Consider the following 507,295-nt stretch of genomic DNA (forward strand, 5'->3'; position numbering starts at 1 on the left):
CTTAATCAAGCAGTCATTAAATAAATCTGCTATTTCCAATAAAATATTAAAATATCAGGTCCATATTTTACCAGTTCAATGGAAACAAAGATGAGATAACTAGGTTAAAGTAATAAACGAATTGATAATCACTCATTACGAACAATTGCTGACTATTAGTTCTCTGGGAGGAGTAGACAAGGAAAACCAAAGAAAACCTGATGAAAAACAGTTAAACAAGAAAAATATCTGCAACGGAAATTAATAATAATACGATCCAAGATAGAAAATTATGTAGGACTTATGGTAATTAAAGTAGCCAATCCCACATAGGAGTGAAGGCAAGGAGAACAATGATGTTACATATTTGGGCAATATATTAATCTAATGTTTCATTTTCTTCTAATGGCATAGTAAAAACGCTAATATTGGATATTTTTATTGATATATTTCGTATCTTGGTACTCTTAATTTGTTTAGGGCTCAGAACAAGTGTAGTTCGGGCTAGTTAGGGCTATTGCATCATATATTTTTTCATAGATGATTGTGATTATTGTTTTTAAAATAATATATGAGACTAATATAAAACATTTTTATTGATTTTTATTAAGTATTAATACCACCAAACCTTTATCATATAAGATATTTGAAAAATGGTATATTATGTATTATACAATTGAAATTAAGTAAGATCATTTCCTTAAAATCGAAAATTAACAATATTTTTTAATAAACAAAATTGTAGTTTTAATAGCTTTATTTTATTGATATCTGGAGACTGTATCTGTTATTTAACAAACGAAAAATACTTACAAATCTCATAGGATGATAGATATAGATACATGTAGCGCGCAAATATAAAACTGTTGAACATAAGATAATTCATCCTTTGTTAAAACATACAGCTTTAAAAGCGAACTTTTCCACACTCTAACAACTCCTATCTGTAGAAGCTTTCAGCATATATGTATTATAATAGAATTAACGTCTTTCCTCATTATTAAAATTACCTAAAATATAAGTTACAACATTTGCCTCTTACTTTACAACAAACTTAATCAGTCAATACTCTTAAAAATGAGCAACACTTTTCCTAAGCGAAATTTGGCAACTATCCAAGAACTTTTTAAATTATCATATTATTTATATTTACTAAGAGTTTTCTTGTTGTATTTGGTCAAATGGCAAATTGAGAGGATTCATAAAAAATATATTTTTAAAATTAAATTATGTAAAAGTTTAGAAGTCCAAGATATGAAGATTCAACAAATAAATACTTTTGCAACGCTGCAAATATTCTGTTTATAGACCGAGAGCTGGTAGACATTTTTTTAGAAAATTTGTTTTAATTTCGAAAATACATAATTTGAGACAAACTGAGATTTGAATAGATCAATGTTTAATTTGTAAACATTAAAAATTTACCACAAATTTAAAATTTTTGGTAGACTGAGATTAAAGCCTATCCCCAATTGGCTGAGTTGAAGCGGATTGTGGTACGATTGTTTTCGTAAGACAACGCAACTTAAAATTAGTTGACTGTGAGACACATGCCAAGTATTATCAATTTAATTCTATTCAAAAATCAGCTTGTCCCTAATACATTTTTTTTTCGAAACCGTCTGGCCAAGGTTTAGGGTCGGTAAAATTATTAGTTTTTTTCATTTTAGTTAAAAATTAGGGTAAGCATTTCAAGTTTGCTGGAACATAATGATAGTTTTAATGCAAAAAAAGTATTAGAAGATACTTAATGAGATAATTCTGCCAAAATTATAAAAGGGAAATTCTTTATTTACAGTTTGATCAACGCACATGCTCCGACTAATGACAAACCATATGACATAAAAGAATAGTTCTTCGAAGACCTAGAACAAGCCTACAGAAGATATCCCAGCAATGACACTAAGATAGTGCTAGGTGTCATGAATGCAAAAATAGGACAAGGGAGAGTTTTCAATCTCACTATAGGAAGGCGTAGCCTACACAACATCAGTAACGATAATGGTTTACGACTGATAAACTTAGCAGCAGAACCAACCATGATAGTTGCTAGCTAACTATTTTGAACACTAGAATATACAAAAGGTAACCTGAACCTCCACTGGTAGAAGAACATTAAGTCAGATTTATCACATCTTAGTAGATTTAAAACACGAAATATACGTAATAAACTGCAGAAGTTATAGAGGCGCAAACCTAAACTCAGATTATTGCTTAGTGATCTCAACATTCGGGACTAGAATTTCAAATGCCATTAAAGAAAATAAAATGGCTGGAAAGAAATGAAATGTGCAAAAGCTGATAGATGCAACAGTTGCAGAATGGTGCTCGAAAAACATCACCAACACACTAAGGAATCAAAAACTGAGAGATGCAACAGTTGCAGAAGGTACTCGGAAAACATCCCCATCAGGATAAAGAATAAAAATGTAAACTAAGAAGGCCAAAAAGATGTAGACCAGAATAGAAGACTCCTGGACCAGAATAAAGGAAGATATTGAAGCAGCTTCAAAAGATAAAATCGAAACAGAAACTTGTGCACCTAAAAATCATTGATTTGACGATGAACGAAAAAATGTAACAAGAGAATAAAAATGAAGCCTAAAGAAAAATGCTTATCCGGCGAACTAGATATGCGACAAAGAGAAGAGAAAAAGAGGATAAACAAAAGGGAGAAATAAAACCATCTAAATCAGATAATTAAATATATAGAAAACCTTAAAAGAGAGAAAGAATTCAGAACATTCTATTAAAAAGTTAACATAAACAGACAAGATTTCAAGGCAACTACAAACCAATGCAGAAGTCATAATGGCGGACTATTAACAACAAGAAAAGATGCATTGAATCGATGTGTGGAACATTTTAATCGGCTTCTTAATATAGAGGAAGAAGAAAAAATGCATTGAATCAATGGGTGGAATATTTTAACTGGCTACTTAATATACAGGAAGAAGAAAACCTGGAAGGTGGCCACTAAGCCATAATGGCACTATGGTAGCTCATAAAAGAAATATGAATACAGAAATCCCTCCCTAGTAATTGGAATATTGAAATACTTTGCACCATATACAAAAAGGAGATATCTATGATTGCTTTAACCACAGAGGAATTACATAAAATATTCTTCCCTACCCACTGTATGGCACCATATGTAGAACTAATAACAATAAAATACCAGGCTGGCTTTGGAGGTGGTAAATCTAAAATTAATCAGATTGCAACCTTTCAACAAATTAAAAAAAACACTGGAATACGACAGAAATTATCACCACGTATCTATAGACCACAACGACCTACAGACTACAGACCTACAACTCTGTTAATTGAAGAGAAATGTTCAGAGCAATGAAAGCCCTAGGAGTACCAAATTAGTTGGTAAGTTCAACAAAACTAACGCTTAAAAAAGTTGAATATAGAGTACGAATCCATGGGCAACTGTCTGAACATTTTAAAACAAATTACGGGCTGTGCCAAGGCACTCTCTCTCCTATATACTGTTTAGTCTGACTCTAGAAAAAGTAGTACGTATGTCAGAAATCACAATCACTGATTTAATATATAACAAATCGGTGCAAATCCTTACACTTGCTGATGCATTAATATTGTTGGGAAAATGGAAAACGCTGTACAAGAGTCGTATGTAGAACTAAAGGAAGCAGTTATAAAAATGGGCTGAGTAATATACACTAACAAAACGAAATACATGTAAATAAGCATACAACCAAAAATCGTACGGCCACTTGAACCTTGGCCAACTATGAATTTGTACACCTGAGAGCGCTAAAAATATCACTATCGTAGAGATAAACCGAAGAATATGCACGGTCAACAGTTGCTATTTTGGGCTCAATCTCCTTTTTAAATCCTCAATTATACCGATAAATACAAAGGTAAAACTCTTCTTCTTCTTCTTCTTCTTCTTCTTCTTCTTCTTTTTCTTCTTCTTAGTCGTTAACCTGATGCAGGTATCGTGATATCATGAAGCTATTAGCTAAATTTCCCAATGTTCCTCCACGTTTTTCTATCTTCTGCCATTCTAGCACATTCTGACAATGGAGCGCCAATGGTAGCAACAATATGGTCCGTGTATCGTGTGGGAGATCTACCTCTATTTCTTTTGCCTTCTACTTTTCCCTGGATGGTAAGTTTTTCAAGACCATTTCTTCGAAGCACATGTCCAAAATAGCTTATTATTTGTTCTGATATTTGTGTTCTTAGTCTTTTCTTTACTTTTCTTTACTCTACAAAAACTCTACAAAACAATAATACGCCCAGTCCTAACATATGGTTTAGAGACCTGGACTATAACAAAGAGTAATGAAAACATACTAAGGATGTTTCGAAAAAAAAAAAAAATACTAAAGTGAATCTATGGAGCGATAAATGACAATGGAGTGTGGAGAAGTCGATACATCTTCGAACTTTATAGAATATACCAGGAACCAATTATTGTAAAATACATTAAGATAGGACGGCTAAGGTGGGTAGTGCTGCACACATCATTGCAAAACCAGAATAATGATAATGATGTAGATTAGCATGCCCGTTGTCCTGTTGATACAGCATTGCTTCAGAATTATAACATTGAAAGATTGTTGTGAAATGTAGGGAGTCCAGATACTAAGAAATAAATTTTAATCTTGTAAATGCAAACAATTTGTCGACCCTATAGACAATATATGAGAAGACAGACGTATACAAAGATGAAAATTATAAAAAATACATTAATTTTCACGTCAACTGATTAAAATGGTAATATGACTAATAGTCTAGTAGTGATAACTTTTTTGTATTGTTTCTATAATATATTCTCTTTCCTTTAAATTACCATTTGTAACTAAAATCAAATAAATTTCAACACAGGCTAACATTATAAACATAATTGTTTCAAATTCCGTTCCAAATAGTAAATAAAAAACCAGAATGATTTCTTAAAAACGGAGCTTTCTAACTCACCACTTAAAAAACATTAAAGTCAGCACCAAAATGCAATTTATATAAAAGCTAGTATATTCTTTAGAAAATTAAAGTTGGTATTAAGTTAGATGTAATATATTTATGTATACTACTTTGTTTCGTCAATGACGACGTGGAAAAGATTTTTTAGTTCGCGCTAACTAATGTTTTGTCTCACAAATCTTTTACACATAACTATTTTACTAACATATTTAACAATTTATAATTCTTTATACATATTTAGACTATTATACGATTTTAGATCTACTACGTAAACAGTACCTAGAGTTGTAGATGTTGCCAAATTTTGCCCGAATATATACCAATATACAGTAAAAATGTAGACTTTAAAAGCAACAATAGAAAAAGATAACATTCACAATAATAATAATCGATCTATGTTTAAAATTTACAAGAGTAACAAGCTAGAATCACAGGAAAAGGGTATCAACAGTAGATTTAAATATACAATAAGGTGACCTGAAAAAAATTCACATTTAAAAATTCTAAACAAAAAAGGTAAACATTAAAAGTAAGGAGTTATTGGGTAAATACATTAAATATAAGAAATTGTGGTAGATTTTTACAAATACATAGTTATCTTATATTTCGGAAAATTTTCGAATTTATAAACTTTGATTAAATGTTTGTTGAGTTATTTTATTGTAAATAAAATGAGAATGTAATAATAATTAGCTATACGGATGATAACATAGAATCGCCTTGCGATCTTGAGACCGCCTTGAAGATACTTGCAAAATTTATCGAGCAAGTAATGGTGTCTCTAAAAAACTTCTTCGACTAAATACGTCAACCACCAACACAACGAAGCAGGGATTAAAATAAAAGCAATAATTAACTTTGTTGTGCATATTGTTGAAACGTTCGAACTCTATTGTTACTGGCAATCAAAAATAGCTTGGACAGTGATTTAGTTTTTTTAAGTGACTGCGTAAACTAAATTGGGATGTACATTGATAGGTTTTCCTAAACTTTGACATGATTTAAAATCATTTAACAGTCCGAAACAGTAACAAATATGTCATAATTAGCAGACATGGATTGACATATTCGAAATGTCTCCGAAACTCCTACAGACAAATGATAAGACTAACGTAGAACTTATTAGAATAATGGGGAAAATAAAACCTTAGTTGCAAAATGGACCTTGTGATACCTCATCTTATAAAGTGGCAAAATATATAGTACCTACGCTTCTTGGCAACACGGTTTCAGCTCCTCTATAAAATTCCTGTTTTATATAGTCTGTGATGTCTGTACTCAGAAGTAAGGAATTTGTATAGCTAATATCTGAAAGGCTGTTTGAGAAGCCAAACTTCTTAGATTCGACTCCACATATTATAATTTTCCAATTTTTGAGTCTTCAACAAATTTTATCATATTATCATTTAATCATATTATTTTTCGAAAATTCTCCTAAAATTTCAGATTCACAGTAACATCGACAAATCTGGAAAAATTAAATAAAAAATATATACAATAATCGGTCACATAAATACTTTTTATAATATGTATTGTATAATATGTACTGTATAAAAACAGGCCCCGAAATTCAGTCAATTTCAAGAAACAGGGGCGAAATAAATTGTGATATTAGCTATCTGTACATATTAAGTTGGACAGATCTAGAAAAAGAATAACATTTTAGATCATGAAAATAAAAAATAAATTCATTGTGTATGTTGTTAAAAAATTGTATTAAATGTACGTATATATATATATATATATATATATATATATATATATATATATATATATATATATATATATACAGGTATGGAAATAATTTTTCGGAACAGACGAATATCAATACAATAAGTAGATTTCTTGATTTGCAATTAACCAGTGTAAATTTCAAGATAACGTCGGGATGTGCCGTGTCTAATTCAATTGTTCGACTGGATATGCTGTACCCACTGAGTTCTCTGATTTGTAATTAACCAGTGTAAATTAAAATATAACGTCGCGATGTTTTAAAATTAATTCATTTGTTCCATTGTAATCCTTATTACAAGTCGATTATAGTCGAACAAATAAATTCATTTTAAAACATCCCGACTTGATATTTGAAATTTACACTGGTTAATTGCAAATCAGAGAACTCAGTGGGTACAGCATATCCAGTCGAACAATTGAATTAGACACGGCACATCGCGACGTTATCTTGAAATTTACACTGGTTAATTGCAAATCAAGAAATCTACTTATTGCATTGCTATTTCTATGTTCCGAAAAATTATTTCCATACCTGTATATATATATATATATATATATATATATATATATATATATATATATATATACCTGTATATGTATATATATATATAGGGTAAAAGCACCAGTTATTGGCCTCTTAAGGAGAGCACGCCGATATAACTATTTCACACCATGGGCGGCTATTATGACTATTTTTGACATCATGGAATTTTATTATTATTTTCTGCATGTTGCACAATTTTATTATGTTAATCTTTCACGTGTAAAAATATTTTACATAGGTATTCTTTTGTGAAGGTGCAAATAAAACGGCTATTGGCCACACTGTTCCAGTTATTGACACGATATCTATTAGTGATTGGCTATCATTTTTTTACTAATGATTTATTATTTAACTCGTAAGGTAGGTAGGTAGGTACCTATTTGGGTAAGCAAGGATTTTGTAATGAGTGTGGACACGAAAAAAAGAGCATGTCAAAGCAAACATATGTTTGATATGTGTCCCCATAGAATCAAATTTCTGTATGTTGCACAATTTTATTATGTTAATCTTTCACGTGTAAAAATATTTTACATAGGTGTTCTTTTGTGAAGGTGCAAATAAAACGGCTATTGGCCACACTGTTCCAGTTATTGACACGATATCTATTAGTGATTGGCTATCATTTTTTTACTAATGTTTTACCATTTAACTCGTAAGGTAGGTAGGTAGGTACCTATTTGGGTAAGCAAGGATTTTGTAGTGAGTATGGACACGAAAAAAAGAGCATGTCAAAGTAAACATATGCTTGATATGTGTCCCCATAGAATCTTGTTATGCAAGTCACGTCATAAGTTCTAAGACACATTTGGCATTTAATGCCTTCCTTATACTCTGTGATATTTAGTACACTTAGATAACACACACCTTTAGAAACTTTTTGATTTTCAAAATGTGATGGAATATTTGGTACCAAGTTTGTATTTTTAAAGCGCGAAAGAATGTTTGATACCGAGTTTCCATTTTCGAAGTCTGAAGAAATATTTGATAATAAATTATCAGACAGACTTTTTTTTATTATCATTAAATAATTTTCGCTTGGGTACAATTTTTTTTCTTAGGGCTTTTAGATTTAGTGTGGGTGAGGAATATTTTTGGAGATAATCTAAAAATCGCTTCAGGTGTAGGTGAATGCTTGAAAATGTGAATATTATTTTGGTTATTTACAGGGCTTGTTGATTCTGTGTGAGAATGAAATTCTGGTATAGGAACTTTGATAAATTCAGGTATTGGAGACCCAAAACTTCAGTATTAGAGAGTTATTGAAACCATAAGATGACAGCGTCCTTTATTACAGGATCCTATAATAAAGTACAAAATACTTCATGTCTAAAAGAGAGTTATTGCTAACATTTACAGAAATCTTTAATTTTGACAAATGACATTAAATATTTTTGTTTAATATAAATAACCCATGATACTATAAAATAAATGAATGTTAGTCATAGCACAGAATAAGTAACAATCATAATGCCCACTCTCAGATGCCGCCTTTAAAGTGTTTCAGCATGCGATAGTCATATTTTAAACGGAAACATAGACTTGAATTGAGAAATTTGTGACAAGCTACGACAGAACTGTAATTTAAATTTTTAGAGATGATTAATAATTTAATAAATTTAAAATAATTTAATCTATTCTTCAACCAAAAGTACGAACAAAATACTGCATATTATGTCTATGGTTCCCATAAATAAATTAAACCGGGTTAATTTTTCTATACACAACAGTTAAAATTTCACTGAACAGCACTGGGTCCGTTTAAAACATGGCTGATTCCGTCTGTGTGAACGAGGTGCGCGTACTTATCTTGAAAAGCAGAGTGGGCATTCTGATTGGTTATAACCATAGACCATAGACATAATATGCACTATTTTATTCGTAATTTTAGTTGCAGAGTAGATTAAATTATTTCTAATGTACTAAATTATTAATTTCTAAAAATTTAAATAATAGTTCTGTCGTAGCTTGTTACACATACAAGCTACAACATACATGATACACTTCAAAGGCGGCATCTGAGAGTGGGAATTCTGATAGTTATTTATACTGTGGTTATATACTGGTTATATATATATATATATATATGGTTATATACTGGTTATATACTGTGGTTATATAAATTGGGAAACGAAGGGACTATCGATAAACGGAAAGTATTTAAACCATCTAAGATATGGAGATGACGTAGTACTAATAGCCGACAGCTGGAAAGAACTGAAGACGATGATCGATGAGCTTCATACGGAATCCATAAAAAAAGGACTGAAAATAAATCTGAGTAAAACTAAGCTAATGTCGAATAAAGATGATCAACCGACGATAACCATTCAAGCAACAAAAGTGGAACATGTAGAAGAATACATATATCTGGGTCAGAATATCAAGGTAAACAAAGAAAACCAAACTACCGAAATAAGCAGACGAGTAAGAATGGGATGGGCCACATTTGGAAAACTCTCATACATACTGAAAGACAAAAAGATACCCCAAAACCTTCGAACCAAAGTGTTCGATTCTTGTATCCTTCCCGTTCTCACTTACGGAGCTCAAACCTGGACATTCACAAAAAAGAACATGGACAAGATTCGAAAAACTCAGCGAGCCATGGAACGACAGATGCTTGGTATCTCACTAATAGATCGTAAGAAGTCGGAAACTGGCGACCGTACGATGCGAAGAGACCAAGAGGAAGACCTCAAATGCGCTGGAGCGACGACATCAAAAGAGTCGCAGGACCAAAGTGGAAACACCTAGCACACAACAGGGATGAATGGCGAGAAATGGGAGAGGCCTTTATTCAACAATTCGGATAGAAAAAGGGCTATAAAAAAAAGGGATGTAAAAAAATATATATTCTGGTATATATTACACCTAGAGCTGTCCAACTCTAAAAAATGTAATTAAACAAATAATACTAAACAGTTGCCACAGTTCATAATTTCAAGACATTTTTCACACATATTACATAAAAATTTAATAAACATAACATATAACATTAACCTTAGATACATCATAGTGTTTTGGTGTTACATATTATTGTATCAGCTGTTAATCATACAAAGGACAATTAATATCTCCCTGTTATTCACGAAATTTTAGTACATTTGAAATGGTAGGTACATTCATAGTTTGTATTTACAGTTCGGAGATTTCTGATATAAAGTTACGTGATTTTTTTAGTATTTGATTCGTTATTTAACCATTTAAACTCACGAAATATATTCTTGTATTTCATTTTAAAATAAGTCTATTTGACCCACGATGTCATACTGTGTTAATATATTTAATATAACCAAATTGCGAAAAAAGTACCTTCCTTCTTTTTCTTTTCTTCCTTCACTCTAGTATTAAGTGTCATACATTTTTTATTTTGTCTTTTGTAAGTCTTTTGTCAGTGTATTTTTATTTGATCCCTTCTATTTTTTATATCTTTAATAAGTTTGAGAATAAAAAAACCTGGGGTGGTTAACCGAAGTTCAAGAAAAAATAAATTAAAACTATAATGGTTTTTACAGAAGTAGAACTGTAGTGTTCTGGAATCACAACAGACGTGAATTCCAAAACAAGCATATTACTGCAGAAAGCGATTCCACCAGTGACTCCTCCAGCAGCAAAAATAATAAAGGTAAGAATCATGCGTTTTTTTAACTAAAGCAAAATCGGTTTATCCGTTTAGGAGCTACGATAACACAGACAGATACACACTACATACTTACACACAAGAAAATAAATTATAACCCCGTTCCGTTTTACATCGGGGGTTAACAAAAAACAAAAACAGAAAAAAACGTTTTTGTTCCCTGTCTGTTTAACCGTTTTAGTTAATAATAAACGATTTTTAAAAAGAGTACATCATTTTCGAGAGTCAGGTCATAGCTTTCTACCATGTAATCGTGACTTTGGTACTATAGAACAAAAAAGCGCAAAAAAGAAATGTTATATTTGCCTGAAGAGTGGTACTCTATGGTAGAAAGCTGCGGTAAAAAGTTTGTTGTTGAGCGTGTTGCACAAGAAATGATTTTTGATGTTAACTCATTTTTGGAGGCACATTTGCATCTTTCCTCACCTTCGCTAAAAATCTTATTTGGAGCTGACCTTCATTTATTTTCAACTCTATTTTTATTTCGGTAACGTTTAATAATGTGCTGAACTGTTGATAAACATTTATTTACCATTTTTGATATGTCTCTTTGGCTATATCCATTTCTATGGTGAGTAATTATTAAATTTCTTTCACTAATCGTAGTTCGGCGACACATTCTCAAATAATTTTGTTATTTGTCGATTAAATACTTTGAAATATCAAATTAAACATAAAAATAATTGCAATATGAATTTAATGCAACGCCTACTTTACAAGTTTCAGATTGACAAGTTGTGTAATGTTTCATCTTATCTGCATCATTTTAGCTGTGACGTCAAAATCATACATACAAGAACTAAATATTTATTTATTTAAGTATGGTATATTTGAAACCCAAAAAATAGCAATTGCAAAAAATATATCATTGGTAACAACAATGTATGAAAGTATTAGATGGCTCACACAAAATAATAATAAAAATAAATTCGATAAAGTACTTCAAGAATGTGAACTAGAAATGGTTTGGTCGTAAATAGAAAATATAATAAAATATTTATTTTTTGTCAGAAGCCGTTAAAGTGTCAGTTGAACAAGAATTTGCCAAAGTAACTAAAAGAAAATGTTTAACATTTTGTCAGGATAGAAGAAAAGTACTTGGAAAATGAACGTCATGTAGATGTAGGTAAATATTGAAGAGATATCAGTTTAATGATTTTTTAATAAAAAAAAGAAAGAAAAAGAAGAAAATGTGATGTAGGTAACAGTTAAATATATATGCAAGTATTCAGTAGGTACTAAAGACTAATCATGGGCCAAGTTATCAAATGATGTAATGTGAATTTTAACATGTCTTTAAAATAATATTCAACATTTTATATTTCTTTATTTTAATAATTATTATAACCTATAAATTTCCGTTCTATACCCATCATTTAATGTTTTATAGGTACCTATTGATAATTTAACCAGCAAAGAGTTACGATATTCACATACCAGAGTGTTACCCTTGAACGATAAAACAATTTGATAAAATATGAAAGACTTAAATCGGTTTACCGTTGTATTTGTTGTACCGAATTTGTACAAAAATGTATATACAGTATATTTTAATTACGGTTATTTCTCAAATCTGTCTAGTAAACAAGTTTTAGCAACTTTTATTTTTTATAATAAACATCTATTTTTTTAGTCTTGTTTCTTGTGTCTAACTCTAAAATATGTGCCATGAAATTGGATAACGCCATACCTGTATGGATTATTCGAGTATCAATTGCAGTGAGCACGAATTTAATAGTTACAGCCAGCTCCAGCTCTTACCAGCCACAGGAATGGATGAGTCCAAGATTGAGAAGTTAATAAAAAATAATCATTTTACTGTATTCTATAATAACTTACACAATCATAACAAATAGGTATTTTTACCTACTGCCATCGTATGACAAGTATAAAATTAACTTGTTTCAAAAATTTACAATTAAATACAATCATAAAAACAAACAAAATATACAAAACTTAATCTCATGATTTTCATTATCTTGATTACATTACATATTCACCACCAGTAAACCTATATATAGAAACGTCATCCCATGTAACCATCAGGATTCGATTATCTCAGAAAACAATTTCAAAATATATTTATTTAAAAATATACCATACTTCAGATTATTTGTAAATTCGTTCCTATTAATTATGCAACCGATAATACGCTGAAACCACCTCTCACCTCGTCATTCATAATCATTTCAAGTTTTATAAGATAAGATATTTATGATTCCATATTTTTTCAAACGTACTAGTAACGTCCTCAACGTATCTACAATATAATGGTAACAAATAACAGCAACAGACAACAGATAGAAATATTATGAATATTAAGTTCCATTTCCAACTTAACAATGACAGAAAATAAAGAATTCTTATAAAACTAAGATAAAAGTACAATTTAGAACCAAAAATGTCTAAAATTTTAGGGTAAATAACAAATACTGTAATATACAGTACAAACAAAAGCCAGACGTTAAAAGAATTATGTGAAATGGAAAATATTGTTCAATAGATTAATAATAGAAAATAAAATGAATTTTGCGCTGAATTTCAAGTTTTAATTAGAAAAGGGATAGAAAAAGGAAAGCAACAACTACAGCGCCAACAGTAGGCAAAACAAAGCTATCTATAAGGGTCTTTAGGTATAATGAAAAATCACAGAAATTGACCTACACGAAGAAATAAGTAGCATCATAATTTATTTTTTACATTAAATATAATTTATTATTATGTTTAATATTTCTTTCTTTTTGCTATATTTCATATTTGTCATAAATATTTACTAGCCAGATTAATCATTTTACTATAATTTTTACCAGGGTAAAAATAATTTTTGGAACAAATAAAAATTTCAATTATATGTTTTGTGTTCAAAATTGAAGTTTTTATAAGAAGATTTAAAAAGCTTCAATTGCTTTTTCTTTTACACTGTATAAACAATTTTGTTTTGTTTTCCATACGGAAAACTGGACATATGAGCAAAATTTTGAACATTGAATATTAATGGAAGAGTCATCCACATAATTTTAAAATATTTTCAGCTAATTTCCTGTTAAAGCAGACACTATAATAATTTCATCAAAAACCATTAAGCATTTAAAGAGTCTAACGACTGTTTTGTTTTATCACAGTAGTCCTAAAATTAGTATGGAGACTCCAAGAAAGAATATATTATGTTAATATGTCTTGCTACGCCTTCAACAAACAAATAGTTTTTATTGATGGCGTTGACATCAGCGTTGATGTTAATGACAAAAGTGAAAAAAAAAATGTAGCTAATACATAACCTCAGAATATTGCTACTAGGCCTATTTTATTTTAATATAAGATTTTATACAGAATATCTAAAAAACGAAGAGCGATGAGTTCAATTATGTTAATTTAAGTAGTAAAAAATAACCAGTTGATCAAAATCAATTGTAGTCTATTCTGGATATTCTGGCGCTCTGTAGGTATATATAAACCTTCGCTGGTAGATAAAGAGACAGTTAGAATGTTAAATAGTAAATATAAGTAAGAAAAATAAACTCTGACATTAAACCAATAATCTAGAACAATGACTGAAGCTGAGAAGTTGAATAAAACGACAGCCAAGATTTTTGAATAATGCTTTAGAGAAAAAATACCTATCAGATAAATGAAAAATAGAATTTTTTTTGGTGATCGGTCAATATGCCATATGTCATATTGATAACACCAATGTTCATTATATTATACCCAAAAGATATAAAAGAAATAACTGAAGACGAACACAAAAAATACGAATAACAAGAACAATGTGGATTCTGAGGAAGATAATCAGATTATTTACTTTAAAATTAATAATAAGCGACTACTAACAGCAACCAAGAATTGGAATTCTTCAGAGAAAACAGAGGAAGTAAGATCGAAAATAGCCAACTAACATCAGAGTCGGACATCGGGTACATACTCATTTGCGATCCTGGTAGTGGACAGACATACTTTGAGAATAGCACCCTAAGGGGAACTATGTCACGATCTATAACATTCCCATCTACACCTTTTTTCCCACCACATCCTACATCCCAGAAGATGAAAAATTTCTTGGTTTTCCTAGTTGGAGATTGACGCAATGGACCTGCACTCCATCCCTCGGAAAAAAACTAATGCTCGCAAAATTTCTCAAAAAACATGCCTCAGATATGAGCGGATGTAGTAGACGATGACAGGCAAAGAAAAGGATAATGAAAATCGGAACGTGGAACATACAAGGGTTAGCAACAAAAACTGGAGAAGTATTTAGAGAAATTGCAAGATCAGCTATGAACATAGTAGCTTTAACAGAAACAAAAAAGAAAGAGAAAGACACAGAGAAAAAATATCAGTACATTTAAATTAAAAGAGGAACGTGGGGCAAGTGCCGTAAGTTTGACTATCAAAATGAAATATACAAATCAAATTTCGGGAACAAATTAATAGCTAGATAATTAGGTTAAAATAGATATAAAATGACATATATTTAGTCGAAGTAATACCAAGATCATGGATGAAGTCAACGTTTATTGCTCTACCATAGAAAACAAAATCCGTATCCTGCAATGATTTCCGGACAATCAGCTTAATGAGTCACATTTTAAAGTTATTTCTAAAAATCATCCATCAAAGGATGGATGGAACGCAGTGGGTACGAGAGATGCTCTATTTAGCATGTAATTTTAGCTATTTCAACGATGTAGAGATGTGAATTAATTAATTAATTAATAACATCAGATACGCGGATGACTCGGTGGTATTTGCTGACAGTTATGAAGCCCTCCAGGAGTTAATAAATAGAATCACAGAAGTGAGTCAGAGATACGGACTTTCACTGAACATTAAGAAAACAAAATGTATTATAATCTCTAAGAAGGAATAGCAAATTAGAATCAGTGTAAATGGTCAACCAATAGAAAAAGTGAAAACATACACCTACCTTGGTACGGACGTCAATGAAAATTGGGACCATTCTCTAGAAATCTAGGATAGGGAAAGCAAGATCTACATTTCAGAAAATGGCTAAGCTATTCAATTGCCTCGGTTTATCAGTACCGATAAAAATCAGGTTACTACGATGTTATATCTTTCCTATACTGTTGTACGGAGTTGAGTCATGGACTCTCACAGACGCTACCAGTAAGAAAATTGAGGCTTTCGAAATGTGGCTTTATCGTCGAATCCTGAAGATATCAAATACCGACCACGTTACTAACCAGGACGTTTTTTTAAGAATGCAAAAAGGAAAAGAGTTGTTAGACACAATAAAAACAGCCAAAATTGAATAACTCGGTCAGATCATGAGGAACAGCAAAATATATGGGTTGCTGCAATTAATTCTTCAAGGAAAAGTAGAAGGACAACGAGGACCAGGAAGACGAAGAATTTCCTGGTTGAAAAATCTACATAAGTGGTTCAACACAGCAAACACAACTCTTTTCAGAGCTGCAGTTTGCAAAATACAGATTGCCATGATGGTCGCCAACATCCGAAACGAAGAGGCACTACAAGAAAAAGAAGATATAAAAGGTCACAACTTAGTGATAATAGTAGTAAATCCTCCTAATGACAAGACTTAGGATGAAAAGGAGCAACAGTTAAAGATGAGCCAATAGTAAGACAGTATGGTGAACTTGCTGTCAATAATAATGGTGAACGTCTCATCGATTTCTGCCATGAGAACTCGTTGAGGATGGCCAATGGATGGTTTTAACATAAGAATACCCATCATTATACATGGGTCCAACCTACACGTAGATTGAAGTCGATTACGTAATAGCTATACAAAATACGAGACTTAAGATTATGGATGTGATGATCAAGAGAGATCTTATGTGTGGTTCAGATCACTATCTTCTTATGGCAAGAATATATTTCCCCTATTTAATAAACACCGAAAGGACAAAAACCGAAGAAACTCAAGACAATCAGGTAATCCAGTCTAATTTAGATAGTTTACAGGATACTTAAAATTATACGTTAAATTCCTATGTCAACTACGACTAACAACCAAAGTTAGCAGAAAAAAGGTGAGTCAGCAGAGAACATATACATCACCATGAATGCTCCTGGGGAAAAGACTATAATAACTACAAAAAAGGAATGCCCTTCGTGAAATTATAAACTAGAAACTCTGGTGAAAAAAAAAGAAGAAAGCTTATGGATAGCTACTAGAACTCATGACGATAGAAAAATGTATAAAGAGCAAAGAAGATTAGTGACAAATGAAGTAAAGACTGCTAAAAACCATTGCTGGGAAATAACATAGTATATAGCCTGGAAAGTTATTAGCGGACTACAGAATAAAGACGCTGCAGGACTACACCTTATTAGAAATCAAGAGTGGAAAGTATATTATCATAAACTCATAACGGAAGATCAAATCGAATTTCAATTTCAGAAAGACACTTCAGAAGAAATCTACGAAGATAATTTTCAACAAGAAGCAAAAATAACTGCAGCAGAAGTACGAAAAAGTGCCATGCAGCTAAAGAATAGGAAAGCCAGAAAAGTCTAGGAAATATAAGTAACCAATTACTCAAAGCAGCCCTGGATAAATTATTGGAAATCCTGACAGTTGCACCCAAAGAATAGAATAAAGTCATCATATCTTCCATAAGACAAGGTCTGAAGATTTTTTGATTAGTAAAGACTTGACAGGGAAGTTCCTATTGTTTAAAAAATATCTGGAAGAAGCACTCAAACTATGGTGACGGAAATGTGGCCAAATGGACATAACGGTGGTAAATGACACAATATACTCTCTTCTTTTTGCGGACACTCAAGCTGATAGCTGCTGATACTGACAACTCAAGCTGTATGTTAAGGATGAATATGAGAAATGGGGATTAAAAATAAATATACATAAGACTAAATATATGGTCATTGGCGATGAAAACAAGGAAGATCTCTTTACAGAAAAATTTAATATTAAGCATTGCTTCTCCTTGAAATTCTTGGGTATAATATAAATCAGAAATCGAATTCAGGATTCAGCCTAAATCTGTGTTTTCTAAACATTGCAAAACAAGCAAACGACGAATGCATTGGAATGAGGATTTATGATTGTATCCACGTCATGCCAATTCATCTAGACAGAAATGCCTTCGTGAGAACAATTTTCCAATACTCCATACTAGAGTAAGGTAATAAAAATAAAAAACAGCGTACCACCATTCGCTAATATGCATATTTCTGCCTCTTGGCTTCAACAGAGTGAACTCATGGTAAGCTCTTGATGAAGTCAATAGGCAGAAATATGCATATCAGCGAATGGTGGTACCATGAGTTCGCTCTGATAAAGCCAATGGGCAGAAATATGCATATGAGCGAATGGTGGCACGCTGTAGCGAAATCAAACTTAAATCGTCCCTTTTATTTTTACTTTTGTATAACATTAAAATCTGGCGAAAAGAGCCAGCAATACATTATAAAAGCAAAATTGAACAATGAAGACGTGCTATTCGCGAATTAAAGTCAATCCTCTTGACCATTAAGTCTATTTAAAAAAACATTGTTGAAAGCATAATGTACATATGGGTTAGAAACATGGCACGTTCAAAAGAAAGATGCAGACAGACTGCTATCTTAGTAGATAGAAATGGAGTACAAGAGACGAAGCGCCAAGATTGCAAGGTCATGCCAGAAAGGATGAAATTAGAAGAATTATGAATGTAGATGGTAATATCTTCTTCTTTATGAGCCGTCTTCTACCGAAGGTTGGCGACCATCAAACGATAGGTTTCTCTGTTTTGTGCCGCATGTATTATGTTCGCAGCTTCTGGTATTTGAAACCATTCTCTCAAGTTTCTCAGAGAGGTTTCTTCTTTCTGCCCAAACCTCTTCTACCTTCAATCTTGCCTTCCACGATAAGCTGTAGCAGACTGTACTTATCATTACGGAACACATGGCCCAGGTATGACGCTTTCCTCCTTTTCACAGTTGTTAACAATTCCACCTCTTTACCCATTCGTCTTAATACCTATGTGTTGGTCACTCTGTCTGTCCAAGTTATTCTCAGTATGCGTCGATACAGCCACATTTCTAGAGCCGCTAACTTCTTTATAGTTGCTGCTGTTAACGTCCACCCTTCAACTCCGTAAAGTAGCGTAGAGAGTACGTAGCATTTCGTGGCGCGCCATCGGAGGTTAACGCTTAGGTGGCGGTTGTTTAAGAGCTTTCTCATTTTGATGAATTTGGATCTTGCTATTTCAATTCGGATCTTAATCTCTACGTCTGGGTCCCACTTATCATTTACTGTATATCCCAGATATTTAAATCGGTGTACTCTTTCAATACGTTCGGCTTCAATATTCAGGTCGATATGTTGAATGTTCTTTTCACTGATCACCATAAATTTAGCTTTCTTTCTATTGATCTTCAGTCCAAATTGGTTGCCAGTTGTATTTACTCTTCGATGTTATCGGCCAGTATAACAGTATTATCTGCATATCGAAAATTACTTATTGGTACGCCACTAATCTTGATGCCCTCGTTGTACTCTTCCAGTGCCTCTAGAAATATTGGTTCTGTGTACAGGTTGAAAAGCAGTGGCGAAAGAATACAGCCCTGTCTAACCCCTCTCGAAATGGTTACGTTTTCACTCACCATATGTCCATTCTTCAGGTGGGCTGTTTGATTCCAATATAGATTTTTTATAATCTGGATGTCCTTAGTGTCAAGTCCTGTAAGATGTAATAGTTCTATGAGTTTGTCATGTTTGATAGTATCGAATGCTTTCTCATAGTCGATAAAATAGGCGTAAAAATCTTTCTGTTAATCCAGACATTTTTGAATCAAGACTTGTATTGCAAAGAGCGGCTCTCGAGTTCCAAAACCGCATCTAAAACCGAACTGTGTTTTACTTATGCTGTGTTCTAATTTTGCTCGTATTCTGGAATGGATAATCGCAAGAATTCTTAAAGGGCGTGACTCATTAAACATATAAGGCGATATTCACTACACGTTTTAGAATTCGATTTCTTGGTAATATAATATAAAATATAATAGAAGATGGTACTATAATAGAAACAATAGAACATACTGAGGTGGTATGTCTATTTAGAACGAACGAATGGCACTAGATGGCCAAAAAAAAATTAGAAATCTCTTGTTTTATTAGAAATGGAGTGTCCATATTATTAAGACTGGATATCTTGTTACTTTTAAAACTTTTTAATAATTTTTAATAATTTTTCCGTACATATCGTTGTTAACGTTGTTTATAAATGAAATAATACAAGAAGAATCATATATTATTCTTTTGACTAAGATTGTCCTGCCTTTACCCTTTTTACTAATTTATCTTTATAACAATAAAACATTTGAAAACACACTGTTACACACATACAAAAACTGACAGTTTTGATTTTATTTCAGGACTACCCTTCAGAGAAATACTTCTTCATTTAGAGTGAGTATGAAATAAAAATCAAAACACGTTTTATATCACTATCAAATGCATTTGTCAGTTTACACAAATAACAATAGATTTTATTTATCGTGTATGCTCTTCCATTAATTTTGTTATTAACAATAAAAATTGTTCGAGAATTAATCAGTCGTTACAACTATCGTCTAACAAATTAACAGTCCTAACTTTAACTCCTGCGTTTTCCACTTCTTTGACACTTTCTTCGTTGGCATCTAACATAAGGATACACATTAAATTTTTTCCAGATATGTTATCCTTAGGATACATCGTAACTGGAGTAAACTTTGTACTAACATTAGAACAATAATCTAACAACTGCTTATGGATTTCAGGTTGGTGCCTTTTTAAAGACACGCCTCTGGATTTAAGATGATTTTTTAGGTTATCTACAGCTTTTTCGCGTATCTCCTTAACTGTTATTGGATCAGCTTCGATAGGAGCCGAAGTGAGAATTAAAGTTTCGGTACTTTCTGTGGGTTCTCTTTCTGGTATTTGAACATCTTTGCTGAGTCTCATTTTTCCGCATCTCGATACAAGCTGTCGTTCCCATTTTACAGAACCTGTCGCCGGTGATTCAGAAATCACACAGATTGAAACATAAAGCACAAGTTTACTATCGGGATTGTAGTTCTTACACATTTTCACTAATTCGGCATATAACTGGGGTCCCATTTCCGAGGGAAGTAAGTCCTGCCAACGGACGTACGTTAACTCGCCTAGATTGGGTAAGCCTTTAGATAGGAATTGTTCCGCTGATTCCGGATTGGGGAAGAAACACTTAACAGCACCTATACCATGTGACAAGTAACCTCTTCTAGCCATTTGAGAAAGGTGACATAGAGTATCTTTCTTTTCTTTGCACGCCGCTATGACTTGTCGGCAGAGACTGCCGATTCGCGAGAAGAGACACGTCTTTCTATGCTTTTCCCAATGAGCTCGTCTGCAAGCCCTAGAGCAGTAGGTGTATGAGCAATTATGACAATTCTTAAAACCATTAGCTTCAGCCGACGATATTATCACCGTTTTTCCACATCTGGCATAGCGACAACGTAGTACCGGAGAGGAGTTGAAAGATGTCCGTCGAGAATTGGAATCCGAAGCTGGTTCTGAGCCCTCTGATCTTCTTCTATACTGCTCTGAAGAATTTTCTTCATGGGGCTTATGGCACGGACTAGTATTAGCTGACACCGTCTCTGAAAGTGTTAAAAATTGTAATTAATATTCATTTTGAGCGAGAATGTTAACATGTAGAAAATAAAAAGAATATACGTTGGTAATGCAGAAAGTCGCAATTTTGTGCACATCAGTTACCTTTGTCTGTCACATCGGTGTGAGTCAAGTCTCGTTACTGTGTGGTCACGCGTCTTTGTTCTATAACATTTTGAAATGGCGGCACCCATTGAAAATCCCGTCAAATGTGAAATACGCAATGCAATTCGGTTTTTTAAATGTCCGGGTTTAATTCACGCAGAGTTTATGCCTAGGGGTGAAACAATAAATTCAAAAGCCTATTGCGAAACCCTTCAAAGAGTAAAACATAGCAAAGCAATACAGAATAGACGGCGTGGTATTTTGTCGACGAAGGTGTTTCTGATTCACGACAATTCTCGGCCTCATGTATCGGCAAGAACTCAGCAAGAAATTCAACGTCTACAATGGGAAATTTTCGAGCACTCTTCCTTCAGCCCAGACCTCACTCCTTTCAATCATCATCTGTTCTCGATTCTAAAGGAGTTCTTTGGTGGAATGGAGTTCAAAAATGACAAAGAGGTCAAAGCTAAGGTGATATACTGGCTCAGGCGTTTAGCGGTAGATGACTAAAATACCGTCAACGAAAAACTGATTCCACGATACATTCACTGTCTTAACAACCGAGGCAACTATATTGAAAAATAGCCTAAGGTACTAGGACTTTTTAAATTAAATTTTGTGTATATTTGTATGTGTGTCCGTGTGGATGTTGTCTGTCGCCCATCGGACGCGTCCCCAGGTGGTGGATAGGGGAACGCCCTAACCAGTCCTAGGACTGGCGGGTAGGTGGGAAATAAAATACCACCCGTGAACCAAAACAGACTGGCATGGCAACCCAACAGAGTCCCTGGCCCTCCAGGTTGGGGGTTAGGCTAGAGGCTAACAACCTCTTCCTGTAAAAATCATATGTTACGGAACCTCAAGGACTATTAGCCGGACGGAACTTACGACGACACTGCAAACGAAAAATGGAATTAAGATTAGGAACATGGAACACCCGAACCCTGTACCGAGCTGGAGCACTCGCATCTCTACTAGACATAGTGAACATGTACAGAGTAGATGTTTTGGCACTGCAGGAAATGCGATGGACGGGAACAGGCATTCTTGATAAGAGAACCCACTCCATATATTACAGCTGCAATGAAAACCAACACATAGATGGAGTGGGATTTATAGTAAGCCAAAGAACAAAAGGCCTAGTTATTGATTTTAAAGCCTACAGTCAAAGAATGTGCTATTTACGCTTAAAAGGTAAATTCTTTAATTACAGTTTAATTAATGCACATGCCCCGACCGACGACAAACTAGAAGACATTAAAAAACAGTTTTTCGAAGACCTAGAACAAGCCTACAGAAGATGCCCCAAAAATGACATTAAAATAGTCCTAGGTGACATGAATGCAAGAATAGGACGAGAGCATGTTTTTATGCCGACTATAGGAAGGCATAGCCTACACAACATCAGTAGCGATAATGGATTACGACTGATAAACTTAGCAGCAGCACTGAACATGACCGTCGCTAGCACCTATTTTGAACACAAGAATATACACAAGGTAACCTGGACCTCCCCTGATTTAAGAACAACTAGTCAGATTGATCACATCTTAATAGATTCAAGACACGGAACGGACATAATAAACTGCAGAAGTTATAGAGGCGCAAACATAGACTCAGACCATTGTTTAGTGATCTCAACACTAAGGGCTAGAATTTCAAACTCCAACAAAGAAAAAGAAATAAATAGAAAGAAATGAAATGTACAGAAGCTGAGAGATGAAACTGTTGCAAAACAGTACTGGGAAAATGTTACCAATAGGTTAAGGAATCAAAGGCTAGGCGAAGAAGACCAGAGAGATATAGACTCATTCTGGAACAGGATAAGGGAAGATATTGAGTCAGCAGCACAAGATGAAATAGGAACAGAAACTTGTACCCGAAAAAATCACTGGTTTGACGATGAATGCAAAGACGCAACACAGAAAAAAAATGAAGCCTATGCAAAAATGCTTACCCGCCGATCTAGAACAAGTATAGAGAATTACCAGACAAAGAGAAGAGAAGAAAAGAAAATACACAGAATGAAGAAACGAAACCACTTAAAAAAGGAACTTCAATATATAGAAAACCTCAACAGAGAGAAAGAATTCAGAACATTCTATAAGAAAGTTAACATCAACAGAAAAGAATTTAAGGCAAACACAAATCAATGTAGAAGTTTAAATGGCGATCTCTTAACAACAAGAACAGACGTACTAAACCGATGGACGGAATATTTTAACCAGATACTTAATATAGAGGAAGAAGAAAACCCGGAAGACGAAAGCTGCGAGGTAAGCGGAGCAGACGAGAGGGAGGAGGATCCACCAACGATCCTGGAAGTTAAAGACGCTGTAAACAAACTAGCCAGAAACAAATCACCCGGAATAGATAATCTCCCAGCGGAATTATATAAAGAAGGTGGCCACGATATCATAATAGCCCTACAGCAGCTTATAAAAGAAATATGGATACAGAAGTCCCTTCCCAATGATTGGAATATTGGAATACTTTGCACCATACACAAAAAGGGTGATATCTTTGAATGCTCTAACTATCGAGGAATTACGCTCCTAAATGCAGCGTATAAAATATTCTCCAATATACTATGCCATCGTATGGCACCATATGCAGAGCGAATAATAGGACAATACCAGGCTGGTTTCAGAGGTGGTAAATCAACAATTCATCAGATTTCAACCCTAAGACAAATTTTAGAGAAAACACTGGAATACGGTGTAGACACGCACCACATATTTATAGATTACAAGGCAGCCTACGACTCTGTAAATAGAAGAGAATTGTTTAGAGCAATGATAGACCTAGGAGTACCAAATCAGTTGGTAAGTTTAACCAAACTAACCCTTGAAAACGTTGAATGCAAAGTACGAATCCAGGGGGAACTCTCTGAACCTTTTAAAACAAATAACGGGCTACGTCAGGGAGACCCACTCTCCTGTATACTATTCAATCTAGCTCTGGAAAAAGTAATACGTACGTCACAAATCACAACTACCGGTTCAATATATAACAAATCTGTGCAAATCTTAGCATATGCTGATGATATCAATATTGTTGGGAGAACGGAAAACGCAGCACGAGAGGCGTACGTAGCATTAAAGGAAGCGGCTACAAAAATGGGTTTAATAATAAACACCAACAAAACAAAATACATGAAAATAGGTACGCAACCACAAACACTACGGCCACTTGTTATAGAAAATGACGTCATCGAAGCAGTTAACGAATTTGTATACCTGGGAACGCTCGTCAATACTGAAAATGACACTACCGCAGAGATAAACCGCAGAATTTGCACGGCTAATAGATGCTATTTTGGGCTTAATCTCCTTTTTAAATCTACAGTTATATCAAAAAATACAAAAGTAAAACTCTACAAAACAATAATACGCCCAGTCCTAACATATGGTTCAGAAACCTGGACTTTAACAAAAAGCAATGAAAACATGTTAGGATGTTTCGAAAGAAAAATACTAAGGCGCATCTATGGAGCGGTAAATGAAAATGGTGTCTGGAGAAGACGATACAACTTCGAACTCTATAGGATATACCAGGAACCAGATATCGTAAAACACATAAAGATAGGACGTCTGAGGTGGTTAGGCCATGTTATGCGGATGGAGCAAACCCACCCAGCTAGAAAAACGCTCCTTGATAGACCTATTGGTCAAAGAAGAAGAGGAAGACCCAGAACAAGATTCCTAGATAACATCGATGAAGACATGAGAAATATGGAAATACGTGCTTGGCGGAGGAAGGCGATGGATAGGGACGACTGGAGAAAAATTCTTGGGGAGGCTATGACCCACACAGGGTTGTAAAGCCAAAATGATGATGATGTATATTTGTATTGTTTTTAATTTTTTATGCCAAAACATTCTTTACTTTCTGGACGCCGTAGGTATATGTACGTTTTTAACATGGTACTCAAAATAATAACAAAAATGAGTTGCAACACATCGTTGGATAAATATATAGGTACCACCATTTCGGATGGACCTAATTTGCATATTATTTCACCACCGCAGAAAACGAAATTTGATTACTTCTTTTTTAACCTTCCCACACGCTGCTCTTCTACCTCCTTTTTTTGTCTACTTTTGCTTTTCTTTTGTATCGGCTTTCTCGGGAGTACCATGTTCGACACACTTGTTTTCCCATTCTTTCGGTGTGTCCTAAATATCGTATTCTCTGCCCTTTCATTGCAGTCCTTTTTTTGGACTGTTATTTTGTTTACTTCGTTATTTCGTTTACTATTTCTCACTCTGTAGATATTTCTATTACTATGTGATCATCTACAATTTCATGGTTTCTTTCCATTACTACTTCGTTTTGATTTACCAGTTTTGTACCATTTTTCATACATGGAGTAAGCTCCTATTTCTCGCAGAAAGCTCTTATATGTTTTGAAAATTTTCTTCTAACGCTTTGAGTTGATACTAAATGTATTTTCTTTTTTTTTTCTTTTTGAACAATTATTTCTGCAACATGTCAATAATTTTTAATTATTATTGACGTTGTTGCAGGCATTTCCGTTCGGACAGTATCTAGAATAGTACAAGCGAGCAAACGATCTCTTAATACTAAAAACAAAGTAGATTGTTCTCCAAACCTATAATAATACGAACTTTGCAGAGCTTGTCCAATATTTAGAGCTACGAACTGTTGGTTTGTATAATTTTTTCTCTCTGGGGTTTTTGTTTTTTCTATGGTGATTTGACCAATCACCTGCTTTAAAGGCGGTTCTTATACAATTACTAGATCCGCCAGAATATGCAAATTATGCCCATCCGAAACCGCGGTACCTACATCATGTTTAATTTCAAATTTGTGGTGGTTAAAGCTGGTAACGGACTTCGATCGCAGTATAGATTATTGATGCTCGTACTATAACAAAATCTTGAATAATTCTACTGTCATGACTTCGAAGTCATAAATATGCGGCATAATCGCTGGATACCTGACGTACTGTGAGTTTGTGTGTATTATGTAAAAAGCTAGAGAGGAAGCTAGGAGCCCTGCTTTCGGAAAAGGTATTAATAAATATCTAGTCTAGTAAAATACCTAGTAAAGAGAGATATAGAGAGAGGGGGAGAGTTGGGCCTATGTAATAAATAAAAATAGATTGTAGATGAAAGGAAAGCAATGCAGCTCGTTCCAGGATCATAGGAGTACTGCGTCTGCGGTATCTATCAATTTCATAATGTAGCATTTTCAAATCGACATAAAATTTCTTACTGAAACAGAAAAGATTGGTAAGGGAAGCGAACAGATAGATAAATACAATTTGTATAGAAGAGTAAATAAAAACAGCAGAGAGCAAAAGCGAGTCTTTCTTAACCCATAAAGAAAAAATTTTTTAAAAATATCAAAAAATTGGATTGAAAATACTATGTTGTATATTAGCATCCTCATCCATCGTCAACTTACAATATTATATAAAGTTTGCTATACAGTTTACACGACTTTCATACTCCAGAACAGTTTCAAAAACGCGTATAATTTAAAATTAACCCAACTTTAAGCTAACTCTTTCTTAATTTTTATTGCTTAAAAAATAATAAATATATTTTTTAACATACCGTGTTTCATAAAATAATATATTCACAAAATCAATATAGAAGAAGATAAAATTTACGGATATAAGCTGTTAGAGCAAAATCATTCTGCATAAAAAAGAACTTTAAGTGATTCATAAAAGCAAGTCATATTTTTATACAATAACGTACATGCCTTTAAGAAAGACATGCACTGAAATGAATATAGAAGGCTAATTCCATGCGATACACATACACACACTAATGTACGATTAACTAACTAGAATAATATAGATGCAACTATAAAGCTAAGTTAACCTAACCTTTCTTATGACAGAGAGTGTAAGGAGTAGTGTAGTGGTAAGATTTTCTATGTTGAAAATTATTTACGTCAACTTTTTTATTCTTTGTAAAAAAATCAATGCGATGGGTGTAACGATATACAGAGAAGCCGAATGTGCATCGGATCATTATCTAGTCAAAGCCAAATTATATTTTTATCACTTTAAGAATCGAGAAAAAGAGCAAGAGGAAGATGTAGAAATGGAGGTTATTAAAAAGGTTAATTTTAACATATATAGCCTTAATGAAGAGAGCTTAAGAAGATTATATTAGGAATGACTAGATGAACGAAGACATAGAAGAAACACGTAAACATTAAGCACGCAATCCACTCGGCTACCGCCGAGACCCTAGGAACAACAGGTAGAGGAAAGATATATGGGAAAAATATATGGTGGATGGAGAAAACAGAAGAACTTAAAGGAAAAAAAGGGTCCTACCTAAAACGGATATGTATGAAGACAGACGAAGATAGATAAGATTAGATAAGGAAACGAAACTCGGTAAACAAAATAATATTACGTACAAAAAGAGAAACATTCGACAAAAAGTGTAGTAAAATCGAAACATATTAACGGGGATTGGGAGCACAGAAGCCTGGAAATTGATAAACATCATTAGAAGGAACAACCAAACACCTGGACTAATAATAAAATGAGAAAAATGTGAAGCACACCATAAAGAGCTTCTGCAAGAGAATTAAAATAAATATCACGGCTATATAAAATATTTATATAGCTGTATTATGCTTTATATTTATATAGCTTTTATATAAGATCACAGCTATATAATATATAAAATATTATAATATAGGAAAACCCCATAGATTATACCATAGAAAAACAACAACAAATATAATAAAAGAGGCAATTAGCGAATTGAAAAATAGAAGAGCCAGTGGACTAAGAAATATCTTAGCGGAAATGATAAATCTCAGATCTGAAAAGTTGACAAGAATGATAACACACCTGTTTCATAAGTGTATTAACACGCAGAAGATACCAGATGAGTGGAAAATAGGATTTCTAACATCAATTCATCGCAGATAACTACAGTAGTGTACAGTAAGCTCAACGTTCAATAGAGTATACGCAAAAGTTATCAAAGTCTTAATTGAAAATTAATACAAACAACAAGAAGCCAAGGAACAATGTGTATTCCGAACAGGACGTTCGTGTGCAGATCATTTATTTAAATTAAAGCACGTAAAAGATAAAAAGTGAACATATGAAGAAGACTCCATCTAACCTTCATAGATCTAACAAAAGCATATAACAGTATACCAGTAGCAAAACTGTGGAAGCAATGGAAGAACGATTATGAGCATTACCTTAATAAAAGATACCAAGAAAATGTACATAAACACAACAATAAAATGAAAATTGAGAAATCAAGTAACAAACGGATTTTATTGATATAAGGTTGAATGCTCGAATAAATGAACTTTGAAAAATTAAAGGCAAATATAGAGCACAATTTTAATAATCAAATCTTGCCCAAGTACTTTCGCTTTCTACAGCATCATCAGGGGCATCTGAAATAAGCCAAGAAACGTTTTTTTTTTAAATGAAGAAAATTGATTAACTTCGATAAAAAACTCGAAGTTAATGGATGATAAAAGTTTTTTGTGATTAACGTTTTAGACTTACTTCGTCAAATTTGGGCTATCCAGCAAGCGCAGTAATAAACATGAAATTAAACATAAATTGTACATAACACTACACTAAAACAACTTTAAACTGTTTGTCCTTGTTGCTTGGGCTTATCAGAAAAATTAAAAAAGATAGGAAGTAAGTACAAAAACAAAACAACATTTGAAATAACCAATACACTCAGATCTATCCTGTCCAAAACCAATTCTAACAGCACACAAGAGAGATCAAAGAACTGCTTCTATAAAATACCTTGTGAATGCAACAATTTCTTTGTGGGAGAAACCACAAGACTACTAAGGGTCAGAATAAATGAGCATGAACTATACAAAAACAAGGACTTCGACAAATCACAGATATGCAAACATGCCTGGGAGAATTAACACAGAGTACAATGGAAAGATTCATCAATAATCATGAAAGAAAAAGACATAAAAAAGAGAAAAATCAAAGAAGCAGTCTTCATCTTAATGAAGAAAAATGTGTAGCAAATTCATCAGCAGAATGTAGCAGGTTTTGGTTGCCAATACTGAAAGAAGAATCAACAACAAGAATATACGAATAACAGCGGATTAAATAACTCTGAGACACATCGTCTTCAATCACACACAATACATATGCAACATACAACACACATGCACAATAAACGAACACTTTTACACCCACACAAACGATTATAGCACATATTAATAATGCAGAACACTTAGAATAATCAGAATTTGAAGTTCCTCAGTGCAAAAAACCATCCTCATATATTTTCAGCCAAAGCATGGCTGTTGCCTAGAACACCGCTACCAAGTGTGTCAATTTTCAATTTTGTGAAATGACATAACCTCGTCAACAACTTTGGTGGTTACCGTTATACACTCTTTTTAACCAAATTGTTAAATAATCTTTTTTGAGAACGATTTCCGGAGTGGAAATAGAAACGTCAATTTTTTTTGTTCAAAAATGTAATTATCATAACATACATTGTGGCTTAATCCCATATAAACACAATATTTAACTTGCCCTAAGAAAACAGTTTCAGATCCTTATTAACAAAAGACAAACACAAAACAGGAAATTATTTAGGTTCAGACTAGATAAATTAGACCAGGTGGTCAGGTTAGTTCAGAATTATACAAGTAATAATTATTTCTTAGAAACGAGTGTATTAAAATATTCCTGCCACTATCGAAAGTTACAAGTATAGAAAAGTTAAGGATCGTCAAGAATACAATCTGCGAAACCTTTAAGATAAGCAAAAAATATCTAGGATCCATTTCCTAGAATATATTCGAATTCTTTTAATATATTAATACGTATGTTGCAGTTGTGTCTCCATTTTTTCCTTATTTTGGAAAAAATGATAATACTTTATGGGTTTTTCTCCTCCCCTAAAGAGTTTTCCTTCGATCCAAATTCTTTGTGTGGTTATTGGAAGGTGACAATTATTGCCTTATTAGATCGTCTTACTAGCATAGCATTTGCCTTCCTACATTCTCCATGGAATTTTCCTTTTCCAAATTTAAAGTTTCTCAGCTTCTATTTTATTTGAAGACCTTGCCTACCACGCTGAGGAGTGACATGTATACCTACTGTTTTTTTTAATATATATCTTCTTTGTAACTGAGGTTTTTCGATTTTTTAGACATCATTTTTGGTATTAAAACTTTTTTAAAATCATGTCTTTGTCTGTCCATTTGTCGCTGATCCCTTTTAAAGAAAATCTCCTATCCTCTTAAAAACTCATTACGTATACTCTTGCTCTAATAAAGAACATAATTGAATTTTAGTCCATTTCATATGTTTATATATATATATATATATATATATATATATATATATATATATATATATATATATATATTCAGGGATTCTACAGTATTCACTGCCTTCCCTCGCTCAACCGTTTCCATCTCTCTCTGTTGTCCCATTCTCCATCGTTTAGGCCTCTCTTACTCATGGCGTCGTCTACTTCGTTCCTTCAGGATCTTCGGGGTCGTTCTCTTTTCCTGCTTCCTATGGGGCTCCATGCGGTTATTCTCTTTATCCATCTGCTGTCACTAGTTCTTCTTACATGTCCATACCACTTTAGTCTTTTTTGTTTTATATATGTTAGTACCTATGTCTGTTTCTGCTTTAAAGCGGATACTGGAATGGAGACCAAGAGATGATGCCTACCGAAGCAGAGGTCGTCCACCAACACGTTGGACTGACGATCTAAAACGTTGTCATAGGAATTGGATGCAAGAGGCACAAGATCGAAATAGATGGAAAATTATGAGGGAGATCTATGTCCAGCAGTGGATAAGCGAAGATTGAATGATGATGATGATGTCTGTTTCTATTGATGTTCTTTGCTTTATTTTGTCATTACTTCTCCTATCCATTCTTGTTACTTTGCAGCATCTTCGCTGGCATTCTATCTCTGTTGATACTATCTTACTGCTGTTTTTCTTGTTTATAATCCAATTTTTAGCCCCATATGTCATAATACTTCGCACTAATGTTTTATAAATCTGTGTTTTTGTCTTCATATTTTGGTGTCTATCCTACAATACTGAGTTGAGTTTTCGGATTACTGTTCTTGTTTGTTCTAATCTTTGCTTAATTTTGAATTTATCCTTTCCTTTGATTGTTACGTTGTCGTCAATCTATAGATCTTCTATGTCTTCTTCACTTGTAGATAGGTAGTCTGTTTTCGCGAGGTTAATATCTAGGCCAGCCTTGGTATATTCTTCTTGTAGTTTCTTTATCATGTAACTTTTTTCATTTTCCATTTCATATGTCTCCTTCTTATTCTCGCATTCGTATGCATTTTTTCATTTTGAAGAAAGGTAGAGTCTTTAAACTTGGTACATGGATTTCTCTTGGTGTTACATTCAAAAATACCGTTGGGTCTATTAGTACTTTGTGGTATGAGTTTGTCCAGGTAGTAAATCATCGGCATATCATAAACATTAATGCTTTACAAAAAATATATAATGTTCCTTCTCTATAAATGTTACTTTTTCTAGAAAAGTTTTTCAACAAAATTTTAAAAGTGGTAAAACTGCCCAATTTGTTCTGAATTTACACTTTTTCGATTTTTTCCTGTCGCTTAATATAATTATTTAAATATTAAGTTTCAACTCTTAACAGCCCGTTCAAATCGTACCGTCTGATTCGAATTTTGGTTCGAATCGATAAGACACATATTTTTAAATGAGCGTGTTTAGACGATTCGATTGTATTCGAAAATTTAATAACGTCCAAACTCCTGATAATGTCCAAACTTCTACTCCGTATATTAAAGTGCATTCTACCAACTATCTGAACAAATTTTTCTTCATTTGATTTGACAAACTTTTATTCCATATTAGAGAATGTATCTCTATTTTTCTAGCTTTGCCTTTTCCTATTTTGTTTCCATCTTTATTTAACTGAAGTCCTAAGTATCGGCAACGTTTTGTTCTTTGCATCATGTTTTCCTATTGTGAGATACTCAGTTTTCTTAGAATTAATTTTCAGAGCCCATTTTGAGTACGTACTCTTCAAGTAATTTGCTTATCATATGGTTTGCATCGTCCTCATCTTCCTCGACAACCTGGCTGTCCACAAATAAAATTCCCAATTTGATCCCAATCCCATTGGAGTGTAGATCTAAATTCATTGTTTCAGTGCAGAACTGACAGCAATGAATGTTTGACTGCAACATTTATTTGTGTCTCAAAGAAGAAAAATGCGAGACAATGCACCGACCACCGCACCATAAGCCTGATGTATCACACACTTAAAACGTTTTTGAAAATCATCCATAAACGCATTCACCAAATACTTGATATGGATATTGAAGAAACCCAATTTGGATTCCGTAGAGGAGTAGGTACCCATGAAGCTCTCCTTGTATTCAACGTACTAATCCAGAGATGTTTGGATGTGAACCAAGATGTGTACGTTTGTTTCATAGATTATAACAAGGCTTTCGATAAAGTCCGCCACAAAGAGTTAATGGACGTCCTCAAAGCAAAACAATTACAATACAATGACCTTCGAATTATAACAAATCTATATTATAAACAGCAGGCACACATACGCATTAATGAACACACATCAGAAGAATTCGAAATTAAAAGAAGAGTGCCACAGGGGTGTGTATTGTCACCACTACTATTCAATGCATACTCTGAAGAAATGATGAAAAGAGCTCTTGAGGGAGAAACAGCAAGAATAAAGGTCAATCGAACACCCATTAACAACATTAGATATGCGGACGATACTATCATAATAGCAGACAACCTCTAAGACCTCCAATAGCTAATGAACAAGATAGTTGAGTATGTAGAAGAATATGGATCATCAATAAACATCAAGAAAACTTAATTTATGAGGATATCAAAACCCAAAATAATGATGAAAGCCTGACAATTAACGGTAGAACTTTAGAACAATTGAAAACTACAATTATCTTGGCACAATAATTAATCACACAAACGATTACTCCAAAGAAATCAAAGTTCGAATAGAGAAACCACGAACAAACTTCAATAAAATGAGAAAGGTCCTTTGTGCAAGAGAACTTGAAATTAGACTTGAGAGTTAGGCTGGTAAGGTGTTAAAGAAGAATCCTGAAAATATCATGGACCGAGCATGTAACAAACAACGAAATCATGAGAAGAGTCAACAAAAGAATGGAAATATTGGAAACCATCAAGACACGAAAGCTGCAATATCTGGGGCATGTTAACCGTAGTGAACGATACAACATACTTCAGTTAATTATACAACTGAAAATCCAGGGCAAGAGAAGTGTAGGAAGGAGAAGAATCTCATGGTTGCATAACTTGAGGGAATGGTACGGATGCACAGTAATCGAACTATTCAGAGCGGCAGCATCTAAGATCAGAATAGCCATGATAATTGCCAACCTCCGTCACGGAGATGGCACGTAAGAAGCATTGACGTATATTGTGAAGAGTTGGTGACATGCAGCAACTCTGTTTTAGCCCTTTGTTAATTGAAAACATTTATGAGCGGCCGTTCCTTGTTGTTATATAGCTAAAATTGTCTCCACAGAATCACGCCACAACATACTCGGATGTATGCTATCATAAGCTATTTTCGGGTAAATATATAAATTAAGTGTAGTTCATTATCAAATTCTTTAATTTTCTCGATTAACTGTCTTAGAGAAAATAAGTTATTGTTCCGCATGTCGTAACAATTGCAAAATTTAAACACTATGCATAGAATTAGCCTTGTTAAAAGATATCTGACAAACCAGTGATTAGATAAAGAAAACGTTCAACACCTTAATTATTAATAAAATTTCGACTTTTTACAATTATTCAGATCCCAAAATACTAAACAAATCTCGTGCTACTCTGAACTTCACAAGGGCAAAGAAGGAAGTAGAAGAGAGTGCCGAAGTGCCGAAGACGTTAACAAGTGAATCAAAAGTGTAGATACCTGAAAATGAAACTTACACATGTCTCCTACCTTGGAGACTGGGACTTGGCGCTCGACCAGTCGAAGGGAGTCCTAGCAGCGAGTCCAGCACGTCCTCCAACGTCGTCGAACTTGGAGATGGCTTCTGCGTCGTCGTGGATGTCGAGAGGAGTGTGACGTCTAAGGAAATAGATAAACGTTGATGGATTTGCTATTTTCAATATTTTTAATGAAGCAAGAATGTTGCGAATACTACTAATTAGCTTCCAATAAAACATAAGCTAGATTAAGTTAAAATTCATTAATTTTCTAAATTAATTTGTCCAAAAAAAAATGGCCCGAGCTCAACTTCATTGTTTAATGGGCACTACTGTTTATTTACCTTGAACCAATTACAGAACTATTAAATAAAAGTAATATTTTTAAATATTTTATTGTAATGCAATTATTTTATTGTAATATTATTAATTGTATATTTCATGGAAATAAACGTTTATTAACATTATTATTATTATTATTATTAATAACTTTTGCATTTCTGCATTATCAGAGAAGTTCATTTAAGTATCAATGATTTTTTTAAAAGCTTTTGGGAATAAACAACACATTGTCAAATAAGTTCCTTATTATTGACATTTGGAATTCCATGTTTGGAAACTTATTTCAAAATATAAATTTTAAACAAATCTTTAATCATTAAACGGATTAAAGATGGAAATCGCCAGGATCTGCTGATGATCTCAAAAAATTTTGAAGCTAGAGGAGGACCAAATCACAGTTCTTACCAAACGATTTAAGAACATGTATGAAACTCGACATTAACTATTTTTCATACAAGTATTGATACAAAGAGCTCGAGACGTAAATTGCGAAGTCTACGCATGCTTTATAGACTTTGAAAAAGCATTTGACAAGGTGCAACATCAAAAATTATTTCAGATACTGAAGGAATCTAGTATTGATGACAAAGATTTACGCCTAATTAAAAATTTATACTTACAGCAAAAAGCAACTGTACGAGTAGACAACGAAACCTCACAAGAATTCACGATAAAACGGGGAGTACGTCAGGGCTGCATTTTATCACCGACGTTGTCCAATACTTACTCGGAAATGCTGTTTAGGGAAGCTATTTATGGTTTAAGAGAAGGTATAAAAATCAATGGTAAAATCATAAACAATTTAAGATGTGCGGACGATACCGTTTTGATTGCTAATAATGCGGAGGATCTGCAAACATTAATAGACCGTGTAGTGGAAGCCTGTGACAGATACGGCATGAAATTAAACTCTTAGAAGACCAAAATTCCAAAAGACCAAAAAGTAAAAACGACGTAATACAGCACTAATTCACAGCTAATATTGAACCCTTGAAAATAATCGACAAGATTACATACCTTGGATGCAGCCTAAATAAGGAATGGGACCACTCACAGGAAATAAGATTTCGTATAGAAAAGGCGAGAGCTGTCTTCAATCGCCTCAGAAAGATTTTATGTAATATGCACCTGAACATTGATATAAGACCACGAGTCTTGACATGCTATGTATTTTCTACCCTTTTATATGGTGTCGAAGCCTGGACCTTGACGGAAGCAACATCCAAACGATTAGGACCCTTCGAAATGTGGTGCTACCGCCGCATGCTCAGAATTTCCTATATCCATCATGTTACAAACAACACCGTGATCCAACGTATGAATAAAGATCTGGAAATTATGCGTATCGTGAAAATCAGAAAGATGACATACTTAGGGTATGTAATGCACAATCAAAAGTATCAACTAATTCAACTAATTTTACAAGGCAAGATAGAAGGAAAAATATCTCAAGGGCGCAGAAGGACATCGTGGTTGAAGAACATCAGACAGTGAGCAGGAATGACTACCATACATCTATTTAGAGCAGCTGTCAACAAATTTGTATGGACCAACGTGATTGCCAACATTTATAGAGGATAGGCACCAAAAGAAGAAGATGAAACTCGAAGCTCGAACTATGGATTTTTTCAACACAGAGACCTACACAAATACACATGGACACAAAATACGAGAGGGTTAAAATCAATCATAGACTACACAATCATACGACAAAAGACAAATATGATTGTACAAGATGTAAGAGTATTGAGAGGAGCTACCTGTGGAAGCGATCATCACTTATTAAAAGCTAAGATCACATTTGGAGTAAATAAACCTAAAGAAGAAAAAGAAGGAAATGAAAGGGAGAAAGAAATACAGAAGAGGTATAACCTAATCAGCTTAGAACAAGGAAGCGTGAGAGAATTACACAGAAATAGATTAAATCAAAAAATGGAAAATAAACAATTTAATAATAATGAAGAACATTACAATCACATAAAAAGGTGTCTCCAGGAGGCAGCAACAGAAGCCATTGGATACCAAATCCAGAATCAAAGAAAACTTCCATATTGGTTTGACGAAGAAATAGACCAAGAAATAAAGAAGAAAAGAGACCAATATAAAAAATTCCTGAATACAAAGAATATAACGGATAAAATATTCTACAAGGAGTCTCAAGCTAAAGTACAAAAAATGATATGTAGGAAGAAAAATGAAGCATGGCAACAACAGTGTAACATAATAAATTCACATATAGGAGGGCGAAGAAGTACAGAAAGTTGGAGAGTTTTAAAATCTTTACGACAAGATAAGAAGAGAGACATAGTGTCAACAATAAAAATGGATGACTGGGACCAATATTTTGAGAAACTCCTAAGAAAAGATAGACCACAATTTAAAGACAGCAACGAAACACAAAATACAAATATTTTAACCTTGCCTATATAATAACAACGAAAGAAGTGGAAGATGTATGTAGATCTCTAGAAAATAACAAAGCACCGGGTCCAGGTAACATCCCTGCAGAGTTAATTAAACACGGTACAACCAAACTCTATACAAGTTTAGCCAAACTGTTCCAAAACTGCATGAATGACAACCCCAGAGGAGTGGAAAACATCATTTATATCCACTATACACAAAAACAAACAAACAAAAACAGCAGAAGGGATGAATGTTACAATTACAGAGGCATTGCCGCAACAAACTCGATCAGTAGAATATACGGAAATGTAATTAAAAACAGAATAGAAAGCGAATATAAAGACTTAGAGGCTGAGGAACAGGCAGAATTTAGGGCAGGTAGATCTACTGTTGACCATTTGTTTTGCATTACACAGATTATTGAAAAGAAAATAACCGTTAATCAAGAAGTAAATTTATTGTATGTAGACCTACGAAAGGCTTATGATAGCGTACCACATTATAAATTATGGGAAGCGTTAGAGAAAACAAACATAAGCATGAATTTAATAAATGCGATGAAGGAACTGTACGCTAATGCTAACTCAAAGGTAAAGGTTGGAAATAATCTGTCAAGTAGATTCCAAATGAATAAAGGCCTTAAGCAGGGCTGCTGTCTCTCCCCGACATAACTTAAAACTTATCTAGAACAAGCTCTAAAACTGTGGAAGCGCAAATATAGAAATATGGGAATGCCGATTAACAACAATAGCATATACACTTTGTCATTTGCAGATGATCAACTAGTGATAGCACAAGATTATAAAGATATTGAGTATATGACTCGAAGATTAATCGAGTAGTATAAAAAATGGGGTCTTGAAATCAATATCCAAAAAACCGAGTATATGTGTATCGGCGGGAAACAACAGGACCTCATATTGGAAGATGAGAAATTGACATTTAAGGAGAAAAACAACCAAGCAAGAAAAGCAATTTTCCTTCTCCATAGTATCCTTTGGGATCAATCAATCTCTAATAATAACAAGCACAAGATATATAACACAATCATTAAAAGTATAATTACCTACAGTAGTGAAGTATGGCAAATAAAGGACAAGAGAACACTTGAGGCAACGGAAATGGATTTCTGGAGACGTTCAGCTGGAAAATCTAGACTAGAAAGAGTAACGAACAACAGAATAAGAGAAATTATGAAAGTAAAACATACAATAGTAGATGATATTGGTACCCAACAACTCAGATGGTATGGTCAAGTACACAGAATGAAGAACGTTTCCCAAAACAAGTCTTAATGTGAACCCCTCACAGCAGAAAAAAAAAGAGTTGCCCCCCGCCTTAGTTGGAGAGAAGGCATCAATAGAGAAATGAAAGACAGAGACATAGAAGTAGACTTATGGATGAATCGAGAGGAGTGGCAACTGGGTATCGGAAGACGTAGGAGAACGTTTTAAACCGATCTGTATATATGAAACTCGAAGCATACTTGTTTCATAACTAGTTGGAACGGACTGGCTGCTATCAATATTCATCTAAATAAAAAAAAAACACTAGGAAATGCGAGGGCCACCGATTAATTAAGTGAGTCATGCACGTCATTTACTCCTTAAATACCAATCACTCTGTCGAATACACCCAAAAGAAAAGAACGCATAACAAGAACACGTCTTAACAAAAAAATCATGGAAAATCTTTTCTAGCTACTCCATGATAATGTAGGAATGCTTAAGTATATAGTCGTATATTTTAAAATAAAATTTTGATTGCTCCTTAGAATTGCCTGTGTTTTATTGGAATATTTCGTCGACGTTTTTTTTAAAGCTATACTTAATCTACACTGAATGTTATGTTTAATAGACGACTGTAAAATAAATCATTAGTTTTAATGTGCGTACAAACATTAAAAAAGCACTTAGTTTTCATATAACCTCTCATAAAATGCATTTTCAAATACTACATCTGGGGATTAAAATAAAAAAACTTTTTAAAATAAAAGCCCTAAATATCAAAAACCCTTTTTCACAAAATATGTTTGTATACTTTTTACGAAAGTTGCAGGCAATTTAGAGCTCTATATATAAATTATTGTAGTGGAAACCTCCTCTTCTTCAGATCTCTGTCACTTGTAAAACCTTTTTGTATAGCTCAGAGAACAGAAAATGATATTATTAAATCGTTTTCGTTCATGGCCACCAAAGCAGGTGGCACCTCTGTACGCAAACCACTGCAGTGGTCAAGTTTTAGGAGACACTCGTTGGACTTTTTGAGTTTGAATGTGTATCAGCCCGAGTGTCTGATACGGCAGGGATATGTTGAAATGAGTCAAAATAGTCTATTGATATCAATTCGAGCGCAAAATTTTTACTTTTCGACCACTTTTAAAGGGGAGGGGAAGGCGTCCACGGATTTTTACGAAATTTTAGAATATCATTGTACCAAAGTAGCATATAGCTATTTTTAAGCATTGTAGGTGCCCCTGGGCCGGAGATGTACCCCTCGAAATGGTCAAAATAGCCCTTTTTACCCTATATTTGAAGAGCTTTATCTCTATACCCAGTAGACCGATTTTAATTCACAATATCTCATTTTTTTTTGTTATAATTTCAACTTTCTGATAAAATAATTTACAAAAGTTTTATTTTATAGGTCAAAAAGAACGAAAAGAAAACTAATTAATAATTAAATACTGTTTACACAATTAATAATTAGGTAAACAGGTAGATTAAAGAATTTTTAAATACCTTTCAATCCAGCATTGGTAATTTCGTAGATTCGAAGATACAGCTGTTTAAACATAGCTAGTTTTTCGAGAATCGTATTTTTTATCATTTGTAAACTAATATTACTTGCTCCTGATGGACAGTTCGATGTAAATATCACGATCGAATTGTTTTCTAAAGCCCCTTTGTCTGATTCTTCTCGAGCGACGATGGTAAATAAATGGTTAAAGTGTAGAGTAAAAATTCTAGTTTTATAGACAGCTACTGATAATTACACTCTAGTTGTTGGTTAGGTAACTTTCTAGAATAGACTGCCCTCAAATGAGCTCAAATCCCCAATTTATAATTTCACAAATAATGTATTTCTCAGCACAGAGGTTAATGCTTCTATCATACTAACAAACTTTGAACTATGAGCTTACAATACAATTCAATCTAGGCCGTTATTGCAACACTTATGAAGTTCAATTAGAAAATATATTATTTGGCAATTTATTAAGTTTGGAGATTTGCAGGTTGAATGGACTCTAATTATTAAAATATTACTCGATATGTTTCACAATGTTTCAACTATACATGGTGAAACTATAAAAGTTTAAGAAGTTAAAAATAATCTGAGATTACAAATTAAGGGAGTAATTTGTGATTTAACATATTGGCCACTATATAAAAGAAACAGACGACCAATAGAAAATATCTAAACACATATAAAATAATAATAATATAACAAAAATCATAACACTAATTCACTCGGTTTTTGAATTATTATCTCACCCGAGGAACTGTCGCGGTGAATATCTGCCTGCGTTGAGTCTAGACATGCATATTCAGTGCAATTTTAACCGTCAAGCAACGCCTGGGTTCTCAGACCCCACCAGACCAAACAAGAGATATATTTTTTTGTGACTGGTAAGTTTACTTTTTTGGATTTTTGAGTAATTTATTAACTTATTTGGTCCAATATGTATGATTAAATGTGTTAAACTAATGATGCCACAAAATTCATTTGATTTGAACGTACTCAAAAGTTTGGGGAGATTTAGGGCTGCACACCCCCCTTAAAATTTTTCTGTGCGCTTAGATTTTGTTGTTTCTTCTGTCTGAAAAATACTTTCAGAACAAGAAAGTAACGTGTCCATTTTTATTACAAAATGTCAAGTAGTTTAGGAGATAATACAAAAAACAATTTTTATTTTGTAACTTTAAAGGGCTGTAACTTTTTTGTGTACACTTTTGTACTAAGGTAAGTTGGAATCAATCAATTTAGTTTTGTCCCCGGAATGCGTGATTTAATTTATAACATACCTTTTTGAAACACCCTGTATAGATAGTTGATTTATATCTTATTGTGTGGGAATTATCATCTTAAATTTTATTTTCTCGCAGCTAGAAATAGAAGCATCTAGAACAAACGATTTAATTTGGCACGCTCTGTATAATTGTTTATCAATGCCTTGTAATTTCGAAGGGTTTCATTATTTATTCAAAACTAAACAGTATGTACAATGAACAATTGTTTTGTACTCTACTTTTGGACGTTATAATTTTCATTACAAAGGTTAATACGATCAACAGGGTCAATGTTTTTACTCGCCTACGATAAATTTGCAGTTAGCATTTTCTCCGTGTAGCTGTTTGTATTTTATGATTATATCTATGCTGTAAAAGTGTAAAGTATAGTACTTAAAAAACGTAGAACGTTAGTGAAAGATTATAAATTGTTAGTTTTATTAGTTGGTCATGATGAAGTGCAATTAATTTTGTTGTTAGTAAAGTAAGCCGATATTTATGCATTATGTAGAAAGTAATGTCAGTTAAAATTGAAATAATTCGTATTAATTCCACCGTTTTTTTTTTTCAAAATTAACTAAAAGTGTATATGAAATTAATATACTATTAATTAAAAAGATCAAAAATGGATAATAAGGTTCATTTGATATATTAACAAAACACCAACAAAGTAGAATTCGAAGATTTCTTGGTTAACGAAACCAAACTTCAGATTTTTGCTTTAATCTGTGCCTTCTACAAATTGCAAGGTAAAACAGACGATAAAAAAGATATAAATGAAGACAGGGGGAATCTAAAAATTGAATTCCACGACATATCTTCTCATCTAAGCAAAAATCTTTGGTATACTGGTTTCTTGTACTCATAAAGAGTCAACCGAAATAAAAGAAAAGACATTTAAGATTTAATTTCACGTATATTGCCTCTGTATATTCGCTTATATGTATTTCAACCTACCAGGATTGTCACGTTTGCATAATTAAACCAGTCAAAATGGACTTAGGGTTGCACAATTTGCAACAGCAAATAATTTTGTAGTTGTCAGCACTAACTTCCAGAGAAAAGATATCCATAAAGGAACAGGAACCAATGAAGACAATCAAATTGACCACATCCTCACCTCAAAAAGATGGGAAACAACCATAACTAATGTCAGAACGTATCGCGGGGCGAACTCTGACAGATCACTATCTTGTGGGGGCAAGATTGCGGCAGAAAATCGTGACCGTGGCAAAAGGGAAAAATAGCCAAAGTAAAAATTGGAATTTTGAAGGATTCAAAAGTCCAACAAAGACACAAGAATAACAAAATACTCTCCAAATAAAACTCAACGGAATCAGAGAGGAAGATACTGCAGAGGAAGAATGGAGACAATTAAAAACAATACTAACGGAATCTGTAGAGGAAACTGTCGGAAAAGCCAAAAGGCAAAGAAATGCGGAATGGTATGATGATGAATGCAGAACTGCAGTAGCGAAAAACAGGCAAGCTAGGCTTAACCAACTTCAAAAAAACACAAGAAATAGCAGAGAAATTTATAACGAAAAGAGAATACAAATTACTAGAATATGCAGAAGAAAAAAAGAGAGGCTTTGAAAAAGCAAGTACAAGAAATCCTAGAACATAACAACAGACACGAGAGCAGAAAATTCTATAAAAGAATAAAAGAAAGCACATAGTCATTTCGACCAAAATTGACAATATGCAAGTAAGAGGACGGAGAACTACTAACAGAGAAACAAAAAATTATAATGAGATGAAAAGAATACTTTGAGGGAAACCTAAATGCAGACAATGGAAATGATCAAAACGAGACAATATATTTTACGGCGGAGCAGCACATTGAAAATCCGAGTTATGAAGAAGTAGTTTAAATAATAAAAAAACTAAAAAACAGTAAAGCGCCAGGAACGAAAGGAGTTTCGGCAGAATTGTTGAAATATGGAGGATCCGAACTCTGGGGAAGAATTCATTACCTGACAAAGTTGGTATGGATCAAGGAGCAAATGCCGGAGGAATGGGCAGTTGGTCTTATACAGCCAATATATAAAAAATGAGATAATAGGGAATATGAATTACATTGCTAAATGTAATATACAAAATCCTTTCTGACATTATCTACACTATATTGTCATAATACTCCGAAAATATAATTGGTGATTATCAAAATAGATTCAGACCAAATAGAGCCACTACAGACAACATATTCATACTTAGAACAATACAAGAGAAAGCTTATGAATAGGTATAACATAGAACTATATAATATGTATATAGACTTTAAATAAGCTTTTGATAGTGTGAAAAGAGACAAAATGCTGGAAGACCTCCGAAATCTAGGTATACCAAAAAAATATATCAGCCTCATAAAAATAACGTTGCAGGGTTCAAAATTCACAGTTAGAGTAGCTGGAGAAATGTCTCCCTTGTTTGACATCAACATGGAGGTGAGACAGGGAGACGCACTTTCAACCATGCTGTTCAACCTAGTTCTGGAAGCAGTCATCAGAAAAAAACCAATGTAACCGGCCATATAAACACCAAAACAGTACAAATTACTGCATATGCAGACGATGTCGCCATTATTAGTAGAAGCAAGATATGACTAATGGAAACGTTCAAGGAAATTGATCCTGAAGCACAAAAAAGAGGGCTTAAAATAAACGAAACAAAAACTAAGTACATGACCATCAAAACAACAACTGAGAATAAAAATAATATAGCAATAGACAACTATACTATTGATGTAGATGGTAGATGCCTTCACATATCTGGGCATACAAATCGATAAGAAGAATTCCATAAGTAGCGAAATTAATGCACGTATTTCCAGTGAAAATCGTAAATATTATGCTAATAAAAGATTGATGACATCGAAACTATTAGACAAAAGAACCAAAATGACTATCTACAGAACTTTGATTAGAGCCGTAGTAACCTATGGTTGCGAAACCTGGAGGAAGCCCAACTCAGGACATTCGAGAGATAGATACTGAGAAAAGTATATGGGCCGGTGCAAGAGGAAGACGGCACATGGAGAATCAGGAGAAACGACAAGGTTAATAAACTGAATGAAGGGTATGACATTGTAAGATTTGTGAAAAGTCAAAGACTGTTCAGCGACAAGGAGACATGAAAACGACAACGATGTTACAGTTACAGAAGCCGGTAGGAAGGCGGAAAAAGGAAAGCCCAGTCCGAGATTGTTGGATGACGTGGAACACGACCTGAAAACCATGAATAAAAGACAATGGAGGAAAAGGGCCCAAGAGAGATCTGAATGGAAGGACATAGCCAGACAGGCAAAGACCCATCCAGGGTTATGATACCAAAACAAGAAGAAGAAGAAGGATTCATCAGAGCGACTGGTACAGAAGCTCTGATGAATCTTGGTAGGATGAAATACGTAAAACCGAATATCCAGAGGCACTATACGTGAAATGAAATCTTAATTATCTTTTTTCTTTTTTTTTTTTGATATATTAACAATGATAGAAGTTATTCAGAGTGTCTTTTTCTTTTATTGTCCTATCCAAACTACTTTCAGAGTAACCATGAAGGCGCTATTAATGCATTTAACAATCTCTTAAGTAAAAAAATATTACCAAAACAATAAAACATGGATCACACAAGAAGTTAAATCTTCTTCAGATCGTCTACAGGATTTGGATACTTTGTGTAAGGCATACCCTGAGCTAAAAACTCTATATAGACAAAAAAATATCAGCTCAAAGTTCTTGTTGAGACCACAAAAAGTCAGTTTTATTTTAACAAAATCTCTGAATCATCTAACAAAAACAAAACCACATGGGTTGTTATAAATAAACTTAATGGAAAACAAAAAAAAAAACATAAATATCTATCTAAAAATAGGTGATAATAAAATTACAGATTCAGATATAATATCAAACAAATTTAATATTTATTACTTTATAAATGTACAAGAAGATAATTAGTAAAATAATTAAACCGGAATTATTAAATGAAACTTTGAGACTCACAATACAAGGAAGAGGATCTTTTGACCGAAGGCAGAATTCTTAGTTGAACCTCTACGTGATTGGCATCAATGCAGATCGATTGTTATTAGTCATTAGTCATTATTATTGCCAACCTCCGTAGGGAGACGACACTCTAAAAATAGTGGGCAGGGCATCTGGCCGAAGCAAATGAAAGCTACGATGTAAGACGTACTCTATTAGCAAAACTCGAGGCAATTAGACGAAGAGTTAGACCAACATTGAGATGGACGAATGGAGTGGATAGTGTTGTCAGGAAAATCAGTGTGGCAAAATGACACCAAGGTGCAAAGAATAGGACCGAATGGACAAATAAGCTTAGGAAGGTTGATGCTAAACTAGGGTCATAGTACCAATGATAATGATGATCTAGTGTGGCAGAAATGGTACTTTTTGTATATTCTACAAATTGGAAACTGGAACTTATGCATTACCTGTTTTGGGGTGTTTTCATTAAAATTATGTCATTTGGGTTTTTAGTGTCGATCCTATTGTTCGCACTGGTGTATAGTTAAATTAAAAAAGTTTTATTAAAAAAATTGTTATTTTTAAACATCTTGCACAATATTTACTAAAATATTATGTCAAAGCAAGAGAAAACTAAAATAAATTACAAAATCAAACGATTTATTACTCTAAATGTTACTAAGGTCAACAACCAATTAGATGATTAGTTTAAACAACGATATTTTTCAATTAAAACGCAACTAAGTCCTCAATTCACAGCGACAATATTTTATTTATAACGGTAAATTATCGGTTAAGATATTTAGGTATTTTACCATGTAAGTCAAAAATAATTAATCAAAAAAAATTATAGAATGAAATAATAAATTATAATAAACAATCAAGGTACTTATTGGATTGATGCAAAACATGTATTTGTTTTCCCTTTCTCTATGACTTACTCATACAGTATACATACTCAGTATACATGTAATGATCTAATTCTTGGATTACACATAACTTATGTAAATGGAAACGCTGATTTGCTGATATCGATGATCAGTGGCGCACTCAGAGGGGGTTTTGGGGGTTATTCCCCCCCCCCAGGACCCTATTCCGACACTGTTACTCACACATGGCAAATTCTAGGTGAGCTACTGTCGATGATATCAGGGATACGTGTTTTTCAATTTTAGCATCTTGAGTGCTATGCACAAAAAATAAAGTCAATGACAAATAAGAACAAATTCAATAATTCACCGAACAGTATAAAAGATAGAGATATAAATCTTATCTCGGAGCTATCAAGGATCTTAAAAACAGAAATTCTATGTAGAAAAATTATTTGCATCGGACAGGACTATGATCAGCTATAAGGAGAAGGAGAAGCAGGATCTTCTATTCTTAAATCTGAGATAGAAGATGCCATTTCAGCACTAAAAACAATACGACTGTTGGTCTGGACAATATACACTGCAAAATTCTAAAAATCCTATGTATATCAGACAAAGAATTTCTTGATAATCTAGTTGCACTTTTTAACAACATAGTCGGATATAATACTAAAAAAATCCCGGAGGACTGGGTGCAGTCGACATTTATTACAATCACAATGAAACCAAATGGCCAGTTCTGTGATAACTACGGACTTAAACATGAAGAATATAAATATAATATAACTGAATCAAAATATTCATAGATCTCATTTTGGCTTTCGGAAAGCACTTGGAACTAAAGAAGCAGTTTTAGCTTTCCAAGTGGTTATAAAGCGGCGTAGAGACGTTAATAAGGATAAGTATTTGTATTTTGTAGATTTTATAAAAGCATTTGGCAATGTCAATCATAAACAACTAATAGATATTCTACGAAATAAAGGTATTGACGACAAGGAAATTTGGATTATGGCAAACCTATACAGGGGTCAAACAGCAAGAGCAAAAATTTGCAATGCACTTACTGAAAGCGGGAGGAGAATTTTCGAGAGGGTGTTGTATCTTATTTATACACCTCTTCAATATTTACCCTAAGAAATTATTTAAAAAGTGTATGAAAAATTCAACAGAGGGTGAAAAATTTAACGGTGAGAACGAACAACATAAGGCATGCCGATACCACGGTGATAATTTCCAGTAGCATAGATGAATTACAACAGGCAATAGAAAGGGTTAATTTTAAGAAGGCAAAATGGATGTCTTCCACCATCTCACCCAAGTTATTTACTTTGGCATTAGAAAATGTCTTCAAAAAACTAAATTGGGCCGAAAAGGGATTAAAAATAGATGAAGTATATCTTAACCATTTGCGTTTCGCAGACGACATAGTACTAATAAGCTCAGATATCCATGAACGAAAATCAATGCTACAAGATTTAAATCACAAATAGAATCAAATATGATTAAAAATGAATCTCGACAAAACAAAGATATTAAGCAACAGCCTAGAAAACATCACGATAGATAACATCAATATAGAAAAGGTAGAACAATATATATATATATATATATATATATATATATATATATATATATATATATATATATATATATATACTTAGGACATGCAATTAAAAACGAAAAGGAAAATCAAACCCTAGAAATTAAAAGAAGGACACAATTGTCAGGGGCTGCTTTTGGTAAGTTGAGCTTCATTTTAAAAGACAGAAAAATCCCAATACACTTAAAACGAAAAACCTATGACACTTGTATACTACCAGTTGCAACTTATGGGTTGGAAACTATGGCAATAACAAGAAAAATGGCAGAACAATTAAGAGTAACTCAACGGGCCATGGAGAGGGCCATGTTAAATATAAGCCTCAGAGACAAAATTCCTAACACCGAAATACGTCAAAGAAGTAAAGTAACCGACATCATGGAAAAATAGCGACATTGAGATGGCAATGAGTAGCAGATGTAGCAAGACAAGACACCAACAGATGGTCTCATAAAGTGACATTCTGGAGACCTCGAGAAACAAAATAAAGCATGGGAAGACCCAAAAAGAGATGGATAGACGATATAACAGCTGTAGCTGCAAAGCATTGGATGAGAATTGCAAAAGATAAGAATGCGTGGAAGCAATTGGAGGAGGCCTATGTCCAACAATGGATAAATGAAGGCTGAAGAAGAAAATGGATGGTGATAAGCAGAAACATACGAATTGACCGTGTAGAATCTTAGATTATACACGGTACAAGAATAGTACAAGATCCCACTGCAGCATCACTACGTTCATAACGTAGTTCACCAAACTCACATTTTTATATACATTCAAAATTCAAAATTCAAAATTCAGAATACAATATATTGAGACTACAGAATACATACAAATAATATGTTTTTTATATCAAACTAAAGTTTTTTTTTTTAATATAATGATATAAAGTTGCCTTATAAAAAATGGTCGAAAATTATGGTTGCCAGCTGTTAAAAACGAGTGGTATCAAAGATAAAGTAAACGTCAGCTAGCTCGCGACGCTACTGGTTTGAAGTGTGGCCGTACCGACGCGTTTTTCGTATATCCTTGATCAAACATGTCACCAACATGGAGGTAATCCACAGAATTGAAAAAGAAATCGTGAACAAAATTAAGCAAAGAAAACTTGAATATCTAGGCCATATATTAAAACACGATAAGTAACGTCTACTTTAATTTATTATCCAGGGAAAAATAGACAGCAGGCGAGGGTCAGGTAGGGGAAGATATGTACTGCATATTTTTCAGAAAATGTTACAAATCAGATAGTTTTCTTTCAAGTAGTCCTAATACTATTCTGCTCATGCCTACCAGCATAACAAAACGAATAATTTTCTCATTACCCCACTCGGCATCTCTTATCCAAGGTATGAGTGAGAAATGTTTCGGGGATCTGCATTTTAATCAGTAATAATCTAATAGAGAAAGTTGGGACATTGTGTTAAGTGGCTAGCCTAGACTAGGGTTTTTTCAACGTTAAAGAATTTTCAAAATTTTTGGAGAGTATAACGGATGAATCCATTCAAGTTTTGTACAAATTCAGATTGGCTACGAAACTACAAAATATTAGAAAAGAAAACAAGACAAGGAAGAACTATACTGTAAAATAAAAGACTGTATACATAATGCAGCATAAGAGGCTATAGGGTATAAAGAAAATGTGCGAAACCAAGATCCAGAGTGGTGGTCAGAATGTCGCCCAGCTTGCTGAATTGTGATTGGTCAAATGGCAACAGTAATTGCAGCCAATCATAATTCAGAAGTCTGTTGCTCATTTTCTGAATTATCGTTGGTCGAAATGCATCCGAGCTGCAGCCAATGATAATTCTGAAAATTGGGCATTGGTCGCCGTGCCTGGTCAATCGTAAAAAGGTCCAAAACGACCGTTACGATTGACCTACTTTTTTATGCATAAAAGAAGTGCACGACGGCCAGGAAATCAGACCGGGTCAGGATATGTCCGCTGGTCCAGCCTTCTAGGCAAGTAAGATCCTCTGGTTGATTCAGTTCCTAGAGAGTTCTTGTTTTTTTTCTTTCAGCTCACCTCTAAAACCCGGAACCTAACGTTCCACATCTTTAACTACGGTTTGTCTACAAACCACGGCGGCCATTTTTGAAGGATTTATCTATGCTTTTTGACTTAGTCAAATTTGCTAATAAATTCCTTTAAGAGCGTCGCCATTTTTCGCCGAATTAATCTGTGTTTTTCGACTTAGTCAAAATTCTGATTATTTCGGCATTCTTACAAGTCATGTAAGAAAATATTCTCTTACAGATTTGCTAAGTCCCTACTTAACGGGACTTAGTCACCGAACGTGCATATATCCTTTTACAAAGTTTTTTGAGATTAAATAAAGACTACCTTTTGTGTTTTATTTTTCTCTTTCAGGGATATATATACTGCTATATATTTACTTGTGAAAATAGACGATTTAAACTGTGTTTTATTTCCCCTTTATTTTCAGGTACACTGCAAACGTAAGTACTTGTACTTTGACTCTGATATATATATGTATTTTGCTACTTGTATATTTAAACTCTAAATATAACTTTGATATATATCTGTATATATAAACTTGTATGCTATTTCTTTTATTTGTTTCTTTCCCCAGGTACACTATTAAAATTACTTGTATTTCTTTGACTTTGATATATGTAATTGCTACTTATATATTTGAATATAACTCCTTGATATATATAACTTGTATACCATTTCTTTTATTTGTTTCTCTTTCCAGATACACTATTAAAAAATACTTATACTTTTTCCTATCTTTGAATTTATATTTTATTTTACACTGTTAAAAATTTCAATTTTTATTTTATTATTTTATGACCATAATATTTGTCGTTTATTTCATTTTTGAATTGATATATATTATTTATATTATTTATGCCTATTTGCCACTATTTGTCTATTTCCTACAGGTCCGATTGACTTATAAAATTCTGTTGAAAAATAATTTGAATTTTTGCCTGTAGTTATTTTTACAGTGTACTTCTTCCCCTTTTTATTGCTGATTATTCCGATTGGCATAACGACCGACATCCCAGTCCTTATCCCAAGTCCCTAGCTCAACTCCTTCCCACTCTAAATATTTTGACAGGTGACATTCTCCCTAGTTATTAATTTCAAATTTGTTTATATTTGATTTATTATTGATAAATAACGTTCATTACTTTTCAGATTCTTAGTTTAGAACTAATTGGTATAATTATTCTCCCGATTTCCGGATCTGGAGATAATTATACGTCTCTTTCAGGTTCTTAATATAAGTTATATATTATATCAATTTCTTCTTGTTATATATATACTGTGTACTTGTTTAATAAACTTTATTATTACTGTTTTATTCTTTTAAAAAGGCATTAATCCCTAGCTAGGTCACAATGGCCTCCGACAGAGAGCCTTACTCTCTGAGGTCACTCCACCAAGCGACGGATAGAGCGGATAACTTGCCTTCTCCCTCTCTAGAAAGAGATGGGAGTTACTCTAGTTACCGACATGGCGCCCAACTCTACGATAGAACATCACCACACCCTGAGACAACGGAGTGCTCACCACCGCCTGCGACGTCAGGCCTTCCTTCCACAACGGAGACGACAGCCCCAAGTCCACCACAGCCTGCGACGTCAGGCAATGCAGATCTAACACAGATGCTAGCAGCCCTAACACAAGCAGTAACGGCCCTAACCCTGATGCAAGGACAGACGGTTAAGATTGAGTATCCACCAGCACCACCAGCACCAGCACCTACACCACGATGGAGACCAGCATTAAAGAAGTTCAGCGGAGCCGAACATGAGAGCCCGGAGGAATTCGCCGCAGCAGCCACGGACCACCTCCTGGAGATGGCGATCGAGAAGAGGCACTGGACGGCATATCTTCTAGAGCATGGCCTCGAAGGGGAGGCGGCTGCGTGGGCAAAAACACACACAGACACCAGGATGGACTACACTTCCTTCTTCAAAAGACTAATGGACCATTTCAGCCATTCGTCCAAATTCACCAAGTTGCTGGCCAAACTATACGGTCACAAACAAAGACAAGAAACAGCGGCAGAATTCATAAATCAGAAGATGGCCCTGTTCAACCGAGTTGCACCAGATACCCCAGACGAGGAGCGCTGCGAGATCATCCTCGACCAGTTGCGCCCTAAAATAAGGAAATACCTACGAGGCAATCCACCACGTACCGAGGAAGACCTACGGCGGACAGTGGACGAACTAGAAAGGGACATACGAGTCTCTACTCCCTCAGCATCAAACCAAAAACAAGAGAGACCGACTCCCAAGCCGGACCGTCCTCCACAGCCACAGCAGGACCGTCCACAGTATCCACCACGTCACGACCGCCCCAGACAATCCGAAACCCTTAATGAATGGCGCAACAGGGGTAATAACCGCAACCAAGGCGGTAATAGCAGCCACTACAACAATAACAATAACAACTCCAACCGTAATAACAACAATGGCCGCAACCAACCCAACCAACAACAAGGAGGTCGTCCTACACCTCCACCAAGAAGTAATCCACCACGTCCAGACCAGGGAAACTCCGACGGGGGCACCGTCGAACACTAAGTCCCAAGACCAAGGTGCCCCAGCTGAACATCCTCCAGGTAGCCGCTGCTTCCTCACCACCACCCGAGATTTCCGTTGAAATCGACTCAGTCAGGATGATGGCCCTGATAGACTCCGGTGCAAGTCATAACTTCATCCGAGCGGGCCTTATCGAGACGGCAATGGTGCAGAACACTACTACCAGAGTCCAGCTGCCCAAAAGAAGCCAGTCACTCCACACTCTAGGCTTCGTAGAAGTGGACGTTCGCTTCTCCGACGAATTCACAAGCAGAATCCAATGCCAACTTGTAGATGATCTCCACCATGACCTGATTCTTGGCATGTCATGGCTGACGTCGAGGGTGCCCTGATAGACCCTCAACCGGAGGTGCATCCACGTAGGGACCGACAGCCGCCACATCTTGTTCTGGGAGTCGTCTACAAAACTAACATCTAGCAACAACGTCCACCTCCTACGAGACGACCAGGCCCCAAGTTTCGCAGTGACTGAAATCCACAGCTTCTGAAAACGTACCAAGACGTTTTCGACGACAGAGTCCGTCAACCTACCACCAAGGCCACGCAGATGGCCATCAAACTGACTGACTCTACTCCCATCAACACCAGGCCGTATAAGTACTCCACGGCCAAAAAGAAAATAATGTACTCAGAGGTCCAGGACATGCTCTCGGCGGGCGTGATACGTCCAAGCAGAAGTCCGTACAACAGCCCAGTTGTAATCGTCACCAAGAAGGATGGAACTCCTCGATTTTGTGTCGATTACCGCAAAATCAATGCAATCACCGTGGACGAGGTTTCAAACTTACCACCCATTCACGACAGCATAAAGGAACTAGGCTCAGCAAACATCTTTACCACCCTCGACCTGAAGAGCGGATTCTGGCAAATTCCGCTGGCCGAGGACAGCAAACAGATCACAGCTTTCAGCCTTCCTGATGGGTCCCAGTTTGAATTCACGGTGATGCCATTTGGGTTGAAGAACGGACCTGCAGCTTTCAGAAGCTGGTGACCACCGTCTTCGCCGGCTTCGTGGACGAATTTGTAAAGGTATACATGGACGACATCATCGTCTACTCGTCCACCTGGGAGGAGCACCAAAAGCACCTCCACCTGGTCCTGGAACGTCTACGCACTCACGGCCTGTGGGTGTCCTTAAAGAAATGCCAGTTCGCCGCCAAAGAACTGGACTACTTGGGCCATACCATCACTTCACAAATACACAACCAATGGAAAGACATCGAGACAAGATCCAAGGGTTCACGACTCCAAAGACTCTCCGCCAACTGAGGTCTTTTATTGCACTGCCAGCTGGCTACGAGACTTCGTACCAAACTTTGCGGAGATGGTGACCCCGCTGACTGATCTAACAGCGGAAAACACCGTTTCCAATGGAACGAAGTAGCTGACAGGGCATTCAATAACATCAAGAATGCCATTGCCAATAAGTTGGAATTACAACGGCCAGATGCTAGCCTGCCCTTCAGCCTTCAGACGGACGCGTCTGAGATAGGTATGGGCGCCGTATTATTCCAAGGCGAACCTGACAACAGACGGATCATAGCATATGGTTCCACTAAGCTCAAACCAGCTGAGAAGAGGTACCATATTAATGAAAAAGAATGTCTCGCCGTCATATGGGCCCTAAAACGATTCAAGCATTTCCTGCAGGACCAGGCCTTTACACTATACACAGACAGCAGAGCTCTACTGTGGCTGGACCGCTACAAAACAGACAAAGCCAAGTTATCACGATGGGCTCTGCTGCTTCAAGAATTTAACTTCAAGGTGATCCACGTCGCCGGTAGAGACAACCAGCTGCCAGATCACTTATCACGCCATCCGACCACCGAGGAGGAGACGATCCACGACCCTGACGCCTGAAGTCGACCGCCTAGCCTGGCCACAGCAACCAATGATGGAAGACAAACACCTTCCCGTTGCTGTGCCTCCTAGAAGCCCAGGATGATGGTGCCAACCACCCAATCCTGGACGATCTCAATGATATGCCGCTGCAAGCACGCATCCAGAGGGCTCATCAAACCCACCATGGAGTGCAGCGATTCATTGCCCGTTGCGTCGCATTCAGACCAGAGGACCTCGTGACGACGTCGAGTCAGGCCTCCTCGATGACTTCCTGTAGAAAACGACACGGCATACTACCTCCAGGATGGCGAAAAACGACTCCTTGTCCCTGGTTGCTTCCGAACTGAGGTCTGCAAGTTTACCACGACAGTGAGGAAGCCAACCATCCAGGACAAGAAGAGACGTGCAGAGCCATCCGAGAACTTTACTTCTGGCCCGGCATGTCCAAAGATATAGTAAATCACATCCGATCTTGCTTGAAGTGTGCCACTACAAAAGCATCCAAACGTCAACCTAGAGCTCCGATAGTTCCGAGGGCCCCCGTCATCCATGGGAGAGGATCTCCTTCGATGTGCTAGGTCCCTATCCTCCTGCTCGAGGAACAAGGAACCGTTTCATCCTCCTGGCCACGGACTGCCTTAGCAACTGGGTTGAATACCGATGCACCACGTCAGCAAAATCCAAAGACATCACGTCCTTCCTTCAGGACGAGATCTGCAACCGATGGGGACGACCAAACACGATCATCACGGATAATGGCTCCCAGTTTCGAACACCAACCTGGGAGAGATTCCTGCGTCGTCATAATATCGAACACGAAAAGGCACCCATATACCACCAGAGGGCCAATCCCGTCGAACGCAGAGTACAAGAACTAAAGAAAGGACTACGGGCAAGAGTGTCATCGCCTGAAGACCCCCGATGGGACTCCTACGTCGGAGACGTCGTATTTACTCTTCGAACCAGAGCCAACGACGCCACCGGACAGACTCCAGCAGAGCTCCTACTCGGGTACAGGCCAAGACGAGCCCAGGAAACGAACTTTCAAATCAATCAGAGGGAGAATAGGGAACAGCGAGTCCAGCGAGCTGTCCAAAAAGCCACTATCTATGCCAGGAACCTGTTCCCGGATAATCCTGACGCTCGTCCTCCACCTCAGTACATTCCTGGACAACAGTGTTGGTGAGGAACCACCAGAGAGGGAACTTTGGAGAGACCTGGACAGGACCCCATTCTATCATCAGGGCAGCCGGCAATCACACCTACGAAGTTCATCGAGACAACGACGTAGACCGGCTGATCCATGTTGACGACATCCGTCCCGCACCGCCTCCACGTGTCGACGCCATCGCCGCAGAAGACGCCGAGTGAAGAGTGCAAAAGACATTATTTTTGTTTTTCTCTTTCAGAGTCATTTTATTTTTTTTGCAATTAACTTAAACAATTGTTTGCTTTAAATTTAGATTTTTTGATACTTATTGTAAATATTGTTTTTCAATAAAGTAAAATCACCAGAAGGATCTTCGAAGCGGGGGGGATGTCGCCCAGCTTGCTGAATTGTGATTGGTCAAATGGCAACAGTAATTGCAGCCAATCATAATTCAGAAGTCTGTTGCTCATTTTCTGAATTATCGTTGGTCGAAATGCATCCGAGCTGCAGCCAATGATAATTCTGAAAATTGGGCATTGGTCGCCGTGCCTGGTCAATCGTAAAAAGGTCCAAAACGACCGTTACGATTGACCTACTTTTTTATGCATAAAAGAAGTGCACGACGGCCAGGAAATCAGACCGGGTCAGGATATGTCCGCTGGTCCAGCCTTCTAGGCAAGTAAGATCCTCTGGTTGATTCAGTTCCTAGAGAGTTCTTGTTTTTTTCTTTCAGCTCACCTCTAAAACCCGGAACCTAACGTTCCACATCTTTAACTACGGTTTGTCTACAAACCACGGCGGCCATTTTTGAAGGATTTATCTATGCTTTTTGACTTAGTCAAATTTGCTAATAAATTCCTTTAAGAGCGTCGCCATTTTTCGCCGAATTAATCTGTGTTTTTCGACTTAGTCAAAATTCTGATTATTTCGGCATTCTTACAAGTCATGTAAGAAAATATTCTCTTACAGATTTGCTAAGTCCCTACTTAACGGGACTTAGTCACCGAACGTGCATATATCCTTTTACAAAGTTTTTTGAGATTAAATAAAGACTACCTTTTGTGTTTTATTTTTCTCTTTCAGGGATATATATACTGCTATATATTTACTTGTGAAAATAGACGATTTAAACTGTGTTTTATTTCCCCTTTATTTTCAGGTACACTGCAAACGTAAGTACTTGTACTTTGACTCTGATATATATATATGTATTTTGCTACTTGTATATTTAAACTCTAAATATAACTTTGATATATATCTGTATATATAAACTTGTATGCTATTTCTTTTATTTGTTTCTTTCCCCAGGTACACTATTAAAATTACTTGTATTTCTTTGACTTTGATATATGTAATTGCTACTTATATATTTGAATATAACTCCTTGATATATATAACTTGTATACCATTTCTTTTATTTGTTTCTCTTTCCAGGTACACTATTAAAAAATACTTATACTTTTTCCTATCTTTGAATTTATATTTTATTTTACACTGTTAAAAATTTCAATTTTTATTTTATTATTTTATGACCATAATATTTGTCGTTTATTTCATTTTTGAATTGATATATATTATTTATATTATTTATGCCTATTTGCCACTATTTGTCTATTTCCTACAGGTCCGATTGACTTATAAAATTCTGTTGAAAAATAATTTGAATTTTTGCCTGTAGTTATTTTTACAGTGTACTTCTTCCCCTTTTTATTGCTGATTATTCCGATTGGCATAACGACCGACATCCCAGTCCTTATCCCAAGTCCCTAGCTCAACTCCTTCCCACTCTAAATATTTTGACAGGTGACATTCTCCCTAGTTATTAATTTCAAATTTGTTTATATTTGATTTATTATTGATAAATAACGTTCATTACTTTTCAGATTCTTAGTTTAGAACTAATTGGTATAATTATTCTCCCGATTTCCGGATCTGGAGATAATTATACGTCTCTTTCAGGTTCTTAATATAAGTTATATATTATATCAATTTCTTCTTGTTATATATATACTGTGTACTTGTTTAATAAACTTTATTATTACTGTTTTATTCTTTTAAAAAGGCATTAATCCCTAGCTAGGTCACAATGGCCTCCGACAGAGAGCCTTACTCTCTGAGGTCACTCCACCAAGCGACGGATAGAGCGGATAACTTGCCTTCTCCCTCTCTAGAAAGAGATGGGAGTTACTCTAGTTACCGACAAGAAGAAAAAAGAGAGACCAACAAGAAAACCTATCCAATTTGGCTGCAAATACAAAATCCAGAAGACCGGAGACATACACTTACTGGAATAAGGAAGTTAATAAAAACTCTGATCAAACGACAAAATATTTAAAGAAATAAACAGATGGAGTATATGAAGCATGGAAGTTTATAGGAAACCTCCAGAAATATTACCAATGAACAGGGAGATTAAACCCCATATTATGTTAGAATGAGAAGAATATTACAAATTCCTATTGACGGAAGCAAGACCACATTGCAAAATAAATTACAGAGACTTCAGAACATATTGAATAAACGAAGATGAAGTATAACCAATCAGCGTGGACGAAATAAGACGAACCTTAAAGGAAATGAAAAATGAGAAAGCCACAGGACCTGGAAACATCCTCATTGAATTAATAAAACTCGGGCCATCACTAATGGACAACGAATCAATAGAAATAATCGCAAAGATATTCAACAACATATACAACTCTGGAGAAATACCAACAGAATGGCTAAAATCTGATTGAGTCATCTCCTAAAGTTGTTCCTAAAATTCCTATTAATTCATAAGAGAATCTACAAGCTGTGTGAAAGTCAAATTTCCCCCAACCAGTTCGGGTTCACAAATGCTGTTGCTACTAGAGAGGCTTTGTTCTCAGTACAAGTTTTATTCCAGAGATGCAGAGACGTCAACTGCGACGTATACGCATGTCTGGTTAATTACGAGAAAGCGTTTGATCGAGTACAGCACGCCAAGATGATGTAAATACTAAAAGAAACAGGAATTAACAACCAAGATCTGAAAATAAGTCTGTACTGAAATCAGACAGCAAATCTTAGAGTTGAAGGTGAACACATTGACTATGTGAAAATCGTGCGTGGAGTGAGGCAAGGCTGTATTTTGTTTTTCTAATCTTCAATCTGTACTCTGAAAGAATATTTGTCGAAGCTTTGCACGAAACTGAAAAAAGGTATACTACTAAATGGTTACCGGCTAAACAACATCAGATATGCAGATGACACCATAGTATTTGCGGACAACTTAGAAGACCTATAAGTTTTTATGAACAAAATCACGTATTACAGTCAACAATATGGACTCAATATAAAGGTTAAGAAGACAAAGCTTATGATAATTAGCAAGAAAAAAATAACAGAAGATCAACTCTACGTTAACCAATTCCCTGTAGAAAGAGTAACGCACTACAACTACCTCGGCACCATAATAAATGAAGAATAGACCAACAACCAGGAGATTAGAGCACGCATCGGAAAAGCTAGATCCACCTTCAATCGGATGGGGGCCTTCTTCAAGAGTCACAACCTCTCTCTTGATACAAAAGTAAGAATGCTGCGATGCTACGTCTTCTCTGTCCTTTTTTATGGTTTTGAATCGTGGACCTTGAATGAAGATATGTGCAGAAAACTGGAAGCATTTAAGATGTGGCTATATCAAAGAATGCTTAAGATCCCGTGGACTGACCGAGTCACAAATGAGGAGGTCCTCAGAAGAATGAATAAGAACCGAGAGGTACTGACCCCCATCAAATCTCGAAAATTACAGTTCTTCGGACATATTATGCGAAATGAATCCAGATATGCTCTCCTTAAAGCCATCCTGCAAGGAAAAATATTTGGAAAACGAGGTCCAGGAAGAAGAAGAACATCTTGGTTAAAGTACCTTAGAATCTGGTTCAATACAACATCTGTGCAGCTTTCCCGCGCTGCTGCAGATAAGATAAAGATTGCCATGATGATCGCCAACATTCGTAACGGATAGGCACATCAAGAAGAAGAAGGGCCATCAATACTAATAGAATTGTTTACTGCGCTGATTTTTAATAAATGTACAATCAAACAAAAAAATATTCCAAAAGAATCAAACTATATTTTATTAACTCACATTTTTACATACATTAAAAATTAGGAAATATATTAATAATAGGTTGCCAGTAAAAAAGTGGCCACAAATATTTTTAATTCAATTAAAACGAGTAGTAATTAATTTTTGGAAAAAAAATTTCCGTTCATTTATTTTTTAAATAAAATACGCTGCTCATGACAAATATGCATGTGTTTTATATCAAATTAAATCTAATTTTTTTCTAAATATGATGATATAAGGTTGTCTGAGAAAAAATGGTCGCAAATTAGTATTGCCAGCTGTTAAAAACGCGAGTATTCAAAGATAAAGTAAAATAGAGTTTGCGCGCTACGACATTTACTATTATCGACGCATGTTTCAAAAACTACACAACTGACACTTCAAACCAGTAGCGTTGTGCGCTAGCTATCTTTTACTTTATCTTTGATACCTCGCGTTTTTAACAGCTTGCAGCTCTAATTTGCGACTATTTTTTCTCAAACAACCTTATATCATCATATTAAGAAAAAAATTAGATTTGATTTGATATAAAAAAACATGCATGTACGTCATGAGTAGCGTATTTTATTTAAAAAATAAATGAACAAAATTAAATTTTTGTCAAAAAATTAATTTATATAAAAATATTTGCGGCCACTTTTTGACTGGCAACCTATTATCAATGTATTCTTCTAATTTAAAACGTATGTAAAAATGTGAGTTTGATTAACTACTTTATGAACGTAGTGATAATGCAGTGGGATCTTATATTACTATAAATATACATAATTATATACAGTACATAAACTTTCCTATTAAGTCCTGTCATTTTGCATTAGGCCGAATCAGAAAAACGTAACTTTTTTCAAAACCGTGCAACTATGGAAATGGCAACACCGTGAGTCCACTAGAACAATAATGCACATAAGATTAATATCGAAACTATAAGTGGCTTATCTATTATTTGTTATGTCATGTTGTCTATTATTTGAAGCAATAAACAATATGAGCAGCTCAAAATGTTGTAAACGTCTTGCATGGTCGATAGTTGGCGCTGTTTGTACTATCTGCAGACAAAATTACGTCACGGTGTTGCTGTGCATTATTTTGCATAAATTTTCGCTAAATTCATACAATTTGACTAACGAATATGGACATGCATATAAGAAGTGAAATCGGAAAATTTAAGTACTGCACAATTTCTTTATATATGGTTAATTTTAATTTATTGTTAAGTCAAAATAGTGAGTAGTGTTAGAAGTTAAATAATTTAGTATATACATTGTTAGCTACGTTAAGACAGGTTAGGTAAAACAAGCAAAGCAGCAAACCAAAAAATAAAAAAATATATTTACCTCTAATATTTTAATCCACAGCTCTCAAAACAAAACTAATAAAGGAACAGAAACATCAATTTGGTTTGTAGATAGTATCAGATTATATTATAATAATGTTATTTCGGATACATTCTGAGGTCCTGGACATTTATTTCTATTGTTTATATTTTTATTATTCAATGACATCGATAGATGTACTGCTACCAATAAGAGACCAGTTAAAAAGTATTTCATACAAGAAAGTACTCCTTTCAAGTCATTCCTAAAACGTGAAATGTATCTTTGGGCCTATTTGAAAACCAACGATATTCCAAAGGACAATAACATCCAAATATATTTCGTTCGTTATCTAAAGATGAGCATACTGCTCGAACAAACACCGACACATCTTCGTTGTGGTTATTACCACATTAAAGTTATAAAGTCCCGAGAATCAAGAATAATGTTTAGTCAGAAATTCTTTTAATGGTATTCATATCAATATTTCTTTAATTAAAGTGCATTACTAAATAAAATATTAATATCTTGAATATATTATTCAATAGGTGAGCTATAATAATGCTGATTAAAAAAAATTAAAATTAAAAATAAAACACTTCACATTTGTATTTAGGTATAAAACATATAATTAAAACTTTTTATATTTTTATTATACTGGGATTTTCCCATTAATTTTTATTATTATTTTTAATTATTATTTGTATTTTATTATTAATTTAATACCTTGACTTAATTTGACAGGTTTTTCATAAGTAAACAACGTATGCTTTGTTAATAGGTTAACAGGTGGCGTTAGGAGCAAACATAATAATTTATTGAATTTATTTAAAATATAAAAAATAAATAACTAATACTTTATTTAAATTTAAATATATTATTTAATTTTTAAAAATACATAAAACATAGTATGAAGCTCCCCTCCAGCCTACTGTTCTAGTTTTTTGATTTTAATTACTATTTATAAATTATTGCTTGTAAAAAATAATTTTCGTTTTCTCAATTGGTTCTATGCGATCCCGCCTACAATTGTGCTGAAATCCAGTGAAGTCGCCTCCCAATTTAAATCCTAAAGTCGTATATCCACGAGTTTTTATCTAGAAAACGCGAAAAACTTGAACTATACCAAAAGAGTTTTGTAAAGTTCGGCGGCCGCAGTGCAGTGTTAATTAAAATTGGCTCTCGAATTTTCTCTGCACGTCTGCTCTTGTGATTATGGTTTCATCATGTTTGGATGAAAATGGAAAGGATTATAACCAACGAAGACGTGAAAGGAGTTCTCTCTTAAAGAACATTCTACTCAGAGAAGATCTTTCGAAAAATCTAGAACCTTCTTTTCGACAAAATCTCCTGTTAATATTAAGGAATTAACAATTTGTTATAATCAATTGCCTTCAATTTAGAATTTTTATTGATAACTTTAGATAAATTTTTGAAGCGAAGCTTTTATACTGGCGTTGTATTACTTTTTTTGTAGTATTACGTTGTAATAACATATTTTTCATAATAACAATATAAACTAAATAAGTTTTTATAATTTTATAATTCTCCTTTTAAAATAATTTCATATAAATATAATTATTATTTTTAAACATAAAGGGTGTTTTTTTTATAGGTATAGAACTTTGAAATGGAATAAAACAAAGATGATTTTTGCAAATTGACATGAAATTGACTTTATTCGAAAGATAATCTTTTGGCATATGACCATGTCTCTGACTCTGACGCAGTCTAATCTAGAGGTCCAATTTTCGATCACTTTTTCCAATATTTGTCACCGTATATCGGCAATAACGCGGCGAATGTTGTTTTACAAGTGGTCAATCGTTTCATGCTTATCGGCGTAGACTAGCACCTTCACATATCTCCACAAAAAATAGTCTAGCAGTGTTAAATCGTGCGATCTTGGAGGCCAAGTCACGGTACGAAACGTGAAACTATGCGGTTACCAAACCTTTCCTTCAATAAATCAATTGTGGTACATGTGTGACATGTTCTGCCGTCTTATTGAAACGACAGCTCCTGCACATCATAGTTGTTCAATTGGGGAATGAAAAAGGCAGTAATCATGGCTCTATAGCGGTCACCATTTACTGTAACGTTCCGGCCAGCATTTTTTTTTGGCCAGACAAATTTTCATATAAAACCTTAAATGAAATGTCTTTAGTCCAATCGCCAGAGATTTTACCCCTAAACCCTAAACATCATAACAACAAGCTGAATTTTGATGAGAATATCAATTTTGGGACTGCAAAAAAGTTGCAGGGGCTTCTCCCTAAAACTCCCCCGTAGAGGGGTAAAAACTCAAAAAAATTGATTTACGAAGAACCTGTACGCCGTGGAAAAAAATGTTTCAAATAATAAATGTAGCTTAGATGATTTTGAACACAAATGTTAATTAGCACATTTTCTGTAGAATGAACCGTTCTCTCAGAAATAAGGCTTAAAGCAACCGGCGGTTTTGAATGTCAGTTGCGTGCGCGAAATCAATGTTAAATAAAGTGTGTATCAAGTCCACGGTAAAATTCGATATCTTTTGATCAGAGTGTCCAATGGACAAAAATCAAAATGCGTTTTAAAGGTGAAGAGTGCATCTTTCTTGTGCAATTTTTGTTATATTGCCGCAAATGAAGTCAGTTTCTATAAATCTAGTGAATAAATAAACTTTTTTCCCTTTGTTTACAATTCTCGTGAGATCAATAAAATTTATCACTTTAATTGACCAGTCATTGTGAAATTTCAATCTTTATAGAACAGTCTTCAAAACCTATAACATGTAATTTTAATTTTGAGATGTGGCAACAAATATGAGGCATTTGAAATATGACTAAAAAACGTAGAATTTAAACATTTTCATTCCAAACAATCGCAGGTCACGGGAAATACATCCAAGAAGATATTTTTGAGTGTAATTTGTAGCAAAAGATGGGTAGTTTTAAAAAACGTTCTAACGTAATTGAAAAAGAGCAGTTTTAAATGTTTTAGATCGTTTGTAATATGAAAGTTTAAATTCAGCGTTCTTATGCATATTACAAATGCCTCACATTGGTTGCCAAAACTCAAAACTAAAATTTCAAGTTTTAAGTTGTAAAGATTAGGCTCTGGTTATCGAAACTCAACAGTGGCCGGTTAATAAAAGGAATAAATTGTATTGATCTCGTAAGAATCATAAAAATTGGCAAAAATCGCGGCACATATATTTATTTAATGCCTTTATAATAATTCAGTTTGTTTGCGGCAAAATACAAAAATTGCGTACAAAAGCTGCACTCTTTACCTTTAAAACGCATCCTGATTTTTAACAATAGGTCACTTAAATCAAAAGATATCGAATTTTTACCGTCAAGCTGATACAAATTTTATGGAACATTAATTTCGCACGCATAACTTACATTAAAATTGCCGATCGCTTCAATCGTTGTTTCTAAGAGAACGGTTCATTCTACACAAAAAATGCCAATGAACATTATTGTGTTCAAAATTATCTTAGCTACATTTTTTAATTGAAATATTTTTTTCTGTGGCGAACAGATTCTTGGTAAATCGATTTTTTTCCATTTTCTCCTCTCGTAGAGGGGGATTTTAGGAAAAAACCAGAGGGTAAAAGTGGTAAAATTTTTTTGCATCTTTTTTGGCGTCCTAAAATTGACATTCTCGGCAAAATTCAGCTTGTTCGTATGATTTTTAGAGGTTCAGTGGCATTTTTGTCTATAAGTAGACATTATTGTCTACTAGAGTAGACATTAGTACTATTGAGTGAGGTAAGTAGATTTTTTTATTGCTCTATACATTGTTTTAGAAGATGATGCTACGAAAACCTCATGTTGTGTTATTTATTCTGTTTCTACAATTTCTTTGATCCTCATGGATTTTGTGAAGTTTTACTGGGATAGTAACCAAACATTGCGTCATTTAAAATATAAATTTCGATAAGGAATACAATCAACACTGGTAAACATTGATTTGTAGTATAATAAATTCAATATAATAATCAATATTGCCAGAAAGCAATTAATTTACTAAACATAAATAATTCGGTTAAAATGTTTAAGCATACACAAAAAATGTCCAAATTGATGTTTCAAATAAAAGGAAACGTACCAGAACCGACAAAAACAAAAAATAACAACAAAAAATTGAGAAAATAAAACAATTTATTGATGAATTCTATGTGTTTATACAGACATGCATAAAATAAATGATACGAAACACATAATAAACAAAAATAATAAAATAATATTATAAACACTGGAAAAACAACAGTACAAAAAATTGCACTCAGGTTATACTAATATTGTATACATATATAATAAATTCTTCTTAGATCTAGATGAGTTAAATACTTTAAAAATTAATCTGTACAACGAACTAAACTAAATAAAATAAACTTTATTATTTGTTAATGTCAATTTAGGGAAGTAGCAGCAAAAAAATAAGTTAGAGATAACTTTAAACTGACTTTAGAAACGGCAAAATGCAGATAACTGAAAAACCATATTTTTCGGATACTAATTTTTATTTACTGCTTCACAGCATTTTTTTTGTAGATCAATGAACCTTAGAAGATCATTTTAGCGACGATTAGTTTTGCTTCTGTATGGTTATTCTGTATATAGAAGCTGTGCTTAAAGTTGCAAAATGCGATGTGGTGGAATGGGAATATAAAAAACAACAATAAGATTTTTTCACTCAGTTGTTTACGCGATCAAGTTGTGTTACTCCAGGACTCATATGATTTAAAATTCATATATCATGAATATAAAAAAAGGGATTACAAGTAAATATGAAGAAAACAGTTAACAATATTTTACCTCTCCTCTCAGGTCTCCCAAATGTGTGATAAGACAGATGAATATAGAAAGAGCTAACCTTCTAACAAATAAATCAATACAGATTGCCGCCTATGCCGATGGCATCAGCAAAACACAGAATTCAGCAAAGTGGGAAAATCTTAATTCATTCTGGTGGGATAAAAATATCTAAACGAAAATAAGAAAAGAGTGGGTAGAGCCAGCTTTTTTTCAGCTATGAATCATAAGTGCTAACTCTTAGTGCAGACCTAAATAGAAGAATCTTGACGGTAGAAATGTATTATATAAAAAAAGCGCCACAATATATCAATTATAGAAAGAAGAAAGTAACAACTCGAATTAAAGCAGAAGAAACAGTGGATTAAAAAAACGAGCCTTGAAGTGGTGTGGTTGGATATCTTTAGGGTAATGTGGATCTATTCTTATTTGCTTGTAGTTTTTCATTTATGGGTGTATAAAAGATGGTTAAAAAAGAAGTACTTTATACGATATCTCTATATATTATGGTGTCTACTATGCATGTAATATGATAAACAACCCACTGAACTAGTAAATTTAGAAGGATTCATAAAATTCAAACATTAAACAAAAATTCGGAACTAAAAATTCAGCGTAGGTGTATTGACAATTAGAATTTCTTAGATAACTTACACATAAAGATTGCTACTTATCAGAGAGTGTGAAAAGTTTTACTACATGATCGACAGCAACCTTTTCACAAAGTTGACGTTAGACATGGTTCTATGTAATGGTAACATTATTAAAAAATTTCACAATAAAATACTCAGAAACATTGTTAATGCTCGTTGGTATAGTATAATTGAATGCATCGATAGATAATTCGAAGATTTATACGAAAATATAAAAAATACTCCTTACAGGGTTACCAAGATGACTGGATCAAAATGTCGAAGCTCTTGGAGCTACTTTAGTGCCCATAAAAATGTGAGAGCAAAGTGTATGTTTCATAAGAAATAAGGGAATATTATTGGATTAACCTCAAAATATTATCATTATTTAATCTTAGATCAGAATAAAATTGCTTATTGGTCTAAAAAAAAGCCCAGATTGAATTCAAATTCAACACAAGTATAGCAAAAACACGATTTTCTACTCAATTTATAAATTATTGGAATTAACATCGATCATTCAAGCGGGAATAACGAGTATCCTTTAATAATGGACTTCATTGTTTCTAAAGTAATTTTTTAATGATAACAGGCTACAGTTGAATCGTCCCTTACACTTTTTCTCCAAAGTATTCACTTGATTAAGTGTAATTTATTGTCTTTACATCTTTTCCTTTCACTTGGTAGCCAATTCTTTACCATTTGACCTACCAAGCGACATAAATTACGAAATAAATAGATATGCGAATTAAAATTTTGAAAACAGAAAAGCAAGAAGAACAGGAGTATTGGTCATTAATTAAAAAACTATGAACACGTATTGTGCACAAAGTAATAAATGACAGTATCATGAAAACACAAGTTAAACAATCAATAATAAGAAGTGGATTGAAAAAGAATCCTACAGTAATGTTAAAATTCAACTCAAAAATAGCCAAATAATTGTCGACACTTTCTTGTGAGATTCAGCAAAAAAGAAAAGAAAGAGCACCTAACACTACTTAGAATCAAGAGATCAACAAAATCATGACAAATTTACAGATGATTATTAAAATGGGACTCCGATAACGTCAAATGGTGCTCCAGATATAGGTGATATATCATTACTATAAGTAAATGATTACTATTTTATCAATACTTAAAATTCCAATACCAATTAAGACTAAAAAATATTATTGACGTCAATATGAAAATCAAAATAAGTCGAATGATGTATATCTAGACACAATTATAATACCTGCCTCAACTAAACCAATGTTCTACAAAAAATATACGTTATTTCACAATGAAAACAAATATAAATGTTAACATAATAACCGCTAATCTATTTTTTCTGCTACCACAACCCTAAAAACATAGCAACCTTGCCTAATCAACTAAATAGTGCTTTTACTTGTGCATGTGATATAAAAATCATGTCGATATTTTTTATAATTTGGCCAAAAGTAACAGCTTGGATACAGTGTATAATATTAATTTATTTTTAAAAATGTTTACACTTTATTGTCACAAATAACTAACAATAAGTTATTGGCGTCCACTGCTGAACATAGGCCTACTCTCCTTCTCTCCAACTCTATCTATCATGCGATGCTCTCATCCAGGTTTTATTCATTTTCTTCAAATAGATCATATTGGTGATCATCCGACGCTACGTTTGTCCTCACGTAGTCTCCATTCCAATAGACTCTTTATACGTTGACCATCTGCCATTGGACCTGCACGTTAATATTGGATATGGGTACGTCGTTTTTAAATATATCTCTTAGATTAAATATGCTGCCCATCTAAGACATAATCGTCTTTTGAATGTATCTCTGCAAATCCTAATTTTATGTCCCAGAAACGTTTACATGTATCCACCAGTTCTACTTGTTTTCCTTTGATGATACTGTTTGGTTGGGTACTAAATGTGCCATCTTTTAGTCTTAGAAATGTTTACATTTAAACCAACTTTTTCAGTTCTCTCAATGTGTTCATGTTGCATCTCTATTGAACAATATTTTATCAATTGATCATACTTGTGATCTTTCACTTACTGCTTTTGACCTTCAGATTCGTGGTTTGCTTAGATTTTTTCGAGTATAAATATATTAATTTGTCTTAATTTAGTAAATATTTGATTATTTTTTGACTTCTAAGTCGGAAAATGTTTTCAAAATACAAATTTCAGATACAAATAAAGTACCACAGGAAAGTACTTTAAAAACCATATAGATTATTCTTTTTATTTTCCTATCATAAGTGATAGTGGGTCTAATTAATAACTCTCATTTTAAGATCATATGCATGGAATAGAAATTTTTGATTCCAAATTCTTGCTGATCATAATAAAGGAACGGCGTAAATGAAATATATTCAGAAAAAACCGCATAATATAAAAAAATTGATTAGCCACCAGCAATACAACATATTCAAGAATAATATACATCGGATTTCCTCTGAAAGTCATGCTCAGTGAAGTTCAGATAGCTTAACACACTAAAGTCTTCATGACGTATGAAAAAGTAGCTTTGTAGAACATAAAGGAATTGCTGAATATAAGCTTGCTGATAGTTTTTCTACAGGTGCTAATACTGTTTCAGTGGATACTATCCACTCAGAGATCATCTCTGTAAAATGAGCAGTGGACAAACCAATTTGCATCTTCTACGAAAAGACAGGTTTATTTAGTATTCGTCTCAGTACCTTTCTTTTAAAAAAATGTCACATCCATAGATCACTGTCGGTGCGATTATGGCCTTGTAGATTCCTATCTTAGTCCTTTATCTGGTTCATCACACAGTATGCTGTATTGGTTAGGATGATTCTTCTTTTAAGATCTGCATCTTTAATGTTGTCCTTTGTGAAGTTGACTTCTAAATAGATAAAGCTATCTACTTTTTCTAAGTTGTCAATTGTCAGATACTGTCGTGTTGCTCTCTCCGATCGCTTTGTACTATAATTTTAGTTTTTTATGTTTATTGATAGACCTATTTGTTTAGCATTTAAGTTCCGTATTCTCATCTGTTGTTTTGGTTCTGCTCATGATATTTGTGTAATCTGCATATGCTACCAGTTGGACTGATTTATTGATAAAAGTGTTATTTCTACCTTCTCATGTTTTTCTAACTACGCATTTCAGTTCTAAATTGACACAGTGTCTAACAGTGTTGGTGCCAGCTCATCAGCCTGTTTTAATCCTTATATTATTTGAAATGGATCTGTCATGTCACGTTGTATCTGTACCTGGGCTACTGTGTCCGTCATCGTCATTCGTATGAGCCTGACTAACGCGAAAATGTTCCAGGCCAAAGCCAGTCAAATCGGAAGAGCTTCAGAAAAGTCAACCCAAGTGTTCTCAGTGAATTCTATCCAGTAAGATATAATCTCAGGATAGCAACACCATAAACACTTGAAAGAGGTCTTTTTAGAACATAAACAGATCTTTTAGATTGATCATAGGTGATGAATATAAACAAAAGATCTTTAATGTCCCAGTGTACAAACCCATAAATGAAATGAATAATAGGCAAGAAAGTAAATACCCTTAGTAATTTCAAATAGTGATCAGATAATTGTTGAGATATTCTTTTAATAATTATTAAATTTATGTTATTGTGACATTTATTTTTTAATTTTAATTGATTTTATTAATTAAAACATGTCATGTACACATCATTTTAGATCGACATTTTAGATTTTTTAAATATTAATTTTTTTGTCCAATTAAGAGTTAGTAATTATTGTTTACTAATTAAAGCATAATTGGAAACATTTCAGCATGCATCAAGACGTTTTAAACCCTAAAAAAGATACCTATTGTTATTCGCAAGAACACATTTTAGTCGATTAGGCCCAACTGGTTCACCCTGTATATAATGAATTTATTAGTACAGGACAAATGTTATACAAAAAATATATATTTTTTCGTAAATCGCATGAGCAGTTTCGTTAAAGTTAAGTATTTTGAATAGAACCATAAGTTCGCGTTATTTTTTCACCCTACAAAAAGAAAAATACTCGTCAACAGGCATTATCAAAACCGTCACAATTTACCAAACTCCGTAAACCGTGAGGTGACAAGAAGCGTTTTCATTGAGACATTTCATTTAATTTTAAAAGTTTCAGCAATTTTTTTAAAACCGACATCATAAATAAATTTAAGAAAGTTTACTTAAGATTGTTATTTTTGACAAAATATATCAGTAAATCACAAATGACCTCGTAAAATACATATCCGTTTTGCTATAAATACAAAGCTGATACCTTTTGGCGTCATTAATCGAGCCGGATCTAAACCAGCGACCTATGAGTTCAATTCGGCTCGAAGGACCAATGTATAAATCCAATTCCCTATTCGGATTTCTCCGGATATAGGGTATATACGGCATATAGGTAAAATTACGAAGTTAAGCTTAATGTGAGATTGCTAATTAAGGGGTTTAATTTTTGATTGATCAATCACTGCATGAAAAAATGTTTTTGCGCAATATTTTAGGAGATTGCAACCTAACGGCTTGACTTCAGATAAAACGTGTAGCTTTACAGAGACCAAACTTAAGTTGCTGGAAAGTGAAAGATCACTCTGTGATATTGAGAATGACTGCTAGACTAATCAAACTCAGTCTATCACTGTTATATCTTCGACAACTCCATACTCTGATTTGTGAATAAAGATACTTAATAACACAACACTATCAATGCATTATATTGTAGCGCAAACAAAAATCGACTACGTTCTAAAAAACAACCAACAAAAACCACAGGAATTGTTCACGAAACCCAAAAAATATACCCTTCTTAACTAAGTAGTCTTCTAGCTTCAATGTATTTATGCGATTGCAGTTATTACACAAATTATACATTTATGCGATTGCAGCGAGGTCCAAACCGTTAAATACATAATATGAGAATGTTATTTTACATCTTTTATTGTTCCCAAATAATATCATCATCACCCAGCCCTGATTTGTACATTGTTGAACATAGGCCTCCTACATTTTGTATACTTTTTTAATAATCTTTTTAGATATAATCATTATTCTACCCTCTGCATATTTTCCGTAGTCATATTTTCAACCACAAACACATATACTCTCTCCATAACCTCACATTATGACCATACATGAAGTTCATATTAGACTTAAAAACGGAATACTTCTCATCGTACAAATATTCTCCAAATATTATCATCATATTTCCATAATCACGTCTCCTAAGAACTCTGAAACTTGGTTAACAGAAAGAGTTTGACGTCCCATGTCGACCAAAAAGACTAGGTGGTTACATGAACGAGATTCTACCTTGTGATGCGATGAGATTCAAATTCAAATCACAATGAAATTAAAATTTTAAAATTTAACTTAGTAGTAAGATGGCGAATAGTATATACTTAGGTTAATTAAAATTGGTAACGATTGTAATTATGTTATTCAATTGTATTTTTATTCACATATTTCCAAATTTTTTGAAATTAAAAATGTTAAAAGGGTTACATAGACTCGAGAAAATTAAATGAAATGTCACAGAACAAACACAACCGCCCGCTAAGCTTTTGAAACAAAAAATAATAAAAATAATACATACAACACAAAATACAATGTAGCACCATAAATAAAAATGATAGAACATTCATAACGATTCAAAATACCTAGACACAGAAAACTAAAAATATAAATTAAAAGTGCAGATCTAACTAAACTTTTGCATTTAATGGCCGACGAAAAGGTATTAAAATAAATTTATAAAAAACCAAACTAAAGATTTTAAAAATTGTTCTTTCCATCACTATAGACAAATGAAATACCTGTTTACTTAAATTTCTGTGGTGATTTAATGTGGTAATGCCAAATCACGTATAGATGTAAGAAACGGCAACACTGCATAACTATTTGCTGTAACGATGTAGAGCGCGTATACGATACGTAATAGCTTAGGAATTATTCCATTTTCTTTATATATTCCATAATTTACAGTAGCTTTTTAAATTAATATAATATTTTAAATTCCTAATAGTTTTTAATACCTTTTCGTCAAGAAGAAGGCGTGAAACTGTAAGGCAGGGATGTGAACAAAAAACATAAAGTAGCACGAAGCAATGGTCAATTTTATATCCGGTATATAAACAAACTAATCGCTATACCAGATAATTCACCAAAAAAGAGGAGCTACAAGTTTCATTCTTTCAATATATATTAATTCGATATGACAGAAGTAAATAAATGTGTGGTAGGATTGTACAAATTGTTATTAAATAACTTATTGTCTTAATGTGAACGTTGGCTGTTCGTAAATAGTTACTCTACTCGTTACTTTTAAGAGCGTAGGCGCAAAATTTCGGGCCAATGCTTTTTAAATGCATTCATTTTTTTCGAATCCTGACAAAACGAATAAGTATTTTTGAAAAATTTAAACGCAGAATGGAAGATTACATTATTATCGAGGGTCAAAAGTCCCTTAGAACTTCTATAATGTTTATTTTAGTAAGTTACAGGGGTGAAAGAGAAGAAAAAGTTAACTGTGATCTTTAATTTCAAATATCTAATTCAAAAGAAACTTTTTATTTATTTTAAGGGACTTTCGGCCCTCGCTAATAATGTAATCCTTCATCCTACGCTCTTAAGAACTATTCAATTATTGATTAGATGTACTCACATTAGTGCTGTGTATTGTCTATGTAAGTAATTATCATTATATGACCGTATTAATTAAGTAACTGTACTGTAGCATCCCCGCTTCCCCCTGCGTACTTGTCCAAAGAACTGAGAAAACAAGAACAGAGCTAACTATCTCTAGATTAACAAATTTCTGCAAAGAACTCGCGACTGTACATACAAAAGCTGTATTTGATTTGATTTCCTTGTTATTTATATATTTTTTTATTACTATATTACTAATTAACTACCACCGATCTCGAAGTGATTAAGCAATTCTTGGAATTTATTTAACATAGATATTCAACTATTTAGTTTTCGTTTTGTACTGTATATTGGTGTGAAGTTCGGATTTCCCTCTTAAGAATCAACGGAACTTTAATTAAGTTATATATTGGCGCCCAACGTGGGGCTTGATAACTGCAAGACCCTGTAGATGATATATCTGTCACAAAAAATGACACTTATTTATACATACCGAAGATAAAATAAACAATACACAACCTTTATGTAACTAGAGGTAACCGAGAATATAAAAGTTGTAAAAATAAAAAATTTGAGTAACGTCAAATATTTACGAAAATTAACATTACATTTTTTTAAGATCAATAGATACTGGTTTTATTTTATATACTATATAGTATATAGGAACAAACTTTGGTTTTCATATGGTTTTTATTATTAAATACATATAATATAAAACTGACCACTGCTTATGAGATAAGAAAAACTTTTGCATCGCTAACACTCTGTAGATTATTGCCATCAATAAAATATCACGACTCCATAGATTCGTTTTTTATAATAAAAAGATTCGTAGTAAAATATAACATTTTCAAAATACAGACAAATATTAAACTCGAAAAATGTAAACTCATTGCCAAAGTAAATCAAATTAACAATAAAATTATTTAATTCAAAGGATAACAGACTTAGGCGATATTTATTTATTAGCAAACTGTAATTTAATGGTACATTTGTGTTTTGTACTATTGGATCTGTGACTAGCAACAAATTTTAGTGTAAAACAACGTAACAAAAAGGTAGGAAGGTAGATGTCATTAAAAAAACACAATTAATTTCCAGATTCAAGATTTTCAGTAATTCTAGTCGAGGGACTCATTAAATTGATTAGGAGATTTTTTGCTTGAATGCGACACAAATTTACTAATAAAAACCGTGTTAACTCGAGTAATCATAGGTTAAAATTAATAACTTCAACTGGGATCTAACGAGTTTGACACAGTGCTAATGATTTTGAGTTACTTATTATTTCCTAGACTTTCAACTACCAAACGTCATTAAATGTCTTTTGTATATTATTAATCCTTCGATGTAAGGTTACTACCTTTAATTTTATGCAAAATTCAACATTATAGTATTCTTGAAGCATCTGTGTTAATTTAAATAAATATTGATCTTCAAATTACACACTTTGTGTCCACAAATAGGTACTAAGTACCACTTATACGAATATTGATCAAATTTGTCAAGAATTTGTTAAATAAAAAAAATAATCTAACCATATTTGCAAAAATACTGATAGTCTAAAAGTATTTAACTTTGTGTACAATTGTTTACATGCCACTTATTTAGTTTTGACAGCTGTCAATTTTATGTCAAAATTAAACAATTATGCAATTGTCAATTTAGTTAATGAATTGTTAATTGTTTTTAGTATATTAAACTTAAATGATCGTTGTTTTTGTTGCAAAATATATTTCAAAAGATTTGTATTTAATATTGACCGACTGGAAATAATACTGAGAGTAAAAGTAATAGCAATAAACCGCAATTTTTATAATAGTACTACATTCATAAATAAATTAATGAATAATAACACAGCAATGAACTAAAAATATCCAATTTTGTTAAAAATAAACATCGATACTGTCTGATTCTATTCCGATTTAAATAATAGTTGTTATTATAATTTACATATTATTTAGAACACACACGAAATAAATAATGTTTGTTTACTGTTTGACAAGAATTTACATTTTAAAAATATCCAGTCAGCTAATAAAATCTCCGTTTTTACCTTACTGTAAAATTCACTAAATGGATTACAAAAATAAAAAGTTGTTTTGTTAATAAATAAATATTTAATGTAATAACATTTCTTGCTACTCTTTAAAGAATCTAAGACTTACAGTTTTTAATATTAATAGAAAGCTAAAAACGAGGATTTTTGTAGCAAAGCTTACTGAAACTCTATAGCACTCCTTAAGCCCTACTTACGAAGAAGCTGTAACCGACTTACCATTATGCGTTTGTAAATCTAGCCTAAGTTTCGTACTTGAAATCGGTGTATGACTTTGGCTTTCGGATAAAGTCACAGGCGTCTGTGGTGAATCCAACGGTCTTGTTCCTACAAAACTACTCTCCAACCAACAGAGCTTCTGACTACCCCTAGGGCTCACCGAACTAGATCTTTGACTAGCAGTTTCTTGGCTATCGTAACTTCTATCTCTAGCATCTTCTGGCCTCAGTCCGCTGACGTAGTGCACGATAGCCGACGTCACTTCCTTGATGGAAGTCTGTATCTCCGGGCTCTCTTGTGGTTGTGGAGGGGGGGTGCCCTGGGCAGACAACAGCGAGCTGGCAAGTCGTTCTGCAGGCGTTCTAGGTCTGCTGAGACGCTCTTGTGACCTCCAGCCCAAGTACGGTTGTCTGTAACTAAAGCTGGATCTTACTGAAGAGGGGGAGATGCTTCCGTTCGGTTGCCTCGTGTTAAAACTAGATCTCGTAGATGCGCAAGGTGACGATGCTGTTGAATTTAGCTTTGACGTTGACCACCGTACAAAAGGCTGACTTAGCGGAGTCGGGGAAAGAACAGGTGAAAATGTATTTGATCCTAGACTGCTTAAAGATGTCGTTTTGCTTCCTGTACCGTTCCATCGTGTTTCGCGTGGGGATTGTTTTTTAAGTAAGAAACCTTCGCGGGGTACCGGTGATTGCTTATACCAGTCGGGAATTGTTAGTTTTTGTAGGGAACGCTGGACCCGAAGTTGGTGTTCAGACATTACTCTCTCCCCTTTTTGGAGTTCATTTTCAGGCGGCTAAAACAAAAGAAAAAACTTATTAGAGTGATACTATATTTCATCACTACAAATTTTATTTCACTCCATAATTTTTTAATAAACTTTTTCTAAAATTTTAATATTAAATAAGGTTATATTAGTGCTATTTTTAGTCACATCTAGTTTCAATCTTTTTATATATTGCTTGGTAATACATTTAAATTCACACAACAATCCCAAAAATTCTTAAGGAAATTTTGAATTGCAAATTTTAAATAAATATATGAGTCATAAAAGAAAAAGCCAATTATTGTACAAATTTGTTGTTTTCTAGACTTATTATAATTCGTGGTTTAAAAAGATCCTCTTACTTAGCATCTGAGCTGAAACTACTTAAGAAAAACAGGTGACCGGTTTCCAGTACTTCTATCTAGCCTTCTTCTCTTTTACTTTTGTCACAGACATCATCATCATCAGTGGCATTACAGCTCGTTATGAGCCAAAGCCTTCTTCAGAACAATCTTCCATTCGCCCCTGTCTCTGGCAACTCTTCTCCATGCTTTTACTCCGATGTATTTTAGATCATCCTCTATGTTATCTTGATACCTAAGTTTTGGTCTTCCTCTGGCTCGTCTTCCCACTGGTCCTCTTCGATCGAAAATTTTTCTGATCGTTGGGGCGTGCAAGGCGTGCTAATTTAATATATTTTACAACGTCAGGTTCCCCAAAACTTCTATATAACTCAAAGTTGTAGCGCCTACGCCACAAACCCTGTTCTTGGATTCCTCTATATATTTTTCTTAGAATTTTTCTCTCGAAACGTTTAAGCAATTCTTGGTCGTTCTGTGTAAGTGACCACGTTTCAGACCCGTATGTTAACACTGGCCTCATTAGTGTTTTATATATGGTAACTTTAATTTTTCTGGGTAGTTTTGGGGCCATATGCTTCCTCAAGCCATAATAGCACCTATTGGCAAGCACTATTCTTCTTTTAATTTCTTCGCTGACATTGTTGTCTTTGGTCAGCAGCGAGCCCAGGTAGACGAAGGTGTCCACAAGTTCCAGTTCCAGATCATCAATTAATAGTCTAGGTATCTGGTTGCCTGATCTAGTACAATACATATATTTGGTTTTCTGTGCGTTTATTTTTAATCCCATTCTAAGTGCAGATGCCCTTAGTGATCGAAATGCTTCGATCAGAGATTCTGTGGACCTAGCAATAATGTCTATGCCATCTGCATATCCGACCACTTGTACAGATTTATTAAAGATGGTGCCATTCGTATTAATATGGCACTCTCGAATTACTTTTTCTAGTGCAAGGTTAAATAAGAGACACGACAGTCCATCTCCCTGTCTCAGTCCATTTTTACAATGGAAGGGTCTGGAAAAGTCGTTTTGGATTCTGACTACACTCTCTACGCCTGTGAGTGTAAGTTCCGTTAGTTGAACAAGATGAAGCGGCATTTGAAATTCCACCATAGCCTGTAGAAGTTTTTGTCTGTTGACTGAGTCGTATGCGGCTTTGAAATCCACGAATATGTGGTGGGTGTCGACTCCGAACTCAAGCGTTTTCTCAAGAATCTGCCTGACTGTGAAGATTTTGTCACAGACATGCTCAATGAAATTTAATTCGGTACTGTACGTTGGCCAATCTGGCCATGGCATTTGAGAAAATAACAATTTCATTTAAATATTCACTGATAATGCGAGTAGTATGAAACTGGCATGTGTAAAAATCAACCATGCTTTTTCGCCTTGCCAGTATAGGCAAGCGAGCTACTGGCATGCCAATTACTAGCAAATGTGTTTTGTGCTTGCCAGTTACTGGCCTTTGCCAGCAACTGGCATGCCAGCTACTTTCCCAATTTACTGGCATGTGTGTATCCGGCTTTATTTTTAATTATTTTGAAAGTTGGTTGATCCTACAATTTTGGCTACGAGTATGGTGAGAACTAAAAAATATAATACCCATGAAGCGGCGACGTCTCGAAGAAGAGAGTTCTGAAGCTAGATTAAGTAGGCAGCAGCGAGAATCCGCGTCACAGAGGACACGAAGATCATTGGAAGATGGCGTTGAAAGGCAAGGTCAACTATACCGAGATTCAGTACTTCGTCAGGCACGCCAATATCAGGAAACTCAAGAGGAAGCCGCAAGTGAAATAGAGGGTGACTTAGTGCGGCCTCGTCGACATAGAGATCTGGAGACTGAGGAAGAACGACACGCAAGGTTGGCACAAGAAGCCGTACCTCGCCAAGCTCGCCAAAGTTTGCAAACTCTCGAGGAAGCCGCGAGTAGAAGGGAAGGTGACACTGACTGGCAACGTCTCGATCAAGCTCAGGATATCGTCAAGCTAGATTGACCTGAGGGACACAAATGCGTGAAGAGGGATCGCCACCGAGAGACACCTAAACAGCGACTAGAACAACAACAACAACTTGTTTTCCAAAAAAAATATACGAAACCAAAGGATGCGTGTTGCACAAAATCACTTGCAGGAAGACGCTGGAGCAATGATAGATGATGAAGACGCAGTCACTGAGCATTTGTATGGAGCAATGGACGTGAAATATCCATTGCTCTAAAGTCAGAAAAAATTGGAGGGAGGTACGATAAAATATGAGGAAGTCAGAAAAAATTGGGTGGAGTGACTGTAGATGGCAATTGATTGGATCCCCCGTCGCATGGCTACGGGCAAAATCACTAGTTGACCATATAAGCCGGTTTTTATTATGATGAATGATGATTTTTATTCTGATTTGAAGATAGAATTGTACAAATAAATAAAATTTGTAAATAGTTTATATAAAATGGACCGTGCTTTTTAATATAATTTTATAGTATTTAACTCTTGTTCTAAATTGGAAAATGCCGAAGAAGATTATAAATTTGTCTAGCTAATATTTGAAACTTTATTAAAATCCCATATTTTATGTATTGTATTTGTTTTCGAGAAATCTTTAAGTTATTTATTATGTTAGTTCTTAGTGATACGACCGGGTAAATAGTTATCTACTTAAATATAACACAAAGCATATTAATTTTAAAGATTGTAGAAAATTAGTGTTTGCATACATTTTAAATACGTAATACCTATTTTGTTATCTACTGCTTTAAGTGATTTTTTATATACGGGAAAGTGATTTACACAATGACTGCAGTGAGAAAGATAGAGGCTTTCCGTGTTTGTGTCAGCGAAAAATAAATAAATTGATTTATTATTTGCCAGTAAATTAACAATCATATATTTAATTGCAGGTTAAAAACGTGTTAAAACCAAATAAGCGGTCTCATATTCAGTTTTACAAAACTCTCTGTTTACAAAAACTTGTAAATATTGAAATAAAATGGTTTATAAGCATATGACGAAGTCAGTAGCTTTCAGTAGAGTATACACATTTTATAGTATACACATTAGATATTTCGCCCGTCAAAATTCTATCTCTTGCAAAAGTAAGCGCATTGAATTTGCAATTATTTTTCGTCACTTAACCGGAATATGTCGGATGTCGATCGTCGGCGGTTAATATAACTTTAAAATCCGTTTAGAATCAAATATGTATAATTTAAATATATTGTCGGGAACGGAGTATTTTGACCATAAGCAAACTGTTGATACCTTTGTATATTCAGATTACAATTATTTTAGAGCACAGATATAAACGCCAAATTGGATTAGCACTAGCTGGCATTATACGAGTGGAGTGGTCATAAATTAACTGAAATTAAATCGCTTTTGTTTGGATTTACAAAGATTTGAACCACAAACCTCGCAATCTACACATATCGAAGTGTTTCAGACAGCCAACCGAGTCATCAACGCGAACACCTTACTTTTGCTAATATTTTTTGTGAATACTGGATCTTATACGAGATTTATTTTAAGCAATTAATTAACATAAACTCCAAAACTAAAAAAAAATCACATGTTGTTTACGAGATACTATGTATTAACTGTGAAGGTGTCTACATTGGGCAAACCAGTCAACTGCTTCAATCCAGAATTCATTCTCACAAATATGGCAAAAACAACATCACTATTATATATTCTTCTTCTTCTTTACGCGACGGCGATTGGCAATCATCATGGCTATTCTAATCTTAGATAATTATATAATAATGACAGTAAACCATGAGATCTTCTTCTTAAAGTGCCTATCCGTTCCGGATGTTGGCGATCATGACGGCTACCTTTACTTTGTTTATTGCAGCGCGGAACAGTTCAGTGGTAGTCGTGTTATACCACTTTCGTAAATTTTGAAGCCAGGAAATGCGTCTTCTTCCCGGTCCTCTCTTACCATTTACCTTCCCTTGGAGAATCAGCTGGAGAAGGCCGTAACGTTCTTGATTTCTCATTACATGTCCTAGATATTCCAACTTTTTAGTTTTGATTGTCATGAGAATTTCACATTCTTTCCCCATTCTACGCAGGACCTCCACATTAGTAACTCTGTCAACCCAGGATATACGTAAGATTCGCCTATAACACCACATTTCGAAAGCTTCGAGCCGATTCATAGATGCAACAGTCAGTGTCCACGCTTCCATTCCGTAGAGCAGAACTGTGAATATGTAGCAGTTCAATAGACGGCATTTTGTTTTTAATGATATGTCCCGACTGTTGAAAATCGTTCTCATTCTAACGAATGCTGCTTTTGCTTTTATTATTTGCTGTTTAATTTCTGTTGAGTGGTCCCATTGGCTATTTTAAACCATGAGATATCAGATATCAATTTTCACTTCTGTCAATTCATTAATGTCACTGTCCCATTTTACGTTTTGGTAAGTTTTTTTATATATTTTACAATAACTTTTTGTTCCTAATCTTCTAAATTTTAGAATCTTGACAAAGGCACGGGTTACCTGCCTAAACGTTGATTTCAATGGCACAACAAAATCTAGTTCCAAATTGAATATCAGTTATTGAACCTAAACCAAAGGTTAGAAATCCATTAAACCAAACCATTAAATATAGTATGGTTCAAGAAACTCCATAAAGCTATATATATATTATTGTGATATTTAAAGTCTTGGTGCGCCAAGCAATAATTAGCTAATTAATTTTTTTGATTAATTAAAATTATTTAAATGATATGATTATTACTCTATCACAATTTTAATTCTTTTATCTCAGGGTTAAATTCGTGCTTCAATATCTATGCTATTACATGTGAAAGGTAAGGTCCAGAGAATACCGGAATAATAAAAAACACATATGATCTAACACTATATATTGAAATAAAAATAATGAAATAATTCACACTCAAAAGTTTTCAATAAACAAATCTCATATAATGATTCTCAAAAATTTTGTTCTACATACGAGAATAATCAAATTAAATGGTACAAACAATATTAATTGAAATCTCAAAATTCCGAACTATTCTAACTCTCCTAATCAAAATATTTATATCCTTTCTAAATTAAGTGTAAAAATTGTGTTATCAATAAAAGAAAAAACTGCAGAAAACAAAATATCTCTCTCTGATGATGAGTGGTCCAAATCCTTGTTCCTTATAGACTGTGTTATCTCCTCTCAACCGCTCCCTATGTAATCAGCAATCTTACACCGATTGTTGCAAGTATATCGTCCTTAATGATCTCCTTCAAAAGCACAAATCATTCAAATTATAATAGCCTTTTCTCCTCTCGATAAACTGAATCTCTCGTTGGCCCGAGTGAAAAATGACTCTTGGAATATCTTCTCTTTACGATAAACTGAATCTCTCGTTGGCCTGAACAGTGACTCTTGGAATATAAGTAGAGAAATATGACTTACAATATTTTGCTGCTTCAGCTCCTGTCAGATACACTAACTCCACAAAAACTCACCAACATTCAACACTACTGCTTGCTACATTTCAGGAACCGCCAGAGAACAATCCCTGTTCCTCCTACAAACTTCGAAAACCAACTCCCTCTATCTTTTCTCTCTCCTCAATCTCGCTAAACTTTCTCCCACACACTTATCCCACCTTTTTCAATCTCCGCCAATCACAACTCGTCACAATTCCCCCATTTCTTCATTTCGATAACAAACAAATTTTTACCTATAATTATAAATTTCCTAAAACTTATTTACAAATAATATTTTTCTATAAATCTTAAAACTAACAAAAACCTCTTTCTAAAATATCTTCTATTGTCTTTAATTACTGCACTAATGTATTTGTAAAAACCCGTTTCAATTTGTCTTTCACTTAAACTTATGCGGGTCACTTAAGTATAACAAAGAAATGATTGATGTAAAGCTTACATTTTGTTTGGTACAGGTAATTCAAGGATTTAATAACTTTCCTTCTCCGAAATGTTTGTTGGATATTATCCTAAATTATTTTAATTTTTTGTTGAACTTTGAAATATTTTAAACAAACCAATATTTTCTTGATTTTACATATCATAACAATATATATATATATATATATATATATATATATATATATATATATATATATATATATATATATATATCGAGAAAAGGAGTACGACCGTCAATCCAATATAAACTAAGGAACACTCGAAGAGTGGTGGGTTTTTCGGTCAAAGTGGAGAAATAAAAGACAAAGAAGGTGGCTACTTCATCTATTTATTGAAGACGTTTCGCTTTCTACTCAGAAAGCATTATCAGTTCATCTAAAAAGGACAATATGAAAAACCAAACATCCATAGAAAAGTTATAACATGTGTGTTACCTTAAAAAGACATGTAGCAGTCAATGATATTAAATATGTGAAAAAGCTTACGACAACGGACATTTAGAGATCAAGTTGTATAAACAATTAACTGAAACTAGGTACAGTTTACAAATTAACAAACTTAGCACAGCAAAAGAACATGTGATAATCATACATGTATATAAAAAATTATTGTAAAAAACTTAATGAAAAAAGATTAAAATTGATATGTAGAGAACTGGAAAGATCATAAGATGCACTTCTAACAATGTATTATCAGTTAAATTTAATCTTGACTTTAGGTAACATTATTGAATAGGTTAAGATTAAAATATAATATTTAAAAGTAAAATGAAGTTACCAGTCTTTACCTTACTTACGGACTGAAACTTGCGACAGAGAAAACCGAAGCCATCATTCTGAAGGGGACAAGGAACAGGCAAAATATTCAATTAAAATGTGCGGGAGCATGTCTAACACCCAAGAAACAAGTAAAGTATCTAGGAGTGACATTGCACCAGAATGGAAAATGGGGGAGCACGTGCGGTAGGTGGTCCGGAAGGCTGCGAATAGTACGGCTGCGTTGGGGAGGGTGATGCCGAAATCGTCCTCTACGCGGCACCAGTCTGGAGCGAGACGGTAGAGATAACTGCCTATAGGATTCTCATGACACGAGTAGACAGAACAAGTCTGTTGCGAGTGGCATGCGCCTACAGGACTGTGTCTGCGGCAGCCTTACGGACCATCACTGGATGTGTTCCGTTGCATGTTTTGGCGGTGGAAAGAAAAGAGCTTTATGAGAGAAGAGGTCCAAACGTTACTGTGGCCGAGAAAAGACAGGAAAGGGAAAGGTCAGTTGAAAGATGGCAAGAAGAATGGAACAACACGGAAGATGTGGCACAGTGGACGAAAATGCTGATCCCGAACATAAGAGATTGGGTGGACTGTGGCCACAGGCGACTGGATTATTTCCTGACGCAGGTGCTCACAGGACACGGGTGTTTTAGGGCCTACCTCTATAGGATCGGAAAGACTGATACAGATGAATGCCTATACTGTGGATACTCGGACACTGTGACACATACGATGTTAGATTGTAGCAGATGGATAGTGGAAAGGAACAGAATGGAGAGAGAGACAGGTGTGAATTTTGTTACAGTGAGAGAAATGATTGAAAGAATGATTGAAAATAAATTAGTTTGGACTAACATACACAGCTATATCCTTGCAGTGATCAAGAAAAAGGAAGAGGAAGAAAGACTGCTAAACCAACGCTAAAGGTAAGAGTGAATGATGCTGAAAGGTGAAGCTAGAAAAGTGGGTCACACTGTATGAGTTGGAATGCGTGAGTCAGACTGTGGGGAAGGAGGAAATAATGCCGAACTAGGAGCGATGAGTGTCTTCCACGCGCTACCTGGAACGAGACAGGGAACCTCCTTGCTGATGAATAGAGTGTGGATGTGTATGAATGAAAAATGAATGAATAAAGGTAGTGATTCGGAAGTGATGCCGGCATTACAGCAGCCATTCCGCTTCCGGATCGCTGGATGACAGAGGAGGGTCTGGTTTAGCAGGTAGGCGTTCGGCGTAGACTCGGCGACGAGAGGGCATTTTAAAGTACCTCGGGAACTATCTCCGGGAGTACGAAGAACGAATCCTGCACTAAAGTTAGTCAGGCGGCGTCCTGGACTGAGATGTCTTTTGAAGATTCCTGACCAACCCTCTATAAAGACGAAAAAAAAAGCTTACTAGGTGCCGCAGGTAAATGAATCTAACATGTGTAACACCCACGCCAACAACGTGAAAAGACAGTGGCCTTGATGTCAAAATATGACAGAACAGCAAGGCGAAATACCAACCTCTAGTGCAATAGAGCGGTACATTTAAAAAATATGATAAATTTTTGTGACAACTTGTCATAAAAGCCAAACAATGAAAGGAAAAGGTGGTTAAAATCACCATTTCCCCCCAGTGATTGTTTTAGAAAACCAATGAACAAAGCAAGCGAGGTCAATCCAAAATATCATATATTATAATATCTACGTTGTGACTGGTTCACCAACAGGTGAAGATTTAACCTTGGACTGTGGAAGTTAATAACAATATTAATATAAGTTTATTGAGCTTGATTAAGACAGCTTACCAACTTCAAGTTTTTGACCAAATGGTTAGAAATTGGTAAGTGAAGCTAACTTGAAACACAGATGACCCACGCAAAAATAAATTTTGACAAGGTATCCGAAAATATGCCGTTTAAATTTTGTTCGCATTAATAGACTGCATCCTTTAATAGTAATTTATCTAACAAGTTTCGAAAGTGATATTTAAAATACAATTACTTTTGGATCGAGTTACGTACAGTGTTTTTCTTGCAGGTGTTTATTATGTTAAAAGGAATCTGAATAGATACATTACTTATGAACTGTTTATTATAAATTACATATAACATAACAATTGCTCTCATGAATACATTATTTATGAATATTAATTAAACAATTATAACAATTACTTATATTAACATTCTTGGGGATATTACTTATGCAAGAATGACTTCCCCATTTATTATATGCACTTTTTTAGCATTGCTTTGTTTTTGAAATAAATTGTAGACCAACTCATACCTCTCTCTTGACTTTAGCGGTAATAATTCATAAGTATCTGTTTTAAAACTATCTGTATCTGTTTTAGCAGCTTCACTAATCTTATGTGCAATCATTTCGGCGTCACTGTCACCACTGATTTCAATTTTTTGAAATGGAAAAGCCTTTCGAATACACTTGTATATGAACAGCGTTACCATAATAAAAATACAAGTTGATATAATTGTTAAGGCCGCCTACGTAGATACTCAAAATCGTTTCTAAAGTAAAAAAATCCTTCCAAAGTGAAAAAAATCTTCCCGAAGATAGTGGAACTTTCGATTTTATAAATCGTACCGAGCGCATTGCTTATCCCACAAACTTATCCTATCAAAAACCTATTCCAGCTCCCTGCTTGATTCGCCTCTGGATAATGTATCAGTTTTATTAAATAAACAAAATATTATTTTAGATGTTCTTTTTTTATAATAGGCACAATTCGTATCAAATATTTCAGATATTTGAAAATAATGGATTAGGATATGTATCTATTGATATATTATCTCTCTATGATATCATCATAACAGGTATTTTATTACCAGCCAGTATCAATAGTCTGTTTATTTCATTTTGTTGACATTGTTACAAGGCAAAAGAAATTATGTATGAAACATATTTAATAAATAAACATAAACAATTATTTAATAAATCATTTAAGGTATACACAAAAACGCAAAGACTATTTAATCAGAAAAAAACAAAACAATTCGTAGTGGAGAAGAATTGAAGAGAAAGAAGTTGATTATTTCTCTTTAGTGTTGAGGAAATAACTCATAACCTATTACATATAATTCATAACATATTTACCACACTGAAAATGCCAAAAATAGAAAGTTCACAAGAGGCATTTGACAATTAACATTTAATAAAATGCAATACTATCATAATCAACAATAAATAATTAAAAAAAAACAAATGGAGCAAGAAATTTCATACACCAATATAAAAGACGATCAAGTAAGAAAAGAAACCATTTAACAGCAAAAATTTTATATTGCTAGTATTATTAGATATACCTACAAATAGGAATAATCTTATATACATCAATACCTTTAAAAAGAGAAAGAATAGTGGAAAAAATACTGTTAAATAATCACAAAACCATTAATTGCAATTAAATCCTTCTTTATCCGTTCCTCATCCATGTGAATAGAAACTCCCACGAAATACCACGAAGTTTTACTTTCCAAAACTTTCCTATACAAGCCCTTTGTTTAAAGACTAATCAGGAGATTTTCATAGGGGCTAATCCCCCACATAAAGAAGGATTTAAGTGGATAATCGTAAGGGATTGTAGATTTTCAGTACATGTAGCGAAATTTGAAAACCATGAAAATTCATATTTTACTTGCGCCGTGATATACGTATAATGATAACGGTATAAATGAATAGACAAAGCATAATATAAAATTGTGGAAGGCAACCTTTCTGACTACATATACGACTATTTCTGATACGTTCAAATTCAGGGTATTATAACATTACTTCCACGGAATGGTTACGTTGCTCCTAAATTGATCCTTTTCCAAGTTAATGTTATATTTTCTAATTTGGCTACACTGTATTGATTTTTGAAATAAATGATTTCGTCACTGGCTTTAATTTAGGTTATTTCTTTATCTTTATTGGGCCAAAGAGCATAGAAACATTCTCTATGAGGCGAGTTCGGTACGGATTTCTCAGAACCAGATTCTGGAATTTAATATTAGGGCTGTAAATATTGCTTTTTATTTTCAGTGTTGGACTTTCTGACTAGTGACTTTCACGATGTAACCTACGGTCGTCATCTCTATTGTTGCGGTTTCCTTGCACTTATATTTCTTTAGATTTTCTTTTTGTTCTTATCTTGTAATGTGAAATAGCTTGGATCTGTTTTCAACATCTAATGTTTATTGTGTGTCCCGTGATATGTTCGTGAGTAAGTCTGACGAAATTTGCTTATTTCTTAAACTCAGTTTGTGTTCATTTAGTCTGGAGGATATTCGTCAGTTGGCTTGTCCTACATATTTTTGGTTATAAGTTCCGCAGGACATATACTTGGCGTGCTTGATTCTCTAATGGAAAGGTGTCCTTGGCATGTTTTAGTATAGATTATAATGTTTTTAGTAGCGTATATGCGGTTATGTTGTATTTGCCTAAGACCCGTCCAATTGCATATTTGCAATATGCATTCTTTATGTATAAAGCTTTTGATTTGATTTATGTAGGTTCTTTTTATTGTTTGCTTGTTATTGTGCTTTTTGTATGGTGTTGCTTGTAGTAATTTTACCTGAGGGTGTGCTTTACTTTCGCCAATTTGCGTTTGCTTATTATTTGTTAGAATCATCATTTAGTCGTAAGAATCTTATAATAAGAGTGTTGGAAATAACTTTTATTTGTACTGTGTGATGATGTGAAAAAAAATTCAGATACCTGTCTGTGTAGATTTATTTATGATAAACAGTCTCATAGAAAGAGGTCCCTGCGTTTTGTGATAATGGAATCAAGAAAGGGAAGTCCGCTGGTCGACTCTAGCTTCAGTGTGAATTGTATTCTCTTGTGTATTGAATTGAGGTATTGGAAAATTGTGATATTCGAATTTTTCATTTGGTGAGACAGTTGGTCTATTAGTATGCTGTCCACGTATCAGATCCATCTTTTAGGCTGTATCTTTAACTTTTCGAGAGATTCCTTCTCCAAATAGGTCACGTAGAGATTTCTCACAGAAGAAGATGGTACATAGTTGCACCCTCTTTTTTTGTAATCTCTGGTTGTAAACAAAATAGCGTTTTGTTTGGACCAAGTATGAGAATGGTAAAAATGTTTTGGACCGTCATAAAAATGAATCAGTATGTATTAATACAAATGAATAGACATATTAATACTATCAATAAGAAAAAATTTTCTCAAAAAAATTATAATCCTCATTTTCGGCCATGTTATGAGGATTAAAAACTATGAAATATTGAAAATAATAATCAAAGCTAAAATTAAAGACAAATGCAGTAGAGGTAGAAGAAAAATAGCATTACTAAAGAATTGATGTCAACAATAAGTAGTGAGCACCATATGCAATTAGTTATCGTCGTTCTAGGAGGACATACCTTTTGAACGGAACAAAATTATTTTACAAATTATTTCTTTAATCGATTGTTATTTCAAATTTAAAATTAACGTTATTAAAATTAATGTTTATTAAGATTACATCTGGTAACAAGATAAGATAACAGTGATTGATAAAACTACAGATATTCGTCATAAGGTGTGCTTTGTTAGTATAAGTCACACAATTTAAAAAAAATTATATTACATTCAAGGATTTTTTTAATTTCAAAGGGTACGAGTAATGTTGCAGCATACATTCCTATATCATTTTAGTTGCACTTTCATACGTAGGTTACAAGTTTTTTGTGTTAATTTTCCAATCATAACTACTATCTTTTTTTGTGAATATCTCAATGCAGGGATTCTTTTCTTGATTATAAACTTGACTCAAAAAGTTTATTATTACTTCTTTTACTATGAAATATTTTTTACATTACGAATATATTACTACAATTCCTAAAATCTATCGAAAATTTTCTTGTTTCATTAAAGTTTTTTTCACATTTTGAGTGCAATAAATGCAACAGTAAGAATTGACTACAAAATCCAGACGTAGTGACCTTGAATTTTTTTCTGTTTAAACAAGAGTATCAGGGCCCCCACTGTTTAAACGGTGACAGTCTGACAGACGTCCGCTATTGACACCTAGAAAATCCTAGCAAACAAATGCTATTTTGGACTGAGTAGACATATGAGAAGCAGAAACTTAAGCCAAAAAACAAAAATAACCATATACAAAACCCTTATACAATCAGTGTTGACATATGGGTCGGAGACATGGAGCATTTCCAAGGCAGATGAAAAGCTCCTGCTTATATTTGCACGAAGGATCCTGAGAAGAATATTCGGTGGCATCTGTGAAAATGGTGTTTGGAGAAGGAGGTACAACTACGAGATATATCACAGATATAAACATATATTTGGTGGTAAAGACGTAGTATCTCTTATAAAAATAGGAAGACTAAGATGGGCAGGACATCTCGCAAGATCAGAGCAGAACAACCCTCCTAGAAGAATCCTTATGTCGCAACCTGTGGGAAGTAGAAGTAGGGGTAGGCCAAAACTCAGATGGAGGGATGGTGTAGATGAGGATGGTAGACAAATAGGCGCAGCAAACTGGCAAACAGTTGGCAATGGATAGAACTGACTGGCGTAATAGACTTGGGAAGATCGAGGCTCTTTTATAGGGCTGTAGCACCCATGATGATGATGATCGTCATATCTAGGGAAGACATAATGTATATTTATGCTCTCTGCAACACAGTGCATTGATTGAATAAATAAATACGATATAACTCATTGAAATCCCAAAATAACTACCGATTGAGGTAGGTTAGCATTCTTTGAATCTGCCTCCTCACAACATTTATAATTTGGTATTATTGTTGCGCTCCATAGTTTATTAATTTCCGCTAAATCTAAATGAACATTATATAAAGAAAATTTTAAGATCTTGATATTGCAGATTTTATGTAGACTACATACACGGTACACGCAAATTGTTTACTTTTATACGGTGGGTGGTAAATATCGTAATTTAAGCATATAAACAACGATAGAAGTGGAATGTCTCAATTACATTTGTATGAAAACGTTTATCGATACAAATAAATCTATGGAATGATCATAAAAATTATTTAAAACAAACACCAAGAAGGCGTATTACTCGGTATTGTATGTCACATGAGTAAACCAACAGAACTTTTTATGTTGGTTGAATATATAAATAAAATGAGTAAAATAGTATTTATTTTATATTATTAAAAAATACTAATCGCTGATAACCTTATGAGTATTGATTTGTCATATAAATTGCTAAAGACTACGGTTTTTAAAATTTTAAAAAACAAAATTTTACCAATTTTTAATGTTTTGGATCCAATATAAACCAGAACCACTATATATGCATAAGATATATCTATTGGCGACAAACACTATATGATATATCTAGGGGAGGGGGAGAAAGAATTTCTCTTCAGACGGTGAATGTTTTGTAATGCATCGATTGCATACGACTTTAAATGAGTCTCTCTGTTTGTCCAATGTAAGCTTTTGAATATTCTTTGTGGACTAAAGCCGGGCTTGTCTACTTAGTTTTTGCTACTATAAGTAAATGTTTTGTTTCTATTAATTAATTATCTCGTATTATAACATTTTGAGATTTATATTACCTATCCTATACAGTATATCAAATATTTTGCTTAAAGATTTAGTTATTTTGTTCCGTTTATGTAATATAACATTTTGCCAATTATATTTATATGCTCTTTATCCATTATTTACTAACACTGATATTCAATTATTTTCTGTAATTAGGTATCTGTTGACAATGAGATTTCTTTTAACTTTCTTGTTTGTTAAGAAAATTGTTTTGTTACTGGTGAATCAAGAAGGTTTATTAAATTTTAAAGCTTTTTTTCTGCTAGGGTTATAGAAAATAGTAAAATAGAAAAAATTATTTTTTAAATATTTCAATTCCAGTCATAATACGTTAATTTTGAATCTCACACACGTCAAATATACAACGAATAGAATACCTAGAGTGTAGTAATAGAATTTATTGGTAAATATATTATGTTTCAAAAAACAAACAACTTTGCTCTTATTTGAAATGCTTTGTTTACTGTTTGAAATGTTTTCTTCACATTTCAGTGAAATTGATTAAAGGTTTTGTGACAGTAGTTAGGAGCGTAAATGAATGATTTGTAGTAAAATAAACATTTTGCATAAAATTTAGTTTATCAGGAGTTTTGTCAATTTAGTAATAAAATCCACAAGGAAAATCAATTCCTGCAGCTGGCTGTATACCATGTATCACAAAAAAGAGGTTTAATTCTTTGTAAGTAGGTATATTTAAAAAACCCTTAGAAGGGCTACATTAAAATAACAAACGTTTTCGAAATAATAATTCCATCATTAGGCTTTTAACCTGATGATGGAATTATTATTCCGAAAACGTTTGTTATTTTAATGTAGCCCTTATAAGGGTTTTTTAAATATACCTACTTACAAAAAATTTAGTAATAGTGTGGTCAGTAATACAGAATAGTTTGTCAGCTTACTGTGCAGTTAAAAGAACATTATCTAGTTCTAGTGTTGCATTCAATTAACATAAAATTATATTTGGTAAGCATAACAGAAGAGAGAGAAGAGGAACCACCAACGATTCTTTAAGTTAAAGATGCAGTTAAAAAACTAGCCAGAAACAAATCATCCGGAATAGATAATCTCCCAACTGAACTATATAAAGCAGTTGGCCATGATACCTTAATAGTATTATAGCAGCTTATAAAAGAAATATGGACACGGAAATCCCTCCCCAATGATTGGAATATCGGAATACTTTGCACCATACACAAAAAAGGAGATATCTTTGAATGCTTTAACCACACAGGAATTACGCTTCTAAATGCAGCGTATAAAATATTTTCCACAGTACTATGTCACCGTACGACACCATATGCAGAACGGATAGTAAGAATATACCAGGCTGATTTCAGAGGTGGTAAATCGACAATATGGCAATAATACTCATCACATATTTATAGACTAAAAAGCAACCTATGACTCTGTGAATAGAAGAGAAATGTTCAAAGCAATGAAAGAGCTAGGAATACCAAATCAGTTGGTATTCCTAGCTCTCAATCAATACATATGTCACAAATCACCACCACTGGTTGAATATATATTAAGTGCAAATCCCCCCCTATGCTGATGATATCAATATTGTTGGGAGAACGGAAAAAGCTGTAACAGAGGCGTATGTAGCATTAAAAGAATCAGCCACAAAAATGGGTTTAATAATAAACACCAACAAAATGAAGTATATGAAAATAAGCATGCAACCACAAATCCTACGACCACTTGTTATAAAAAATGACGTCACTGAAGCAGTGAACGAATTTGTTTACCTGGGAGCGCTCCTTAACACTAAAAATAATACTACCAGAGATAAACCGCAGAATTTGCACGGCCAACAGATGCTATTTTGGGCTCAATCTCCTCCTTAAATCCACAATTATATCAAGAAATACAAAAATAAAACTCTACAAAGCAATAATACGCCCGGTTCTAAAATACGGTTCAGAGACCTGGACTCTAACAAAAAATAAAGAAAACTTGTTAGGACGTTTCGAAAGAAAAGTACTAAGGCTAATCTATGGAGCAGTGAATGATAATGGAGTGTGGAGAAGACGATATAATTTCTAACTTTATAGAATATATCAGGAACCTGATATCGTAAAACATATTAAGATAGGACGTCTGAGGTGGATAGGGCATGTAATGCGGATGGAACAAAATGACCCAGCTAGAAAAACACTCCTTGATAATCCCATTGGTCAGGGAAGAAGAGGAAGACCCAGAACAAGTTCCTTGATAACAGGCTAGGACCCAGGCAGGGTTATAAAGCCAGAATGATGATGATAATACGCTAATCTGTATTATTTTTAAATAGAAATAGAATAGAAGAAATTTTCAAGCTATAGATCTAAAAGGCTTGCGTCAGATTTATGTTTCTTATTTGTATAAATATTTTGAAAAAATTAGTAAAGAAATTATTTTAATATTTGATGTATACCCAAAACAATATTTCGAAAAATGACGACCAAAGAAACATCTTGAGAATAATATTGTATGTGAATAATTTGCAAAACATTTAGTTTTTATTATTTTATTCATTTTGTAAAAAAAATTATTAAGTTAATATAAATATAAACATAAAAAATGACAAATATTTCTGAAAATAGGAATACACTGATTGAAATAATGAAAACTATGAATTTGACTAAAAAATAACAAAATAAATCATTAGGGTCTAATATTAATAAATAACCATACATAAATTTCATCCTGCGTCATTTTCCGCTCAATTCCAAAAGGCTCAAACCAGACGAAGCCCTAGTTAACGTAATTTAAGCGGATCACCCGGTAAATCGCGCACAATGCCCGCTTTGCCACATTTACCTACGAAATTAGAACTACCACTTGATAAATGTTTGACACAAGACACTGATCCGGAAAGTCTATATGATTTGACGTTAATCGAGTAAATCCACACTTTCGGCTAGCGCAAATTTTGTGATAACACTGACTGCTATCGTAAATTACTACAGTACAGATTGACCTTCGCCGGTATTATCACTCATAGACGTATCACGGGGAGAATAATTGAATAATGGATCGTGGAAATATCGTCATAGAATGACTTGTAAATGGCATACGATGTGATGGTACTACAATTTATCAAATGCGTCTATAATTGTCAAAAAACGTATAAAACTGATTCGACTGCTATTGTATATTCGGTAAAAAATAGCGTTCCCGCCACTACAACCATAAAGGATAATATATGGTGAGACTCTTTTATTGTATATGGATGTAATATTTTTATATCTTTACTTTTTTGTGTTATATGAATCAAACCGCTCTAAGCTGGTTGGTCTGTTCAACTACTTGATAATGATTTTTTTCTGATGTGCTGAAATCCATTTTACCATATTCTTCTTCTTTCTTGGCTCTACAACTCTAAGTGAGTCTTGGCAGCGTCTACTATTTTTCTCCACTCTTGCCTGTCTTGTGTAGCAATTTACCATTATTACACGCCCATCTTACGTAGATCACTCGTTACTGAATCCTTCCATCTTTTTCTTGGGTGACAAACTGACCTTCTGCCATCTGGCTTTTCCCAGAAGGTTATATTTAGTAGTCTCTTAGAGGATATTTCCAATCCAGTGGTGAGCACTTCCGCGAAATAGTTTATCGCGCAGACAATAGAATGGCGTTGCAATATTAAACAATTTGAGAAGATTGTTTTATATTTGAAATCGCACTAATTACAAAATTATTACTCACTTAAATAATAAATGGAGTTTTCAAATGTTCAGTACTGACAGTGTTAATATAAAAATATTTTTGATCGTTTTTTTCAAAATTTTCTACGGCACGTGCGCTTAAAATTTTTACAAAAGGTTATAATATCATCTTTAATTGATATCTATGACGTTTGGTAAAAGTTGCCAAATTTTTAATTTAGTATCGGTTACCTTAAAACCGAAATTATAAAGTCATTATTAATGATCACTTAACGACTCATTAAGGACATACAAAGAACTGATAAGAATTACTGGATTTAAAGCGAGTTTGTAATTTAATCTCATTATGTTGTCGAGTCTCAAAAAGAAAGGTGCTAACACGAGTATTTGAACTATTTTTTAAAAGGGGGATTAATTGTAGTACGAGTAAACATCAGATTGTCATCAGAATCCAAAGGAATAGTTTACAATGTATTTAAATATATACAAATACTATTTACTAAAGATAATCGAACAATTATTGAACAACTGTGAGCGAAGCCCTGTGAATGGTCTCAGGACGTGATATGCCCTTACATAAACAAAGGCGATCAGCTCCAGTGTGACAACTACAGAAGTATAACCCAATTAACAACTGATTACAATATATGTATATATATATATATATATATATATATATATATATATATATATATTGTTATGATGTGTTGTTTGTTTGAATGATGAGCAATGAGTATTTTTAATAATATAATATATAGGGTTTTTATCGCGGTTCTCAAAGAATTAGTTTGTAAGTACTTTTTTAAATTATCTTTATTATAACTACTATGAAACACACATATATATCTAACCTAGCCAATGTAAATTTAAAATAAACTATCTTTAAATTGAAATTCTTATGAAACTAATTAAATTCTATAGACAATGTAAAATTTATACAAACTACCACTTTAACCTTAACTTTAACAAATCCCACTTTATATTCCCAATTATTTCCTAAAATGTCACTTGGAGAGTATGTATAGTTGGTTGCCTAGTCACATGGCTCACTTAAATATATCTACCACATTATAATTACTAAAATACAACTTTTTACAATTATTATATGCTAATTTCTTAAAAATGCCCTCACATAAATATATTTTTATAAAATTTTCTAGTATATAACTTATTAAAATAACCAACTACTTTTAATATCTAATATATAACTTGTAAATTATTTTTAATCACTATTTTTCTTTCTCCTATATCATATCAATATATATATATATATATATATATATATATATATATATATATATATATATATATATATATATATATATATATATATATATATATATAGATCTTGGAGAGGATTATTTTGAGCTTTATTCGTATGGCAAATGGAAATATCACACGATAATCTATATACGTTTTGAAGCAGAAACAATGAGGCATTGTGTTAGCAAGTATGCAGTTGCATACTTGTGCAAGTTGTTGTACTTTTATGACCAGTTTCTGGTTAGAAGATGTGATCAACATGTAAAAATCAATTTTTAAACAAAAAATTTTCCCTTCCCATAATAAGACATGTCATATCTACGTATTTCAACTTGCGAAACTACGACTTTGTTAATTTAAACTTCCAACATGGTTGGTTTACTGGTATGTCTATGGGCGATATCATTTGTTAATTAAATCCTAATTAGATTTTCAAATTCCCGATTGTCATATCAGAGTTATTTTTGTGTTGTTTAATTAGGTGTACATGATAACGAAACCAGATAATTTCCTCTTTCCGATGATTGCAACTTTTCAGACGCGTCGAAATAACTTCATATTTTATTGAGCGAAAACTCCATTGTTTGGTAAAAGTTTGAAGAACCATTTGTTATACAAAATGATTTGAATGATTTATAAGTTTTTCAAATCTGTTTTCTCAATATGGTTAAAAGAATAATTATTTATTCCAGGAAACTTATTGTTCAATACAGTCACAGATCACACAAAAAAGAATATATGGAGTAAACCATATTTTTAAATGATATTACAATAACTAATCTAGATAATTAAGAGTAATATGATTAACAGCTTTTAATTCTTATGAATTTGTTGAATATAAGTTTATTAGTATGTTTGTAGATCATAAGAGAGGAAATCGAACAAGCAATACGAAACGCAAAAAACGGAGGTCCAGACGAAATACCTGCGGAACTACTGAAATCTCTAGACGATGAAACTCTACCTGTACTTCTGGACCTATTTAATGAAGTATATAAAACTGGAAAAATCCCACAGGAATGGTTGGTGTCCACCTTTGTAGCAATACCAAAAACAGTATATGCCAAAGATTGTTCAGACTATAGGACAATATCACTAATAAGCCATACCCTCAAAATATTTCTAAAGGTGATTCATGGAAGATTATATAGAAAACTAGAAGATGATATGGATGATACTCAGTTTGGGTTCCGCAAGGGACTGGGAACGAGAGAGGCATTGTTTGCTTTAAATGTCCTCTCTCAAAGATGCTTAGATATGAACCTAGATATTTATTCCTGTTTCATCGACTTCGAGAAGGCATTCGACAGGGTCCGACATGAAAAACTAATAGAAGTACTGAGAAACAAAGATATAGACAGACGAGACTTACGAATCATTATCAATCTGTATTGGAATCAAAAGGCCAATATAAAGATAGAAGAACAAAAGTCCGAAAATATAGATATAAAGAGAGGAGTAAGACAGGGCTGTGTTCTGTCACCATTAATGTTTAACGTGTACAGTGAAGCCATATTCCAGGAAGCGATAGCGGATCTGGGTGATGGAATCTCTGTAAACGGAAGAATAGTAAATAACATAAGATTCGCTGATGACACCGTTATAATGGCAGACACCCTGGAATCGCTACAAAAGTTGGTAAATAGAATTAACGATTATTGCATTAGATACGGACTAAAAATAAATAAGAGAAAAACTAAATTTATGATGTCTCAAAAACGCAACATGGAAATGAAAGATTAATGATAGAGCAAACCCAAATAGAAAAAGTAGAGACATATAAATATCTGGGAACCTGGGTTCATGACAAAAATGACCAAAGCAGAGAAATCAAAGTCCGAATTGAAACTGCAAGGCAAGCATTTGTGAAAATGAAGACAATGCTTACCAACAGAGACCTTCAGTTGCATCTTAGATTGAGGGCTCTAAGATATTACATATTTTCTATCTTACTATACGGAATGGAAGCTTGGACATTGAAGAAACAACACATAAGAAAAATAGAAGCGTTCGAAATGTGGTGTTACAGAAGAATATTAAAAATCCAGTGGGTTCAAAGGATTACCAATGCTGAGGTACTACGACGTCTAAATAAGGAGTTAGAAATTCTGAACAGCACAAAAAGAAGAAAACTAGAATATTTGGGTCACATAACCAGAGGAGAAAAATATGAGCTGCTGAGAATTATTATGCAAGGAAGGATCCAAGGAAGAAGAAGCATAGGAAGAAGACGCATCTCCTGGCTGAAAAACCTTAGAGAATGGTTTAACCGTAGTTCACTACAACTTTTCAGAGCAGCAGCCAACAAAGTGACCATAGCCGTTATGATATCCAACCTCCGATAGGAGATGGAACTTTAAGAAGAAGAAGTATGTTTGTAGACCCCATATATACAGTCCAACAATTAATTGAAAAAAAAAATGGCAAAAAATAGACCAGTACACATGGCATTCATAGATTTAAAAAAGGCATATGACACGGTCCCCAGAAAATAACTATGGAACACGATGAAGGAAATCGGAATAACTCAGAGGTTAATAGAAGCCGTAAAAACCTTTACAACAACAACAAGGTAAGAGTTAAAACCGGCAATTAATACTCCAACGAATTTAAGACCACAAAAGGCTTATTGCAGGGATGCTCTACATCTCCGACACTGTTCAAGATATTCCTCGAACAAATATTAAAACTATGGAAAAGGAAATGTGAAGGGATGAGAATACCAATCCGGGACAACTTCTTGTACACATTAAGCTTTGCAGATGATCAAGTGGTAACGGCTCAAGATGAAGAAGATCTGTGCTATATGCTCCGAAAATTAGAAAAGGAATACACAAAAAATGGACTGGAAATAAATCTAGAAAAGACCGAATATTTAACAACAGAGCAAGAACCAGTGAGAAATTTGGAAATGGACGATAATAGGGAAATTAACGGCACTGACAAATTCCAACTGAATTGCACTGAACCACCGAGCAAGAGATAACCAGCAGATTAGCACAGACAAGAACATGTATTAAACAAATGAACGGGGTACTATGGGATAGACAGATTACCAGAAATACAAAGAAGAGAATTTATAACACCTTGGTACGCAGTATAATGACCTATGGAGTAGACAATTGGGTAATAAATAAACGAAACAGGTCCAAAATCACAGCAACTGAAATGGAGTTCATGAGAAGAAGCTGCAGAGTGACAAAAATGGATCGCATCAGAAATGAGGAGATAAAACGAAGAATGGCAGTAAAACAAGACATACTCAGCTACATCGAAGAAAAACGTTTAATTTGGTATGGACATGTGAGAAGAACAGATCATACAAGGTGGATAGCAAAGATTTCGGATTGGAGCCCAATAGGAAGGAGGAAAAGAGGTAGACCCCGAAGATCATGGAGGTATGAAGTGGACGAGTCCATGGAAAGACGAGACCTTAGAGATGGAGAATGGCAGAACAGAAAGGACTGGAGACGTTGGCTGAAAGAAGGAAGGCGGCGAAAGCTGTAAAAATCCTTATATAGATAGATAGTATGTTTGTAGACGTAGACATAATATTGTATAAATGTACACAATAAGTTGATTATCAAATTTGTAGATTTTAGTTTGATTTATTCTTAACATTTTTTTTCTTTGACTAGAATTTTCATTTTATTCCACGTTTTACTATTTCTGCAATTTATACAACACAATAAGATCTTACGCTTACTCTAGCTACCTTCCTATGTAATTCATTTCTGTCGTCATTGAAAATTCTACACTTCGAATCCTCCCCCCTTCGATTGGAGTCTTAAAATTGACATTCTCAGCAAAATTCAGCTTGTTCGTATGATTTTTAGAGGATCAGTGGCATTTTCGTGTCTGACGACTGCGACTGGAGTATTTTTTCCTTGTAGATTTAGGTATATACAAATCGTTGCAAGTGTCACAATTTGACGAACCATATCTTGGTTATCGTTAGTTGTAGAATACTTTACAATAGACTATTTATTTAAAGTACAAAAAATAAGCTTTCTTTTTTATTTGGTAACGCATACACAGGGTTAACAATGAACGTCAAGAAGACGAAATTCATGATTATTTCAAAAAAACAAAGATTGAATGCAAACCTGTACATTCACAATAACGAAATCGAACGGGTGCACAAATATAAATATTCGGGAACAAGCGTTAATAACAACAATGTCATCACAGAAGAAATAAAAACTAGAATTGGAAAGGCTCGAGCTGCTTTTGTTAATATGAAGGACATTCTGGGAAGTCATGACATTAACTACCTGAAAATGAGATTGGTTAGATGCTACATCTTCTCGATACTGCTGTACGGAGTAGAGACTTTAAACAAGAGCAATACCGATAAACTAGAGGCCTTCGAAATGTGGATATACAGAAGAATTTTGAAAATACCTTGGACAGACAAAATAACAAATAGTGTAGTTCTTCGAAGAATGAACAAAGAACGGGAGCTGTTGATCACCATCAAGAAAAGAAGGTTGGAATATCTTGGTCATGTGATGAGAGGGAAAAAAGTACCGATTGCTCCAGTTAATTATCCAAGGGAAGATTCAGGACAAACGAAGCGTGGGGAGACGACGTATATCTTGGCTGCGCAATTTAAGAGACTGGTTCCAGTGCACATCTAACCAATTAGCAATTATTTAAAGCAACATCTTCAAAGATACGAATAGCAATGATGATTGCCAAACTCCGCAGCGGAGAGGGCACTTGAAGAAGAAGATGCATATACCTCAATGTACAAGAAAAAAAGTTATAATGAAAATTTAAAAAAATAGCCGTAAAGCTTCGTTAAAAATAGAAAAATTTGAAGAAACGTATCTTGCTAAAAATTATTTAGAAGAGTCTTCTGCAGTAGACTATTTTAAAGGTAATTATTTTTTATTTCTATTTAATGTAGGTACCATTGCATATACATACCTAAAACTATGTAGAAAATAGTTATAGAACAATTGTTGCGGAAAAATAGAATCAATGGCTTAAAAATGGTGTGGCGAACTTTAAAAAATCTCGGATACTATAAATCCGAAAGACTTCTACTAAATGTTATATTGAAGAGAAAGGACAAAAGTTTTTTTTTCTGTAAAGCAATTTTGAACTCCTCCGTGGAAAAAAGTTATGCGGCAAAAACGAAAAATTGCGTGTGCTACTGTTTTTTGCCTCTTGTTTGAACATATTTTTGTAAAAAAAAATATTTTTAACCTTAAAAGTGACATTTCCATAGGAAATTTAATTTTGAACAACTTTTCTGTATATTTATATGCACTGAAACTACATGGAATTTACCCAAATGCACCCTAGAGGGACAAATTCAGCCCTTTCTAAAAAACGCACCTCTTTAAATGGTAGCACTCCGCAGTTTTTATTTGGGGGTATATATGAAACAATAAACCTCCTTTAACGTTGTAGTTCCTTTGAACTGGACTAGTCCCTGTTGTCAGACCGCTCCCCTAGAAAAATTGTTTCTGATTCGGTTCCTTTACGGATTCTTGTTAAAAAATGTCCCCTTTAAACAAGTCGGAATTGTGCCGTGCGAAATTTTTGGAAAGAAATTTTTTAAATAATTTTTTTAAACAAATTCCAAAAATCGCCTTTATTTGCTACGAAAAACATTTTTCAAGTTTTTTGTGTCATTTTAAACATAAAATGTCTCTGTCATTTTTCCCTAAGTTGACAGTTTTCTACTAAGCGATTTAAAATAATGCAGAGTCTGAGCGAAGGTTCGTTTTCGTAAGGTTTTGAAAAAACCGGCAAATTTTCCCTTAATTCCATGAGAGTTGGTGAGAAAAAGGTGATTTAAGCTCAAAAAGTCATGCAACAATCTCTGTAATGTGAGTTAATAACCGTGTTGTTGTAACCTGTATCCTTTGACAATGGACAAGGGATTTGATAACAGCGTCCTGAAGACTAACGGCCGGTTTCCGAAACGTAATTCAAATCTCCAATCATGTAATCAAGTATCAAATTTGATCAATTGTTAACAAGCGACAGGTTTCCGAAACGAAAATTATGGTAAAATTACGTGATCACCGATTATAGATTATTTGACATACGATTTTACATGGAAACAGTAGAATCGATTGTAATCGTTTATTATTTCTGTACGAATTGTTCTTTATCTTGCTCTAAATTAAGAAAGTAATGTTGCTGTTTCACTTTACCATCATTCCTGTTTATGTGTAATCTGCATTCTGAAAATCAACAAACATAACCTAACTAACTAATAATTTTGTGGCGTTCGTTAATGTTTACCAATTTGTCATTTATCATCTTTAATTCTTAAACTGAACCTTTGTAACAATATTTTTGGGTTCTTTCTAAACAACAGCTTTTTATAAAACACCTTAGGTTTATGTATCTTACAACGTAACAAAAGATTTTATTTTATTTACTTACAACCATTGGTACATAACCAAAGATTATAAGATTAATCATCCAAAAATCTCAGATTACCTGACAAGCTAGTATGACAGAAGTTTGACATAGATAAAACGATAATTAGCGTTTCTGAAACCCAAAATACTTCTGACAGGCTGTTAATAATCGATTATTTGCTTGTTAGATTAGTTAATGTGTGTTATGTGATTGAAGTTTGATCGATGTTTCTGCAACTCAAAATGCATTTAATCGACTGTTAACAGTAGATTACCTAACTTTGATAATGATCAGCCTTCCGGAAACCGGCTGTTAGTAAGGCTAAATAAGGCTAAGTGGCCATAGGTGCTGGTCTTTTGGTAGATGAGTTGTCTCAGATTTAGTTCTTTGACAATTTTACCAGGCCTAAAATCGAAATTCTTGTTTACAATGTCCAACAATTCCTTCTGAGTGAGTTTCGAAGTTCCATAATCAAATATTGTAATTGAAAGGGGTTCGGCTAAGCCAATAGCGTATGATACTTGCACTAATCATCTACGGCAAAGTCCTGCTTTCACCAATGATTTAGCTACCCATCTAGCTGCATATGCGGACCTGTCAACTTTTGTAAAATCTTTTCCAGAGAAAGCGCCACCTCCATGTGCTCACCAACCTCCGTAAGTGTCTACGATGATTTTTCTACCAGTTAGGCCTGCGTCACTCTGAGGTCCTCCGATAATGAAGATACCGCATGGACTGATATGAATGACTGTTTGGTCATCAAGATACTTGACTGGAATAACTTCTTTAATAACTTTTTCCTTAATTTCGGTTCTCAATTCTTCCAAGCTGATTTTGTCGCTGTGTTCGAGTGAAACGACTGTGTGAACTCTTTGTGGAATGCAAGCACCACGTTGGACAATGTATTCTGCGGTAACCTGTGTTTTTGAGTCTAGTCTGGCCCACCAGAATTTTCCAGATCGTCTCAAATCAGCAATTCTGTGATTCAATATGTGTGCTAATACTACTGTAAGTGGCATAACTGAACATAAGACCCTTTTGAAGAGTCGTCATATCCTATGTGTTTTACAGTTTCTCTGACAACTTTTTGATAGTCGACGACAGCTTTTGATGTAATTTCACCGCAGAGAAAAATCATTCCAGTTTTTGCAACGATTTCACAGGTAACTTTTGCATTTGGATCTTGTTCAAGATGTACGTCTACTAATTTGATTTTGACACATTTTATTTAGATGTCCCTCGCCGACGGATTCGGATGTGAAGAGGAATTCAGCCCCATCAGCCATTTCGTAAACCGAATGACCGTTTGAATATCCATTTGTCGAAGATGTTTCTGGCATTCTGAACCTCGGATGTTTCGCAGACCACTAATCGCTGTACTTGTACTTCTTACTTTAGTTACTTTGGAAAAGAGGTATTTTGTTACAATTTTAATGTTAAAAAAGATTGATTATACAGCCTTTATTTATTACTTTTTCACCTCATAAATATGCATTGCTTAACAAGTGATAAACATACATACATAACTTTAAAATATATGTTGGAATGCGTTAACTGTTCTAAATTTATTTGCACATTCCTCAAAGGCGCTACCAGATCTGTTGATTCTTTGTTATAAATAGCCTTTCTGTTTATGGCGTGCTTTAAATCTAAAACGACTCATATCTAAGAGGCTATTTAGTATTTCAGAAGTCGTAGTTTATCATTATAAGTGCATTCGTCAGTGGCATATGAATTTCGAAGAGTCCAACATGCGCGGCTAATAATAAAGAGGAAGTGGCTGTTTAAATAATAGGGGAGAACACGAACCGTATGTCTGCCCATCTCGCCGTGTTTAACTCCTCCATATGTTTCCCTTTTATCGCTTTGAACGAGCGTGACAATTGTAGACTTTGTTTTGTCTCACGCATTTGTTTAAGACTTAAGAAGTAGGATGATATCGACATTTTTTACGGCTTTCACTACTATTTCTGTTTTATTTTAGTGCCTAACGGATGTCACCAAATTTAGCCTTTTATTAAATACTGTTTTATAAATAATCTTCATCTTATACCTAATTACATTTAAGATAGTAAGTTTTATAATGTTCATAAATGGAAGAATTAGAAAAGAATCATGACATGTTTAATATACACAAGAAAGTTCGTGAAGTGACTGGCTTGTGTAATAAGAAAACCTTAGTATATAATACAGGAAAAGTTTTTATTGATAAAAGAGAAATTCTTGAAACATGGATAACTGATTTGTTCAAAATGAAAAGCCAAACATGTAATGTACATAAATCAAGAAAAAGTATCTGAAATTTTAAAATCTAAAGCTCTTACTGAACTGCCATAAATCCCGACTAAACTCTTAATAAGTATAAATGAATACCACATCAGTGCTATAATTAAGCTTTTTAACGATATGTATACTACTACAAGCCCCTTCCCATATCAGTTGGCCCACCTATGGAATTTACAGTTTAAGTCGATTACCATAAACAAATTATACTCTGCATGTTTTTATAAGTTACCATATTACATACCATATTACCATATAACATTACCCTTATGTTTTTTTATTTATTTTCAACAATAAAAAAAAATTCACTAAACCCTGGCACTATGCATTCACTTATGTCAACATACGTTGATTTTTTCATAATTACGTTAAATCCAGAGGGATCTATGGAAAAATGACATCAACACAATAATATTGTCAGTTAATGTCAAATGTATTTTGTAGTATTGTGAAGCTTTTTGTTGTTTGTGGATTGTACAATGGGTCGAGGTAAAGTTATGATGAGAAAATTTGTTCAATCATTATTAGATTTTTTAATTCTCGAAAATCCAATTCGGAAATCGCGAATATGTTACAATTGTCACACTATAGTGTAAGAAATATAGTCAGAAGATACAAAACTACAGGTTCGGTCGTCACAAAACCTAGAAATGTACGAAAAAGTAAAATAACCGAAGGAGATCGAAGGGCATACGAGCACGTTTTTAGATCAAGATGTCACTGAGAGGCCCACAAGTTAGGATTTGATACTTACAAATTAAGTTTTATAGTTGAAAAAATTAGCACGAATTGTTTTTAATAAATTTCATTTTATTTTAGGCTAAGGAAAAGCCACTTTTAACATTACAACATAAGAAAAATAGACTAAGATGGTCAAAAGAGCTAAAGATTGGACTTCAATACAACGGAGTGATCAGTCCAGATTTGAAGTGTGTGTTGGAGACAGTAGGAGTTATAGACTAGGTGGGATCTGTAGAAATTCAGACCATAATGGACATTTTCCATAGGAAGCTATTTTTTTGCTGGAATCCCTTCAGGATGTGCCCAATATCGATAATCACGATATGCGCCAGTCGCAAACCCTGTGCTAAATTTTTTATTTAACAAAATCTGAAAAAAATTGAAAATTTCTCATTTTTTTGCTCCTATTTTCGTTTATAATTATAATTAAATATTGATCCTAGAGAAAAAATTATTGGAAGTTAAAAGTTTCGGTATTCAATTTTACACAATATTTCGTTAGCTAGAAATTGAAAATTTAATGTTTATTGTTGAAAAAATAGCAATAATTTGAAAAAAAGTCCAAAAAATGAAGTTAATCCTTCAAATGTTTTCGACTTTCTAAACTTGACTTACAAGCTCCATATTTCACCTAGAAAAACCTTTTAATATGTTTAAAACGTGTGCTAAATTTTGTTAAGATAGGATAGGATAGGTTTTGCATAATAATTTTGCAATCCAGCCTGCTGGAAAAAAATCGCTAATTTTCAAATTTATAGTAGGCCCTAAATAAAGCCCTCAGATAGTTGCAAATTTTTGTACACTTAAAGGACGGCTCAAACTTTCAAACACTTTTTGTAAAATTCAAATCGGTTCACTAGGAGAGCCTAGAAAATTTTTTAAAGTTTTAAACATTTTTTAGGCTTATAAATAAATTGAATAACTTTACGAGCTTTAAACATATCCTTCCAAAAAAGAAAAAGACTAAAAAAAATTATTGAAGATTGAGTCAAAATAAAGTTTATTTATGAAAAAAATTTTTTTTTCGTTCGCCTATGTTTTAACAATGTAAATTATTTATTAACAATTTATAAATACATATTTGTTTACTAAAAGTACCAATTTACTTCAATGTATAAATTCCAAGCTCAAAAAAATGCATAAAGAAAAAATGCAATTACTTGTTTAACATACAATTGTTTATTGCAAATTTATTGAAGTTTATTGAAAATACGAGATAATGCAATTTTTAGCGCGCGCTATGATTTTGAACTCGCCGATTCACATTTCGAGTGAATGTCCCCCACCACCACCTCTCATGCATTCCGAGCGACATTTTACGCGAAAACGATTTTTTATTTGTCTTTTTTATGGATGTTGCCATGAAGCGCATTACGTAAAACTTTTGATATAAAAAGTACTTGACAAGACGAGGGTATTTGTTTAAAAACGAGTCCTCTATCACTTATGGTTACACGGCAAATGTATGCCAACTTTGACCTTCAATATCTCGGCAACCAGTAAGCCGAATGTATCTTTTTTTTTTAAAGAAGCGTCTCCTAATGTTCTTTAAGTGTATAAATTTTGAAATTGAAATGTTTAAAGCTCGTAAAGTTATTCAATTTGTTTATAAGCCTAATATATATAAAAAATGTTTAAAACTTTAGAAAAATTTCTAGGCTCTCCTAGTGAACCGATTTGAATTTTACAAAAAGCGTTTGAAAGTGTGAGCCTTCCTTTAAGTGTAGAAAAATTTGCAACTCTCTGAGGGCTTTATTTAGGGCCTACTATAAATTTGAAAATTTGCGATTTTTTTCCAGTAGGCTGGATTGCAAAATTATTATGCAAAACTTATCCGACCGATCTTAACAAAATTTAGCATACATTTTAAACATAGTAAAAGGTTTTTCTAGGCGAAATATGGAGCTTGTAAGTCAAGTTTAGAAAGTCGAAAACATTTGAAGGATTAACTTCATTTTTTTGTACTTTTTTTCAAATTATTGCTATTTTTTCAACAATAAACATTAAATTTTCAATTTCTAGCTAACGAAATATTGTGTAAAATTGAATAACGAAACTTTTAACTTGTTATAATTTTTTTCTAGGATCAATATTTTCCGAATTATAAACGAAAATAGGAGCAAAAAAATGAGAAATTTTCAATTGTTTTCAGATTTTGTTAAATAAAAAATTTAGCACAGTGTTTGCGACTGGCGCATATCGTGATTATCGATATTGGGCACATCCTGAAGGGATTCCAGCAAAAAAATGGCTTCCTATGGAAAATGTCCAATCCAAAACCGATCCCACCTAGACTATTATGTATATTCGTTTGTCCACATACGCACAACCGTCATTGCCGTACAATTAACACGAAAGCCAATTTCGCGATAATACAAACCTATAACTCTATAGGCAACACCCATAGAGTTTACTGCCTCTTCTACCCCTGTCAAAATCGCTAACATGGTGGTAATTTTGGTGCCTTCGAACTCGAGGCATTTTCTTACACTGATTACAACTAGACTGAGAAATAATAACTAAAAGTTTCTGTACCATTAAGTCTTCAAAAATCGGTCTCTTCAAAAAAAAATTTAAAGATAGGACTTTATTTTTACAAAATGTATAAAAGATAAAACATTGATATTGTTATCATAGCATGCTTTAAATATAGCCATTGTGTTGTCAAAAAATAAGTTCCTCAAATTATTCCTTCTGAGTAACACTTCTAATGTTACCGACCATATTTTGTTCAGTATAATAAAGTCACCTGGGTGAAATAAAGTTACTCCGTTTTATGGAAGATTAAATTTATGTTTGAATGCACTCTATTTTACAAAATGTAATTCTAAGACAATAAAGTTCAAACATCTATACCAACGAATGTCAGGAAACATCATGAACCCATATGGTTCTTGTATACGTCTTTTTAAGTACCAACTCGATCCACTTGGCTAACTCGAGCAAAAATTACTGGCCGTTAATTGTCCGTACCAGATGGAACAAGAGTTAACAACTTGTTTAATCAATTCCAACTCATAAATGAATATTTCGTTTTAGTATCGATAACTGTTTTTCTGTTCTATTTTAATGACCAATAACATTTTACGGTTAAGTGCATTTCAACACCCAGTATCTCTTGCATGCACTAATTAAAAATCTTCACGATAACCATCCCGTGAAAAGAACCTTATGATCTCAATGGGTGTGTAGGTTAACCTTCACTTAGGTAAAGGAATGGAATAATTGCACCCACACACAAAAAGATAATATTGTTATCTGTTAATATTACTTCAAATAATTAAAAATATTAAGAGAGTAGTAAGGGCGTGGCACTTACCGCTTCTCTATATTAATCAATTTAACTATAAAAAAGGAAATTACGTAGATATAGGTATATCAAAAAGGAAAAATCTGGTACATCATAAAAAACGTAACTGCAAAGAGTAACAAAATGTTAAAAAAGCTACAGATAGCAAAATAAATAAAACTGTTTAATAAAATAACAAAACAATAACGGTTTAACAAAAATATTATTAACTAAAAACAAGATCTATGTTTAGAAAAAGAGTGGCATACAGCGCAACAGAGTATTAGTTTATTATAATAAATTATATTAGCTAAAAATGTTAGTAAGGGACCTAAGTATGCTAAGTACTCCCTACAATACGATCGATCACAAACAGAAAAAATAAACCAGGCACTAAAAGAGCAATATTAGCTTGACATGCTGGAAAAAGTTAAAAAAAAAACAAGAAATAAAAAATATAATCCGATCAACCGCAAGAAAACTCCAAGCTGCGACCTCATTGGTCAGCTCAGGAAGGTGTACTGGGATATGTTCTTAATTAAATATTGTTTTGATTTCTTCTTCTTCTTGTAGTGCCTATTCGTTTTGGATGTTGGCGACTATCATTGCAATCTGTATTTTGCAAACTGCTGCTCTGACAAGACTTGTGGTTGTTGTGTTGAACCGCATACGAACATTTTTCAGCCAGGAAATGCTTTGTCTTCCTGGTCCCCGTTATCTTTCTACTTTTCTTTGTAGAATTTATCACAGCAACCCATATCTTTCGCTGTTCCTCATGTTTTGATTTAATCAAGTTTAAAACAAGTATGCCACTAATTCGATACTGCGATGAAGCCCAAGTAGCACAGATTGTAATTTTGTACGAGAAAGAATATACACAAAAAGATATCGCACAACGTTCCAGAAGAAGTCAATCTAGAGTTTCGAATACTTTAAAAAGGTATCACGAGACAGGAAATTATGTACGAAGGCCAGGTCAAAAACGCCCAAGGTGCACAACCACAATTGATGATCGTTTTTTGGTTCTTAATTCTACACGAAATCGCTCAATGACATCGATGCTCCTCAGAAATGAGCTAAATGTTAGACAAGTTAATGTGAGTTCAAAAACAGTTAGACGAAAATTAAAAGAAGCAGACTTAAAGTCCAGACGCTCTGCCAAAGTTCCACGTCTAATTCCCCAAGGATACGTCCAAAATTTACTTGCAAGATTGCCGAGAAGGATACAAGAAGTAATAAGACCTAGAGGGAAAAATCCTCGTTAGTGTTTATGTAAAAAACTTAAAATTCTCCATTAAACATTGTTAAAATAAACTGTTCTTTACAATAAACCACCTGATTGACCAGAATTTAAAAAAAAAATAGAAAATTCCAAAATATTCGATATTTTTGTCCATGAGTGTATTTTACAAACCGTAGATCTAGTTCCCATTTTTGCGGATCCATAAGCGGTTTGAGGTAAACCTTAAATCATTCCCTTTTTGTTAGCTCTCAAGAAACATTTGTTCTTAGACCTGAATCTAAATTATAAAGCGCATTAACTTTTACAACTTCCAATCCTACGCGTTTAAATTATTCCACAAGTGCAGTTTTCCTACACAGCCAATAGATTATATATTCAATTTTTTATTCGCTTGCCTGCCCACATGTTTCCGCTCCTATCTCGCGAACTAAGGAGGTAAAGAAACTTCGAAGGAGTGAAAAGTGAAAGCTCTTTATTATTGTTAATACGGCGACTATTAATAAGATTCGTAGTATGGAGATTGGCCAGATAGACGATAATACAAAGAGTCATTATGTGCTCTTAGAATGAAAGTTCTTAACACCTCGCTGTAAAATCAGATTAAGGATGACTACATATATTTGAGTTGATCGATGACTTAGTTACATAAAGATGACAAACAATTGAGAAACTGAAAGAAAATATGTGTTTATGATGTAATATCGCCAATAAACCAATTTACGTTTAAAATAACATCAAACCGTTATTTCAAATACAAATATTAGGGGATATAATTATATCAAAATTAGTAAATAATATTCAAATTATAACAAAAATATCGTGGTCGTCACGAAAAAAAAAAAGTGGCCGGAGGACATGAAACTTCGACGGAAGGTTCTTTCAAAAACAAAAATATTAGAAAGAAAGTTACTAACTAATTAAGCGATGAAAGTGTCAAGTATTCTGTAAAAGTATAGTACAGCATAACGTTTTTAGAGCGATTGATTTTGCGATGTTTAGGTGGAAACACTACTTATTATTAGTTGTGAAAATGGATAGGGAAGACGAAATTTTTAGCTCTTAGTGTCTTACGCTTCTTCTTAGTGTCTTAATTCGAAATTTAATTCTTTTACCAAAGAAAAATGCTGTACAGCCAATTGATAAAAGAAGGATAAAAATGCCTATTACACGCCGTTCAAGAAGTATCAAGCTAAGTTTTTTAACACGTTGGCTGCCACAAGGATCACCGGCGATCCTAACTATTAGGATCACCGGTGTTACTTGTGCGTATTTAACTTTCAGAATTATAACGGTCGGCACTGTAAGGACGCTCAAATAGTTTTACTGTGGCACACTAGGAACCCATAGCTTGCTTATGTTCTTTTATTAGGTGCGATAATGTCGTAAATAGCTTGTAACGACAGTTGAGAATAAGGCGTTGTAGAAACGATTAGTGGCATTCATTATCAAGTTTTTCTACGAAATTGCCAGTTTGTTTGGTGAATTTGAAATTATATGAAGTAAGTGTATGTAGTTTATTCGTTTTAAAATCTTGTTGCTGAATTATTTGTAAGGATAAACAAAATATTACAGTATTTATTTTACATAACCTCAAATGTTTTTGCTTACATTTAATTAATTAAAAATGGTGCTAGTAAGGTTACTAGCACCATAAAGTTACTACTATTGGTATTCAAAAATACTATGAGTTGATTTCGTAATGTTTTCTAATAAGTAAATCCAAAATAAAGTAATAAAATTAAGGAAAATGAACAAGTTTAACATGCTTTTTTAAAGAAATCTGCTATTTTTTTTGCGTTTTCGTTTGACAACGATGTTTCTCTCTCCCTCCATCGTTAATTTGCAGAACGTCATGAGTTTGCCTCATTAGATTGTTCGACGAAACGTAAAGCAATCTGAAAAGGTCAAAACTTTATGTAATGACAACAAAAATTAAGAATCTAGTCGTGTCCCTAACTAATTAGGCCTACTGTATAAAATTCTTTCCTCTAAAGCATTGAAAATCTCGTCGACGGTCATGTGCTGCCTGTTGCCTCTTGGGTCGTCATCTTCGTCATCTGATATGCTCAGGTTGTCTTGATAAAGAACCATATCAATGATGTCCTGCTCGATGAATTCACGTTCTGAGTCATCAGCTGCTAACCAGTCACGTATCTCTTCTTAGTTAATTTCGTGATGTCCAGGCAAATTTTTAATGAAAGGTTTAATTTCTTCTGTCGTTTTCTTACCATTTTCTTCTTCAGGATCGTCAATCAAAATCTTATCAAAAAGTTTGGTCCAGCATTTTTCCAAAGTTGAAGATTTGATCTTGGCCCACGACTCAGCTCACCAATAAAGATGTTTTATTGTTAAATATTTGAGAATTTCGGGAACACTTTTGGATTAATTCGTCTCCTGTAATAACAGATGTCTTAAGAATGCTTCTCTATAATGTCTCTTGAATGTCTCTATGACTCCCTGGTCTAACGGCTGTATTAAGCTTGTGACATTCGGTGGCAAAAATCTGACAATTGTCACCATTTTGTAGATTTTGAGGATGAGGGCGCATTGTCAACAAGCAACAATGCTTTGATGAGAAGGTTTTTTGATTTTAAAAAGGATTTTACACTTGAGACGAATTCATTTTCAAACCATTCTAAAAATAAAGTGGTGGACATCCATGGACTTTTTTGGCTTCTATACCTTAAAATGCCTTTTCGGAAATATCTTTTAGAGCTCTTGGTTTTTGTGATTTCCCAACACACATAGACATCAATTGGTGAGTGAAATTAACGGAATTGTTTACGTTTTGCGACAAACATTTACTTTTTATTCACGAAATTATTGAAACTGTCAGCCGTTTCGGTTAAACGATGTTTCGGTTAAGGGAGGTTTTACTGTACTTTTAAATTCAATATAAAAATATTGTGTATCGCCCTTAAAGTCAATATAAATATAAACTAACCTTAAAGTCAATATAAATTTGAACATCAGATCAATGACAATCACATGAAATGGATAGCGTAGAAAAAATATTCCTACAATATGAATTGGAAGAAACAAGTAATTGTTAAAGTCAAATTTACCGTTCTGTATTATCATATTTATATGTGTTGACGTTCAATTAATTTTTGCAATTGTAATTGTACTATTAAGCTGGTAATTGTAAAAGCAAAATCTAGTTTTAGTTAATGGATATAATTTTAATTATATTCACCGAGTCATACACGTTTTACAGTAAAATATGATCTTGAAATTGTTTGGAACTTATTTGTTTGTTAGCTTCTCAATGCTTTTTGATAATGGCTTTCTGGTTGCAATTCAGACTGATTATATTTTATCCAAATTCAATTATGCAGTATATTAATTAAATACATATTACATAAATATTATATTATTGATTAGTTTGTATATATTATGTATTCAAAATATCCTACAGAACAATATACCAGGTGGGAACGTTTTGAACCTTTGGCGAGGTTGGACGTATTTAATTACCAGTCTAATCGCACCTAGTTTTTGTGCTTTTATTTATATCCACTTAATAATTAAAGTGTTGTGTTATTATAAATAAAAATTAGTGAACTTATTGGAGAAAATCTGTAAGTAATTTTAATCTAATTAGATACTTACTTCACAACAAGTTCATATTGTTTATATTACCTGATGTTATTAACAAACGAAAATGGATGATGCTAATAGTCCAGGGCCGTCGAGGCCCCAAATGTTATTGACATCACATAAAACTTCTTCATATTCTGCAGCGTTAATTAATTCAACTCCAAAATTCCCATCCAAGAAACAAGCTATTTTATATAATGCTCTGGAAAATGCCAAACTTGAGGAATATCTACTTGCACTGGGAAAAATTATAGAACCAAGATATATTATTTTTTCATCACGAATTTCAAATCACCGTATTTGTATTTACCTAGCTAGTGAAGAATTAGTAGAAACTGTCATGAATGCTGACAACGGAAGAATAACCATCAATCAACAAATAATTTATGCTCGACGCTTAATTACACCAAATGAAAGATTACTAATCTCTAATGTTTGCCCTAGTATTCCTCACACTTTCATAGAATCTGAACTTAAAAAGTTAGGCCTCAATTTATTAACTCCAATTAATTTTTTACGAATAGGTACAACAAACCCAGAATATAGACATATACTGAGCTTTCGAAGACATACATTTATCTCTCCTTTAGAAGGTACATTAATTCCTCCCTCAATTGTCATAAACCACGAACAAACATCTTATCGTATTTTCTTATCTTTAGAAAAACAGATGTGTTACTATTGTAAACAATCTGACCATTTTGTAGCAAATTGTCCATCCTGTACAAATCCAAATCAAAACTTAACAACAACAGTGCCAACTACTACTATAAATACAGTAGTTAATACTCTTCCACATGACGTCCCGACCACATCAGCCTCTTCAGCGAATACCTTATCCTTACAATCCTCGACTATACCTTCTTCATTAACTACACCAATATTAACTGCATCCCAAATATCACCCTCAACATCACTCCCAAGTTCTCAAACTACATGCACAGATACAAATATAACAACTACCCAATTATCAACAACACCTAATGTTTCACAACCTCATACATCAATCCCAAACTCTTCTTCAACACTAGCATGCCCTATCAATAGCATATCAATAGATACAACTGATACACTTGAAATAACTAATACACCTATTAAAGAAGTAAACACAGCTAAGCGCAGCCTTGATGAAATTTTATCCCCACCTTTACAAGAACCTAAAGAAAATTTCACAAAACCAATACAAAAACTTAAAAAATCCAAAACTATTGATAATTCTGAGACTATTGCTAACAGTATGGAACCCGTAAAAGATTTTATTACTAATAAACTTATAACACCGATATTAAATTTTGAACAACTAACTGATTTTTTTGAAAATGCTTTAGGATCTCCAGATAAATTGAGTCTATCTAAAACTTATACAGAAGACACGTTAGGCTTACTTAATCTGTTAAAAGAGATCTATCCTCACATTATATCAAAAAAAAATGAAATCGCGATGTACTAAAATAATTAATTCAATTACTCGACAACTAAAACCTCAGCTTGATAGCGACTCCTCCATAGAACCTTCTACATAAGCTCACGTTCAAGTCTATTTTACAGTGGAATTTGAACGGTTATTATACCCGTTTAGAAATGTTACAATTAATAATTGCTCAAAATTCACCTTCGATAATTTGTCTACAAGAAACTCATTTTAAAAATATCAAAATTCATAATTTGAGAAATTATACAAACGTATCTAAAATTAGGCAAAATCAAGAACATGCCAGTGGTGGAGTTTCAATTTTTATCGAGATTTCCTATGAATATTGCAGTATTCCTCTAATAACAAATCTAGAGGCTGTAGCGGTGTGCTTAGTAGGTCCACTAAAAGTTAACATCTGCAGTCTTTACATCGCACCTAATTCTGATCCAAGTATAGCAGATATTTCTAATCTTTTATGTCAGATTCCTACACCTCGAATTATACTGGGAGATTTTAATGCACATAATTCATTATGGGGCTCAAAAAAATTGACAAAAATGAGAAGAAAAATAGAAAATATCCTAAATAATCTTAATTTAAATCTACTTAATGACGGCAGGAATACTCGATATAATACTGCAACAGGAGAGTTTTCAGCAATTGATTTGTCAATTTGTGAACCAAACTTGCAACCTAGTTTATCGTGGGACACTTTACCTGATCTATATGGAAGTGATCACTTTCCCATCTTAGTTAACAATCTGTTGTACCATAAGCACAATACACACATCACCAAATGGTCCTTAAATAAAGCCAACTGGACACTGTTCTCAACATTGATCTCTTCATCAGCTATGAATCTTAGAAAAATGTTAGACTCAGAACAAGATATTGACGAGAAAACATTATTTTTCAATAAAGTCATCATTGATGCAGCGAATAAATCCATTGGAAAAACAGCTTTTCATCCAAAACATTCACCTGTACCGTGGTGGAACGATGCGTGCAAACAGGCAATAAGGGAATCTAAATCGGCTTTTAATAGATATAAACGATATAAAACTACTGAAAATCATTTAGAATTTAAAAGAATAAGAGCTAAATGTAGATTTATTATTAAAAAAAGCAAGCAGGAGTCATGGCAAAAGTTTGTTTCAGAAATCAATAGATCTACTCCAATTGGTCAAATCTGGAACATGATTAGAAGTATATCTGGAAAAAATTCACAACACTCTATAAAGTACTTAATAAAAGACAATCAGACATTTACGTCCGAATGCAATATATCTGAAATAATGGCAAATCAATATTGTACCGCTTCTAGTGATGAAAACTATTCAGCAGAATTCTTAAATAAAAAACGATTTGAAGAAAAGAAAGGAATACCAATAATCAATGACACTTCACCAATAAACAATCCTATAAGCTTGACTGAACTTATTGAAACTCTTAACTCCGTTAGAAATACTAGTCCAGGACCAGATAATATACCTGTGCTTTTTCTACAGAACCTACCACTAGTAGGCCAAGAACTATTATTGCAACTATTCAATTTTATATGGATCAATAAGGTATTCCCACACATATGGCACTCATCAATCATAGTTCCAATACACAAACCAGGTAAACCTAAATTTGAAGCAGAATCCTATAGACCAATCTCTCTCACGAATGCAATGTGTAAGTGGCTAGAAAAGATCATTGCTAATCGACTCATGTGGTATATTGAACATAAACATCTTATTATACCCGAACAAAGTGGATTTAGGAAAAATAGATCAACATTAGATAACTTAATATCATTGGAATCAGAAATTCATGAAGCATTTATATGTAATCAAGAATGTTTAGCCATATTCTTTGATGTAAAAAAGGCTTTTGATACAGTATGGCGCTACGATATTTTAACCACACTCCACAATTGGAAGATTCACGGTAACATGTTTGCTTTTATTTCAAACTTTCTACGGGAACGATATTTCCAAGTTCGAATCAATAACCATTTGTCTGAATCTAAATTACAGAAAAATGGAATTCCACAGGGCTCGAATCTAAGCGTAGCACTATTTTTAATTGCTATTAACAATGTTGTGTCGGACTGCAATCGCACAATTAAAACTTTTTTGTATGCTGATGATCTGGTAATTCTAGCAAGAAATAAAAACATATTATCGGCTCATAATCGTATTTCTGCAGCTCTTAAGTCGATAGAATCGTGGTCTAACAATATTGGGCTCCAGTTTTCCAACACAAACAAAAAAAAGCTATAAATTTTTCACGAAAATCAAATCCACAAAAGCTCCAAATCTATTTTTAAACAATTCTCCTATAGAATATACAAAAGAAATAAAATTCCTAGGGATGCAACTGGACTCAAAATTAAGTTGGACAAGTCATATACACTCGCTAAGAGTATCGTGCCAAGTTGGACTAAACATTATGAAATCTGTGTCACATAAAAATTGGGGAGCAGATTTTCCAACTCTAATAAATTTATATAGAGCTTTAATTAGATCAAAACTGGACTACGGATGTGTTGTGTATAACACCGCAAACCAAGCATTGCTTAAAACTTTGGATACTCTTCAGAGTTCAGCCGTTAGACTTGCTCTAGGAGCATATTGCACCAGTCCTGTGGACAGTCTACTCTGTGAAGCTGGAGAGCCACCCTTAAACCTAAGAAGAAAATACTTAACTCTATCGTATGTCTCGAGTATAAAATCTAACCCAAAAAATCCAGCTCTTCATCATGCTGTTGCTAACAGGTTCCAGGAGGTCTATCGAAAAAGAAATAGGGGTCCTGTACCTTTCTATGAACGAGCTAATAGATACTTATTGATTTTAATATTGAACTACCTCCCATTTATCCTATCTGTGAAATAAATTTATGTTTTCCTTGGGTTGTTCCCTCTCCGCTTTGTAACCTTAAACTTACAGCATATAACAAAAATAACGTGATACCAAATTTTTTTAAAACTCACTTTCTCCATGTTCTCACACAGTACAAAAATTACCATTTTATATACACAGACGCATCTAAGACCATAAATGGAGTAGGAGCATGCTTTGTGACATCCCATGAACATTCCATCTATAAATTGTCTCCTAAGACAAGTATTTTTACAGCAGAACTATTTGCCATCAATAAGGCCCTAACCTATATTCTAGAAAAAAAACTTCCCAAATCTCTTATAATATCTGATTCACTTAGTTGTCTGACATCAATTTCTCAGATTTATCCCTCTCATCCAACATTGCAGCAGATTAAGTTAATTTTATACCGTATATACCAAAACAATTTGACAGTAGAGTTCCTCTGGGTACCGTCACACGTTGGAATAGATGGTAACGAAAAGGCAGATAGTCTAGCTAGGTCCGCAGTAACCAATACAACCGCATCAGTGGAAAATCTAACGGTGCATTTGGATTTAAAACCTTACTTAAAATCAAAATTGTACGATGTTTGGCAAAACCAATGGAATAGAAGCACCACTAAATTGATAGAAATAAAATCTTCCGTCCTTCCATGGAACTCCTGGCCTTCAAAGCGACAACATCAAGTCCTATTAACACGTCTCAGATTAGGACACACTTCTACTACACATGAATACTTGTTGAAGAAAGAAGAGGAACCAGTGTGTTTTGTTTGTGAATGTAAAGTGACAGTGAAGCACATTTTGATTGAGTGTCCAATATACTCAGTGGAAAGACTATATCATCATTTTCCAAAAACATTAAAAGAACTTTTAGGAGAATCTAAATACGTAGCTGACTTGATAGAATTCTTGAAAACTATAAACCTTTTCAATAAAATTTAATACAATACATTAATAATTAAAATATATATTGTATACATTATTATGTAATTGATATTTTGTATATGCCTATGTATGTCTTTATCACTTTTGTATTTTTCTTATGCTAATAACCCTAAGTGGTTGAAGCAAAATAAATAAAAAAAATATATACCAGGTGCAAATAAACGTACATAATATAAATAAACAAATTTTTACTATAAATTGGATCCGTGGCTGACCCGGGTTAGGGAAAATCCGAGTTAATAGTCACGGAGACTAAGGTAAAAATTAAAGAATAATATGGAAAACCAGTGCTGGAAGCCTGAACTACAATTTGAAAATCTTATGCTTTTAAATAAGATAGGAGCGTTTAACATCCGCAACCGCGTCGAGATTCGTCATTTAGGGTCATTTATGAAAGCAACAGGTTTTTGTCGTTCTTTGATAGGCGGAGAGCTGGTAGGAAAACGTTTTAATAGTATGTATTTGACATTTTAATATTTTTAATTTAGTCAATAAAATATAAAATAAATAAGATATAATTTTATAGAGCCTGGAATTTGGTTAGACTGTTTCAAAATTGTCTTTTATTCATTTAAAAAAATATATTTTGTTCTGAAACTTTCCTTGTGGCATGTTATCTACTTTTTATGATGGTATTAAACCACAATTAATTGTAACGAAAATTACATTTTTTATGAACGATTTCCAATCCAGGAATTGTTTTAAAATTTATATATTTGGTGAAGAACTTTATTCTAAATGTGAAATTTTCGGTGATAGGCTGTCACCTTCATCAGCACCTAAATGGAAAATTTAATTAGTTCAAGTGGTGGAAGTTAGCATCTAAAACTTACATTGAAAATGTTCAGTTAGTCCTTGTAGTGAACATTGTCATAAAATATGTTAAAAAATCATTAAAATTTTTAAATAAAAACATTGCCAACATAAAAGGGTATTTTTACAAATACAACACAAAAACATCTAAAAAACAACAAAAACTACAACTTCTTCTCTTTTGTTGAAAATCTTGCTATCTTCTGTCAATATCTCGGTGTCATATGTAACAAAGTTACATTTATATTTACACCTCACGCAATAACATGGAACCACCAGTTGGAACAAAACTTTAAAAAAATATCAGCTGGGAAATGAAATATGTTTTCAAGTGCAGGTGGGTCATCTGTGTATGTTATGATAAGTTGCGTCCATATTCCAGTCTGTTACGTCTTGTCAAGTCTTGTTGAAGCAAAAATGAGTAAATACAACTTTTTCACATCTTTTTTACAGTTCATAGAAAAGCTACAGTTATGGATGTAGCACATTTCTATAAAATTTCTCTGAATTGGTTGTCAACCTTTTTTAGTACTTCCACATTGTCATAGTTGGCAATGTGTCCGGATTTTTTAATATGTTGGCTAAAAGCTGTAATTGTAGGCTTCCCCACAACAACACTCTTGTGCAAAGCTATTCTTTTTGATAGTTTCTTACTGGTTTGACCGACATACACTTCCGAACAGAAACCACATGGAATAGAATACACTACATTGAAGTTATCCAGCTTTTTAACTCTTTGAATAATTTCACACTGAATTTGCTATCACTATGTTAAACTGTCTGAAAAGTATTGTGATCTGTGGTGATAAACCCCCGATGTAGATAGATAGATAGATAGATGGTTTATTGGTAATAATCAATACAAAAGTATTTTTTACAAGTCAAAGATAAAATATGTCAATATAGTTAATAAACACATAAATATAAACACAAAACATAAATACAGTGTTTTAAAATATACTTACAACAATTACAACAAATTAAAATTGGAGGTAAAATACTCCTCATACGTAAAAAAGGCATTCACTATAAGGTAACTCTTAATTTTCGCCTTAAACTGATGAAAATTAAGAGCTTTTATTCTAGCTGGCACAAAGTTATAGAATTTTATGGCTAAATACCTTGAACCATTTCTGGATCTCTCAAGACGGCTAAATTCTGGTATAAGATTATTATTAAATCTGGTGTGATACTTGTGAAAATCGACATGCGCATTGTATTGAATAAGATTTTGTTTAATGTGCAACAGACACTGCATAATATATACACAAGGTAAAGTCAAAATTTGTAAAGCTCTAAAGGAGTTTCTACAATCTGCTCTATAACAGAGCCCAGAGATAATACGAACACACTTTCTTTGTTGTGCAAACACTTTATCAATATGACAAGAGTGACCCCAGGAGAGAATAGCATATGTCAGATGAGAATGAAAATTACTATGATAGGCTGTTAAAATAGTTTCCCTGGAAGTCACCTGTACAAGGTTCCTAAAGAGGAAAAGTTGTCGGGAAAGCTTTTTCGATAGATTAAATATATGTTGTTCCCAGGTTAATCCTGCATCCAAATATATCCCCAGAAACTTCGCTCCGGTTACACATTGTGGTAGAGCAGCGTTTTCAACACAAGTGTTATTTCTTAGAGTAAAATTAACACTTTGTGATTTAGAGTTGTTCAAAGAAAGACGGTTAGTTAAAAACCAATTGAATAAGTTTTTTTCAGATGTTTGGTAATCAAGGATGTCGAATTCAGAAGGGTGATAGCTTGTATAGAAAGTAGTGTCATCAGCAAATAAAACAGTGTAAACTGTTTCATTTTGAGAGTACACTAGATCATTAATATAGATAAGAAATAATACTGGACCCAAAACCGAGCCTTGAGGGACACCAAACAACAGAGATTGTTTTTGAGAATCACACTGGTTGAAGTGAACATATTGATCACGATTTGATAGATATGAATCAATTAGTTGAATAGCATCACTATGAAAATTATAATAAGGAAGTTTTCTAAGCAGAATACTATGTGTGACACAATCGAAAGCCTTAGTAAGATCTAAAAACGATGCAAGAGTATCAAGATATTTTTCAAACCCCTCCAAAACATTACTAGTGAAATGATCAATAGCTAAAGTTGTTGTTTTATTTTTTCGGAATCCGTACTGGTTTATGGCAAACAGTTTATTAGATTCAAAATGTAGAATAATTTGATTTTTTAAAATTCGTTCATAAACTTTTGATAAAATGGGCAACAAAGAAATGGGTCGATAGTTGTTATAATCATCAATAGAGCCTTTATTCTTAAACAGAGGTACTACCTTTGCAGTTTTGAAAACTTGAGGATAAGTATTACAAGATATTGATTGATTTATTAAAGTTGTTAGAGGTTGAACAATTATATCTTTTATTGTTTTAATAATTTTTGTGTTAAACCCATCAGGATCTTTGCTGTTACTATTTTTTATTTCTGTAATAGCTAAGTCAACTTCACTAAAGTTTACTGGCTGAAAGCTAAAACACGGGATATTTTTCTGTGGTATACACTTTAAATAGTCATCAAGAGTTAGCTGAGGAACCTCAAGTTCATTTATTACTCTCTCAGCAGTTGAGCAGAAGTGGCTATTAAAACTATCTGCATTGAGTTTAGAATTATCAGTGAAGAAAACATTTTTATGTTTGTTACCATAAATTAGTTTCCACATAGCTTGTTGAGAGTTGCCAGAATTTTTTATAAACCTATCATTTGCATTAATTTTTGCAAGTTTGATGGCTTCCCTGTACTCTTTTCTAAGTTTGATAATGGTACTTCTAGGTGCAGCAATGGGATCGTTTCTATTTATTGCTATAATAAATTGAAGTCTCTCACGCATTTTTCTCAAAGTATCATTGAACCAGTTTACTTTTTTACCTGGATTGTTTTTATTCAGCAATTTCGATTTTTCTGGAAAAGAGATATTTATGGAATTTAATAACACATCAATTAGCATTTTAAATTTTAAATTAATATCCAAATTATCATTGTATACAAAATTAAAGTTGCAATTTAGCAGAATCTGGTTCAGATTGAAGAGTCCTTCATCTGTGATAGGTCTATAACAAACTCTGGTTGCACAATTTGTGGATGAGTAAGCTATCTGAAAGGAAATACCTCTGTGGTCAGATGTGTGAGTGAGATCCACAGGTTTTGTGGTACCATCAATATTTGTGAAAACATTATCAAGACATCTATTACCTCGAGTATTAAATTTAACTTTTTTTGTAATATTGTAAGATCTAAAAAAATTACAGAGTTTTAAAGCTCTGATATCTGTTTCATTAAAATGGACATTAAAGTCACCCGTAATTATAACAGGTTTATGGACATTAATTTTTTTAAGAGCTTTAGCCATAATGGTAAAGAATTTATCTAAATCACCATCTGGAGTACGATAGACAGTGATAAGCTGCACATTAGATTTATTCAATAAAATACCTGTAATCTCACAATGCTGTTCAGAAGAGAGATTTTCAAGATTCAAATGATTAAAACTTACGTTATTCCTAGTATATATACCTACACCTCCATGAGACTTGACCGTCCTGCAAAATCCAGAAACCATACGATAGCCTTTAATATTGACAGTATGTAGCTCATCAGGTAAAAGCCAGTGCTCATTAAGACACAAACAATCAGCTGAAATATCATTAAGCAGAACTTCAAAATCTAGAAAAGAGTTACGTAACGATTGAGCATTATAGTGAATGACATTTAAACAATTTTTAAATTTAATAATACTTTTTGAAGAGGATCCAGTTACATTGGCATCCTCCTCTTCACAAAAAACTTAGATACCACTGCACCCTTTGGCCAAACATCTTTGTTCCAAGCTCTCTTTAGGTTTTCTTGATTAATGGTGACCTTCATGGAACTATATGCTTCAGGCATTTTTGATTTGTGTACCATACATTGGACTTCAGGAAATGATTCAGCTAACATTTTATGTAAATCTTCAGGGGTTGTTTGCGGTTTAAGACGTGTGACATGCAGAGACACAAATTTTGGAACGGACTCCACCGACTTTTCCATCTCATTTCCACCAATTAAATATTGACGTCTACGTTTACGACGATTCTGAGTCAACCACTCATCTCTCTTAATTTCACCATCAGTTTCTTTTAAATTTTGTATATCTAAATTTATTTGTTGATTAACGGCATCGTGAATAGCGCGGCTAACATCTTTCTTGTTAAATATATGATTTTTATTATTGTTTACAATTTGGTTGTTATCAGCTGTTTTAAATTGACTTTTAACCTCACCAGTATTATCATTAATGACAGTCAGGCCAGGTGAAGGGGACTTCGAATGACTGGGTTTTACATCCACCTCTGACACATTCGTATTATTTTCAGCTACTTTAACATTCATTGACCTTAAGCTTAAGCTTGGTTCGAGGTCGCTTAAATTACCATCAGAGGTTTCGCTCGGCAAATGGTATAGAGGAAACTGGTTGTTTACGTTTTTTACTCCATTATTTGTGATTAATTTAATTTTTCTTGGAGTTCGCGAATTATAAAATTTTTGTGATTAAGTATAATTTTTAGATATTGTACTTCCCTTTTTAAGACATCTTCTTCAATAATATTCACATCTTCAGTAATTACGAGTTCAGCACTAGTCTCACTGACAACCTTTAAATTTGAATCACAACAGATCATGCCTTGATCGACAATTTTTACATTTTTCATTCTTTTAGCACAGCTGGGGTGAGCTAATAAGGAGCAATTTACACATTTTAGCCCATTACTCACTTTTTTAACACAGTGAATACACAAACAACTTAACACGTCCTTCTCAGTCGACGCCATCTTGAATTGTAAGGCAATCTCCCATAGAAAAGTTCTATTGATTCTCCTTCTAATGCTTGTCTTTGGTGTATTCTTAGAGCAATTTGTTTAGCAGCATCCTGGGATAGTGATTTTTTCTAAAAATCTAAAGTAACTTGATGTTCTTATTGTAGTTAGAAGGGTGACAAACTCTTTTTATTCTGTTTTTCAGACCTTTGATGATGTTAATCTTCTGTTCATCCGGATGATAAGAGTGAAAAGGCACATATCTACCTGAGAATGTTTTCTTTCTGTACCAGTCCAACCTTATTGTATTATCCTCATGTCTGGTTACATTAGTGTCAAGGATTGGCACCATATTATTTTCCTTTGTTTCGACAGTAAATTGTAGGTGAGTGTTATAGGAGTTAAATATGTTAAGTGATGTTGATTTTGTCAGCTGGGACTGCACATATGAGGTCGTATACATATTGGTGGATGAAGGGGAACTGGAAATCAACTTCTCGAGTACAGTAGTGAAGTAGGGAGTTCATTACAATTTCTGCCAAAGATGGGGATAAGGCTCCACCTCCATGGCTCCATGGGTACTTCTTTAATTTGGACGTAGAATTCATTTTGGAAAGTGAAATATGTATTGTTGTATAAAAATATAATCAGTTTCAGGAACAGTACTCTGGAAATTGTACAGTTCTGTTCAATCAGATGGTAATTAGTTGTCAGAATAGAAACTACAAATTCGAGAGGGATGTTGGTAAACAAGGAAGTAACATCAAAATTCGCCAAGACATATCCTGAAGGTAATAAAAACCCATTGATCTTATTTGCAAATTCAAAAGAATCTTTAATTTTGTAGGTATTGTACGAAGAAATAGAAGTGTCAATAATACCTGCTAGATACTTAGCCAAGGATTGAGTGGGGGCATTCTTACATGCAATTATAGGACGTAGTGGGCATTCTTCTTTGTGAATTTTTGGAAGTACATAGTGTGTTGGGGTGGTACCAGTATAGTTAGTTAATTCCTTTTTTGTTTTGGTGGTGATATGGTGAACTATGCTGTGCGCGCTTTTAGATCGTACCGTGAACTGAACGGCATTGGTTGAGCTGTTCCCGCAACACTAGGGAGCGCTCATGTGATCCCTTTTACCACCGCACCGTCCAGGTCCACACACTACTACTACTACTAATGCTTCTGAATTATGAAAGAGTGGAGCTGGGTATGCTTAACCTTAAATTTTTGCATTTTATAGAATTAGAGATCAAATCCTACTCATGCCCCATATTTTTTTTCATATTTTTTTCGTAGAAAATAAAATATTTTAACAAGGAAAAGACAGTTAAGATTTTATTTCACGTATAGGGAGCTTGCGCATCCGTTTATACGTATTTCAGCCCAATAGGCATCATCAGAACGGCTTTCGCAAGCGCTCTGAAAATATTTTAACTTTAAATACTTTTTAATAACTTTTTAGAACTATAAATAATATTGGGATTCAAATTTTTAATTTAAATGTGTAGAAATCTACAAATAAGATCTATCAAATAATATTTGTAGATTTCTACACATTTGTATAATATGTTTATTCAGTCGCCATCTACAGGAGCAAGTAGACTAACCATGACCATTTCTCTCATTTAAAATGTGTTTCTGTATGCGTCTATATTCGTTGACTTCAGTGTTTCTCTTGCGTGGGATTTTGGTATGTTTAAAGACTTCACTTTTTATCAGAGATTTCCACGTTGGATGTAAATTTAGAGCGTAGTGCCTTCAGTTCATACCGCCTCTTGGTCTTCGATTTCTGCGATGTTTTTTATATAATAATTAGATGCTGCAGAAATCAAAGACCAAGGCGGTATGAACAAAAGGGATGACATTCTAAATTTACATCCGACGTGAAAATTTCTGATAAAAAGTAAATATATATATATATATATATATATATATATATATATATATATATATATATATATATATATATATATATATATATTTATATATAATCCTTTCCCAACTTAACATGCTCTTTTTCTAACTTGGCTGCACCGTACTGAAGACAACCAATAGTCAGAAATACATATTTATGGTTGCCTTACATCGATATATTTTATGATTACTCCTTCCAGTAAAATCGTTAAGTCTGCTGCAAAATAATCAAACAATTCCATACTCTTTCCGTTGAAGCTTATATGAGAAATTATTAGTAATATCAGTCTCATACTTTGACGGATATACCATTAACACTCTAATAATATTTGAAACTTCCTGCTAATACGCGATAAAACCTAATATTTTATTCAAAATTTTTCACTTATCGGTTTTAAATTCATTTTAGAGCATGTATACATTTTTGTTACATTGTTTATTTTAAATAAATTATACAAGAATATATGATTATAATTAACATTTATATTACTAATATAATATAAATTTTGTATTCACATCAATATTTAAACTTGTTTTTTTCATCGGAGGGGATTTAAGGGCCATGAAATTGTTGTATCAAGAGACTTCGGACTTGCTTGAAGTTTTCCATCCTTCAACATTGGTAACTGTTACAAAGATTGCAGTTATGTATTTTTAAACAAGATATTAGCACATTTGTTGTAATTATTCCTTGTAATTTTAGATTCTTGTGAAGATGTTCGGATTGAATCAAACTCCGTCAGTGAAACTGAAAAAGAGTTCTACTAATTTATAATCGGTAGCAAAACAACATTTATCAACACAAACAGGCAATACTAGGACGGAGACATCTCACTGCGGAAAACAAAACTATTAAACATACAATTTTACTACTCTGCCTGATAACTAAAATTAAGGATTAGAAGATATCATTGCCCATTAAATAGAATTGTATAATACGGAATGTCCTTCCGAAGGTCATATTCAGAAAAGCCTTATGGGAAAGAAAAGAGGGAATAAGAATTGGTGGAGAAATCATAAACACCATGAGATTTGCAGATGACACGGTAATTATGGCTGAGAGTATAGAAGAACTACAAACTTTACTAGATGCAATAAATAGTGAATGCATTAAAATGGGACCAGACATCAACACAGATAAGACCAAATTTATGATAGTATCAAGGAGTCCAATAAATAATGAACAACTAACTCTTGGTGGACAGCAAATAGAGAGAGTGACAAAATATAAATATCTGGGAGCTTACATCAACACAGAATTAGATCCAGAGCAAGAGATCCGAGTACGAATAGAAATGGCAAGGGTAGCGTTCTTAAAATTCAAGCAATTGTTCTGTGACAAAAATCTGAATACTGCGCTGAGACTGAGGTTTGTTGAATGTTACGTCTGGTCGCAACTATTGTACGGGGTAGAAACATGGACACTAAAACCGCAAATAGTTAAGAAGATTGAAGCCTTTGAACTTTGGATATACCGGAGAATGTTGAGAATTCCATGGACTGCCAGGGTCACCAATGAGGAAGTGCTGAGAAGGATGGGTCGAGACAAAAAATTGTTGAGAACGATAAAAGTACGCAAGACTGCATACCTTGGACACATACTGAGAAATAATAAATATAGTCTTCTGCAGGTCATCATGCAGGGTAGAGTCGATGGCAAAAAGGGAATAGGTAGAACGAGGAAGTCATGGCTGCGAAATATTCTAGACTGGACAAATATGACTGTAGACGAATTATTCCACGTTGCAAAAGACAGAGAAGCTTTTAAAAATGTGGTCGCCAACCTCCGTTAATGGGGACGGCATAGGAAGAAGAAGAAGGAGAATGTCATTCGAACATGTCATTAGCAATGATTCTAATAGTTCAATAGTTCTAATAACATGAACAAAAAATGGGCTGCTGGAAGTATTTAAATTAAATTTATTCTAAAAGAAAGCTATCTCAAGCTCAAGTACCCGATCAGGGAGATAAAATCTCCAAAATAAAGAAAACAATTACAAACAGAAGGAAAACGGTTAGCGCTATCTAGTGAACTTCAATAATATCAAAGGTAGCAAATTTAAGATTATACCGAACTGTGAAAAATGCAACCAACAGTGCAGAGAAAATGAATGGAGATAAAAAAACGAGCGCTGAAGGTAAAAAGATTGTGTGGGAAGCCACAAATAAGCTAGATCGTCCTAACATTAAGACTTCACTGGTTGGGGGACGTAGCAAAATGATAAATGGAAGATGATTAAAAAAACGTTGCTGAGAGGTGTAGAAGAGGGAGATCATGAAAAAATAGTTAAGGCATGTAAAAATGATTTACAAAGAGCAGGTGTTGCAAATTGAAAAATGATAGGAAATACCAAGCTATGGCCTTCTAAGGTCTGCAGTGCCGTTTTAGGAGTACCTATACTAAAAACAAAATAATGTTGAATCTTTAAAGAAGGATCACATAATCAGACATTAGAACAGAAGGTGTAATAATTGGTAAGTACAAAAGCCAGGCAAAAAAACAAATAATTACTTATAATTCATTGTTTATAAAATTAAAAATGTCAAACTTCTCAGCCACAGAAATATTAAAATAATAAATTATAAAGAAAATTAAAAATAAAACCAACTGGAAGCTAAAAAAGCTGATTAATCATGCAACAGTCTTTAGTAAAATCATAAAAGTTAAAAAATCACATCGTTGATAAAACAAACAGAAATAGAGTTAGGAAATATAAATAAATATGAAACCCCTTATGTCTTAGTAGGAGAGAAAGAGAACATAAGGAGGATTTATGCAAACAAAGACAAAGAAAGTTATACAATTATAACCACCCATTGGATAACAAGCTAGAACCAACTATGGTCTCTTCATAAAGGTAGAGATATATTTCCATTCATTCAGTTATTCATTCCGCTCCGTAAGTCAACACAGTGAGATAAATAAAAGAACAATACTGAAGAAAGATACACAGTAACGGATATCATGGATTACCGATGAAATACTTGAACTTATGGATCAGAGAAAAAAACAAAGGAAATCTCCAAGAATATAAGAGAATACATAACATCGTCAGAAGAAAGAGAAGAGAAGCCAAAGAGATAACTTCAATGCCCATCGAAAGGTTAAGGAAATAGCTGGAAAGTTCCGAAAACGCAACAGAGGAAAAATAAGAGATGATGAAGGTAATCTTGCCATAACCAAAGTAGATAAAAAGAAAGACAAAGTCACCAATGAAAAAGTACTACGGAGGATGAACAAAACTGCGGATTTGGTCAACATTGTGAAGGGCCCTAAGCTGAAGTATTTGGGACATATAATGAAAAATCAAGGCAGATATGAGCTACTCCAATGCATTTTGCAAGGTAAAATTAAAGGTAAAAGAGCCCCAGGACGAAGAAGAATATCCTGACTTGCTAACCTGAGAGTATGGTATAGAAGGACCTCAACACAGCTATTTTATATAGCAACCAACAAAGCCATCATAGCCAGAATGATCGCCAACGTTCGGAACGGACACGCACCCTAAGAAGAAGTCACTGCTGACAAAACATACTGATTAAAGCTTTTCTTTTAAGATATATTGGTATGTTGGACGATATGAAAATGTAGTTCAAGTTGCCGAATGCTGCCCAAGTCAGTCTTATACGATGGAGAAGCTCAACTGTTTGGTTATCTTTTCCTATGCGAATCTCGTGACCTAGGTATTTACAGGCCATTACCTGGTCTATGGATCTTGTTCCTACGCATATAAATATCTTGACTGTTACAAGATTTGTCAGCATCTGCATTTTAGATATATTTATTTTCAATCTCCTTTCTATCGAGGAAATGTAGAGCTGATTTAAAAGCCTCATCTATCTATCAGCTATTAGCACAATATCATCTGCAAACCTCAGGTGGCTAGGTTCTTTACGCTTAACTTCAAAGTTGACACTGTTCTGTAGGGTGCTGGAGAAGGGGGGGAATGCCACAACTTCTCGGGGGTTGAAAAAAAAAACACTTAAAACGGTTTTCTGCGCATTACTCAAAAAATATGAATTTTTTCAAAAAATTGTTCTAGATTATTGATTGGTTCTTTTTCGTCAAATGCCAAACTTGAAAGTTTCAACGGGAAATATCAAGCATTGTCGACAACACATAGAATCTTTTTTACAGTGCTTAAAAAAATCTTAATTTTATTTTTTACAAAAATCTCTAACACCAATCCTAAGCGACAAAAATAAGGTTGGCACCTATCATTTTCAGCGACAAAAAACGTAAAAATTCACCCCCTAATTACCACTGGACAAATTCGAATGTAATTATAATTTCAAATTGTTTCTAATTCCCTGTGTCCGATTCTACTCTATCGACGATGATAAAATAAAATGTTGCAAGTCGTGGAGTAAAATAGTTTTGTTGACAGCTGCTAAATTATTACATTATAGTTGTTGTTGAGGTAAAAATTTATAACAGACTGCGTCCCAAACTACTCCCGAAACTATATTTATAATCTCACTAAAATGCTACGATTCATCAAATATGTGTATTGCCTGCCCCCTGCATAGAATAAAAAACTTTGACTTTTGAAAGCTGGCAAATATAATTTGAACCGAGGAAATGATTCCAGGCATTTCCTCAATACATATTAGGCAATTTATAGTTTGCAGAAAGTTGAACAAACTGTAATTAAGCTACCAATCGATATGTTTCACAATTATACTCGGTGAAACACACGGTGAAAGGATTTTTTTTATATTTACAAAAAATTCTGTTTTTTTTTTCAAATAAATCGAAAGCTATTAGATATGTACTTTCTCGATTTATTTGAAAAAAAGGGAATTTTTTGTAGATATACAAAAATCCTCTGCTCACTTTAAACTCTTTTTTTTTCAAAACTGAGCATTTTAAACCTGTCAAACTTCTAGTGCAACTATAAGTACATTAATAAAGTGAATTGTAAATGAATAACGATTATTCTTAATTAGAGTGATAATTAGAGCGTGATTTCACGTTTTTTGTGGCTAAAAAAAAATAAAGACCAATTATTTTTGCCATGATTTCCTTAGTTTAGCCCTCCACTTGCGTGGATTTGTAGTCGCGCGATTGTTTAGACGCAAAGATTGAACACATTCAAATACAAGTCAATCCATTTGTGACTAAATAATCGCAGCGATAAAGAAAGCGCAACCTTTCTTATTTTTACCGCGACGCGATAGTAGCCTACTACAATGAGTCATACGGACAAGCATAGATATGCATCCACTTACAATTGTTTTGTAGCGATTCTGAAGCCAGCTAAGCCTGGTGTGTCTTCAAAAATATTTAATTTTAAATTTTTTTAAATGACAGACAACGAGGAATATGCTGGAAATGTTAAGGGCATTTTGAGTATTATTGATTCTAATTTTAAGTACTATTATTGATTTTGAGTACCGTTGTTCAAATATCATGTAAAACTGTCCTGTTAAAAAATCTTTAATTTTTTAACGGATGAATCCAATAACGATGCTTTCGTCGTTTAGTTTTCGCCCGAAGCAAAAGAGCGATCCCACAAGTAGTTTCGATGTCATCCCTTGGAAAACTGATGTAATTCTGCGATTTATAAATGGCAGTGGAGGCACCCTCTAGATTTTCTACAAATTTTCTTCTATTTTTTTGTCGCCGTGACTAAAAATCGCAAGTGGCTAGCCTTAGGATTGGCGCTAGGCATTTTTATAAAAAAATAAAAATAAAGATTTTCAAGCACTACAAAAAAGTTATGAGTTTTCCAAAAAAGCATTGATTTCTTTATATTTCACGTTGAAATGTTTAGTTTTGGTGTTTGACGAAGAAGAACCAACTTTCAATACTTCTCCGCTTGTATTGAGACTACAGACATTATAAAGCCACCATTATTTTTTACAGAAATAACTTTTTTTTAAATACATACTTTTTAAGTAATAAAATCGTTTAAAAAAGTGTTTTTCTTTTGTTAAAAAATTGATATTTTCACTTGCTAATAAGTCGAAAAGTTCAGAAAAAAATGCACACGACAAAAGTAGCTCAGAATTGGTCAATATATTCATTCTCGGTGTTATTTTTAATACGAAAAATTTACCTCTGAGAAGGGATGGAACCTACGGCCTCCTTCCCAGGGTAAAAGCACAAAACGGCACAGGATCAACTTTGATGTAAAGAGTAAGTAGAACCTAGAGCCAAATTTTGGGGTAATTCAGTGCACTCAGAAAATTATACAGTTACATCTATCTATATTTTACCTACATTGACTGGAGTTTAAATGCTGTTCAAAAGGTTACAGGGACATTAAAGTCATTTAGAAAAAAAAATAAGGAGAATAAAACTACCCATCGAACAGAAAACAAACTTTTGACGACAGAAATGTACTTTCTTAGAAGATCTAGACGTTAATAATTAAACCTAGAAATAGTTAGAAATTAAGACATCAGAAGAACGGGAAGGAAAATGTTAAACAGAAAATTTGAAAAATTTAAAAAGGGATGTATGGGTTAGAGAAGTAACCGAATTGTTAGAGACAAATGGTAAACCCTAATGAAAAGATGCAGATCATACCATTGGACAAAATGATGAAAAATGGACTAAGTAGATAACATTTTGCCTTTATGGAAATACAAGGGAGGAAGATAAGATGCAGCAAGCATCTAAAGCAATGTGCTGGATTAAGAACACAGACATATACAAAAAGGTCAACCGAAAGAGAGCAAGGTGGAAGCTAACAGTTATAACAAAATAATAGTGTATCATTTCCACTGTTTATTTTTAGAACCGCAAAAAAAAACAAGAATAAAGGAAACTACAATAATACATTTTTAATAAAATTTTCTCCAATAAAATCAGAAAGAGGAGAAAGATCGTCAAGCGCTTTTTAAATTCAGAAATATTTATCAGATTTGAAAGAAACGCTTGCGCTATAAACGTTCCTAATGAAAATAGTGGCTGTATTATAAGTGGGTTCAAAACAACTAGATCAAATATATAACAGAGCAGCTCAAAATGAGAATTTACGCTTTGATCAATATTTGTTATCACAAAGTGGCTGTTATTAGATTCCTAATTATCGATTAGGCTGTAATTCGAAATAATCGACACCGACAACAAAGAAAGCACTTAAACTATGTACATTTACTTACTTAGGTCTCCTATAACACACATTTTTAGGTAGGGCACTAGACATTATCCAAACCAACTAAAATACATCAAGTAATATCTTAAGAAAACCAGTAATTGAAAAAGGTAAACAACGACGTGAATATTACTGCGAACAGTGCCGGCAGAATGGTCAACAACGTAAAGAGCAGACCCAGCATCATAACGAGTAATATAACCCCATACAACATAGAATTTACGCTGACCGCCAGGATTGCAATTTTCACAGAAAACTCAGTAGACGGGAGTAGCTGCACCAGTTGCTATAGGAGACTAACGGCTTCCGAAGAATGGTGGGTAGAAGTGCATCGGGCGCATGGCAGTTGCACCTCGAATTCTCCGGTTCTCCATCATGCGTCATATCAATCAACAGGGGGATGTTTGGAACTACTAGGTCTTTGCTATGTAAACACAGCAGCTAACAAACAGCGTGTTCTCTTCACCTGATTTCTCTATTATTACTGCTCTATCCGTGAACTTTCAATTATTATATCTTCTGGAAATTCACCACAAATATTCGAGGCGAGATCTCTTTGGAGTTTTTGTAGAAATGTGACCGGAAACTTGTTTATACCTAGAATTTTAATATTCATCTGTTTTTAATCTTTGATATATAATATTTAAACGGAAAAATCGATAAAAATAATATTATTCGCAAATAACTTTTCTATCGAAAGCTGCATGTTGAATTAGTAAAAAAGTATCTCCAGTAATCAGAGATGAATATTCGCGAAAAAATATTACAAAAATATCGATTTAGAAAGTTGTCTATGGGTAATTGGAAAGCTTTCAAAGTTTCTGAATATTTCGTATGAAATATTCTCAAAAATTATCTCAAAAATAATAATGTAAAAACCGCGATACTTTTTTCTCATTTTGATTAATCATTTTTGTAATCCGGTTCTAGCTAGAAAATGTTTTCAAAGCTTTGCTTTCTGGAATATTCTTTTTATATAATCGACATTTTGTAAAAATTATATGGGTTAATCAGGCAAAGGGGAAGTATGTTATAAGATGCTATAAAGATCATATTTTTCTGTTTATGATAAAAATACTTTAAAAATAAGTTAATGTAATGATTCTGTATAAGCATTTCTGAACATGAATATGTATAAGCATTGATGAACACGATCATAAACAAAGATTTTTTATATTGTTAATGTTTAGAGAACTTTGGTCTAAAAAAACTGCAATAATTTGACTGAGTTTTATTTTAAAATGGAACACTTGTCGTAGATATGATACATACCGATATATTCGGGATACAATATTGAAAAATTCGGGATGACAGGGATTTCTCGTTCTCGAATTTTTTCTCAATTTTTCCCCATAGTCCAGTCGTCAGGGACGAAAACGCTACTGAACCTTTAAAAATTATACGAACAAGCTGAATTTTGCTCAGAATGTCAATTTTAGGACGCCTAAAAAGATGCAAAATAGTTTACTACTTTTACCCCCGGGCTTTTCCCCAAAAGCCTCCTCGTAGAGGAAGAAAACGGAAAAAAATCGATTTACCAAGAATCTGTACGCCATATTTTAAATGAAAAATGTAGCTATGATGTTTTGAACAAAAATATTTATTAGCATTTTTTATGTAGAATGAACCACTATCTCAGAAAGAACGCTTGAAGCGATTGGCGATTTTGAATGTCATTTACGTCCGCGAAATCAATATTCTCAATAAAATTTGTATCAGCTCGACAGTAAAAATTCAATATCTTTTGATCCGAGTGTCCTATCGACAAAAGTCAAGATGCGTTTTAAAGGCGAAGAGCGCAGCTTTTGTATGCAATTTTTGTATTTTGCCGCAAAGAAACTCAGTTTTTATAAAGGTGTTAAATAAATAAAAGTGGCGCGATTTTTGGCATTTTTGATGATTCTCGTAAGATCAATACAATGTATCTCTTTGATTGACCGGCCACTATACAGTTTCGATTACTGGAGCCTAATCTTCAAGACCTATAGCATAAAATTTTAGTTTTGAGTTTTGGCAACAAATGTGAGGCATTTGAAATATGCTTAAAAAACGTTGAATTCAAACTTTTCCATCGATTTAAACCATCTAAAACATTTAAAACTGCTCTTTTTTAATTACACTAGTGCGTTGTTCAAAAGTACCCAACTTCTGCTACAAATTACACCAAAAACCGTCTTCTTGGAGTACTAAAAACCATGAATACGAGAGTTAAAACTTATAACAACTTATAATAACGACTACTGACTTTGCCCGTCGCATGCGACGGGGGATCCAATCAATTGACATCTACAGTCAGTCATTAAATTTTTAACATAATAAACTTTTTGCACAAATCGAATAGAAATGAGTCAAATCGAATAGAGGTCAGCAAGTCGGATCGGAATTGTAGGAATCGGTATTCTGTAACTCATCTCGACCTCTACTATCGGAATGTTGTGTAGAAATTGATTTCGACTAGACAAGCTCTGCTGAGATCAAGTTTCGACATCGAAATTGGTCTTGGCGCTTGCCCATTGGTATCATTACTGTTTTGACATATATTTGTTGACTTGTTGATATAAATTAGCGGTTGATTCATTTTTGTAGCTACTTCATTTTTTCGTCTGTGGTGTTATTTATGTAGATTTATTTAGATAAAGGTTACTAGTAGTAGTAGTAGATGTTGCGGCACTTGGCGCTGGGAAAATTTTACCGACCGTGGGAAAAAGCGGCATCCTTTGATGTTTGCACCTGCTCAGGTGTTCGGGTGACATCACGCTTACTGACAAGTCGAATCATTTTTTTCTTTTCCTTTCTTTCGTCTTCTTCTTTTTCTTTCGCTAATCTGTTTTTCATCTCATGTTACCTTCTTCTATTCACTAATTGAACGTCCACTGCTTGACAGGGGAACCCAATATTTTATACACTGTTACATATAAGCTTTCGTTCTTTCGTCTAGTGCTCGACACAGATTTTTTCGCCCAGCACTCTACATAGGTCTACGATTCTTTCCTCCAGTGCTATACATAGGTCTACGATTGTTTCCTCCAATGCTTTATATAGGTCTTCTTTTTTTTGTCCACGGCTAGACACAGATCTTGTCGCAAGTCATCAAACTGTCCCACTGCCCAAATTAGATAACCAATATTTTCTTCTTTTCGTCCGTTGTCTACTTTTTATATTTAGATGCTGATATATACAAGGTAAGGTGAGAAAACACAATTCATGTTACAGTGATAGTGGGGGTATAAATAATTTAACTGCTCAGCAGATGTCTTTTTCTTTGGTGTTCCGCTTGCCATGTTGTATTCTTGTAACAAACTTACTTTTTTAACTTGACCAAAACAAATCAAAACTACTTGACGACAAGCTTGAAATAAAATCTTCTTTTTTGATGAATTTTTCGCGCGCAAACCTTTCCAGTAACATACCGTCACAGAAGACTTATTTCTCTTTTTAGTGCGGGGTTGTCACCAACTTCTGAGCGGGTCAAGTAGAAGTTGGCGTTTTCGATTTACACCGATTACGATGTGAGTTACATAATGCCAATGCAAACACAAAAACGACGCGATAGATATCCAACATTCCGATTTCGGGTAATTACGATTCGACTTGGTCATTTCTATTCGATTTGTTAAAAGTTACAGAATATATCTGATTATATGTACTATGTACTATACGTCTCACGTCGTTTGATTTGATGTGTCATATGCTAGTATTAGGCCAGTTGTTTATTTTGTATTAAGAGGCCTTCTCCAGGCCAATAAAGCAAATTTACCTTATATTTACCTTATGCTTTATATATAAAGCAAATATGTCTATTATCATCCATAGTGTCATGTGATATGTCGTATGTCGCTATACCCTCATTAATAACGAAGATTATGTGTATTACCCTTTTGGTAGTCTGTTTGTTTGTTTTTTCTTATCTGAATATATTCGTTATATCCTCCCCTTTCATTTGCTATGTGGGATGTTAGGATTCGATCAGTTGTTTATTTTGTACTCAGCCTGAGGCCTTCTTCAAGTCAATAAACCAAAATTTGTCTTAAGGAAAATCTATTTTTATCCATAGTGCCCTATAATATCTCGTATGACGCTACAAATTCATTAATAATGAAGATACTGTGTAGTGCCCTTTTCGTAGTCGCCTTGTTCGTTTTTTCTATCTTAATAGATTCTTTATATTGTTTTCTTTCATTTGCTATGTCGCATGTTAATATTTGATCACTTGTTTATATTGTCCTGTCAGATGTCTTCTTTAAGTCAATAAATCAAGATTTGTCTTATAGTAAATCTATTTGTATTCATAGTGACCTATGATATCTCGTATGTCGCTATACGTTCATTTATAATGAAGATACTGTGCAGTGCCCGTTTTGTAGTCACCTTGTTTGTTTTTTCTATCTTAATAGATTCTTTATATCCTTTCCTTTCATTTGCTATGTCGCATGTTAAGATTTGATCACTTGTTTATATTGTGCTGTCAGAGCACAATATTCGTTATTTCCTCCCCTTTTATTTGCCATGTCGCATGTTAGGATTCGTTCAGTTGTTTATTTTGTAATTAGCCAGAGGAATTCTTTAAGTCAATAAATCAAAATTTATCTTTCAGATAAACTATTTTTATCCATAGTGCCTCATGACATCTCGTATGTAACTATACGTTTATTAATAATGAAGACACTTTTGGTAATCGCCTTGTTTGTTTTTTCTATCTTAATATATTAGTTATATCGTTCCCTTTCATTTAACGAATGACCTCCAATCGGACCAATAACAACGGAGATATGATGTAATGCCCTTTAAAACATGCCGCAATTTTTGTTTTTTCTGTTTCATCATATTCGCTACCCCTCTCCTTTACAATGATGTATCACACGTCAGGATCAGACGAAATAATCTACCCCCACCACAAAACGCTCAAAAAATGAGCAGAATGAACCTTAGTATTTTCTTATGTGATTTTACATGGGAAATGAAGCAGAAACAGTATAGCAGCCTGTTTACAGGTATAGCTTTTACTTAATTTTATTTAATTGTACGTAAAACTGTTTAACTTGATTTAATTTTGTTTAATTATATTTACCTTTATTTAAGTTTATTTAATTTTATTTCATTTTATTTAGTTTTAATTTTATTTTATTTTATTTTAGTAAAACGTTGACGTTTGTTTAACGTCATTTTATTTTTATAGTAAGTGTATCTATGTTTATCTTACCGTCCACTCACCGTATTAAATCAACCGTATCGTTTCAAAAACAAAATATGATTGAAATGTCAAGTGTTGGTAATTCAGATTTCTTTTCTAGGTGGCGTCGTTACCTTACTGGACAAACAGTGTGACTTGTCATCCTAACTTTTTATATAGAGAGATAAGAAAAAAGATCTCGTACCTAGGCCACATAATGAGAAATGACAAATATAACTTACTACGATTAATAATTGAAGGGAAGATAGATGGCCGAAGTGGAGTAGGTAGAAGAGCCAAGTCATGGCTTCGCAATATCAGAACTTGGACGGGCATGAACGTTCAATAATAATTACTAAGAGTGGCACAGAATAGAGAAAATTTTGATGTAGGGATCGCAAACCTTCAGTAATGGTATACCCCAGAATAAGATGAGAAAAATATTAAGATGGTATTTTATCCAGTTGACATTTTAGATAGTTTCTCATAAGTCTGTTTTGGTTTTGTATTTGGAGAACAATTTCCGAAGTGAAAATCGAAACTTCAAAATAAACCTATTTTAAAATCAAATTGTAGCTTATTTAGATTCAGAACAATGTTTTCATAAAGGTTTCTAGTAAGAAGAAAAATTAGATGTGTTTGAACTACAATATTTTCTAAAACCAACCAGTTCACTCAACTTTACGCAATCAAACGCTCTACTGTAATCGACGAAGCATACTTAGATTTTAAAATTAAATTGAATCCTTTTTCTCTTATTTGTCGCACATTAAAATTTGTCCTCTCGTTCTTTTCCAGGCATGAACCCTGTTAGTTCATCAGGTATCTGTGGGAGCAAGAAAGGTTTAAAGCGGTCGCAAATAATTTGTGGTAAAATCTTACATGCATGCAACATAAGAGCTATTGTTCTGTAGATCCTGCAGTCTGTAAGTGGGCCCTTTTTATGCAACATTATGTAAATTAACTCACACCATTCCTTTGGTAACTCGTCATGTTGCCAAATCATCTCACATAGCGTATGGATTGTTTCGATATTAACAGGTTGATAAAACAGCAAAACAGAATGAAAATATATCAGAAAGCTAGAATAGAGAAACTCAGAAACAGATTGTTCAAATCATATGAACTTCCACTGAAGATTTTATATTCCAAAACTGTACGAATAAGGAAATAAAATTTGTTTTCAAATGTCATACATACTCATACTATTCAACATACTGAAAATATTATCTTAATATAGGTTTAGCTTGTATATAATACCAGTGTATTTATAAACGTTGTTTTGAGATCAATAAAAATCAAGGTAGACTTAAATATACTAATGGACTAGAAAAATTCCAGCCCCATAATACTATCGTTTATCCAAGTTGGAGTGAATCAAAATTTCATACGATTGAATGCACAACTTACAAAAATTTGTGTTATAAACATTATCACGTAGCACAATGAAAACAACAGTCAGAAATACTGTAAAAACAATCAAACAAGAAACAGTTTGCAAAACAACTCTGAGAACGCAGTTAGCAAAATTGAGAACACACCGTTCTTACCTATGGAAAGTTCTTAAGTGCTGCCTATGCCTCTTGTCCTCAACTTTACACGTAATACTACAAAAATGAAACATAATTAATGACGATATGGACTTAATTCGTGTATTTTCTAATTAGGAATATAAAGCGTTTGGCATTAAGTGGTGATAATTGATGAGATGATTATTATAAATGATACGAGAGAATAAATTTAACTTAATTAGTGGAAACTATTGAGTGTAATTATAAATGATAAGAGATTAATATATGTAATTGATCGATGTATCGATGACATCATAGGCAAAATTATAGATCATGATTCTGCATAATGGTAGAGATATATTTTAGATGTGATTATTGTTTTGTATTACAGTTATTGCAAAACGTCTTTTATGTAATAAAATAACCTGGTTTAAACGTTAAATATTTTTTATATGCGATTAAACCCCAATTTGATTGTAATCAAAAATACATTTTAAGTAGGTTTTCAAAATCGTTTTTACGCCAACTTGTTGGCGTTTTTTAATTGGTACGTTGCTATACCAATTTGACAAGTATCTTACTTGGCCTCGAACTTATAGACAAATAGCGATTTGAGTTTAAAATTTTGAGGGTGATAATTTGAGTTGATATCAAATTCTGAGTTTTGGTGTTTGCGTATTATGCATGATGTTATAAATATTTCAGTGTCTGCTCAATTTATTAGACTCACTATAAAAATTTAGTTGTTTTGATTTGAATCGCACTGAAAGTATTGTTACGATAAATATACTGGCCTAACTTTTATGACTAATTATTCTGTTTTATTGTAGAAATTTCGGTGGAAGTCTAGATTCAAATTATGGTGAATTCTCCAACTTGATGTTCTCGACTATTCCAGTATATCAGGATTTCGTATATAAATACAACATTTTTATATGGAGAGTTAGTTAATTCTGAACCCGCGCTCGCGAATTTGTTACGTACGGATATAATAAATTATTGTAAGATAAGTTAATATAAATAAAGAAATAAATTAAATCCGTAAGTGTTATAAATATTGAACCTTTTAATAAATTCACAACAAATGGTGTCAGAGTGAGATCGAACATAAATTAGACTTATAATAATAATACAAGTGAATATAAAATAAATTGTGAAAATGACGACGATTTATGAGCTGACAGTGACTACTTTAAGAAGACATCTAGAAGACAGAGAATTAGCTTCTACCGGAAAAAAGGCTGAGTTAGTCCAACGACTAAAGAACGCTTTGCTAGAAGAAGGACTAGATCCAGAGACTTATATATTTGAAGACAAACATGATGCTGTCATCTCGTCGATTTCGAAATTAGAGAACAAAGTTTCTGGCGATATTTCGAAAGTTTCCGGCGACATCGCTTCTTTAGAAAGCAAAGTCACTTCTGAGATGTCTGCCCTGGACGATAGAATATCTTCGTTAAAAAACCAAGTTGCTGCCGATATGTTAGCCTTCGAAGAAAAGTTAGGACTGTAAAAGAGGAAGAAGATGAAGATAAACTTGACCAGCTCGTTAATATGATGAAAAGCATGACATACAAGAAAACGAAGACCATCAGATGCTGGAATTGTGGCGAAATAGGACACGTACGAAGCTCCTGTAAGCACCCTAGGTACGACGCAAATCAAGAAACTCACCATCAGGAAAACTAGAACGGGTCAGCCTTAGGGGGGCAGCTTCGACCCAGAACTTTTCCAAAGACCCTCTCATACTAATAGCTTCTTTGAAATGTCGTGAAGATAGTGTATATGTAGATGGAGACATAAATGGTAAAAAGCATACGTTGTTGGTGGATACCGGAGCGACCAGAACCATTATACGCCCGACAGTTATAAACAGCCGAAAGAAACTGTTACCAACGAGGTTACGACTTCGGACCGCTACAGGTGAAAATGCCAACATTCATGGAGAAATCCAGGTACAATTGGGAATTGGGGCAGAAAAGTTTGTCCATACTGTTATAGTTGCTGACATCGAAGAGGATGTTATATTAGGAATGGACGTAATGAATATGCATGGATTCCAATTGGATTTTAAGAATAAGGTAATCAAAGTTGGCAACGAGGAGGTATTTCTCCATCCACATAATGACAACACTGTGCAAGCAGCCATTACAGAAGATACAGTCGTGCCTGCGAGAAGCGAAACGATCATAGTAGCGCGACTACAGGGAATTGTAGACGAAGGGAGACCTGTTATGATGGAGCCTTGGAACCACGACGATGAGGTTGGCCGTGGAATCATAATTGGAAAGGAATTGGTGACTTCGGCTAAAGAAATTCCTGTGAGACTTATCAATGTCAACGACTACCCAGTGACCATAAAGAAAGAGACAAAAGTAGGAACTTGTGTACCTGTGACATCCATAATCCGTCAGGCGACAACATCTGATAATTCCAACGACAAATTCGACCAAATGGTTGCAGTTGCAGGACAGTCTCTAAATCAGATGGAGAAAAGGAAATTAAGGGAATTTCTGCGGCAGTATCGTGATATTTTCGTACCGAAAGGAGGAAAGACGGGAAGAACTACCGTTGTTAAGCATAAAATTGATACTGGTAATGCTAAGCCAATTCGTCAAACAGCTCGACGATTACCACAGGCGAAGAGAGAGGAAGCTGAAACGATTGTTCAGGAAATGAAGAAAGACGGGGTGATAGAACCTTCTACGAGTCCATGGGTCTCTCCGGTGGTCCTGGTTAAGAAGAAAGACGGAACGACGAGGTTCTGTGTGGATTACCGTTTGCTGAACAACGTTACCAAGAAAGATAGTTATCCTCTGCCTCGGATCGATGACACATTGGACACATTGGCTGGAAGTAAATTGTTTTCTACTTTAGATTTGAAGTCTGGATACTGGCAGGTAGAAATGGACCCAGTCGATAAAGAAAAGACAGCCTTCACCACAGGATCTGGATTGTGGCAATTCAACGTTATGCCATTTGGACTTTGTAATGCTCCTGCGACATTTGAGAGGCTTATGGAAAATGTGTTGAGAGGGTTATCTTGGAAAACATGCCTGGTTTATTTAGATGACATAATCGTCTTGGGGGAGACATTCGAAGATCATTTGAGGAATTTGGAAAACGTTTTTAATCGACTTAAAGCTGCCCAATTGATGCTAAACCCCAAGAAGTGCCAGCTATTTCAAGGTAAAGTCAATTATCTGGGTCATATAGTCAGTAAAGAAGGAGTGGCCGTGGATAAAGGAAAAATCGATTCCATTAAGGAATGGCCAAAACCAACTGACAAACATCAAGTGAGAAGTTTTCTTGGACTATGTACTTACTACCGGAGGTTTATTAAGAAGTTTGCAGATATCGCTAAGCCATTAACGCGACTTACGGAGGAAGCAAGAGATTACCGCTGGGATACAGACTGCCAAAATGCCTTTGAGACCTTGAAAAAGCATTTAATAACAGCACCAATTTTAGGGTATCCACTGCCAGAAGGAGAGTTCATCTTAGATACAGATGCAAGTAATGTGGGAATTGGAGGAGTGCTGTCTCAGATTCAAGGAGGACAGGAACGAGTCCTCGGATATTTTAGTAAAGTTCTTTCAAAACCTGAGCGGAATTATTGCGTCACGAGAAGAGAACTTCTAGCAGTAGTTAAATCAGTAGAGCACTTCTATCAATACCTCTATGGAAGGAAGTTTTTAATCCGAACCGACCATGCCGCCCTTAAGTGGTTGATGCAGTTTAAGAATCCAGAGGGTCAGATAGCCAGGTGGATTGAACGACTCCAAGAATACGATTTTAAGATTGAGCACCGAGCCGGAGTTAGCCACAGAAATGCTGATTCTCTTTCCAGAAGGCCATGCCCCGCAGAGTGTTCCCACTGCAACAAAACGGAATCCAAGGAAGCAGCAGTGCTAAGAACGACGATTGTCAACGACGACTGGACGCCTACTAAGCTAAGGGAAGAACAAGAGAGAGATCCAGTTATACAGAAAATCCGAAAATGGAAAGAGGAAAACCGTCGACCACCTTGGCAGGAAATATCAAACCTATGCTCAGTAGTTAAGACGTATTGGGCCCAGTGGGACTCATTTATCATCGAAGATGGCTTGCTCAAACGAGTCCTGGAAAATGATGACGGTGCAGAGAAAAGAAGACAGTTGGTGATCCCAAAGAGCAGAATAGCCGAAGTACTTCGTCAGTTACACGACAGTCCATCGGGAGGGCATTTTGGTGTAAGGAAAACCCTTCAGCGAATTCGGGAACGGTTTTATTGGATGAACAGTTCCGACGACGTAAAAGACTGGTGTAAGAAATGTACTATTTGTGCTACGAGTAACGGGCCTCACCGGAAAAGGAGAGCTCCTATGAGACAATATAATGTTGGAAGCCCGTTTGAAAGAATAGCTTTGGACATTGCAGGGCCATTTCCAGAAAGTGAAAATGGGGGCAAGTACATGTTGGTAGTAATGGATTACTTCACTAAGTGGGTCGAGATTTATGCACTTCCAGACCAGAAGGCCGCCACCGTTGCAGATAAGTTGATCCAAGAATATATCAGCCGATTTGGAGTGCCTTTGGAGATCCATAGTGACCAAGGCAGGAACTTTGAAAGTGATCTATTCCAAGGAATATGTGATAGACTAGGCATGAAGAAAACAAGAACTACCGCGTATCATCCGCAATCGGATGGTATGGTAGAACGAATGAATAGGACAGTTGGCAAGTATTTGACAAAGATGGTGTCCGATCATCAGCGAGACTGGGACCAATACCTCCCGTTCTTTACAATGGCCTACAGATCTGCTGTTAACGAATCAACGGGCCAGACACCAGCCAGAGTCCTATTCGGACGCGAAATGCGACTACCTTGTGATCTAGAATTTGGGTGTCGACCTGGAGAAGATGTAGCAGGTGAAGATTATGTGATCGAATTACGAAGAAGAATGGACGATGTACATGAGTTGGTCCGTTCCCACCTTCAGATCGCTAGCGACCGAATGAAGAAACGGTACGATACACAAGCCGAAAAGGGTTGCTTTAAGAAGAACGACAAAGTATGGCTGTATAATCCCAAGAAGCGAAAAGGTTGTTCTCCCAAATTGCAGCAGTTTTGGGAAGGTCCATACCTCATCATGGAGAAGATCAACGATGTCATCTACCGAATAAGCAAGATTCCGAGGGGAAAGCCGATGATAGTACACCATAACCGGTTGGCATCTTTCGAAGGTGACCACGACGTAGATGAAGAAGTGGAAGTAAACCAAGTCCAAGATGTGTCTGACCTCACGTTTGAGGAATTCATGGGCGCCTATGGAGGTACCGGTAAAGCGAGACATGGTGTTACCACTGAAGAAAAGCAAGATCTACTCGCGCTCCCCGATGACTACTCGCTGGCCCTTACCATCCCGGCCAGTATCAAAGACGCACCAGGGTTGGCATCCGTCTTTCGAAGGAAGTTTGGTCGAGTTGCAGAACTTCAATGCCAAGTGCCAGCTCCCGGTAAAACCTTGAAACTCCAAGATGCATCACGTTACCTTTTCTACCTGGTAACAAAAGACACTGCCCGTGACCAACCTACCTACCGAGATGTATGGGAAGCCTTACTTCAATTGAGAGGGCACGTACTAGAGTCCGACGTGCAAAAGTTAGCCATGCCAAAGTTGGAGTGCCGCCAATTAGATTGGAGGGTTATCCGAAATATGGTGGAGGAGATCTTTAAAGACACCGAAGTCCAGGTGTTAGTCTGTTGCAATCCGCATAGTTACTGGTGCGGAGAGAAAACCGTCCCTTGTCATTTTTATACAACTGGAAGTTGTAAAAGAGGGTCCAGTTGCCGATACCAGCATACAGTTCCGGTTCCAGTCCCGACAAGGTTCCAGGAGGAACCATCTTTTAAGAGGGGGGCAATGTTACGATAAATATACTGGCCTAACTTTTATGACTAATTATTCTGTTTTATTGTAGAAATTTCGGTGGAAGTCTAGATTCAAATTATGGTGAATTCTCCAACTTGATGTTCTCGACTATTCCAGTATATCAGGATTTCGTATATAAATACAACATTTTTATATGGAGAGTTAGTTAATTCTGAACCCGCGCTCGCGAATTTGTTACGTACGGATATAATAAATTATTGTAAGATAAGTTAATATAAATAAAGAAATAAATTAAATCCGTAAGTGTTATAAATATTGAACCTTTTAATAAATTCACAACAGTATGTTCACTTGAATACTAAGGCGTTGAATGGGTTGCATAGCTATTGGGTACATAGTTACGTAGAAAATGGTATACATTTTTCTTAGAATTGTCAAAAATTTACAAATGACAGTAGAATGTGCTCGAAGTGTGGAGTAACTAATTGTTTTATATTTTGAGTTTTTTTACTTAAAACATAGATTTATGGTCAGTTTATTTAAAATTTGCACTAGTAAGTATTGGCATTATTATATAATAGTGTTACTTTTAATTTTGTATAATTATTAATCATAATACAAGACGATTAATCTTGTATTGAAATTTTTAGATGGGTAAATCTAAAGATCTTTGTACTGAGAAAATTTCGTCCATAACTGCTCTATTAGAGAATTCAGCAGTTAGTCAGAGAGAGATAGCATGAAAATGTGGTGTATCCCAGTCGTCAAAGAGGAGATTGAGTCAAAAATTCAAAGAGAAGGGACCTGTGAGGTCAGTTCGAAAGGGCCGGTGTGGCAAAAAACCTTCAGTCACCCCCAGGGTGCAAAAAATTTAAAAAAAAATTAGCTGTAACATACAGAAGGGCCCCCATAGAGATTTAAGAAATAAGTTGGAAGAAGCAGGATGCTCAGTATCGGTGTCACTGTACGCCGTAATTTGTATGGCATGGGCTTCAAATGTCGCAGGCCTGTTAAGAAGCCAAAACTAACACCACAAATGCTCAAAAAACGCTTAGCTTGTGCCAATATTTAGTTTCTGAACAGCTGTGTTTTTACGCTACTTCATTCCCCTTTTAGCATTTATCACGTGTATTTTAATTGGTATATAAAGTATAATCTTCTGTATGTCTTATTTGTTTATTCTGTTTACTTACTTTAAATATAGTTTATTTATAGTCCCCTTACATTTATTTGTTTATGGTAATATACATATTACATATCCAAAAAGAGAAACACCGGCGAGTTCTAGATTGAATGTAGACAATCTTCTCCCTTTCTGATGGCATCAATTGTTATTTAGAGGTCATCGTATGTGCAGTATAAGTTTTTTCTCTTTTTGATTGCTTCTTTCATGAATATTGATACATATTTCCATTGTACTCTGAGCTCATTGTTCCAGGCGTTTTTGCATATTTGGGATCTGTCGAAGTCTCTGTTCTTGACGTATGTTTCATACTCATTTATCCTGACACTCAGTAGTCTGGTGGTTTTTTTGACATAAAAATTGTTGCATTCACAAGGTAACTTATAGATGCATTTCTATGATCTCTCTGTGTTTTGTGTGTTGCTTGGTTTGGTTTTTGACAGAACATATCTCAGTGTATTGGATATTTCGAATATTATTGTGATACATTTATTTTCTATCCTTTAAAATTTTTCTGATAAGCCCTTTAAGTTAAGTTAAAACCCCTTCTTCTGAGCGTTTCTGGATCAATTGTGGTGTTTTGCTGTCTTCATCCAATCTTTGTTGGCAAGTTTTTTTTTCTTGAAATGCATTTTTCAAAAACACAACCACAAATGGTAGTGAGTTGTTGTGTTCCTTTTTTATGGTGAATTTGACTGATTCTTCTTTACAATTACTTTTTTCAGTTCTTCTGTTTTATTCTTTAAATCGAAAACACATATTTATGTTTCCATCATACTATCACAATATTTTTCTTAAATTCGTGAATAAATATATCTGCTAATAATAGAGATAGTGAAGAACCCATGGCAAATACAAAGATTGGTTACAAAAATTGTTGCCTAATTGAAAGTTGTCAGTGCATAATGTTAATAGTTTATTAGCTGATATATTCAGTTTTGTTTTAGTTGTCAATTTAGTTTGGTTCTTAAAAGTTTGAAGTTTTTTCCAGAAGCACATCAGTGAATAATCAGCGGGTGATTTTAAAACTAACTACATAGCATGTTGTTGTGGTTGTAATATATTTCTGCTAAAAATGTTATGAATTCTTTATAAAAGAGTTCGTATTGGGTGTCAATGGTTGAAGGATGAATTATAATATATCTAGAAGGAACTAATGACAGTTTGCTGTAAGGATCAATCCATTAATGCAGCTGCAAATCTGCTGCTGTCTGGGAGTACGTTGGTTTTATGTATTTTGGGACTCTGTATAGGTGTGGTGACACCATAACTTTTTTCCACGGGTTCAGAAAATAAGCTTTCTTTTTATTTTGTAATTCATATACCTAAATGTACAAGAAAAGTTATGAGAAATTTAAAAAATAAGCGTAAAAGCAAAAATCGTTCAAAGCAGAAAATTTTAACGAACCGTATCTTAAAATTAGTACAAGAACCTTCTACAATAGACCATTTTAAGGGTATTTGATTTTTCTTTCTATTAAATGTACCATTACATATACCTAAAGCTGCGTAGAAAAAAGTTATAAAACAATGTTTGCGAAAAAAATAAGAAAAATGACCCAAAAATAGTGTGAGTAGCGAACTTTGAAAAATCGTATCTTGGATACTCTGAAGAATCCTAAAGACTTCTATCAAACGATAGCAATGCCTGTACCTATACACCCGTGGAAAAATGTTATAGAACAAAAAAGAAAAACCGCGCGTTTTGGTGTTTTTTTGCTTCGTTTTTTAAATACCTATATTTTTGTCAAAAAAAGTTATTTTTGACTTTCAAAGGTGACATTTCGATGGGAAATTTAATTTTAAACAACGTTTCTGTAGGGGTATGTGTACGAAAAGTGCATAGTGCAAATGGGACTAATTCACTCCTTTCTCAAAAACCTACCCCTTTAAATGGTAGCACTCCGCGGTTTTTTCATATGTATGGATCCATTGACCACATGAAACAATAAAACTCCTTTAACGTTGTAGTTCCTTTTAGCCTTTTTTTTTGGAAATCAATAGCCTATTCGGTTTTTACAAGGAAACATAACCAGAACGAAAATTCCTACACTAAACGAGAAGACATAAACATGAGGAAAGTCAGTGATTACTACAGACCATAATCTTAATTTAATTTATAATATTTTATATGTAGTTGCCTTTTTTAATTCAATAGTTATCTACTACACAAAAAGTTTAATTTTTAGTTTTTTATACAATTTTTGACAATCTTTTAAAATGTTTCTTCTGTTGATCCAGTACAGTTACTTGTAATTTACTGTGTTTTGTTTTTTGATAAATTAAAGATGTTTTAACAATGAGTATATTATTTACCACATTTAGAAAGTTGAATAGGGTTATTTTTTGTTAAATATTAATATCTTACATTAAAATAACAAAAAAATATAGGGATTATATTTATACAATCATCTTAGAAACCAGACCTTTCCATTTATTTTCAAAAATGTATTACTTCTCTACGCAAAAATGCAAAAAAATGCATAGATATATAATACAATATAGACTAATCGTTGCAATACCAGCCCATTCCCCCAGTGCGACAGCGAAAACTGGTGCAAAGCAGTCCCTGCATCTCTTTCTAATTTGCCAGGTTTATCGACCACGTGACCTAAATGACCAATGGGAAGGTCACGTGGTCGATAAACCTGGCCATTAGACAAGGATGCAGGGACTGCTTTACGTCAGTTTTCTCTGTCGCAATGAGGGAACGCGACTTTAATTACTGCAGCCAGTTCATCTTGTATTACTTATATGTCTATGTAAAAATGTGACCTGTCCGGTTAAGGGTTAAGATTAGAAACTTTGGTCTCTTTTGAGGTTAGAAACAATAAGAAATGTCCGAAAATCGTTAGCGGAGAGTTTAAAGTTGGAAACTAAAAACTAACCGCGCCAGTGCACATTATTAATCCCTAGCTGGTCTGAAACTTGTCGAAAACTAGTCAGGGACTCTCTCCGCGAACAAAGCTAGTGTAAAATTTTAATGCACCAATTCGTATTTTTTATATTTTGTGGTTGCTATTGGCAACACACAATTTCCAGACTTTATGGTACAAGATCTGCTATAAATGTCATTTTTTATTTGCCAATGGAAATCAAAGAAGTCTTTATTATGAAGAAATTTTGGAAAAAATATTGGTCGCTTAAGATAAGAGACACATTGTTCGAAACGAAGAATATTTATACAAATATTTTATGCATTAAGCAAAGTTTTTGTTAGTTTTAAAAAGGGAACTATCACGAATGAATATAAAATACGCGCTAAATTCACAAGCATTGAGTAATTATTATTATTAAAAATATACTAATTATTGTCTGCATATAATGATGTGACTTTAGTAAATAGCTTATTTATCTTCAACTATATAATCTAAGAGTAATTCGGCCAAGGCAAAGCGAAGCGAATTTTATTTTATTGACCTTTTAACCAACGAACGCCACCTTGTAAATAAAAGTCTTATTATTTCGTGAGAGACTGCTGACTCCGGATGTTTATAAAATCTATTGTATCCAACTGAGTGAAGGAGACTTCATTATAATGAAGTGACCGGATCGAGACGTACGGAAGGACTGATATAATAATCATTGTTAAATGATGTGCAGAATAAACTGCAAATATAGGGATTAAAATATACACTCCGCGTCATAGAAAACGGGCCACCCCAAATATTTAAAATATTTTCGAAATTATTATTTATTGCTACAAAATTAAGCATTTATTTTTTTGTATCTTGAATCAATAACTCGTTTAATATAAAATTTCATCATTATCGTAAAACATCAATCCAAATTAAAAATTAAAAAAATAGGAAATTTATTAAAAATATCAACTTACAGTTTTTAAAACAACAATGAACTGTATATTTAAAAAAAAGCTGGTATCCATTTTCAGTAATGGGTATTGCCACCTCGATTCTGGATGACACTCCTCATTCGATTTGGCATGGAATTTATAACGTTTTGGACATCTCTTTGGGGAATAGTGGCCCATTCATCAATGAGTGCCATCTGAAGCTTTACAGGTGTCGTTGGAGCAGGTATGCGACGCCTAACGCGACTTTTTAGCAGGCTCCATATATACTCAATAGGATTGAAATCGGGGCTTTGAGCAGGCCTGCATTAGCAAGAATTCGTTGCCAATAAATCCAGCATAGGGTATCACGTGATGTTGTAAGATTTCCGTTATGTACCTTACTTCTGTTAACGCACCTCTATCGATCACGACGAGATCCGTATGCGCATCAAAAGAAATCCCTGCCCAAAACATTACTGACCTACCACCAAAAGCAACCCGTGGTGCCAAGTGCAACCAGCGAACCGTTCTCCAGCCCGTCTGTACACCTTACTGCGTCCATCTTTACCATAAATAGCCATTCTACACTCATCCGTAAACAATACTTTTTTCCAATCGTCTGCTGTCCAATTGATGTGCTCACAGGCAAAATCGAGTCTTCGTCTTTTGTGAGCTGGGGAAAGTAAGGGCCCTGTTGCTGGACTGCAAGCTGTCAAACCTTGCTCCCTTATCTTTGCCGAATAGTAAAAAGGCTGATTGCTGGTCCTTGAGCTTGCTGTAAATGGCCTTGAAGTAGTCTAGCGGTTTGGGTCTGATTCCGTAATGCAGCAAGAATGACGACGCGATCTTCCCTAGCGGTTGTTTTCCTTTTTGCACCGGTACCAGGTCGTCGTTGGTGAGATCCTGTCACAATAAATCGTTGCTGGGTCCTTTGTGCAGTCGAACGACTAACATTCAATTATCTTGCAACTTGTCTTTGACTTAATCCACTTCCCAGTAACGTTACAATTTCAACCGATTTTTGAAAATTGTCCATCGTTATTAACTCAAGACTACTTCACACTAAGTCTACTGTAATACTGAGATGAGTTTAAAACTCATTAGAACTCTTTACAATATCATACATTTCTCAAAACAATCGCTTCCTCGAAAATTGATCAAGTTGTAAACAATTTTTTTTCAAAATTGTTTTGATTTATAGGTTCTACGAATATTCTCAATCCAGTTACATGGTCGGTTTGCTTTCGCAACAACCCATTTAACTTAAATAACCCAAGACACATTAAAAATAAAATAATATTAATTCAATATACAAAAAATAAATGCTTAATTTTGTAGCAATAAATAATAATTTCGAAAATATTTTAAATACTTGGGGTGGCCCGTTTTCTATGACGCGGAGTGTATTTTTTTCTAACCTAGACAAAATTCAGTCATCAGCTACAGCTACATCGCCACAAATACAGGTCTCTACAGGACCTACACCCACCATCGCTTATTTCAGAAGCAAGTTCCCTTTACACTCGGCAAAAATATTCATTATTGACATCCATTGACACTAGTAGCATAAGAGAAATTATTTAAGAGATTCTCAAGTTTGTTCACTTCAATACCGTCGTAATTGGTTTTCCATAAACGGGCAATACTTGCATTAAACTCTGTATTCAGTCGTGGGAAGTTGCTTCTAAGAATTTTTCACCCGTGATTTTTGTGACCTTAACTAAATATTTATGCTGGCGAATGTCATGGGAATGTGTGCGTTTATTTATTGTTTTTGTTATAAGAATCAAATGAACTTATTGAAGACTAATTGAAGTGAAAGAGAAATGTTTCCATATGTGGATTTAGTGTAGGAATAAATTACAGTAAGGTATTAAAGAAAATATTATGGGTGTGGAAGTTATGCGGCAATATTTTAAATATTGGTTATTGGATACTATTTTTCAAATCGTAGGTTCCGGTTACAAAATGACTTCGATAGATGATGATACTTTCTTTGTCTAGCTTATATCATTTAAAGCATTAGCGGTGACTAAAATAGCGGTACTACATAGATGGAAATCCGTGTTCAATAATGTAAAGTAAAACGTAAAACACATTTAATTTTAAACTAAACTTTATTTGAAGAGTACTACAGATCAATAAAGAGCTAATTCACCAAATGTTTGTTTCGTACAAAACGAAGTTTATATTTTAAAACCAGTTATTGATAAATTATTAATGGTTATCATGAACCCTGTTGATTAGATCAGTTACTTGGGTAATTAATAAGACACAGACAAGAAATATAACTTATATTGATATTATGCAAAATAGAACATAAGCTTTAATTGGTCAAACCTCCAAACATTATTGGCCTAAAGGGACTAAGTCCAAAAAAAAAACAAGTTAAAATGATTAGTAGACAAAAGTTATTAATATGAAATAATTTTAATTCTTGGGCAGGTTATCAAAAAATTGTTTTGCTTAGTCACCACAGAATCGTTTCAAATCTTGTAGGCATTTAAATTTTTTAGCCGAGATTGGTATCAAACCTAAAAATAATGTTGTTTAATAGTATTCCAAGATATTAATATTTTTTTATACCTGAATAAGAATACGGAGGCAGTTCAAATTCATTTTGTAGTAACACAGGTACCTTTCGCTTACTTTCTTTTTCCTTCACTATTGCTGACTCGCATGATCCATTATAGGACTCCCGGTGATATATTAGTCTACAATGTTCTTGATGTATTTCTAATTCTCAAATTGGACGGGAACTGAAAGGACATTTCTTCAAGTAATCTGTTTTAAGATTAAAAAAATTCGTCCATGCTCGAAAGTACGAATGATGGCGATGGTTTTACACGAGCACTTCTAAAAATTTCAACCCAATCTAAAGGAATCTCAGCTCGTTGTTTGGAGTTTATTAAGCCCACATTTTTGTCCGGTTCCATGTAGGAATGCCCACGAATATGGTAAGTAACTATAACATCATCAAGTTTACGTGTATTGTAGACAATATAATGCAAAAAACGAAACATGGTAAAATTTTTATTTTGCCCCCCACACGAGTCGCATAATATTTCAAGTGATCTTATTTGTATATCGAGAAAATTCCATAGAAAGTCATGCGCATTCGACCACAACACAATTCGTCCTTATTATTTCTTGGCCCTTCGAAGTGCAAGGTACTTGTATAGTCTGCGACAAAGTTTTTTTTTATTTTACTTATGTTTAAAGTTACTGTGTGTTGAAGAAATATCGTATTACAATAGATTTGACTTTTTAAATAATTATTGTTAAGTATTTTAAATTATAAACATGGATTTTCATTCAAAATTAGAAGGCAAAGTCTTGTCTGGGCAAACGAGGGAGGTGATAGCAAATGTAATTATCTTTATGCAGAGAGAAGCGATGCAAAATCCGCATGTTAAAGATTTTAAAAAAGTTTAAGAGCGTGCTTCCTTAGCAACGGGAGTAAGTATAGCCACTATAAAACGGATCTCCCGTGAAATGAAAAATATAGAAGAATGTGTTTCTACATCATTTTCAACGCCTAACAAAAGAATGAGATCTGCCCCAAAATCTAACTTGGTTTTCCAAAATCTAACCGATTTTAACAAAGGTTTACTTCGGCGTATAATAATAAATTATTATGTCACGGAAAAACGAGTTCCTACATTGCGACATATAACAAAAAAATAATGAAGGCAATATTTATACAAGGTCGCATGAAACTTTGAGAAAAGTGATGAGAGATATGGGATTTCGACGGAAGAAAGCGAAGAATAACAGGAAACTCCTAATGTAAAAACCCGATATACAAGTGCTCCGGAGGAAGTTTCTCAGAAATATTAAACAAGATAGGGAAGAAAATCGGCCATAATTTACATGGATGAGACTTATATTCATTCCTCTCGTACCCATGACAGATACTGGGGAGACAACACCACCAAAGGTTTGCACAAGCCAGTGTCCAAAGGGCAAATAAATGTTTCGTCGGTATGTTCCAGGTATAAGATTAACTACTGTTCTTTTATTCTTATACAGTTTACTGTAACGCAAATGTAAAGCTTTTATCTCTGCCAATATTCTTCTTATAAAATTACAGAACGAGACATTTATAGAAGTGTTCGAAAAAACTGCCGCTTTTACATGACTGAATGGTCAATATTAATGAGTCAAATAAAATATAATTATTAGAAAAATTTTTTTACCAAGTAACAAAAACAAAATATTTTGTATTTTGAGAAAAATTTCCGAAGGAAAAATTGAAACGTCAAAATAACATACAATATAGACATATCATAGAAGTTCCATTAATAAATAAGGTCACTCTCTGTAAACTTGTAGTATGAAGTGTACCAACGAGGCGAAGAGACCGAGCGCATTATGTATCTCTTTTCCTCCGAATGCGTTCTCACTTAAATTTTCTACACAAGTGGACAAATTTGTCAAGTATCACCTTAAATTTGACAAGCTGTAAATGTAAAACACACTTTTTGCTGTAGATATAATGTGGACATTAAAGGCATAGAAGTTCAGCTGGCTCTTATAGTAAACATCGCTTGTTGTTATGTTTGGGACACTGAGATGTTTTCCAAAATCTAGACAAATAGCTTCGTAAGTCACAGAGGTTTGACTTTTTTTCTTCGCAGCCCTTTTTCTACTGTAAAATACCTCAGCCTTTCTTTTGTGTACATCATTTTGTATCCTAAGCTAACGTATTTCCTTTTGTAAGCGTTCATTTTGAGCAAGATCGAACTTGTTTAAAACAGACTGAAGAGATTTTATTTTTATAAGAAACTCATCACAGGAACTACATGTATCAGTTCTGGGATATCCAAAGGCTATGTTAAATTTTGTATTAAAACTAAAATCAGGCGAATTAGGCGCTTTTAGGACGTGTAACAAGCCGCTGACCACTTCTATGTTAAAATTGCTACAAGATGACACCACTAGATCTATTTATGAAAAATTGCGACTTGCCCCCTTTTGGACCTTTACCCTTAATTTGGTATTGAGAGAGAGAGAGAGAGAGAGAAATAGAGAGAGATAGGTAGAGAAAAGAAAGATAGAGAGACAGAAAAAGAGTGAGAATGAACAACTATCACCATTTCTTCTTGTCATATACAATGTATTGCAATACAATGTGTTGTATTTTTAATATATTATTCAACACATGTAAAGTCATTATAATTTAAAATATCATTGTATAATACACTAAGTTTAAAGTATTAGATATATCCCAATAAAAGTACAGTTTAATATTTTTCGACTATTTTTCTTCAGAGCCTAATTAGTCAAAACTAAAGTGATATATTTGAAGAAAAAATTGTTCTGTCTAGAATCCATCAAGTATAATAATGATCTAACAACACCATATCTTAAGTACACAGAAAGCGTAATCCTATTAACTAATACGTTTCTTAGCTAGTCTTAAGTAGCCCTCATATACAACGGATGATTGTAAACAAACATCTCAAATTATATAAGAAAATAACCTTATTATATCTTGCGGGTATTGACCTCATTGGTCACGATGCATTCATAACCAGTCATTTTCTTTTTCTGGCGTTGGTGTGGAGATACGCCTCACAGAGTAGACAATATAAACTATCGAAAATTTTATGGTGGATAGCGATTACTGTTCGCAATAATGAAGCCGAAGAGGAAATAGATTTTCTCGACAACACTATTGTGAATAATTGCAAACATTTATATGACTTGAGTTGATTTCCTTTCAAACGTAACAAACAAAGTTAGATTATTTGACCCATTAATTGAAAACATCGTTAGATATAAAATATTTAATAAAAAAAATAGTTCACCACTTTATCGTCAGTTAAGCGTATTATCATCCTATATAAAAGTTGAAATGATAAATCATGCGGTGAGTTGTGATTGCAGTGTATTATTGGTTGCATAATTAATATAAACAAATTAATAAAATAATCTGAGGAATTATTGTATTTTTTTATTCTGAAATTGTATATAACAACTCATACAATATTAAAAACCTAACGTATAAAGATAAACAGTTTATAAGGAACTTTGCTAAATATCTCTAATATGCCGTATGCTATGATATAGCTGTAATTATGGGATTCTATACAGTTTGTTGTAAAATATATTATACTGATTTGAAGTTACATCGATGAAAAAAAAAAATGAAAATTAATGATATACGATAAAAATATAACGTGCTAAATAAAATAAAAAGTTTAAACAGGTGTCAGCAATTAGAGAATTTCATATTAGTTCAAGATTTAAGTTTTTAAGCATAATATATTCAATTTATGACAAGAGGGTATGACGATTGAAGGAATTTCTATTGGCAGAATCATCCTTGCGTTCTAAGATCTTACGGATTTTAGAGGACAGCAAAGCCGAACGACTTAATTTTTTCCCTCCTAAGGTAGTACAAAGTCACAAAAAGTTAGTCATTATACACTTAAAAAAATAACAGTAGGCGGAGCTTCAGGCTATGTTTTCCGTATTATTAAAATTTAAATATTATATAAATAAAGTAATTTTATTATTTATTTTTTATATTTTAAACAAATTCAATAAAATATTAGATTTGCTCCTAACGCCACCTGTTAACGTATCAACAAAGCATAAATTGTTTACTTATGACAAACCTGTCAAATTCAGACCAAGTATTAATTATAAAATATAAATATCATTTGATAGTAAATTTAAATTTGGAAGACAAGGCTTTATAAAATGCTACTGTTTGACTAACAGTAGCATTAACTAACATTAACTAACATCAGTGGCGCACCCAGGGGGGTTTTGGGGGTTAACCCCCCCCCCCCCGACTCTATTCCGACACTGTTACTCACACATTTTAAGGACTCAAAATGGAGGTAACATCATAAAAAAATTCGGTGACCAACCAAACCCCCCCCCCCCCAGAGGCAAATTCTAGGTGCGCTACTGTATAACATATATACAATATTTTGTTTGAATGTTTTATTATTGTGTAGAATATGCTATATGATTAGGTTCGTAATAGGTCGGTTTCTGCAGTAGTTGTAAACAGTTTTACAACGCACGAGTTTGCGTATTAAATAATTGTGTTCGTGCACATTTAATTTCAAACTCCAACTGTTTGTTTAGATGTTCTTGCAGATTTGTCGACCGTTTTCAAACAGTCATTCTGGTTTGAAGATTGTTGCGACGCAGCCGTACTAAATATAAAAAAAGGTTTTTTATTCTTAACCTATATATATATATATATATATATATATATATATATATATATATATATATATATATATATATATATATATATATATATATTGTAAATATTTTTCACAAAGTTATATTGAACTGATGATTATTTATTGGTTATTTTTCAATTCCAACGTTTGGTGTATTTACATTGATTATTCTTTATTGAATAAATGTTTGGACTAAAAATCCAAAATGGTAATTATACGTGATATAACTATGATGAAATAATTACCTTATGAAGTGAAAAAATAAAAATCTTCTGAAAGTTCTTTCTCTGATAAAGAGGTGTTTGACATTGAAGTATTGCCGTCGGATGAAGATTTGTTACAAATTCTAGATAAACGTATATGGCTTCAAAATAAGAATTATCTTCAAGAAACGGTATCTACAACGATTGTGAATTTATTGAACAATTTCTTGTTAGTCGTGCTGTTGCTGAAGATATTGCGAACCACTTCAGATATTCACAATATTTCCATTACCAAGTGGGAGGCAATGGAAAGCTTGGAGAATATGAACAAACATTAATATATTTATGGTTTGTTAGTCACCAGACATAGTCGAAAAACATCTCAACTAACGGCACGCAAATTGAACAGGTGTATAGCTATCTGGGCCACGAGATTAAATTAGGAAGAGATAATCAAATAACGGAGCTAAACAGGAGAATAGGACTAGCATGGGCGGCTTACGGAAAACTGAGAGAAGTCTTTAGATCAGATATTCCCATGTGCTTGAAAAGGAAGGTCATTGATCAATATGTACACCCAGTTCTAACGTATGGAGCAGAAACATTCACCCTTACCAGAAAAGTAATCAATAAAATACATGTGACACAGAGAGCGATGGAGAAGTCAATGCTGAATATATCCCTCAGAGACAGAGTATCAAATACAATAATTAGGAGAAAAACTGGTGTTACTGACGCAGTTCAAAGGATTACAACATTGAAATGGAACTGGGCGGGGCAGCCAGATTAAAAGATGGAAGGTGGACGAAGAAAATTCTGCAATGGAGACCTAGACACGATGCTTATTGTAATCGAGGACGTCCTCCAACAAGGTGGTCAGATGACATCAAGCGCATTCAGCACAACTAGATTCAGGGTGCTCAAGATAGAATGCATTGGAATTATTTACGGGAGGCCTATGTCCAGCAGTGGACTCAAAACGGCTGATGATGATGAGTCACCAGACTGCATCTTTCAGAGATGTAACTGATAGATTCGATATTGCTATCAGCACTCATCAGGTTAAGAGAAAATAGAAATTGAGAGAAACTTTAGGCAAAACAATTTTCCAGGTGTTATTGGAGTAATTGATGGGAGCTACATTAAAATACACAAAGCAACAAATGATTCAGACTCATAGTTCAACAGAAAAAAGTATTATTCTATTCAGGTAATCGCATACTAATACATATCTTATAACCTTAAAAACTGACCAGAATGTTTATATATATATATATATATATATATATATATATATATATATATATATATATATATATATATATATATTAGTTGCAAGTAGTTTGTGACCACCAAAGAAGAATAAATGATCTATTTGGCGGTTATCCAGGATCACTACATGATAGCAGAGTTTTCAGAACTTCACCTTTAGCTGAGACTATAGTTGTAAAGAGCGCAGATTATTTCATTTTAGGGGATAGTGCTTATCCATATTTGCCCAATCTCTTAACTCCTTTTAAAGATAGAGGTAATTTGACAACATAGATCAAGATATGAGAAATATGGAAATACGTGCTTGGCGGAGGAAGGCGATGGATAGGGACGACTGGAAAAAAATTCTTGGGGAGGCTAGGACCCACACAGGGTTGTAAAGCCAAAATAATGATGATGGTAATTTAACAAGAAGACAGCTACATTACAATATGAAACTAAGCAAAAATAGATATGTAGTTGAACACTGTTTTGGTCTACTTAAGCAGAAATTCCGGCAGTTGTACCATGCAATATTAAGAGCTGTATCAGATATAATACATTTTATAAGAGCATGTTGTGTTCTTCATAATATGAAAATCGAAGACCAATTTGATTATGGTTCAGAGAATATCTATGAAAATATTTTACCATTTAATTTGGACATCGACGAGAATCATGCGCACAGAAATGGAATGGAAAGAATAAATGAAGTCACATTTGTTACATATGAATGATGTTTATTAGTACAATTTTTTTTTTAATTTTTTTATATTTTCTGAAGACATCTTTGAATCTCTTGGCTATAGACTGTAAAACATGTATTACATAAACGTGTTTATTTGAAACATATTTTTAAGTATTAGAGTTAATATATGCATATTCATTTTATTTGTTACACATTCAATTTGTATTGTAGGAAATAAAAATATAACTATAAAGGTAAAGATTCTTTTGATACTAAATATTTGCTAAGTATTTCGGTCGTCTCCTCTCCCAGTTTATTTTGTTTTCTTATTTCCGAAAGTCTTTCTGCTTCTTTGTTTTTTCTTTCATCACTTCTAATTCTTCTTTGCGAATTTTTAGTATTTCTTTAAATTCCTTTTTGTCTTCACACATTTTTTGGTGAATCTTGTTTTTGCTAAGATTCACCAAAATTGTGAATGGTTTGTTTCTCTCTTTCTTTTAAGTGATTCTGGTGAAGAACTAAGAACATTGGCTTTAACTGTTGCTACATCTGCAGGTTTTTCATCTATGTGATGTGCAACTGTCTCAGATAACAGCAATTTAGGATTGACATTTCTTTTTTGCCCAAATATGTCATCCAGTTCATTACTATATTCAAATGTTTTGTCTTTCAATTACTCACCATCTATTTTCGCAGTGACATACACTCAAATTAACATTATGTAAGTCATTAAGTTGTTCTGTTACCTTTGCCCACATCATTTTCATTGATTTCATTTGGAAACTCCCTACCCTATGTTCCCTGTATTTTTTATAAAAATCCATCAATGACAGTGTCTGGTTGTGGGTCCAAGATATACTGACTGAAACACTTTTCGATGGGCTTTGGTTTACTAATGCGGTTTAGAAAAATGTATTTCACTATTACTTTGTTAAACTTTCACTTTGGACGAAGGTATTGTTTAGAAAAAAAGTAAGTAGTGCTTACCTTATATATTATAAATACATTTTCTTTGATTAAAAAATTCCCGATCTCGATATTAACCAAAAATGTAAGGTTAGGTTAGATTAATTTAATTTCGACAATCAGCAAATAGTTCGTGAAGCATAAATTTTGACATCGGTCAGGAAAGAGTTTAATTTCACGTCTGCGCAGAGTGCATAATTTACAAACGGTAAACAAACCACTGCAGAAAGACATAGTTGAGTGTATCCTGGCAGAAAGAAACCTAATATGTAACTTGTATAGACATGGCGATGAGCTAATATAAACATTTAAAAAAATATATCTAATCTGTGTTCATTCTAATATTCTACTGCAAAACATGCATTTGCATAACTTTTATGGTCTTATTTTTTAAGCATATGATTACTTGATATGGCATTCTCTAGCCGTAAGGTTTAATATTTAATCAATTTATTTATAGATATTACACATCTATTGGTATGTCGTATAAAACACATCCTTATAATGCAAATCGTCTTGATCTTTCAGTGCGAAAAGATACAAAGGAATTACTATTATGTATTTATTGGTATACTGCTGACACAATACATATTTTTCTTTCACTGCAGTTAATTTCAAGCAAACACAACGATCTTGAGTAGACTTATAAATAAAAGAAGACGGTCAGTTGCTGGAGACCAGCACAGAGGTCAACGATGATAATGAGTTGTGTAATTAATACAATGTAAATTGTGCAATATTTTGATGATTGTAGTTTAAAATTAAAAATATAAACGTAGAAAATATTGGTTGTACAGATGTAAATAACCGGTATGTTATTAGATGGAATTTGATGCGATTGGTGCTTGAATTAAGTAAGATATTTAGATATCGCACAATAATAATATTAGGTGAAATAATCTTGAAATAAAAGTGGATAAGGTTAAAAAAATTACCAGAAGATAACCTGGATAAGTATGGCTAATCTGTTCACATTTGAGCAACATTGACTTTGACATTAAAATTTAACTTCGGAAACATGAAAAGTAGTATGATTTATTAGACGGTGAAAATCATATTCGTGGTCATAAATTTTATTATTAAAAAGAAAAAAAAATTAACGAAAACCAGACAATATTTTCTCTAAAATCGGCTATTCTCCATATGAAATAGTCTTCTACTCGATATTATAGATGCTTCGCCTGTCAACGTCTTTAAGAACAGGCTGGATGACCGCTTAAATTGAAAGAACCAGAAATGCCATAAATCACCAATGAAGTCAGCCAAGACTATGTCGAAAACAAAGCGTCGAACTATTGGTTGAGATCAAGAATGATGTTTCCTGCTCGCCATTTCGGATAAGGATATTTCAACCAAAAATTGTGGGTGTATTTTATTTGTGCTAGAATTGAGCCCTGGGGGACTCCAGCTTGTGTAGTGAATGGTGAGGATAGCTTGTCAGCGATCTTGACACGGGTTGTCCGATTTCAGAGATAGGAATGCATTATTTTTGCGAAGGGTGTAGGCAGTCCAGCAAGGTGGAGCTTTTCAATCAGGTCTGTGTGCCAAACCTGATCAAAGGCCTTCTGGACATCAAGGAAGATGCCTATGGCGTACCTATTAGTTTGGTTTAAGAATTGTGATATGAATTGCTGCTTCAATCAATGCATTTTGTGAGGAGTGTTCAGCTTTAAATCCAAATTGGAAGTTTGGGATGATGAAGTGTGCGTCTAGTAATTCTACAAGTCTTAATAATCCTCTCGTAGACTTTACCTAAGGTGCTAAGTAGAGAGATTGGTCTATAATATGATTCAGTGCTGGTTAGGGGTTTCCCTGGTTTGGAAATCATGACTGTGTTGGCTACATTCCAAGGGGTAGAAAAGTAGTTCAACGGAGACAAGCATTGATTATGTTGGTAAGCAGCGGAATAATATGCAGCTGGAATGGAAGACAAAGAGATGATCGCCAAGTAGGGAGATCTTCAGATACAAATAAGGAGAAAATGAATAATGGAAAGTATACAGTATAGAGAACATAAACGGGTTGTAATGAATATATCTCTAAGAACATGCAGAAAGCGATACTGTTATAAACATCAAGAAGGATAAAAAAATGTTGTGAGATACTAGAGGTTATCTAGAGCTGGATAACCATCAGACCTTTTGAAACCGTAGGCATCTGGGGCGATTGAATTTTCCCCTTAGAGTGAGTGACAGCTTAAATTTAAATAATAATTATAATTTCGTTGCATGTTATCTATTAGCTGTTCAATTTGATATAATTTTCGCACACCGTTATCGTATAAAGTAGTGTTATTATTATCTATTTATTTATTTCAGAGATACTTGATAAGAAATTGTAAGGTTAAAAATAATGAGTCATAATGAAGAATTTGTCTTATCACATAAATACAAAACAAACTGCTACTTGACAAAATATTCAAAATGATTAAATTGCATGTCATTTATAAATTAATGCGTTTAAAAAAAAATAAAAAATAAAAGAAAAAAAAACAATATTAAAAAACAATTTAAAACAACACACAAAGAAGGCTTAAACCTCCGAGGTGTTGAATCGGGTTTATACCTTAATTTATGTCTTACTAGCATTTAGTATTATTTGTTTATTCCTTACTTGTAAATTAATTTAAGTTGGTTAGTGCCCTAGGTGAAGAGTATACATACAGGCCAATTTAACATTTTCACTACCTTTTTGTATTTTTTTGTGTTTTATTTATTAATACGTATGCATATTATAGAGCGGTTTACCCCTCAAAAGACGCTTAGAAACAGAATATACCGACTAAAATTCTTTTTGCATTTCTAATGCACCAAACCTTTTTTATTCGATTCTATATATTTTTCCAAGATGAAATGTATTTTTTTTTTAATTTTTACAAGTGGGCCGGCAATTGTTATTAACAAATAACTTATACAAAAAAGCAATTTCACCGAATTGCTTCGGAATCAATTTTTTTAGGTGTATCTCATCAAAATAAACACTTTTTTTCCTGATATTTTTTCGAAAAATGCTTCCTTTTAGAGTTATTTGCATTTTTTTGTTGAAAAAATACCTTAATTAGTGATTTTTGGGATTTTTTTTCTAAAAAACTACTAAAAAATGAATTGCAATTCTACACATAGCTTTATAATCTTTAAACCGTCGAGTACAAGTTAGAATATTTTGACAGGGATAATTTTTTTCTATCTTGCTAAAAACGTGGACCCAAATGGAGCAGTCTACCGCTAAGTGTGTACAGCGGTTGCGGCGATACAGGCGTGCGGCGCGTAGAAATATTTGTTTAAATTTAAAAAATTAATTCAATACAAATATTACGTACAATTTATTAAAAAAAAAGATATTTCTAATATCTTAATAATAATTATAGGAAATACAATTACAATTTTTCGTAGAACATTTTCCGGTACATGAGCAGAAATACTTTTGTAACATATCTAAACTATGTAGTTTCGCCTTTAAAATAATTAAAATCGAAACAATTATTTTCCATTGTCCAACCATGGGTTAATGGATCAAGAGATGAAATAATATTGTTTTTTGCTTAAATCCATTTATTTATTTGCTACAGCACCTCAACCGCTGTACACGCTTAGCGGGATACTCTCGAAAGGCATATTCGAAATATTTGGGTCCACGTTTTTAGCGAGATAGAAACCATTTATCCTTGTCAAAATATTCTAACTTGTACTCGACGGTCTAAAGATTATAAAGGTATTTGTAAAATTGCAATTCATTTAGTAGTTTTTTAGAAAAAAAATCCCAAATATCACTAATTAAGGCATTTTTTCAACAAAAAATGCAAATAACTCGAAAAGGAAGCATTTTTCGAAAAATTATCAAGAGAGAAAAAGTGTTTATTTTGATACGATACATCTAAAAAAATTGATTCCGAAACAATTCGGTAAAATTGCTTTTTTGTATAAGTTATTTGTTAATAACAATTGCCGGACCACTTGTAAAAATTAAAAAAAAATACATTTCATCTTGGAAAAATATATAGAATCGAATAAAAAAGGTTTGGTGCATTAGAAATGCAAAAAGAATTTTAGTCGGTTGATGCTCTGCTTATAGGGGTAAACCGCTCGCCTATTATATGTGCGTACATAAGTGTGTACAATTGCGCATATGTATATAATATCCTTATATTTAATATTGTAGCAAAAATCTATCATGACTGAATGGATCAAGCAATCCAAAACCAATAAAAAATAAAAAAACTAATATAATTGGTCTATATATTGTATTTGATTAAACAAATGAAATTTGAAATATATAAGTAAAAATAATGACAATCCTTCCATAATTATATCAAACTGTCTGTGTATTGTATAGAGCTCTGTAATGTTTCGAAACCTGTGTAAGCTGTGTATGCCTGTTGTGTAGCCAGTGTAGTTTAAGCTGCTTCTAAATGAGCAATATTTTTACCGCAATATGAGGCTCCAATAAGGAACAGCGAAAGATATGGATTGAAGCAACAGACAATTAGTTCTACAGGGAAAATTAGAAGAAAAACGAGGACCAGGAACTCGAAGGATTTCCTAGCTGAAAAATCTACGTAAGTGGTTCAACACAACAACCACAAATCTTTTCAGCGCAGCAGCAGTTTGCAATGATGGTCGCCAACATCCCACATGGATATGTCATCATCATCATCATCCAGCCTCAAGAGTCCACTGCTGAACATAGGCCTCTTCCTCATGTTTCCAACCCCGTCTATCTTGCGCCGCTCTTATCCAGTTTTTATTGAGTCTTCTTAAATCGTCCTAACATGGACCTAACATGGACCGCTCCATTCTTCTCTGCGTGACTCTCAGTTTGGTAGCTGCTGCTTTTGTTAAGTTAAGTGTTTCTGCTCCGTACGTCAAGACTGGGAGGACGCACTGATCAAATACCTTTCTCTTTAGGCATGTGGGCAGCTCACTTTTAAAAGTTTCTCTCAGTTTTCCAAATGCTGCCCACCCAAGGCCGATTCTTCTCTTCAGTTCATGAGTCTGGTTATCCCTGCCAATCATAATTTCATGTCCCAGGTATTTATATCTATCTACGAGTTCTATTTCTTTCCCACCAATACTGATGTTCTGGTTGGGTACCAAATTGGTCATGATTTTTGTTTTCGAGATATTTATATTTAAACCTACATTTTCTGTAGCCACAACGAGTTCCTGTACCATCTCTCTTGCCATACCATGGATAATATGTACTACACAAGTACTACTACAAGTGGAAGACAAGGCTCCAATACTAACAACAATGGCCCAGCCACTTATGACAACATTAATTGAACTAGATGGTGGAGCAATATATATATAATATATATATATATATATATATATATATATATATATATATATATATATATATATATATATCTCAGCAACATTGTTAGTAACAGTATGGCCCGTAAACCAGCAATAGAACCATTATTTGACATCAGCGGTGTGAGTTTTTCTGACTTTGTTCAAGTGGATGAAGACGTTGCTGTCTCAGGTTCACTAACCGATGGCGAAATTTTATCTGTGACAGTACGAATGAAAAAAGTAACGATGAAGATGAGTACGATTCATCAGAATCTTTGGCAGAGGTGTCAGTTAAGGAAGCAAGATCCTCATTTGATACCTTACAAATCTTCTGTCTACAAAACGAAAGTAATGAAAAAGCATTTCAGGCACTTTTTCTCTTAAAAAAATTATTGAGCAGTCTGAGCAGCACCAATGTGCTTTGAAGCAAACCGGTATAATACAGTTCTTTAGAAAGATTGATTCATTCACATTATGAATACATACATGTATGTACACGAATGTACCTCTAAACTTTTGTCATCGTGTCATCGTTATAGAATAGCAGTTAATAAATAATAATTGATCAACACTTAATAATTCGATGTTTTATTTATTTTCTCTCACAAATTTCGAACCATTTGATACTTCAAACACTCAATAATTCGTAATATTTTAAGAATTCCTCGGGTTTCGAATTAACGAGAGTCGACTGTATTAAGAAAAAAGCAATCAGTTTTGAGTTTCAATCAATTTCACTTCCTAATCCAGCACTCAGTTGGCTGGTATCTTCTTCACGACGCTGATGTAGTCCTTGTTTCGAGGAGGGGTCAGTATGTTCCCTCAAAGTGAAATATTGTAACATCGACCTCGTGTCGCATTAATTTAGATATTAAATATGTAATTCAAAGGTCATTACGCCTTAGTAAGCGGCTGGTTTTGATTGCTAACGATATGTATAATGATGATGGTCTGATAAGACTGAAATGGTTTTGAAATTTTAATCCATTTGTACAATTTCAATTTTTATAAAAAAGTTTTATATGTATACCATCTTACACCAGAAGGTTTTAAATTCACTGTACTTTGTATATAACTATGTTATTATGTTTCTTTCTATCAAGATATAAAATTTCTGATTTCTGTGCAATAATTGTGACAAATGTATAACAAGATATATTGAATCTACCGACATCCCTACTACGGGATTTTATTTTTAGCAATTTAGAATATCGGGAACAAGGTTGAATTATTTCCGAACCTTTTGAAATATAAAAAGGTTTGGACGCTATTGCAGATATTTTCCGATTCATTCATCCATTCATCTAATCATTTATTAATAGACCGTAAAAAGACGCAACTCTAGGCCCTCTGGCTTTTCAAGTTTATATTAAATTTGGATAGACCCATGGCTATTTCTAAACTTGTATATTTATATTAACGATATTGGAAGAAATTGATCTCATCATATGGTAAAAATAAAATAACGTTAGCCTACGCAAAAAGTGGTCAGAATTTGTTTAAATATGTTTTAAAACAAATTGCAAAAATCAGTTTTTCGAAGCGGACAAATTTTTTTAGGCCTTTTTACTCATTTTGAACAAAAAGGTCCTAAGTAACTTTAATAGCAACCTAAAAATAATAATTTTTACCTTTTTTGTCCACACATATGATTGAAAAATGATTTATGTTATCTAAAAACTGTTATCAACAAGAGCGTGTTATCATCGAATTCATACTTGTCATCATATTAAGTACATTTTGGTTGATGGTTAAAAATTTAATGGGCTGGTATTATTTAAAAGCTTACTGGGAACTACATAGCAGATAAATGGTTAATCGGGAAAAATGCTCTTTAAAGCAAGTAAATGGTTTTTAAAAATGTTCGTTTTGAGTTGTTCTATAACTTCCATTAGCCAGATTTTCAAAGTTTATAGCTTAATTTTGTTTAAATTTCTTATAAACAAATTAATTCGCAACTTTTTTGTAAGTTAATCGTTAGATATAACTTTTTTATCAATGAAGATAAAGTAATTTTACAAAGTTTTTTTAAAGCTGATAAAATTACCTTTCAAATGAGGGGGTTTGGAAAGTCAATCGCAAGTATGAAAGATGATTTATACTTGGAAAAGCCCCATCGAATGGCTACTTTGCAATTGTTTTTTCCGAAATGTGTTAAAACTCCGGTTCTAACAAGGGGATCAAAGTTTACCAAAAGGCATTTTGTTAATTTTTTCAAAGGGAATAATTTTCATTTTTTTTTAATTAATTATGTCTAATAGTTTGGACGAAAAATCGAATCTACGCACCAAAAAACATAAAAAAACGTCTAGGTACCAAGCGGACATAAAAGTGCATACTCAATCCTCCCTAGCTCTTAGACTATTGACTGCAAACTGGAAAGCATTTTAAAAACATATTAGAAAAGAGCATTTCACATTCTTGAAGACAACTATTCATATTTAATGATAATTTTATTTCTTTTGACCAACAGACACAATTACCATTTCTTGAGACAAATAATGCTCCTTTCATCATAAGTCCGTAAACAATACTTCTCTTAAAAAACTTTTATCGTGAGTTTGTTAACCAATTCTGTGAGTTATAAGAGTAATTTTCATCATTTAATTAAAAATAATAACTTTTTTACAAATAATGCCGAACTGTGTCATCATAAGAATAAAAACAACAAAAAGTTCTCGTTAAAGTAAATTTTAAAAGTTTGTTTTCTATTTTTTTGTTGAATAGTAGTGATTTTCTCAACTTCGGTTATAATTTATATATTATAATAAAAAACCGATTAACAATCTTGGCATCTCCTATTCCTTATAGATTATAATCTTCCACACAGAATTTTAATCTGAACTGGGAATTATTCTCTTACTTTTTCGCACCACTTCGCATCGAACCGACCTGACCTAGAAACACATGCCTGCTAAAAATGCGGCATTTTCATCTTTGATCATTTATTCCTATTCTAAACCTCTAAAATCTACTCCCTTACGTCATCGTCTTCCTCTTCATCCACGAGGATGCTGTAAAAAAACATCTGTCAACGTCGATACAAAACTGTCGAGAAAAAAGCACTCGAGTAGGTAGTAACACTTGTGGCCACGACACCATTCGACCTTGCACCAAGTTTTGGGGTAAAAACCTCTTTGCACACGTCACGTTAATACACTGAAACACTATGCGCCCTTTTGCCCTACTAAAACTAAGCGCAGCGTTGCCGTATTTCCAACACAGGATTTATCAATGTCTGCAAGCACGCGGTTTAGCAATGACGAAGGCCGATGCCGGCGTGGCTGGTAATTGCAGTTGTTGCATTTTCTAACAAAAAGAAAAGGATCCTTATGCATGAAATTTGCGTAAAGGTAAATATGTAAATCAGCTTGCGTGTATCGAGTTCTACAGTGTGTTTATTGATATCTTTGGCATGTCTACATCTATTTATTAAAAAAATAATAACAAATTCTAAAAAACTAAGTTTGATGATAAAAAGGAAATAACTCAGGGAGAGAATAGTATTCTAATTACACTTTAAAATTTAATGCGAATTAAAGACACATTACTATTAGATATTTAGGTACTGTGTGCTCATTTTTTTTCGGTGTATTGAAATTTGAAATATCAGTGTATATATTATCATTTTGTAATATACCTATTTGTTTTTCTCACTAATGCGCACCAATAGATTATAATTTGAACAGTGAATGTTCAAATTATAATCTCATTCAAACATAATTGTTTTTCCCACATTTTGCTTTGTATCCAAAATAACAAAATTTATCTGTAGCTAATGTTAGATTAACTATTTACTCTAAAATTCTATTGTTCAAAATTATTGACTATTATGTTTTGTCTATGTTTAATTAAGAATGGTATAAAAACTCAAAGCAGAATAGTTTATAAAGTTCACAAAATATTTATTAGATGTTCTTTACTCCCATTACAACCTGTACTCTGTGGTATTTTTTCAATCGTCTGGTTATAAAGACGATATCGGTGCAGGATCTTGATCTTTCTGATTTGAAGTCTTATTCTTAAACTGTTTCAAATTAATTTTATTGGTTGTAGGCTTTGCTGTTCGAGAGGCTTGTGTCGTTTTCATTGCAAAATTATTTATTCTTAATGTTTCCGCGTTTTCTTCGATATGCAATACCTCACAATATTTCGTCTAAATTCGTGGCAACAAAATGACGAACATCACATTCAAACCGAAGCAAGCCTTTCTTAGGCGAGGCAACGAAGCACTAAGACTACCAATTTTCCGCAGCAAGATCGCTGTGCAATTTTTGCATTCGTTTCGGGAAAGTATAACGAAATTACATGAACAAAACTCATGGTGGTAAAATGAAAATTGCATTTTGTGCATCAGGAAAATGTATTTACGAAGTGCATAGAAAAAGAAAAATATGTTGGCAGGAATGAGTTCAATTTTATTACACGGGAGTTTTTGAGGTCGCTGAACACGAATATGATAACGACGATAATCCTCGAGCTACCTGGTACCTCGAGCTCGCTGAACACGAATATGATAACGACGATGGTCCTCGAGGTACCTAGTGCCTACAGTTGACTTCGTCTCCTGAAGTATGTTAATTTCATTCTAAATCTGAATGCGGCTATGATAACGACGATGATTCTCGAGCTACCTGGTACCTCGTCTCTTGGAACTTTATGTATTCATTGGAGTATTGCAGGACCGTATGGGGAATAACAAATGACTATTAAAAAGTGTCTGCTCCCATTGTTTAATAATATACAGGGTTAGTTGTGAATTTTGACTAAAATTTCTATTCGTCATAACTTTTGAACGGAAACTGGAAAAAATCACGTTCGGTTTTAAAAAATTAGTTCGTTTTGTTGCTAGAAAAAATTTTACCCTGTATATGGTTTTTGAAAACTCTTATATGCATTTTATAAATTAGACAAATAGGTAAATACAACGGCATATTTATTTTTTCCCCACACGATTACATAAATTTTAATTAAAAAAATTAAATTTTACAATGAATTAGGTTTGGCAAACTATGTATCTTTGGAAATGCATGTAAATTCAGAGATGCATATTACTTTATAATTATAAATAAAAATGTTATAGCAGTTTATAGTTAAAATTTTCGTTAAAAAGTGCTGAATTAATTTGTTTATAAGTGTTTTAAATAAAATTGAGCAGTAAAAATTGGCAGTTTGGTTAATGTAAGATCAAAACGAATTAGAACAAATAAAAACAAAAATTTTAAGCTTTGGTAAATGTTTCTATGTTAATTTTTTACCAAGATATTGCAAGTTGATTTACAATGGCGGTTTACGCGCGCCCGCATTCACTGCGAGCTGACCGCGCGCCTTAGATCTCGATATTAAAAGTTTCATATCTTTGTCAAAAATGAACATAGAAATATTTACCAAAGCTTCGTTCGTTCGTAAGTTCGTTTTGAGTTGTTCTATAATTTCCATTAGCCAGATTTTCAATGTTTATAGCTTATTTTTGTTTAAATCTCTTATATACAAATTAATTCGCAAGGTACCGAACGGACATAAAAGTGCATACTCAACTCCTCTGGCACGTAGACTACGTAACATATACAGGGTGGTCCTTAAGTAATTGTACAAACGAAAACCGTAAATTCTACACTTTAAAATATTACGATTTAAGTCAAATTGCTTTAATAAAATGTTGATATTAAGAAAGATACAGGGTGTTAAAGTGCAAATTTTCTATAACTTTCAGGTTTGTAAAGATTTATGCATAAAAATTTACAACTGGGTACTTTTGAATATGAGAACTTATAATTTGATGCACACTTTGATGTAGCTGATAGAGGGCGCCACATATGCCACATATGTGGCATAAATTTGCACTTAACTTTTTTGCTGTTTGAGTTACCTGTATTTTTGATAAAAAATATTAAAGATACATTATTTTAACAAAAAAAGGTATACTTTTTAATAACTTCAAAACTTAACAGTTTTCGTGATAATCGCATTTTACAAATCAGCTGCATAATTCTGATTTAAGGCAATTACTCCAAGCAACGAAGGAAAAATAGACAAAAACATTATTAAATCTAAATTTTGGTATAAAATACCTTTAACTAAAGTCAATAGTTAACGAAATATTAACTAAAATAAATATATAAGCAGGATACTTAATAATAGGATTTGACAAAAACAGAATAATAGGGATTTTACATCAAACATTTTACGTTTTATGTTAAATTAAAGTCATAATCAAAACATTTTGTTTACAAACCAAATTAAGAAATAGTTAAACTAAATAACATAACTTTTTGTCAACGTAAATGTTCGATATGTCCATCATTTTCTTTAATACATTTGTCAATATATTACATAAAAGATCGTCTCATGTTAAATAGAATCATTGGTTCTAAAGAAACTGCTGCAGTATTTATTTCTTCCCATAGTTGGTTGCGAATGTTTATGGGATTCTTATAGACACGTTGTTTTAACACGCCCCATACACCAAAATCAAGCGGATTAAATTCTGGGCTACGTGGTGGCTATAATGGATGAATATATTCTTTTGGATACATATCCAAACCTTATGGTATATTGGGGAACTACATTTTATTTCTGGCAGAGGTTAAACTGTGATGTATTTGATTCATTGGTTACTTATATAAACACGGAATAGCCTATAGATGCCATTACTTATTTATATGATTACGTTACAGATTACGAGTAACTATAATTACATCTCGAACAAATGATCTATTATCATTAACTAACTAACTAATATTATGCTAAACTAAATTACCTGTGTGTTTACTATATTTATAACAATATTAGGCCAACGATGACGTTTTTGTAAAAATGCTGAGTCTTTACGGTTAGATTGGTAGCAAAAGTATTATGAAACAAGACACATATGTATTATTCAATATCTGGGCTTTAGTTTCTAATTGTCCTAATAAAAATGGTTAAATAATTTACGTAATGAATGATAAGTATTCTTTTGGGATTTTTTATAAATTAAATAATGATATATTATAATTATAAATAATTGTATCAATATCTCACCACATTGCAAAGAATATGACTACCACGATAAATCCAACGTTCAGAACAGTTATATTTAAGTATGTTCTCACTGCTTTCTCTCTAGAATGTGGTGGTGTACCATCTTACATAAACCACATATTTTGGGTTTTCAGCATTTTACAATAGGGAAAAAGTAATACAACTCCAGTAGGTATAGAAACCTAAGAAGCGATATAAAAGGGAAATTGTAAACATGATGACGGCCAACGTCTGAATACGGACACGGCACCTAAAGAAGAAGATGAAGAATATTTTCATAAGACATTTAGCAGCCATAACAAAAATTTTGTAATGTTACATTATCATCTTTGAGTTGTTGTAATAAGAATAAACTGTGAATTATGCTTATCTACAGGTATTCAGTGCTTCACCGCACAAATATTACAACTAAGAATTATTATGCAGCTGACTTATAAAATGCGAATATCTCGAAAACGGTTAAATTTTGAGGTTATCAACAAGTATACCTTTTCCTTGTAAAAATAATGTATCTTTAATATTTTTTAATACAATTAGAGCTAACTTTAAAAGCAAAAAAGTTAAGCGCAAATTTATGCAACACATGTGGCATATGTGGCGCCCTCTATCAGTTATAGTAAAGTTTGTATAAAATTATAATTTTTCCTGTTTTAAAGCATCCAATTATACATTTTTGTCCAAAAATATTTACAAACGTAAAAGTTATAGCGAAAAATAGAATTTTAAATTTCCGCTTTAACATCCTGTATCTTTCTTAATATCAACATTTTATTAAAGCAAGTTGGCTTAAATCGTAATATTTTAAAGTGTAGAATTTACGGTTTTCGTTTGTACAATTACTTAAGGACCACCCTGTGTAAGTACAAGGAAGATTTTTATTTAAATGAACAATGAACGATTGTAAAACGATATATTATTCTATATTAGGAATATTTTGTAAAGGAATTTTTGGTAGAACTCATCTTCTATATTTTAGTTTTGCTTTTCCAATTCTTATAAGAAAAAGTGCAATCGATTTTATTATAATTTTAAAACCGTTGATTTTTGTGTTTAATTTAGAAAATAAATTTTTAATGAGATTGATTTATCCGACTATAGAATTATACCTTTATAAATAAACAAAATACATGAAAAATAAATATCTATTATTATACTCCAACTGAATCTATGTATTATAAAAGACAGAATGGCTAGAATAACATAAAAGCCGAACGCTGAATACGGTTATTAAGGTAACTGGAACAGGTACTTACCTATTTTTAGACGTGCTTAATTTTTTAATAGGTTTAAGTTCTTTCTTTCTTAAAAAACTAAGTTTATTTCAATTATAACCTCGTCAAAATGAACAAAAGGTTTTTATATAGAATTTAGAAAGGATGTTTTTAATAAGATATGTCAAGCACGTTAAAGTTGTTTATTAAAAGAAAATGTGATAACACAAAACATTGATTGAAAGTCATTTATTTCAGACTTCAACTGTTTTAATAAAAAGAAGATCAATCTCAAATCTTAGATATAATACTGAGCGAACGTGGGAAGTGATTAGAATTTGCTTCTTGGTAAAGTATGAATGAAAATGAAAAACAAAAAAACCAAATAATTTTAACACAGCAAAGAATAAACATTGAAAGTCTGTGTCAACCATCACCTTAACATACCATGCGGACCGTATGTATGGAATAAATTCATTTTTAGCGTTATTATGTAGATATGTGAAAAAAAACTGAAACAGGTCGATTTTTATTCTTAAATTGACAATTTACAGTATGAAAATATTATCCCCCTCCAGCACCCCCTTTGAATTATAAGCACTACCTCGAAAATTTTAAATAACAAAGGGGGTTGTATGATACCTTGTTACAAAGGTATTTTAGTCCTCTGTTCAGCAATATAAAGTTTTTTGATTTTGTACAATCATACCTGAGAAAATTGATTTTTAAAATTAAATTAAATGTTCAACTTGCCCACCTGCCAACCTGACTTTCCAAGAGGGTCGCCGTCCGAATTCGAAGGGATTCTCGATTAACTGTATTTTATATTTAAGGAGGGAATTTTGTTGAAAATTGTTAGTTCTAGTTCTAGTTTTGAATATCGAGTCTGAAGATAATATCGCGTCGAGTATTAAAATGTAACGCGCCTATTGTAATAAATGTAAATAAATTATATAATTATTAGTGTGAAATAAATTATTTGTATTTTTCTTTTAATAACTTCCTCTTTCAATATGGGTAACCAGATCCTACTACATTCTGCCGAGGAATTCGCGACACAATTGGTCTCATTTAGCATAATTAGAGCCGCTTCTTTGATTTTTCTCTTTTCACCATTGTAGTAAATTGAGACTTAAATAAAGTTGCTTATGAGATATTTAAACTTATATAAATTGCTAAATGAGACCAATTGTGTCGCGAATTCCTCGGCAGAATGTAGTAGGATCTGGTTACCCATATTGAAAGAGGAAGTTATTAAAAGAAAAATACCAGTATGAGTAAGTCAGTAACATATAGAGAATACATCATTTATGTTTTTTTAAATAACAAACATATAAAATCGGAATTTGGTGTTTATTGAAGGTAAACTAAATGCACGATCAAATACTTACCATGTCGGGATAGTATTATGAGGTTTTTTTCCTGGTTTTTCCCTCATAATTTACTATGGAATCACTAACAGGAGAATTTTACTGTCATCATGGCATGTATTTGTCTTTTTAAAGACGAATTACATGTTATGATCTTTTCTGACGGATATTCTCAAGTTAAAGTTGATTTCATGTAATCGAATGAACTATCTTATAAGTAAAGTCGTCCCAGGAACGCAACTCAACAATATTGGCAATATCATTTTAAAGTCGTCTACTTTAAAATGTATAAGGTATGTCTGAATTGTCAATATAGATGAGTCAGATAAAATTAAATTATTAGAAGAATTTTTCACTAAGTAACAAAAAACAAAATTTGTTTAATTTACTAATGTTTGTATTTTGAGAACGATTTCCGAAGTGGAAATTGAAACGTCAATAAACGTATTTTAACCTTTAATTGTGGCTTATTCCCATTTAAATATAAATTAATTTAAAATGCCACAAGAAAATAGCTTCAGAACAATAGATAATCGCTTTTTATAAATGGGAATTTTTATAACAAGTGTGACCAAGACTTTGGTTTGATAAAAGAAAAAGAACTAAAAAGGACCTGTATGTGCCTTAACATTGGATCGACCTAGTAACTTCTATACATAGAAAGTTTTTAAGAGTACAGATGGAAAATGACGATATTTTTTAGACTTTCATACACTTGTGCCCTACATTAAGAAGAGCGTAAGTGGAATACAGTGTATGAAATGGTTGAATTTTCAACAGAACAAACCTTTCACCCTGTTTTACAAGAAGACAGCTGGAGATAGCATGGAAAAGTTAAGTGATCGATCTCCTAAGTCCACTCGAGCAGGCAAAATCCCTGCTGCCATCCTTCTAGATCTCTTGCCGGTATCGATTGACAAAAGCCTCATATTAAGCAAGCTAAATATTCAAATCTTCATCAGTTGCTTAACAATGTACCTTCAATTTACCATGGGTTTTTCATAAATCTGTGACATGATGGTTAACAAAATGAAGAACGAGCAAACTTAGCAGGGACTGAACAAAGAAGAGGCCAAATTGACGATTTTAAACACAATTAGGACACTAATATTAATAAATCATAAACCAGCGCAATTAATTATCTATTAGTGTTATCGTGAAGAATGCATTTGTACTTAAGCTTTAAGATCTCTTTACATATTTGCCTTTATGTTGCATTTCTTAGAAGTAAAAGGGTACACGTGTTGCTTATCAACTTAAAAATAAATCCAAAATTAGTAATATCAATAAACTTATGCTTTTTATACCAAATACTATAAATACTGGCTACAGTCACTAAATATGAGAAGAGAAACTGGCGTTAAAAAATCATGACAATTACAGGCTCAACTTTAAACGGAGTTTACTCAAAATTTGCTTTTAACCTTATATCACTTTACTTCTAGAGTCCTAATTTAATATCCATAATAATTATATTTTTAATTAATTACAAAATGTTTCGAAACTTATTGGTATATTTGGTTCTTGCCATACTCAGTACTAGTGTTTAGGAATGCATTTTTCGAACGCAGCGATTTGAAAAAGTTTTCACCAATATACCAAATGTAGTTGGCGGGATATGTTTTCACTTATTATAATAACATGGTGTGATACTGGACAACACAAACACAGTACATTTAAACGAAATATGAAAACATGAAAACGCTTTTACACGATTTGCCAATCAACTGATTAAGTGTACTCGTTGTGAGTACATAGATTTAATAGCTTACATAATACATCAGCTCGATTAATTATGTTTTACAAAGTACATGTAGAGACCTTATTAATTAGAATTGATTGAACACGTTTTTAATTTAACACAACAAAAAACAAATATTTTTTCTAGAGGAAACGTTATATAAATAATTTAAGATAGTGTTACGATAAATATCATGGCCTAAAATAACTGTAAATATATTACGACTAATTTTGTTTTTGTTGTAGAAATTTCGGCGAAGGATCTAGACCCAAATTATGATGAATCATCCGACTCGAGGTTGCCAGGTAGGCCGAATAAGACCGGTCTGAGCTTCTGGTTACTTCGATGGGAGATCGCCGCTGTTCTCGAATAACAGGATTTAATATTTATAGAGGAATTTTGTTATGAAGAGGGTCAGTTAATTTTGAAGAAGATTCGCGGTCGCGATTTTAATTGTTACGTTCGCCTATATAAATTATGTATTATTCGTTAAATGAATTGATATAAATTATCGTGCTTTTTAATGAATTAAAATAGGAACAATATAATAAATTAATAAAGACATTATAAATTAAATAAAGACATAGCAGTTAAATAAATTTCACAACAATAGTTACAAACAGTTTCCAAAAGATCGTCTGTGATTTTTTAAAAATGAGGCACAAACGAATAGTAGGAGCGAGTTGGGAAATAAAAAATTACTATACTTCCCCTATCTCCGGTTCTTGTCGATGGATTTAAAACTTTAAATACTTTTAATTAAAGAATAAGTAGTGGAATTTTGTTTAAGTAATTTTTGAAACAAAAATTCCAAAAAAGCTGACAAAAAATCAACATTTTATACCTACCATATATACCTACTTTAATTATTTAATTATTTATTTGTAAACAATGCAATATCGGATTTTAAGTAAAATAATAATTTTATATGAGGTAAGTAACGCAAAACTCGTGTTAATTTCTGGTTAAGGTCTAATGTGGGACAAGCGAATTGGCGGTGTCGAACTCGTCTCAACTAAGCTATGCATTACTCAAACCGGATAAAACTCAGAGCGTATATTGTACTTAAGAAAGATATTAATCACACCTTACTTTCAGGTTTCTGCAGGCAAGATGTGTGTGATTGCAGCTCAAATCACTATATGAGAGGAAGATGGCAGACGGGAAATAGTCGTATGCTGAGCATACTTCCCAGATATATCCCTCTCCTATGGCGATTCGAAAAGTAATCGAACCCTTTAGAAGGAATGATCTACAAGTCATCATTGGCTGCCATCCAAACTCAAACTACATGATATGGGGAAGTAAAATGACTGATGAAAAAGATGAGTACCTTTTAACTGTATTCTAGGAGAAGGCTTCATATTGACTAATAAAGGTAATGAACCTAGCTTTATTAACAAGAAAAGTCAGGACGTTATAATTAAAGAAACTTCTGAAAATGTTTCCAAAAGATTCGATAAAATGTCTCAAATAAATAAAGAAGTATATAGATAAAACAATAAGAAATTTGAAGTTTCAAGAACATTCAATAAGGAAGAAGAGGAGATCAAAACAGTTAGAGAGCATGATAACCAATACGAAAATGCACCACTTAATGCAGTAGTTTTAGATCCTGAAGTGAAAGAAGAATCACCGAGAGACGAAACGACACATCATATGAGATTCACATTGCAACCATTTGATGGGAAGTCTTCTTGGTCCATATACCTTATGACATTTTGAAGCTATTGCGACAGTCAATCATTGGACAGAACGAGAAACGGCTGTTTCCTTGACTGCTGTTTTACAAGGTGATGCTGCGGATATCCTAAGATCAATTCCTAAGAGTCCAGAAAAATGTTACCAGACATTGTTCACTCGACTAGAACAACGCTATAGAGATGCCCATCTACAACAAGTCTACAAAGTACAAATAAGAAATAAAATTCAACGAGCAAATGAGAATTTGCAAGAATTTGAAGCAGATGTTGCTCGTATAGCGCGGTTGGCTTATCCGGAATCATCAGACAACATATTGGAAGAAATTGCTGTAGATACCTTGATCAATGGGTTGAAAGACGGTGAACTACAGAAAGCTTTACGACAAGCAAGGCGAAGGTTTTAGATGAAGCGCTCGCTATTGTCTCGGAACACGAAGCAGCTAGTCAAGCTTTATGGAGCTAAAGGAGGCGACGAACAAAACGATAAACGTCTGGAGGAAATCATATGGAAAATAGTTCGTAATACGGTGCCGAAGAGATGCGAGCCCAGTTGTTGTAATCGTGGCGACGTAGGTTACATTCACCATAAATTGCAAGAAAATTATACAACAGTCAGACAGCTAGAACCGATCGAACACTGAGCGAGCTGGAATTCATTCAAATGTTAATGTTCTGTCAAGATGGCCACGCAGTTCAAATTGTAATATATATATATATATATATATATATATATATATATATATATATATATATATATATATATATACCCGGTATTTTAGGCGTCACGCCCTTCCGGTAGGGATCTATGGAGGAGTATCACCGAGCCGCAAGCCCTTATCTCTTGCCGTACTGCTCCACCATAGGTCGATCAGACACCAGCATATTCTAGTCTAAGCCGCAGATTCATCTAGAATTTTAAACTGCTGCGTTAGACTTTTTGTTTTTCTGTACACCGAGCTGGGGACCGAACCTACGTCCACTGAACCACTCGCAGTGAAGCGAATGAGAAGCCGGCCGCCCAGCCCGCTTGGCTATCTGACCTCAAATTGTAATCACTGTCGTAAATGAGAGGAACGGCTTTGCCTTGTGACACGAACTACCGTCATTAAGGGTCGAGAAGATGAACCGAACGATGGGTAAACACACGACTAAAGTTGTATCCAAACATCAAAGAGATTGGGAACAGTATATTAGTTTATTCGTAAAGTTCGTTTGCCCTGCGATCTAGAGTTTGGCTATAGACATTCCGAAAAAAATGTTGCAAACGAAGAAAGCTTTGAAGTAGGCGATCTTGTTTGGTTTTATATATATCCTCAGAAGGATGAATCCAGAATATACGATCGATAGGGTTATCAATAGCGCCTGCCTTCGAGAAGCTACCAACGAGGCGAATAGAGATGGACTACTCCAGATAATTCTCGAATAATACTTTTGGTAACATGAGTTTATAATGTGGTCGAATAATACTGTTAAAGAATATCGGATTATAAACTTTAAAATAAATAGTTTATGTAAATTAGAACCGCTCGTTTTATTGTTAAACACGTTATAATAAGACTAATTAATTCTTCTTCAATTAACAGACATTTTAGCAATATGTTTAGACATAAAAATAACTATAAAATAATTTTCATACTATGTATGTCAGTAATATCGAACATATCGCGAATTAGTTAGTAATATTCTGACTTATTTGGTTCCTTGAATTGTACGACGAATTACTTTCAGTAAATTCGCTTAATTTTTAATTATGTCTTATACTTAATCATTATTACGTAGTCATTATTACGTCGAGCAATTTATCGAGTACTAATTATCTTATTAATATTAATGAAATAATTACAGATTCTGGAGGCTTCGCGCACCACGGTTTAATTAAAATCTCAATCAAAGACCCGCTGACTTGAGGAATTCTTAAGTTTAGGGTTCAGACGTCGTCTTCAACAGCTTGTGTAATAATGTATTCAAATGCAAATTTGCTAATCGGATCTGAGACTCATAATGGAGATTTTGAAAGTAACAGGTGGTAGCGATTCAGAAAACTATAAGAACTGAAAAGATAACTAAAAATCATATAAACATACTTTTTTTAGACGTTGAAATACCTCTTCACTTGTTACCCTGTCAAGTGAAAACCTAGTTTATAGGTAGCAGTGTTTGACAATAAGTTTATTAATGTCTGACAAGTCTTATTTTCAGGTTCTTATTAATTATTAATTATGATATTTGTTTGCTGGTGATAGTACAGATTTTGTATAATTTTTAAGCCTTTGTCGTTTACTCCAACTCGTTTAAGAATTTCCATCAATTTTGCATGTCTAATCTTGTCGAATCCTTTTTTAAAGCCTATAAAACAATATGTACATATGATGATTGACATCTCTACACTTCTGAACGAGTACTTGCACGCTGAATAGTACCTCTCTTGTTCAACTTCAAGTTTTTACTTAGAGTAAAGTTACAGCCTTTTTATCTGCGAAGCATGATACCAACGGTAACAGTAGGCACAGAGTGGCAACTTCGCTAGATTAGACGAACAGAGACTAAATCTAAGGAATAAGTATGTCTTATCATTGTATATTAAAAAATGGGAACAATATGAGAAGCAATAGAATTTCACAAGCAAAAAATCACGAAAACCGTAAATCTTTCCTACAAAGAGTAAAAAAATAAGGCTTCAGCTTCGCCGTTTAATACTTTAAACATTTTTCTGTCCAGTACATAATCCTATGTGACCCTGACCTACAGCCGATTCCAGAATCATTCGACATTTATCGAAATTTGGCAACACGGGCCAGATCAATTGGCGGTAATAGGAGATGGCGCTATCTTGACTTCTGCTGCTGTATCAGAAGCGCATTCAACGAGGGAAACGAGATATTTTCCGCCGGTTTATGAGAGAAGTTTTGGAAGGAGCCACAAAAAAATGACAGCGCCTTCCGCATTCGCCTATATTTTATGATGGATGGGTACAGGAACCTGGAAATATTGTTTAAATATTTTACTGAGAATATTTCGCCCAGAGGCGTAGAAAAAATTTATATTGCAGAATTGTGGAATACTGATGAATATTTATGTAATTTTAGATATTTATCATAAACCGATCAAGTATTAACTAGTGGTTTTTTTACTAACTCAGTGGACGGGATCGGTAAATACACATAAAAGGTTTAATTTCTGGTGGAGTAGTCATGATTAGGTCTTGCTGGAAAACATTCAGGTGTTTACGAATTAAGCAAACAGTTTCTAAAATATATTAAGAGAGAAGAGTTAAAATCCCGTGATTTTTTAAGTAGTTTCTGTAATGTGTTATTCTACTGAGGCCAAAGGTACCTTTTGCTCTTTTTTGTAATTTAAAAATAACATCAGATTGGACAGCTGTACTAGACCCCCAAAAAGGAAGACCATATCGAAGATGAGACTCAAACAAAGAAAAATATGTTATTTTGGAAGATGCTAAATCGATTTCCTTCGAAACATATCTTATTGCATAGCAGGTCGAGGCTAGTTTCTTAGTTAACAAATCGATATGAAGGGACCATTTAAGGTTGCTGTCTATAAAATTCCAAGAAATTTTATAGAATAAATGATACTGATCTGGCTGTTATTAAAAAGGAAGAGTTGAAGAACTCCTTTATAGGATAATGCAACGGTCTTATTCACGTTAAAAGAGTTAATTAGAGCCGGACCAGGTTTTTATTTTAAGTAGATCAGAAGTTATAGTTGCATGAAGAGTAGCAATATTAGAGTTCTTCCAGACAATACTGGTATTATCAGCAAAAAGAAAAATTTTTCCATCGATTTTTAAGTTGGATATATAGATGTCATTTATAAAGATAAGGAAAAGTAAAGGACCAAATACTGAACCTTGCGGTACTCCAAATACAATGCAAAAAACGGTGGCAGTGTAAAGATTATTGTTTAGTGTTTAATAGACATGTAGCCATGCTTCGTAAATAATTAAAATAAACCAGGACCTGGATGAATTAATGCAAAGCTGACATTCTTAGATTTATAAAGTCACCAATACTAAACTGGTTTGGTGATTTAGACAAAAAGGCAACAAGATCTAGCGTTAAAACTAATCCAGAAATGAACGCCCCAACGAAATAAAACAAGATTAAGGTCCCATAAAAGATGGATGAACGATGACGAGGAGGGCCTTAAAACCATGAACATCAGGCAGTCGAGACGGAAAGTAACCGACGGAGTAAAATGAAAGAATATTGTTAAGAAGACCAAAACTCACAAAGCATTGTAGCGCCAGGACAAGAGGAAGAAAAGGAAGAAGAGTGAAAAAAAAATAAGAGTGTAATACTCCAGATAAGTCTAAACGCTTAAAGGTATATAGATAATGTGCACTACAACATGTTTTTCTCCTCTATCCGTCATCCTTCGTAGGGATGTGGTGATGTTATGGTATTCGACGTATGGTTGCTATCCATACTTCTCTGTGTGCTGCTCCAGATATAGAGTAACCGGTGGTGCTCTTTATTTGGTGTGACCAACGGAGTGGCGATTTTCCTCGGGTTCTTTTACCATTTACTTTGCCTTTAACCACTATTCTCTATATACTTTTCTTTCTTTTTCTTTCGTTCAACATGTTTTACATGTAGCTTATGATGTGAGTTATAATTTTATAGTGATTCAGGATTATTGAAAAACACACATCAGATTTTCCTGCCATAGAAAAACCATTTATAAGGTATAAAAGCATGCCAAGGAAGTGTGAAAAAAATGTGTCAATAACAGCTAAGTCTACGAGACAGACAGTAATTAGACCCACAGTAATGGACCAGCAGGACGAAAATAAAATAGAGATCAGTGAAATAAAGATGCACAAAACACGAACCTAAAGAGCTAGATGGCTTGGTCACATTATTCGAATGCCAGAGAACCGAAATGTTAAAACAATACAAAAGGAGGGAGAAATGGGGAAAATAAAGAGGACGACCAAAGAAGAAATGTTTGGAAGAGCAGAGTTGTCAGAAATAATCGTGAGAGATTGGAGAGAAAAAGCAGGGGAGCGGAAAAAATGGGGCAAATAACCAGTTTTTGGAAGCCAGGGGTCTAAAAGACCTGTAGCGCTGTTGTACATCTATACACATTAGGGGCGGATATCATCGAAATAGAGGCGAAGAGAAAGATAATCGTTTTCACTCAAAAAATGTAGGTATAAAGAAGCGTTCCCGAAACAATAAAAGAATGGTCATCAATTTTTACCTGACGTTTATGGTTTTAGACTAAAAGAATAGGTGACATACCGTGTTATAAGGATTAATCACATTTAGGTTTAAATATTAACGCCAAAACTACAAAAACCCTGCTGGAGCAAAAACAGTCATAATAAACCATCATAAATACATCCATAAAATCAATTTCGACGTATGTACTCGTATGTTTCCCAGTCGGAGAGGCTTAGTTATAGCTACCTTATTTATAGGCTTGTATACAAACTACATTCATGCACGTTCAGCTCCAATAAAATTGGTATTTTGGGAAGGTCACATTTTGATTATGTTTCTTTTAATTGCATACAGGAAAAAAGTGACCATGAATAGTTAACTAAAATGATGAAAGATGTAATTGCGATTCGTGAGAGGTAAATATACCAAAATTCAAGATGATGTAAACAGTTGGTATTTTTGACATTTAAATATATATGTAATCTCGATTTTTAAATATAATTGTAAGGAAATGGAAGATCCTGCTAACTAATAATGTATTCAGGTAACCTCTCTTACACGTAGACAGTACCTTGGGGAGCAGAGAAAGGTATATGGTAAAATATTTAGAGTGTGTACTAAAAAATTAGTGTGTAATCAATAAACCTAAAACAGACATTGCTAATCAGAAACAATTTATGAATTATAAAAAAGAAAATAATCCGGTCTAAACTAAAGCTATCAATCAATTACAGCTAGTTGACGAGAGTAAAAGGGAAGATACAATCTCTCCTAATTTATGGGTTGGAGGATATGTTCAAGAAAAGAAAAAAAAAGACAACAATGATCCAATTACAGAGTTGCAATTAAGATAACTATGACAATGCAAAGAATAAAAATATTTAGGCAGTATTATCTAAGTTTCATCTAAATATGATATCCGACGTAGAGTTCAACATAAATATAATATGTGTTCTGAATTAAAATGAAAAAGACAGCAAAGATTTGATTTCACGTACAAAGCGTCTATGTATCTGTTGATACGTATTTCGACTTAATAAGTCTCATCAGAACAGTTATTCATAGCTGTTCTCAACGTGAAAAATAATCTTCTCTGTCTTTTAAGAAGCAACAATACAATGGCTTCGTTATGGACGCAATAGCGACATCTGATAGAAAAATCGGTAAGATAGTTTCGAAACAAATTCAGATTTCTGCATTAATCTGAACCTTCTATAAATTCAAGGTATAACAGACGTTGATAAAGATGTTAATAGTCGAAATACGTATCAACAGATACATAGACGCTTTGTACGTGAAATCAAATCTTTGCTGTCTTTTTCATTCTATTCGGATCTACTCTGTATGAGTACAAGAAACAAATTCGTTAAGGATTTCTGCTTAGTTGATAGACATGTCGTGGAATACAAATTTTAGATTCCCCATGTCTCTATTAACATCTTTATCAACGTCTGTTATACCTTGCATTTATAGAAGGTTCAGATTAAAGAAGAAATCTGAATTTGTTTCGAAACTATCTTACAGGGTGTTCTGAATTCTTTACTTTGACCGAATTGAATTTCCATTAATACAAAATTGACAGCCTGTCAATTCAGCTCTACAATTTTAGATCAGACATATGGATCAGAATGCTGGCAGATGACGGAAAAAGCAAAGAAACTAGTAGACGCAGTAGAAATAGATTTTCTCCGAAGAGTGCATAAATAAATTGACATATTGACATATGAGTCATAAATCGAATACACAAGACAACTGAAAGAATATAATATGATATAGTCACATAAGGCACTGGTAGAAGATATATGGCCAAGAAAAGCTTTTAAATACACTCCAGCAAATGGGAGAAAACGGGTATGGCTATAATAATAGGACAGAAGCTGTAGGATCCCCGCCTATATGTATGCATGGATATGTTTAAGAAATGTTCAACGCATTTAGGTTCTATAGATTGTAGCGTATTAAAAATAATCTGGCAATCTTTCCCAGTATATTCATACTTTTTACATTATGTCTAAAAAGGTGTTGTAGATTTGTGCTGTATTTTCTTTCATAGTTTTCGTACGCGCCCTCTGGTAGTGATAAAAATGATCTTTACCAAATTATCGGACCTCATCTTTCATCGTACTATTTACGCATCTATTCCTCGATCTAATTTATTCAATTTAAAGCCGCAAATTCACTTTTGGATTTTATACACTGCGTTTGAAAAATTTGAATGAGTGGCGAGAGGCTTGGACAAGAACCTACTATATTATCAAAGTCGTGAGCCTGCGTGGTCGTGGTTATAAATATACTGCTCCGCGAAATGTATCGCGGACGGGTGTTTCAAAGATTTTTTCCTGTTAGTTTTATTGAATTGCTCTGTATAGTTATTAAATATATTTATCAAAATATAAATTGCCTTTATTCATTCGTTTTTTAAAAGTTTATCATGTTTTTGTGCCTGAAAAGAAAGTTTTTGTTAAGGTACTCCTGATAAATCAAATAATTACTTATTAAATAATGTTTGCTAAATTGATAATAATCGTTTTTGGTATTGGTGTATTGTTAGCTGCTTTTTCAGGAAAGAAAAGTGTTAACAAAGAATAATTTACAATTGGGACAGAAGTAGCGCAAACTGTTGCTCTGTATAATGATAGGCGTTCCGCGAAGTACAATATCTGAAACTTCAAGAAACTGGTTCTTATTCAAGAAGACCTGGACAGGAAAGACCAAGGGCAACAAACGCCGTGGAAGATCGGTTTCTTAGACTCCAAATGCTTCGACAGCGGACAGTTACTGCTAAAACTTTGACTACGGGACAGGCACATGTTCATGGCAACACAGATTCACCTGCTACAGGTCTTTTTAGGAAGCAGTTCATCGAAGACACCGCTTGGAATTATCTCATTCTCATACAGATTGCGACATGGAAGATTGGAGGAACGTTCTGTTTACAGACGAGTCTTGTATTATGAGATATTCACCTGATGGTCTCCAAAGAGTGTGGAGAAGACCTGGAGAACCTTATGCCCAATGTTAGTTCTCTGTTACAGTACAGTTTGGTGGTGGAGGTATAATGGTATGAGGGGCTTTGGAAACACATACAGAACTTGTTATATTAGGTGGAGGTGACATTATTGCTAGTAGGTATATTAAGGAATTTCTGGAAGAACATGTGGTACTTTATATGCATTTTGTAGATGAACATCTTCTTCTAGTGCAGGATCATGCTCGGCCACGCATAGCCACGCTAACAATGTAATACTTTACAGATGTAGGTATTCGGGTACTAGCCTGGTCTCCTAGAAATACAGACCTTAACCTTAACCACATAGAGCATTTGTGGAACAACTAGGGAAGAGAAGTTAGGCAACATTATGACGAGTTTGAAACTGTGGTAGCGTTAGAACAGACGCTAGTAAATAAGTGAGAACAAATACTGCAAAACGAGATTGCTGGTTTGATCCAGTCTATGCCAGAACGGAGGAGAGCTGTTATTAGAGCTCGAGGAGGAAATATTCGATGTCAATAACCAGATTTTAGAATTATTGTATGAATTCGAATTGTATTTTACTCCGGAAAAAAAAGTTTTGAAATTTTTTATAAAATTAATCAATTTTGTTAAATTAATCATATTTTGAAAGTTGTTTTTTTATTTGATGGTTTGTTATTAAACATAAAATATAAAAATATTGGAATTTAATCTTTTCTACTACTTTTTAATTTTATTTAAAATTAACTGAGTGTCCGGTCAATTTTGCGGGGCAGTGTACATAAAAAACTAATCAGTTTATGATAATAATGATAAAATAAAGTATTACAAAACAAAAAAGCACCGGTATTCAAAGAAATAAATTTCCATAATAACTGACCGTAGAGATTGTAACAATAAGCTGAAGTTCAACTCTGCTTTTGGCAATCGAAACTTGGCCAAACTCCAGGGCAAGATAAGCCGAATGTTAAACTGATTAAGTTTATGGATGATAGCAATTTGAATATAATAACAAAACTGATTAGTCTTATTTATGAGGTCGTTGAAATACTATCCTTATTGATCATCCCTGTCTAAAACATGCAATCCATGCTACATTCTCTTTACACAGAACAAAATAAAACCTGTAATTCTTATATCCAAATAACCACTACATAAAAAATGGAAAAGTAAGTTTTTTATTCATAAATAAGATCGGAAGCATTTATCACTGCTCAAAAAACTATTAAAATTGTAAATTAAATTGTGTAAAAATATATCATTGATACATTGTTCGATTCTGTCGGGAGAACAAAAAATTGGAGAAAAATTGAAGAACAAAATGTTCTAAAAAGTTAATCACATATTCCATATTGAAAATAAACTTAACTGCTTCCAATATGGTGATAAATGCTGCACGTTACTATAATAAGAAATTGAGAAAGGTGATGCATAGACGTAAGAGACTACTAATTGTACGAGGTGCACATCAAATACGTCCTTTACGAATAAGAAAATCAAAATAATATGAGTCCGCAAAATTGTAACAAAATCTCGTTGCATTTCAATAAGTAATATGTGGTCCTTTTTAAAAAAAAACTAGAAGATGATGTGGATGATACTCAGTTTGGGTTCCGCAAGGGACTGGGAACAAGAGAGGCATTGTTTGCTTTTAATGTCCTCTCTCAAAGATACTTAGATATGAACCTAGATATTTATTCCTGTTTCATCGACTTCGAGAAGGCATTCGACAGGGTCCGACATGAAAAACTAATAGAAATACTGAGAAACAAAGATATAGACAGACGAGACTTACGAATCATTATCAATCTGTATTGGAATCAAAAGGCCAATATAAAGATAGAATAACAAAAGTCCCAAAATATAGATATAAAGAGAGGAGTAAGACAGGGCTGTGTTCTGTCACCATTACTGTTTAACGTGTATAGTGAAGCCATATTCCAGGAAGCGATAGCGGATCTGGGTGATGGAATCTCTGTAAACGGAAGAATAGTAAATAACATAAGATTCGCTGATGACACAGTTATAATGGCAGACACCCTGGAATCGCTACAAGAATTGGTAAATAGAATTAACGATTATTGCATTAGATACGGACTAAAAATAAATAAGAGAAAAACTAAATTCATGATTGTCTCAAAAACGCAACATGGAAATGAAAGATTAATGATAGAGCAAACCCAAATAGAAAAAGTAGAGACATATAAATATCTGGGAACCTGGGTTGATGACAAAAATGACCAAAGCAGAGAAATCAAAGTCCGAACTGAAACTGCAAGGCAAGCATTTGTGAAAATGAAGACAATGCTTACCAACAGAGACCTTCAGTTGCATCTCAGATTGAGGGCTATAAGATGTTACATATTTTCTATCTTACTATACGGAATGGAAGCTTGGACATTGAAGAAACAACACATAAGGAAAATAGAAGCGTTCGAAATGTGGTGTTACAGAAGAATATTAAAAATTCAGTGGGTTCAAAGGATTACCAATGCTGAGGTACTACGACGTCTAAATAAGGAGTTAGAAATTATAAACAGCATAAAAAGAAGAAAACTAGAATATTTGGGTCACATAACCAGAGGAGAAAAATATGAGCTGCTGAGAATTATTATGCAAGGAAGGATCCAAGGAAGAAGAAGCATAGGAAGAAGACGCATCTCCTGGCTGAAAAACCTTAGAGAATGGTTTAACTGTAGTTCACTACAACTTTTCAGAGCAGCAGCTAACAAAGTGACCATAGCCCTTATGATATCCAACCTCCGATAGGAGATGGAACTTTAAGAAGAAGAAGGTCCTTTACAATAAGCCAGCAATAACACAGACGTATTCACGATGCGTTTTAACAAATTAAAATTTGATCAGCACAAATTATCCCAATGCTTAATTTTTGAACCTCTATCAGTGGCGTTTCATGAAGGAATCTTTAATGTACTGTCTACATCGAAAATTACATTTGTTTGTGAAATTTATTAAAAAAAATTAAATTAGGTAAATAACATCGTTTTTTAAATAATAATTTGTTTATATAATTAATTGCTAAATAACAAATATAGCGATTTTTAGTAAAATCAATTTTATTTTAATCCTATATAGGCATCGGAGAATGCTTAAGATCCCGTGGACTGACTTAGTCACAAATGAGGAGGCCCTCAGAAGAATGAATAAGAACCGAGAGGTACTGACCACCATCAAATCTCGAAAGTTACAGTTCTTCGGACATATTATGCGAAATGAATCCAGATATGCTCTCATTCAAGCTATCCTGCAAGGAAAAATATTTGAAAAACGAGGTCCAAGAAGAAGAAGAACATCTTGGTTAAAGAACCTCAGAATCTGGTTCAATACAACATTTGTGCAGCTTTTCCGCGTTGCTGCAGATAAGATAAAGATTGCCATGATGATCGCCAACATTCGTAATGGATAAGCACATCAAGAAAAAGATATAGGTATCTTATGTACTTTAGAAAGATTAATAACTCGTTTAGTAAATACTGCTACAACGAAAATCACTTTGCATTCTCTAAGTCAAAATTATCTTATCGTACCCTATAAAAAAACGTATCGTACCCTATAAACAAAAGTAGCATACCCTTATAGCCTTTTTAAGACAAATACAGTAAATTCAATATTAGCATTCAATAATTATTGCATTATTGATCTTCCTTGCTATCATCCATTTTTAAAACTTTAGATAAAACCATTGTATTTTAACAAAGGTACACAGAACATCAGCGTAAAGTACTGAATAAAATATATCAAACTCCAGTTAATAAGGGTTGGACAACTTTGTTTTAAAGCTGATCTAAAACGTAAATTTCCAACATTTTCCTCAATCAACAAAACTAATAATGGTAAAGTATAATTTCGGGTAATGTATTAATATTTCACGGCAAGTTTAATAGTTAATAGAATCACGGATTCAGTTTCATTGGGGCATGCTTCCAAAAATAGATATACCATTAATCGAAAAATACTTAAGGTACGGTTGAAGTTGTAGGGTTAAGTGTCGTTAAAAATTTCTTGACATGAACTTGATTGGGAGTATGGTGACGGATATTTTAACGATAATAATTCTTGATGAAATTTATAATGAATTTCTATTTTTATCCAAAGCATTTTAGCTCAATACAAAAAATTGTCGAAGTATTTGTCTTTAAAAAACTCTACACATGGTTTGTATTGTAGTAAAAAGTATTAGTTTTTAAAAAGTGTAAAATTAAAAGTATATGCTAAACACATGTAGAATAAACATGTTCTATAATACTGGGTGTTTCAAAAAGGTATGTCATAAATTAAATCACGCATTCTGGGGACAAAAATAAATTGATTGAATCCAACTTACCTTAGTAAAAAAGTGTAGATAAAAAAAGTTTGCCCTTTGAAGTTACAAAATAAAAATTGTTTTTTTGCATTATCTCCTAAACTGCTTGACATTTTGTAATAAAAATGGACACGTTACTTTCTTGTTCTCAAAGCATTTTTCATAAAAAAGAAACAACAAAATCTAAGTGCACAGAAAAATTTTAAAGAGGGTGTGCAACCCTAAATCCCCCCAAACTTTTGAGTCAGTTCAAATCAAATGAATTTTGTAGCATCATTAGTTTAACACATTATTTTTAGAATTTTTTTGCCTCTTATCACTTTTTTCAAAAAACATTGAGTTACGGCCCTTTTCATTAACCTTTAAAAAATTACGTGCAACTAAATAAATGGCTTAAATGAATTAACAAGTACAAAAAATGTCTATAACCTCTATAATTATGATATTACAATAAATGTTCAAAATGACCCCCATTTTCTTCAATACACGTTCGGTATCGTTTTAATAAGGAAAACCGAATGCGCTGAAAAATCATATTTTTCTGACGAAATTGATTTGCAGCTTCAATTATTCTAACCCTCAATTGTTGTTCGTCCTCTATTGGTACAGAATACATTTTCTCTTTCATAAACCCCAAAAGCAAAAGTCCATGGGGTTAAGAGCTGGACTTCTGGGTGGCCAAGAAACAGGTGCGTCACGATTCTTCCAATCCAACGACTAGGATACTGCCTACAAAGGTATTCCTGGACTTCATAACAGTAATGCGGTGGAGCGCCATCTTGTAGAAACCACATATTTTGCCTTAGTGCAATATTCACTTCTTCCAAATACTCTTGTAAATCGTTTGCCAAGAACTGAAAATAATTATCACCATTTAAATTGTTGGGAAGAAATACTGGGCCTATTAGATTGTTATCCACAATTCCTGCCCAAACATTAATTTTGGAAGTCCTTTGGTGATGAGTCGTTTTTTTGGCGTGAGGATTTTTGTCGGCCCAAATGTGCTCGTTATGATAGTTTGTTATTTCATTTCTACTGAAGGTAGCCTCGTCGGTAAACAAAATATTTATAATAAAATTAACATTTCGAGTGTTTTCCATTAACCACCAATCGCAAAATCCAATTCTTTTAGGATAATCCTCAACCAATAAGTCTTGAACCGTTGTTAAGTGATAGGGTTTAACCAGCTGATCCTTCAAACGCCTCCAAACCCTTACGTGAAGAACATTTAGTTGAGCACTTGTACTTGTTTCCAGTAGCACACCTAGAATTTGCCTCTGGGGGGGGGGGGTTTTGGTTGGTCACCGAAATTTTTTTTATGATGTTACCTCCATTTTGAGTCCTTAAAATGTGTGAGTAACAGTATCGGAATACGGGCCTGGGAACCCTCCCCTGGGTGCGCCACTGCTTGTTCCAGGGACTTCTTCAATGATTTCTAAAATATCTCATCAGTTGCATCCATTATTAGACGACCACTATTGCCAGCAACTTGCGGTTGAAATGTACCCGTTTTCCGTAAACGACGATCAATGGACAGAAATAATCGTCTATCGGGTGTATTTCGATTGGGGTATTTTACTGCATAACGCTTTGCGGCTGCTGCACTATTTCCTTGACATTCACCTACGATATTCCTGATAGTTTATTGAAATCATAATTTAATCTGATCCCACTTACCCAAAGTTAAATGCATATCTGCCATTTCCTGAAATGTGTAGGCCATTGTAATATCAAAATTTTTAATATTAATCTTATTCACACAATAAATGATAGCTTCAAATTATTGACTATTATTGATGCAACTGTTTGTAATTATTGTATCCGTAGAAACTAATTGTAATTTTATGGCCAACTAGGAAAAAACTAGTTTCTCGAAAAAGTGATAAGAGGCAAAAAAGTTTTAAAAATAATGTGTTAAACTAATGATGCCACAAAATTCATTTGATTTGAACGTACTCAAAAGTTTGGGGGGATTTAGGGCTGCACACCCATCTTAAAATTTTTCTGTGCGCTTACATTTTGTTGTTTCTTTTGTATGAAAAATGCTTTCAGAACAAGAAAGTAATGTGTCCATTTTTATTACAAAATGTTAAGTAGTTTAGGAGATCATGCAAAAATTTTTATTTTGTTAACTTCAAAGGGCTGTAACTTTTTTTGTGTACATTTTTGTACTAAGGTAAGTTGGATTCAATCAATTTATTTCTGTCCCCGGAATGCGTGATTTAATTTATGACATACCTTTTTGAAACACCCTGTAAACATTCGTAGACAAGATGATCGAATATTTTGATTTTAACGAAAATTTTTTCTTCCTAAAAATTGATTAAAAATATTGTGTTTATGTAATATAATGTATTAACTTAGATATGCCAGGACATTAAGAAATCCATTTCAGAACCTAAAAAATTATTGTTGCGAGATCGCAAGAATTCCAAGTATGAATGAAGTACAAAATACTTGTAAAATATACACATATCTATAGTTCACAGTTTAAGGCAGGTCTTATTGCTTAAATCTTAAAACTTATCTAAAATTTATTCTGGATGATAGCCTAAAACATTTTGAAAGATCGAATAAATCATCATCATTATTTTTGGTTTATCCAAATGGACTCCATATGTGGAGTCGGTTTTCTTAATTACGGAAAAATTTTCTTAATTATGGAAACTTATGTCTCCATAAGTTTCTTGTCTTCTCATTTCTCTTTCTCAACTTTTTCCCTAATTTTTCCCTTTTTTCACCATACTCCAGTCGTCAGAGACGAAAATGAAACTTAATCTCATACGAATAAGCTGAATTTTGCCGAAAATGTCAACTTTAGGACGATAAAAAAAAATTTACTACTTTTACACTCGGGCTTCCCCCTAAAACTCCCCACGTAGAGAGGGGAAAACGGAAAAAATCGACTGTGTTTACTTCTCTACGAGGGGGTTTTAGGGGGAAGCCAGGGGGTTAAAGTGGTAAACATTTTTGCATCTTTTTGGGATCCCAAAATTGATATTCTCGGCTAAATTCACGACGACTGGACTATCATGGTTCAAAACAATATCAATCCCCTTTACAGATATATGCTACAAGGTCTTTTTGGGTTTTCCTCTCCTCCTTCCAAGAACTTGCAAATCAATAATTCTTTGTAATCAGCAATTCTTCGTATTGGGTGATTAGCGTCTCGATGTTGAACATGCCGAACTATCTTAACCTAGGCTTTCTCAATGTAACGGTAAGCCACTACTTTTAAAACCTTTTTACATAAATTAACTTTTGTTTATCATTCTCTACGGGGTATGCAATTCTCATACACCACCGGACTGTCGATACACTCTCTCAATTTGATTATCTAAGAGCATGTCAGGCTTGTCTCGATGATGCCTCAATGACAACCTAGGCCTGGGAAGGAAGCAGGATGAATAAAAACTGTTGTCCATTCTATGCTCAAGAATCAAACTAATGAGAGGTTAAATACTACTGCGCGGCAAGTAGTGGCGTCCTAGAATGTAATTTGCTTTCTTATTTTATGTGTTTTTTTTATAAGTTATTGCGTTGCAAGTTGTTTTATTTATTTTATTATTGGGAAGAAGTTTTGGTAACAAAAGACGATCATCCACTTAATACGTATTTTTTTATAAATATATCCTCATAGATCAAAAAAATCTTTTTTGACTGTTCCTTAACATATTCACTGTTTATCTCTTAAGTATATCCCCAATTGACCTCATCAATAAAATCTTCATTTTTTTTCCATAGTACATTACATATCAACTGTAGCTTAAATGGCCATAATTTAGTAGTATAAACTCTCATTAAGGTCATGTTACCAATAACTTTTTGTTCACTCTTTTTACGATATAACTAAATTCTTGTAATAGTAATGACCATTTCTTGAGCTTCATAAGTTTCTTTTAAAATTGGAAACAAAAAACCCGTTTTTAACAAATATAAGAATCCACAGTAATAGGAAATTGTTTTTTAGCCACTTGGTTTAAGTTAAGCACCAAGGACCAATTTAGTTGAATTTTTATACATAAGAGAATTTTGTTCATAAGGAGTCAAAGAAGAGGATTTTTTTTAGTTATTGAGGAAGAAAAAGACTTTTATTTACAAGAAGCCTAGTGAACGGCTGGTTGGACTTTAATTTTAAGATTGTTTTATTGGTATAAAACTTTACCGTCTTGGATGCAGATACGCTGACGATGTTGCAAATTCACCCAGGTTGTATTTGGGAGAATGCAAGAAACCCTAAATATAACTAATAACAGGTGTAAACAAGAGAGATTGACAGTCAATGCTCAAAAGCCACAAATCATCAACTTCACAAACAAGACAGCATACAAGGCATAAAACCACCAGTGCTCGATGGAACAGAGAAACCATTTGCCGGAAACAAAGTACCTGGGGGAATATTTTGGTGATGGACATGGAAACTCACATACTGAAAACCACACAGAAAGCTACTATGTCATTGTGCAGATGAAGAAGGATACGTGGTAAGAATTGGAGGCTCAACCCCAAAATGACCCTTTGGGTATACACAAGGTTATTAGACCAATGATAGCCTATGGGTCTGTGACGTGGTGGACAAAGACGCAGCAAGTGGAAGCAATATGGATGATAAGTAATACCTATAGGCTAGCCTGTCTGTGTATTACGGGGTCCATAAAAACAACTCCTACAGCGGCGTTGGATGTCCGGCGGAATCTTCCACCACTTCATATCTTTATACAGGGTAATACCAGATCTATCTTGCACAGATTAATACATAGTCTGCAACACATAAGCCAGGCGCATAGTACTGACAATAAAAAGCTAACCTAGGAACGAAAAGCAGGTATCGTAATGGGACAAACCATCGAAGCAGCAGCTACGAGATATAGCTTTGACAATAAATTCAATGTTACTTTTTGTTTCACACAACACACCACCCGCTAACTCTACTGATTACATCTCGATCTATTTTCTCATTGTTAAAAGTAACAATCACATAAAGTGATAACCTCCAAAATAATATTCTTGAAAACATGAACAATACAATAAAGTATGACTTTTTGGTACTGACACAGATATTCGTAAATAAATATAACAAATTTCGTAAAAATTAAAAAAAGAAAAGAAAAACGGCGATTTAAGGAGAACAATGTTAATAAGTTTTTAACAAAATAATCTTCATAGGAATTTTCCCATTTCAGCTTCAACAGTTTGCGTAAGCTTTTGACTAATATCAAACCAACCTTTAGAAGGTTTGGATTGATTGGGGTAGTGCTATAATCGTGTCGTTTTCGTCGAGTAATTTCACTTGTGTACGAGGTCGATATACCCTTTATAAAGTTAATGGAAACATCCACTTGCTCGATATTTCCTTTTACATAAGAGTGGGTACATTGTATAATGCACCCTTTTAAGATTTCCAATTAAGTCACTAGGTTGAACGTCGAACGTACGATTTGGAGCAATAGAAAATCGATAAGTATAGTCAGGAGGCTGGATATTATTTTAAATGGCGTTCATCCCTGACGCGGTCAGAGATTAAAAATAAACAAAATAATATCTATCTATTATACGAGCTGTATCAACTACATATGTCACAAATTAAAATAAATAACACATTAAGGTGTTTCGACTATTAATTTATTATTTGTTTTAATAATTACGATAATATTTTAAATGCTAAATAATCACAAAATATAATTACTATTTTTTTTATATAACCTATAAAACCTATTAAGTCGCAAGGACCATCAAAATCATAGACATATAATACAAACAGACTGATCGCTGCAACACACTACCTTTCCCCCAGTGGGACAGAGAAAACTGACGTAAACAGTCCCTACAGCTTTCTCTAACGGAACGGGTTTATCGACCACGTGACCTTCCCATTGGTCGTTTAGGTCACGTTGTCAAAGTATCCGGTTTATTAGAAAGAGATGCAGGGACTACTTTGCGTCAGTTTTCTCTGTCACACTGGGGGAAGTCTATTTGTATTATATGTCAATGATCAAAATATCTAAAAATTACTAAGTGACAATTAAATAATGGGACAGTATGAAGTAACTGATAAAAACCACACAAGATAGACAAATGAACTGCGAAAACAATGCATTCAGACACTCCAACAAATGTCAATGTATTCTACAATTAATAATTAATTAAACTAAAAGTTATCACCGTAATAAAACAATACGTGAAGAGGCGGATGAATATTCCTAACACTACAATGTGGAATTTAATTAAGCATTTTGGGGAAACAGGAAGTATCTTTAATAAAAAACGTAAAAGCCCGGATCGTCCAAAACTAGTTTCTGATAGTAATAGGAGACTATTAATAATAATTTGCAAAAAAGGTCGAAGAAATACTCTAAGGCAAGTTACTGTTGAACTGAATCATGAAATTGGATTAACTTTGTCAAGAGAAAGCTGCCACAAGTGGATAAAAAAGTCAAGATTAAAGTTTTATAAGATTGAATTATATTTTGCTTATTTAAAGTACGCTGTAGCGTGTTTAAATTCAACTTTCAAAAACGCGCGTGTTTTAAAGTTACCAGTAACGTCAACTAAATAAAATATTAATAAAATATTACTAACAAATATTTCAAAAGCTTTATTTAAATATTTGGAAATATTAATCTTTTAAATGAATGTGAAAAGTACAGTTGGTATTGTTTGAAATATTTGTACGTTTTTTAAAATAATACTACCGACATTCTCGGAAGCCAATGGGGTTGTACTTCTGTTAATGGCGCTCCTAATAATGTTTGAAACATTCTTCTCATTCTTCTTTTAAGCAATATACAACCAGTAATAACAATTAATCTGATGTGACAGATTGCAAATTAATTTTTGTTTTTCCTATTTCCACAATAACGAAAGGTATACTGATGTACATCACAAATTCAACCATTTTACATTATCAGGTCTTATTTCAATTTTTTGTGGTAATAATACATGATTTCAAAGTGTACCAATAAAAAAATAGCGTAAAGTATTCGTGGATAACTGGTCTTTAAAACACTTGCTCTATTACCAGCACTACGGCTGCGCCGTCGTGCTCGGAAAACGGCGCGTGTTTTAAAAACCTCAGTATCCTCTTAGACATTAATATACTATTCTTTTAGAAAAATGAAAAGTTTCTCTTTTCAGTAAAAATAAAGCAAGGCAGGCTCATGTGGACAAAATCTAAACTGTCTTGGTCGATAGTAGATTGGTCCCGAGTAATTTTTAGTGACGAATCAAAATTCGGCATATGTGTTATTGATTAGAAAAGAAGTTATTCGTAATAAGTAGACTTCGGCAAATATGCAAATAAAAATGTAGAAAATATGCGCATAAATATGCACGTGTTTACCCGAAAATATGCAAATATTTTACAAAATATGCATACAAATAAATAAAAAAATCGTAAAATAGTAACAATTTTATTTAAAAAAAAAGTGTACATAACTAAATATTTCCTACTATTCATTAAGATTTACATTTATTTTAAGTAACTACATCATTTTTAAGTATGAATAAACTTATTTAGAATTATGGTAACAATAAATGACCAAGTGGTGTTCAAAATTTTCTAACAAAAACTTGTGGCTTCTGTCTGAGTACATATATTTATATATGGAAAAACTTCGTTCAACATCAACTGATGTAACGGGAGCATTTTTCAAACTAACCAAAACATTTGGTTCTAAATTAATTGTTTCCGAAATATTTCCAGCTAGAACACTGACTACTTCAGAAAGAATATGGTAACCTTTATTTTTTTCCATAGTAGCTTCAAATTTTTTTAAAATATCTTTTCCAATATTACCTCTAACGTTCCGACAACATGACGCAAATTCTTTTATTAATGCTGTACTTTCGAACAATGACAGTTTTGGTGATTCTAACTGAGTAATTGTTTTTTGAACAAAACTAAAATTTGATTTTATAAATGAAAGTTCTTGTTGAAGCAAGTTACTCTAAAAAGTTTGTTTAGAATCCAAAAGAGATTGGGAACTTTCATGTGTTAACGTATCAATTATGTTCTTTATTTTAACAAAATGATCTGCATAAAAATTAGCTGCTTCTAACCATGTTCCCCATCGCGTTAAAATAGGTTGTGGTGGAAGAGGAATGTTAGGTAGCATTTCTTTATAAAGTTGAATTCTTATAGGAGATTTAAGAAATACTTTTTTGACACTGGATATCATGGTATTTACAACAAGAGGAAACTTTTTTCGTATTTCCTCTGCAACTCTATTTAATCCATGCGCTACACAAGTAACATGTATTAAATCTGGGAAAAATATTTTTAAATTTTGTCCTGCTTTCACCATATAAGGAGCAGCATCCGATAAAATAAGCAGTAATTTATTAGAAGGAATAGTTGTCGGAAGAAAAAAAGTTGCTAATGTTTCTTGTATAAAACGCGAAATTGTTAAAGCATTTGTTTTCTCAAGTTGCTGGCATGAAATAAGATGAGATTTTGGTAAGGTATCTTCTTTAAGAACACCAATCAATAAATGAGCAATATACTTTCCTGAGGAATCAGTGGTTTCGTCTACAGATATGTAAAAATAATTATCTGCAATTTCTTCCTTAATATTAACTAACACCGACGAGTATAGCCCGTTCACATTATTTCTTCTTAGAGACCGATCACTTGGAACATTAAGTTTGCAATATTTTTTTAGAAACGAACTAAAATTTACATTTGCTAATTTTGAAAGCGGTATGTTTACAGACACTAATGCGCGACACAAGTCTTCATTAAAAGTTTCTTGCTCATCTAATTTTTTTGAAGTAGATTGGAAACATTTAGCCATTGAAGTTTGATGTTTTCCTCCTATTTTTCCTTTTTTTGCAATGTGTGAAGCAGTTATCACATGTTGGTCTATCTGAAATTTCTTCTCACATGCTATCTATAAATAAAAATAAAAACCTTTATTTTAACCCAACCTTTAAAATATAAAAATATACAAGGTGTTTTTGGTTAATCAAATAACTGGTTTGAAAAAAAAACACTCGCTAAGTGTTTTAAATGCAGTATTAATCCACAAATTAGTTTTTGTTACTAACCATTAGTACATCATATAACTTATTTTAAAATTCAACAAAAGTTTTTTTTTTGTTAATTCAATTACAATAAAAATAATTGTGTTTTAGAATAGCTGACTTCGTAAAAAAAAGTAAAGGTGAAAAATTTTTCTAAATACACACCATTGTATTGTACCATGGACAATTTTTTCTCACTAAAGGAAGCTATTTTTCATTTAAAAACAACCTACGAGTACTAAATTTCAAGTAAATACGTTTATTGGTTTTAAAGTTATTGTTGTTATTAACTAAAAGAATTTAATTTTTTTTAATTTTAATACCCTGTATCTCGAAAAGTAAATAAGTTTGACCCCTCATTAACTATATTGTTTTGTTCAATTTTTCGAGAAGTATCTACAGTCAAACGTTGTAAGTGTCATTTGGAAACACCCTGTGTGTATGAAATATTAGATATTTAATAGAAAATATTAGATACTTACAATTTTGCCACAGACTGAACAGTAGATTTTTCCCATATCCATAGACAGCTCTTTATAAGGTTTAATCCAAGTTGAAGCACTGGTTGTTTTAGGCATCATAAAATCACAATCTTCCTTTTTGTTACGCACAACGAGTGTTTACGCTTTGAATATCAAAACAAAAATGATTTACAAATCTGAGCATCAAATTAGAAATGTTTAGGTACCTAATTCAATAAACTGGGAGATTTTGGAAAATCCCTAAATTAGGAACAAAACTATTAGCCGTTTACCTGCTGTTAAGATACAATAAATTGTAGATAGATTTGGGGATTAGATCATAAAATGCAAATGAGCGAACCCTTAGCGATTATCCAATAACTGAATGCCTCAGTGACCGAGACTTTCTAAGAATGTTGAGGGCTACTTAAATTGATCTTCTTTGAAATTGTAAATGTTTTGTACCTGTAGAGATTACGTACTTAGATCATTTCTTGATTAAAATGACTACAAAATTTTATACAGGAATTGAAATAAATTGGTATGTTTAAAAATTTTCAAATACAGTATAAAAATCTGAACTTTTATGCACTTTATGCAAACTTTTATACAAATATGCCAAAATATGAAATATTTGCATAAAATATGCACAATATGCAAAATATGCAATATGCAAAATATGAAATATGCATATTTGCCGAAGTCTAGTAATAAGCATGAGGCTTTTCACAAAGACTGAAACGGACCGTAACTTCCTTAAAGAAGTAATGATTTGGGGTTTTATAGCAGTTTCAGGGTTAAGATGTTTTGAATTTCTTGAGGGTACCGTATGATCCAAAATATCGAAAAATTATTTAAAACAGCCTACTACCAAGCATTGTGAAATTATATGTGCCTGCTCTACCGCCAGAACCACAAAAACTGTTTCGAAAATCACAATATAAACATCCTTTTTTGCCTTGTAACAGTCCTGACTTACATATATGTCGTTGAAAAAGTATGGCAATAAGGAACTGAAAAAGACGCTAAAGAACATTCCACAACGGACATTACACAAACTTCCAATAAACCATTGTAGTAGTCGCTTTTACTTGTTTGTCCATGTTTCAAATGGTCAATGAAAATATTTTCTTGCAGGTCCCCCAAAATACCGGTTTATTGCGTTTTTGGTCACTTTGGACAACGGTTTTCTACAGGTGCTGTCCATTCAGGTGACCGTCAATTTAATTTCGAAGTGAAGTAATGGATCCATGTAACGTATCGATGAAAAAACTTTTACTTTTTCCGATTAAACAGGTCTAAACAGTTAATTCTATAAACCAATATTAAGGCAAAAGAGACCCTGGACGCAGCACGTATATCCTGGCTAGCCAATCTTAGGAAATGGACTAGTCTTACGTCCACTGATCTATTTTGAGTTGCTAATAGAATAAGATGGGTCAAGAAGAAGAAATCATTCCAATCAAACCATCAATTCGTTGTTTGTTTTTGGTGTAGTGTGAGAAAATGTGCTACCCCGTTGAAAGGCAACTTTCTTATACCCAAATATTCACGTAGAATAGTAAAAACGCAACTCTTTGATAACTTTAAACTGTCAGTTATCTCTTGCAACTGCACTTTCCAGTTTTTCATAATTTTTAACGTTTTTTCGATGTTTTCATCGAAATGGCTCATTTTAGCCTTCCAGAGCGCTCAGCATCATTGATGTCGGTACGACCGCGATTAAATTTAGCAAACCATCCTTTAAGGGCTGTAAACAATGAAGCAGAGTCCTGGTAACACTTTTTGGGCCAATGCTCAGTTTGGACGGTATTTCTTCCGTATACGGAACGAATACAAAATTGCTCCGAATCCATTGTTTTTAAAAATTACAAAAGTAGCGTCAATTCAAGCTATGTATGCCATCCGAAAGGCATGAATTTTGACAGTATGCTTTTGAAAGTTAGCGCTACCAAAATGTCATGTGGATAATTCATAAAAGTAAAAGTCGTCATCTCATGGCTACGCTCGGGAGTTATTGACCGACGTAATAGAGCTAACTCTATTACGTCGGTCAACTCCTTGCAGTATCGTTAAGCAGATATTCCTGCATTCTCGTAATGAGTTTGCTACGCCTTTTGCTTTATATACTACAACTTGGCAAATTTCATTTTGTCTCTGAGATGCGCAAACAAAAAACGGCGACCATGCTGTTACTGATCAAGGTAGCAGAAATGCATGTATACTTAAAATTTGATTACAGAGTTTGTTTAAAGAATTCTATAATAGAGATTTATTTTAGTTTTGTTCTGGTTGTCAATGTATCGGATTTCCCCAATTTCGTTATTATTAAATTTCTAAGTACAAGAGCTCCCAACTAAAAAGTTGCTCGGTTAGAAATAAACAGGTATTTATGATTTTATATCAATTGGTACAAGGCAATTTTATTTAATCATTACTTTATTTCATTTTCATTAATTTATAATTAGAATACTCATCCAATCGAACGACTTATTTCAATTTATTGATCTTTTCTATTTAATTATAACCGCAGAAAGTATGAACAGTTGATTTAGCTTTCATTTAGAATGATCAACTTAGAAATACAGTCCATGGTTTTAGTTTTTGGTAATTATTACTGACATAAATAGTTAGGTAATTGAGTAGTATGAAAACTTTGGGCAAAATCCATTGGAGAATTATTACATATCAGTTTGTTATCGTTAGTTTCTCATTCGTTACATTTTATATCAGATAAAATTGTTCGTAGAGAAATTGTTCTTATGAGAAATGCATCAGCTATGCAATCATTGTTAACAAGGTATAGGAATCGGATTTCTAACATATCTGTCTATATAAAAGGTTAGGACGATAACTCACACTATTTGTCCGCTAGGATAACTCCTAGTGCCAACTAAGAAAGAAATTTGAACTATCATCTGACATTTCAATTTACTGAGTCAATCATATTTTGTTCTTGAAACCATACGTTTAACTAATAATATTAATTACATATTAATATAATTAATAAAACGATTAATTTTCTCGCAAAGTTGCCAAAAATATTGGTTGCTGTAATTTTAAGATAAGATTTAATAAACAAAAGAATTTAAAGCTTTATGTTAGTTTAGGTTTAAACACCTAGCGCCACCTAGGAAAGAAATCGGAACTACCAACTGACATAAATAAATTTATCTGACAGATAAAATGTAAAATATTTGTTTTCCAAATAAAGTAGCGAATAAAAAGTTATCTGGAAGATAACTTATTATGTTTATTGTACTTTGTTGTTATGTTGTAGGTTATGGCGAAATGAAATATTGTTGTTTATTGTGGGTGAGGGACATGGATCTGGTATTAGAAGATTTAATGAAATCGAAGAGTATGATGTTTAATGTTTATAAACTTAGTGTTAGAATATAATATTTGAGGCAGAATCAACCATTTTAATTTTTGTAGTGACAAAAACTTATATCTAAAAATCTATATTCTGAGAATATATTGTAAATAGTTGTTAATAAAAGATTATAAATGTAGATATTCTATCTCTTTTTCTTCCCTTAGTTTAGGCATTCAATGTTTTCATAACCTTGGTAATAAAAAAATGGATTAATTAACGTTTTCCAAGAGCTGTTGGTGCTATTGATTAAATAATAGCAGAATAGGATTCCAAAATGAAAAATATGCACATAGTACCTAGGTTGTCAAATTCTTTTAATGAGTATAAAATACATTAAATTGTAAAAAATAATCATAGTAAGTATACGAAATATCCAGAGTGTGGCACGAAATTCTCAAAATTTACAATAAATCTTCTGTACAATATATGGAACATTGATTATAAATTCTGACAATGTTTTTGTAGGTACCAACCAGGTAGGTATAAATAATTCTGTATTCTTAATAAGAAGTTTAAATGGAGATAATAGAAATGGGTTGTTACCTGGAGATTTTGATTATAAAGTGAAGCCATTTTTAAAGAGTCCAACAATTGATGAAGACAATTTCTATAATTAATTCCAGATTAAAACCAGATATGCAACTGAACTTTTTATGTAGGGAAGAGAAGGTTTAGGTACAATTTTATTCAATGGAAGCTGTAAAGTTAAAAAGATGCAACCATTCTAATCTATAACAACATATAACTTAGCGAGAGATCAAAATGAAGACAAGTTTGAAGATGAATTGCTAAATGAAGACATTATTGAACTTTATGAAGTTAAAGATGTTTGAGCTAACCTTATATAATATTTTAGTGTTATGGTGAAACCTCAGAAGAAGAATATACATACATGTATTATTTTTTTATTCGTTATTAAAATTTTCTTTACATAATTTAATTTATTCCTACCACTACAAATTATCTTACAGATAAGTAACCGCAATATAATTTGACGTGAAAAGATAGGTACATTTTATTCTATGAATAAAATGAATAAATGTCTATCCTCCAGACCACTATCTGTCAGATAGGGCAATATTTATCTGTAGGTGAAAAGACCGCCCCTTTCATGCAAAAAGTTTATTATTTGAAAAATTGTTGTTGTCCTAGCCTTAAATAGGAGGAAGTCAAAATAAAGTGAGTGGAGTGACTGTATATGGCAATTGATTGGATCCCACGTCGCAGGGTGACGGGCAAAACCCCTAGTACCTATATAAAGCATTGTTACTATGGCGAAGAAAATCCAATGGAACGGGAATTCCAATAGACCACTACACCATATACATTCTAAAGTATGTAGACAATATTTCAACAATATCCAACCCAAAATACATATACATATACAAAATTATAACTGAGTTCAGGCGATAGAGTGTCTGACTATCACGCAGAAGGGGGAATCGATCCTCAGCGCCGGCGAAAACGTTAAGATATTTTAAAAAATAGCTATAGGCTCCAGATCGACTCAGCCTGAATGAAATAAGTACCTTGGGTAAAGCAGTGGTAATAATAGGCGGTTGAAGCATAGCACTGGCCCTGTTATCTTCCTTGTATACCGTAGGTCCAAAAGACAGCAGACTATTCAACTCTTTATGAAATTATTCTTAAAACAATATATTTTAGTTAGTTAACTATAGAGTTAACTATAAATGAACGTTGATCGATCAAGTATTCGTCAATTTTCTATATGTCTGTAGCTACCTAAAAAACAAAGCCTAGATGGAAAATTGCAATATTTAAAATATGGCCATGAAGAAGACTTTTAAGGGTGTCCTAGTCGTAACAACTGGCTATTGGAGCAATTCCAAAACTTCCATATATAATTTATATTATTTTATAAAAGGCCAAAGCCACACATTTAGTACCTTGGTCATGTGACAAGAAGTTCTATAAAGGAAGAGTCAAAAGTCTTCTACACAGGAAGAGTTCTACAAAGGAAGACTAATCACACGATGATCTAACATCGGCGGATTGGCAAGTGGCTATAAAACCTTATCTGCTATACGGTGAAATATAGTGAAAATGTTTAAACTTGGCTACAGTTGTAATTAGATGCTCAAAAAGTCGAAGATATACACAAAATTTAATACATATGAGAAAAATAAATATATTGCATATTAATTAATAAAGAGATATTAAATATTGCAACTATGTAATGTTTAGTAGTGAAATACGTTCGAAATTGACCTAACCTCCAACTACTTCAAACATATGCCGATTTCATATTGCCTCGACAGAGCATTAAGCAACTGCAATATTAAGGAAAATCAGAACTCGCCAAAAATAAATCGACGTTTTATGAGATGCATCTGGTTCAAAAATAGCATATGTTTTCATTGGAAATTAATATATTTTGATACAATGTTTGCCACGGAAACGACATTGAGTTGAACTTTAAAACAATGCATTAGTTACGGTTCTAATTTTAGAATTTATTATCAAATAGGTGTTTATTTTGAAAAATTCGTATCTATTTTGAGATCAGCTGGGAACCGTCCTTGATATTTAGCAAGAACTGATTAAATTTTGACGCATTTGAAAATTTAAAATTCGTAAAATCCCATTATGTTACCGTAACGTCAAGGTACTTGTCTAAGTATCATAAATGCCTAAGTATCTAAAAATTTAATCAGAAACCAACATGGTATTTGTACCTATTTTTACATCGTATTGATAGCTTATAAAGACGCCATCTACACTTCAAGTCAGTATTCACAGAAATAATGACAAGTACAAAGCAAATAGTCCGAACATCCACTGGTGGTAAAGCACCACGTAAATATTTGGCAACCAAAACTGCTAGTAAGAGTGCACCTGCCACTGGAGGAGCTAAAAACCACATCATTACAGGTCAGGTACCGTAGTTCTTCGTCAAATTAGACGTTACCCGAAGAGTATTGAGTTACTTATCAGAAAACTACTCTTAAATTTCCTTAAATAAAAGCAATGTATCAATTATTGTTATCTGTTCTCTCCGCTGGACATAAGTAATCCGCTCCATGTACAAAATCTTGAAGAAAAGTATTCTGTCGCTTAAAATCGCGGAATACTTATCTGTTTATTGAATAGTTAATGCAATAATCTCAACTTTTCTCAGGAATTTAAATATAAAGAAATTCTATAACATCCAAACGTCTAACATTTTCATTCATCTCGGCTCTTTAATAACAAATCTAGGGAGTGCAGTGAAGAAATTAGAAGAAGAACTTCATTGACCAAGCAAGCCACGACAAAAGTCATCGTTTAATGCTTAACACCAAGTACGAATACTTACAAGCCTGGTATTTCCTATTTTCCTATACGTAACTTGAAGTTACTGAATCGTGAGTCTAAGCTGAGAATCTACAAAACAGTAATTAGACCAGTGGTCACATATGGATGTGAAACGTGGACCCTCTCAACCACTGATGAAAATCAACTGAGAATATTTGAGCGCAAAATACTAAGGAAGATATTTGGACCAACCCAATGCAGCGATAGTTCGTGGAGAATTAAAATGAACCACGAGCTGGATGAACTAATGCAGAGCGCAGATATTGTCAGATTTGTAAAGTCACAAAGACTAAACTGTCTTGGTCACCTAGAAAGAATGCCAGATTCTTCTTCAAGTGCCATCTTCGTTCCGAAGGTTGGCGATCATCAGGGCTATACGTATTTTCGAAACTGCTGACCGAAACAATTCGTTGCTGCTACAGCTATACCATTCCCGTAGATTCTTTAGCCAGGAGTTTCGTCTTCTTCCTATGGACCTTTTTCCTGCTATTTTCCCTTGCATAATTATTCGAAGCAGTTCATATCTTTCGCCTCTTGTAATGTGTCCCAAGTATTGCAGTTTTCGTTTTTTGATCGTAAATATGACTTCCTTTTCTTTATTCATTCTTCTCAAGACCTCGACATTTGTGACTCTCTCGGTCCATGATATTCTCAGAATTCTGCGATACATCCACAGTTCAAATGCCTCTAATTTTTTGGTATCAATCTTTTTCAACGTCCATGACTCCATTCCGTAGAACAGCACAGAAAGTACGTAACATCTCATCAGGCGAAGTTTCATTTCAAGGCTCAAATCTCTTCCGCAGAACACTCTCTTCATTTTAGTGAATATGGATCTGGCTTTTTCTATTCTTATTTTGATTTCTGCTGAGCTATCGTTGTCTTCATTTATAAAAGTGCCTAAATATTTGTATTTGCTAACTCGATCGATAATTTCATTGTGTAAATATAAATTTTGGACATTTTGTGTTGATTTCGAAATTACCATAAATTTAGTTTTCCTTATGTTCAAAGATAGTCCATATTCTTCGCTGCAGTCTGCTATCTTATTCACCAATGTCTGTAGCTCTTCAAGTGTTTTTGCGATCAGAACGGTGTCGTCGGCAAATCTCAGATTGTTTAATGCCAGATAATCGAGCTGTAAAAGTAGTCCAGAGATGGAAGCCCCAAGGAAACAGAACAAGAGGAAGGCCCCGTAAAAGATGGATAGACGACGAAGAGAGGGATCTTAAAACCATGAACATCAGGCAGTGGCGAAGGAAAGTATCCGACAGGGCAGAATGGAAGAACATTGTTAAGCAAGCCAAGACTCACAAAGGGTTGTAGCGCCATTAGAAGAAGAAGACTTGAATGTTGGACATTAAAACAAACAGACAAAAAGAAAATAGATGCCTTTGAGGTGTATTGGTCGCGACGAACGCTAAGAGTGTCTTGGATTGAGAAAAGAAGTAATCTATTAATCCTTCGGCAGATCCGAATAAAGAATAGACTACGTACCATAGTAGCTGAAAATATTGCCAAGTTCTTTAGCCAAGTTATTAAAATAAATGATTTACAGTACAGGGCATGGTCCATGGGAAATGGAAAAAAAGTCGAGTAAGATCTCCAACAAAATACAGATCTTATTACGAAACGCACATGCAGGACTCAACCACAGTTAATAAAATAGCGAAAGATTGAGACAAATGGAAACTGACAGTACAAAAGATTTCTCAACATCACGATGCTTAAAAACAGGCTAACGATTCATTTTTAATGTATTTTGACATTTTTGATTCTATTTGATACTAACTATTCTGAAGAAATCGATAATTGCAAGAACGAATAATGATGTAATAATACTCAGAATGTAGGATATTTAAAGTTGTGTTGATCTCTATTTGGGTTTTACTTGTTTTCCTATATTATGAAAATGGAACTTGTAAATATATTCATGGACTATAACATATTTCCGGCTTACTTCAGTTGTTTGTCAGTTTATTTATGAAAACTTTAAAAGTTGTGCCATTTATCACTCTCCTAACTTCAAGGAAGAGTAATTGCTTGTATACATTTTATTTTTAGAGTTTACTTGACATTTAATGTTAATGGTTTGAGGCAAATAAAGAATCAATGGTAAATGAGGAAGTATTTAATTCTGCAATTAAACAAAGTAACATAGACACTTTTTATAAGCCATTTTATAGGTTAGCAAAACTTATCTTGTCGTTTTACTGAGTAAAAAATGAAAGTTAACGTTTTGAAATAATTAAAATAACATTTGAATATGTCATTAGAGGATTCAGGGCTCACACATTTATATTCTAACTACCTTATCCTTAAAGTTTTGAAGTTATTCATTTATTGGTGATAAGTTCAATTTGAGACTTGAGAATACAACTGATTGTAATAAAAATTACATTTTACATTTGTTCATACGAGTCGATCACTAATCTGGAGATCGTTTTCAAAAAAGATTAATATGAGACAAGTAGTTATTTATTAATTGTCGCTTTGTTCCAGCCAATTTGGCAGGTGACTTACTTGACCTAGGTCTTGTATGCAAGTAGCCATATCATAAGTTAAAACTAGCAGAGTATGGGCTACTTGTGCCAGATGGTCAAAGTCCAATTCTGATGTCACTGGCGCCAATGTTGTTAAGCATTGGACCTACATTACCGGCCAACGCGTAACTTAGCACAGCCCAAAACTTTAGTCAAGACCGGAACCTGGCAGCTGACGTATATCAGGTGTGTAGGTGAATGTATTGATATACAGGGTGTAGTCAGAAAATTGTTTTGTGACATTTTTGGTAAAGGTAAAACGGCTAGTCGGATCGTGACGTAAGAGGGCTGGCTGGAAAGGAGAGGAGGTGTTGAATACAAAGACATAGAAAAAATAGACATGACAACATTGTTAAAACATTGAATTAAGTGCTTTTTCCTGATTTTTTTATATTTTACAATGTTAATCAAAATTAATTTATAAACCAATGGTACAAATTCAGATGAAAACAAGACATACGTAATTTTTTGCTTGAATAGCTTTAATGAAAATAATTGTGGATCGTTCGTTATCGTATTATAGTCTTTTGTTTTTCTTTTTTAAATGATTCCTTGACTTTACTCTGTGTAAACTTTTTCTGCAGAACTGTAGCTGTTTTTATCACGGCTATGTATGCACTACGGCACATTCAATTCATCGACGAGACTGCCAAAAACAAAGAGTGATTATCGAATTACTGGAAACGGTAGATGAGAAATGCTTAGAGAGACGAAATGTTAGATAATTAAAGAGATTTTGAAAGAGTTGGATGTATCCATTCGATTCAAGATAATTAATTAAATTAATATTGAACTGTAATTTAGAAACTTTCTCCGGATAAGAAAAATTATAAACAAGAAGAAAGGTCATGATCATTACAGTCAAAATTGGAGAAGTATATACATCAAAACAAAATTGTTTCACCGTTTACTAAAAGTTTTTAATACAAAGGCAGAATTCAATGTTTAATTCTAGTTAATAAATAAAAAGTTTTATTGAGAAACGATTATATTGAATAAAGCATATAACGGATAACATGACCGCTACAATAAAATGGTATATTATTGTATTATAAAACGAGAAGCTAACTTTTAAAAACATATGGAACAATGGTTTAAACTTATTTCTATTACATATTCTCTTTCGATGATTCACGTGTATTAAAGGAACTAATAATCTATAAATAGGAAAGATATCTTTAGTAATTCATTAGTAATATCAATAAATTCGAGCAATATGTCAATGTGTCCAATTTGTCCCGGAAAATGAGACATTTCTCACGCAACTCACGCAGCACGGAAACGTCGTGGAAGCAATACGGCGACAGAAATGTGCTGTGTTTATAAAGACTATAACCCAAATAAGAAAGCATTTATGGATTATTTAATAAATAGCTTTAAACATTACAGAGTAGGGGTATGAAAAAATATTGATTTGTATAATTTTATATATAGTTATAACCAAATGTAATTATATAATATTCAATATGGATATATTAACGTTTATTTAAAACAAATTTCCATTAAAACTTGGTATGATAAGCGAGACATATTTTTCTTTTTGGCTGACCTCCAGATTGCTATTAGTTTTGCCAAATAAGGAACTAGTACTCCTATACTAGTAGTACATGGGAGATGTGATTTTTCCGAAACAGAAGATGAAACTTAGTGTAGCCTACTGGGAAAATATTCCAAACCAAAAAGTTTATTACAACCTTTGTAAAATCGCTTTCGACCTAAAAAGACTATGGGAGCTTGAAAATGAGTTCAAAGTTATCACAGGTTTTTGACTGTATACTAATTACTCATATATCATTTCTGTAGATGGATAAACTGGCCAGAGCAACAATATAAAAATGCAGAGGACACGGATCGTTGCAAACTAGACACAAAAAATCCTTCAGATCAAAGCGTGGAGAAGTGTACGAGTCCAAACGATCCCTTTGAAATCTACATATTATTTCTGTCTAAAAGTTTATGCTCCTGACACACTGTGATATGTTGGACTCTACTTATACATCAGCAGACAGTAGTAGACTGAAGACAAACTGATAAATAGAAAAACAGTCCACCTACCGACGTTTCCTACCATACACTGGACACAAGTGTATAGACACCTTAATACCTGAGATTACTGACTATAGAAATAATTTCTTTATTTTCTTTCAGTCTTTTTTTGCGGTTATCACTAGACATGAGCTCCAGATAAAGACAAGAATTAACAATAAATCAAGAAGAGCATAATGTTAAGACGGTTACAGTGTTTTCATAGCCCAAATTCGATATTTAAGTATTATATATAAATATGTAAATTATGACAATATTATTTGTGCATAGTTTTTAAGGTGCACAATTTTAATTAGATAAATGTAATTTACATTCCTTGTATCGGCATGTAAGTAACATTCATATAATTAAAATTGTGCACATTTAAAACTGTGCAAAAATAATATTGGCATAATTTACATATTTTTTGTACCAGACAGTACCCTAATACTAGCAATTTGTATTTTCAGCTTTTAGTTACCTTACTCGAGACCTGAAGATGCATGGCAAATTGTAGTATATAAAACCGGTCGACAGAGGTAGAATAAATTGATTGTGATTAAGTCTTATATTTATTTCTTTTTAGCTAAATTAAATAAACATACGATTCAACCAGGTTATCCTACTACATTTACAGATGAAGAGGAAAGGACATTTATTTCTTGTAGAATAGAACTTTGTCAAATAACCAGGACACATTTAAATAAGAAAGGTACATTTAACACTATATTTCTCTTCAACAGATAGGAGAGTAACTCGTTTTAAAGTTAATCTTCCTGATAAAGACTGGATTAAAGTTTTTTTTTAAAGCGATATAAGGATCTACAAGTTAGGTTTACAACTAACACTAAGAACAGTAGAGCAGCTCTTAATGGACAACAACTGCAGGTTTATAACAAAAACTTAAAGTAAACCTTTGAACGAATTTCACATATAATATACTACTACAGTAGTAGAAGGTAAGACATTTGAGTGCACTTTGACCTGTGAGCTACGTACTTCAATCTTGAGCTTAAACCGTACCATCACTTCTGATGGTGTTCTGATCATCTCTGATGTTGTTCAGAGCACCTCTGATGGTGTTCTGTTCGTCTCCGATCAGATAGAGATGATCTGAACACCATCAGAGGTGCTCTGATCAACATCAAAGACGATCAGAACACCATCAGAGATGCTCTGAACATCAGGGATGACCTCCACACCTTCAGAGGTGATGGTACGGTTCAAGCTCAAAATTTAAGTACCGAGATCAAAGGTCAAAGTGCGCTTAAGTGTCTTACCTTCTACTTACGGTGAAACCAATTTGTCAGAGCATCCAGGCCAAAATTTTTTTTAACAAAACATGGCATAAAATAGCTATAAGGGATAGTTAATTCATCAAAAACTTGTATTTCTTTGGTAATGACCGGAAATGCGACAGGTGGGCTTCTGTCACAGTATGTCGTTTACAAATCGCAACATTTGTGGGATACGTGGACAGATATTGATCCAGCTGGTACTCACCACGCCATTTCAGGTAAGTATCACTTTGGAAGTATGTCAAGTTTGCTTGCAAAACAACATTTTCCGACACTTTTAAGAGTATTGATGGTGAAAATTTCGATTTCGGTGGTGAAAAGAACCACGATTTCTTAAACTTTACAATAGGGTAGGGTTTCTTTGACCCGGAAGAATTTTATGCGCATTTCTCAGAACATGCCCCAGGAAAAAGACATATGGCTCAGGAACAAGATCCGACACAGCCACAGCACAAAAGCTACTGGAAACGGCAGAGATAAGAGTACTGAAAAGAATTACAGGAAATACGCTGAGAGATCGAAAGAGAAGTGAAGACATTAGGGCAAAAGATAGAGTGATAACCTTCCACAGAGGTATTAATCCTCCAATAAACAAGCAGAATTGCTTATAAAGAAGAAGAAGGTAAAGAAGAAGAAGAGGAATTTTACTATAAATAAACTAGTCTTAAATACACTGACGCAAAGTAAACCCATCATATGGCCCACTTTACACCACATTCCAAATGGACGTATTCTAACCCTCCCCCTCCCCCGGTATAATATTAAAATAGCCATTTTAACACTGGAAGGCAATGATCGAGCTCGGCTCGATGGCCAAGAAATTACCTACCTACCTTGGCCTACCCAAGAAATTAGCTGCGGTAACACAAATTTGTGTAAGTAACTCTTTTGCACAAGTTAGAATAGGGGGAAAAATATCAAATGCTTTCTGCGTAAATTCTGGACTGAGACAGGGAGATCCGTTGTCCCCATTGTTGTTTAACCTGGCCTTAGAATATGTCATGCGAAAAATATATCCAAAAATCAAACCAGACATAACTGCTCGGGGAGCAAAAATCATACTCGCCTTTGCCGATGACGTAGACGCAGTAGCACAATCAACATTAGAAATTAAGGATATTTTCTCGAGCTTTGAAGAAGCTGCATTAAACATCGGTCTAAAAATAAATGAAGACAAAACAAAATATATGGTCGTCTCAAAACAAGAACGACGGCGAATAAGACAAAACATTACTATAAATGATCAAAACTTCGAAGTGGTTAAAGAATTTAAATATCTAGGAACAACAATCACAAATGACAACAAATTAGAGCGAGAAGTTGAAACGAAAATAATGGCAGGAAACAGATCTTTCTTTGCAATGCAACATCTAATGAAGTCAAAACTTCTTTCACGAGACACAAAAATCCGGATATATAAGACCATAATACGACCAGCAGTCGCGTATGGAAGCGAAACATGAACGCTAATAAAAAGAGAAATAAATAAATTGCTGGTGTGGGAACGTAAAATTCTTCGAATGATATGGCCCTTGCAGAGACAGCGTGACAAACGAATGGAGGGGCAGATACAATAACGAGCTAGAGTCTCTATTCGGAAAAGAAAATCTAGTCAGATATATAACGGCCAATAGACTCAGATGGGCAGGGCATGTGATACGCAGTAACGACAATCGCCTTATAAACAATGTATTCTGGGAAAGGCTAGAGGGAAGAAGGTCTGTAGGGCGGCCTAGAAAAAGGTGGAAAGATGCAGTCAAAGAAGATCTAGAGAAAATAGGAGTGCGACAATGGGAATTACTGGCACAGGACCGACAAACATGGAAAGCAATAGTAAACGCGGCAAAGACTCACGAGGAGTTGTAGCGCCATTGATGACGATGATGATTTTAACACTACTATTGATTTAATCAATCGCAAAATCTTTTCGATCATTTAAAAAGTATGTATTAAAAATAATTAAAAATGCGGAGCAAAGTAGTTTTACTGTATATACAAAATAGCTGCTTATATTTCTAAAAAAGATTGATATGTATTATATATTTTACATAACGAACATAACGAACACTATTTCTAGAAAGTTTATTATGTTTGCAAGAAGTTTTGACAGGCTAAATAATGTTAATATACGGTAGAGGATCAGCACAAAATTTAGCATTTCAAGAATTCAAGATGAAATACAGATTATCTAATCAATTTTATTTATTCTACTAGGGGTGTACCCCTTGAAAATATACACACGTATTCTAAGAGTAATAAAGTTATATAAAGACAATATAAAATACAGAAATGTTCCAAATCAAGAAAATTTCTGCCCAAAACATGAACTCCAGTATCAAATATTAATTTCTATAAAAAGCATATACTATCTTTCTGTTCAAAAAAGTTTTTATTACTATGGCGTTTTAAATATTTCAAGAAAAAACAGTTTATATAAAGCTGCAGATGCTTAGAACAGCTGTCATACTTGCTGTCACACACTAGATAAGTTCTTCTACCATTAATAAGGCTAATGTCACTATTTAATGTAATAGGATCATAAATGAATATTTATTACGAAATTTTATACTAAAATAACAAATTATCAAGTTTATATTTAGTAATATTATATTATATTAAATTTATATTATAAATCTTTTAATTTCTGCTTTTAATGGTCCATTAACATTTAATTGGTTTATCATTACATAAAATTATAGTAAAATATCCAAAAATTTTAGTACGAATATATCAATACATATTTATCCAATTTATTTTATTGCGTATAAATATGTTATCCAAAAATATTTTATTTGTAACAAAAAGTTTTAAGGTCAACTAATCCAAAATTATATAATAGCATTTCAAATTACTTGCCTTATTTTTAAAATATACTTAAAACATTGTTAACTTTCAACTTACGTTTGTGCTATTTGAAATCGTAACGTCTTTTTCGAAAGTTTCGAATATTCACTGGAATATTTAAATACATACAAGATAGCGTGGGTGTTCAAACCGCGTGTACTACCCGACGAAACTTACAACTACACAAAAAGGTATCAGCTTACCTCAACGACCTTGAGATTCTGTTTATCCAGAAGAAACTCCATGGACTTGTGCGGTCTGTTTTGGGGATGGTGTTCGGAGGCTTGTTCGCCGTCCCCCCTGGCTAAAGTCAACCGATGGGGTTGAGCCCCCAAATCTAACAAACTTCTTGTTTTCACATTGGCACCACTCGTTATAACGGTTATTTCCGTATCTAAATCAGTTTCAATAAGCCCCATGGGCTCCATTGGCAGTGGGCAACCACCAGACGTGGAATCGATAGTCCGCCTGCGCTGTTGTCGCGTGTCTGGGCGATGTTGCCTGTCCGCGCTGGAGGCGGCAGCCGACGGTTTGACACTTGCGTGGACTACGCGAGGCGGCTGTTTGGGCAGTGGCGGTTTCGAAGTGACAGAGTTGGATTTAGGGGAGGCGTCGTTGTTGTTGAAGGGAGCGCCAGAGAGCGTTTGATTGTTTTGCGACGTGGGACCTTTCAGGGGGATGTAGATGTAATCTGATTTGGTAGCAACGCGTTGCTGGGGAGTCATTATTGTGCCTGAAACAAAAAGCATACATTAGAACTCAAAATATCAAGTTTATATTTAGTTATATTATATTATATTAAATTTTTTTATTTCAAATTCAAATTCAAAAAACGAACATGTAACTTTGTTAAAAATGCATAAGGAACTCCATTTTTTTTTTAGTTTCCGGCATGTCGTTAGTTTTAATATAAATATATATATATATATATATATATATATATATATATATATATATATATATATATATATATATATATATATTATTGTGATATTTAAAGTCTTGGTGCGCCAAGCAATAATTAGCTAATTAATTTTTTGATTAATTAAAATTATTTAAATGATATGATTATGACTCTATCACAATTTTTAATTCTTTTATCTCAGGGTTACATTCGTGCTTCAATATCTATGCTATTACATGTGAAAGGTAAGGTCCAAAGAATACCGGAATAATAAAAAACACATATGATCTAACACTATATATTGAAATAAAAATAATGAAATAATTCACACTCAAAAGTTTTCAATAAACAAATCTCATATAATGATTCTCAAAATTTTGTTCTACGTACGTGAACAATCAAAATTAATGGTACAAACAATATTAATTGAAATCTCAAAATCCCAAACTATTCTAACTCTCCTAATCAAAATATTTATATCCTTTCTAAATTAAGTGTAAAAATTGTGTTATCAATAAAAGAAAAAAAACTGCAGAAAACAAAAATATCTCTCTCTCTGATGAGTGGTCCAAATCCTTGTTCCTTGTAGACTATATTATCTCCTCTCAACCACTCCCTATGTAATCAGCAATCTTACAATAGATTGTTGCAAGTATATCGTCCTTAATGATCTCCTTCAAAAGCACAAATCATTCAAATTATGATAGCCTTTCTCCTCTCGATAAACTGAATCTCTCGTTGGCCCGAGTGAAAAATGACTCTTGGAATATCTTCTCTTTACGATAAACTGAATCTCTCGTTGGCCTGAACAGTGACTCTTGGAATATAAGTAGAAAAATATGACTTACAATATTTTGCTGCTTCAGCTTCTGTCAGATACACTAACTCCACAAAAACTCACTAACATTCAACACTACTGCTTGCTACTTCTCGGGAACCGCCAGAGAACAATCACTGTTCGTCTTACAGACTTGGAAAACCAACTGATTATCTTTTCTCTCTCCCAAATCTAGCTAAACTTTCATTCCTACATACCTATCCCACCTTTTTCAATCTCCGCCAATCAAAACTCGTCACAATTCCCCCATTTTTTCATTTCGATAACAAACAAATTTTTACCTATAATTATAAAATTTCCTAAAACTTATTTACAAATAATATTTTTCTACAATTCTTAAAAACTAACAAAAACCTCTTTCTAAAATCTCTTCTATTGTCTTTAATCACTGCATTAATGTATTTGGAAAACCCGGTTCAATTGTCTTTGGATTTCACTTAAAATTATGCGGGTCACTCAAGTATAACAAAGAAATAATTTATGCATAGCTTACATTTTGTTTAATACAGGTAATCCCAGAATTTAAAAACTTTCCTTCTTCGAAATGTTTGTTGGTTATTATCCTACTTATCTGAATTATTTTAATGTTTTTGAACCTTGAAATATTTTAATCAACCCAATATTTTTCTCGATTTTACATATCATAACAAAATATATATATATATATATATATATATATATATATATATATATATATATATATATATATATATTGGACTGTATTTCGTGCAATAATTGAAAAAATTTTACTAAAAATCCTTTATAAAAGGTATATAAAGGTATATAACAGGAACTTAGATTCCTTGTGGAAATTGAAAAAATAATTATTATAAAACTATTATCGGCATCACTTTACTTTAAAAATTTGTCTTTTTTGAAACCTTTAGTAGTTTTTTAGATATATCCCTTTTTGTAACTGTTTATTTGAATTACATATTGGATTTGCGCGCACATAAAAATAACACATTTTTGAATTAATTAATTTCTTAATCAATAATTTGGAACAATTTCCAAATATAAAGTTTGTTGAAAATAAATAAAAAGCAATGAAAATGTTACGGTAAGTACCTGAAAATGTGCTTTTTCGGTAAACAAGTACCGAGAACTGCACAAAGAAGTATGGTGGACACTAGGATGCTATGCTAACGCTATGCTATGTATTCAGTACTTTGTTTTACGGTGTTGAGGCACGGCCTCTTAATCAGAAGAATGTTAAAAATCTTGAAAGCTTTGAGATGTGGTGCTACCGCCGTATACTAAAAATAAGTTGAGTGGATAAAATTACAAATGAAGAGGTAATACGCAGAATAAATAACGATCCAAAAGTTATACTGAATATAAAAAAGAGAAAACTTCAATACTTTGGCCACCTGATGAGAGGACAAAAGTACACATTTCTACAAAATATAATGCAAGGAAAAATCCAAGGACGCAGAAATCCAGGCCGTGGAGTGATTAGAATCGCCCTAATGATATCCAATCTCCGATAGGAGAGGCAATCAAAGAAGAAGAAGAAGGACACTAGGAACACCTCCAGGTCCAGTTCCCAGGACCGCAAGAAGCCCGACGAGCAAGGTATGGACCAAAAAGCCACAACCGACGCCTCTCGGTAACATGGCGAGCAACAAACGAAAACCGAACCCACGATCCAAACAGGACAGCCATCTACAAGCCAGGACCAACAACAATCAGCTTCAGATGCATGGCTGAGTGCACTCCTGTCAGCCCTGACTGCACTATCCATTTCACGCCCCACAACCGTACCCAGTCAGCCAAGAACTTGGACTTCCAAGCCCCCCAAATTTAAAGGACAGGAAACGGAAATACCGAAACAATTCCTAGCCAAAGCAGAAGACTTTCTCACAAAGTTCGAAGTCGAAGAAGATGACTGGGTGGACTACCTGACGGCCAACTCATTCCAAGGAGAAGCACGGACATGAGCAGACAGTCACAATACAGCCGGGATAGGCTATAAGACATTTAAGACTCGTTTTTTGGAAAAATTCGCATCCTATTCGCCCTGACTGTAAAACTCTATGGCCAAAACAGAAAAACGAACCGGCAGAGGAGTTCGTTACGAGAAAAGTCGCACTGTTCAGACGACTATGAGCATCTCTGAAAAAGTGCAAATTTGCTGCCAACGAGCTGGAATGCCTGGCGCACAAAATCACATCAACAGATACATAACCCTTGGGAGAGCACGTAGAGAAGATCAAAGGATTCAACCTTCCGAAGACGATGAAACAGTTAATGAGTTTCATCGGCACAGCTAACTGGTTAATACATTTCATTCCTCGATTTGCTGAGACACCACTCACCGATCACACCGCAGTCAATAAAAGACGGATGAAATGGATACAAGCAGCCGAAAACTCCTTCAACCAAATTAAGAAGGCCATCGAAGGACAGCTATACTTGCATAGACCAGACGCTTCTAGACCGTTCAGTCTCCAGACAGACGCCTCCCAAATCGGCATGGGAGCAGTGCTTTTCCAAGGGATAGCAGAAAATAAAGAAGTTATCGCTTATACTTCAACTAAATTAAAGCCAGCACAGAAGCGATACCATAAATGAAAAAGAACGTCTTGCACTAGTATGGGACCTCAAAAAGTTCAAGCACTTCCTACAGGATCAACAATTCACCCTCTACACGGACAGCCAAGCCCCCTGAGGCTCGACAGATTCAAAGAGGACAAGGCGAAACTCTCAATATAGGCGTTACTTCTTCATGAGTTCAACTTCACCATACATCACATATCAGGCAAAGAAAACGAACTCCCGGACCACCTATCAAGAAATCCGTCCGACGAGGGGAAAGAAGAGGAAAAAGACGACACAGACGAAGAAGTAAACCGCTTAAGCTGGCCAACCCAAACCACAGATCCTGTCGACAACGATTTCCCACTGCTATGCATGCTAGAAGATGTGGAAGACGGGGAAACCGACCCAACACTTTTTGAAAAATGGAGGATTGTAAACTTTTTTTAATAATAAACACTTTCAACTATCTATTTCCAAATTTTCATCCCTGATTTATGTTTTTTTGGGATTTGGCAAAATGTTGTTTTCATTGACGGGATTCATGTGCAATTATGCGTAAACTATTGAGTCTAGAGGGATTCTCTAGTGACCAAAAAGGTTTATGTTAAAGAATAAAAGTTAAATTAATTTGCTAAAAAATCAATTTCTATAATAAAGTTATCTTCTTCATGTGCCTTGTCCGTTCCGAACGTTGGCAATCAATATGGCTATTCTGACTTTGTTTACGGCAGATCTGAATAGTTCAGCAGATGACAATCCGAACCATTGCCGCAAGTTTTGGAGCCACGAGTGTTTTCTCCTCCCTGGACCCCTTCTGCTGTCTATTTTCCCTTGAACGATCAGTTGTAGTACTCTATATTTATTATGTCTTATAACGTGACCCAAGTATTCCAACTTTCTTTTCTTTATACTTATTCCTACCTCTCTCTCTTTACCTATCCGGCGTAGTACTAAATACTAGTAGTACTAGTAATAAAGTTATAATTAATCTAATTATAATTTATAATTTTTTAGTTTATTTATTATTTCCCAACGTTTTCTAATTATAAGAATAAGAAAAATACAATATTTGACAAAATAAATGTTTATAAGTCAGTGTTTAAACAAATTACTGGTTTAAATAAACAATTTAAGAAATAACTGATTGTATATTTTGTAATCTACGCGAAAAGCTATCACAAATTAAAAAGAAAACATCCATTTTCGTGGACTAGAACCAGAAATAGGACGACTTTGATCAATTTGAAATTAGAAATTGATTTTCTGAAAAAAGCAAAATCAAAAATCAGGCAGCAACCAACGCACCCATAATTTATCTTTGAAGCTTAAGCAAGGGCTCATTTTTAGAGAAATCTTTTTTACGAATTTTTAACATAGTTGGTAATTTAAAAAACGGTTATTTCTATAAGCAACAAATTAACAAAAATTACTCTCAAATTGTAGGCTTTTGCATGCTTTTTTAGTAAAAAAAATCAATAATGAATAAAATTCACAAGCTTTAACCTACAGTGGTAGTGTAATCGAGGTCCAAATTTTGTGCCAATGAAGTCTGCACCATATGGGATAGGTACTTTTTTATTTTTAGTTTTATGAAAAAAAGTTATTCTTTATAAAAAGTTCTGACTGATCTAAAACCTAAAATATAATCGTCAAATATTAAATTTTTTCAGTTATATACGCGATTTGTCAAAAAAGATGAATTGTGGATATTATTAACTCTTACATAAAATTCGTATGGGGCACAGTGGCACACCTAAACCGAAATAGTCCATATAAAACACGAATCATGTTAGAAAACAATAAGCGTTAGCATTTTATTTATAAAAGATGTTAATAGGACAAACCGAAATCCAATCACACGATGTAGGTAATCTATAATAAAAGAAGAGTAAGTACATAGGACAATGTCTACAAGCTTTTTTGGTCTATCTAAAGACTCTGTAGACTAATTACATAAGACTAAGACCCTAGACTTACTCTAATATCAGCTTTTTATAAAATGCACTACACAGATACCAGCAAAAAATTACACGGCACAACTTTTGGCGGAACAAACCCAAGTAAACTAAAAACTAAATTCCAATTGTTTTCCTAGGCTATCTAATTATACTACTTTTATGGGTGACTTATAATTACTGTTTTATTGGGATCGCTTGCAACTGCTCAACTGGAATTTTGTCGCTACGCTCACTAGATATTCATATAAATATTTTTTTTGTTTTTCATATTATATGATTGCGCAATGCTCTTTGTGTCCAGTTTTCTCACGATTAACTGTGTTAATAGCATGATGAACATGAAACTACTACGTATATTTTTCCACATGATACTTAAATTTTGTTAAGAATAGTTATACAATCGGTCTTTATAGGAGGTGATTATATTAAATTTTCTTCTTCTTTTTTCTCAAACTAATATATTTTTAATTTTCCTTTAATCCTAATCCTCGGATATTAGACGCTTTCTTTTTCGATGTGTTTTTTCTTTTTTCCACATTGATAACTGCTTTCTGAAAGTTTTCAGCGAAATGCTTAATCCATTCTCATTATCTTTGTTTTCCTTCCATTCTCTCTGTCCATGTCACCAATATCCGAATATGATTTAATATTGTATGTATTGTAATATTAAGTTGTGGTAATTGTTCGGGAAACTTAACTATTCCGGCAATTTTGTATAATAAGAGAAGTAAACAATATGCGTCTTTTAATTTTTTAATTTTTTTAAAACTTGTGTTGGATCCTTTCTTTCAATACAAAGGAACTCAATTTATTTCAAGTAAGAAATTTTCTTTATTGGAAATATCGATACAGTATAATATATATATATATATATATATATATATATATATATATATATATATATATATATATATATATTTATACATCACTCAGACAATCTAAGTGTATATGATCTAATCTGGCAATTTCAAATTATTTATTTAATTAATATACATTTATGGACAAACAATTATTAAAATACACATATTAGGATGAACACATTATTCAGTTGTCACTATTGAAGCCACATGGTCAATGAATTAAATACCCAATGACTCAAGGTGATGGAAGCCCGTCAGTTATCAGATCCGGAAATTTCTGTCAAAGAACGATGACAGTTTTCGGTTTTAGGAGAAAAGTTATATTTAAAATATGAAATTTATGTTAGGATCAATTTTAGACTAATAATTATTATGTTATTGGTTTTTATATATAGAAAATAAACTATTATTGAATGTTTTTTTATTATTTAGGGCTTAGAAAAATGCAAGACAAGATGGTTTATTCAGGAGAGTCTAATATACTAACTTGATTATTTTTTGTAATAAGCATTAGCAGAAAGGAGTACACTTCAGTTAGATATTGTATGTCTGATTTTGTGTTAATCACATTATCAGTTGTTATAGCTTTCTATATTTCTAAAAAAGTCCTCTATTATAGGATGTTTCTTTTTCAAAGATTTTGACATCTGCAAAATTCATTCTGTGATTCTGGGTGTAAACGTGGTTAGCTAAAGAACACCTATAAAGCCTACAGTCACTTTTATGAGTAGTGATGTGCTCTTTGAAACATCTAGAAGTTTGACCAATATATTTACTGTTACAATCATTACAAGGAATGCTGTAAACTACATCTGATATCTGTTCTTTAGGGGTTCATTAAGTTTGTTTTTCGTCTTCTACTTCGATGGTGAATTGTATGTATGGATCAAAGCTGTTAAATATAAAAAGTAAGTCTTCTAACAGACCATTAGGTATAGCTAAGATCATATCGTCAACATATTTTTTTAAGAAAAAAAGGATGAAAGGCAAAACTGCGATGATAGTGTCTAAAAAGTCATTTATTACATATGCAGCCAGAATGGGGCTGATTTTTGCACCCACTAGTGTTCCAAAATAAAAATTTGGTAAAAAAACGAAAAATAGGTGTTATTGAATAGGAAAGTAATTATTAAGTTTATAAAAGTATCCTTATCTATTGTAGTAAAACCACATTCAAACTAACAAGTACAGAACCTTGAGGTGGTTGCATTCTATTGAAATTATCAATAATATCAAAAGAATCTTTTAAGTATTCATTATCATATGTATAGGAAGAAGTCAAAATTGCTATAACAAAACCAGCAATATTTTCAGTAGGAGATCCTATTGATGATACTATAGGTCTAACAGCTAATGTTGGTTTATGTATTTTTGGTAATGAGTACCTAATACTTTTTTCAAAATAAGTAAATTTTCAAAATCAAAAGAATGGTTATTTTTCAGATAAAAGGCTAAGGCTACTGTATTTAATTTGTTGGTTTGTTAACTATGTTTGTGTGCAACAACCCTTCTATGTAGATATTGGTGTGTTTGCCCAATATATCTTGAATTGCAGTCTTTAAAATTTATTTTATAAATAACATCCGACTGATGATATTAATTAACATTGGGTTTAAATTAAAGAAAGCTCCAATGTTGTGCACTCTCTACCCTGCATTCATTACAACAAAATTTATATTGGAGAAATATCCAGAAACATGTCGGGAAGATTAATATCACACAAGAGTGACATTAATCTGAACAAAGTACAAACTTGCGCATTAAGTGAACATTCAGTCACGATGGGTCACACTCCAAACTATGACCACGTAAAAATATTGGAAAGAGAAAGAAATCACAACAAAAGATTATTTTTAGAAATGTGTCTAATAAAAACCACACAGAACATCTTAAAGAAAAAAGAAGTCATTGAGAATCTAAGTGCTATATATAGTAATCTACTATCAATAAAAGAAACATCACATATATAAAAGCCACATAAAAAGTGCACAAAAGAGGTCCTTAACAAACTCTCAAAATTTCAGTATCGAGGAATGACACAAATACGAAAGCCAAGTTGACACACTCAGTATACCTTTAACAATGCCATAAATAAATATAACTACAAAATGCGATATCCTCTAACACGATCGAACTTTCTTTTCGCGTCTATCATCATTCATTACCGGCTTCGTTAACCAAAAACAAGTTTAATTTATTAAATTATTCATCTAGCATTGCTTTAGAGATAATAAAAACTTTTCAAATATCCTACTCACTTCATAGTTTTAACATAATCGCATATGTATTAGTAACATATAGGGCAAAATTAAAATTAACACTATTTTCTTTATTTAAACGTGATTACTGTTCGTCTATCGTATCGTCAATTTGAAGTTTGTTGGCTGACAGATCAATTAACATTATTGAAATACTTATGCAATAGAACGACTCCTTTAATATAGATTTATAATCGAAGGCTCCAAATATGTTTGGATTACATGCAAGTCGATATTTGTAGCGGAAGTCATATTTCTATATAAAAATTCTTTATTGCCCCACTTTCGAGCAACTACACACAACCAAACTTATATGGAATCACCTGATATTTGTTATTATTTTAATAGAATTAAAAAAAACCTACGATTTCAAAGAATATTTATTTTAAAGCAATTTAATCAAAAATACATAAAAATAAAGAAACCCATAAATTCTTAAATAATAAAATTGAAATTGGGAATTGAAATTGAAGAGGACCAGTGGGAAGACGAGCCAGAGGAAGACCAAAACTTAGAGGTATCAAGATAACATAGAGGATGATCCATTGGAGTTAAAGCATGGAGAAGAGTTGCCAGAGACAGGGGCGAATGGAAGATTGTTCTGAAGAAGGCTTTGGCTCATATCATATGAAAGATACTACATTCCCTTCTAGCAAAAAAGAGAAACAGCGTATAATACCAACAACGGCCATCTAATAGAAGTGAGGCTCCAAGTAAGAAATGAAACGGTTCATTTAGGTCCTATACATATGGCAGAAAAAAGAAAAACGATTATGTATGTATTGATTGTCGTGTGAGGAATGATGAGAATCAGAAGAATTTAGAATACAGAATCTAAAAAAATGTAATTGTATAGCGGACCCAATTACAAATATAATTAAAAAAAAGGAGAAGCCAAAAAGGGCGATACAGGATGAGTGATAAGTACTTATTTCATTTTTCCTCTCTCCATATAAGGTATATACTTACTTCTCTTTTCACAAAAGTAAGTTTGTATTATTTTTTAAGATTCTGCATAATTTTTCGTACACCAACCTTTTTCGTTATATATAACTATCGTAGCTGTCTTGAAACCAGCCACAGTAGAGCGTCCATTATCCGAACTCTCGACAAAACTTTATGTTACAGCTTAAATCTTCTGACTGATCCACAAGTCGTAAAACGATGAAAGTACTTGCCAAAAAAACACGGATTTAGATGATGCTGTATAAAAGTGGTTTACTCAAAAAAGATTCCAGGGAGAACCTATTTTTGATCTGAATTCTGAGTAAAAAAGCAGATGAATTTAACAAAAAAATCGGAGAGCTGTCAAATTTTTAAGCAAGCACAGGCTGTCAAGACACGAGACATGGCATTCATGAGCTTCAAATACAAGGATCAAATATGTGTACTGATTCATCAGCAGTAGACTAATTCTAAATTAAATTAAGGGAGTTACTGAAGGAAGAAAATTACGCCCTGCAAAACGTTTACAATGCAGACAAAATTGGGTTCAATTGGAAAGTTTTACCATGGAAAATTCTTGCCACTTAGCAGCACCTAGACCTACAATAAGTAAGGATCGTATCACTGCCTTAGATTGTGCTAATGCGACTGGCAACCATTGATTGTCACTGATAAAAGGAAGAAACCACGCTGTTTTAAACACATTAATATGTCTGCGATACCTATCTTTTACACTTCGCAAACAAGTGCTTGGATGGATAATACAATTTTCATGGAATAATTTATAGAAACTTTTATATCCTCTGTTTAAATCCATCAATTAAAATGGCAAAAAAGAGAAAACATTATTGCTTCTTGTTTTCCTGTACTCCCCAACTCATTGATGTTAGAATGAAAAATACCTGTCCTTAAAAAACTACGTGACCTAGCTGCTCGAAAACGAGCAAACTTGCTTCAGCAGACAAGAACTGAAGATTTTTTAAGCATTAGTAATTAACGCTTAAAAAATCTTAAATTTTCATTAATATTGTACCTAGAATGTTTGTTGCAAAGACTGTATTTTTTGTTTGTCATTAAATTCATATTATGTAGGTATTTAAAAATGACTTTCATTCACCCGTGGATAAAAAAATTTGTATAGCTATATTAATACAGTTCGATTTTCCGAGAAAACCGATTTTAAGAACACCTATGTCTCCCAATTAGTTCGGATAATCGACGCTCTATGTACTGCTTTGTTTTTAGAAGACCACAGCGATTTCATGTGAGCTTAAGAGGGGGTTTTATTGAGCACGCAGTTAGTTATTTATGCTTGTCCATGACTCCATTTGGCAAAATTGCTTGCGTATGGACTTTCCTCCTCTGGTTCCAACAGTGATTCGGACCTTTTTGAGAAGTCGTTGGTAACATTTCCTCAGAATAAACAAAAAGATATCAAAAAGATAATACGGACTCCAATACACATAAAAATCAAGAGCAAAAGATGTAGGAAAAGAATATCATGGCTGAGTAACTTAAGGCAGTATGGATGAATCTCAAACGATCTCTGCGAAGCAGTAACATCGAACTTGGATGATTTAAGCTCAGCAAAGCATTGATGAAAATAGTGGCTATACGTCGTACTGGTAAAAATATACACTTCTCTTGTAGAATGTTAAAAAGCACTATGTTTTCGAAAGCCTTCTTATATTTGATGAAATAGAACAAATAATCCAAATATTGCTTTCCTAAATCCTTTTCCTCTAGAAACTCAAACTATCCGTCATCTAAGCTTACTAACCTGAAATGTTTGCATTTGTGTGCGTTGTTGTTTTTAGGGATAGGAATATAGTCTGATTTCTTGAAAAATCCTACCGTACTTACAGATTTCAATGAGCAGTCTTGTTAAAATAGCGACGTTTTGTTCGTTCACTAATTTGAATGTCTATGAATGTACTTCATCCCGTCCACTGGCATTCCCCACATGACAATGCACTTGCACTCAATAGACAGAAAATTCTTATACCAAATAAAGTTTGGTGAAATCAGAATGTATTTAAATATAGAGATTTATTCAATCAGAAATCAGAAAAGGGATTTAACAACTATAAACTGATTAATCTTGTAAAATTAAACACAATTCAACACATCATCAATATAATATATTGTGTAACCCGTGGGATTATTCCTATCGAGGTCCCTTGACATTTTAATGGTGACTAACAAAAGAATCATTCTTCTACTTATAATTCTTAACACAATGCTTGGTTTGAAAGATAAATAAATGTATGCTAATTTTAATTTAACGAGAGGTATAAAATATACTACGATAACAGTTGAGTCAACAATAAAAATAATCGGAAGAGGAATTTAATGTGGCTTATACTTTGTGTATCTCGGAAGTGTATTATTCAATTAAGAATTTTTGTTTTAAAAGATAGACATCGTTTAAAAGTATGTTGAATTTTTGTTTCTGCTTATAATCTGCTAGTTTATTCTGCAGTTTTTAAAACTCGGTAATAAATTAGCAATAAGTTATAGTGTTGGTCTGAATTCGGCCTTATAAAATGGATATGCTAACTTTACAGACATGGTCTATCCACATTTTATGGGGCTTTTCCCTTGACTTATTTTCTTGAGGTTTCCATCTCTGGATAACTTTTACGATTATATGGCATTCTTTCGAAGTGGATAAGCCAGTTTAGTCTTTGTAACTTTACAAATCTAACGATATCTGCGCTCTTCATTTATATTAACCCGGCATCCGGTGTGAGAAACCCCAGAGTTCAGAGAGTCTTCGTTTTCTTCTTCTTCTACTTCTTGGAGATCTTTCGATCTGTTTAATTCTAAAGCTGCCTCTGGTTAATTTCCTGGGAGGTAGATTGCCAACTATCCCTCCATCTTTTAGGTGGTCTTCCGGGAGGTCTTGAACCGGGCGGGTGGTTTTCTAGGGCAATTTTTGAGAGTCTATTCTCATTCGTCTTACATGACTGTACCACATCCTTTTACGCTGCCATCTTACAATATCTTGAATTTTGCACTGCTCTCTAACGTTTCTATTTCTCACCCTGTCTCTTCTTGTTTTGCCCACTATTGTTCTTAGGGTTTTCGTCTCGGCAACCCTTAGCATCTGTTTCGATGTTGGTATCTTCGCGCACTTCTATGCCATATGTCAGTTCAGAGAGTAACCGTTATAAGTTCAAATTTCACTCCAAACGCCAAAAGCGCTTCTGTAGCTTTCGAATACATATTATTTGTCTACAATCTAATGGAGTCACCAGTCAGGTCAGTTGTCAACTAGATATACCGTGACCGTGAGTGGTATCGCTTTCAAGTTGTCTGGGGTTTGTCACACTCCACGTGTCGGAACTCGCAAGTTTATTTTTTCCGTTTTTATTTCGTACTTGGATGTAATTTTCAGAGGTAAGCCATCTTACATATATACTATTTATATTGAGTTATTCATAATTTCACTCTCGTAGATTTGGAAATAATGGGCGACTATGGGTGAAAATGAAGACGAATTTATTGATCAAGATGATTCGGAGACAGAAGACAATATTGATAATGTAAGTATCAACAGCGATTATCCCGATATGGAACAAGAACCCAAAGAAGAGAATGGAAATCAGCAAGCTGTTATAGAAAGTATCAGACAAGGTTGTTATTATTCCGGAAAGAATGAAATGAAATGGAGTAAAGAACCCAATGACCGAAATGTTCGAACAAGAGCAGAAAACTTAATTACACATTTATCGGAGTCAAAAATCACGCAAAGCATGCTTTGAAGAAAGACACCAATTGAGCGCTTCTTGCTATTTATTAATGGAGAAATGATTGCTGACTTGGTTAAGCATACTAACCAACAAATTGCAGAAAAATCTGAAAGTTGGAAGAACTCTCCACGTTATGGGAATACATTTGTGATAGAAATCAAGGCTGTGTTGGAACTCCTTTACTTGTTACTTACTTTACTGTGTACTTACTGCATTCAGAAATAACCATCGTCATTTATATGAATTGTGGAACACTGACGAAACAGGAATGGACGTTTTCCATTGCACACTGATCCAACGTCGATTCGAATTTTTAATTTCATATTTAAGATTCAATAACAAACAAATCCGCGAGGAATGAGTCAAGTTAGATAAACTAGCTTATATCAGAGCTTTCTATTACAGGTTTGTGGAAAATTGCAAATCTGCACATTCTCCCTCTGAGACGAGAGCTTGAATGGTTCAGAGGGAGAGAGGGAGGGGTGCTTTCAGCCAATATATGCCAAATAAGTCATCGAAATATGGAATCAAGGTACATGCATTAGTTGACGCACGTACGAACTACCTACTCAATATGGAGGTGTATGTGGGACAACAGCCGGAAGGTCCATTCCGAGTTAGCATTTCCCCGAAAGACATTGTAGAAAGATTGGTTGCTCCCGTGTCTGTATTCCAAAACATCTGTAAATATTATTTCCCCAGTTACGACAGAAATCGACGAAACAAACGAAGTACAAAACAAAAACAACAATTCCTGGTATTCTGTAAATCTTCTTCCTCCAGTTAACCCAGAAGTCGAAGGAACATTTGAAGAATTAAACAAATTTAACGAAACGTTAAATGAGAATCTTATAACAATAACAGCCTAATTTTTTGTGGTGTTTGTGAGTTTGAATGTTCGATCGGTTGCGTATGTATCTCGTGCAATATGTTTGTTCATACATACATAATAAAAATGATTTAAGGTGGCTAATATGTTGCCGAAAGAAATCTAATATCGAAAATAGATTTCAAGCAAAAGATTCAACAAGCCAAAAAAATGAAACTAAATTCCAATAAGTTATTACAGGTTTGAAAAATTGGTGATATTGTTAGATTACCTTTCCCCGATGTTGATAGAGGACGAGCTGATACAAGAAATATATTAGGCGTTGTTATGACAGTTGAAGATAACATGTGTTATAAAATCGGGGCAGAAAAGGGCACACTACCATAAGTTATTTACAAGAAATCAGTACAGTGTTTGTCCGGCTACCTTTATTGCTACCGAAAATGTTTCAATTGGTGGAAAATCTCTTCGTGAGATTGGAGCGACTTCATCTCTATATGGTGGTCAAGGATACAAAAGATGCTCGTGCAAAACCAAATGTGGTTCAAAAAAGTGCTACTGTAAGGTAGCTAATATTTTATGCAACTCTTAGTGTCACGGAAGTTTGTCACGTTTGAATAAATAGTATGTATTTTTTATACAATTGGCAACGTTGTATTATTTTCTAACACATTATTCAACATTAACCAAGGAGAATAGTTACACTCGACATTAACCTGTTTGTACATTAACATTATATTTCGGTTAAAAACAAGACTAACCGGTGTTAATGTCGAGATTTACCATTTTCGAAGTTTAATTGTAACATATACAGGGTGAGTCATGAGGAACTTTACATACTTCTACCATAAGTAGAGTCCCTCAGGGAGCATATCATGTGGCCACTAAAAAATGTCAACTCCTCTTCTTTATTAATTAACAGGGTGATTTGTGTAATTGACCATTTATTTCATTTTACTGTAGTGTTTATACGGCTCATTTGATTTTTTTAATTTTTGCATGATACAGTACACTACTATCAAGCATTCGACTGGTATTAGCTAAACTAAAAAATTCCAGGACTGGCTTGGGAAAAATTAATTTAGGGATTCGTATTAAATATTACACCCTGTATATATTTTTTTTTAAAATGCAATAAGTGATTTTCAAACTACATAAATAGCCAATGAAAACGACATATGCGACAATGTTGTCGCACTTTTATTAAATTTTTAGTGAACGATCAAATCTTACCAAAAATAGAACAACCATAATGAAGTATCAAATTATAAGGTAATTAATTTAAACAAATGTTATAAATTTCAAACATTTTAATTGAAATGATAAACTGAGTCACTGCACAACAAAAAACAGTAACTACTAACAATAACGAAGAACAATTAAAAAAAAAACTAAAAATATGTACATAGTTATGATAAACCCATAAATTAGAACTGGAAAAGATACAATAATGGTAACAAAATAAAAATAATTCAAAATAGATTTTCGAAATGGAACCCTGCAGCCTGTACACATTTTTGTTGCCGAATTGTTAATTGACGTATTGAATTACGGATACTCTGGGGATCGTTTCTAATAGTATTACAACAATGTATAATTCTATCAATTAATTGTTGTCGGTTATTAATATTCACTGCGTAAACTAGTTGCTTCAATCGTCCCCAAATATGGTAATCAACGGGATTGAAATCAGGGGATCTTGAAGGCCACGAAATAGGACCTGCACGTCCTATCCACCTGTTGCCATAAACATTATTGAGATGTTGTCTCACTGCCAGTAAAAAGTGTGGGGGTGCCCCATCATGCTGAAAATACATCCCTCGGATAGCAACGTTCGCGTTGGCAAGCAAATTCGGCAAAATATTTTGTAGAAAGTTCAAACAGACCTGCCCTGTTAAAGGACCATCAAAAAAGTGAGGACCTACTAATTGGTTATTTATGACACCAATCCACACGTTAACCGAAAACCTTAACTGTGAACGACGTTCTCGAATAGCATGGGGATTTTCTTCTGCCCACACATGTGAATTTCGTGAATTATTTATCCCGTCTCTGGTAAATTGGGCTTCATCTGTAAATAGTGTCCTGTATAGCGTTGGTCGATTATTGTTAATCCATCTACAAAATTCCAACCTATCGATCTCATCTCCAGCATGTAGTCGCTGAACCATTTGAATGTGATATGGGTATAGATTATTTTTTTTGTAAGACTCTACTTACTTTTGATTGAGTAACATTGAGTTCTCGACTTACTTGTCTAGTGCTTATTGTAGGGTTCATAGTAACGGCGTCCATAATGTCATCTTCCTGCGCTTCATCTACATGTCGCTCTGTTGTTCCACTAGGAAAAGTGCCATTTTCTCGCAAATAATTAAAAACTGACCCAAATGTTGGATGACTGGGAGTTCGACGATTAGGAAATCTCCTGCGATATTCTCTACTAGCAGCCCTACCATTCCCATTACAGAATCCATAAACAAATATTATGTCTGCATATTCTGTGGTCGAAAACTGATGTGGCATTTTGAACGAAAGTAACAAAAGCTCTACCAAAACTAACACAATGTACTTAACGTAGATATGGCAGAAGAAATATGTATTCTTGTACACATAAATAATAATTGATAATGACAATAATGACAATGGGTATAAAATATCAAGAAACGTCAAACGGTCAACGCCAACCTTCATTTTAAACTTTTTTAGATTTATTTTTATTTAGTACAGTTGATGCAATGTATTATTATTTGACATAAAATTTTAATCATTTACAATTAACAAAAACTAACACATACAAGAGGTTTGACTTTTTAATCAATTTAATTTATTATTTATCGAAAATAATGCCCCAATACGATCTATGAGTAAAAATTTAAAATTGAAAAACAATTGATTCTATCGTAGAGATAATACAAAGTGACAGTAAAGATGTTAATTTTCTACGTATTAGATTATGTTGTAGGAACTCATTTTAATTAAAAAGTTTGGAATTTATAACATTTGTTTAAATTAATACCTTATAATTTGATACTTCATTATGGTTGTTCTATTTTTGGTAAGATTTGATCGTTCACTAAAAATTTAATAAAAGTGCGACAACATTGTCGCATATGTCGTTTTCATTGGCTATTTATGTAGTTTGAAAATCACTTATTGCATTTTTAAAAAAAAATTTATACAGGGTGTAATATTTAATACAAATCCCTAAATTAATTTTTCCAAAGCCAGTCCTGGAATTTTTTAGTTTAGCTAATACCAGTCGAATGCTTGATATAAATGCTCGATATAATGCTTATAGTAGTGTACTGTATCATGCAAAAATTAAAAAAATCAAATGAGCCGTATAAACACTACAGTAAAATGAAATAAATGGTCAATTACACAAATCACCCTGTTAATTAATAAAGAAGAGGAGTTGACATTTTTTAGTGGCCACATGATATGCTCCCTGAGGGAATCTACATATGGTAGAAGTATGTAAAGTTCCTCATGACTCACCCTGTATACTTCTTATTTAATCTAACCTAAGAAAAAATATAATACAAGAATGTTGCAGATATCAACAATAAATAAATACGGTTTTCGTTCATTCGTCATTTCATGTCAATAAATTCGTAATAGGAAAATTAACTTACACATTATATTCTCCATTAATAAATTTGCTTCCAAATTAAATAATAACTCACATTTCACATTAAAACTCACAAATTCGCAACTTTTCGCAACTGCTACTGATAAATCTATTCGCAATAATCTGTTAACGTTACGAACACCACTAACAGAATATACAATGTCTAACTGACCATTCAGAACTCACAAACTGGAACTTCCTCTATATTACAATCGTATCATACTTATAACTGTTCTTGGTACAATAACGTTTTTAAAGGCAACTGCCTGGTCGACATTACACATGCAGTTTGTTTGCACCTTTTAGTTCTACAATAGATGCCATCGTTTTTTTGGGGAGGGAATGAACAATGGGGTCAGGTACATACCATCACAGCTGTATTTTGTGCTCGAGATGTGGAACATGTGTCAAATTATAAACACATTAGGTAGTTTTCAGTTTTATTTTAATAATATAAAATAAAAAGTTCAATTGTCCGTAAAATTTTGTTTCTGGTATACGAGGGTCATAAAAAAGGATAATTAAAATGGTCTAGTTCTGGAAGAAAAATAGGGATCAATTGAATGGTGAAAATCATATTTCTTGCATTTTTACATCCTGAATGGAGGCTCCTTTTATATGCAGTACACAATATAGAATCTTACAAGCTATTCTCATTATATGGCTTAAATCTAAAGTGATTTTCGGCATTTCTGTATCTTGTTCGACGTAGTAATACAAGGTCGAAGATCACGAGGAAAATCTTCAAGATAGATGGAACAAATTACAGAAAAACCAATGCACGAATTAAAAGAAACAACCAGATATAGAGATCTTTGAGATGGACTATACAAGACATCTATCACGACAACCACTACAGTCCCCCGAGGGTTAAGCTTGAAGGAAGAGAGATAAAGAAAGAGACATCTGGTTATCAGTTATTCATCTCTTCTTGTACTGCTGTTAATTGGATCGTGTAGCTAAATAGAACGTCAGCTAAGACTAAGGGAAAGTTCGTTGGTGACGCCAGCAACTTGCCGATAAAAGCTCTGGAATTCTTCCTTGCAAATGTAACTTTATCTAGGATATGAATCGGCGAAATATGTCACTGTTAAAGTCACATCTGGTGTTTCTGATCTTTATCAACTTCTGCTGTCGGGTTTTCTAAGGAATTCGTGGTTTTCTGCCAGTGCGAACAACCTAGTTGAGGTGAAGTAGGTCTATTTTCACGTCGCTCGTTGTTTTTATGTTGTTGATTGGAATCTGATGTTAAAAAGGCATATTCGGGGATAGAATCAGGATTAAACGCAATGACTCCTGTACTTCTGAATCCCGATATTGCGTTGTCTGTCGTAGCTGCGTATACCCATGCCTTTGTAAGCAGTCCTCCAAACACTAGTTTCGAATTTTTTATTTGGAAATTTTAATGTAGGAATTACAAGCATTGTAATAATAGAATTTTAAAGCTTTAAAGCAGTAACTATAAAGAAGAAAGAAGTTAGCTGCTCTAGAAATGTGGCTGTATCGACGCATACTGAGAATACCTTGGACAGACAGAGTGACCAACACAGAGGTATTAAGACGAATGGGTAAAGAGGTGGAATTGTTAACAACTGTTAAAAGGAAGAAAGCGTCATACCTAGGCCATGTGTTCCGTAATGATAAGTACAGTTTGCTACAGCTTATCGTGGAAGGCAAGATTGAAGGTAGAAGAGGTTTGGGCAGAAAGAAGAAATCCTGGCTGAGAAACTTGAGAGAATGGTTTCAAATACCAGAAGCTGCGAACATAATATATGCGGCACAAAACAGAGAAACCTATTGTTTGATGGTCGCCAACCTTCGGTAGAAGACGACACATAAAGAAGAAAGGTTTAAAAATGCTCTGTCTAGTGGCTGCAGATAATAGGTCGTTTGGCTGGGTAAACTATGTTATTTTTTTCAACAAATTTTAATGTATTCTGCTATAATAGGAGCTATGTCCATCCAAAATAAGCACGACTATTCTCTCAGACTTCCTCAGTGCAAAATGGTTCCTTAGCCACAGAAGGAAAATGTCAGTTGTTACGTACGCCGACTTTGATGACTTGAAAATTATGGAACCAAGCGGCATAACGTCCTTATACTCGGCTTTTTCATTTTTTCCTTCATAACACATGCTGGGGGTAAAAACATACCCTCTCCATTATTGCAGCAAGGGATTACAGATATGGTTTCACCCCTTTTACCGGATATTATTGCAGCTACGCTCTTGGATCCCTTTGCTACCAACACATAACCTGGTCTATTATTTAGTTGAAGTCCAGATTCATCTACGTTAAATCGCCCCATTGATCGTGAAACTCCTTCCGATTTGAGGATTGAGAGTTCTTGATTTTGTTTTAATACTAAATGTAGCCAATCCATTCCAACAACTTCCTTTTCACGGTTAAACTTGTGATGGAGATTACATTTCTTGCCAGTTTATGTGCCATGGTAAGTACTTTTGTTCTAGTCGGTGAAAATTTGAATTTTTGTTATCTTATGATGTTTTACTATTATCTTCTCACAATCTTGTGTTAAGACAGGCAGCCAACTTAAAGGCTTTTTTGTAAAGCTATTCTTCTCTTCACCATTAACCATGGAACGCCAAAGTCTTTTAATGCTTCATTCAGGCTCATTCCATTTTACTTATGACGAGAAATATGAGTACAGTTTGTTTTTTTTTAAATCACTGACAAACCACAGCAAATCGGACCAAACCAATAAAAAAAATTGGACTGGGTCGAATTTGAAACAGCGGCGCCAGAAATAGGTATAAGCCTTGGAAAAGGCCTTTGCAAGGGCGTATCGCCCTTGCCCGAGTTCACCATTTTTCTCATTTACTATGGGTGAAATGGTGAAAAGCACAGCAAGAAATTCACAGTGTTAGAGGCAACGATTTCTAGGTTATGTTGTATATAAACAGTCTGAGAAAGCAGCATATATCGAAAAATACCTCGCGGACTAAGCTACCTGATGCAACGTCTACAAATGCATGCATTGTATAAAAATTATTGATCACCGGAAACAGTTTTAATTAAAACAAAACACAAACACAAATTACTTACGGTTTTTAAATCGGGGCTGATTTTCACAACGTACTCGCTGCATAAATGGTAATAAACTGTCGGCATTTAGATTTACAGAGACATCTGTGTACCGGAAAAAGAAATAGACCATTTCACTTTCACCATACCACCCTGAATTACCTTATGTATAAATTCTCTTAATTTGCTTAAATTCATGTATTTTGTTTTCGTTTCATAAATTTTTAGGCCACTATTTTTAATGCCGGATTTTCTATCGCGTTAAATTTTATCAATTTTAGTATCATAACTGTAGAATACATGAGTTTTTTTTATAGAAACAGTTCCGGTACATCTAATTCGTTTGTAGAGCTTTTATATCCATTCTATGCTTATCTAGTTTTTTGACCAAAGTTAGTAAAGCTCCTAGTCTACTCCTTCTTCTTAGTTCAGGCGAGGCTCGGCAATCTCTGGCACGTGGTCGTAAGATCATTGTACTATACCGTGTTTTTTCTATTCAACTCCAACAGTTGAATCCTGTAGCCTCAACAAAGGCCAACAGTGTTCTCAGACCCTTAGCATTGACGTGTTGAAGAAGTCGTTATTCGTGACTCTTGGCAAATTTTTCAATGATCTTAACAGTATCTATTTCTAATTCCCTATGGAGATCACTGTTCCTATAGTACCAAGGAGCGTTGACAATGCTCCTTAGCACTTTGTTTTGGAATCACTAGATGAACAATTAAAGATAAATTAAGAAGATGGAAATAATACATGCAAGAATTATTCTAAGATACAGCAAGAAACAAAGCAAGAACGATGGCCATTAATCACCAGTCCGAAAGATTTTTATCAATATTCAATATTTTCTTAGTCCGAATTTGACCTTGATTGGTTCTCCATTTCTTTTGACGATTTCTTAGTCCGAATTTGACCTTGATAGGTTCTCCATTTCTTTTGACGATTTCTTCTCAGCTGAACCTCGTTTTTTTAGCATCTTTAGTGATATCACAGAATGGTTCTGGGTCTAGAACTGTTTCTCGCGAGACTTGTTTTACCGTGTGCACCCCTTTATGACCGGGCAAACTCCTGATCTATATCATCATCATTATCATCCAGCCTTCATTTATCACGCCCACTGCTTTACATCATCATCATCATCATCAATCAGCCCTGAGTTGTCCATTGTTGAACATAGGCCTCCTCTAGACTTTTCCATCTGCTTCTGTTCTGCGCCTCTGCTATCCAATTGGTCACGATTCTTTTGAGGTCGTCGGTCCATCGCGTTGGGGGTCTTCCTCGGCTTCGCTTGTCAGCTCGTGGTCTCCACTCAAGCAATTTTTTTGTCCAACTGTCGTCTTTCATTCTCGCAACATTTCCTGCCCATCTCCATTTTTGCCTTGTAATAAGTTCGATAATGTCTTCCACTCCGGTTCGTCTACGAACTTCCTCGTTTCTTATTCTTTTGCTTTACATAGGCTTTCCTTAAACTCCTCCATTCTTTGCGATTTTGTACTTTTTGTTGCAAATTTTTGATGATACGCATGATGTCGTCAGCCCAACTTGTAGGTGGTCTTTCTCTACTACGTTTGTCTGCTCTTGGCTTCCAGTTTGTGATTTTACTTGTCCATGGTACATGAGTTATGCATTCTCTCTACATGGCCTAACCAGTTTCTATAAGGATAGTTCCTGATCTATATAGGGATAGAATATTCGTGGTAATATGTAGATCAGGTACCTTTTTCTCGAGTAGTCGTCGTCGTTTGACAATTTCAGGTTCTTCTCGTTAAACTCTTGTAACCGCCGATTTTTTAAGGGTGCGGATATTAAGCCTACGCACAATCTATAACTTGGAGGACCAGGAACACTTCTGTTAGGCTTGACATACTTTAGTCATGTTCGTCCAGATTTAAGTGAGTAGATCTCTAAAAGTACTAGAAACATATGTACTTCAAATTATAAGAACGTCAAACTATTGAACCGGTACAAGAGGTTAGTGTGTGAAAGGCCAGAATGAACATGGCCAATGAAATTATAATTGAAGGTATGCGTGAAACAGTAACCGTACAACGAATAGAGAATGATAATGAAAGCGAAAATAAGTTGAAATAAGGCAAAAAAAGATGGATGGAAGATGTCAAATATGAATTTAAAAAAGTATCAAAAAATATCATCGCCCGAGCACGCTATATGCTAAAAAACTTAGGTAATAGGATAAACATATCAACGAAAACTAAGTAGTGGAAAAAGCAGATAATTGAAACGTAAACGTACGTTTTTATTGGTATTGTATTTCAATACGCAATGTTACGGTTATTTGTTCAAGGCTCTACAGGTATTACAGTAAAAGTAACTGGTCTAGTATGTTAACACCTTATTAACTAATTAATCTTATTTAAAACTAATTAAGCTGTGGCTTTTTATTTTAAAATTTCAATGATTAGTAGTTTTAGTAATTATTGGCAGCGATTCAATATGACACTCTAATATATTACGAAAGCGTTGACTTGTGAAGATGATTTATAATACACAAAATCTCAGTAAAACGTTTGCACCTGATAGCTGCATATTCCGCAAGATCGAATACACATTTTTTCCATAGGTAACTTGCATGTGGTAAAGATTATTAATTATTTTTTTAATAAAAAAAAGTCCGTGTGCCGGAGTTTTGTTACTAATACAATTTTTTATTTTTTAAATCTTATATACTAAAACGCTAAGCCCTTTTCTTGTTCACCACTTTACTCAAAAACCATATTAGATAATTAAAATATTTTTTTGGAATATTATTAGTATTACGTATGAGATTGTCAAGATATACTTTTGGTACAAAAATTCACTTCCCGTTTTGAGATGACCGGAAGTTAAAATTTACTTTAAGTTTTAGACCCCACAATGTATATATGGATCGAAAGGTCTCGTCGAGACGAATCTAAATATGTACTTCCGGTTGCGATCCGACACCGGAAGTGACCCGAAACGCGCATAAAACGTCAAGATAGAGCAAATCTGACACCGGATTCGTGATCAGCATGCAAAATTAACTGCTAAATGATAACATTGTAACAAAAAACATTGTTTTCGACGAAATATTTCGTGATATTTAATACACTTTTTACTTGCAATATTATTGATGAATGTTATGTATATTCTTGCTTATATTGTTTGTATTGATCTCTTAATTTTTCTCGCAAAATAAAAATTTCATTTAAAAAACTCGATGTCGGGTTGGTCCGCTAGTGATAATCTAATACATTGTCAAGCATAACATTTGGGTCACACTATAATTTGAAAATAATTAAATCTTTTTATTTTTTTTTTGTAACAGTCTACTAAATGAATACTTGAAAAAAGTTGTTTCGTTAAGAGTTTGACAACAAAATGCTCCTTCGCCCAAATTTCTAAAAACCATTATCAACATAGTTTTGTTTCTGTTGTTTTTCTGTTATTTTAAATTTGGATTTAAGTTATACTTAGCCTCCACTTCAAAATTGGACTTGTACCGTTTGTAATTCCCTAGTTATTTTTAGTTTGCAAACGCGTTTATACCTGAATATTTAGTTTCTGTTTCTGCTTACTTTAGTCAGTTCAAGTTTAGTCAAGTTGTTTTTAGTTAGTTGTCCTTAGTTAATATTTAGTTTAATTATTATTTAACGAGACATTTAACCCTCCTTCCCACGGGTGGGGTCTATCAGTACAACTAAAAATGAAATTGCTTAATTTTTTTAATTTTTTTTTTGTAATTTTTTCCTAGACTTGGTGTACCTTTTAATAGCACTGAATAGTACATTTTAGCATAATTTGGTGAAATTGTATGAATCCCTTCAATCGCTACCTGCAAAAGTATCCTGACAGACCCCACCAGTGGGTGGGCGTTTCTTGTTTTGTACTATGGCTTGGTTAATATTGCAGCTATAAATGCATTTATTATATACTGAGATCCAATAATACGAATGCAGAATTTAGGTTTTCTCGTCGATTGTTTCTTTAGGAATTGCGTTAGTCCAGAAAAATATGAAAATACGAGCCCTAAATATGCGTATATAGAGAACATCACAATTACTTGCTGCACAATTTTCTGAAATTGAGCAAATGACGAGGGATGACCCAGCCCCACGAAAACAGGGATGTATAAGTATTATATAAAAAGAAAAACTTGGTACATATTTCTGCCAATTGTACAAAAACTGGTTATGTATGGAACATATAAAAGCATTTTGTGCTGATCATGTAGAAAGAAAATTTACATAATTTAACCCCCTCTATTTTCTGTTTCTAATTTTAATTTTGGATGTATCCTTTTTACTTGTATTACTGTAAGTATATAGAATAATAATATTGTCTTCTTTTATATTTTTCTTTTGTATTTTGCCGTTCATGACTTTTTTAATAAACTCTTGTAAAAAAATAATGGTGTTAGTTATTTCGCAGTAAACTATAAAAATATGTATTGATAGACATATTATATGTACATTTAGGTAGCACAACGTTACATCAGTAAGTTTCCTTAAAAATATTGAAAAATTTTTTTTTTTTTAATAAGGAGAATATTGTTTTAAATTTGGTCCTGATACACCCCACCCGTGTACTTGTGTCACAAGAAAGTCACCCGTGGAATGGAGGGTTAAATGTTTACAAAGGCAGATTGGTACGTACTGTAGCCGACAAAGTAGCAGCTGTGTTAATAATTGGTGAATGTGGAAATAATTTCTTTGCAACGGAACGTCTTTTTAATGACAGGTACCCCGATCGCCCTACATCGAGAGCTTATTTGAGGAAGCTTCTTCGGAAGCATAATTTCAGAAATGGTAGGGAACGCTACTTGTTCTACAGCCCAAATTGCATCTATCTATGGAATCGGTCAAAAGACAGTACACCGAGTGTTGGCTGAAATCAAAATGAATTCTGTGAAAATATGTCCAATAAAATTAACCAACAGCCCGATTACATAAAAACAATTTTTTTTAGTGCCGAAAGTACTTTTTCTCTTAATGAAAATGTTAACACACACAATGTGAGGTATTGGAGTGACACAAATCCTCACGTCTTTCGTGAAACACATACTCAATTTCCAAAAAAAAAATAAATGTTTGGGCAGGTATTTTGGGGAACCACATAGTTGGGCCTCTTTATCTCAATACTAACTTAACCGGTGAATTGTATCTGGAGATGTTACAAAATACAATTGAACCGTTAATGCTTGAAATTCTGGAGGATAATCCAGATAAATTCGGCAACTTGGAAATAACGTTTTAACAATATGGTGCTTTAGATACAAGGTAAGACGTTACCTAAATGAGGAATATCGTGATAGATGGATTGGACGACGAGGTATGATAGAGTGTCCAGCTCGGTCAGCGGACACCATTCGATTTTTTTCTGTGGGGATACTTGAAATCTAAAGTTTAAGCTATAGCACCCGACAATATTGACATTTTAAAACAACGGATTGCTGAAGATTATAGGGCAATTTCCCCCGGCACATTTGAACGAGCACGGCAAGAGTTTAGAAATAGGATGCATTATTGTCAGGAAGTAGACGGAGCACATTTTGAACACTTACTATAAGAACTGGTTGTTAAATATTTATTAATTAAATGAGAAGCTACAATTTTAGTATTTATATAATTTATTCATCACAATGAGGTTAAACTGAAAAAAAATTATTATGACTGAATAGGTACTTTTAATACCTTTCAAACAAGGTATCACTTGCCGTAAGATCCCATTTAAAATAATTATCTGTTACAGAGGCGCTGTAACGTTATCTGTCACTATTACGTCACCTGTTATGACTAGTTGAGAAGCCTACGTCTGTTTATTACCTCCCTCCAAATTTCAATATTCCGTTTGTATCTTACAATACTTCAGTATACGCGTTCTGATATCTCCTAAAAAATGTGATTGGTTTTTTACTCATAACTCGGTGTTAGTTTTTAAGCTATGAAGTGCTCCACTTTTAAGCTATAAAAAACCATTTTGTAGTTCTTTTTCAGAACAAATAAAATCATTTAAATCAATTTTTTTAAACACTTATTTTTAAAAGGGTTGCAGAGTTGAAAGGACTTTAACGAGTCACTAATCACGAGTATATGGAAACTTTGAACAGCCATATCTCAACCAATTTTTATTCTACAGAAAAACAAAAAAAAACCAAAATGTTCAGAAAAGCAAAAGTTATATTTTTCTACTCTTCGAGATTTTTCGTATCACTAATATCTTTTAAGTTATTTTATCCAAATTTCAAAAAAATTTTTACTTTAAAATCAAATTTTTTCAAAAATAAGCACTTTAAACAGGTCAAACTTACAAATCATATAAACCATACAGTAAAGTAAAGTAAATTGTAAAACAGTAACGATTAATTTCATTTGGGATGCTAATTAGGGGGTGATTTTCACGATTTTTTTACCAAAAAAGGGACCAAATTTATTTTGAGCGAAATCACTTAATTTTGATGCTAGAAACTTTTTTAAAAAACAAAAATAAGCTTTTTAAAACACTTTAAAACCTTTTTTGATCAGTTTTGAAAAGTGCTTCATTTTTTGGTTATTTCGCATTGAAATATTCGATATGGAATTTAACAGATATGAATCTACTTTTCATAAGCTCTTCTTCTATTTTTTATAAGCTACATTATTATAAGATACATTTTTTGGTATGAATATTTTTTCGATAAAATATTTATTTTATCAGTCATTTGTGAAAAATTGTCTGTTTTTTTTTAAATGAACATTTTCACTCACAAATAACTCAAAAAAGTATTGACTTAGTGGTCAAAGTAAAAAACTCTGTATAAATTAATTAGAGTTAGTCAATTTATCCATTACCGGACTTATTTTGAATATCTGTTTTACCACCCCCCGAGAAGCCAAAGTAAAGGAACCCTGAGCTCAAGTCCAAAAGTGAACTAGAAGGTAAGAGGAACCTAAATCAAAATGTACAAGCATATCCGTCGTGACGAGGAAAATTACACTCCAAAACGGTCATTTACTGGCCTATTTGTAGAGTAGAGTCTTTATTATATTCTACTATCTATCTTTTAAATAAGGACTATGTTTTTAAATAATTTTATGACTAAAAGTTATAGTTGTGAATAGATAGCGACAGTTACCACACAGTTATCGCTTATTTTACTTTTAAAAAGGTTTTTAAATAGGTAGACAGGTAAATGGTATACATTACTTGATAAATAACCTTGTGAGTTTCAGGGCATTTAAGAAATAGAAATAACACATGATTGTCTCGGGAATAATGGAAAAAGTAATTTGTATTGTTATGATTTGCATGTTTTTACGATTTATTAGATCTTATCTCTACTTGAGCTTACATTTACAAAACAAATACATTTTAATACGATATCTCAGGGCTCTTTTACTTACTATTTAACAAAAAAACGTCGCTTTAAAGTATTTTTTATAGTTGCCCTTGAGGAAAGAGTACAATAGGAAAATAAATTAAAAAAAAACTATGAAATTATAAAGCAAGTGTTATATATTTTGTGTTATGTATTATGAATGTAATAAGTTTGGCATTCCAACCATACATTCTGGTTGGGACGCCCCAATCATAATATATTCTGATTGGGGCATCCTAACTTTTTGAAATATAATTTTGGACATTGTGACCAGATCCAAGCTTTTTATGTACGCATCAATCAATAAATTTGGAATTGTGTTAGTAATATTGGAAATAACCAACCGTTACGCTGGAGTAATAGGTGTTCACCTCTGAATGTATTTCATTGATATTGATGAAACAAAAGAAACACATATGTAGATACACATATCTTGAGCACGAAATACAATGGGAGAGAACAACCAAACGCATGAGATACAGCGTGACATAGGTTTAGGTTGAGCTGCTTTTGCAAAAGAACAATGCATGTTACCTGTAATGACATATGGAGCAGAGACATTAACATTAACAAAAAGACAGCCAAAATTTTAAGAGTAGCCTAGAAAGCTATGGAAAATCATTTTGGAATCACTAAAAGAGACAAAATACCCAATAACACTAGCAGACAAAGAACGAAGGCCAAAGACATAGTGAAACATGTAACTACCATGAAACAGAGATGGAAAAGTCTTGTGGTGAAGACATTGAAAGACAGATTAACCAGAAAAATAATAGAATGGAGACCACGAGTACACAAACATAACAGAGGTCGACCACTGACGCGTTGGAGCGACGGCGTAAAAATAATTGCTGGGAACCAAAAGATGACAGCCCAGAATCGAAAGACAGAGGAGCCTAGGGAAGGCCTATATTCGTCACAGGAGACTAACAACTACATGAGGATGATGTTGATGATTTTGTGTGAGCCCAAAAATGTTGTTTACTTGATGCGTAGATGCACACAAGATTATTGGCTACTGTTAATACAGAAAGGACGTTTTGCAGGTGAACAATGAAGCCTAAAGCTACGAAGTAGCCGGAGATTCTAGCATCATTAATTACTGTTGAAAGTACAATAGTTTGTTCTTTAGAAAGGTATTTGTAACTATTCAAAATATCTCGAGTAGATTGTTTGTGATGTGCGTTGTGAAGGTGAGGGTGACATATTCTCATTTAAATTGTGTTTATTAATTTTCTACATTCTTTTTCTAGCGTGATAGGATTTATTTAGAATTTGTTGTTTGATATAAAAATTAACGTATTTACAGAAAATTGTTGAAGTCCTGGTTTATCACTAGTTACTAAGTTTTATCAAGTACACGAAACCGACTCAAATGTGATTTATAAACCAGTGGTCAGAACCTGATCCTTTGATGGAAAGTTTATTTATCACGGTAACTAGATCCTTTGGAAATCATTGCAAATCTTACATGAATACATTTTTCTCATAAATTTTTTGTCAAGAAACAAAATGCTGCTTACAAACTACATATAAGTCACAGTAGGCATTGAAAGTAAATGGGCGCTCACAAAGAGGCGCCGAACCTCGCTCTGATCATAGGATCGTACCTATTATCGATCGATAGGCAAAATAAATGCATTATTTTAAATGCGAGCGTTCACTGTCTGTGCTATGATTTAGGCGAGGATACGATGCGATGGTCTCCGTTATGAACATACCCTAAGAATTTATTTTGGGATTTCGCAATCCTAAGTTTGTATAGATTGTTCAAAAATTCAAATAGGAAAAATAGGAACGTTTAAAACTTGCTGATTTTATATACCAGCACAGTACACCAATCATACAGTAATCATTATTTGTTTTACTCCATCAAAATCAATGTATAAAGATAAGCAAATAATTCTGAATACTGCTACTCACCTATTAAAACGTGTGTGTATATAAACGTTTTGACATATTTTATTTGAAACTTAAGTGTTGACTCGATTAAGTGATGTCGCGACTAAATACTGAATTTTATAAATACATAATTATCCGAGTTATTTACAAAATAAAATTGTATCACTGGAATAAAGTATTCTATACGAAGACGAAAAAATTCAGTGTCTATATTATGCTTGTTCACTGTTTACCAACTTTAAAAATGAAACTAACATAAAAACGACATAACCTTTGGAAATAGCCGATAGATAATATGGTAAATATAACGACTAATTATTATTTTTAAATATACAGGGTATTCAGTTAAGAATGGGACATATTATAAATAGTAATTCAAGATTCTCTGCTTCAAAATAAGACGTTTCAAAAAATATGCTTGGGAAACATGTTGATTGTTTCCGTATTAATACAGAGTGTTAGAAGTTAAAAATTAATAGAATATTCATCATATTTTTGTATACGTAGGTATAATTTTCCTAAATTTGATAAAATTTTTTTGTCTCATAAGATATTCGTAACACAATTCGTTAATTTTACTTTCCCAGTGGAGTAAGCATGGGTAAGCAAAAGCTTTTCTTCTTCTAAAGTTTACGCCACTGACGGCACACTTCGGAATACCTACTGCTATAATTTTTTTCGTGTGTTTTAAGTAAATTGTGTATTCCTAGTAGAAAACCTATTCATCATATTTGTGCATGAAAAAGTGTGCATATTTTTCGTTTCGAACTTTGTGGCTTGTTGAAAATAGTTATTAGGTACAAGACTGATTTATAAAGGTCGGTACACATATACGAGCCATACGGTATGCGAACGCTATATTCGTTAATGTGTATGGCAGAAAAAACCGCTTGCGTACTGTTTCATCGTGACTCGTCGCGAACCAAATTGTTGCGGTTTATTCCACGACTTCAAAAGAAGCTCGTCTTTCAGTTTGGACGGCGCTTATTAGACGCAGCGAACATTTTTATTGTCTCATCGAGAAAACAGTAAACTGATTATTGTACATATTTTTATTTTTGTTAAACAAGCAAAAACAGAAACATAAATCAGTATTATACCCAAATTATAAATAAAATGAATCATTTCGCACATGTGTGTTCGTCGTTGGTTTGTCGCTTTCCATGGATCGAGATAAGTATGCGTATGCGATCAGTACGATGTAGAATATTTTTCAAGGATCTGTACGCGTACTGTACGTATACCGTTTGTACTGTCACTATCATTTTAAAATATTAAAAGTGTCCGTTTGTTATAAATTATTATTATCAGTTACATTAGTACGTTACAACGAATTTTCATACAATAAAACATTTACTACTAACCAATGAACCAGTGAGATTGCAATTTTGAAAACATTTTCTTAGTTTTCAAGATAATTACTACTATTTTTAAATAAAATTTCTTTCAGTCACGGGGCCACGTTCACTTGCTGCGAAGAGTAGAACTGAAGAAGCAATCATTCTTGGGTAATTCAAAATATCCTTTGACAATGTTACAAAGATAATAAAGAAATAAAAGAAAAAATGTTTCTGGATTAGAACTAGCGTAACAATTAGTGCAGGATTAAATAAAAAGGAGGTTGATAAATAAAATACACGTGATCACAGATGACTATTAGAAAGCTGCTTGGCGTACCAGAAGAGGAAGCAGCAAATAAAAAAATTACATTTTTTCTTATTTTTTACAACATAATTTATTTAGATCAGTTACTTTTTTGGTTTACGCTTTTATAAATTGTTTTGTCTAAATCTTATTATAAAAACGTTTATAATAATTATTTCAGTTAAAATATTTTAGTTACTTTACATTTCTTTGTCATTTTCTAGTCTGAAACAAAGGTAGATTGTCAGTCGACGTTGGACCATTTACTTAAAGAATTCGTGGCGCATCAGTTAATGGTTAATGAGATCACATCGGCTGCTCATTTCACCTCCAGGATCCCTTATACCAGTCTTTAACTCACATGAAATTATTTTGATATTATAAGTTTAGAAAGTTATCCTGAAAATACGTACATATTGTTTATACATATTTAGTGTTTTTTATTTCAATATAAATCAATAGATCATACTGTGATTGTGTTTAACATTTAAATTTAATAAGGTATCGGGTGGTATCATACCTATATTATCTATATCATTGTGGTTATAACGGAAATGATGTCATGTCTTGTCTCGCTAGGATAAGAGAACTTTGCAAGGCCAAGTTAATATAATTTAAAACAGAGATAAGTAAATTTATTTATATATTCAGCAAACATGACCATTAACATTTGTAAGAATATAAAAAAAATTTCCTAGTAAAATAAGTAGTATTTGTCATAAATCACGGAATAAATAAGAGATAAAAAGTTAATGAACTTTGATTAAAGCATTTTTTCAGGTTTTTCTTTCTTCGCTCTTGCATTCTTTCTGCTAGGACTTAAACATTTCACGTTTTTTAAATATTTTGTTTTAACCATATCCTATTGTCCTTTCAGATTCATATGGATACCGTAAGTTTCTTGGCTTCTTTTTCCTTAAAACTTAATACCACTAAGATATGTCTTTTTCGTTAATCATTTTCCATTCACTCCTGAATGTAGGTCTCCCCCAATTGCTTCCATCTTTCTCTAACTTGCGTCAATCTAATTCACTGTTTGCCTACCACTGCTCTTAAGATAACACCTGTTATCATCATATCTGGCTATGTGACCGGCCAGCGTCAATATGCCATAGATTTTCCAATAAATCGTTGCAAATTATGTTGCATTTCTCTTTTTTTAATTTGATTTATTGTCTAGGTTACAGAAAGTATATGATTCTTGATTTTAAGGAGCGGATGGGGGCGATGGTTTTTGCTTTTTCGAAATCTATTTTGTGGCCTGTCTCAATATGATGTTTGGCTAGGGCTGAAGTAGTATCGGAATGTTTGACTGATATGTTCGTAAATACGGTTATGGATTCGTCGGTTTGTCTGTCCTATGTATGTACGTGGGCAACTGGAACAAGGTATCTCGTAGACACCATGGTCTTCATTGGGGATTTGGTCTTTTACGGATCTGACGAGATTGGACAACTTGGAGTGAGTAGTGAAGATGGTTTTGATGTTTAGAGGAAGAAGAGTTCTACTGATCTTGTCAGTGACACCTTTAATAAAAGGTAAAAAGATTTTGGGTTGATCCGGCGGCAAGGTTTCTTTTTTTGGATGGAATGGGGTTTAGATGTTTTTGAATGCTCTTATTGATTTGGGTTTTGTGGTAGCCGTTTTGTAAGAGTGTTTGCCTTATTGAATTGATTTCGGATGACTTATGATTGTTGTCGCTAAGTCTTATGGAACGAGAAATGAGAGTGTTGAAAACTGAATTGAGTTGGGCGGGGTGATTTTGGAATGACTTGATGGTCAGGACATGATTTAAGAAAAGCAAGGTCACAGAGAAGACGGTATTTGCGTGTTAGAAGATTAGAAAAAGATTTAGTAAGAATGAAAAATTCCTCCCCGGAGAGGCGAATAAAATGTTCGGATAAATTTCCGCGGTCAGATGAATGAAAATTACTAAGTTCTCGGGAAGAACCGCGTTGAGAATTGAAAACTCGACGTTTAGGCACCTATTTTGGAGCCATTATCAAGACTGATAGAGCCGAGTTTTCAATTCTCAACGCGATTCTTCCCGAGAACTTGGTAATTGTCATATATATATACAGTATACTCCCTCTATAACGAACACGGTTATTACGACGTTTTGCTTATAACGAGGTACATTAGATGTCCCGTGAAATTTCTATTGAACTATAACCCTCTATAGCGAGGCAAATTTGGTTATAACGAGAGAAAATAAGATCGAAAAACGTGTTTTTTTACGTTGCCACGGCCCGGCCGTGGCTATAAATAAATGCCCTTTTTAACTGCCGCCCGCAATAAACTTCTTCTGTTTAATCTATCGACCGATATTGTGTTGTCGGAAATTAACAATTTATAACTCACAAGTGTCAGTGTAGTGGTTTAACCATTCGCACCTAATAATAAGAAGGTCCTAATAGACAAGATGTAGAAAGTGCTTTAAACGTTGTAAGAAACTTTATCCAAAGACAAAACGCAAATGAAGAAACATACAACTGTTTCACGTCTTTAGAAAATGATAGATATAATGATACTGGACAATTTAAAGCAGTCAAAAATGACAGACTTCTTCCAATTGAAGAAGGAATAGTTTATGTTATCCTTGAAAATATGCTTTATACAGATTTACAGAATACAGATATTTGTTTTAACGTGTATCATTGACAATAAAAGTAAACAACTTTCAAAAACGCCATTCAAACAATATTTAGCATCTTATATTGCTCCGAATAGCTTCACTATAGGAAGTTAATGTTTTAAAAAACTACATATTCATATGTATGCACAGTATTATTTTTGTTTGATATAACGAGATCGGCTTATAACGAGGTAATTAGTTTGTCATTTCAGTTCCCGTTATAGAGGGAGTCTACTGTATATATATATATATATATATATATATATATATATATATATATATATTAATCCTAAAACTAAGATTAATACTATTACAAGAGTTAATATTAAACCCAACAGGTTTCCGGTTAAACAGCGCCGAGCTTTCGACATCCTCTCTGATGTCTTCTTCAGGGCTTGCGAGGTCTCAGTCCTCTAGTAACAAAGTTAAACGAATTCCTGTCGATTTTTTCCTAGTTGCAAATTTTTCATTTTCTGTGCACTTTGCAAATGCATTTTTCTTATGCACAAAATGTAATTTTTATTTTACCACCATGAATTTTGTTCACAAACTTTTCTGTCACTTTCCCGAATCGAATGCAAAAGGTTTCACAGCGATTCATCTTGCTGCGGAAAATATGTACGTTCAGTGTAGTACAGAAAAAGTGACAATAAACATTTTTGTTCAAAATGATCTCAGCTACATTTCTTGTTTGAAAAATTTTTCTCTACGATGTACAGAAAAAACTTTTAAAACTTTTATTTCTCTTGAAAATTGTTATGAAACACTAAAACTAATAGTTGCTGAGATATATGAGAAAAAATGAGGAAGAATACTGCATTTTTTGAATTTTTTTAATATAATGTTTAATAAAAAATTAAGACCACTTTTGAAAAATCAGGTGTACTGAAATTATGACTTCTAGTGATACTTGGATGCGATTTATAAAATAAAAAACTACGTGTATACGGGGTGGGCCGGATAAACGGTCAATTAGAAGTATCCCGAGAACTAAAGGTAACTGAATTATAAAAATTGGAATAAAGGGGTTTTGAAGAGTGACCGATTTAATGAAATTTTTTTAATCTATTTGCTACTTCCGGTTATACCGGAAGTTGCTTATAACTTCGTTTTTTTTTAATGGAACACTCTGTATATTTTTTAATTTTAGAAATATTCACGTTATTTTAAACATTTTTTGTAAATACTTTTCTATACCTATTTTGAACCGTTTTTGAGTAATAATGGTAATTTTATATGAAAATTACACTTTTCTACCATGTATATAAAGTTCAATATCCTCTAATGTAATTAGAATAAAAGTTTAAACTCCTTAGGAACTTAACCAGATACATCATTATATTTTATAGTGTAAAGTTGTCTTTTTCATTATAGAGGGTGCTGTCAAAATTGGCATAAAACCGGCATCTTAAATTTTCGCCTAATTCATTTTTTTTTCAAATGGGATACCCTGTATGTGATTCATTATTTTAGAAAAATATGTTTTTCACTATCGATCTGTATAAGTATCCCCTATAGCTATCTCTTGAAGTTTTCAAATAAATTATCTTTATTCATTTTTGTTACAAATCGTTTTCGTAGACTATGTTATGTTAATTTGCAACTTTCATATTGTAAGTTAAACATTAAACAATTAAAAAGATGCTATCAAAGAAAATCGGCAGTAGCTTATTAATGTAATAAATATTTAAAATGTTACCCATCAACATCCAATCATTTATGATTTCGTTCAATTAGATTTTCATTAATTGCTCTTGATATTGATTCTTTATCTATTTCGTTATATAGCATAATATAAACTAAATGTGGCGACTGCCCAAAAACTTACATCGGTCAAACTGGTAGAACTTTTAACAAACGTATAGCAGAACATAAAAGAGCTTTCAATAATAGAAAAACAGATTCTACATACGCACTTCACCTTCTAGATCATAATCATTCTTTTAATGACGAATTTCAAAACACCTTTATTTCAATGTTCATAATTCAGTTATCTTTAGTTCGGGATATTTCTCATTGGCCATTTATCTGCCGCAACCTGTATACTTCCACCCAAATGTAGGCATTTTAAAATACCTACTGGTATATTATTGTTGGGACACCATATTTATCTGTATGTTTCTTTCAATATGTAAATTAATGTGACTTGACAATGATTAAAATTCAAAAATATTCTATTAATTCATTTTATGTTACCATTATGTATACAGCTATCTTCCAAATATATGGTTTTATTGTATGGGAATACGAAACGATTAAAATTAAAACTACCAGACACCAACCACAAAAAAGCGAGTTAGTTTCTCCGATCTTTTTATTAAAAAACCTCTAATTTAAAAATAAACATGTTGAGTCGTCAACAGACACATGGTAAGTAAAAAGAAGATAAAATGTAATCATTTGTATACAAGCACACTGTGATGTCGGGATTTTTAAAATACCAATAAAATAAACATTGAGAGCACATAAATCAAATGTTTTTGTATATATTCTTGACCTACATTTTAAACTTTTCTAGTTATTATTTCACTGACCTATTTAAAATAAATAAAATCAACATCAAAAGTGATTTTGAGGTAAATGTTTTTGGCACTCATTAGTTATTTACCTCTGCTGCGAATGTTCCAGATATAAATATGGGAGGATTATATAAAATTAAATTCACGGACCACGGGTCATATGATATGCACAATAAAGTTCGTAATATCTGATAAGGTGAAAGGTCGAATGTGCTCACTGCACAAAAAGGTAAATTAGATAAGGCGAAAAGCTCGGATTCATTTGAAAAAACATTCTCATGAAATAATATTCGTAATAACAAGGTTCAAGAAATCGCCCATGCAAAAAGTAGTCCCAATTTAATTTACACATTTTTTAATAGATTGTAAAAACTGGGACATTTTTTTTTAATTTTTTTGAAACCTAAAGGTTCTGATCATTTTCGAGTTATAAACAATTTAAAGCAAAATAAAAGCGAAAAATTACGATTTCAAGGCTCAAAACCAAAGTAGTCCAATCGTCAGAGATTTGACCTCTAAAAATCCATACGAACAAGCTGAATTTTGCTGAGAATGTCAATTTTAGAATCTAAAAAAGATGCAAAAAAGTTTGGCCCTCCTACCTAAAACCCCCCTCGTAGTGCTGTCCTCCTAGTGATCCCCTTATAAGAAACAAAGCTGAACAATTTGCTATTGAAATGGGGAAAACAATTATTTTCAGCCTAGACAGCTTCAAACAACTCAACAAAATTTCATTCAGATCTATTTGTGGAAAAGTGGGGCCATATATCAGCAAGCAGCCAACCAATGGAAAAAAAAAATTGGAGTAGATGATTCAGGATATAACTGAAAGAGATAACACTTCTAATTGGTGCAAACATGGACGGATCAGAAAGGCTGCTTCTACTAATGATTGGCAAGTCAGCTAATCCGCGTTGTTTTAAAAGCCTCAAGTCAAAACCAGTGGAATATGTGAATAGCGCAAGAGCTTGGATGACTAGTGATCTTTTCGAGAAATGGCTGATGAAATTAGACAAAAAGTTCTTAAAATATAAGTTATTTTTTTCCCCTCCAACATGACTTCAGTTCTCCAACTATGGGCCAGGGCATCAACAAAAATCTTACAACATTTTAAAATAAAGTTAGACATTCTTCAAGCCTCTTGAATGTGTAAGAAAGCTGGTTTCGTAAAAAAGGAGGAGAATGCAGAAAACGCTAACGACACTAACAGAAGAGCTGCTTTTAGTTGGCGGCTGGGAGAACGTCATTTCTGATCCTGCCACCTCTTATGAAAAGTTTGTCAATGATTGAAAACAAGAAAGTGACGAAGACGACGCGTCATCAAGCTAAACTCTAAAAAATTTCGGATTTCTAAAGTCTGTCTTTTTTTACTAATTGTAACACATGTTCTTATTTTTGAGACAAAATGTTTTATTGTTGTAATGACGCGTTCTCACTGGGCGATTTTTTCGACCAAGATTTGGCCAAAAATACCAATACTACCAAAATACCACACCTGCAAATGATAAAAATCGACAATAATTGACAATTTTTTTATAGCTTGCAAATTTTTTTATTGGTATTCTTCGCCAAATTTTGTTGGCCCATTTTTTTCGTTCGACAAAATTGGGGCAAGAATAGGAATGAAAACATCTGCAAGCGATGGCCAACTATTGTTGATTTTTATCGTTCGTAGATGTTTTTGTAGGAAATTTTGTTTTTTGTTGAAATATTTTTAATTCGAATTCTTGGATAATTCGAATTTTTAACGGTCCCCTGAGATCCGAATTATCCAAGTTTCACTGTATTATAACAATAAAAACCATCGGTATTGCGCCAGAAAATTACCAAAAAATTATATTGAAGGAAATTATATTTCAAAGTTCAAAATCGGTATATGTAAAAAAAATGTATTTTATGGGCTTTCAATGAAGTAATTGTCTTCATATTATTTTAATCCGATGCATCTCGAGACACCTAAAAAAACTTATTATGAAATGTCAAAGCTCCTTTAGTTTTGTTTTCAATAAATTAATTTAATTACACTCTACCAGCGGTTCTCAACCTTTTTTACTCAGCGACGCACTAACGTACTCCTTACAGATTCGCGACACCCTTATATGTACAAATTTTTGCTAGTGGTAGGTAAGTACAGATGAATATATTAAACATATTATTTTTTATTTCGTAAAAACATAACAAGCCAAAAACAAAACAGAAAGAATACATAAAATTAGTGTGAAATTTGACCCCAATGACTTTTGCAAAGTATATCTATCCGAGGACGAATTGTAGACAGACACACTCTCATCTCGCTGTCCACATCAAGTAGTCGAGACCGGTAGCTAGATTTTATATTTTTCATTGCAGAAAATGCAGATTCACATAAGTACGAGGTCGAAAACGGCAGTAAAAGTGATACTGCTTTCTTTGCTAATTCTGGGTATTCATTCTTAACTGAAATCCAAATAACATCCGGAGCTACTTCTCTAAATTTTGATTTTAAAACTGTGCCAGAATACACTTCAATAAGTTGTTCCTTTTCAGAACTGATTAATTCTGCCTTTCTTACGTTGTTCTCGTCAAATGCAATTAACCATTCACAGTTAGCACTCAAGACAGAGGGAAAGTATTTAGTTATCCCTTCTTGCAACTTACATAAGTGCTCTTTCATCCTCTCCTTTAGTAGAGTTTGTTCTTCAGATTTCAAATTAATTAAAGTTATAGAGGTTTCGGGAAAAGCAGTCAAATCGTTTTTTTTTTCTATAACCGAGTTCCAGAATGTAAGTTTCTTGGAGAACGCAATTATTTTATCAGTTGATGATATTATGGTTTCCTTTCGTCCTTGCATAGTTGCATTCAAAGAATTTAGCTTATTAAAAATGTCAGAAAGGTAAGCCAACTTAGCACACCAAAGAAGGTTTTTACAAAAACCACTTTGGTCATCTTCTGTTTTAAAAAATTCGAGTAGTTCGTCTTTTAAGTTCTAAAACTCTGTTTCTCAGTTCTAAAAAAGTTTCTCAAACACCCTTGATTTCACCGGACGAGTTTTGATATAGTTGATCATAGAAACAACAGTATGAATAACTTCACTCTGTTGGCTTCCATCAGTAGTTTTAACTACCAGAGCTTCTCGATGTAAAAAGCAATGAGTAATTATTAGTAACTGGATTTTAACTTAAAAATCCTTTGACTTAAAAATCCTTTATTAACTTAAATTAAATTAATTAACTTAAAAATCCTTTGACAGTTCCCGTCACTGCAGCAGCACCATCTGTACATATCGCAATACAATCCGTCCACTTAAGTCCGTGATCCTAAAAGAAGGTGTCAACAGTAGAAAATATATCAGTTCCAGTGGTTGTTGTTTCCAATTCACGACAGAATAGGAACTGTTTAATAATTTCCGGTCCGTACACAAATCTTACAAAAGATATCAATTGGGCATTTCCCGAAATGTCAGTGCTTTCGTCCAGTTGTAAAGCAAATTGTGTATTTGCCAATACCTCCCTAACATTACTTTGAATATCAATTGACCTATCTAATATACGTCGATGGACTGTGTCATTTGATAAAGCTACCTTTGATATTTGTTCAACAGCTTCCGGGCTTAACATTGTAGCAACTAATTCTTTACATGCCGGTAAAATAAGCTCTTCACCAATAGTATGGGCTTTCTGTTTTTTGGCAATTAATTCAGAAACTATATATGATGCTAAAAGTGCCTTATCTGGGAGTTTTATTCGTTTTTCCATTATAACTGAGGATGATTGAATGGAACAATGTAGACGTTGAAAATAATCGCGCGGTTTTTGGGAAACGCTTTGATGATTTTGTTTCAAATGTCTTTTCATCAAACAATTACGGATTGGCACTTAATTGATTGGTATAACGTGGTATATACCTAATAGTTAAACAAAATGGTTGAATGCATGATTGGTATATTATAACAAGTAAAAAATATAAATAAAAATATCGTATTCGTAAATCTTCCGACACACCAGTGTGTCGCGTGTGTCGGTGGTTGAGAACCGAGACGAAAATGCCACTGAACCTCTAAAAATCATACGAACAAGCTGAGTTTTGCTGAGAATGTTAACTTTGGGAAAATATACAAAACAGTTTACTACTCCTACCTCCCGGCTTTCCTCTAAAACCACTCCCCTCCTAAGAGAGAAAAACGGAAAAAATCTATTTACCAAGTATCTGTACGTCGTAGAAAAAAAACAGTTCAATAAAAAATTTTGCTGAGATAATTTTGAAGAAAAATATTTATTAGCACTTTTTGTGTAAAATGAAGTGTTCTCTCAGAAACAACGCTTGAAGCGACCCGCGATTTTAAATGTCAGCGAAATCAATTTTAAATAAAATTTGTATCAACTCGACGGTAAAAATTCGATATCTTTTGATCAGAGTGTCCTATCGGCAAATGTTAAAAAGCGTTTTTAAGGCGAAGAATGCCGCATTCTTATGCAATTTTCGAATTTAAAAAGGTCGAGGCCCTTGAAGGGCTATAGCATCGTGATGATAATGATGATCATGACTCTAATGGACGGTGATATCAGTGGTTCTCAGAAATGGACCTTCAAAGTATGAACCCAAACCAAAATAAATCATCTTTATCTACTGTATGTATTTTTACAATAACAGCATTTAATTACAAAACATATACAAGCATAAGTTCAGTGGAGAAGTAGGGAAAATATTATTACCACAATCAAATGAGTACGAAAAAACGGAGCAGACAAGCCTCAGGTTAATAGACGAAGTCATTAGAATAGAAAAATGTGGCACATGCAGATTTAGAAGGTCGCGCACCAGAATGATAATGATAATAAAAAATATTTCCACAAAATATATGTTTAGTCATATAATTTTGAACTCAAGACACTGTGTGGCGACAAGGGGCAATATATAAATTAATGCGAATAATCCTATGCAGAAAGACCACTGAGGTTATTAACGCCATGCTATCCAACAGATGTTTTAAAGTTATATTGGGAGACAAGACTAGTAACCAAAGAAAACTGAATAATGGACTTCCACAAGGATCCGTGCTGGCTCCCATACTTTTCAGCCTCTACATAGCAGACATGCCAGAAACCACATCAAAAAAGTTTGGATACGCAGACGACTGGACGCTTGCCGCAAGTCATAAAGAATTCGAGGTCACTGAACGCATTCTAACAAATGATTTAAATGCCCTAGGGAATTATTTCCGCAAATGGAGATTGCAACCCAATCCAACTAAGACAGAAGTGTCCTGCTTCCATTTGACCAACTATCCAGATGGCCAACTATCAACCTCAAATCCATTTTGAGGATAGACTCCTTAACTATAATAAACACCCAAAATACTTAGGTGTTACACTTGACAGAACGCTAAACTTTAAAGAGCATCTTACTAAGACTGCTGCAAAACTCCGAACTCGTAACAACATCCTGCAAAAGCTCTGCGGCACTACATGGGGCTCCTCAGCACCCACACTTAGATCGACAGCATTAGGACTGGTATACCCCGTAGCGGAGTACTGTGCACCAGTATGGATAAACAGTCCACATACTCACCGTGTTGATGTCCAACTCAACCAAGCCATGCGAACTATATCGGGCACAATCAAGGCCACGCCCACTTACTGGTTACCAGCTTTGAGTCATATAGCTCCACCACCCATCCGCCGGGAACATGCCCTTGTCAGAGAATTTACAAAAATCAATACTGATCCTGAGCTCCGCTCCCATGTCGGAACTTCCGCCAGAGACATAAATAGGCTCCGTTCAAGACACCCGCCTCTAAAAACAGCAAAAAGGCTAGTAGATCAAAACTTTAATGTAACTGAACGGTGGAAAGAACAATGGGAGAATAACGCTGCACCAGCTAACTGGAACATGCCATGTATTACAAGCAAACCTGAGGGCTTCAACCAACCGAGACGAATTTGGACCACACTCAATAGAATAAGGACGAACTGTGGCAGATGTTCCGACTCACTTTTTAGATGGGGAAAAATACAATCACCAAATTGCGACTGCGGCGCCGAAAGGCAAACAGTAAAACACATGGTAGAGGAATGCCCGATTAGATCCTATAACGGCAACCCTTCGGATTTCCTGGTTTCCTGGCTGCTACAAAAGAGTCAATCGAATATATTTATAATCTAGATGTTTGTTTGTAGAATAATATTTTTGTATTTACTGTTGTTTGTAATTTATATAATTTATATATATGTATATATATGAACCTGTGATTTAGCCATACGCTAAATAAATAAATAAATTTTGAACTCTACAGACTTTTTGATGAAACATATATCGTGAAAACCATGGACGTATTACGCTTATTTATACGTCCATGGTGAAAACCATCAAAATAAACCGTCTAAGATGGGTGAGCCATGCTAAAATGGCCGGTCGGAAGAAGAAGGGGGCGACCTAAGCTCAGGTGTCTGGACGATGTGTAGGACGATTTAAGAGAAATTGGAGTAAAGGTATGGAGAACACAGACAATCGACAGTAAAGGATGGAAGAATGTTTTGAGGCAGGCCAGGGCTTACGTAGGGCTGTAGCGCTAACTGATGATGATATGTTTAGTCAAGAGATTTTTGGCTGGTAAGAATTAGGTACTGGATATTAGGAATAAAGGTTTAAAACATTTTAAAAAGTTTTTCTATTTCATACTGATACGTAAACTAACAGCGTTGAGCATTAAACGAATAATATTGGTTTTTATACAAACAGTGTAAGAAGGAATATCAAAAGAGATAAAATAAATAATAAATAATGTTAACGCAACGAAGTTAACAAATCAACATAGGACAGACAAAATGGAGATAACCATTAGGTGCAGGAGAATCCTTTAGTAATAGTTTACTAGCTAATTGTAATTTGTGGTATATTCCTAAGAAAATATTTAATCAAAATTTTTCATTTGTGTAACTTCTGGCTCAGCTTTTAGTGTTAACGATGTAACGAAGCACGATGGGGGCTCAGTTAAATTAAAAATTTTCTGGTGTCTGTGCCGGGTTTCGAACCCGGGCCATACATAGTCTTATATTAGCATTTCTAACTCAATTTGGTTTATGGTCTAAAAATGCTATGTGAATTAGGAAGACATTTTTTGCGCTAAATATGTTATTACAAAAATGCCGTGATCAACGAAAAGATGCTTTTGCGTGCTTTGCAGATTTTGAAACGGCTTGAAATGTTTTAAGAATGTTTAAGAATGTTTTAAGAATGTTTTTAACGTACATGACAATTGGATTGAAGTTATAAAAGCCGCCTTATTTCAAGATTATAAGAATGATCAAAGAATACTTTTATTCAACAAAAAATTTAGAAAACAATATTACAAATAGAAAAGTCACTCTTGTACAGTCAAAAGTTAAGTGGTTGACTATTCAATGGCTTTCCTGTGTATCTTGGGCTTTCATTTTGTAAGCTACATCCATTCAGTTTTTGTTTAAATACAGTAATAATATCCATGTCTTGTTTGACAGTGTTAACTTAAAAAAAAGAAATTTTATAGATATACAAACTATCCAGCTCGATCTTTTATATTCCGAGGGAAAACAAATAAATGTTGACAAGAAAAAATATTTGGTAAAGCTTCTTCAATATATTCCTACAAATTATCAAGAATTTTATCAAAATATGAAAGACAGTGCATTTAAGCGGAATGATTTGGATGTAGGCTGTTTGTTTTTTTAAGCTAAAAGTAAACAATCCACCATTTTTAATAATAATGTTAGTTAAGTAATATTAACGACATATGTCGTTAATGATATAATTAGTTAATGTCGATAATATAATTAATGACATATGTGACATATACGTATGCTTTATAGATTATCAGAAGGCATTTGACAGAGTAAAACATGACAAATTAATGACTCTAATGCAAGAAATTGGAATTGACAACAAATATCTTAGAATTATCAGAAACATTTACTACAACCAAACAGCCAAAATCAAAATAGAAAACCAGTTAACTGATAAAATTGCAATAGAACGTGGAGTACGACAGGGCTGTATTTTGTCACCATTGTTCAACATTTATTCTGAATGGGTATTTAAGGAAGCTTTAGACGGTTGTGCGAAAGGAATACTAATAAACGGTGAATGGTTGAATAATATTAGATATGCAGATGACACTATAATTTTTGCCGATAATCTGAATGACTTACAGATATTAACAAATCGCATAACAGAAGTCAGCAACAGATACGGACTAGCTCTTAACATAAAGTAAACCAAATTTATGACAATTAGTAAAAAACCAATACTAAACGCTCATCTTACAATCAACCAACAGAATATCGAAAGAGTCGAGCAATATACATATCTAGGCACCAATTTAAATAGCCAATGGGACCACTCAACAGAAATTAAACAGCGAATAATAAAAGCAAAAGCAGCATTCGTTAGAATGAGAACCATTTTCAACAGTCGAGACATATCATTAAAAACAAAATGCCGTCTATTAAACTGCTACATATTCACAGTTCTGCTCTACGGAATGGAAGCATGGACACTGACTGTTGCATCTATGAATCGGCTCGAAGCTTTCGAAATGTGGTGTTACAGGCACATCTTACGTATATCCTGGGTTGACAGAGTTACTAATGTGGAGGTCCTGCGTAGAATGGGGAAAGAATGTGAAATTCTCATGACCGTCAAAACTAAAAAGTTGGAATATCTAGGACATGTAATGAGAAATCAAGAACGTTACGGCCTTCTCCAGCTGATTCTCCAAGGTAAAGTAAATGGTAAGAGAGGACCGGGAAGAAGACGCATTTCCTGGCTTCAAAATTTACGAAAGTGGTATAACACGACTACCACTGAACTGTTCCGCGCTGCAATAAATAAAGTAAAGATAGCCGTGATGATCGCCAACATCCGGAACGGATAGGCACTTTAAGAAGAAGAAGTAATATTAGTAGTTAACTGATTATTTGTTTGTCTTCACTAAGATATCAAAAACATTTTTTTGTAAGAAATAAATAGTTGGACTAACTGTGTTATTTTAAATGTATTAGCTTATAGGGTACCTAGGTTTAATGTAACCAGTAAAATATTTAGATATCACTTATTTTTAAAGATTTAAAACAAATTTAATCATCTTAGTCAACATACAATTACTAAAACAATTGGACATTGGTAGCCTCTCATCATTTTCCTTGAATAAAGTAATATTCTTATCAGTTAAGCCACTCTGGTTCTCTTGGCCTCAATTAAGATGAAATACCTAGCTTTTCATGGAGATAAAGAAAATAGAAAGAAATATAGAACCAGAAATATCAAACGAAATATTAATAATATTGAATATAATATATGAATTGATGAACATCTGATAATAAAAACCTATAACGTGCAGTAAAGCATAACATTTACAACAACTTAATAAGATCGGTTTTGATATATGGGCTAAAACAAGGACTTTATCCCAAAATGACGAGATACTGCTTGGTATCTTTGAGAAGGAAATAGGTACTTCGAAATATTATGGGATCGTAAATGAAAATGAGCTATGGCGTCGAAGATATAACTTTGGACTATGCCAGCTATATACAGATCCAAATATGAAATTTATTAAGGTACAGAGGCTAACACTGGGCACATTTGCTAGGATCTAGGTTGTCAGTGATAATGAGTACACGAAGAGATTAACATTCTCACACCCAGAGGACAGAAGAAGTAAATGATGTATCCTCGATATGTTATTGAGTTACTAGTAGTGGTATTTTTTTTTATTGATTTCCTCTTTTATTATGGGTAACCACATTATACTGCATTCTGTCGAGGAATTTGCGACACAATTGGTCTCATTTAGCATAATTTAATTAGAGCCGCTTCTTTGATTTTTCTCTTTTTACCATCTGTTTCTTTTAGCACTGTACTTGAATCTTTCCACTGAACGCTACGTTCATTTTCCTACGCGTGTTTACATATTTGAGATCTACCAAATTCTTTATTCTTAATATAAGATTGATCTTCACTTTGTCTAACATGATCTTAATGTTTCACCTAAATAAAAATGATAGCATTTGCAGGATATTTTATAAATATTTCAAAGTGTTTGTTGTTTTAACTGTTTATTGAATTTATTTGCTATCGTTTAAGTTTTTCCGATAATCCTTTTATGTAGTGTATTGTTATTATTCTCGTATTATTCCTTGTGGATGCTGTAGGATTCCGTTCTACGTTCCATTTGGTGGATTCTTGAAAATTCATTATTTATAAACGACAAAGGATACTCATTTTTATTTTAAAGACGAATTACATGCTAGGATTTTTATAATAATATATGCTATGAAAACAATATAAAGTAAAAGAAAATGACTCCAAAAGCACACGAAAATGAAATGAATGGATACAAGAAATATAATATAGGGAAAGAAGTGATTCTGCATACATTGTTTTGAATATGAGACATTACTGAGTATCATCCAGTAAGTATCATCGGAGTTTATAAGGAAACTAAAAGACCAATCCTACGACAAATGTGATGTATTAAAATGCAAGTTTATTCTATTATGTACTAATGTTAGTTTCGATTTTAGTAACAAAAAAATAAGACTTGCAATTAGCTAGTTCTATTACAAAAATAAATGAATTTAAAAATAATCCAAATAAAATTCTTGGTAAATGAATATTATTTTTGTACGTTGTGTCAAAATATCTTAATGGTATTAGTAGTTAAAATGAATTTTATTGCCAATTCTTTTCAATAGAAAAAGTAAACAAAACTAGAAAATGCAATCACCCACAAACCAACCGGCATAGATTACAAATAATTAGCCCACATGATTTGACAGCCGTTTGTTGCCATCAGACCACTCACCTGGCACATTTCCCGCGGCCGGCAAGGCAGCCTCATTTTTCTTCTTCTTCAATTTCGCCTTTTCTTCCGCCCCTTTCCTTAAGCTGAACCGGAAACTCGCCAATCTCGAGAAAAACCCGCCGAGCTTGCCCGATGCTTTCGATTGTTTCGCATCTTTCTGCGCATGAGCTACTTCACGGTGTATATCGCGCGCTTCCATGTTGTTGACTGAAGAAGCCGAGACCGATTTGAAAGCGCTCTTGTGTCCTGCGCCGCTGAAGCTCGTTTCAAATGGTTTTTCGACATAGTGGGGCTGAGCAGCTGTTGCAGTTTGAGTGTTGTGACCAAAGCCCATGCCGATGTCCAAGTGCGTGTGTTTGTATTGAATACCATCGCGGTCTATGTAGGCTTTGACCACCGTGCCGTCCTTGTCCTTCTTTATCAGTTGGCTGCCTGCAAAAAAGAGACAGAATGAAAACAATTGTGCGTTTGTTTACTATTTTGCATTGGAATGCGGGAGGCGTACGTACAGAGTGATTCTGTCGGATATAAAAATATTTATGTTATTGAAATATACATAAAATGTATAATATTCATACTCCCATTTTTTACAAAGATTTTTAGAACAATTTTAAAATTAGGTTTATAGATAGTTACTGCAAAAATTATATTGTTTAATTATTGGTTTATAAATGAGGAAATAGTCTCAGAGATAAGGCACTTTTTAGCCGTAGTAGCTATTGTATTATTAATAAACGTAAGTTTTTTATACATTTATTAACTCTTTTTTAAGACCCATTACTTGATACAACAAATTTCAGCACTCCACAACACCAGTGCCGCTAAGAATATCAGCCACTTGGTGAACAACGAAGATAATTATGGGAAAAATAATGAAACTAATTAGAATTAATTAATTATTATAGCTTTTTGGGAAATTTTAAAAGTAGATACTTGATGAAATAGTTTTTGTTATGTTAAATATATTTACATACAACATATAGAGGAATTATATATACAGAGCGGACCAAAAGTCTGGAAATACCTAATTATCTCTTAAATGGATGATACGAATTGTACAAAAGGTGGGATACACCTATTCTGCAATAATAGTTAAAATTTGATGCTTGTAATGTTGCCAGATTTACCAGAGTTGCCAGATTATTGTTGGAATCCTCTCTTCATTATGAGTTCAACCGTTTGTAACACTTGGTATTTTATCCAGTACGAAGGTTTTAAATAAATAAAGCTTCCCAGTACCAAACAGTTTTAAAGTAATTCAGTAAATGTATTTATAATGCTGTGATATTGATATTAATTCATAAAACTAACAATAGTTTGGTAAAATAAATTGTATTAATAATCAAAGCTGACAGTTGTTTTATGTGTTTTTAAAAGCTCTACAATAGAGATGGTTTTGGGCTTATAAAATAAAGCGCTTTGAGGAATACATCCTCACGCAGAGCTGCACAAATACATGATGTAGGTCATTCTTCACTATTGCGTGTATTACATAACAATTCGGGAGATAAAGGGGCAGAATCCAACTCTCACCTTCACGCTAGTGTCCCTTGTAAATCGAGCAATCCAACTGGAGATCCGGTATCGAACCCGGGTGGAAAGTTAGGTCGGAAACTGACGAGAGCGGGTGAAATTGCCCCTTCGAAAAGCGGGTTTGGCATTGGATTAACTACCCAACCCTGTAAAAAACCTTTTGTTATAAAAGCTACAAAGAAAGAAACCGGAATGTCCAACCTGCAAACGAAATAAGGATAATTATTTAAAAATTTGCACGTGAAACGTAAGGAGCCTTTATCAGCCTGGAGCCACCGCTCTGTTCGTAGAAGAAATGAATAAAGCCAAAGCAGATATCATTGCTTTACAGGAAATGAGGTGGACTACCTCAGGCATCCAACCCGACACGAATTTGGTACCAGATTTCTTGTAAGCAGCAAGTTCAAACATAGTATAATTGATTTCAAAGCTATTGATCGTAGGATATGTCGAATAAGACTTAAAGGGAAGTTCGCTAATATTAGCATTATTGTCATCCATGCTCTAACTGTTGAAAAAGACATGTTCTATGAGGCACTAGACCGAGAGTACGATGAGTGCCCAAAAAATAACATCAAAATAATAGCAGGAGACTTTAATGCCAAAGTCGGAAGCGAGAATTTATTTTCGCTCTCAGAATCGCGGTCTCAGAATCATAAATTTTGCGATATAGAAGAACATGGTAATAGCTAGGACACGATTTCCCCATAAAAATATACATAAGGGAACTTGGAAATCTCCTGATAATAAAACAATTAACCAAATAGATCATATAATCATCGATGCAAGACACTGCTCTAACTTATTAGATTTTAGGTCTTTTAAAGGAATAAACATAGATAGTTATCACTATTTAGTGAGATCACGATTTAAAGAAAGAATATCCAATTTAAAAAAGGAGATGGGGAAAAGGAGAAAAAAAATTGACATTAATAATCTAAAAGATCTCGACATTGCAAATATACAGACAGCAAGTAGAAGATCAAATAAGGACAGAAAACTTAGAAGAAGAAGACAATAACCAACCATGGATAACCAACTGAGATGGATTCTGAAGACCTACAGATTCTATGGGTCAGAAGACGGAGGGAAGGAGGGAAGTTGGCAGGAATCGACAGGAGTGGCGACTTCTTTGTGAGCAGATCAAGATCCACAACGGATTGTCAAGCCATTCGAGCATATCAATACCATTCCCATTCCTCTAGATGAGATCAATCCCCATACATTGGTGCTAAAATGACCCGCTGCTCGATATCTAGCAACATATAAAGGATTAAATATATTATTATCTGATCTATACACCACAATTTTGCCCTGTCCCAAAAATCTTGATTTTGTAGCTGATGGTTTAAAGCAAATATAAGCCTTCATTGCTTCTGTTGTCATGTAAAAGCTTGTTTTTTGCTGCAGTTCGGTATCTAAGATGCAATGCTTTAATTCTGCGCCAAGTTGTGGTCTTTCTTTCAGGAAACTGTGACATAATTCTTGCAGTTTTCGCGTCTTCAAAGGATTCTCTTCTAATCTCTCCAAAAGCGTACGATCTTTATAAGTGGTAGATATTTTTGGTCTTCCAGAACCTTGCTTTCTTTCGAGAGTTTCTTGTTCTCTCCATCTTGTATTAATATTAAAAACTGTTATTTTGCTATTGTTAAAATGGTTCGCTAATTTATCCTTTAAAATAAACTGCTCAATATTCTACAAAATACGCTTCAAGAGTCGTATCAGTTTTTTTAGGAACCAGCTGTACACTTCAAAAATACACTCATTGGCAAAATTAACGTCATGTTAGATGTCTCGAATTTCCTAAACCTGTTGTCTGATTTGAGTGATGTTTTTAGTATGTTATAGTTATATTATTAAAGAATATCGATGTAATAATATTGTTGCTAGACAGGTCAGTGTCATTTTATACCGGGTGTAACAATCATACTGTGTTTTTTCCTTCAAGTTCGGAACACCCTGTGGAATATTCTAGCACATATACAATATTGAAATTAAAACTCAGTTATAGACTCAGGTTTTCTTAACATTTTCTTTTTTGATTCAATTGCTTGTGTTTGATAATAAAAAGTTACGTTCGTTAACAACTACCCATGTTTTTCATCACTAAATCCTCACTTTCTGCTTTTTTTCACCGGCATATTTAAAGTAACAACCATAAAATCTGAGTATTTTCTCTTTAGTCTATATATTGTTAATATTGTTTAGATAATATCATAATACGAATGTTGGTGAAGTATTTTGAATTTATATTACAATGGTAGTACAATATGAAACCTGTTTAAGAAGAAATAAAACACAAAGATGTCAGACTCAAACAAAATACGGATTTTAAACACATTAACTTTATTGTACAGTTTGAACTTAAATTGGTTTTTTAAGTATTTTTTCGGCTTTAATAGCGTGTGTTTCCCCCACGAGCCCTTACAACTGCAGTTATTTGTCTTCTCATACTTCTGATAACGCTATCGATCAGTTGTTGAGGCAGTCTCTCCCATTCCTCAATCAAAGCAATTCTGACTTCCTCTCTATTTTGAATAGCAGGAACCCGTGCCCTAAGTTTTCTGCCTAACATGTCCCACACATGCTCTATCGGGTTCAGGTCTGGGGAACAAGCTGGCCAATTCATCGTTGTTATACCCACTTGTAATAAGAAATCTCTTACATAGCCTTGGAGAATATCTCTGATATACCTATCTGCTGTTAATGCTCTATCATCAATCACCACTAACTCTGTGCTTGCTTCCAAAAATATACCGCCCTACACGATAATTGAACCTCCACCTTCTCCTTGGCGTCGATACAATTTTTCTCTACCGTCGATGTAATTTACACAGAAACGGCTCTCGTCCGTAAAGAGAATTTGACTCCAGTGGTTATCATTCCAATTTTGATGGAAAAATTTCGTGATTCCACGAACATTTTGCAACAGGTTTTTGGTTTGAACTACCGTTTGACGTCTACTACGTAATGTTTGCAACGTTATAAATCGATCATCTACAACCGTGGTTAAACGTTTTCTACCTTGTCTCCTTCTTCTTACATACTCCCCGGTTTGTCTCCAACGACTTACACAACGATGGATGGTTGATGGTGATTTACCAAATATTCCAGCAACTTCCCTGTAAGTTCGACCATTTTCGACCATTGTTACGGCCCTAGCAATATCAGTCGGTATTAAATCACCCATTTTTACTTACTCTTTGCAATAAGAACACCACTGATTAGAACAAATCAAAAGAAAAATCACATCCAACAAACTCAAACAAATTAACTTATCAATTAAATACAAGTTTGTACTTTGGATCAACAGACAGAACGACTGTAAAATGTAAAACACAATACAAATAAACAAATTAATTTGACATTTTTCTTGTGACAAGGAGCATTCAAAGCTATGTAGATAATATAGTCTATAAAATACAAATATAAAGAAATATTGCATTAATAACTTGTTCCTTTAAATTTTCCGGTGTGTGTATTAAATTGTTAACTTCTCATAGCCTACTTTAGGCTTGTTTATTAAACTAGGCAGAAAATGAGGATTTATTGATGAAAAACATGGCTAGTTGTTAACGTACCTAACTTTTTTATTATCAAACACAAGCAAATGAATCAAAAAAGAAAATGTTAAGAAAGCTTGTGGCTATAATTGAGATTTAATTTCAATATTTTATATATGCTAGAATATTCCACAGGATGTTCCGAACTTGAAGGAAAAAACACAGTATGATTGTTACACCCGGTATAAAATGACATTGACCTGTCTAGCAACAATATTATTACATCGATATTCTTAAATATTATAACTGTAACATACTAAAAAAATTACTAAAATAGGACAACAGGTTTAGGAAATTCGAGACATCTAGCATGTCCCATTTTTAAGGTGTTCCGTTAATTTTGCCGGTGTGTGTATGTTAAATATAGTTTAGCCTTTGTGGGACCGCATCCTCCCGGATACCTGATTCTAGATGCTGCTGAACTCCTGAACGTCCATTTCTTGCGAGGATATCTCTCGTCTTAATAAGTCTTCCCTTGTGGTATAAATTTCTGGTCCTCTTCATGGTCAGGTCCTCCCTCTTAGGGGTCTGCTTTTCTGAGATGGTTGCATTTGTAACTATGCCTTGACCTGTCGAACCTTCAATGAATCTGTAGGATGCTGTCTCTATTCTGATAAGCTTCTTCTAGTTAGTCGCTGCTGCGTACTGGGATTGCATATAACATCACAGCTGAATCTATCACAGCTATATCTGAATCTTGTTATCTGCGATAAATGGCTAATATAGAGAGCTAGGATAGAAGAAGCACGGACGTCCTCTTTTTGATTTCTTGGTTTCTGGTAAAGTCGGGTTTTCCGTCGAGGTGGTTGACAATATATTCGCTCTGGATTGTGTAAGTAGTACCAGTCTAGTGATCCAGCATGGAGTATTGTATTTTTCCTCTATTAGAAGTTGCCTTTGTTGTGCAAGATTTATTATTCCATACCCAATGTTTAGGTGGCGTATTGTGAGTTGAACTACGTTTCATCAACAAAAATAAATAGACCTGTTCTGTTTTGGCTAACAGCGAAAAAAACCAATTTCTGAATTAAAATTTGTATTGTAACGTGTTTCATAATAAAACGAGCGGTTCTAATCTATGTAAATATATTTATTTATAAGCTTACAGTACGATCATATCTTATCAACTAACTAAAGTAATACCAGCGCGGCTTATATATAGAAGTCGTTATTTACTAGAATAATCTGGAACAGTCCACCTCTATTCTCGCTTGTATGAACGTCTCGATCTGTCAGCCCGTCGATACATCTTGAAGATTCTCCAACACACATCAGCGTTTAGAGAAATACAACCGTTATATGGGGTACGTCAAAATTAACTTGTTCGTTACACTACTCCCCTCTTAGATCTGAGTGTCCCGATCAGCAACTCTATATGTAAGCACAGGATGGCGGAATATACAGGACTCTCCAGCTCTGCATGAATCCATCAGAAATAAATAACAGTCTATTGTCTTTGAAGGACACGACCTCTTCGAATTAATGCAACACACAATAATTCGTACGCTGGTTTCTCGGAAGATCACTTCAAGCATGCTTCTCATAATCTTCCAATTCAAATTTTCTGGTGCATGGCCTATCTTTGGTAAGGCCAAATTCTTGATGTCATAATTGCACACAATTTTATTAAAATTAGTTAGAGCACCCATATGTCCTCGTAGCTTGCCCTGTCTGTATAAGACTTCCTGGTCACCATACACAGCAAAGGATCGAGGACCATCTTCTAATTCAATAGGCTAGAGAGGCGTTATGTGGAACACTAAAAAGATCGTGTTGAACTTCTGTGGTCACACCGAATCTAGCACTGTTTCTTTCTGCGTAATTTGACATAAATTCCTTAAAGCTTGGTCGCCGGTCATCTTGATCTCATGTTGTCGGGTGTTGCTTCATTTGAGCCAGCATAAGGTGCCAGATGTTTTATGTGGACAACTTTTGGTTTACCTTTTGGCAGCTTCTTAATTCGGTACATTACGTCATTTATTTCATACGGGCCGACTTTGCAGTTTAAGAGACAAACCTCGACGACGTTGTGGATTAAACAATCAAACAAGATCACCTACTTCAACGCTTTCATTTTTGCATCGAGAATCATATTGATCTTTCATTCTGTCACTGGCTAATTGGATGTGTTGTCGGACAAGTTCATGAACGTTGTTCATTCTTAACAACATTCTTAGACAAATACACTTCTCCAATAAATTAACGCACCACTTTGAAATATTAAAATATTTTATTAGCGTTAATAAAAATTTCCATTGTAATGTTATATTTTGCAAGCCCCTTGTATATGCTATTCGTAAACTCTATATTTATTGACTGTGTTTTATCCCTATAGTTTTTTTTTGCGACAAAACAAAAAGAATCAAAAAATGTACTAATTCTATAAATATACTAATTTCCAAGTGTCCACGAATTTTATTCGGCTACTGTTTAATTGTTGATTAATGTTAATTGTGTTTATTATAGAGCGTCAATCACGTAATTTAACCCGAGATGAATGTGCCCAAGCAGTGATACTGTCTAAAGAAGGTTGGAGTTACCGAAGAATTGGTCGTCGGTTTAATGTGTCCCAGACATCCGTCTCACGGGTGTTAGGAAGATTCCTCGAAACAGGGGATCATACTCACAGTCCAGGGCAAGGACGAAACCGGGTAACTACCCCTACTCAAGATCGATTTTCAAGAATTTCTGCTCTTCGACAACGTTTTGTAACATATCGAAGTCTACAAATTCAGCTTCGAGACGTGCATGCTATACAAATTAGTACTGAAACTGTTCGACACCGACTTAGGGAATACAACTTAACACCTAGGATTGCCGCCTGAGGTAATCTATTAACTGCAGAGCATCGAAGGGGGAGACTACATTTTGCCAGACATATTGTTAATTGGTTAGAGGCTGACTGGGAACAAGTGGTATTTACTGATGAATCCTGATTTTGTTTGTACAATAACGACAGACGTGTTCGTGTGTTGCGACGACCCAACTAACGATATGCTCAGTGTAACTTCTCACACACCACTTTTTTTATGGAGGATCCGTTATGGTGTGGAGTGGTATTTCTTTTTCCGACGTACGGACCTAGTGGTCATACAAAATGGAACTGTTACAGCTGAAAGGTACATATTGTATATCATGGAGCAACATGTAGTAAAATTCGCTCCTTATATCGGTGAAAATTTCTTACTAATGCAAGATAATGACAGACCTAACGCTGCACAGATCGTCAAAAAGTATCTAGAAGAGGTAGAAATTAACACTATGGAATGGCCAGCACATAGTCCTGATTTAAATCCGATTGAAAATCTCTGGGATATCCTTGGTAGACGATTAAGAGCAACACCGATCCAACCAAACAACTTACAGGAAGAGGGAGAGAGGCTGATCCAGATTTGGAGAGAACTAGACAAAAATGAAATACGGCAATTAATTTTAAGTATGGGCCAACGACGTGAGACTATTATACGTAGTAGAGGTGGAAACACTCGTTATTAAGACTTTTTTCATATTTTAGTTTACTTTTCTTATCATTATTTTTTTAGAATTTTCCGTTTTATTTTTTTTTCTCCAGTACTTCAACATTTTCTGATGATTAGACAAATTGTTATAAATACTAATAAAATGTAGAATAAATCTGGTAAAGTTTTATTTTTTATTCTTTGCCTGTTTACAAATAAAATTGATTTATTGAAGTGGTGCGTTAATTTCTTGGAGAAGTGTATATATTGAAAACTATATATTATATATGTTAAAAACTGGTTTTTGAAACATCGAAACTAAGCCAAAAAAACTAAAAAAAAAAGAAATCTCAGGCCACAGAGCTTCTGATAGTGAAATAAAGACAATATAAACGTTAGGATATTATGGACTACTGTTATAAAAATACAACACAAAGGTCCTTTTCATCATATTAAAGGAGTTAATGTTTGGCTGTAAACCAATTTTGCACAAAACACAAGAGAAAAACAATAAAGTCATTTATGATCAATTACAGTGTTGCATTTTTACTGTTGCAAATTGCTTATTGGATACAATAGCTATCAATGGGTCTTTTTTAGCGTTAATAACAGGTAATCCCATCGAGGTTAAGACACACATTACAACAGTACAAGGTTACTGCAATATCATTAGAACGTGTTCAACATTAGTATGTACAGTTAGCAACTAATTTATACAAATTATTTTTATTATGCTTCCATTATTTATTACAGGCTGACTTCCCATAATTTATTCGGCAAGACTTCTAATAGGCCTGCTTGTAATAATATAAATAAGATACAAAATTTGACAATGATAATAAAGCGTAGACAATTAATGTTCAATCATTTTTTTTTATTAAAATATGCCAGTTACATGTTCTTGATCCTACGACTCTATCGGTTTAGTTTTTGCGTATAACCCGGAAAATCATTTTTTAATAGAGGCAAAAGAGCAAGATAGTTGAGGAATTACGATATCCAGTAAATAATCCAAAATGAAGTTTACTATTATGGGGCTGAGCGGACTACCCATAGGTGCTCCAAATATTTGGCAATAGAATTTCTATTCTATATTCTAGTTTAGCTTTAATGAAAAAAGGGACACGACCGTCAATTTAGATGTCAAGATATACTTGACTAAAATAGTGGAGGGTTGTCGGTCAAAATTTGGAGAATAAAAAAAATATTACTTGCTACATGTTCCTTTATTTTTATTTTTTTCATTTTTTAACGATTTTTTGATTTCTTTCATTCCATGATTTAATGCTCAAACACTCTAGTCGTGAGATATTTCTAGTTTATTTCATACTTAAGTCCGTTTCGTTGCTTGAACTGTATTCGCTTGGTAAAAAGATAATAACCTAATCTAAAGAACGTTTTCTTTTAACTAATTGATGGATTCGACCTTTACTTGATGAAAATTCATTTTATGTAACAATAAAACACTGAAAACTTTGTTTTCAAAACTTCCACAACATTTATTATAAAATCTTAGCAGTACAGATGTTTCAGCTGATTGCCTTTCTCAAGTGATCTATTTTTAGCATGCGTTTACACTTTATAGTCTTTAATGAAATAGGTTGAGGAGGGGAAAACTTTTTGTCTCATGTTGGTCATTCAGAATTATATCTGTGTTTTTTAATTTGTTAATTTCCATAGATTCTAACAAGGATAGCTTAAGAGGACCCTTAAGCTAGCGGGGACACATGAGCGGAATCCAATTTAACCTACGTAATATTTTTTCACCAATTTTTCACTAATTTATTACCACCCTAATAATTTTTCACCACCAAACCAACCTTAAGGGGAGCGATTCTGCTGGCTTAAGATTCAAGCTAGCAGAATTCAAAAAAGAAACTTTTTGTTGATGGCATATTTTTTCACCCATTTTTCACTAATTTATTACCACCCTAATAATTTTTCACCACCAAACCACCCTTAATGGGAGCGATTCTGCTGGCTTAAGGTTCAAGCTAGCAGAATAATAAAATAAAAAATCTTTTTGTTAATGGCATATTTTTTCACCAATTTTTCACTAATTTATTACCACCCTAATAATTTTTCACCACCAAACCAACCTTAAGGGGAGCGATTCTTCTGGCTTAAGGTTCAAGCTAGCAGAATTCAAAAAAAAAACTTTTTGTTGATGACATATTTTTTCACCCATTTTTCACTAATTTATTACCACCCTAATAATTTTTCACCACCAAACCACCCTTAATGGGAGCGATTCTGCTGGCTTAAGGTTTAAGCTAGCAGAATTCAAAAAAAAAACTTTTTGTTAATGGCATATTTTTTCACCAATTTTTCACTAATTTATTACCACCCTAATAATTTTTCACCACCAAACCCCCCTTAATGGGAGCGATTCTGCTGGCTTAAGGTTCAAGCTAGCAGAATTCAAAAAAAAAACTTTTTGTTGATGACATATAGTTTCACCCATTTTTCACTAATTTATTACCACCCTAATAATTTTTCACCACCAAACCACCCTTAATGGGAGCGGTTCTTCTGGCTTAAGGTTCTAAATGGCAGAATTCAAAAAAAAAAAAATTTTGTTGATGGCATATTTTTCACCCATTTTTCACTAATTTATTACCACCCTAATATTGTTTCACCATTAAACCACCCTTAAGGGGGGCCATTCTGCTGGCTTGCGGTTCTGCTGGCTTGCGGTTCAAGCCAGCAGAATTAAAAAACATATTTATAATATACCACAGTGTTTTGCTAGGTTTTTACGAATTTATTACCATTCTAGTAATTTTTCACCCCTTAACTACCCCTTGTGAAAACTCAATAATTGTGTTAGATTAAAATTTAAGGAGAAATTTTTTTTCAAATTTACTGTCCACTACTTATAACTGAAATAAAAAAGTGTTTTGTTAAGTTTATACTAAACTTTGACCATCCTGATAATTTTGCTCCCATAAACCTATTCGAAAACTTTCCTACTAGCTGAATATTTGAACCAGCAAAATAAGAAAAAAACGTATTTTTGAAATACCTCAGTATTCTGCTAAGTTTTTACTAATTTATTACCACCCTAGTAATTTTTCACACCTAAACTACCCCTTGTGATAAGTCAATAATTCTGTTAGGTTAAAATTTAACGTGAAAAAAATCTACAAATCTACTAAATTTTACAATTTCACTATCCTCTACTTATAACTGACATAAAAAAGTATTTTTACCCTGATAAGTTTCCATCTCTAAACCAATCTGATTTGGAAACATTCCTGCTAGCTTAATATTCGAGCCAGCGTAATTAAAAAAAAAATTATTTATGATATACCACAGTATTTTGCTAAGTTTTTACGAATTTATTACCAACTTAGTAATTTTTTATCCCTCGACTAACCCTTAGTGGAAGTCAATAGTTCTGCTATGTTTAAATTAAAGGTGAAAAAGTTTTGTTTTATAATTTTACTAAATACTATTTATAAGTAAAATAAGAAACTCTCTGGTTAGTTTTTACTAAATGTTAACGAACTTCACCAATTCCACCATCTACACATTTACGCTGGTTGAATGCAAAGCAAATCTTTTCGGAAATATGAGATACTACAGTATTATGCTAGATTTGTACTAATACATTACCATCCTAGTAATTTTTCACCCTTCAACTACCCTCTATTAGGAGTCAATAATTCTACTACCTTAAAATTTAAGGTGATAAAAAATCTATATTTATAATTTTACTGTATTCTACTTGTAACTGAAAATATAAATTGCTTGCCTGGTTTTTACTAAATTTGATCCACCCTTATAATTTTTGACCCCCTAAGCTTCAGATAATGGGAAACATTCAACAAGATACACATTGACGCTAGGTGAATAAAAAATCTTTTTGAAAACACAAGAGTGCTCTGCTAGAATTTTACTATATTTTTACCAGCCTAGTCATGTTTTTCTCAACTACCCTAATTGAAAAACATTTTCAAATGTTATTCTATACTAACTAATATTTATTTTTTCAATGTTTAAATATTAAAAATATGAAAACACTTTATTCCAAAAATTATAAATTTTACCCGTTTTAAAAAATTGACTCTGATTCGAGTCGTATTACATGGCTAAGCGAAATCGAATCGTTAGTCCTTTTTATGAATATAAAATAACTGAAATCAAGTTGAGTTTTAGTAAATACAATGGAATTTTTATATTTCACAGAATAAATTACCAGGTAAGAAATATTCAAATTGAAATAATTTTATTACGTCTATTACATTATTTATCTGATTGTAAAGGAGGGTCGTCGGGATCGTGCGCACCTATTGCACCCTATTGTTAAAAGATTTGCATTCATTAGGTAGATGAAAATTTGAAAAATAATTTAGGTATTTAATATTTTAATAATATTTAAATAAGAAGAGTATTAACGATTGTTCAAAACATAATTTTAAGATTAGGTGTATAACATAAAGAATTTATATTGCAAAACATTTTAAGTAGGTATATTCAAATGAGACCGAAATTACCGGTTGGTCAGAACAGCTGATATAGATTATTTGCGTAGTAAAATAAATTTATATTAGCAGCATTTTAAAAATTTAAAGATATTTGTATTTTAATTCTGTATTTGTATTTTAATTTGTCGATTTTTCATTCATTGTCAGTTGAATATAGGTAAAAATTAAAGGTTATTACAAAAAAATATTAACTTATTTATTTTGTTTATGAAAATGTTTGAAAGAATCGCCCACGGAGAGATCTGGTTTCTCGGCACAATCCACACACTCATAAATTGGGTTTTTTCTTATTTTTAGGATAGGACATACTCTGCATCTTTTCGTTTTCGTTTCGCGTTTGTCCGATTTATTAGCAATTATTTATAGGTAAATGTTCGCGTGCGATATTCCGTCTTTCTTTGCTTTTTTATAAATTAATTTACGAATTAATTCTAACCTTTTATGTCTTTTGTTTAGTATATTGTTTAAAACTAAGTCTAACTTTAAACGGTACCATCGATTCATCTAGCGATAATTATTTTACTGGATAACGCAGAGCAGTCATTTTATTATTAAAAAGTCTATAACTGTTCTTATTCTATAAAACCGATCTTCAGGAATAACATTCGGTACCATTGGATTATGAATGAAGATTAAGCACCTTAAAATTATAAGAAAAAGATCTCTTCCGATGTTCTGCAAAAAAGATTTTAAGCTGAATAGTGGATCTGTTTTCCAATAACCCTCCAATATTGAAATCCGTATGTGTCAGTGTGGAAGATAATTCCCATAAATACTAGAAATTCAAATAAGGAAAGTAGTTTACATCTTTAAATGCTAGAATTTACACAAACGCCAACTTCACCAACTTTTTTATATGCTAAACATTGCAATATTGTTGTTTTGTACACTACCTATTTTTTAACAAAATTTTACAACTTAAAAAGGGATTATTCCCGTGAGTTGGCTGTATATCATATAGTTAAAAAACTCGAACATTGAAGTAAAACACTGTTGTGATTGGTATATTTAATTAAATTTTAAAAATCCTAAAGGATTAAGTTCAAAACTTTTTCGGACTTATCAGTCCAGTGAAATTTGTAGTACTTTTAGTAAGTAATTAATAAGTAATAGGTAACTAGTAATTTTTAATTAAATATACCAATTATTACAACAGAAGTGTTTTTCACACACACACACACACACACACACTCGCACACACACACCGTGTAAATGTATTCAAGTATTTTTGAAAAAACAAATTTATTTAATTTTTGTTAAAGGGGTAGTAAGGGGTGAAAAATTACTAAAGTTGTAATAAATTCGTAAAAACCTAGCAGAACACTGTGGTAGATCATAAATATTTTTTTTAATTCTGCTAGCTTGAACCGTAAGCCAGCAGAATCGCTTCCCTTAAGGGCGGTTTGATGGTGAAAAAATATTAGGGTGGTAATAAATTAGTGAAAAATGGGTGAAAAAATATGCCATCAACAAAAAGTTTTTTTTTTTTTTAATTCTGCTAGCTTAAACCTTAAGCCAGCAGAATCGCTCCCATTAAGGGTGGTTTGGTGGTGAAAAATTATTAGGGTGGTAATAAATTAGTGAAAAATTAGTGAAAAAATATGCCACCAACAAAAAGTTTTTTTTCTGAATTCTGCTAGCTTGAACCTTAAGCCAGCAGAATCGTTCCCATTAAGGGTGGTTTGGTGGTGAAAAAATATTAGGGTGGTAATAAATTAGTGAAAAATGGGTGAAAAAATATGCCATCAACAAAAAGTTTTTTTTTTGAATTCTGCTAGCTTAAACCTTAAGCCAGCAGAATCGCTCCCATTAAGGGTGATTTGGTGGTGAAAAATTATTAGGGTGGTAATAAATTAGTGAAAAATTGGTGAAAAAATATGCCATCAACAAAAAGTTTTTTTTTTGAATTCTGCTAGCTTGAACCTTAAGTCAGCAGAATCGCTCCCATTAAGTGGGGTTTGGTGGTGAAAAATTATTAGGGTGGTAATAAATTAGTGAAAAATTGGTGAAAAAATATGCCATCAACAAAAAGTTTTTTTTTTGAATTCTGCTAGCTTGAACCTTAAGCCAGCAGAATCGCTCCCCTTAAGGTTGGTTTGGTGGTGAAAAATTATTAGGGTGGTAATAAATTAGTGAAAAATTGGTGAAAAAATATTACGTAGGTTAAATTGGATTCCGCTCATGTGTCCCCGCTAGCTTAAGGGACCTTAGCTTAAGGCCTTTATTTTGAATGCGAAGAATTTGAAATTCGTCATTAAAAGAATGATTATGATCTAGAAGGTGAAGTGCGTATGTAGAATCTGTTTTTCTATTATTGAAAGCCCTTTTATGTTCTGCTATTCATTTATTAAAGTATTAAAGTTTTTGGGCAGTCGCCACATTTAAGTTTGTATACACCACTGTGTAGGTGCTTTTTATTTTGGCTCTTCTCTAGGGATAGAAATACTAATTTCAGAGCTTTCTTATGTAGTTTTTGATTTAAAATTTTATTAGTTGTTTGTTCGATGTATCCATTGTTTACTGCTATTTGCTTAATGATATTCAATTCTATCTCGAACTTATTTTTTGACATGAGAATTTCTGTTAATATAATGATAGGCTGCTAGTTTATGTTGTGTGGGGTGGGATGATGAATTGTGTATAGTCGTGTCAGTATGGGTAGGTTTATGAAATATGGAGAAGTCATGTTTCTTTTTAAGTCTGATAATTTTATGTAAGGTTCTATAGGTGCTGGTTAACTGAGAATAGGTTATTAGCTATGTACGTAATGTATTAGCGAGAGTGCTTCCTAAAAGGCTTAAATCTAGTCCAATTAATATAAAAAGAGAGGTGGTTTAACACATTTATTCTAACTAAAATATAACAAAGGGATATGTAAATATATAAGAAAGCTAAATAACAATGAAAAATATTACTAATGCACTACAGCTAACGAAAATGACCGGAAACTAAAACTACGATAATGTATCTTTATAACGTTCCGCATACAAAGACAGTCTGATATTTTCTTGCTTCAGGCCTTTACGGGTAAATACTATACGAGCTCATAAGACATATGCCCTTACCTTATCTGCCAGGTTCTTGAGTATTTCTTGCCTATACAGATTGAACGAATTTAAAACGGAACATACAAATTAATATATGTCTTTTTGAACTGCATTTGAAATAGTGGACCAATATAATACTTTGACAAAAATAAATCCATACCCGGTGATAGACATTGTATAAAATATCGTTCAACTATCTGTCTCCTTTTAGGACGCACCTATAGCGCCGCCTAAAGTCAATGTTGCCAATCGCCGTATAATAATCCGATTTGTTGATCTTTTTGAGAGTTATATCTTCTTCGTATCTTTAAATAAATCGGATATTTGCCTATATTTTTCATTGCATTTACCAATCTACTACAACAGACTAATAACAAAAATAAAGTTAATGGTTTGTAGATATTTCCTTTCTTTCCTGTAAATATTTTATGGTTAACACCTTGTTTGAAAAACATCTAGAGGAATGAGATTGGCAACACCGCTCAAAATATCCATCTGACTGCTTAGATAAAGGAAAGAGGAGCTTGCCTAATAGTCGGAGAGATAGAGCCGAAATTTTGAACTGATCAGTAATATGACATTTCTCTATTGGAATATATTCATTGTAACTGGGTTAAGACTTTGCCTTACAGGCGGACGCCCCTCGTGGTACAGGGCTGGCTATACAGGGATGAAGTTGTAATTTTTTTCGGAAAAATTAACGATCGATAATATGGCTGAAAATTTGCCCAGAGTAAGATCTTGGTATAACTAGACGAAATCCCAAAGGGCGGACGCGAGAGTGGATACATAAGGGGTGGCGGACAGGGGTGAAGTTGCAATTTTTTGCAATTAAAAACTCTAAATCCAAAAAGGCGGACAGCTGGGTTGGTACAGAGAGCCATAAAACGAGGTCAAATGTACCACTTGCCTGCGCATTGTAGGTCTCGGTAACAATTTTCAAACTGATTTTATTATGATATTTTTATACCGATTGATTTGAAAATTTGTATGCTCACTTCTGTTACTATTCTGAAAAGCGTGAAGTAGAGTTTTCCTCAAAATTTTCCAAAAAAATCTCCGTAAATGAAAATTTTCGTAATTTTTTGAGGTAAAATCTAATTTGTAGAATCCTTTCGATTTTCTGTCAGTTATACCATGATTTTTTTTCAAAAATTTTCAAACAATTTTTCCGATAAGAAAAAAAAATTTAGAAAAACTTTAAAAATTTCGTCATTTTTCTTACTCTCATTGATGTTATCACATTCATCATCTTCGTCACTTTCACTTTCAATAATATCACATTCGTTATCTGCTTCATTTTCAATCACTACTTCTCGAACTGATTCTGGCATCTGAGGTCCACTAAACCATTTAAATTTATATGTTTCATCTTCAAGCTCCCAACCATGTTCTTCAACAATCAATTCTGTTGGTACTTTTTTATGAGCATTTGTCCAAATATTTGAAATATAATGAGCTCGCAGTAGATGTTGGTGTAATTCATCTTGACATGGTGGTAAGCTTGAAGCATCGAAATTTTTTATTTTTTTGGTTTTAAACAGGCTCGTTCACATCATGCAACTTATACTGCCGGTTAAATAGTGAAAATCTGACATCGTTTACTTTTCTTTTTGGAATTTTTCTCGTCAATCCTGTTCCATATAAGTGACATATGAAAGTTTCTAAGGTTTCAAAAACTTCATTACAATCGAAGTCAGTTTCACCAAGTTGGATAAACGCATCTTGATACTTATTACATTTAGCGCATGCGTCTAAAATTACTGATCTAAATGGAACGCGCATCATTATTATTTTAATATTTTAAAATAATAATGATGCAAAATTAATGTCCAATCAGAATTTGTAAAATTATAATTAACTAATAAAAAACAATTCAATCAATTTGAAAGTTAAAAAAAAATATTAAAAATTTCTACAAAGTAAATTTCAAAACTTAAAAAATTGATAATTCCACTATTAAATTGATTTTTATTAATAATTATTTGTAAAATGTTAGGAATTCAGCAAATTGAATTTTACCTACTGATAAATAGAAATAATATATTTTGTATTTGATTATTAATGTAATAATAAATCAAATTTTTCTTATATCTGAACAACCATTATTTATGCAATATAAATTTAAAAACATTTTTATTGTAATAAACAATAAGTAAAATTACTATTTGTTATAACAAAAATATTCAATAGTTAACATTATAAAATTACTTTAATTTAATAAAATTACTTAACCGGTTTCATAATTAATTTTTATCAATCATCAGATAATTTCAATTGATTATTATATTGAAAATATTTTTTTTTTGTTTTTCATTCTAATATCAAACATTTATTCAATTAAAAATTTATTCGTAAAATATTTATATTTAAGAAAAAAATCTGATTTGTAAAGTAAATATGACTTTAGTTTGAAAAAAAAAACATTATCATAATATCATTTTAAAACTACAAAATATTCTATAAAAGATTCAGACGATGACGAAGAGTTTTATCAAATGTTTTAGAAAAGTTTCTCTAAATTTTTTTTTCTTATCGGAAAAATCGTTTGAAAATTTTTGGAAAAAAATCATGGTATAACTTACAGAAAATCGAAAGGATTCTACAAATTAGATTTTACCTCAAAAAATTACGAAAATTTTCATTTACGGAAATTTTTTTGGAAAGTTTTGAGGAAAACTCTACTTGACGCTTTTCAGAAGAGTAACAGAAGTGAGCATACAAATTTTCAAATCAATCGGTATAAAAATATCATAATAAAATCAGTTTGAAAATTGTTACCGAGACCTAAAATGTGTTGGCAAGTGGTACATTTGACCCCGTTTTATGGCTCTCTGTACCAACCCAGCTGCCCGCCCTTTTGGATTTAGAGTTTTTAGGAGCTAAATAATGAGCCATAAAAATGGCGGACATATTACTTATCGTTAATTTTTCCCCAAAAAATTGCAACTTCACCCCTGTCCGCCACCCCTTATGTATCCACTCTCGCGTCCGCCCTTTGGGATTTCGTCTAGTTATACCAAAATCTTACTCTGGGAAAATTTTCAGCCATATTATCGATCGTTAATTTTTCCGAAAAAAATTACAACTTCATCCCTGTATAGCCACCCCCTGTACCACGAGGGGCGTCCGCCTGTACCTGTAAAGTCTTAACCCAGTTACAATGAATATATTCCAATAGAAAAATGTCATATTACTGATCAGTGCAAAATTTCGGCTCTATCTCTTGGACTATAAGGATGCCATAGGTGGTTTGACAGCATAATAACTGCTTGTTTGTCTAGTTTTCACAGTGATTATAGGCAACCTATTTGGGTGGAGTTTTGACTTGTTCTTGAATGAGTTCAGAATCCAGCAGCCCGCTGAAGTATTGGATTTTTATAATATAATTATTTGACAACCTTTTGTTGGCCAACCACCTAGAGCGGAGTTGAGCCGAAATACATTGATTTCGTATGTTCCGTTTTAAATTCGTTCAATCTGTATATGCAGCAACTTTTACAATATTACACCTTCCGCTAATTTTTCGAGAACCATATCTTCGACTGTACGCAATAGTGGCTGAACTCAAAAATTCACAAAATCGAGTTACCATCACCATAGGGCTTGAAAAAGCCTTATTTATGACCTGCAAAACTGGCACACTAATGATAGCAAAAATGTCTGCTATACGTCAGTAGTGTCGCTATGACATGTTGTCAGTTGAGATAAATTGTTTCTTGCAATACTGGCCCTTTTTAGTTGTGCAGTGTAAATCGAACCGTGTCGATATCAAGTTTCTATGCAATACGCAATATTGGTAGGCACCTTTTCTGGAAGTTCGTTTAGCTCCCATTATTCTAATATTGATGATTATGATGCGGACCCTCATTACGTGAATGCTGATGATGATGTATCGTCTACACTTACAGAGGTCTCTGATGAAAATGTGAAGTACCAGTAGTACCAAAAGACGTGGCGATTAATAAACCTAAAAGTAGGAAAAGAAAGTCTTCATAAGGAGAAAAACTTAAACCGGAAGCTAAAAGCACTTGACAAAGAGAATGTAACTAACTAACAAAAAGTTGCTTATTTTGACCTACAATCTGCTCTACCGACGTCAAAAGGTGACGAAAAACAACAGAACAAAAGTAAAAGTAGAAGAAGAACTAACTGACTCTATTGAAGCTGGCAATGGAATGAGAAAGTGAGATTTCCTGAGTCCTCTATCGTTCAATCTGATTATGGATGAAATAGAAAAAAAAGTAAGAACTAAAAAAGGATACTGAATAGGAGAAAAACAACTTAAAATAATCTGTTATGCAGACGACCAAATACTACTCTTTCAAAGTGAAGATGATTTACAACGTATGCTGCACCCATTTAATATAACCGCCATAAAATTAAGATAGAATTTTCCCCAAAAAAGGCAAAATGCATGGTTAGAACAGCAAATTTAGCTGGTCTAATTTACAAAAGATGTAAATTGGAGCTGAAAGGTCATATAATAGAACAAGTGATGGAGTTTAAATATCTAGATATCACATTATCTAGCTAAGGAAAGCTCGAAACAGAAGTGGAAGATCAAGTGAATAGGGCAAACAGACACCTAAGTTGCCTGAATGAAACAACATGGACAAATAAAAATATCGGGAAAGAAATGAAAGGCGGAATTTATACACTTAGAGGACAAAAAGGATGTTAGAAACATCAGAGATGAAAACTCTCAGAAAAATTGATGGTAAAACAACATGGGACAGACCTAGAAGTACATATATACGACGTAGATGCAAGTTGGAGACCATCAAGGACTGGGTAAAAAAAAAAAGAGTAGAACGAAACGATTATATAAGCCTAATAACAACAAATGGAGTAGTAAAGACAGCAAGAGACAATTTCCCAACAATTCGATCAGTCGGAAGACCACGAAAACAATGGAACGACAACTTACTGGAGGCACATTGAAAAATAGACAGAGTCATGTCTATATAAAAACAAGAAGAAAAAGAAGACGAAGAATAAGAATAAGAAGTTTAGTTAACGACATTTTCTTTGTTCTTTTTAAAGAAAAAATTTGATATAAAAAAAATTTCTAGCTCGTTTAGTTTACAAGCTAGAGCCTTATTAACAATTAAATTGTTTATAACAATTTTTTGACCACCCAAAATTGACATTCTCGACAAAATTTAGCTTGTTCGTCTCGTTTTTAGGGATAAAATCTCTGACGACTAGACTAATAGGGATAAAGACAAAAAAATTATGATGATCAGCAAGGCCAGTCATCATTAAACATTGTAGGATGCAAAAATATCTAGTTATATAATTGAGACTCGGTAAACATTGGAAAAGAACGAAAAAGTTGAAGATGAAGTGTAAAGAGAGATATTGTGTCTCTAGTTACACTTTTCAGTTAAAAATATGTTAAAGAGTTGATTAGCTGATTTCAATTATTCATATCTTTTTTAAAAATCCAAAGAAATAGACGCAACAATGTAATATAGGGATCGATTTTAACGAGCCCATAAAAATTTTTCTAATACGGTTCCATAAACGCATTAGGTTCTAATTTACATTTATTACCCATAAAACCATTCATTGTCGGGCCTATGGCGAGGTTCTTCGATATAGTCTACTCTGGGATGGTATGCACTGTTGTAACGTAATAAGCAACTTGGGTATATAATTTGGTAATTCTTATTTATGATCTGTACGGGGATATTAACAACACAATGGTTGAATGGTCGAATACCACCAAGCCACGATTCCACCACAACTTATCTAACAGGAAACGCTTAAATGGAAACGAATTCCTTTCTTTTGTTGCACCGTATCCGACATATTTATGAAGGAATTTGAATCTTTTAAAATGGTCATGTTTCAATCTGTAAGAAGACATTTAAATTACGCATTGGTAACATTATCAAAAAAGTATTTTTGGAAAGGGTAAGATAAAATCTTTTCCAAATTCCGAAGACAAAAACGGCAAAAAGGAAGTTTATAAAAAAAACAAGTGGGTTTCTTTAAGTGGGTTGCAATGAGGTTCTTTTCATTAAATAATTAATTGGTTTTAATTTCTGGAACCACTTCTAATTCTTTTATAATTTACAAATAATTTACAAATAAATTTACACACTATAAAAAATAATGGAAAAAAATTCTAACCCTTTCAAATATTAACCCTTAACTGGTCCGGCGTCGTCTGACAGACGATACCATATTTTTAATTATATTTTATTGGAAATTGGCACCGCCTACAGGCAAGTCCTTCTATCTAATCCTTAAACTATTGGAGCTTGACAAGTGGGTGTATTTGCGACAAGTTTCTCTCAGTTCCTAAAAAGTTATCGCAACAATTAGGTCGGGAGTAGTTCCTCAGACGACGCCGGACTGTTGGTGTGACTTTTTTGTGTGTCGTGCATTTTTAGAAATTATGACCGGGCCATTAAAATAAGTACGTTTCGGCGATGACGATTATAAGACAACTCTTTTAAAGTGATAGTGATACAATGATGAATGTGATAGTGACATTGATGTAGACGATATTTTGGAAGACCATAACATTGAATCATAAACAATGGAGACAATGGTTGAAAACAATGAACATAAGACAATGGAGAAGAAGGGCACAAGAGAGATCTGAATGGAAGGACATAGCCAGACAGGCAAAGACCCATCCAGGGTTATGATGCCAAAAGAAGAAGAAGAAGAAGATAACATTGAATCTGAACACGATACAGGTTCGGAATTTTCTGATTCTGACGAGCCTGCAGATTGTGATGAATAAGCAGTAAGTGATAGTGACAAAACCTATGTTTATGGTAAAAATCGACACAGGTGGTTGGTGTACGTCAGAAGTTATCCCCTCATCTAGAACACGTAAACACAATATTGTCATAAAAGTGCCAATTCTAAAAACAAAGGCAAAAATCCTCGGCGAGGCTGCGATACCCTTGTCTGTTTGGAATATGTTGTTTAGTGATAACATTCTACAACATATTGAGCAGAATAAAACACAAAATTACGATCTATGCGTGAGAAATATTCTGCTAGTTCTATCCATCATCTTAGAGAAATGAATGTTATTGAGTTAAGAGCATTTTTGGGACTCCTTGTTTACACTGCCATTTTCAACTGCAGTTACGAAAATATAGACCGTTTATTTGCAACAGATGGAACTGGAAGAGAAATCTTCAAAGCAGTCATGAGCAAAAAAGATTTATTCGAATATAGTCGAATCGGATACCGTTCTTTTACTTGCTATCCGATTCGACAATCCTGAAGACAGGGAGGAACGCAAAAAAGATGATCCAACTGCAGCTATTTCATTTATATTCAATACCTTTATAGAACATTGTCAAAGTGTATACAGACTTGGTCAATCTGCCACAATTGATGAAATGCTTATAAGTTTTCGAGGTAAATGCCGGTTTAAAATGTACATGCCTAACAAACCGGCTAAATACGGACTCAAAAGTGTCTTACAGATGTACGTAATAGTTATTTGTATAATACTTATATCTACAGCGGAAAAGACTCAGATGAATTTGGTAACAGTGATCAGTACAAAAAATTCCTAAAGCCTACACAAGCTGCGTTGCGCTTAGCTGAACTGCTCTTTGGTAGCAACCGAAATATCACAGCTGATAATTGGTACTCTCCTATTCAATTAGTGGATATTTTACGAACGAAAAACTTGACTTATGTGGGCACATTGAAAAAAAAAAATAAAAAATACGGCTGAAATACCTCTATCGTTTCTGCCCAACAGGAACAGACCTGAAGGGTCAACAATTTATGGATTTAGGGAAGAATGTACCTTAATTTCTCATGTAGGAAAAGTGGAAAAGGCTACAGTACTTATATCCTTAATGCATAGTAGACGTTATAGTGAAAACTATACTTTCCTTTTTCCTTTACTGAAAAATCAGAAATTATTTCTTATTATAATGAGAATAAGCGAGGTGTAGATTCCCTAGATGAGAAATGCTCCAAAAGCACCTAAGACCGTCGAACCCAAAGATGGCCTTTAACAATTTTTTTCCGCATATTGGAAATTTCTATAGCAAATTTATATATTCTCCATCAGTGTTACAAAAACAATCCAGTAATAAAAGAAAAAAGTGTTTTTGCTTTGGAGTTGGCTATGCAGTTAGTGCAAGATTACATGAAAAGACGAATGACAATGACGAACATTCCACGTTAATTGGAGTTCAAGAAGAACAAAAGGACAATCAGACGGATGTTCTTATTTTAGAAAAATAAAAGATTTGCAGTTTGTGTCCGAGTAGAAATCGCAGGATGACAAAATACCTGTGCTGCGTTGCAAAAAGCCTGTTTGTTTGGGATGTACTATGTAAAAATTGCATATAAAAATGCTTAAGTTTGACTGATGCTGGAAGCAAACATTTTTGATCGATTTTTATTTTACCTAGTTTTTTTAGTGTGCAGTTTGAACATTTATCCTAGGAAAACATTTTTTTTTTCATAGTGTTTTTTATATTTTTTTTAATTACTTTACAAACCTATGTTTTATTTTAATTTTTTTTTTCTTAACACAAATATTGCCAAATCTAATACGTTCACTTTTATATAAATAGATCAGATTTTTGAGTATTGCTTTGCTTTCTTGAAAATAGTAGTTTCGCAGACTACGCCGGACCAGTTACGCTACTGCTACAGTACCGGACCAGTTAAGGGATATAACGCTAGAAACTAAATAATATCATCTTTTTTATTTTCCCATCCCCAAAAACGTCCCGTAATAAACATAAGTCCCTTCTCTTTACTGTAAAATACATTAAAATAAAAATTAAAAATTATCACCTCATTTTTAGTAGAACTGATAAAGGTAACTGCCTTGTTATTTTAGAACAACAACTTTATATTGATAAAGTCTTTAATTTCTTTTTTGAACAAAAAGCACCCTACCAGAAAATCCTCCTCATTTCCAGGCTGCATGGTTTACCAATGATACACAAAGTTCACATTTCCATTCTTCTCATTGTCAGTTTCATCAACACTCTCTAGTTTATCTAAATTCATTTTAACACACTAAAAAACTTCACCCCCCAATTCACAGTTTCTCACTAGTTGGTTGAAAAAGTTCAACTTATTGATCTTAATCCTAGTATTACTATGTTATCCTTTGATGTTAGCAATTTATTAACGTCAGTACCCAAACAGGAATCTATTAGTTTGGTTAACACACTCCTTATAAATAAATCTATTTCTTCCAATAATATTTCATCAATTTTATATATTCTCACAATTTGTCTGTCTCAAGATTACTTTGTTTTCAATAACAACTTTTATCAGCCACCTGATGGTTTATCGATGGGTAATTACTTATTCCCATTCTTATAACTAGTGTTGCCCAAATGCAAGAACAAGACGAGACTTAGACAGTCTTGGTCTTGCGCCAATACACCTGGTCTTGGTCTTGGTATTGCACTTCCGGTCTTGATCTTAGTCTTGGTCTTGCAGCAAGACTCTTGCAAGTCTTGCAGTTACCCATTAGCCTATTGCTATTTATTAAACGTTACTTTATCTTAGAATAACGTAACAGAGTAAGTACATTTTAAGCTTGAATTAACAGAGCCATAATAAAGACCAACTAACTTAAAAAATGTCTGAACAACTGACACCGGGTGGGGTTTTAAGCCACGATCTAAGCTATCCGTGCCTATGCTATAACTAACTCAGCTATCTACCATGCCCCACGGAAGTCAATCTGTTTCTTAATAAACGTTTGCATTTTCTAAGCTTACATGTGCTAAAACATGGTTAAAACAAAAAAAAAAAAAAAACAAATTAATGACATAAGCATGCCTGTATTTTAAAAAACATCTGCCTAGAAAGGGATTAATGGACATGATGGGCAAAAAATCCACATACATGTATCAAGGGCACAGATTTTTTAGGTGATAAGATAACAAACTATAATCCACTTAACCAATCTTATCTCTACTTTTATATAAAAAACTAACTTGAAAAAATAAAGAATGGGTAAAAAAGCAATAATAATCAAAAGAAGTTATTTTAAATTAAGGAGATATCTACTTAATAAATACATTAATTTACCAAAATAAAGTAGCAGGTACATAATATATGTAATTGGTAATAAGGTAATAAGTATATTTTTTTACATGTCCACTTTTTCCAGCGGTTATTAAAAAGCTTGTGATCGAATTTTGGTTTTTCAGGACCTTCCTTAAAGCTGACGTGTTTCTGTTGTTCATTTTCATTTCAACCTTTCTATGTAGGCACAATTTACACAAAGCAATTTGGGATACATGAATTATTTCGAAAAACTCATCAAATTTGCTTTTAGTTCTTTTAGATCTATAACTCCAACGCTCACTACTCCGACTAAAACTATTTGAATCGTTGTCTCTCATGTCAAATTGTAAACTTGTCACTCCGGGAACAATAAGGATTAGATGAACAACAATTATTACATTAGACTCAAAGGAAAGCTCAATTGGGAATGAAGTTAAGTGATGTCGAAAAAGTAACTAATATACTATTATAGTTACTTTATGTTCGTTACTATCCAATACCTTAAGTATCTAATAACAAACCGAGAATTATATAATCGTTACTTCGTTATTCTAAATAGAATACTTCGGTATTTTGTTTACACGGGTAGGCGACATTATCTATTATTAATTTGTCTCGTTACTTTTGAATATTAGCCGCGCTCAGCAAATTTTGTTTAACCGAATGATCTCATCGCACACTCAGCAGAAACAATTTATAGTTGTGGACCGATAAGATTTGTTTATTTAGATTCCTCCTGGCTAAATTATAATGGGAAAAAATTGAATTATTAAGTGGGTGTCCGTAACAATTATATTTTTTATTAACTAGGGTGACATATTTTAAAAAATGTCAATACGATATTACTATCGGCGTCGTAATGCAAGATTATTTTTATGATTAGAGAGCGGCTATTCTCAAAATATAGACAATTAATTTCAGAGCGAAGAAATCTTCTGCTGGAAAAGAATGTTCAAAATATTTTATTTTTACATTGTAATTATGACCTCTGAGCACGTGTCAAATGTGTTTTTTAATGAATATTTTGATACGGTATGTATGTTTATGGTATTGCAAGAGTCCAGCAGGCTTAGTCTTGTTCTTGCTTAAATCTTGTACGGTCAGTCTTGGTCTTGGTCTTGATCTTGCAAAAACGCAAGAACAAGACCAAGACTGCAAGACCAAGACCGATTATGGGCAACACTACTTATAACTGATGTCTTTGATTGCCGATATGTTGATCACTGCTAAGTTTTCATTTCAGGTAACTCCGAGTCAGTCTATTACCTTCTTCATAAAATGAATCACATCCATCCTAACATTACTTTTACCATTGAACTAGAAACTTCGAGAAACTTCTAAAGAAAACTACATGATAATAACAAAGAAAAAAAAAATACCAACAAACATACATTAGGGAAATGTACCGATAGAAAGGGTTGATAAATACAAATACCCAGGAACCTGGATTTCAGACAATAATGATCAAACAGCCGAAATAAGAGCCAGGATAGAAATATCAAGAAATGCGTTTGTAAAAATGAAAACAATTCTCTGCAACAAAGACCTTAGATTAGAACTGAGAGTAAGAGCACTGAGATGCTACGTGTTTTCGATACTGCAATATGAACTTGAAAGCTGGACATTAAAGCAAGAACACATAAATAAGTTACAGTCGTTTGAAATGTGGTGTTACAGGAGGATGCTTAGAATAGCATGGACACAGAAGAAAACTAACACGGCAGTATTGCGAAAAATGGGCAAAGAATGCGAAATAATAAACACAATAAAAATAAGAAAATTACAATATCTGGGATACGTAATGAGGGGACAGCGATATGAACTGTTAAGACTGATAATACAGGGAAAGATAAGAGAAGGAAGGAGTATCGGAAGAAGGAGAGTGTCATGGTTGAAGAATTTAAGGGACTGGTTTAAATGCAGTTCTATAGAACTCTTCAGAGCAGCAGTAGATAGAGTAAAGATAGTGATGATGCTATCCAACCTCCGATCGGGAGACGGCACTTAAAGAAGAAGAAGAAACTTCTAAAATAGAAAGACGCTTTTAGATTCTAGATTTTAGATAGAAACTTCTAACTACATCAACTTCTTTGATTTATCTATCACCAGAATAAATGATCACTTTTGCCAGTTTTATTCATAGATTACATTCCATACCTCTTTTACAAACTGACTTCAATAAACTTTTGAACATCATTAAACAAATTGACAAATTTGCAGTTAACAATAAGTATGATCTATCCATTACAGATAAACTTCAACACAACAGAGAGCTCAGACTTCTCCAACAATCTGCCTTTCCCTCAATTGCCAATATATCTCTCATTTAAGTTTCTTTGCCGTTTCATTATCCCAAATTATCTAAAAAAATCAAACAAATTACCACTACCACTTCTGACAACATCAAAATTTAATTTAACACCCTTAACAAGAGTTACTAATACCAAAGATCCCATACATTACATGAACCGCAGTGGTGTATAGAATATTTCTTGTTCAGATTGCGATGCTACCTATATTGGTAGAACTTATAAATCTTTATCCACCAGATTCTCTTAACACACCAGTCGATTTTTTCGATGGAGTCTGTTGTTTTTGTTCTACGACGTATTTCTTCGTTTGGGATTCGGTCTCTCAGAGAGACACCCAACATCTGGCGCTCCATAGCCCTCTGAGTCACAAGAATCTTAGTCACTACCTTTTTTGTGAGCCTTATTGTTTCCGCGCCATAAGTGAGTACAGGTAACACACATTGGTCAAAGATTTTCCTTTTGATGCATATAGGTAGGTCCGATTTAAATACATAGCTTAATTTACCAAACGCTGCCCAGGCTAATCCTATGCGACGTTGGGGCTCACATGTTTCATGGTTATCTCTGCTCAACCGAATTTCATGTCCTAAGTACTTATACGATGCAGTTTGCACAATATTCCTTCCATCAACAGCAATATTTTGATTAAGCACCAGATTAGTCATTATTTGCGTCTTATTCATATCAATCTTCCGTGAACGCCGACCTCCACGGAAGCGTGATATAATTTTTCAAACATTATTATTGAATCATTCATACGATCGACTATAAGGACGATGTCATCTGTAAATCTCAAATGACTGAGCTTCTCTCCATTTATGTTGATGTCATGCTCGATCAGATCTGGCTTCTTACAAGTATGTTCTAAAAGCGTCGTGGATAAATTTAGAGAGACGGTGTCTCCTTGTCGTACTTCTCGCTATATATAGATTTGATTTGTTTCTTGTTCAGATAGTCTTACGGTAGCTGTGGCATTTTGGTAGATATATTTGATTATCTCTAAAGGTCTATTCGGCATTCTATAAATGCTTTCAACATTTTCTGATGTCTTTGATGATGATGGAATGGATGATGATGGTATGGAATGCTTTCTCGTAGTTCACGAATATCAGTGCCAATGATTTGTTGTATTCTGCAGACTTTTCTATCAGGTTCTTTCTCACTAGTAAGTGGTCGTTCAGTAAGTAGTCCTTATTTATTTTAGTACCGGACAAATTCTTTAAATCGTGTTGGAGTTTCTCTGTCTTGAACGGAGGGATGGAAGGAAGGATTCTGCATGTGTCACCTGGTTAACACTAAATAAGCTAGAGCTAACAAGTGGCCACTCTATCACAAGATCTCTTGGCCAATACATTGTAAACGTATTAAGATATGGAAAACCACCCACCAAAAACCTGTCCTTCTGAGGACTAAACGAGCAGAATTCTTGGACCTATCGTTCAGATTTGTCAGATCAAAATTAAAGCCATTAACCGATCGAAAAGCAAATGACTGTCAAAAATACTGCTTTCCAGTCATCAGCAAGAATAGAAATATAGTACTATTAATAAAAACGGCTGTTTTGTACGTATGTTCCATATTTCTGTTTTTCATAATGTCAATATTTTTTTTTTTTATATTTGGGTTTTTTAATTCCAGTTGGCTTTTGTGAATCTAAATGCAATACAGAATTAGGATATAAAGCACAAAGAACCGTGAGAGATCAATTTATAAAATTTATTAATTGGTTTAGTTTTTTTTTTTTTTTGATAAGTGAAATAGATGAAAATTTCAGTAAATTTTGCTTATCAAAACAAAAAATACATAAAACCTGTCACGGATATGGTATCCAAGTGACCAACGCTAAAGGCAATTGTCCTCTAAATGGCTATTGTTAAAATCATAAAATATATCAACATGTGGCACGTTTTTGCAACAGGAACTTAAAAACCTTCAATAGAAAAGGGCGTGCTCACACTAAAAATCTCTCACAAATCGTGTTCTTGAATACCAATACCGCTCCTTGGGAGGTACGACCGTATTCTATATGAATGTACGATTATGCTTTAATTGAATGTTAACTTTTTAAAGGTTAAGTTTTTGTGTACTTGTCATAATTTGCGAAATAAAAATTTCAATTATAAATTAATTTCGATTATTATATACATATACAGTGTGTTCATAAAGTGTGGAAACGGTCTATTATCTCATGACCTAAGTATTTTAAGAGTTAAAACTCTGACAGGTCGATTTTTAATTTTGCTTTTTAATCTTTTTGGAAAAAAAAAACTATCTTAGCAGACGTGAGGTCATCGAAACTTTTTTTAAATAGAAAGAGCATATTTTTTCTAAAAAATTAAAAGCCCATATTTTTAAGGATAACCGAACCAAACTCATCACATTCAAATTTCAGTATACAGAGTGTAAAGGAAACCAGTGCCAGGGCCGCAGCTAAGGTATTGGCCGCCCGTGTGCAACTTAATATTTGCCGCCCCCTTCCAACACTTTAGACATACATACTATTATTTAAAGAAATGTGCAGAAGATGCATAATATAACAATAATAATTTGTAAATAGATAAATACCATGATCCAACGTCCAGAATATGTATATCCTAATATACTAATTTAAACGTCCATTTAATTAAAATAAACCGTGAATACAAACATAAACACATAAAAAAACTAAAAACGCACTTCTCGGGCTTTCGTCTCGGAAAATTTTTGACAATATCTTTAATGTCCAATGTCGCACACACTTCATAATCTATAGATAACATTGCAGAAAGCAGAAACACATCTTACTACAATTGTTATTTGTTCTACATGCGCCCCAATGTTTTTTCTCCATTTCATATAATTTTTGAAGAGCAGAGTCAACTGTTAATCCTTTTTTTAATGTTGTAGATAGTTTAAACCAGAGAACTTTTCTATGGTTTAAACAGTTTTTGAGAATATTTTATATGAGCTGCACCGGGTTCATGTCTTTTTAAAATAATAGCTAAATGTTGCCAGTCACTTACCCCATTAATTCCACTAAGTAATTGTCGGCTGCTTTCATCACAACAAAATAGTTTACAAGGTGCACAAAAAACATTATTTAGTGATAATGAGTAAAGTAACCACGGGCGATGAATTTGGTCTTGATTAGGTAATGTGCGATAATAATAAGTTTCTGAAAATTTTTTATTATTTGTATCTTTGGGGAAGTTAATTTTTGTAATTTGCTGAGGAACATTTTCAACAACAAATTGAACTTCACTTGCATTCATATTTTCAGGCCATTTTCCGGGATCATCTGAAACCAAGTATATGCTGGAGCTTCCTACACTGCAATCCAGATTAACTGGAACATTAATTGTTCTGTCTTGGTTGGTGGTTTCAGGTTCAGGCGTTTCAGCATCAGCACTCGCACTATCGCTATTATTGTCATCAAATCATCCGTTTCTATTCGCAGGAATATTCAATTGTTTGGTACTTTTTTCTATGATTTGGACTTCGCTTGAAGTTGAAGGTCCTAAATTTATATCCGAGTCTTCTATATTTTCATGTATGTTTTTCATCAAAAATGATTCCAGTGCACCGCTAAGTTTTTTTTTTCTCCTCAGTTTTTGCCTCTTTTATTTTTCTATATTAAAAACCTGAAAGTCGTTTTCTTTCGGACATTTTGAAATTATCACTTAAGAACGAAGCCGGGCGAATTTAACAAAATAAATGCAAAAACACTGTAGATAAGTTGTCCAAATAATGTTTCTCCAAATAATATGTAGCCGTAACGCGTATACGAATAAAATTGCTCTGATCTCGACGTTACTTCGAAATACAGTACCTACTGTGCAGAAGAATCAGGTACACTACTATATTTTACAAACAAAATCTTTTATCAAAAGGGTGGCTAAATTCATCGAATTCTCAACTAAGACTGAACATAAGACATAATAACCCATCTATAAACATAACCATAGGAACAATATTATAACAGAAACTTTACAACCACTTGCCTAAATTCTTGTAAAGTATCTACGCGTGAAATCTCAATTAACTGAAGTCCGAAAGCCGCCAGCCGCTTTGAATTAAAAAGTATTCCCGAAACTGCTTTATGACTTTACCTGCAAAAGGGCGGCAGTTCATACAATAAATAATATTTTCTTTTTTTTTAGATTAGGATGGAAAAAAGAAGGATACATGATAAATGAAACGCATTTAAGTATTATCACGTACTGAATAATTATTATTGTTTGGAATATTAGAGTTCACAGAATTATCTGAATCATTACTATTTAATTATTTTCGTTTTAAAAAAGTATTACAACAATTTCACACGGTGTGAGCCACATTCCATAATTTGGTTAACCAAAAACGTTGTAATTGTGGTAATCCAAAAACGCCAATAAGCGAAGAAAACTCTTTTTACCGTTTTTAACATTTGATTTGTACTGTCCTCCTAAACAAACATCTCAAAAGTATATGCGCAAATTTTTAAACACCCCGTATGTATCATCTGAGGTTTTATATGCAATTAACTGCATCGGAATTTAAATCCAGCGCATCAGTAGACAAAACAGAAAAAGATTTGAAACAAAAATAAGTTTTTATGTGGGTGGAAGAACTGTCTGTATTTTACTGATGTTTACGGACTCACCTTTTTCACTGAATCTAAAAATAAATAGAAAATATCTGCTGTAATGTTTGCGAAACGTAAAAATGATGTCTCCGTCATGCCATTTTAAAGGAACTAAAAGTTCTGCTAAAAATTGTTGGAGTTAAGTATATTGATTCTGATGTAAAAAATAAATTTACTTAATAAATGAAGGGATTAAATGTGTAGTTAGAATGATTTGGATATGAATAACTCTCAACTTACATTATTGTCAGCGCCATATTGCGAAGTCAAACAGTTTTTCCTAATAGTAAGTTTAAGAATATGTACATTAACATATACATATAGTATATTTTCAGTTTTTTTGTCAATAATTTTTTACAATTTTTAAATTATTTTGCTTATTGTCTTAGATGCGTCTAATTTTGAAACAAGTTTTTATAAATATTTGGAATCAATCAAATCACTTCTGCTTTGGAATTATTAGTCTACTACACAAATGAAGGAAATCTACTGGAGTTTCAAAGTGTACACGATATTCTATTCTTTTACATGTTATACTGTCGTCTACGTGGATAACCGCATACGTGGAGGAACTCCTTAGGGAATATCAAAGTGCATTTAGACTATTCTAAGATATAAACTAATTGAAGCCATAAATGAACTTAACATCCTCGACAAAATAATTATACTTGTAAAGCCAGCATCTCATAGCTTGTGAAAAAGTGATCTTCGCAGGTTCACGTTGGCAAAGAGAAAAAGAAAATATATACAGTGAAAAGAACAGAGAACACGGTTGGCACCCATGTTATTGTGAAATTGATAAACATTTACTTTTTAACAAATACCCCTATGAAGTGTGTTCCCTCCAGATCAGGGTTAAGGTAGTTTTGTCCACCAGTATTGAAGGTAGAGATGCCTTTGAGATGTATATATACAGACGAATGTCGAGAATTCCATGGCTACAAAGAGTTACTAATGTTGAGGTACTTCGTCGCATGTGTAAACAAAAAGAATTACTAAGAATAATAAACAAAGGGAGAAAATGCAATACTTGGGTCATGTGTTGAGAGGCGAAAGATACGAATTACTTCAAGTTATACTGGAAGGAAAAGTACAGGGCAAAAGATCAGTAGGAAGACGCCAGAACTCGTGGCTGAAAGCAGTTTCCAAAACTACAATTGCCATTTGGATCGCCAACCTTCGAAAGGAGACGGCGCCATGAGAAGAAGATTGAAGGTAAAAATTTTAGTAAATTGGGTAAATTATACAATGATAAAAATTCCAACACAACTTCGTTAGACCACTCCATATTAAAATTACCACGACACTGACCGTACCTGTCCCTAGTCACATTAGAAGGTTTGATGGGGTAAGTACGTGCTACCAAATTCTTTTGAATGTGAATGTGTTAATTTAACGACAAGCAACGGGACTGGATGTACTAGCCATATATAGATAGATTGGGGGTAAAAACAGTATTCCACGTTGGGTTGGTTCCCGTTTTAATATTTTGTCTTTTTTTATTATGTATTTTCTATTTCTCTTCGTCGATGAAAAACGCCCCTCCACGTTCTGTCAGATTGCACCTTTAAAGGGACAATAAGTAAAATAATGTGCAAATACAAGGCGATCATACACAAGTCTTTAAAACATATATGAGTTTACGACATTGAGAAGCACTGGCATGCCTCCTTTTTAACAGAGCAGTGGATAAGGTTGTGAGAGGCCAAGTTATACAATAAGAGAACTATCTTTAATAAATTAACGAAACTATGGCAGACGCTGATGCACAAGATGTGATCGCTCACACCGACCGAAAGTCTTTTTTTTTCTCACAATTTTTTTTTGTAGCTGTGTGTTATTAACCGCTGGTACTACAGCCAGCTGGCTTATTATTCATCTCTCATTCACTCATGATACACATTCCAAGATTCTGGAACCCTGTACCAGCTTGTACATTTCTAGAGGATGGGTACCATATGTTTTTGGAGTCACTCGATATTCTCCGAAAAGTGTCTGCCGCCTGCGATCTAAGTTCTAGTAGTCATGCGAGATATGTTGACTACTTCAGGTTCTCTGCCACAAACCCTATGCAGGTGTTCCTTGACTATATGTTCAGTAAGGAAACAGGTTACGACTCTAAGTATTTTATTCGGAGTATTTCAGCCTTTTTCACATTCCTGCCCAATATATATTTTGCCATGGTAAAACAGGGTATATTTTCCTAGTGACAATTATGTTGCTTTCGGATTTACGATTTTTTCCGATCTCGGACGATGTCTTTTGGTACTCCTAAGGCCGGCCCTGGACCAAAGTATTCTGTATCTGTTGCTCTTCTGCAAGTTCATCTCTTTCCTTGCCTTGTATTCCCTGGTAACCTTGGGTGTCAATATAAATGGAGAGAAAACTAAGTAATGATGTTCGTACCAAATAGTGCCGCTAGAGATACAAATACTGGACAAAACTTTAGCTACAACTACAACTCTAAGTGGGTCTTTGGCCGTGGTTACTATTTTACTCCACTATTGCCGATCTTGTGCAGCAATCTCCATTGTTGTACCCCCAACTTACGTATATTACTCGTTACTGCATCTTTCCATCTCTTTCTTGGGCGAACAACTGATCTTCTGTGATACGGTTGCTTTTAGTTGCTGGACCTTTACCAGAATGTTGTATTTAGTATTATTTTAGTACTCGATCTCCGGACATGTCCTGCCCATCTTATCCGATTTGCCTTAATGTATCGTACTATGTTCTCTTTTCCATAGGGTTAATCATTAAGTTTTCATCTCCACTCTCCTGTTATCTCGTCTCTACAAGGACCAAAGATCGTCCGGAGTATCTTTTGTTCTAAGACTAATAATTTTGTTGTTTCACACTAGTTCAGTATTGACGTCTCGCTTCCATACGTTATTATGGGGCGAATTACAGTTTTATATACCCTTGTTTCAGCTGTTTTTGAGAGCAATTTTGATTTAAGCAGCGTCGCTAGAGAATAATACGCTCTATTTCCTGCTATGATTATAACTTTCCTGCTTTGACAACTTTGAAATTGTATTCATTTATCGCAATCTTTTTTTTAATTCTTAGTCTTGGATTTTTTGGAACTACCATGTCTTGGTCTTATCTTCGTTGACCTTAAGGCATATTTTATACTGGGCCCGCTTTCAAAAAGGGTAAAAACTTATTTCACATCTCTGGTGGATTGTGCAATTGTGTTGACATTATCAGCAAAAGCTAGTCTTAGACACGGACTATTGCTAAAATAAATGCAAATCATCTATTCTTCTTTGAATGCAAGAAGAAGCATGCTTCTTTTTAGGAAGAATATTTGTGTGAACAAATTCTGTGAAAATGATGTTTGGCCAAGGATACATAACTTGGAGATCCTTAAGAAATATAAAGAAATAGCAGGAGATCTAAATGTAATATTCTTCATAAAAATAAGTAGGTTAAGATAACAGGACAGCTGTCAACAGCGAATGAACACTACTTCCCAAACAAACTCTATTGAAGGCAGATTGACGTGGCAAATTGGCAATGATTAGAAATGAACGGAAACTAGTGGCGAAATAGACTATTGAAAGATGTAAGATTAACTAGGATGGTATAAACTGCCCGTCCAATAGATAGAACCTGAAGGACGCGTAATCAGTGAGTGTTAATCGTACTTGTTTTCAATATGGATGGAAATGCTCTTTCATCTCCAAAAAAAAAAAACGAAAAAGCCAAAATTTACTATTGGGAAAAATTGTGTAATTTTAAATACATATAAAAAACATCTGAGGAGTTAAAGGCAGAGAATGGTTACAAGGGTGTCATTAAATTTACTACTGAAGCCACAGGTAAACTGTTAATATTGTTATGTTAATAATAATATTAAAAGTAATTTTAAGTGTTAACAAATCATCTGTCTATAATATTTTAAAACAACATAGCCAAAATAATGGTCAATTTAGACCACCAAAATATTATCAAAGTTCTAAAAAGTGCTTGATGAAATCATTGATGAACATCATGCAAAAGATGTTAAAAAAAAATCATGCAAAAGTTTCAGAAAACCCGAAAATACCAAATGTAAAGAAAACTACTTTCAAAAAAGTATTGAAATTAATCAATTTTTAGTGAGTACAATTTGAATACCAACTAACTAATATTTAATCTCATATAAATAATAATAAATCTTGTTTCTGTAATGTATTCTTGTTTTGTAGGTTTAAGAAAAGATGTTAAAATAGTATTTTAAAGAAAAAAGAATGAAATTATATCGTCAAGATTATACTTGTGGTCCATAAGATAATATATGCAGGAAGACCGTACTATTTACTATTTGGATGAGGTAAAGGCTGGTCATACTGTTGGTAGGTTCTGGAGTGATATATAAATCACCAGTGCTCAACAAGTGTATATAAAAGCCTGTCTACAGGACTGAAACATCCTTCTGGGAAAGGCATAATTAGAAGGCTTGTTGATTTACACATCGTCTCGAAAGATGGGTTTGTGGAAAATGGAGTGCTCCTATTTGAATAAAAAAAAGGGGACTATCATGAAGACATAAATTTCAACGTTTTTTAAGAGTAGTTGCACAGGGTTCTGCCAATTTTAGCTATAATTAAAGCAGTGGAGCAGCAATTAGAACCTCTGGTTATTAATTTAGGCAGCGACAAATCTTCATATAAAATTAATGTATATGTCGCAGGCAATAGGTGTAACACGCCATTTCGTGAAAAGCCTAGTCATTACGCGTATTGCCGACAAACGCTGTATTACTTTCATTATTACTTTGTTTGACTGAAACTATGCGCCATTTCAGGAACTGCCGTCCCTGGCAAACGGTAAACGGTGATACCGGCCGAATGATTGAACGTTACAACGTTCAGCGGTTGTATGTTTAGTCAATTCAGTCATCGAATTGTCACATATCTTGTTGCAAGTGTTTATTATTATATAAATATGGATATCCACAAGGGCGTATTTTATGAAAAAGTAAATCAATATTATCAAGTGAACAAAGATGCCAAAAAGCAGTGGAATTATGATGAAATGAATGAGGTAGGAACAACTGCAACCTAACCTTAATTTTTAAAAATGCGCGGCCGTTCATTGCTATAAACTACCGCAGATTAGATTATAACTCAGTCAAATTAGAACATGGTTGATAATTTCGAACAAGCAAGTAGTAAATAAAGTCGTATGCAAGTGCTTCAGTTAGTTCCTAAGTAATTGTCAGAAACTAGGTACCTATCATTTTGTTTATTTTAGGTTCTTCTTCTTTTTCTTCCTCTTTATAAGCAATTCTGCTTGTTCCTTTACGGAATAATACCTCTATGGAAGGTTGTCACTCCATCTTTTGCGCGGTCGTCCGATACTTCTTCTGCCGATTGGTGACTTATTTCTTGCTATTTTGACGACACGGGTCTTCTCCGTTCTGCTTATGTAGTTATTCCATTCTTTTTTTCTATTTTGTGTCCATTCATTTATACACTGTACGTTACATTTTCTTTTAATGTATTTTAGTTTGCACGAGAAATTTTACTCGCCAAGCAAACCAATGGAAAAAAACCCGAAGGCAGTATCACTTATTATCCCTATATGATATATTGGAGGTGGGATACAAACAAGTCATAATTAAGAAAAGGGTAGAAGATAGTGTTATGTCTTTTCTACCCTGTTGTATGGAGTAGAGGCTTGGACACTAAAACAGTTGACCACAAAAAACATCGAAGCTTTCGAGATGTGGTGCTATAGGCGCATTCTCAGAATATCATGGATGGACCGCGTCACTAACACGCAAGTACTCCAAACTTTAGACAAAAGATGCGAAATTCTAAATGAGATAAAAACTAGAAAGATGGAATACTTGGGGCACATTGTGAGAGGTGAAAAGTACGAACTTTTAAGAAATATCATGCAGGGCAAAATTAAGGGCAAAAGAAGTGTGGGAAGAAGAAAAATATCGTGGCTTCGTAATCTACGTGAATGGTTCGGGTGTAGTTCGATTGAACTTTTTAGGCGCGCTGCTAACAAAGTCGCAGTGGCCATGATGATTTCCAATCTCCGCTAGGAGTGGCACGAGAAGAAGAAGAAGAAGTAGAAGATAGTGAAAACATTATATACTTTACTCCGTATTAAGATTTGTTTGACATATTATATTTCTATCGGGCATGGGTCCAGAGATAAAATAATATTTGGTCTGAAATCTAAATATCACATTTTGCACGACCAATTATAGAATTATTTTTAATCTCTTGCGAAGTTTGTCACCTGAAAAAGGGTAAGAAACATGCCAATCTTGTAACCAAGCCTATAATTTCAAGAGTATTGTGCCCTTAGGCTTAAATAGATTTGACTGATTACCAATCCTGTCAGGATGGAGACTACAAATGGGTATTAAATTATAAAGATCATCTAACAAAGTTCAGCTGGCTACACCCATTGAAATCGAAGAAATTGAAGTGGCATCGGAATTACTAAAAATTTTTCTTGAATTTGTGTGTACTATGGTCAGTTGGAAAAATTGATCGTGGCCCAAGCGATATTCAAAATTTATTATGTGAGACTGTTGACTACAAAAATGGAGTTTTTCAGCTAGGAACCGCAGTCGTTAAAATTAAAGGTTGGTATAATCGTGCGGATATTGTTACAGCAGATAGTCACCTTTTAAACATAGCACAAGTGCCGGATAAATATATTTCTGTACGAGAAGCTGTCGCTGCAGTCTCATTGCGTCATGGTCAGGGATATATAAGGTGCTCTTGCAAACCTTCGAAAAAACAATGCCAAACGAATCGCTGTGTGTGTGCTTTAAAAACAAGAATATGTGCAATTCTAGATGCCATCATAGCGCCACTTGTTTAAATAAATAACAAAATAGGTAACAGAACATGTTACGAAATAATGTAGTTGGTACTACCATCAGAATTCATTCATTATTTTATTAAAAAACAAACAATATTTTGATTCGTTTTTCTTATTTTTTTTCTTTTCTTTCTTTCATTTTCTAACTTCAAAGGGCTGTACCTAAGTGTACATTTGTACAAATGTAAGTTGGATTCAATCGAACTATTTTTGGTCTCAGAATACGCTATTTAATTTATGACCTACCTTTTTGTTATACCCAGTATAATGAATATTATATTGAAAATTTCATAGTTCCAATATTAAAATGACAAATAGAACTGCATTTTTTAACATATAGGTTTTTTCAGCACGAATTGTATGTCTCTTCTTAAGTGTTGTAAATCTAACTTGTGATGTTTGGGATTTCAACACGTAGTCAGCGCATGCCGTTCACTTGATAATAATTCCAGCTTTTCGGCGGCCCGAAATTGTTAACTTGGTGAGGCCAATTTTTTAAGGTGGGAAATTAAAAAAAGACTACATATTCAAAATCCGATCAAGACTTATTTGTAGCCGAATTTATGTTTTCATTAAATCCGGCCCTGTAATAGACAAACATGATTTCTCTATAAATGTGAGCGGTGAGATGTGTGACTATTTAAATTTATTGCCGGTTGTGAAATTTAATAACGGCTGTTTCAGGACATTTCAAATAACTTCATACCTACGACATACTCGTGTCCCAGGTGCAGCAACTGTGAAGACTTATAATTGCCAATATTGGATTATCGTTTTTATAACACATAAATATAGTGTGTGTAAAAGGAAGACATACATTTTTTTGTTTAGGAACGAAATACTCGAAAAGGAATTCAAAGGTTATAGCAGCATTGTTACAAAGTGATTAAAAAAAAGTTATTAAAGTTATTTGTTGTATTGATGAGTTAAAAAGATATTGAATACAAATACTACAAACTTAAATACTAGAAATACAGTTTTGTGCTTAAGAGTGTCTGTCAAAATTGTTGTAATTCGGTAAAAATATTTATATTTCACTGAAGACTCTGTATACACAGAGTTTTGATTCAGAATCCTAGAACAGCAGACAGTTAATCTCCTCAAGAAAGTGGCAATCATCATGGTAATTCGCACTTTCGATACCGCTGCTTTAAAGAGAGCAGCAATAGTGCAGTTAAACCAAGCTCTCAAATTGTTTACCCAGCAGATGCATCTTACTCAACGTCTCCTTCTACCTAGTATTCTTCCTTGTATTTTTATTTGTTGTATAAAACTCTTTCTTTCTCTTTCCCCATTCTCAACACCAACCCATTCGGGACTCTATCCACATCTAACTGTTTTTTTATATTGTTCTGTAGCTATTTTCTTGTGCCATGTTAGAGTAGTTATTATTTAAATGGGAATAAGCCATAATTAAAGGTTAAAGTACGTTTATTGACGTTTCAATTTCCACTTCGGAAATCGTTCTCAAATGTTCATTTGAAAACGATTTCCGAAGTGTAAATTGAAACGTCAATAAACGTACTTTAACCTTTAATTGTGGCTTATTTTTTTATATTTCCTTGCTTCTTCATATTATTCAATATGTATCAATATTTAATATGTGATGTGGTCGTAGCACGCGGAGAAGTTGCTTGGTAGGTATCGTTTTATTATTATAAAGTGCTGGGTATGACATGAAGACTAATTTTTCATCTGTAATTTCTGCTTGCTTGATGGTGTCTTGTTGAATCAGATTTTCAGATCAGTCAAATGTAATCTCCGGTCGTTAGTCAGTAGTGACAGAAGATTACATCTGCTCCTGCTCCCTCATCGTCTTTGATAATGTCTGTCATAATTGTAGACGAGGCAACATAGGTCTGTCGGGCTAAATTTAGTTAAGTAAAAATTTGTTAGTTGTGGTTAGATTAGTTGTTATTTAAGAAGGGATATATTAAGGTATATGTCGGAAAGCTGGTGGTGTACAATTGCTATGTTTAACTAAACATCCCGCTTCGAGTATATGAAGACAACATTGATTCGATTATGCAAGAGGCCAGGACGGAGACTGTACCCGTCGTCATAGCTGGTGACCTGAATGCGAAGGATCGTCCATGAAACCCACGAGTGCAAGATGGGAGAGGGAAATACCTATCAGAATGGATCCACGCCGTGGGGCTTACCGTGCTAAATGATGGTAAGGCACCTACATTCGTGAGAGGTAATAGTGAATCCTTTCTGGATTTCTGACTGGTTTCAACGTCATTTCTAAACAGGGTCGTAAGCTGGACTGTTTTGGAAGAAGAATCGCTTAGCTTACACAAGTAAGTGAGTTTTGAAATAACAAGCAAAAGGCAGAAACGGAAAGATGGGGATATCAATCTAAATAGATGTTTAAATAAGGAGGGTATGAAAGGAAACAACCATACTGCTGGAACGAACGGCTTAAACATCTAAGGACAAATTGCATGAGAGTAAAGGGAGTGTAAGAGGTTAAGAAGAGTGCAAGCAGGAGATTTGGAAGAGAGAATGAATGAATTAAAGCAAATGCAGAATCAATACAGGATTGAGATAAGAAGATCTAAGATTGAAAGGTGGAGTAACCTGCTTCAGGGTCTCGAAAGGGATATCTGGAGACAGGGCTTCAAGATTGTCTGTACCGAATTGAAGAGAAAAAAGACACCCTATCTCCTGTCTGAGGAGGAGAAACTCCGTTTAATATGGGAATTCTTTCCTCAGGTGGAGGTTAGGCGTGAAAGAGTTACTGGTGGAAAGACGCTAAGGTTGTCTTTATCCCAAAAGGTAGAGGTGCTCTTTCGGCCAATTTGCGTTCTTAGTGCGGTAGCTAAATTGTGCGAGCAGCTTGTGAAAGGCAGCCTTAAGCGAGAGCTGGGAGAAAAGCATGCGCTGAGCGACCGCCAATATGATTTTAGGTCCCAAAAAGTTCTACCACAGATGCGGTCACAGAAGTAACCTCTTTAGTCACGCAGGATACAACGAGATGGGTGGCTCCCATCCTGCTTAACATCAAGAATGCCTTTACACGGCATCATGGGAAAAAATCATATCAAGACTGAGAGAATTGGGCGTTAGTGAGTACCTGGTCAACGTAATTGACAGCCTACTTTACTGAAAGGTCCATAAAGGAAAACGACACCAGCATCAGTTTGTCGCAGAGTGTTCCGCAGGGTTCAATACTAGGCTGCATACTGTGGAATGTCCAGTACGACAGAGTGTTGAGGCTACAGATGCCAAGAGGATGCGCTCTTGTACCTTATGCCGATGATCTCGCACTGGTTGCGCAGGCGAAACAAAAACGGACATAGCTGATGCGGCTAACACAGCCCTGCGTTTTATTAGTAGACGGATCAGAGAGAACGATCTACAGCTAGCACCTCAGAAAACTGAGGTGGTAGTTCTCAAAGGAAGCCGGGATAAAACAAAAAGTTCTATTTTTGCTCCTAGTAAAACAATATAATATTATTTATACTAAATACAATTATGCAGGTCAATTTTCAACCCAAATATGTAATTTTAAAATAAATTATTTTAAAACTAGACATACAGTCATTATCATACATTAAAAATATTCTTGATATTAATATTAATTTAATTCCATTGCAGCTAACTCCGATAGGAAAAGAAAAAGCATTCATTTATGTATAGGATTTCTATTATTACTGAACCTAGTGCGTCCACCAAAATTTAGAATCAAGACAATAAATAACAATAATGTCTGTAACTGCAGAACTGATAAAGAATGGTGGACATGCGCTATGGAGGCGTATCCATAAACTAATCGACCGCATATGGACACTAGAAGTCATCCCAGAAGATTGGAAAGTGGGAATCATACTTCCTATGTACAAAGGGGGAGACAAACGACTCTGCAAAAATTATAGGGGCATAACAGTTTTGAATGTCATCTACAAGATATTATCAGGAATTATATATAGCCGCCTGGAATCGTTTTCGGAGGAGATTATTGGTGAATACCAATGTGGCTTCAGACCAAAGAGGTCAACTATAGACCAAATACATATGTTAAGAGGTATACATGAAAAATGTGTTGAATATAACATACCTATTTACAACTTGTATATCGATTTCAAACAGGCGTTTGATGGAGTAGATCGACAAAAGATGTTAAAGCAACTATCTATGTTAGGGATACCCAATAAGTTGGTTAAACTTATACGAATGACTCTGGAGGGTTCCAAAGCTATGGTGAGAATAGATGGAGATATGACGCAGGCCTTTGATATTGAAAATGGAGTTAGACAAGGGGATGCCTTATCAACAACACTTTTTAATCTAACTTTAGAAGCTGTTGTCAGAAAACTGGATATAAACGGCTGTATTAATACAAGATCTATGCAAATATGCGGATGATGTTGCCATAATAAGTCGCAACAAAAGGGTATTAAGCGAAAAAGTTATAGAACTGAAACGAGAAGCTGCTACGTTTGGTCTATATATAAATGAAAGCAAAACAAAATATATGGAGTGCACAAAATCGAATGAACATGAGAATCTGAAGGTAGACAACCATACCTACAAATATGCCTCCACTTTTCCCTACCTAGGCTCAATAATAAATGACAACAACAACATCAGTCAAGAAATACAAGCACGGATTCTTAGCGGTAATAAGTGGTTTTATGCATACAAAGACTTAATGAAAAGTAAGTTACTGAATCGTGAGTCTAAGCTGAGAATCTACAAAACAGTAATTAGACCAGTGGTCACATATGGATGTGAAACGTGGACCCTCTCAACCACTGATGAAAATCAACTGAGAATATTTGAGCCCAAAATACTAAGGAAGATATTTGGACCAACCCAATGCAGCGGAGAATTAAAATGAACCACGAGCTGGATGAACTAATGCAGAGCGCAGATATTGTCAGATTTGTAAAGTCACAAAGACTAAACTGGCTTGGTCACCTAGAAAGAATGCCAGATAATTGAGCTGTAAAAGTAGTCCAGAGATGGAAGCTCCAATGAAACAGAACAAGAGGAAGGCCCCGTAAAAGATGGATAGACGACGTAGAGAGGGATCTTAAAACCATGAACATCAGGCAGTGGCGAAGGAAAGTATCCGACAGGGCAGAATGGAAGAACATTGTTAAGCAGGCCAAGACTCACAAAGGGTTGTAGCGCCATTAGAAGAAGAAGAAGTCTGTCACGCAGTTTTTAAAATAGTAAATTGTTCTGAAGCTACATATTCAAAATATTGACAGTATCATTTTACAGTCATCTACTTTAAAATGTATTTTTTTTTTAGAACGATTTCCGAAGTCGAAATCAAATCGTCAAAATAAACTTATTTTAAATTAAGATTGTGGCTTATTCCTAGTAAAAAGGTAAAATCTATTTGATAATTAAAACTGCTAGAGAGAGTATTTATTAAACAAGAAATAATTTGAGTGTGTGTTTGTTAAAGCAAGCGGACCTGATAACTCAGTTGATAAACTTTTGCCGTCTTGTGAAATCTTTTCAGTGCAGTATATATAAAGGTTTTCATGGTATTTACAAAAGCACAAAACATTAAGTCTTAAAGAATCCTATGCAATTTGCTAAATGTGGATGCATAGCATCATTAATAGAGCAAGTTCAATAGTTTAAATATTTAGCCTCAGGGATAAATAAGTTAAATAACTTTTAAACTATTTGACCGATAGGGGGAAAATTAGTGCAAAAAACTGCTTTTTTGCAAATATCTCCGTAAATTATTTACCAATTGTAATTTAAAAAACGGGAAAATAAAGATATTCTTGATAATAAAAAAATGATAAATATTGTTTATGTAAAATATAAGGGATATCTGCGAAAAATTTTTCATGAATTATTATTGAATATACGAATATTGAATTATTATGAATTTTTATATAAATTATTTGTTGTTAAGCACACTCCTGAGATTTATCGTTCGTTAAAACTCCATTTTTCGAAGATAAGCACAACCACTTAACAAACTTAAGCAGTAAATAGAACGGAAGATAAACACATGACTATAAGAGAATTTTATAATCGTTCACGTATCAACAAATCGTAGTCACTGAGAAAAAATTTACTCAGCGATTTTTGTTCCAGAATTTTAGCTGGACGATCACTCAACGATGATCGTTACAGTCCCAAGGAAGAAAAAGAACCGTAAGTAAAGCTCTCACACTACCACAGATCATAACAAAACTGTTTTCTTGTAAAATTTTAATATTATTTAATTAATACAATTTACACTTTGACATAATACATGATATCGGTTGGATTGCCAAATGAGCGAATTTTTCCGAAATTTCACAGCCCCCTCCACTATTCAGGAATGAAACTTTTATGAAGATGTCCGATGCGTATGTCCACTTATTCCTTGTACGAAAAACAATCAAAAACAAATATCCAGGTACTCAGTTTTACGTTCGTTCAATTAAAATAAATCAAGAACTATCAATCAATAAAACTAGTTGTTATCTACGTATTTATTTGATGAGTGATCAAATTAATCACCATCAATAAATGAAAGAAAATGCAACTAACATATAAAAAAAAGTTAATACACGTAAATGAAAGAAAGCTTAAAAATCAACTAATTAAGTTATTTCGCTGAAGGTCGTCGCTATCGCAGAGAATATGTGCTTTTATCTATGTCAGGCGTCAGAGATGTGATTCTACTTTTAATAATACAAGTATTCATTCTACAAATAAAATTTTACACGAAATTCCGCGATTTTTGTGGAAATTCATAATTTGCATTCCGATCCCTTCCATTTCATTTCGATGCATTCCGTTTTGTGATAATGTACGGCATACAAAAACACACGATTTCTAGATCCAAACGGCTGTATAAATATAATGTTCAATAAATCTTGGAAGCGCCCATGCATTTTATACAATGGCGGCTGGTAAAGGAGGGCTAAGGGGCGCCCTCGCAGAATAATGATGTACAAACAATTATTTGTATTTCAGATTTTCATATTTTATATTCACTCCTTTCTGTTAAAACCTTATTTACTTTTATGTTAAAACTTTATTTCATATTTACCGTAGCGAACTAAAATTTGCAATAGTTTTTGCAATTATTGTAAATCGGGTCTGACTTCATAACGCCTAATAGCCAGGAGAAAAACTTACCATTCGATTGTTTAAGTACTACTAGTAGGTACGTACTCAAAGGCGTAACTAGGGGGCGGTTAGCTCCGGGCCTCTGATATGTGGGGTCTCCAAATTGGCATAAAAATTAAGAAATAACGAAAAAAAAATTTTTGATCATGTAAACCTACAATCTGGTACATAATAATAGTTTTAATATTTACTTTATGTTTTCTTTTATAAAAAAGTAGTAGGCGTTGTAATACACCTTGCAGTCACATAAAAATCGTATTCAAATACGATATTTAGGATTTTTTATTCTTACTGGGAAAAATCACTAAATACAGTGTAGGTAAAACTTTATGGTCGGTATGTATCTTACGTGAGATGGAGTGAGAAACACCTATTTAAAAAGAGAGAGGTATATTAGGTCAGCCCATTATATCGTCGAAATAGCATTAGTTGAACTAAGAAAAGAGGAGAAGTTCAACATTGCCAAACTTATTGGTTTTATTTGACCTGTTGTCTTTTTAGCATTTTAAGAACATTCTAAGATAATCAAATTTGGGCGAATTGATTTAAATAGCAGCTTACTGTTTTTTATTTTAAATTTGCCACAATTTTTCTTTTCAATAAGTTTAATTTAACATTTTGATTTCCACTTCCGAAATCGTTTTATGTAAATAAAATTTATTAATGTTTCGTATTTTAAGTACGATTTCCGACTTGGAAATCTAAACATCAAAATAGGCTTATTTTAAAGTCACGTTGTGCCTTATTCGCAATAAAAATAATAAATTGAAATATCAAACCACAATAAAAAACATTCATACGAAATTATTTGGCAACGTCTCATGTCGCGTAGTCAAAGCACCGAATCAAAGTAGAACACAGGTAACGAACGTGTAGAGGTGGGCATTCTTTTTTTTTTCGAATCCTGAGAAAACTAATAAATATTTTTGAAAAATTTAAACGCAGAATGAAAGAATACATTATTACCAAGGACCGAAAGTCTCTGAAAACTTCTATAATGTTTATTTTAATAAGTTACAGGAGCGAAAAAAGAGAAAATTTAGTGTGATTTTGAATTTTAAGTATCTCATTCAAAAAAACTTCTTTATTTTGGCCCTCGGCAATAATGTCACCTTTCATTCTGCGTTTAAATTTTTCAAAAATATTTGTTAGTTTTCTCAGGATTCGAAAAAAATGAAAACATTTAAAAAACATTGGCCTGAAATTTTGCGCCTACGCTCTTAACGCACCTAAACCGATTTTCGTAAACAATAACTATGATTGTTTAACAGTGGTTTCAAGTAAGAGAGTACCTACATAAACAAACATAATGGCTATTATCGTTTATGTGTATATTTATTGAAGTGAAAGAAACTAATCAAGGATATATTTATTATAACTTGAAAAATAAACTAAACAATACAAATAGTAAATCGTACTTACATTTACATTACACGTTATTATTAAATCGCGAATCGTCTAAATTGACATTTAAAAACGTAAGTTTTTCTACTTTACTTCTTGTTAACCGTGTTCTTCTTTTATTTAAAATTAAAACCAGATTTTGAACATGTGTTCTCATTTACAATACTTTTTGCTAAACCCGATATTAGTAATTGTACTACGTCGGATACTATGGATGTAAGGTTACCGTTTGCTAAAATTTTATTGCAAGATTCTTGAAGGCAGCGTACCATAACAATCACTGAACTACCCTTCAAGTATTTTTGCCCACTCATTGTACTTGTTATTTCTTAAGGCCGTAAAATTTGGGAAAATTGAAAACAAATAATCCAGTCTTCATTATTTAGATTTGGTCCAAGTCTAAGTCTGTATTAACTAATACAAAAGTGGAACGGATTGCCTCTTCTAACTCGGTCATTCTTTTTAACATGTAATAGGTGAAGTTCTACCTAGTTTCCACGTCTTGGATTGGCCGTTTGGGAACTTTCTTATGTTGTAATTGATACTTTAAAAGCCTTTCAAAAGATAAGGTACTTTTTTTGAAATGTGTTTTTTTAGAAACTGAAATTTGAAATTAGTCAAATAATTTCACTAATTTCAAAAGCGATCTTTTCTGAATTATGGTTTCCAGAAAAATGGCAGCAGCCTAATAAAATCGTTTTAAATTCTAAATTTTCGGTTAAATATTGTCCTGTTAATGCGATGTAACTTAGTTACTCCATATGTCCAAAGGTCAGTAGTAATACAGATATTTTCTACTTCTTTAACAACTTGTGATCTAATAATTTGCTTAGTTTTGGTATAACATTCCTGAAGTAATGAGCCTGACGTAATGAACAAGTTTTTCTTGTTGGTGGTTTATATCCAGGAATCCACCCTGCAAACTTTTTAAAACCTCGTTCTTCAACTATGGAAAACGGATGAAACGAGTCTTTGCATAGGTTTATTAAATCCATATCTATTTGTTTCTTTTGTTCTAAACTAATATTTTTATTAATGGAAGTATCCATCACCTTTTGACGCTTGGGTCGCGGTGGCAGTATGTCAGTACTTGTAGTAGAAGTAGTCGAAACGGACAGAAATGCGTCAGGACAAGTTTCAATCATTGTAATATTCAGAAAGTGGACCATAAAAGCTGCATCTCCTACAAATGCGCATTTTTTGAAAATAAAATATTATTCTTATACTAGGTCAATAATTTTGACTAAGAAAAATAATTCATAATTGAATATTTACAATAAATAAATCCTTTGACGAACTATCAATAAAGATTTGAAATCGAAAATGCAGATCAATCGTAAATCGAAACTCATTCATTAATCAGAATACCTAGTTATAAAAAACAAAAGAAACAGTTAAGAAGCTGGTTACTTCTATAAAAAAAGAAAGAGAAGATTGTACTAGTGAAAATCAACCAGTACAAGAAAAATAAACTGATAAAGATGACTTAAGTCCATGGTGTATTTTTGATGAATTTATTAGACATGACTCATCTAAACATACACCTGTATCTAGAGATATAAAAGAAGTCGACATGTATTTGTCTGATGATATTACCCACAAAAAATTTCGAACGGTGATTGGAACTGTCCATTACAGTGGTGGAAAAACCATCGCCATGTATATCCTAACTTAACCACTATATTCATAAAATATTGTAGTATTGTAACAAAATCTGTTCATTGTGAACACATGTTCAAAATCTGGTTTAATTTTAAACAAAAGAAGAAACAACAAGAAAAGTGGAAAAACGTATGTTTTTAAATGTCAATTTAGATGATTCGCGATTTAATAATGTGTCATGTAAATGTAAGTACTATTTGTATTGTTTAATTTATTTTTTAAGTTATAATAAATATATCCTTCGTTAGTTTCTTTCAATATAATAGCCAATATGTTTTTTGTGTACTAGTTTATTTGAAACTACTGATAAACAATCAACTAGTTACAGTTTACGAAAAACGGTTCCGATAAAAATGTCAACGACCCACCTCTAGTTTCTTAGGATCGGAACCAGAGATCTCAGATCGGAACTAATCGAAACTAATCGGAACTAATCGTCTTACTACTGGGCAATGGGCAGCAATAAGAAATATGGAGGGGAGACCAAGGGGAAATATGATTGTTATCTTTGTCTGTTCGCTGAAAATATGATTTTATATCTGCGTTAGATATCCTGTTAAATTTTACCATACCGACCATAAAGTTTTACCTAGACTGTATATCCAATGATATTATAAATGCATTGATTGGATCTACAATTGTGTAGGAGTCAAGGCTATGATAATGAAGTTCACTATGTTAGGCATCCATACGGGTGTCCAAGCAAGGATCAAGGAAAAAAATAGCAAAATGATGTTTGTGCCTTGTGCAAACCATTTTCTCAATTTATGTGGAGTTCATGCATTTGCAGTCAACTCTAGATGTCTAATGATTTTTACAACTTTAGAAAGTGTATATAATTTATTTTCGTCCTCTCCACATAGTTTGGGGATTGTCAGATAGCTGTAAAACAGCTATCTGACATTAGATAAAGTGCCAATCACGAAACTATTTTAAAACATTTTTATAAATTAGTTCAAGTTACAGAAAAATTGTGTGACCTCAAGGAAAATATTAACACACGGGGCTCTGCTGAAATTTTACTTTCGAATATTTGTGATTTCAAATTTCTTAGATTCCTTTATTTATGGGGTTATTTTTACCAGAAATACACAATCCAGAGAGGATTTTATAGACAGCATGTTTAAGCCTTAAAAACGTCGTAATAAAACTCACAAAGTCTAAAAGTCTTTTTGAAAGACTTAATATGAGTTTCGGAGAAATGTGATGAAATGAGAATCTTAATTGAAAAAAAAAAGTAGGAGACGTTTAAAAAAAATAATGCCAGACTATCGCTCAAAGATGAAACTAAAATATGTATGCTTGATATTTAGGCGAGCTACATCCAGAGCTTTAAATTAGAATGCAGAAGAATGGAGACTGTATTCAAAAAATTTAAAATCGTTCAGGTCGAGTATTTACTCAATGATTGTGATACAGAATTCGATAAGCAAGAAATTGTTAATAAAATCAAAAGACTTCAAGAATAAATAAAGATGCCAGAAATTTGACTACATTGAAGATGGCACAGTTTATTCTTAATATGGACCTGGTGGAATCTGTTCCAAATGTCTTTGAAACAGTATATGTCTCTATTGCTTCTAATGAAAGGAGTTTTTAAAATTGAAACTTATAGAATAGAATATTCTTTATTAATCTCATCAGATCACATTGTGATATGGGACAAGTCATATAGTACATAAAGCATGATCAACAAGTTATATAGGACAATTACATAAAACAAAATCAATAAAATATAGATTAATATAAAAAAAGAGATATGCGATATAGAGCGTCTCTGAACCCGTCGGTCCTCATTCCCTGTAGTCTTTTATTAAGTCAAAATAATCATTTAGGTTGTAAATGCATAATTGGATCAAGCATGCTTTTAATTTATTTTGAATTTTTGAATATTATTTTCATTTCTTATATTAAGTGGCAAACAATTGTAAAATTTAGATCCTGCAAAATCAGGGCTAGTTTCAAAGAGAGTTGTGGAGTGTTTACACACACTTATCAACCTCCCGTGTCTGGTCGGGTAATTATGAAAGTCAGAGTTGAGGGTAAAATTTTGAAATTTAGTTTTGACGTGAATAATACACTTATAAGTATATAAAGCATGAAAAGTCAACAGTCTGTGTTCAATAAAATATTTACGACATGATTGCCTATTATCAATATTGAATATCAATCTAAGAATTCTCTTTTGAGTTATAAAAACTCTAGAAGAGTTTCTAGAGTTTCCCAACAAGACAAAATTATACGCCATATATGAATAAACCAATGCATAATACACACTTATCAATTGATTGGTGTTAAATAGGGTTTTTAACTGAAGGATCGCATAGTAACCCTTATTCATTGTTTATAAAAAGCTATTTACAATCCACGATGAGCCAGACCCAGCTAAATAGTTTGGCAATGCTCTCGATTAAACGTGAAGCAGCAAACAACATCAACGTCGACAACGTAATTTGAAAATTTAAAAAATAATAAGAAAAAAAATTTTTCTTATTATTTTTTGGTGGAAAAAAAATATGGTGTTATCAAAGTTAACCCTTGCTTTAATGTGTGGATAATGAATAAAACCAAACCAGATTAACTAAATTAAAAGTAATTTTTAGCATAGTATGGGTATAATTTTTTTTTCACCAAGAACTTCCTTGGCCGAGGCTAAGATATTAGACTTACTTACAAAAAGTCAAGATGGCGACTGAAGAATTAATATACAAAGAACTAGATGGTCTTAAGAAATCAGAATTATTGGAAATACTTATTCACAAAAAGGTTCCCGAAGGAATAAAAATTAGTGAAAGTGTCAAAAATGTTTTGGAGACCAGTGGATCCTTCTTGTTCCGATGTGAAACTGTGCAATAGTGATTTGAGATTAGAACTCACTCAACTACAGTGTAAGTTAAAGCGTGCCGAGATTGAGATTACTTACTTAAAATTATTAAATACAGAGCTAGTAAAAGGTAATGAACGTCAAGATTGAATTATTTCTTTATTAAAAACGAATTCAAATAAAAATATTGAACATAAAGGGACTACCTCCAACGTTGCCAATCCTACTAACGGGGGAATTACCACCCGGGGGACGGGGGACACCACGTGAAAATTCTAATGCTGTAGCTAATAATAGTCGTCGTAGTCGTAGTAAAAGTCAATCCACGTCTACTGTGGAAGTAGTACTTCCAGCTTCAGTTGATTTAGGAAGTAATGAGTGTCAACAGACCCAAGAAAGTATTATGTCATCTGTAATAAATCTTACGAAAGAAGCCACCAATGACGAAGCTCCATGGCAGAAAGTTCAAGACAGAAACAAAAGAAGAAGACAGTTAGTTGTTGGAACTGGTGTTCGATCTGTCAAAGGTGTTCCAAAATATGTGGATCTACATGTGTATCGCATTGATCCTAGCATCAATGTGACTGCAATAGAAAATCTTCTGAAACCCTTTTTTCCGGAAGTGCTTTGCGAGTCTATGGAGTCTCGCTACCCAAGCCTTTACTCATCATTTAAGGTCCGAATATATCAAAATAATTTCAATAAAGCTATGGATTCAGCACTCTGGCCTGAAAATGCATGTGTGAACAATTTTTTGTACCTACGGAAAAATCAGAGGTTCCAGAGGTAATGTTTAACCCTAAATTAATGTTGTTAAATGTTCAAAGTATAAATAACCATAAAATATGTGACATTGTTGTGGATATTAATACATTTAAAAATATAGAAATCTTATGTCCAACAGAATTATGGGAAACCATTGACTTTATAAATAATGTATATATTAATGGATTTACTTCTTCTTCTTAACATGCCATACACCAAAGTGCGTAGGCGACTATCTCATTACTAGAATTCTGTTCTTGGCGGCGTGACACAGCTTGCCTGTATTGTGTATTCCTGTCCATTCTTTAATATTCCTTAACCAGGATAATTGTTTGCGGCCGGCTCCTCTCCTACCTTCGATCTTCCCTTGTAGGATTAACTGTGGTATTTCATATTTTGCTCCTCTCAATATGTGCCCAAGGTAACCAATCTTGCGTTTTTTAATTAATTTAAAGAGTTCTCTTTCCACGCCGGCTCTCTTAAGGACGTCATCGTTTCGAACTCTATCCACCCAAGGTATGCGCATCATTCTTCTTAATGACCACATTTCAAATGCTTCAAGTTTGTTGATAGATGTTTTTTTCAAAGTCCACGTTTCCATGCCATAAAGCAAGATGCACCATATGTAGCACTTGACCATTCTGTAGCGTATTTCGAAATTTAGGTTTTGATTACATAGGAGCGGTCTGAATTTCACAAAAGCTTGTCTTGCCATTTGTATTCGGGTTTTTATCTCTTGTTGTGGATCCGATTGGTTATTGATTGTGGTGCCAAGGTATTTAAAAGTTTTCACGCGTTTTATGCGATCGTCACCTATGCATATTATCGGGTTTTCTGGAGGGTTTCTTAATGGATTTACTATCTATATATTTATTTAGTTATTGTAGGAACTCTTCAGTAAGAGGAGGTGGTGTAGGAATATTCGTAAAGAGAAATGTAAACGTTCATAATTATAAAAAATTCTGTTCTGATAAACATTCAGAGTTTTGTAGTTCTTTAATTAGGGATAAAAACAATAATATCTTTTACATATTGAATTGCTACCGATCTCCGTATTGAGATGTAAATATTTTTTTAAATAATCTTGACTGTCTTTTAAATCATTTATACAAGCCAAATGCATGTTATATTATTTGTGGTGACTTTAATATTGATATGAAAACGTCAAAAAATAACCAAACAAAACTACTGAATTGTTTATCTGCTTATAATATACATACTAATTTTGTCAAATGGCCTACAAGAGTAACAAATACCAGCATAACAACAATTGATAATATTTTTGTAAATTTTTCTAATTTAGGTACATCGTGTATTCTTGACAACTATATTATTATTATTGTTATAAATTTTATTATATTTCATCTTTAAATTTCAAACATGTTTTATTTAGGTAGTTCCTATATGGACGTAAGTCTTAACTTGTTTCTTATATTGGGAAAAGGGGCATCTTCGCTTACTTCCGTCCCAAGCTTTCTGAATTGTAGTTACGCCACTGTAACGTACTATACAATAGTTTGGTGTTGATAAAGATAATGACAATGAAGGTGTGTGAATTAATGAAACTAAACTTCAGTTATTTTCTAAAATTAATTATGACCATGTAGTGTAAAATCTGTCTTGCACTACATGGTTATAATACGTATGAAGAATCGATTAATAGGGGTGTGTGAACATGATTATACGCAGATGCTCACAGAAAACGCGTGTTTTAAGGCCTACCTCTCCAGGTTTGGAAGGGCTGACACGGATGAATGCCAAAACTGTGAACACCCGGACACTGTGACCCATATGATGTTGGAATGCAATAGATGGATAGTAGAAATAAGCAGAATAGAAAGAGAGAGGTGTGAATTCTGTTACAGTAAGAGAAATGTTTGATAATAAATCAGGTTGTATTAGTGTACATAACTAAATCCGTGCAGTAATCGAAAGACTTTTTAAGATATCCATAGGGAAGACGGAAATGCCCAGCTGGAAGTGATGCTATTCTAGGAACGATTAGGGTCTTCAGCGCGCTCTCTGAAACGGGTTGCTCTAAAAATAAGTCCAATTTTGAATCAATTTTTGAATTAAAAAAGAAGAAACAGTAAAAAAGACTCTTTGCTAATAGTCCGTGGATAAATAAAGCTAGTGCTTCGGAAGTGTGGCTCGGAATTGAATCCGTAAATTATATAACACGGATACCACAGTTCAAGCCGCTGGTTTCGTCAAATGGTTTAATGATCCTACATTCCAGGACTGATTGAATTTCTTTTACGAAATAATGCCTCATGTTGACACATTATTAATATACTGCCGAAAATTAAAACAGATGCTGTGAAATTAGAATATGCTGTTGGCAGTTTTGAAAAATATTTGTTAACGTTCTCCTCCTCCAACCTCTGTAAAGGAAAATTTGCAAGAATCGAAGGGACCGAAGAGACATACGATTTGAGAAAAATATTGAATTTACCTGCAATAGAAACTTGTGACAATATTAAATTTCAAATTAAGGATTGTTTTGCTCTTAAAAATTATCTATCTGGTTTAATATTGTTTCAAAGAGAAAATTATGAACATTATATATAGAAACTATCTTTAGAAGATATTGGTATCTTCTGCAATGCATTTCCAATAGTTAAAAATAGGCCTTCAAATTGAAATTGACAATGTTTTACTCGCGACCAAAAATAGGACAAGAAAACAAAAATTAAATCGATTGCTTACGTTATTTAAGGTAACAAGGAAAGGTGTATTGAATAGATGGGTGGAATACTTTAACCAGACACTTTATACAGAGGAAGAAGAAGAAAATCTGGAAGACGAAAGAGATGAGGTAAGGGGAACAGATGAGAGGAAAGAGAAACCACCAACGATTCTTGAAGTGAAAGATGCATTTAAAAAGCTAACCAGAAACAAATTACCCGGAATAGATAGTCTCCCAGCTGAACTACATAAAGAAGGTGGCAATGATACCTTAATGGCAATAGAACAGCTTACAAAAGAAATATGGACACAGAAATCCCTCCCCAATGACTGGAATATTGAAATACTTTGCACCATACACAAAAAAGGAGATATCTTTGAATGCTCTAGCCACACAGGAATTACGCTTCTAAGTGCAACGTATAAAATATTTTCCACAGTACTATGTCATTATATGGCACCATATGCAGAACGGATAGTAGAAAAATACCAGGCTGGTTTCAGAGGTGGTAAATCGACATTTCATCAGATTACAACCCTAAAACAAATTTTGGAAAAAACACTGGAATATGGCATTGATACTTATCACATATTTATAGATTACAAAGCAGCCTACGACTCTGTAAATAGAAGGGAAATGTTCAAAGCATTAAAAGAGTTAGGAATACCAAATCAGTTGGTAAATTTAACAAAACTAACTCTTGAAAAAGTTGAATGTAGAGTAGAAATTTAGGGGGAACTGTCTGAACCATTTAAAATAAATAACAGGCTGCGCCAGGGAGACACTCTCTCCTATATACTGTTCAATCTGGCTCTGGAAAAAGTAATATGTATGTCACAAATCACAACCACTGGTTCAATATATAATAGATTAGTGCAAATCATGTCCTATGCTGATGATATTAATATTGTTGGGAAAACAGAAAACGCAGTACGAGAGGAGTAAGTAGCATTAAAAGAATCAGCTATAAAAATGAGTTTAATAATAAACACCAACAAAACGAAGTATATGAAATTAAGCACGCAACCACAAATCCTACGACCACTACGACCCCTTTGTTATAGAAAACGACGTCATCAAAGCAGTGAACGAATTTGTATACCTTGGAGCGCTCCTTAATACTAAAAATAGTACTACCGCAGAGATAAACCGCAGAATTCGCACGGCCAGCAGATGTTATTTTGGGCTCAATCTCCTCCTTAAATCCACAATTATATCGAGAAATACAAAACTAAAACTCCACAAAACAATAATACGCCCAGTCCTAACATATGGTTCAGAGACCTGAACTCTAACAAAAAATAATAAAAACATGTTAGGATGTTTCGAAAGAAAAGTACTAAGACTGGAAGCTAAAAGTACTGTGGAGAAGACGATACTACTTCAAGCTATATTAGAATATACCAGGAAGCTGATATCGTTAAACATATTAAGATAAGACGTCTAAGGTGGATAGGACATGTAATGCGGATGGAACAAAATGACCCAGTTAGAAAAACGCTCCTTGATCGACCCATTGGTCAGAGAAGAAGAGAAAGACCCAGAACAAGGTTCCTTAAAAACATCGATAAAGACATGAGAAATATGGAAATATGTGCTTGGCGGAGAATGACGATGGATAGTGACGACTGGAGAGAGAGAAGTTCTTGAGGAGGCTAGGACTCACGCAAGATTGTAAAGCCATAATAATGATGATGATAATTAGTGTTAAGGTAGGTTAGGTTAGGTTAGGTAATTTAATTTTATTAGTGTCATATGGTTTGGACTCAACATTTTGTAAATAAGTAAAAGTTTTAATTATTAAAATAAAGATGCCAATGACAACTAAAGAAACTTAAAGATGTTTCTCTACTTCGAAATTGATCAAGACGTTTCTAAGAAAAAAAAATACCGAAAGAAAGACGCTTGTCATGATGCCCATCGATAAAACTTTAGGTTGGAGAAATTTCTGACTTCAAAGAAAAGATAATGGAAAGGTTCATTAGATAAAAATAAAAGGATTGAGTTTCATTTTTAGAAGTAGGCTTTTGATAAGTGCCGACCTATTAAGTTTTTTGTATTCTCGCATCAGCGCCCCCTGAACAAAATTAGCACCAGCCACCACTGATTTGATACATATTATTTCTGTTTATTATGATAATTCCTCTACAATATACAAACTACAAATCCAAAGACAGTTTAATTGTTTTAATATTTTTGTTTTTACTGCCATGTACACAATTCCAAATTTAATGCATTATCCCGGAAGCATAATTTCGTTTCCTGGATAAACTAGCACTCACACACATTTAGTGGGAGGTCTTCGGCGTTTTATTGTCGCTCAAATTGGAAACGACCTGAATATTCAGATTAACCGTATTGCTATTGCTCATAAATTCCTACTGCATCAGCAAATTGCAAAAAACACTTTTAGAACTGCTATTAATTTCGAGCATGGCAAGCAATAAAATCGGTTAATAAGGTTATAAACCTGGATTATTTCTGAATGTGATGAATATACTCATTGTAGAATAATAGGTAATACCGATTTAAGATCTCTAGTTCTCATTGGACTACAGCGGTCTTTAAGTATAATTGCCTTTAACGAAATAGCTTCTTATACTTATGTTAAACACAAAACAAATATCTTGGCACTTTGATACTACTTCGAGTATGGCAACATCAACCATCATTAAACAGATTTCATTATATAACTATATATATTTTGAAAAAGAAGAAAAGAGGACACAGCACAACAATACACTGGCTGATAGGGTAGTTCTTAAAGCATGGATTTTAGCCTGTACAGAATATGTAAGGGGGTTATTAAAGTACTGAAGTACTAAAGTACTTGTTTAAATTAGTAGAATATTTGCAAAATCGTGCTCAAAAAATGATTACTGGGAACGATTTTCGAAAGAAATGGAACATGATTTTTATGGTCGGCAAAAGGAAATATGGCGCTCTATAAGAGGTCAGATAATTTAGGTAACCGAAGTAAAAGAATCAAAACATATAGAAAAGGATACATGGATTGACTACCCAAAAAAGTTCTATCCAGAGGAAGAACAAACCATTCTAGAACCGGAAATACCAGAAATTACCACAACTGAAGAACTGAATATAAATATAAAGGAAGATCGTAAATTACTTGAAAAGCCGAAGAACAGAAAAGCAGCAGGTAAAGACGGGATACCAAACGAATTACTGAAATACTGTCGAGTAGCAATGGCAGAACAATTAACATCATTAATTAATACAACTACAAAACGCAATAAACTACCGGAAGAATGGAGAACGAGCGAACTAATTCTACTATATAAAAAGGGAGATAAAAAACAGCCAGAAAACTACATAGGTATAAACTTGTTGAATACTTCCAACTAAAATTTTACAAGAACTAATGAATCAGAGGATAAGTTTAGCAAACATACAACAGGGTTCTCGTAGTGGAAGATCGTGAATAGATGCAATATTCGTCATAAAGCAAATGACTGAGAAATCACTAGAGCATAAATAGACCAGTATTTATGTGTCTGATTGACTTAAAGAAAGCATTTGACAGAGTATGACTCAAATATGTAATCCATCTTTTGTATAATAGAGAAGTTTCTTTAAATATTATAAAAACTATTGAAAACATCTACCAAAACAATAACATGAAAGTCAGAATAGATGGACAACTTCCAGAACCTATATAAAGAGGCAGCGAAATAAGACAAGGGAACTAATTGAGCCCTATGCTCCTAAAAGGATACAGAATGTGGAACAAAGAAGTAAAATTACTCTGTTACGCAGACGACTCAATATTGATAGCCCAAGAGGAAGATAGTCTACAAAGACTGGTCCACAGATTTAACATGTAAAATAGAACCAACCAGATGTAAAATAGAAATTGATGACATGTCTTGAATAAGTAATCGAAATAAAATACTTTGAAATTACACTGTCCAGCTATGGAAATCTAGACAAAGAAGTGAGAAATCAAGTACAAAAAAAAATAGACTGGCAGTATGCCTTAATAACACTATATCGCGAAACAGACACATTAACACAGAGATGAAGTCAAGAATTTGTAAAGCCAGTGTAAGACCAATAATGACATATGCCTCAGAAACAAGAACTGACAGAGCCACAACGTAAAGGCTACTGGAAACGGCAGAGATGAAAGTACTGAGAAGAATTACAGGAATACGCTTAGAGATCGAAAGAGAAGTGAAGATATTACACGAAAATGTAACGTACATTGTATAAATGAATGGACACAAAATAGAAAAAAAGAATGTAATAACCACATCGGCAGAATGGAGGAGACCCGTGTCGTCAAAATATAATGTCGCAGATAAGCCACCAATCGGCAGAAGAAGTATCGGACGGCCGCGCAAAATATGGAGTGACAACCTTCCATAGAGGTATTATTCCGCCAATGAACAAGCGGAATTGCTTATAAAGAGGAAGAAGAAGAAGAAGATCAAAAGGAAGGCCACGGAAAAGGTTGGAGGATGAAATGGCAGAGGACACGCAAAATTTTCTAGACATAAAGACCTGGAGCAGATCGGCGCGGGACGGGCAAGTTTGGAGGCATAGTTTGGAGGAGGCCATGACTCGATTTGAGTTGTAGCGCCATTGGACAAAAGGAGAGCGACAAGTCTTGGTTCATTTCAATGTTGAAAGAATGATTTAACATCGAAAATATTTTGTCGAACAACCTGATAAGGATGCTGATGTCTTGATAGTGGAAACAGCAATACAACATATAAGCTTGTCAAGTGCAACTGTTGTTGTTGGTGAAGACTTTGATTTCATCATCACGTAGCGCTACAACCCTGGGTGGGTCTTGGCTGACTGTATAACTTTTTTCCAATTTGTTCGGTCTTCCATCAACCTAGGGTCAAATGGAATGTTCATTGTCCGAAGATCTGCTTGGATGTTATCTCTCCATCGCATTCTGGGACGTCCGAGTGGTCTTTTGCCTGTGGGAATCTCCTCCCATACCAGTTTTACAAGTCTCTCGTTATGCAGTCTGTGCACGTGGCCTGCTCATCTTATTGGCTGTGATTTAATTTCTTGGACAATATCGGCGTCATTATAGAGTGCTTTTAATTCGATATTGATTCTGATCTTATACTGGTTTGTGGTGATGTCATGGTGAGGTCCGAAAATTTTTCTAAGTATTTTTCATTCAAAGCGTCTGAGCTTTTCTTCGTTTGCTTTGGTCATGGTCCACGTTTCGCATCCGTATGTTATTACAGGTCTGACGATGGATTTATAGATTTTGATCTTTGAACTTCTTGTAAGATTTTTTGATTTTATGAGCTTATCCAGTGCGAATAGACAGCGGTTTGCAGATTAAATTCTGTCTTTTATTTCTTCAGTAACATCGTTGTCAGCTGTGATTACGGCCCCCAGATACTTAAAACGTTGTACTCTTTCCAAATTGAAGTTGTTGACCGTCACATTTAGTCCTATTCTGTCTCTTCGTGTCGTTCTATTTATACACATATATTTCGTCTTCTCTTCATTAATCTGCAGCCCTACTTCACTTGCTGCTCTTTCCACCTTGTTGAACATGTCTTTCGTGGATAGGATGGAGTCTCCAACGAGATCTATATCATCTGCATATGCGAGTAATAGCTTGGGACCTTGAACCGATAGCAATTCTGTTTTTATTTCGGCCAACCGCATGGCTTTCTCTAATACAAGGTTAAAAAGTAGTGGAGATAACGCATCACCCTGTTTGAGTCCAGTGTTGATTTCAAAGCTGCCACACAGTTTATTATTTACACGTACTTTAGATATTCCACACTCCATACAGACTTTGGTTATCCGAATGAGTTTCTTTGGTATTAAGAACTCCGCCATGGGCATTCCATACTTGGTTTCTTTCTACGCTATCATATGCCTGTCGAAAGTCTATGAAGATTGTGTATGGGTCTGTTATACTCCCATCCCTTTTCTAGAAGTCTCAGCGTGAATAGTTGATCTATTGTTGATCTGTTTGCCCTAAAACCGGCTTGATATTCGCCTAGGACATTTTGAGCATAAGGGATTAGTCGACTAAGAATGATGCTTGAGAGGGTTTTATATACCGTGTTTAGGAGTGAAATTCCTCTATAATTCGCGCATTTTGTTTTGTGCCCTTTTTTGTGGACGGGCACTATTATGTTTTCCTTCCATCGTGCTGGTATACTTTCTTCTATATTCCTATTCCATATGTGCGTTATTAGCTGGTGGAATTGGCGATGTAGTGCGTCTTTCCGTCTTTCTGCCCATATTTCAGAAGTTCTGCTGATATCTCGTCCGTACCCGGCGCTTTGTGATTTTTCAGCTTATTTTCAGGCCTTTTAAGTTTCTTCAAAGGAGGGATTTTTGACGGGCATGTCCGAAGACTTTGATTTGCTGGTATTAATACTGCTCGATCTCCAACCGTAAATATTATTTAGTTTTTTATAGCTGGAAAAGCTCGAGATCAGTCAGAATGTTCATACAAAAGTTTATTTGCTTTTGTAAAGTGTCGAAATTATATGCTATTTTTACATTCAATAATGCTGTGATACGACATCATCATTTTTTAGGCAGTGTAAAACAACAGTTTTTAAAATTTTTGATAAACAAGAAAAAGTTCATTGTGCTAAAGTTTTTAAAAAGAGTACCTCTACTCCAAAAGATACAATAATTAACGGAATTCGCTTTCTTCTTTCGACCTTAGGAGCTTCAAAAACAGTTACCTCGTCTTGCTCCAATCTCGGTTTTTGCTCGTAAACAGTCAAAAGACTGAGGCTGGAAATTAATCGACAACAAATTGGAACCAATACAGACTTTACTCATGTAGGCACACTATTTACCAAAATGAAAATATATTGATTTATCAAAACCAAATTCCAAAAGGCACAGCCTTCTAAGAGCACCCTGTATAGCATTACCTACATAATAATTCTAGGCCCAGCACTCATGTCGGAAAAGATTTGTTCTTGGTATGGTTCTTTTAAACTTTGTATACAATCTGTTTCAATATCTCTTTAAAATCAAAATAAATTTATGGGTGCCATCCTTTATTATTTACACTCGTATGAAAACGAGCTCAGACAGAGAAATAAAATGGAAAATTTAAAACAAAGCTATTCTAACCTGTATTATTTTGTATAGAACAAAAAATTACTCAAAAAATTTTAGGAAAATTGTATCATATTGCAAGAGAATAACCATTTTGTATTTTGATATTAAATTAAGAATGATAGAAGTACTTACGTGAAACCAAAATTATATTTTACCCAAATTTCGAAATTCTTTCACATTAAAAAATTCTAATAGTTATGTAATTAAAAAAAATAAAAATAAAATCTTATCACTATTATTTAGTTCATAGATAATCTTCACTATTCAATATATATCTGAGTATACATTTATCTAAAATCTTTTTAGAAGTAAAGAATACTTTTTTCTTATAACACTTCAAGAACTGGAAGAAGCCCTTAACAAGACCAAGTGCCGTAAAGTCTCACGACCGGATAGATTACATACAAATTGAAATATAAAGGCTACTTCTAAAATTACTTCTGCTACACTTATATAACAAGTGCTGGAAACACTGTGAAGTAACAAATGCTTAGAAAACTACAATAGCGATATGATTGTTTCAAATAAGCAGAAAAGATGACCCTAATAAATCTATAAATATATACAAAAGGTGAGAAAAAATTCCCTGTAAAAGTAGTATCCTCTCGCAGAGGTGGGAAATTATCTAAGTAAATTCTCAAAAACAGCTAAATATCATTACATAGGTTAATTGATTTCCAATGAATTAAGGATAGATTAAGTCCGTGATTTCTCAGCGACAAAATTATGACACATCCGGATTAGAAGACGAATTAAAATTACCAGACGAAGGTGTCTGGTAATTCTATTGTTTTCAGTTTGACAAACGTCATTGAGGCGTAATTAATTTTGGACAGATATAATGAATCCAGACGAAAAATCAAGATTTGGATGCCGTCAGGTAAAAAAATAAAAAAATTGGTTTCGGAAAATGTCCCATTGAACACGAGGTCCAGAAGCTCTATTTGGACCAAATTTTATGCTTAAAAGATGTACTACCATATCGGAACTAACAAAATATCTCGAGGATTATGCCTTTAACATAAAAAAGGCAATGGCGAAAACTATAAAGAGCCGTCTATAAAGTCAATGTGAAATACTACAGCAAAAATGGCACAAGAAAAATATTTTATGGAGTACGGCATAAAAATCGACCCTTTCACAGATATATATTTCAAATGTGCAAGATTGGCTAGAGATACCAAGCGGAGGTAGCTTCAAAATGTTTAAGAAAAAGGAAAACTCAGTTTAAAAGTATTATCCAACGAAGAACTATAAAAAATCATAGAAAGCTACGACGAGGAAACCCCCGATGGACCACAAAAATGTTTTTTCACGTTTGCTCATCATATGAACTTGCTTGGAGAGGTAATGAGGACGTAACCTGCAAGATTCACTTTTTCCAGAAGGAATTTGATGTTACGGGAAAATTTACGGCCGAATTGAATACAACAGCATTTTTTCCAAAATAAATCAAAGTGGTTAGAAAAGTTTGGCAAGCAGCAAATGGCTGTAAGAAATTCATCAAACGAAAATTTATGCCCAGTTAAATTATTTTTAAAATTAATGGAAAAAAGGGGACCAAAAATTTTATCAGACAGACCCTTTCTTACCGTTCACCCCAACTGAAAGGATAGATCTTGGTTCAAAAACTGTTTACTTGGAAGCAACACCGTATCTACGTGGACAAAAATGTCAGCTGAAAAAATTGGAATAGACAAAAAAACATAAAATAACAAACCATTCTCATCGATCTTCAGCTGTGTCAGCCTTGTTCAAGCAAGGTGTTTCTGAACAGGAGTTAATTAAATTAACGGGTCACTCAAATGCAAGCTGTCTAAAACCACATCTGCAGCTGGATTCCTGTCACCACCAGAAGTCGATCGAAAATCTCAGAACAACAAATGCAGCTGGACCTTCGAGTTCCCTATTACTACAGGTCAATAGTACACAAAATCATGCTTTGCTAGAAAAGAATGGGCAAACTAATATAGCTTCTAATAATTGTACATTTAATATTATTAACAAATAAATAAAGATTATGTTTCGTTGATATGGTGCATTAATTATCTCTTAAAATAGTCTTGTCGAATATCATTCGAAAGAAAATTACTTACCGGTAAATTTTTTTTCTGGTTTTATTTAAGTTTGTTGCCTTTTGGCAATTTTCGCTTATGAACTTATGACGTCTTGTGATTTAACTGTTAAAATTTATTTCGCCCAAAATTACCAGGCCACAAACTTTCATATTAGTCGAAAATATTGCCGGCAAAATTTTCTCTCTTATGATATTAAATACGATTATATTTTACTAATTACCGCTAATATCTAGAATCTGGTATTCAGTCCGGAAGTGCGATTAAATTTTTAACCTATATTTACTTCGAATCTCGGAGTGTGTAACGGGAAATAAATTACAAAAATGATTTTATTGTGTCAAATAATTGTTAACTCAGTATTCAGTGGGAAGAATGGGTATCGTTTTGAGTGTCATCATCACTCATTTTCATGAGTCTTTACCGCGATTACTATTACCTTCGACTTTTGTGGCCTGTGCCGCTATTCCGCACTGTCCAACTCCCATTTTCTCTAGATCCTTTCTGACTGCATCTTTCCACCTTTTTCTAGACAGTCCTACAGCCGTCCTGCTATTTCTTCTCTTCTTATAGTGCCGTGCACGTATAGTGCGTTGGCGAATTATCTTAAGGCCAGACGTCTGTCTTTTGCGGCATGCAAAAGCTCGCCAGTGTTATTTATGCCTGTCCAGTTCTTTATGTTCCGTAGCCACGACATTTGTTTGCGACCTACTCCTCTCTTGCCTTCAATCTATCCTTGGATGATTAGTTGATCTTTCTTAAGACTTCCTCGTTTCTCACCCTATCTGTCCATGGTATATGGAACATTCTTCGCAACGTACACATTTCGAAGGCCTCCAACTTATTAATGGAAGATACTCTTAACGTCCATGTTTCCATACCGTATAACAATATGGACCATACATAGCATTTAATCATCCTGTAGCGGAGGTTGAAGGAAAGATGCGGTTAGATAGTAGCGGTTTAAATTTGATAAAAGCTTGCTATTTAGTGTATTTGGGATACATTTTACATTTTTTATTACGTCGATTGTCCCTACTCCGTATGTGTTGTAATGTGTTGCCAATCTTAGTGTATGGGCCTTTATGTACCTCAGTACACTTTCCTTTCCTAACGGAGTATCTAGTCGGTTGTAGGATCTGCGCCCCTATTCGTTTATCATGCTATCTTTGCTTCATATATAACTCTATACCATTATATATACCGCATTAGTAAATAATTAATTAATTTTTTTCATCCCATCCACCATATTCTCTAGATTTGGTACCGTGTGACTTCTTTTTGTTTGCAAACACTCGCCCGGCAGAAATTTAGGGCGAAATAGGAGGTCATTGCCACCACGAAAGCCTACTTTGCAGATCAGACCGAGAAAACGTATTTTTTAGACGGGTTAGAGCATCGCTGGGTCAAGTGTATCGAGTTAAAAGGAGATTATGTTAGAAAATAAATACTCACATTTCTAAAATTTTCGTTTTTCTTTTGTAGCCTAAGTACTTATCGGACTGTCCTAGTATATACGATACGAATATACGAATTTTAATGCTGCAAGACACAAAACAACATAAAGCAGAAATTGGGACCATTGTGCTTCATTAGCTCGCTTGGGAACATAGTACAGATGACTGCAGAGAGAATTTCACAACAACTATTGCAGAAATGAAAAGAAAAAATGAGTCGACCTGGGAGGAAATGATTGGAGACGGTGAGACTTAAGAAGAGTATTGTAGACGAAAGGCGCAAACAAAAACTAGAAAATAGAGAGGAATAAGAAGAAGAGAATACTAAAAAATATGAAAATAATGAAGTGCAATATATATATATATATATATATATATATATATATATATATATATATATATATATATATATATATATATATGACATTTCACAAATTATTTGAAACGGTCACCTTTACTAATACACTTCGAATATATTTTTTGTTAGTTACACTTCAGGAAATACAAGCAACTTAACCTTCTATAAAAATATTGGCATTTTGCCGAAGCATGAAGCTTTTTAACATCTGGTTTGCAACGACTGCCAAAGTTGAAAATGTCAAGAATGGAATGTTGCAGAGGTAAAAGGAAATAAACACTGAACGGTTATTTGTAAAATATCCACGGTACTGGTACACTTGTAAGTAAAGATGCATCGAGTCATCACATTTTTATTAATAGGAAATATGTCATAAGTATTAAAAAATTAAATATTTTTTTTGGCAATCATCAAAATAATCTCCTTTAGCAGCGATACAATCATTCTAATGCTTTTCTAATTTTTAGATGCCGCCCTTGTAAAACTATTTATCTTTGCATTCAAAATAGGCTTCAATTTCGGAGATTCCTAATCAAAGCGGTATCTCTTGCCACGAAGCATTTTGTTTAAATCGGAAAATGAGTGGTAGTCTCTGGGGGCCAGATCAGCACAATACGGTGGGTACGGAAGCAATTCAAAGCACAATTCGTGCATTTTTGCCATCGTTTTCATTTATTTGTGACACGGTACATTGTCTTGGTGTAAAAACAATTTTTTTTTTCAACAAATAAGGCTTTTTCTTTGCGATTTTGGTCTTCAAATGCTCCAATAAATCAATGTAGTAAATCTGTTAATTCTTTCCCCATGTTTCAAATAGACAATAAAAATAATTTCTTGTAAATCCCAAAATATAAAGGTTATAACCTTTCCTGCGGTTAGTTTTGTGTTGTGTGTAAGTAAAATATTGTGTTTATATGGTATAGAACTAAGCCACAATTGATTGTAATGATAATTACATTTTTAACTACAAAAATTTAACGTTTTACGACATTTTTACCTTTTTACCTTAAAAATTTGACATTTTATTTTACAACAATAAGAATATACCAACAACAGCAGATTAAGAAACCCTGAGACACTCGTCTTCAATCATACATAATACATATGGAACATATAACATTGAAGTGTCTGAGGATCACCAAGGAAAGCACCTGGACTAGACCAGATCACAAATAGGGTCCCGAAATACTTACTAGTCAGAGCCATAGTATTTCTAATAAATATAGTCCCCACGATGTTAAGATTAGGCTCTTTCCAAATTGATGGAAGCAGGCTCATGTCATAATGATACCAAAACCAGGAAAGGATAGCACGTTTCCGCAAAATTACAAGCCGATAAGCTTACTACAGGCAATCAGCAAGATTAAGGAGAGAGTAATCCTCAGCCGACTTCAAGCCGAAACATATAGGCTAGAAATAATCCCAGAGGCACAATTTGAATTTGGATCAGAGCACTCCAGATTACCAGAGCACATAGCAGCTGGATTCAATGATAAATAGTACACAGGAGCAGCAGTTCCTGGACGTAAACAAAGTTTTGGACAGAGTCTGGTATAAAGGGCTAATTTACAAAATGAAAGAATATGAATACAGTGGGGCAATGACAAGACTAATCTCTCGTACTTGTGTAACAGGAGTTTCAGAGTTCAAATAGGACAAGTCCTGCCCGACCTCGAAATCCTGGAGGCTGGAGTACCACAGGGAGAGGTCCCGTCACCACTACTGTAAACAATATACATCGCCAATATTCAAAGAACACCAGGAACTTTACTCAGCCTTTATGCCGATGACACAGCGATAGCGGATTGAAAAACATCGAAGAATGGAGTATACAATGGAAAATCGCCACAAACTCTGAAAAAAAAAACGCAAGCGGTGCTCTTCAAAAAGAGACATCAACCACCACAGGAACAACTGACTGTGCAAAACAACCCCATCGAATGGAATAGCGATGCTAAATACCTGGGAGTCATAATGGATAAAGGACTCACATTCAAAAAACACGGAGACGCCACAATACAAAAAGCAAATGTGGCAAAAGCGTCAATAAGAGGACTGACTGGTAGAAAAAGTAAACTAAGGATGAAAACAAAAATTAAGTTAATAGTGTCATGCTACCAAATTTTATGACAAATTTAGTTCTCAGCGAACACCTAATCATCCAAAAACAAGTGGTAGAATTGACAGAAAAGTACATATATCTTGGTCATGAAATCAGAATAGGTAAGGACAACCAGACCTGCGAATTTCAACGACGAATAACACTTGCTTGGGCGGCGTATGGTTCACTAAGAGACACCTTTAAGAGCAATATTCCGATAGCTATGAAACGGAAGACATTTGAACAATGCGTTCTTCCTGTTATGACATACGGAGCAGAAACTCTCACGCTCACAAAAACAACAGCACTAAAAATGCGAGTGGCCAAAGGTGCACGGAAAGATCAATTCTCGGCGTGACAAAAAAAGACAAAATAAGGAATCAAGACTTAAGAAAAAGAACAGGTATCAGTGATGTCGTCGAACGTATAGCCAAGCTGAAATGGAATTGGGCAGGCCACATAGCGAGACTGAAAGACACAAGATGGACCAGAAAACTAATTCACTGGCGCCCAATAGAAGACAAACGCAGCAGAGGACGACCACCAACACGCTGAATGGACGACATTGGACGAATATCCAAGAAATGGCAACAAGAAGCACAGAACCGTGAAGAGTGGCGAAAAATGGGAGAGACCTATGTCCAGCAGTGGACAGAAGAGATTGCATGATGATGATTATGATGTCATGCTATCGATATTAACGTATGCTCTATCGCATGGGGACACGTATGTAATAAAACAAAAAAGAAGATACAAGCGTCCCACAACAGCAGCCTAAGAGAGGCAGTCAATGTTCCAAGATACGTCGCCGAACAATTTATATTCAAAGAACTGCAACAAGTCAGGATGACTGAAATAATGAATGAAATAAACAGGATAAAATTCGTGGAACTGGAGAATTACCCAAGTCCTATAATGCGAGAGATCATGAGATACGACGCGTTCCATCGATGTCAACAAAAACGTTCAAAACAACAAATAGTGTAATAAAATAATAAGGAAGTCGTAAAGATAGCATAATAAAAATAAACCCTAGAGAGAAGAAAAACGATAAATCCTAGAGAAAGAATAAAACAAATATATATACCCGAAGGGATAGTAAAATTAACCCTAGATATAAAAATAAAAACAAACCCAAGAGAGAAAGTTAACGAAATAAATAAAAGAGGATATTTCGTAGCTCTATCAACGTAGACAAGCGCAATACAACTGTGTAGGTCCTATTAATTAAGCTTTTATTTTTAGGACATCCCACCAAAAAAATTACAAAAAACATAAAAAACAGCATCCGCCATCAAGCAAACAATTTCAGTTTCGCGGACAAGTCACAAGAGAATAATAGGAATAAAGCGCTTGAGGCTAGCCTGAATTTGAATCGGTTAGGGAACTATGTTTTTAGTTCTATTACCCAAGAGTCACACATGAAGAGCTAATAGTTGTGCTCCACATCAGAGTGCTATAGGGGAGAAAGGGATAGTCTGGAGCATTGGAGAGCAATGGAGAGATTCCTGCTTACACTCCTGAAATAATACACCTCGTTCCAATGAATTCTTACACCCGAACGTAATTCCAAGGGGTGAACAAGTCTCACAGGCTGGGTTCAATTAAATTGCTTGCTTGCTTGCTGTTATATCTGCATCACAGCAGCGTTGTCGTTTAAAGACTTTTTCAGCCATAAATATAATGAAAAGAAAGTTAAGAAATAAAATGTCAACATCGGCTATTAAAGGTACTGTGCACACAAAAGGCAACTGAAGTGCATATGAAAAAATCAAATAAAAGCATGTACGATTTTAATGAAAAAAAAAATGATACCAAAAACTTTAAAGACCGTGAAATTGAAAATCTTTAATGAGTAATTTTTCCATTGTGATAAAATGAATAATTTTGAATAAATCTGTTTTCTGCTATTTTTTAAAATTCCATTTGCTGCTTTTTGTTTCCTAAGGTTGGCAACCCTGTTTATCAGGAAACGATGGGGTTTATCGTTTAACTCGATATAACACTTTATTGTGGGCGATGATGGAGAATATGAAGGGGTGAACTAGACTGAAATATAATTTTGATCTGTGTTTATTTGTAAACATATTGTTTGAGCGTAAACATAATGATAGTATCTCTCACTAATTAAGTAATACTAATTATAATTGTGATTTGTTTCTGGCTAGTTTTTTAACTGCATCTTTAACTTCAAGAATCGTTGGTGGTTCCTCTTCCCTCTTGTCTTTTCCACTTACCTCATCTCTTTCGTCTTCCAGGTTTCGTTCTTCTTCCTCCATATTAAGTGCCTGGCTAAAGCATTTTACCCATCTATTAAATACATATTTCCTTGTTGTTAATAGGCCGCTATTCTGACTTCTGCATAGTCTTGTGGTTGCCTAGAATTATTTTTTGGTGATGTTAACTTTCTTATAGAATGCTCTGAGTTCTTTCTTTCTGTTATGGTTTTCTATATATTTAAGTTCCTTATTTAGGTGGTTTCGTTTTTTTCTTTTGTGTATTCTCTTGTCTTCCCTTTCTCTTTGTCTGGTAGTTATTCTAGTTCGTCGGGTAAGCATCTTTCTTTAGGCTTAATTTTTTGTCTTTTGTTGCATTGTTGCATTCATCGTCAAACCAATGATTTTTACGGGCACAAATTTCTGTTTCTATTTCATCTTTCGCTGCTGCTTCAGTGTCTTCCTTTATTCTGGCCTAGTAGGCATCTATATTTGTCTGGCATTCTTTATTTACATTTTGATTCCTTAGCCTGTTGGTAATGTTTTCCGAGTACCGTTTTGCAATTGTCGCATCTCTCAGCTTTTGCACATTCAATTTTTTTTATCCATTTTATTTTCTTTACTGGTGTTTTAAATTCTAGCCCTCAATGTTGAGATTACTAGGCAATGATCTGTCTTTGTTTGCGCCTCTATAACTTCTTCTGCAGTGTATTACGTCTGTTCCATGCTATGCATCTATTAAGACGTGATCAATCTGACTCGTTGTTTTTCCATCAGAAGAGGTCCTGGTTACTTTGTGTATGTTTTGTGTTCAAAATAGGTGCTAGCGACTGTCATATTGAGTACTGCTGCTAAATATAGCAGTCGTAATCCATTATCGCTACTGATGTTGTGTAGGCTATGCTTTCCTATCGTGAGCATGAAAACTCACTCTCGTTCTATTCTTCCATTCATGTCACCTAATACAACCTTAATTTAATTTCTGGGACATCTCCTGTAGGGTTGCTCTAGGTCTTCGAAGAACTGTTCTTTTATTTCCTTTGGTTTGTCATCAGTTGGGGCATGTGCATTGTCCAAACGATAAGCTCCCAGCTGAACTATATAAAGAAGGTGGCTGGCCATGATACCATAATTGCATTACAGCAGCTTATAAAATAAATATGGACACAGAAATCCCTCCATAATGATTGGAATAGAGGAATTACGCTTCTAAGCAGCAGCGTATAAAATATTTTTCACAGTACTATGTCACCGTATACAGAACGGATGTTTTGTATACGAAATTTTTGGAAAAAACACTGGAATATGGCATTGATACTCATCACATATTTATAGACTACAAAGCAGCCTACGACTCTGTGAATAGAAGAGAAATGTTCAAAGCAATGAAAGAGATAGGAATACCAAATCAGTTGATAAATTTAACAAAACTGACCCTTGAAAATGTTGAATGTAGAGTACGAATTCAGGGGAAACTGTCTGAACCTTTTAAAATAAATAACGGGCTACGCCAGGGAGACACTCTCTCCTGTATACTGTAAAGTAATACGTATGTCCCAAATTACAACCACTGGTTCAATATATAATAAATCAGTGCAAATCCTGCACTATGCTGATGATATCAATATTGTTGGGAGAACGGAAAACGCTGTACGAGAGGCGTATGTAGCATTAAAAGAATCAGGCACAAAAATGGGTTCAATAATAAACACCAACAAAACGAAGTATATGAAAATAAGCACGCAACCACAAATCCTACGACCAAATGTTATAGAAAACGACGTCATCGAAGCAGTGAACGAATTTGTATACCTGGGAGCGCTCCTTAACACTGAAAATAATACTACCGCAGAGATAAACCGCAGAATTTGCACGGCCAACAGATGCTATTTCGTGCTCAATCTCCTCATTAAATCCACAATTATACCGAGAAATACAAAAATAAAACTCTACAAAACAATAATACGCCCAGTACTAACATATGTTTCAGAGACCTGGACTCTAACCAAAAATAATGAAAACATGTTAGGATGTTTCGAAAGAAAAATACTAAGTCGAATCTATGGAACACTGAATACTGACTGACACACTGACAATGGAGTGTGGAGAAGACAATACAACTTCGAACTTTATAGAATATACGAGGAACCTGATATCGTAAAACATATTAAGATAGACATCTGAGGTGGATAGAGCATGTAATGCGGATGGAACAAAATGACCCAGCCAGAAAAACATTCCTTGATAGACCCATTGGTAAGAAAATGAAAACCCAGAACAAGGTTCCTTGATAACATCGATGAAGACATGAGAAATATGGGAATACGTGCTTGGCGAAGAAAGGCGATGGATAGGACGACTGAAGAGACATTCTTAAGGAGTCTAGGATCCACGCAAGGTTGTAAAACCAGAATGGTGATGAACTATAATAGTTTTCCATATCTGTATATAACTTATATAAAAACTTGTCCATTTGGATTTGTATCTCTTCTCGATTGAAGCATTTGTCAAGTATTACCGTTAAATTTTACAATACTACATATGCGGAGTATATTTAATGAGTTCCACAAGTTCCAGGGCCAAGTAATCTATTTCCATACATATTTCTAATAATCAAGTCGCAACAATAACGAAGCTTTTATTTAAACAAAACAATAATAACCGTATGTACGATAATTATTAATTTGAATTAAGTAAAATTTTTGATTAAAATGATCTATTCACGGAGTTTATTGCGTCGTTCAATTTAGAGCAGATTTTCAACAAGCTGGTCAATGTTAAAATGTACTTGTACCTATATCTTATGTCCTAAACTAAATGTAATTTATTACAATTATAAGATTTTGGCTAATGTAACTGAATTGTAAGTGAACATTGATTGTAAACTGCAAGAAATAAATGTTTTATTTAAATACCCTTTATAAACGGTATATAATTAAAAAGATCCTTTCGGGCTACACCACTATACTATAAAGGTTTTTTTAAATAAAACTTTTGTGATTCATAGTATACAGCCAACTAAAGAAATTTCATTTTTCTTCTGGACAAGAAATAAATTTAAATTGGAATGTCTTACTAAATATGAACATCGAATTGTCGGCAATACCGAAAGGTTTTTGTGTATGTTTACTATCAGGAAAGTAAATATATAGTATTGTAAAAGTACATTTCATATTAAATCAATAAATATATATTTGCAAATAAAAATAACATACCTCTTCTCCTAAATTTGGCCACATCTGGCTGGCTTTTACTAACTTCCGTCCTAAACTTCTTTAAATTGGTTATAAACTCCTTCTTGCAGCTATCATCAGATAAATCTGGTTGCGAAGAAGTTAAACGCACTGCCCTAGGTTTAATTAACTCCCTGGGAGGCGAACTCCTATCAGGCGAAGAGCTCCCTAAGCTATAACTGCTTTCCCGATCAGGTGTAACCGTTGACACAGAGTCATCTTTCCAGTTTACCTCTGATACTACCGGAGAAAAGTGAACTCCTTTAGAGTTGGTAGAACCGGTGAAACTGCGAACAGAGGCACGAGGTTTATCCTCAGCGTCTGATAAACCACTGGTACTGGTGCTAGATTTGATGATACTGCCTTTTCGGACCAAGTCGAGAGATGATTTCCGGCGTTCATCTTCGTAAGATAGTTCATCATACTGTTCCATTTTGTCGATTGCTAAATTTGGAGTACTTACTACGGTTCGTTGTGGAGTTACGAAAACAGGTGTTGGTACGTAAATAATGGTTTCTTGAATGTTTTGGTTACTATTTTGCAAGCTTTGTTCGGAAATGGCTTTAAGTACTTTTTTATCGAATTCCACTATAGGTGTTTTAGGCAATTTTGGCTTTTTTCTGTTATATAAACTATGTTCGTCATCGCTGAGATCAACTCTATTAGCCATAGCCTCCGCATAGCTTCCTTCCCTCTTATACTGTGTGGTATTGTTAATAGCCTCCGCATAACTACCTTCCCTTTTGTACTGTGCCATGTCTTCAGCGATTAGGTCAGTTTCATTACACTTTCCCGGTTGAAAATCGGCCAAATTCCAATTTTTCAACGCGACCGAATCACTATTTGGCCTCGAAACACTTTTCGTAAAATCACTAATGAAATTCAAGTCCTTTGGTACACTAGACACACAAATATTACTCGTTGAATTTTGCTGGCTGTCTACTACTGTTAATATGTTGGGTTCGCTGCTTGAAGATGGTTTATAATTAGATGCGCATTCCCGTTTGGAGTCTAATTTTAAAGTTTTCGTTGATGACAAGGCGGTCGAGTCGCTAACTGGTAGGGAACGTTGTTTTCTGTGTTTGATGAAATGCTCGATCAGCGGGGAGGATTTCAGATTGTCCAGATCGGGGTCGCGGAGGATCGTCAGGTCTTGATAGCTTACGCCGAAATTGCCGTTAAAATTCTGAAAATAATAATTGTAGCTTATTAACTAGCTTATGAGTTTTCTTATATTAAAAAGGTGCTAATAAAACAACCAACAAGTTGTTGCAAATTGACAGATCATACAGGTGTTTTTATCGTAAATATCCTTAGTTTCCCCAAATCCTTACATTCATTTTTCAGCAAATATAATTTTTTCTAAATAAATTATTTAATAATCTTGCTCCGTTTATTTAATAGGAAATTTGTTAAATACAGAATATATTTAACGAATCGATTTTTTCTGAAATTTTGTAACACTTAATGTGCACTGGTCCACATCTCTTTTAAAAATGGCTTTGAATAGTCCAGTCCACCAACGTAAAAATGAGGTGTAACCACCGATTTGTTTGAAGACGCATCGACACTTATACAATTTTGGAAATAAGCTCTACTTAACCTCCAAATCAAAATCTCTCTATACTGATATGTGCTTATTATTTTTAAGGGTGTAAACTACCCCTTTTTCCAAAAAACCAATAAAAGTGGAAAATAAAGCATGTAATAATTTGAAAAACATTTGTAGGTCTAGAGTTAAGGTTTTTTGATGTTTCAATACACTAGTTATTATTTTTCAACCCTTTCTGACTTATTTCATCCTTTCTAAAGCACCCCCAGTTAATATAGAATTGAAAAAAAAAATTAAAAGACTCTTTATGACATTAATTATAATGAATTGACATCCTGTATCGTATTTAACTCTAATATTTCATATCGGTAATTGTCAATCCTTATAATTATCCCCGATTACAAAAAAAATGGAAAATATTGTTTTCTTTCTATTTTATTCTTGAGATATATGCGAAAAAAGGAGGAAAAATATCGAATTTTTAAATTTTTTTTTTATATTTTGTTTAATAAAAAGTTAAACCTACATTTTACAACTTATGCATAATGAAATTATCAATTGTACTGATATTTTGGAACGATTTATGCAAAAAACTGCGATTATATGTGTCACACCCAAAAATTGTTACTCGAAACTGATATCGCCTGGACTAAATGCTCCAAAATCGACTTGATCCAAAATGAAAAAAAAAAAAAAAAAAATGTGTTCCATTTTTGGGCAATATCTCATGTTGTAAGCCATTTTATTATCTATAAGCATATAAAAGTTTAAAAATTTAATAGCCTTTCATTTCTATAATGTTGTCGTTTATAGGGCTCCAAAACAGCACCATTTACATGCTAATGTGTATTTTGAAAGGTCATAATATGATTAATTTGTAACCTACAAAAATAAAAACATTCAGAACAAAATATTTAGTAAAAAAAATGTTAATTTTTTGTTCAGAAGGAATTTTTACGTATCTTTGATAGTTTTCAGTTATTTTGATAAAAAAGATGAAATTTTTAAAAATTTCAAAAATACTTTTTTTCCTATAACCATAATTTTGTTCAAAATGAAGAATTGTTAATCGTTCAAACTGCTAGATGCAGCTACTGATACACAAATAAATTAAATTGTACATGAATTATCCTTTAATTGCAATTAGAGTAGTAATACCAAGGCTGTCATTGTAGTTTTTCCCAAAAAAAAAAACGATCTTATTTTCATCATAACTTTCTTAGTTCTTAGCCTAGAGGGTTTTAGAATATGTCCTTTTACAGTTTTTTAAATGTTCTTAAATGTTTTCCTGATGTGCAATGCTGGATTTTTTAAACGTTTTGTTCGAATAACAATTTCAATCTTTAATAGGACATAGTTTTTATTAGGTCCGCAACAAAATTAAATAAACGAATCTCTTCGTTTTTGATAAGCTTCACTTTTTTCTTCCCAGTTTTTTAGATAAAATGAAAAAGATTTGAGTTATTTGGTTTTTTATAAAGTATTCTAAGTGCAATATTAAGCTAGATATTAAAGATCAAAGCAGTTTTTTATTTTGTCTGAAATTTAATCGATGTGGCCAATGCCATATAGCGGCGAGCAGATGCATTTTAGGCATTCTAATAAAAAAGGGTTTTGTAGTGCTTGAAATAAGCTTTAAAATGAGCACTATTAAAAGTCTCCTGCATGTAAAATAAGTGAGCTAGCTGTATTGCAAATAAGAGGAGCATCTAATGTTTTTTCTTTTAAATCAATGGGTTTCATAAGTGCTATTTCCACCAAAATTAAAATTAATCGTATTCCGCCTAGAATTAACTTTACTATCAAGAGTTTGATAGATTGTATCAGTTTAGCTGCTTCAGAACACATATTTTTCAAAAAAGTCACGATTAAAAAAAAATTAAAATTTTTAAAAAACCACCTTTTTTCATAATATTTCAAAAATGACGACAGATACGTATAAAAGTGTAGGAATAAAAAATTTAGGTATTTTTCTGACAAACAATTTGGTTTTTTTGTTTTTTCTGTCAAACAAAAATTAACGGAGATATGATTGTTTAAAGAGCGCGTGGCAGCGCAATCACAGCCTCTCTTATGCCCTTTAACCATTCACCGTTTTAGAAAAAGGTGTTTTACTATATATTGCAATAAAGGATGTTGTAGCTCTCTTAATTACCTTTACAATGGTTTTTTATAAATTGTGATAGCATGAAAATTGAAGGAGTTATGGTCCAAAACTTATCATATTTTTTTCTACTTAGTAACTGAAAATTTCGGAGTGTGAATATTTGGAGCAATGTGAAAGTACACAGTATAATAGAGACCCAAAACTATTGTAATGTATATATATATATATATATATATATATATATATATATATATATATACATAATATGGCTCATATATTTTGGAAACGGTTTATTAAATCCACTTAAGTCTGTAGATCCACCCGCACCACAAGAACTCCTGAAAATGAGTTTTGTAATAGTACCTGTGAAACGTGCAATGAAGATAACTACCAAAATAGCCCTCCAATTCAGCCAGAAGATGTTGAATGTGACAGCGACTCAGACATTGAGTCATAAATAATAATATTATATTTTAATAATAATAGTACAATTTTATATAATTTGTAAATATTTTATTCAATAAATGACAATTTTTTACTCTAAATTAAATTATTTTTAAATATGTAATCATATATATTTACTGTTTTAATTTAGGGACAGTTTTAAGGGTAGAAAAGCTTAAGAATATGATAAGCTTTTCGAGAGTGTGGAATAATATTTAAATCCTTTTCATCTTATCAAAAAAAATTTTTTAACAATTTTTTATCAAGGGGTAGTTTTCAAGGGTTGAAAGGGGGGTTAAAAATTTGATAATTATTATAGAGAATATAAAATATTACTTGCTCTATACTTATATCTTTTTATGTCATACCAAAGTATTTTTTTGTGATTTTTTCAATTTAGGGGTTGTTTGCAAGGGTTGTAAGATTTTCAAGGGGTTGAAAATGATATTAATATGAGGTAATTGTGTTAGAAAACACTTTACAATTTCACCACTTACTATTAGACATGTTTTCTAGCGATAAAATGGTTCAATGTCAATTTTTCCATTAAGGGGTTGTTCACACCCCTTAAAAATAATAGGCGGAGTTCAGATCATTTTCAATTTTGAAGTTAAGGGTAAGATGAGCCTAATTTCAAAATTTCATGCAAATCGGTTAACAGTAAAAAAATTCAGAGGTAAGACCGTATTTTTCGCTTCAATGGCTGCACTATTTACCAGGAACGTACATTTATGAGTGCCTTAGTATTTGTCTTCAAAAATAAACATATAAATAAACATCATAAACATCATATAACTTTAGTACACCGACCTTCTGTTCGATCAACTTGTATTAGAAGTGCCGAAGATGTTTATGTCCTAGTCAATCTATTTACAAATAAACAAATTCATATTCATAGTTTTTAAATAATTCACTGATAGGTCTAAGGATAGTTGACAAAGGTTTACCTCAGGGCTCAGTTCTTAGTCCCTTGTTATTTAACTTGTATTCATTAAACTTACATACTATGGGAATGGAGTGTAACATTTTACAATACGCAGATTTCTTCTGTTTTTATGTTGAGAAAAAAAAATTGTCAGTAATGTATTAATGCCCTTAGAGTAAATATGTTTTATTGCAAAAAATATTCTGATGACCATAGGCTTGATATCTCACCTAAGATACACCTGACTGTAGTATTTTTTTCAAAACACAGATTACCAAAAGTTAGGACTTTAAAATTCTTCCTGCTTGAAATCCCTGTATATAACAGTTTTGCATACCAAGGTGTTACCTTAGATTCCCAATTATTAACCTAGAATGAGCATATTAATAATTGCATTAACAAGTGTGAAAAATGCATCAATATCCGTAAGGCCATTAATCGATACGATTGGGTAACAAACCCGAAAATAAACTTGTTATTTTACAGAGCATATACCAGATTAATTTTGGACAGAAAAATTTATTCTTAAATGCCAGTTTAATAATTAAAACAGCTTGTTACAAAAAGCATTATGTCTCTCTGTTGAAAATTTAACAAACAAATGGCGGGCAAATAAAAACTTTCTAACTCTAGCTATTGCTTTTCCCAATCTATTACATTATCCATACAATGGAGAAGGGATTCCATTTTTTGGCTCTAATTATGACATACTATATGAATATGATGAGAAAACTGGAGCAGGAATATACAAAGAATGGGATGGAAATAAACCTAAAGAAAACTGAATACCTTACAACGGAGAATACAGAAATAAAACAGCTGGAAATAAATTACGAAGGTAAACAAATCAAAGGAACAGACAAGTATAAGTATTTAGGTTTTATAATATCAAACAAAGGAACAACGGAGGAAGATATAAAAAATAGACTAGGACAAACAAGAGACTGCATACGAAAATTGAACCCGGTACTATGGGATAAGAACATCAGCATGAAAACAAAGAAAAAAATATATAATACCATGACAAGAAGTATCCTCACTTATGGGTGTGAAAATTGGACAATAAATAAGAAAACCAAAAACAAAATAAGAGCAACAGAGATGGAATTCCTAAGGAGAAGCTGCAGAGTAACAAGAAGACATAGAATAAATAACATGGAGATTAAGAGGAGAATGGGAATGAACTCCGACATAATAGACTACATCGAACAGAAGAGGTTAACCTGGTACGGACATGTCAGAAGAGCAGACCAAAATCGGTGGATAAATAGAATAACAGAGTGGAGCCCGATAGGAAGAAGAATTCAGAGATGAAGTGGACGAAGCAATGAGTAGAAGAAACCTACAGGAAGGTGACTGGCTAAACAGGAAAAATTGGAGAAAACGGTTGAGTGAAGGATTACAGTGAAAACTGTGGAAATCCTTGTATATATATATATATATATATATATATATATATATATATATGAATATAAACATATTGTAGTAATTGCTACACATAGTTCAATTGTTCACGAAGATCTAATAGTACAGGATAAGATGGAAGACTGTAACCACTCTTGTAAAATTTATACCGATGACTCAAAATCGCCTGCTGATGTTGGCTGTGCCTTTTACATAGACAATGTTGAGGATGATTTTCAGTATAAATTCAAATCAAATTGCCCAATATTCACAGCTGAATTGGTAGCTTTGTCAAGGCTAATTAACAGCACATTATATTTCGAAAGGTATATAATTTTATCCGACTCACAATCCGTCCTCCTCGCATTAAGATACTTCTCTAAGCACATATATACCAACAGACTAATTGTAGATGCACTTGAAAATCTAAAGGTCTTAAGTTCTCTAAGAAGAATTTGTTAACTTGTGTGGGTAAAAGGTCACTCTAATATTCCAGGCAATGCAAAAGTAGACCATTTGGCTAAAGACGCTACTTAGTGGGTATAGGATGCAACTATACAACAAGTTGCCCAAATGGGATTCATTGACAGCTAGGAAGAAATATGTTAGACTTGATTGGAAAATTGAGTGACAATACTGTACTTACGGTAGTGAAAATACATACTGCGGTATATATCCAACTCTTCCATCTACTCCTTCAAATGAGAGAAGCTCCATTGCTCGGAAAATTTATACTATGTACGTTAAATGCCTTTTTGGACATGCTACAGTGAACGCATACCTCTATAAAATAAAACTTTCGGAAACAGATACATGTGAATGTGATGGCAGTTTTGATGACCTTAATCACTGGATGTTTCAATGTTGGTATAAACAAGAAGCCATAAAATTTTTATTTCAATCCATCTCCCAATAAAAAATCATACTGCCGCAGAACGTTGTTTCTGTTCTCTATTTAAGTAGTCGAAATCCAACTGTTTGATGGATTTTATGGGAATTTTTCAAACGTACCAAACGGAAAATTTAAACTGCCTTTTCCAAACAGTGGTGTTTCCTTTTTATGTCAATTACCTTTAACCGTTGCCTGTATTGTTTGTTAAAAAAAAAGTCGCTATAAAGGGCACCTTAGCGTGAAGCGTGTGTCCTTGTTTAATCCTTTTCTGCAGTCACCAATAGTGAATAGGAAAGTTTAGGAAATTGAGTGAATGAACGAAGTAGGAAATTGTGTGATATAAATTTGAAGGAAGTATAAAAGTTTATCCAAAAAAACTTTAGTAAAGTTTGTTTAGCAGAAAATGGTTGACTTCAATTAGTGCGGTCGTAAATATTATTAAATTTATCTGACTTGGCCCATTGTTAAGACCTTGTACCTCAGCTAAACCATTGCTACTTGAAACCGGGACTTTTATGCTATTATCGGTTAACCCAGAATGTTTATATTCGGTACTAATTGAAGTCAACCATTTACTGCTAAACAAACTTTACACGAAATCAGAGAGAGAGAGAGAGAGAGAGAGAGAGAGAGAGAGAGAGAGAGAGAAATTACAGAGAGGTTTCCGATGTATCTTCTTCTTCTTCATGTGCCATCTCCTCTAAGAAGGTTGGCAACCATCATGGCAATTCGCACTTTCGATACCGCTGCTCTAAAGAGTTGCAGTTAAACCAAGCTCTCAAATTGTTTAACCAGGGGATACGTCTTCTTCCGCGACTCCTTCTACCCTGTATTCTTCCTTGCATTATCAATTGCAACCCAACTTATTCTTAATATCCTTCTGTAGGCCCATAACTCGAAGGCTTCTAATCTGTCCGAAAGATCTTTTTTTAATGTCCAAGCCTCCAACCCATAAAATAATACAGAGAACACGTAGCATCTCAGAAGACTTATCTTTAAAGAAATTGAAATGTCCCTGCTGCAGAGTACTTTTTTCAGTTTGTTGAAAAAAATTCTTGCCTGTCCTATTCTTGCTTAATCTCTTCTGTGTACTCCTTATTTTTGTTAATTATTGTACCCAGATATTTATATTTTTCAACTTTTTTAATTTGTTCTTCATGTATTGTTATATTTTCTTGGCGCTGTTGGGCTTTTGTAATTACCATAAATTGTGTTTTTTTTTGTGTTTAGGGATAGTTCATTTTCTTCACTGACTTCTACCATTCTGTCAACAATTTGTTGTAAATCCTCAAGACATTCCGCTAATAAAATAGTGTCGTCGGCAAACCGTATATTATTGATTGGTCGGCAATTTACTTTTATTACCATAGTTAGTTCTTCTATTGCTTCCTGGATTATTTCCTCTGAATACAAATTGAAGAGAGAACAGGACACAGCCCTGCCTGAGGCCCCTCTCAATCTGTATTTCATTTGAAAAGACATTGTTCTCTTTTACCACAGCGATCTAATTATAATAGATAGCGCTAATGATCCTGATGTCTCTCATATCTAAGTTTTTCTTTTCAAGTAATTCGACTTGAAAATTGATTCGGTTATGTCTGACCTTATCGAAGGATTTGTTTTAACTCATAAACACATATATACTCGCTGATTAACATCCATGCACCTTTGCACAAGTACATTCACAGCGAACAGGGCTTCCCTCGTTCCCAGTGCATTTATAAATCAAAATTGTGTGTCACTTATGTCCTGCTCAAGTTTGTTGTGTATTCTCCGGTGTATAATTTTTAAAAATGTTTTGAGCGTATGACTCATTAAACTTATTATCTGGTGGCCTTGGGATTATTTTGCATTTGGTTTTTTTGGTAGTGTTATGAATGTTGGCATCAGCCAATCTCTGGGAATGATTCCTGTACTGTATGTTGTATTGAATAAGTTGACCAATATTCCAATTTGCTTTTCTTCTATTAACCGTATTATGTTTACAGGTATTTCGTCAGGACCTGTTGCCTTGTTGTTCTTTGTTCCGATGTATGCATGTCTAAAATTTTATAATAAATTGTCGGATATAATTAAAGCGGAAAATAATTTTATCAAATTTAAGAAATCTGTAAGCGACCGAATATGTTAATCTTGAACCATATTCGGTCAATGATTATTTTGTGAGATAGCTAAATACTTGAGGAAACAAAAATGTTTTTTGTTGTTTTGTTAAAAACATAGTTTTTGCTTAAATTTAATAATTTAAAGAAATGTTTTATTTTATATTTTGATTTAAATTTTTATCCCCTTTATGTATAAGTTTTGTATTGTAATTTGTAATTGTTTTTTAATTCAATACGTCCATCATAAATAAGTAATGAAATAATTGTATATTTTTTATTACTTTTGTATCTCGGCACTATTCACTTTAATTGGCGTCACTTAAATTTATTTATTTGCCAATTTGATTTTGAATTGATTCTTGTGAATAAAGATATCTCTATCCTATTATACACTGGGCTGCAAAATTAACCGGACACTTATGATTTTTCCTAAAAACTGGAGTTTAAAAGAGTTTAAGATGTTCTCAATTAAGTATTTAATAATAGACAAAATTTAAAAGTCAAATTTATTACAACTCATGAGTATTATTCAGAAAAAACAATTACAATTCAAAAAATTTAAAAATCCGCAAAGAAAAAAATATTATTTTTTATTTTAATATAAACAATTTTTATGGAAAACAATGTTTAGTAGAGTGTATTATCTCCACGAGCCCTAATTGCGGCCCTTATTCGATCAGGCATACTTCGGATCAAGGTAGCAAAGAGGGATTTGCTCCCATTCGTCACGAACTGCTTGCTCCAAATCATTCATGGTATCAAACTCACCATGGTTACGTCGAATACGTCGTCCCAGAATATTCCATGCATGCTCTATTGGATTTAAGTCTGCACTTCTTGGCGGTCATGGTAATAAACGAATTCCAACTTCATCCAAGTAATCCCGTGTTATTCTTGCGATGTGCGGACGAGCATTATCTTGCATTAGACGAAAGTTTTCTCCAATAAATGGGGCAAATGGCACTACATGATCTTCCAAACATTGCTGAATATACCGTTGAGCGTTCAAACTGCCCCCTTGAATTGTAACAAGTTCTGTATGAGCGTCTAGGGAAATGCCTGCCCACACCATTATACCACCTCCACCAAATTGAACTCTCGGAGCAAAACAACATTGCTGATAAAGTTCACCAGTTCTTCTCCATATCCTATGCCGTCCATCCGATGAGTATCTGTTAAATCTTGATTCATCCGTGAAAAGCACAGCACTCCAATCGTCAACACTCCAATTAAGATGTTCGCGAGCGAAGTGTAAACGTTGCCTCCGATGATCTGCTGTTAATAGAGGTCCCGTGACAGGTATTCTGGACCTTAATCCATATTTCCTTTTAAGCGTCTTCGAACGGTATAAACGGAAACTGTGTTTCTATAGACATCATTTAATCGTTGAACAAGTACTGGTGCTGATAATGTACGATCGCGTAATGCTTGTAACCTAAGAAAGCGATCTTCAACTTGACTTGTGGTTCTTTGTCTACCTTGACCTGGTCTCCTAGTGTATTGTCCTGTTTCCCGAAATCTTTGTATTGCATCAAACACTGTACTTCAAAAAATTCCTAAATAATTTGCGATGTAACGAATGCTCTGCCTATCATCCTGTAAAGCAATAGCTTGTGCTACTTCTTCTGGTGTCATAATTTTTGTAATGCAAGTTTTAAACAGGAGACAATCAAAAACCTACAGCCGAACTTATAATCAGGTACAGTACCACAATAAACTTAAATTAATACTAAGCCAATATTTCACATTAATAACAAAAAGTATGTGTAAAAGTCTTTTTGTTCGCAAAAAACATCTAAACAGGTTCAAACAAAGAAAAAACTTGTCGCTAATAAGGCATAAAATACAATTTCAAACAAATTAAACAAGTTTCGATCTAAACACCAACAAAAAACAAAAACAATTGAGTGTCCGGTTAATTTTGCACCCCAGTATATTCTATTCTACTTATTTATATGTTATGTGCATATTGGTAAGTTCTATAGATTCTGTTATAAATATTTTTTAATTTTCTCCCAGATTATTTATGTATAGTCGCCCCCAATAATATTTTGTATATTTTCACTAATTCTTCGTCAGTATAATCAATTCACTTGTGTTGGTCATCCCTATCAAAATCTGCCCGTGTACATAAATTAATTGATGTTTAATTAACAGACTAGCAACAAAACACAATATTGCTTTAGTATAACCTATTGTGTGGTTTAGACTTTCTTCTTTAAGGACTATTATAATTTAATGAATGAAATCTTTAAAGTGGCCTATCCATCTTGGAATGTTGATGTTTTTTAAACAATATTTATTCTAAACTTTCCCAAATTCATCAATCGCCTGTCAAATCAAAAATGACTTCTTGACCTGGTAGTTTTGATCAGAACAATCACTTTCGTTTAACCACGATGGTATTTTCTGCTGTTCAATTTTGTTTGATATTATTTTGTGGAACTTAAATACGTTATTTGCCAAACAAAATAATACCAAAATTAAAATAGATACGAAGTTGCACGCTTTAGATGACTGTGTTAGATTTGGCTTATGTTCCAATAACTGTGATTAAACGTTTAAAAAGGTTATTGGAAAACTGGGAAACGATTTAAACGTTTAAAAAGTATGGGTTTTAAAGGAGATGTTTTTTAAATAATTCAGTGTTCCGCATGTGTAATACATTATCCTTCCTCTTGTTCGAAGTAGTGATGGAACATCGAAACGAAACATCGGTGATATTATTGGACTTAAACATCGGTGATATTATTTTACATATATATCGGTGATACCAATGTATCGAATGAAAAACATCGATGTGGTTTTCATAAAGAAAAAATAATAATTAAATCGAATTACTTAGTTTTTTATTAAAAGTTTTTAGTAAAACCTACAAATATGTATAATAGAAATATGCAGTATGAAGTATAAACTTAATAAAAAAACTAGTTAATGCTGAAAAAATGTTTTCGTGCAATCCCCATACTTTTTAAACGTTTAAAATCGATCACGGCAAAAAAAGCGTGCAGCGAAGTGTCATCTCAATATGGACTAAGATGGAAAAATACGGTTTGGGTACTTACTGCGACGAAATTTCCAATAAACATTTTAATTCTAAATATTACTTGTAACTGAAATAACTCGGATTTCGCATCTCTATTGATTTGGCAAAAAGTATCTATTTTTTACTAAATCGTCATACATACCGTATTGTGACGTAAGAACACCGTGTCTGCTAAGGAAACATTGAGATAAAGATATTTTTAAAAATTTAATTACGGAAGGCGCTGATTGATCATTTTTAAACTATCGGATATAACTCTATTCACAAAATTTTTAAATGTTGCGTAAGTCTAAAATATATTTTGAGAGTTTTTAATGTGCTTGTTTTTATTTTATATAAGGTTATATAGGTATGTGCAGGTAATATGGCCACCTTAAGAACTTCTGTCTGTATTTGTGACCAAATATAATTTTTTTAAAAAGCAACTGTTATTACAGTTACATGGGTTATCTAAATATATATTTATTGTATAATTTTTCAAAAATTGATAAAAATATGATATTTATGACTTAATTAAAAAAATACTGCTATTGGCCATATTACCAACATGGTGTCGCTAATATGGCCACTCTACAGAAAGTAAATTTTTATATCTAATTATGAAGCTTAACACAAAATAGAATAAAATAGTTTCAGATTTTTTAACAGTTTTATTACATGTTAAGCAAATACAGTACAGAAACTTAATATTGTCTTATTTTTCACAATCAGGGCATAAGAACGTATCAATTTTGTCTTTAGCTGTGAGACCCATGCACTCTTCGTGGATATAAGTGCTACATACGCTACACAGTCTCGTATCTACCATTCTGTCTTCCTTGCATAATTTGCAGAACCAAGATTCTTGTTTTTTTGTTCCCTTTTTCTTAGCAGGCAAGGTCTTAAATTTGTTTTTTGGATTGGGTAATTTTCGTAGCATTGACGAGACTCTTTTGCCATCTGTAGTATGCGTATTGGCTTCAATATTTTCTGAATCACTTTTTCCAATACATCTACCGAATAAATCTTTAGTAACAACTTGGGCTCGACTGTTGATAGCTGGTTTTCTAGGCTTTTTGTTATCGTTCTTTATTGCTGCATTTTCAGGTGTTTCGAGCATAATTGTGAATGAAGTATTTTGGATGTTTGAGAAATCACTGTGATCGTCTTCTGAATCAATAACTTCATCACTGCTAGAATCATGCAAACTAAAGGATAAGTCAGAGTTGCTACTATCAGTGTCTAGAAATGGTTTTTCCGGGCGATCCTTCCGTTGAAAATCCGAAGTAGAGGGACGACAAGAGTTACTACTATCAGTGACCAGACATACTTCTTTTGAATTATTTTTCGGTTGTAATCCCAAAGTAGAATGACAACGGTAATATTTTTGTTGAATGCCTGAAGTTGATGGCATGGATAAATCATCTGCTTTATTACAAGCGTTAGTTTCTGATAATGTGACATTCTCTTTATCTTCCTGATGTTGGTATGTGATAGTACTAGGGGCAAACGCTATCTCTGGGATAGCTTCTGGGTTGAATGGATAAATTCCCGTTGAAGAAAACCCCGAAATAATATTTCATAACTTCATCATCCCAGTAATATTCAAAGGCTCTAAATACAGCTTTGTCCATTGGTTGGAGCTCGTGAGTAGTATTACTAGGTAAACAGTATAGAGTAATTCCGTATCTTTCGGCAGTTTCTACAATAGTGTGATCCAAATGGCATCTTGCACCATCAAATATGATAATACATGGACCAGCAACCTTAAATTTTGAAAAGTGTTGAAGCCAAACTGAAAACGTTTCAATATTCATGCTACCTTTTGCAGTCATTTGAACAACAGCACCTGGAGGTAGTGAGTCAACCCATTCTGGCTTACTACGTTTACCCTTAAAAAGTACCATTGGAGGGATTGCTGTACCGAGAGCATTACCACAAGAAACAATGGTAACACTTTCTCCATGTTCGTTTGCAACCACATGTACTCTTCTAGCCCCTTTTTGCGCCAAAACTTTCTGCTGGTGGTGAAGTGTTAACCTGCAACCTTTCTCGTCTACATTATATATCCGTTCGGGCTTATCAAGTATGTCCATTTCTCATAAAATACCTTCCAGCTTAGTAAAATGATCTTTTACAATAAATTTATTAAGCTTTTGTGCCCTAGCCGGATTTAAGTTTTGTGCTTTCCTAGGTCTGATTTAAGGATTGCGCTTCATAAAACCACGTAGCCAATAACGACCAGCTATTCCTTTGCTTGTGGTTCAGTGGATGTGAGTTCGATCCCCGGCTCGGTGTACAGAAAACAAAAAGGCTAACGCAGCAGTTTAAAATTCTAAATGAATCTGCGGCTTAGACTAGAATATGCTGGTGTCTGATCGGCCAATGGTGGAGCAGTACCGCAAGAGATAAGGGCTTGCGGCTCGGTGATACTCCTCCATAGATCCCTACCGGAAGGGCGTACTGCCTAAAATACCGGTGTATATATAAAAATAAAATTAAATAAAATTAAATAAAATTAAATAAAATACAATAAAATTAAATAAAATTAAATAAAATTAAATAAAATTAAATAAAATTAAATAAAATTAAATAAAATTAAATAAAATTAAATAAAATTAAATAAAATATTAAAAAATTATAAAGAATTTAAAAAAATTATAAAAATTAAATAAAATCAAGCAAAATTAAGTAAAATTAAATAATATTTAAAGTATTATTTAAGTAAAATTCAAAAAAATTAAATAAAATTACCAAAGTAAATAAAATTATATAAAATTATTAAAATTAAACAAAATTAAATAAAAATGAAATAACTAAGCATAAATACAATATAATAATGAAAACGTATATGATGAATAGATTCTATATTATATTTAACAAATTTTGAAAATTATTAGTCTGAGAAGAAAAACAAAATGGAAAAATCAGAAAATTTCTTAGTTTTCGAAACTAAAATTCATATTATTGTCTAAATCTGTGCCTTCTACAATTTTCACTTGTTACTTTTTGTTTTTTTTTCTACTTTATATTTTTATTGTCAGATGGCGTCGTAGCGTCTGTATGAAGATATTTTATTATTATTTCCTTTTGACGGAAAATATTTGTTTTCAAGTTCAGGGCTTCTGCAGAGTTGCATTTGTTGCACCACCTGACGATAGAGTCGAGGGCTCTGTCGAATACGGAACGCTCTCTTTCGTTACGGTTATTCAACATAAAGAAGGTTATTTTCGGGTCTATTGTTAGGTAATTACTATGTTTATGGAAATAAGCCACAATTGAAGTTAAAAATAAGTTTATTAAAAATATGGAACGCTTCATGATTTTGCGTGTCATCCTTGTCATCATCTATTGTTAGGAATAGGGAGGTTACTGTTGTAAACAGTCTAGAGTATAGGCGATAGAATTGAGCCCTCTGGAAGTTCTGCTTGAAGGCGAAAGGTCAGTTTTTCAGCGACTTTGGCTTGGACAGTTGGCATAAGAGAATTATTCTCTGGAAAGGAATATGCATCAAGGCTTGATGGAGTTTTTCGATCAGGCCTGCGTGCCAGACCTGATCGAAAGCTTTCTGTACATCTAAAAAGATGCCGATAATGTGTGGAGTGACCAGCTCTAAATCCAAAATAAAAGTTGGGAATGATGTGGTACTCCTCTAGATTTTCTTTGGGTCTTTTCTTAAGGATTCCCAAGTAGATCTTGCCCAGAGTGCTTCTTCTTCTTCTTCTTCCTCTTTATAACCAATCCTGCTTGTCCATTGGCGGATTAATACCTCTATGGAAGGTTGCCACTCCATCTTTTGCGCGGTCGTCCGATACTTTAGCGATCGGTGACTTATCTATTGCTATTTTGACGACACGGGTCTCCTTCATTCTGCTTATGTGGTTATTCCATTCTTTTTTTTTCTATTTTGTGTTCATTCATTTATACACTGTACGTTACATTTTCTTCTAATGTCTTTACTTCTCTTTCGATGTCTCGTAATTCTTCTCAGAGAATTAGCGTATTTCCTGTAATTCTTCTCAGTACTCTCATCTCTCCATTTCCAGTAGCCTTTGTGTTGTGGCTGTGTCGGGTCTTGTTTCTGAGGCCTAGAGTGCTCAAGAGTGAAATTAATCTGCAGGATTCAGTGATGGTGAGGGGTTTCAGTGTTTTAGGGATCATGACTTTGCTGGCTATCTTCCAAAAGGTAGGAAAATATTCCAACCGAAGACTTGATTGCATTAATAACGTTTTTGATGCGTTTTTGCCTTCACTACACAGCCTTCTGATGGTGTCTATGTCTACTGGGACAACTGTCTGGTGATATTTGTCCCTTAAGTGGGGTATGGATTGGGGAGTAGATGATCTATTCTCTTCTAGGTGTCTTGTCGGAATCTTTGATCGAATTTTGGGTTTGAATGGGTTTGAAATGTGGCTTGGAGGGTTTTTTTCTAAAAGTTTTAGCCTTATCTTGTGCATTGTTTATGACGAAATTATTCACTTTAAGATAGGAATTGATGTTGCACTTTTTGTCTTGTTAGGTCTATGAATTTGTGCTACAATTTGCCACCGTCTCGGTAGTTCAGACTAGCTGTTACACGCCTACCTTTTTGGTTGCTTTAGCGTGTTAAAATCCAACCTGATCGATGTCAAGGGACGATTGTATTTTATTTTGATTAGTGGGTCAAGAATTGACTTTTGAAGTGGCTTTTATTTAAGACAATTTTTGAAATTTTTGTATTAACTTAGTTGGTTGACGTAAGAGTTGAAACCACTCTGCAATGGCCTTTATATAGGTGATCATTCGGGTCATTAACCACTGTTGTTTGTTCGGAGGTTGGTGGAGGTTGCTGTTACAGCGCATTGCATCTGCTGGCGTTCCGAAGAAGAATGAGGGGTAAAAGTTATCGTTTCTGTGTATATTCCCGGGATGTCGAAATTCGAGAATTTCGAATGCTTCACGAATTTTTTTAGAATTTAAGTCGTTTTTGGAAAGAATGTAAATATTTTTTAGAGAGGTTTTGCCGATGTATAAGTGGCCACAGACATGGAGGATGCAATATACTCTACAAGAAGAGAGTGGTAATAACAACTCTTTGAAACAACACAGAAATGTGGAAATTTGGCTGGTTGGTTCGAAAGCGGACTTAATGCCATCTTTCAGAAGGAATTTGGATTTTGTTGATTTTGTCTACAATAGAGCCAATATATGAAAGAAAAGTTACGGATTTAACAGAGGTAAAATCGGTTCGGAAACAAAAGTGTCCCAAAGGACGAAATAATCAGTGACAATATCCTGTGCTGGATGCTGCTGTGGAAATATTTTTCACTGTGTTTCGATGTTGTGGAGAAGCTATAAGTTGCGAGTGGTCGAAATGGGAGTCGTTTTGTTCGAATAGTGCGCCTTCCATGGTTGGTCGTATCAGAGAATTTACAATGTAACATTCACAATCCACCAAAAATCGTTATGTGTCAAAAACCTTGATTTATCTTCTGCTACTGAGCTTGTAACGCAGTGTGTCAATCAAGTACACATTTGAACTACCAGTCACTGACGATTTCGAGAACTTTTCAAGAAGAAACTAAGGAGAAAGGTGACTTGCGCCTTTGTTACAGTGGTCGATAGCTGTCCAAAGGGAATGCAGTGAAATTTCAGTATCTTTGGATTTCAAATTCAACCAATCATCAGCAAGCATTAAAAAAACTCACTGGCAAAAAAATTAACCAAAATCTAACTGTAATGTCAACAGCCAGGTTAAATCCTACAAAAGTTTATAAAATATTCAGAAATACCAGATATTTGAAAGTGTTGTGCATCGTGCAGGTACCAACTCAGTTTTTTGTTTGGAAATCTCTTATGGAAAAAGCAGGTAATTTTTTTATATTTTGTCAATGCTTGTTATTTTGGGTGCAAATTCTATCGCCTGTTTTTATATGTTTGTCATCTAAACTAGCATTTAGATCTTGTCTATATACTTTAAAGGCGATTTAAATTCTCTACATCATAGTCATTTAAAATATATATTTTATTGAATCAAGATAAGAAAAATGTAAAAGACCATGTAAAGTGCATTAAAAATAATAACCCAACCCACTCGTTACTAGGTTTATTCCCGCAACATACTCGTTATGAACTAAATAAATAATTCACGGTATTACTTATTTTTCCTGGTAGACATTTCGATATATAAATATGTTGGTATAAAATGTATTTGCGAACATGTATGTAATTTTTAAATTTGCTGATAACAAAGCAGAATTTAAAAATGCGATAAGTTTTATAACAGTGCTACAAAGTATTGATATGTTTTTATACAGTAGTTATTTAAAAATCGTTACAATATCGATTCTATGCTATAGTTTAGAATATTTAAAAAAGTAATAAAAACTACGGAATCTGTGAATTTTTGGAATTTTTTATTCACTTGGATGTGTGGAATAAAAGTGAGAATGTACAAGGAAGTCAAGCAGTAGAATCTGAGGGTGCCCTTATCCAATGAGATAGGTACACCAAATACCACGTTTAAAAATGAAATCGTGAAAACAATTCCAAATGCATTTTCACAACCTTAGTGTAACTACAAACTAGCAGAAGATTTAAAAAAATATGGAAATATTTCAAATTTGGTATGGCTTAAAGCTGTAAATGGATCTTAAAGACAGTATAAGATGTCAATAATTATACTGTAATAAAACTCTGAGTAATATCCACGGATCTAAAAATAGAACTCAGCTTTACCAGCCAACCGTACTTTCATGTCCAAGAAGGCCACTGGTGACATGGCATGCAATTGATGTACGTTATGTAGCAGACAAAAGAGAATGAAAGGCGAGTTTACGACGTATTAAAAGTGGAAAAACTCGACTAGGTGAAAAAACCCCAACAGGAAATTCAGGCTCTCCAAGGTTGGAGATTCGGGCGTTGGATTAGCTACCCATCAACGAAAAAATTTAAAATTTTGATAAACATCTAAAACAGTACATTCAAGGGTTTTCTACAAAACAGAAAACTGTTTAAAGCACTACAAAGAATGAAGGTGGATATCTGTGTTATAAGTGAAACAAAAAAATAAAGAAAGGGTACTGAAAAAGCAGGAAAATTCATTCACGTATTTAATGAAATTACATGATAAAAACTCAGTTCTTAACAGATGGGCACAACATTTCAGCGAACATCTAAATATAAACGATATTGAAGGAGGTTACAACATAGATAATCAACAAAATCTACAACGTCAACTATACAGTGAAGACCCAACAAGGGAAGAAGTGTCAAATGCCATCCTAAAACTCAAAGACAATAAAGTCCCAGGAATCAATGAAAACTGTTCGGAAATGTATAAAAAAAGGTGGTGATAAACTTTTTACAGCAATCCATAAACTAATACTACTTATATGGCAGAATGAATTGGTACCAGAAGAGTGGTTAAAGGGAATAATATGTCCGTTGCATAAAAAGGGTAATCAACTGGAGTGTAAGAGCTATAGAGGCATTACTCTGTTAGCATCTGCGTATAAAATCTTCGGCAATGTATTGTTTGAAAGACTTACAACATTTTACAAAGGATATTGTTGGTCAATATCAATGCGGATTTACTGCTCGAAAGTCAACTACACATAAAATTCAAGCACATAGGCAAATTCTAAAAAAGTCACTAGAATATGTATAACATAGATATACACCATCTCTTCGTCGACTTCAAAGAGCCTATGACAGTGTGAAAAGAACTGCATTATATAATACAATGATAGACTATGGGATCCCACCTAAGTTACTTAAGTTGACCCAACTATCCATGCAAAACGTAAGCTCATGCGTTAGAATTGAAGGAGAAAACTCTACGTTCTTTGACATTAATAATGGTCTAAGAAGACAGGGGGACGCGCTGGCGTGTCTACTCTTTAACATTGCCTTGGAAAAGGCAATCAGACAATTAAATATTAGAATGAATGGAACTATTTTTAATAGTTCTACGCAAATTTTCGCATTCGCTGACGATATAGTTATAGTAGGCAGAAGTATGAGAGACATGGTTGACTTACATTATTTTACAAGGCTTTTGTACGCAGCAAGTGAATTAGGACTTGTGGTAAACGAGAAAAAACCAAATATATGTTGGTTTCTAAAAACCCTCTAAATATCCAACAGAGAATTCAAATTAACAGCCATAGCTTTGAGCAAGTCAAAGAATTTAGATATCTTGGATCGCTAATAAATGCAACAAACACGACAAGCGACGAAATAAAAAGACGCATAGCAATAGCAAACAGAACTATTCACGGTCTCCAGAAACATTTAAAAAATAAAAATATAAAACGTGCAGTAAAGCTCAATATACACAAGACCTTAATAAGATTGGTTTTGATATATGGGGCTGAAACGTGGACCTTATCTCAAAATGATGAAAGACATCTTGGTATTTTTGAGAAAACAATTCTTAGAAAGATTTTTGGGGCCGTGAATGAAAATGGGCTATGGCGTCGAAGAGATTAACATTTTCAAAACTAGAGGGCACAAGAAGTAGAGGGGGACCACGAAGGAGATGGATTGATGATGTGGAAGAAAACCTACAGATTCTAAGGGTCAGAAGATGTAGGGAAGTTGTCAGGAATCGACAGGAGTGGCGACTTTTTTGTGAGCAGGCCAAGATTCACAATGGATTATCGAGCCGCTTATGATAATGATGATGATTCAATGAAATGAATGAAAATGAAAGAGCATAACAAATAATCTCAATATATGCCCAAAGTAAGCTTAAAAATAACATTAAAATTTTTTAAGGGGAAATAAATGAACGAATTATAATGTTATAACGTACAAAAAGTGGACAAGACATGGTAATTGGGACATACGCACCAAAAAATGAAGCTGACTCAAAATTCAAACACTTTTAGTAGAACGGAGAAGTCTGATAAAATTCTATGGAGACAACAACTTAAGCGATAGTGGACAAAGATTAATTGACTTCTGTAAAAGTTCTCTTTAAAAATTATATATACATGGATACAGCCTACTAGGAAACTACAATCCATAGTAGACTATGTCATTTAAGGTCAAGATTCTAGTACAAAGGCAAACGATGTAAGAGGAAATCGGGGCCAGAACGTGGATACGACCGCTTTATGGTGAAAGCAACTTTAACAGTACCATATAAACATTCTCCAAGAGGGTCATATAATAATTATACTGGTCAACAAGTTAATATAACTAGGTATAATCTAACAAGTTTAAGACAATCATCGGTAAAATTTTTGTATAAACCAAGACTTGCTAATAAACTACAGTCTGTAGAAGATGGTAGTGCCGAGTATCTGTATGGACCAATAAAGGTAACTATTTTTTATTTGTTTATGTTAACCATTTTATCATTTCCGGATCTGTTTCACATCTCCATTATGTGCCATGTTTATTTTCATGCATGTGCTATTTTCACGTGAACAAGCTGCTGTACTACTTCTCGGTCAGTAGCTATACGAAACAATTTGTGCTTTATCTAATCTGATGCAGCAAAGATAGTTGTTTTTTTCCGAACCAAAAATTTCCTTCTATTTTGCTCTGAATGATCAACCATTCTCGCATATTGAGTTTCTTAATTCTCGCTCTTTACGCATGGTTTCAGGCACAAGTTCGTTGAATATGTGTGACGTCCACGGGATTTTGAGCATGCAATGGCAACATCAGAACTCGAACGCTTCTAATCTATTTAGATTTTTTACTTTTATTGCCCAGGTTTCATATCCATTAAGCAGAGCGGACCAGAGTCTTTAGCAATCTTACACTCGTGTTCAACGAGAGAATGCTATTGAATAATATAGAACACCAGTTAATGAAGATTTTGTGAAGCAGTTCTATTCTGGTCTAAGTTCAGAGTCTTCAATATTAATTTTTTATTGCATCCATGTTTACAACGTTCAACAGGGTTTAAAGGTTTTTTAGACCCTCAGTCATTATGGCAGTATCATCTGCGTATCGAATTTTTAAAAAGACTGGGACAACTCGAGATATTTCAAAGGCTGGTCAGCCTTGGAGCAGCCATTCTGTTGAAAATATCGCTGCTGTTGCCAAAACATCGACAAACAACGTGCCACACAATTAGTTATTAGCCAGCGGTCCCCATGCAGAATTTTGGTAAAAGATTTGAATATGCTCTCTTATAAAAGTACAGACAGTGTATAAGCTGTTAGATGTTGACCTCCAAACGCATCTAACCTAAGCTAGAGCCATCCTGAATTTCAACGAAGAGAAGGACGATTTTCGCGGTCACACTCCTCGGTCCTTTTCCTCGCTCCTTTTCCGGTCACCCGGATACACTCGGTTAAAGTTACTGCTTGGTGTGTTGTTTATGCTGGAGGAGTCATTGGACCATTTTTCTTTCAGAATGCCGCAGGTCAAACGACGACTGTGGACGGTGAGTATTACAGAGGCATGATTACTGAATTTTTTCTTTCTCAATTAGATGAATTGAGTTTCACAAAACCACAAGTTTATTAGGGCTGCAGTCAGAAGGTTGGCCGAGATGTTAGAGAAACACTCTTTTGACTTTTTGTCGAGCTTTCGGAATGGTTTTATTCCTTTTTCAAGACACTGTAATGTATATAAAAAAAATATGTAAATATTTACAAAATATCACAATTCGTCAGTGCAACTTACTAGTCGTTGAGATTATTTAAAATAAACTTTGACACTCAACATTAAAAACACTTATTATTCATTATTAAATTTTAAATTTGTGTGATTAATGCATATATTATGTACACAAGAATTCATGATCAAAAAATACTTCCCACAAGGATTTTAGGTTTCGCCCTGGAGAAGCTCTGGTAGGTGACTTTACAGTAAAAGCATCTCGACCTATGAAATTTAAAAATAAACGGGAAACTTTAGCATTCCAGATGAAATTCGGCTGAGAAATGTAGTACCACATTTACCAGATGTTCAACAAAATTATACAAGTTGCAGATTTTGCTCAACAAAAAAAAAGAAGGAAAACGAACTAACATTATGTGTAGTTATTGTCAAGTAGCTTTAGCCCAAAAAATGTTTCTAAATCATTTCACACTGCTACAGTTCAGACCTAAATTAGTTTTGTCACTCATATATGCATTTTTGTATTTGTTTATTAAATAAATTGTTTCACAACCTGTACAAGGGTAATTAATTTTCCACCTACAAACATTTTTTAAGGAACATCGGGAAAATAGTTCCCACCACTTTTTTTTTATTACTTTTTCAAATTATTTTTTATTTTAACAAAAACATGTTTTATTTACCTCCTTTAGATACCAAAAGTATATCAACAAACAAATTAATTCTCCTTATATCCCATGTCTTATTAAGAGGCAATAACAGTTACTATTGAGAACATTTAACAGTTCATTAAGAGAAGTAATAATTAGATTCTTAAAAACATAGGTACATTTTTTAAAAGTATAATGTTTTAAATGAACATTTCTGTTTCTGTACTACATAATTCAAGATATGTCCAAAATTTAAAGGCAGAATATCCCACTGGATCTATTTTCACGTTACCCAAAACCTTTGTACCTTTATACTCTTCCATATTTATTGTACGTTACAATATGTTTAATTTTTCACAGTATTTGTTTGAATAATGTCTACTATTTAAAGGGAAAATTTTTAAGCAACAAATTAAAAAAGCAAAGAAAGGTAATCTATGAACACTCACCTCTTGCATGATATCTCCATCATAAGCTGAAAATCCAACATAGGAACTTTTCCTGTCCGAATAGTTTTTCATGGTATTAACCCTAACCTCATCCTTAGACTTAAAACTATTTGTACTCGAAGATTTCGTTAAGTGATCGCTGTATCCACTGTCTTCGCTCAAATTTTCCGCGGAAACTTTGTCTCGAATATTTTTGTTGATGATAGGCAAACTGTCGAAACTTCTCCAAGGTTTCAGATTATCAAACGACCTCGAAATGTCGATTACGTCACTTTCGCTAGTATCTGATCCAGAAGATCGGTGAGCACTATACAACAAACTGTCGTTGCTTCTTTTTACCCTAGTGGGTACGTCAATTTTTAATGTTTTATAGTAATCAGTTTCATCCTCTGTGCTTTCACTCTTAGGACTGTTTAAACTGTCTGGACTCAAATTATTCTTGCGGTTCGAAGTCTCTAAGGAATCAAAACTAAATTGAGAATAGATGCTTGGCGAGCTCGGGTAGTTTTCTTGACACTGTTTTTCTAACGTTTCGAATTGGAGCAAACTGCTAGAGCGACTTAGAGAGTTTAAATCTTCTTCGGGAACTGGCAAATTTAGAAAAAAATCTTGTTTTCTACGTTTGGCTGGGCAAGCTAGTTCGCGGTCAGAGTCGCATTCTGCATCATCTGAAACAACGAAAACATAAATTTGGAATTTTACACTAACAATCAATTTTTAATGTAAGACATACATGTATATGTTTATTTTTGTGAATTTACAATTTATGAATGTAAGATTTCTGTTCTAAAAGATCAATTATATCTTACACACCTTGCCCTGGAGTGATAAATATGTTTATTTTATTATCAGTATAGTACAATAATGGTTTACACTTCACAACTCAACTACAAAAGACAATTACTCAATTACTAATTACATTTCGCCATAAGTATCTATCTTGGGTCACACTAATATCAATCTTCTTTACTGATATGTCCTGTCTAAGAGTCTTCTAACTCTGCGTTGGTTGTGGGGTGAACTGAGTGAGTCTACTCTCGATGTAGCCGTTCCCAATCCCAAATAAAAGAGAAGGAATAGAGGAGTAACGTTTTTACAAAAACCAGAGTTTAACTGGCACGACTGATAGACTTATTTAAGGAGTCTATCAGCCGTGCTGATAGCCGGCCTTGTGTAGGGCTGCAGATGTTAAAACGGCGATTAAGACGAATAATAAGAACATTCGAAACAGAGCATTTGACGGTAGTGGCAGCCTGGCTTTTAGACGTAGTACAGAATCGTTAACGGAACGATTACCTATAAGTAGTATAAGTAATCTCCCACTAATTGGTCAACAGCTACGGGTGGAAGAACTGATACGTGGTGGGCACTTGGAGCTGAGAAATTAACTCCAAAGGTGGAAGAACTAAATTAGTCAATGGTATTGAGATGTGGAAAGCCACATGATGACTACCACATTAAAGATCCGCACAGATATCCTTAGTAAAAATCATCATGAAACCACTAATCGATAATTTAGGAAACCAAGTTTCTGCAGACAGGGACTATCAGATTTATACGACATGGCCTCTCAGGTCGTCATCAAGTTAAACTCCTCTCAAATAAAAATATGAATAACTCTATAACCTTGAAAAATGGAACATGGAACGAAGAACTTTATACCAATCAGGCTTTACTATTTAATATACTGGAAATTAGCGATATACAATAAGCCGTAATCAGGAAAATGTAACACCAGAACAAAGTTCACTACTCCATTTTGTGAACACTATTCCATTCCACTGCAGCCTTGATACAATAATGACATAGTTGCTGCAATATGCCCTGTTCTCAGTTGGTCCACGGGTGTTTATTTAGTAAGACATTATTCACACCTATCCTTCATGTCTGTAGGATATTTCTGTCTGTCTGTAGACATTTACTTAACCATAAATCCGTTAAATAAATTACAACAGGTTACTCAAAATCTAAATTACAAGATTACTTGGTGTTAGGATATATTTGGATGACCAGAATTTACAGATCATGAAATAAAAATATGAGAAATGTAAAAATGACCGCAACTTTCAAAACGATAAAGCTTTTAAAAATTCAAAGGATTAAAAAAATAGATAAACTGATGTTTATGGTGGACAGCTTTCACTATTTGAAATACTGTAATATAACAGACAAAGCTAACGACTGGTTTCCTCGTTAAAAGAAGTAAAATCAATTTAAAAGTGAAATTAGGGTAAGTTCACCGATAACATAGACAATTATTGTAAAACTACGCCATGCGAAGAAATTACCATAACGAATCAAACAAAATAAAAAGTGACGATATAAGTGACAAATAACATGAAAGCAACATACAAATACACACATTATACACGACATTACATACATCATTACGTCTAGGAGAAAACAAATTAATATTTATATAATAAAATTAATGCTTTATTTATACCATAAAATGAATAAAAACTAAGTGTGAAGAAACTTAATTAACGCAAATCGGGGCCAAGACATAAACAGTATTAAACAAAATATTGATGCATTTCTAGCCAATATGAAAAGGGATTGAATCTGGCTCCCCAAAAAAACAGAAGAACTATGTTTAGTAGGGCGAAGAAAGCAGCTAGCGTTGAAGAACAGCATATAGGAAGTGCAAGTTGTGATCGTTTGAATATCCTGTTAAGAGAGCAGGTGCGGTATTAAACGTGGAAAAATCTAAAAAAGACTATGCTCGATGGTATAGTCGCGTTAACATATATATTGTAGAACATTTTAAATACGACGATGTTTGATCCCTTCTTTGTTACAATCGACCGAAATACGTTTTGGTAAGATAAAGGCTTTAGTTTGGAAGCAGTTCGTTAGTAGAGTGTAGAGTGTTGTGTTGCGTACGATAACAACACTGATAAGGTTTTGAAACTGTTTTCTTATGGAAAATTAAAGTTAGATATTGCATTTATATGTGATTAAGCCACATACAGTTGAAGCGGAAAGTAAAGCAAGTAGGGCATCAGAAAGTAAAGTGGTGGAAGTTAAAGAATAAGTATTTGACAAGAGTCTTTACGAGAAGAGTGCTGGAAGAGCTTGAGAAACAAGTTTGAGTAAATGACTGATGGAAAATCAACAGTAAAATTGTGGTGTGATTGGGAGAGGAAGTGTCAGAAAAAACATCTGATAAAGGGCCTCTGAGAAACAAAAAAAACTTGGAGGTGGAACGATAAATTGCAACAGAAGAATAAAGAGAAGAAAGAGGCTAGAAAGGGATGAAAAGTTTATACAGCATTGCTAAAGCAAGGGACAAATCATCAAAGAAAATAAAGCAAAGAGGGTATGTGTACTTTAGAAAGTTGCTAAATGAAAAACACCAGAGGAGAGACTGAGGATGCGGGATCTCAAATGAGAATGTAATACAAGGGATAGCGAGGGATGGAATACCTGTGGAAGTTTGGAAGGCTCTAAAGGAAGAGGACGGTATTGATATTTTGTGGCAAATGATGAGTAGGATATATGAGGAAGAAAGGATGCCCAAAGCATGGACAGAGTGTGTGATGGTATCATGGTATAAAGATAAAGGGGACATTCAGCACTGTAAGAACTATAGGGGAATAAAGTTGATATAGCACACAATGAAAATTTGGGAGAAAACCGTAGGGCAAAGGTTAAGGAGAGACATATCGATAGATGAAAAACAGTTTGAGTTTATTCCAGGGAGGAGGACAACGGATGCCTTGTTTGCTTTGGGACAGTTGGTAGAGAAATACGGCTAGAAGAAAAGACTACATTTGGTATTTGTAGATCTTGTGAAGGCATACGACACAGTCCCAAGACAAGAGCTATGAAGATTTGTGGGAGAGAAATGGGTGTGCACCAAAGTAAAAACTTGTTTCGGATTGACTGAAAGTTTTCCAGTGACGGTTGGTTGTCATCGAGGCTCCTCACTGAGTCCCTAGCTGTTTAACGTTGTTACGGATGTACTGAGAGAGAAAGTAAGGGAGGGGCTCCTTGGTCAATACTCTTTGCTGATGATATCGTGTTAGTAGAGCAGAGCAAAGATATGATGGAGGAGAAGTTGGAGAGTAGGAAATGGGCTAGTGAAGAGAGAGGATTTAAGATTAGCAGGTCGAAAACGTAGGGAAATGGTTGGGGACATAAAATTGATTGGAGAAAAACTAGAAATATTGGAATAATTTAAATAACTTGGCTTCTACATAACAGAAAATGAGCCACTAGTCTGAAAAATTGCCTACAGGATACATTCTGGTTGGTTTAACAGGAAGCGAATGGGCGGGATACTTTTTGTTCGAAAAATAGGAGAAAGGCTGATTGGAAAGATATACGAGTATGATGAGACCTGATGATGAGATGAAGTGTGGCCTGTAAAGAAGATTCAGGAAAAGATGATAGAGGTACCTAAAATGATAATGTTACAGTCTATGTTAGATAAGACTAGAAGGAACAGGTTCGGGAATGACTTGATCAGGAAAAGACCCGGAGTAATTATAGTCTCATAAAAGATTCAAGGACGAAGACTGCAATAGTTTGGTCATGGCAGACGTAGAAATGAAAACTATGTAGGACGAAGAATAGAGTTGTTAGAAGTTGATGGAAGGAGAGGTAGAGGAAACCGAGGAGAAGATGGAAGGATGTAGCAGAAGATTTGAAAAAGAAGGTTTAGGTAAAGAAGACCCATGGACAGAAATGAGTAGTGACGAAAACAAAGGAATAGCGACCCTTGAAAAGGTAAAAGCTGAGGAAGAAGAATAAAATGTGATTAAGCCACAATTGATTGTAACGATAATTACATTTTTAACTACAAAAATTTGACGTTTCGTATTTCGCTCAGGAAATCGTTCTAAAAAAGATTTTTTAAGAATTTTGTTAAAAAGAGTGTATAACCGCCAAAGTAGTTGAAGTGAACCTTGTCAACAACTTTATACACTCTTAACAAAATTCTTAAATAATCTTTTTTGAGAACTATTTCCGGAGTGGAAATCAAATCGTCAAATTTAGTTTGGTCTTCATGGAGCATTAAAAGACTCAAAATACAAAACAAGAGATATTACAATATCTTAATTAACTCAGAAAAAGGCTCTTTTTCAAAGCACACACAAGACAAACTTATATTAACATAAACACTGCAATAAAATTCGCATAAAATAAAACGAAGTGACAACAAAAAAGTTTGCTTACAAGAATGTTTATTTACATGCAAAAAAAGAACAACATAATGACCGTCACATAGTGGGACGTGTACGAACTCATCACTATATAGCCCCCCATAAAATTATTAGACCCTCGGAGATATAGTAAACTGATCACCGGCATCCTTTGGAGATTGGTAAACTCATCACCGCAGATAGGTAAACTCATCACCGGCATTTTTGCCTGGTTTCTAATGCGAAAGATTGCCTCTTACCTGTTATACTTCTCGTTTATGTGATAATTTAATAAATTCAAAAATTATTTTAAGCAAGTTGCTTTAAAATTTAACTGAGATATTAATATGTCTCACGGTGTGGCCTATTAGACGTATCTGCCAATCTAAATGGATTTAAGATCTAAAAATTTAGTTACATAGGATTTCGATAGTGAACTTTAAAATGAAAATATTTGTCAACATGTGCTATTTTTGTTTATATCGGAAGTAGTCCCAACTTCGTTATTTGATTTTCATTGCATTTTTATATTTCTCATTGAATTCTCGAGATAATTTGTTAAGCATACATTCGGTCTAAGTCTTACTGTTTTGGCGTTATTTGACTATCTTGAAAATAATAGACGATTTTGGACAGTAAGTAAGTATAAAATGTCTAAAAAATGAAAAGCTAAAAACTTGAGTGTGCTATTAGTGCATTGAAGTCGAAGGAAACTTAATTTTTTACACGTGCGAAGCTTTACATTTTATGGCATCATTGGCGGAAATTTTTAAATTTGAAGTAATCAGCCATGCATTTATTGTGACAGAATGCATCAAAAGTACAGTTTCCTATACTTTATCTTTCAATGACTTGTACAAAGATCCCACAATTAGAGTGCTTTTAAAAGCAATTTTTTTACATTTTTTGGTTAGTTTTCGCCATTATTTGTAGGAGTCAGATGAGTTGTTCATTTCATTTTATAAACATCATGACAACTAACCTCAATTAGTGTAAGATACAAAATAATTTTTATTTTGTAATTTGTACTAATTTTGTTTTGCAGCACCCTGATGATGCAAATTAAGATTTGAGAAAGCTTGGTAGACTAAAAAGAGTACTTCTTTGTCCTATCTTCAGCTGCACACCCAAATAGTTGTGTTTTGTAGTCTAACTGATCAGCGTTGACTACAAGCGTTTATCGCTTTTTCAGTATATGTATATGTATATATATATATATATATATATATATATATATATATATATATATATATATATATAGTCCAATTAAGTCGGTACCATAAGGAAAATTTTTTTATTTTTAGTTTTATAAAAAAAAATTAATTCTCTAGTTCTGAATGATCTAGAACTTCAATCATCAGAATCAGATATTAGTATTCTTATTTACGCGGTTCGTTAACCCTCTATTGCATAATGGACCCAAACGGGAACTCAATATATAAAATTTCCATGAGTATTTGCTATCGACAATTTTAAGCGCGTACACATCTTATTCCCTTTTGGGAACGTTCATTCTTAGATGTGTATTGTGTGTTGCCGATATACCCACCGGTTATTTCAATAAATAGCAGTTTTGTTTGAAGTGACCTTCGAGTAAGTTGTTTGTTTAGCACGTGTATTTTATTTTCAAATATCAGCTAAAAATAAGGTAAGTTTGATAAATAAAAATTATATACGCGTTTATAAGTGTTGTAAGGATCTACTGATATATTGAAATAATAAATTTACTTTGTTGTTGTTAGAATTTGCCCCAAATTATTACTGTTCCCGTACGGGAACATTGTGTGCTAAAAGTAAATTTTGAAACTGAAAAAATTTAATATTTTATAGCTTGTTTTTATCAAGTTGGTACTTATTTAATGCATTATTGGTTTAAATAAATTAATTTGAATAAACCTGAAGTAAACTTTTTTTTTTCAGAAAAAAAATGGATGAATTTGAAAGTATTCCACCAACATCGTTTTACAACAATAAAGCAAAAACTATTCAGCCCTATAAGTTACGACAGATTCCATCTGAAAGTGAAGATTCGGAACTATCTGATGAAGATAATGTTGAGCCGTTAGCTGCACAAACCACCCGGCCCAGAGTAATCATTGACAGTCAAGAAGACTCTGATGAAGATGATAATTTATCAACCGATGATTCGGATACTGAACTACCTACTAAACAAAAATCTAGCAAAAAAAGTCAAATGACATGGCATCCTTCAAAAACTGTGCGAAATATAGATGAACTGCATTTTGAAGGTAGTGAATTACTTCCAATCAACATATTGCAGCTCAACTCTCCTTACAAATTGTTTAGTTTTTTTTTGACACCAGATTTTATAATTGAGGTAGTTCGACAAACTTGTATATACAGCGCTCAAACAAATCCACAAAAGCCAATTACCACATGTCCTGTAGAAATTGAAAATTTTATGGGGATATTGCTGTGGATGTCTCTAATAAGACAACCTACTACAAGACGCTATTGGGCTCCGACAACAAGAATTTCATAAGTTGCAGATGTAATGCCTATCAATCGTTTTGAAACAATCAAAAGGTTTCTTCATTTTAGTAATAATTTAGAAAATACGCGCAGTCTTGACAAAATAGCGCCTCTGATTGAACAAATAAAAAGATCGTGTTTGCAAATACCTTTAGAAGAACACTTATCTTGTGACGAACAAGTTATATCGTTCAAAGGACGTTCGAGCATGAAGACATACAATCCCAAAAAGCCTCATAAATGGGGATACAAGATGTGGGTTCTCTCAGGAATCTCAGGATTTTCATATAATTTTGAAATTTTGGCTGGAAAAGATGGTTACACAGAATTACCGAATGAAGTAAATTTGGGAGCTGCTAGTAATGTTGTAGTTCGGTTGAGCAGAGAAGTACCATCCAATAAACATCACAAACTCTTCTATGATAATTATTTTTCAAGCATACCACTGGTGTCATATTTGTCAAAACGAGGCATACATTCTATCGCAACAATCCGTACAAATCGAATTCTCAATTATAAAGGTTGGCAAAAGAAGGAAATTAAAAAATTACAAAGGGGTAGCATTCAGGAACACTCTGGCACGTATGAGAATACTGCAATACATACAGTCCAGTGGTGTGACAACAAAATTGTGTCTTTACTGTCAGATTATTGTGGAACTCAACCAACAGCCAAAGTGGAAAGATTCTTTCGCACCGAAAGAACTAGGAAAGAAATTGATTGCCCAGACATTGTACAACAATACAACAGGCACATGGGCGGTGTGGATCTGCAAGATTCCTTATTGGGATTATATCCAATCAAAATCAAAAGTAAAAAATGGTACCACCGTATTTTCTATCATATGCTGGATGTAGCAGTAGTCAATGCTTGGCTATTAGACAGGCGAATTAAAAAACAAATTGGAAAAACTGAAGAGATTATACCACTGCTGAATTTCAAAACAATTCTAGCTGAACAACTAACTAACAGTGGTCTTTTACAAAAAAGAAAAGTAGGTCGTCCTAGAAGTTCTACACCCAAACAACCATCCAAAAGAAGATGCATTGAACCTAGACCCAATATATATGTACAAACAGATCGGTTTTCACACTGGCCAAACTGGACTGTAAACAGGGAAAGATGTAAGTTGATAAACTGTAAAGGAAAATCAAGGGTCTAGTGCGAGAAATGTAAGGTGCATTTATGCTTTCATTCTAAAAGTAATTGTTTTAAGAAGTTTCACAATTTGGAATAGTGTGTTACTGACAATACATCTATCTAATGTGTATGACAATTGGTTCTAATAAAAGTTTTTATACATAATGTTCCCAAATGGGCACACATTTTTTTTTTCAAAAACTGGATCATTTTCAAAAAACTATATATATCGGTGAATTCTACATACATCTATTAAGAGTAATTTAATATAATTTTATTTCATTTCGTCAAAAAATAAAATAAAATAAATTCATGCAATAGAGGGTTAAACAACAAGAATTTTATTAAGACTTGAGAATATCCACAATTCATTTTTTTGACAAACCTTGTATACAACTAAAAAAATTTAATATCTGATCATTGTATTCTAGGTTTTAGATCATTCAAAACTTTTTATGTAACATAATTATTTTATAATAACAAAATTCATAAAACTAAAAATAAAAAGGTTTCACATATGGTGCCGACATAATTGGATACCCTGTATATGTATATATATATATATATATATATATATATATATATATATATATATATATATATATATATATATATATATATATATATATGACTTTAACAATTTAATTAGAAATCTTAAAATGTAATGTCAGAAAAGGTAATCTACAGCAACAAAATAATATTATGCTTGCCTACAAGAAACATCTTATACATTTAACTTAAAGAACTTAATTACACTGATTTTTTTCTGTTTGATCTGGATGATTCGCGAAAACCAGTGCGAAACAACTAAACAAAAACGGTATAAAATTTCTACTCACCAGTTGTATGACATGTAGCCTTACACTCTTTCGTTGCAGTCCACAAAAGCAATTCGATTTTTTTAGAGTCTTTCGCAATTGAAATTTGAAATTATTGATAACCATTATTTTTTGTTCGCGTTGGCTCAGGACGTAATCAATTAGCAGTTCACTATCCATGTTGAAGAAACAAGGGCAAATGAAGAGAAATTTTTCTTTTCGCATGATTTTAGGTAGCTATCAATAGAATTTTGTGGAATTCCCAAATAAAAACCAATAAATTGCAGTTGCATTTAAGACATCTGGATTTGGATTATTCTGTGAAATTACCAAAAACTAGCCGTTTGCTGGGATTTTATGGTCTATACCTGATCCGGGGTGCAGGTAGGCCAGTGATCAGTTTACCAATCTCTTAGGGTCTATTTTGAAAACCCTACTTTTATGGCGGTGATGAGTTTGTACTATGTACGAGGGTATTTATGGTAATTGGTGATGAGTTTACGTGTAGAGATAGTGCAAGCACTCCTGACCACGGCGCAGTAGACGAAATTTGGTTTAGTCCCCACTTCCATGCGAAACGCATTGTACTATGCACTGTATAATTCCACTTACAATAGAACCTTTCTGCCTTTACGTGAATTTGACTCCGCCTTCGCGCAGCTCCATGGTCAGGAGTGTTTGAACTATCTCTACCCACATAGTGTTTTCTTTTAACACGTTTATATAAAAGAAAAAATAATAGCGAAATAATGAAGAAAATGTATTTCATGTAAAATAGAAATTTCAAGTAGATAATAATACTTTTCATAATTCAAAATAACTCTTAAATCTTTGACTAGTTCGCTGCCAGACATATGTTTTAAACATATGTGTCCAATACACCAAACTTATATAGACTCAGACGATAACTCAGATCCGGAAATTTATGATCAATATCTAAAAAAACATAAAAGTGCCTTCTTCGTCAAGTTGGAGACCCGTAGTAGGTAACTATAAAAAACTAATAGATTTTACGATTGGTTCAGGAGTAAATTAGGAAGTAGCTACATTACTGGTAAATGATAAATGACTGGCGCCGTCGTCAAAAAATCGTACTCAAACACACACTTTCAAATATTTGTAAATATCAATTATTATTATTACGATACTTTTTTTATATAGTTATATATCCTCCGCTTTTAAGTGATGTAAGTTTTAAGAACAACCATATGACTAAACAAAAGTGTTAACATAAAATTTTTAATTATACCTAATAATTTTTTATAGATTCTAAAAAAACACTATAAAAGATATATATAAACGCTCACTTACCAAACAAACTGAACTAACGATAAAAATATCTGTTGCTAAACTTAAAAAGTGTCAAGCTATCTAACGTGATTCTTGAACTCAAACTAAATATATAATATCTATAAAGAAGGGAAAACAACTTGGAGAAAAAACAAGTTGTACGCCTGCCAATTGTTCCTAATTATGCAGACGGTGTTTTCATTGCCAATTTTAATCGAAAAATAATAAATATAACATTTAAGTCTGTTTTAAAGTGAGGCTAAGTAATGTAACAGTTTTTGATTTACACGAAAACATACAAACCACGCTACTTTATACAAATTCAAAATTTCAAACCTATAGGATCTTTTTTGTATAAAAGCTATACAAACTAATAAGTTTTTATAGTTTTTACAGCGTAAACCATTGTAATTGAGATTGTTTTTACATTAATATGTTACTTCACAATCAGTAGAACTGAAGAAGTGCAGAAATATTACACGAAACGTTTCCTATTAAAAGATTGAAATAGTATTTTCAATTACAGTGAGATCTAACTTACTTTGCATAATTAAATTAAACAGTCTTACTCTTAGCTATACCATGCGGTTCATGTGTATAGCGTATTAGCGTTATTGTGTACTATGTGAAAAAAACTTGAAACAGGTCGATTTTTATTCTTCAATTGACATTATATTTTACCTCTAAAGCACCCCCTTGGATTTATAAGCACCCCCTCGAAATTTTTAAATAACAAAGGGGTCGTGTGGCATCTTGTTAGAAAGGGATTTTAGTTCTCTGTTCAGCAATATAAAATTTGTGCAATCATAACTTAGAAAATTGATTTTTACAATTAAATTAAATGTTCAAATTGACCACCATTATTCACTTCTTGATAATGTGCGATGTTGGAATTTTCATGACCTCGGGGGTTATTTTCTTAATTTCTTCCGTTATCCTAACTTTTAAGTCAGCAATATTGCCTGGTCTATTCAAATATACTTTAGAAATAATCAGGTATTTTCGTATCTGTTCTGCTAAACATTAGGGAAAACTTTGAAGATAATAAAATATTAGTAAAAAAGACAAATAAACAATTGATGTGAGGTCAGTAGGCTGCTGTCATTTAAGTATTTAAAGTTACTTAAAGACATCAGTATAATATTTGTGCGCGTATTAAATTTAATTATGGCTCATTTGTCCGAGACTCAAAGAATAGACATTTTAATTATGATTGGTTGTGGTAATAAAACAAGGACTCAAAAGGAGGTTTGTGAAATGTTTAATAATAAATACCCTGGTCAACGAGTTTCGCAGTCTTCAGTTAATAAAATTGAAAAGAAGTTTCGTTATACTGGACATGTAAAAAATATTGAAAAACCATGTAGAAATGTTAAATTTACTGATGAAAAAAAGTTAGATGTACTTCTAGAGATTGAGGAAAATCCGCATAAGACAACTCGAGAACTTGCCGCCGTAAATGATGAAGCGACGTTTCATTTAAACGGAACGGTTAACAAACAGAACTGAAGATATTGGAGCAGAGAATATCCTCAATGGGTGTGTGAGACTCACACGCAATATCTTAAAAAGGTTAACGTTTGGGCTGGTATCATTAACAATAAAATTATTGGTCCTTATTTTTTTGAGGGCACAGTTGATGTTGAGGTATATCTAGCTTTTTAATTAACTTTTTAGTGCCTACATTACGAAGTATTTTTCCTGATGTTAATCATCCAAATGAGATAGATCGATAGATAGATAGATAGATAGATCGAACTTCTTTCGATTACTTCTTATGGGGTTATTTAAAATCTAAAGTATATTTTAATAGACCAAACAGTATTGCTGATTTAAAAGTTAGGATAACGGAAGAAATTAACAAAATAACCCCCGAGGTCATACAAAATGTTATACGAGAATTCAAAAATCGCCTCGGTTATTGTCAAGAAGTGAATAATGGTGGTCAAGTTGAACGTTTAATTTAATTGTAAAAATAAATTTTCTCAGATATGATTGCACAAACTCAAAAAACTTTATATTGCTGAACAGAGGAGTAAAATCCCTTTCTAACAAGGTGACACACGACCCCCTCTGTTATTTAAAATTTTCGAGGGGGTGCTTATAATACCAAGGGGGTGCTGAATAAAAATCAACCTATTTCAGGTTTTTTTCACATAGTACATAATAACGCTAAAAATGAATTTATTCCATACATATGGACCGCATGGTATCTTCTTCTTCTCATTGCGCCGTCTCCTTTCGAAGTTCTTCTCCTATTCATTCCTGTTACTCCATCTCTAGCAGGCATTCCATCTCTATTGCTACTATCTTATGACTGTTTTTATTATTTATAATCCAATTTTCAGCCCCATATGTCATAATACTTCGTACTAATGTTTTATAAATCTGTGTTTTTGTCTTCATATTTAGGTGTCTATCCCACCATACTGGGTTAAGTTGTCAGATTTCTGTTCTTGTTTGTCCTAATCTTTGCTTAATTTCTTCCTCTGTGGTTGCCTATTTCGTGATCATAAACCCCAAATATTTGAATTTATCCTTTCCTTTGATTGTTACGTTGTCGTCAATATGTAGATCTTCTATGTTTTCTACACTTGTAGATAGATAATTTGTTTTCGCGAGGTTAATATCTAGGTCAGCCTTGGTATATTCTTCTTGTAGTTTCTTCATCATGTAACTAAGATCTTCTTGGTCTTGTGCAATCACTACTTGATCGTCTGCAAAGCTTAACGTATATAGGTATTTATTTCGTACCGGTACTCCCATGCCTTCGCATTTTCTTTTCCATGTAGTCCAGGTTTTTTCTAAGTGTATTTTGAATAGGGTTGGAGATGTGGAACAACCCTATTGTGGCTTACACGGTTGGCTGATACGGTTTTCTCAGGTCCACCAATGCCAAATGTATATCTCTAATTTTTGCTTTTTTCTTTTCCAACAGTTGTTCCAGTGTTTATATGTGGTCTATGCATGATCTTCCTGCCGTGAGGCCTACCTGATTCTCCCCGATTTTGCCTTTTATCGCTTTCTTTATCTTTTCTCGCAGTATCTTCCCATATAATCTTCCTATTGATGATATTACGCTTATTCCTATGTAGTTTTCGCATCGTTTGTATAGTGTTCCCACTAATTTGAATATTATGAACATCTGCCACTTGTACTTATAAATGTCTCATTGTGGCTCAATGTCTCTTATAGTATGAAGCCTGATAAACTTATCTTGGCGTCGTGTTATAACTCTTTCTATGTCTTATCCAGGTCGTCTCGTATGATCGTTTGTTTCTCGAAAACGTTAAATGACTCGTAATATTGTTGTATGAGATAATCTTAACCCCAAGTGTATTTTACGATAAGTTAATTCTACATCAGCTACGATGTGCTTTGAACGTTCTTTTCTTGTTTGTTAATAGAGATATCGAGATGATTTTTTTAAGAAAATATTGAGAAATGATGAAGCTATCTTGCAATATTAATACTATGTAGCGTTTGCTTCTAATAAATTCCACAGGGAGTTAAACAATCAGACGAAAAAACGCAACTTTATTTTTACACCTCGCATATGGGAAAAATGTTAACATTTCTTAGAAAATATTGGTAAAGTAGTTCCTTAGAAATAGATCTATAATGTGAAAAAAAAATTATCGAGATCTAATTAACCGTTTAGAAGAAAAATAGTTTTAATCTTTGTATTAACTGTAATTGTATTACAGGTTATAATGGTGCGTTAATTTTGGAAGTTACTATATTTATACACATATAATCTTGAGGCTGATTCTCAAGGAAAAATAGAATACTGAAGGGTGCAGAACAAACTTCTTGGATCAAAATTATTTGAGATTGGATGGACATAAGAAACACGGGGCAACTTTTCATATATTCATTGATACTAATTGCTGATTACTAAGGTTGGATAATTGATGTAGAGAGGAACAAGAAGAAATGACTTTTTTAGGGGATGAAAAATAGCTAAGCTTTAGGAAGATTTCATTACCACTACTGTTATTATTAAAAGAGACTAGACACTCTCTTTGGCTTGTTTAAAAATCGTCTACTGATATCATTACTGGGTCGAGTGTTGCTTTTATCGTCTCGACAACAAAGTCCTAAGGAGGATTTGATCATAGATTTGAGTGATAGGTTGTGAAGGGCTATTTCTGACAATATGATCTGTTTCGAGTTTAAATACGCGACTGAATGTCTGGTTTTTAGGGTTTTGGTAGATGAAGTGAAGCAATTTTATTTGCTTTGGCCTTTTCTTCTTTTGTTTTTATAATACAAGATAGTAACCAACGGATGAGATCGTTTAGAAAGATTTTGTTTTGTTACGACTTTTTCGACAGAATTTTCCGCCGTCTGCGTATCTCTGTGCGTTGACGAGCATGTGGGATAATGATGTTTCTCTTAATTCTGATAGATACACTATTATATTCTGTTAATAAATTTTTAATTCTATTAAGTCTCGGCTAGTTAATAGTATTATTCTGTATATAAAATTAGTTATTGCATTTTCAATATTATTTTGGTTTCTATATTTGGTTTATTTTTAGGATATACAGGGTTCTTCTATTAAACATGAATTAATAATGTTTGTCTTTTTAATGATTTAAATCATTAAATAAATTTAATTAATCAATATGTTTTCTTGTTTTACATCCAATGTTAGTTTCGCATAGAATTTATATGATTAAAATAATTGTAGCATTAATATTTTGTTGATGGCAGGGCTTCCCATGATTCATTATGACGTATATTATAACAGGATATTCCGAGGTCGACAAAAAGGTATTAATAACTCTTCGCTGATTTTCCTTTGTCAATGATTTTTACATTGTACAGCTGCTTTTTTTGTGCTTATATGGTTGCATTCGTGTCTATTTTTTTCCTTTAAGCAATAATCAAACTTTTTTGTGTTATACCTTAATAACTGTCATAAAAGATCACACTAACCGTTTACACACCTAAAAGAAGAATTTTACTCCTTTTATCTGACTGAATTAATATCCGTTAGAAACAATAATGGTTATTAAATTAAATCTGTATTTTATAATCAATTTTTAGCACTTTAGGTAAATACACCAAACCTAAAAAATTATGTTTACTGTTTATTTCAAATAGCTATTAAAACAATCATAAAAAATGAAAAAATAATTTTTTGGCTATAAAAAGATTCTTGTAAATTTTGAGAAAATTGATTTAAATAAAAGGTGTAGATCTTAAAAAGTCCTTTAATTATGCGAGTTTTAGTCCATTCATCAGAGACGAAAAGTCACTGATATATATATATATATATATATATATATATATATATATATATATATATATATATATATATATATATATATAACGAGTTTATTACAGCTGCCGCCGTTTCTCGCAACCTAGCTTCCAACGCTTGCGATCGTTCCAGTCATCTACTTGTAGACCCCTATCTTCCATTGCACCTTTTACTTCTTGATCTTCTTGGTCTTCCCTTTTTCCTGCGGTTGGTGGGGATCCACTGTAACATTCTCTTTGGCCATCGTTGATCATTCATCCTTTCTACATGGCCATACCATTTCAGCCTTTTGCATTCTATAGTTTCCAGGACGTCAATGTCTATGCCCATACGCTCTCTGATTTCAGTATTCCTTACTCTATCTCTTCTAGTGAGTTGGCAACATCTTCTCCAATAATTCATTTCCATTGCTTTTATTTTGGATGCGTCATTTTTATTTATTACCCAAAGCTCTGAACCATATGTAGGAATGCTTTCTATGATACTTTTGTATATCCTAATTTTTGTGTTTCGGGTGATGTGGTTATTCCAAAGTATACTATTCAGTTGACGTATTGCTGCATTTCCTTGACCAATTCTAGTAGCTATTTCTTTTGTATTCCGACCATTGTTTGTAATGTTTACACCGAGATATTTATAGCTATCAGTATTTTGAATTTGTTTGCTTCCTAGTTCTAAGTGCTTTCCTTCCCCTCCCACTACTACGTACTCTGTTTTTGATGGATTAATTGATAAGCCCCACTTAGTATATTCTTCATCTATTTTTCGTAACATGTAGTGAATATCATCTTGATCTTCTGCAAGTATTACTTGGTCATCAGCAAAATGCAAGCTGTACAGTGTATGGTCTCCAATTTTAACACCCATAGGTTTACATTTTCTTTTCCAAATATCCAAAACCCCCTCCAAATAAATCTTAAAGAGTGTAGGTGCAATGCAGCAGCCTTGGCGAAGTCCTTTGGTCACTTTTATCTTTTTTGTCACTTTTTGTCCAATCTTTATTACACTCGTCATATCATCGTACAACTCCCTTACAGCGTTAATGTAAATCGGTGGAATATTCTTGTCTTCTAGCACCTGCCATAGCTTGGCTAATGGGACACTGTCATACGCTTTTTGAAGATCAATAAATACCATGTGTGTCTCCATATTATGTTCCAAACGCTTTTCTATTGTTTGTTTTAGGCAGAACACATTGTCTATACAAGAACGACCAGTACGAAAGCCACTCTGATCTTCAGCGTCTTCCCAGCAAGTCACTGAATCTCTAAAAATCATACGAACAAGCTGAATTTTGCCAAGAATATCAATTTTGGGACCCCAAAAAAGATGCAAAAAAGTTTACGACTTTTACCCCCGGGACTCCACCTAAAACTCCCTCGTAGTAAATAAATAAAGCTTCTGGGATCAAAAATTAATGGGAAAATCCCAGTAGTTGGCTGCATATCATCGTTTAAAAAACTAGTTAGTAGGTCTGAGTCGTTATAACTTGCAAGAACCACGTGTTCAAGTCGAGCAAAGAAACATGTTGCTCTTTAAGTATTAAATTTTTATCCAATATCATCGACCTAGAGTCACATTAGAATTTAAATTTGGAACAATGTAAAACCATATATTGATGTCACAGCTACAATTTTAGTATTAGCTTTAATTGCAAAAGAAGGCAATGAAGATGATCTGATCTAGATCGAAAACGTCACGTTATGCTACTGTATAAATTTTGACGACACTTTTTAAAAGTTTTAATTATATGTTTTATACCTAAATACAAATGTGAATTGTTTTACTTCTGTATAAGTTTCTTCTGGGGTTAGTCCAATTTCGTATGATTCAGCTTGTAGTCTGATTAGTATTAGCCTGTAGTTTTGCGGAAGCGTGGTATTCTTTCCTGGCTTTGGAATCATGATAACGTGGGCTTCCTTCCATCAGATTGGGAAGAGCCTGTATCTGAGGATTGCGTTCGTTATGTTGGTTAAAATACTATTGCTTTTGTTGGTAGATACTTCAGAGCTCTATTTGAAATTTCATCTAGACCAGGTGCTTTTCTCAGTGAGCTTTTTTTAATTAGTTCATTTATTTCTTGAGGAGATGTAGGTGTGATGATCTCCTCTTGTTCTTCGGGCATTTCTTGTTGTTTTTCGACTTCTTCGATGAAGTCTACATCTTCGTCTTGGTGATAATTTAATTCCACTCTTTCTCGAGAGTCCTCGAGAGTGTAGACAACTCCATTTCCATTTTTTGTAGTATATGTTTTGCATGTTTGTACCTTATTCCTTCATTTCTTGAACGTGGTCATCTCACCGTCGGCTTCTATGTTCTGCTAGTGCTGTTTTCACATCTCTGTTTAGCCGATTTGCTTTTTGCCGGTTTGTTTTTGTCCTCCTGGTTTCTTGTCCTTCTAGCTCTCTTTTTGGCTCTGTTCTTTTCCTATTATGTATCTTTTCCTGTGTATATAATATTTCTTCTTCAGTAGTGCTATTTCTAAGTGCTACTTGTACTATGTTTTCGAACTCTAGGACTCTTTCTTCTATTTCTTGTGGATTGTTTATCTTTGGGACGTTGTTGATTCCAATACTAACTAGTCTTTTGTAATTTACTCACTTTGTTTTCTTTCTTTTTCTTGTTGCTGTGTTGTTTTCGTCTCTTGTCCCTATTTCTTGTAGTATGGGGTTATGGTCTTGTGATCCTTCGTTTAATGTTCTGATCTCGGTATGTAGTCCTAGATTTTTAACTACTACTATGTCTAGATGGGTGGGTTAAGCATTTCCTGAGAAATGTGTCAGTTCGATGGGCACTATTACCATTGTATCTTCATATATCTACTACCATTCTAACATCAAAACGACATTTTTACGTTAACTAATGAACTCTACTAATTCGACTCAAATTCGATTGGTCCGGACTTGTTTAGCTCGCCCGAAAAATATAGAATAAAATGGATTCACTCGACTAAATAACTTTAATAAATTACTTACTACTCGATTAAAATACTAACATAGTGCGAACTAAGCATGTTAATAAACAATGGAAATATCATTTCAAGAAAAAATTCTTTTAAAAAAATTGTACCTTTTCACCAGCCTTTCAGTGAACCTACTTACAAGCGGGTGACAGAAAAAACATCAAAAGTTATTATAAATGTTTATAAGATAAAAAGTCAGATTTTTAAACGGTTTTCTTATGACCAATTTAATAAAATTTGAAGTAAATTTGTTTACATATAACCCAAAATTTAAACCTCTAAAGTCACTATTTGGGAAGGTACAATTGTTTAAATAATCGCTGTCGGGGATAAACAAATCAAATAACATAAACTATTAGGTAGATCTGGCTGAAATCAAGCACAATTCAATAATTCATTAATTGCCACAATTTCAAGTACTTATATTAAATATCATTTTGCAAAAAAACAAATTTATTAACATTTATAAATTACTTTAACATAAAGGGTTTTTTGCAATTATCTCGGTCAATTGTTTATGTATTTAAATTTAGAAACTCGCAAATTAAAAACCTTTTCAAGATCTATAATTTCTATTTGAACCATTTTTCTGTAAAATTTATACAAAAAGTTTTATAGTCAAGAAATGATTTTTTCACTTTTTTTGATTGTTTAATAAAAAAGCATTAGCTGCACGTCTTCCAGAATTTGTCACAAGCTATCCCTCATATAAATTTTACAACTTTCAAATAGTAAGATTTTTACGTGAATTTGATGATTTTTTTCACGGATAGACTGGTCTAAAATGTGAAACACAAAATACCTCCTAAAATAATTTATGCTATTTACTACATCATATTGAAGTAAATTTTGTCTTTGTTATCTTAGCCTCAATTTATAACAGACTGGTGCAAGTATGTGTGGTGTGCCTAAATGAGGTGTAAAACTTACATTTTGTTTTATTCCAGGTTTTATGTCAAAATAAAAGAGATATGAATATTAGTATGATGAATGAATGATCTTAACAACAATGATAATTTTAACTTAACATTTTTTATACACTTGAGAAATTATTGACAGTTCTATACTATTTTAAATGATTATATGCCTAACCGTACCCATAAAATCAAAACATGATAAATTGTAAAATAATTGTTCTTATAATCATTTTCTTCTTAGAATATGATTACATCAAGGACTTATTTACAGATAAAACGGAAGAAATAAACGAAACATTATCAACTAATGAAAATATACAAATTCTAATATTAGAGGTGAAAGAGGCAATTAAAAACTCAAAAAGTGGTAAAGCGCCAGGTCCTGATGAAATTCCAGTAGAAATATTAAAAATCCTTCTTCTTCCTTCTTGTATGTAGGCTTTAAAGCCTGTTTCTTCTTCAATATTAGCCTCCTTAATTGTTTAAATTATCGCACCATCTTTTTCTTGTTCTGCCAATACTTCTTCGTCCATTTGGTGACTTATCTCTTGCTATTCGTACTATCCTATCCTCTGCCATTCTACTAATGTGGTCGTTCCACTTCTCTTTCCGTTTTGTCACCCATCTATTTATGTCTTCTATATTACATGCTCTTCTTATGTTTTCGCTTCTCTCTTTCTCCAACAGACTCTTCCCTGATATTCATCTCTGTTGCTTCTAGTAGTCGTCTCGTTTTAGATGTGTGAGGTCTTGTCTCCGCCGTGTATCTTAATATAGGTCTAATTGCTGCTTTATAGATTCTTGTTTTTGTTTCTTGTCTTATGTGTTTGTTCTTCCAGATTGTGTCATTAAGAGATTCCGCCACTTTACTTGCTTTTAAACTTTGTTGTCGTACTTCTTCTTCAACAGCTCCGTAACTAGTTATATCTATTCCCAGATATCTAAATCTTGCTTCCTGGTTTATTAATTTCCCATCAATTTCGATTTTACATCATAGTGGGTATTTAGATGTTGTCATACATTTGGTTTTTTCTGCTGATATTATCATATTGTGTTTCTTGGCTGTTGTATTGAATATGTGTGTTAATCTTTGGAGCTCGCGTTCTGTCTCGGGGATTAATGCGACGTCGTCTGTATAACATAATATTTGGCTATCTTTGTTCCCCATTCTGAAACCATGACCTTTATACACTGCTTGTGTTATTTCGTCCATTATTATATTAAAGAGAAGTGGACTTAACGAGTCACCTTGTCTGACTGCGCATTGTGTTTGATGATGTTTCTCCATGCGTCTGGTATCTTGCATTGCAATATTAGTTTTTAAGTTTTGTCATCTCAAGGGTTATACTTTCTCCTCCGTGTTTTAGAAGCTCGTTGATTATTCCGTCTGGTCCTGGTGCCTTTCTATTTGTGAGTGAATTTATGGCTATCTTTACTTCCTGAAAACTGATTTCTATTTCGTGTCTTAATTCAGGTACGTTATTGTGTTGATTATTATTTGTCTTTCCTAGAAAGACAAACAAGTAGAAATTCAAAGAGGACTCGGACAGAAATGTGAGCTGTCGCCACAATTATTTAGTGTGTACTTCAAACTAATATTTCAGGAGGCACTATGGGAAAGAACTGAAGGTGTAAGGATTAATGCGGGCATCATTAATAATATAAGATTTACAGACGATACCGCAATCATGGCAGAAAATATAGAAGATTTACAAATTTTTACAGAAATCCACAAGGAAAATAATTCCTGCAGCTGGCTGTATACCACGTATCACAAAAAAGAGGTTAAATCTTTGTAAATGGGTATATTTAAAAAACCCTTAAAAGGGTTACATCAAATAACACGAACGTTTTCGGAACAACAGTTCCATCATCAGGTTAAAAATGCCTAAAATAAGTATAAACCATTTAATTAAACGACGTTTGCTTTAATTAAATGAAGGGGTGAGTGGATGAAGGGAGTAAGTGACATTTTTTAAGAAAATGAGTTATCCGCATGGATGAAGGTGGTAAGTGCTAAATTAAATTTTCCACTTATCCCCAGCGTTCTATGATTTAAAATAACTGAGATAGCCAGCGTATGAAGGAGGTAATTGACCATACTACTTTAAATATCTAGTGAATGAAGGAGGTAAGTAACAAGATAAAGTACTTACTTCCTTCATCCATACCACAAAGAATAAAAAGTTTTGAACTACAAGTAAATTCCATATGATGAGATCGTTGCTCTTCCTGAAAATGGAAATGAAGAGGCTCTTAATTGGCCCACTAAAACCAAGAAAAAAATATTTCCACTAAAAGTAAAAGTAACTAGAAAAAGACAGAAAAAGATTAAAGAATGGAAAGCACGAAAACGTACCAAGTGCAGAGAAAGTGGTCTAGCTTACATTTCTAAAATAGGCCAAGTAAAACCCGCTAAAACCGTTAACTCTGCGATTTTGTGCAATGAAAATTGCCGTTACAAGTGTTCTCAGTCAATAACTGTAGAAGAAAGGGAATCAATATTTTCTTCCTACTACAAACTAGATGTAAATGCAAAAAACTGCCTTCTTTTTAAGAGCATTAAAAAAAGGGAACCAATGAGAAAGAAAACTGGAGCATTAAAGCATAAAACTGCCACCTAACAATACAATGTAACTTGTAGTGGCCGGCAAAATACCGTATGCAAACGGGCTTTCATTTCCTTGTTTGCAATCAGCTTGAAAAAGGTTGACCTAATCCAAACTTCAATAAAATCAGGGAAAAATGCTCCTGAACCGGACAGAAGGGGAAAACACGCAGTCAGACCTAACAAGACCCCTGCTGAAGTTGCTGCTTACGTCATTGAGCATATTTAAAGTTTCCCGGCAGAAGAGTCGCACTACTCCAGGCATTGTAATATTCACAAAAAATATCTTTCACCGCAACTTTCAATCCCTAGAATGCATAAACTTTACCTAGACAAATGCCGAACTGACGGAAGAAATGAAAAATTTCAAATAAAAGAGGCTACATACCAATTCATTTTTAATAATGAATTTAATCTGTCTTTTGGTTATCCCAAAAGCGATACATGTAGCACATGCGATTCTGGCAAAAGTAATGAAGAGCACGCTGAAAATTACAAATCAGCGTTTGAATCTCAAAAAGCAGATAGAGAATTTGCTAGCAAATCAGAGAACACTGTGTATGTAACATTGGATCTAAAGCAAACTATGCCCCTACCTAGGCTTAGTACCTCGAAAGCCTTTTATCTTAGACAAATGTGGTTTTACAACTTAGAAATCCACATAATAACCAAAAATGTGGAAAAAACCGTTTTCTGCACATGGACCGAAAATCAAGCTTCCAGAGGTAGCTCGGAAATTTTTAGTTGTTTTCTACGAACAATCGAAAATATCATCTAGTTTTGTGGACGGACTCGTGTGCCGGGCAAAATAAAAATTTTTTGATGGTATATTTGTTTCAGTATCTTGTGGGCAAAGGCATCTTTAAAACGATTGAGCACAAGTTTCCAGAGGTAGGACACTCGTACGTAGACTCGGATAGAGCATTTGGACGTATTGAGAAACGACTAAAGAAACATCAAAACATTTACATCCCTGATGAATATCGTGATGTGATTGTTTCTTCAACCAAGAAAAATATGGTGATAGACATGCAACATCACTTTAGAGACACGGAAAATATTATGAAAACCATGAAACTAATGAATAGAAAAAAAGATCTTCTTAATGAAAAGGTTAATTTCAAAACTGGGATACAGTGGATTCGCGTAGATATCTTTGGATCATACCTTTTCAAGAAGTCTTATGATTACTACACACCTTTCAAAATGGTATATATCCGCAAGCAGAAAAATTTCCCATCCCTTCTACCTGAAGAATTCAACATTTCAAGTCATATCCAAAATACTGGATCCTTAAGCAAAGAAAAGGTAGACAATCTAAAAGAACAGCTTTGCTTCATTCCAGAAAGGGATAAGTGGTATTATGAAGCCATCATAGAGCAACAAAAATTTTAAGAAGATGGTACAATATCCTTAGACTGATTCAAAAGCTGCTTAGAAATTCAGTGTTTGTCAGTCTTTTGTAAAACCAAAAATATAAGTGTTTACTTGACATCCATGTTATTTTTTTCCTGGTTATAGCTCTTATTCAAAAGAAAATGCAAATATTTATCCTAGATAAAGGAGGTAAGTCCACATACCCCCTTCATTTTGGCATAGACATAATTTCTAACACAAAAAAGTTTTTGGATAAAAGAGGTAAGTACAAATATATATTTTTCAAATAAGTTTTTAAAAATCGGGGGGATTTTTGTTTTTACAATAAAATTTATACATATCCTACCTGTGAGAATAAAAAAAATCGGTTTAAAAAATCGATTAATAAAAAAGTTCCAGCAATAAAACTTTGGAGTTAAATTTCTCAAAAACTTACTTTTGTTACTTACTTCCTTCATCCACTCACCCCTTCAAATGGTTTATACTTATTTTAGGTATTTTTAACCTGATGATGGAATTATTATTCCGAAAACGTTCGTGTTATTTGATGTAGCCCTTTTAAGGTTTTTTTTTAAATATACCCATTTACAAAGATTTAACCTCTTTTTTTCTTATAGAAATCATTAACAGAGAAAGCAAAAAGATGGGACTAACAACGAATATAGATAAAACCAAATACATGGTAATCTCGAAAACCCCTGTTGACACCACACATCTGACATTGGAGGGTAAACCGTTAGAGATGGTTGACAAGTATAAATACTTTGGAGCAATTATAAACTCATAGATCAAGATGAGAATAGAAAGGTCAGAATTGAAATAACTCGAAAATAATTTATAAAATACAAGTCAATGTTTACAAATAAGAAATTCAGTATGTTTATCAGATTGAGATTCATTGAATGTTATGTATGGTCGCAACTGCTATATGGAGTAGAAAGTTTGGACTATAAATGCCCAATCCTTAAAAAAATTGGAGTCATTTGAAATGTGGCTATATAGGCGTATTCTTAAAATTCCTTGCACTGCAATAGTCTCAAACAAAGAAGTGTTATGAAGAATTGGACATGGCATAAAGCGTACGAATACAATTAAAATAAGAAAAACATCGTATCTGTGCCAAATACTTTGAAACGATAAACACTCTCTTCTACACATCATCATGCAATTAAGAGTAGAGGCAGAAAAGACTTGGGAAGAAAGAGGAAATCGTGGCTGAGGAATATCAGAGATTGGACTAACTTCAGTGTTGAACATATATTTCACGTTGCAAACGATAGACAAGCGTTTAAATAAGTGATCTCCAATCTTCATTAGAAGACGGTACAATAAGACGCAGAAGTACACTACTAGTAATTTTTTCTGATAATATTAAATTCAAAATTATAAAAAGTTTAAAAATTAACTCAAGTCATTGTAACACCATTTCCGGAATATTAAACCGCGCCAGAACTCATTAAAAAAACACAATTTACAACACAATAGCAAATGGGATTTATATGTATGAGATCAACCGTTCAACAATGAGACATTAGCAATTTACATATTTATCTTGATTACTTAGGTTATGGACTGTAGCAGGTAGGATAATAAAAACTAGTGATATTTCTCGTAATAAACAATTGCGACGTTGGGTGAAATAAACTAAATAGATTATGTAAATGTTACAATATATTCAGAGTAATTATTGTGACAGGTTTTCTTCCTTGCTCTAGATACTTTTACGTATTAAGTAATGAAAATAAAGAGATACTTTTCATTTTGAAAATCTTCATTAGACCAGTGGGATAAATTACTGCAATTGTTGAATGAAGGAAATGTAGCGATGCCAAATATTACACTAGATAGGATTAGAAAATAGAGTTACACTGAAAGAATAGGTAAAATAGCTAAATTTCTTGCAGTACCGTACAATGAAAATATACAACTAACTGTGAAGTAATATTTCGTAATTCCAAGGAGACACCTTTTTATTATATGTTGATGCCGTAGTGGAGTAGGAAATACTAAAAGGCGATTAGAGGAAAGGCTAGAATAATAAAGTTAGTAAACAATTCAAAAAACAATAATTTAGATATTTAGAATTGGTTACGCAGAAGGAGATATATATAGAAATCTGTGTCATAGTGTTCACTACGCGCAGAGGAGGAAAAGTAAGTCATGAGAAGGATGAAAAAATATTTGTGGTCCTTAGTAGGCCAAAAGGACAGCAAGAAAAGCATCACGTTCAAGTATTGCTCTGAAGCTATTTTCTTGTGGCATTTTAAAGTAATTACTATTTTAATGGGAATAAGCCACAATTAAAGGTTAAAGTAAGTTTATTCACGTTTCAATTTCCACTTCGTAAATCGTTCTCAAAATACAAACATTAGCAAATTAAACAAATTTTGTTTTTTGTTACTTGGTGAAAAATTCTTCTAATAATTTAATTTTACCTGACTCGTTTATATTGACAATTAAGACATACATTATACGTTTTAAAGTAGACGACTTTAAAATGATATTGCCAATATTGTTGAGTTGCGTTCCTGCGACGACTTTACTTGTAAGATAGTTCATTCGATTACATGAAATCAACTTTAATTTGAGAATATCCGTCAGAAAATATCATAGCATGTAATTCGTCTTTAAAAGGACAAACACATGCCATGATAACAAAAAAATTCTCCTGTTAGTGATTCCATAGCAAATTATGAGGAAAAAACCAGGAAAAAAACCTCATAATACTATCCCGACATGGTAAGTATTTGGTCGTGCATTTAGTTTACTTTCAATAAACACCAAATTCTGATTTTATATGTTTGTTATTTAAAAAACATAAATGATGTATCCTCTATGTTACTGAATTACTAATACTGGTATTTTCCTTTTAATAACTTCCTCTTTTAATATGGGTAACCAGATCCTACTACATTCTGCCGAGTAATTTGCGACATAGCATAATTAGAGCCGCTTCTTTGATTTTTCTCTTTTTACCATCCGTTTCTTTTGGGACTATATTTGAATCATTCCATTGAACCCTATGTTCATTATCCCATGCGGGTTTACATATTTGAGATCTATCAAATTCTCTATTTTTAATATAAGTCCTTTCTTGTTCATTGTTAGGTTTAGTTTTAGACAAAATAGACCTAGATGTGTTTGTTGTTTTGAATGTTGTTGAAATTTTGAATTTATTTCCTATCCTTTTAAGTTTTCTAATAATCCTTTTATGTATGGTATTGTTATTTCCCTCGTATTATTCCTTGTGTATGCTGTAGGACCTCGTTCTAAGTTGTTCTGTTCTATTCGGTCGATTGTTGAAAATTCCTTATTTTTATAAACGATAAAGGATAATCATTTTTTAATAAAACAGATGTTAACAAATGTTTTTCTTCTAAGAACGAATTTTCGTTAGAACAAGTAATTTTGGCTCTATCGTATAAGGATTTAATGATTCCCTTTTTAATATTAATATTGTGATTTGATTTGAAATTTAAATATCTGTTGGTGTGTGTTGGTTTTCTATACACCTGAGACTCATATCCAGTATCGTTCTTAGAGATTAAAACATCCAGGAAAGGTTAATCTAGTTAACTATATTAAAAGAGGAAGTTATTAAAAGGAAAATACCAGTATTAGTAAGTCAGTAACATATAGAGGATACCTCATTTATGTTTTTTAAATAACAAACATATAAAATCATAATTTGGTGTTTATTGAAGGTGAACTAAATGCACGACCAAATACTTACCATGTCGGGATAGTCTTATGAGGTTTTTTCCTGGTTTTCCCTCATAATTTACTATGGAATCGCTAACAGGAGGATTTTACTGTTATCATGGCATGTGTTTGTCTTTTTAAAGACGGATTCCATGCTATGATTTTTTCTGACAAATATTCTCAAGTTAAAGTTGATCTCATGTAATCGAATGAACTATCTTACAAGTTAAGTCGTCCCAGGAACGCAACTCAACAATATTGGCAATACCATTTTAAATTCGTCTACTTTAAAATGTATAATGTATGTCTAAATTGTCAATATAAATGAGTCAGAAAAAATTAAATTATTAGAAGAATTTTTCACCAAGTAACAAAAAACAAAATTTGTTTTATTATCTTCCAACGAAGACTGTAGTTACTAATTTTCCACTTTCTTAAGTTACGAGCGCAAAAGAATAAAACATAATGATCTCTTCCCCAGGTACTAATTGTATCTCAGTAAATATAGTTATGCAGCCAATATTACGTGTGCGCGTTTTATAGTACATCCGATTTATGAAAAAAAAACCATAGAAAATCATCGTATCTTGAGTTACAGCGTGCATATTTAAAAATATGCATGCGTGTAAAATTTAAAGAAAAGGCAATCGGTTGTATATGTGCCAGAACAGTGGGTCACATTAATCAAAATGGATAAAACTACAGGAAGAGTTTATGATATTACGAAAATGCCCCAAGATAATTTTTTAAACTTTAAACAACTGACTGATACCGAGAATTAGAAAGTTGACAACGAAAAAAATCAATAAAAGTTAGCAAAATACGAGAAATACAATTTTCGCATGAATACCAAAATTCTATAATGTTTAAATACGAATTCGATAATGATTTTAGAAGTTGTGACATAAAAGTAAATCAAAAATGCAGTGGCCTTCCACTACCATCAAATTTCCACCGTAACTGTATGATGCACCATTACCAATTGAAGAAAAAAAGCTAAAAGGATTACTGTGGCTATGTAACACTAGCAAAAAACTCACAATGTACCATGGATTTTATAAAAATCTTAATTCAAAGAGTTATGTACCTCCTAAAGTCGAGCTCGAAGTTGATTCAGTTGAGAGCGAAGAAGAGTCAGAGGAGGAAAATTAAATTAAAATACAAAACTGCAAATTAGATCAGTAAACTCTTCAAAATGTAGTATTTTATATAAATAAAGTTAAGAAACAAATAATTCAGGTATTTATTACTTTAAAAATATCTCTATCGAAAACTATATTAACTCATTCAAAAGTCACTTATGACCATTTCTGTCTTAAATCTGTTTTACTCTTGTAAGAGCATTATTAAAAGTATCACTTAATAAAAGGAAAAAGACAGTTAAGATTTGATTCTACGTATAGTGCGTCTGTGTATCCGCTTATACGTATTTCGCCCTAAAAGGGCTCTTCAAAACGGCTATTCACAGTCGCTCTGAACGTGAAAATAAATCTCTTCTGTCTTAGGAAGCAACTCTAACATGGCTTCGTATGGACGCAAATAGCGACATCTGATATTAAAATCCGTTTTCTATTCCGAAAAACTAATTTTCAAAAGCAAATTCAGATTTTTTGCTTTAATCTGTGCCTTCTAAGAATTGCAAGGCAAAACACACGTTGATAAAGATGTTAATAGAGACATATGGAATCTAAAAATTGCATTCCACAACATATCTCCTTAACTAAGCAAAAATCCTTAGCGAATTTATATACCGTATACTCTGTACGAGTACTAGAAACCAAATTTTACGGGTCTGTACGTGACTATTACGTCGACCGACAAATTAAATGGTCGTTGGAAGTTAAATCCGACAAAAATTCGGATTCCCTGTCTGCTTTGCTTGTTTCCCTCGAAGTATTGTTGATGAGTTACACTACAATATTACATTTATTTTTACAATCATGGGTTCGAAGAAGAAGATGTTGTCTATTGAACTACAACGTCAAATCATTGAAAAACATGAGCAAGGTGTACGAGTAACTGACTTGGCGTACTACATCAATGATATGTACTGTACTCGTACTTAAAAGGAAGGAGGTGATAAATGATATAATGCCAGCTAAGGGCGTTACGCTAATTTCTAAGCTTCGGACTTCTCTCCATGAAAAGATGGAAAAACTACTAATGGTGTGGGTGACAGAGAAGCAGCTTCAAGGAGGAACCTTAACCCAAAGCATCATATGTGAGAAGTCAGGAGCGATTTACGAAGATTTGCTGAAGCAGATCCCACACACTTCCACAAATGATGAAATCGGAAGACTCGTTTAAAGCCAGTCGGGGCTGGTTTGACAACTTTAGAAAAAGGACCGGCATTTACTCCGTCGTCAGGCATGGTGAGGCAGCAAGTTAGGATGTGAAAGCAGCTGAGGTTTAAATCAAAACGTTTTCCGAACTGATAGAAGCCAAAGGATACATCCCCCAGCAAGTCTTCAACTATGACGAGACAGAGATTTTCTGAAAAAAAAAAATGCCGAATAACGGCAAAGGAGAAGAGTCCTGAGAGAACCTCTTCTAGTATAACATTCAGAAAATCCCAGAGCTTTTAAGTCATATAAGATTTTAAAAGAAAAACTGCCAGTTATGTGGAGGGCAAATCAAAAGGCGTGGTCACCAGGAAATTCTTGGTGAAGTGGATAAACCTGGTGTTTGCTCCTTCTGTTAAAAAATATCTACAGCAAAACAACCTACCCATGCAAATCATTCTTTTCCTCGATAATGCCCCTTCTCACCTACCAAATCTCGAAGATTATTTACTCCAAGAGTTCAAGTTTATAAAGATTCTGTACCTACCAGCCAACACTACTCCTTTCTTGCAGCCCATGGATCAGCAAGTGATTTCTAATTTTAAGAAGTTGTATACCAAGCACATTTTTCGGTGCTGCTTTGAGATGACGGAGAACACAAACCTTACCCTTCGAGAGTTCTGGAAGGACCACTTTAACAAAGTAATATTCCTAAGAATTATTGAGTAGGCCTGGCTAGGTGTTACAACAAGGACCTCAACATCTGCATTTCTCTTGGAAAATCCATGGGTCTGGAGGTGGATGAAAGAGATGTGAACGAATTTCTCAGGAGGCGAGGAACAGTCTCAGGAGCTGACAACCGAGGAGTTAGACGAACTACATTCACAGCAGCATACGGTGGTTCAACGAAAAATTAGTTTTGAAGAGGAGCCAGAATTGGAAGACGTTGTCTGTACAAGAGATATAAAGGAGATCCTGGGAATGTGGGAGAAAGTTGCAGAGTTCGTGGAAAAAAATTACCCCGAAAAAGTTGGTCGTGCATCGGTGTTGTACAACCAAAATTTCCCCAATATTCTGAAAGGAAGGAAGAAACAAACCTCATTGGACAGTTTTTTTAAACGATCTGCAGATGAAAATGGGCAAAGTGTGACGAAAAAAGCGAAGACAACTGACGAAAATTAAGCGCTTCCGTAAGCAGTTCACTTTTTCTCACGTTTTTACAGAATATGTATGTATTTTTTGTTACTTATAAATAAATGTTTCTTCTTTTAAATACATTTTTCTTATTTAAAAACATTTAATAAAAACAACTAACGTGTTTTTTTTTGCGGACTGGAACAGATTAATGGCATTTCAGTTAATGTCAATGGGGAAAATTGCTTTGACATACGAGCAATTTGACATACGAGCAAGATTACGACTCGTATGTCGAAGTACCACTGTATTTCAATTAAATAAAAAATGAGTAACTACAGTCTTCATAGGACCAGTCGATATCACGCCGACCTATATAAGCTTAAATATCACACTAAAACCAAAGAACTTGAAATACGCTTAGATTAAACCAAAAAATGAAAAGTAGAGTATGAATTGAGTGTAAAGAATAAAGTTTAATAGATAAAAAGATATGAAAAGAAGTATGCTATAGTAAAGAAGAGATAAAGTTGGGTGGATCCATTCAATTAGAACACATACTTTTTAATTATCTCTCTAGAATGTGACAATGAATGTAACAATACAGTAAATGAAAACTATCAAATAAATAAAGAACATAATTAAATTGCTTTTATTTAATTTTATCTAATAATTAGTAATTCATTAGTAATTAATTTTAATTAATAAACAAACGAGATTCAAAAGGAAAAAGGATAAACATAAAACTACAAGACTTTCTAAATATATACATTCTATTATGAGAAAACTTGAAATACAGAAATTGGAAGATTCAGTGAAAACAACGGAGTATCGGTTACGGAAAAGGAAGAACATAGAAACGATTTTCTTTTATAATTTATAAAATAAATTATTACCTGGAGGTTCGATGCAGATTACAGATCCGGCCTCAGAATCAGTCGCTAACCAGCCCACGGGGGATCCCCGAGAATCGGCGTCACTTTCCGATCGTAGATCATCGGAAGTTTCTTCCAAAATGGTCTCCAAATACATATAATGACCAAAACCACTGTGAAGGAAGTATTCGGCATCTGAAAAATAATACAGAACGTAAAAATGTGTTAATGAGAATGTGAATTACACAAAAATAAAATATTTTTTTGTTTACAAACTCGCATCAGTCAACGAAAAAAGAAAAAATATTAACATCCATAGAATAGTACAACAATCAAGTTTGGTATAAATAGTTTATTACTTTTAAATAATAAATAATAATTACTTTGAAATCACACATTAAGAATAGTTCTTTTAACGTATCCGGAATTCCGAATTCACCTCTTTCCGCACTGAGAAAAACCGGCATCTCAGAGAATGTGGAAAGGCTCTCTTCACGTCGGCACAGGTCGGCAAACGGAAGAAGAAAATATACCGCGGGACATAAGTTAGCGATATTGCCGATATAATGGTCATGCTACTTTATTCTGCGTCAATTATTTGTATTTAAACAATTAAAAATTATTATAGTTTTTAAAAAACATGAAAATTTAAGACCTTATAAAGAGAATCAGACAAAAAAAAAATTAGACAAGTATTGACAAAGCACCTGTACAGCCATTTGAAAATGACCTTTGTTCTCTAAAATGGGATAAACAAATATAACTGTTAAAAAACTACTTGACCGACTGTGTCAATCTTCCGCAAATGTAGTAGACCACATTAAAACTCACATCATGAAATATGCTTTAAATGTTTTTTATTGTTTATTTTAATAATTATAAACAACTGAAAAACATGCTTACTTTCGGGTTTAATTTGCAATAACTTTGTGTATAAACATTTTTTAAATTTAGAAAAGCTGATTTTAAAGAGTAAGTATTTTCAAGAAAGTCTTCTGTTGAACGTTTTTATCTAGAATGCGTAGTTTTTTCACAATAATGAAATGAATGAAAAAAGTCCCTTTTTTGCTTAAATGTCATGCATGTTTAGTTTAGCTTTGTCCACCACTGTTGGTGGTAAAATTTTTAGTAAGTTGTACTTGTTAGTAAGTACTGTACCCTACTTAATGGGAATAAGCCACAATTGAAGGTTAAAATAAGTTTATTCGTTTTTTTAAATATGTGTTTTATAAAAGAACGTTTTAAAACAAAATTTTTTGAAAAGTTTTCGCCATCATTTGTTGAAGTCAGATGAGTTGTCCATTTCATTGTATAAACACCATGACAACTAACCTCAATTAGTGTAAGATACAAAATAATTTTTATTCTGTAATTTGTACTAATTTTGTTTCTTGTAGCACCCTGATGATGCAAATAAAGATTTGCGAAAGCTTGGTAGACTAAAAAGAGTATTTCTTTGTCCTATCTTCCACTGCATACCCAAATAGTTGTGTTTGTAGTCTAACTGATCAGCGTTGATTACAAGTGTTTATCGCTTTTTCAGTATATATATATATATATATATATATATATATATATATATATATATATATATATATATATATATATATATATATATATATATATATATATATATGTCAGCTGTACTTAAAAATAGAAGGGGATGTTACTGTTCATCTTCAAAAAGGCATTTCTCTATATAAAATTCATTTTATACATATTATATTAAACTTTTCTGGGGTAAGATATATTTAATATAACCAATATCTGTCTTTTTATAATGTCATTTTTTGTACATATATATCTAACCCCAACCCACATGCTTCTTCTCAAATCATATGCAGTTAGTATCTTTAATATAATTAAAATATTTTATCTAATAATAATTATATTCATTTTATTCTTGCCAATTATGCTATTTGTTACTTAATATTTTAATTATTTTTAATCTTCGTATGGCAAGGAAATATTTCAAAACATATGACGTTACTAAGACAAATTTAATTTCTCTAGTTTTTTGGCCTTATTCTTGTCCATCCTTTTGGGTGAAAAATTCCACAGCACATGGTCGACCATGCAATATTAACTGCAGCTGCTATTAAGAACTCAATAGCTACTTGAAGATATAAACATCAAAGTATCTAGATTCAGCTACATCAGCAACACCACTATATTCTGCAATCCTGTCCAGCTACTTAAAGGTAACATCCGATGCCATAAGTATCATTTACAAATCTTTTTATGTAAAGCTATAGGCAAGATTTGCTTTGTTTGATTTTAATTTGATATCAAAATTAATATTTTTATATTTTTGTATGTACAATAAATATGATTAGTTAATATCTTAGTTTATTTATCTTAGCCAAACTCATTTTTTATATTTACTTCTAAGATAAGACGTTCTCACACCTGAGAGACTGAGATAAACGAGTTCTAGCAATTGGCTCCCAAGAAAGTTGTGAGTTATATTGTTCTACATTGGCTTCTAACTTTCGGAAGTAGTTATATTGGGTAATTGGCACCCACCGTTTGTGATAGGTCGTTCAATAGTTACAGCTTCTCGAGGTTATTTATGATTTCCGAAGTGTAAATCGAAACGTCAAAAAACGTATTTTAAACTAAAATTGTGCTTATTTTTTAATAAAAATAATAAATAACAGAAGAGAAGAGAAGAGAAGAGAAGAGAAGAGAAGAGAAGAGAAAGAGAAGAGAAGAGAAGAGAAGAGAAGAGAAGAGAAGAGAAGAGAAGAGAAGAGAAGAGAAGAGAAGAGAAGAGAAGAGAAAGAGAAGAGAAGAGAAGAGAAGAGAAGAGAAGAGAAGGAGAAGAGGAAGAGAAGAGAAGAGAAGAGAAGAGAAGAGAAGAGAAGAGAAGAGAAGAGAAGAGAAGAGAAGAGAAGAGAAGAGAAGAGAAGAGAAGAGAAGAGAAGAGAAGAGAAGAGAAGAGAAGAGAAGAGAAGAGAAGAGAAGAGAATGTGGAAAATATCTTGGACATAACACATAACAAATGGGGAAACGCTACGAAAAATGAAAAAAGATAAAGAAATACTCAACACTATCATCATCATCATCAGTGGCATTACAGCTCGTTATGAGCCAAAGCCTTCTTCAGAACAATCTTCTATTCGCCCCTGTCTCTGGCAACTCTTCTCCATGCTTTAACTCCGATAGATTTTAGATCATCCTCTATGTTATCTTGATACTTAAGTTTTGTTCTTCCTCTGACTCGTCTTCCTACTGGTCCTCTTCGGTCGAAAATTTTTCCTGATCGTTGCATCTTCATCTTGCCTAATTACATGTCCTACCCATCGAAGGCGTGCTAATTTAATATATTTTACAACGTCAGGTTCACCCAAAACTTCTATATAACTCAAAGTTGTAGCGCCTACGCCACAAACCCTGTTCTTGGATTCCTCCATATATATTTCTTAGAATTTTTCTCTCGAAACGTTTTAAGAAATTCTTGGTCGTTCTGTGTAAGTGACCACGTTTCAGACCCGTATGTTAACACTGGCCTTATTAGTGTTTTTATATATGGTAACTTTAATTTTTCTGGGTAGTTTTGGGGCCATATGTTTGTAACGATGCTCTGATCGTTTAACAGTTCGAACCGTGGGTAGTGTCAATATTTGCGCATCCCACTTCTACAACGTGACGGCCAAAGTGGGATTCAGAACGGCTATTTAAGGCGTGTGAATAGCGGAATTAGATAGTCTTGTAGCTAGCGCTCTAGGCTCCCTGACTCGCCGGTGTAATGAACCTGCGAGCCATTCCGGACAGAGAGATTTCCGTATTGAGGATCATACTCTGTCCCTAACCAAGCGGAACCCGTCGGTATTGTGTATTGAACATTGCCACGGGTCTGCACAGCTAAATATTTTGTTTGCGAGTGTATTCGGAGCTTTCGCTGAATTCGTTTTAGTTTTATTCATTGTATAAGTATTCAACGTAGAATTCCTTTTTATTTTTATTTATTGTATATATACTAAATTAATAGGTTTATTTTTATTTCAAACCTGTGTTTACTGAGTCTGTCGCCCCGAAAGAGCTACCCATCACATGTTTCCTCAAGCCATAATAGCACTTATTGACAAGCACTATTCTTCTTTTAATTTCTTCGCTGACATTGTTGCCTTTGGTCAGCAGCGAGCACAGGTAGATGAAGGTGTCCACACCTTCCAGTTCCAGATCATCAATTAATAGTCTAGGTATCTGGTTGCCTGATCTAGTACAATATATATACTTGGTTTTCTGTGCGTTTATTTTCAATCCCATTCTAAGTGCAGACGCCCTTAGTGATCGAAATGCTTCGATCAGAGATTTTGTAGACCTAGCAGTAATGTCTATGTCATCTGCATATCCGACCACTTGTACAGATTTATTAAAGATGGTGCCATTCGTATTAATATGGCACTCTCGAATTACTTTTTCTAGTGCAAGGTTAAATAAGAGACACGACAGTCCATCTCCCTGTCTCAGTCCATTTTTACAATGGAAGGGTCTGGAAAAGTTCCGTTAGTTGAACAAGATGAAGCGGCATTTGAAATTCCACCATAGCCTGTAGAAGTTTTTGTCTGTTGACTGAGTCGTATGCGGCTTTAAAATCCACGAATATGTGGTGGATGTCAACTCCGAACTCAAGCGTTTTCTCAAGAATCTGCCTGACTGTGAAGATTTGATCCGTTGTTGATTTATTGGGTAGGAAACCGCACTATTTGTTCAGCATATGGGATCAATCTTCTGTACAATACGTTGGAGAATACTTTATACTCAACACTATAAAGAAAAGAAAAATGAGCTACTTTGGTAACATACTAAGAAACGAGAATAAGAATTGATGCGGCTGGTCATACAAGGAAAGGTGGAAGGCAAAAGAGGACCGGGGAGAAGACGCATGTCCTGGCTGAAGAATCTGAGACAATGGAGTGGGAAAATGTCAATAGAACTTTTCAGAACGGCTGCAGACAGAGTCAAATGGGCCATGATGATCGCCAATGTCCTTAGGGATGGGGCACGTTACCAATTCAGAAGAAAATTACGTGTTGACATTGTACTTTTATAAATGTATTTTAAAAGTTGCTTTTATTTGGGACCCTCTACCGTTTGGCTGATACCTCTACGCCTCTGTCTACGCTAAACTTTTTGCTGGTAATTATTTCCAAACAGAATATTTCACATTTATATTTTATTCAAGGAATAAATCGTAAGCCAAGCCTACAACGACTGCTCTTTTGCAATTTAATGATTCAACATTCTCAACAAGTGAACGTTGAACTTACAATGCAAGTCTCTTGATTATAAAATATATGCATCCTCTCTTCTTATTATAATCACAAGAAATGTACAGAGGCGTTTCGTCTGTAACCGAAGTTTGCATCTATTTTGAATATTGAGGAAGGTTAGTTTTAAATAGTAAACATATATTAAAGCAAAAAGGTGACGGCCTCGGTAATCGAATGTAAGTAAATACTTGATTTATAAACGGGAGATAGCGAGTTCGGATTACATATATACAGATGTAAGCGTTATAGTTGCAAAATTTCTTGAAAGATTTGTAATTTCCAACTGTGCCATAAAAGATAAAAAATTACAGCTCGGTATCATAATGAAGTGATGCATAATGATACTGAGAATGCATATTAGTCCAGGAAGTCATTACGTATCCACTAGGCAAAATATTCTGATTCGATTTTTTGCACAATCTTACTCAAAAAGGACCCATTTTAACAAATTTGCATGTTGCCAGGTCCAGAAATACGTTAAAAATTGTTGAAACCATTTTTTTCGTCCCGAACGAAGTTTTTTTTCGCTTTTTTGAGTCATTCTGAACAAAAAAGGTTCTTAGTAACTTTTCTCTACGAAAAACAATATGAAAAAAGGAAAATTTTGATGTTTTTATATTTTTCGAATATCCATTAACAAAATCATTAAGCATTTAGTACAGAATAGTATGAATTATTATTAATATTATGAACTAAAATGCTTAATTTTTTTTAGTTTTCTTACAAATAATAGTGTATACAAGAAAAATAAAAAAATGATCACTGGGAAAGCTGTTCGAAAGAAATGGAACATGATTTTTACAGTCTGCAAAAGAAAATATGGCGCTTCATAAAATGACATACGCTGACAGTGTATTCTGAAGCAGCATTAGTTCCATAATATTTATCAAACTTTTCTTTTGTTTTCTGTGTCCTTTTATTTCACAATAATGTTTGATGGGAGATCGAAAATCGTTTTTCCCCATATGCGTCATTTTTTCAAACACGTTATGCAGCTATCAAAAATGTACTGATGGTTGCATTGCGTTAAAATTTATGACATATTAGACATTTATGTCTAAAAAACTTTCGACTTTATTGAACCTAGTGATTTCAGCGCTCTAGTCGGCGAAGGAGGTTATTGCTTGTCAAATTTAACGTAATACTTGGCCGATTTGAAATTAGGCTCCCCCACGATGCGCATTCGACCATAACACAATTCGTCCTTATTATTTATTGGCCCTTCGAAGTGCAAGGTACTTGTATAGTCTGCGACAAAGTTTTTTTTATTTTAATTATGTTTAAAGTTACTGTGTGTTAAAGAAATATCGTATTACAATAGATTTGACTTTTTTAATAATTATTGTTAAGTATTATAAATTATAAACATGGATTTTCATTCAAAATTAGAAGGCAAAGTCTTGTCTGGACAAACGAGGGAGATAATAGCAAATGTAATTATTTTTATGTAGAGAGAAGCGATGCAAAATCCGCATGTTAAAGATTTTAAAAAAGTTTAAGAGCGTGCTTCCTTAGCAACGGGAATAAGTATAGCCACTATAAAACGGATCTCTCGTGAAATAAAAAATACAGAAGAAGGTACTTCTACATCATTTTCGACGCCTAACAAAAGAATGAGATCTGCACCAAAATCCAACTTGGGCGATTTTGACAAAGGTTTACTTCGGCGTATAATAATAAATTGTTATGTCACGGAAAAACGAGTTCCTACATTGCGACATATAACAAAAAAAAAAAAAAAATAATGAAGACAATATTTATACAGGGTCGCATGAAACTTTGAGAAAAGTGATGAGAGATATGGGATTTCGATGGAAGAAGGCGAAGAATAACAGGAAAATCCTAATGGAAAACCCGATATACAAGTGCTCCGGAGGAAGTTTCTCAGAAATATTAAGCAATATAGGGAAAAAAATCGGCTCATAATTTACATGGATGAAACTTATATTCATTCCTCTCATACCCATGACAGATACTGGGGAGACAATACCACCGAAGGTTAATGTTCACGCCGGTTCATAAAAAACGCATGTTTGACATTTAAATCTGGTACGAAGTCTGGAGACTATCATAGCGAAATGATCTATAATAATTATAAAAAATGGATTCATGAAAAACTTATTCCTAATATACCAGCCCGTAGTGTATTGGTTATAGACAATGTATCATACCACAATGTCCAAGTGCAAAAATGTCCCACTAAGGGGTGTAGAAAAGACGAAATGAAGGAATGGTTAACACACATATCTCTGTAGGAGCTGGGTTTTACGCTTGTGTGTGTGTGTGTGTTTTTATTTAAAATAAAAATTATTCTTAATCTATTTTCTTATGGCATAATATTGTAATTTACTATTTTTATTGGGAATAAGCCACAATTTTAGTTTAAAATAAGTTTATTTTGTAGTTTCGAGTTGCACTTTGGAAATCGTTAACTCAAAATACGAAATACCAATAAATTAAACAAATTTTGTTTTTGTTACTTGGTAAAAAAATTCTTCTAATAATTTTATTTTATCTGACTTATTCATATTGACAACTCAGTCACTATTTGAGATATATTTTATACGATATATTTCTACAAAATCTCCTTACAAAAATAAAATATTCGGGAAAGTTAATAAAGTTATACGGTTTAGTACTTAAATACCGGATGTTGACAGTCATCCCAACGGGGCTGGTATTATTCTATTGTAAAGAAATAAAGAGATTAAAATATTTATGACTTACTAAAATTTAGAACTACTGTTCTTTTATTCTTATACAGTTTACTGTAACGCAAATGTAAAGCTTTCATCTCTGCCAATATTCCGTTTATAAAATTACAGAACGAGACATTTATAAAAGTGTTCGAAAAAACTGCCGCTTCAACATGACTGAATGGTCAATATTAATAAGTCAAATAAAATATATTTATTAGAAGAATTTTTTTACCAAGTAACAAAAACAAAATATTTTGTATTTTGAGAAAAATTTCAGGAGGAAAAATTGAAACGTCAAGATAACATACAATATAGACATATCATAGAAGTTCCATTATTAAATAAGGTCACTCTCTGTAAACTTGTAGTATGGAGTGTATCAACGAGGCGAAGAGACCGAGCGCATTATGTATCTCTTTTCCTCCGAATGCGTTCTCACTTAATTTTCTACGCAAGTGGACAAATTTGTCAAGTATCACCTTAAGTTTGGCAAGCTGTACTTATCAGACCACCAGATATTATAGTGATATTTACAGTTCTAAAACAGCCCATTTTATGCAATAACAAAAAACCTAAAACTCGAGAAAAAATAATAAATAAAGACCACGGGGAAGAAGAAGGAATGTACATTTTTGTTTCAAATCAAAGTAATAATGTCATCTGACGGGAAACTAGCAAAGTTTGTGAGACACAAGTTATCAGTAGGCAATAACAAGCGATGTCAGTTGAAAGCTGACCATAAACTTTTATTATACTTGCTCAAAACCAGAAATGTCCGAGTGAGCGGAATGTTTAAATATCTCCATTTTCTTGTTCATACGTTAAAACGATTAGACACTGTATCAATAACATTTCCTAATAGGAGGGATTCCTATATGAAATGCGATAAAAATTTTGATTTGGTAAAGCTGAAGACCAGGATGGAAACTCCAGGATGGAGTTTTATAAGTTGTTACGTAATGCCCGAATGAAGCCAGAACCGTTCCAAGTAGTCAAAGTAAAAGAGGATCCTGCTATCGTTAGAGAATGGGCAAACTTGCACGATGCAATTTCACTATATAAGAACAGCCCTTTCAAAATTCAAGAACTAAAAAAAATCTCAATTGAAGCTAAACATAAGTTTATAAAACACCGACCATCCTATAATGGTCCACTCTACAAATCCGTCGTCTACACGAACAAAAAAATCTGCTGAGCAAATGGAAACTTTGAGCGATGAAGAGTTTTACGTACCAGATGAAGCGCGAAGATATCTAAAGAAAAGTTTAACGATCTACAAATTTTAAAAAAATTCTGTGCAGCTGACGTGAGACGTTTTTACGAAAGCCTTCCTCACGAACAATAATTTTTATGTTTCACCTTTCCAATTACATTTAATACTGTTCTGAAGCTATTTTCTTGTGACATTTTAAAGTAGATACTATTTTATTGGGAATAAGCCAAAATTATAGTTAAAATAAGTTTATTGACGTTCAATTTCCACTTCGAAAATCGCTATCAAAATACAAACATTAATAAATTGTTTTAATAACACAATTTATTAAATAACATTTAAATATCCTTTAAGTAACTCTAACATCTTTTATTTCTTCATTCTGCAATTAGCAAACACAAGGAATCATGCTACATCTATAGCCTCAAATATAAAAAAAACCCCTCTACTGTAATACTTTTAATAACAAATATATTAATTATTACAATAATAAGCCCCGTGCCCCCAAACCTTATTACGCGAGAATACGATTATATAGCTCCAGACTGAACATTCAATTCCCAACAGTATTTCAAACGAATACCAATAACTATCTACCTTGGACTATCGAACAGCCCAAAGTCATTACAGCGTTAAGTATATATAATAAACATGAAACTAGTCCTATTATTTTTAAAGTTAAACTAAATTTAATCTTAGATCAACAATACAATGAGTGGATTAAAATTTATACAGATGCATCCAAAGGTAAACATGGCGTTGGAGTAGCAGTGGTAACCCCAAATGACACTTTTCAATTTAAACTTCCTCTAAATTCCAGCATCTATACGCAGAACTATTTGGTTTGCTCAAATATTAAATTTGCTTTAAATATTAAAAACATCCCTTGTTGTCTAATCCTTTCTGACTCTCTCAGCGCAGTCAAAGCTATGCAAAATGTATTCCCTAAACAGCCCATTGAGAAAATTATCAGGGCCGAATTAATGAAAGCTCAAGAAAATTTCAGAAGAGTCCACTTCCTATGGATACCATCTCATATAGGCATAGAAGGGAATGAAGAAGCAGATACTAGTGCGCGTAACGCTATCACCAGTGACGCATCAGAAACAGAGTGTCGGAGTATCGCAGGCGATATAAAAGTTTATTTGAAAAATAAGAAGTTAAGTGCGTGGAATCGGGAGTGGAATGACTAGTTCGAAACTCAGAACCATCAAAAGTGATATTTTTTCATGAAAGTCCACAGCCAGAAGTAGAAGATGCCAAACTATTATTACACGTCTACGACTTGGACACTGTAGATATACTCATGCCTATCCCTTCTCAAATAGTGAACCTCCAAAATGCGAAACATGCAATACAGTAGACAATATAAAGCACTTCTTGATACACTGTCCTAAATTTGTAAACCAAAGACAGTCTTACAATTTGCCAAATAACCTAAAAGCACTCCTCAACAAAAGTTTAGTTCCGAACAATTTATTAGGTTACTTAAAATCTATAAATATGTTACACAAAATTTAACTTAATTAATTGTTACAAATTTTCAATTGTTCACAAATTGTAATTAATTACCTTTGGGTGGATGTGACTTTGTTTCTTTAAATAAAAAAAAAACAAGGAATGCCATGACATACCTAGTTTTTCAGGAGTATAAAATGCTCCTTTTTTTCTAAAGTACATATTGCATTAGCTACAAGAAACATAAAGTAAATACCTTTTTATTATTTAACCTCATTAAGAAATAGTTTAATAATAAAAAGTTAAAAATATATCGCAGGTATCTCTTTAAAATAATGAGTTACACTATTACTAATATTAAACATCAATTTTCTCAAATTCAACTTTGAGTGACATTCCCTATTTTCCCCCTAGGTCTTCAAACGTAAACTCAAAAATATTACTTTGAATAACCGGAAAAAACATAAAATAGGAAATAAAAAATATAAAATAAATAAAGCTTTGGAATAGGATAAAATCCTACCTATTTGAAATTCTAAAAAAAGAAGTTAGTAAACCGGATACAACATCAAAAGATACTAGTTCCATAAATGTTAGTTTAACGGAAAATACGACAAAGCTCTGACAAACTGATAACTGACTACAATCCTGGTGTATAAAAAAGGAAATACGAAAATAAATAGAAATATAAAAATATACCTGTTATCAGAAATGTATAAAATTTTGACCAGGTTATACCGGAAGTTGACTAAAAATTTCTTATTTTAAATATAACGTCCTGTATATTATTACGCATTTTGATAAAACTGTTTTTAAGGATTCTCTTATAATTAGACCAGAGAAATTAGCCAATAAAAAGCCTTTTTCGTGGTACTCTTTGATACAGGTATCTTAAAATTGCTTTTGACAAATTTGGTGATAACAATATGTAATAAACAAAATATATATATATTTTTTTTCCGGTTTTTTATAGCGTTTTCCGCCTTCCAGTTCCCAGTTTCCAGCTACGTCGGTCATTCCATTCGCCAGGGTGAAGGTTTCTTTCCGACATTGCCTTCTGAATGCCGCCCAGCCAGGATTGTTTTGGCCTTCCTCTCTTCCTTCTTTCCCTTGGCGTCCATTTTAAAATTTGGTTTGGCAGCCTGTCGTCGTCCAATGTTTTCACGTGACCATACCAGATCAGTTGTCTCCTTTGAATTTCGTCAATGATGGTTGACTTGACTCCCATTATATTTCTGATATGATCATTTTGTATTCTATCAAGCCTTGATTTTCTAGCTGATCTTCTCCAGAAGTCCATTTCCAATGCAAGTAGGCGTCGCTCAAGGGATTTAGTAAGTTGCCATGTTTCGCATCCATAGAGCACTATACTTTTAAAGATGGAGTTAAAGAGGAGATGCTTTCTTTGATTTGATAGTTCTTTTGAACATAGCATCGGGTTTAGGCATCCTATCACCCTTTTTCCTTTCACGATTCTTTGCTCTATCTCTTTTTCGGTGCGCCCACTCTTGTTGATTGTTGTTCCCAAATATATATATTCCTCACAGTTCTTGATTGTTTCATGTTCGTTGACCATTAGATCTTCTACTTCATTCCCGATGCATAAGTATTGCGTTTTGTTTCTATTTACAGAGAGGCCCCATTCTTCATATGTTTTAAACAACCGTCTTGTCATGAATTCTAAATCTTCCTTATCTGCTGCCACTACTACTTGGTCGTCCGCAAAATGTAGAGTGTATAATGTTGTATCGTCGTCAAGTTGGATCCCCATTCCTGAACATGATCTTCTCCAGTGTTTTAGTGCTTCATTTAAATAGATCTTAAATAGTATTGGAGAGAGGCAGCATCCTTGTCGTAAGCCTTTTGTTACTGGAAATTCTTCTGATAAGGTGTTGTTTAGTTTGATTTTTGATGATGCTTTATTGTATAATTGTTTGACTGCGGCGATGATCGTGCTATTTAATGAAGATCGTTCAAGAGACTGCCACAGCTTTCTCACAGGAATCGTGTCATATGCTTTTGTGAGATCCACAAATAAAAGATGTATTTCCTGGTTTCTTGCAACTTTCTTTTCATTCAGTTGTGTTAGGGTAAATATGTGGTCTACGCAAGATCTTCCAGCTCTAAATCCTGCTTGCTGTTCAATTTCATGAGGTTCGTATTCTTTCTCAATCATGTTTTTTAAGATTTTACCAAACAGCCTGCTAAAGGTACTGGTGACAGAGATACACCTGTAATTTCCGCAAATATCTTTTGGACCTTTTTTGTGAATTGGAGTAATCCATGCTTCTTTCCAACTATTCGGGACAATAAACAAAATATGCAAAAGATTAATCGCCATTAATTACTTGAGGCATTGACCGCAATAGTGGCTCAAGTCATAAATTTTCAGAATTTCACTTCAGGTCAGCAGAAGCCGCCTATAAATATTGCGAAGTTTAAAACACACTAACAGCCCAACCCTAATTTAGTTCCCCAGCCGAGAGATTCAGGGCACTTCACTTTTGCATTTATATCATTTAGATAATTCATAGTGCAAAAACAGTATAAGCCACTTTGAGCCACTTTTGCATTAGGATTTAATATGTAATTCAGAATCAGTTGTATTTAAAAGTTTATAGTGTTTACAAGAGCTGCAATCAAGTTTATTTAGAATGGTTTCTGAATATGAATATTACTCAGGTAATTAAATGCATACTTTTTTTCATTTGTATAACTGCCAAATATATTATCAATAGATTTTTTTTCGTTTTTTTATGAGGGGGGGGGGTAGTCCCTCTTTGTAGTAGACTGACTTCTTCTCTCCCTCTGTTCCCTCTGTTTATATTCAATCGCGTCCCTTCTCATTCTGCCTGATCTTCTTGCTTCCTCCTGGGCACAATGCCTACCTTCAGGTCGCCTTTCTTCCTGTTCCTTTCTCTCCAGCGTTCTACTCACATATCTCTGAACTGCTCTTCATCGATCTGACGACCTAAGCATCTCCTTCACCAGTTCCGTGACTGATTGCACCCTACTTCCTAGCTCTCTCTCAAGCAGGTTACTCTCATTTATCCATCTATCGTATGCCAATAGAGTGTGTGACAGATATTTTGCAGTAGAGACATTTGTCACTTTCTGCCTTTCCAAATCTGTAAAGGTATGCCCCGAAGCAACTATGTCCTGTGAGCATCTGTGTCAGGAAGTAATCCCTTTCTCTTTCCTCTGGACCTCTCCCTTTCTTCTTTTTTAAAAGTTCTGTTGCTATGTCTTTATTTCTTTTCTCGTATACTCTTCCTCTTTCCTTCACTAGCACGTGCATCGGAATACACCCGGTAATATGATAACACGCCCAACGCCTCGGCAGAGACTGTTCTGTATGCACACGCCCCCCTAAATAGACTCTTCCTGTATGCTCGGGTGAGCTGATTTCTATACGCATTTGTTAAAACTGCAGTAATCTAGACAGGTGCAGCGTAGAGGACGATCAATTGCACAACAGAATGAAGAATTATCAGTAGATTAGATCAATAGATATTGTTCATTTGAAGTTAAGCTTTATCACATCAAGTTTTTGTGTCGTTTATAAAAAAAAGTAATTTTGTCTGCAAAACGAACTTCTTCTTCTTTAAGTTCCATCTTCTATCGAAGGTTGGAAATCATCATGGCTATGCGGACTCTGTTGACTGCCACTCTAAAAAGTTCTGCACTACTGCATTCAAACCATTCCTTTAAGTTCTTAAACCAGGATATTCTTCGTCTTCCCACATTTCGCTGTCCTCGGAATTTTGCCTTGCATAATAAGTTGTAATAATGCGTATTTTTGCCCTCTCATCACATGTCCTAAGTACTTAAGTTTTCGTCTTTTGATAGTTAAAACGAACTGTTTAACTGTAAATGATTTTTTTCCAGTGTTAATTAGTGAATACGTCATTTTTAGGAATGGAGGAATCTTTTGAAAATTTTGTTTTCCAAAATATGAACCGAGTAACAATTCATCAATCAAAGTGGCTGTTAACATAGCATGTGAATATGAATTATTAGATAAATAGGTTTTAGATACAAAAAAAATTATTTCCTTGTTTTAAAGTAGTTAACTCCAATCACTCGATTCCAACTCCCACCACATAAAGTGGAAGAGTACTGATATTAATTACCGATGAGCAAGCCTGCTACAGTACCTCTCAGGAATCAGCTTAGAAATTCTGGGGCTCTGTACCTACATTTATGACGTCTAGAAGAAGTCAGATTATCGACCTCACTTTATGCTCTAGAGCTTAGTGAGACGGATTGGGTCAGATTCGCTGTCAAATCACAGGAGCGTTCTCATTAAACTGGAGGTTCTTGAGCTCCAGAATCTTTAATATATGAATCCACAAGCTACAAACTAAGAACTCCTTCGAGAGGAGCTCAGTAATAACCTCGTGGGTCTCTTGCCCGCGTCGAGGCAGAGCTGAGGAGATAGAGATCTCTTTGGATCACTCATCTGGAGCCCTGACCTTGGCATATGAAGCTAGCGAACATGTAGACCAAAGGAGTGCTAGTTCTGCTATTTACTGGTGGACACTTCAGGTAGACAGCACAGGCTGACTCGGGGTCTCTTCAACAAAACCAAGAGGACTGGTCGGCCTGCCTACTGGAGGCTCAGAGGGACTATGATTAATAAGTCTCCGTTAGACTAATTATTATTACAATTACTTTTCTTGACAAAAAACATTACCAACATATTTTAAACAAATTAGTTGTTATAGACTCTTATAATTATAAATAAAAATAGTAAAATTAGGTATGTATATTCCATAATTCCATATAGATTCATTCCATAATTTTTATTTATAATTATACAAAGCTTACAACAATTAATTTGTGTAAAATATATTTGTAATGCTTTTGAGAAAAAGTAATCGTAATATTTATCAGCATAATTCAAGAAAATATTTGATTTTCAAATAAAAAATCAGTGGGGGATCAGTGCGTTCCCTCTGGCACACCAAAAGTAACCTCAATAACATCAGAGCAATAATTTACAATTTTTACTTTTTGAATACGTCCACCCAAGAAGTCCGTGAACAATTTAATCATCAAGAGTGAAAAACCTAAAATATCTAATTTATTTAATATGATAACATATTAATATGATTCACACTATCAAATGCCTTAGAGAAATCTCTATAGATAGCGTCTACCTGACATCTATTCTCAAAAGGCCTTAACAATTTTGCTTTGCTATATAGGTAGATTCGTAAGAGTTTTTACCCCTAAAAAATAAAAAGCAACTAACGGCACAAGTCTAATTTAAAGTGGAGGGTAAGTATAAACTAAATCCAAATTTCCGCGCAAATCAGTGTACACAAGGTATTTAATGACATGGTTTTAATTGTAACTAAACTAGAGGGTGAGATTTAGGGGTTAAACTGAAATAAAATCTTAAATTATGTTGTTTAATGTTAATTGACATTCATTCACTCCATTAAAAGATTATTTGAATCAATTACCCGCTTTAATTTATAATTATACGAATTTTTTCTAATAGGGATAGTTTTCATTTTTCATCGCTGAAAATAAAAAGCAACCAACGGCACATGTCCAGAAGTAAAGTGGAGGGGATGTAGAACCTAAATATAAATTTTCATGCAATTCGGTGGTGACTCGGAAAATTACACGGTATCGCCGTATTTCACGTTTATTTACTGGCGTATTACCCTAACTGAGACTGTACTGTCAACTAAAATAATTTATTATTATGGGAAAATTATTGAGTGATCAAAACGTTCCTTTAAATTTGCCGATATGTATAAATGTTTTGTTGGAAGGCAGATTCTTCACTGTCATAGAGGAAAATTGTGGTAGAAAAAGGAGTGATGGTTGACGTGACGGCTGGAGTGACGCAGGGGTCGGTCCTAGAACTCACGCTGTAGAACTTGGCATATGACGGGGTTGTGAGCCAACAATACAGAGAGGGTGTAACCTCTTTCGCATTTGCGGACGAATTCGCCATGCTGGTAGTGGCGCGGGACAACGAGAACTTTATCTTTGGTGAACAGGTATCTATTCGTGAGGTATTTAGGGGTGATTCTGAGTCAAAACGGAAAGTGGAGGAACCACGTAAAGGCGGTGGCTCAAAGAGCTGCGGTGAGATTCGCCGCGTTGGGGGGATCATGCCCAACATCGGAGGGCCCAAAACTGAGAGGAGGGCCCTTCATTATGTTGTGCAATCGGCAAAGGCGTACAGGAAGAAACTCACTCGAGCAGATAGGAAGAGTCTATTGAGGGTGGCATATGCATACAGAACAGTCTCTGCCGGGGAGCTGGTAGTTATCACCGGGTGTATTCCGATGCACGTGCTAGTGAAGAAAAGCGGAAGAATATACGAGAGAAGAAATAAAGACACAGCAAGAGAACGTTTAAAAAAGAAGAAAGGGAGAGGTCCATAATGGTGTGGCAAGAGGAATAGGACGAGATGAGAAGGGTAGCGCAGTGAAATCTGAGAAAATGGATGTACTACGGGCGTCGGTGTTTGGATTACTTCCTGACGCAGATGCTCACAGGAAATGGTTGGTTCAGGGCATACCTTTACAGATTTGGAAAGGCTGAAAATGACAATTGCCTGTACTGTGAAATATCGGACACTCTCTCACACACTCTATTGGTATGCAATAGACGGATAGGTGAGAAGAGCCTGCTTGAGAGAGAGCTAGGAAGTAGGGTGCAATCAGTCACGGAACTGGTGCTTAGGTCGTCAGGTCGGTGGAGAGCAGTTAAGAGATATGTGAGGGCCTTGGAGAGAAAGAAGAAAGGCGAGCAGAAGGGAGGCAGTGTGCCCAGAAGCAAGCAAAAAGATAAGGCAGAATGAGAAGGGGCGAGATTGAACATGAACAGGGAGGAACAGAGGGAGAGAAGAATTCAGTTGTAGTAAGAAAGTGCTAGAATCCGTGAGAATTGTGCGTGATTGAAAGATCGCGTGAATGCTGTGCCGATGTTGCATCCCAATTAGGACAACATCTCCTGCGCGCGGTCTTGGATATCATTGTGAGCATGCTGGAGTAATTCTGCATAACCGAGACTGCAAGGTGGTTCTGCCCACCTTCTAGGACCGAGGTATGCTTCGAACATTTGGACCATCTCCCCTCATAAAAGACGAAAAAAAAAGGTTCTTTACTTCCGTAAATATATTTATTAACAAATTCAAATACCTAGTAAATCCCTTTCATTTTCTGTTTTATTTTCTAGATATCGATAAATTGCTATTACGGACCTTTTTTAAGACTATAATTGTTTCATATTATTGATTTATCTTTAATATAAATAAAATTAGACATCATAATGTTCTTTATCGTTTTAGGTTTATTGACATGATATTAAGACAACCTTGTTTTTGCCAAATAAATATCTATTAGAGATAAGAACAAATTGAATAACAATAATAATTATTGTACTATTATTGTATTGTTACGGTGATTAAGATTATCTCTTCGATAATAGGTATTTATATCCTAGTATTTATTATCAAGTAATATAATGTAATTGACTAAAAATTATATCATGTTGGTTTTAAAAGCTGAGAAAGGTATAATATTACTGAGTCATTATTTAACACATAAGTAAAAACTATGTTTCAAAAGAAGTATCTATCAATAGTAAAAAACTAATAGAGATTATTAAGCTTTAAATAGAAATTCAGGAACCTATTAAATAAAATAATGCTAATGGTCAATGGTCTTAAAAGAAAAAGACACAGGACTATCTAATCTGGTGAATAGAATAGAAGAATCATCAAAAAGGCGAAACTGGCCTCTCAGAGAGATCAAATGGAATTCGACAACCCAAATGAAAGATGACTATGATTTTTGGAACCTGCAATGTGAAAAGTTTTACCCGTACATATACGGAAGTAACACAACAACTAAAGAAACAAAACGTAGAAATTATCATACTAACACAAATTAAAAAGAAGAGCAGAGGAATTTAAGAACGAAACGATTACATCCATATGCACAGCGAAGTTCCCAAAGACAAGAGAGCAGAAGCAGGAATTTATATTCTGGTGAAAAAACAACTTTAAAAATTCATCACTAGTTGGAATCAAAGTCATGTTTATCTTTTTTTGTCTCTTTATAATTGTTTGGCATAGTAATGATCAGACGTCTCAATCCCATCCTCTGTCATTAACATCTTGGCGGATGTGTTGTGGTTCATCATTGAGCTTGAGCAGCTCGGATAGTCTGATCAATGATACTTCTCTACTGGTCACGGTCATCTGTTACATGTACTACCTCAGTATACTGATTGTTGAGAAGCTCTTTCGTGACGTTTGCCTATCGCTGTGGAGATCTGCTGCGTTGGCGCTGACTCTTCGGCGCTGAGGCCTTCCTTGGACCAACAGCCGCTCCATTTTGTGATCACTTTTATGGCTTTGACCAAAGAACTTTAACATTCTAGAGTAAACGGTACTAGAGAGACACTTGAGTTTAATTTTTAGAACCGCGATATTCGTACGGCGACCCGTCTATGAAATTCGAAGCAGACTATCTTCACATTTTAAAAGCGTATATGTGTCGTCTATCTGATTCTCTGACTGTCCATGTCTCGCTTGCATAGTAAAATATGGAAAGGACCAGAGTCTCTTCTTGTTTGTCATAGTAATGTGACGATCACGCCAAACCCCGTTTAGTACAGTCATTCCTGCTCTTGCTAGTTGAACGCCTCTTCAAATTTCGGGTTCACAACTGCCTGTGTTGTTAACTAGAGCTCCAAGATATATCACAGAGGAGACTACCTCGCATCCCGCAATAGTTCGGACTTTAGGAACTAAACACTAATAAGAAAATTAAGAAGCGGAACTCCCATAACAAGGAACAAAACAACAATTAACCCCAATTAACAATCTAGGGCCCCAAAAGACAAGTCACACACAATCAAGGTAAAAGAGAGCTCAAAACTTTAAAATTCCAATCTACAGAAAATGTAAAGCCAGGTAAAGCGCCAGGTTTTGACAATATTCATCCCGAATTCTTAATTAACAGCGGCAAATATGCTAAAGAATGGATGGCCCACTTTTTCATAGACATTATGAAGACCGGTACCATAACACAGAAACTGTAACGCTCGAAGATCATTGCCATATTAAAACCAGGGAAACCAGATGATAACAACTCTAAGAACTACAGACCAATAGCCCTACTATCGGCGACGTTCAAGCTACTAGAATGACTTATCTACAACAGAATTAGTCCAAAGCTACTTCAATCAATACCGGTTAATCAGGCAGGCTTCCGATCGAAAAGAAGCTGCGCAGATCAGGTTCTTTCACTTACCACATTTATTGAGGCAGGGTTTCAGAGAAAACTTAAAACTGCAGCGGCATTCATAAACCTAACAGCGGCCTACGATACAGTCTGGAGAGAAGGCAATGATATACAAGCTCCTCGGTACAATCTCCTGTAAATCCACCTCTCGAATAATCAACAGCATGGTAGCCGACCGAACGATTCAAGTAGTCATGGGAACCGACATCAGCACCCCAAGAAAACTGAAGAATGGACTGCCTCAGGGATCTGTCCTAGCTATCTGATCCTAGCTCCTTTTCTCTTTAGCCTGTACATCGCTGATATACCAGAAACCAGATCAAGGAAGTTTGGTTACGCCGATCACTGGGTCCTTGCAACAAGGTGTAAGTCATTTGAACAAACAGAAGAAATCTTCACGGCGAACTTACACACAGTGGAAAAGTATTTCCGTAAATGGAAGCTCCAACCAAACGCCACCAAAACAGAGGTTTCCAGTTTGCACCTAAATAACAATCTTGCAGAACGAACACTAAACATCCAATTCGAAAACACCACACTCGACTACAATAAAACACCAAAGTACCACCTTGGGGTGACTCTTGACAGAACTCTATCTGTCATAGAGCGATATTCCACCACCCAAACTACGGCGCATACACTCCCTCACTAGTGAGCACAGAAAGATACTTAGTGACGAGATCTTGCCAATCCATCAAGATCTCTTGCTTAATAGATAGATAGAAAAACAGCACAAACTGCTGTAACGATCACTTTGACTCGAGAATGGATGGAACAACAAAATAGCAGCTTACCCTGCATCACACAAAAACCACCAGGTTTTGACTTACCATGCAACACATGGACTATGCTGAACCGAATCAGAACCCAACACAGTAGATGCGGTTACATTATGTCCAAATGGGGTAAACGACCATCCCCACTCTGTGACTGCGGACAACCACAAACCATCTGTCACATAGTCACATTACAGAACAGTGTCCCACAAGATCCTATCAAGGCAGGTCAGAGGATTTCCTAATGACGACTCCAGAGTCGATAGAATATATAAATCAGTTAGATGCTCGTTTGTAAACATATATGTATTATGTTTTATACAAAATATATGTAAATTTAAACGTAAATGTGTCAAGTGCCATACGATAAATAAAAAATCGGGTTTCAGGAAACTGTTGTTGGCGATCAACAACAGTATCAACAGTAGTTGTAGTTAACTTTGAGTCCAAATTTAGCACTTTCTACTCCAAGTTTTTTTAATTAGTTTAACTCATTTTTAACTCTGAATATGTTAAATAATAAGGGAGATAAAACGCATCCTTGCCGTACTCCCTTCTCCAAAGTGCATTCGTCAGATAGGTATCCGTCCATTCGAATGTATGTCAAGTTATCTTACTACAGTTTAATCAACAAGTCCTCACAGACACGTCTAAAGCTTAGCACAGACACTTCTAAGTCTAAGAACTAGCAACCCTAGTGAAGTCCTAAGTTACCATGTGACTAATTTCGTGGTTAACTTAAACATCCCATTTTTTTATATCAAAAATGTAATTCAAAATTAATCTTACTATATCTAACTATATTATTTATTCAATGCAAAAGTGGGATCAGAAAGCACTCTCAATATTACTGGAAAGTTCGGTCTAAGACAACGCAATGAAAGAGGAGAACGGTTGGTGCAGTTCTGCCAAGAGGAAAAATTTGTAATTATGAATACATGGTTTTGTCTACCAAAACGTAGACTATATACTTGGAAGTCTCCAAGCGATCGAGGAGACAATATTGTAAGAAATCAAATTGATTATATAACAGTCAATGAACGATTTAAAAACTGCATAAAATCGGTCAAGACTTACCCAGGTGCCGATATTCGGTCATACCATACTCTACTGTGCTCTACAATCACAGTTAAGCTAAAGAGAGTCTGTAAAAATCAGAAAACCTCCAAAATATCACTAGATGCACTCCAAGACCCATGCACTCTAAATAAGGTTTCTCAAGAAATTAACGACAAGTTCCACGAAATTGGACTAGAAGATACCAACAACATAAATGATTGCTGGGAACAAATGAAAACGACAATAACCACTGCATCTCGAGAAAATCTTCTAAGACGACCAACAGTTAAAAATGACTGGATGACACAAGACATCTTAGATCTAATGGACGTTCGGAGGCAGTATAAATCCATAAACAGAGAAAAATACAATGAAATACATAAAGAAATCCGAAAAAGAATTAAAGTAGCAAAAGACCGATGGCTACAAGAATCCTGTTTAGAAATTGAGAAACTGGAGCAACAACACGACAGCTTCCATTTGCATAAAAAACTAAAAGAATTAACAGGCAAAAGCAGAACTTATGGGCAAAATATATTACAAGACTCTGGTGGTAGAATTTTAAGTGATAAAAAAGAGCGCTGTACCGAATGGGAAAATTACATAATAGAATTATTTAACGATGACCAAAGAATCTACCAAGAAATAATATCTAACCGAGATACAGGCCCACCGACTCTAATCTCAGAAGTTCAGAAGGCTATCGACCAAGCGAAACGAAGGAAGGCTTCTGGTCCTGACGAAATACCTGCAGAATTGTTAAAACTATTAGATAATGAGAGTGTTGCGATTATCACATCCTTCTTTAATAAGATATACAGCAGCGGCAAATTACCAGACAACTGGTTAGAATCGATATTTATAACTATTCCCAAGAAAAAGAATGCCAGACAGTGTAGCGACTATCGACTTATCAGTTTAATAAGTCACACGCTCAAAATTTTTATGAAAATATTGCATTGTCGCATAATATAAACTTTGTGAGGGGATAACTGGTGATGAGCAGTTTGGTTTCCGAAACGGTATGGGTACTCGAGAAGCTCTTTTTTGCATGTGAATACTCTTACAAAAGAGCATTGAGTTTAGGAAAAATATTTACGTAAGTTTTATAGATTTCGAAAAAGCCTTTGATAGAGTACCACATACATTATTATTTCAATGCTTAGACTCAGTTGGTCTGGACACGTATGACATTAGATTGCTTAAAAATCTTTACTACAATCAGACCGCTTGTGTTAAGGTGGACCAAGAGGTTTCAGCTAAAGTTTCTATTAAGCGTGGTGTCAAACAGGGATGTGTTATGTCACCGATGTTGTTTAATGCCTACACTGAACCAGTTTTTGAAATAGCGTTCAATAATCGCCGCGAAGGTGTTAAGATCGGTGGTGAAATTATTAACAACATCAGATACGCCGATGACACCGCAATAATGGCAGAGAGTCTAGAAGATCTTCAAACCCTGTTGAATGCTGTAAACAACGAATGCACTGAAAAGGGCTTAACAATCAACGCAAAACAAAACAAAATGGATGGTGGTCGGAAAAATTAATATCGAAGACTCAGTGCTAAGATTAGATAACAAAATCCTGGAAAGGGTGGAACACTTTAGATATCTGGGTAGCTGGATTGACTGCAGGGTTGAAAGTGACGAGGAAATTTCGACCAGAATGGAACTCGCACGGAAAAACTTTATTAACTGGCGTTCTGTATTGTGCAGTAGAAGTCTGTCGTTGACCACACGTCTAAGAGTATTGAAGTGCTACGTCTGGTCCACTTTGTTCTATGGATGTGAAACTTGGACAACAAAAATAAAAAATCTCAACAAATTAGAAGCGTTTGAGTTATGGTGTTACCGTCGCATGCTCAGAATCCCGTGGACAGCACACATATCTAACTAACGCGTGCTAGAGACCGTGCACAAAGAGCGAGAATTGATCAACATCATCAAAATGAGAAAGGTCCAATACTTCGGTCATATAATGAGAGGACCTAAATATCGCTTACTCCGGTTAATCATTCAGGGCAAAATCGAAGGAAAACGTTGGGTCGGAAGAAAACAACTGTCCTGGCTGCGTAACATTAGACAATGGACAGGTCGAACGGTCGAGAAACTGTTTCATCTAGCTGCCGACCGAGAATCATTTCATCAGCTTGTCAATATGACGATAGCAAACGCTTGAATACAAGCACGGCACACAAAGAAGAAGAAGATATTTAAAGGGTTTTTACACACATATTTAGTGACTTCAAATATGTAAATCCAGATAACACTGATGATGGAATAGTTATTCCGAAAACTTTCTGTGATGTAGCCCGATAGGGTTTTTATATTAATATACCTTTTATAAAGAAATTTTTTAAATAAAAATTTTTTATGATACATTGTATGCAGCCAACTACAGGAATGTAGTTTCCTGGTGTATTTGAAAAACTTACGGCCTCACATTGTACCATTGTAACGAATAACTGTAAAGAAAGTACATTTAAATACAAAAACCATTATAGGAAAAAACAAAATCCTAATAATGTTGTAAACATGTCTACGTAAAGAAAATTATGTGCCTCTTTAGGACTACAAACAATTTCCGTAATATACCGACAGATATTTATATTAAAACCGACAAAATAATTAATACAATTCTAAATAGGAAAGTCAAGGTAGTCTACTCGTGACGGTAATTTGTTATATTATTATAAGCAATAATAATGACAGGCAGCAACAATGGAAAAACGTTCTCTGCGGATATTGAGATACTAGCACTTACAACTCGCCTTGTTTGCGCCTTTCGAAACATCCGCTATAGAAAAAAAAACTTTATATCGACGTTGATTTATATCTTAAGTGCAAGCTGATTACTTTTCTACTAGAGAATGGCTTTGGTAAAGCTTCTCGATATTGCACACCTACGGTGAAATGAAATTTATCTTCCTGACAGCGATCACTGTTTGAAATAATAATAAAACGAACGAAGAAAGTCCTTTCCCAAAACAAAATTATGTTAACAAAAAAAAACGTATGTATATTGTTTTAAAACCGCCTAAAAATAATTGTGAGACTGTAAGTCAACGACATGAGTTTCTTGTGTTGGACATTAAATTTATTTTATTACAGTTATTCGTAGAAGACCAGTTAACTGATAAAATTGCAATAAAACGTGGAGTACGACAGGGCTGTATTTTGTCTCCATTGTTGTTCAATATTTATTCTGAATGGGTATTTAAGGAAGCTTTAGACGGTTGTGCGAAAGGAATACTAATAAACGGTGAATGGTTGAATAACATTAGATATGCAGATGACACTATAGTTTTTGCCGATAATCTGAATGACTTACAGATATTAACAAATCGCATAACAGAAGTCAGCAACAGATACGGACTAGCTCTTAACATAAAAAAAACCAAATTTATGACAATTAGTAAAAAACCAATACTAAACGCTCAACTTACAATCAACCAACAGAATATCGAAAGAGTCGAGCAATATACATATCTAGGCACCAATTTAAATAGCCAATGGGACCACTCAACAGAAATTAAACAGCGAATAATAAAAGCAAAAGCAGCATTCGTTAGAATGAGAACTATTTTCAACAGTCGAGACATATCATTAAAAACAAAATGCCGTCTATTGAACTGCTACATATTCACAGTTCTGCTCTACGGAATGGAAGCATGGACACTGACTGTTGCATCTATGAATCGGCTCGAAGCTTTCGAAATGTGGTGTTATAGGCGCATCTTACGTATATCCTGGGTTGACAGAGTTACTAATGTGGAGGTCCTGCGTAGAATGGGGAAAGAATGTGAAATTCTCATGACCGTCAAAACTAAAAAGTTAGAATATCTAGGTCATGTAATGAGAAATCAAGAACGTTACGGCCTTCTCCAGCTGATTCTCCAAGGGAAAGTAAATGGTAAGAGAGGACCGGGAAGAAGACGCATTTCCTGGCTTCAAAATTTGCGAAAGTGGTATAACACGACTACCACTGAACTGTTCCGCGCTGCAATAAGCAAAGTGAAGATAGCCGTGATGATCGCCAACGTCCGGAACGGATAGGCACTTTAAGAAGAAGAAGACAGTTATTCGTGTCAGAAGCGTCATACATTTTAAAGTAGACATTATATACATTATATACAACAGCACATAGATAACACATTAAAGGTGTACATATAAGATTAGGGCAAGACAAAATAAATAAAAATAGGAGTGCTAATTACTTCGCGACGTCACGCGCTTCCAAAAACTCGCGACGTAAAGCGCATTTGGTACAGCCTAAACCAGATTCAAACCAGGTGGAAACCAGAAAATGACCCAATAAAGAAAAATAATTGGATAAAATACTAGACCTTATTCAACAGAGAACCAAGTGGTTGTCTGTTATGACGGGTCTCGATATAGAGAAATATATCGACAAAGGAGATACGAAGTTAAGCGAACAAAAGAGGCCTGGATGGTTCAAAGATGTCGTGAAATGGAAGAACTACAAAGAAAATATGACGAGTTTAATATACACAAAAAAATCTTAAAGAAATCACCTACACTCAGAGAAAAAGAACTCCTCATTTCATAAGAAACTCTAAAGGTAAAATAATTCTCGACTTAACAAAAAAACGGATACTGGTCCTAGTATTTTAAAAGCGAAGGTAGAGAAAGCCATCAAACAAGCAAAAATAGGAAATCTCCAGGTCCTGAACAAATACCATCAGACTCGCTCAAATTTCTAGATGACAACAACGTCTCAGAACTAACAAACATTTATAACTACATATGAAAAACTGGAATATTGCCACAAATATGATTGGAGTCAACATTTATCCTAATCCCAAAAAACCTACTACATCATCATGTAAAGACTTTAGACTAATTATTAGTCTTATGAGTCACTCTGTCAAACTGCTTCTTAAGATAACCCTTGATAGAATTAAGCAAAAATGTGAAGAAATAATGGGAAACATACAATTTGGTTTCAGAGAAGGATTGGGAAGAAGGGAAGCTTGTTCTCAACGCTAACATTACTTCAAAGTTCATGGGAAGTACAGAAACCAATTCACGTCTGTACAATGTGACATCAACCATATTCTTTTCAAGTGCGATAAACATATAAGTATGAAACAGATCAGCTGTATTCAAAACTATCAGATCTTAAAATATAAAGTCCCATAAACATCACTCATTTATTTTCCTTAGATAGTAGAGAAATATATGAACTAATACGTAACTTTCTCTTTAAAGTTGGTTATATTATTTAAAAACAAATATCTAGCTATAAAACTAGCTTCCAAGCCAACTCTCCAAACACATACACACACACAATTTACGTCTGCTTTAAAAATTTTGAAAAGACGTTTGATAGGGTCCAACATGATCGGATGTTTGAGTATCTAGAAATAATTGGAATAGATGATAGACATCTGAGACTTTTACAATGCCTATATTGGAATAAAGAAGCTTCGATACTGGTAGATGGCAAAGAAATAAACAAAACTTAAAGTCAAAGAGGTGTCAGACAAGGTTGGGTGTTATTACCAACTGTGTTTAACGTGTACTCCGAAATAATATTTAACGAAGCCTTGGAAGGGCAATGTGATAATTGGGGGAGAAACTATTAACAACATCAGATATGCAGATGACACAGCGATCATGGCTAAAAGTATCAAAGATCTTCACTTCCTTATAGATCGAGTCTCTAGAGAATGCTCCAATAACGGACTTGTGGTTAGTAAATAAGACGTTGGCCCTGGCTAATTGTCAAAAATTAGCCAATTACAAAAGTTAACCACTTCAAATATCTAAGATGTTGGATAAACTAGACAGTAAATCCGGATGAAGAAATTAAAACTCGTATAGAAATCAGAATAAACTCGTATAGAATTGCAAGAGGATCATTTAAGAAAATTAGATCTAGACTGATGTCTGTAAAGTTAGCATATCCATTTTATAAGGCTGAATTTAGACCAATACTATAATTTATTATTCATTTATTACGGAAAGAAAAAAATTATTGCTGTAGCCGTTTCCGAGAAACAGTGGGTATGCTAACTTATCGGTAAAGCTAGCATAGCCATAGCTATATCTTGGCAAGGAATAGGGATAAAGGGCTCATCTTGGCGGCATATTTTATTGCTAATTAATTGCTGTTTGGTTTGCTGTGATTGGTATACTAACCAATCTCCAAAAGCTACCCTATCATCCCCTAGGCTCAGAACACACTTCCGGAAAAACCAAGATATCGTCAAAAGGGAACCGCAAGAAATTGATTGTTAATTTATTGTCAAGGATTTACGTCAAGAAACGATTTATTGTTGCAACCGTTTTCAAGAAACAATGAATCAAGTTACTCAAATGATATGTGTATCCTGTATTATTCTATGGATGTGAAACCTGGATCATGAAGGTTAATATGATGAACAAATTTAAGATGTGATCATATCGTAGAATGCCCAAAATAGGCTCAAAAGATGACTTGATGAAGATGATGAAAAAAAGAAAATTGAATATCTGGGGGATATAATAGACGGAGCAGCTACTGGATACTAGCTAATACTAAACGAAAAGATCAACGGAACAAGAGGAATTGCTAGGAAGAAATATGCATGGAAGCTCTTCTTCTCTTCTTTGTCAACCATTTTCCATCCACTCCTGAATGTAGGTCTCTCCCAATTGCTTCCATCTTTCTCTATCTTGCGCCAATCTAATCCACTGTTTGCCTGCCACTGTTCTTATGTCATCTACCCATCTTTTTTGAGGTCTTCCCATGCTTCTTGTTGTCGTCCTTGGTCTCCTTCTAGAATTCTCCGTGTACACCTGTTGTCATTATATCGGGCTACGTGACCTGCCCAGCGCCATTTCATTTTTGTAATTTCTTCCATAATATCCCTAATCTTCGTTCTACGTCTTATCTCGGTGTTTCTAATCTTGTCTCTTAGTGATATTCCAAGCATGATTCGTTCCATTGCTCTTTGCGTTGTTTCTATTTTTTTTAGCAGATTTTTTGGTAAGGGCTACTGTCTCCAAGCCGTAAGTACAAACTGGTAGTATGCATGTGTTATACACCTTTTTCTTTTTTAAGTTTACAGGAATGGAGGTGTTTCTCAAGATATATGCTAGTTTGCCGAAAGCGCCCCATGCCAGTTGTGTTCTTCTTTTAATTTCAGCATCTTGATTTGGTTTTCCTAGTTTGATAACATGACCTAGATATACATAATGTTCAACATTTTCTATGGTGTAATTTTGTATTGTTATATTTGTCTGGTCTCGGCTCAGTATTTTTGTTTTGCTGTAGTTCATTTTTAAGCCTACCGCTCCTGAAACTGCATTTAATTGTTGTTACATATCATTTAGTTCTTGGATATTATCGGCTATTAAAACTATGTCATCTGCAAATCGCAAGTGGTTTAAGTATGATCCGTCGACGTTGATACCCTTATTGTTCCATTCTAGTTTCTTAAAAATGTCTTCTAGAGCAAGGGTAAATAGTTTGGGAGAGATGGTGTCTCCTTGTCTTACTCCCCGTTGTAGTCTTATAGGATTAGTTTTTGTGCTTTCGTCCAGCTTTATCTGCATGGTGGCATTTTCATAAATGCTTTTAATTATGTTAGTGTATCTTGAATCTATACGTGCATTTTCTAGAGATTCAAGCACTGCCCATAATTCGATGGAATCGAATGCTTTATGGAAATCGACGAACGCCATATGAATTGGAACATTATACTCGGTGCATTTTTCTATCAGTGTTTTTACGGTGTGCAAGTGGTCTATGGTACTAAAATGTTTTCTGAATCCAGCCTGCTCGATAGGTTCATAGAAATCGAGCTTATGTGTTAGGCGATTGGTTATGGTAGAAGAAGAAGAAAACAGGTTCTCCAGAGAACATGTGGCTGGGCATAAAGGACAGGCCAAAAGGTGTTCTGTAGTTTGCTTTTCTCTACAGTCGCATAGGGCCAACTCACAGTGGAAGCCCCATTTTATTCGGTTGACTCTGGGTCTTGTGTGACTCTGTCACCCCAGCACGAAGTCTATTAAGTACCTTCCATGTCGCCCATCATTCTTTGTGTCCAGCTGGGAGGTTTATCATCCATTCATTACTGTTGTCACTTTGAGCTCTCCGCAAGCTTGGTCTAGTCTCTAGGACTGGCTCAGTCAGATTTACGGTGGCACGTAGAAAACTTTTCCCGAATTTAATTGTTTAATAATTTACACCCCTAGAGAGGGTGTGCATGTGAGATTGATCCTTTACGTTTTCCTTTCCGAGCTGCTTCTTCAGAGCAAATTTATTCGCACGAACGCTGTGTGCGCGAAAATGTCCAGGTCTGTGTGTGTGCCCACATAAAGTTAACCCGCACGAATGGTATCCGTCAGTAGTCGGTTTCTGAACGACATCAAAGAATATTTACCCGTCAATTTGCTCAGTTTGGACGGTATTTGTGAATGTAGCGGTTGTGTCCGTACACTGTATGGATTGATTTTAATTAAAAATTGTTTTATCCCCTTTTTTTTCTCTTTAAGTATACTATGCATTACTACTTAGGCTGCACTTGCTATTATGATCCCTTTCCTTTTTGACATGTTGTATACAGGGTGAGTCATAACTATTGGGACATAGACTAAGGACAGGTTATTTGGACCAAAATATGGCTATTGGGCCAAATATGCCTTAATAAAATGTTGCTGAGAAAAACGATACAGGATGTTAAAGTTAATTTTTATTTTTCGTTTTTTGCTAATAGTTTTTGTGTATATTTATAAATTGCTATCAAAATTGGCACAGAGGCATATTCTTAGACAAGAAATAGTATTTTATTTACAATTTTACGTTTTGTCATAGAGGGCGCCACGTGGATCATTCCAAATGATCAAATTGAGTCTAAACTTTTTCTGATGAAACTTTTTAGTAATTTTTATTAGAAAATATGACGTAAACATCATTTTTACGTAAAATTGGTACTCTTGTTTAAACATGATAATTTCAACCGTTTTCGATAAAAACGCAGTCGAACTGCTTAGAGTCTTAAAAAAGGATTTCAAATATTATTTCATTTATGAAAAGTATGCTTTGGACTGTCAGATAATTGTTGTTGGTAAATGTCATTTGTTCAGAGTAAATTATTTTTAATGTGACAGTGTAGTGTAATGTTGCATTTTTTAAGAGTAATCATTACTTTTTTTGATTGAAATGCCTCGTCACAATCATTTTACTAATAAATAAATGCGAGATATACGCACAAGAAAATTTTTGCGGTCGCTCGGGAGCCATAAGGTATGAAATGTTATACGCAAACAGAAGGCAACCAAATCACAAAACTGTTGCTGATGTTTATTCAGAATACGTTGGCAAAACTGTAACCGTCGTGGAAGATCTGTTGGAAGTAAATTTTGAACAGGAGTGAAGTGATAAGGATGGAGGTTCTCTTTTTTTTAGAATTCTAACAATAGACGACTGACTTACTCCTGTTGCTGCTGATAGATGTCGTAAACTTATTTCAGGATTTTCATCTACTCGAACCAAAAGTTCATCTTCTTGATTAGGTGTGATTTGTTTCGGTCGACCACCCCGATTTTTAGTGTGAAATGACCCAGTTTCACCTAAACTACGATATAATCTTGCAAAAGTTTTGTGATTTGGTTGCCTTCTGTTTGCGTATAACATTCCATACCTTCTGGCTGCCGAGCGACCGCAAAAATTTTCTTGTGCGTATACGCAAATCATATCTCGCATTTCTTCATTAGTAAAATGATTGTGACGAGGCATTTCAATCAAAAAAAGTAATGATTACTTTTAAAAAATGCAACATTACACTACACTGTCACATCAAAAATAATTTTCTCTCAACAAATGACATTTATCAACAACAATTATCTCACAGTCCAAAGCATACTTTTCATAAATGAAATAATATTTGAAATCCTTTTTTAATACTCTAAGCAGTTCGACTGCGTTTTTATCGAAAACGGTTGAAATTATCATGTTTAAACAAGAGTACCAATTTTACGTAAAAATGATGTTTACGTCATATTTTCTAATAAAAATTACTAAAAAGTTTCATCAGAAAAAGTTTAGACTCAATTTGATCATTAGGAATGATCCACGTGGCGCCCTCTATGACAAAACGTAAAATTGTAAATAAAATACTATTTCTTGTCTAAGATTATGCCTCTGTGCCAATTTTGATAGCAATTTATAAATATACATAAAAACTATTAGCAAAAAACGAAAAACAAAAATTAACTTTAACACCCTGTATCTTTTTTCTCAGCAACATTTTATTAAGGCATATTTGACCCAATAGCCATATTTTGGTCCAAATAACCTGTCCTTAGTCTATGTCCCAATAGTTATGACTCACCCTGTATAACCACACCCCTACGTACAATAATTGCGTACGTGTGAGTTCATTTGCTCAAGTCAGTACGTGCGCATTTAATGTTGTACGGTACTATGCCGGCCAAACAGTACACCTTGTTTATTTGGATCCGTCTCAGAAAGCCCGTGGTAATGCGGCATTTTGATGCTGCGGTTTCATTTAGAGCTGTATCTACCTGACCGACAGAGTTATAATGTCATCCACAACATAATCATCCAGAGTTTCAATGTCAAAAAAAGTACATGTACCTGTGTACATGATATTTGTAAATTTATTAATTGTATTTTAAGTCCATTTGTATAACTTACAATATGGCGTTTGTTTTCTTGTCCCTGTCAAGTATTAACCGGAAAAATCTGCTATTTCGCAAAGTATTAAAGTTTCAGTAGTTTATTGATAATCGTTAAAAGTATTTTGCTAACCTGAACTAACTTTCAGTTTCTCATTAAATGCGTTATCTATACTTTAGAAAACATTAATTAAGAATTACACTTCCACCAAGTGTATACAATAAAGAGTACGAAGAAACTTAATTTTTTGTTGGTAAACAATCGTAACGCAAACAAATTTATCGCCAGGTTTTAATTGAATTATGTTGTTAAATGAAAGTAGCATGCGTTTTGGTCCAGTTAATAAAGAACTGTAACTAGATCGGCCAGCTACCTACTTATTGTTTCGAAAGACCGCAACAATCTGATTTATCTATTGTTTATTATATTCAGGAGCGTTCGGTGACTATTTCAGCTGTCAGATAAAGTTATAATGGGCAATGAATGCCTGTGGGAGAATAATGACGCAAGAACATTGTTTTATAAGGTAATATTTATATATACAAATAATGCCAAGAGAAAACAACGACACATTTTATTTCGTTTTTGAGATATTCTAGTTCAGTTATACTGTACAATAAAGTAGTTAAAATAATGATGCTGCATAAATCAAAACATTGAACTAATAAATAATAAAGTACACTGGAAAATATGGAGTTAACAATCGAAAAATAACTAAATACTCCAGTCGTCAGAGACGAAAATGCCACTGAACCTCTAAAAATCATACGAACAAGCTAAATTTTTCCCAGAATATTAATTTTGTGGCCCCAAAAAAGATACAAAAAAGTTTACCACTTATACCCCCGGGCTTCCCCCTAAAACCACCCTCGCAGGGGGGTAAAAACTCAAAAAAATCGATTTACCACGAATCTGTACACCGTAGAAAAAAATGTTTCAAATAAAAAATGTAGCTGAGATAATTTTAAACAAAAATGTTTATAAGCTTTTTTGGGTATAATGAACCGTTCTCTTAGAAATAATGCTTGATGCGACCGTCGATTTTGCATGTCAGTTACGCGCGCGAAATCAATGTTGAATAAAATTTTTTTAACGCTCTTTTATTAGACAGAGAGGACATTGTGGTGTGGCTGCGAGAATATCTTCAACAGATAAGGATTTAGAGAGAAGAGCGGCGCAAAATTTATTGCCTGGATGAGACATGGTTCAACGCTGGGCATACAAAATCTAAAATAAGGGTAGACACTACAGTCAAATCATCTAAACAAACTTTTTTGGATGGATTAACAACGAGATTAAAAAATCCTTTAAGTAATTTATTACATTATACATATTTCAAATCTCAAAACTTACAAATACTTTAAATTTTTAGGAAAAGGTAAAAATTATTTTTCACATTAGCAGCAAGACTGAGTTTGTTTCAAATGTCCTCTGGGTATTTTGAGTCGAATAAATAGGTATGGTGATTACCATGAAAAGAAGTCAGATCCAGATCCAGAGACAAGCCAATCTTTTGAAAATTGGTGAAAATTTCCAATGTCTTACCAATATTAGAAGACAAATCTATAATTGTTCTTGACGACCCAACGTACCATTCTCGTAAAATGGAGAAAATACCAACAAGTGCATCTAAAAAAAGTAATATTCAGAATGAATTTCGTTCCAAAAATATAAAATTTGATGAATATATGCTTAAAGTACAGCTTCTTTTAATTGTAAAAAAAACATAAAAAAAATTATGATAAATATGTCATTGATTAAATGGCAAAAACCCAGAATAAACGGGTATTGAAACTTCCTCAGTATCACTGTGGGTTAAACCACATATAACTCATCTGGGCAAATATTAACAATGATATTGCAGAAAAAAAACACTATCTTTAAATTTTTAGATGCCAAAAATCCATTTTATTATTAAATTTTATCAATTACACCAGAAATATGAAAGAACTGCATTTTTCAGGAAAAAGTAGAAAAGGAAATATGGCGGCTGGACAACATAATTGAATCACATGTTGAACTACTTGTAAAAAAGTTGATGATAAGTGACATATTATTCAGTTCATCAGAATAATGTTTAAAAGTAGCCGAAATCCAACCAAATTATGAATCACTGTGTACTTTTAATCCAAAACACTAACCGTTTTGCAATATTCAAACTTTTTGGAATCGTACAAACAACTATGACAAAAATTATAAATAAAACTTATATTTTTTAAAAACACCCTGTACATAAAATTTGTGGTCCGTTTTTGAAATAAAAAAATCATTTCTTGGTTTTGTCGCCCTGTAAAATGGTTCCTATTGTCGGATATCAACTAAAAACAATCAGGTTCTTTGTGAACAAACATTGGTCTCGCATTCTTGCAAAATTAAAATATAAAGTTCGTATTTTACAAGATAATACTTCTGATCACACGAAAACATAATCCTAAATGCGGTCCTGTTAAAGGCCTCCACCTGCTAATGTTTACGTATCCTGCATAGCTTTTTTAATTTTAGATAGAATGTTTGTTACACCTTTTTGGTAGTTGAAGATACTGATCTTTCCGATAGATTTTTTTGGTAGTTATAGATATCCTGATAACCGAAATCATGAACTGACCCCTCCAATGTTCCTCATTTTTATTATATTTTTTTTTTATATTCTGCGTATTCTGAGAAAGGATATCCATTGGTTACAACGAAGTCTTCTTCTTCTTCTAATGGCGCTACAACCCTTTGTGAGTCTTGGCCTGCTTAACAATGTTCTTCCATTCTGCCCTGTCGGATACTTTCCTTCGCCACTGCCTGATGTTCATGGTTTTAAGATCCCTCTCTACGTCGTCTATCCATCTTTTACGGGGCCTTCCTCTTGTTCTGTTTCCTTGGGGCTTCCATCTCTGGACTACTTTTACAGCTCGATTATCTGGCATACTTTCTAGGTGACCAAGCCAGTTTAGTCTTTGTGATTTTACAAATCTGACAATATCTGCGCTCTGCATTAGTTTATCCAGCTCGTGGTTCATTTTAATTCTCCACGAACTATCGCTGCATTGGGTTGGTCCAAATATCTTCCTTAGTATTTTGCGCTCAAATATTCTCAGTTGATTTTCATCAGTGGTTGAGAGGGTCCACGTTTCACATCCATATGTGACCACTGGTCTAATTACTGTTTTGTAGATTCTCAGCTTAGACTCACGATTCAGTAACTTACTTTTCATTAAGTCTTTGTATGCATAAAAGCACTTATTACCGCTAAGAATCCGTGCTTGTATTTCTTGACTGATGTTGTTGTTGTCATTTATTATTGAGCCTAGGTAGGGAAAAGTGGAGGCATATTTGTAGGTATGGTTGTCTACCTTCAGATTCTCATGTTCATTCGATTTTGTGCACTCCATATATTTTGTTTTGCTTTCATTTATATATAGACCAAACGTAGCAGCTTCTCGTTTCAGTTCTATGACTTTTTCGCTCAATACCCTTTTGTTGCGGCTTATTATGGCAGGTTACAACGAAGTAATCCATTAATTAAATCTACTTCATTTTCTTTTATATTAAACCTTGTCCGAATTTCCAGTTTTTTGTAGTTTGTAGAAAGGTATGCTGGTCCGGGACTCATTTCCTTCATACTTCCTTAGATTACTGTGACCTTCATCTTTATTGTCGTTAAATCTTTGCAACAGACATTCATCAATGGACAAGTCTTCAAGACTTTGACGGATTGGCAATAAAATCTTTACCAATATCTGAGAGACCTCTTATTTGGCCCTTGTAAATCCAGGGCTCTTGTAGAGACTGCTTTATGAAAATTTTATATATTGTTGATCGAATTTGTACAATCAAATCTTTTTTTAAATGGTTCTGAAATTATATATTGTTGAAGTATACTCAACGAACATTATTGAACTTTCTCGTGTGTGGTTGTTATGTTGTATTTATGCAACATTAGTCCTATTATATATATGATTCTTCTGATGAACGGTGCGAAAGCTTTTGATTTACTTAAGAGTTTACATGTTTCTAAATCTAGCCATGATAATTGGTAAAAATTGGTGTGGGCATCATTATTTTCAAGTATTCCGGTTGAAGCGGTCTTCATTTATCTTATCTTCATGTTGTGTATAATCTGTAACATTGGTTAATATCATTATTTTGCGGTTAATTTAAGTTTCTTTTTGAACTATCTCATTCAGTTCCTTGTATGATGTTAAGGCGGTTTTATAGAACGTACTCTTCAGTTTTAATGGCCTTCCGCAGCTAACCAATTGTAATTAGTTTTATTTTATTTTTAATCAATTATATTAAACAATATCTGAAATATCATTGGTTTGAATAGCACAGTATCAGTTACATTTTGGTCGACGTTCTTCGGTTATAAATACAAGACATAATTTGAGCTCGATTGCAGCCAGTTAAAACGAAATTTAATACCAGATAATTTTGCTTTTAATTTATTTAATTTGGTATGCATATATTAGATATGCAGCCGCTCTTATATAATTATGTTTTTTTAGTTCCACTTCAGGTAAAATCCACTCTACTGGTAAATTTTATCTTAATTGAGTTTTAATATCCAACTCACATACTCTGAATTCCTAACTACGGTCAACAGCCTTGACTCTCGTTTAATACTTCTATATTTTGTACAGGATTACCTGAAAATTCAAAATTATAGTTTATTAATAATAATTTTTGACTAAACCCAGAATGTTCTACATGTTTCAAGTCTTCATTTTGTTCTTGTTGTGTGGTGAAAAACAGTTGTGTAAATCTTAATTTTTACAGCTCTTTATTTAAATCTTCTCTATGAAACAATTTGATACCATATTTTATTTAAATACTTCTTTAAAATAGTTTTGAACTACTTTCAATTTAAATATTATATTGATATGTTTTTGATGTTTGACTACCACTCCGAAAATCGTTTTCAAAAAAAGGAAAAAATTGTAAAATTAAAATAAGGAGGTTATTACAGGAACTTTTGTTGTATATCAGTTGGCGCTTTGACCAAATTTGACAGGCGACTCACTTGACCTCCACTTTGCAGGCAGATAGCCATTTTTTGAGTTGTTTTACCTTGGGATCGATGGCAAATTCAGTTTTGTTGTGTGTTTGTCTGTTACGTGTTTGTGTATTGTATGTTTATTGATGTTCTACTATTTTGTCAGTTCATCAGTACCGTATTTTACAATCCAATGATCCTTTTTCGCCATATTATCTCCAAACAGTATATTTTCCCCAAGAGACACTGAAGTGTTTGTGATTTTTTTCCGAGCAATTATAGGAATTATAAGGAAAAAGACAGTTAAGAGGAAAAAGACAGTTGAGAATTGATTTCACGTACAGTATATATGTGTATCCGCTTATTCGTATTTCGCCCTAAAAGGGCTCTTCCGAACGGATATTCACAGTCGCTCTGAACGTGAAAATAAATCTCTTCTGTCTTAAAAAGCAACTCTAACATGGCTTCGTATGGACGCAAATAGCTTCAACTGATATTAAAATCCGTAAACTAATTTTCGAAACCAAATCTAGGAATTATCTTTTTCATATATAAATATTAATTATTTTCTTGAATTACATAGATAAATAAGAATAGATATAGATCATTAACGTCACTAATAATAATATGGTACGTATTTTGGAAGTTCATTCGGTAGCCTCCAGAACAAACTCTTCAATATTATAAAAGTCTAAAATCAAGATAACAACGCTTGTAATGGAAAAAATACCCAAAGGACGTTGCAAAACTACAAAACGGTAATTGATATAGAGTAGCCACGATTCAGGTGGCTAGAACTATTAAAAATAGCATGTGTCAAAAGAAGTGTCTTATTCAGACTGTTAAACTTACGATAAGGAATATATTGGACCTAGGTATAACATAAGTTGTCACGTCGGCGTTTAAATACAATTGTTCGGAGATAGTAAGAAATTGCAACAGGAAAGTGCCCTGATGGAATAAAATTTTGCAAATTAATGAACTGATTTCAGATGAAAATTTAATTTCGCTAAAAAATCAGGTGACGGGTCAACTATTGCAAAGCTCTGACTAAACGCAATAAGGAACTACCAAAAGCAAAAATAGAGTCGTGGAGATAGAAAAGAGACTGCAGATACGACAGGGCTTCATAAAGTTATCTCTAATGATCTTCAGATAAGTATATCGTCACTCTTAAAGAAATCAGATAAATACTCTTAGAATAGTGAAGAGAACCTTAAAGAACCTTTTCAGGTTGCACTTTGTTTAGTTCGAAAAAAACTTATCCCACTAGATACATGGCAACACATTGAATTGGAGACATAACTTATGGCCTTAGGGTTTGGAAACTAGCGTGTGACAAAAGGAGTTGTTTATAAGAACAAAATCAAGTGGGCAATAAACTCATTTGAGTCAGATAAATCACCAGGTCTGAATAAGATTTATCCAGTACTTCTACAAAAGGGAAACGACCTGTACAAAAAACATGTATCATAACACTTAGGATTGGGGTATATATCAAGAGCATAGAGGCTCATTCAGATAGCTTTTATACCTAAACCTGACAAAATTGTACAGGAAAAAGCTTAGTCTCTGAGGTCGATAAATCTGATGTCCCTTCAACTACAGACTTTGGAAAAACTGCTCGATAGGCATATTAGGGATGATGCATTGGCTGTTAGTCCAATATATCAGGGACAATATATGTTTAGAACAGGAATCGGCACTGCATCATGTTGCACGGAGGGTAGAGTACGTTTTGGAAAGTATTATTCGACAACACCTCCTACGAAGCAAACACAAGCACGATTCGGCTGAAAGGATACATGAAACAAGCTTCAGATAGATAGGCTTCCTGTTGAAGATCCATGTGATAAACGCAACGAATCTGGCTGATATCCAGACTCAATCAGGCTAGTTTCGAAAGACATCGTGTCTTGGCCATGCAGATGACCTGGCTACAGGCTCTGATAGTACTTAGTTTTAAAAAATATAGAGCTTAACATAGGCTCCAAGAAATCCAAAATCGTTAAAATTACCAGAAGGAGGAATTTAGAAGAACTAGATCCTTTAATCTAGTAATAGTACAAATGTAGTCTGGCAAATAAAATAAAGTACCTTGTGGTAATATAAGACGCGACGATTACTTGTCATCAACAAATAGAACGAATAAGCAAGGAAGCTGTGACTATCTTAATGGTAGCTAGATGCATTCATGGAAAAATATGGTGTTTAAAACCAGTCATGTCATTTATATTGGATTAAGATGCAGCAAAAAGTACCATCCTAAAACTAACCAATGAGCAAATACAGTGGGTGGCCAAATTATTAGGGACAGTAAAAGATTTCTTAATTTTTAAGTTTTACTGATTTCTTTTTGCAATTTATTGGCTTTAAGGCTTGCATTTATTTTTTGTATAAGAGATTGAGAAATTAGGGTCACAAAAACATTAAGTTTTGTTAGTAAAACCATTTATTTTTTTCGCAAAATTTTTTTTAACATAATATGACTAATTTTAATATTTAGTGATGCCACCCTTTGCTGCAATTACAGCTTCTACGCGTCGGGGCATGCTCTGAATACAAACTCCTGCGTTGTGTTTTAAGTTAGGGTTATGATGCCATTCTCTAATAAGAGCTTCAATCAACTGCCGCTTCGTGGTGATAACATCTTTGGCGATCTCCCGTTTGGTTAACTCCCACATGCTCTCTATAGGGTTCATGTCAGGTGAGTTTCCCGGCTAGGGCAGAACTGCAATATTTTCTTTGATCAGATATGAAGTTACACTCCTGGCTTTGTGGAAACGGTGCAGAGTCGTGCATAAAAATGTAATTTTTTTCACCAGGGAACCATTCTTTGAGCTGGGGCAGTAGCCGAGTTTCAAGTACTCGCTTATACTGGTCCTGTCTCATTGTCCTTTCCACAATGTATAAGCGTCCCATACCCTTTGCCGAGATTACAGACCACACCATGACACTCACCGGATGTCTAACTCTCGCCACAATGCAATCTGGATGGAACTGCTCCCCAGGACGTCGTCGGACAAACGCACTTTTATCCACCAAAATCTGAAATGTTGATTCGTCGTAGAAGCATACCTGTAAAAATGATAATATTCGCTGTTCACAAACTTCATTCGTTAAAAAAAGTCATACTTACTCGACTCCAGTCTTCAACAGTCATACTTCGGTGTTCTTTGGCCCATTGGAGTCTCTTTCTCTTCATGGATTCGGTGAGCCGTGGTTTTTTCATAGGCCGGCGACCTAGCAGATTCTCTTCGGGCAGTTGTCGTCGTACTGTCCTTCTGGAAACATTAATTCCTTCATCATTAATCATCGTAGTCAGATGTGTCACACTCTTTTTACGATTTTGGAGACAAATATCCCTAATTTTACGAACAGTACGAGGAGTAGTAATCCTTTTCCTGCCACATTTTCCAACACGGCCCGGTTCCAATGCCTCGTTTGAATTCATTTTTATTTTTATTCGATTAACTACAGACTTTGAAACACCTGCAGTAGTTGCTATAACTCTCTGGGAAAGCCTCGAGTCCAGTAATAATGTTTTTATTTCTCTAATTTTCCCTGGAGACAAGTCTGCAATTTTGCCCATGCTAAAAAAATAATTTTGAATTTAAACAATCTTTTTAAATAAACTCGTGTCATTAAATGTAGCAAAAATTACTAAATAACAAATATTACTTACCTGTTAAATATATCTGACACGAAAACCGACCAAAAACAATTTAAAACGATTTGCAAATATTTTTAAACCTCACTGCGGTGACAGCCGATGACCAAGACCAACTGAGATGCAAGTCCATGCAACAATAATTATTATTTTATAGATAAGCAGTCTGGCAGTGTTGCTGCTTATCAAAAATTTTAATAGTTATACCAGAAGAATTACCAAGTAAAATACAGATATGAACACCAATTTTTTTGGTCAAAAAAATAATTTTAAGTAGAAAATACAAAAATATATGCAGTGTCCCTAATAATTTGGCCACGAACTATATTTGGAATTACAGGGGTCTGAGGTGCACAACAACTATGGAGAGCCTACTACACCTCCTGCCTCTGCACATTGTTATAAGGGAGGACGCGAGAATGGAATATTATGAGAGAGAAATCCTGAGTAATTTAATGGATAGATCAGGACACAGTACCATCATAAATGAAATTGGGGATGCCAAATGGATGGGATCTTCCAACCATATGGTATCCAGATACAGGCCTAAAGTACCTATCCAGGTGAACAAACGTCCACGACCATCCAATTGTTTACCATTATTGTTAGATAATTTTCATATTTTTAGTACCCTACTTTTCTGTTTTTTTTTTTAAAGTGGGCATTTCAGCAGGATAACTAAAATATCTATAACTAATATGCATTATCTTTTTATTATCATCGGCTTTTTTATACCTAACGGTTGTTTGTTTAATATAATTCAAGAGAAACAATTTACATTGAAACAACAATCGTCTTATCTTTATTTCTTAGAAATAAAAACAGGTGTAATATCCCACCTCAAATATCTTGTGTTCACAGGCATAACGCATACTATGATTGGAATAGTTACCTTTGATGAATCACGTAAATGCATTCTAATGGGGCTCGGTTACATCATCAAAATTATCTGTCAGCAACACGAACACAGGTATTTGTCATTTAACAGCAATTGTAGAAGCCGCAATATGGTTACTATTCATCAGAGAGCTATTTTTTATAATTTAAAGTAAGGTCAGTGCTCTGTTAGTGTTTGCATTTGCAAAAATAACATGTAATTGTGATAATATTGAAAGGCAATGAATTAACGGGTATAAAGAATTAAAAAACAGTCACAATTTACCAAAAACAACTTATACAGTGCATGCATAAAGTTTACCGCTATCTCCTCCCATGTTTAGGCCATTTATTTTGATGTAATTTTTATGACTATTCAGTGATGTAATCAATAAACATGCTGGACGGGTACCATTTTGAAAAAATACTGTAAATGAGATCCTGTAGCAATTAATGCCTCAATTGAGTAATTATAATAATAGTAAAGCTCATTATAGAGCTCACCCTAGATCATTTAACAAGTAAAGCTCATTTGAAGTAGTTTTCTATGACCCCTAGACAATTTTATTAGTTTCAAACTAAAAACCTCAATAAATTCGTTTCAATATTATGGATATCAAGCCCTTACAAAAAAGAAGGGACTCTCCAGACAAGTTAGCAGCCTACTATTATACTATAAGCTATACTTCTTCTTCTGTGTCTTTTTCCCATTATGAATTCGTCGTTTTCGTCCTCCATAGAACTCTATTCTCCCAGTCATCTTCTCTGGGGTCTCTATCTATGATAGCATTTCCTATGCAGAGCCATCTGTGCTCTGGCATTTTTTGTACATGCTTATACCATTGTAGGGCTCTATTTTTCAACTTTTTGTAATTGAACATACTACTTCCATTCTGTTCCATATTTCCTCTGTTCTTATTCCCACCTTTCTGGTGATTTGAGGTTGATTCTGGAGATCTTCTTTTAAAGTCCAATTTATCTGTTCTTATTTTATTTAGTACTATTGCTGTGATTGGCTATACAATAGACTCGCGATTATCCGTGCTAATTGGGACCGCGCATACCTCGGATACAGTACAGTAGAGTACACGGTGGGTATGCAGTTTACTTGAATATTTTTAAAAGTACTTGGATTCCTCGATTTTCCAATAAGTAGAGGTCTTAATTTTAAGGATCCAGAAGAGTTGCTACACATCAAAAGAGTTGCTCGTTATTTGCTTTTTTTGTATCCAGGCGCAGTCTTTTTACTTTGGGCTGCCAGTGTTTTGGTTGGAAGTATTCTGAAATTAAGACCCGTTTCATTACAATTGAAGATTTTGTATGAAGTGAGGCCATGTTCTAAAATGAGATCTCTCAATTTTAAATTAAACGGCACAATTTCAGATGAATCGGCCGAAAGTTTTTCACCCGAAATATTTAGTTGTAGGATTCCATACTTCTTCTTACAACTGTCGAGCCAACCATCACTTGCAGTAAAATTTTCCTCGCCATCCTTAAACCGTTTGTCAAACTCGACAGCCTTATCTTAAAGCATGAGACCACTAATTGGACTTCCCAACCCTCGAAGATTAGAAAACCATAAAAATAAGTCTTCAGAAGTCTGTTCGTATTCTCCTTTCTTCATAGTTTTCCGCATAATCCATTGTTCGAGATCTTTTCGATGACGTCTCCAATCTCCCACCGCTACTTCTCCAACACCTAAGTCAGCAGCAATCTTCTTTACTGACTCACCCTTATCCAAGCGTTTTATAGCACTTAATTTTGTTTCTAAAGAAACCACAATTCGTTTATGAATTAAACTCATATTGCACTTCAAGTTACGTAGAAACTACACAAGGAGAAGACATGAATAAACTTGTAAGAGCTTACAGTGGGACGACGTTCTTCTCTTCAACGTACCAACAGCCAGCGCATACGCTTTCACGAGATCTCGCTCTCCAAGCTAATTAACATAATTTGTTCTTTTCAATTACTACTTCGGTTAATCCAGAGGCTCGGTAAGTCGGGACTCGGATAATAGCGAGTCTACTGTACTTCCAATATAGGGTAATATTCAGCACTATGCAAAACTATGCACTATACAAAATTAACGTACCACCTTAAATGTACCAAAAGTTTGAAGCTATTTTTCTTCTGAACGAATGATTAGATTTTGATGACGTTTTTTTCATATTATAGGTATATTCCTAGTAAATCAATGTGTTAATGTTTTCTGAAAAATATCAACGTTTTACCCGTATATGAGGTGTAAAAATAAAGTTGTGTTTTTTCCTCGTTTTTTGCAACACCCTGTGGAATTTATTAGAAATAAACGCTACATCTTATTATTATTTTGAGATAAATTTGTTCTTTCTTAAGATTTTCGCGAAAAAATTATCTCGATATCTCTATTATCAAATATTATACAGAACTTTAAATGTAACAAGTTTTTATCAACATTTTAAGCAAAGAAAACATTACTTACATAAACTTTATTGACATTTAATACAAATAAAGCCTAAGAAAATATAACCTAAATATTCTTTAATAATTGCCCTTTCCCAAGAACACTTAATAACGAGTATTTCCACCTCTACATCTAATTACTTCTTCACAGCGGCGAGGCATACTTAAAATCAAGCAGCGTATTTGGTCTTGATCAATTGCATCCCAAACTTTTCTCACCATAATTTCTATGTCGTCAAGGGAGACAGGAGACACAAATTCTCATTAAGAAAATTATTTCCTACGTAAGGAGCAAATGGAATTACATGGTTAGACAAAATGTCTAATATACCTTTCACCTGTTAAGAAATCTCTTCGTAAAGCAACAAGGTCCGATTGCGCTGTAAGAGATATTCCTCCCCAAACCATTACAGATCCACCATTGAATAAAGTAATAGGTCGTATATTACTTACACTGTCGATTAACTCTCACACTGAGCTATATAAGCAATACCACGATTCATCAGTGAACAACACGTACTTCCAGTCATCAACATTTCAGTCAAGGTGCTCTCTGGCAAATTGTAATCTACTTCTACAATGATTTACGTTTAAAGCTCTGACTGGTATCCTTATTTGCAGATCTTGTTCAGCGAGACGCCTTTATATAGTGTTTCTACTAATTTGAATATTATGAACATTTGTCACTTGTATTTGTGAATGTCTCATTGTGAGAAAACGTTCTCTTATAGCACGAAGCCTGATAAACTGATCTTGTCGTGGTGTTGTAAGTTTTTCTCTTTCTTATCCACGCCATTTTGTATGGTCGTTTGTTTCTCGAAAACGTTGAATGACTCGTGATATTGTAGTATGAAATACCCTAACCTCAAGCCTATTTCACGATAACTTAAGCCTCCATTAGCTAAACATTGCCTGAACACATTCATCGTGGCTCAGATTTCTTGAAATTGAATGATAAAGATATCGATAATTTTTTTACGAAAATGTTGAAAAAAAAATGAAACTTTTTTAAAGTATTAAGATTAAGATGTAGCATTTGCTTTAAGTAAATTCCACAGGGTGTTGCAAAATAAGATAAAAAATCAAATTTATTTTTACACCCCGTATCTAGGTGAAATGTTTACACTTCCCAGAAAACAATAATACCGTAATTATTTAGAAATAGGTCTGCAATGAAAATGTATTGAAATCCAATCAGGGATACACAAGAAAAATAGCTTAATAATTATGGTAGAGGTGAGGTCGGGCGTTAATTTTGGAGAGTAAAAAATCACGCAATGCCTTGAACATACTTTTCGTTTTTCATAATAAACGTATCGTTATGATTTGTTTACCAAAATGTGAAGAAAGAATGAAGCGATCTTAAAATATTAATAACATGCAGCGTTTGTTTCTAATACATTCCACCGGGTGTTGCAAAATTAGATGAAAATACACAACTTTATTTTTACACCCTGTATATAAGTAAAACGTTGACATTTCTTAAAAAACATTAATATAGTCATTAACTAGAAATATACCTACAATGTGAAAAATAAATCATGGAAATCCAATTAAGGGTTCAGAAGAAATATAGTTTTAAAATCATGGTCCATTTTATGTGGTGCGTTAATTTTGGAGAGTAGTATATATATATATATATATATATATATATATATATATATATATATATATATATATATATATATTTGTTGACCATTTGTCTCCTTTTTAGAACAGGAGAATTTTGTCTCCATTTTTATGTTCGCTGGTCCTCGCGCTTTGTTATTTTGTTCTTTCTTTGCTACTTTAATTAAATGAAATCACATAAGGAGTGTGTCTCGAAACAGGGTGAAAGTTCGATCAATGATAGTTCTCAGTGTGTAGATTACAAAAGTCAATGGGAGACCTAGGTCTGAAAAACTCTTATCCTGAAGCTACAGCCTTCTAAAGGTAATGGATTCAGGTGCTCAGTTCATACATTCTGCATGCGTGAAAACGTAAACTGTCTTGTGCCGCTCTAGCAGCACTTGTCGTTGTGTTTGTTTCTCAGTTGTTTTAAGGCACTTTGGTAGTTTTCTGAAGGTAAGGCGGAACTGTCACTATGCTGGTATTGGATAAGTGTGCAATATTAGTGAAAACATGATAATTCTTATGTCGCTCTAGCAGCACATTTTCTATCACTGTTCTTCAGTTTTTCGAAGAGTTTTCAGCGGTTTTCTAAAGACTAAAATACGATGCATTAATTTAAGGTGACGGATTCATATTCAGCGTAAAAATATACATCAAGAAAAGAATATGTGCTATTTCAAAAATACATATTTTCGTTCACTTACTTGCGTGACTTATATGGCTATGGAGCGCCAGATGTTGGTTATTTTAAAGCAACAGACGTTATCGAAAAAATCTCGTCGTTACAATGGAATTGGGCAGGACACGTCAATACGGAGCAAAAGACGCCCATCAACTAGATGGACTGACGACCTGAAGCATGTTAGCAAAAACTGAATGCAAGCCGCATAAGACAGAGACAGATGGATAGAGCTGAGGGGGACCTATGTCTAGCAGTGAACGCTTGCAGATTGATGATGATGATGATGACTATGAATTAGTGCGCTTGACGTACGCTGAGCAACTGAATCCAATAATTTCAGGAGGCTGGAGTTTCAGAATAAGAGTTTTTCAGACCTAGGTCTCACTGACTTTTTTAATCTATACACTGAGAACTATCATTATTGTTCTGAAGCTATTTTCTTGTGTTATGAATTATAGTATTATATTATCAATTATCAATTATCAATTATCAATTATGAATTATCAATTATCAATTATCAATTATCAATTATCAATTATCAATTATCAATTATCAATTATGAATTATCAATTATCAATTATCAATTATCAATTATCAATTATCAATTATCAATTATCAATTATCAATTATCAATTATCAATTATCAATTATCAATTATCAATTATCAATTATCAATTATCAATTATCAATTATCAATTATCAATTATCAATTATCAATTATCAATTATCAATTATCAATTATCAATTATCAATTATCAATTATCAATTATCAATTATCAATTATCAATTATCAATTATCAATTATCAATTATCAATTATCAATTATCAATTATCAATTATCAATTATCAATCTTCTGAAGCTATTTACCCAGTTATCAGAGAAGATTAATTACACCTCATTACAGTAAGACCCCTCATTTTTATGGAGTACCGAAAGTTCATAAAACGAATATACCACTTAGACCAATTTGTAGTACCATGAATTCTCCTTGTAGTGAACTATCAAAATTTTTATTAAATATTTTAAAACCAATTGCAAATAAAAATGACACATTTATAAAAAATACACAACATTTTTTAAATAAATTATCAAATATTGAATTTAATTCAAATAATACTTTAGTAAGTTTTGACATAAATAGTTTATTTACGAATGTGCCATTAGATAAGACTTTAAATATAGTCAAGATAAAATTAGAGAGTGATGATACATTGGCAACTAGAACAAGACTAAATATATCAGCTATCATGGAGTTAATAACATTATGTACTGATAATACATATTTTCAACTAATTAATGAATTCTATAAATAAAGATTTGGACTAGCAATGGGCTCTAGTTTATCTCCATTATTAGCCGATAATTTTTTTACGAAAATGTTGAAAATGGGCTCTAGTTTATCTCCATTATTAGCCGATATATTTATGGAAGATTTTGAAACAAATATTATTTCTAAACAAAATTTAAAACCCTCAGTATGGTGGAGATATGTAGATGATGTATTCTCAATATGGCCTCATGGAGTTGTTGGACACATTCCTAAATGATATAAACGATAATGAAGAGACAATAACATTTACCATGGAAAAGGAATATAATAATACATTACCTTTTCTGGATGTTTTAATCTCTAAGAACGATACTGGATACGAAACTCAGGTGTATAGAAAACCAACACACACACCAACAGATATTTAAATTTCAAATCAAATCACAATATTAATATTAAAAAGGGAATCATTAAATCCTTATACGATAGAGCCAAAATTACTTGTTCTAACGAAAATTCGTTCTTGGAGGAAAAACATTTGTTAACATCTGTTTTATTAAAAAATGATTATCCTTTATCGTTTATAAATAAGGAATTTTCAACAATCGATCGAATAGAACAAAAGAACTTAGAACGAGATCCTAAAGCATATACAAGGAATAATACGAGGAAAATAACAATACCATACATAAAAGGATTATCGGAAAAGGTTAAAAGGATAGGAAATAAATTTAACATTTCAACAACATTCAAAACAACAAACACGTTGAGATCTATTTTGTCCAAAACCAAACCTAACAATGAACAAGAAAGGACAAGGAATTGCATTTATAAAATACCTTGTGAATGCGATCAGTTTTATTTAGTTGAAACATCAAGGCCATTAAATGTTAGAATAAGTGAACATCAATCCTATATTAAAAATAGAGAATTTGATAGATCTCAAATATGTAAACACGCATGGGGTAATGAACATAGGGTTCAATGGAATGATTCAAATATAGTCCTAAAAGAAACGGATGGTAAAAAGAGAAAAATCAAAGAAGCGGCTCTAATTATGCTAAATGAGACCAACTGTGTCGCGAATTCCTCGGCAGAATGTAGTAGGATCTGGTTACCCATATTGAAAGAGGAAGTTATTAAAAGGAAAATACCAGTATTGGTAAGTCAGTAACATATAGAGAATACATCATTTATGTTTTTTAAATAACAAACATATAAAATCAGAATGTGGTGTTTATTGAAGGTAAAATAAATGCACGATCAAATACTTACCATGTCGGGATAGTATTATGAGGTTTTTCCCTCATAATTTACTATGGAATCACTAACAGGAGAATTTTACTGTCATCATGGCATGTATTTGTCTTTTTAAAGACGAATTACATGTTATGATCTTTTCTGACGGATATTCTCAAGTTAAAGTTGATTTCATGTAATCTAATGAACTATCTTAAAAGTAAAGTCGTCCCAGGAACGCAACTTAACAATATTGGCAATATCATTTTAAAGTCGTCTACTTTAAAATGTATAATGTATGTCTGAATTGTCAATATAGATGAGTCAGATAAAATTAAATTATTAGAAGAATTTTTCACTAAGTAACAAAAAACAAAATTTGTTTAATTTACCAATGTTTGTATTTTGAGAACGATTTCTGAAGTGGAAATTGAAACGTCAATAAACGTATTTTAACCTTTAATTGTGGCTTATTCCCATTTAAATAGTAATTGAGAACTATCATTGACTGAACTTTCGTTTAATTTGACCGGGGCCGGTTTTCCATAAGAATAGTTGCTAAGTCCTTTCTGGAAAGAGAAATATTCTTAGAATCCACACTTAGAATTTAAAATCATTAAACACGAGATAACAAGAGATCCTAATAAGAATATTATAATCCTAACCGTCAATTTTAACGCCAAACGCCACCGTTTTTATTCAAATTTTAATAGAATTATTTTTATGTTATTTTTGGAGCAATTAAAGATTCCATACCAACCCGCATACACCAGAACGGTTAGCAAATTTCCCCGTCGGGGTTTTTTAGATAAAAAAGTAGGACCCTATAATAAATGCATAATAATAAATTGTACTATAATTGTGACAGCCATATTAGAAGATATACTATTTACTACTCGTATTTTCCAGTTTTCGCTCCCATCCAGCTAATATCATGCCACTTATACCTTGAAAGAAGTTCTTTACGTGGAATATATCTAAGTATACAATAAAGTAAGCATTTTTTATGCTCATCTTGAAATATGTGGTTGGTATATACTTAAATTACATTCAACACATCCTTATGAAGAAAATTTACTTATTCGACACTCTTCTTCAAACTTCCACAACGTTCTCCTTGAGTTATAAATCGTCATTATACAGACGAATTTCTAGTGTTGCGTTTCCTTTCACACACCAATTTCTACCCCTCACTTAATTATTTCGCCTGTTGAACTTTCCACTTCGTCCTCTTAAAGAAATCACTAACGTTCATGATTTTATCTTCCCTTATACATAAAAGTCTTTTATAATTTTTCGATTTTTAAATCTTCTATTATAATATTCGTCCCGAATAAACGACGTGCTAAAAAACTTTTACCTCACAAACTAGTTTAACCTAGCAAATCTCAAGGACGTAAAACTATAATTTATCTAGGGACTGACAGAACGCAATCCATTTAAAGATGAAACCTTATCATTTAATGTTGCAGGTATTGTGTTTAAACCAATTTCAATAATAATCTGTGAAATCTCCTCCGACGAAATGTAATTATTGCATTGTTTCCGAACAATAACGTGACTGGTTATTTCGAATCTGTAGATTACTATCATGGATATCGGATATAGAAATAATTTAACCGTGGTCCAACCTTAGATAACTGTAAACCGTATCACTTTATTGATATTTAACGAGACATTACTGAAGGATTTATTGTATATATATCTTAAAATACTTTCGCTGGTTATTTTTTCAGGTCACTTGAATTTATAATAACCACTGTTCTATCATAGTTCTGATTCAATTAGAAGCAACTTTTATCCTATTCTTCTCTGACTGTATAATATTTTTTTTTACTATTATATCGACTGTCTGAAACTTAAGATATTTTTGAATAAAAAAAAAATAAAAACAAATTCTTCCGCTTTTGTTAATATTAACTTAAGACATTATGTACAAATAAATGTGCTATATTGGAAATCCCAACTCTTTTGCATTTATTTTGAAATGTTTGTAAGAGCTGCGATTTGGTGTGCTTCTAATAACTTTAAAATTTCACAATGCAAATCAGACACTGGTGATTTTCTATCTTCAATTCGCTTGATGACCATAGTTACTGCTTCGTTTGTTATTTCAGTCGGTCTTCTTGCTGTATCTTCAAATAATTGTTGCATATATTCTTAATTTGTCTTCAATTGTAGTCAAAATCTGGTCTTCGATGCCTACAACTATTTCGTCATGTTTGACGGAAATCGTCAATGTTTGCTTTGTAGTGTTTCAATTTCCGTACATTTTTCCATCAGTGATGCTTCTTTTGCTCTTTTTGGGCTCATCACTTTATAACCCCCCATAAAATTATAAGACCCTCCTGAGATGTAGCCAAATAATGACCAGCATTCTTTGGAGATCTATAAACTTATCATCGCAGATAGGTAAACTCATCAGCAGCATTTTTGATAAGGGGCTGCTTTTATTAAAAGCAAAGCAAAGCAAGCAAATTGCTTTTGTTAAAATTTACCTGATAGATTTATCTCGAGTGTATCCCGGTGAGTGGCCTATTAGACGTATCTGCCAACCTAATTAGATTTGAGATCTAAAAATTTAGCTGCACAGGTTTTGATAGTAAACTTTTTATGGGAAATATTTTTGAGCATATGCTATTTCAGGTTATATCAGAAATAGTCCATAACTTCGTTATTTTATTTGCATTTGGACTTAGATGATTATTCCTGATGTATGCAAGCATTTAATGATCTTTACCTGCCATGGGGTGCAGATAGGCCAGTGATCAATTTGCAAATCTCTCCAGGTCTACTTTAAAATCGCTAGTTTTATTGCGGTACTGAGTTTGTAGTATCTACGAGTGCCATTATGCTAATTGGTGATGAGTATACGTGTACCCCTCTTTTTATTTCCCGTAGTATATTCTTATGCAACTTTTTGTATTCATTAACATTTCTCATTTTTAATTTCCTTCGCTCCTTAATCATCTGCGGATTTTATTTGTTATCTATTCTTGCTACTTTTCTTTTTTTTGATTTCATCCATCTAAAGTATGGATAAAGTATACATATATATATATATATATATATATATATATATATATATATATATATATATATATATATGTCTTTATTTCAATAGATTTTGTTACGTATAATTTACTGTGGCCCACCAAGCTAATCGTTCGATGGCCAGAGCATTCTCTTGCAATTGGTTTTTTTAAAAAATACACTACTACTTCTATACGTTTCTCGTCGATCAGTTTAATTATTTCTGCTGGTATTTGATCATGTCCAGGTTTTTATAATTACCTTACATAACAAAAATGGATTTGAAACACTTTTTAGATCATTAGGACACAGGTTCTTAGCAAGTGGCAACTACAATTCAAAATACAAGAGCTAGAGCTCCAGATTATATCTCCCGGGAAGAGATAGAGTCGTATACCATGTGGTAAAAGAAATGCAACTAAAATATCTCTCAACCTACAAACCAACTTACTGGCCAACCAATCGAAACAGACTGCCCGATCTACTTGACTTCTTTATCTGTAAAGGAATACCAAAAGAATACCTGCACATAGAATCTAAGGAAGACTCATCGTCAGATCATTAGCCAATTATTGCAGTAATAATGACAAATCCATCAGAAAAATGTTAACTTCCAAGACTAACGAATTAAACAATAGACTGGAATCTTTTAAAGAAATCCTACAACGAAAAATATACCTAAAAATCCCACTAAAACAACCAAGATATATAAATAGCAATAGAAACATTAACAAAGCAAATACACGAAGCTGCATGGGAATCTGCACAACATAACTTTAAACGAAGACGGTTTCATAAGGATTTTCTAACAAAGATACTAGAAAAACGAAAATTTCGTAAAAATGTCATTAAACTCGTTCACCTCAAGACAAAACAAAATTGAACAGAATCTGTAGAGAAATAAAAGAACTACTAAAACAACATACCAATGCCAATTTCCAACATTACCTAGAAAATCTGACACCTAACCCAGATGACTCAGTGATTACTCATTATGGAAGGCCACAAATAAACTGAAGCGGCCACAAACCAAATTTCACCTTTATCAGAATAGAAGATTTAAAATGGTTAGAGACAAAAAAAGGCAGACGCTTTCGCAAAACATTTAGAAAAGGTATTTCAGCTGCTAACAAACAGGGCAAGTAAAGATGACCACATCTATGAATATTTAGACAGTCCGAATCAAATGAACCATCAAGCCAAATGGGCAACTCCTAACGAAGTAAAAAACCTAATAAAAACCTCAATAAAAAGTAGTCGCCTTGACATGATCTGATAACGGTGAACATATTAAATAATCACCCAGAAAAAGGAATAGTAACTCCAACACAAATCTAAACTCGACACTAACAACAGACTACTTTCCTGCAAAATGGAAGTTAGCAGAAATCATTACGATTCCAAAACCAGAAAAATCTTCACTAGAGAGAACATCCTACCGACCTATTAGCCTATTACCAGTTATGTTTAAAGTCGCAGAGAACGTCATTGGTAGACTGATTACTGATACACAGAACAACAATAATATACCTAATCATCAGTTAGGTTTTCGCCAAGAAAACGGCACAACTGAACAAGTGCATAGGGTGATAGAAAAGATACAATCAGCCTTCCAGAAAAAGAGCTTTTGCAATGAAATTTTCCTGGATGTTAGTCAAGCATTTGACAAGGTCTGGCATCCAAGATTACTATTTAAACTAAGGAAAGCAATCTCTCACACGCTCTATACGATACTAAAATCATACCTCGAAGAAAGACAATTTTATGCAAGATACGAAGAAAGTATGTCTAACACCCACAACATAAATGCAGGAGTACCGCAATGCTCTACACAATCTTTACAGCTGATTTCCGAACTGGAGAAGAACCCACAATCTCGACATTCGCAGATGGCACTGAAATTCTGGTCAAAAACCCAGATCCCATACAAGCAGCTAAAATATTACAAAAAAACATACATTTAATTAAAATATGGGCTAAGAAATGGAAGATATATATCAGCGAAGCAAAATCAGTTAGTTATTAGTTATTTGCTAAATGTCATAAAGAAATACCAAATATCCTAATGCATAACAAGAACATTCCTAAAAATAATACTGTAAAATATCTTGGATTACACCTTGACAAGAGGCTAACATGGAGTACACACATCTGGATAAAGAATAAGCAATTAGGAATAAAATTCAAAAAGCAATGCTGGTTACTCGGCCGTAAATCCACCTTATCATTATGTAACAAAATATTAGTGTATGAAGCAATCATCCAGTCCATCTGGAAATACGGATTTGAACCGCAGGAAACTGCAGAAGATGGCAATATAGCAATATTAGAGCAATTTTATCTAAGGTTCTTCGTGCCATCACTAATTCGCCGTGGTTCATTTCAAATACAGTCATTTACAGGGACTTGAAGATTGAAAAAGTGAAGGAAATGATCGTTAAAGGTAGTAATAATATTTTAAACGATTAAAAAAACACCCCAGCAAGTTGGACAAACCAGCAAATTTATAGGACAACTCTACACAACTAAGTAGATTAAACATTAGAACTCCCCTTGAGGAGTTTTAGAAATTTAGGAGATTTAGAAAATAGGTGGCTTAACTTACGACTTAGTTTGGTTATTAGTAATAATCTCACTAGGAGTTAATAGTCATTGGACTGCAGCTCTTGCTTACATATGTTCGTTCAAGAAAGATGCTTAGTGTTACTAGTTATGTAACAGCTTGTATTTTAAAACAAATAAAAAAAAAATTGATCAGGTCCTGAAGCTTTATTGTATTTTGTTAAAATATTTGGACCGCTAGTCAAAAGTTCCTGGAAGTATTCTCTTGATTTTTCAAGTTTTTCGCTGGTGTTTGAAATCAGTCTTCCATTTTTATCTAGCAACAAGTTTCTCCTATTTACATGATTCATTCCATTTAGCTCTTGGTACCCACTGGTCATTTTTACACATTTATTGGAGAACTCTATTTGATCTATATATCTATGTGTCGCCATGGTATAAAGGATATTTAAGGATAGTGAAATATGACGCAATCCTCTACAAAAATCAAACTCTGCCCTACGGAAGTAAGTTAAATTATAGAAGTACTAGTTTCAAATAGTATTTCTGTTTCTATAAAGCATTGACAAATCAATGTTGGGCATTACCATAAAAGATAAAGAACCAAACCTTCAAATAAGCAGAAGAACAGGAGTTGTAGATGCAAAAAGAATAATCCTGACCAAATGGAGTTAAGAGCTATGTTGTCAGACTAACGGGTGATATGACTAGATAAGTACAGTAAATAAATATAGAATAATTGACGATGCTGGTGGTTTCAGTTCAGATAGAACCCCACAGAATCCCTTAGTGAACTACACTTGTAGCCAACCCTACTAAATCCCTACAAATCGGCAGTAATTTATTACAATTTAAGTCATACACATTATAAAACATATTTAGGTTACTCGCTTGAAATTCTTTTAAAGCGATATTGTATTCAAGGCTATGTAAAAGTCATCCCATTAGGACAATCAGCATATTTCTCCGTTCTACACATCAATACTAATTAAAGCCTTTTATTTTTTAATTCCAAGATTTCTACAGGTTAAGCATTAATCTAGTTACAGTAAATTGGGTAATTGAGGCCTTGTCATGCTAACAACCATAATTAATCTCATTAAGATACAGAATTATGCACCAACAAAAGAAATACAAATCATAAAAAATACACACAAGTTAATCGTTGTTGAAATAATTCTCAAGTAATTAAATATTTCTTAGTAAGTTAGTAGAAAAAGCTAGTTCCCCTAAGAATTGTAGTAATGTTTGCTATGATGTGAAAAATGGGCATACTTTTATCAGAGGTGGATCCAGTTAACGTATACTTACATAGACACACATCGGAAAAGTCTAGAGATGTTTCTTCAAATAGATTTTTTTTCTATAATTTATTTAGATAGAAAATAATTAGTACAAGTAATTACCTAACCAAAACTTTTGTTTGAATAGATGATGGATTCGACCGTTACTTGATGGAAGTTCATTTTATCTCAAAAAATTTATTTAAAAATTCCTTTATAAAAGGTATATATTTATGTATATACCTTTTATAAAGGAATTTTTAAATAAATTTTTTGTAATACATGGTATACAGCCAGCTACAGGAACTTAGTTTCCTTTTAAATTTCATTTTATCTAACAATAAAACACTGAAAACTTTGATAATTTATTATCACTACAGCTGTTTCATCAGAGTGCCTTTTTCAAGTGATCTATTTTTGGTATCGACTGAATAAGTTGAGGAGGGGAGAAATGTTTTTCTCAAGTTGGTAATTAAGAATTATATCTGTATTTTGAATATAGAAAATTTGAAATTGGTCATTAAAATAATAATTATTATGATCTAGAAGGTGAAGTGCGCAAGTAGAATCTGTTTTTCTATTATTGAAAGCTCTTTTGTGCTCTGCTATACATTTGTTACAGGTTCTACCAGTTTGACCGATGTAAGTTTTTAAGACAGTAACCACATGAAAGTTTGTATACACCACTGTTAAAGTGCTTTTTCATTTGGATTTTGTTGTTCTTAATATATTTGATTAAGTTGTTGTTTGGGTTGAAAGCTGGTTTATTCCTTTCTTTTTATGTGTGTTTTATATAAATATATTACCCATGATATGCTCTGAAATATTAGTTGTACATTTTTGATTATTAAATTCAAAGTAGTCCTGATTTATGCAAATTTCAAGAAGTAAAATTTTAGATGAAATGATTTGATTTTCCTATTCAACTATCATGCAAGGGTATATTGATAAATTGTATTGGATCTAAAACCTGTTTTGCCATTTCTCAGCTCCACTCTTTTGGGTCTAATTTTTACCAAGCCGTTGCCGAACTTTGTAATAAACCCTAAAGCAGTGCTGAGCGGCTGCAGATTCAGTCAGGAGGATGGTTAAATTAAATTTTCTTTTGCACATTCCTTTTTGAAACTTATACAGGGTGTCCCATAATTAATTGGACATTAGCTAATGGGTGATAGCTGACATTAAAATAAAGCGTTTGAGCTCAAATTGCTTAGACAAAATGTTGCTAGTTTTCGTTCTACAGGGTGATTCATTAATATTTTTTTATATTATTTTTAGGGATATATTGAAAACTATTCAACCGATTTAAGTAAAATTTGGTATCTTGCTATTATTTAGTATGCTTAATATGAAAATGATATTAGTTTTACCGATGACACTAGGTGGCGCCACCTACTATAACATTGGTTCAATAATGGGGCCATAATTTTTTTCCCGCCCTGTATAAACATTCTAGGAAAAAAACATGAAATAACATTTAATTCTACACAAAAAAGGTATTCTTGTTTCAAATCAAAAAAGTACACCGTTTTCGAAATAAACGTATTTGTTAGAGACGTGCATAAAATAAAAAAATTTTACAAAAACTTATGTAAATTCAAACATTATTTAAAAGGTCTTAAATAAAAGTGAATATTAAATGTATTAGTAGTAGATAATTTTTGCAAACAAAATGCATATGATTGAAACAATTATTTTTATTAAACCTTTGACTCAGTAACAAATTTTAAAAAAATCAGAAATTAAATTAAACAATGAAGTGAATATAAAACAATTAACAAAGTGAATAATTCAAAACGAAACAAAAAAAAAATTACAATAAGTGTTCAAAATGTGCACCATTAGATAAACTACATAATCTAAATCTTTTGTGTAAGTTTTGTCTTATTTTAAATAATGATTTTCTTTGGACCCTAATTACGTTAACTCCCCCTACAATATTTTGCCAGAACTCTTGACGGTTATTTTTTTTTTATAAACAAGTGACTTTAGGTAGCCCCACAAGTGAGAGTCTAGGGAATTTAGTTCGGGACTGCGTGCTGGCCATGGGTATACACTACCTCTACCAATCCACCTTTGAGGATAAATTTCATCTAGATAATTTCTAACTTCTAGGCTATAATGTAGTGGTGCACCATCATGCATGTACCAAGAGTTCCGTCTCAAATTTAGAGGTATGTCTTCTAAAAGAGTTGGTAAATCTTTTCTTAAAAAATTTAGATACGTTACTTCGTCAAGCCTAGTTGGTAATTCGAATGGTCCTACAATACAATCCCCAAATATGCCACACCAGATATTTATGGAAAACTCGTGTTGAAAATGATGTTCTTGAAATGCATGAGGATTTTCTGTCGCGTAGGTAAGGCTATTGCGCCAGTTAAATACACCCCCTCTAGTAAATGTGGCCTCATCGGTAAATAAAATTTTATTATAAAACATTGGATCGTCTAAATGCCGCCCCATCATAAACTGACTAAATCGGAGCCTGGCTGGAAAATCCTGTGGTAAAAGATTCTGTACTGGAGTAAAACGATAGGGATACAGATTTTCTGTCCGTATTATTCTTGACACCATAGATTTGCTTGTACCAGTGGCCGCAGAAACAAGCCTTGTACTGGTTTCTGGATCTTCTGCAACACGCACAACAATTTTATCCTCCATATCCGCATCAATTACTCTCGGTCTTCCAGCATTCCTGTTTTTGGGATGAAATGACCCTGTTTCGCCTAATCTGTCGAACAATGATCTAATAGTTTTATGGTTTGGTTGCCTTCTATTGGGATAAAGCCTTGCTTACATTTTTTTTTTATTTTTGGTATTATTTAAGAAAATTTTTAGGAAACTTGTAAGTATTAAAATTAGTTTAACATTTAAATAAAACACAAATAAACTGTTTAAAATATATTAATTTCGTTGAAGTCATATAATAGAAGTATAACTTCTTACCTGCGTACCGTTCGCGTCATAAAAAACTGGTACAACTCTTATTACCGAAAATCATGTTTTTCAAGTTGTGTAAGTTGATCTTGTCACATGTGTCATTCTAATTTCTAGGGCACTGTTGCCAGTTCAACGAAAATATTATATGAAATCAGCTAAAAGCAGGGCTGTGTGACAGACCGCCAGTTTTGAGTATTCTAAAAACTAAAACATCGAGCATTCTCGATCAGTCAGTCACATTAAATTTGTTTAAGCATGCATCCTAAAAAATTCTCATATTAATTTTGTAATTTTTCATTATCTCAATTAAGTACTCATACCTTGATTTGTGTTTTATTATGATTTATGAAAATATTGCAATTCAAATATAGTGATAGATAAAATCAATCTAGACATAACTTTAAATTATTATAATAAAACATTACAGCGATGTATTAGATTGTAACTGTCACTTTATAATCTACGTAGGATAAAGTATAATGTTGGTTTTTGTTAATGTTATCGTTCATATAATAAATAATAAATTAATCTTGGTAGTTGGCCTGTGACTAAACTTATTGATACAAAATACAGTTCGTGTTCGGTAGCTAATTGAAGTAAAAAATTAGGTACAGTAGATGCATTCCAATGTTCCCTGTGCCAATAATCTAGGTTTAAAGATTCTTCAAATATTTTGGATATTAGCTGAACCCTATCTCTGGTTATTAAATTTATTAAATACGGTTTTTTGTTGTTAATGATAAAAATAATACCTATCTAATAATAACTTTATTTTTTTTTAATTAGATTTAGTGCAATTCCGTTATCTGTGATGGCAACAGCGAATTAATTCACGAACCACTGTATCCAGTCTGAACCCAGGTTTACATTGGGAAAAAAAAGTGTACCAATTTTATATGACGGGAAGTGTACAAAGTACACACATATTCTTTTTTAATAATAGACTCGTACTGCACTTTGACAACAAATAGTAAACAAATTCGTACTTACGCCTTGACTTTGCCATTAAGTTCACAGTATACCTAGGTACCTGCTTGTTTTGCGAAAAACAAAATACGTTTATTTCGAAAACGGTGTACTTTTTTGATTTAAAACAAGAATACCTTTTTTGTGTAGAATTGAATGTTATTTCATGTTTTTTTTCCTAGAATGTTTATACAGGGCGGACAAAAAAATTATGGCCCCATTAATGAACCAATGTTACAGTAGGTGGGGCCACCTAGTGTCAATAATAAAACTAATATCATTTTCTTATTAAGAATACTAAATAATAGCAAGATATTAAATTTCACTTAAATCGGTTGAATAGTTTTCAATATATCCATAAAAATAATATAAAAAAATATTAATGAATCTCCCTGCAGAACGAAAACTAGCAACATTTTTCCTAAGCAATTTGAGCTTTAACACTTTATTTTGATGTCAGCTATCACCCATTAGCTAATGTCCAATTAATTATGGGACACCCTGTATACTTACCTCAATTTATTTAAATCTACTCCAATACCTACTTTAACACCATAAAGGGCCGATATTATTTTAAAACCAGCACTTTTTATTTGGTTTTGTGAAGGGTTTGGCAAATTGTAGACCTTTACTTCAGTCATTAGAAAAAAAAATGAGTTTTAAGTGTTTGAAAGAATGTTCCAAGTTATATGGTTACATTAAGTAGGTTAAAAGTGTACTGATTACAGCTATAGCTAGCACGGATACACTTGCAAAACTTCACAAAGCAATATTAAGAATCTCGAAGATGAAAACATTGGTACTACTATTGACTTTTATGCAATTGATGTAGAATGACATGATGAAAATTTGAGGAGTAATTTTCAACTTTAAAATGAAGATTTTGATGAAGTAATAGAAGATCCTTCCAGACAACAGCGCAAGAAAGTACGCCCAGACGTTATACGAAAATTGAAAAAAAAAATCTTTATGAAATAACTACTTAATAATTTTTAATACAGTTTTACAAAGGAAATATGTATAATAACACAAAATTATATTGTTGTGAAAGTTCATTTTTATGATTAAGTATAACAAAGATTGTTAAAATAATTATATAGGTAATGGGAATATTTGTATTTAGAGAGTTAAAAGATACAGTTTTGGTAATTTTTTAAGTCTACAACAGGAAAAAAATGCAGTTTTATTTTGTTATAAATAAATTTATTTATTTATAACAAAAATTAAAGCATCTTGGTTACATCGCATTAAAAAAGGAAGAAAATTGCTCCGCTGGAAGAAGAGAAAATACATTTTTTTACGTATACCGATTTTGAACTTTTGAGGTTTAATTTTCTTCAAACTAGTTTTTTTAGAAGGAGCTCTGAAAGAAAAAGGTAATGGTTCAAAGATTACCAACCTATTGTTTGTAATTTTGTCGCAAATGCTGGTGGACTTTGACCGGTTGTATCTCAGGGAATCGCTTTTCGTAATTCAACTCTTAAACGAAGCTGAGTTTTGCTGAGTTTCCCCTAACGCTATTTTCTGCATTTAATGTAGACTAATAGTTACCGAGATATTTTATTTGTTTATAAGCCAAGAAAGTGTTTACAATTTTAAAAAATTCCGGAGGTCTTTAAAATGTTAAGCTGTGTAAAATCCAAGAAATAAAAAAATGTTACAAAAAGTTATAGAGGAAGTAAAGCTTATATGGAGAAATAAGACAAGACACTGTAGTCATGTATATATTACAAAAGAAGCTAGAAAACATAACCAAGAGAAAAAAATAATAAAATGTAAGAGTTACCAAAAAACAAAAAAAAATAAGCTAAAAATTAAAAAAAGACATAATACAACATTGACAGGTATATGATTCCTATTATACCTGTCCAGGAATACAAGAAGAAAGAAAAATAATGATATTACTACTATTTCTTTATATACTTTCTAAAGATTATTAGTTACGGGGACTATTAAAGCTTCTTTTAATGTTTAAGTGAAACGAACTGGTTTAAAACGGACAGGTCGGTCCTGATAATTAACAGTCTTTGAAGAGTAACGTCGTCCTTGGGTATTCTGGTGTTTCTTGAGCAAGAATAGGAGTGGTTGGCGTAAAGTTGTGTTAACGTTTTCTTTTAAACAATTAAACGGTAGATTGCAATACATACTTTGTAAGGTAAAATGCTAAAACGAAATAAATACTGCAATGTAACTTACAATATTCGTTAGTTTTATTGTTGATATATGAAATATTATATATAAATATATATATATATATATATATATATATATATATATATAAATATATATATATATATATATATATATATATATATATATTTATATATATCCATATATTAATCTAAATATGATATAGACAGATATCAGTTAATTCAGAATAAAAAAAAATTGTATAAAAAAGTAGTTGGAAAAAGTTGCCAGAGCCCTAAAAGTTCCAGAAGGATCATTTAAGACGAAACGCTGAGAAGAGTCAAAGAAAAAACATTTTTTAGAAAATTCTGCACAGTTATGCATAACTCGAGTTACGTCAAGTGTCAACAAAGTCTAGTAAAAAGCTATTCTCTTACTAGAAGCGCATTTCTCAGAGAGCAAACCCGCTTCTGAAGTAGATACCGTAGAATCTAAATAGGGAAGCTACTGCAATGACCAAGCTCACATATAGTCGAAGACGACTGAAGTGTACGATAAATACCTTCCAACTATACTAATCACCGCACCGTTAATTCCAATACAAAATAGGTGACCAGGAAAAGATTTTAACGCTTATCGCAAGAATCACTCAGAGTAGTTTAGTCCTAGCGGAAATGCAGAGATTGGCCGAAGCTGTAAAAATGGATACAACTTATCCAAAACTTCTAAGTCCTATTAGCCTCATAGCATTTGCTTTAACAATTATGGAGAAAGCTGTGGAGAATTAAATTATAACATAAATTTTGTTATAGAAATTTTGGCACGTTTGTCATCGTGAGTACCAATGTACTCTTGTCAGCATTAGTACCGATGAACTCACTCTACCCTCACTCTACAATCTGTATTATTCTACATCTACCAACTTTAACATTCCCAGCTGTTTTCTCAGTTGATAATGGTCCGTAAGTCATCATCATCATAAGTGGCTCGATAATCCGTTGTGGATCTTGGCCTGCTCACAAGTCGCCAGTACTGTCGATTCCTGGCAACTTTCGTCCATCTTTTGGCTTTGCCGATAACCTCTTTTTCATGTTATCGCAGATGAGGTATTATCTAAGAAAAAACCTAGCTATTAAACCTTTGTTTTACGGTACTGCATTTATTGTGATGGTTTTAAGGTTGATTTTCTTTTCGTTTGTAAATGTTATTAAGATGGTTTTAGCAGTGTAAGTTCTAAGTTCAATGTTTCTGTACTCAATCATCTTTTAAATATCTTCCCACACCCTTTCAGTCAATTTTCTTATAATTTTTGGGCCTACCTCTCTAGGTTCGGAAAGGCTGACACGGATGAATAGTTATACTGATAACACCTGGACATTGTGACACATACGATGTTGGAGTGCAACAGATGGATAGTAGAAAGAAGCAGAATAGAAAGAGAAAGATGTGAATTCTGTGACAGTGAGAGAAATGATTTAAAATAAAGCAGGTTGCATTATTATACACAACTACATTTGTGTAGTAATCAAGAAGAAAGAAGAGGAAAGAAGACAGTTGGACCAATGGCAAAGGTAATAGGAAAAGATGGCAATTGAAGGTATAGGGAACTCTTTGGTTAAGATGCAAACAAGTAAGTCAGGCTGTGGCGAATGATAAAATGTCAGGCTGGGAGTGCTGCTGTTATAGGAACGATGAGGGTTTGTCAGGTGCTATCTGGAACGGGGTTCCTTAAAAAAATCCAATTTTTGAGACCAACAAAAAAGAAAAAGGGAAAAGGACAGGGAGCCTTCTTACTGACAGTCTGTGGATAAATGAAGGTAGTGCTGCTTTCGCTTTTGGAGCGCTGAATGACAGAAGAGTCTGTTTAAGCAGATATGCCTTCGGCGTATACAAAGCAATGAGAAGGTGTGCAAACGAATATGTACCAGAATTTCTATTCTAATGTAATTATCCACAGCTTTTACCATTACTTGTAAAGTAAATTATGTGATACTGATAGACCTTATGGGTTTTGGATGTGCTGTATCCTTTTTTGAAACGTTGGGAATGAAGAAAATCTAGCCATTTTCACATTTCTGGTATAAATCCCAGTTTTAGGTTAGTCTGAGGGACTCTCGTGCTATGCGGTAGAATCTCCAATTTAGTCATCTGTAATAGGGCTGAAAATATGCCAAATACTCCCAGGAATTTGTGTGGTTCGAAGGTATTTATCACCAACTCCAGCCAGCCGTCTACTACTTGCTGCATATGTATAATTACAGTAGCTGCCGTAGTTGGATTTATATGATATTTCATTTCGTTTCCGAGACAGGTTTGCTCTCTGGGGCGTTTCTAACAAGAGCATGGCTCTTGACTTCTCACTGTTTGTGATCCTATCGTCTGGCCTGTATGATGGCCCCTTATATAAGATGATAAGTTTGTGTAGTAATATTGTAGTATCGTTCAGTCGATTTCGTCTTAGAATAGTATGAAGCTGTTTCTTCTAGCTTCCCCCATCTGCTTTTTATTTTTTTTTAAGGTAAGTTTCTAGCTGTAGCTCTGCCAGTCTCCGTTACATGTAGATCTAATAAAGAGGTTTCTCCTTTTGAAGTTTCAACAGATCAATAGTAAGTTGTTAGGATAAAATTGTTAATAATGTTGTTCTTCTGAAATTGTCAAAGGAATGAGTAAAGTCGATTAAAGCAATAAATATTTGTAAGTATTTATATTAAAGCAAAACTAAATTCTATTAAATTTATTTCTAATAGTAAATTTGATAGTCAACTGTAACTCAGTTTCTTATCTACAGATTCCGTGAACGGTTGGTGTCCGGTAACCTCTAGTTTTAAACATCTGGCAAAAGTTATGCATATTTATATGGTTTTATACTTTGAACGATTATCAACTGACTTTCAAAGCCAATATACGCCCATAGTGCCGTTAATTTTATGCTTCACTCCGTTTACATCTACTCTATTATTAAAAATAACGGATGAAATTAATATAAACATATATATGACCAGTTGATAACCAGTTTTAAATAAGTCAAACGTATTTTGTCGCCGTTTGCGATTTCGTCTAGGATACTTTTACTAAGCAATCGTTTTTCACTTACGGTTCATTGCATTCTAGATGAAACTTAATAGTTATTATTAACTTTAAAAACCGTAATAGTGGCAATATCAATTTAATACCACGGGCAGCTTTCTAAAATATGGTAGATTTCACGTTTTTTATAATGCTGTTGATTTACTGTCTGTGAAATAAAAGTTAAAAGTAGGTATATATATCAAATGCTATATGTCAGTCAATTATTATCAACGCACAATCCATTTTTTATATCAATATGTTTAGTTCTGAATTTACTGTAGTTATCAAATACTATTAAGAGCCAAACATAACAATATCTAACAAAAAGATAAAAAATTTCAGTATAGCCCAGTCAAATAAAATTTTAATACATATAAACTATTTTGAATTAGGTTTTCATAAAGTGTCAAATTGGGACTTTTTCCCAACTTGGTAGTAGCAGACTCCCAACTAGAGACAAAGTACCAATAACTCCGAACAGAGTGGCCTCCCACATTGTAGCAACCTTAAGAGCACATAGAGATCGTGACAACACTACCAAATTAAAACAAGAACTAAAAATACTAAAGTCTGCATGCCCGCCTACATCTGAATACTCTGACGAATTTGGTCCAGAAGAAATTATTTCAGCAATATCAGAAACTAAGTCTGGAAAGGCACCCGGCTCCGATAAAATCCATCCATAATTTTTACTCCACTGTGGCAAATATTCTAGGAAATGGCTAGCTGATATCTATACAGATATATTAAAATCAGAAGAAATCCCACATTCACTAAAAAAGGCCTCCATTATAGCCATAATAAAACCAGGAAAGGCAAATGATCAGCTCCAAAACTACCGAGCAATAGCAATATTTGGCTCCTCTACAGGAACATTAGATTCAGAAGGTACTTCAGTTTCTTCCCTCAAATTTTCATTTGGATTTTTGTTTTTAAATCTCCATTTTTATTATTTGGGATTTAGGAACGTTTAATTCAGACATTTTTTCTTAAAAAAAAATAAAATAAAGAATGATCACGTATGTCTCCATCCCATTCATCTCTATGTTTAAATATTGCAATTTTCTCCTCATCAATATTATCTTCTAAGAATTTTAGACCAACTTCTACACTTTGATTTTTTGACTCGCCACAGCGTTGCAATGGTTGTGTATATCAGATTTATGTAACTCAGTGTTTATTAGGTTAACAGCATTTGGATTCCAAGGAACAAGACCAGATTTTCGAAATGCATTTTGAAGTACAGTTGGTGTCACTCTTTCTTCCAGTAGTTCAGCAAGCAAGGGGAAAAAGTAAACCTTTTTAACACATAAGCATCATAATTGGTTAATCTCCATTGCTGCAACTTTATTTTTCCAACCATCCTTAAGAGTACGAAACACAACTATATCCATAGGTTAAATGAGAAAAGTGGCATTTGGAAATAAGGCAATCAAAATTATTCCCTTACTTTCACAGAATTTACTTAAATGTAATGTTAAATGAGAAGCATGTCCATCTATGAAAAGAATTATTAGCAAAGTAATACCGGCATTTAACAACCATGGATAGAGGACATTTTTGTGATCTATTCAAAAAATGTCTCTCTGGTCATCCAACCAGTTTTGCTCTTCCCAATACCCCACCATTCAGGAACACTGACAGCTAAGTCTCTTCGAATTCGTTCGTAACGGAACAATATCATTGGAGGTGCCATCGTTCCAGCTGCGTTTGCAGTTATTAAAACTGTAAGGCATTCTTTGCCATCACTGTTGACCTGCTGATATACAGTTTTATCGCCTTTCTTTACCAAGACTTTACTACCTATTGGATTTAGAAAGAATGCAGACTCATCTCTATTAAACACTCGTGAGGGATCGTTCAAAACTTCCTCATACTTATGTTCTGTTACATAAGTTTTAATTTCTTGAAACCAATTTAATACACTATTCTTAGTTACTGAAGCTCTGATTATTGTTAAATTTTGAGCAGTCCTTGTAGATACTTCTGGATTTCGTTTCAAAAAACTATAGTACCATTTCCGCCCAGGCCTATTTGATTTAAATGGGTTCTTTTCTTTCAGTTCTTGTATTTAGTGTTGGACGCTGGTAAGTCAAGCTTTTTTACCAATTGGAAACCCAGCTTTTAAAATTGTAAAAATCCAAAGGACAATATTTTTTTCTTCCGTCGTCAAAATAGAATCTGGACCCATTTGTCTAAATTTTGACACGCTTTTATTAATTCTATTAATTAATGTACTTCTATGGTTCTCGGTACTCCATTGTTTTTAGCTTCAAGAGAAGCTAAAAACAATGGAGCTAGAAGAGCCATTTGCTCTTCAGAATAACGAAACATATTTCCTTTGGTTGGAAGCATCATAAAATATCTGAAATAAAAAAACACCAGTAGTTGACAGTCATATGATCTAGTAAATGACATGCTGTCATCTACTGGTACAGATCGAAATATCACCTTGAGAATATTTTAGAAAGAACAACACGCATTGAGAAAGATTGTAAAGCGTTTTTAGGGACAAATAACTTTAACAATCATTTCGTTAGTAGTTGACATCCATGTCAACTTCTGGTACATTATACGAATATAAGAACCAGTTGATGACACCGATTTACAATATTGTAAACAAGGGAAAACGAAGTATTGGAAGAAGACGCTTCTCCTGGCTCAACAATCTGAGAAAGTGGTATAATTATTGCAGTTCCGTCGACTTGTTCAGAGCTGCAATCTCAAAAGTGAAAATAGCTGTGATGATTACCAACCTCCTTATAGGAGACGGTACCTAAAGAAGAAGAAACAATGGGATAGCTACTTTTTAAGCATATTTTGAGTTTGCTTATAGCTTGCAATATACATTGGGGTTTTACAATAATTTAATACAAACAAATAAACATGCCATATGTTGTGCAAAAATACTAACCTTCTAAACACTTTTCTTTAAAAAATACTAATTTTATCTACAACACAAAACTGACCAACTGCCATTTGCTGCTATATTGCATTTGCTAAATGTAGGAAGTTTTAACTTGTGGGATGAATAGATAAATGGCCCCACTATTCTAAACTGTAGATTTCTGGATTCTAATAATAAAACTTAGCTTATTTTGTAAAAATGAAACTTATATTGTCAACTACTGGATCACTGTCAACTAATGGTTCCGTTACCTTATATAGATTTTATTATTGATAGAATTTTAATCTTTTTATGTGAATCATGTCCAATATACATCTTTTGTTGTATATTGGACATGATTTGTATGGACATGTTGTATATTGGACATTTTTCCAAAATCTGTACATTTTCAAAATCAAAAGAATAGCTATTTTCTAGAGAATGCTTGGCTTAGGTTGTAGTGTTTAATTTTTTGATTTGTACACTATAGTTGTGTACAATAATCCTTCTATGTAGATATTGGTGTTTTTGCCCAATATATGTTGAGTTGTAGTCTTTACAATTTATTTTATAAACGACATCCTACTGATGATCTTTAGTAATATTGGGTTTAAATATTTTTCAGAATTTATTGGGTTTTTGATAATATCAAATCTTTTTGGATCTATAAATTCGCAAGTGTCGTGTGTTTTCTTAGATGCACAGCTTTACCGAAGGTTTAGAAACTACTCCATTAAGGACCTAATTTCATTTTCTCTATTGATCAAACTCATAGCATTAATTTTATTAAAATACCTAAAGTAGGTAAGAGATCTTCATGTTGTTTTTGTTAATTCGTAACAAAAATATTCTCGACAAGAAGAGAAATTATGTTTCTTCTTTGGGTACACTATTTCTTTAAACTATTATAAGACTACTGAAATCTAAGACTAATTCTTTTGTTGTAGATATGATTAGGAGAAAGTTTTCGCATTTATTTAATTTCAAATCGAAACAGCTGACCAGCAATTTGTATTTCAGTGTTAATGATTTAGTTAGATTAAGGTTATTGACCAAAGTTTGCAGCCGTTAATTTCAATTTAATGTATAATTCATGATAATAAATAAATATAAACATTTCCAGTGAAGTTTTTGTTCATTTAAATACAATCATAACCTTGGCAGATTTTTTAATATGCGATTAAATTTATGTTTGTTCAAATAAATGTAAATCTATAAAACTGGTTTAATTTTTTTACTTGTTTTTCAACCAGTAATATATAAATTAGAGTAAATGCTTGTAGATTTAGGTAATATGGAAGCGTATGCAGTAAAATCGCACATGAAACACAACACCGTAAAAATTAAATCTGCATATGTCCGACTTCAAGACCCAATCTCACAAATACATTTAGATCTAGTGATGAATCTAGAAGAACTCGCCATACTTAATTACAGAAGACTTAAATGCAAGATCTTCTTCATAAGATGATCGTAGTACTAACAGAAATAGAAAACTACTTAATACACGTAGAAGACAAAGAAGAAATATCAGTAATTGGGTCAGAACAATCGACTTCTTTTCAGTCGAAGATCGTATGCCAACTTAGACATAGCGATTCTGAACGAAATTGAATAGGAAAAAAATTCAAACTATAAATAAAGGAGAGGAGATCATAGCCCAGTCCTTGTAGAAGTACGAGAATTAGAAGTAATTAACCCCTCGGTGAGCCAGAACATACAAAACGGCCCATCTTCAGAAGAATAATTAGTGAAACTATCGGACACATACCAGAGATTCCCACCGTAAAAAAAAAACCAAACAGTAAGGTGCTGGAATTCGAAGATTTGATTAAGGATGCCTTAAACAGAAGTACAGCAATATAATAAATCCTATTTTTAAGAGGCAGATTCCAGAGATTAAATCAAAAGCTGAAAAATATCTTAAGAGAAAATATAGGATAAGTGCTCCTACGCACTAGGCAGCCTGGCTAAGGCAGAAAACGGCCAGTTGTGCCCATTCTTTAACTGAAGCGAATATAAATATAAAGACATATGGTCGGGGAAGATAATTATTTACCGTTTGTCTCAATTATATTGGTAATTGATTCCCATCCTCGTTTTTCCCTTCTCGATCACTGTATTCTTCAGAAGATAGATCCCAAACCTAAGAGACTGAGCTACACGAGAAACAATTGGCTCCCAAAGACAGTTGTGAGTTTTATTGAAATTTGTGAAAACCTAGACCTTGAAAGTTAGACATTGGCTCCCACCGTTTCTGATGGGTCGTTCAATGGTTACACATTGGCGCTCAACGCCTAAAACCTAGACTTTAAAAGTCACAGTGTCAACAGTCATTTTAAAAACGTTGGGGATAGGTCTGACTGACACGACAAGTGCGCCGCGGAGACTGAAGGCAGATATTCATTTTCCTTTAGAATCCTCACTTGGCTGCGAGCATCCAACGGACAGCCAGGCTGCCTAGTGCGCGAGAGTTCTAAGAACACAAACAAAAGGAACCAAAAATCAAGATGACAAACAATTAGTTAAGAAGTTAAACCGTCAAGTAAAACAAAGACTTATGGAGCACGGAAAAAAATCAACGAGTACATCTGAATTCAAAGAAACCAGGTTTATGGAAATTACAGAAAATTAAAAGAAGGCAATACATCGCTTATAAGACGAAAACGATGTAGAAATATCAAAAATAATTCAGAAGCAATGAAAAGATCTTAGAAAGATATTGCAGACTAAACTACCACAAAGATAAAGACATAGACCTTATCGAAGAGTAGAATAATAACCGATGTCAGATATATATATATATATATATATATATATATATATATATATATATATATATATATATATATATATATATATATATATATATATATATATATAAATCCATCATAGGTACATTTCCACATGAAGTTAAAGATTTATCAAAAACATCATAGAAAGCACCAGGTCTGGATAAAATAACAAATGGAGGCCTGCCCGAAGAACCTACCAAGGAAGTTAATAGTGTCCCTGACAATAGTTAGCACACTAAGATTTAGATACTTTTTATTCCGATGGAAAGAAGCCATCAAGAAGTGATCCTGATACCCTGGAAACCTGGAAAAACTGCATATTTTCGTAAAATTATCAACCAATAAGCTTATTGACAGCTATAAGCAAAATCACAGGAAGGGTCATAAACCAAATACTGAAAGAGGAAACAAACCAACTAGGAGTCGATATTTTTCTAAAATAATGAATCACATACAGGGTGTTCCATTTGAAAAAAAAGGAATTAGATAAAAATTTAGGTTGCCGGTTTTATGCCAATTTTGACAATACCCTGTATAATGAAAAAGGCAACTTTACACTGTAAACGATAATGCTGTGTGTGGTTAATAAGTTCCTAAGGAATTTAAACTATTATTCAAATTACATTAGAGGATATTAAACTTTATATACATGGTAGAAAAGTGTAATTTTCATATAAAAACCATTATAACTCAAAAACGGTTCACAATAGGTATAGGGAAATATTAACAAAAAATGTTCAGAATAACGTGAATATTTCTAAAATTAAAAAATGTACAGGGTGTCCCATTAATAATGAAGAAAGAGTAGATATATTAAAAAAACAAAGTTATGAGCAACTTCCGGTATAACCGGAAGTAACAAATAGATGAAAATATTTTCATTAAATATTTCTTCTTCTCTTCACTCTTCAGAACCCCTTCACTTCAATTTTCATGATTAAGTTACCTTTTGGGCCGGTTGTTCGAACGCTAATCAAAACTTGATTGTAATCAAATATTTAATTACAAGCAGATACGTCACAGCAGCTGTCAAAATTATTAAAAATTGCTTATTATTATTATTGATTTGTAAATAAAAACATTAAATTAACATCAAAAAGAGTTTAATTATGGTTTATTTTAAATTAAAACGCAAAATAATAAAATTGAATAAAATAAATCAGTCAACATAACCTCAAAATGTGACGTATTTGATTTTAATTACTTAAATGTTTGATTACCATCAAGTTTTGATTAGCGTTCTAACAACCGGCCCTTAGTTTTTGAGATTTTTCTAATTGGCCGTTTATCTGCCATATCCCGACATATGTACACACGTCTGAATAATAGCATGAGGAGAGGGTTTGCTTGGGAGCTGAGGAGGACAGTTTTTTTTAGCACCAAACCTTGAAAGTACACTTCTGGGTCCCGGTCAGTTACGCAGGGCCTCTTTAACGCCTACATGCATCTATTTGCAACAATTTTTCAAGAGGTGAGGAAAAGGATAAAAGTTGTAACATTGATTGATATAGTAATGACAGTAACATTTGTACTGAATAAAGAAGCCTTGAGTATGTATCCAGCTCAAATCGGTTCTATGTGAAAATGAAAGGAAAGAGAAGATATATTACGTGATATTCCACCAGAAAAGAGTCATAATATGAGGTGATTTTAATGTACATGTGGGCAAATCCAAGAGACGATATGAAGAAATGCATGAAGGACTAGACTTTGGAAATATAATTAAAGCTTAGCAACCGGATTAGATATGGCGATTGTTAACACATTATTTCAAATTCATTCCCAAATAAATTATTTCATGACAAGAAAATGGGACATAAGTGAACGCAAGGGCCGTAAGGTAATAGTTAATGACACTGTGAGCCAACAACTTAAGTTACTTGAAGGATTAGAAAGAAGGTCTATTTAGGGCAAACAGTAGAAAAAAAGTGCCAAAATATGAAAAGAAGTCCCAATACGATTTGGGAGAATATGGCCAGTATTACTTAGTAGAGATTTATGGGTGAATCATTATTCAATGAAAGATAGTTTTATATTTGATTTTAAATGTCGTGATAGTATAATCGTATCAATGGAATGTTTATTTATTTAATAGTTAGCCGTGTTTGCTGAGATATAGACTTTTAAGTGTGTGTTTTACGTTTTACGGAAACTGGTTAAATGACCTAATGAAACACAGGACGTTTATTTTTTTCATTCACATTAACATTATGCAAACCTCCGCTTTTGCGAAGCCCCGGCTATTACAAAACGTCCATTGAAATATGTTTCTTTAAACATACAAGTATATACAATCGTTGCGTCATTCAATTTAACACATTCATTTATTTTAAATAATTCAGATAAACTAAACTCACTAATTAAAAAATTGATCCTTATCGAGTTGTTTAAGTACTGTGGGAATTAAGATTTTGTAATCTTGAACAATAAAAACAATAGTTGCTTGGAGAGTTTTTTAAGAAGTGTTTTCTGGACGCTACTGGAATAAAATTATAGAATTTATTTAGAAAAATATTGATAGCATATAATTTGTCTTTAAATAGTCAACTAGACCCAATCGTTATCGTAAAACTCTCTTATTCATAATCTCAAGAGGCAAAATTAGGAAAAAACAAAAATTTGACCCCCCCCTCCGAAACTCAGAAACCAGGTTTTTGAAGAAACCAACGAGTTTCTTCAAAATTAAAAAAAAAACATTTGTATTGTAAGGGGGACGAATTTTCATGCATAATTTATACTAACCCGCATAAACCTCCGGTTTTTTTAAATAGTAATTGTGGTCGGGTGGCACATGATTTGAAAGGTATTTTTTCTCTACACGACACTCCATTTTTTTAATTTACGGAATAACTTTGAAGATAATTTTGGATTTAACTAATTTATTGGTTAAACATCAGTAATAACAAAAATGTTCGAAATGACCTCCTGTGATCTACAAACAATAATACAGTCTATTTTTCAATCCTCTTCGTACATTTGCAAATTCCTCCGGTGACAATAATCGGCATTCTGTCACAATTCTTTGTCGCAACTCTGCAAGATCTGCAAGCGTAGTGGCGTATATTTTTAATTTTAGTTATCCCTACAAAAAAATCCAAAGGTGAAAGATCCGGTGATCTGGCCGGCCACTCTATTGGACCACTTCAGCCAATTCAACGGCCTGGAAAAAGTTGATTTAAAAATTGTCTTACGCGTATATCATATTGTGGGTGTGCCCCGTCCTGTTTAAAAGTCAGTTCATCATTTTCATTTTGGCTTTACAACCCTGTGTGGGTCCTAGCCTCCCCAAGAATTTTTCTCCAGTCGTCCCTATCCATCGCCTTCCTCCGCCAAGCACGTATTTCCATATTTCTCATGTCTTCATCGATGTTATCTAGGAATCTTGTTCTGGGTCTTCCTCTTCTTCTTTGACCAATAGGTCTATCAAGGAGCGTTTTTCTAGCTGGGTCGGTTTGCTCCATCCGCATTACATGGCCTACCCACCTCAGACGTCCTATCTTTAGGTGTTTTACGATATCTGGTTCCTGGTATATCCTATAGAGTTCGAAGTTGTATCGTCTTCTCCAGACACCGTTTTCAGTCAGTTCATCCCCTAAAAGTTTATTATCAGATTCCAATGTGTCAGTGATCCGCGGATCAATAACGTCTTCTAACAAATTTAAATAGATTGTTCCGTTGAGATTTCCTTGAAGAAATAATGGTCCAATAACGTGATTCCCTAAAATGCCAACCCATACATTTAATTTCCGAGGTATTTGTGTCTCCATGAATAAATGAGGATTACTGTTACTCCAATAACGACTATTATGTCTATTAACTTCACCACTTAACATAAAAATACGCTCGGAAAAACACGTACAATCAATATTGGTTTTTATTTATGATTTCACTAAATTCTTCACAAAATTGAAGCCGACGGTCAGGATCATCTTCGTTTAATTGATGACTTAGTCGAATTTTATAAGTGTGAAATTTATGAAATTTTATAATTCGACAAACACTAGATGCTGATGCACCAGATCCACGATATACTTGTCTTATAGACTGTCGATTATCCAATTGTAAATGACCCAATACCGTTACTTCAACTACTTCATTTCGCACTCGACAGTCTACGTCGTGCTTTATGTTGTTAACGTTACCTAAAGCTTCAAACTTAGTATCAGTTAAATGTTTAACGTATTGGTGACTTACGTTTTTTTCTGGGTGGTTCGTATTAAAGATCCTTGCGTAGCTTTGGCACACTGATTATTTCCATAGTATAACTTAACTGAGTCTATTATTTCTTCACTAGAATATCCCTACAGGAGAATGCTTAAGATCCCGTGGACTGTCATCATTATTATCTTAGTGCTACAGCCCTTAGAGGACCTCGACCTTCTCAAGCTTTCTACGCCATTCTATTCTGTCCCTCGCTTGCATTTTCCAGTTGCCGACTCTGATCTTCTCGGCATCTTGTGTTACCCCGTCCATCCACCTCAGCTGTGGTCTACCCCGTCTTCTCATTCCCACGGGTTGCGCTGTTAGAATATTTTTTATCATGTTTGACTCAGGGGCCCGGGCTACGTGTCCTGCCCACTGCAGGCGGTTTCGCTTATCCCGTGGACTGACCGAGTCACAAATGAGGAGGTCTTCAGAAGAATGAATAAGAATCGAGAAGTACTGACCACCATCAAATCTCGAAAGTTACAGTTCCTCGGACATATAATGCCAAATGAATCCAGATATACTCTTCTTCAAGCCATCCTGCAAGGAAAAATATTTGAAAAACGAGGTCCAGGAAGAAGAAGAACATCTTGGTTAAAGAACCTCAGAATCTGCTGCTGCAGATAAGATAAAGATTGCCATGATGATCGCCAACATTCGTAACGGATAGGCACATCAATTAGAAGAGAATATCCCATTTTTGTAAGCATGGTAAACACTAGATAAGATAATTGGGATTCAGTATCTATAAAAAAAATCATATGAAAAAGAGATATTTTTACAAAAAGAAAAAATTATCTTCAACACAGTGGCGTGTTGATATCGATTTGCAGGTTTATTAAATTATTGTATTGGAGGTCACTAAGAACATATAATTGGTTAACTCGGTGAAATTTTATGTTTTTCTTGTTATTACTGATATTCAATAAATAAATTAGTTAAATCCAAAATTATCATTAGGTATCAAATTATTAACAATAAGTTATTACGTAAATTAAAAAAAAAATAGAGTGTCGTGTAGAGAAAAAAAATATCTTTGAAATGATGTACCACTTCACACTTGCTATTTAAAATAAAATGGGGGTTGAGGCGGGGCAGTAGGGGGTTACATTTGAGGGCATAAATTTTGCATGAAAATTCGTCCCTTTTCCAATACAAATTGACGTGTTTTCTTGTATTTTGAAGAAACTCTTGGTTTCTGAGTTTCTGGGGATGGGGGTCTAATTTTCCTTGGAACACACTGTATTTGACTCTAAAACATAAATTATGTATCTACGCTATGTTATTAACGTACTAATATTGGTATACAATGGCCTTAATTAGGAAAATGTAACACCGGAAATGGAATAAAGTAATATTCAGATAGCAACAACTGCAAACACAGCAGGGAGTTCGCATTATAGCTGATAAGAATTCTCAAAAAGCTATTTATAGTTTTATTCCCTACTCTGATTGAGTTTTGATGCTCTCTTAACTCCCATTTAAGACGGAAAATAAATAGAATCCAAGTATATGCATCCAATGCAGACACCATAGAGGCCTTCTATGTATACAAATTAGCAATGTCTTAAAGCTTACTAACCTGAATTAAATATTATAATGGGCGACTTAAACGCTAAATTGGGTCAAGAAGAAGTGGAGAATTGAATGTGGCAATATGGATCCGATGAGAGCAATGAACGTGGGGATGGGCTGTGTTGCATAACAACAATATTTAATATTTTTATTTTATTTTTGTATCATATCATTATATCTCACTGTATATTAGTTTAGATTTATAAAATTCCTTTGTACCATCTAATAATCTGTACGGCGCCGATAACTTGCATTCAAATAACTTTCTAGACATAAGCTTCTAAAATCGTCAAAGAATCATAACAATGAAAGGATAAATCCAAATTATCGGTTTGAGTCATTTGAAATTTCTCAACATTAACGAAAGTTGCCCTTCTCAGGTAATTTTAACAATAAAATGAAAGTCGAAGGTATTTTAAATGTAAGCATATCCTTTAGATACGTCGAGGGGTTCAGGGGTCGATTTCTGAATGTTAAGAAACGATTACTAGCCGAGTGATTGAAATCAGTTTGCATCAGTTCGAATCCAGCATTGGAAGAGCTCTAGGCTCCTACTCGCGCCAGTCGCACTTCAGAAGGTTTAACACAGTCGGGATATTATTAAGTTTACTCAGTTCGTGTCAATATTGTATCACCGATAAGTTATCTAGTTTTATAGTTTCATAAAATGTAGTTTCATAAATCAGCTATCGTAAGCAAGTTATCGGCGTCCAAAATACGTTGTTGTAATTATTTTAATAGACTTGTTAAAACGTTCCTTTCGAAATTTTCATTTGTCCCAGTTTTCTGGGTGGTCCTTCAAAGAAGTAAAGTGAACCTATTTCCCTAAGGACAAAACTTGTTCCCCAAGGGAAAGAACCAGCGACCTATGACTGGTGCGCGAAACAAAGACATCAGGACAAGGTGTAAGGACAAACACACCTGCATCTTCGCTCAGGCTGGTTGATTTCTGTATGAATAAGGAACTCATAATTGCAAATAGCTTGTTTAAACTTCCTAAAGTGTAAATATTTGTAAATTATGCACGTGGAGGTCACCAGCTGACAATAACAACAAAATAGTCAGAAATCAAATAGATTATATTCTCGTCACCAGAAGATATAGAAATTCTATAATATCATCCAAAACTTATCCAGGAACGAACATACCCTGCGATCATAAGCCTATTGTTATGTCGATGAGAGTGAAACTAAAGACTGTAAAGAGCCCTTGCTCCAAGAAAATCGTGGATAAAAGACAATACATATGCGGAAATACGGGCGTTTAACTTTTTACAAAGCCTCTATTAGATCAATCCTGGATTACGGATGTACTTATATACATCAGCCAGTCTAAAACGGTTGGAAATACTTCAAAATACTTCCCTAAGACTCCGTTTGTTTGGGTACAATTTGTTCAACGTCTGTGGAACCACTTCGGATTGAAGTACTAGAACCACCATTATTTTTGCAGAGAGAATCGTTGTCAGAAAAATTCATTATTAAGTTTTTTTTAACCCTACTCTGTTAGATAAAATAACCTTATTACTTAAATGACCACGATTTAAATAACATGTACTGACCAAAAACCTTCTCCTCCATTATGTGGGGCTTTTAGAAATAGTGATTTAAAAATATTGATTTTGCTCACAATAGTGATTTAAAAAGATTTACAAGTGATTTAAGTGTCAATTCTTTGACAAATCTGTCAAATTTTCAGAAAACATATACCGATGCATCAAAACAAAATAATGGTACTGGATGTGCATTCTATATATCATTACCAAACGTTTAAGAAAAATTCAAACTAAATAACAATACTTTCTACAGAAGGGAGATTCGAGAAGAAAAAGCGAGAAGTTGCAGATTCCTTAGCCAAAGAAAGCGTTAAAACTGGCAGCATATTAAGAACAATTTAGGAGCTCAAGAATATTTTATTGATATCTAAGAGTAACTTTAAGGGAAAATGGGAATTGTATTGGAAAAACTATTGCTCTAATAACCTCACACGATACACACTGTTACATTCAAGTATTCCGACAGTTTTGTGGCACCAAGATTATGATTTTACAAGAAATGATATTGTGACCATTTGTAGGCTGAAATTCGGACATGCAAGCTTCTCTCAACACTTATATAATATCGGTGTAATTTACACAAAACTTTGTTAAACCTGCAATATAGCTTGCGACTTAGATCACATTTTTTATGCTTATAGTAAATTTGAAATATGAAGACAATAACTTCTTCATAGTTTATTATTGCAATACTTTTGAAACACATTTGAAATATGAAGACAATAACTTCTTCATAGTTTATTATTGCAATACTTATACCCCCTTTTAATCAACATGAAATATGTATAAGGTATATAAAATTATTCTTAAGTTTCTTAAAATGTGTAACTGAAAACTCCAATGTAAGTACATAGTTGTTAGACTCGTTACCTTTGCTGAATTGCCAAATATTTTACCTTTTTACTTAAACTTTCCGTGATCTACCCTTTCTGTCTGAGTCACCTTGAATGACCCCTGGTGCGAAAAGTGCTATTAGTTCCTCCCCCATCGTAGTTCTTCGTTTAATTTCCAGAATAGTAATGTAGTTAGTTTAGTTAGAATAGGTTAAGTTAGGTGAACGATATTACACATTTGCTGCTGGCTGGATGGACTTAAGCTCGATTGCCAAAAAACTGCTCGGATCACAGAACAATAGCTTTACTTAATGAATCATACACAAAACATTTTTGTAAACACAGCAGAATTGTTAAAACTCTTGAACATGAAATCAAACGATTTGGCTCTAGAAATGGTATGACCACAAGAAATGGTCTGTTCGGCTTGAATGTGCTGGTCCAGAGATGCAAGGACATGACTCAGAAATTGTGCTTATGTTTTGTAGACTTTGAAAAGATATTTGAATTGGCTAAGTTTTAACATAAAAAACTTGTAGATATATTAAAAAGCAGAAATATTGATAGTTGTGACATGATCATTATATCTAATCTATATTGGAATCAAACTGCCCAGGTAAAAGTTGACAACCAGAATACCCTAGATAACAAAATACAGAGGGGAGTCGACCATGGTTGCCTGCTGTCCTCACTACTCTCCAATGCCTAGAGCGAAGCGGCATTCAAAGGTTTAACCATTTTTTTAAGGTACGATAAGTATCTGTTTTAAAATACATTTTGAATAATATTGGAGCTTTAAAGCATATATACTGCATTTATTGTTTAAAATCCTGGCTATCGAGTTTTCCCAGCGCGATGTATTGTTTCTAATCAATTATTTAGAAATATAAGTACAACAAAAAGACATTGATTATTACAAAATCAACTAAGTACTTAATAAATAAATAATATATAGTTGATAAAGTAATGTAATATATGTATATCTGTATTTTAGTAATTTTTTATTCATGATAACCGGTAAATAACAGATGCAATAGCATAAATCAGGACCTTAAACACTGTATTAATAATATGTAATTAAGAGTTAAATTAATAACGGACGAAAATATTGTTGGTTTTTGTAGAGATACAAAAAGGAATCAAGAAATACATTTGAAGTTCTGAAAAGAATAAAGAAAAAGCAATAGAGATAAATGGACTACAAAGAGGACCAATTAGAAGAAATTATGCAATCAAAAACAAGCTGTAGATAATTGAAAAATTGGACTTTTCTGTGCGAATTTACTTTCTAATTAAATTCCGAACAGGAAATAATACAGTAGTAAACAGAACAATTATAAATTGTGTATTTATGTAGTTATTAATATCATAATTAATATAGAATAAAAAAATACAGTAACAGGAAAACGGTATTTCTAAGTTATCGTTGGCAAAAATTAACACATCTTTCAAAACAAAAACCATTATTTAGTATTCAAGTAGATACATTGTGCTTAATTCTCACACTATATGCCGCTAGATACCTTTTACATCGGACAACTAACATGACTAAATCATGAAGAAAACTTTCACCAACCTGGATTCCCAATGAAATCCTCACGTTCCAGGAGCGTAGTCGGTGCTGTATATCCATAGGCTGGTAACCATGGGTTATTTCCAGCATTCAAATCCACAGGTTGTCCCGGCCAATCGCTGAAGGCGATCTCTTCCATCTTTGCGACATTCACGACACTTTCAAAGGTTCATTTAACCCGAGAAACACTTTCTTTCGGAACGCAAACGACGACACGCACTACCAGATTTTACCGATGAACTATCTCACCTACATTTTTAAATGTCTACGTCGCGAAATTCTTTATACTTATCAGTCCACTTAATCCGATAGCAGTTTTAAAATGCGAATTTTATCGAAATTCGAAACTTTTCTCACACACTCCTTGTTTTCTGACACGAACTTTCGACTTTTTGATTATCTTCTGTCAGTAAATCGTGATTGCACCCCCGGTTTTTGTTACCTGTCTCTGCCATCACACCTTTAACAGCTTGTTTATTTGTATCGAAAGGCGATTGTTCGTTTGCTATGGCAACGACAGAACGAAGACCAAGATTCCGTGACAATAAAAAACAATGAACAAGTTGCTGTGGTAGCGGACGTGTAGTCGCCGACACGTGACTCTCTCGACCAATAGGAGGTTCGTGTACGGTGTAGAGTATACGGCGATGCACTTCACATGTTTTCAAACTGGAAGGCAACATTACAATGGCCAGGTTGGATGGTTAAGTTTGAGAAACGTGTAGTGTAGCATTTAACGGTAGATCTAGAAATGTGTAGATATACAGGACGATACAAATGATTTATTCAGTTAATGAACTTTTCTTAAATTAATTAAAATTTATCCATCCACAATTCTTCGAAATATTTTCTTACTTTTATTGTAACTATACGAGGGTTGCACTATATATTTCCTAATGTAACTTACTTCTTACAAGTAATTTTTTGTATTGGTTTTAAGACATTTCCATAACAGCTCCATTATAGCAATAGTAATATAAAGAATTGGAAAATATTACAATTTGCATCCGACAATACAACAAGGAAAACCATAGGAAAAAAGAGAAAAACATAACAAAACTAAACTGCAATTGCCGAAGGTAGCATTACAAACAGCTATTGACAATAAATAGAACTCCTATAAAAAGACACTAAAAACGTATACAACCAAACGATTTATGCCGCTATACTCGATTTGGATATAACATTTTTTATAACGGAAGATTACAACAGACTTTATACACTATTGTTAAAAGCAGACACATTATCAATATTATAGCTTCTCATCTCAGTTTTTTAAAGGAATTTACAAAAAATATGACAACGCCAACAAACTTCGAATAAAATACAATATAAAATGCAAACGAGCAAGCCTTAAGGGTTTAGCCAGAAATATTTACACTGTTCAAAACTAATATTCACAAACAAAGTTCACTTTTATTAACTAGCCTTCATCGTCCACTGCTGGACATAGGCCTCTCGCATGCTTTTTCCACTTGGTCCGATTTTGCACCATCTGAATCCAATGCATCATCTCTTTTGTCGGTCAACCTCTTTTTAACTTTTACTTCTTCTCTATGGTTATGTTCACTTTACCATAGAGAAATATAATGCTTACTGATTTAAATATAATTAAAACAAGAAAATTTGAATATCTCGGACATATTACACGTGGAGAGAACTACATCTTGCTCCAACTGATTATGCAGGGGAAGATCCAAGGAAAGAGAAGCATAGGGAGACGTAGAATCTCATGGCTGCGCAACCTGAGAGAGTGGTACGGATGTACATCAAATGAACTTTTCAAAGCAGCCGTCTCAAAAGTCCGAATAGCTATGATGATTGCCGACCTCCGCCGCGGAGATGGCACTTGAAGAAGAAGACTGATTAAACGGACATATATGTAAATCTTAAAACAACTAAAACTGTAATTGAAAATGAGATATTTTATGTCAATTGGAAATCCTAATCCTTTAGAAACTTAGGTACGGTTGTGGTCATTAAATAGTGTAATGAAATTTATTTAACTGCTGTCTTTATTTAATTTATAATGTCTTTATTAATTTATTATATTGTTCTTATTCTAGTTTATTAAAAAGCACGATAATTTATATAAGTTTATTAACCACTAATTAATACATAATTTATTTTAGGCGAACGTAACAATTAAAATCGCGGCCGCGGGTCTTCAGATATTAACTGTTCCTCCATATAAAAATGTTTTATTTATATACATAAATCGCCGTTATCTCGAAAAGTCTAAAACCTTCTTGAGTAGACTCGACGGCGAGAACGGTAAGGGCAAACTGGATTTCCCATCGACTCGCCTCGAACTTTGTTTTTATAACATCATGTGTCAGGTAGAAATGACCTAGAAAAGACTCGAATGAATAGCATATCAGTAATAAACATATTTACCGTTTTTGGGTCAGAATTTATCGTAACAATAGTTTACACCCTTACATATCTACTAGCCGATTTTTTGAATTTTTAATTCGCTTAAACGCACATTTTACGTCAAAGTGACATTAATTACCAGTGACGGACCCAGAACAGGTTGATTAAAATTAGAAAAATTAAAAAAATAAATAAAAATGGATATTATCGAAAGAAGTTGTTTTGAATAAAATGGATTATGTTCTTAATAACGAAAATAAGTAAGTCTAAAAAACTGTCCATTTTATTAAATCTACTGTATATTAAATTATAATATAAATTATATTTGGTGGAAGCCCCATTAATGTCAATACAATTTTGCAATCATCTGTTCATAGATAGCACCAATCTCATCATTTTCTATTCAACAAGCTCCTCCCATGACTGCTCAATTGCTTTCCATTGTTGAATTCTATTTCGTGGCCTAAAATTTCTTTCATTTAATTTCTTTGTCAACTCTGTCCACACATTTTCGATGGATTTCTATTTTCTTTCGTGCAAATAGAATGCTGCCCGGAAAGGCTATCTCTTCGCTAGCTTTTCGAGCTGTAGCAAAAGGAGGTTCTCTCAGATAATCTACTAACACCTCATCTTGTTGTTCTGTGGAGATCTTCCGCTCTCTTGAACCACCCAATTGTCATGTGAATTGTAGAGTGAAAATGATCCCATCTTTGTTTGATTTTTCATATGCACATATGACTCACGTTCAAATCTGCAGCAACTTGCCTTAGTTGGCAAGGCTGGAGATAGCTTCAGTTTGGCAATTGCTCTTATTTTTTGTGCTACATTCAGATGTATTCTAGGCATTTTAAATAGCTTTTCATTTATTTTTTATTAAGTGCAAAATTTTTGACAAGCACTTTGACATTAAGCAAATCCGTACGATACTGCGATTTTGCAGTACTACAATGTTAAAATGAAGGTGTAAACTATTCAATGACCGCAGCTGTACTTTTTAAGGAATAAAATTTTATACGTGAGTATACTAGTACACGAGTCGTGGACGCGAACTAGCTTTACACCTCCTTTTACACCGCTCTATTCGTAAAACCTTTTTATGCGCGATTTTTTGTACATCTCTGTTTATCCGCTATATTAACTTAAGGTCTCCTTTTCAATGCCTCCATGTCTGAAGTTACAGACAACATTTTAGCAGATAAGAAAGTACTGTGACATTTGATAGACAAAAAGAAAAAGACTGATAGTGACAGACAATAAGAAGACGAATTGACAGATGGAAGAGAAAAAGATTTGACGGCTGAAAAATAATTGACAGATAGAAAAGAAGAAGAATTGACAGACCGAAACGAAGACGAAAAACGAAAAGACGAAAACAAAGACGAAAGAAAGACGGAAAAAAGAGGACTTAATAGATGGCTCAACGAAAAGAAGAAGATTTGACAGTTAAAATGACAGCTGATAAGAAGAAGATTCGACAGATAAATCGACAAAAAAAGAAGATTGGACAGTTGAAATGACAGGTGACAGCTGCGAATAAGAAGAAGATTTGATAGAGGACGGCTGCCGATAAGAAGAAGATTTGAGATACCGAAAAGAAGACGAATTAACAGAACGAAAAAAATAATTGATACACCAAAAAGAAGAAGGATATCTTGATGTGCGAGCCTTTATGACATCAGCATGCAGGGCTTCGTTCTCATTGGCCGATGGGCGGGGCTTGTGACGTCAACAGGCGGGGCTTGTGACGTCAAAGTGGAACTGGAGAGGGTGCTCCCAAAAGTGTCGGAACCTCTGCTGTAGTAAAGTAAAAAATGTGTATATGAATTAGATATGAACAGTTTTTGACACTGATTTACGTACTTTGACACATTTGACACTCATTATCCACAATAGACCAATAGAGGAAGAATCATATTATAAGTACTTAGGATGCTACTTAAGTTATGAATAAGATAAAGCCGGACTGTAAGGTGCATAAATCCCCAGCCATTTTGTTAGGCTTGCTTCTATTCCTTTTGCCGAAATAGGTCTATCGCAGTTCTATCCATTCTGTTTTCTTCTGATATTTTCGCTTCATTGAGTCGATTTCATTTCCACTTCAATTTGGCTGCCTATTCAGCAGCGTCTTTTACGTTTGTTGAACTTCGAATTGCTTCAGTAGTTATGTGATCTTTGAGTGAAATATCTAACATCCAACGTCTTTCCATCTCGGAGTCTTTCTTATCTTTTATATTTACTTTAATAAATGTCCAGGTCTGAGATATATGTATAAGAACAGGAAAGATATAAGAGCTGGAAAAAATGCTTAAGTTTGAATTCCTAGAAGTATATGTTTATCTTTCAGTATGTATAATGTTTTCCGAAGGCCGTTCCATTCTTACTTATTTTTGTTACTTATTGTCAACATGTACGCACAACAAAAAACGATACATATAAGAGACTTTAGCAGCGCAGAACAAGATTAACTTAGTTTACTGAGTTAGATGCCGCCTGCAACGAAGTTGTTTTACATAAATTTTGGAAAGACGCAATATATGACAAATCTGGTATTAAGCGAAAATCCAAAAGTCGACTGCAATGAAATAGGATTAGTTCATAAATATAAACACTTAGGTCATGAAATCCACATTGCTACGGACAACCAAACTGCTGAACTGCAAAGAATAATCAGCTCAGCATGGGCCGCATATGGAACTGTATCAAACATCTTCAAGAGCAACATGCCAAATTATTTGAAAAAGAAGATGTGTGCTTCCAGTCATGACCTAGGGCGCCGAAATACTTTCCTTAACCAAGACTACAGTAACCAAACTCAGAATAGCCCAAAAGACGAATGGAACACTCGCTACTGGGACTGACTCTCAGAGACAGAGTTAGAAGCGAAAAAATAAGGACAAACGTCACAGATGTCATAAAGCGCATAGCATGACCGAAGTGGAACTGAGTGGACCATGTGGCCAGAATAAATGACAGGCAGTGGACCCAAAAAATTTTAGTTTGGAGACCACGAGCTTACAGCAGAAGCAGAGGTAGACCACCTACAGGATGGACAGACGACGTCAAAAGAACGCCAATTCAATTTTGAATGCAGAAGGCTGAATGATGATGATAACAGAATAGACTTACGAAGATTCTACGAACACATAAACAGCTGTAGGAAAAAATTTAAATACTAAACACATGGGCAAATAATTTTAAAGAATTTTAAAGAAGAAATCATAGTACGTTAAGGGCGTCTGCACCGAGAATAGTACTAAATATAAATGCTCAAAAGACAAAATATATGTGCTGAACTAGTCAAGTAGCCAGAAATATAGAAGAATATTAATTGACGATTTTAAACAGAAAGGTACGAACTCCTTCGTATACCTAGGCTCTCTGTTGACTTAAGATAACAACATCCGCGAAGAAATTAAAAGAAGAATAGTGCTGGCCAATAAGTCTTACTATGACTTAAGAAGACAGATAGCCTCAAAATTACCCAGGAAAATTAAAGTCATCGTCTATAAAACACTAATAAGATCAGTGCTAACCTATGGAGCAGACAACGTGATCACTTACACAGAATGACCAAGAACTGCTTAAACGTTTCGAGCGAAAAATCCCAAGAAGAATGTATGGAGGAATAAAAGTAGTTTCTGGTGCAGGCGTTACTACTTTTAGTTGAATAGACGTTTTGGTGAACCTGACGTAAAATTTATTAAGGTAGCATGCCTTAGATTGATAAGGCATCCAATCAGGTGAAGGGAAGGTGCAAATAATTGATTGGATTTTGTTTATTCCAATCGACGATTTTAAGATGCAATTATAAAAGCGTTAAATAGGAACTTTAACTAAGAGATTTACAGACAAACTATTACTAAAAGATAAAGACGCGGTTGCTTTAATTTAATCCAATCAAAACTTCATAAATAAACATTTAGAGTAGGCCTTCTCGTTTGTAATTCAAGTGTTTCTTTTTCGAAGATTTATAATACGTGAATTAAAACCCTATACATGGTGGGCAAAAAATGCTACAACCGAAGATAGCCGATGTTACAACGAGCCAGAGGACGACCAAGACTTAGGTATCAAAACAACGTAGAAGACTATTTAAAATTTATTGGAGTTAAAGCATAGAGAAAAGCTATCAGAGACAGGCATTATTCTAAAGAAGTCTGGCTCATAGGGAGCTATGAGGTTACGTATAATGATGATATGGTTCTGAAACAAGTTTCTACTATATTTAATGAGAATTAATCACGATTTTAACTGAAAATACGTATTATCGGCGTAATGTTAAAATATATTTAAAATAAACGTATTGTCAAATATTTATAGTTGTGGTTCATTCTCATTAAATACAGAAGATAATAAATATGTTTATATACACGACAAAGTAGCTGATTATAAAAATAAATAAACAAATCTTATTTACAAGACGAAAAAAAGAACACCAAAAAATTATTCAATTTTAACTCAAAAGACAAGGAATTTTCATTTAAATACAGTCGATAATAATGTAGTTCGTTTCGTACATTTAATAAGTATTTAAAAAGCAATAAATTATTCACATCACATTTCAAACAAATCGTTAGACATTGTAAATGACCGTTTTTATGATATCTACTCCACTACTAATGTAAAATATGTTCTTCCCCTTCTCTAAAATGACGGCGAGAAATATATTTAATCAGTTAAATTTTTCGAATCTCCTTGTACATGTGAACCTACTGGTGCGAAGGAAAGTATGAGGCACCGTTTGCTTGGTTATTAACCTAAATTGTTGCTGTAAACAAAATTGACTGCATGCTTGATATTTTTTTCGAAGATGCAGATATTACTGGGCTGACAAGGAAGTTCTTTAAAACTAGAACTGGCAATTTGAAATTCTTGTGGTAAGTGCCAATTGCCGACAATAAGGTGGATGATGTCTTAGAATAACTTTGTTATGGTCGTACATAAACTAAAACGGCTGATTTATTATTAGAGAAGTTCAAAGCTATTTCTATTGAATTCTATTTCTAATATTTAAGTTCTTGTTTATTTGGATAATAAATATGCCATCGACATAAATACTTACAACAGCGATTTGAGTCGAATAAATAGTCACAAAATCTATGTGTTAGAATGAATGAAATATACTCGGGATTATTCACTATTTCAATCACACCCTCGTTAAACCACTCATTGAATATAAAGTTATATGATTCAAACAAATTAGACCTTTTCAACTTATTTAAAGTATTATCTAACCTTCTCCTAGCTACAACTAAATTATCTGAAAATGAAAGATGGTCGTTGAACCAAGGTAACATAACTTCAAATATGCCTTCGCTGTCATATCGGACAGTCTCATAGAAAAAATTCTTAGCCTCTTTGGCTGCTTCCTCTCGTGTCAATTTTTCTACAGTGTCGGTTATCCCAATAACATCAAACAACGAAAATGTAATCATACTTTTACTAAAATTAGAAGCAACTGCCTGCACCTTGTCCATAAGAGTCCAACCTAACGAAGTTTCAACTTCCACAAGTCCACACTGTAACTGATATTTCCTCCCTGTATACAATTTGCCTACAATATCAGCTCCAAACAAGATCTCAATTGGTGCTGTCCGACGTCTGCACAAATGTTTGGTTGATCTAAGGCATCAAATAAACAAGCGTAGGTTCTTTCACACGCAATTACCTCGTACAATTTATGTCATTGTTCAGAAGTGCTTCTACCGTCAAATAAAGCATGTACAATCTTTTCCGTTCCCTTAGCAGAAAAACCCATTTCTTGCGCGGTATTCTGTAAAATATAAATGTCCCCTGCGATCCAGTGTCAATAAGTGCTCTTATTTGTTTGTAAAAAAAAACATGTGTATTATTCAAATTAGCAAGCGTCTGATCCTCAGTTATATTTTCTTCCAAACGGGTACTACTTGAGGTCAATGTATCAATTTTATTCATAGGCAAATTAGGACACATCAAAACAGCATGTGATTTACAACATAATATACAGTTCAAACGTCCTCTACACTTTTTAGAAGAATGTTCTACTCTCAGACATCGAAAATAGGCTTTCTTTTCTGAAAATGTTTGACGTTTCAGTTCTATAGGCCATTGAATTTATATTTATTTTCAGTTGGTACCTATTTTAAGAAAATTTTTTTTAAATTTTAATATACTTATGTGTAATGGTGCGTTCTGTAAAGTACAATATATTCTAATCTCACGACTAGTAAGTTAGACAATTAATAATTATAACTAGATAATTTTTATATTTATTTGTTAACAGATGTCTTGACAAAAAAATTAAAATAAATTCGAAAGCTTGACAGAAAGTCAAAGAGTTTTCTTTGACTTGTGGGCCAAATAGACTGACTGCATCCTCAAGAATCACCACTTGATTATATATATATATATATATATATATATATATATATATATATATATATATATATATATATATATATATGTATATATATATATATATATATATATATATATATATATATATATATATATTGTAAAGACTACGACCGTCAATTTATATTTCTAAAGTATTCAACTAGTGAATTCAGAGGTTTAATCGGTCATTCAGGTTGGCAAATAAAAAAAGAAGTCAACTACTTCATAAGTTTATTGAAGACGTTTCGCTTTATATTTCTAAATCTTCATCATATATATATATATATATATATATATATATATATATATATATATATATATATATATATATATATATATATATGTAACAATAAAACAAATGTTCAAAATTTCCTCAAAATTTATTATAAAATCTTATCACTACATATGTTTCGGCAGAGTGCCTTTCTCAAGTGATCTATTTTTGGTATGCGTTTTCACTTTATAGTCTTTAACGAAATAGGGTGAGGAGGGGAGAACTGTTTATCTCAAGTTGGTCATTCAGAATGATGTATGTGTTTTTAATTTGTTAATTTCCACAGATTCTAACAAAGATAGCTTAAGGCCTTTATTTTGATTGTGAAGAATTTGAAATTCGTCATTAAAAGAATGATTATGATCTAGAAGGTGAAGTGCGTATGTAGAATCTATTTTTCTATTATTGAAAGCCCTTTGATGTTCTGTTATTCGTTTATTAAAATTTCTACCAGTGTGACCGATGTCCGAATTGGAGTTTTTGGGCCCAAAAACTCCATTTTAACAAGTCTTAATTGATTTGATATCGAGCGGCAGTTATATGTCGCTATATAACGTTGTTGTTTTATTTAGGTAGCGGTTTAGACTCCGCAGATTCTTAGCACCCTCTCTCCTGCTTGCTTGAGCAGTGTCAGAAGTTCTATGTAAAGTAAAAATCCAAAAAGCTATTCAGAAATATTCAACACCAACAGAGAACTAAGATAGGAGAATGCGCTGGCATGACTTCTTTTTAACATTGCGCTAAAGAAACTTATAAATGGGGAAAGAGATGAAGAAATAAACAACCGATACACAATGATAGATATAGGCCTATACAAATAACGTAGACTTCTCACATGCACGACCTGAAAGACCATGGAGATGCACCCTCAGATGCAGTAAGTAATATAGGTCTGATGATTAGCGAAAGCAAGACAAAGCTCATGGCATGAGAGATAGACTACAGAATCAGAAACATACGACAAAAACTTGAACATTGGTAATTGACTATAATTTTGCAGTAATGCAATAGTTCTGTTACCAGGGAAGCATGGTAAACACTTCTAACATACATAATATCGGAAGATATAAACTGAAAAACGACGCTTGCTAACAGCTCAAAAACAGTAATTACGGCAATAAAAATGAGACGCCTACATTGGGCAGGACATCTGATCAGAGCAAACGAAAGCGACTCTGCAAGACTTGTGTGGATAAGAATGTCAGAAAAATCGGTATAGCAAACTTTCACCAAGTTGCATAGAATATGTCCAAATGGAAATAAACTGAGGAAGGTCAAGGCTCAATTAGGACTGTAGCACCCATAATCATGATGATGATGATAAATCTTCCCTGACTTCTACTGTGTCGTTACATGGTTTTCACATTCGTTGTACGTATTTTAGCATATCAGAGAATATTCTCATCCATGTGTTATTAAAGAATACTCAAGTTGACTAGCTGAACCAGAAAAGAACAAGTTCGTTGAAGAATAGGCCATCAACGGCAAATATCATCAAGAGACGTAAACTAGAATATTTTGGACATATAATCCGAGTAACAAAATATGAGTTCGTGTGACTAAATCTCAATGGTAAAATTGAATAGGCGTAATAGGCGAATTGATAGGCGGAAGAAACTCTGCTGGTTGAGAAATTTGCAGCAATCGACAAGTATAACAGCAGACTAATTACAACACGTAGCCTAAGATACGCGAGATCAATATATGAATATTGTAAGCATGTTAGTTACCGAAGTTCCTAAGAACAGGGTACCCTAAGAAATAGAAGATTTAATGGGCGACTGTAATCGGTCATTGTATTTTTCAGCCATTATTATGATTTTTTCTGTTGGAATTTAGTGTTATATAGTTTTCCAGGATTCCAAGGTATTTCTTCAGCCGCTTCTGACGTGCAGAAAGATGCTGTCAAAAGTCACTTCTCTGAAATCAAGCGCTATCTGATAGTTTTGGGCTGATATTTCATTTCTCCGGTACCACCCATAATTGGGAACGTTTCCCTTTTTCACCACCTGGATTTTCCGCACTACTTTAAATAGCTACTACTATGTAGCATACTACTATGTACTTTAAATAGCTACTACTAGTAATTAAAAGTTCTTTGTTGTCTTCATATTTAGGTTTGCGATAACAGTTTATAAGATTTATTAATTGGTTATCGGTACGATTTAATAATGCTTATTTTTGTCCGCTTTAAACGAAACAAAATGTTAATAAAATCAAAATGGTGTACGTTGTCTATAATTTAAATCAGCCAATATACCATCTGGTGGCGACCCCTTACTAGTACATGATATGTGATCATAATGCAGGTCTAGGAATCATTTTTATTATTCGAAAGCCTGATATAATGGGTTGAACTAGTGTATAATTAATCTTGACCCACGCAATTTCTCTGGATCTAATTTGTTCAGAATACACTAACCCAGATAATAATCAATTTGAATATGGGTACCGTTACTAATAAATAGCATCGTAACTTACTGTTAGATTCGAATGAAAAAATTATGTTTTAGATATGCTACATTATTTGCGCCTTGTTTGCGTGGGCAAAATTTTATATTTTACGCTCTTTATGATTTCTTAAGTTCAACCAACCAATGCTTGAACAATTGCGAATTTGTTATAAATTAAAGATAGGGTCACTATATTCTTAATTTTCATAAATTAGACTCCGGTACTGTTCTTATGTAAAAGTGGCTTAAGTTTCAATTGGCTGAAACTTTGTAGAGAGGTAGCTTTGACCATTCTGTTCAAAAGTCAGAAATCAATTGATTCTCTGGTAAAAAGACGTTCAAAATCATTTTTGAATTCTTCGTTTAATTTATGACAAAAATCTTTTTTATTCTTTTTCGTATAAGCCGCCGTATTTAACATCTTAATTCGTATTTTAATAGATTCTCAAGAACTATCTAATATTAAACCAGAAAATACGATACAAAACATTTTCAAAATTACCCACTGAAACGTAACACAAGATTCAACTTTTAGCCTCACTGATTGTCGTATCCGTGCAAATATTTCTAGTGTATTTCTTGTTTACTTATGTAAAAGTGGTCTTGCAGAGATATAGCTTTGGTCATGCTGATCAAAAGTTCTTAGTGTACCAGGACTCAGAAATCAGTTATAGAATAAACTGAGGGAACAAGAAATGCGCATAAATCACCTAACTAAGCAGGAAAAAATGCGCACTTGGATGAGTAAACCTCTGCACGGGCGACATCTCAATGAGATCAGCCAAGAATATGTCGACAATACAGCATCAAACTATTGGTTGACATCAGGAAATATGTTTCCCGAGACTGAGGGTTTCCTACTTGTCATTCAGGATCAGGTTATTCGAACTAAAAATTATCTGAATGTATTGTTAAAGATCCTCAAGTCCAAAATGACAAATGCCGATATGGATGCCAGACCCAAGAAACCATCCAACATCTTTCCGGGAGCTGCCAGGCGTTTGTCGGTACTGATTATAAAGAACACCATGACTCAGTAGGAAAAGTTATCGACCAAGATCTGGCTGACAAACTGGGACTTCTCCAAACCGACCATCTTCCTTACTATCAATACGTCCCTGACAGAATACTTGAAAATGACAACTAAAAGCTATACTGGGACCGCACTGTGCTCACAGACCAACCAGTGGCACATAATAGACCAGATCTCATACTAGTTAATAAAATTACTAGGCTAACAACACTTATTGATATGGTGATACCTAACACTAATAATTTGGGTGATATATACAACGAAAAGATCGCCAAGTACAGAGATTTAGAAATACAAATTATGAGACAATGGATAATGGAAAGTATATGGAAACATAAAACAGCTGGGTGTAAATGAACATCTTTATAAGGCCATGTAGAAAGCTGTACTTTTCGCGACGTCCAGATGTGTACGAAAGCGTTTTTTTTGGGTGATACTCCAGCATATCAAGTCACCTAGGGCTCGATATAGTATTTTTCATATAAAAGTGCGTGCACATCATTCAATATTTACGCCGTCAGAACCCCACAGCGTTGCCAAAACATCAGAATAGTAAGTGAGAAATATTTAAAATATCAACTATTTGTCAAACTATTATATAACAGTAAATACACTTAGTTTTAAGACTACTGCCACACACTAGAATACATAAGAAAATCTTCAGCATAAAGTACGAACACACCTCACAAAGGAACAAAAGCACCAACCTCGAAATGCAGTAGAAAGAACATTACCGCGGTATTTAGGAGGACGAGGACTTATGGATATAAGTGAGCAATTAGAAAAGCAGATTACTAACTTAAAAGCTTATTTTCAGGTGCAGGCTGAGATATCTATTCTACATGGTGCGCGTTGTGCAGTAGATGACACAACACCGATCAAACTAAGGGAACCAGAAATGCGTATAAACCATCTTACTAAGGACGAAAAAATGCGCACCTGGATGGGTAAACCCCTTCACGGACGACATCCTAATGTGCTTAGTCAAGACTATATCGACAGTATAGCGTCGAACTATTGACTGACATCAGAAAAGATGTTCTCAGAAACAGAAGGTTCAATATTTGCTATTAAGGATCAGGTTATACCAACAAAAAATTACCTTAAATATATTATTAAAGACCTTCAAGTCCAAAACGACAAATGCCGTCAAACACAAAAACCATCCAACATCATACTGGTTGCTACCAGTCATTTTCTGCAACTGAGTACAAGGAACGGCATGATTCACTAGGGAAAATCCTTCATCAAGAAGTAGCTATAAAACTGGGACTTCTCCAAACAAACCACCTCCCATATTGTCAATACGTCCCAGAGAGTATGCTTGAAAATGACAACTTCAAGCTATATTGGGACCGTACTATGCTCACAGACTAAACAGTAGCACAGAATAGACCAGATCTCATACTTGTTAATAAACTAACGAGACAAACAACACTAATCGACGTGGCAATACCTAACAACAATAATCTGCATGAAATACAACAAAAAGATCGCCAAGTACAGAGATCTGGAAATACAAATAAGGAGACAATGGAGAATGAAAAGTACCCACACGATACCTATTATTCTTTCTACTACTGGAGTCATTTCGAAAGAACCTCCTAGAAAATATAAAAAAGCTGGATCTTAATGAACATCTCTATAAGATTATGCCCAAAGCTGTACTACTCTCGAAGAACAGACGTGTACGAACATTTTTGGGAGATACTCCAGCATACCAAGTCACCTAGGGCTCATACGGATGAGATTTCAGGGCTCGATAACACGAAAAGAGTTCCACTAGAGCTCAATCTTTTTGATACCGTAGGTATCTGGGATGAGTGAATTTTCCCCAGTAGTGGGAGTGCGAGCCGAATGGCTAAATCTAGATAATAAGGATATGGAGAGATGAGATGGGAAGTAAGTAAATATAAATCACGTGTAAGATCAATAATGATATATGCGATAGAAACAGGAGCAGATATAGCTGAAACAAACAGAATATTAAGAACGTAAGAAATGGGATCAACTACTGAAAAAAATTGTGAGAGAGAAATTAAATAACCAAAAAGAAAGAACTCTGCAAAATACGATGTTGTAACAGAGAAGATGGAAATAGACGAAAGAGACTAGCTTGCATAGCCAGATATTTAAGAACAACAGACATAAAATAAAGATTTAAGTTATTAAATGATAATTAACCATAAATTCAGTTGAAATGTTTAGCTCAGTTAAAAAGTTTATTTTTATGTTTCGATTTCCACTTAGGAAATCGTTCTCAAAATACAAATTAGACAAAAATTTTAACATCTGTGACAAATGCCAAATATAGTTCGTCCCAAACCCTTCTTTCAGTGCGTCATAGTTGATCGAATTCTCTCTAACACATTAATCTAGAAGCAGAAGTGACAGAAAAAAACGTGAGTCTGTGATTATTATACATAGAACTTAGAAAATTATTTATCGTAAAGCTAATTCTACTTACGGATGTATAAGTGGTTGGAGTTTAGAATACGCTTAATAGATATCCAATCAATGTTGCGCAGAAATATAATTTGACGCAGACTGTCTCGATCGTGACAGTACTTTCACAATGTCAACTGATAAAATGATAATTGTCATTCTAGGTTAGTATTATCAGACATTTTACAGTGAAAATTTAATTTTGTATTTATTGTCATAAAAATATTTTAAATATTCCGAGATATATCGGAAAAGAACAAAGACTAATATTAAAATTATTAAATTATTTTCAATTAGAAAAAGACAGATTACCATCCTGCAACTGCCAAATTTAACCAAAATGTCATGCAATAATTCTCGACATTCTTAAAATCCTATATGACGTCAAAATTAGTGACGCACTGAAAGAAGGGTTTGGGACAGACTGTAAATGGTTAAGCAATATTAGAACCTGTGTACGCTCATTTGATATTAATTGATCTTGAGAAATCAAATGATAGAGTTCTTTGGTGGGGCCCTCAAAAAGAAAGGTAAGAAAATTGTCAGAAACATGTATGAGGGAGTAAGTAAAACTAGTGCCAGGACCGTTGTTTGAGAGACTGATAACTTTCACGTAAAAGTTGCACCAAGCTCGATGCAAAGTCCTTATTTTATTTTCATTAGTTTTGAATCAGGTAACAGCGAAACTACAGGGTAAAATTTTTTAGTGCTTAATATATGCTGACGATGTAGTTTTAGTAGGAAATACTCAAAGGGATTTAGAACAAAAATCGGAACAGTAGAAACAAGCTCTTCAAAAAAAAGATTTAAAACCTAGTAGAATAAGTTTTTTGAGAGTATTTCGAATGTTTATTTAAAAATGGCTTTGAAACTAAAAGAAAAATTCTATAAAATTGCCGTATGTATGTACCGGAATAATGGGCAGTTAAAAAACAACAAATGCTTCCGGCGGAAATAGTAATGCTTAGATAGATAAGAAGAGTGATAATAAAGGCTAAAATTAAGAATGACTGTATTAGAGGAAGTCTAAGGGCGGTAGCAATTGATGCCAAAATGAGAGACAAAATGGTTCGAGTATGTATGTTCAACGTCAAGACGCTAATCACACAATACGAAAAATTACTGATTTTTAAGTTCCTGAAAGGATTGGCAGAGGAAAACCAAAGCAAACCTGTGAAGAGACGTTTGGGCAATACATTTCGGTAAACTGGATTGATATTGGTATGACTCAATATTGAAAAATCGCCCGCTCCGTCTACCAATCCAATTCCCACTATCAAAAATCTTCGCTCCAACTCACATCCAAAGGCCACGGCAGTGAACCACTTCAGCATTGACGGTATAAATGAACCGTCTTCCATCCCAAAGCCCTCAGTAGTGCAGTCACCAGTGAATAGTCTAGTCTAGTGAATTGATCTAAAGAATTAGGAGACTGGGAAATTAAACATTTGAAAGCAAAGCAAAGAAGCTGCTCTTATTACGTTAAATGCATCCAACTGAGTTGCAAATTCCTCGGCAGAATACAGCATGAGCTGGTAACCAGTATTAAAAAAATCAATGTCAAATCAGTCAATACCAAATCGAGAATACATTATTCATATTTTAAAGCACATACATATAAAATTACAGTTTTATGTTAATAGTGAGAGTAAAGTACATGTAAGACATATTACATACCGTATGGGGATAGCATCATAAGATTTTTCTTCGTTTTTCCTCGTGCTTTGCAATTGAGTATTTTCGTTAAAGTTAATGTCTTGTAATGTAATGAACTATTCTCCATCAAAGTCGTTCCAAGAACGCACCTCAAAAATATTGACAATATCATTTTAAACTCATCTATTTTAAAATATATAATATGTGTTTGAATTATCCATGTGAATGGGGCATATAAAATTAAATTATTAAGTGATAATCGAAACAGATTTTGTAGCATTTTTAAATTCCTTGGTATATGTTGAAATCCCCTCGTATTTGCTAAAGCACTGAAGTATTATTTCAATCCTCTTTGCGTCGCCGAGTTGATATAAAAACATTTTACGTTTGTTTATATATCACGGACGCGTATTTCTTTGGTATTTTCTTTTGATCGAAGCCGCTTAATATTCTGCGTTTTAAAAAAATATTCCCGTTATTATATAAAATATATGTTTTGTTTATACCAGGTTGGGCCAATGAATTTCAAAGATAATTACATCACTCTTGCTAAGGTCATTGTTGTGGGTAGTTGGCTTCAGTGTTTGTCCAAATTTTACGTCAAATTTGAAATTTTTTGTGTTTTTTTTTGTCCCTTTTTATGGAAAATGTGTAGCAGTGTTAATTTAAATGTGTAGTGAGGTTTGGAAGATGGGCCATTGAAAGCAGACGTATTTAGTTTAGTCGGAAAGAACCGGCAAATTTGTTAAAAAAAGTGATTTTTACTCAATGTAATGTGTCAATTTTGGACGAGTAATCACTGTTTTTTTTTATTGGTAAGCCGTTTCTCATCTGAGGTATTTGTAAAACGGCGTTTACAACAATTTTAAAAATACCCACACGGTTCTAGTTTTTTCAAAAAAGACACAAAGTTTGTGTCCATTGCCAATTTCATCCTCAATTTACTTTGTCCTAAGAAGCCGTTTTAAAATACTTTTTCACAGTTTGGAGATGAATTTGTTCGTATGGAAGGGAGTGTAAGTATAGTTTCCAACCCAAGAAATTTTAGTGAAACCCAGGTAACTATTTGTTTGAACTTTTAAAGTAAAAATAGACATTTTTGTTCTAATACCTAATAATTGCTTTCATTCAAATTTAAGAAATTGTAATAATTAAAATTGTAAATCTTAGGGTGTGGCTTAGCTGTCATTTTATTTGTTCTCAGTTTTAAGATTTAGTATTGACATATGACAGTTAGCACTATTTTTGACATTTGGTAAATACCTAATCATATTTGAGATTTTGTTTCTGTTTTTTAAAAAAAGTTAACCTCTACGCATAGTTTCACTTAAAAAGAAATTTTTTTATTTGTAATAATTTATTTCTGCTACAAATTGTCGCCCAGTAATATTTGTGAGTTTTATAGTATCTCCAACTTCTAGAGGTTGTAAACGGATAGGACATAGTAAGTCTGTTCTTGATAATTTGTATTTTATTGTTATTATCTATATTTGTAACTGTTTGTGGTGAGACAACAATAAATGTGTAATTTTTCTTCTAAACCATTTTGTTTATTTATTTTAAAAAAAGTTTCTAACCCCTTTTGTTTCGTCTTTGTGGTTGCCCCAATCCAACCACCTTGCCATTCACTTATGAACGACCCAGCTCTCCAAATAAACCCTGAGTGCCGTTCGCAACAGTTTCGTTTATTCTGCTTGCCTTATCTCTACCCCAATAACTTCTGTCCCCAATTTTCAACCCCACATAATAATACTATATGTGGTAGGCAAAAAATTCGTTACAATATAATAGTAAACAGTATTAAACTGTAAACAGTATTAAAATGGCACAAGAAAATATCTTCCGAACAATATGATCTATATTTATTAGCAAATCTTTGTTATAAATGTAAATGGTTTCGATCAGTATTTAGATGTTTCTATTTTATATTGACCTCTTTCAATATTTTATTAATCAGAATTGTTCCAGATAAGTTAATCGAGTTTCTTCTACTTTTAATCACTTATATCCGTAATACTAATAGGTACTTCAATGTGATAAATCGATACATCCGGCTACGTTTTCGATAATGTAATTACTGTGAACAAATAATTATTAAAAAAATATATATTAAAGCGGATGTATGTGTTGAATAAAGGTTTGAATATACCAAATCTTCATGGTAATTCGGATCAATTGCCAATTTTTTTGATCAGTTTGGAAAGATTTACTTTAAAATATTTACAAATAAGAATTTAATGCATAATAAATCTATGGGATAAAAACGTATATAGAGAAATAAATAAGTATTCAGTATCCAAAATATCTAACGTATATCAATAAATTTAAAGTAAATCTTTCATAATATACGTTACATCTGTAGTTTCTCCACAATGTAGGCGGTGGTTCCATCCTATAACAGATGTATTGAAAGGGTTTTTTCAGAGCAGATACAATTTCGTCCGGAATATCGTAATGAGTTCAGTTTTACCTTAAATTTTTACCTGAAGAAATAACACTTTCGTCCAAGTCAAGTATTTTTGCATATACACTTTCGTCCAGGGGTCGAGCTCAGTGGGGATCAATCCCATAATTAAAAAAAAAGTTGTCTTAGTGCTTTATAAAATTTCTTATCATAGATTAGTGAATTTAATTTACAACTTACAATATAACTAGCAAATAATAATAAACTTACTTAAAAACTAAAATAGTGGGATGTATATTTAACATATTCTAGCCTAGTAATAGTTTTTTCATTAAAATTTTCTATTTTACTTTTCAAAAATGTCTCACGAGCTACAGTTTTGTTATTAGGTCGGTTACATTTATGAATACTTTGAATTCTAATGTAGATCTCATTTTGATATTGATTGATAGCCTCTAAGAATACGAATATACTCGGATGGTATGTATTAAAAGATTTATGTAAATCAGAAAGGAAAGATTCACATGCATTGGTTATTCTCGTAGTTTCTGAAGATTTTGCAGCCCAGAGTATCGGTGGAAATGTTGAGTTTTCATCAACATAAATATGTCTCAACTAAATAATTAACAAAAGCATTTAGTTCGACACTCTCGGGCATAATTTCGATCAGATCAAAAGCTAAACAATCACCGACTTTTTGGTGATTTAGAAAAAGAAGACCAAAGCAATAACCAATCCATTTTCCCACTTCAGTTCTGTTTTTGTAATCATTTGTTAAGCCAAGTTCTTGAATTTTACGTCACCAAGCCTGCGAAAGATGGAATATACATCGGATTATTTTAGATTGACCCCAAACTGATTTAACAGCCTTGGAAGAAAATTTAAAGTTAGCTCTGAACATTTGGTCCTTATCAAATTGAAACATGTTTCATATGTAGATGATAATTAAATAGTTGATGATAGTTAAATAAAATTAAACAATTGGTTACTTGTTAAAAAAAATTGATAAAATTAAGGACATAGTAATTAAAAGTGATGCTAGTCAACATTCACTAGGACGTTGATTACTACAAAACCGAAAACCTGTTGCTTTTGCTTCAAGGTTTATAACAGATAATGAAATATGATTTAGCCAAATTGAAAAGGAGTATTTAGCTATTTTATGGGCTTGCAATACATTTCATAAGTATGTTTCAGGACATCATATTAAAATTGATTCTGATCCTCGTCCATAAGGGGCTTTAAAGCAAAAAAGAGTATCCGAAGTCCATTCTCCACGATTACAAAGAATAAAGGTAAAACTTTTAAAATATGATATTGAGGTAAGATATAAAACTTACGCAAAAATTAATATTGCACTGCAAGATACCAGACGCATGGAAAAACAACATAATGATACCAATGTTCAAGAAAGGAGATAAAGAAGACCACAACAATTATAGAGGTATAAATCTAGTGAACACCGCACTTAAACTTACCACAAAAGTTCTAACCAACAAAATCAATAAACTAACAACTTTATTAGATGAAAAACAAGGATTCAGATCCGGAAGATTCTGCGTAGACGCTGTATTTGTACTAAGACAAATCACAGAAAAGGCCATCCAGTACAATAAACCAGTATATCTATATTTTATAGACCTGACAAAGGCTTTCGATCGCATCCAAGTCGAAGACGTCTTACATCTACTGTATAAAAGAAACATACCAATCAATACTATACAAACCATCAAAAACATCTACTTCCATACTCAAATACAGGCAAAGATAAATGGAAAACTAACACAGTGTATACCAGTACAAAGCGGAGTCAGACAAATGTGACTCGTTAAGCCCACTTCTCTTTAATATAATAATAGACGAAATACTACAAGCAGTACGTCATGGTTACAGAATGGGAACAAAGAAATTTAACGAAGTATGCAGACGACGCCGCATTAATCGCCGAGGCAGAAAACGAGCTCCAAAGATTAACATACATCTTCAATACAACAGCCAAGAAATACAATATGATAATACCAGCAGAAAAAACCAAATGTATGACATCTAAATACCCACTACGATGTAAAATCGAAATTAATGGGAAAATAAGAAAGCAGGAAACAAGGTTTAGATATCTGGGAATAGATATAACTAGTTATGGAGATTTTGCAGAAGAAGTACGACAACAATGCTTAAAGCGACAGTATCTCTCAATGACATAATGTGGAAGAACAAACACCTACGACAAGATACAAAAACAAGAAACCATAAAGCAGCAATGAGACCTATATTAACATACACGGCGGAGACAAGACCTGACACATCTAAAACAAGACGACTACTAGAAACAACAGAGATGAAAATAGTCCGACGTATGTCAGGGAAAAGGCAGTTGGATAGGGAGAGAAGCGAAAACATAAGAAGAGCATACAATATAGAAGACATAAATGGATGGGTGACAAAACGGAAACAAGAGTGGAACGAACGTAGAATGGCAGAGGATAGGATACTACGAATAGCACGAGATAAGGCACCAAATGGACGAAGAAGTATTGACAGACCAAGAAAAATATGGTGCGATGATTTAAACAATTTAGGAGGTTAATATTGAAGAAGAAACAGGCTTTAAAGCCTACATACAAGAAGGAAAACGAGGAAGAAGAAGGTAAGATTTAAGAAAAGAAATGCATATTGTAGATTTACTTTCTAGAAACTTGCAGAATATTACAAGTGAAGATGATGAGTTTATTACAGAAATAGTTCATACAATTAACTTTACAGATGATAAGAAATAAGTTTTCATTGAAGAGACATTAAAGGATATTGTGTTACAAAGATTTTGAAACTATTCCTTGATGGGATGGCCTACAGATAGTAGTAAAATTCCAGAAAATAGAAAATAGAAAAATTCCAGTTAAGGCACATGACATACATATATTTAATAATTTGCTATTTTATAATAATCATTATAGATTTCCCTATTTTCAGCACCCGTGTATCTGACCCTGTCTGATCTTGAATATGCGACATGCAATTAGGATTAAATTAATGTTAAAAGTAGCCAATATTAAGAAAACTCATAAAAAAAGTTTCCTTCACTCATTATAATTTATGACTGAAAGGGTTAAGTTCAGTAGAGAGATCCAAGTGAGTATTTTTTTAAATTAGATTAGAATTTTCGGGACTTATTTAAATAAAAGTTACTAAAAACCCAAAATAAACAAACAATAGGTTCTAGTTGATACAACATATGATGATTAAATAGTATCTAACTTAAGGAACATAAACAACACTAAAAAGACTACAGACGAAAAAGTACCGAGAAAGTTTGGGATTTCTCTAATAGAGATACACAAGTTTATACTCAACGAATAAAGCAACAAGCAACACAACTAACAAGATAAATGCCTGATCTAGGAGATTACCTAAGACAGAGATAAAAAAAAAATTATGAAGGTTTACAAAAATTCGATCAATGCAGTGAAAAAGGTAATTTCTGCTTCTCTCAAATAGGTCAAATTAAATTAACAAAAGATAACACGAATTAACAGTGTTCTTATGCGAAGACCATTAATTTGAACCAAACATACCAGTGCATCTGCTGAAGCAGGAAATAAAAAGCATTTTTAATTCACACCAACATTGCTGCAACCCAAATTACATAAATTAACTACAACTATAATAACAATAAACTTTCTCTCGTCTTTTCTACGGGTATCATTCGTTTCAAACATTACGCAACTAGTACGAAGTGATGCATGAGCACCGATAGTTGCGGAAATTGAAAACAAAAACATATTTTTTACTTTTATCCCAGAGATAATCGGCCTTAATGTAAATGTGAAATTTCTTTGACTCTTTCAGGAAGCCGAAGTGATCCATGACGAAGGTATGTGGTATGCGGCTCACGAAGTAACTTCGCAATAAATGTTTGTTAACGAAGAAATGTTTAGTTGTAATAAGTTTTTGTGAGTGATCAAGGTTTTGCAGTTACAAAAAATACATTATCATTACATGTTACAATATAAAACAGTACAAACGTTACGTTAATATTAAATATTGGGAGGAGTAGAACTCTCCAAGAATATTTACCTACTCTTAACATTGTTCTGAAGCTATTTTATTGTGGCATCTTAATACAATTTACTCTTTTTACTGGTAACTAACCATTTATAAATACTATTCATAGTTTATGTACGAAAATAATAAAATACTAGTTCATGAACACGATGCTAAAAAAGCAACAAAGTACTTTGACAGTTTATTAAATGAATAATTTGACAGAAAGCCGGTTGAGCTAATGAAGATACTAACAGCAATTATAACCATAATAACAAACAAGGAAATTTTTCAAGCAGTTCAAAAAGTAAAGAAAGATAAAGCAGTTTGACCAGATAATATTCCTTGGCTAACAGGATTAATTAATAAAATTATGGAAGTGTGAAGCCGGGATCTGGAACTGAAGATCGAAATATCCGATAATCAAATTTAATTTTACACAAGGTAGATCAACAAGAGATTCACAGTTACAAATTCCCTTCCTTTTTAGAGATCCTAAATCAAAATGTTTATTTTCGTTTGAATTGTTTTCTTCATGAGGAACAATTTGATGGTACAGTCTACGGATATTTCTCGATTGAATTATTGAAGTTCAGTTAACTGTCAAACATAAAACAAGATAGTAATATTCATACGTCTATTACTCTAGGGAAGAAAGTTTTTCTAAGGACTTTGATGTAATCCTGGCATGATAATATTACAAAAATATTGATATTTGGGTAAAATTTGTGTACATTGCAACATTACATATTTTTAATAACATCAAAAGTACAACAGGATCCTGAGATATAGAAAATTGCAGTATTTTGAAATTGTTTCATTTTTTAAATAAGCAGATTTTGAGACCTCCCCCCACATACTCCGACTGGTCTTCATTAGAGCCTCATTTTTAAAAACCCACAGACGATCTCTTTAAAGTTGAATCTTTTTTACAATTTGTGTAATTAGATTTGAATCTTTATATTGAATCTGGAACTAATTAAATTTTTAATAGTGGTAACCAATTTAACTTTGAAAATAAAAAAACAAAGACCCGTTTACACGGGTAGAGTAATGATGCAAGTACTTGGTAGAGTAGAGTAACTCTACCCGTAAAAACGCTCGGCGCAGTAGAGTAGCAAGTAGAGTGCATAGTACCTGGTAGAGTAGAGTGACTAGCAACATGTGGCAAAGTAACTCTACTCTACTACCACCACTACCGCCAAAATATCCACTCGCCTGTGCACTCTACTCATGGAACGCGGTCAATTCTGGTAGAGTAGAGTAGGTAGGAGAGTGCATAGGGACGCTGTCATTCCGTCTGGAGTTGTGGTTTGTGTAAATAGTGAAAATGAAGTTCACCGAAGATGAACTTCATTTCACTTTCCCTTTAAAACTTGTAGAGATGTATGGCGAATACCAGTGTTTATGGAATATAGGTAGTGTACACTATAGAAATAAAAGTATGAGGCAAGCTGCGGAGGATGAAATCGTCGAAAGAATGGCAAAAGGGGGCTTCGGAGTAAACGAGCTCAAGCAAAAAATTAAGAATATAAGGTGCACTTATAATCAAGAGTGTTTAAAAATACAAAAATCAAAAAAATGGGGTTCAGGTTCAGCCGATGTATACGTTCCGAACGTGAAATGGTTCACTCCTATGAAAGCAATCATGAAAGATGCAAAAAGAAACAAGTGGCTTACGGGCAAGTTACAGGTTTTTATTACTTGTTAATAAAAAATACAATAAGAAATAAAAAATGTATTCTTGACAAGATAAGAGTTGAGGCCCCGTGTGTATTCCTTCTTTTAAGCCACTCTCTCATCCACTCTTTTCTTTGTTACAAAGCGACCTCAGTTACAAATGCATTTGCAACAGTAGCTAAACAATTTTGAATCAATTTTCTTTTTCTTGAATTCATTTTGTACTAAACAAACACCTACTCCACAGTATACTAGCGTAAGTACTATACTTGTAACTCTCCTCGTGTGAACGGTATCAAGCCATTTTTGGTAGAGTAGCGAGTAGAGTCGACTCTACTCGCTACTCTACTCTCCTCACAACTCTACTCGTGTAAACAAGTCTTAAGTTTGTTCCAAATTGTCGTAAAACATTTTTTTTTAAATTCGTGTAAAAAGTGAACTTTTCGAATACGAAAACAATTTTAATTTACGAACAATAATTTAAAAGTTGTTCTTATCGTTTATAAGTTAAAAACGATAGTAGTTTTGCATATCAAAGATGAAGGTTAATTTTTACAAGAAATTTAGCCTTATTTTTCAGTTTTCGGAGAAAGAAATTAATTTTATAACTGTTAGAATAAGCCATTTTGAAGGGTTTTCAACGTTTTAAAAGACAAAATTTTTGAATTAAATTAGATTTCAAAAATCTTTTTACTAGTAAGTAAAAATTAGAACAAATTGCATTTCTTACATTTTGTTAATAATTTAAAATACAACATTGAATTATCTGTATGTGTATTTACATTCAGCTCTCAGCATTCCAAATATGCTTCATAGTTGATACTGCTTATTATTAAGACATTAATTTTTCTTTCAAATAAGTAGGGGAGAGTGTTGTACCTTTGGGCGCTTGTACCTCTAGACACTGACGTTAAAATTGTTGTTTTTTCCGTGTTGGAAAGAATTTTTGCTTTAACGTTCTGCTACCACTTGAGGTCGGTACAATAGTTTCGCTTCATAAATATAAAGACTTTAGAAGTTAGTCAGGCTTGTGAATTTTTCGTGTTAAAAGTAAATAATTAACGAGAACATAAAGAGTCGGTGTGTTACAAAGTTGTGGTTGGTTTCATCTATAATTTCCAAGGTAAGAAATATACTATGTTTGCTATTTAAAACTTGTGTTCACCAATCCATAAAGTTTACATAACCTTAAAAAATTAATGTGTTTTGGTAGTCGTAAACCTTGAGACATTACGTTTGTTGTACAACTGGCAATGGCCAAAGGTACAACAAGCCACAACATTTTACTTTCTCTAATTTATCTGCAATTTCACTGGAAGTAGACACTAAAGTAAGGCGAAATCGACACTGACGTGTGTTTTTAATGCATAGGCAATAAATAATTTTCAAATCAGAGGAAGCTCAGTGGTCTCTTTGCTTTAATATGCACCGCGGCTTTAAGGCAATTTTTATCGCTCATGTGATTTATTAATCTCCTATGCACTCGGCTAATAAACTCTAAAAAATTGAACTATAATGCTTTTTTACTTAAATAACAAGTAAACTAACACCAAACTTCTTTACAAAAAAAATGCCACGAAGCAAAAGTGGAATAAAAAGAGACAAAGTGGATGTAGGTGCTTTGCAGAAAGCTGTCGAAGACGTCCTCGAAAATAAGATTCGCGTTCGACAAACTGCCAAAAAATATTATATATGTCGATCAACCTTATCTAATCATATTCGAATTCATGTAAACTCCGAACGTCCTACATTCGAATACAACGCGAACAACGATGTTAAAAAAGTGTTTTCACTTGAACAAGAGTCACAGTTGAAGCAGTACTTGACACAGGCAGCGTCGCTTCATTATGGACTCACAAAAAAAGGTGCAAGAATCTTAGCATTTCAATACGCACGTAAAAACAAGATAAAAACACCAGATAATTGAACTTCAAATGCAACTGCAGGTAAAGAATGGCTAAAACACTTCATGAATCGGCATCCATCATTATCGTTAAGCAAACCCGAGGCTACAAGCCTAGCAAGGTCAACCAGTTTTAACAAAGAAAATATCTAAGCTTTTTTCAACAATCTTAAAACAGTAATGTCGCTATAAGTCTCCCCCTGTCACGCTATAATTTAGATGAAACCGAGAATTCTTTAGTCCATGCCCCACCTAAAATAATAGCCTTAAAAGGTGTAAAGCAATTGGGTAGTATAACATCCGGAGAAAGAGGATCAATGTAACTTTGATTGCTGTGGTTAATGCCATCGGTAACCATGTGCCGCCTATGTTGATATTCCCTCGCGTGTTTTTCAAGGACCACATGTTACATTGTGCACTACCGGGTTCAATTGGAGGCTCAAATCCATCACGATGGTCAAAGGAGAAGCTTTTTTTACACCACTTGCAACATTTTATAGCACACGTTAAGTCGAGAGAGCAAGAAAAAGTGCTACTAATACTCGATAATCACGAGTCCCATATTGCAGTTTCCATGATTGATTTGGCGTGGGAAAATAATATTGTGCTATTAACGTTGCCGCCACACACCTCGCACAGAACTTAACATCTTGACAGGACTGTTTTTGGTCCATACAAAATCTACTACAACACCATAGCTAATGAGTAGATGATGACACATGCTGGACGTCTTATAAGCTTGTATGACGTAGCTGAACTCGTAGGTAAGGCATTTGCAAAAGAATTTACCCCTGCAAACATGGTCAAAGGACTTAAAAAACAGGGATATGGCCTGTTAATGAAAATATATTTGGCGACCACGAATATCTGTCGTCCTATATAACAGATCGCCCGCGGATCGCAAATCCAGAATCAGAAGATAATCCTAATACGGCATCTTGCTCATCAAGCCTTCAACTATTCGCATATCCATCAACATCAAACTTGACACCGTCACTTCCACTGCAGTCTAATGACAACAAGGCAAATAACGCTGACTTCAAAAGCCCGTTTGTAGTGCGCCCATTCTTCAAAGCCGTAGCTCGAAAGACTTCTCAAAAAGGACGAAAGCGTGGTAAAACAAGAATTTTGACAGACACCCCGGAGAAAGAGGAACTATTGGAAAGTAAGGTGAAAAAACCAAAGTCAGTCAAAAGGAAGGTTCTTTGAGATAGTTCAGATGAATCTGATGAAGAGATGAAAAATATAACAAAGGATTCAAGTGATGAGGATTTAGAAACTTTTCTGACAAACGAAAAAGAAAATTATTTGTTAGAGCAACAGGAAAGTGAAGAAATACTGAGCTCTTCTAAGTTAAAAGAAGGTGATTTTGTTGTCGTAAAATTGGCCAGTAAAAAGAATATTGCACAATATGTTGCCAAGATAGTTGAGGTTTTATATGACGAATAAATGGTCAAATTTTAAAAACAGTTATTGGAAACAATAAATTTGTCTATTTAGATGAGCAAGTCTCTTGTGTCTCCGAAGGCGACATAATAAAAAAAACTGTTTTCAGCAGATTTGGTTGGAACATCGCAACGTTAACAAAATGTGATGTCCTTTAATATTAAATTTGATACATACAATTTAAAGTAATCATGTTTGTCGTCACGCCCTGTCAAAAAAATTTCTTTTAAAAAGTAACTGAAAGGAATCCATACTTTGTCATTTATAGATAAAGGTTGTATCTACTTCTGTATGCTTCAATGGTCGCTATAAAGCAATTTTTAAACATTTTGAGTCAAACGACATGAAATTTGCGGAAAGGTACAACACTCTCCCCTAGTTTACCTTATATATTATTGAGTATTCATAGTCTCTAAACCTACCAATTTTCCGCAGCAAGATCAATGGCTGTGAAACTTTTTGTATTCGATTCGGGAAAGTACTAGGAAGGTTTGTGAACAAAACTCATTGTGGTAAAATGAAAATTGCATTTTGTGCATAAGAAAAGAGCATTTCCATAGTGCATAGAAAATGAAAAATTTGCAACTAAGAAAATATCGACAAGAATGAGGATAATTTTGTTAGTCGGGGGTTTTAGAGGTCGCTGAATACGAATATGATAACGATGATGGTCCTCGAGCTACCTAGTGCTCAGGATGAACTTTGTCTTCGTCGATTACGACGGCGATGTTCTGTATCTGGTGCACAGCGTAGACCTCGTCTCCCAAAGTTTTTTGTTAATTTGTTGTTTAAGATTTTTATTAATATGAAACTCCAGCAGACGAGTTCACCCTGGCCACCAGATACCTTGGAGGCCATCGTCGTTGTAAATTTTTCATTTTCTTTGTACTTTTGAAATGCATTTTTCTTATGCACAAAACGAAATTTTCATTTTACCACCATGAATTTTCTTTTTTTCCCGAATTGAGTACAAAAAGTTGTACAGCGATTTATCTTGCTGCGGAAAATTGGTAAGTTTAGTGCTTTTTATGCTTCATTTCCTCGTCTATCAGTAATATTTAAGAAGTTCCTTTAACGTGAACAACTTATTGTTTCGTGACTGCATGTCTTTTTATTTGTCAAAGCAATTTATTTTTATTTATTATATTTCGTTATAAAATCCATATTTTTAGTCAACGAAAAATAGGACAAGTTGATTTAAATGTCTCGCCTTTGGAGATATCCATAGATGTGGTAATAATAAACTATAATATAATATGTGTAGAACTGAAAGACAATAAGTGAAGCCGATTTTTTAAAGTTTAGTACACGTGTTGTCCGCTAGGTGGATACAAATAAGGGGTCAAAAAATGTAAAAATTGTTTGAAGTTTCACTTGCTTTGCTTCCCATGATAATTTATGGAATTTTGTGTGAGTGGTATTGAGTAAGATAATCTTCTGGCCAAAAATAATCATTTTTACGTATAAGAGTGTAAAGCTTAATGTATACAGGACCTTAATAAGACCGGTTTTGATATATGGGGATGAAACGTGGATCTTATCTCAAAATGATAAAAGACTTCTTGGTATTTTTGAAAGAAAAATTCTTAGAAAGATTTTTAGGGCCGTAAATGAAAATGGGCTATGGCGTCGAAGATACAACTTTGAACTATATCATTTATACACCGATCCAGATATTGTGAAATTCGTTAAAGTGCAGAGACTTAGATGGGCTGGACACATTACTAGGATGTCAGATCACGAATACACGAAGAGATTAACATTTTCAAAACCAGAGGGCACAAGAAGCCGAGGACGATCACGAATAAGATGGATTGATGATGTGGAAGAAGACCTACAGATTCTAAGGGTTAGAAGATGGAGAGAAGTTGCCAGGAATCGACAGGAGTGGCGACTTCTTTGTAAGCAGGCCAAGATCCACAACGGATTGTCGAGCCACTTATGATGATGACTTATAAGAGTGTATTTTAAAATCATAATTAGATAAGAAATAGTTTTTGTAATATATATTGGTTAATCTTTGGCTTTGTGGTTTAGATGAATTGTATAAAAATGGTTAGATCGTGCAGTGCATTGGGTTGTACTACAAGAAATTACAAGACAGAACATGTATTTCGGTAAGTATTAAAGTAAAGCCTATTAATTTAAACTCTGCCTACCATCTTCAATATTATGAACTGAAATGACATCCTGAAATGACTGAAATGACATGTTACTGTCTTAACAAGCTAGAGGGTGAATAAGAAAAAGAATATGTATTCTTCGAAGATATTCAAATACAAACTGACATAGACCTGCTTTGGGAAAAGTTAAAAATTGTGTTGGTAGGAGATGAAAAATCTAAATTAAAGGATTGTATCTATTTTTATATGCGTGGATTTATTATTAGGAAAATTGTTACCAAACAGAAGTGTTTAGATTGTATTCAACGTTTATATAAACCATAATACTATGATTATTAAACTTCTGTTGGGGAATTTAGGAGGTCACTAAATTTAAAAATGCATTGGGAAAACAGAGGACTGAAAATGTAAATTCTACTTTAAAAAGGCTTCATATACCTAAATATACCAATTATTATGAATATACCTATATTATTGTAATATATAATACACATAATAAATACCCAACTTTTACAATGAACAATTCTCATTTTTCCTGAAATTTATTTACTAAAAAGTGTAGTCCCAAACTTTTTTTCCAAAAAACCATTTTTCCGTGATAAAATTACTTGTATTGCTTGCCCCCTTATTATTATTTTGTTCGCCGAAAACTAGCGCCATCTAGTCGGCTTCAATTCTGTCCTAATACCATCGAGTTAGAATCTATAG

At 33.6% G+C, this 507,295-nt stretch overlaps 1 protein-coding gene and 1 pseudogene across 3 annotated transcripts; both read right to left on the reverse strand.

Moving 5' to 3' along the window:
* Positions 1-19,809: 19,809 nt before the first annotated feature.
* LOC140440098 (uncharacterized) lies at positions 19,810-477,052 on the reverse strand. Of its 3 annotated transcripts, none has more exons than XM_072530371.1 (10): positions 476,382-477,052; positions 395,798-395,971; positions 363,757-364,424; positions 339,619-340,822; positions 264,776-265,207; positions 237,942-238,025; positions 216,561-217,090; positions 75,115-75,913; positions 34,586-34,714; positions 19,810-21,470 (listed from the first exon to the last, which is right to left on the reverse strand). In XM_072530371.1, exons 1-10 carry the CDS (start codon positions 476,515-476,517, stop codon positions 20,401-20,403), a joined length of 5,226 nt encoding a protein of 1,741 aa, XP_072386472.1. In that variant the 5' UTR covers positions 476,518-477,052; the 3' UTR covers positions 19,810-20,400. The 3 variants fall into 3 exon arrangements, with proteins under 3 accessions (XP_072386472.1, XP_072386473.1, XP_072386474.1); XM_072530373.1 differs by having other exon boundaries at positions 21,316-21,470; positions 34,573-34,714; XM_072530372.1 differs by lacking the exon at positions 237,942-238,025.
* LOC140438029 (S-adenosylmethionine synthase-like) lies at positions 102,026-103,143 on the reverse strand (annotated as a pseudogene).
* Positions 477,053-507,295: the final 30,243 nt, after the last annotated feature.

This window comes from Diabrotica undecimpunctata, chromosome 4 (genome assembly GCF_040954645.1).
Source record: "Diabrotica undecimpunctata isolate CICGRU chromosome 4, icDiaUnde3, whole genome shotgun sequence".
NCBI classification, from domain to species: Eukaryota; Metazoa; Arthropoda; class Insecta; order Coleoptera; family Chrysomelidae; genus Diabrotica; species Diabrotica undecimpunctata.

Coding starts and splice junctions, on each gene's coding strand:
- LOC140440098 (XM_072530371.1), bottom strand. CDS start 476,517: ATGGAAGAGATCGCCTTCAGCGATTGGCCGGGACAACCTGTGGATTTG. Junction 217,091..237,941: donor TCAGCCCCGATTTAAAAACC/GTAAGTAATTTG, acceptor TTTTTGTTTCAG/GCACAATAATGACTCCCCAG. Junction 75,914..216,560: donor AGAATCTCAAGGTCGTTGAG/GTAAGCTGATAC, acceptor CTTTTGTTTTAG/CCGCCTGAAAATGAACTCCA.